The sequence below is a fragment of the Podarcis melisellensis genome (assembly GCF_964234715.1).
Source record: "Podarcis melisellensis genome assembly, chromosome: 3".
NCBI lineage: Eukaryota > Metazoa > Chordata > Lepidosauria > Squamata > Lacertidae > Podarcis > Podarcis melisellensis.
This window is the reverse complement of record NC_138530.1, coordinates 95,715,704-96,292,419: the sequence shown is the minus strand read 5'-3', so window position 1 is coordinate 96,292,419 and position 576,716 is coordinate 95,715,704. Positions and strand designations below refer to the sequence as shown.

At 41.8% G+C, this 576,716-nt stretch overlaps 4 protein-coding genes and 4 long non-coding RNA genes across 33 annotated transcripts in view; 4 read left to right on the top strand and 4 right to left on the bottom strand.

The window, feature by feature from the left end:
- Positions 1-30,971, top strand: part of SNTG2 (syntrophin gamma 2) — a 221,056-nt gene extending 190,085 nt beyond the window's left edge. For all 3 annotated transcript variants that reach the window (XM_081906304.1, XM_081906303.1, XM_081906305.1), the window contains exons 13-17: positions 11,917-11,988; positions 15,867-16,076; positions 21,695-21,787; positions 24,408-24,518; positions 30,316-30,971. In XM_081906304.1, coding sequence (XP_081762430.1) covers positions 11,917-11,988; positions 15,867-16,076; positions 21,695-21,787; positions 24,408-24,518; positions 30,316-30,447 — 618 coding nt within the window. In that variant the 3' untranslated portion in view covers positions 30,448-30,971. The remainder of the gene's footprint in view (positions 1-11,916; positions 11,989-15,866; positions 16,077-21,694; positions 21,788-24,407; positions 24,519-30,315) is intronic.
- Positions 30,972-30,981: 10 nt separating this feature from the next.
- On the bottom strand, positions 30,982-49,432 carry LOC309367370. 2 transcript variants are annotated; one of them, XR_014167099.1, is made up of 4 exons: positions 49,173-49,432; positions 45,015-45,175; positions 35,434-35,549; positions 30,982-31,173 (listed from the first exon to the last, which is right to left on the bottom strand). It is a non-coding gene; the product is annotated as an uncharacterized lncRNA (long non-coding RNA). The 2 variants fall into 2 exon arrangements; XR_014167100.1 differs by lacking the exon at positions 49,173-49,432 and adding an exon at positions 48,275-48,491.
- On the top strand, positions 36,071-133,583 carry TPO (thyroid peroxidase). Of its 5 annotated transcripts, XM_081906100.1 has the most exons (18): positions 57,820-58,024; positions 60,890-60,983; positions 62,441-62,525; positions 66,660-66,829; positions 67,526-67,658; positions 70,156-70,285; positions 71,060-71,266; positions 85,420-85,935; positions 97,580-97,838; positions 99,511-99,681; positions 102,153-102,390; positions 103,239-103,447; positions 104,021-104,191; positions 107,214-107,345; positions 118,110-118,209; positions 130,903-131,044; positions 132,350-132,427; positions 133,407-133,583. In XM_081906100.1, exons 1-17 carry the CDS (start codon positions 57,878-57,880, stop codon positions 132,383-132,385), a joined length of 2,940 nt encoding a protein of 979 aa, XP_081762226.1. In that variant the 5' UTR covers positions 57,820-57,877; the 3' UTR covers positions 132,386-132,427; positions 133,407-133,583. The 5 variants fall into 5 exon arrangements, with proteins under 5 accessions (XP_081762228.1, XP_081762226.1, XP_081762225.1 ...); XM_081906102.1 differs by lacking the exons at positions 57,820-58,024; positions 132,350-132,427; positions 133,407-133,583 and adding an exon at positions 36,071-36,088 and having other exon boundaries at positions 130,903-131,346; XM_081906099.1 differs by lacking the exons at positions 132,350-132,427; positions 133,407-133,583 and having other exon boundaries at positions 130,903-131,346.
- Positions 133,584-169,531: 35,948 nt separating this feature from the next.
- Positions 169,532-351,702, top strand: LOC309367329. 2 transcript variants are annotated; one of them, XR_014167046.1, is made up of 3 exons: positions 169,532-171,127; positions 202,900-203,226; positions 351,653-351,702. It is a non-coding gene; the product is annotated as an uncharacterized lncRNA (long non-coding RNA). The 2 variants fall into 2 exon arrangements; XR_014167047.1 differs by lacking the exon at positions 351,653-351,702 and having other exon boundaries at positions 202,900-202,972; positions 203,103-203,328.
- On the bottom strand, positions 195,403-265,890 carry PXDN (peroxidasin). 2 transcript variants are annotated; one of them, XM_081905952.1, is made up of 23 exons: positions 265,305-265,890; positions 241,848-241,919; positions 240,772-240,843; positions 235,415-235,486; positions 231,330-231,401; positions 229,733-229,804; positions 228,182-228,351; positions 226,061-226,178; positions 225,409-225,578; positions 224,036-224,308; positions 223,809-223,925; positions 222,027-222,185; positions 220,503-220,615; positions 219,494-219,650; positions 218,042-218,150; positions 215,626-215,783; positions 211,196-212,699; positions 209,751-209,885; positions 208,640-208,848; positions 205,758-205,875; positions 201,919-202,051; positions 200,537-200,650; positions 195,403-199,610 (listed from the first exon to the last, which is right to left on the bottom strand). In XM_081905952.1, the coding sequence occupies exons 1-23, from the start codon at positions 265,529-265,531 to the stop codon at positions 199,485-199,487; spliced, it is 4,470 nt and encodes a 1,489-aa protein (XP_081762078.1). In that variant the 5' UTR covers positions 265,532-265,890; the 3' UTR covers positions 195,403-199,484. The 2 variants fall into 2 exon arrangements, with proteins under 2 accessions (XP_081762078.1, XP_081762079.1); XM_081905953.1 differs by lacking the exon at positions 235,415-235,486.
- On the bottom strand, positions 271,693-560,513 carry MYT1L (myelin transcription factor 1 like). Of its 17 annotated transcripts, none has more exons than XM_081906010.1 (25): positions 560,424-560,513; positions 465,108-465,211; positions 463,691-463,740; positions 392,682-392,736; positions 392,461-392,494; positions 392,096-392,158; positions 371,213-371,586; positions 367,489-367,584; positions 348,950-349,924; positions 342,565-342,699; positions 338,426-338,516; positions 335,295-335,402; positions 331,291-331,502; positions 318,406-318,653; positions 314,465-314,701; positions 311,870-311,991; positions 311,428-311,490; positions 310,860-310,928; positions 291,031-291,093; positions 287,530-287,613; positions 285,736-285,957; positions 279,425-279,516; positions 276,884-276,987; positions 274,955-275,098; positions 271,693-274,618 (listed from the first exon to the last, which is right to left on the bottom strand). In XM_081906010.1, exons 3-25 carry the CDS (start codon positions 463,727-463,729, stop codon positions 274,478-274,480), a joined length of 3,771 nt encoding a protein of 1,256 aa, XP_081762136.1. In that variant the 5' UTR covers positions 463,730-463,740; positions 465,108-465,211; positions 560,424-560,513; the 3' UTR covers positions 271,693-274,477. The 17 variants fall into 17 exon arrangements, with proteins under 17 accessions (XP_081762136.1, XP_081762135.1, XP_081762125.1 ...); XM_081906009.1 differs by lacking the exon at positions 560,424-560,513 and adding an exon at positions 554,140-554,581; XM_081905999.1 differs by lacking the exon at positions 560,424-560,513 and adding an exon at positions 554,149-554,581.
- Positions 299,493-312,032, top strand: LOC309367332. Its single transcript, XR_014167050.1, has 3 exons — positions 299,493-299,638; positions 311,358-311,527; positions 311,904-312,032. It is a non-coding gene; the product is annotated as an uncharacterized lncRNA (long non-coding RNA).
- LOC309366209 lies at positions 485,494-490,148 on the bottom strand. The gene is made up of 3 exons (XR_014166575.1): positions 490,045-490,148; positions 488,572-488,643; positions 485,494-485,610 (listed from the first exon to the last, which is right to left on the bottom strand). It is a non-coding gene; the product is annotated as an uncharacterized lncRNA (long non-coding RNA).
- Positions 560,514-576,716: the final 16,203 nt, after the last annotated feature.

Below are 576,716 nucleotides of genomic sequence, written 5' to 3'. Positions count from 1 at the left end.
AGTGGTGTGGGATCTGGTGCAAGATACTGATTTCTTTACTTAACATAAAGGATAGGGAAGTATTTAGTAATAACAATATAATATGATGCTGAAGGGGAAAAATGACACGTGGAACTTCCACCCGCTTCTTTTTTAAAAAATCCTGGTAACAAGATTGTCTTACAAACAGTGCCAAATCCTTTGCTTGAAAAACCCAGTTTTGTTAGTTAAGGAAAATAAGAGAAAATAAGGGAATTATGCAAAGCAATAATTTATAACAACATGCCTATTTTGCACATATTTATGTAACCTGCATGCTTTATTCTTAATCTAATAGTTGATATTTTGAAACTTGGAATTTCAGTCAGTGTGTTGTGGTGTCAGGAGGTCAAATTTTCACACAATTTGCCAATCTTGTGTTTTTAAGTGCAAGATGTTGACTGTCAAAACATGTTGGCAGTTCCTTTGGCTCCTTATAAAAAGGTGTGCCCATCACAAAAAGCAACATTGTCATTATCACTAATTAGCATTGCTAATTTGAAGTTGTTGTTAATCACTTCCTAAATGTGAATAGACTGTGAACACTAAAAATGAGTATGGTAGAATAAGTTTATTTGACTGGTACAAACTACCATATTGCAATTACAAACTTTGGGCTGTATGCAGATGATTAGTATATCCAATATCTCTATTAAGACCAGGTTTCTCCATAGTTTTCAGTTTAGTGATAAGTTGTAATTCAGCAACTTGTCTTTCAAGTCTGTTTCTGAAATACTTTTGCAATTAGACAGCTGCTTTGAGATCCTGTATTGAATGCCCTTGGAGATTGAAGTGTTCTCCTACTGGCTTCTCTGTCTTGTGATTCCTGATGTCAGATTTATGTCCATTTATCCTTTGGCGTAGGGTTTGGCCTGTTTGTCCAATATAGAGAGCTGAAGGGCACTGCTGGCATTTGATGGCATACACAATGTTAGAAGATGAGCAATTAAATAGGCCTGAGACAGTATGTTTGGTGTTGTTGGGTCCAGTGATGGTGTTGTCTGGGTGTATGGGGAAGCAAAGTTGGCATCTGGGTTTATTGCAGGCTCTGGTACCAGTGTCCATGTTAAGTCTGCTTGCTGTATTATTGTGGGTGAGGAGTTGCATTTCATGTTATTGGACAACACTACCATCTTCATTTTCTTTTCTGTGAAGAGCCTCCAAATATGTGTCTGTCTAAACTTTGTGGTAGGGCAGCAAAGGACAGTGGGCACTCATCTCCACTTAAGAGCTTCCAATGACATTTGACCAACTATTATTATAGAGACGAAATGCATTTGTTTATTCATAGGCATTAAGAGTTGATCATTCACCATGCTGTTCCAGGAACAGAATATTAGCAAGTGGGTAGTAGTTACCATATTTTTTGCTCTATAAGACGCACTTTTCCCCTCCTAAAAAGTAAGGGGAAATGTGTGTGCGTCTTATGGAGCAAATGCAGGCTCCATGGCTTCAGCGAAAGCAACGTGAAGCCTCCGGTCAGTGTGCACCGATCCCTCTTGCTCTCCTGGCTTCGCTTCACTGGAGAGGCACTGTGCAGCTCTCCCTCTCTGTGCAGCACCCCTTCAGCAAAGTGGGAGGAGAAATGGAAAGGGCTCTGTTTCTCCTGCCGCTTCGCTGAAGGGACGCTGCACAGAGAGGGAGAGAATATTTTTTTTCTTGTTCTCCCCCATTGGTGCCCGGCACGCTTCCACTGCGCCGATGGACGCCTGTGCCGATAGAAAAAACTTGAGCTCTCTTAGCACTCTTAGCAGAGTTTTGCAGCGGCAGAAAGTGTTGCCTTGTGTGTGGATAATAAATCAGACTGAATGCAGGCTTCTTGCTAATCTCCAACAGCCTTTAATGAGAAGAAAAACATCATAAATCAGCCCGGCGAGAGAGCGGACATCCTTTCGTCTCTCAGCCAAAAACGAAAGGAAACTCACACACAAAGAAAGATTCCCGTATGTGAACATAACCACGCCTCAGAATGTGAGACGTCACACAGAACTGTTTAACCCTGTAAGTTCTGATTCTTCTCACATAAAACTAGGTGCGTCTTATGGTCCGGTGCGTCTTATAGAGCGAAAAATGCGGTACTTAACACTTGGATGTACTGCTATGCTGGACTCAGGGCCCTGCTTATTATGGGCTTCCCAGAGGCATCTGGTTGGCCATTGTGACAACAGGATATTAGACTAGATGGGCCTCTGGCCTGGATCCAGTAGGTCAAAGGCAGTAGCGCTTCAAAATACCAGGCACTGGAAAGTACAGAGATTTCTCTTGTGCTCCTGTCCTTGTTGGGTTCTTCTCGTAGGCCTCTGGTCGGTGAGATCAGGATGCTGGACAAGACAGGCCATTTGTCTCATCCAGGAGACCGTTCTTATGTCCCTACTTTTTAACGTTTTCATGTAACAGTTTGGTAAAGAGAGAAGGAAGCGCCCTAAGTGTTTTGAAACTTTCAAGTCCTTTCTTACCCTTCCCTAGTGAGAGGGGGAGCAAACAGAAGCCTGGCTTCACTTCTCAGCATGTGTTATCGGAGGGCAAACAGAATGCCATGTTCCACAGCTAGTAAGTCGAGACGTTTAAAGGAGAACATTGAACAGAGAATTCTTAGGAGAAACTGGGTAATTCAAGTCATACCCTTTGATTGCCAAGCATCTATGGGTGAGTGAGACAAGAGCTACCAGTGAGCAGTTATACTCACTGACAACAAAAGGTAAAATATAGCAAGCCATATGCCTCCATTTCATAGCATATAACTGACAGAGTTCAAACAGCGCTGGAAGAAATTTGACCTCTTGAACACAATTACACACTATGTGGGTTTGCAGCTTCATAGTCATTTCTCTTCATCAGTGCATACAGACACACAGATCAATGTAGAGGACAAAAACAGGATTGTGACCCAATCCTAACAGCTCGCAGAACTGAAAAAACAGGTGCTGTAGGAATTTTCCCAAAAACTTTGGAAGGCCAACTTTGCTTTTGCATTGTTGTATTACATGCACATATGAACATGTTCAGAATTGTATCGGAGCAGCTTGATTTAAAACCAGGCAGTTAACAACTGTTTTCAATCAAGATGAAAGGCTTACTTAAACCATCGATTTCATGAAGTTTCCAAACATTGGCATTCCAAGTATACAACACTGGTTGTGAGAACTATTAAAACAGCTTGGTTTGTGACTAAATAGAAAGTTTATTGTGAGTTTCCACAATGCACATCCCTTTTTAGAACCATCGTTTTTGTAAGATTCATGTGTTCCACCTCAGTTCTTCTAATACAGCCTCTAATACAGCTACACTCATAGCTTCAACCTTACAAAATAATATTTCTAATTTTATTAGAAGGAGACAAAGTTGTTTATGCACTGCTACCCTATTTGCCATAATAATGAATTGCTGGGTCACAAATTTGTCATTTTGATTAGAATACTTGCATTAAGATACATTTTAAAGGTTTTTTTTTACTCATAATTCTTTTTTGCTATAAAAACCACAAGCACCTCAGCAGGAGGTGTGCTTTTAAATAAGGTTTTGTTGCACTGTTCATTTTGATTCAAAAACTAGTTACTTGGCATTCCATAAGACGATGGGGTTGCCTTTAGTCATGCAAAACCTTGTGCATTGCTTAGTTCAGGTCAGTAATATTAAGCCGCTGATCCAGAGATTTACGTATGCTTACGATGACTATCTAAGGGTCCATTCCCCCCCCCCCCGACACCACTGATGTGCTAGGCAATGGAAAGTGCGGGGGTGACATTTTTGGGGCATAGGCCCAAACTCCACTTTGGACACATGGACACACTCAAAACACCCCCTAAAAATGAAACAGACAACTGTATGACTGAAAAACTACCATGAATGTCAGGTCTAAACTGTGAGCCACATTTTGTTCAGCCCCCATTTTGTGGGCTGGGAAAATGGAAAATAGCTATATGGCTTTTCCCTGTGATAATCAGATTCCCCCCCCCCTTGAAAAAGGAGAGACAAAAACACCGACCCCCGTCTTTTGCCAGATGGAAAATGTGGGGTTTAATTTACTTGTTTACATATGTATAATCCACACTTTCATAAAAATGTGTCAGTACAGCATATAAGCATGAAATCAGCATAAAGCATCCGTAAAAAACATCAATAAAACATCATTAAATGCTGATTGGTTAAAATAGAGAAAATTCATACTGCCTATCTAAACAATGTAGTTTTCAAAATTACATGAATTTTCACAAAATGATGGGCCAAACAGTCAGAAGGCCTCTGTTGCCTAAATGGTCCCATCCTTACCAGCAGGATGATCAGAAAAGCTCTGCTGGATGATTGCTTGAGGATGCAGTAGACGTTAGGCCCCCAAATGCATGTGATTTTAACCCCATGGACCCAAGATTATTGGGAGTCTTAGGCCTGTACCTTGTCTGGGGTTTATTCTTGTACTGAACAACCAGGACACCAATCTGGTTCTGGGAGTTAAAACACCATCCTTACTATTTCAGTAGAGAAAAATTAGCAACCAGCATCTTCATATCAAACTCCCAACCACCCAAAATAGGAGGGATCTTGCAGAATCCTCATAGATAGGTGTGCCTGCACCTAATGCTATATTGTGGGATCTGTTGGGAATCTGATGCGAGATACAGCAGAAGTTGCCCCCAGTTCCAGTCACTACACAGAGGCAGCTTAAGGTCCAAAATAGTTTATTGCTGCAGAAGATAAGGATTCAGTAATACAGTTCCACATGTTGGTATATACATACAGCTTATATGTGAAAATATATCTGTTGCTTCAGCAATTCAAGACATAACACAGACTCCGACTCATGGGCCGATGAATAAGCTGACATGCTATAATCACTTATATAGCTGCCACTGACCTTGCATCTATTGGCTTATCTTATACAGTGGTACCTCAGGTTACAGACGCTTCAGGTTACAGACTCCACTAACCCAGAAATAGAACCTCAGGTTAAGAACTTTGCTTCAGGATGAGAACTGAAACCGTGCTTTGGCGGCGCGGCAGCAGCAGGAGGCCCCATTAGCTAAAGTGGTGTCTCAGGTTAAGAACGGACCTCCAGAACGAATTAAATTCTTAACCTGAGGTACCACAGTACATGGGGTGATTTGTGCCCATGCAGAAAATTCACCCCTTCTTCCATGTCCAGTTTCTCCAACAGAATCTCTTTTGCTGGAAGGGGGCCTCACCTTCCAGTCTTGTTCCAGGAGCATTTCTCCTTGTTTAGACTCTTGAAGCTGCTACTCTTCCCCCCGCCCACCTCTGCACTCTGCTGAAGTCATTTGAGTTTGCTTCCTCTTCCTGTGCTTCTCTCCCCTTGACCTTTGGCCACCTTGCATTCTCATACCCATCAGGGTTACCAGCACACTGTTCCCTCAAATCCATCTTTTGCTCCCTCATTTCAGTGCAGAGGAAAGCTCTTCACTCCTATGCCTTTCCATGCATAGAATTGTGTTCTGCTGTGTATTTATATATATTCTTGAAAAATTCACTTAACATCAGCATAGAAAATCTGGCACCTACATGTCAAAGAAGCCCTTCTTGCGAAGATCAGCACATTCATCAATGCTGAATTATAGGGACAAAGCAGTGTATCAGCACTGTCAATCTAGATGGGTTAAACCAGATTTTTTTTTAAAGCTAATCTGTTATTCAAGAACTGTAGGAAGACTTCAGCAAAAACATTCACTAGAAAGGAAAGACTTAATCCCTTGATCACAATGGTACCTTTTTAGCAAAACTGACATATCAGAAAGCTTTAATCTATTTGCTTGGGTTGTATAGGCTCTGTTGGGTTTGTTTTGTTTGTTTTTATCTACGAAATCTATACTATGAGCAAGATTGCTGAATTTGCTCTTTTATTGTTGGAAATATTTGTTTGGAATATGATCAACTGGTTGGGTGTTTTGTTTTTTTCTTTCCATTTTTCTAATGGGAACAATGATTACTTTAAAATTCAAAGACTCTAGAGAGCTGAGTACTCCTACAAGCATCAAATCCACACACAGAGATATCTGCAACCCATTAGACATCATTCAAGTACATAAGATTGTACATCTTTAATTTCCCAAATTATTTTGCTAAAAGAAGAGTACAAGCAATGAAGCTGTCTCAAGAAAACTAGCACAAGGTGTCTCATTTTCAGTGTGGAAATTAAGTTAATTCCTCTTTTTGCAAGGATTATTTAGCATTTATCTAACTATTACTTTTATTTAAAAATAGTTGTATCATTTTAAGTAAAATGTTATTTATTTCACTCAGCCTCACTCAGCTGCATAGTTGTACCCCTTCAGTCAAACTTTTTGAATGCCTATGTTGTGGGATTTTGATATATGTGGTGTTCTGATATATGTGGTGTTAGGAGTACAAAATCAGTCAAGTTTAGAGATACCACAATTTTTGCTACCTTTGGGGAAAGTAGTTTAATATATGACAGACTTCATAAATGGCACCCAACAGGCCCCTGTAGGAGTTAAACAACTTTTCAAGAATTGGACAGGTGCAGGCCTTGGCAATTATTTTGTAACTGCAGTTGCTCAAGAGGCTAATTAGGGACTGAAAATTACGTTTTTGTCTTGTTGCTGGCAAAGTCTTTTGAACTATTGTCCTCAAGACTCTATCGTGTTAAATAAAACAGCAAACAAATGTGATCACAAAAGATTCTCAATAAGCTATTACTAGGCATTTCCCACTTCTAATTCATTTTAATTATGTTTAAATAAATCAGATGGTAATTAAAGAATTCTGGGAGAGGGGCAAGTCTGTATATCAACATTCCGTGTTCCAGAATATTAATGCTGGGTGTGTCTTGGAGGAAAACACATTTCCTGATGCAACCCTTATGCTATTCTTCCAGAGGACATGCTCCAGAAGGAAATGGAGACATTCAGAAACACTGGGAAACTCTGGTATGCTAGGGCAATATAGGTTTGGGTGATCTGGAAGGGCTGGTCCTGTAAGTGTACTTCCCATGCACTATTAAGCTAAGGTCAATTGTCTTTCTTTTAACACAAAGGAGTCAGGTTCGGTGACTGTCTGCTTCTTGCATTTTTACAGTGGGTATTGGACTTCACGTACAATGTCCTTTCCTCTTGGAGTTCTGAGAAACCAATCAATAGGTGTACAGTGAGGCTTGATTAGACTGGAAGCAGTTCAAGATAGGTTGCTTACACTCTCAGGAGTTCCCACACTGAGGAATAACATGTGGATCCGCTTCCTCCTCCATGACAGTGGAGACGTTTAGCAGGAAATTGTCTTCATTTGCCCTATGCACTGAGTTCTGTACTAGGCTTTCCTTTACCAGGCAAACAAAGCACCTAGACTCAAGTTCAGTGAGCAGACACCTATAACACAGTGAAGAAACTTGGTTCTCCAAAGTAGCCAAGGTTATTAAACAGTATCTCATTTGGACAATATGAATAGGAGTAGTTTCTCTGATGAACCTTAAGCACTTGTGTTCTAGGTTCAAAACAACGAACCTTTTTTAGTCATTTTCTAATACACATTGTCCATGCAAGCAGACTCTTCTTAAATAAGCTAAATTCTATCCCATTCTTGTGCAAACAGATGAACGGACCTTTTCTGCAGTGGCTCCCCTTCTGTGGAATGCGCTCCCCAGGGAGGTTCACCTGGCGCCTTCATTATACACCTTTAGGCGCCAGGCAAAAGCCTTTCCTCTTTAATCAGGCCTTTGGTTGATTTGATTTACTTCCTATGCCTTTTTAAAATGTTGTGGGTTGTTGTTGGTTTTCTTTTGATTATGTACTTTGTGGTTTTATATTCTGATTTTATCCTGTGAACTGCCCTGAGACCTACAGGTATAGAGCAGTATAAAGGGACCCCTGACCATTAGGTCCAGTCGTGATTGACTCTGGGGTTGCAGCGCTCATTTCGCTTTATTGGCCAAGGGAGCCGGCGTACAGCTTCCGGGTCACGTGGACAGCATGACTAAGCCACTTCTGGCCAACCACAGCAGCGCACGGGAATGCTGTTTACCTTCCCGCTGGAGCGGTACCTATTTATCTACTTGCACTTTGACATGCTTTCAAACTGCTAGGTTGGCAGGAGCAGGGACCGAGCAACGGGAGCTCACCCCTTGCGGGGATTCGAACCGCCGACCTTCTGATCAGCAAGTCCTAGGCTCTGTGGTTTAACCCCCAGCGCCACCTGCGTCCCTATAGAGCAGTATATGAATTCAATAATAATAATAAATTCCAGAACAAGTGTGCACAGCCTGCACTACTGGATTAAGCCAGGACCACTTTCTCCATTCACTGCCCGTTAACACACACACTGCCTTATTAATCCAGAGAAATAATAACATATGACCTTAGTGAAATCAGGGCAGCATTAACAGAATGTTAGTTTTACAAAAAACCCAGGAGAAATAAAGAAGCATTATTATTTTTATTTTTTGTAAAGGGAGAGAAAGACATATTACTATTTGAAAAGAGCCATTTTAAATTACTTAGATTTCTTCAGTTCTGATTTACAAATGTAAATAGAAGCATTTAGATTAGGACCACCCATTTCTTCTAAGCACTTATAGACATTTTGGTAACACTGAAATGTAGTTTTAAGGTCAGCACTTACAATTTTTACAGGTCAGCATTCTTCATTCCACATTTGGTGTGAGTTTTGCCAGTTCATTCCTATCTACTCTTTCTCATCAAAGATTTACAAATTTTTCTTTTACTTAAGGTACTATAATCCAGTAAATAACTTGTTGATGATTTATTGTACTGAAAAATCTAATAATATGACGGAATAGTTGAAAGTTGATGAATGTTCACAATACAACTGAGCTTAATAGGAATTCAGCAATGTTGAAGATGACAGTTTGTCTTTTTAGGTGTATACAATATCAATAATATGTTATGACAACATTGTTCAGTTAATTCTGGGGTAATTATTATCATGTTGCAATATTAGCCCCGATTCAGCAAACAGCAACCTAATTGTCCATACTTATAATAAAAGGAGCCACATAACTCCATGCACCCATCAGAACACTGAACTTACATTCTTCCACTTGTTAGTGGTCAAAAAATTTAAATACTTAGATATTCACTTCCAACAGAATGCTTGGAAAAACCATCCCAAGTTTGCACTAAACGTGGCAGATACCTGTGCTTTGGCTATCACCTGTTTGTTTGTTTGTTTGTTTGTTTGTTTGTTTGTTTGTTTGTTTCCAGTAGAGGGAACCAGTATGTTCCTGCTACACTAAAGGTTTTCAATGCCAAAGTAAATCCAAAACTTCTGTATGTCATACTATTATGGATTGGTGGCGTTGACCACACACTGGAACGCAGCCAATCAAAATCCCTTTGTAAAATCCTGGGTATGCCGAACTGTGTCCCATTATGCAGCCATATGCCTGGAAACTGGACAAGGGCCTGTGGAAACTAGAGCATGGTTTATCACCATAAAATTATGGCTACACCTTCCTTTCAAGTCTGATCCCTCTTCTCTAATTTTTCATATGCTGTTGGAATCCCACCGTTCCAAATGATTAGCTTGTACCAAGAATAAAATTTAAACCATTGGCCTATCATTTGATTTGCGACTTATGCTTCCACTGTTATAAGTATTTCAAGCAATTAAGAGCAGATTTGTAGAGAAGGAATTCCAAATTCTGAGTCGTGCAGTCAAAAAATCTTGCTCTCTGTTGGAGTTAGGGATCTTACGATGTACCAGTGGCCCAGGTACTATTTTATAGTTACAAATGGTATGACATCTTTTAGGAAGAAGTCTGCAAATACTGTCAATTTCCTCTTAGATAGCATCTCATTGTATTGTGAGCATTTTGCTGCTTGAAAGCCCATAAAATGTCACTCATGTTCTAATGATAACCTTGCACACTGGGATACGCAGACAGTTTCAATATAGCTTTAAGTGTTATACTTTTGGGGTTGTTTTTTTAACACTCAGAATATACTCTGTGCCCTTTGTACCACCCCCAACAATCTTTGCTGCAAAAAGCATGGCAGGCTGCAAGAACATCAGAGAAATAAAAGGAATCCTAAACATAATAGAGGACGGTGAGGAACCCTCAGCTTTTGTTGTTAGGGACAGGGAGCAGGGGGTCATTCGTGACCAATTCAGCTCTGGCACCAAGAGCTAAAAGCCAAAGCCATTTTACACAAAGCAAAGGAATGACAGGAAAGGAAAGAACAGCGAAGCAAAAAGGAATGACAGAACCACTTCTTAATAGGAAGGCTGGCAATTCAGCCCACAATCCAGCTGATTGAAAGCAATTGGATTTAAGGAAGTTCTTTTCCCTTCACCCAACTCGGGTTAAACATAGCCCTTCAGATTCATTGGATAGCAGATTATTCTCGATAAAAGCAGTGCAAAGGCAAATAACTGGGCCTGTTTCTTTTTCTTTCTTTTTCTTTTGTATTGTTAGGAATTTTGGAAGGGGGTTGCCAGGCCCCTCTACTGCATGAATCCAGCACGTGTTAAAAGCTAATCAAGCCTTTTAAATCTGAGAATAGCCAAGCTAGCTTCCTGGTGAGCTGATGGGGGCTTAAGGGGCTCTGTGCAAGATAGTACAATGGGTGGGGACCCCTCCCTCAACAGACAAAGCCAGAGCCTGGGGTTGGAGTTTTGCAGCGATATGACCTAAAAGTAAAGCAGCAAGCAGGAGAGAAAGTCAAAGCAATATTTGAGAGCTGTGTTGAATCTGAGGCTGCTGCTATGGGAGAAGCAAGACACTTTTGGGATGTTAATGCTGTGAATCTCTCCATCATAGGCTCAAGTTGTACATATGTGTAAATAAACCATACATCATAAAGACACCACAGTATCTACTGTGCCTCATTCCAAAAGGAAACATGCCTGGAACCCCTAGAATCTCGCACTGCTCAGCGATCGGGGCAACGTGCAACAGCATCATTGGCTAAAGAAGTCAACTGTCTGTCAGAGCCAACAGTGATGTCTGTATCTGTAATAAAGATCAGATATTCAGTGAAGGGGTTTGGGGGGGTTAATTCCCTCTTCATTAGTTTTTTATTATTAATTTAATATATTGATTACCTACTTCATTGTAACTATAATCCCAGAAAGGGCTAAGCAAAATACTTTTTAAAAAACACATACTAATGGTATAAATATAATTACAAGGGCAAAAGTGGGACTTCTAAATAGCTATTACAATATGTTTTAACTCCATGGCCTCAGCAGTGACTTAAATGGTGTTAGGATAAAAAAATTCCTTAAGCGGTTTTCCTGAGGTTTGTTTCACAGCGTCTCCAACAGATGAAATAAGCTGCTTTTCAAACAAAAGCTTGATCCTGTAAGCCTATATGGGTTTTACGGATTGCTGCAATGCCTCGATTTATCAAAATGTTTTAAGACAATGATGAGTCTCTTCAAATTTACCTCCACATTTGCTGCTAGGCATATACTTGCACTACTTGCGGAACAGAGTTCACTTTTCCCTTATGGCTTTTCCAGAGAGCACTCTATGGGCACATAGCGCTGCCATATTGTTAGATCTCAGCAAGTTACAGCCTATTCTGTGGGGAACCCAACTGGGAGCCCTACGTTAAGCACGTCTGAGTTCCCAAAAGAAAGCAGGGTGCGTGTAATGATACATATTTAAAGCCCAGATATGCTGCCTCCGTGTGATGCATGAAAAAGAGTTGCTACAGAAGGAATAGCCATTGTACAATGAATAACTGTTCTCAAATTTTCTGCTTTTTAAAAAATAAAAACAGTATCTATTCTATGTTTGTCTGTTGCTCCAGAGAATGAACACATAGCCTTCAATTAACTAAACAACCAGATTTAAAAAAAAAATACAAGAAATTAAATGTTTATAGAATAGTAGGAGAATATCTTTTTTTGGCAAAAAGTATTAGACCCAATGTATCTAATAATATATATTTTCTTTTGGTATTGCAGGTTAGCACTCTAGACTGGGTACGAGCTGAAAAAACCTATAACCTCTGTGAGGTTCTATTTAAAGTCCACAAGGTAGGTCTCCTGTTAAGGTATGGACTACATTTGGAATGGGAGACTGTGATTTTCAGAAATTAAAATAGAATGTGTTCAGATTAATTTTCTTGGATAAGAAGTAGTTAGCCAAAACTTAATCTACATTACAAAGCTAGTTCCTAGCAATGAACTATTGCCATTATTTGTGTTTGATGATCAGGCCTTGGCTCATTCTGAACAAATGCGGACAATTCTCAAACCCAATTATCAAGGGGAGCCAACATGGTGCTCTTCAGATATGGCTGCAGTATAACTCACAACAGTCCCAGCCAGGAATAATGTGAGTGCATGTTCAACAACATCTGGAAGCACCATGTTGGCTACCACTATTCAACACAATCCATTTCATATATAATATATTGTGGGGGGAGTAAGATTGCCCCTTTCAGCTGATGTTCCTGTGCATAGCTTAGTGGCCTAACAACTATTTTGCATGCATAAGGTTCAAGATTTGGTGCCTCACATCTCAAGTAAAAATAATTTCAGGTAATAGGGCTGACTGACATCCAGGAGGGATGCTTCCACCACAAGGCTGGATGAAACAAAGTTCTGCCAATGGAAGGCAACTTCTAAGGCATGGCTTTGTGCTGGTTCCTGTCCCGTCTTCATGACTTCCTCCAGAAGGCATGGCTTGGGGAATGTTGCCATGCATGCTGTTTTAATACTTGAGTGAAATTATATGCCCTCAGTATGCTGATTATATGCTGTTCTGTTTCTCCTTTACAGTACAAACAGGTTTGGTGCTAACTTTGAGACTTTTTTTGGGGGGTATAAAGTAATATGCAGGTCTAAAACATCAAGCCCAATCAAATCACATATGCCTGAACAGTTAACTGGTCACCCAGATAAGCTCCAAGAATCAACTATTTTATGATCCTGGTGGAATGTACATGTTTTGAATTTTGCATGCATTCCCTCATTAAACATTACAGCGACGCCTGAATGTCTGATAGCCCTAGAGAAGAGGAACACACTCTGAATGACTGGAAAACTGTGCTCTTGATAGGTAGACACATTCAGTTCTTACCCAAGGACTGATGCATGCCCTTTGTTTTCTTTATTTCCCTAATATTCTGGTAGGGTTAATTTCAAGAAGAAGCCAACTTAACAGCAAATTCTGATGCTACATTTTCATTTTGAGGTGGGGAGGGGAAGAGTTGGAAATAAGCTGCCCACAATTCAGCCCTTTACATTCCTGACATTTTAATAAATGAACACTTAATTGTCAGTCTTGATGAATACATTAACTGAAACACAAAAAGCTTCAGTGTACAAGTCTAGCCATTCTTCTGTTGACACTTCAGTATAAATGATAATGAAGGAAACTTAGAGCAAATCAATTAGGTTGGAGTAAACTTAATTTTCAGAAGAGATTAAAGCTCCTCTATTACAAATTCTAAGGCGCAGTTTGCTCTGCAGAAAATGTTCCTTTGAGTTGTTTATGCAAGCAAGTTTTTCCTTGCTGACTTTTCATGATACAAACTTTTTAAAAATGAATAACCTTTAATGCCCTTCATATATTGGGTGGTCTCAGACCTGCTGTCCACCTGATTCTCCCTGCTCTGCTTAGGGCCATGCATGGACAGAACCATCATCTGCTTTCAAATTCCAAGGCAGGAGTGGGATGATGCACAAAAAGAGGAGCTAAAGAAGCCATTGTCCAACTACAGGCATTTGTGTGTCGTGGTCCCCAGGGCCACCCCAGTAACTCACACATCACACAGAATTTTTGTTTAAGATTTTTGGCATAATTTTGGCCACAACTTTATTAAAGTACAAATTTGTGAGTGGTTGCTTAGGCATGGGTTGCGACTATCTGCCCCCACCATGGGGGACAGACTGACATTCCGCACGATGCGAAAGTCAGAATAGGGGAATACACTTGGGGTAGCGTCGGAGCAGGGAACCTGCCCTCAGCCCTCCCCAAATGCAACCAGAAGCTCATTGCTATGGCCCGAGCCCCCTTGACAGAGTGGACAAGCAATAGTTAGCCCCCAATTCCTTTAACGGAATCCCTTGCAGCAGCAGCATTAGAGGGGCAGGCACAGCCAATCCATGCCCCTCAACCAACCAAACCATAAACCAATGCCTAACCGCGAACCTTACAAGTTGTGACAATTTGCTACACAGTAGGCAAAAACCAAATGGCCCCAGCCAATCAGCCAGATAGACAAAATTCCTACCGGGCCCCTGCTCCAAAGCAGACGACCCCATGACAGGCATAGCAAGGTCAAAGCGAACAACCCTATTCTAGGGAGGGAGGGATGGGCAATCCGATGCACGGGCGAAAAGAGGAAGCCCTAGCCTAGTGCAAGAAGTTTTAGCATTTCTGGCTGTCAATCAACAAATGACAACATTAACTTCTTCCCAACAACAAGGGAAGCCCCAATCACATCAGTGGCCAATGGTCAATTAGCCGGCCCCAACTTTGGAGTGTCCTGGCGGCCCCCACCGCCACACGTGCTCTCCTTGAAGGAGAACACGCTTTGTCCCATGTTTCCATATCTGTTTTTTTCCCCACTGTTGTACCCCTATGTGGAAGTAGCATTAAAATAGTTCAGTGTGAATAAATGAAGAACTAATAGCATAAGACTAATATATATTTATATATCATACATACATAGCCCAAAATCAGATATAAATATGAAGTCATTTGGTTATTGCATACTGATGAAATACTTGTTAGACTTTTTTTTTGCAGAAGGTATATACGGTTTGATTTCTCCCCTCCCCTTGGTAGGTTTTCTGTCTGGGATTCTCAAAAACAAAAAACTTTACCATCATAATGTTTCCTGGCTCTACTGCTTCACAGGGATGCCATTATGAAGATATTTAAACAAAGCAATCTGTGAAGCATAAAACTAATATTATATGCTCATAATTAAAAACGCTGCTTGTTTGATTTGCATACCCTGATGTGCAGGATCTCTAAAGGGGATACCTTTTATTAAAATATATCAGCATGACAGTATTGTTTGTCGCAAGCTCCAGTGTTAATTAAAACACACATGAGTGTCGATTTAGCATTTTAGCATATTAATATTGCTGTTACTTGTCATTTGAATATCATATTTTTGGGGTTCACCCCTACATTTGTCCACATATCAGATATCTGACGGTAGATCACCACTGAGCAAGTCGGTCTGAAATACATTGCCCCCCTAGCATTATTCTGGCCTAAATGCTGAAATTCATACCCTAAACTTCCAATTTATGGGGTTTCCCAATTCACTTCAACACAGGAGTGAGGCTGTGTGACTGTACCTTATGTTGAAACAAACAGTTTGATTTTGCTTTTACGTACTGGTTGTAAACTTATTGAGGCTCCTCGGGGAATGTTGAGCTAAGTAAAAATATAAATGAGATTTACACTATGGGTAGACTAAATCTCTGTCATCAAAAACAATTTGCTGTATTGAGCCAAATGAGCTATTTCTATTTTCTTGATCTACTTTTGTTGTAAAGGTTCTTTTTTTTACTGTTTTGCATTGCTCTTCGTTAATTTTAATCAGTCTGTTTGTTTGTAAGCCATCCAGGAAATATTTGTTGATGGGCAACATTCAATAAATAACCATCATCACATACTTTAAATCAGTTTTCCCTGGTTCTCCAGAAAAATAAATATAAAACATATATATTAATACTGCTTTGCTCCTGGTCATTGATGCTCAACATCACAATGAAACTACAGTTCCTCCTTTTTCTGCATAACTTTAATTCTCAAATTGAAATCCTCACATTCAGCAGGTTATGTTCCTTGATAGAGGGAATTACATTAACAAGAACAAAGAGCAAGTATGTACATTTTCCAGCACTCCTTTCTGATGAAATATCGCTTGCTAAAATATGTCTTTCAGCTCTGGCTTAATGATGATTGCTGGCTACAAGCAAACTTATATCTAGGTATTCACCAAGACTATGAGCTTGAAGACCAGAGGCCATATTGTTTCAGTGTTGTGGTTGGACATGGCAAGAGCCACTATTTCAATGTGGAACTGGGGAGTGACCTGGCAGTATGGGAAAAATCATTTCAAAAAGCAATTTTTTTGGAAGTTCAGAGAACAGGGGTAAGTAATTTAAAATGTACATAGCATGATATTTCAACATCTATGTAAGAATAATAACTAATTTTAAAACACATGTCCCATATATATGAGCGTGCTGAGTGGGGCAACAGCCTCCAGTCTCACCTTAGGTTACCTGGACATGTTCCTGTCTGGAAGTTACACTTGATCAAGGGAAGTCTCTTGAGAATCCCTTCATTTGGCTGGGATGCAAAGGCAAAGCTTCTCCCTGCTGGCAGCCCAATTTTGGAACTTCCTTCCTTTGAAATCAGAGGGATGCTCACACTGCTGCATCTTAGGTGCCAGGTTAAAACCTGACTGTTCAGTCAGACTTTTGGATAACAATGCTCCTGTCACTTACAATCGTTTTAATAGTTGTTTAAATTGTATTTTTTTATTTTAGTGTTGCTGAATGAGTTGTGTGATTTAAAGTTATTTTTATTGTTAGCGGGCTAGAGATCTGGGCTGTAGTGTAGGGTAAAGGTAAAGGGACCCCTGACCATTAGGTCCGGTTGCAGACGACTCTGGGGTTGCGGTGCTCATCTCGCTTTATTGGCCAAGGGAGCCGGCGTACAGCTTCTGGGTCATGTGGCGAACCAGAGCAGTGCACAGAAATGCCGTTTACCTTCCTGCCGAAGCGGTACCTATTTATCTACTTGCACTTCATGCTTTCGAACTGCTAGGTTGGCAGGAGCAGAGACCGAGCAATGGGAGCTCACCCCGTCGCAGGGATTCGAACCACTGACCTTCTGATCGGCAAGCCCTAGGCTCTGTGGTTTAACCCACAGCGCCACCCGTGTCCCTGTAATGTAGGATATTAATGGTCAAAATAAACAGAAGGCAATGATTTGACTCTGTTGATGACCTATGTGAGAAGCTTCTGCTTTGATTGATTTATTTGTTCACAGCGTGGTTCGTAGTCGTATGCTTGCACTATTTACTCACTGCACCCAGTTTACTACAGCAAAATAAGACAAATTTTAAGCCAAATAAATCTGATTGCACAAAAGTCTGTGGGTCAATGTCAATAGCGTTCTTCAACTGGACACAGTTCCTTCTCCTCTGACATTTATTTATTTTTTAGAAAATGAAAGTTGAAATTTATGACCCATATTTTAATCTGAACTCTCCTATAGTGCAAACACAGAGGTGGCAAAAATCTATCCATATTAATATTGAGTAATGTATTTTTCCTGTAACTTCATTGGAACAAACTTCACTTCCCGGCAGGTCTGCTTCAGAATTCTGTTGCCAGTTTCGTTTTCTTAGCTTGCATTAATCATGTTATTCTAACCACCTACCTGATTTGAAGCACATCAGATGCTACATTATATGCCCCTGCTGATGTTTTCCACTGTTGCCTATTATTACACTATCACCTAGTGGTGCTACAAATTCTAAAGTAGTCTCCATAAAATAAAATAGCTATATTTTTCTACATGCAGATAAACATTTTAGAAGCCTTAATGTAGTTACATTCTAACAGAGAAATAGTAATGACTAACTTCATTCTATATTATAAAGACAGGCAGATATGTTAGGGCACGCAAACTTTCTCGAAGATTCTTATAGGGTGCCACATAACTTCCAGACAGTGGCTGGGTTCAGGCATAATGTGAAACCATGGTTTGTTTAGATAAGCTATGGTTTGTTTTAATGGCACATTTTGGACTTAGTGGCTTAGTGTTATTATGTAATGAGCACAAATGAACCTTGGGTTATTAAAAGCTGTTTAATTAGGCTAGATTTATGAGGTCATTAAAAGATAATTATCTGTTTGTTGCCAGAAGAACGGCTTTAATTACACAATTAAGGTTTAGATTGTTTTCATTATGTATAGTAATGCATTACACTTTCACTTTTCTTGGTCATTTTTATGTCATTAAGTCCATTTCACTTCAAATCTAATTTTAGAAACCCACAGTCTTAAGAATCAATTGCACATCTGCCCTCAGCAGTAAACTTTGGCAGTGTGGAGGTAAATTTAAGTCTGTTTGGCTTTTCCATCAGTTACAAAAACAATAAAGCAAATTCCATGAATCTCACACACAGCACCTACAAGTTTAAGCCCCTAACTATAGCACCCAAATAAAGCCATGGGGAAACTGGAGCACACCTAATTAGCCCTTTCATGGGTCTTAGTTTGGCCCATTAGGTTTTCCCTCCCCCAACCACATCCGTCTTCTGCACACCTGACATGATATGTAATATCAGGTGAGGAGCAAGTAGAGGATTGCCTGCCAATATACAACAAGGTGCCTTAAAGCACACTCCCCCTTGGGCACTGGCAAGAGAGGTTTACTGTTGCCACCAATCAGTTGACTGCAAATGAGAGCAAGCCAGTAGGAATCAGCTGTGCCTGCTGAATTCATGAGTGCAACCAATCCTAGTAGAATGCAGAGCTTGAAGTCTAATAGGCCCTGAGTGCAGGCTACCTGTGATCAGCTCCCTCTGTAGAAAGTGGATCCTGAAATCTGCATGGATTGGCAGTAAGTTCAAATCCCCATGTGTTTGGCTTGGCTTGGCTTTTCCTTTGTAGCGTAGTATGTGAGGTGGATGGGCCCCACTCACCTGTCAAAATGGCCTGCCAACAATGGGTGAGGGGTGGGGATCTGATCCACTGGTCCCATTCCCCACCCTTGCTCTAACGTTTCTACAATGCTATGTTAATCTGTGCAGGTGTGTCCCACAGTATTAGTCTTACATAACGTTGCAACCATACTGTTTCCTGAACTATAACAGTGACTCTATACTATTGTGTTTTAATCAGTGCATGCCTCTGATTCTGAAACATATGGGGGGATTATATTGGGAAATGGTACGGATGCTGTCCAGAGGTACATGCAGGAAGGCAATGAGATATAAGAGGCTTGAAATAGCGACTCCAAGGAATAATAACCAGTGCTTGAATTATTGGGGATGGGGGACAACCAAGAGGGTCTATGATGAAATCCACAGTCCAAACCCCTTTAATTCCATCCCACTTTTAGCTAAAACCTTCCCCTTCCCCTGTTACTTTGTTTTGCATTGCATTAGCCACGACTAACCAAAGTGCACTGGTTTTAGTTGGCCTACTCTTACTAAGTCAACTACAACCCATTGAACCAGGCATGGGGAAACCTACAACCCACTAGAAGTTGTTGGACTGAAACTCTCATTGGCCATGCTGGCTGGAAAGCCACTGATTCCCCACCCCTGCACAGTAGCTCAAGGGGCCATAACATTATAATTCAAGCACTGATGATGACATGGAACTATGTTAAGCTCTTGCCATTGTTTGCACAAGGTGATGGTGATCCTTTGCACAACCTGCTAAGTTTGGTATGCTACCCTGATCCACTCATAAATCAAGGCACTATATTATATCATAAATCAAGGCACTATATTGGTATAGGGGGCAGAACCTTATCCAAATTAAGGCAGAGGAAGGACCAATATAAAAAATAAGATCACTGCAAGTATTCTGTACACTTAAGCACAATAAGGAATGGAACATGCAGAGTGCTAGATGCCCCCCACACAATTGTGCCAATGCTACTGCATAAATATTCAGCCATACTAGTGATATAAGAAATGATATATAAAAATAACTCCCTACATTTCTGTGTGTCTCATATTCGTGTTTTGTTTTTAGGCTGGTAATGGTTAGTATAGGGTTGTATAGTTCTGATCATACTCATTACCATTTCAGAGGAAAACTGAAATAAGCATGCAGCATAGTTTTTTTTGTGCTGTACTAATTTTAGCAAGGTGCATGGAATCAACATGAATAAAGATCACAGAAGCTGAGTTTGAAGTTGATTTACTCTGTGATCAAGCCAGCATACTTCTAAAGGTGCTTTTAACGAGTGTACAGAAAACTGAAATAAGGCTTTGTTATCACAAGGCAGAAGCAATACTCCCGGGGGGAGGGATGGTACTGAAAAAATGCTGGTGCAGATTTAACTCTAGGAGCACAGAATAATCTATAGCAGTTTTCCCTAAGTAGAACATCAGCTTCTAAAGGAGATGTGAGGTCCTGTTAAGCAGAATTCCTCGATTCTAGATTGGTTCTGCCTTGCACTCTGCTCCACTCTAGTTCCAGTTTTTTTTATGAAGAATGTCTGATTTCAGAATTGGTGCATGTGCAGTTTTGCCTTTGTTATTCTTCCTTCTTTAAGTAATCCACATGCACAAGAGATTGTGCTTACTGAAATAACATGGTGTATTATTCTTATTTTATGGTTAATTTTAAACTGAATTTATCTGTATGGGTTTTTTTGGGGGGGTTACCTTATTGTACACTACTTAGAGTCTATGGTGTTAAGCAGTATTGGAAGGGCATTAAGCAGCCTGTGTTGCATAAAGTACCCCACAGAGTACATATATCAATAAGGTGCACATTTCTGTGTGCATTAAAAAAAATGTCCCAAACGGAGCATTACAATGAATATAGGATGTGCTTTCAAAATTTCATCTTCGACCAAAATCATTCAGTAGCCTATTTTACATGTCACTTTTAACAGTAGTTAAAACAAACTGGTTTAAATGCTGCTGCACACAGCTGAAATCATGTGTGCTTCACTTCTCCCCCACTCCTGCTGCAGCCACAGTGCTGGGAAACTACCTATAGTCTGGCCTAGCGTTACATCCACACCTGGGCTCATGGTCTGCTTCCTCTAGACAAACCATAAGCAGTAAGCTAAGAACAAACCTTGATTACCACTTGTGGGTTGATCGTATGCTATGTGTACATGAAATGTAAAAACTGATGTGTGTATGTATTGATGCATGGGTAAGTGTGTGCTATGTGTGAGAATAAATTGTGTAGCTGTTGTGCATGGATGTGTATAAATGGTTGTGCATGGAAGAAAATGTGTGTGGGATATCCCTGTTGGCTTTTTGCATTGACCCCATCCACCACTGGCAAATAGGGCTGGGAGAAATTTGCCTAAAACCTAGGAAAGTCTCTACATTACTGAGCTAGATGGATCATCGGTCTGACTTAGCACAAGGCAGTTTCCCATGTTTCTAACTTTCCTGAACCAGCAGTGAGCCACTGTGGTGCAGTAGTTAGAGCACTGGACTATAGCTGTCAACCTTCCCTTTTTTGCGGGAAATTCCCTTATTCCTGCGACATTTCCCGCTGCTTCCCACTGCTAACCCGGATTGTTAGATATCCCGTAGACTGACCCCGGGACAGGTGAGGCTGCTGATCTCTTATTTTCAAATCTGAGAGTTGACAGCTATGCACTGGACTAGGACCTCAGAGACCAGGTCTCAAATCCCTGCTCAGCCATGAAGCTCACTGGATGGCCTCAGGCTGTCCTGGAAGACTGTGACTAGCCTATCTCGTGAGGATAAAATGGGAAGAAAAAGGAACCATGTACACCACCTTGAGCTCCTTATAGGAAAGGTGGAATAGAAATGTGATAAATAATCAATATGCTTGTGGTTTAGTGGGGGAAAATATTGTGGTTATTTTGCATCGTGTGCATTGTTGCACACCACCTTTATATTTTTATAAGAGTTGGCAATATATAATTATTTGGGGAGAAAATAAAAATAAAGTATGTTGGAGTTTCAACAATGTGAAAACAATTTGCCGTTCATCATATATGCTTTCTTTGCTCTTTCCCCAGTCTAAAACCTATACATGTAGCTGGCAAGGAGAAAGCTTGTGTTTCACCTTAGACTTTGCTTCGGGATTCACCTGCTTTGACAACAAAACAAAGGTACGAGGAAGCAGAAGGCGAAATATAAGAATTTGTTCTGTTATGAAGCACCCATGCTGTTCCTTGAGAAAACAGAACTGTTGCTAATCCTTTTCTGGTGATGGAAAATTCAGGGTGAATCCAATCAAAAACACCTTTGAGCCTATTGGGATGCCTGTTCCATGACATTGAAGTGTATTCTTTCCTGCTGCCATTCCATCAGCAGACCGCTGACCAGTGCAGCTGTTCTGGTGTGAAAGTCCTTTTATAACCATGTCTGCCCATTCCTGATGATGAACTCTTGACAGCCAGCTGTGACTCATTTGCAAGGCATTTCATTTTGCCCAGTAAATGGCTCCAGACACATTCGACACTTAGATGCTATAATCTAAGGACAGTATCTTTTATGGAGGTGTCCTATAACTTTGCTTCCCTTGCTTGAATTATTGTTGCCTAAGGAAGTGCTAGCAGTAGGAGTCGTAACTACCTCCCCTCCTCCCCACTCCGCTGTTAATCACCAAAATTAACACCTTGAGGCAGAATGACCACTATCATTGAAGCAGGCTGTGGTACGCCCCGTGTTCAAAAAGCTTTCTCAGACCTTCCAACTTTCACTTCAGTGCTTTAACAGGTGTACACTCAGTGTGACTAACATTGGAAAGAGTCCAGTACCTGCTGACAGCAAAGGGTTCTTTTAGATCTATAAATAACTGGAAATATTTTTAATTAGTTTTTAACAAACAGCTTGTAAGTCACTTGGCACATTTTGTTGTTCTTGTTGCATGTAAAAATTATTTATGTGCCTTTCCCATCAAACTGACCTTATGAGCCACTTCACTGACATGTGAGCTCAAGGCCCTGAATATGCACACAGGGCCGGCCCTACCATTAGCCGGAGTGAGGCAGCTGCCTTAGGCAGCAGATATTTGTAGTGAAGAGGAATGCTTCTGTTTATGGGGCTGAGGGTGGGGGGTGGCAGCACCTCAAGCATTAAATGTTTTGGGCTAGTTCTGTATACATAGCAAGGTAAGTTCCAAAACCTTCAAATAGTAATCAGGTGAAATTTTATCAGCATGAAGAAGGATGTGAAGAGCGCAGAACTAGAATTTTATATATGAGAAAGACACCAACTATATAAAATTAAGTTATTTTTGAAAGCTAATGGAATATCAAGTAAGCCCTTTGCAAACAGCTTGGATTTGAATTTTAAACTTCACGTTTGATTTAAGGGGGATATGGCTTGCCTCATATCAAATTAGCCAATACACTTTCAGTCAGAAAGAGAAGATTATTACATCTGCATTACCTGTGTCAATGTTTAATGATGGAACAGAATGCTTGATCAATGAAATACTGCTCCGACTAAATCCATTTATCAGAAAAAGCTGCAAAGTGCTCCACCACAGCAGTGACTTCACATTGATTCCCTAATAAAAGGACAAAACTTTAACCAACAGTAAGGGGGGAAAGTAGAAATTTCATTATGACAGTAAGAAAAGAGAAGCCGAGGCAGAGATACTGTGTACATAAAAGAACTGTGTCAGACTGACTACTTTAAAAACATTATTTATACCTTGAAGGTTTGCTATGAGACTGAACAAAGGCCTGACCAAACAAAAATTCTCCCAAGTAGTCATGTTTGCCATCTATGGAAGGTTCCCTCCCCCCACCACTATTTATTTTTCTGCTTCTTCTGATACTGTATTCTCTAGGTTGATCTAAGTGACCATTCTCTCAGGCTCGAAGGAAAGGGAAATGTCTCCCTACAACATAGAGGATAATCTTAATATCACACCATAGAATTTCATGCAAGTTCGTTAATGGTGTGATGTTCCATTTCCTGTGCATCTTTTTCTTAGCTACTTTAGCATTCACAGAACCTGACCATTTCCATCAGAATTCATGGGGTGACATTCATCGTGCTTATTTGCCAGTGCCAGCAGAAGAGACACTTGCGCAATGGAGCTACTTTCTTTCCTCTCACTACCACCCCCTGCTCCCCACCTCCAAATCTTTTCTAGAGGGTCCCCAATCTGCTGGAGCAGATTTGGGGGGCTTGAGGGGGACTGCAGTGGAGAGAGTGGAAGGAGCAATCCTGCTTTGCAAATATAAATCCAGTCTGTCGGCAGATTAATACAAACGGATATCACCTGTGGAATTCAGATGGAAGTGAAATGCTTCTGTAAGTGCTAATGCAGCTAAGAGGATTATTAGCAATAGGATGTTGCACAAATAAAGAAGACCACATCAAAGTCCAGATCATGGTATTAATTAAATAATTATAACTAAAACTGTAACGTTCTGTTCAGTGTTTTTAGTGAGAAAATGCCTTCCATTTCAGTTCTGAAATTACTGAAAATTTCTTTTGAGCATGGAATTTCACCACACTGATATGAAACAAGGAAATAAAATCCACACTGAGATAAATACTGTGAAGTAACAATATGTTGAGTGCCCTCATAAGCATAGTAAACCAACAAACCTTTAGCAGTTTTGTGTGCAGATTGGAAGGAAGTAATCATCAGTTTCCCCAAAAAATAGCAACATACCATTTATTTCTTCTTTATTTCTAACCCAAAATGTTCAATTGTTTCGGGAAAGTGAATATTCAAAATGTTAACTATCTTTCATTTCTTTGCAGAATGTCCTCTGGAGATTTAAATTTTCTCAGCTCAAAGGGTCATCAGATGATGGGAAAACTCGTGTGAAGCTGCTTTTCCAGAATACAGAAACCAAACAAATTGAGACAAAGGTTGGCAAATGAATATTGCTGTGTTATATGAAACTGAATTTATATCAAGAAAATCTTGATTCCAGTTCACCTTACATAGTCAATTATAATTTCGAGTTTTCTCGTTTTTGTGCCATGCAAGCCAGGTCACAAATAACCATCTAGTATTGCTCATAGATTATTACACAAAAACACCAGAAATTATGGCCACTTTTTTGTCACTCTATGTGCAATTGATCAGGCATGGATGCCTGATTTTAACATGCCACAACTGAAAGAAATAATAAAAAAGACAATGTGGCTGGCCTACTCTAGCAACCTACCTTAAGCCTTCAACACAGTAGTCAAACCACTGACTATGACTTAGCTTTATTAATTAATACTCATTGACTCCAAGCTACTTTTGCCTGCATCTTTCAGCAGCTCAGAAGCATCTACTTTCATCAGAAAAAATGCCTGCTTAGGGAATAAATAACACCCTTGACAATGCACATACATGAACTTTCAATCTAAATTGCAGCCTCTCAAATAGACATTGGGTTAAAACAGTGGTGAGGGAAAGAATCTGGCTGGCAGGCCTGATCCTGACGCTCCCTACCCCTTGCAGGCCACAGTCCCTGATTTTCATGTCAGCCTGACTAAAATATTAAATTGGTAACTAATCCTGTGCAGTTTTCATAAACCACCTCACCCCATCTCTTCCCTTCTCCATACAGATATTTATCAGCTTTTGTAAAGTAATTTGAGAATTCCCCAAATTGTCATAACATTTTTGTGCTTGTACAAATCCTCGCGTACGTGTAGCTTTAAGGTGTTACCAGAAGAACGAAATGGAAGATGATTGATGGGCTCAAGGGACAGGCCAATACTAGCATTCAAGACCTGTTTTGGATTCAGAATCATTGCTAGGACACAGGAGAAAGAAAGGCTGATAACCTCAACATTTATTATTGATGCAGTTTGTAGTACAGTAGTGACCGAGTTACTGATGGGAGCGATGGATTTTTGGAAGAGGCAGATGGTGCTGGTCAGGAAAGTGTAGCCAATAATGAGAAACACAAAATGTCATCAAATAATGCAAGTTTCATTCCCCTTGAGTAGATAAGCTAGTAAATGTCAACAGCAGCCCAGTAAAGAATTATTTCAGCATTTGTTGGGCAGCAAACACTATGGTTAAGTTTATGATAACGTTTTCCCTAAACATTTTTGTTTGAATCTTTATATTAAAAATTTATATATTCGGTGGGATTCAATTTCACACTATTGACTTTTGGGCAAAGGAGCTGCCCACAGTTTTCCTGTATTAAATATTATGGGGTTTTTATGTTGCCATTTTATAGAGACAAAACAAGAGCTCCCCACAAATATGCTAGAACCTTGTTGCACACACGTCTCTCCTCCCTAAGCAACAAACAAATAAAAAAATAATATTGAAACAACTGAAGCAAAATTGAAAACTTAGTTTAAAACTGAGAGAACCAGACCATGAACCTTAGTTATGTAAAAGACATAGATGAGCTGAAGAAAACAAGACAACCTCTCTGGGAAGGCTTTTAAAAACTCTGGTGCCACAACCAAAAGCCCCTCTATCTAGCACTGGGGTAGTTCTTCAGATGGACTGTTGAACTACAACTCCCATCAACCCCAGCCACTTGTTAGGCAGTGGTGCGAGTTGTAGTCCAACAACTTCCAAAGTCCAGCCCATTGGTTACCCCTGACGTAGCAGTCACCTGACTCTCTTCATTTGGTTCAGCCACTTTGGAGCAGAGCATCTGAAGATTTCAGTACAGTGGTACCTCGGGTTACAGGCCCTTCAAGTTACAGGACTCTGCTAACCCAGAAATATTACCTCAGGTTAAGAACTTTGCTTCAGGATGAGAATGGAAATCATGCGGTGGCAGTGGGAGGCCCCATTAGCTAAAGTGGTACCTCAGGTTAAGAACAGCTTCAGGTTAAGAACGGCCCTCCGGAACAAATTAAGTTCTTAACCTGAGGTACCACTGTATTTACATATACAAGAAGGTGCTATTTCAGGTAACTTGGTCCCAAGCCACTTAGGACTTTAAAGAATAAAAACAGTAAATTGGGCATGGAAATGGACTGGGAGCCACTGAAGGTGACAAAGCAAAGGCATAACGTGGTAAAATGCTACCACATATTTATTTTCAGGAGCTTGAGCTTGATGGTGTTGAGCTTCCTGTGTACTCATTTCTATCAATATCAACAGGATAGATATTACTATAGATATTACTGATATTGACTGACGTCTTGCATCAGTAGCAAGCTGCATTCAAAACAGTTGAAATTCAAAGTAATTTCATTGTTCTGATTGCTCTGCTGTTATACAGGGACTGTTTTCAAGGTCAATAATCTGTCATCTGGTAGGAAAGCAGTTTGCTGATTAGTTTACTGCTCAACAAGTATCCCTGAGACACAAACATATTTATGTGAAGAAGTTTTGTGCAGAAGGAATATGTAAAATTTAGTGGGTCCAAAAGCAACTAGCTAGCACTTTGATTTGTGCAGAAGTGTGAAGGGCTATGTTCAATACCTCGACATACCTGTTGGGAAGCCAGGATGCTTAAAAACATTTATTGCAGCTGAACTGGTACCCCACATACCGTAGATAACAATAACATAAATGGAACTGCCTTTTCAAACGGTGAGATTTTTTTTTTCTTCAGTGTATCATAGCTGGCAGATTTGCAGGGGAAATGATGTAGGTTTAGCGGGGGGGGGGAGGGGACTTATGAACATTGAGAAACGTCTGAGGGATGTGTACACTGGCTTTTAAAAGCAAACATTCCACTAATATTTCCTTCCAAATGTAAGCATACAGTACATTTTAAATTTCTTTTAAAAAATAAAAAAAAATCCATATACATATCCCTGGGGCTCAAAAGCTTACACTGGCTGCCCATATACCACCAGCCAAGTTCAAGGTTCTTGTATTAATTCACAAGCCTTAGCAACTAGAGACCAGGATACCTCAGGGACTCCCTGATCCCTGCTTGATCCCTGAGGTCTTCAAAGTAGCCACATGGCTTGAATTCACAAGGAGCTGCATGTTCAGTAAGAAGGGCTCAATTTTGTGAAACACTTTTGAAACGGAGATCACTCAGGCCCCCAGTGTTGAACTTCCAGTGCTTACTGAAGACTTAAAAAAAAAAATCCAGCAGGCTTTTAAATTGAATTCTGATTTCATAGTTTTAACTCATTTCAGTCTTATTGAGTTGCATTGGGACTCCTGTACAACCAGCTGTGATTGAGTGGTATACTGATTGTTGAAATAAATATTCAGTGAAAAGTATCTGCAGGTAGAAAGAGACATCCCTCTCTTAAACTCCCCATGTATTTCATTGTTTCACATATTTTGGGGGTACAGATGTCTCTCATCACTACCCCTATCCCTGACTGTACAATGGTATCTCGGGTTAAGAACTTAATTCGTTCTGGAGGTCCGTTCTTAACCTGAAACTGTTCTTGACCTGAGGTACCACTTTAGCTAATGGGGCCTCCTGCTACCGTTGCGCCGCTGCTGCATGATTTCTGTTCTCATCCTGAAGCAAAGGTCTTAACCTGGGGTTCTATTTCTGGGTTAGCGGAGTCTGTAACCTGAAGGGTCTGTGACCCGAGGTACCACTGATATCAGTTCTAGGAATCTTCATTTGAAGAAGGACACAAACTGTTGTACAAGAACAGGTTAAAGTGCACACAAAAGCAATTTAAGCATTGCTCATCGCTCAAGACATTTTCCTTGATTATGTGAAATGGGCCTCTAGTTTTTAACTTGCCACTTGATAGCGCAGATGTGTGACATTCTGGCTGGTGGCTACTGCTGGAATTGTATCAAGTCCCAGTGTGGGTTGGACCTGAAACAGGGAGAAGGAATATGGGCAGAAGAGAAAGTAAAACCTGCTGCATAAAGTTGCTAAGAAGTTTCTGGAAGGTGAAAGCAGAGTCTAAATTATAGAGAACTGCACACTTATGGTGCCTGGGGACTAGTAATGCCTCCATGGAGTTTTCTTCCCTTCTGACCAACCTCCAGACATAAATCTCCAGTACTCTCTCATTTTACAGGGAAACTTAACTCAGTAGAGAGCTGTTCATTTTGCTACAGTTCAGGGACAGAGGAAGCAGAAAGCAGTTTTTCCTGCATCGATATCCTTACAAGCCCCTAAATTGCAAGTAATCCGTATTGCTTTCAGTGCTCCACAACTGTGTACAGGCCTCCAGTTTAAGCAATTTTGCAATCCCAGAAGGATTAGCTTTTAGTTATCCTTCTGTAATATAGTGAGACAAAGTAGTAATTTGAACCACAAAACTGAAAAAATGAGGATGTAAGAAACCTCCCTGAGAACTTTTGCTAGCCTTGTGAACACTCTTTTTCTTTTCTTTTTTTGTAGCTTCTTTTGAAATTCTTCAGCTGTAATACCAAATGAGGGAATGACAAACCCTGGCCTAAAGCTTTGAATTTTGCTTTAGGCCAGATCTGGTGACAGCTTAGAGATGTTCCAAGCACCCTAAGAAACTTCACTAGTCTTACTAAAATGGTTCTGACTTCCTTTGAAATTCATACAGTGTTTCACCTGAGGAGAAACTTGAGCATTCATTTCAAACTTTCCCTCAGCTGCCATTTCAGCAGCACTATAAATATACAAGGTGACATTCTTCTTTAATCTACGAATACATAAAGTGGCTCCCGCAATCCTATCTCCAGCAAGTCACACAGAATCTCTCATTTGGATCCAGACTTACTTCTGAGTTGACATGGTTAGGATTGTGCTCTAAGTCCTATTGAATTCAATGCAGCTTCATTACTTAGAGTACACCCACTGAAATCAATGGGACTTCATAAAAGGGCCAGGAAGACTGAAAACAATAAGTGAACCAAAACACATTCCTACTTAGTAATGACTGACTTAAGACCCATTGATTGCATGACTAATACTTGAACAACTGTTGGACAATCGCAGAAGGAAATAAGTGTTTGAGCTTAGCCTAGTGCTGGAAAACAGCACTGAGCATCTGCTAAGGGCATATGCAGTATGTGATGCACACATTTTTTTTTGCATTAGATTACGTATTACCAATAGATCTATAAGTACCATTACGTATATTTTTGCCCATGCACTCACTGGATGTTTAAGGGATAAATAATTAAAGCAGCATTGAGGCTTCCGGTTCTGCTCTGCTTTAATGGAGGCAGCCTCCGCAACAGTGGGAAATCATTGGCGAAGGAAAAACAAGGAGGATTTAGGGGTAATCGTCCTTGCATATGCCCCCCCCCCCCCGGGACAGAGGGAAAGGGCTTCAGTCACAGTCTGCCTTGGTACCTGGAAAGCATGGAATGCGGGGGGTAAGGAGGTGCTTGGTGTAAAAGCACTTCGCCTGCGAAAACCCTTTAACTCCACAGCCATTAAGAAGCAAAGGTTCTCCTCTTAATTGGAGCTTAATTGGACTAAAGTACATGTGCGTGCTAGAAGAGATGAGATCACAAACAGCAGAACAAACCAACTGCAAGGACTTTAAGGACTTGAGAAGATTTCAAAAGACTTAAGTTCAAAAGATGGTGAACCGCCCTGAGACCTCTGTGTATAGGGCAGTATATAAATTCTAGCAGCAACAACAACAACAGTGGGGGAGGGGTGCCTACCTAGAGGGGAACATTATTCTTCATTCATGAGAAAAGATGTATGTTAAAGAAGGTTGCATTTGGCGTATAATTTAGAAGTTACTTTTATGGTCTTGATGCATTTTGACCTGTAAAATGTGTGAAACTTTATTTCACCCTTTGTTCCTTTTGCTCTCATTTCAGGAACTAGAATTTCAAGATTTGACAGCAGTTTTAAACTGTATTCACTCATTTATAGCTGCTAAGGTTGCCTCCGTGGATCCATTATTTATTGACAGCCAGAGCATTGCAAGAAAATATACCTACAGTAATTGAAGAGATTCTATGTTGTGATTATGACAGATAAATTATTTTCTTAAAGAAAAAAATATTTCATGCACAATATTGCAATCCCATGTGATTTTATAAGAGATATATAGTTGTGTTATCAATAAAAGTTACTAGTTTTCACATTTGATTCATCATTGTTAAATCTGATGAGTTAAACATTTATTCAAACTGAATCAGTTTGTTGCCTTGCACTTAAATGAATATTTTCACACTATGAGGAATTGTAAGTCTTATTTTAAATCTTATTCTCAAGCATTACATATTACAAAATTAAATAGTATATCAGGGGACCAGAATATTCCAAAAGGCTGAAACTGCACTTGTAGACTAAGGTTGTAGTTTAACCTAACATTTTAATCTACAGCCTGGTTTATAATTAACTTGAATGATTATGCTAACCGATTTGAAATTCAAGATTCATTTGAAAAAAAACAGACATGTCTTATTTCTCCACTAAAAAAAACCTATTCATTTTTCAACATCAATACTGTTTATTATTCTGAAAAGCAAGATTCACTCCACATGTATATGTTGGGCCTTGTCTATTTAAAATGCTGGCAGAGTGTACAGGTATCTGTTTTTCATTTAATTTAGTTTTCACTTATTTGGTTTTCCACACAATTTGAATAAATAGGTCTGCTTGCGGGGGGGGGGGGAGACACGACACTCTAGGTCATATCCCATATTTGTCATCTTGGATTATCATGTTACCTATGAAAGCAAAGACATAAGATTGCATGCAAGGTAAGTGCCATTTTAAAACTCATTCATATGATTTACATTGATTTCTTCAAGCAATTCAACAACCTTAACTGATAGTCTAGTGCAAGGTTTCCAAACTAGTCGCACTTTGAAGGCAGCTGACACCAAGACAACACTGGCAACAGGTACTGAGAGGTGAGAGTCTGTGTCCCATGCAGCCTGCCTTCCTCCTCCTCCTCCTCACCTGTTCCCCAGAGATGGTGGGAGACACTGTCAAGTTGTCAGTGTTGCAGTAAAATTTAAGAGTACATGGAATGGGTTGGGAGTGGAGGTGTCATATTCTCTTTCACCTCACGCCACAAAATGTCTTGGGTGAGTCCTGCACCCTAATTATGCTGTTATTATTACTGACATTATGTTAACCCTACACAAATCCAGAGTGGAGTCCCTAAGATAGATGTATGCTGCCTTGTACACCTCCTTCCAGCAACAACTGCAGCCAAGATGGTGCCAAATATATTGCTCTGCTTTCTTTTGGACCCCATCAGTGAGGCCAAGAGGGGAGTCTTGATGTCTGGGTAGCCCAGGACTTCCATACACACTGTCCAGGCCTGCGCCTTGGGGAGGTCATTTCACTGCTGTTAATGCAGCATTTTGACTTCACCCTGGAGTAGCACTCCCTTGTCTCTTGAGACAGGTGGATGCCAGCAACACCAATATGAACTCTAGTGCTCTCACAGTGCAACCGATTTAGAAATAAATTCAGTGGGACTTTTTCAGCAGGAACTCACTGGAACTTAGTTCCAGCACCTCTCAGGTAGGCGCCATTGCCATTATAAGAGAGCAAGGGTGAGTTTCAGCACCTCTTTTTCTAGAAAAATAGCACTGGTCCCAAATACATCTGTATAGTATTGCAGATTTAAAGTCATATGACTATCCAGTGACGCAGCCATAGTTCAATAATAACTGAATCAGATTTGACATTTTACCAAGACTTTAAGCATGCTTCACAAAACCAATTCAACTCTAGAAAACTTTTAAAATACATCATTGCCAGGTACTGTTTCAGGATATAAGGCTCAAAACTTTCCAAAACTGATCCTAAAGGAAAACCATGTATGTAGTCAGAACATTCCTCAACACTTTCATCACAGCAGCTCCCACTACTAAAAAAGGCAAGAGGTTATGCAGCTTAAAAATGACTTGTTTCTGTCGGTGGGCAACTGCTGTAATGATTACTTACATCTACAAGAAATACTTCATGTGTGAATTTTCCTCCTGCATCCATATTACATACTTAACATTGATATAGCACTTTTCATGCCCATATACATTATTGAAGTTCAATGCATACATGTCCTAAACCCCAAATTAAAAAGGGAGCACCTTTGAAATAGTGCATTGAAAAGAATAAGGACATAATTCCACCTCTAGATGAACGTGACTGGCTCTGTCAATGTGGATGGGGACAGGCATTCAGTTGCACTCCCAAGAGAAATTAAAAGGGCCACTCTATATCCACTTTGAAGTAATGGGGTTCTAAGCCCACGGTTTCTGATCCAGCAAGTGATAGGCACACAGAAACCTATGTGCACATCTCTTGATGTAGTTCATGGAAACTGACCTATGTTTTGTGGATAATAGCAGTGATCCAGTATTGAATGTTCATTTGGAAGCAAGAAATGTGTTGTGCTAGAATGCAGCATAGTTTTGTTTATTGCAAATAAGTATTGGTGATATATTTTAAACAAATATTTTACTCTTATATTTATATTTTTCACAAACATACGAGTCTATTTTTAAAATATATTAAAATGCCCTAAGTAATTTTTATCTTTATATTTATTGAGTATAACATTAATAAGGCAAATTAGTGGCAGGTTTAAGCTGGCGGGTATGTGGAAATATTCTGAAATATAATGGGGCAGGCAATTTAAGCAAAGGGAAGTCTGAAGATAAAACTGACTATAGGAAGTGAGTATCATACCTCTCAAGCCGTGGCCTAGTTATGCTACAGATGTGATAATTCCACATCTATAATGGGGCAATTTATTTATTAAAAAGGTAAAGGTAAAGGTACCCCTGCCCGTACGGGCCAGTCTTGCCAGACTCTGGGGTTGTGCGCCCATCTCACTCAAGAGGCCAGGGGCCAGCGCTGTCCGGAGACACTTCCGGGTTATTTATTAGGCCAACTAAAATAACACAAAATGAGAGGGCAAGCTTCTAGATTCCTCAAAACTACCATCCACACACATGCCTCAGCTGATGCAAGCACCTTAATTCTTGTCATAAGAAACTCTGTCACAGATCTCCTATTGGCATAATGGGGTCATTGGATTGGGCTCTGGCTCCAACTAGGTCACAAGGAGGCAGGAAGAAAATCTTTTGGGGAAAGTGGGCGGTTCCCAATCAGTTTTGCCGACTTGCCAAGTTCCGTCATCTGAGTCACAAACTGTAAAGGAAAAGAAAGGTGCCCACTTTTCCCCAATATATCTAATGGGAACCAATTGCCAACAGGGCATAAAAACATGTGTCAATATTAGAGGCAAGTTGCAGTCCATATTAAGGAACGGCTCTAGTGACCCCATAATGCCCTCAGAAACCTACAGTACTGGTGAGTACCAATCGTAGTGTACTACTGGCATCATGGGGTCTCTAGATTGGGACATATCAGAGCTCACCAATTGGGACAGATCCCAACCGCAACCTAAGATCTACACTTCAGGTATATGCCAATCATACTATCTTCAAAGAGCATTCATGATACGGCCGGTGCTATTTTGCAGCAGAGGGGCTCCAAGCTGGCCCTGCTCATTAGTGATAGCTGCAAGGATGGGATATTGAGGGACCACCACACCTAATTCACCTGTAATATTAATCAAAACACCCCTGTTCCTCACCTATACTGCTTAACACTTACAATTGCTTTAAGAGGCTTCATTCACAGTCCCAATCTGCTACAAGGGAGTTGAAGCAGTGCTCCTACAACAAGGGTACCAATGACCCATGCAGATTGCAACTTCTTCCAAAACAACAGAATTGTACTGGGGAAACCTGCTTTCATACCTGGAATGCTCTCGTTGCTTAACGCTAAAGCATTACAATTGAATGGGGTTTTTACCAGGTAAGCATAATTCCCATTATTTGAAAGGCAGATCTAAACTTCTTTACACTGCACTTCCTTTCATACAACGAATTAAGCACTAGACAAATTCTAGGGTTTCCACATGTAACAGGTGAGTACGTAGAGTCAGGAGATTTGTGGCTGTGGATCAAACTACGTAAGATGCAAAAGGTATTTTAAATGTTAAATAGAATCTGCTGGCGGCTCCAATGAGAATATGAACTGTGGTACATGGGGGTTAGGGACGCGGGTGGCGCTGTGGGTTAAAGCCTCAGCGCCTAGGGCTTGCCGATCGAAAGGTCGGCGGTTCGAATCCCCGCGGCGGGGTGCGCTCCCGTTGTTCGGTCCCAGCGCCTGCCAACCTAGCAGTTCGAAAGCAGCCCCCGGGTGCAAGTAGATAAATAGGGACCGCTTACTAGCGGGAAGGTAAATGGCGTTTCTGTGTGCAGCTCTGGCTCGCCAGAGCAGCGATGTCACGCTGGCCACGTGACCCGGAAGTGTCTTTGGACAGCGCTGGCCCCTGGCCTCTTGAGTGAGATGGGCGCACAACCCCAGAGTCTGGCAAGACTGGCCCGTACGGGCAGGGGTACCTTTACCTTTTTACATGGGGGTTAACTCTTTTCTTCCCTACTTACAGACTCAGTTGACATCCTGCCCAGCTACTGCTATCCAAGAAAGGAAGCTCCCATTGCTGCCAGCAGGATTTGTGTGTTTAGCATCTTGGATAATTTGATCCACAACCACAAATCATCTGAATATGAGCAATGGTCTGAATATGCTTTTATCTTTTGCATTTTGGCGTCATTAGCATTATGTATTGTTTGGCCATACTATAACACCCACCTGGAGCTAAAGCCTTCCTAACAAAGCAGTAACTGCTCATAAGAGCCAAGTCCTAAAATATTTGAGTTGATCGACATGGCCATTCAAATGGTGTGTGCGCACTGCATCATGTGGTCAATTATGCAGGACAGGGCTTATCTGGGCCCCCCAATATTTTAATCAAGTTGGCACCCCTGATTGTGCTGATTTATTGCTTGGGAAGAAAGAAGCCGTGTCAGGCAGAGAGACTTCTAGCTCCCCACTGACAGACTGACTGATTACTGCTTATCTTCATTTTTAAACTTCTTTCTCTATATGCTCACCTGGGACAGGCAAACTCAATGAATTCACAGCTTGTACATGTGTTTCTTCATTTAGCAAGGAAGCCCCATCCAGTTCATGATCTAGCATGGAAGTGCTTGTTTTTAACCTTCAAAAACTAAAACAGAGAAAAGTTCTGTGCTGCTTGGCAAGAAGAATAAAGCAAAATATGTCAAGCATTTGGCCTCTAGAATTAAATTGCCCACCCCCTATTAATATTTATGCCTATAATAATATAATAAATTTTATTTATACCCCGCCCTCCCCGGCCAGAGCCGGCCTCAGGGCGGCTAACACCAATAAAATTTCAGTAAAAAAAACAATTTAAAATACAGGTTTAAATGCAATTTAAAATGCAGCCTCATTTTAAAAGTCAAAACCATAAGGGGAGGGAAACATAAGGGTCAGACTGAATTCTAAGGCCAGGCATAACAGCTCTGTCTTGAAGGCCCTGCGGAAAGATGTCAAGTCCCACAGGGCCCTAGTCTCTTGTGACAGAACGTTCCACCAGTACTGGGGCCAGTACTGAAAAGGAACTGGTCCTAGTTGAGACCAACCTAACCACCACCTAATCACAAGACTTGGGACCTCCAAAATATTGTCATTTGTGGACCTTAAGGTCCTCCGTGGTGCATACCAGGAGAGGCGGTCCCGTAGGTACGTGGGTCCTAGGCCGCATAGAGCTTTATAAAACCCTAGTGGAATAATTAAGTGCAAGTAAGGAGACAAATGGTTTTAAACTGGATTTTCTTTTAGATCTTGCCTGAAGAACTGGGCTACAAGATCCCAGGATCTTCTTCCACATGTGGCATTTGCTTAGCAGCTTATGAAATAAACTTGTGCAAGGCAAATATATCCTTAGTCGGATAATCTGGTTCACGTGTGCAAGTTCTTCCTAATTCAAAAAGTAGAAGTTATATGTGCTTTGCTTACTCACATATAACTTGCTCTGGATGTCCATATCCTAATGGCCTTCAGGGTTCTTGTATTAATTTACAAGGCCCTTAACAACTTGGGTTCAGGATACCTTAAAGGACCACCTGACTCATTATAGCCCTCCTCTTTGTTGAGGGAGTCTCTGTTGGTGCACCATGGTTTGGATAAATAGCTTGCATCCGCCAGCAGCCATGCATTGAGTATTGTAGGCTGAATTATATGGAACTTCCCTCCAGTTGAGGCCAGGCAGGCCACTACCCTGCTGATCTCCCAGAATCTACTGAAAGCTTGTTAAATTCAGCAAGCATTTAGACTGAATTCTGATGTCTTCATTTCAACTGGTTTTCATTCTTATTGCATTGAATTACTTGTACATGGCTTAGAGATGACTGCAATTAAGCGGTATAAGAATTGGCGAAACAAAACAAAAATGCTCACACATCTGCAAGGGAACTGCACAGCAAGTTCTCTTCCCTTCAGGGATCCTGCCATCAGTCTTTATACAATACTTATTTTCTGTAATTTTGGCCACAGTGATCATTGTGCAACCAAGCCATCATCTGGAAAATCATGTATTTGTCCTCATCCATCAAGAAATACCCATATATATCACCCATCTGGAGACCTCCCTGTGCACAGATGCATGTTTCGGGGAATGGAAAGCCCTTCATCCAACCCAGGGGTGAGGAGTGGAAGATGCTCTTGCACCTCACCAGCACCATCAAAGAGATGATCCGCATTGCCTGGTCCAACAGTGCTGATTGCTTTTTGGTGAGGAAAGGCTCATTCTAGCAGTCAACTGCTATCTGTAAGCATCTGTGCAATGAGGCCCTCCAAACACAGATTCAATGTTTAACTACTTTCCATCTTAAAAGCCCTTTTCTACACTGTCTTACCAGTAAGGTTCAAAATGCAATGTATTTTTTTAAAAAATTCACACAGAATATCTTTCCTATTTCTGGCTCATTTAAAATATTGATTCACACCCCCCCCTCATTTGTTGTAATTGGCTATCTTTTATTGTTTCTCCGGTATCTGCAGAAAATCCTGTAACATTGTTTACTAATAAAGAACTTTTGTATATTGAAAGCAAATAAAAACGCCAATATGTTTTTGCACAAAACACCAGGATATGTTCCATCTATGCAAGTCTGGTCTTCTATTGTTAATTGATTGGGTTAATGATGCTGCCCCCTGCCTCCAGTAAATGTATTCGCTTCAGTTCTATCAACATTATTTTATTGGACAATATCTAATGTGAAATACTTAGGATTTCAACAATTACTATAAGTAATGGGCTATATATTGGCCAAAAGACTGCGACTGAATTCTAGCAAGATTGAGATACTGTGAAGAGGCTGTTCTGGATGAGAATACACTCCCCTTGAAGGAGCAGGTAACATAGTATGGGGGTATTGGGAGATTCACAATTTTCACTTGAAACTAAGTGGTGGTGATGAGTACCTTCTTTCTACTTTCAGCTGGTCTGCCCAACTACAACTGTTTATTTATAAGGGCAGTGGTCCATGCTCTGGTAACCTCTCGTTCAGATTATTGTAATGCATCGTACATGGAGTTGCCCTTGAAGACAATTCAGAAGCTTTAATTAGTGCAGAATGCAGATGCCAGAATTCTGACTGGTAAAGCAAGGAGAGATCATGGTCACCCCAGACGGCCACTATTTTGTGGGAAGTATTCAACAACATGCCAGAAATTTAGTTTTGCACAAAGGAAGTGTGCTAAAGCACTCTTGTGCAACAAAAACCAACTTTTTTTAAAAAAAGGGAGGGCTTTGTGTTAGGAAGGTGATGAGGAAATAACAATAGATGGGCAGGAAGTCTTATAACCTCCACGCAAGCAAATCAAGATAAATACTTGAGTCTCCTATAACCTCACAGCAGACAAGTCATAATGAATGCCCCTCATATAACCTCTGCAACTTTTGTGCAAGTGAATAAGCAAGTTGTCCAAAGAAGCCCTAAATTCCACCAGTCCTCAAGCAGCTGTGTTGGCTGCCTATTCACTTCTAAGCCCCATTCATCATGCTGGTTGCTCATCTTTGAATCCGTAAATGGTTTGGGAACATGTCTCTCATATCAGTCTATCCTGTTTTTAAGATCAGAAGGAGTGGGCTTCATCATGTTCCAGTGCTAGGGGAGGCTTATTCAGTGGTGATACAGGAAAGAGACTTCTCTGTGGCAATGTCACATTTGTGGAATGCTCTCCTCTTACAGGTGAGCATTGTTGTTGTTTAGTCGTTTAGTCATGTCTGACTCATGCTGGTAGCTTCGAGAACACTATACAACCATCTCGTCCTCTGTCGTCCCCTTCTCCTTGTGCCCTCCATCTTTCCCAACATCAAGGTCTTTTCCAGGGAGTCTTCTCTTCTCATGAGGTGGCCAAAGTATTGGAGCCTCAGCTTCACGATCTGTCCTTCCAGTGAGCACTCAGGGCTGATTTCCTTCAGAATGGATAGGTTTGATTTTCTTGCAGTCCCTGGGACTCTCAAGAGCCTCCTCCAGCACCATAATTCAAAAGCATCAATTCTCAAAAACTCCATGGACATACCACAGTTGCTTTGTTGTTTTTTGGCAGCAGGAAAAGACGTTTGTTTAATCAGGCTTTATAGGATTCTAATGAGAGACTGTTTTAGCCTTTTCTCTTTAGCTGGTTTTTTTTTTAAAAAAAATATATTTTCTTGGTTTACAAAAGTACATGTCTGATCTGCTTTTTCAAGTTTTACAGTCTTTTATACAGATCAATTATATTTGTTATGAGACATTAGCGTGGAGTACAGTATAAAGTCAGGAAGAAGAGGGCAGGGAGAGGAGGTGTGGCGGTGAAATTTTTGGGGGTGTTTTTTTACAGTGGGAATTTGTGGGATTTTGTGTCAGCGTCAACTAGATAGGTTCTCTTTCTATTCGCTTGTCACATTTCCTTGGGAGTGAGAGAATTGGGGGCCCAGGGTATGGTTGGTTGTCTGTGGTTGGCTGCAATGGGGTTTGTTTGCATTTGTGGAGGGTGGGGGAAAGGCTTGTTGGGTCAAGTAAGACAGATTGATTTGTAAGCTGTTGATGGATTCTTGTTGTCTTGTTGTACTGCGTATGTGATAAAGGGGAGCCATACTGGGGTGAAGATGTTTTCTTCTATGTGTTCCCTCTTTAGCCATTTTTAATTTTGGTTGCTGATGTTTTAAGGCCAGTAATCAATCAATCATCAATCAATCAATCAATCAATTGCATTGATATTCCACCTTCTTCTCCGAAGGAGCTCAAGGCAGCTTACATGGTTCTTCCCCTCCTATTTAATCCTCACACCAACCCTGTGATGTAGGTTAAACTGAGAGGCAGTGACTGGCCCAAGTTCAGAAAAGTGGAAATTTGAGCCCTAGCCCAATATATAAAAGAAACATTATTTTATGTTTTACCTTGCCCTGGTATCTGTATTATTGAAGGGCATATGTCATATTCTGCACACACAGTCCTAAGTTAGCGCAGGATCCTGCCAAAAATAATTGTGCAGTTATGTATGACCATCCAGGGGCACATGCATCATTTTTACACATTGCATTATTGTTTTTCTTAGTTTCCCTTCTGGCAACTCCCTCCATCCCAAAACTAATATTAAAACTTGCCAATGTGTCAAATGTAGCTTAGAATTCAGCACTAGAACTGCCAGAAGGAGAGGTGGGAATCCAGTCCATATGAACAATTGCTTGCATGAATTCTTACACAGCCTTCCTGAAACAAGATATTTGCCCTGATCCACAGGCCTGGTTGTAGCAGCATCTAGGGTCTAAATCAGGGGTCAGCAACCTTTTTCAGCCATGAGCCAGTCCACTATCCCTCAGACTATTTTTTTTTGGGGGGGGGGAGAATGAATTCCTATGCCCTACAAATAACCCAGAGATGCATTTTAAATAAAAGTACACATTCTACTCATGTAAAAACACCAGGCAGGCCCCACAAATAACCCAGAGATGCATTTACAATAAAAGGACACATTCTACTCATGTAAAACACACTGATTCCCGGACTGTCCGCTGGCCAGATTTAGAAGGCGATTGGGCTGCATCTGGCCCCTGGGCCTTAGGTTGCCTACCCCTGGTCTAAATCCTGAGCTGGTGCCTGGACCCACCAACTCCACCTGCTTCATTGGTGGTCACTTTCATTATATGTCTGAAAAAATGGGGAAGAGGTGAAGGATCTGGACCAAGGTAGAAAGGTTAATGTTGGAGCTGGACATCTGTTATGAACTGCCAATGAACTGATGAGTGCTTGATTTATCAGCTAGATGCTCAGGTAGTTTGGCGGCAATCTCCATCCTATCAGGACAGCTGCTTTTCAGTCACAACAGTCAGCTGGCTATATGGGAACACAAGAAGCTGCCAACTCAGACCATTGATCTATCTAGCTTAGTCTGGTCTAAGTTGGTTGGCACTGACTCTCCAGGGTTTCAAGGCAGGAATCTTTCCTAGCCCTGCCTGGCAACACCAGGGATTAAACCTGGGAGCTTTTGTGAGCAAAGCATTGGCTCTGCCACTGTGCTACAGCTGTGTAATGGTGCTGTAAAGGAACTTGGTGTTTAGGGCGCAGAACAAGATTTGTAACATACACAAACATAGTCTGACCCTGGGGATTACATTTTCATTTGATTTGGAACTGCTGGTAAAATAACACCAGTTTGCAGCTCAGCTCACAAAAGTGCAACTGCTTTCAGAAATGGATAGAGACTTTTGTGCAAGATTAGACTGGAAGATCAATTGTAGTCTTGTTGTACTGTTGGGGGGGCAGGGGGTGGTATACAGATGAATCTTTTCATGATTAAATACCAGTCCAAATCCTTCTAAGGAGAAAGAAAAAGCAGGAAGGGATTTTGTTTCGGATACTAAATTATACTACAGTGGTACCTCGGGTTAAGTACTTAATTCGTTCTGGAGGTCCGTTCTTAACCTGAAACTGTTCTTAACCTGAAGCACCACTTTAGCTAATGGGGCCTCCCGCTGCCGCCGTGCCGCTGGAGAACAATTTCTGTTCTCATCCTGAAGCAAAGTTCTTAACCTGAGGTACTATTTCTGGGTTAACGGAGTCTGTAACCTGATGCGTATGCAAGCTGAAGCGTATGTAACCCAAGGTACCACTGTACTGTCCTACAGCTAGCTATGCAAAATTGTAGTGGCATCCAGAATGGCTTGCCAACGTGAGATAGCAACATCCACTGTGGCACTTCTGATATATTATCTTGGAATGGCTGGATGCAGAGGAATGAAGGGAGCCAGGGAATTGGTGGTGGGATGATGATGAGTGGTCAGAGGGAGAAGATTGGGAAGAGGAGGTGTCAGAATCTGAAGAGGTAACAGGGCTTAGTGAGCATGAAGAGGTTGTGGCCGAGAGCAGTCCAGAACCAGAGGCATGAGAGGAGGCTGGAGAGAAGGGGGACCAAGAGGCAGAGATGAGGCAGGCTGCTGAAGACGCCAGGGGGTCTCCCCCTCCTGCTGCGACAAGCTTCATTCAGAAGATATGCTGTTTTGATTTTAAATTGTATTTTTATTGCTTCTTTTATTTCTTATATTGTACTTTATTTTATTGTAATACAATATACTACATACAATAGAAGAGATAGAAGAAGCAATAAAAATACAATAAAAATAAACCACACAGCATCTAGCACTGTGTATTGCCATTGTTACAATAGGCAGAAAAATCATTAAGTGGTTCCCCAAGCCCTCAGCAATTTTCAAGTGTTCCTTGGAGGAAACAGTTTGAGAACCACTGAGTTAGGTAGGTATGCTTTTCAGAGAAGTGCAGAAGCCAGCAGACAACTGTATCTGACCCAAAGTTCAGAAAAGGTGAAGCAAGGTAATTTCAGCATGAAATTTACAATATTTAAATCCCTCTCTCGCTTGAGTCATCACTCAAAGCCATGAACAAGACAGTTCTTTTAGGCCAGGCCAGTGAGAACATTAACCCTTTTGTTCTTTTAAAAGCCCAAAACATTGCAGATGAATGCACCAGCTGCTTACTCAGACCCACAGGGAAGTAGAGATAAGAAAGTGCTTTTTAAAAGTGAGAAGCACCGTTAGATATACAAAGTTCTGTGTGGCTCCCTGGATTTTGTCTATCAGATTACAAAACTGAGAAACAGCCTGAACCTGTGACAATTATAATCTATGGTGTGTTGACTCTTGCAATTTATGACAGACGGAGGGTGGCAATGGCCACACAGTGTGTCAGTGATTGGTCTGCTGTAAAACATATTTTATTATCCCATAGATTTCCTTTAGTGTGAAGAAAGCGGATAAGTAAAGAGAGGAAGAGAGAGTACAACACTCCAGGGAAGTATGGGTTGATTGGGGAGGTTGGGTGATGACTCTCTAAAATTTACAGTCTAAATGGAAGGGCAATTGCATTAGATTGGGTGTTTATATCATCTCTCTGTTGCTTTTTTTAAAAGGCTACTTATTTTCCATGACTCAGTCAATACTATTGAATGATAGAAAGCAGAACATTCTCATATACCTAGTTAGCATAAAAGGGTATGACAGTAATGTTGCTATAAGAAAGAAAGATTGCCCATTCCAAAGGAACTCTAAAAATAAAATGGACCAACAGAATATTGATTAGTGTGTCATTGGGTGCCCTTTTTATTTTGTCATTTAGCCTAGTGAAGAAGACAGAGAGGGAGGGGAAAAGAGTGCCCCTGGCCTACTTTCAAATAATCTACTATAAAGTGCTGAAAATTATTTATTAGAGTTTTTTAAGAAGAATTCACGTGGACTGCCTTTTCCTTTATAACTCAGGGGATAACTTAACTTTTGCTACTTATATCCCGAAATAAATGACATAATAAAGCATTTCGGTGCCCTTTGTTCAAAGGAGATTCCAAACTTTTCTCACACCTCTTTGATGAACATTATAACAAATCCAAAGACAAAATTCATATACTTCCAAGATCTGCATTCATGCACACTACACTCCCAATCCCATTTTATCAGCATCTCAGTTCATCAAGAGTCGGGTGCAGATGAAAGCAGGCACCTGTACAAGAATCCCCTGCTTGGGTCCAAAAGTGCACCCACAGACATGGTTCCTGTGTTCAGTTACCCCATCCAACACTTCATGTATGACTCTCATCGCTAGATCATGAGTCAAAATCACATGTAGCCACCAAGCTGGTTTCAGATTTTCAAGACGCATTTCTCCTCTAACATGATTGAGTCATGCTAGTCAATGACTTGGTTGGACACGAGTGATTCAAATATCTTGTGCAATTGAAAGACACCCAGTATACTATGTAACAAGGTGCTAATAAACTGGTAGGAGTGGAATATAAAAGACCCAAATACAGTTTGGGAAGCACATTCGCGAGAAGTTAGTAATGGCTGTGAAGGATAAGTGTTTGACATTGAGAATGGTTTCAGATATCATCAAAGAAAAGTCAGTGAAACCAGTTCATCTTGGTACCAAATCAGCCACTAAATCAGAGGGGAATTCCTGAAGATGCTATTGAACAATTCCCATCACCCCTGGCCATTTGCCATGCTGGTTGGGACTGACTGGAGTTGGAGTCCAATAACCTCTAGAGGGCCACAAGGTTCCCCAGTCAGGCACCAGTTCTTCACTGTGTTCATATTGACGTTTGATTTGAAAACCCATGATGTCCCATTACAGCAATTGGCAACATAATTTCCTACCCCATGTTAAGTCAGTGTGCGAGGGATTCACCATTGTGCTATTATGATCGTTCCATCAGTGCAAGCAGTCTCAGATTGAATGACTGTCCCTCTCCTTCCTCTGTGTGCTGTTCTGAGGGTTCTCGCAGCTCCCAGAGCCCATTTGGTGGAGGCATAGGGGGGAGGACAAGGGGAAAGTTCCATTGCTAGCGGGATTTGTTGTGCTGGCTCCTGCTAGCACAATTGTTGAACTGAATTCAAGCCCCTATATATTTGTGTTTGGTTTCTTTATTTTCATACACACCTAAATTCTTTAGAAAAGTGATTGAACTTTGCCTACCCAACAGTACTTTGGACTGGGGGGCGGGCAGCAGCCTGGTCATGCTGTGTGACAAACACTTTTTGAAACTCAGTGTATTACAAAGGCAGTTTGCTATGCAGCATGGCAGAACTAAAGCCTGCAATCCTATGCTCATTTACCTGGGAGTAATTCTCATTGAAATCAATGGGCATTACTTCCAGGTAGGTAAGTCTAGGATTCCACTTTCTAGGAGATCTCTGGGTTTTTGTTTAAGACCAATTACTGAGTGTTTGAAAGTCACACAATGCCAACCTGAAAACGTCACACAATGCATCATTCAAAGGGCGGAACTGGGGTGAAATGGGAGCGGGGCTGGAAATGGAACCCCCCACATGAAATGGCCGGCAACTGTACTGTAATACTGCCTACGGGATAGCCATATGTAGCTGTGCTACATGTAGATATTAGATGTACAATTCAGACAAATACATATAGGGTAAGGTAAAGATAAAGGGACCCCTGACCATATAGGTTACTTGATATGTATTATATATGCCTGGCCGTGTCCTTGGTTTCTTTATTTAAGGCACATATGCTTCAGTAAATAATCCTCCCACATAAATTCAGAGCAGGTAAAAAAACAGGTAAATTTCTTAAAGGGCAAATTCACTTACTTGGCTGCATGGATGAGCAGACTAGGAAGATGAGCTGAACAGGAGGTAGATGTGATTAGCAAATCTCCTGGAGTGGAAAAGGTAAGGTGATTCACTGCATGGCCTCATCTACTGCCATAATTAAAGAAAACAAGGTGCTGCCTCGTTGAAGTGCAGAAACCCTGGGAAAAAGAAGATGCCGCAAACTGAACAGAATATAACTTTTTGAAAGAAAGTGCATCGCTCATGCATTTTCTAAGGAAATTGATTTTTCAACTTCTTCAGTTAAACTCTGAATTCATGAATAAGGTATAACAGACCACCTGCAGAGAGAATCATAAATGGAAAAAGGAACAGATAAGCTGGCCATTGGGCTCCAAATCTCTGAAATGGGGACAGAGATTGAAAGGCGAGTTCTGAGGTGAAAGCTAAGCAACAGTAGATCTCAAGCTTGTTTTCTCAGAGCAATCTACAACCTTTTCAAAATCCAACACAGGGTCCCTTAATGGTGTGGGAGGCTGTGAAACAGCAGCTTCTACACTTGGCCCCAAAGTGATGTTGTTAGAAGACCCTGGCCACATGGGAGGATAACACACTGCACAACCTTCGGAATGTCAGCATTGCAAACACTTCTGGAGGTTTCATGCTATCCTTGGCTGATCTGCAGCCCATGTCCCTCACACTGCCTGGGCCATTTGGCATTAGTTGAGAAGCATGAGAAGAGATCTACTGAGCAGTTTCCAGGTGACCAAGACAACATGAGATGGGGCCAGGAATTATACAAGATTAAAATGATTGAGGTTGGCAGACTTCAGCATGTGTGACCACTATGTTTAATACATGGAGGCCATGGAGAATGGTATCTGTATACTTATTACAAAAACACACAAACACCCATGGCTTCACAGTTCTTTATCACACTGCTGACATAGCAATGCCAAAACTATTGATATCCATGTGAAGAAGAGGCAGTTGGATATGTGGAAACCAGCATTACATATCAGGGCGGGTGTGGGCAGCGTAGACTGATTTCATGTGACCATCAGTTTAATTTCATGTGGTTGGCAAGGAGGGATAAAAAATGAGAAAGTGGGTACCTTCACCTACTTTGACTGCATCCTGCCCAGCATCAGCATGTGGCTCTCAACAGATCACCCCTCCAAAAAAAAAAAATCCTCAAAAAATACAGCCCACAGGTTCCCCAACCTGTGTTAACTATAAGTTATTCCAGCAATCTTCTGCCTTATAAAACACAACAGGTGGGCAAGCCCTTATATTTGTCTTTTAATATCTATGTTTTAACCAACATATTAGAATTCATGATTCCACACAAGCAGAAAAGAACAGCACAAAAAAATAAAAGCAAAAGCAGCATGAGACTACATATGGACTCCTTGGGTTTGACACTAGTTGACAATGTTGTGGGTCTCTCAACTTATCCTGCTTGAATCAGGGCAGGGAGCAGACCTCTAGTCTACAACAACCTTGCCCAATCTGATAGGAATTGTAATCCAAAACATCTGGAAGGAGTCTGAGAAAGCTAGTCTAGACCCCTCACTCTCTTCCTATGAGCCACCGTTTCAGTCTCTCCTTCCCTCTCTTTCTCGTTCTCTCTGACTCACTCATCCAAACTACTGATTCACTGAAGCCCCAGATCAATCTTCCTGAGCCATAACCAAGAGTTATTCTCTCAAACTGATGCTTTGATTACTCAAAGGGTAAAGAGGGCAGGAGTGTCTACTGAAGAGAGAGGATCTGTATTTGGCCATGCATTCCCCCCCCCCTTTTTTTTACAGCAGCTATCAAGGCTGTTTTGACCAGGTTGGTCCTGGTTGATCAAACAGACCAACAATGCCCTGGCTTTCACAATATTAATTTTGTCCCAATTAAAATGTATCGGCTAAAGGGGCCCTTCTTAGCAGCTTGTGATTTTGAAAATATGACACTTGTTTTGACAGTGATGGTGGCAGCTATGGAAGATCATGGAATTAACCATGCTGAATACTAGCAATTTAGAAAGGAATCTATCCTTTGGGATGTTCACACATTACATCCAATGAGCGTACAATATGTGTATACAAATAGTACCCATGTACACTACAGTCCATATGTTAAGTACAGTCTGTATCCATGTACACTATAGTTCAGTTGTACAAGTGAATAAATGTACAATCTTTCACACAAACTGTTAAGTTGTGGGTGAACATATCAGACAACACAGCGATTCTTCAAACAGCTCTTGTTTATTCAGAGGCCAGAAGAGAACTGAACTCAGTCAGCCTGCTTATATAGAGCTCCTGTACCACGTTATTGTAACAACTTTCTAAAACTATCCAATCACTGAACATCACTTTTGATCCTTCATTTGCATAACTATCTACAGGGTGAGACCAGGGTGAGAACTTCAGTACATAACACAAACAATTCTGCATGTGTAGGGACAGCTTATACCTATGCTCAGTGTAGTGTGTGAACAACCCTGTTGTTTCCCCTTAGTTATGCCTATCCTTTCTACAGTAATTGTCATAATTAGGAGAGTCAGTGTTGTGTAGAGTATTGGACTAAGACCTGGGAGACCAGGGTTCAAGTCCCCACTTGGCCATGAAGCTCACTGGGTGACCTTGGGCCAGTCACTGCCTCTCAGTCTAACCTACCTCACAGGGTTGATGTGGAGATTAAATGAGGCAGGGGAGAACCATGTACGCTACCTCAAGCTCCTTGGAGCAAAAGGTGGGATGTCAATGCAATAAACAAATAAAATAACCAGGCTTCTACATTTCTGTTCATCATGCTAGCTGGGGCAAGTACTCATTTGCCTTCTGGCAAGCAACCAGATTTCCTTCCAGCCTTGGAGCTACAGAAGTGGGTGGGAATTGGTCCTGGGAGTCAGTTCATCAAGCTATCCCCAGTCCCAATATTGGAAATAAGGCTGGGGGGGGGGGATTGGCACCTGCTTTAATAAGACAATCAGAGTAGCTTGGTAGAACAGGGCCAAACTGTTAAGCCCAGTGCTATTTTTCTAGAAAAAGAAGTGCCGGAACTCACCATGAACACCTCCCTTGTTCTCTTAGAATGGTAATGGCGTCCACCTGAAAGGTGCCAGAACTGAGTTCCGGCAAGTTCTGCCTGAAAAAAGTCCTAGTTAGGGCCACCCTTTCTTGCTCTCACAACCTATCATTTTAAAAAATAATAATAATAAACCCAAAGTTTGATTTATACATTATTGACCTAACATGAGGAAAAAGAAGAAATGTTCAATAAAACATCATAATAAAACGCACCACAAGCTTCTAAGCTATTTTATTCAAGTGCCTCATGAGAAGAAGCGGCTGGGCGGTAAACATGGTTGTCTGGAGTTAATTCAAGCAGGTGCCTCCTTCAGCCAGTAAATATAAACTTAATTAAAGGACTAAACGATTCAGAAAGAGTACGGGTGGGCGGCTTTCAATGAAACGCAAGCTGGAAAAGCAACTTTGTGGGGGAAATGAGAAAGAGGGAATTGAGTGTTTGTCTCAAGTAAAAAAAGGGGAGGGGAGGGAAAGAATGTTTGAGGCCTGATGAATGGGATAAAAAGCACACCGAACAGATGAAAGGCTTTGAAAGCTAGGAAGTATATCCATAGCTACCGGCACATTTTAATTCAAGCTGAAATAGGCGGTGGAAAAAAGCAGGTGGTAGAAGCCTTCGTTTTAAATAGGATGTGGATTTCTATTATACATGCCTTGTGGCCTAAACCAGTGTTGCTCCAAAGCAACCACCAATGTAATAATTGTTCTGCCGTAGATTCTTCTTTCTAAACACTGTTTTCTTTAATATGCAGCTGAATGCCAAGTCACACTGGGCATAAATTATGGAGAGGGGCAGAAAAGCATATTCATAGAATTAAATCAAATATAACCCATAATCAGAGCACTTTTTTAAAATGCCAGGGGGTACTTTTTCAAAATTGTTAAAGCACCCTAGAATACGGCATGAAAGCCAGGGGCTTAAAGCTGTGCAAATGGGCAGCATGTCAAACGATTTAACTTTTTTGCTTGTTTAGGAGGATCAGGGATGACGGAAATTATTCTAGTTCAGTCTTTTAAAAAAGGTTAAATATACTTGTAGCTTGAGGGGGGAAATGAAACATGATTTATATGTTCTTGGTCTGTGTGTCTTAAGTGATAAGGTCATTCATACCATTGGGTTGCAATACAACTACGGTGATCGTGTGTCCTGCCCAGAGGAAGATTTCTGTTTGAAGGACTGTCCTCTATTATTTGAAAGGCCGTCTGATCCAAGCCCAGTTTCAAGATAAAGAAGCATCACGCAGGAGGGCAAAGGAGGCCTTGAAGCTGTCCATCAACAGTTGGCAGCACCCAGGTTATCTGAAAACAAAACAAAGCCACAGTCATATTTAATTAATATTTCAAAAATCTCTAAGTGGCTTTGAAAGGAACTTTGCCTCAAAACAGACCTCACAGAAATTAAGGGACTTAAATTAGTCGTGGCTATTCATTTCAATGGGTTTCCTCTGAGTAAATGTTAGCTGGCCATACAATCCTTACAAATATATTGTTTTTTGTGGGTATGTGGGTGCCATGGGCCCCTAAATTCCTGGGTCGTCTTGGTAGTTCTCTGCCCTCAGAAGCTGGGTGGGGAAGAGGGCATTCTCTATGGTAGCACCCTAAATTGTAGAACTCCCTCCCAAAATGCATCTGGCACCTTCATTATACAGCAAATGTTGACAATGCACCTCTTTACCCTGGCTTTTGGCACTTGAGGTGTACAGTTTTCGGACCCACCTTATTTCTATTATTGTTTTTAAGCTGTTTATGATATTATGTTTCAATGTTGTCACCTGCTCTGGGACCTTAAGGTGAAGGATGGGTAATTAACAGTAGCAGTCTTCGTGGACTCAAATCCATTTCACAGGATTTAATTTAAATACGTACCTGCCAAGTGAAAGCTTAGTTGACAGGCATGCCGTTAGCTTATAATTACTATAATTATAATTTACTATATCTAAATTAGCATTTTTCCATGTCCTATTTTATCTGTCTTTTGGAAGATGATGGATAGGTGACCAAAGAAGTCTACAACCTGCACACAAAGTTGTTGTGGGAAGGGAAACGGACAGAGAATGCAGTATGCGCATCACTATTATTACCATCTTTTGACACTAAGAGGTGCAACGAGGTGTTAAGAAATATCGTGTTGACGGTAAAATAAAGCCACTACCCCAGGCATCCCCAACCTCTCTCTTGCTGTGCTTTTCTAGCTAAATCTACCTATTTCTATCCAAATCTTTTCTTTTCTTTCAGCTGACTCATTCAAAATCAGTAACCTGAAAAAAGTTTTGGGGGTGATGGGGGAGAGATTTTTACACTAACCGAGGTTTAACTCAGACTTCTAAGTAATGGCTTTGTTTCTTTTCAAGTTAGAATAACATGAAACATTCAGGTTTGATACGACTCCTCGGTTTTTAAATATATAAACTGCCCTCATAGAATTTACAAGGGCCTTGTTTACAAAATACCTCACTTGCCTCCCTGTGGCCTGGCCAGACCAGGGCTCACCTCACATTGTCTACCAAATAACACCACAACAAACCCCAAAATGGGAAGTGTGAGGGGATTCAAAACAATGAAGAACCACAAATATAAATCATCTGCTTGAAAAAAAATGTCCTCAGGTTTCTGAAGTTAGCTTGGGCTGTGATAGGAAACATTTACAAACCACCTTCCTTGTTTAATTATTTTATTATTCTAGTCAAAACATCTACCACTTGTTTACTGCCCTCTAGAATAGGTTCTTATCATGTTCTTTATACTTTTTTGTTACTAGTTTTGCTCTGTGTGGTAAATCATTTTCATATTTTTAAAATAAAAACAACAACATGTCAGACAAACTACTACCACTTATTCACAGTGGGAGACTAGAAGCAGCAAGGATTTCAAACCCAGCAGAGCATTAAAGCAATAATCCTGGATTTTGGAGATGTTCATGACGTCAATTATCCAAACTATTTTGTTTACTCTATCCGAAAGGCCACTCTAGCAGTTAGTGTTCCAAAGACTGCCAGTGATGTACTGTCCTAAGCATGAGAATACTGTTACGTTTCCACTTTGCTTCCAAACACCTCAGTAAGTGTGCTCAAGTCGTATTGTCCAAAGCATACTTTACTGTGTGCTAGACAAGACCAATAACGCAGCTGTGCATTCCATTGATTTAAACAGAGTTTTCCTCCAAGTCATTGCACTTCGGACTGTGGCCTCATCTTTTATAGATCCCTTGCAGCCTTATATAGTAAATCTAAGAGAACAAGATTGCAGAAAGGTTAACGACAGGGTTACTTGGCTTTCCTCTGAAGAAGCAATCCAGCATCTTTATTCAGTTATAGTACTACAAAGCCTTTCGACTGAAAGAGGATTATGCACAAATGTTCACTTTCACCTGGCTTTTGTATGACTCCTTATCCCCTGGAACCTTGAACAGACAGTACAAAAAACCCCGAGGAAAGGAGATTATCAGGGATCAGCCTACATATTATGTCTAACATCTACGGCAACTGCTGAATCCCTGTCTAATATTGTAATGGGGTGTGATTGGATTTAAAGCTTAATTCTCAAACTGCGGGTCTGCCTCAAAGCAAGAGACTTAGGAAAACCTGGATATGAATTCAGACTTTAACTTCTACACTTTACATTGACTGACCTCTTTAAGATGCCAGTCTCTCATTAAATACCAAAATACAGCTCCTGTTTTAAAATGTACTCGTGTTGATGAATAGCTTTCATGGTTTTGTTTGTTTCTGTTTTGCATACTGAGGGCCTCTTTGCAGCAGCAGCAGCAGCAGCAAAGCTCCCTGCACTACAGAGCAAATGCCATCCACCAAAGGCTAGATGGGATGTGCACATACCAGCATTGTTACAGAGACCCCTGCAGGAACTAAGTCCACGTGGCCCTGTAGGAAGAAGCTGCTGAACAAGGGAAGCAACAGTTACAGGTAGGTAGCTGTGTTGGTCTGCCATAGCCGAAACAAAATAAAAAAATTCCTTCCAGTAGCACCTTAAGGTAAAGGGACCCCTGACCATTAGGTCCAGTTGTGACTGGCTCTGGGGTTGCGGCACTCATCTTGCTTTATTGGCCAAGGGAGCCAGCGTACAGCTTCCGGGTCATGTGGCCAGCATGACTAAGCCGCTTCTGGCAAACCAGAGCAGCACATGGAAAGCCATTTACCTTCCCGCTGGAGCAGTACCTATTTATCTACTTGCACTTTGACGCACTTTCGAACTGCTAGGTTGGCATGAGCAGGGACCGAGCAACAGGAGCTCACCCCATTATTGGGATTCGAACCACCGACCTTCTGATCGGCAAGTCCTAGGCTCTGTGGTTTAACCCACAGTGCCACCCACATCCCTAAGTAGCACCTTAGAGACCAACTAAGTTTGTCATTGGTATGAGCTTTCGTGTGCATGCAACAGTACCACTCTATTCTGCCTTGGTCAGACCACACCTGGAATACTGTGTCCAATTCTGGGCACCACAATTTAAGAAAGATGTTAGCAAGCAGGAACATGTGCAGAGGAAGGCAACCAAGATGATCAAGGGTCTGGAAACCAAGCCTTACATGGGAGGAAGCCATGGTTGCTAAATCCACTTAGAAGCCATTTGGGTTGTAAAAGTCTTTATTTATGGCTATTTTTAAAATGTATAGAAAGTGGCACAAGAATGCTCTACATGAATGGGACAGATGGGCCCCTTTTGTTTTTTGTTTTTTTAGTCTTTAGGCAATGTGTTATTGATTTACATACAAGGCTTCTCCTCCCCACAAACTTTCCACTGAAGAAAAGCTGCAAGAGTAAAGTTTGTGCTTTGTGAATCAATGCCTTTCAATTAAAGCAAAAAGGGCAGAAGAAAAGTGGTGTTGTTAAAAAGAAAAACAAAGGGCTCCAAACTAAATTGAGTCATTAGCAGAGCAAAAGAAATTACTTAACCTACATAAGGGAAATCTCAATTCTTAAGAAACTCCATGGCTTTGGGTTTTTGTTTTTTTTAAAGCAATTATATGTTGAGAAGTTTCAGGTTCTTTCAGTCTGCCACGCTTCTAATGCAAACCAAGCAGGGGAAATGCAGCTATAAGTCAGATAATTTGCAAAATGCGATTTCTCATCCAGCCATAGAAGGTCTGCAAGAAAAACAACACCACAGCCACACAAAATAACAGAGAGAGTGGGGAGGAAAAGTAAAATCTAAGTAGTAAAGACAGCTTTTCACCAATGCTTAACAGCTTCTAAATGTCGGAGATGGAGACAAAAGCTAGCAGAGCTCCAGTTGGGGTTGTAAGATATGACCACCTCCCCTTAGCTACTGGAGGGAGGGGTGGCATGATTTGGCTAAGATGGCAATGATCAGGTGGTGGTGGCCTTTTCTTTTCTTTTTTTACAAGCTCTCATTCCTTTCCTCCCATATATTCAAACATCTTCTAACCTTGAATTTCCTAATGCTAACCCTGGCATTTAACTTATAATTATACATACGAAAGACAGCTGAGAGTATTCTGTCACACCCTGCAGGTTATGGCTGGAGTCACCAGGGATAGGGGAGTCGTTGTAGCTGCTGCCCAGTGGTGTTCGTGAATCCACATGTTGACTTTCTCCCAAAGAAATGAGTGGCTTGACACTCATTGCTACAGGGGAAAGCAGAGCTCTATACTTGAGAGCAGCACTGCAGTGAGAACAAAACTAGCCTTCCACAGTTTATAGAAGCCCAGTTTCTACATACCACTAATCCAAACCATGGCTAAGCACAAACGTGGGGGTCTCACAGCAGAAATCACTGCCATTTCGCTCCTCCCCTGGTCATCCTGCTACCACTCTACCTGGAGCCAAGCCATTGTTTAGATTGGCATTGTGTCCAACCCTGGGCTCATGGTTTGTCTCCCTCAGACAAACTGCAACTGGTAAGCCAAAAGCAAACCTTGACTACAGCTTGTGATGTGTCTGGATTTAGACATGATGCCAAGCCAAACCATGGTAGTGCAGCAGGAAGAGGACTGGGGGAGGAGTGAAGGGGCTGAAATTTCTGCTGTGAGTGCTCATGTGTTCACATTTAAGACTGGAAAAATGAGAAACTAAGAGAAACATACATGGACAGGTGCATCCATCCCAGATTGAATTTGGTCATCTCTTCATCTCACACTTTTTGATGCATTTCCCCATCATTTTCTTAACTGCAAAAAGCCAGTTTCTTTCTAAGTGGATTTGTTGTGCCAGGGTGACATGAATGCTTTAATTCCTTTTAATCGCACAGCCTAAATTTATTGGTATGTGTTATGTACTGAAGTTCTCACCCTGGGCCATACTGTAGTTAGTTTTCACTCAGGTCCGCATATGCAAATAAGGGATTGAAAGTGACGTTCAGTGATTGGATAGTTACAGAAAATAGTTACAGTTGTGTTGTAGTGGAGCTCTATATAAGCAGGCTGGCTGAACCCTTCAGTTCAGTTCTGTTCTGGCCTGTGAATAAACAAGAGCTGTTTGAAGAATCGCTGTGTCGTCGATATGTTCACCCACAACTTAACAGTATGCACCTGAATGATCCCTCCCACATAATACTGACAGTTTGAAGGCATTCAGAGACATGGCAGGGTCTGCGTCTACTGAAATTTGTTAAATGATAAATTAAGTGTTTCATGTCTTCTCTCCGAAAGGTCCTAATATTTGAAAATGAGCGGCTAGGGTCAGGTTCTCCCAGACAGCCTTTCCGTTTTGAAGCAGGCCTAAACCTGTGCTCAGCCTAGGTTTGGCTTTCAGTAGAAACTAAATGTGGGGGTGGGGGAAAGGCTTTCTGTTTCTCAAAAATAATTAAAAACAGGTACAGATGGCTGTCAAGTCAAAACTCCCCTCTTGGATGCTGTTTGAACTGATAAACACTTCAGCCTCAAACACTGAAGAGGTTGAGGTGCTTTGTAAACAAAAATGTTGACACAGGGGAAATTCTCCTTTAGCTTAATGAGAATGCTTTGATGCAGCTTTGAGGAGAGGTTTTCTTTCTTTTGGGGGCAACTATAGATGGGAGGTTGCCTTTTTAAGAGCCCAACAAAAGTATATCTGACATGTTTCAGCCCTCACTGAAAATGCACAGACAGGCAAGAAGAGCTAAAGCCTTATAAGTATTTAACAGTGCTTACAACCTATTTGAGAATGCATCGTTAAAGCCTTTTATTTAATGAGTTAGCCGAAATGAAACTGCTTTCACTATTTTGTTCATCTAGAGGAGAAGCACATTCATCTTTTTAATGTTTACTTCTGATAAAGCTAGCCTGTTGAACTATAATATCCAGGGATGGGTCCAAGAAGCAGAAACAGCTGACAAGCATGGCTTTCTGAAACATTTACCTGATGTATTCTTGCCTTATGCCATCTCCTTTTTCAGGGGAAGGAAATAGGTTTACTTGCCCCAGGCCTCTCACTTCAGCTCTGACAAAGTATTAGGTTGCAATGCCTGAACTACTTTTCCTTCCAGAACCAATGTAAGGGGTCAGCATTTTAAGGCCCAGTCTGGCAGAAGATCCATCACTGAGCCAGCATGCTGGGCTAGACTCCCGTTTTTCAATGCAAGAGGGAGCTAGCAGCAAAGCAGCACAAAGGACTAGCCCTCTGATATCTTTTCTAGGCACCCTTCTCAACAGGAAATTAGATATTGGTCGGCAACATCTCAGGCATCTTGGGGGGTGATTGTCCATTTCCCAGTGGGAAGGGTATCTGCAAAAAATGGAGCAGCTATGCACCTAAAAGCTAAAAAGAATCATTGCTCTGTGGCTTTGCTATGTATAATTGTTTAATTGCACACTGAAATAGAGAATGCCTGTATGTTGCTAAGGGTTTATCACTGGAAAATTCCACTGGCGTGTACCAAACTAGAAAGAGCTTTCTGAGCTTTTAGCTGGCTTAATGATTAACTGTTGGTGTTCTGTGCTAGCTCTCATTTGAGTTAGATCATGTGATAAAGGTAGGGTTTGTTTGTTGCAAAATCTCAAAAAAATAGAGATTTTGAGCTATTTTTTAAAGGAAATTCAGCAAAAATAAATAAATCAACACTTCCAAAATGGGTTGCCATACACCTGGTTTCCCCAGACATTTTAACCTATTTCCAATGGACATAGCCTGGATATGTCCAGGAAATTCCAGACATATGGCAGCCCTAGATTAAGGAATTATGGTAACTTGCAAATCTTCATTTGTTCTTTGTTCCAAGGCACACTGGGAGAAGGATGTGATAATGGCGCTTCTTCAGGAGCTGTGTAGTCTTAGGGCTGGATGCAGGCTAAGGGAGAGAAAAAGCTTTGTTTTTTGCTCTGATTATAGTTAGGTTATATATTTAAGAAGAAGACCCTATGCTTGGATAAACATATGCTTTATGGAATTATTCTGGCTGTATCATTGCTTGTTTTTGTACCTATTTTGTAGAAGTTCTTTTTAGTACAGCTTTAAATTATAATTCTGGGTCTGGGCAATTATTGTTCCAAAAATAATATCTTGTGTAATAATTGTTGTGTTCTGAGGCCAAAGGAAGCACTGGACCCTGATTAAAATAAGACACGAGGCTTTGACCAGCAAGGCTCTCGGAGGAAGAAGAAGAGAAGAAGAGTTTGCATTTGATATCCCGCCTTTCACTCCCTTTAAGGAGTCTCAAAGCGGCTAACATTCTCCTTTCCCTTCCTCCCCCACAACAAACACTCTGTGAGGTGAGTGGGGCTGAGAGACTTCAAAGAAGTGTGACTGGCCCAAGGTCACCCAGCAGCTGCATGTGGAGGAGCAGAGATGCAAACCCAGTTCCCCAGATTACGAGACTACCGCTCTTAACCACTACACCACACTGGAAGTGTGTCCACCACACCCCTCACCAGGCCATTTTATTAGCAAAATAATCCTTTACACACTGCTCATAAGAACCAATCAGATTTCCTTTGAGCATTCAAACAAACCTCAAGAGGGGACAAAGTTAAACTATAAACACTAGTTAGGCATGCATACTTTGGAGCAAATGAATGAAAACAACAAAGGAGCGAATACCACAACCCCGGAGGTCATAAACAATCAGTACACATGATAAGAAGGATGGCCAGGAGGACAGTGACCATTATCACCTTAATGTGAAACCTGTTTCCTGGCCCTACGATTAACTTCCTAAGATTAATATATAAGAAAGCTACATCGACCAAACTGCCCATTATCTTTGAGAACCCAGGACGCCTGCCTGCCTAAGTGACTTGTGAAGAGAGAGAAATGGGCAGTAGAGGAAAAAGGCATGAATGTAGAATCTTATGAGGTTTAATCAGAAATTATCGTCAATATATGAAACCCAGCCAACACAATGCATTCATCGTGGGCACGATGGCTTGATGTATATTTTATAATTCCTCATGGTAATCCCATCTGATCCCTACAATAATAATATCTGCCATGGGCTTCTGGGAAGGGCCTGTCAATTTCAGTTATTTCAATAGTTCATTTTTCCCCAATTTGAAATTCAGTTCTCCACATTTCTGCAGCAATTTGTGATACAGGCATACATACCCATCAGCAGTTTTGATTAATGTACACATTTATTCAAGCAATCCGCCCTAATACAATGCATTGCATTATTTTTAAGCCTATGCATAATCTCCCCCACTCTGCCCCAAGCTAACCTAGGTTGATTTGGGAACCATTTCCCTACCTCAGCTCCCGAACTCTGCCTCCCAAAATACATCCCTACCAGGCATCAAGATCTGTTGCCAAGCGACCACTGCTATGGCAGCCAACCAGCACTACCTCTGCCACTGAAGGTTCCTGCTTTCTCCTCCCCAGTGTCATCAACTGGCAGGACAATGAGGAGGAAAAAGATGATGATGACAGATGATGGTGAGGAGATGGAGGTCAGTGCACAGGAGCCAGAGCAGCAGGACCCATTCACCAGAGCCAGAGGAGCCCCTGTCTCCACAAACACAGCTGGCTCTGAGACATAAGGAGCAGCAGGAGATACGCTGTAGGAAGCTGAGGCAGGTAAGGGCCCTCAGCCCAGGTGGAGCTCGTTAGCTCGGGAAGGAGGTGTGTGATTCGTCACCTGGAGTAGGCTCAGGACAGGTGAGGGTCACTTGCCTCGTCAAGCCCAGATGCTGCAATCAGCATGCAACGTGTAAAGGGGGAGCAGAAGTGAGGTGCTGGGTCTGCTCAACTTCCTATATTGGTTTAACCATGGCCTGGCTGTTCCGGGGAGCTCTTGCTTGTGTGGGACTGACCTCCAGGTGCCCTGACCCCTGGATTGACTGTAAAGGTGGGAATCTGACCTGACTGGACTTTGGACCCATTGACCTGCTGGATTACACACTAGTATCTGCCATGGGATTGTGTACACCAGCTAGACTTGCCACCAGGTTCACAACACACTTTGCTTTTTGCTCTGGTTCTAGTTTTGTTATATATTTACTGGTAAGTAGAAGAATCTATGCCTGGATAAAGCATATGCTTTGTGGAATTATTCAGGATGTAACATTGGCTATTTTTGTACCTGTTTTGAAGAAGGTCTTCTTGTTAAAGCTTTGAAGCAGAATTATGGGTCTGGACAATTTTTATATTCCAAAAGGAGTAAGCTTTTGTGCATCCAATCGCTTTATGCTGCATAGTATCATTTGCCATGGGCTTCTAGATAGGGATAGAAGGACCTGGCAATTCCATTTCTTTCAATGTTTCCAATTTGAAATTCACTTCTCCACGTTCCTGCAGCAAGTTGTTATTCACACACTCATATACTCATCCTCTCCCACCCTCCCCCAACGGAATCCAGGCTGACTTGGTAACCACTTCCCTACCCCAGATCCAGTCCTTCATCAACTTGTACGGCAGGGCTAAACTCTAATTAAACATCCAGTCAGGATGTTAAATGCTGCATCTCCTCCCTCTCTAGTGCCCAACCAGGTGCAGAAGGGTTTAATCGTCCTGTGGGATGGAGGGAATTCCTTCACTGCTGCCATGCAGAGGCCCCCTTCACACAGCTCACACTGGCACAGCTACTGTGGGTGGTGTTAAGTTGTGGGTGAACATATCAGATGACACAGCGATTCTTCAAACAGCTCTTGTTTATTCACAGGCCAGAACAGTACTGAACTGAAGGGTTCAGCCAGCCTGTTGCCACTACAATGCAACAGTAACAACTTTCTGTAACTATCCAATCACTGAACGTCACTTTCAATTCCTTATTTGCATATGTGGACCTGAGTGAAAACTATCTACAGTATCCCCCTGCTGGCCCATGGTGAGAACTTCAGTACATAATAGATGGCACATGGGGCACCCAACCAACGGTGATGCAAATGCCACTCTCAGTACCTGTGGCCCTGAGCCAACCACCTTGCCTGCTCCTCTGCAAATACATCTCAGGTTAAAATGTAGTCCAAAAATCTGAAACTCCAGAATTCCAAACTAAAAGGAAGTGGGCCATGCAATATTACTGGAGTAGAATAAACCCATTATTGGAACGCAAACCATGAAGATGAAATGCTGCATTATATGTGCAAAAATATAAATAAAATGGGCCAATGGCAGTGCATCAAATCACTTTCAATAAGAACGTAAGAATAGCCCTTCTGCATCAGGCCGAGAGTGATGTAGTCCAGCATCCAGTTCTCACAGTGGCCAAACCAGATGCCCATGAGAAGCCTACAAAGCAGGACTCGAGCAGAAGTATACAGCTAGTTCATACTGAAGACTGGCAGGCTTATTCGTGCATAGAGCAAGTTTATACTGAAGGCTGGAGCCTTGGAAAGCATATCACTGTAGTGTTTCAGGAGAATGAGTGCCAGTGATAAACAACACAGCTGCAGAACTTCAGCAGGAAAAAAGGTCAGATTCTAAAACTTTTGTTTCTTGGAGCCCATATTTTTAGCTTGAAATACGTAAAAACACTTGCCTTTGTTGTGTGTTTTTTGTGGGCACTATTTCATGCAGGGATTTTCGAATCATACACACACAAGCAGTGTGACAATTAAATATGCATGCAGGATTTTTCATCAGCGTATTGCAAAGGTGAAACCAAACTTTTATGATGGGTTGAGTAGTTTCTCCACTCCTGAACTGGTTACCATAGACTTGATTTATAATGGCATAGGAGTGCTCCACTGAAAAGCACTGAGGTGGTCTTGAAATTTCGTCTTTGGTACTAGATCACTGATAGCAGAGACATATGTAGAAGTTGATGTTGATATTGAGGTTAATATGTGGAGGTTGATGTTGCAGTTATCAACTGATGAAAGGGTGTATATGAACCAGGGTTCTGTTCCAAAAGCATGTACCTTTAGGTTTAATTATGTAGTGTAAATTATGTTCATCTATAAAATATGCATTTCCCCCCTCCAGCTGCAACCAACAACCAACTTCCTACAAACAACATGCATTGGCTTTAATGTGATTCTTCTGAATTACAGTGATTTCAATCTAGAAAGTTTTCAAGGTTTTTTTTAAAAGCAAATAAAACATAACAATGTAATTATGTGTACTGTTTTGAAGTTTAATTGGAGTATGGGAGGCATTTTATTTGAAATATTTTAAGCAAACCTCTGCTATCTCGTTTCACTCTGTGCCCATTTTCCTTTGTTAATTAAACCCTATGCAAAATAAGTTGTTTATTAATTTAACAAATAATGTCACTTGATTGTAAGAAAACCTTTGATCAGTTTGTTTCAACTTTTGTATCTCATTTTATTTATTTTTACATAGATTAGATGGTGAAGGTTAAACTTCTGATTATTTGAATCTTTAAAGAGACTGAAATAGGATCAAATTTTGCACAGCTAGAAAACTACTTATGCATATGCTGCTTTTATAAACTGTAGTCCTAGTTTCATTCACTGTACTGCTTTCATTATTTTTCAGATGAGAGTATTCATTTTCTTCATAATTTTAATAACAATGGTCAGTGTGGCTGTTTTCCTTGCTTTTGTCCAATGGGGCAGGAATGACTTATTCAGTAAGTAAAACCAAAAACATTCTTTACAATACAGGGGGAAGAGGGGCAGACATAATGCCCTAAGTATCATTTGATGTATTTGGAGGGGGGGGACTCTAATATCGTTTTTTTTAAAAAACCTCTTGGTTTACTTTATTGAGATTTTTTTAATAGGATTTTATTCCCTTGTTTGGGGTAAAGAAAAATCATTCACCTTTTCTGTCCCGATAAAGTTCTGAATGTGTAGTTTTGAATTATATTGTATTTCATGGCATGCTATTTTTTGGGAATTCACATTTCATTTATTACTTTCATCTTTAGAAAGCCTTAACATCAGGGTCCCATTCCTAATTGTGTATTGATGTTGGTCCACTAGCTGCAACAGTTAGGAGTCTTACAAAACGTTCCAAACCCTAGATCAGGCACCCCCAACCTGCGGCCCTCCAGATGTTTTGACCTACAACTCCCATGATCCCTAGCTAACAGGACCAGTGGTCAGGGATGATGGGAACTGTAGTCCAAAACATCTGGAGGGTCGAAGGTTGGGGGTGCCTGCCCTAGATCCTCATTGCTGGCTCTGCTGTTAGGGAGTTTCCATTGCTGCAAAAGTCCCTGCTATATCCAGCAAACAACAACAACAACAAAAAACTTACACACCACCCCAATCTGTAAGGTACTAATCAGCCAAAGGCCCAGTTGAAGAAGGTTTTTGCCTGGTGCCTAAAAATATATAATGAAGGTGCCAGGTGAACTTCCCAGGAGAGAGCATTCCACAAATCGGGTCCTCCCTTAAAGAGGGCATGTGTTGCAGTGGCAACCTAACCCTGTGTTGTGGGTGGGTATGATTTGGATAGCCACAACACCCAATTGGTAGGTTCCTTGATGCTGGGTTTAATCAGGCCAATGGTATGCAAGCTAAATGGATCAAGGGACCTATTTATGCCCATGCACATGACCCAGAGCTTCCTCTTTTGGCTTGTGCATTTGGAACACCCGCCCACCTCTTCCTACTTTTAGGGCTTGTGAGCTTGACCTTGCTATGCTGTCGTGTGTCGTCTGTCGTTGGGACAGGGGCACGGCAGGAATTTTCCCCACTTGGCTGATTGGTCGTTGCCATTTGGGTTTTGCCTGCCATGTAGCAAATCGTCACAACTTGTAAGGTACTGGTTCAGGTGATAGGGATGGGAGAACGCTCTCGCCATCCCTATGTGAAGGGTATTCCGTTAAAGAAATTCAGAGACTCGATGGTTTGGTCAACCCCTGAGAGGGGATTGTGCCTGTTCCTGAGTCCAGGGGGGTATTTGGGTGGCAGAGATAGCCTGTTCCCGGCTTTCCACTTATCCAGGTGTTCACCCTAGGCTAACCTATGCTGACCTATATCCCATTCATGGCATGTTGCATGCTTTTGTGTATTGCTATTACAAATTATGTCAAATTATGCTTTGGTCCTATGGTGACTCTCTTTTAAACATGCATAGGAAAAGCAAAAGAGCATGGAATTAGGAGAACTCTGCAGGAAACCGCTTCTATCCAAGGTGAAGAAACAACCAGAAGAAGAGAAAGGTGAGGTAGCAACCCCATACCTGGCCTTGCTCAGTGATCTCTTGCAGGTGCCTGCTTACAGAATTTCCTGTCTACATTCACCTTACAATTGCATCAAGGCAGGACAGAATAATTAAAAAAAGCCTTCTGCACATCATAATTTACATATGGGACTCTAGATTACAATAATAGGCTTAAAGTGGAGACAAAGATTTATACTGATTAAAGCACTGATTCCAGATCCTGCAGGCACAGAAACCAGAAGGGTGGTGGAAAACGAGCAACATATGGATGATTAGAATCTATGTTCGTGGCAAGAAATTCTGTTAAGTATTCTAATTCTTCCAACTTTGTAATTGCAACTTGCAGCAAAACAAGGCCCATGTAACTTACAACAAACTATTAAACTGTGTTGTGGTTGGGGTTCCAGAGGAGAGCTGGAGAAAACCCAGGTAGAAAGCCTTAAAGCTCATTGGATGATCTTGGGCCAGTCCCTGTTTCTTAGCCTAACCTACTCCATAGGATTGTTGTGAGGATAAGAGAGTTGAGAACCACACATGCCAACTGATACGCCTGGAAGAAAAGCAGGGTTTAAAGGCAATATATAAATAAATGGGATCAATGTACTATTTGTACACTCAGAGGTGGTATAGAAAAATTGGGGGTGGGCTTTTGCTGCCCAGCTCCCCAAGGGACTCTGGGTCCCCTCAGTCCATGATCAGCAAGATCCAGTGAAAAGCAAGGCAGATCTTTATTTTTCTGTTGCAGGGAGGTAAGACAGACGCAGAACAAAATTGTACAAGCCCCTTTAAAAACTGTATGTGGTGCCCAACCCCTTGGTCAAAGACCACCCTAAAAGCATCATACATACATCAGAACTTCTTGGGCAATCGCTCATAGCTGAGTGAGATTGTCTTCCATGAACACGGTCTTAACAGTGAGTCCTTAAGTGACTGTACAGGCCAATTCTGGATCCACACATCCTTCCACAGTGGGGACATAGGTTTCCAGGTGGGAGTTGTTCTTGGTGAGGGTTTGCCAAATGTGTCTTCCACTTGGCACGCTTCTCCCTTTTGTCCTGAGTTTGATTGTCTTCAAAGTCCATGACACCAGTAAAGGCTGTTCTCCAATTGGAGCTCTCACCGGCCAGTGTCTCCCAATTGTCAGTGTTTATACTACATTTTTTAAGATTGGCCTTGAGAGAGTCTTTAAACCTCTTTTGCTGACCACCAGCTTTCCATTTTTAAGTTCAGAATAGAGTAGTTGCTTTGGAAGACAAAGGCATCCGCACAACATGACCAGTCCAACTAAGTCAATGTTGAAGAATCATTTCTCCGACACTGGTGATCTTTGCTTCTTCCAGTACACTGGCATTAGTTCACCTGTCTTCCCAAGTGATGTGTAACATTTTTCGGGGACACCGTTGATGGAATCTTTCCAGGAGTTGAAGATGGTATTTATAAGTGGTCCATGTTTCACAAGCATACAGTAAGGTTGGTAGTACAATAGCCTTGTAAACAAGCATTTTGGCTTCCCTGCAAATGTCCCAGTCCTCAAACACTCTGCACTTCAGTCGGGAGAAAGCTGCACTTGCAGATCTCAGGCGATGCTGGATCAATGTCTGCTCTTGTGGAAATATAACTGCCCAGGTAGGAGAAGTGATTGACACTTTCCAACGTTACACCATTGAGCTGGATTTATGGCATTGCAGAAGGGTTGTTTTGTGCTTTTTGGTGCAACACTTTGGTTTTTGAAGGTTGAGTGATAGGCCAAGCTTTTCATAAGCAGAAAGGCTCTATTCCAATGGCATGAGTATCATGACGACCGGTGGATTCTTATCTGGTGCAGCCTTCATCTGCCTTCACAGCTGACGTAACACACCGCTTGTTATCTTCCACCTGTTCTGCCGTTGAGGACTTTTTGGACCATTCTTTGTCTAGCTTCCTCCCCTTTGACCTTACTGCCTTGGGTGACCCTGCTGGGAGTACGAGACTCCCAATGACTTCACTCACAAGGGTCATAAAAGGTAAAGGTAAAGGACCCCTGACAGTTAAGTCCAGCCGCAAAAGACTCTGGGGTTGCAGTGTTCATCTCACTTTACTGGCCAAGGGAGCCGACATTTGTCTGCAGACAGTTTTTCCGGGTCATGTGGCCAGCATGACTAAGCCACTTCTGGCAAAACCAGAGCAGCGCATGGAAGCGCCGTTTACCTTCCCACTGGAGCGGTACCTATTTATCTACTTGCACTTTGGCGTGCTTTCGAACTGCTAGGTTGGCAGCAGCAGTGACCAAGCAACGGGAGCTCACCCCATCGCAGGGATTCAAATCACCGACCTTCCGATCAGCAAGCCCTAGGCTCAGTGGTTTAGACCACAGTGCCACCCGCGTTCCTCACAAGGGTTATAGGAACGTGCAAACCCACTCACCACAACAAGGTGATGATCCATTGAGTGAGATAGATCACATAAGTAGGTGGTCTACAACAAAAATTTGAGAGTGGCTCTCTCCTGTCTGTCAAGGTACCTAATAATGTTTTGCTGATTGCATTACCTGGGCAGCCTGGCCATTCTTTTGAGATGGTAAATACTATAGTTCTTGCAGGCATACCTTATTCATACACAAAATATGCCCTTAAGACAGGATTTGTAAGTGAAAAGACCTACTGGGAAAGGTTTCTCCAAGATATTTCCTTGTGCAGAGGAAATACTTGAGTAATAAGAAGGGCCAAGATTGCTTTTGGGATTGTTGTGTGCTCTAAAATAATGTGTAATTTTCTCAAGGAATTTTTCCTAAAATTTGAAGGGTGAAGGGTTGGTTTTCTGTGGACTGTGTGTCTGCTATGTGTATGCACCTTAAATTTTTTCTAACAGATGTATGTACAGGTGTAAACTTAATATCGCAGCTGTGTGGGAGCAGCAAAAAACATTGCACTAAATTGCGTGAATGAAAATAGTAATTTGCACTGTTTTAAGTAATCTACAAATCATTAATTTTGTAACCTGAGAGTGTGTTCAAATTCTCAGCAATGTTTGGGGAGAGCATGCTGAACAATGTTAATTCGTGCCCTGAAGGGGTGTTCTTTACCAAAGTTTAATAATCCTTGATTTTGAAGCATCAGTGGTGCATTGAGACCAAGAACTTTCAAACTATGAAAGGGCGGGGGGCGGCAGAGTGGGAAACAATGAAGGAAGGGGAAAGTGCACATTTCAGATTTGATCTTCAGAAAGTAACAGGGTGCACAGCACTGTGAAAACCCAAATGTTTAGCTCGCAAATAACTGAAGCAAGAGGCAGTACAATACAAATGAGTTTCAGCTCTGCCCTTGAGGATGAAAAAGCACTCCTGGGTTGAAGAGGCAGTTTCTCATCCAGTTTCAGATTGGGAAGCTCTTAATCATTCCATAGAAAGGATTTCAGGGTTATGTTTGCTGATTTAATGAACTAAGTTTTGGAAGAACTTGCGCTGAGTGAACAAGTTTCATTTGTGACCTCAGCTTGAACTTGAATCCTAAGAGGGAAATAGATTTCTTTTGTAGTTTTTCTTCCTTTCAGACTGTATTATTTTTACCGGGTCTCTCTCTCCCCCACCCCACCCCCCCGCTGCCATGTACCAGGTGTTGAACACACACGTATTTGTTTACAATTAACATTAACACTGCCAATCATTACTGGCACAAAAATCCCTCTAGAAAGACTGTTTCTATGTACTGTCCAGTGTCTCGCATATCTAACTGCTCTCAGATCTAATAAAACGAACCAAATTATGGATTTAATAATAATAATAGATTTGTTTTGTCGTCCATCTCACTGGGTTGCCCCAGCTACTCTTGGTGGCTTCCAGCAAATTAAAACATTGTCCACCGTTTGTGAGTTCTAGGTTTATGTATGTTAAACAGAGTATAATAAATGCATACAATAAATATACCATGAACAGCTTTTGCAGTCTATGATAGGAAGCACAGACTGAAGTAGAAATAGAACCCTTGAATCTAAAAGGCCAGGAATGTGCTTGAACACAGAGAGAAAAAATGTATTTAAAATACCCACAAAGAGAAGCTGATAAACAATGATGGAGCAGTAAGCGCACCCATGAAAATACTAAGAGATGACAGCGTAATTAAGGGTTTTTTATCACCATTATTTCTTTCTTCTGTAGGCTTCTCGAAAGACATGATACAATGGCTCCTTCACAGTTTTTGGCATTTTCCAAATATTCATATCAAGAGACTCAAGCTATCTCTCAAGCGGCCGAAAGCATGGAAGCTTCGATGCAGGTTTTGAAAGGAAAACTTCACCAGAAGCATAAACGTTCCTTGCTTCCAAGTGGTAAGCACAAGCAGATGCTCACAAGGATCCCTTGTGGCTGCTTAAGGGTTGTGCTTCTTAGATTAAAGCAGTATTGACTTCATTCTAGTCTTATTTTGCTGCAGGTAGGACTTAAATTCATATCTGGGCTGTGCACACAATTGAACACAATTGAAAAGAGGCCGCTTTTTGTGCTTCAGGGAAGAAATTCAGATACTCCAAATAACAAAAAACACTTGTATCAGTGTCTGAGATCCTGATGCGAAGTTCATCTCAGGAATGCTTTAAAATGTTTATTTTTGTTTGGCTTGAGTATACAGTTTACTAATGTTTCTGGACATGTAAAAAAACAACAATAAGCACTTAAGAAAAATATTTGCATTTTATTGCAAATATGCAACTGGCATTCAAACTGTGTGTGTGTAGTGTGATTCTTGCATCAGTATTTTGAATGGTGTTGCACCAGTAATTGCAGTATTATAATTTGCGTTGTTGCCCAAAGCCTTTCGAGAGACAACGTTTAAAAACATTAATATTCTACCATTAAAAAGAGAATAAAACAACTTTCAAAACAGACACAGGAAGTTTAGGCAGCATACTAGCAACAAAACTATGTAGTCTATCAAAAACATTGGGGAAAAGATTAGATTTTCTGTGGCAACAAAATGGTAGTCAAATGCTGTGCTCAAAGAGTGAAGCAGTGTTTTTAATTTCCAGACGTGTTACCTGCTGATGTTCTCATGATGATTACCAATGTATCTGGATGTCTGCCTTACATGCTGCCACCAAAATGCCCCGACAATTGTATGACCAGGAAATACAGACATATCACCGGAGCTTGCCAGAACAGGTAAATCTTACAGCAAGAGGTATAATTATGTTGACTCTCCCCCCTTGTAATGCAAAACAGGCTGGCCTCCCTTGTTTTTCCTTGGGCTTCCATACTCACTTAGTTTCACATTGAAACTCTCTGGGTTTGCTTCATTTGAGAATCCTTAGAATTTTTACAAGCTCGTTTGAAAAATATAGTTGTGATTAAGGATAAATGTTTGCTGTTTAGCCCATTATGGACGCATCTGTTGGCTGTAGATGTTTGTGGGGACGTGCAGTATCATTTAAACCCTGAACCATCTTTGAGGAGCCCCAGTAAGTGCTTTAATGTTACATGTATATTGAATCTGGCAGTTCAGTATTAAGATATATAATGGTACATTGCTTTAAGAACAGCTTAGTTTATGAACAACTTGGATTAAGAATGCTGCAAACCCAGAAGTAGGTGTTTTGGTTTGTGAACTTTGCCTTGGAAGCAGAACATGTTCCACTTCCTGTTGAGTGTAAATTGAGTCCCCCACTGCAATGGGAAAGCACGCCTTGGTTTAAGAATGCTTTGGTTTAAGAACGGACTTCCAGAATGGATTAAGTTCGTAAACCAAGGTACCACTATAGTTAGATTAAGCAACCTTGCATATAAAGAAATATATAAAGTGTAGATTTGCATTCAGGCTGTGAAGTGGAGCTTTATATGAACACAGGTTGCCCTTGGCAGATGATGGGCTGTGTCAAAAAATTGTACCCTACACTTCACTACGGATATTTCTGTGCATTCTTCCTTGAACACTCTTGCTCATGTTGCTGAAGATTCGGGTGTCCCCATTTGTTTCAGCTGAGGGAACAAATCCACAAGCACACAGAATGTGCTTGCAGTTCTGTTTGCCTCCCCACCGCTTTTGAAAAGAAAGGTTTCTTACCCCAGTAACATTCCAGTGATCTGCTAAAATATTAAAGCAATCAGGAAGAAAATCACTGGTTAAGCTGTTAAATTAACATATCATTACTTTTAATTGAGTGAAATAGCACTATGTGCAGTATTTTATGCCATTTCAATAAAGACAAATCAGCTGTAACTAATCTGAATGCTTTATTAAGGCGTACGTCAACCTTCAAATGTGAATTATCGCAGTTAATTAAATGTATTGCTGTCCCACATTGCTTTGCAAATTGAGCCCCTTTGTATACTGAAGATCAATGAAGTATTACTAAAATAATTGTTCCCTGTTAAGTGTCCCTACAGAAACATAAGTGTATGACTAACTTCGTGTAGATCATCTGTGTCTTTCTGTACAGTTGCACCTTGCAGCGACTCCTATATACAGTGGTAACTCAGGTTACATACGCTTCAGGTTACAGACTCTGCTAACCCAGAAATAGTGCTTCAGGTTAAGAACTTTGCTTCAGGATAAGAACAGAAATTGTGCTCCGGCGGCGCGGTGGCAGCAGGAGGCCCCATTAGCTAAAGTGGTGCATCATGTTAAGAGCAGTTTCAGGTTAAGAACAGACCCCTGGAACGAATTAAGTACTTAACCCGAGGTACCACTGTAGAAGGAACAGTCTTTTTTGTTTGGTGCTCCAGTAAATATCTGTTCTTCTTCCTATCATCATCATCATTCCTTACTCATTCTTTAGTGCAGCCTTCCCAGGCTCCAGAAGTTGTTGGACTGCCACTCCCATCAGCCCCAGCTAGCATGGGCAGTGGCAAGGGATTGTGGCAGCTCTACTACAAAACATTTGGAGGGAAAGAGATTGAGAAAGCTGTTTCAGGCACTCCGAGAAGCTTACTTGGGACTTTGTGCTTTCAACTATGTCTTTTGCACAAAGAAAGAATTAATTGCCCCCAGGTTTGGGGAGTTCTGAAAATAGCAAAGGGCTTGCCACAGGCCACTAAACCCATGCAGTTGTGTGTGCACGGACATGAACTTGCCCAACGTTCAACATGAAAACTTCTCATCTTTTTCAACCTCTTTCCTTCCTTATTCCCTTATTACATGGCTTTGGGTGATTTCCTTGAGATCTTAGTTTTCTTTCTTGCTCTTGAGCCATATTTACAGGCCAGGATCCAAAGAGTTACTACTTCAGGAGTGTGGAAGGACTTGGGCACGCCAAGCAAAATGTTTGACATCTCCCCTTCCCCTTTGCTTATGCCATACTGCAAATTCCTTCGAAAATCCCCTCCAGATTCAAGAGAGGTATATCACGTGGCATGGGGTGTTGCCTGTTTGATACCCACAAGTTCAAAGCTCCATTGAGAAAATGGAATTTGTTCCATGGCACTTTGGATCCTGGCCACAGCCTCCAGCTATAAAAAGTTTTGCAGGGGATAGCTGACTTTTTAAAACAAACCTTAAACTTGTTCCATACTTATCTCAAGGCTTGAGGAGTTGCATATGATTGCTTTTCATAAATCTGTCACTGAATTGACCTCATGGCTTTTGAATATTTGCCCACATGCCTGCTGCAGTTAATGTTGCTGGTTATATCAAAATGTATTCTAAAACATTTTAATTGCATAGGGAGCATCCTAGATGGGGAGCCTCCAACACAGCCCTGGCTAGATGGCTTCCTCCAGTTTATGAAGATGGACTAAGTCAGCCCAAAGGATGGAATTACGGTTTCCTACATAATGGATTTCCATTGCCATCGGTTGGTACTCTGTGAAATCATTAAAATGTGTTGTCTTTTTTATTAAAGATTTCTATACCCTGCATCAACAAAGTTTCCAGGCATAGAGCCACAGCACAAGAGAGAATGTGATGAAGGAAAAAATAAAACCCACCCACTAAACAGTAACAAATGAGACTTGCTTCTAAGCAGACTCGCACAGGATCGCAGCACTAATGTAGCTACCACGCAGTAAGGTCCTTTGTTTCTGCCTAAAGATGATTAGAGACAAGCTTCTTGCAGGAGTGGCTGCCTGGGGCTGTGGGTGCCATGCAGCGTGTGTGGCCCTGGCAGTGAAATTTGTGGATGCCTGGCCCCTTCATGGGGAATTTATGGGTGCTCGGGCACCCAGGGCCCCAGGGAGTTGGCACCTATGGCTTCTTGTTTACCGCTTAGAGCAGGACTGAGAAACCTATGGCTCTTCAGATGTTACTGAACTATAACTCCCATCATTCCACACCGTTGACTAGGCTGACTGGGGCTGATTGGTTTCCAACAATCCAGAGAGCCACAGTTTCCCTATCCCTGCCTCAAAACAACTTTGCCAAGAGAGAGGGTGTGTGTGTGTGTGTGTTTTAAGTTGTTCATGTTTAACAATTTAATAAAACTGAAATATGTTTTTAAAATAGAACAACTTTGTGACTTACGTTATTTTGGCTAAAGTGGTCAGTTCTTAGTTGTTTTCACCCACTTTGGCTATTGAATGAAAAGTAAATAGTGTCTCATGTGCCAACTCAGTTAACACTTTTTCTCCAGGTGCGTGAAGTGACAAGAAACATTATTGAGGTATCTAATGAGGCTGTTACTGAGGATGAGCAACATTCTGATATGATCACTGTGTGGGGGCAATACATCAGTCATGACCTTGCATTTACGCCACAGAGTGTAAATCGACCTTCCTTTCTGGGAGAAGCAGACTGCCAACAGACCTGTGAAAACAGGAGTCCATGTTTTCCAATACAGGTATCCTTTCGGTTTGTTTTCTTTAAAATATAACGGTCGATAAAGGTAGTTAAAATACGAGAGAATAAATAAGGCCATGTTTATATTTTGTTGCTAAGCCAAGAGTTTTATCAGAATGGGGCGGGGATTACTATGGTCTTCTGCATCAAGTTTTTCATTCCAGTAAGGAAAGTAGAAACAAATAATTCTCTGTTTTAAAGGTGTCATTCAGTTTAAATTTTCCTATGAAGGCAAAGACAGCGAAACACAAAATCTAGAAAGCTATTATTTCACTGGGGATGAACTGATTTTCAGAGTGTTATCAAAATTCACTAATTTTGAGTTCCTTTTTCAATTAGTTTTTATTGCCCACAATAAGTTAGCATTACAGGTACGCTATTCCATAGGAACATACCCAATAATGAAGTCACTATTGTATACACTGACTGGCAATAGGCCTCCAAGATTTCAGACAGTGGATCTTGACCATCCCTCCCTGGAGATGCTGGGAATTGAATGTGGGACTTCCTGCATGCAAAGCAGATGCTTCTACCACTGAGCCACAGCTGTTCTTGATACTTGTTGTGCTCTAGAAAAAACATCCTTATGTAAGTATTGCTATGAAGGGCAATTTTTTTTCATTATTATTTTTTTTTAGAGTGACTGTGGGCCAGTGACTTTCCAGTGTTTTGCGCAAGAGTCTTTCGCAGCAATGCCTGGAGATGCCAGGGATTGAACATGAGACATTCTGCATGGAAAGCACATACCATACTTTTCCTTGTATAAGACTAGGTTTTTATACTCTAAAATTATGTTCAAAATAGGGGGCGTCTTATACATGGATAGGGACATGGGTGGTGCTGTGGATTAAACCACAGAGCCTAGGACTTGCTGATCAGAAGTTTGGTGGTTCGAATCCCCGCAACGGCGTGAGCTCCCATTGTTTAGTCCCAGCTTCTGCCAACCTAGCAGTTCAAAAGCACATCAAAGTGCAAGTAGATAAATAGGTACCACTCCGGCGGAAAGGTAAACAGAGTTTCCGTGTGCTGCTCTGGTTCACTAGAATCGGCTTAGTCATGCTGGCCACATGACCTGGAAGCTGTACGCCGCCTCCCTCGGCCAATAAAGTGAGATGAGCACCGCAATCGCAAATGGTCAGGGGTCCCTTTACCTTTACCTTAAACATGGATAGTGCATAGGGGGGACGTGGGATTGGTTGATGCCATGAGCCGGAGATGTCAGCAGTGTGTTATTGGTGGCTGCATCAAGGGGTGGTGTTGATTGGCTGTTGCTGCAGTAATTGGGCGGGCAATTGGCTGCTTCTACCAGCGAGGGGACAGACGTTAGCAGGCTGTTGTGACACTCACGAGTGTTAGCGTAGGTCGTAGGTCTGGCAAGTGAGTGTTTTTCGGCAACCCCCCCCCAAAAAAGCTCAACAACTCTAGGCAATCTCCCCCCATTTTCTTAATTTTTTGTCCCCCCAAATAGGGGGCATCTTATACACAGGGGGGGTGTTAGGCACGGAAAAGTATGGTACTCTACCCCTGAGCTATATGGCGCTTCTCTGAGGATATATGTGAGAATATATATGAGTCTGTAATTCTGCTGCATGTTTTTAGTATGGGCTTTCTATCCTTGAAAACGTGTGTTTGGCAAAAGCAATATGATCCCTAGAATTAATGAATGCAATAATTTGCTGTTCTGTGGGAGATTTTTTCCTCCTTCTCCTCCTTCTCCTGGCAAACACTGCTTGAAAAGCAGAAGGCACCTTTGGAAGATATTTTCTACCCATTAGCACCTTCCCCTGAAGAATACAAAAGCTCTCAAGCAAAGAATTCAGTGTTCGCTGGCTTAACAGTCCCCTTACAGTGCCTTCACTATAGCAAGCCTCCCCATTGCCAGATTATTCATTCCTGCTAGTCATTGTTTGTTTCGACATGAAGTCTTTCCCGTTCATTAAAATTCTTACTCCATTTTAAATTTCCCTTTCTGTACAATGCAAGTCAAGAACAACACAGAATAGGGCCTAAATTTAAAGGCCAAATTATAAACCCTTTGAACGAGGAGGTGCACCTACTGAGACTCCCATTTATATAGCTATTTCAGAACCAACAGAAACCTGATACTGCTTAGGATGGACAAGGACAAGAAACCTACCCTGGACATACTACGGGCCCTTGCGAAGAACGTGAACATACTTAACAGATATGGCATAGCAGTTAGGGACCCAGCCTTTACAACCTACAAGCAAAGTTGCTTCTACAGTTCTGGATTTCTATTGGGAACAGTGGTAGGAAGGTGACAGTTGCTTCTCCATCTCTTATCCCATTGCACCTAACAGGAGCATGGGCTAGTTTTCCCTCCCAATCCAAAATCACTCTGCGAAATCTTAAAAGCTGTGCAGCGAGCCAACAGCAATCTGTGTTTCCACAAGAGGAGGAGATGGCCACTAGACAAATTCAAGGAGGCTTTGAAAGAGGATTAGACAAATTCAAGGAGGCTTTCAATAGCAACTATGCACCACCTGGGAATCACAAGTCGGGTCCTGCTTGGGGGTTCTTCTCTCGTAAGCATCTGGTTGGCCACGGTGAGAACAGGATTTTAAACTAATGGGCCTTTGGCCTGATCCAGCAGGTGTCTTCTTATGTTCATATGAACTGGAATTAACTGTTGAAGAAGCAAAGAACACGATGTAGTGGTGGTCAATATGAGGTCCTCCTTCCTATGGCAAGTGGTCAGGGATGACTTGAGCTGTAGCCTTATGGACTGAGCCATTTAGTTTGTTTAGTTTACTTTTAGTTGAAACTGAATTCTTCTTAAGAACATTTTGCTCAGACCTAGGTTTCACTGTGCCAGCAGGGATGGACCAGACAAAAATGCAAACTCTCACGCTTGGAGTTACTCTGACATTTCTGATCTAGATCTTTGTTTCATTCATTTGATTGAGCTAAAGGCGTTTGTGGAATTAAGGTGATGTTATCTGGCAAGCTTCTTGCAGATTGGTAAATAAGTACTTATTTGTAATGTGCTTCTCTGGCCATGTTTTTGAAATGCCACTGAGGGTATTTTGCAGAATAAGAATTGTCAAGGAAAGAGCTATCCTGGCTAGGTTTTGTTTTGCTGCTTCTTCAAATAAGAGGGCTCCATAGAGAGATATTTTTTATTATCCTGGACTTACTTCTTCCTGTGGAATATCATCATGCTCTTCTATAGCACACATTTTGGCAGATGAAAGTACCACGTCAAGCGCTCCACTTGGGAAATGAGCTACAGAACTGCATCCTGTTAACGGTACAGTTTCAGAATATCTAAAGATTGTTTTGTTTTGTACTTGTTTCCCCCATCAGTGGACGATGTGAAATTATAGAGCTGGAAAATGGGCATTCTTCCAAACCAAAGTGTTGCCCTTTTCACCCTTCAAAAAGTAGCAAACAAACATTTATTTAAAACAGATGGGAAAAAATTTTCCTAGGTTATAGTTGGCTACAGTAATACACAAGGCTCGCTCCTGGAAGCTCACCCTGAGGGCTCTTTGCAGTCAGGCAAAACTCACTGTTTGAGGTTCCTTCCACAGGGATGTCAGTCAGCAATTGATGGTGCCTCTGCTGGTGTCAGGTGTGGCACCCTCGCCCTCCTGATATTTGTCTTTCTTCCTTTCATCTTAGGTTTTAAAATTGCCTGGAAACTTTGATTGCCTATGCATTTTGAGAATCTACTGTGGTTTCCCCTTTCCAATTTTTAAACAGTTGTTTTAATACTTTTTTGTAAGTATAGTGAGAATGTTTATTGCTGGTAAAAAACTTTACTATGCCAGATGGCTTAGGGAGGACTCTATGCCAGATGATGATGATGATGATGATGATGATGATGATTATATACTACAGTGGTACCTTGGGTTAAATACGCTTCAGGTTACATACACTTCAGGTTACAGACTCCGCTAACCCAGAAATAGTACCTCAGGTTAAGAACTTTGCTTCAGGATGAGAACAGAAATCGTGCTCCGGCAGCGGCAGCAGGAGGCCCCATTAGCTAAAGTGGTGCTTCAGGTTAAGAACAGTTTCAGGTTAAGAACGGACCTCCGGAACGAATTAAGTACTTAACCTGAGGTACCACTGTACATTAAGGTGTTGTTGATTTTTTAAAAAAAATATCACGTCTAATTGCACCATAAACTATAAATTATTTCCCCCATGCATATAAGGCTCTCCTGCACATATAGGTTGTCCCATTCCTTTCAAAGCAGGTAGCACATACATAAATATCACTCATTTAAGAAATAGCTGCATGGATTCCTTTCAAAGCACAGCTTTCAAAAATCCAAAGATGGATTTTTTAATGCAGTCCCAGTAAAGATGGAAATAACTTATTGATGGTTATAAGGTGTTTCAAAGTGGAACGGACTGTCCTAGAAGGCGATGGACTCTTCTTTGTGGGAAGAAGCAGGTAGCACACACATGAATATCACTCATTTAAGAAATCGCTGCATGGATTATTCTCCTACCTTCAGTATGTTGCGAGATTGAGTATTATAAAATTACTGTCTATTTAAATAGGCTCATACGAAGTCTGATGGGTGTGGGCTTCTGCTGTGTAAAATGTAGCAACTGTACTGTGCAAGAAAATTACAAAAGCTGTTGCTGGTGGTCATATATCTATAGCTTATATGCCCCCTACTTTGCGCAAGGAAGACTTGACACCAAGGCTAGCATAGAAGCTAGCAAACAAAAGAAGCTTCTCATTGTGCCGCCACCTGTCCAATAGGAACATCCAGAAAGATTTTTCTAAAACATTTTGGGAGGTGTTTTTGTCTCCTTCATAGGCAGTGTGCTATCCTGTCGGGTGGGGGGGTCGAAATGCACGTGACCGTTCTCAGTTGTGTATTGTGACTGCCGTCGGCATAATAATACTGACTGCAAATTCTGGCTGCTTTTAATACAAAACACAGCTTCTAAAACAAAGGCAGAGAAAGTTAGATGAACCTATTGCAATGGAAAGTGTATAGGAATGTGTATTTATGAAACTTTGTGGAGCTATTGTGCCACAGGACGTTCACAAGAATCCTTTGTATCTTAGGTCAAGCTAGTTTTTGCTAGTGTCCTGAAAGACACTTGGTACACTGATTAAAAGATGGATTTTTTAATGCAGTCCCAGTTAAGATGTAAATAACTTATTGATGGTTACAAGGTGTTTCAAAGTGGAAGGGACTGTCCTAGAAGGTGGTGGACTCTTCTTTGTGGGAAGTTTCTAAGCAGAAGTTAGATAGCCACCTCTCAGGGATGATGTTGTAGTGGCTTTTCTGTGCTGTGCAGGGAGTTGGATGACCTTTGACCTCCGTTCCAACTCTCCAGTTCTTGGGAAGGAAATGAGCCCCACGCTGGCCCCTTTGTGTCTTGCAAAAATCCTCAAGGGGGAAGGTGTTTGATATGATAATGAGAGTGAACAAGCAGGCAGAAGCAGTTTTTTTCTCTCTCCTCTGAACCTGAGCCAATGCTACATCAGGTACTCATCTGAGCAAAGCATGATGGGACATTGCTTGAGGAAGGAGCTGGTGGATTTGAACTACGTTTTCAGGACAGAGGAGATGAGCTCTGAGGATGAAGAGACACAGAATTAAGGACAGCAGACGGCAAACATACAAATGGTCATCTGTCATGTGTGATCTAGTTGAGATTCCTGCAATACAGGTGATTGGACTAGATCAGGCATCCCCAAACTCAGCCCTCCAGCTGTTTTGGGACTACAACTCCCACCATCCCTAGCTAACAGGACCAGTGGTCAGGGATGATGGGAACTGTAGTCCCCAAACAACTGGAAGGCCTTGTTTGGGGATGCCTGCTCCAAGTAATCCCAGGAACTATAGTTTGTTAAGGGTGCTGGGAATTGTAGCTCTATGAGGGTTAAACAACAGTTCCAAGGATTCTCTTATAAACAAATAAATAAATTGTCACCACATCTGATGGATGGATGTTCATAGAACAATAGAAGCATAGAATTGGAGAGTTGGAAGGGACACATCTAGTTATCTAGTTCAGCGTCATCTAGTTCAGACACCCCCAAACTCGGCCCTCCAGGTCCCGTTAGCAAGGGATGATGGGGGTTGTAGTCCCAAAAACATCTGGAGGGCCGAGTTTGGGGATGCCTGATTTGGAGAAACTTATGACTGTTAAATTGGTACAAGACTGCTTTAAATGTTTGGTGTGGATGTGACCTAAGCCACTTTTCAAAGCTGCAACTGTCCCAAGGCAACTTACCTTATTAACAGTTACAAATAGGTAGCCGTGTTGGTCTGCCATGGTCAAAACAAAAAAAATTCCTTCCAGTAGCACCTTAAAGACCAACTAAGTTAGTTCTTGGTATGAGCTTTCGTGTGCTCATCTGAAGAAGTGTGCATGCACACGAAAGCTCATACCAAGAACTAACTTAGTTGGTCTTTAAGGTGCTACTGGAAGGAATTTTTTTTGTTTTACCTTATTAACAAATATGCTATCATCTATCTATCTATCTATCTATCTATCTGCTAGCTATTTATTTATTTATTTATTTATTTATTTATTTATTTATTTATTTGAAAGCATTAAAACATATGATTCAAATCACAAGAAACTAGCCAGTTCTATTAAATGTGCCCAATGCAATTAAATGGATTATCTGCCCCTTTGAACAATTTGTGTTTTAGGGTTTGTTTTTCAACCTCGATTTATTTACGTTCCTTTCTTAAGGATTGAGAATAAGAAACATCCCTCTGAGCAACGGATTTCTTTTCTCAAAATAGAAGGACCCTCTTGAGTATGATAATTACAATTCAAAGAGAGATTTTAATAGCTGGTAGCTATTTGATGGCCTCTGCAGTAATTAATAAAAAAAAAGTCAGCGTCGTAATTATATTTTATTTAAAATAGCCTTGGTGATAAATACAATTAAATAGCTGAAAATATTTTCTTCTAATGATTCAGGATGAAACATCCTGTGAATATACTGCCTCTAATTTTAAGCAGAGGATCTGCTCTCTAACTCTTCAATGTGAAAAGCTAAGGTCAGGTGGGTACTTTTAAGCAGAGCTAGAATCCTGTTCTAGAAGTATTTCTTTATTGATAGAGTTCATCAAATAACCGAGGTGGGTTGTTATCTTCCTGCCAAAGGAGGAGGCAGAAGGCACCTAGAAGGTCACTAGTTTAGGCAAGGTACTGCCCTAGGATCCATAGATCATGTGAGTGTTTGCAAAGGTTCTCTTGCATACAGCAGTACTTGCCCAGGATGAGGAACCTGTAGCCTTCCACATATTGTCAGGCTCCAACTCCCATCAGCCCCTGACAGGGATGAGTTAGAAGTCCAGCAACATCTGGAGGGCCACAGATTGCCCATCTCCGGTCTACACAATTGGTAACTTTGTGTTCTCAATGACAGTTGTGTGGACAGAGCCCCGCATATGTATTGGGGCTCTGTTCAGGTATTCAGATAAAGGTATGCAGGTTGAAAATACAGCCTGATACTCCTTTCCATGTGCATCGAAGTCTTTAAATTCATTTAATCTTATCCGGCAGAGCTTTTCTTCTGAGTTAGCGCTGGGAAATGAGGTGAACTACCAAAAGGAGCCTAGTTCATTTTCGTCCTGTAATTTCTCAGAGCACATTTTTTGGAGCATTGATGATGTCTCCTAGGTACATACAATTGTTGCAAGCATTGGTGTTACTCTTACAGATCACATAGGATTTGGGGTCTATGTAGGATGATGTTTCACAGTGGTTCTGTGATTGGAACACCACATAGCGTGTTCTCCTTCATGGAGATCACGTGTTGCGGTAGGGGCTAGCAAGACACCCTGCTGTTGCTGGGTGGGAAAGAGTTTGGCCACCATTAGGAGAGGGCAGGTTGTTGCTGGAGAGTATTATATGTTGCCATTTTTTGATTGACAGCCCTAGTCTTTAAATGCCCTGCACACAGCGTTGAGCTTCCTCTTTTTGCTGGGTGCATCGGATCACCCTCCCTCCCTCCCTATTTTAGGCTGTTTGCTTGACCTTGCTATGCCTGTCATGGGGTCGTCTGCTTTGGGGGCAGGGGCCTGGTAGGAATTTTGTCCACTTGGTTGATTGGCTGGTGCCATTTGGTTTTTGCCTACTGCGTAGCAAATCGTCACAACTTGTAAGGTTGCGGTTAGACATTGGTTTGGGAAGTGGTTGGTGGAGGGGTGTGGATTTGGCTGTGCCTGCCCCTCCAAAAGTGCTGCTACTGCAAGGGTTTTCCATTAAAGGAACCCAGGGGCTCACTGTGCTTTTGTCCGAACCCTCTGGCAAGGGGCTAGGGCCACACAAGAGCCCCTGGGAGCATTCTGGGGAGAGGTGAGGCATGGTTCCCAGTCCCGTCTCTCTCCCCGGGTGTTTTAGCCTTTTCTGACTTCGCAGGCGTGTGAATGTCAGACTATCCCCATGCAGGGTCAGATAGTCGCAACTAATGCCTAAGCAACCACTCACATTGCTTGTAATTTAATAAAGTAGTGGCCAAAATTATGCCAAAAACCTAAAACAAAAATAATGTGTCACTTGTGTTTTATTGGGGGGTGTCTTGGGGACCTCGACACGCAACTATTTTTCTTTTCTAGAAAAAAAGAAGTGTCTAAGGGAGGGGCTTATTTGGGTCAGGATCATTGAGGGTGGGGAGAAGAAGGCATCTAAGGGAGGGGCTTATTTGGGTCAGGATCATTGAGGGTGGGGAGAAGAAGGCATCTATGTTTTGGCTCCAATGCACCATCTCTAACGCAATTTGCCCAAAGAACTGCAATGAACCACAGAAGGGAAAACTTTCAGGTACAAAATTATGCCCCTATATTTTCCCCTTGTAATAGACAAGCTGAACTTTCCTTCTGGCATGGTACTGTGCAAAGGAAATGGCTTCATGTAAATACACTACAGTAAGAGTTATCGGTTGCATGAACAAGAAGACATGAGGCATGTTTGATGTCACTTAAAAAGGAACATAGTAAGGACATAAAGAAATACATTAAAATACGTAAATGAAGGGGTAATAACATACAAAATGAATTGCATGAGGGGAAATTTCTTTGCAGAAATGTGTATTTGAGGAAAAATTGCATACAGAAGTATGTATTAGTTACAGATAGGTAGCCGTGTTGGTCTGCCATAGTCAAAACAAAAAAAATTCCTACAGTAGCACCTTAAAGACCAACTAAGTCAGTTCTTGGTATGAGCTTTCGTGTGCATGCACACTTCTTCAGATACACTGAAACAGAAGTTTCCAGACCCTTCTATATAGTGAGAAGGTGGGGAGGGGTATTACTCAGAAGGGTGGTGGGAATGGGTGATTGGCAGATAGCTGTGATGAGCCTGTTGACGACTCTTAACGACTGCAATAGGTCTTACAGGAAAAAGCAAGGGGTGAAAAGGTGAAAAATGGCTTTGTCATGTATAATGAGATAAGAATCCAAGGTCTTTGTTCAGACCAGGTTTCTCCATGGTTTTAAGTTTGGTGATAAGTTGCAATTCAGCAGCTTCTCTTTCCAGTCTATTTCTGAAATTCCTTTGTAGTAAAACAGCTACTTTGAGATCTTGTATAGAATGTCCTGGGAGATTGAAGTGTTCTCCTACTGGTTTCTCTGTCTTGTGATTCCTGATGTCCGATTTATGTCCGTTTATTCTTTGGCGTAAGGTCTGGCCTGTTTGTCCAATATAGAGAGCTGAAGGACACTGTTGGCATTTGATGGCATACACAATGTTAGACGATGAGCAATGAAATAGTCCCGGGATGGTATGTGTGATGTTGTTGGGGCCAGTAATGGTGTTGTCCGGGTGTATGTGGCAGCAAAGTGGGCATCTGGGTTTATTGCAGGCTCTGGTGCCAGTGTCCGTGTTAGGTCTGGTTGTAGTATTATTGTGGGTTAGGAGTTGTTTAAGACTGGGTGGCTGTCTGTAGGCAATGAAAGGTCTTCCTCCCAGAGCTTGAGAAAGAGAACTGTCATTGTCCAGGAGAGGTTGTAGATCTCTGATGATGCGTTGTACTGTTTTAACTTGGGAGCTGTATGTGATGACTAGAGGTGTTCTGTTATTTTCTTTTTTGGGTCTGTCTTGCAGCAAGTTCTCTCTGAGTATCAGTCTGGCTCTGTTGATCTGTTGTCTAACTTCATCTGTTGGGTATTTTAGTTCTAAAAAGGTTTGCTGTAGATTTCTTAGGTGAGAGTCTCTGTCTGTAGAATTGGAACAGATGCGGCTGTAACGTAGTGCCTGGCTATATACAATGGACTGTTTGGTATTGTCAGGGTTTCAGGGAGAGAAGAGCAGATGGGGGAGGAGACAGAGAGCGAGGGGGAAGAATCCCAGAGAGATGAGGAGGAGGATGACGATGACCAGAGGTCGTCCATGAGTCTGTCCAGTGAGTCAGAGGACTCACAAAAGGGAGCCCCCCTGGTCAGACCAAAGGGAGGCCAAGGGGGAAGCAGTGAGGAGCAGGGGAGCGAAGGGAGAAGCCCCAGTGGGAGTTGGACACCGGAGCCGGCTTCTCAGCCGGAACGGGGTGAAGGGGGTGGAGTTACCAGTGTGTCAGAGGGAGCAGAGCAAGAAGGAGACAGGGGAAGGAGATCGGAGCAGGACGCTCAGCCGGAGGGGGTGGAGAGTAGCACCGGGAGCAGTGTAGCGGTCGAGAGAAAGGTCAGAAGCAACGTACGCGCGCCAAGTTCAAATGTAGAGGCGCGCGGAAGTGAGGAGAGCCCTGGGGAGGAGCCCGGCCCCAAAGCGAGAAGGAGGGGGGCAGAGGCATCAGAGGATTCAGCCTCGGGCGAGTCCCGGCGAGGGGGAACCCAGGGGGGCAGAAAGATCCTGCGGAAAAGGAAGGAGAGGAAGAGGTGGTCCAGCACAAGCCTCTTAAATTGGTGCCGAGGCGGTACGGATTCAGAGGGGACTTCAGCGGTCTAACGTTACAGACGTAGAGTCACAAAGATGGAATGTAAACGCAACCATGATCTTCAATAAAGACTTTCTGTAAATAAACCGGATTGGAGTTGGGTCTCTTGTGAGCTGGGACCAGACGGGTGGCTCTGACAGGTATGTTTGGGATGGTAGCTAGAGGCATGTAGATATGCTTGTCGGAAGTATGTATATTAGGAGAAATCCACACAAAAATGCTGGTGAGCTTTCAAGGGGACTTTTAAAAATGTAGAGAACTTAAGAATGGGGAAACGAGAAATGGGGAGGAACAAAAACTGACAGATTCCTACCCCGCCCCCTGCTGCCACTTGGTGTGTTGCAAGAAACTTTTCACCTTAGTTCACTAAGTAATTAAATGCCTAGAGAATTTATTCAGATTCTACTTCACAAACAGCATTTCAAAAGAATATAGGATCCAATATAGTCATACCAAGCAATAGTAGGAACAGTGTTGCCATAGATTCACATGGTGCTCTGGCTCTGAGGAATTTACAGTTTAAATTGGGAAAGGAAGAGAAGAATGAAAGAGGGGTGGATATGAGCAATGGGAGTTACCTGGGTTTAGGTTTATTTTCAGCTGGGGGAATGGAGGTCCATTGGATTCTAAAAATTCCTTCCCTTCAATTGAAAGGGAAAATAAGATGCATCTAAACGACCAAATTAATAAAGGAGGCAAATACTGCATCAGGGGAACATCAAGCAAAGAAAACACTTGATTACACAACAGAGGCAATAAAGGCCACGATTAACCAGAGAAATATTCATTGTCAAAATAAAGGATCACTCCTTGGAACTGTTTCCACTAAACTAATGAGCAAAGAAGTGGGAGCATTTATTAATCAAACAAGTTTTAATCAGCTTAGAAGATAAGCAAGTATTTAACATAATAGCCTCCTTGATAACATTCCCCACAGTAATGAGTTTTCAGTGCTATTTTAGAAAAAAAAAATACCAACATGGCCTATTGAATAATGTGGGGGGGAAATGTCATTAAGCCACAGATTTTAAAGCTCCATTAGAAGTATCCTTCAGCCCTCATCATCTCATTTAAATCCCAGATTTCCCCTCTGTGTGCCTGGCATTTCCCCCACTCAGTCTGGTTTTTCTCCACCTGCATTAACACAAATTTAAAAATCCCCTTTTTGTTTGTTAATAGCACCTTGAACATGGAACAGATTTGATGCATTTATAATGTAATATATGATACCTGCAAGATTAATATAGGGGTTTATAGAGCTTATCTTGACTTCTAGAGTATACGCTTAAAAAAAAAAGAACTACTCTCAACAGCAAACAGAAGAAAAGGTGGATTAGGTCAGCAATCTCTACAAAGCTGGTGCTTTTTTTCTTTATCAAAGCACTGCAGAGGTTTCCCTTGAGGGGTTATTTTAGCAAACTGTATTGAAAAGTACCAGCCCTTCCTTAACAATCATACATAATGGCAGAGAAAATGTGTCCTCTTTCCAAAGTTTGGTTATCTTTTGAAATTCACAACTGAGAGTTCTCACTGAGGACTGCCCCATGAGGGAACGACCCATTTTTCTTATCCTGCCTTGTCATAGTTCATTACATTAGGTGATGCGTTGCTAAACTTCAGACAAAATGGGTAGGGGCAACAGGGCCTCCCGACGACAATTTGATTCCTTTGGAGGCAAAGGACAAGATGGAGTTCCATCATCTCCCATTCTGTGCACAGAAACCTACTTCAATACCAGTAGCAGAACAACATCCTTCCCTGCAGCTGAGGGCACCAGGTTAGCTTAGGGGTTGTAGGACGGCCATGTGTACACACAGGTCTACTGTCCCAACACCTTGCTTTCATTCTCTCTTTCCCAGCATCTGCTAAGCCAGCTGACCCTCATTTTGTCTGGCCAGGGGGAGAAACACATTTCTAAGTCGTATTTTCTTGTAGGTATGTCAGGTAAAAAAATGTGTATGTGGATTTTGTGCACCCTTCATTTTCAAATACTGCACATACACACACACATACATACCTTTATTCTGGTGGGCTACTGAAAACCTCCCGTCATTCTTACAAATATCTGAGAAATTTGCCAATTGCCTGCCCTGGACAGGATTGCACTTCCTCTGAAGGAGCAGGAATGCAATCTGCCTTCTGGTTCCAGCTTCATCCCTGGAGACCTAGGTAGCCTTGGTGGTAGCTGAGACTGGTGTCAGCATAATGTACCTCTGCTCAGAGATCGACAGTGGCTGTCAATTTGTTACTGGGCCAAATTCAAAGTGTTACTATGAAGCCCTTAGCAGCTTAGGAACAGTTTACTTGAAGGGCCGCCTTATTCCAATTATGCCTGTTCAACCACTTTGTCATTCACATGAGTAATACACGTATTTACAAGACCAACACCCTATATATTCTCATATTTTAACTCTTCCCCCTCACCCCACAAAAAAACAGTTTTTAAAAACAGAGCCCATATGTTGTGAAACTGCAAATGATATCTGTGTCCATTAAAACTTGGGGGCCCTTTGAGTGATTATGTATTGATGGGGTATTAACTGATGCCTAAACTGAAACTGCAGATTTTCCACTGAATAAATTTCAAATAAAGACCTGGAACTGTAAAATGGAAGACAATCAGACCTGCAAAACAGCAAAAATATATATCAATATATTCCTTTAATTTGTCTATAGAGCTCAACTGTTTAACAGTAACAACTAAAAGGATTTGTCCTTTCTAAACAAGGGCATTAAACTGCTTTATGCCAAGTGCAAGGGGAAGGGTGTGATTTGTGCTCATGCCCCTGTTCCCTTGACAACTGGTGTTATGTACTGAGTTGAATAGGATCCAAAAGGCAGCAGTCTGATTGGTCCTAGAACAATTCAGCAGTCTTATTGGTCCGCAGGAGCCACCCAATCCAGCTCCAGGTGGAAGTGAATCCATAACCTGATTGGCCTACAGGAGAATCCCGGAATTAGCCAATCACGGGCAGCCCATTGTGTAAATAATGTATATAAAGCAGATATTTTGGGGAAACATTCATTCCTCCTCACCACTATGAGCTGAATAAAGAGCATGAAATCCACTCTCCACTCCGAGTATATTTCAACTGATGTGTCATGAAAATGAAAGAGGCCTTCCACTCAGAGATCTAATCCACTGTGTGCACAATACACCATAAGAAGCAGCCCTACAAGTTCAGCCACATGTGCATCAGCAAGAGTTGTGTCATAGTTGTGCAGTATGTTCCCTAACAAAAGGTTTTTTACCTAATCCACAGGTTTTTGCCAATGATACGTTCTCTACGAGCCTGAGCTGCCTGCCATTTTACCGCTCATCCCCTGCATGTGCCACTGGTCACCAAGGATTTCTCATAGGAAACCTCTCTGTCTTAAATCCAAGGCAACAGATTAACAGCCTCACCTCCTTCCTTGACGCATCGACTGTTTATGGCAGCACGCCTGCAACAGAGAACAAACTGAGGAACCTGACAAGCGAAGAGGGCCTCCTGAGAATAAACACGCAATATTTTGACAATGGCCGTGAATACCTTCCTTTTGTGGCCCAGGTGCCTTCCCTTTGCACCCAAGACCCCAAGGCGGACAAGAAAGAAAGGATTGAATGCTTCATGGCAGGAGACAGTCGAGCTAGTGAAGTCCCTTCACTGGCAGCTATGCATACACTTTGGTTGCGAGAGCACAACCGCCTGGCAAAAGCACTGAAGAAAGTCAACCCTCACTGGAGTCCTGAAACTATCTATCAAGAGGCCCGCAAAATCGTTGGCGCGCTGCATCAGGTAAGCTGACATTTACCTGCATGTCATTGCGCGTCATACTTTTTGATTCTGACACTACACAAATAACAAAGTGTGTTTGCATAAATAAACATGGGAGGGGGTGAGGAGTGCACCCACGGTTCCTGCCCTTGTTCAGTTGGAGATGCAAGTTGGGCCATGCATATCAACTGCTCTTTTCAGGGCTCCAGAGCACTGAGCCTATGCAAAAAAGAAGTGTTGACATGGGTTTGGACCAGTAGGCATCAATCACATCACTGCGCCCTCTCTATCTGCAAGCTGCCTGTTATCCCAAGTCACTCTGCACACACGCCCTGCACCCTATTAGCCAACTCCTAGGGGCCAAGGTAGGGACATGGGTGGCGCTGTGGGTTAAACCACAGAGCCTAGGACTTGCCGATCAGAAGGTTGGCGGTTCGAATCCCGGCAACGGGGTGCAGTTCAAAAGCACATCAAAGTGCAAGTAGATAAATAGGTACCGCTCCAGCGGGAAGGTAAACTGTGTTTCCGTGCGCTGCTCTGGTTCGCCAGAAGCGGCTTAGTCATGCTGGCCACATGACCCGGAAGCTGTACGCTGGCTCCTTCGGCCAATAAAGCGAGATGAGCGCCGCAACCCCAGAGTCAGCCACAACTGGACCTAATGGTCAGGGGTCCCTTTACCTTTATTATGTCTAGCAGGCATATCGTCCATGAGCTTTATTCTCCTTGTCTACAGAGTTTCCAACTATTTGAAGAGGGGTGGAGAGTACTTAGCTTGTTTCATCTCTTAAGTCTATGCTTTCAATTTTCTCTCATTCTTTTCTGGCAAGTTCTGCTGCCCTGTGCGTTTTATCCTGGATAACTTCTCTTTATAGTTCCACTTTATAGTTCTACCTTACAGTCCTTTGGGGGCATAGTTTGCAAAACTGCATTTTGTAGGCATGTAACTGCACTCCTTAAAAGAGATTAGAGATTTACGGTGCACAAACGCTTTGCCTCTAACGCCCTTTACCACATGAAGCAAGATGAAAAATTATAAGGGTAGATTACACACACATACATATAGTGCTTTGTGAAGGAATCCTATTTCTCTTTCCAGCTGCTTACATGAGCCTGGAGTAGGGTTGCTCAACAAGGGAGAAGTTTCATTTCCCCCAATAAAGCTGAACAACTTTTGTGTCTGGAATTTTACTTCTTGGAATATGGCAACGCTAGCCTGGAGCATGAGTAATTTACAGAACATGGGTGGAATCCAGTTCGTTTCTTGCATTTACAGGGCCTTGAAGTTGATGATCTACATTTTGCATCTAGACAGTGGACTGGATACAGGTCACCTGGCCACAATCTTTTTCACTATTTTTGGGTGGATTGTGTTTCTATTTAAATCATACTAATTGTTTCTAAATTTGCACCTATACATCTTAATTAGCCTGTGCGAATCTTATGCAAATCTGATTAATATTTTGTCCTCTTCTAATAATGTACTTTCCATTTGGGGGCAATGTGCAAGTAGCTGCCCTACCTCTTATACAAAACCTATACAGTCATACCTTGGATCTCAATTGCCTTGGCTCCCGAACGATGGAAACCCAGAAGTGAGTGTTCCATAGTGAGGACTGCGCCACATCAGGGAAGAGGTTTTTTATGTGACCTCAAGTGTGAAAAGTTCATTTGCAGATCAGAAAGCAAGATTTTCTATTTGTAAAGATGGTTTTTCTACACAGAGGATCATTGGAGCATGTGACTGTGCACCTGTAATTCCAAGCAGTATTCGTGCTTCCACCTCAGAAATCTATCAGCTTATTCTGGGGCATCGATAGACAAGGACTTGCTCATCCTGGGCACATGGACAGATTGATCAATAAAAGCAAACCCACACATAGCAGCCTGGTAGAGCTTTCAAGTGATCAGTTATTTCTTGAGAAGAAGAAAAAACAAAGTCTAGCATGCATATATATATATATATATATGCATGCTAGACTTTGTTTTTTCTTCTCAAGAAATAACTGATCACTTGAAAACTCTACCATAGAGAGAGAGAAAGGATAAATGTTCTATTAGCTTCCTATGTCTAAGGCGAGAAGTTCAGTGGTCTGCCTACTGATCCAATAACAGCATGCAACACTGATCAGGTGCATATACCTGCCATTCTGAGAAACTGCTCATACTCAACAAAGGTGAGTTCATCACACAGTAGTCCTGTTCATGTGTTCAGAAGAGCAGGATGTGCCCACAAAGCCTGCCCCCTCCGTCATTTCACTGTCACTACCACTCATGGATCCTCCACACTATGCAGGCTAAACTAGACGATCAGGGCTGTAAATGGCACAGGTATCCTCCACAAGCAGAAAAGGATCTGCAGTGCAGAAGTTCTGCACCCCAACAAATGGAGGACAGTGGGAGAAGATATAGTGTTGCAACAGGAGGAGGAATGTTCCTTCCATCTTACAATGATATACAGGAAGAGAAGGGTGGAATCTAGACACATATGAAAAACATTGTGAAATTCTTTTTTTAAAAAAAAAAGTTTTGAAAAATATATTGAATTTGCCATAGCTCACCATCGCCATCTAGTGTCAAATTTGTATAATGCACTTCACAACACACTTAAAACGTTTTATTTGCTGCTGTATAGCTGAGTCCAAGATCAGAATACGTGGTTATGCCTTCTGGCAGCCCGATTCATGTTCCCAAAAGCAGATTTTGACTTTGGGCAACTGGACTATAGTTGCCTTTGTGAAGAGAAATATGCCACCTAATGGCAATAAAATATATAGCAAAAGTTATTCCTGCATCTCTCATTTGGAGCTGGGCATCAGACCGTCTAAGTTATGCTCTTTATGAAGCTGTTCACATTTCTATGTGAGAATTCTAATTAGGATACAAAAAGATTGCACACTTCATTTAATCTTAAATAAAAATCTCTTAACGACCCTGAACATCAGTCTTCCTTATAGCTTCCTCGCACGCACTTTGCAAGTCCCTCTGTCTTAAATGTGCTGTTTGCTTTAAAATAATTGCCTTGAAAGGCTCAGAATGGCTTTTTGGCAGTAGTTAGCACTGAACAAATCTGGAAAGAAGAAGAAGAAACCCAATGCACACTAGGCTTCTGGGCACTCAAATGTTAGTGTCTTGGAATCAGACACATTCTGCCCTCAGACAAAATAATTTCCAAAAGGCATTTTCTGTGTATGACTCTGGGCTACTCATCATCTGTCTGAGTATCAGAGATTAATGAGATCAGCCTGTGGCACATTAGAAATGATTTGGAGTGGATTTAGTCAGTTCAGGGACACACATGCCAACTCTATATGCAACTCGGCTACTTAGAGCGTCAGCAGCCTCCACAGTTGAGGTTGCCCATGCGTTTACACTCCAAGAGTTCTTTCCGCGCAGCTATAACCTTGGGGGGGGGGGGAAATATTGCAGGAGGCTGAGAAAGAGAGAGCAGATACAGCAAAAGGGTGAGGAAAAGGAAAACCCTTGTTTTGTTTGGTACACTAATACGCCTGCTTCTTGGGAGAATAGCAATGACAAACCTAGACAGCATCTTTAAAAGCAGAGACATCACCTTGCCGACAAAGGTCTGTATAGTTAAAGCTATGGTTTTCCCAGTAGTGATGTATGGAAGTGAGAGCTAAACCATAAAGAAGGCTGATCGCCGAAGAATTGATGCTTTTGAATTATGGTGCTGGAGGAGACTCTTGAGAGTCCCATGGGCTGCAAGAAGATCAAACCTATCCATTATGAAGGAAATCAGCCCTGAGTGCTCACTGGAAGGACAGATCATGAAGCTGAGGCTCCAATACTTGGGCCACCTCATGTGAAGAGAAGACTCCCTGGAAAAGACCCTGATGTTGGGAAAGATGGAGGGCACAAGGAGAAGGGGACGACAGAGGACGAGATGGTTGGACAGTGTTCTCGAAGCTACCAGCATGAGTTTGACCAAACTGTGGGAGGCAGTGAAAGACAGGAGTGTCTGGCATGCTCTGGTCCATGGGGTCATGAAGAGTCGGACACGACTAAACAACTAAATATGCAAAACTGGAAAGTCAAAGCTTTAACAGTGAACTTTTGTAGCCTTATTAAAGAAAGATTTAGATTCTCTGAGAACAAAGGCAATTGAAAATATTTTTTCCTCTGGGAAAATATCATTACGAAGGATTTATTCAGCACTATTGTTTTTTTCCATCCATACACCCACACATAAAAAATACTTTATGAAGACAACACTGTATTTTTCTATATGGGGACATAAAAATGGAAAGATAGCAAGTGCCCAGATCTCTGTGTCACACCCAGTTAGACACTCCCCATGCTCTTAAGACAGGCAACCTAGTTCTAAATCAGAAAAGTGAATCACAGAAATGGAAGGGACCTCAAAGGTCATCGAGTCCAGCCCACTACCAGTGCAGGGCATTCACTGCTAAAGCACCTCTAAAGAATCACAGAAAGGGTGTGAATCCCCACTCTGTGTCCCAGACTTTAGGTAGCAACCTTATTGTTTGCTTGCATTTCTTTTGTGTTCCATTTTATTCTCATTTGGGCAAGGCTTCCAGTTCCTGAAGGAAGCCGCCTTGCCTCTAAATGCTTCCTTGCCTCTGCTCACTAACCACAATGGCATCCTCTTGGGCTTGGGGTTTCCTTGAAGGACTGTATCTGCATTGAGCTCTCGAGGACTGCACTGATGCCGATGTTCTGGCACTCCGTTTTTGCTGCATGGAGCCAGTGGCGTAGCGTGGGTTGTCAGCACCCGGGGCAAGGCAAGTAATTTGCGCCCCCTAACCCCCAGATGTTGTGCCTGGTGCAGCCGCCCCCCCTGCACCCCCCATGCTATGCCACTGCATGGAGCTCAAACTTAGTTTACACATTTCCATCAGAAAAGACATCTACTGCAGATGCAATCTTAGCTTCATTCTCGTATCTCATTTAATTCTTTTTTTAAAAAAAAAACCTCTATTTGCTCTTCCTGCTCAGACATATTTAACTTCCAAGGCACTTCCACAGATGATGCCCCTGAAGAGGAGGGCTGGCTGCTGGCAGACTTTCAATTTCTATTCCTTTTGCCTTCTTTTCAGTGGATCTGCTCAATTCAGGTCACAAAGCTACATTGTCAAGGTGAAAGTTGTGTGTTTTATTTTATTTTTCTTAGCTGGACTGAATGTCTCCACTGCACAATACAGACCATTTCTCGCAACAAAGGCTGGCCGAATACGGATGTGTCCTTTTCTTTCCCTTTGGTAGTAAGGCACAGTCTTAAATTGTGCCCAGTGCAGGAAGCTCTGCACTTTAGGGATCTCGTGTTGAAAAGCAGACATCTAATTTAAAGGGACAGTCAGATCATGCTAGTGATGCATCCAGTTGTTCAATTTCCTGCCACGCCAGGAGCAACTGGTGCCATATATGATAGTGATTACCCCATCAGTATTTGAAGCCTTATTTCAAGCTGCAGAAAGTTATTATATGTGGGATATGGAAGGTGTCCAGAATTGAAGGCAGGTCCTTTTGCTCTAATTAGTTTGAATCCTGCTTTTAAAATAGCAGCAGATTACCAGGGTTTCTGATGGGACAACAGCCTGGGGATGCAACCAATTGCTACTCCAGTTAGATACAATTCATAAGTGTTAAATATTACCATTTAGTTAAATATCATTGATGAGCTCCTGGAAGGAGAACGTGCCCATGTACTATTTGCAAGTAGGACTGCAATCTAAACCCGCTGCTGCAGTGGCAGTGGTGTAAGGGGCGGGGGCAGGAAGATGGGTCCTGATCCCTGTACAAGCCTCAGATTACACTGCGGCCAGGCTCGGATCAGGCACGACGCCTGCCAGCGCCAACTGTGAGAGCTGCTCAGGATCTAGTGGATCCCAGGCTGGTTCAGCCCTGCCCCACCTTAGAATGCCTCATTTCAGGACTGTCTGCTTGGTTTTCCCAATGTGGATACCACTGAAAGCCTTCCTTCCACTTGTACATGCTGTGGGCAGAAGAGTGATGCAGGCATCAATCCATTAGTGGTGGGCAGGGGTATACTGGCTGAGCTGCTGAAAGCAAGTGGAGGGGCTCCTTGGCTCAACCCAAACCACCTACAGCCCAGCAAAAGGGTGGGGGTGGGATGGATTGTAGCTTGCACCAGCAACTTAAAATAATGGCAAACATTCCCCCCCCCATTAAGTTTTTGACAAGTTCGTTATTACCCAGACAGTGGGAAACTGTACAGTGGTACCTTGGGTTAAGTACTTAATACGTTCCGGAGGTCCATCCTTAACCTGAAACTGTTCTTAACCTGAAGCACTACTTTAGCTAATAGGGCCTCCTGCTGCCGCCGTGCCCCCGGAGCACGATTTCTGTTCTCATCCTGAAGCAAAGTTCTTAACCCGAGGTACTATTTCTGGGTTAGCGGAGTCTGTAACCTGAAGCGTATGTAACCCGAGGTACCACTGTATTGGCTTCAATACCTAAGGTGTCATTCAATTTAAGACCAATACAACAGCAAATAATATTTAGAGTTTATTGGACCCCTTTACGGTTGTATAAAAAAAGAGTTAGCTAAGACAGCTCAGTGTTGGTGATGTGGCAAGGACAATGCCTCTCTGAAACACATTATTTTTGTATCTCGTTCTGTACTTAACACAGTCCAGCGCTTTCTCTCAAAACCTGCAGAAAAAGTTTAATCTTTAGGCAGAGAATATTTTATTGAACTATATACCTGCAGTATGGAAATTATCAACGGAAATGGATTTCTCTGTGCCCTAATGGCCAAGAGGAATTGGAAAAATAAAGATATGATACCCTTCAATCAATGGACTGACATCATTGGCAATTTATGAAGAGGCTGCTTACAGGCACAGGCTCTGTATGGATAAATACGATAACATTTGGAATGAATTTATACCAAATGTAGTAGGATATTAGCATTTCCATAAGCACTAGGACAACATGAGATCATGAGGGGTGATCCTGCCATGGATCAGGGTGAAGTGAGCTGCTTCAGGTGGCATCTGATAGATCAGAAATGAAGGTACACAACTGAGGGTGCACATTGGCTGTCAAAAACCATAGGACTGCTGGGGAAATTTCAATGCATTCGAGATATTGCTGGGAAACAGAATGCATCATAGCAACAGCAACAGCAACAATGTGTTTGATTGCCCTCCACAAATGAGTCTCTGTGACATCTATGCTCCTACCTTCCAGCAGGACTAATGATCTAGCAGGCATTGTGTAGGAAAGTTGAACCTTACAATCCAATGGGCATCCTCTTAATAATCTATCATATTTCAGGCTTTGCTGTTTGAGCACTGTTAATTTGCAAAGAGCATGACTGAAAGCTCTTTGCAACTGCTCTGGAGCGAACACCGAGGGCTTGGAGAGAGCCACATCTTTTTGTAGTTTGTCTGAACTTGCCTTTTTGGTGTTAAAAAATAAAATAATCTCCCTCCCCCCCCAAAAAAAGAGTGAAACACATTATCTGATGAAACTACGTTATCCCTGCCTGAATTTTTCAATATGCACTGTATCAAAGCACTGGGTGCATTTGTCCATTCAGTTTATTGCATATTATATCAAACCTATCATGTATTTTATTAGTTCTCTATACTTCATATTCATCCCATTATGCTTTATTAAGTCCAATGTAATCTTAAATCTGCAATGCAGTTTTCATATTTTTCATCGCAATGTATCATTTCCTCTCTTTTGATCAGTGTTTCTTATAAGCTTTTCTCTATATGCTTCAATAAGCCTATTACATTATCAAAAGAATTTGCCAGGGGAACACTTATCAGCATTTCTATAACAAACTGTATGGTTTTTGGGTTGTTGTTTTTTTGAAGATAACTATGAATTGTCTGCTGATAGACCCATTTAGACCTATCAAATGGATTTTGTGACCAAATAGTCTTTAAGACGTGGACAGTGTTACATACAGGAAAGAAGATTCCTATGAACAAATAGGTCTTTACCCATAGATCGGCCTAAAGCATGAGTATCCCTTGGCCCTGCACAGCAATTAAGCTACAGAGTAGGAGTTGGGTTGTGTTGGGGGAGAGAAACATCTAGTCACATTTTTGGGGCCCATTTTCCTAAGACTAACTGCTGCACAGAGGGCGATTTTCCAGGAAGCCGCAGTTTTGGGGGGAGTGACCCCTTTCCTTCCTGCAGGCTGTCATTCTGAAAATCACCCTCCAATGGCAATTAGGGTTAGGGGGGAAGCTCATGTGAACCCCCCCACACACAATCAGGCCTAATTTGTGTGCCAGTGAGGGCGATTTTCAAGGGAGTGGCAGCTAGAAAGAGTTAAGCCCCAACATCACATGCACTGCCACCCCTCCATCCCAAAATCCCCTCAGAACAATTAGGAAATAGAATCTTTTTCTCAGCATCATTGCCAAGCAGGGGGGAGAGAGCAAAATTGAGAGAGAGAAGGAGGTGGAGATGTCGAGAGAGAAGCACCATCCGATACACTTTTTCTACACCTCTTTTTCCACACCTCTCTCATTCTCCCACTTTCCTTACTCCCCCCCCCCCGCAAAAGTCCCAAATGTAAGCTTTCCTTATTAGAGCCCAACCTACTGATTGATTTGGTTGCCATTTTCTCTGATTTTAAAAGGCCTGGTTCCTTTTCAATTTTTTGTGAGGTTAGAGTACTGTACAGAGTTTTCATATTTTCAGAATATCTCTTTATATTCAACGATACAGTGGTACCTCGGGTTACAGACGCTTCAGGTTACATACTCTGCTAACCCAGAAATAGTGCTTCAGATTAAGAACTTAGCTTCAGGATAAGAACAGAAATTGTGCTCCGGCAGCGCGGCAACAGCTGGAGGCCCCATTAGCTAAAGTGGTGCTTCAGGTTAAGAACAGTTTCAGGTTAAGAACGGACCTCCGGAGCGAATTAAATACTTAACACGAGGTACCACTGTATACAGAATGAGCATGCAGGGAGTAACAAGACTGGCACCCCACGAACATACACCTTATTTCAATGAACTGACTTTTGTGCAACTTCGGAAAGCTTTTACAGAGTTACGATTAAATACAATAAACTCTTCTTATAGAGATGGGAGACACAGAGGCATACCAACAAACGAACGTGTTTGCATTAGGGGATGACCTGAAGTAGAGGACCTTGTGCATTATATCTTGTGCTGCCCCTTATATAATGAAGCAAGAGAACGATTTTTAGTACCTATAACGACAAGGTCCCCTGGCCAGAACCCCTCTGACATGATTTTATATCTCCTCGCAGACAGAGGTAAGTATGTGACCTGGCGTGTAGCACTCCTTGCAACTGTTGCTAGGAAAATTAGAGCAAATTATATAGACAAGATAGCCACCAACTGTAAAGGAGATGAATTTATTTGACCCTATCTACATCAAGCTATATTCTATCTTCATCACCAAACTCCGAATATAATTGCACGTTCTATTAATTAACCTTATTTTTTAATATATTAGTGGCCATGTAGTTTATTTTAGCCTATAGATTTTATTGTTTAATGTCTTAACCTGTATATTAATGTACTTTTATAGCTCTGTTTAGAGTAGGTAATGCCTTGATAATATAAATGTTTTAAGTTTTTTGTATTAATCCAGCATATTTTCTTTTAATTGTTGAATGATTCTGTGTATGTTGCGGCAGCCTTTGGCTATGTGCAATAAAACTGACTGACTGACTGACAACAAGACTGGCAGGAGAATTATGGCACCCTACACTCACCCACCCACCCCCTCTGCTGTTTCCCCCTGCCAATGCTAACTCCTCCTTTATCTCCTTGTTGCTGCCACCCCTTTGCTCTTCCCCCTTTCCCCCATATTTACTCCCCACCCCCCAATGTTTTGCTGCTGCATTAAAAGCGCTGGCGGATTCTCAGCCTGCCCCTCCCCTTCCGTCATGGCCGGGAGAGTGCTTGTGCTGCTGCAGCAGCAAATCACAGCAGCTGCTGTTCTGGTCACCTCACCCAGAATGCCTCATTCTGAGGAAGGACCCCCCCTTGCCCTTTCCCCAGACCAAAGCAGAGAGAACTTAGAAGCTGCAGGTAGGTGGCCAGTGTTAGCACCAATAATGACAGCCAGGCGATAGCGAGACAAACAAGTATGGCATCTGACGATGTGGGTCCCAATTCACTGCCATGCTAATACCTGCCACCTGAGACAATTTTCTCAGTTTGCGCTACTCTAGCACTGATCCTGGGAAGCAAGAAGGCTCATAAGTAGTCACTTCTCCTTCCACAGTAGCATCACCACCCAGAGGAACAGACATGTTCCCCCAAGGGCTTTGTTAAAGGTAAAGGAATCCCTGACCATTAGGTCCAGTTGTGGCTGACTCTGGGCTTGCGACACTCATCTCGCTTTATTGGCCAAGGGAGTGGGCGTACAGCTTCCGGGTCATGTGGCCAGCATGACTAAGCTGCTTCTGGCGAACCAGAGCAGCACACGGAAACACCGTTTACCTTCCCGCTGGAGTGGTACCTGTTTTTCTACTTGCACTTTGACGTGCTTTTGAACTGTTAGGATGGCAGGAGCAGGGACCGAGCAACGGGAGCTCACCCCGTCGTGGGGATTTGAACTGCCAACCTTCCGATCGGCAAGTCCTAGGCTCTGTGGTTTAACCCACAGCGCCACCCGCATCCCTAAGGGCTTTGTTAGGCAGCTTCAAAAGTTTGCGTCTTTCCCTTGTCACTTTCAAATGGCACAAACAGTTCCCTTGCAGCAGAATCCTCAACAGGTGCATCCAAAAGCAAGTCCCATTAAGTTCAAGGGAGCTTACTCTCAGATGGGATTGCAGCCTTAAGCTCTTAGCCTACACAGAGAGGTGGATTCAGATATCGTTATATAAAGGTCATTGCAAAAGGTTAGTCTGATGGGCCATTAGGTCAATAATAGAACACTTTCTGTTTAATGTCAGCTAGCAGGCTATAACAACATAGAAAGACAGTTATATCTTTGTTGGGTGATCCATCAGCATGGAGACAATATTAGTAAAGAATGCAGTGAAACACCCTTAACATTTTGAGAATACTGAACACCTCCGGTCCAGGTTGGCTGTGGCTTAATTTCCCATCCTATTAGAAAAGTTCCAGCTGAACTAATCTTGATCTGGGGAAACCACTCCCACAATTCTCCATGGTAGGGAAGGGGCACTGATATTAATGCCCCCCCCCATCTTCAATCAGCGTTCGAAACTCGCCAGGCGGATTTTGCACCTGGCTATCGGCCACTTGTGACCAAGTGAAGATGCCCGGGTGCCAGGATGACGCCTGATGTCTCCACCATCTGGTGCATGCCTGGGAATCCTTAGATCTTGGCTGTTTTCACACACCAGCCACACATCCTGTAGAATTCTACCCATTATGTTTCATCTGCACAATCAAAATGAATTTCAGGAACCAAAAAGTCGTACTGAAAAATACAACTTTTGAGCTGTCTGGCCCCAAAATGGCATCTAGGCATTCCATTTTGGTGATTATAACCCTGATTTAAAGAGCTATTTGGCACCTAGCTTACAAAAATATGACTTTGGCTCTTGTTGCTAGTGAATGTCCCTATGTCTAAGGAGTCCAGACTAACATCTGGCAAGACTTTGTCTTGTTCAAACACACGATAGGCTTCCTACAACATTGTTATTAACTGAAATATTCTGGTTTCCCTTATTTCCCCCCCCCCCCAGATTATTACCCTAAGAGACTACATACCAAAAATCATTGGACCAGATGCTTTTAACCAATACATTGGTGCTCACAAAGGCTATGTTCCCACAATTAATCCTTCAGTATCCAATGTATTTACTACGGCAGCTTTTCGATTTGGCCATGCTGCAATTCAACCAGTCATAAAGAGACTCGACGTACAGTATCAGAATGATCCAAATCTTCCTAATCTTCCATTGCACGAAGCTTTTTTTACCCCGTGGAGACTTATTAAAGAAGGTACTTTGTTTAATACTATCACATTTTCTTGCATTACTGCAAAGTTATTAGCAACTTGTAAAACAGGGAGATTTTGTCTTGATTTCATCATTGTTCAGACTGTTAAACAGACCATGAAGAGCAAGTGCTGAGGTGTTTTTCTCTTCTTGACTAGCATTTCCAAAGTTATATAAAAAAAACCAAAATAAATTGAAATATTCAGTTATTTTATCTGTGTGGAATGAATTACAGCTTGGAGGGACAAGGAAGAAGAGTGAGAGGTTTGTGTAGCATTACTGTTTTAATAATTATAATTACTGTACCCCACACATCTGACTTGGTTTCCCCAGCCTCTTTGGGCAGCTTCCAACAAAATATAAAGGAGCAAAACATCAAACATTAAAAGCTTCTCAACACAGGGTTGCCTTCAGATGTCTACAAAAGGTCATAAAATAGTTTGACTCTGACATCTGGTGGGAGGGTGTTCCACAGGGCGGGCACAACTACCAAGAAGGCCCTCTGCCTGATTCCCTGTAACTTCCTTCATGAGGGAATCACCAGAAGTCCCCTTGGAGCCCTATTGTTGTTGATATTAGCTTTACAGCACAATACTATGTATACCTGGTCAGAAATAAGCCCTATTAAATGAGTCTTACTCCCAGATAAATATGATAAGGTTGCAGCCTTATCTTAATAACAAGTTTCCATATGACTGCATCCAATCAAATCAAGATCAAAGTAAACCTACTGCTGGACTTTAATTACCAATCACATCTAACTTGTCCATTCAGTCCAATGGATCTACTCTGAGTAGGGCTTAATTGGCTGCGACCCATTAAAAATTGTACATAGTTGAAAACGCTGGCAGTATTAAGGAAACTTCAACAGTATTATATATCTATAAGGGTGTAAAATGAGGATGGAGAAAACCGATTTAAATGGATATACAAGAATATGCAGGAATTATGGGTAAATTAAAAGAACCTTGGAAGGGGAAGGAGGAAAGTCATTGAATGTATGGGTATAATAAAAGATGTTAATGTGGAAATGAAAACCTGAAAACTTTAATAAAAAATTCAAGTTCAAAAATCATGTTATAAATAGTACTTGTCTTTCTCTAGAGAATTATAGTTAGCTTATTTATACATTTGATAAAGAAAAATAATGAAAATAATATTGCTATTATTTGCCTAACAATACTCAGTGGAAGATGTTAATATCTTTAAATCCTTGTTGCTTGGTTTTTTGTCGTTATTTAAACTAGAAGAAAAATGCATGCAAAGCTGTTAAAGCACAATTCATAGTTAGTGAAGGGTCCTTAGCTGGCTGGATGAAAATCAAGGACTTTTGCACTTATCTTAAGACAGTGCTGGATTTGTGGCTGCATACATTTATTTAAAGCATTTTTATCCTGTTTCTCACTCCAAAATGCCCATGATAAGACAGACGCTTTCAAATGTCAGTGATAAGACAGTCCTTGCTCTGAGGCCTGCAATCTAAAATACGTGACGCACACACAAAAATGGGAGGGAGGTAGATTTTTGACAGAGGTTTTGTAACAACCAGCTGGAATGGAAATATTTCAAGGGCAGCAGGAACCCAAAAGCTGTTGGTCTTTCAGCAGAGGTGATGGAGTGGCCCGCCTCTTCACCTCTCCTACCTTCTCTTTGTAACCTTCTCTTTGTACTCTTAGGTGGCTTGGATCCCCTGCTAAGAGGAACTTTGGCAACTGCTGCAAAACTTCAGGTACAGGATCAGCTGCTGAATGAGGAGCTAACCAAGAAGCTAGTGGTGTTGTCTCATAATGGCTCTTTGGATTTAGCATCGTTAGATTTACAGCGGGGACGTGATCATGGACTCCCAGGTATACTGCGTTCTTTAAAACTACATCTTGTCGAAGTAGTAGCAGCAGCAGGATTTGTGTGTTGCCTATGCCCAAGCCTCTAGGTGTCTTATAACATATTATAGTAAAGGTAAAGGTATCCCTGCCCATACGGGCCAGTCTTGACAGACTCTAGGGTTGTGCGCTCATCTCACTCTAGAGGCCGGGAGCCAGCGCTGTCCGCAGACACTTCCGGGTCACGTGGCCAGCGTGACGAAGCTGCTCCGGCGAACCAGCACCAGAGCAGCACACAGAAACGCCGTTTACCTTCCCGCTATACAGCAGTACCTATTTATCTACTTGCACTTAAGTGTGCTTTCGAACTGCTAGGTGGGCAGGAGCTGGGACCGAACGACGGGAGCTCACCCCGCCGCGGGGATTTGAACCGCCGACCATGCGATCGGCAAGTCCTAGGCGTTGAGGTTTTACCCACAGCGCCACCCGCGTCCCATAATATATTATAGCACTGGGCAATAGGGCTTTGCAGGCAGTGCTGATTTGAGGTCCCTGCAAAGCCCCCTTTTGGCCAGGCCCCACCCATCATATATGATATCAGGTGTAGAGCAGGTGGGTGTGGATTGTTTGAAACAGCCTCACTAGCCAAAGTGGGAGGCCTAGCCAGATTAATAGAAGAGACTTCTGTCTGTGCAAAGCAAAGCCCCGATTTTGTTGATCCCTCTTACCTTCTTAACCACCCCACCAGCTGTTCTTGAGGGGTCTGGGACTCTCTGGAACAGAATGGGATGTGGTGCAGTGGGCTACAGTAAATGGTTGGGGTTGTCAGCCAAAATTAGGTGGCCTGACTTCTAGAAATGGAAGTGCTGTCCTCTAAGGCAGTGTTTCTCAACCTTGGGTCTCCAGCTGTTTTTGGACTACAACTCCCATCATCCCTTGCTAGCAAAACCAATGGTCAGGGATGATGGGAATTGTAGTCCAACAGCAGCTGGAGACCCAAGGTTGGGAAACACTGCTCTAAGGTACCATTGGGTACAACCCAATGAATTTACTGGGATGTAATATTATTGTATTAGCAATCAGTGCACTGTGGTTGTTTATTTCATTTTAATAGCAGCTGAGCATAGTTTTACTTTTGCGCACTCTTTCCTGCTTAGTTAAAGCCTTTAAGAACATTTTGATCTACAACTTCAGTTTGTCTTTATCAGCAGCTTCAACATCTCCTTACAAATTATGTATGTTATGTTATTAACATGGTATACGTTGTTATCTTAATTAGGAGAACACAGCCTGTTCTCCCACTTCAAGCCAGGCTACATTTAGTCCTTAAAACGGGCACAAATGGTCCACAGAGAGCTTCTCATCATCAGCCACCCATTCCAGAAAAGAGCTAGCTAGAACAGATCTATTGACTGGTTTGTGCATTGGATTGAATAACACCAAAGCAGATTTAGTACAAATCCCAGTACGCAAGAATTTCAACCTGTATCTACATTTGTCTTATTATATTTTCCTATGGTACCAGAATCACATGTACGCAATGCTGGTATATCATAATGCTGTACTGGTTCAAGCATAAAATACACCCTATATAAAGCATCCACTTACTGCCTCACAGAGCTTAATTTGAAGCAAGACACCAGTCTGGTGTGGCTGTGTGGATAGGGCACTGGACTTGGATTTGGGAGACCTGTCTCAAATCCCCACCCAACCATTAATGACCTTCTTGGTAGTAGAACACCCTCCCATCAGATGTCAAGGAAATAAACAACTATCTGACTTTTAGAATACACCTGAAGGCAGGCCCTGTAATGGGAAATTTTAAATGTCTGATGTTTTACAATTTTTAATATGTGCTGCAAGCTGTCCAGAGTGCAGAAACCCAGTCAGATGGGTGGGGTATTAATAATAATAAATAATAAGCACATTTCATTATTTCCCTCACCCCTGCCTGCAACAAATCATTGTCTCTCAACCTGGTCTACTTACAAAGTTGTTATGAAGATTGCATTTGATAAGCACCCTAAAAGGATGGGTGGGATATTAATGTGACAAATACATTTTTCAGGAGGCCAGCAGACCATTAGTAATAATTTATTTTATTATTTGCTATTACATTTCATGTTTCCCCCAAAGAGCTCAAGGTGTCATAAACCCTTCTCCCCCCCCCTCCAGCTTATCTTCACAACAACCCTTTGAGGTAGGTCAGGCTGAGAGGTAATGTCTATGGCCCAAAGTCACCCCACAGGGTTCATGGTTCCCAGGTACACCTTCCCAGGTATGAACTCTAACCATTCCTCCACACTGTCCCCATTCACCTCTAAGGATCATGCCTCGCATATTTCAGATCAGAGTGAAGGGATTCCAGGTCCAAGAGTATCACTGCAGGTAGGCTTGCATCAAGCACTTTAGGAACTGGGCAGAGCTCTCACAGGAAGCTGTCAGGGCTCCCGTTGGGAAACCTTGTTTGATTTGTTCTACGAATGCCATATTTGTAGGCTACAATGACTGGCGAGAATTCTGTGACCTGCCGAGGCTAAGGACGGAAAGCGACCTGACAAAAGCGATACAGAACAGGAAGACAGTGGAAAAAATCATGGGACTGTACAAAAACCCTGACAACATAGATTTGTGGCTAGCGGGCATAGTAGAAAGCATGCTTCCAGATGCCAGAACAGGTCCACTGTTTGCATGCATAATTGGAAAACAAATGAAAGCATTGAGAGATGGTGATCGGTAAGTTTACTTGTATTGTTCCTTCCATTAGCCCTGCTTAGGCATTATTAGCTGTTCTCTGTCTCTGCTTTTCCAAACCAAGCATACCCAATTCCCTCAACTGTTCCTCACGAGGCTTGGTTTCCAGACCCTTTATCGTTTTGGTCTCCCTCCTCTGCACACATTCCAGCTTGTCAATATCCTCCTTTAAATTGTAGTGCCCAGAACTGGACACAGTACTCCAGGTGTGGTCTGACCAAAGCAGAATAGAACGGGACTATTACTTTCCTTGATTGGGACACTATGTTTCTGTTGATGCATCCTAGAATAGCATTAGCTTTTTATGATGCTGCATCACACTGCTGACTCATGATAAGCTTGTGGTCTACTAAGACCCCTAGATCCTTGTCACGTGTACTACTAGAAAGCCAGGTGTCCCCCCATCTTATATTTATGCCACTGGTTTTTTCTGCCTAAGTGTAGAACCTTACATTTGTCTGTATTGAAATTCCTTTGGCTCAGATCTCCAATCTGTTAAGGTCATCTTGAATCCTGATTCTTTCTTCTGTTCTTCTGTAGCATTATCTGCCTCTCCCAGTTCAGTGTCATCTGTAAATTTGATGAGCAAATTTGAGGATGGCAGCTAACACGCTTGTCTTTGCTGTCCCTCATGCAATTCTAATCACACAGGGGATTAGAATACCTGAAAAGGATATTTAATAAACTGGATTTGGTAAAAAACAAACTTTGAAACAGGATTGCCAATTGTTTCAGAAGTTTGATATCTAGGTGGGGCCAAGTGGTGGAACATAATACACTGTGGCCTACACTCCTGTCCTGCAATATTTTTTGGTCTTGTTTCTACATAGATTTTGGTGGGAAAATGACAATGTTTTCACTGAAGATCAAAGGCAAGAACTCAGAAAATATTCCTTATCCAGATTAATCTGTGATAACACTGGTCTCACTGAAGTGCCCCTTGATGCCTTCATACTTGGGAAATTTCCTAAAGATTTTGAGTCTTGTGAAAATATACCCAGTGTTCATTTAGGAGCTTGGCAGGAAACGTTTCACCCAGGTAAAATTCTAAAAATTAATATCCTCTCTTTTGTCAAATATTTGGAATGTTTAGAAATGAGGAGAATGCTGGAGGTTTTGACAGCTGGGATGAAATGGTCTGAGTATCTTCTTGCTACCAGGCAAAGCTGTGTTTCATTCCTTTGCATTTGGCAAAAGGAATGAAAGGGTATGAGAGGGTACAATAGCCCAGACTCGGCATTCACCATCTGAGGCCTTTGAACAGGGATAGAAAAGCTGCAGCTCTCCAAATGTGGCTGGACTTATAATGATAGTAATCTTATTATTTCTACCCCGTCCTACAGTGGGGTCCAGCTCCCATAATTGCTGACCAAGAGTGGTCATAGAATATCTTCACTCAAGATTAGTAATTTCAGTTCCCTGAGTTGCTCGTTTTTCCACACTTAAATTTAGTACTCCACATTTTGCAGCAATTTGTGTTTTAATTCACATGAAAATTTATCAGCATTTTAGTACAAATTTATCTTAACAAAAACAGTATATGCAGTTTTGACGATGTACACTAATGTATTATGTATATTTTTTAAAAAAAATGTTGTGTTTTTGCTTCTAGAGTTGAATTGTGGTTTCCCAACAAGAGTGGAACATGGTGACTTTGTCCATTGTTCAGAGGCAGGGAAACTTACTGTTACCTACTCATGCCACCAAGGATATGAGCTATTAGGAGAAGAACAATTGTCCTGTATACAGGGGAAATGGAATTTGAAAGCACCGGTCTGCCAAGGTGCCTATGGTTTTTAAGTTTTGTCTGCTACCTTCTAGCAAGAATGGCATTGCCACATTGGAATGTTTAAACATGAATAATTTTAGAGGGCTGAATAAACTTGGATCCTGTAGTCTATTGTGAAAATTCATTTATCTTCTGAGGTTACTCTTGATGCTGCCATCAATAAATTTCTTTTTCAGCTTACTTACAGTTTCTAGCTGTAGAGCCTGAGAATTCACACGTTCCAGGGCTTACTGAGACAAAAACGTGAAACAAATTGCAAAGAGATTTGAAAAGATATAAGCGTACTCTTCTTTCTTCGCTTTACTCTGATCTCACAAATCATCCTTGGTCCCTTATTTTAAGAAGACGTGATCGTCCCCACAAACCATTACTCTGCTCCATATATTTGTGAGTTAAGCAACAGACTGAGCCAAGTCTCCCAGAATGCAACTAAAACATAACCCAAACTGGGCAGCTTGCCTGACCACACTCCTTCTTGCTCTCAGTGTAAAGGAATACAGATCAAAAGGAAGCAATAGGATTCACAGAATCATAGGATGCTTTAATGCCCATGGAGGGCCTGTGTGCGTTTTGAAAAACTAAAAAGCTTGTAGGATTTAATTAGCAGCAGGCATTAACAGGGTTTAGCCAGGATATCCATATCCATATCCAAGTTTTTTGCCTGAGAAATAAAATATGACTGCATCTGATCAGCTCGTTCTCTACTACAGGAAGAAAAAGCTTTCTGCTGCTAGCACCTTTTTCAAACATATATTGCTGCATTTTTATTTGGTTGCACCAAAAATATAGAACAAAATGCATTGAGGCCTGCCCAGGGATGTGGGGGTTCTTTCCTCAAAGAAACACCCCCGCCAACTATAATATTATTTGTCTCGACATTGCCACAGTTGGGGAAACAAAAACAAAAAAAGTAGTGTTCAAATTGAAGAGTATATGCTTCCAGGTGGTCAGATATTTTACTACACCAGTATTTTGGAGGCAGGGGTACTTGTCCCACAATTAGGCAGAGTGAAGAGGCCATCTCAGGGGACTGATCCTTGGGTGGGGAAGCTGTTGCAGTGAAATGTTGGAGGACATGGCTGTTAGCTATTTGTGATTTTTTAAAAAGAAGCCTTACGCAAGACTTGAAATTCATTTCTCTCCCTTGAGTCCAAGAGAAGGTTTAGACCCTTTTGTTTTCAAAACTTCTTCATAGCAGCACATAAGTTATTAATCCATAGCTTGCCTGTTCTCACAAACTCCTCCAGACAGCATCTGATTGAAGTCACCACTCTAATCAAAGAATCAACCAAGAAAATAACCAACCAACTGCCAGCTCCCAACTTTCCCCAGTACCATTTATTCTTTGTGAAATACATTTATAACTCAAATACAATATAAATACTAACAACCGCTGCCTGTGTCCTGTGGCTTGCACCGCACCTGCTCTTTCAGATGTGGTAGGGAATTATTTCCTATTGCCAGTGCAATCCAAGGGCCAATCCAATTGACTTCTGTACATGGACAAGGAAAGGACAAGATCAAGTCTGGTTTCGGAACTGTGAAGGAGATAGAATGCCTTAAAATGTGAGCTGAACAAATTTTTTCCCATCTTTAACACTAGGAAGGCCCAGAAAGAGAGATTGTCGTCTTCTTTGAGTTACTATCATGATCCCCTCCTTCGCATTATAAAAACTATTAGCACAGATGGTTTCCTACTGGATCCAGTAAATCAAGCACCACAGGCACTCAATCCCCCTTCCAATGCCCTGAAAGTGAAGAACTGCATGAGTTCATTTCAATGCATTGCATCAATTTAGGACTTCGCTCTCACTTACATTACATTTCTACAAGTCACTGTACGTAGCTTTTCCCAGCATGTCTGTGAACATGCATATTCAACCTTCATTAAGGGGGAGGAAAGCATCAGGAGAGAGAGAGAAATCTAACAAGCTCATACTGAGAAAGACATTACAACAGGTGAATTCATTTGCATGCAGGAGCTACAGTTGGTACTCAGTTAGGCCTGCTTATCAACATTGCTTGGAAGAGACAGTGATTCAGATAATGGTACACTTGAAAGGAAATAGGGATAGGGAATTGTAACACTCTCTTTTAGTCACATCCTGTGAGTCCCCTGAATTTTTTCCACCTAGTTGCGAAGCAAAGAAAGAGATGAATTATAATAATATTTTGCCCCCTAGCAGATTAATATTCTGGCAACAAGCTGAATGGAAAAACTTGCGTGAACCAGTCGTTTATTCTCCAATAGGTGGTTAATATGTTAAACTATGTACGGCAGGCTATGGAAACAAGCAGTGGAATGGGAAGTGCACTAAGTCAAAAGAAAAACACAATCCTAGGCTGCTTGCATGGCTGTTGGTTCAGTTAGCTCTTCCTTTGCTCCATGTGTGTTTATACAATGTGTTGCACACACAGGGCTCAGCTAGGACTCAGCCAGAATGGTGAAGAAAATGTGATTTATATGCGTTCTGTGTGCAATATAACTTTGTGCCATCAGGTGGTGACATGGAGCCCCGTTTTTCTCTACCTGTTTTCCCTGTTTAAGTTTACAACACTTTAAACTGAAACACTTCTTTCATGTGTCTAGATCCAGCCACAGTGAAGCAAATTATGAATAAATTAATAAAAAAGTATCTGGTTGAACAAATCTTGTTGTTTTTTTCAAATTCTTTACAACAGCAGCTCCCAAACCCTTTTAGGCTTGAGGGCCCCTTTGAAATGTAAGAAACTCAAGAACTCAGTTTCCCCTACCTAAGAAAGAGGCAAAACACCCAAAAAATGAGGTTTGATTTCTGTTCTGGAAAAATAAGCAAACAACAGCAGTTTCTAATACTGTTTCTATTTCCATCAGAACTCTCTTGGTCCTAGTGCAGACTGCCCATGCATATCTGGGTTTATTAAGCCAGATTTAATAGCTTATCTTTTTGTGCAAATGCAGCATATTTTAGGATCCACCTTCTAGAAATACACTTTGAGTTTATAACTTTGTTTTAACTTTTGTGTTTCTCTTTAGACATCAACGAATGTGAAAATAAAACCAATCCCCCATGCCACTCCTCTGCTCAATGTGTCAATACCCAAGGCTCATTCCAGTGTCATTGCACAGATCCCTATGAACTGGCAGAAGATGGGAAAACATGCAAAGGTGAGGTGACTGCACTGCTTTGCTGGTTAAAACTTAGCAACATAAAACAATGAGGCAATCTGAAAGTCATTCTCTGTCATTCACACATGCTGTAGTCATTTATGTGAGAACCGTTCTAATTACCGTATTTTTTGCTCTATAAGACTCACTTTTTCCCTCCTAAAAAGTAAGGAGAAATGTGTGTGCGTCTTATGGAGTGAATGCAGGCTGCACAGCTATCCCAGAAGCCAGAACAACAAGAGGGATTGCTGCTTTCACTGCGCAGCGATCCCTCTTGATGTTCTGGCTTCTGAGATTCAGAATATTTTTTTTCTTGTTTTCCTCCTCCAAAAACTAGGTGCGTCTTGTGGTCTGGTGCGTCTTATAGAGCGAAAAATACAGTATCTTCTGCTGTTTCATACTTATCAACACTGAATGATCACAGCAGACTTCTAAATGTAAGGGTCACTGTAAAGAACACAAACCAACCACTGTGGTAGGTTAGAGAGAGAGAGAGAGACTGGCTTAAGTCTGCTTCCTGGTTAAGTAGAAGTAAGAACTCAGGTGTTGAGAGTCCAAGGAGGCAGTCTTTGTAGTTTTGGATAGTGTAACAAAGGCAGGGGTGCCAATAAAATATTGGAGGGGCCCAAGTGATCCCTACCCCACATAACTGATTACATGACATGGCACCACACCCATGTCCATTAACTTGGGGGGCCCTCAAATATTTTTTGTGAGGGGTGAAGGGACCTTGGCCACTAGGAGTTGGCTCCTATGAACAAAGGTGTGGGAAAACATGTCTGACGTTTTCTTCTTCTGAACAACAGCAGCAGCAATACTGTAACTCTCACTGGTGGGATTAGAGAAACTTCCTCATTCCCTTTTATGACAAGTACATATGGTAATTCCAGGACTTGTGCTACCATATGAAATTCAGTATAATCCTTGGATAGTTAATAACAATTTTTGAACCAGCGGGTGGCCCGCACAGCCAGGCTGCATTTATGTTCCTTTACATGCCATAAATCCTTTTGTGCTTGATTAAATGCCTCAGTCTTAGCTTTTCCAATCAGTAAACAGCTAGTTATTTATTTATTTTTACACTAAAAGGGAAAGGGTTTAGGCCCAGACAGTTATTATGGTTCTAAACTGAAGTTAAAGAAGTTTGGGTGTCTGATAAACATAACTGCCATGCCCATTAGAGGTCTCTGAAAAGAACTGTCTGTCTACAAGATGACTGCAATCTGGCCCACAGAGAGCTGGTGTGTGGAGCAGCACTCCTGAGGTTCTCTTCAAAGGAAGAGTGTCAAAAGTTATTTCCTTGAGAGAAGGATTTGTAATAATTTGGAAAATCAATAAACATAATTGTCAGGGAGGGAGACTTAGGATGGCAATGCAGAATCCTCAGGCCAGAGGAGCACTGACACCACACCCCAGGCATGTCTTCTGGAACTGCTTCGGGCGCTGACCCCACATGCTCTCCTTCTTCCACTTCAGAGTCCTTATTCTCATTTCTTGAAGTGAAGGACTCTGGCTCCAGGGTTATGGCAGGCCTTAGGTTTGAATTCTAAGCAGGCATTTATAAGAAAGGTCACAGGGATCAAGCTGTATTCAACATGTCTGTCTGAGCTGCATTCATCCTGGTGGGCCACAAGCTATGCAGGTCTGCATCATAAGCAGATAAGTCAAGTTCACCAGCCTTTCTCCCCAAGTAAGCTTGGGGATTCGTTGGCAGTTGCCATAATAAAAATACAGAACTGTGAAGGCAGTCTGGATGAGATAACTAAAGCAAACCTTGAGCTGCCTGTGATTTGCTTGTTAGCCCAGAAGAGCATCCCAAGTTGCAAATGATTGGTACGGTAGTGTTGTAGAGCAATTGAAAAATGATTAGTGTGAATTACATTATTCCAGCAACTTCAGACTTCTAACTAAAGTGCTCTTAACATCTGTAAGAGGTCTAATAATATTTTATGCTGCGCACTCATTCAACCTCCATTCATACTTGGAACATGCCAGGATGTCTTAAATTATTCCTATTTATTACACTTGAATGCTGCTTTCTCCAACTCAGGGCAGCTGATATTGGTATCTTCCCATCACAACTACCCTTGTGAAGTAGGTCTGAGATTGTCCAAAGCTATCTAACAAAGCTTTATGTCCAAATGAGTTTAGAAACCAGTACTATTTGGTCCACATCTAACATTAAGACCGCTACTGCAGACTGTCCCTCATGCTAGGATTTTTTGGAACAGGACTCCAGGAAGAGGTCTGTGAGGTAAAGCATTTCTCCTAGGGAAACCAGTACTATTTGGTCCACATCTAACATTAAGACCGCTACTGCAGACTGTCCCTCATGCTAGGATTTTTTGGAACAGGACTCCAGGAAGAGGTCTGTGAGGTAAAGCATTTCTCCTAGGGAAACCAGTACTATTTGGTCCACATCTAACATTAAGACCGCTACTGCAGACTGTCCCTCATGCTAGGATTTTTTGGAACAGGACTCCAGGAAGAGGTCTGTGAGGTAAAGCATTTCTCCTAGGGCAAACAGTTCTGACTAAGGCATACTGTATCTTAGTTTTGTTGCAACCCAGTTTGCCCTAGGAGAAATGCTTTACCTCACAGACCTCTTCCTGGAGTCCTGTTCCAAATTAAATGGAAAGTGTGGAAGCTGGAGTAGAAGGGAGGCTACTGCAAACCTATGAAGTTTGTTGTCTGAAAGCAACAACACTACTCATCTGTCAAAAATAAGCCTATTGCTGTACATAAAATGTGAAGTAGAAATCCTTGGGTCTTTTTGGTGTCTTGTTTCTTTTGTCCTTGGTTTGAAGCATGATAGTTGCTTTTTCCATTAAGTTGTTAAAAACCTTTTGATGGCGCTGTTTTAATTATTCCTTACTTCATTTGTCTAATGTGCCTAATAACCATTCAACCTGTAACAGATAGCTTGCAGTTTTGTTCCTCAGATGACTCTGTTCCTAACACTTGTTTGGGGATTAATCTTCTTAATCGTCGTCTTCTAGAGAGGGAAAAAACCTCTTGATTGAATTTTGCTTTGCTTTTAATTATTGTTATATGCTTACATAATGCCAGCACTTTTGCATGGGTATTTTCATTTACAATATAGACTGTTCATTTCACTGATCTTTGAAAGAATCTTTATAGGCCAACAAGCAGGGCCCTGCATCAGAATGTTGCAGTGTATTCCTGGCAAACCTAAGGCCGACGGGTTGTTTATCCAAGGATCTCCACACCTAAACAGGGCAGAAATTATTCTCAACTTTGGCAATGGTGAGGACAGGAACAGAAGTGTGACTTTGAGGGCAGCCCACACTTGCCCTGTACATGTGAATTATGTATGGCCATCAGCTTGGATGGCTTTAAAAGAGGATTGGACACATTCATGGATGACAAGGCTATCAACGACATCTTGCCTTTTAATACCAGTTGCTGTGATCACAAGTGGGCAGGGTGCTGTTGCCAGTGTGGTGTAGTGGTTAAGAGCGATAGTCTTGTAATCTGGTGAACCGGGTTCGCGTCCACGCTCCTCCGCATGCAGCTGCTGGGTGACCTTGGGCCAGGCACACTTCTCTGAAGTCTCTCAGCCCCACTCACCTCACAGAGTGTTTGTTGTGGGAGAGGAAGGGAAAGGAGAATGTTAGCCGCTTTGAGACTCCTTCAGGTAGTGATAAAGCAGGATATCAAATCCAAACTCCTCTTCTTCTTCTTCTCCTCCTCCTCCTCTGCCTCCTCCTCCTCCTCCTCATGCCCTCCTTGCAGGCACCTGGTCAGCCACTGTGAAAACAGGATGTTGGACTAGATGGGCCATTGACCTGATTCAGGAGGCTGATCTTAAGTTCCTATGAAGGGAGCTGCAATCTTTCAACATTTGTTGTCATTGAGTTCTTATGTTTTAGAGTTCCCCCTCCACCCTTAGTTCTTTTCCTTGCAATTTTTCTGCACACATGCATATACCTCTGGGTCACCCTAAGTATGCTGGTTCCTTTGCTGTTCTGGCTACATAAGCACATGGATGGGCAGACTTGGATCAGTATTAGAAGGAATGATTTCCTCAAGGTGCACCAACATAAAAAACACCCTGCTTCTGTGATGTTTGTGTTGGGGATAAGCAGTGTCCAGTGCACAGCGGAATGATGAGAAGTATGTGCCAACATGCTCTATACTACTTTATTTACAGTTCAAAGCTGGTAAGTTACAGAAAAACATCTTCCCTCTGCTGGAGCAGAGAAAGCGTCATCTCTCCTCTAAAGCACAGAGAGAATCTCAAACAGAAACTGCAAAGAACAGTGAAAAACAGGAAACCAGTGTACGTCACATCCAGTCTCCATTCCCGTGGGAAAACCTCCAACAGTACAGACTCTGTGGAATGTAAACAACCTGTCTCGTCACAAGCACTTCGCTGCACAGAGAAGAAAGCAGAAACCAACATCCTCCCCCTTTCTGTGAACATTTCTGGGCAGCGTGTTCGTACAATATCAGTACAAACCCAACTTCTGCACATAGGTACAGTGTTGATCCCTTGATACAATCTTGGACAATACATCAGCAGGAATTTCATTACCTGGCATATAGGACACCGTTACTAGTCCCTTCTGAATACATTCCCTAGCATGTTGCAACTTCAATTGCAAGTGCTTCGTGCTTTGCTTACAACCTTCAGAATTCAGCAAAGCCAAACATGCTTTGTTGTCCTGGTAAACCTGGATTGGACATTTGACAGGAATTTTCATGTCTTTGCACAATTGTAACAACCATTCACAATCTTTAAGTGAATAAGACAGTGCATTCAGTTCAGCTTCACAAGTACTTAAGCTAACTGTTGTTTGCTTCTTGCATGACCAATCAAATAGACCCTGATTGTACTTATAGCAAACTCCAGACGTACTTTTCCTGTCTGTAGTGTCACTTCCAAAACTTGCATCTGCAAATATCTCAAGACCACCAGACTTCTGATTGTTAAATCTCAGTCTGTAATGCATAGTGCCTTTCAAATACCGCGCTATGCGTTTCAGAGCTTTCCAATCCTTAACAGTAGGATTGTTGACTTGTCTGCTTAGCAAATTACAGCTAACAGCAATGTCTGGTCTTGAACATCTGGCAATGAAGTTTAGCTTGCCTAGCACACTTCTGTACAGTGTAGTGTCGGAAAATGCTTCTTCAGTGTCATCTACCTGATAACCTGTTATCATCGGTGTATCCACAGGGTTAGCATCCATCAGGTTTAGTTTGCTTAACACATCAGCAATTTTCCATGACTGGTGTACTAGAATGTTACCATCTTGATCTCTCTCTATTTCCAGAGATAGGTAGTTGTTTACCTCACCAAGATCTTTCATGTCAAAGTGCTCTTTCAGTTGAGCTAGGGCGTTATTGTACATTGTGACATCTTTCCAAAAGAATAAAAGATCATCAACATAAAACAAACAATACAGTTTCTTTTGCCCCTCCTCTTTGACAAATACACATGGATCAGATTTCCCTTGCTTAAAACCTAGAGAAAACAATACTTCAGTGAGTTTTGTGTGCCAACACCGTGCACTTTGTTTGAGACCATAAAGGGACTTTTTCAGAGCACAAACAAATCCCTGTTTTACCTGTACGCCATCAGGTGGAAGCATATAAAGCGATTCATTTAGAGATTCGTACAGAAAAGCTGTATTCACATCATGGTGACTAATGTGTAGATTTTCTTCTGCAGCTAGCTTGAGCATAAGCCTAATGCTCTCATACCTCACTGTGGGTGAGTAGGTCTCATGATAGTCCTCACCTGGTACCTGAGCAAAACCTCTGGCTACCAATCTGGCTTTGTGTCTGACTATCTTGCCATTTTGATCTATCTTCGCTTTGAAGACCCATTTGCTTCCAAGCAGTTTCATTCCTGGAACTACTGGAACTAGGTCCCATGTTTTGTTCCTTTCCAAGGAATCAAGCTCAGCCTTCATGGCATTTAACCACGGCTCAGCTTCCTTTGAATCCAAATCCTGGATTTCTTGGAAACTTGAAGGTTCAAAAACCTTCTTGGAGCTTTTAACAGCTGTTACTGCTATCTTAGCAAACTCATCAGCAAATCTCTTTGGAGGTCTGCCTTTTGTGGCTCTCTGTGACCTGCGAATTAGCCTTAAGTCTTCAACACTCTCCTCTTCCTTCTTAGGAGAAAAGCGACCTATTGTGAACAATGGTTCCTCCAATTCTTGATCAGAGCTTTCAGAGGGTCGCATAGAGGCTTTCGCACTCTTGAAATCCTCTGAATCATCCGATTCAGTTTCAGACTCAGAATCAGAACCTTCATCAGTGGGTGTGGGTTGTTGTGGTTGCTTTTGACTATCCTCAGTCTCATCACTGTCATCAGGATAACATTGGAAAATTCCCACATTCTCCCCCCACTTGGCATTGTACTCAACACTTCTTGTGAGCTTAATCTCCTTAGAGTCAGTCATCATTATTCTGTAAGACCCTTTCTGATAACCTAGAAAGATACCATGCAATCCACGCTTGTCTAACTTGGAGTTTTGTGGTGAGTGAACCCACATGTCAGAACCAAAAATTTTCATGTGTTTGATGTATGGCTTCTTGCCAAACATCTTCTCATAGGGGGTACAACCAATCGCTGAAGATAACCTGCGATTATAACTGTAAGTGAAACATGAGAGAGCTTCGGCCCAATAACTCTCTGGAAGATTTGCATCATGCAGCAAGGTTTTTAACCCTTGAAGCAATGTTTGATTTGCTCGTTCCGCAAGTCCATTCTGCCATGGCGAGCGAGGACTAGACAAATCGTGTTGAATTCCTTTCTCAGCCAGAAAAGCTTCAAACTGCTGAGAAGTGAATTCTCCCCCCCGGTCAGTGAAAAGAGTCTTTATCTTCTTACCATGCACATTTCCCAACCAAGCACAGAATTCCTTGAACCTAGGAAAAGCCTCTGATTTCTGCTTGAGATTGTACACATAAATATACCTGGAAAATGCATCAAGGAGAACCATGAAGTACCTATTTCCACCCAAAGAGGGCGCTAGTGGTCCAACCAAATCAGCATGAATAATTTGGTATGGTTCTGTAGCTTGCCTACTAGACACCTTACCTTTCGCAGCCATTTTCACCTTGTTTGCTGCGCATGCCTTGCACTTCATGTGGTACCTGCAGGGTTTAATAGTCATACCTTCAACCAAGGCAGGCATTTTAGATACTGCCTCAAAATGCAAATGACCAAATTTCCTGTGAAAATCATGAATACATTCTGCATGCAAACTTTTGTTAGAACCTGCAATGCAACAAGTGTCATCCTGCACAACATCATCATAATACAAAACAAACAAACGATCAACAAATTCAGCATACAATTGATAATCATTTTTCTTGGTGATGATGCATCTATTGTTTTTAAAGGAAACGTCAATCTTCTTCTCAATCAGCTGTCCAACGCTGAGCAGATTATGTTTCGCATCCGGCACATAAAGAACATCCTGTATCGATAAGTCCAAACTGTGAAGAACAACAGTTCCGTAGCCTTTACTGGGAATGGTGTGGTCATCCGCCTGGTGAATCGCACCTTCCTGCGGTGTAAAAGACACGAACAGTCGCTTATCGTTGCACATGTGATGCGTTGCAGCTGAATCAACAACGAAGAAAGATCTAGACGTCTTCTGGACCTCTGCAACCTCCGCAACCTCTGCAACCTTTGGAGCGAAGCGTGAGACCATTGCCTTGTGCTGCGTTGTCCTGGACACCGGACCTTTGCCTTTGCTCTGGCCTTTTCCACGCGATGAGCTTCCGCTGCGCTGCTCTGTCTTGGCCCTGGGATATTTGCATTCCCTCTTCATATGGCCTAGACGTCCACACGAGTAGCATTTCACTGCCTTCAAAGCTTTGGCGCCATCTGGTGGTTCCACTGCACTGCGGGATGACGACTGTGAAGTCTCCCCCTTGTTGATGCAGCTAGCACCGCGGCGATCCGCTTCATTCAATATCACGGCAGTAACATAGTCCACTGTTAGCTGAGCAGTTGGCTGTACAGCAATCTGAGTCGCAACAGACTCCCAACCTGAACCCAAAGATTGTAGTATCATGAAGGAATACACAGCCTCTGGAAAGTTGAGTCCTCTCTGTTGCAGCTCATGTCTCAGATTCTGCATCTCCATCAGATGTATACGCACATCTCCACCTTCAGCAAGAGCCATATTATGCAGCTTGTTAAAGTAAAACATAGTGGATCCAGCTTCTGTCCTCAAGTGAGCCTCTCTCAGAGCGTCCCAAATTTCTCTGGCTGAGGTCTTATCACGCAATAGACAGAGCTCTTCTGGGGATACTATCAACATAAGAGTTCCCCTTGCCTTGGAATCCATAGCTTTCCATTCATCTGTAACTGGAGCTGGGGGGGTTCTGAAATTACCTTAAACAGACCCTCTTTCCGCAGAATAGCCTCTGCATACAGAACCCAGTCCGTATAGTTTTTCTTATTGAGCTTAGGAACCCCACAAGCATCCTGAAGGGCCATCATGACTCTGGCATTCACCTTTTGCGTCATTTCTGCTGCTTTAAATCAGACTGCTTTATACAAGCTGTGTCTGTGCTGCTCTGCTTACTTCAAACCTCATTCCAAAGGCAAATTCAAAGTTACTTTCACTTTCCCAGCCATCCAAGCCACTACGCTTGTGCCGTGGAAAACGGCTTTAAAAGTTCAAAGTCCAGCCTTAAAGCCATTAATTAGAAGCTGGCAGGCTGCCCGGAGCAGTAGCACATACCTTCATCAATCATTTTGACGCGCAGAGCAGATACCTTGCGTTCCGTCCCTCTGCCGCTGTTCCGATACTTTGCCGGCACTTCGTCTCTTTGCTCCTTTGTTCCTTTGCCAGGAGCCCGACTTCTGGAGTCCATCCTCAAAACACTGCGTTTTTCTGGGCCCGGAACCAAATGTTGGGGATAAGCAGTGTCCAGTGCACAGCGGAATGATGAGAAGTATGTGCCAACATGCTCTATACTACTTTATTTACAGTTCAAAGCTGGTAAGTTACAGAAAAACATCTTCCCTCTGCTGGAGCAGAGAAAGCGTCATCTCTCCTCTAAAGCACAGAGAGAATCTCAAACAGAAACTGCAAAGAACAGTGAAAAACAGGAAACCAGTGTACGTCACATCCAGTCTCCATTCCCGTGGGAAAACCTCCAACAGTACAGACTCTGTGGAATGTAAACAACCTGTCTCGTGACAAGCACTTCGCTGCACAGAGAAGAAAGCAGAAACCAACATCTTGGTCCCACTCTGTACCCATAATATGCAGTACCATTATTGGACCATGTGACCTGCCCACCACCTGTGGCTCCTATGTACTGGTCAGAGCCAGCCCAATATATTTTGCTACATGAGATGAAGACTAGGGATGGTGCCCTTTCCCATTCAGTGTACAGAAGCTAACTGGATTGGCAATTAGATTATACTTCAACATTGGCAATGGGACAGCACAATCCATCGCACCTGAAAGAACAGTTTAACTTAGGAGGTGCAAGGCAGACCACGTGTAACTGTGTGCTCCCAACATTTCACTGCCCAGCTTCCCCACCTGTCACTTTGCCTAATGGTAGGGCTGGTCCCCATACTGGTGTAGCAGAAGATCTGATCCCTGGAAACATGTGCTCCAAGAGTCCTTGGTTTCTAGTACCTGTCCCTGGTATGTCACAGTCTCCTATTTATCTTTTGTAGAAACTTTGGGAAGACAAGCAGTGTAATTATTCTGGTTTCAGACACTCTTTCTGTCTATGCAGAAAAGGAGATGAAGTGCTCGATTTAATGGACATGGCAGAGGTGAAGCCTACAATTAAGAGTGTGTGTGTGTGTGTGTGTGTGTGTGTGTAGTCCTCAGGCAATGATCCTTGCCATGTGAACAGGAGTGTTACAAGTACAAGCCAATGTCTGTTTCTGTGAAATGTTGGATTATGATGGAAGTTGCTTCCACATCATTGTCAAATTGACATCAACTGGTCTTTAGTTGTCAAAAAGTTAGCAAGCAAGACTTGAGATTGATCTGCTGTTATTGTCCTGTGGTTTGACCTGCAAATTGAATCCACATATTGGGCTTCTTTGGGAGGAAAGGCAAAATATAAACGTAATAAAATAAGTATTTTCACCCATTCACTACTCTCCTTCTCTCCTCCCACACCCTAGCAAGGCAGACCAATAGCTTAGCTGAGACCCTGGATAGAGAGAGGAGCGATAGAACATTTTTTTACAGACAATAGCTGCAACAAACACTCTGAGTCTCAGTCATATAACTCTGTATTTGATCTTTATATTATTTAATGAAATATGAAAAGAAAATCTCATTTGCAGGAGGAGTGATACACTTTGCAAGTGAATTCCATTGCTTGTGGGGGGTTGTCTTTCAATTTTCAAGGCATAAAATATTCTGGTGTCAAATATAGATAGCCTTTGAAAAGATTATATAAATTTGAAAGAAAGAAAGAAAGAAAGAAAGAAAGAAAGAAAGAAAGAAAGAAAGAAAGAAAAGACTAGCATTGTTACATGGTGCAGATTGAAGGAAGGCGAGACCCTCAGCCTGCATAAGTTGGAGATCATATACACTGCAGATAGGACAGTTCTGTAGCTTGCCAGCAGCCATTGCTACCTAAATCCAAAATAGTATTTCCATTGGTAACAGTGGCAGAGGAGAATTATAAGATGAGTTGTGTGATGACAGCAGACCTCTGAAGTCTCATTGGAAGCATAAAACTACCTACCCACCTAGTTAAGAAGTATAATTTAACATTTCATTGTTTCAGATTCTGGAAGGCTTTCCAAGGGTTCTCTAGTCTCCATCATTTTAGGTGTAATTGTGTTCAGTTGTTTGGCAGTATCAAGCTGGTTTGTGGTTTGTCGGTGGTAAGTATCAACTGCTTATGGCCTTTCTACCTCGTTGGGCTTTCCCCCACTCCTTCCTTCATAGAATTTTCCATAAGACGTGCTTTCTGCCTAATGACCAAAGTCCTTTTTGTACAACATGGAGGGCAGAAGAATGAACATGCATAGGAGATGGACCCAGGATCCCATTCAAGTAAAGATGTCCCAATGTTTGAACAGATGTGTGCACCTTTGACCTAGCTGTGTCATCAAATGAACAAGTATAGGCTGAAGGCAGAGCTTGCCACTACAATGCTCTCTTCTCCACCTGCTGTTCATAATCTCCACAAATGTACTCTGAAAAGGGCTTCTATTTTAGGTGATGTTTAGGTGATGTATGTATATAGCTCAAGATTTTATACATATATATGTATAAAATATTGACCTGTATTTAAAAATTAACAGTGCTATTTTTCTAGAAAAAGAGGTACCAGCCAGAAATGTTTTAAAACTTAGACTAAAACACTTTGAACAAGATTGGCTGATATCTTGTGCTTTGTTATTTTAAATTTAAATCAATGCACTTGCTATTTCATGGACAGTAGAACTGTTTGGCCAAGATAAGAAAAAGAGGAGACATAAAATGTGTACCCAAATACCAATAGCTTTCGAGAGAAGATTTTGCATGCTTCCTGCTGTTCTCTGTACTCGTACTGCAAGTACACCCAAGAACAGAATTAAGGCTCTGGACTACTTTCAACCCCCCTGCCTTATCCAAAGTTAGACAAATGATGAAAAGTAAGAGCATGTATCCTGCCTTCACTTAAACCTGCTCATCAACAAGTGTAGCCGATACAGTACCCTCCATATGCTGTGGACTACAATTCTCAATACTGTAGCTGCAAATAATACAAGGATCTGAAATGATGAGGGTTGTCATCCAAAACATATGGAAGGCATCACAATGGCTACCCCAACTCATTAACATAGAGGCCTCTTCCCTTTGGTGCTGTTCTAGGGAGAGTCTGTGGGTAGTATAGGAAGCTGACTTATTCCGAGTCAAATCATTAGTCCATCTAGCTATGGAGGACAACAGATTGGAGAAAACAGGTCTATACTGTTTGGCAGCAACTTCCCAGAGTTGGGCAAGATTGTCTCCTAGGTTTGCCTGGAGATGCTGGGGACTGAACCCTTTGTTTGCAAAGCATGTGCTCTACTACCGAGCTTTGGCCCTGCAAATTAGAAAATTGTAAATCAGAACTAGGATTGGTGTGCTGAACATACCCTGGTTCAAATCCCTACTCAGCCATGAACTGCATTGACTTTGGGCCAGCCAATCTCAGTTTCTCTCTCTCTTAGTATCTCTTGTTGTAAGGGGAGACGAATTTACATTCCCAAAGGAATCAAAATCCAAATAAATAAATGGGGGAAATAGAATAAGCTAATCTATTAAGCTCCCTACTAGGTGGTTAGGTCCAACTACAAAAAATAATTCACAGCTGTTTTAGGAGTCTTCAACCACACTGGCTAGCTTTTTGAATGATAGCAACACAAGACTGAAAATCCAACCCAAAATGATTACAACCCAAATTTTAGACATAATTCAGCAAGTAACTGGCCTTCTGTACATCAGGACAGATTGCAAAAGGTGCCTAAGGAAAACATACTGACACTGTAGTTTCTAATTCAGGGTATAAGAGAAATTATTAATTTTTTGGAGCCACTTCAGACAAAGCTAGTAGCACTGGCAAGACTGTCCGCACTTGAAAGTTAAAGATATAGGACAGCAGGCTATTGCACAAATGGAGCTATACAATGGATCAATGGCACATCTTTCCATCTGGTGGACAATGTGGGCCATGTAAAATGCTTATATTAAAACCAATTTAGTCTTACTGACTTCAGTAGGGCCAAGTCCTAAAACCAAGTGCTTCAGCATAACTGAGCTGTAGAACAGGCTATTAAGCTGCAACCCCAAACCATTTATTTTGGAGTAATTCTCACAAAGAAGTCTCACTGAAGTCTATGAAAGTAATTCAGGACTGGCCAAAGAACATGTGGCTTGCTTACTTGAGACCCTAGCATTTAGATGCACCTTGTTGAATGCCATTCAAAGCCCCCAAAATGCTTTCCTTTAGCTCAGCAGGACTTTTCTGGTTCACGTCAATATCTCAGTCGGGGAAATGCTATTCTGGTGGCTCCCTTTTGCTTTTAATGTTGTGTCAAAGGACCTTAAAGGCTGATCATACAGTTCTTTAAAAGCTGCTGTAAAAGGGGGGGGGTTTCTCTGTGAGCACAGTGAGTGGAACACGGCAAGGAGTGCATTACCTACAGTACTGACTTATCACAGCAGGTGGCTAGCTTAGCCACTATTATGATGTCTTGACTCTGCGCCCTGACAGTGTTGGAAAGCCAGTTAACTAGAGAGGACACACAGCCTGGCTTTTGACACAACTATCAAGGAAACTACAAATATCCAGCTTTAAAATTAGCAGTCCTGCTAAAGGCTTCGTGGGAGCAGCTGGCATAGCTTTCCAGTTCTATAGGAGAAATGAGGATTTGGACATTTTAAGGATTCCACAGACCCCTACCTGTTTGTGCGATGATGATAGAAAATCATTGTTGGAATTACTTGCACTGTGAAGCTCCACTAGGGGAGGGGGACCGGGGTATCCTGAAACTTTATAATAGGGGAAGGTCTTGGCACCGATACTGCCCTGCCACAAAATATCAAATCAGTGCAGTCTCAGTAACATCTGCTACTCTCCCTATAAGGAGGCAGATCTTTATGGTTTGAGTTCAACAAACAAAACTTGCATGCAATGCTTGACTGAGAAACCTTATACAGCGGTACCTCGGGTTAAGAACTTAATTCATTCTCGAGGTCCATTCTTAACCTAAAATTGTTCTTAACCTGAGGTACCACTTTAGCTAATGGGGCCTCCTGCACCACCACCACACAATTTCTGTTCTCATCCTGAAGCAAAATTCTTAACCTGAGGTACTATTTCTGGGTTAGCAGAGTCTGTAACCTGAAGTGTCTGTAACCTGAAGCGTTTGTAACCTGAGGTACCACTGTATCCAAAAGTATCGCTCATGTAATATCCGCTCACCTGGGGCATGTCTAAATTTCCTCCTGGTTTGGAGTTGTGAGGGGGTACTAGGAAAGACTTAGGATCCATCAGATCCCAGGGACACTTCTCATATTTCCCCCTCTTTGGCCCCCGCAGCATGGTCAAGGGTCAGGGATTATGGAAGTTGTAGTTTAATGCCACCTAGAGGGCTACAGTTCCCCATCAGTGTTCTAGGATGTTGAGGGCAACTGAACCAGTGAAGCTTATGTTATGAGTCCATGAAATCATAGAATTCTAGAGTTGGAAGTGACCCTGAGGATCATCTATCCACCTACTCTGCAATGCAGAAATATGCAGCTGTCCCATACGGGGATCAAATCTGCAACCTTGGTGTTATCAGCAGCATGCTCTAACCACCTAAGCCATTACAGGAAGCAATGGAAACCGGACCAGCTCTGCTGCAGGAGTATAGATGAAGGCAGGCATTTGTGTCTCTTTAGTTTCCTTTATGAAAGTTATTTAAGCAAACTCCAGAAATAGTAGCAATGAAAGCAGCAACAGAGAGGCTGCCAAGCACTGGCCAAAAAGAGCAGTGTGTTGAAAGCTTGAGGGAAATCTGTTAGCATGCGGTGAAGCAAACATAGACAAATGTAGATGTCAGGTGTGCTGGGTACACTGTACTGTCATAGCAGCTGTTGCTGCTAAGAGGCTTTGAAAAATAATTCAGAGTTTAAATGATGAACGTGCCACAGGTTGTGTGCTGGATCTTGAGACACTCATCAAATCACCAGGAAAGCCTGCACTACACAAGGATCTGCATTGGGCCAAAGATGTAGCACTCCAGCTGCTTAAGGGAAAAAAGGAAAGGGAAACAAAAATAGCTGAAATGGAAACACTGACATTTTACTTAGTTGGTTATCCTGATTTATTACACACAGAGAGAAAGAAAAAGTATTAGCTAGCTTTGCTAGCTTACATATACCAGTGTGGTCATGAAGTACATAAAATAAGAGCTGGAGATTGAAAAAGAGGGCATATTAAACGGTGTTGATACATCGCTCCCTCCAAAAATCTGTCTGAACTATTTTCTAATACTATTTTTCTTGGTGTTTCTGCTATTTGTTTATATCAATGCTTGATTTTAGGGCTGCTTCTGATATGTAGGAAAAGTCTGAAAACTTTGCCAAGTTGGGAGAATATAATTGTGTGTCTATTGCACAGATTTCCCAGGCCATTAACCTGCAGATAAGACTATTGTAATGTAGGATGTGTAGGGTGGCCCTTGAGAACTGTCTGAAGGTTACAACTTTTGCAAAATGCCATAGGCCAGGGTGCAAATGGGTGCTCCTGTTTATTCGGATATAACACAAATTCTAAGAGTTGCATGGTTGTCAGTGGTCTTCTGGGTCTGGTACAACTCAAGCCATCTAGTACAACTGAGCCATTACAGGAAGTTATGATGGTTATGATGACAAAGCCCTAAAAGACTTGGAGGCTAAGCATCTGAAAGAACACATTAAGATCTGCAGAGGAAATCATATTGGTGATACACTTGCTGAGCAAGGCTTGCAAGTGCAGGGTGGTGAGGTAGGACTTCCATTGTGATGGCCACACAATATCTCCCCACAAGATGTATCATGCCCCTACCCCGTTTTCATTCTTATGGCATGCAAAGACATACCTCTTTCCCCAGGCCTTTGCGGAGGGGTGAAATGCATGCCTGAAGGAGCGTCTCCACCCCCGTCATTCAACCCAGACACTGAGGTCCAGCTCCGAGGGCCTTCTGGCGGTTCCTTCCCTGTGAGAAGTGAGGTTACAGGGAACCAGGCAGAGGGCCTTCTCGGTATGGCGCCCACCCTGTGGAACACCCTCCTGTCAGATGTCAAGGAAATAAACAACTACAGTGGTACCTCGGGTCACATATACTTCAGGTTACAGACTCCGCTAACCCAGAAAAATTACCTCGGGTTAAGAACTTTGCTTCAGGATGAGAACAGAAATTGTGCTCCAGTGGCGCAGCGGCAGCAGGAGGCCCCATTAGCTAAAGTGGTGCTTCAGGTTAAGAACAGTTTCAGGTTAAGAACGGACCTCCAGAATGAATTAAGTACTTAACCCGAGGTACCACTATATCTGACTTTTAGAAGACATCTGAAGGCAGCCCTGTTTAGGGAAGTTTTTAATGTTTGATATTTTATTGTGCTTTTAATTTTCTGTTGGGAGCCGCCCAGAGTGGCTGGGGAAACCCAGTCAAATGGGTAGGGTAATAATAATAATAATAATAATAATAATAATAATAATAATAATAATGATGATGATGATGATGGCTTCATATTTTATTCTGCTTGGTGCTGCCTGTTTTATCCATAACTGCTCTTGAATTATAGATTGAAGAATAATGATGCAATCATTAGTCTTTGGTCCTTGCAATATCTTGCAACCAAAAACCCTAATGGAGAAGCATTTTCTGGTGGTTCCGTAAAGGTCTTCATACTAGACCACCACTTTGTGGCTGTGATTAAGCTAATGGGTGTTAGCAGATATTTAAGATTTAACCATAAAGATTGTTGTTTTATGGTTTTAGCTTAAAGAGTTTGTGTAGGTTTTTAAGATTTAAAATCAGTATTATTTATACTGAATCTTCAGTAGAAGTTTGGTGGGGCAGGAAGGGGTGGAATCTAAGGGCAGAATTCAGCCAAAGTCAAGCATGTTTAAAATGTATGATCCATTAATTATAATGAAAATGTGGTAATGATCCTATTAAAATCGAATTAACATGTAATGCTTAAATTGTAACCTTTATAAATAATCCAGTAAACAGCACACCAAGAATATATGCGGACAAGGAATATGTACTTTAAACCAACCATTTGCAAATGTTATTTCCTGTAATTTCCTTGCCACATATACAGTGGTACCTCGGGTTAAGTACTTAATTCGTTCCGGAGGTCTGTTCTTAACCTGAAACTGTTCTTAACCTGAAGCACCACTTTAGCTAATGGGGCCTCCTGCTGCCGCCACGCCGCCGGAGCACGATTTCTGTTCTCTTCCTGAAGCGAAGTTCTTAACCCAAGGTAATATTTCTGGGTTAGCGGAGTCTGTAATCTGAAGCGTATGTAACCTGAAGCATATGTAACCCGAGGTACCACTGTACATATCAAAATGTATTAATCTCCCAGCATGAAAATGCTTAGATAGCTTTATGATATTTTGAAGAGGGTGTCTTTAATAAGATATATTACTTAGTATAAAGTTCATTGGAATCAATGTTAATTTATTTCTATACAAATGAGTTAATCCTATACACACTGACCTGGAAATACATGTATGGTTGTGGATGGGATTGCACTGTTAAGATTAAGGGATAGAATAGCTCTGGTTTTGTCCTCCAAGTTCCCACCCACACCCACCTCCACTCAGATGCCTAGCTCATAGCCTTGGGTTATTAAAATTGCCTTTCTGAACTCTCTAAATAGACTTTAAATAGCGTAGACCACCAGAGCTCCATGCTGCTGACCTCTTAAGACTACTGAAATTCAGATAATAGAGATCAAAACACCCAGTTAGATTAACACACAAAGGCTACAAAAATTTACTTTGATTAATACCCTGAAGCACACCGCTAAGTCAAACTGAAATCTTGCTTTTCAGCAGAACGGAACAATTGACATAATAATGTTAATGAGAGAATGAGAAGACATTCCATTAAATTTTAAAATCAGGCAGAAGGACTGCTTGCCTGGTTTCATTATACCCCTTCACTTACCATGACTCCTGAAATTCACGTAAGAGCTTTCCCTTTGTAGTGCTATGGAAATGTCTTCCCCAGAAAACGGTTGCACAATGCCCTTAATCACCCGACCTGGCCACAGTGATCCATGCAACAGTCATCTCCAGGCTTGACTACTGTAATTCGCTCTACGCGGGGCTGCCCTTGAAGCTGACCCAGAAACTCCAGCGGGTACAAAATGCTGCAGCGAGGCTCCTCACGGGGTCTCTGCCACGGGAGCATATTCACCCACTGCTTTTCAAACTGCACTGGCTCCCGGTAGAGTACAGGGTCAGATTTAAGGTGCTGCTTTTGACCTTTAAAGCCCTTCATGGCCTAGGACCCTCGTACCTATGGGACCGCCTCTCCCGGTATGCCCCACGGAGAGCCTCAAGGTCCATAAATAGCAACACCCTAGTGGTCCCGGGCCCTAAGGAAGTTAGATTGGCTTCAACCAGAGCCAGGGCCTTTTCAACTCTGGCTCCGGTCTGGTGGAACGCTCTTCCTCATGAGACCAGGGCCCTGCAGGATCTGATTTCTTTTCGCAGGGCCTGTAAGACAGAGTTGTTCCGCCTGGCCTTTGGCTTGGAGCCAATTTGTTTCCATATTTTAATGTTGTATTTTAATTTTGTTTTTAATTTGTAATCATTAAATTTGTTTTTATTATTGCTTGTAAGCTGCTCTGAGCCCAGCCTTGGCTGGGGAGGGCGGGGTATAAATAATAAATTATTATTATTATTATTATTATTATTATTATTATTATTATTATTATTATTATTATTATTTTATTATTATTATTATTATTATTATTATTATTATTATTATTATTATTAACTACCACTCTAATGGCCTAAAGGTCTTTGAGTTCCAGATCTCGCAATTCCATCTGCTTTTACAAGAGAAGGGAGCTTGATTTCTTTCTTAAAGCCAAAGTCAATAGTCAGGAGGGAATTCGACAAATGAAATCTGACAGAGAGGGGCAGATTCCCTTCATGCAAGGTTATATGCATTCTAAGGCTTTTCTTTGCTCATTCCCCTCAAATTTTATTCATGTTTCACATGGATCCTGAAGAGGGTGTCCTCTTTGGGCTCCACTGCAAACCCGGAAGTAAGTGTTCCAGTTTGTGAACTTTTTTCGGAAGCTGAACGTGCTCCATTTTTATTGTGTTTTACGTTGAGGTCTGTCTGTTTTTGTTATTTATTTTGCATTTTTGTGGCTTTTTATTTTTGTGACTGTGTGGAACCCAGTTCAGCTACTGATTGTTTGATTGTGTGACTGCAGTTTGCTGTTTATTGCTTTCATTTTATGGATGAATGGTCTTGTTAGGTAGTAAAATTCATGTTAAATTGCTGTTTTAGGGGTTGTTTGCAAAAGTCTGGAACGGATTGATCCATTTTGCATTACTTTCTATGGGAAAGCCTGTCTTGGTTTTGGAACGGACTTCTGGAACCGATTAAGTTTGAGAACCAAGGTACCACTGTAGACCAGTTTCATGATAAGCAGTCCATGAGGCTGTCTACACTTGATCTCCATTTTAGGAGCAGAGTGGAATCCTAACATAGCAAATGTTCCATCAGGGCAAGGATCTCTGCTTGTACAATGGAATGCTATCCCCCTCCCTTCCCCTGCCCCACATTTCGCTCTCAATCTAAGCGTTCCTCTAACCCTCAGCAGCAGATTTGGAGAGGGTGTGGGGCAAATGCAGAGGAAAGAGAGAGGGAGAAATCTCACTGTGCAAATGACAGGACTCATTGGTAGAATACTGCCCATAATCCAAAGGACAGACAGACCTAGGAACTTATTGCAAATTGAAAAGTCACCTGTTACTATTTTTCTTGCACCGTCTCACTTACATAACAAGAAGTCACATAGAGTAGGCATGCAGTCTGTTCTGTGTTCATGACACACCACTCAATTCATCTATTTGGCAATCAAAACAGATGCCTGTTGAGTATACATTAAATGAAAGGATTGAGAATTGTCAAAGGACTCAGTGATGGCGATTTCCTTTGCAATGAGGAGAGGCCAAGGCCAGTATCACATGGCTAACACTCTACAGCAGTCAGGCTACCGGTGCAATAAGCAAAAGCTGCCAAGGCTACAAGATTACTTTTCTTATTCTTTTTTCACTGAATCAACTTGTGCCATTTCTGCCTGTAATCACCTTCCCGACCTCATTCTCCTCCAGCTATTGTACAAACCATCTTTTTTCTTACATGGCAGCCATGAAAGCCTTTTGAACGCCAGAAAGTAGCTCTGAAAATGAATGTTGAGCAAGGCTGGGCAGCTGGGGCTGAATGAAGTTTGATTTCCCTCTTAACTTTCGTACCAATACAAGTCTTTGTGCCTACAGCTGCATTTCAAATATATAGTCATCTGAACACTACCAAAGGAAGGGAAAAAAGTATTCACCTTTGATGGGGTGGTTGTTGTATTTTTCATGTATAATAAATCACTGTAACTGAAGCACTACATGCAGGGGGGTTTGGGGGGGGAGTAATCTATTTTTAATGTTGTTTTGACTTCATAGGAAAGGGGTTAGGTACGTAAGTTACCATGGAACGAAAAAGAAAGATGCATATGCTCAGGTTTGGTTAAATGATATGCAAGAAGATTGCATTCTCCATGGGGTAATACGATAACAAAAGTTAGGAATAAAACAGAAAATGAGTTTTGACGGGTAATTTGTATGTGAAACAGAGGCCAGGGTGTTTTGATAAGTGTTCGAAACTCCCACTGTTATAGGCACATTTTGCGACAAGGAATTTCATTAGTGCAAGCAGCTTCTGAGCTCTGGGCGCAGTACTGCACCCATGATTTCAGATTAAAACTGCTGTGTGGAAGGAAAGGAGGAATTTTTTCTGCCTCCCCACTTCCAGCTACTTTTTGAAGAGTGGGGAAGAGACCCTCTTAAGAATATTAGGGGGGTGGGCAAGCGAAGGATTAGACCATGTGAAAAATGAACATAATATTTTAGCTGCAGTTCATTCATTTTCAGCTTTGTATTATTGTTTTAAAAAGCGCACCTAGACATGCCATTTAGCTCCTAGCTTTCATATCTCAGTTTCTAACACCTGTTTTGATAATGTAAACCTGGAAAGCTGGAGTGGGTGAGGAACTGGTATTTTTGTTCTCTTTAAAAGACGTTCTGCCTTTAGAAAATGCTGTCACCAAGTGATTAGAAAGGCTTCAACCCAGTCATTGGATGCACAGACCTTGGTTCTGTAAAGTGGCAGAATGTCAACTCTTAAAAACCACAATAACCTTGGTCTTGATGCCCTTCAGAAATCATGCCCACCTTTTGCCATATGCAAGCAACTGTGTGTATTCCTTTTCCTTTAAAAATCTGCAATATAGCATAGAGACTCATTCTGAAACCAGGACCTTCCGGTATGAGATTGAGGGCTGCACTTCTGTGACATCTACTTGGACGTAAGCCCCATTGAACTCAGAGTAAATGTTGATGGAGTTGGGCTCTAGTTTGTGTAAGTGAAGAAATGTTTGAAGTGTTTACCCCCCCCCCAATTACCTACCTTCCTTCTTCTAACTTGCACGAATAAGGATCATGTACAGTCCTCCATCTGATCTGTTACCCACAGAAACTGAACAAAGTCCATAAGCAAGAAATAGGCTTGTATTATGCTTCTGTGAAGCAGCATGTTCTTTGGAGGAGAAAAAGGGCATTTGCAGAATACAGTTGCGCTAAATTGATTTTGATGTCTTGAGTCACTTGAGATGGCTCACACATAAAGGTGAAAACAGCTGTCATGCTCAGCGTCCGTCTCGGGGACATAGTGATGTACTTTTTGTGTGTGAACGTGCCGTTGGAGGGGGGAGTGTTTTTAACCTTGCATCTGCTCCTATCCCATCTAATGTGAATACTTCACATGGCACGACTACTAAATGAATCTCTTTAACGTCCTCTGCTAAGTGTGCACTGCCTGATTGAGGTTCATTATATTATTGCACCTGTCAAATAATATGTAATCAGTGAAACTTTCCTGAGACTAAAATCTATCTGTTGCCTTGTGGATAGTCTAAAACTTATCTCCATTGGGAGGGTTCTGAGGGAAAAAACAATGAAACACCTATCTTGAACTAATTTATATGTTTGGCCTCTGTACCTGAGCGCAATGATTAATAACATCATTGCAGTCGCAAAGCTGGGCAAGCAATGAATTAGCAAAGCTTTGTCAGTACTCACACTAATTAGATTGCAGTCCTATATCCACTTACTTAGAAGTAAGCCTTGCTAAAATAAATGAGGCTTACTTCTGAGTAAACATGTATTGGCTTGCAGTGCACAGGCAATATATTAAATTCCACTAAGCCTTCTTAATGGTTTCATTTCATATCTATTCCTTTACTCACGGCTCTATGGCTTTTAGGCGAGTCTGAGTTCCAAAACATAGTTAAGGACGAGGTCCAGGTTTGCACATAATGCTAACAATGGTTAGCAAAATCTAAGGTTGATAACCAACCAACCAACCAACCAACCACCCATGGCTTATGAGTGTGGTTTGCTTATGGCTAATACAGTATTATTAGGGACGCAGGTGGTGCTGTGGGTTAAACTACAGAGCCTAGGACTTACCGATCAGAAGGTCGGCGGTTCGAATCCCCGCGACGGGGTGAGCTCCCATTGCTTGGTCCCTGCTCCTGCCTACCTAGCAGTTTGAAAGCACACAGTGCTAGTAGATAAATAGGTACCGCTTCAGCGGGAAGGTAAACGGCGTTTCTGTGTGCTGCTCTGGTTCGCCAGAAGCGGCTTAGTCATGCTGGCCACATGACCCGGAAGCTGTACGCCGGCTCCCTCAGCCAATAAAGCAAGATGAGCACCGCAACCCCAGAGTCGGCCACGACTGGACCTAACGGTCAGGGGTCCCTTTACCTTTAATACAGTATAGTTAAGCTGCAGGTCAGATATAGACAGTCAACCTATGGTTTACTAAACTATGGTTTATAAACCATGACATGGTGTTACATGTGAACTCAACCACCTTCATGACTTTCTTAAGGAATAATTTACACTTTCTTACTGTTTCAGCTGCAACATTAAATAAACATACAATAAAATTTATCTATGTAGTATGAAGAACAATTAGGTATGTCAGAGAATTCTGACAAAAACTGGAAAATGAAGCAGAAATTGCTGCAGTTTACATGTTTCTAGGCAGCAACAGAAATCAGTTAACTGACTATGATTGGTATTTCTTCACATCATTATTGTGTTTTACTCCACAATTTATAACATAATAGCTTCTTAAACATTATTTTAATGCTTCTTTTACATTGAAATGAATGTCAATTATGTAAGTTACATATCTTAAAAGTTAAATAGCAGGCAGGGAGGCAAATAGCATAGAACTTGGCAGAAACCAAACTGCAGCAGAATGGAAACTACCTTGACTGTGGTGTATCCAGGTTGGAAACGAAATTGCTGCCTTCTTGCATCCCTAGCAACAAAGCAGGACATCACCCCAAACACTATTCTCAGTTTTAAGGCATTACTAAAGTAGTGCAAAAGATGAAAGCTTGTCACCTGCTAAAAGCTACACCTTTTAGGCTACACCTGATAAATTCCCTATTCAGCACAACTCTTTAAGGACCTCACTTTTGCATCTGACCATCCCAGTCATGCTTAAAATTTTAGGTCACTTCATGGGCTCACAACTCAATGGTATCGCACATGTTTAACATGGACAAATCTCAGGTTCAACCCCTGGCCTCTCCAGTTAAGAGGATATTGGGGGCAGTGCCAGGAAAGTCGTGAGTCCTCAGAGAACCAATGTCAGTCAAAGTGGACTAAGCAGTAAGATCAATAGCATGACTCCACATACAGCAAATGTGCATGTTCATTTGACAGGTGGGTGATGACTGTTTGTATTTAATAGGTCCTGCTCGGCTAGAGGCTCAGTTAATTCACAGGTGTTAAATGATGGAAAGAATCTGTCTCCTGAAGAAAACTGCCAAAACAGCTATGAAATGAATATATCACAAACACAGTCAAATATACTAGTTAAACCAGTTGATAAGGTATGGCGTGCCTTAAAAGCTTCTGGAATATTGTCCTTTAAATTAGTACAAGTATTTTTCATTCGGCAGCATATTTAGCTTTCAAGTTCAGCCAGACAACTCCAAAATATTTGTTCCTAATGGGACTGATCATGCATATAATAATGCAGAAAGTCTTTACTAGGCACAACTTCACCAGGGTTATTGTAATGGGAAATTGTTCAGTAAGAAATAATGAAAACACAAGATTAGCAGGGATATCGGAAAGCAAACAATAGAAAGGGTTTTAAAAGAAGAAGGTGATGCGAACTGTCTCATCAAAATACAGTGGTACCTCAGGTTAAGTACTTAATTCATTCCAGAGGTCCGTTCTTAACCTGAAACTGTTCTTAATCTGAAGCACCACTTTAGCTAATGGGGCCTCCTGCTGCTGCTGCACCGCCAGAGCACAATTTCTGTTCTCATTCTGAAGCATAGTTCTTAACCCGAGGTACTATTTCTGGGTTAGCGGAGTCTGTAACCTGAAGCGTCTAACTCGAGGTACCACTATATCGTGGATAACAGACCCAGAATGCTGCTGAATAACACTACTGGATGGCCATAGTTATTAGGTTTATAAATATTTATCTGATTTCATTATTTATTACATTTATCCCCCACTTTTCTTCCATGAGAGCCAAGATGGCATACTTGGAGATTCTGACTCTCATCCCCAAAAGCCAGACATTTTAGAATGAAGAAGGTTCCTACAGCACATGGCTTCATGTCGTGCCCAGGAACCTAGAAATAAAGCTGCAATATACTGATTTTTTTTGAAAAGCACCTAGATATTTCAGGACGTATCCAATTCAGATTCATGGGGGGGGGGAGAGAAACCAGGGTTGATGCTTAATTTTTAATATGGTCCAGCTTTTTCTCTTAACAGAAGCCACTTGTTTTATTAGTAAGATTTCCATTCCTGGCAGAATAGAAGGATATCTTGCCATTACCAACACACGATGATGGCCTTCTTGCCAAAACCTTTGAGCACAACACCCATGGCATTGCCCATTTTTCTCTATGGCTAAGCTCTCTGGAAGCTCTAGTGCTCTGCTACAAAGCTTCCTTGTGTCAGTTGCAACCAGTTTTGTGCTCATTTTAACACTACAGAACAACTGCTATGAAGAAAGGGAAACTATATTCATTGGATATATGAATATGCATAGGCCATGTGAGTTATGCCCATTTTGTTTTTGTTGGCGCTGTTAATTGATGATCAGACAAACCCATACTTATGAATGCAGTCCTTTGTTGTCCTGATAGATGTACTTTTTAATTTTTTTACAGGGATGTGGTGAGACAGGCGAAGTGAGACCATGTTGATTCTCCTTGACCTTTTGGTGGCTTTTGATAGCATCACTCATGGTACCTTATGGGATGCCTCTGCAGCTTGGGTGTAGGGGGCACAGTCATGCAGTAGCTCCATTTTTACCTGCAGGGGCAGTTTCAGAAAGTAGCATGGGTGGGTTCTGTTTGACCCCATGTCTCTTACGTTATAGGGCCACAAAGTTCCATTGTATCCCCAAATTTCTTGAACATTATATGAACAGCACCCACATGACCCCAGAAGTTGAGGTGATACAGGAGTATGGATACCGTATCTTACTCCAGGCATCCAGCTCTTCATTGGGGCACTTTTACAACTCCTTTCCCTAAAGGAGGCTGTGCTATGTAGCTCCAAAAGAGAGGGCCCTTTCTGTGGCAATGCCCCAGCTCTGGAACACTTCCCAAGAGTTATGACTGACACTAGCATTACAATATTTTTGGCACCAAGTTAGAACATTTTTTATTTGCCCATGCAGCATTAAATGGATTTGTTTAGCTTACACAATAGTTTGGAAGTGCTGTTGCTCCTTCTCATTTTGCTAATGCATTAGGAATGTTTCATCTGTTGTATTTCTAACTGGTATTAATAGTTTTATTCACGCACATTGCACGCCATCCTAGAACACGTTCAGATGAAGGGTGGTGTGGGAATCTTTTAAAGAAATAAATTAAGAAAAGATCGTTATCGCAGATTGTTTCTGATGAAGACAAAGACAAATCCACAATCTGGATTATTTGTGCTCATGCTGTCAAAATGAATGAGCCCAAACAATGAAATTGGGTTGGATCAACACACCCTGGCATCACAAAGCAGCAGTTAAAGTGTAAAAGCGTCTTTGGATTTGGGGAGGTAAGAGGAGTATGATTATGCTGGATGAGTGATGGCTCAGCCAAGGTGCTACAAACATTATCATTAGGGCTTTAGCCCAGTAGCCAAATGCATTTTGGTGTTTTTGCTTATTTGGGCCAGATTTAAATGGGAAATTAATGAGTGCCTTTGTTTTCTTTTTCCCTTTAGGATCATCCCAGTAGTCCCAGCATTCTACTTTGCATATGAATGATTATGAAACATTTGTAGAAGATCCCATCAGGCTGTGCTTTGTAACAGAAAGCAAAGAGAACTTCAATCAGAACTGAATAAATGATCTAAAGATATATCATTGCCAGGCGTCTCTACCCTTAGTAAAGATCCCACAACAACCGTAATCTTTCTTCATTCGTTTTGAAGTTGCCATTATCGCACAGTTTCCGATAATGTTCTGTTTCAATCTATCAGTGTCTCAAAACAAATTTACATGTCCATGCTCTGTTCAGAAAGTTGCCTTTCAAAATGCCAAGAGAACTTCCTTTTATCTCTGCTTTCTTGTAGCAGGACATTTCAACAGATATAGAGAAGAGAGGGGGATTGCACAACCCTCATAATTCCAGGAAGGTCCTCATCATTAAGCGAACAATCCCAAGGAAGGGAAAACAGCATAAATTACACCAGGTTAAATTAAGCTAGCATAAAGTACGGTACTTGTACTTGGTGCTTGTACCTAGAGCTTGCTGTGCGTTCCATATTGTCTCAGGACAATCAGTCAGAGTTTCAAGGATAGTTTCACTGAGTTTGGATTTGGTAAATCCTGGGCTTTGCTGGTTGAGCCAGAGCTCAGTGAGGCCTATGCAAACCTGCGTCCCTCACCCTGACTGGCCAAGGCTCAGCCAGGAGAACTTAAGTCTCCAAATGGGGATATGGTGGTGGCAAGGAGAGATTTACAGTTCTTTTAGCTCAGCCATGTGAGGAATCCAGTGGAATTTAGCTGGCAGTAAGGGTGATGTAAGTCAAATTCCTCCTGAATGGATTTTGGAATAGGAGCAACTAAGCCGGCATACGTTACGCCAGCTTTCTATAGTTAGGATTGTTCAAGTAAGTGGTTAACCTTACAGAACTTTTACAGATGCAGCTACGAAGCAACTTGGTCAGACTGAATACTAAGCACTCGTGTGCAGAATAGCATGTTACACTCTGAAACGAAAATGGTGATCTTGAGGAAATGAGTCTCAGTTCATAATACACTGGAGCACTGCAGACTGAACTGATTTGCATTTCAAACCCAGCAATTGAAAACCAGCAAAAATCAGTAGAAGCACACTGTTTAAAATCTATGGCTAAGTTCATCATCTGCAAAGGTGGAATGCTTTGTGTCCAAGCAAGGCTATTAGTAGTGCCTTTTATTTATTCATCTTATTCCTTTTAAATGCTTCATGTCTAGCCATTGAACCACCCACTTCAAACAGTATTCTGTCCCCAAACTACTCATCAGAATGAATATTATATGTGGCCTAATAAAACAATTTTGTGTCCAAAAAGTGCTGCTATCTGGAATGAGCACTGAGTGAACAAGAGTCTTTCTAGGACCAGGGGTCAGCAAACTTTCAGCAGCGGGCCGGTCCACTGTCCCTCAAACCTTTTGGGGTGCTGGACTATAGGGGGGGTGAACGAATTCCTATGCCCCACAAATAACCGAGCGATGCATTTTAAATAAAAGGACACATTCTACACATGTAAAACATGCCGATTCCTGGACTGTCCATGGGCCGGATTTAGAAGGCGATAGGGCCAGATCCAGCCCCCGGGCCTTAGTTTGCCTACCCCTGATCGTGCACACAGTATTGCAAAGCAAAAATAAAAAAACAGAACAAAAAAATCCACACATAGCACAACACACAGGAATTTCTAATTACTTGTCTCCATTTTGAAACTCAGGCCCTAACCCTACATTTCCAGAAGGTCTTTGAAGCTTTCCTGTAATCAGATCAACAGTTACTATGTGTGGGATATTTTAACATGGTTGACAGCTCAGTGCCGTTCCAAAAGGATGGCATCTCCAGTAAGGCTTATTTTAAACACTGCACTGCAGCAGACTGGTTTCCAAATGTGTGCATATTTAAGAAGGGAGCATCTTTGCACACTATTTATCTGAAGGGATGACATTGCATCAGTAGAGTTGCTCTCTGATCTTTGTGCATTCATGGAGCATCTGAAATGAGTTTATCCACATATACACAGAGGTTCACTTCAGATATTAAAATAAGCACATGCTTTCAGGGGCAGAACCTGCCTCCATGATGCCAGACTCCATACCCTATTAATTCTACCCAGTTAGTATGTCCAAAAGAGGATGGAGATAAAGGCAGCCTTGGTTCTCTGATGTACTTCATGTACACATTTCCAGGCACATGTTTACATTACATTACATTTTAAAGTGTTCACAATAAACAGGAGCACCATCTACCAAACAAAAGAATTTTAAGTCTCATTTATTTCAAACCAAAAAACTGGAAAATGTGATTAATGATAACTCAAAGAGCTAGTGGCAATAAAAAAAACACACCCAACACATCTAGGGTGAGATAATACAAAACTGCATTTCCTCAGTTACATCTGCTTTTACAGGAGCAAAATTTAGCAATGTGTGCATGCATGTTTAAAAATTCAATATAAAAATTGGCTTGACAGGACTAATTTTCAGAAGCTTCTGTTTGTTTGTTTTTTTTTAACTATCCTGAGTAGTTCTTTTGAGAATATTCCATCATGAAGGCAGGAGGGGAAAAATGGGTCTAAGAAAAACTCAGCCAGCTTGGACATCTTCATGCATACAGAAAGAAACCAACAAAAGTGTAAGCAATTGGTTGTGAGTACTTGATCAGAAGCGTTGCATGTTTTAGTGGTGAGATCTATCAATGTCAGATGACTTGAGGGATCTCTGATGGTGCAATTCTCTACCTTATGTCTCCTTTTTATCCGGAACAGATCTTTATTTTAATGTTTTAAAAAATGAGCTCCTCATTCTTTCCCCCACACCACCTACTGCCAAGAGCAGTAAAGGATAATAGACCAGAGACCACATCTGGCAATTGGGTGGAGTCCAAGCCAGTGGTTGGTTGGTTCTCCCTCCCCCTTTCATTCGCATCCACACACAGCCTGCTCAGAGACACAGACTTTGGCCACCACAAATGGAGCTGTTAAGAAGGTTCACACCCTTCCCACCATGTCAAATTTTAACTGAAGATGGAGTTGGGAAGGAAGAAGTCTTTGCTCAACATAAGGGGAGAATGGAGTTGAACATTTACTGCTTCCTGAAGAAAATGGTATTGACACCTGCTTACTCTAGAAGGAATGCCTACTGCCAGCTGAGGTCTATCCTTTTCAGCTGATCTCCCTGCTCCCCAACTGACTTCCTCCTCCCTATTGCCCATCTCATTAGCACTGGGAACAGCTTTGGAGAGTTCTTATCAAAGCTTTCAGCCATTCCCAGTGCTGATCAGGTGGGCAGTGAGGGCAGGGAATCCACTAGGGACAGCACTTGCCGGCTACACAGAGGTTAGCGGAGGGTTGCAAGCCATGAGTTGTTTCTTCGTGTCTTATAATTAAATAACCTGGTTATCAATTGAAAGAATGAGCTTGATAGTAGTTCATTCTGGATAGAATGCCTTGCATTTCCCTTTATATCATGTTTTGGTGGGGCCTTAGGGCTGCCAAAGGAAGGTCTGTGCTGAATAGGGCAGAATCAGGTGGAAATATATCTGGTTCACTCAAGTAGGGCAAGCAATGGTAAAGTCAGGGAGAAATAGACACGTCATGGTGGGTCAAGTTAAGGTAAGCAACATCTGGTTAAGTAGCTCAAGTCAAAGTCAGCCTGGTTGAGATATGCCAAGGTTTGTTAAGTCAGGTCAAGGCAAGACAAGTCGCAGCAGATTCTGATGAGCATTGATCAGGACCATGGATAGCTCCAAGTGTGGCCAACTACTTCAGTTGCAGAAAAATGTCTCTGCAAAGGTTTGGACTGAGTCATAGAATCAGAGTTGGAAAGGGACACTGAGGATCTTCTAGTCCATTCCCCTGAAATGCAGCTGTCCCTTATGGGGATCAAACCTGCAAGAAGAAAAGTCAGCTCAGAATCAGAAGAAGATGGGAGAACTATGTCCTCGGCTAAGAAGCTGTAGGAGTAGCAGCTGAGGGCTTACTTCTGAGTGGGGTGACCAGCCGTGTGTCAGGATCTGACAACAGAGGACTGAAGCGGGACAACTGGCCACCCTATACCCAAAAGCCTTAAAGCACGTGAAGTGGAGACTGAAAAACTATTCCAACAGCTATGCACAAATAGCTGTAAGCACTAGAATTAACTGTTCCATATGGAAGTGTCTGAGAGGGAACATTTTTTTGTCAACTGGTAGCAAGCAGAGCTGTTGCTTTTAAAGGAGTGCTAAACTCTGTTCTCAAGCGGCTTTCTTTAACCAGATTAAACTGTAATACTAGGCAGAAGTACTCCCAGCCTCTACATGTGGGTTGGGAGAAATTAGCTCCACTTACGTCTTTCTAATAATGGCAATGTTGAAAACGGGGGGGGGGGGTGTCACAAGCTACCAGAAGGAAAACAGATTTTGTGCTTCAGCGGAGGAATGACTGGGGACAGGAGTGGGAGTCAGTATTACCAGCTTTGCCATGGTACGTGTAAAACTGGAGGAGAAACAAGTCCCCACCACCACCACCACTTTCAATCATCCCACTTTTTCTTACTATTTCACAAGCCTGGTGTGTGTGTGTGTGTGTGTGTGTGTGTGTGTGTGTGTGTGTGTGTGTTGGTGGGGGGGGGAGGGATTTGAGCAATGATTATCTCCAGCTCTACTCCAATAAAAAAGGCCACATAACATACTGTGTGGCAATACTAATTTATGAATGCTCCCTGGTGCTCACAACAGTTAAACCCTTTAAAATAACAAATGTCCCTTCCTGGCTGAGGAAGAAAAATGTAACAGGCCCAGCACTGCCCACCCTCCCAAAAATATATACACAAGGATGTACAACAAAGTAAGCCATCACCGTCCACAACAAGACAAGAATTAACTTCATTTTCCCTTAGAGATTTTGGTGGTTTATGAATTTGCAGAGCTTAGAGCTAATCTCAGATAAATCCAAACTGCCCCGTTTTATGAAGGCAATGTTTCTGCTATAAATAAGCAAGAGCGCCAGAACCAAATGCATTTTTATACGTGGTGCTGGAGCACTCCAACTTATCTTGATGCATTATCTATTTCACCAAAGAACACTTTTCTTCTTTATATATGAAGGTATATTATTAGTGGTTTAGTACCAGTGCTTATCTAAAGCTGGCTGACTTTTCCTACCCACTTTTCCTCTCACACAAATAGAGGTGATGGGATGAGGAGGGGCTCCACTCTGGACTCAAATTTATAGCCTAATGTAATCTGCTAATATGCCTCTCCCAGCCCCTTTCAAAACTATCTTACTAGTGTGGGTGCCTCAGAAACTGAAATTCTCCTGCAGCCAACACAGATAGGCTGGGTGAGAGGTGAATTACTCTAAAGTACTCAGGAAGCCATCAACCCAGCCAAGGTTTCCACTACCTGGGGCCATCTGCTCAGAGCCCAGCAAAACCTAACCCCAAATATATCACCCTCATTCCTCTGCCCTGCTGTGCAAGTCCAATCATGTTTACTCAGAAATGAGTCCTATTAAGAGTACAACTGCAATCTTATGCTAATATCCTGCAGAAAGCTTCCTGTGTCATCCAAATACTTGGGGGGGGGGGGAGGAATGGGTTGCCATTACTGGAATCAAACTCAAACCAGGATGCTCTCGAGATGAGCAAGCTTTAGGAAGTAGCAACAGAAGCAACTGCCTGACCCATCTTAAGGTACCATCACCTAGAAAGGGTTATAGCAGGTCACAGTTGGTTGGAAATTAATTTCTGGCTGTTTGGGTTCTAACATGCCACAAATAAGCCTTATCACCAAAGAGATAATGCACACTGATTCTTATTTTCCTCTTAATCCTAGAACAGCATTGGGTCCATATGGAGCTGAACTGTAAACATTGATTCTGTTGGGCGCCTGAAATTCTGTTCATGCACAAATATCAATCATTTGTCTGGGGCTCGCAGAAGCTTTACAAGGGAAAACAAAGGAACCCAATCAGGCAGTACACATCATACTGGCAATGACAGTCTTACTGGTTTCGGCATATGGAATGGGGAAGGCGCCATATTGTCCTTTGCCTCAGGCAGCAAAATGCATTGGACCAGCCCTGGCAATACATCACTCATTCAAAGGAGTGAAGGCAAAGGATTTTCAAAAGCCAGCTCAGCTCCTTACTGTCACTGGATCCTATTGAAGCATCCACAGATGAAATGCCACCTACATCACAACTCACTTTTTCTTGCTTTTAAAACTTATCAAGAGAAAGAAACCAGGAAACAATTCCCTTACAAATACAATTATCATGCCTACTCAGAGAAGTTGTTATATGAGTTCTGTGGGACATATAGTTAAGGAACACTCTCTTGAGGGCTGTATGAACTTAGTATGAAGAACACTTAAAGGTTTCCCAGGAAACTACAAGCAAGTCCGTAAAGCACCATATACATGGATGCTATTGTAACTAACAATAACAAATGATTTAAAAAACTAAGTTTCTAAACAACCGAATTGGGAGTAGCCTTTGCATCTTTAGACATTCTCTCCCTCAATATGCCAACACACACACACACACACACACACACACACACATTAGTAATATTGTACTTTTAAGCAGAGAAGAGATCTAATCTGAGCTAGAAACTACTCTACTGAAATAGCCCTGTTATGCCATTGATTCTTGTCTTAATTAATGAAGTAGTTAAAAAAAGCCCATTGTTCTTTATGGAATATGTTCATGTATCATCCTACATGGGAAGGCATGGATTAGTTCACTGGATCAACATAGTTTCAGATAAAGTTAGTAATGCTTGTGTAAACCAGAATGCTATTACATCTGGATGTTAAACTAGCAAGCGATCTGTTGGAATGTTTTATTCATTCTTTTCTGTCACCCATGTTGTGCGTGGTATACTGCCTATGGAAATAAACTCCACCCTGGGCTTGCAAACCTGTGAACTCAGACCTGATTTCAGCTATTTCAGAGATGGGGATAGCCAAACACTAAGATTCATATGACTATAGAAATCAGAGCAAGATGTGGTAATTACTAGTCATGGCAATAAGGCAGGTGCATGAATAAATGCAAATTTCGAGTGTCATCCAGATAAGATTAAGCACACTTAAGTACCTTTGATTGCGATGGGACTTCACTTGGGTGGCGGCTTTGAGTGTTCTGTTGATTATTTCCATAGCAATGATGAAGAAAACAGAAAAGAGCCATCATAAAGGACTGTATAGGAAACAAAACTGATCTCTGGGAATTAAAAAAGGGAGAGATGCAAAACTGACCACGCTAAAATGAGGGCTTTAAGCTCATGAAGCAATGGTGTAAATGAACTGTAACTTCTGGAGACATTGCAAGAAAGCAAACCACGCAGCCAGTAATGTATGAAACACTGTATACATAGCATACATAGATAGTAGTTGTTGTAGTAGTGAAAACAACATCCTGCCCCTATGTATTTCCTTAAAACAAATTCCAGAAATGAATTCACAACTTGTCCTGTAGCAAGTTCAGCAGATGGCAAAACTCACTCCAGATTCTGCAGAGTGAAAATCAGCCTCTTGCTCAATGTTTGGCCTCATTTACTGAATTTACATATCCTGAAGTGTTGTATCAATACAAAACCAGGGGTGTGATGTGTCAAAACTGAATTCTGACGTCATTTGTGTGTGGTACTTGCATGTGTGCATATGAATGTGCATCATTTTGCCTCTATTTTCTTTTCACTGTGATGTTATTCGTCATAAACTAGGGAACAGTCATTATTTGTCCAACAGCACCACCTTCTGTGAAAACTGAGAAGTGCAAGCATGTCATTAAAACTCAGTCAAAGCGTGAATGTGCTTGGCTATGAAGTTTCAGCTGCTTTATTTTCTTAATAAACTTCTTTTGAACGATTACACTAAGGATGCAACTCAAACAAAGTTAGCAACTTTCAAAAACTGCAGTGTCAAGCTTAGCACGTGTTTAACTTTCTGCAGCTGGGTTCAGCAGGAGAAACGTCTCTGCCATATACAATTTTCTATTTCTTTCAGGTGAGGCAAAAACAAGGGAGGGGGTGTTTTGCAAGTCTGTTTTATTTCAGCATTCGATTAACACAATTCCACTCATCTTTCCATCTGATTCATGTACTAGGATGACTTCACACACATACACATGCTATTTTTGTTTTAGTATTTATCACTGGTGGCAAGAGCCCTCCAGGACGGAAGGCACCAACACTAGGTGGAGCTGGAAGCAATGACAGGCAGAGCCAACACCTTCTTGACTGCTGGGCCCATTGTTGTGTTGTCTGTTCCATCAACCAGAATCTTCACACACAGGGGAAGTCCCTAACTCACTGAGAGTTTGAGACCCATCAGCTACTATCCCCTGTTTTATCCACCCAGTCAAAGCCATTTTTTGGGATATGGCCACTGTAGCATGCTGACAGCATCTAGGAGCCACAGGTGAGAGCTGAGTGCAGGGTGGGAACCAAGGTGGACAAACTACCCCAGAATGAGCACAACATGTCCCCCACCCAAGGTACTACCCCTCCCCTCACATCCTGTCAAGCAAAGAAAACAGTTTATGCTGTAACTAAGAAGTTAAAAACCAGGATGGAGCACTGGTAGCAAACTTGAGGGAACATCAGTCCTGTCCCAAATGTCAGCCCTGTGTCCAAGCCTGCCTACCACTGGCTAATCAGGCCAGCAGGCTTGGATCCAGCGCCTGACAGACAGAGGGGGCATTCCACTCCCCTCACCTGCTCAGATAGGATTCTAGCACCCAGAACTCCCTTGCTGGGTCCGACGAGAGTAGCCGCTGACCTACAATCCCAAAATGCCACCACACTGAAAAGGTGAGCGGACTTGTTCACTTCAAAGTTTGGTTTTAATTGTGTATCATGGCAACGCCAATACTAAAATACTAAAAACAACAGGTTTAGAAACAGAGTAGGAGCACATTACAAGGCAACCACAGTCAATCATTTAGGGAGAGAGGGACTGACACTCACATGCATAACTTTCTTGTCGAAGTCAATAAGACTGACTTCTTAATTTTGCAAAAGTTTACTGCATAATAGAATTCCTTTCGTAAACTATTAAAAATGCTTGGTAAACATGCACGAAAGCTTTCTGAACGGGAGCTTCAAAATACATATTTTCAGCAAAATACACCCAACCCTGCTCTACTCCCATTAAAAAGTTACTGCAGGCAAACAAACAAGTTTCTTTGTTGTCTGCTGTGTAGAGAATGCAACCGAGATCAAAACTGAAAAGCAGAGCAAAGGAAAGGTCAAGAGATGGAGCCAAAATTTAGCTCATAATACAAAGTTCTGAGATTTAACTCTTCAAATGTTATTATACAGGCTGCTCCCCCCCAACCCAATCTCTTAAGTAATTATAGGGTGATTGTGATCACGAAAAATCCACCCTCAGGCAGGGAAAGTCTTGAGTGAGCAGACTTTCAGGGGCTCTTCCAAATAAGGCTTTTGTCAAGCATTTCCCCTGCCTTATTCGCCCAATTTCTCAGACTCCTATTCTTAAATTGCTCCTGTTCTTAAAACAAGCTGTCATGGTCTGTCACGTCACAAATTAAAAAGACAATTCTCCCAAAACAAGATTCCTGGATGGGGAAGTGGGTGCAACCAGCGACAGAGCATGCTTTAATTGTGTCGGGGGGGGTACATGCACACACACTGGGGGGTGGCACAGAGGGTGAAAAGAGCCCACCATGTGCACTCGCCGCCAACACAACACCAGCTTCAAGCTGCTTTGTGAGGCTGGCATCTGATCAGCAAAGTGACGCAGAGTTGGCTTGGGGAGGGCGGCATGAGCTGTGTGCCCCCCGGGTAAATGTGCCTGGGGTAATCGCCCTTGCAGCCCAGCCCCACACTACACCCCTGGGTAAAGCACTGGCTACAGGGTAGGTGTGGCAATGAATCTGGTTAATGGAAAAACAATCCCATTTCTGTATAATTTATTGCCTGCTCCCAAAGAACTATTGTCACTGATTTACCGTGAACATACAAAAGCATTTCCAGGCATGACCTCTCTGTCTCTATCTCTCTTGTGACACTATCACTGAAATGTTCAGGCAATGGTGATGAGTGAATCCTCCCAGTTTCAGTCTGGAATGCAAGAGAAGCACAAGTTGCTTTCTAATATAATGCCTCTTTCCTGCATGCCTAAGACTAGTCCGAAATTCAGACTTTGATGCCCCTCCGATGACTTCGTTGGGTGTCTCCAACAGTTTGCCAAAGTGCTTGACAACTAAAGCGAGAAATCAGACACCTTAGACACTGTTTCCAGCTACTCTGTACAGTCACACTGTGAGCTAAGCCAATGCCCGTACATACACACACACATGGATATATGTGCCATGCTTTGTGAAACACTGGTGTAGAGTATCCTTGCCTATTTTTATTATTATTATTATTATTATTATTATTATTATTATTATTATTATTATTACCTTGATATCCCATCTTTCCTAAGGAGCTCAAGGTGGAATATATGTTTATCCACCTCCTCATGTTATCCTCACAAGAGTGCAGGATTTAGGGAGTTGCTGGCAGTTCCCCTAATACCAACACAGTTGTCCCTTGGTTGTCGAACTTAATCAGTTCTAGGAGTCCATGCAACTCCCAGAACCATTCGAAAACCAAGGTGAGGTGTGCTCAATCTGAAGCCGTGGAAACCAAATCAGACGTTCAGCTTCCAAAAAAACGTTTGCAAACCGGAACACTCACTTCCAGGTTTTCGACGTTCAGGAGCCGAAATGTTCGGCAACTAAGCTTTTCGACAACCAAGGTACAACTGAAATTAAATAAATAAGTCCAAAGTTTTTATGATTTTTTTTGTTAATAATCTTTGTTAATAACCACATAAAAAGTAGCATAAACACAGCTGAAGCTTAAGGTTTATAACTATGTAAGAAAAGACAAGTATATGTTGTATGTGTTTGTGTGTGTGTGTGTGTGTGTGTGTGTGTGTATGTGCGCGCATGTATGTGATTGAAATCTCAATTTACTCTATGAGGTGTACTATATATAATGTATTGTAAGACTATTAATAAAGCTTATTACATTACAATCAATCAATCAATCAATCAATCAATAATACCTGTATTTCTATAGGTCTCTACTGAGACCTATAGGTCTCTACTGTACCAAAATGAATTATTGCGAAAAGAACAATGGGGGGAGGAGGAAGAGAACCAAATTTTGTTACCGCTCAGGATGTCGTATTACCAAAGTCAGCACCTGATCGTGACAACATAGGTTAGGCGGGCCCAAGGTCACCCAAGGAGCTTCGTGACCAAGTGAGGATTTGAACCCCGATCTTTGAAATCCCAGTCCAACTCACATGACCACACTGGCTCTTTCTTCATAGCATGCAGGAAGTTCTCTATGTTCCTTCTTTCTTTTTAACAGCACAATGCTCCCACCACACACGATAGCAACACTTTCTGTATTTTTAGCATCTCCAGCAAATATTTGGATAGTTCTCATTATTTTTTGGGGGGGTTTACTTTTAATGTTATTTTCTGTGTGTCATAATTTTAAAACATCATCCTCTTGGGGCTGGATTTAATAAAAATATATGTGCTTTCCTGCTCAAATATATGTGCTTTCTTGCTCAAATATATGTGCTTTCCTGCTCTCCCAAACTTCCCAAGAGATATTCCTCCCTATAGCTAATTAGGGCATTTTCTTCTCTCTCTCTTTTTATCCTGAGTACTGGGCTAGAAAGCAAAGGGAAGGCCCCCAGCTGCCTCGTTCTCTTCTTTTTCTTGGCTCAGAATTGGAAAGGCAGAGAGCAAGTCTGCTGGAGGTCTGCACTGTGCCATGAAGCCTCCTGCTGAAAATTCAGATGCTGCCTTGTTACACTTACAGCATGGGTAGGCAAACTAAGGCCCAGGGGCCGGATCCGGCCCAATCACCTTCTAAATCTGGGCCACGGACGGTCCAGGAATCAGCATGTTTTTACATGAGTAGAATGTGTCAGTTTATTTAAAATGCATCTCTGGGTTATTTGCGGGGCATAGGAATTCGTTCATTTTTATTTATTTTCAAAATATAGTCTGGCCCCCCACAAGGTCTGAGGGACAGTAGACCAGCCCCCTGCTTAAAAAGTTTGCTGACCCCTGATTTACAGGATAGGAGGAGAGAGAGAGAGAGAGAAAGAGAGAGAGAGAGAGAGAGAGAGAGAGAGAGAGAGAGAGAGAGAGAGAGAGAGAGAGAGAGGACTCAGCTGCATTTGTCACAATAATGCGATTTGAATGCGGTTTAAACATGCAACACCAGATGGCGCCAGAGAGCGAAAATTGTTTAAAACAGTCTCTCTCAATGGAATTGTTTCTTTTGGTAAAAATGATCTAATTTCTGGCTCATTTACAGCGTTGTATTCCTGTGTTTAGAAAGAGATTTGGCTTCCTAATTTCCCTGTTCATTTGTTTTGTCCTTTTTTATTTTCTCTGCATCGCTGAGACTTCTGTTTTGTTTTGCCCTTTCCTTTCCTTTCCTTTCCTGGAGGGTCATTTACATGGCTTGCGTGTTTGTGCATGTTTAGTTTTACCCATTTTTTATGTTGCTGGAAGGGTGATTTGCTTAGTTTGAGTGCATGTGTTTCGCCTACTGTTTTATTTCCTTGTCTTGTTGATTGGTGTGTGTGTGTTTCATTGGGCATCACCAGTTCTCATTGCTGTGAAATTGGGTATTTTGTGGTACCCAACACATTTTTTCAAATGGGCCTGAGAAGCTTGGGGATCCATGCCCTATAGAACCAAACACAGGTTATAATTGTACATAAGTAAGGCTCTTTCCACATAATTGGGAATCTTGGAAAAGGAGGGCCCCCAATCACACAAAGGTACGGTAAGTATTTGCATGCATGTAGACCTGAGAGGGGGATCCGGGTGGCCCTGTGGGTTAAACCACAGAGCCTAGGACTTGCCGATCAGAAGGTCGGTGGTTCAAATCCCTGCGATGGGGTGAGCTACCCCCATGCATTGGTACCCGGTATGATGAAAGGGACGCAGATGGCACTGTGGGTTAAACCACAGAGCCTAGGGCTTGCCGATCGGAAGGTCAGTGGTTTGAATCCCCGCGATGGGGTGAGCTCCCATTGCTCGGTCCCAGCTCCTGCCAACCTAGCAGTTTGAAAGCATGTCAAAGTACAAGTAGATAAATAGGTACCGCTCCAGCAGGAAGGTAAACAATGTTTCTGTGTGCTGCTCTGATTCACCAGAAGCGGCTTAGTCATGCGGGCCACATGACCCGGAAGCTGTACACTGGCTCCCTCGGCCAATAAAGTGAGATGAGCGCCACCACCCCACGGTTGGTCACGACTGGACCTAACAATCAGGGGTCCCCTTTACCTTTGCCTTTAGACCTCAGAGAAATGCATGTTGGTTGAGTGTGGCCACAATCCTCTTTCACCTGTCTCCACATATACATTCACACACAATAAGAGTATACTGTAACAAAATGTTATAGTAACATTTTTATTTGTAGGGTTTGTTGGTTTGTTTTTGTTCTTATTTTCATTATGTATATTGGGGTTTTTTATATTGTAATTTTATGTTGTGAACTGCCCCTAGAGAAATGTTGGAGGGTATGTACTCTGTGTGGGAATTAAATTCTAGTTCCCATTCATAGAGTTATGCAGAACAGAGCCCTGGTCATTTGAATTAGTTCCCTCTAGAACTATGCAAGACACTCTATTAAAGTTTAAATAATAAATAACTTTCACTTAGCGTACTTGCACCTGCAGATTAAAATATATACAATGCAGGTAGGTGTTTATGTTGCTAATACACTTTGCATAGATTTGTATTTAAGATAAATACTGTTACAGACTGACTAACTCTGAGGCAGACAGCAGCGTAATGGAAAATACCTGCTGCTCTAACTGTTAAGACTGTTAATAACTGCCATAACTGAACCAACTGAAATAACTGCCTCAGGCGTATGACATCACAGAGTTCTACAGCCTTATTTTCCTTGGAGAAATGTTGGAAGGTATGGAGTTACGTGACTCCCGAGCCAAGGAGATAAGTAACTATACAACCTTTAGAAGACATCTGAAAGCAGCCCTGTAGAGGGAAAGTTTTTTATTTTTTAAAAAAAAATTTAATGTTTGTATGTATGTTGGAAGCCACTCAGAGTGGCTATAGCAACCCAGTCAGATTATCTATTATTATTATTATTATTATTATTATTAAATAGGATGTCCCTATTTTCATCGGAGACGTGTTGGAGGTTATGATATTGGTAAGGTCTTGTGTGCTTTTCCATCCCCACCCAATCTATTCTTACCCACTGCCCTATCTAACCCCATTATTTAATTTGCTTGTTATGAGCCTCATATGGCTGTTCTGAATCACACAACTAGAGTTTGCTACTGCAGACCTGGTCTCCACCATCATGTCTTTGTCAGCCTTGCCATCCAGTGATTGGAGGAAGGTCTGCTTTATAGGTCTAGACTCCTTTCATCATAAAGGTAAAGGTAAAGGGACCCCTGACCATTAGGTCCAGTCACGGACGACTCTGGGGTTGAGGCGCTCATCTCTCTTTACTGGCCAAGGGAGCCGGCGTACAGCTTCCGGGTCATGTGGCCAGCATGACTAAGCCGCTTCTGGTGAACCAGAGCAGCGCAAAGAAATGCCGTTTACCTTCCCGCCGGAGCGGTACCTATTAATCTACTTGCACTTTGACGTGCTTTCAAACTGCTAGGTTGGCAGAAGCAGGGACCGAGCAACGGGAGCTCACCCCATCGCGGGGATTCAAACCACCGACCTTCCGATCGGCAAGCCCTAGGCTCTGTGGTTTAACCCACAGTGCCATCTGCGTCCCTTTCATCATACCGGGTACCAATGCATGGGGGTAGGGGTGAGCCTAGACACACATAGCAAGTTCACAGGCCTTCCCCTAATGCAGGGACAGCTTTTGTGTGTACACCAACAGTAGTTGTCATACCATGGGTGGGTGCAATAGATGTAGCCCCACTCCATGTGATGGCTATTGTAAGACTCAGAAATCCCAAACACTGCTTTGGTGAGAATTTTTTTGGCAGGAGCAATAGCACCACCTTGATGTACATTTTTTTCCTGACCACAAGGCGGTAGTGTTACTCTATTTTTTTTGCTATATAGTGGTACCTTGGTTCTCAGACTTAATCCATTCCAGGAGTCCGTTCAACTCCTGAAACCGTTCGAAAACCAAGGAGCTGCTTCCGATTGGCTGCAGGAGCTTCCTGCACTTGAGCAGAAGCCACACTTCTGAAAAACGTTGCAAACCAGAACACTTACTTCTAGGTTTGTGGCATTTGGGAGCCGATTTGTTCGGCAACTAAGCCTTTGGAGAACCAAGTTACAACTGTACTTTCATTTTTATTAATATTATTAGTGGGGGTGGTAGTGGGATTGTAACCCAAGAAAAAGAAGAAATATATATATACTGTATTGAGGAAACTGTTAAAACTATGAATGTGTCAAAAGAACTTCAGGCATCTCAATTTATGTTCAGTTCCCTCCCTCCCACAGTCTACTCAAAGGAATATCCCACTAGAAAGTTCTCCTACTTAATTCTACTGCAATGGATAGGAAAATTACAAAAGCACAAGAGTTGTTTCATTCATTTCTATGGTGCTTGAGAACGATAATTTCTAAAGGATTGTATCCAAAAACAATGCTGCATTTTGGGGGTGGAGTTCCTCTGGTTTTCAAAATTGTTGTGTTCTCTGGTGTCAAAGAGAATACATGTATGAGGAGGTCTGGGGGCATAAGTACATTCCAGTAGTTTGTTGTCATCTGCTTGGGTGGGTGGTTTCCCAATCTGTTCTCCCATGGTGGGGTCAGCAGCAACATTGTGTTCCTTGCACACCAGTCCCTCTTTGGAGGTCACCAGACATCCATACGTGGGTGCAATGTTTGAACAGGGCGTTATGCTTTGACAATCCAGTGTGTTTAGGCCAAGATTGTGAAGCCAGTTTTTTGGATTTTACGTGGGATGTCTACCGAGATACTAGAAAGAAACCTCCTTCAGGAAATGGATGACTGGACAACAAGAAAGTTAAAGAAGTGGGAAAGAGACAGAAAAGAACATTTGATGCCAAATCTGTGCAGATTTTAAGGGAAAAGGCTACATTTAGTATTGTGCTATGGCAATCATTTCGGCAGGGCAAGCATTTTAGTCTGCCAGATGGAGCAATTTCCTCTTTCCCCTCGCCCTCTGTGTGTTGTTCCAGGGGTTTTCTCTACCTCCTCAGCTAATTTTGGGGGTGCAGGGACACATGGGTGGGAGGGGGGAAGCCCTTTTGTGCAAGCAGAAGTCCTTTGCTGAATCTCTCCCTAAATTGTTTTCACTACACTAGCATCAGCTAGAAAGTGCTGTTAGGAGACCTCTATCCCCCCCACCACTTGCATATACACAGTTCCCAGAATGATTTAACAATCATTCCCTTTTCCCAGGGAACTCTGGCAGTTGTAGCTTTGTGAGGGGAATAGGAGTGTCCAAACAACGCTCGGCACCCTTAACAAACTACGGTTCCCAGCATGCTTTGGGGGAAGCCATGGCTGTTAAAGTAGTATGTTTAATGTTTGTGTGGCCTCAGTCTGGCTGGCTTCTGTAACTGAAGGTTGCCCCATCTTGTCCTCCACCTCAGGCAACAAAATGCCCTGGTCCTCCCCTGACACAGACTCTCTTCTTACAGAAGGAATTTTGTTTGAACAACTCCTTTTGCGAACCTCTGTATTTTCCTTGGCTTAACCTTCCCTCTAGTAGCCAGGATCATTTGGGCAACAGGTTTAACCTTACCAGCTTTATGACAGTTCACTGAAGTACCCCTATACCCTGCTTTTTTCAAATATTCTGTATATAAACATACCATTTGGTTCTTCACATCAGGAGTTTCCACCTTTCAAATGACAGAGTGAATCACCATCCCCGGACACTATAGAAAGGCCATCCTAATAGGCTTTCAAAATCATGTGGTGGATGGCTTGCTCTGGGATTGAAGGATTCCCACAAGTCCTGCCAGACATTGTATTTAATCACTGACAATGAACTAGTTCATTATACATAGTAACACTGTGCCAATTTTTGAGAGAGCTGAAGAGGGGAACTGGGAGGGCTTGGGGTGGAGGGGTTGTGTGGGAAACTATGAATGAGAAGATTTTGCTGACTCTTGCAGATGCACGACTCGACACAGTGTATATTAGAATGTTTCCCATACCATTTGTTGGCGTATGGAAGCATTGCTCAATGATAAGGGCATGTTTCAGGAGGCTGTCAAAACACCAAGCTGGATTGAGTGAGGGGCAGAGAGGGAGACTGATTAAAACATTAGCAAAGAAAAGCATTGCTCATCACAAAAGATGCTGTCTCTCCCACAAATGCAAAACATTTGCTCTTTGAAAAATCTCACCAAAGTGGGAGCATTAACACATTTGCAGCATTAGTCATGTTTTCTAATCAGCTCCTATGATGTTGCCAAAATACCTACTTATGTCTGCAAACAGGATTTCTCAATTTGTAAGCAGGAAACACATGCACATTCAATTAACAAAAAACAAAAAACCTTTTGTGTTTAAGATGTTGTGTAAAGGGTTTTCCACAATCTGTCAAGCTCCAAAATGCTAGGATACAGCAGCAAGTGATGTATTACTTAGGCAACATGGAACTGGTCCCTTACATCTCTCTATCACTAGATTAAAAGGTAAAGGTAAAGGGACCCCTGACCATTAGGTCTAGTCGTGACCGACTCTGGGGTTACGGCGCTCATCTCGCTTTATTGGCTGAGGGAGCCAGAGTACAGCTTCCGGGTCATGTGGCCAGCATGACTAAGCCGCTTCTGGCGAACCAGAGCAGCGCACGGAAACACCGTTTACCTTCCCACCGGAGCGTTACCTATTTATCTACTTGCACTTTGATGTGCTTTCGAACTGCTAGGTTGGCAGAAGCAGGGACCGAGCAATGGGAGCTCACCCCGTCGCAGGGATTCGAACCACGACCTTCTGATCGGCAAGTCCTAGGCTCTGTGGTTTAACCCACAGCACCACCTGCGTCCCTATCACTAGATTACTGCAATGAATTGTACATGGGGCTGCCTCTGAAGATCGTATGGAAACTTCAGATGGTGAAACTTCAGTGTCCATTTTGCTCACTGGGGCAGGATGGTTTGAGCATATTACACTGCTCCTGGTCTGACTGCTCTGGCTACCAATTACATTCTGGGCCCAATTCAAAGTGCTTGTTTTGAACCATAAACAGCTCAGGACCACAATACATCATGGACCACCTCTCCCCATATGAACCGCCACAGACTCTGTGATCATCATCTGAGGACCATCTTTGTGTGCCTCCTCCATAAGAGGTCCAGAGGGTGGTAACACGAGAACCGGCCTTTACTGCAGTGGCTCCCTACTTGTAGAATGCTCTCCTAGGGAGACTTGCCTGGCACCCTTGTTACATATATTTAGGTGCTGGACAAAAACATTCCTCTTCTCCCAGGCCTTTGGCTAATTAAACAATCTATGGCCTTTTAAACTTGGAGTGTATTGTTTGCTCGTTATTATGAAGGAATGGGTTTCTGTGTAGTCAGTTTAAAACTGACTCAACCCCCCCCCCTTTTCTTCTTTCTCCAAGAGAGCACTCTAAAATGCATAAAACCTGAGCTGTTGAGCAAATGCATAACAAGGACACAGCTGTATAAACAAACTCTCTCCTTTATCAGTCACGGCAAGGGATGACCTTGGCTGTTCCAGTAGAACAGGGATGACACATCTAGGTCATATCTTATGTCCTGACCACACTGACGCACAGACCTAGTTTGGGAACAGCACCAGAGTGTGTTCTTGGAGATGGTGACCTCTTGCTCCAAGATAAGAGTAGGAACAGGAATATCCTTTTATGGTCAGAAATACAGGAAGGAATACCCTTTTATGGTTAAGGATACCGGAGCAGGAACATATGTGATGTCAACCTGCGTGTATAGGCTGACGTGGTTGGATTCCTGGGGAAGGAGGGAGAGGGTGCCTGGAGGATATATATACTGCATGAAATTTCTCATTTCTTTCGACTTGCTGTGGACTGACCATGCAAGTGCCTTCTGCTATCCGGAGAGCAGAATAAACACTTTCTTTGAATCAACCTCGGTGTCATTTGACTTCCTTCCTCCCTCTCGGGAGCAACACAGACCCAATCGGTGAACTCCAATAAGGCTACATTTCTGGTATGTATTTCTGTGTTTTTATATCGTAAACTGCCCTGTGATCCTCAGATGAAAGGCTTATAGCATAACCTCCAACATTTCTCTGATGAAAATAGGAGTGCCCCATTCCATATTGATAATTTTACTTTTTATACCCCACACATCTTACTGGGTTGCTCCAACCACTCTGGGCAGTTTCCAATGTATATAAAAAACATAGTAAAATATTAAACATTAAAAAAAAATCCTATAAAAGGATTGCCTTCAGATGGCTTGGGGGGTCAGATAACTCCATACCCTCCAACATTTCTCCAGTGAAGATAGGGAGATCCTAAGGAAAAGTGGGACATTATGGGATCAAATCAGAAATCAGGATGGCTTCTCTAAATCAGGGATGCCCCTGAAAAATAGGGACACTTGCAGGGTCTGATATAGAAATTTTATAATAATAATAAAGTGCACAGAAAAAGCATAAACAAATCAAGAAAGCATGGATGCAAGTATGAGGAATAATGCAAAAGCATAATGCAAAGCCAGCAATAAATGGTAGGCAAATAATGCCCTTGGCAATCAGTGCATATAATATCAGCTCCTAGATTATGCAGTCTAAATCCAATTACTGTTAAAGTCAATAACCTGAAAGCACTACTACTAATTTGAGAAACCAGGCTGTAGTCAGTTCTTTTAGGTCTCAGACTCCAAATTATGCTTCAGTCACATGTCTGTTTTCAGCAGAACTACCAAACTCCTGCTCTTGTATTTCAGCCTAAAAATATCAGTCTACACTGCTCAGTTCAGAAGTCTTTTGCAGTCAGTGCATGAGAAATCCCAAGTTGATTCCCACAGGTTTAAGAAATTACACCCCCAAATCTATCTTCAGACAATCAGGTATTTACTTCCATCTATTCTTCAATCACTATAATTGTCAGAACCGTCCACCTTTGAGACAACACGCTTCTTCCCATAAAGAAAAATAAATTCAGAATCCAAAGTATTAGGGTTTAATCAGCCATGTGCTGATTTACCGTAGGTAACTGGTCTTCCCACACTTGGGTTTTAGCCACATAAGCAGCAGAAGTTGATTGATGAAGGAGCAGCTCAGAAGCAATTTATCACTAATCCCTCAGTCACGCTGAACAGGAAGCCACAAAGCAGGCTGAATGGGCAAACAGGAAGATATTAATTTAAATGGACACGAGCTCTTAAAAGCCTCAGCAACACTTTGCCTGTCTATTCTGAACAGACTGGTGCTGTGATTGCGTTGCGATCCCCTCTGCCACAACCATGTCAGAACAGATATGAAAAAACATGAATGGACAGCAAAAAACACTGGAATTCAACAACTTGGCAATGACATCACCCGAATTTTCCATCTGCTTTGCATGCAGTAAGTCACAAGTTTGTCCCTGGTAGGCTTTGGAAACACTCTCTACTGGAAACCCTGGAGAACTGCTGCCAATCAGTGTAGACAATACTGAGATGGATGGACCCATAGTTTGCTAAAGCAGGTTCCTATGTTCAATGGAATCTACTAAGAGTAGCAGCAGCTCTCCAGAGTTTGAAGCAAAAAGTCTTGTTCATGTCTGCTCATCTTTCAACGATAATTCTAGTTATACCCCAGTCAGTATAAACAGCTTCCTCTGTTCCTATGAAGTGAACAAAGGATAGCAATTCCAGGGGGAAAGGCATTTCAGTGAATTCCATCCCTTATACTCAAACAATAGACATGCTCTTAACATGAAATCACATATGCCAATCTACAGCTGTGATCTTTATCACCAAAACCCTAAAGTTGATAATAATTGTATGGCATCTCTAATAGTGAGGGAGAGAGGCTCATGGTGTAAACTAACAGAACACAGGTAATTCCACAAGGAGGAATAGTCTCCAAGTCCTCAGGTCATCAGTTTAGTAAACCTGGGAGAATGCAGCTACATTCTTCACCTGCTCTGTTCCACTTCACTGCTACCCTAATACATGTTAACACATGATCTTGAAAGGAAAACATGACCAAATATAACAGTATGGAACTGTGAGTCACAGCTGGGACTCTTGGTATCTGTCCTTCTAATTAGAGATAACGGGCTAATCAGTAGCAGAAGGCAACTTCAGGAATGGAACTCCAGGAATCGGAAAGATTCCGCCTAACGCATCACAAAAGGGAAGCAGATTTCTAATGCTGTCTGACATACAAAAAGAATGGCATTGAGGCTAAGGAACACTGAGATCCAAAACAGCAAATTCTTGGCTTTCCCAAATCATTTTCCTAGGTCTTCTCCGCCTCGTCTGCAAAAAAAATTGATATTCATTTTGTCTGTTTATCCTGTGAGGTTTTCCATATCTAACAGAATGGTTTCTCCTGGGACTGACTAACAGCACAGCCGTTTTGTCCGATAAGGCAAACAAAGAGATGCTGTTATTCTGTTTGCACAGAAGCTTTCTGGGAAAACGGAACAAAACTTGACAGTAGCAATAAAGGGAGTTTGGAAACTGGCATCAGCAGTAGAATTACAGAAGTGTTTACTTCTGCAAAAACAGAACCTCAAAAGTCTCCATGTAATACAGTGCACCACAGTATATATTCTTTAGCTGAAGGGCTCACAGGATTAACCCTGATGCAATGCTTATAATGGACCTGGTACCACAGAGAATATAGAGATGACAACTGTTTATGCCTCAAGAGCTGGCATTTCTTAGGATCTCTGGTCTATGACTCGATAAGCAAATGGAATAAAAGGCTGACCATCAATTCAATAATTCCCAGGAGCCCATTTTCCTTAATTGTCCACAGATTTGAAGTAGTCACAGACCATACTCTTACATTCTTTCTAAATACAGCTGAAGGAGCCACACACTGGCTGAAAGTTCTTTACCAAGACATAGGCCAACCGACTCTCACTGCCCTGCTTTATGCACTCCTTGAGTGCTCTTGCCTGGCTGGAAAGTGCTCTTGAACTGTGTGCCTACCTGGCAGCAAGTGGGTATGTCAAGTCCCCAGTCCAGGGTCAATCCACAAGTCCAAAGTCCCGCAGATATCCTGGAGCATCCAAGCTGAGGCCCACCAACATGGGCAGTTCAGCAGACATAGCTCTGCTGCCCTTTTGTACTTTGCCTGCTGATTGCAGCATCTGGGCTTGATGAGCCAAGTGACCCTCACCTGTTCCAATCCTCCTCCACACCTCCTCCCAGAGCTAGCGAGCCCCACCTGGCCAGCTAGTAAGGCAGGCTGTGGGTCCTTCTAGAGAGTATCCTTTCCACTGCTCCCTACGCCTCAGAGCTTGCCATGTTCAGGGAGACTGAGGCCTCTCTGTGATGGGTCCTGCTGCCTTGGTTCCTATGCCCTGACCCCCCTAATCATCCTCCATCACCCTGTGAGTACTTCCTTCACCAACCTCTCCCTCCCCATCCCCAGCTTGCCCCAGTCTGTCCCAGTCCCACTACATTCCTTGCTGGGATCCTCTTCCTTTTCCCCATTGTCCTGCCAGTTCATGGCACTGTGCTAGTGTCTGCTGCCACTTTTGCCTCTGGCCTATTCAGCCACCAACCAGGGCTAGATTTAGGTTTGATGAGGCCTAAGCTACTGAAGATAATGGGACCCTTTATATGTCCAGCTGTCCTTTGCCAACGACAAATTGTCACTGTTTTTGTGTTGAATATATGCTATATGGTAATTTATGGACCTAATGGGTATCTAAAGCCATTTGCACATAACAAAATATGTATTTTAATATTAGATAACAGGTACAACAGCTTGACCTACATTCAACTGTGCTGCACTGCAGTCTGCAGCTGCATGCTACATGTTGCCATGCAACCGGTCCATGCAGAATGTAGGCACCCTATATATAGAAATGAGCAAACCAGTGATATTTTAGGGAGCAGGCTAGCAGCCGGGGCCCATTACTTACAGCATAGGAGCCTACACAACACAACACAAAACACTGTTGCCGTATGGAGGTTTTATTTTATTTGTTTTTTATCCTATATTTTGGAAATGTATATCCAGTGTTTTTTTCCTTTAAATTTTTTTGGGGCCCCCAAGAGAGTGGAGCCCTAAGCTATAGCTTGTTTAGCTTATATGTAAATCTGCCACTGCCACCAATATATGGTCTCCAGAAGGTTACACATATGAGACAAAGTCTCTCAAATTAGGTCTAGACCCAGACCTGCTTAGCTTTATCAAGGTTGTGTGTCCTTAAAACCTGTCCAGGAATTCTCAACTTCACTGATTTTGCTCATTCTTCATGACCTGGAACTCTTCAATTCTTCAGCATTGCACAGACTCTGTGGTGGTCGAAAGCAAATCCCTCCCCCTCCCCCCCCCCCGTCCTCTCATCACAGGCCTTCAAATTTATTTATCTATTACAAAGTTCACACAGCACTTTTCACTTCTGTGAAAAACCTTTCAAAGTGTTTCGCATAATAATGTGCTTCATATAAAACAGATTTTTGAGAACAAAACTGTAAAATGTCAATGGATTGTACAAATCATGATGCAAACCCTTGAAGTTTAACACAACTGGCCAGGTGTATGTGGGGAACAGCTCACCATGAGATCAGTAAATCTACTGCATTCATGCTGCTGGGACACTTTTGGACTGGCATGGTAGAAGCCATGGGCCCTAACTACATGGTTTTAGAGACTTGCTGGAAGCTTCATTTCAGCAAGCCTACCCAGACCTATTTAGCTTCCCTAGGTTTGTTTTAAAAGCTCTCTATCAACTGTGTTTTATTGATAATTAACTTGGTTTTTTTAAAAATCAGTTTCATGACATTTAGTTGTGTTTTATCAATAATGTTAGAGAGTTTTGCGATTAAACGGTGCACAAATATTTCTAAAAATAAAATAGAGGGGGGAAATACATCCATATCTTTCACATTGCCTTAAGCTCAAAGCTGCAGAGCTACAGCAGCTTTAAAAAACAAAACATTCATTTTTTTTTCTGTAAAATTCCCATGGAACTCTTAAAATCTCTTATCTATCAAGTAACCTGAACCTATATCCATTTAGACAATCCTTATGCAAGCCCCTCAATTCCATCCACACTATTATTATACAAGACAAGATCTGAACTTTTTGTTCTAAGTCAAGGAACATTATTAAGTATTGGTTTAATGTGCCTTCAACGTGCCGTTCACAAGAAGTTAGAAATATGCTCCTAATGTGTAGAGAATGTTTTCCAGACAAAATTAGCTTTCTGCATGGGTCTGTCTAGGCATTTTTAAATATTACAACATGTGGGAAGTGATTTCAATTCCCTCTTAACCACAAATCTCTGGACATACTACTGGCTTTCAGGAGAGAAATGTGGAAAAATTGCAAAATCCAACTCAGAGCTTAATTTGTTAGGATGTGAACACTGATACTATTTACACTTTTTTATACTGTAGTGGATTGTCATTACCTTTACAAAATAAATTAAGTTTTATCTTCTTTTGAGGCACATTTGCTGAGCTATTAATATTTAGTCCCTATTAATCACACAAAGAGGGAAAAACACATTTTTTTCCAAGTAGCATAACATATTGGCTGCACCATCTGAGCTCCCCTCACCCCCAATTTTCAGTGCTTGTACTGTCATCTTGGTATCTTGATGTGCATCGTGTTAAGTTGGGGAGACTTTATGTCCACCATTAATTGTTTTGCAAAGGTGGCAGCCTGCGAAGAGGCAGCACTGAGATACAAGACGTCATGTTTGAAAAACACAAGATATTCTAGTCCAACCATTTGGCAGACTGACAACAGCAAGAGGCCAAATTCTGATGTTAAAACACCTGTTTCTTTAAACACCCTTCAACCCCCTTTTTTGGTGCTGTGCCTCATACAAGAATTACCGTTGCAATTCTGTTCATTGTCATTGTCAAGTCTTTTAAAGAAAGGCAATAATTTTATGACCCTCATCCTATGAACCAAGAGCAATGGAACAATTACTAGCGTGAATCAGAATGTTCATTTAAAAAGCAACGTGCGAACATTTGGTAGGTGCCTTCAAGATGATAAACTGGGGGGGGGGGGGAGGGACTGTGCCTAAAGAAATATTGACCAGCTCTATACACTACAGTGAAGGTTAGTTGTTTATATGTGATTCTGACGTCGTACTTACTCCACAAATCACAGAAAAGCAGAATTGACTCCTTCCCCTCTACAGTACAGTTGGGGAACCTGTTCCTCCAGACATTGTGGGACCACAACTCCCAAGATGGTCAAAGGTCAGGGATTATGAGAGTTGTAGTCCAATGACCACTGGATTCCCCAATCCTGCCCTAAAGGGAGAGATGGCTAGGATACAGCAGGTGTCATACTTGAAGGATGCCAGTCCTTCAAAGTTAACTGTGCTTCTGCAGATCTTAATACTGCTGCAGCTGCACTTGACAGAAATCCTGTCTTGTTAAAATACAGTCTTTAATTGTAAAACAAAGGTACATTCTCTCATTCGCTTGCACGCAAAGGCAAGAACTCCCCAAACAGGAAGTCTCTTCTTATGCGGACCATCTGGCAAGTTTATCCCATTATCCAAGCAGTGCAGGAGCAACATTCCAGAGCAAAACAGGAAAGGTCAAAGAAAGTCGGAGCCAATGGTTTGCCATGATTATAAGCCCACTCATTAAAATATTGGGAATTGCACACTGAAATTTTAGGATTCTTTCTACTTTGACCTCCGTCCCATGAAAAGCCCTTGGTGACATTGTTTTGCAGAAAAAGTCTGGACAGCAGCCCTCTCTATTTGCTCAAAAGTCAAACCCCCCCCCCTGCAATATTTATCAAAAGCACTATTTTCATGTCGTCAAAAGAGACAAGATTTTGTAACTTGCATGGCAAGGGCCGTTCAGTTTGTGACTATATTTGAGCAAATAAATTTGTTCAATTTATTTGAACAACAACAAAAAAAATGCTCTAGTGACATTGTTGCTTTTGTAACAGAGGCAATGTGGTAGAGGCAATGGGGTGTTGGACTAGACACAGCAGACCTTGGTTCAGAGCCATGATTACCCCCAGGCCCAGTCTTGAATGAGCCAAATCTTAGGAAATGGGGTTTGTTAAGGATGCTGGGTACTGCAGCTTTGTTAGGGGGAAACCCCAGGATTTGTGGGGTACAGGGAAGGCATGTGTTTCAAAAGGAATGTTGGCTATGCTCCAAATGTATGGTGTGGATCTGCCCTCTATTACCTAATTTAAAGTGGAATAACTCCATGTATGCTGACTCAATGTTTTGGCAAGATCTTCTGAATGAATCACCATGTTCTTAGTCGGTAACAAATGGAACAGTCCCCAGGACATAGACATATGGTCCAGTTTACAGCAATTTAAATAGCAGGGCATCCTTCACTGTATTTTGAAGTTTATAGAGACAAATCTGGATACACTGGTTATCAGTTATAAAGATACCATTAATACTGTATTTTTTGCACCATAACACTCACTTTTTTCCTCCTAGAAAGTAAGGGGAAATGTCTGTGCATGTTATGGAGCGAATGCCTACGGATGGCGGGGGGGATCTGCTGCAGTCGTGAGCAGAGGATCCATGGTTCCTCTTCCCTCCTCTGTGGCTCGCTTTGAAACAGCAAAGCAGGAGAAGAGCGGCTGAGTGGGGAGGAGAGAGGGACAGGGAGCCTGCTTGCTTTAAAGGAGCAAAGCGGGAGAGCAGAGGAGCCTTCTCCGCTTATACCCCTCTTCTGCATTATTAGCAGCATCCTTCTCCATGTTGGAATTCTGGCCCGTTCAGAGGTATGTGCCTATCTGTTCAGGCACCGGCTGAATTCCTTAGACCTCCCTCCGGCGACTCCCGGCAGGAATAAACATACGCGAGGTCCGTTCAGGCGATTTTCCTCAGGCTGTGAGGAAAACACACCAACTGCTCCTCTCTCCCCTTTGGTGTCCCCAGGGAGGGGAAAGAAGCAGACAGAAATCTATTTACATCTTTTATTCCTGTCTTTTACTTCAGTACAGAGAAAACATGTCTGCACTCATCAGCAGTTAGAATAAACTCCACCTCCACCCATGTACATCCTGTACAGGTCATATGACAAACCCACTGAGCTAACATCCGGTGCTCAGTACAGAATGGACTGCCCCTTTGTTCCCATGGCAACAGTCACAAACTTCCTGTTTGGCTTTCCAGCCACAAGCAGCAGACTTGGCTGCTATAGCCTTTGCTTGCTGCCGCATTGCTACTTTAGAATAACATACTCCCCCTAAAGTATCAATGCGTGCTGCGAGCAAAGCGTCATCCAGAGAAGAAAACAAACAGTTGTTATACTTATAACATTCCCCTGTTGTTTCAGTTCCACCCTTGGAACTACCCGCCACTGGTTTTACCAATGTACCTCTCTGGTTGTGTGACTTCCAAGGAATGAGTGCTTCTGCATTACCTTGGTTAGCAACTCTCTGTTGTGCCTTTGTCTCTGACTCAGACACAGCTTCAATTTGACCTTGGTCGTTTACAACAGCAACACATAAGTTAGCAAACTCTTGTGAATACCTCTTGGGTGGTACACCCTTCGTTGCTCTCTCAGACCTACGTAAGAGGTGCTGCTCTCCCTTGCTTTCTGGTTCAGTCTTTGAACTCTCTGGAGAACCAGTACTAAGCTTAATCAGTGGTTCATCCTCCTCTTCTGAGGATCTAGACATTATGTGAGATTTCCTCTCAATGACTGTGACAACTGAGCTGTCTGAGCTATCGCTGTCATCATCAGTACTACTGAACTCAATAAGATCAAACTCATCATCATCATCATCAGAATCATAATCACCTGTGGGAAATGTTTGAACAATCACTCTCTCCTGTTCAGGAGCACTCTCTAGAAATTTTGTGAGAATCACCTTTCCAGATTCAGACAAAATTACTCTGTAGAGACCCTTTTCATAACCCACAAAAATGCCTCTGGCATTCTTTACTCCACCTGGAGCTTCTGTTCTCACATGAGACCCAAAAACCTTGAAATGGGCAACAGAAGGTTTTCTGTGGAACAGTTTCTCAAAAGGAGAACATCCCAACTCTTTTGAAAATTTTCTCAACCACGTGTAACAGAATGACATTAGCGACTCAGCCCAGTACTCATGTGGCAGATGTGAACTTAGCAATTGCGCATGCATTCCCTTTTGTAATTCTTTGTTCACTCTACTACAAACACATTTGTTCCAAGCTTCTTCGGAACTAGCAGTTTTGTGTCTAATCCCTTTCTTCTTCAGGAACCTCTGGAACTCCTGTAAAAGAAAAATTGGCTTCTCATCTGTGCAAAGACAACCTATGTCAGCATCATGCATATTTTTAACCTTGTCACAAAACTCTTTAAACCTTTCTAAGGCTTCTTTCGGTCTCTCCAAAAGATAAATCCAGACAAAACCTGTGAAAGAATCAACACATATTAGGTAATACTTTGCATTGCCTCTAGATGGTGCTAAAGGACCAATCACATCAGCATACACCCGCTGAAATGCCTTGTCGACCCTCGAGGTGACCTGCTTGGTGTTCTTCTTGGCTACACCTGTAAAAGAGATCATGTTAGAATCACAAGAATTACATTCCATGTAATCACTTTGATCAAAAGTCAACAAATACAGTCCATCTTTCTCTTTGGCAGAAAGATACAACTCTCCATCTTTGTAGATCTCGCAGTTCTGATCATCATAGGACAGTTTTAGTCCCTTCTTGGCAATCTGCGAAACGCTGAGCAGATTAAACTTCAAATCTGGAACCAAGTAAACATTGCTTATAGTCAAGTTCAGACTTTTAAGATACACAGTTCCAATTCCGGTCGCTTCCAGCTCTTGACCGTTGGCTAGTTGCACAGCGAAGCTTTGCTTCTCAAACGTAGAAAATAGTCCTCTGTGTCGACACATATGCTGCGTGCATCCGGTGTCTAGGATAAAGAAGTTTCCCACCTCTGGTGTGGCTTTTAGCGACATCAAAGCTTTTGCAGTCTTTGCCTTTGGCTTGGTGTGACCTTTGTCTGACGCCTCAGACTTTGTGGAGCTTCCCTTGGCTCCTCTGTTCTGACGTGGCTTCTTACAGTACCGCTGAAGATGCCCAGTCTGGTCACAATTGTAGCATCGGACAAGGTTCAAAGCTACGGCGTTTTCTCCAGTAGCTACAGCAGTAGGGGCGTTAGAACTCCGTTCTTTGCTCCCCCTGTCCTTGACTTCCAGGGCGGCAAGTCTGTCATGTTCACAAAGAACCACGGCAAAGACCCTCTCCGAAGTGAGATCCGCTGCTGGGAGAGACCCCAGCTGACTGGCAACTGTTTTGTAAGTCCGATTCAGACTGTTGATCACCATGAAGCAAAACACTTCCTCCTGCAGACGGAAGTTGCGTTCCACCATCTGTTGACGCAGAAATTTCATTTCCGTCAGTTGCGCTTGAACATCTCCATCAGGCGCAAGCCTCAGGTTGGTCAGCTTCTCAAAATACAGCAACGCTGAAGAACCTGCATCTCTCTGATGTGTCCTTCTCAGCGCGTCCCAAACATGTTTCGCGTGCAGTAAATCTTGTATGTGGATAAGCTCAGAGTCTGACACGCACAGAATTATAGCAGTTCTGGCCTTCACATCCTGTGACTCCCAAGCACGCGTTGGTGCTGCTGGAATGGGGTTCTCAATCACCCCAAACAGTCTCTGATTCTGCAGCAAGGCCTTCATCTTAATAGACCAAGATGCATAATTGTCACTGGTCAGGAGGTCTGGAGTAGGCAGGCCTCCCCCCCTCTTGGCATCCATTTTGAGTCCTTGCATTGACTCTCAAACACAAGCCTCTAAAATCCAATAGCTGGCTTGTTTACACTCTGTGCCACCTGGCAGCTCTCAACGCTAGCTGCGTTGGAAAGTTCCAAGAGCTCTTCAGACTGTGTAGTCAAAACATTCCATTTTAACTTTCACTTCTCCTCTCTGAGGCATGGCCTTCGTTGCTAAGCAACAGCATTCCTTTTCCTTGAACAGGAAACCACAGGAATGTTTGGAATGCGGTTTCTCTTTTGACTGGAGCTGTTTTACCCAAACGCTGCTCCCCGTGAAGCAGAGAATAACTCAATCTGCATTCACTCTTCTAAGCCCGAAAAACTCATACCTGGGCTCCGTTGCTTGGCTTTCAGATTCTTCTGGTCAGCTTCTGGCTGCAGAGAATCAGCCTTCTCACATCAGGCTTCCATGGAGGCCACTTCTTGATGCAGAGGTCGATGGATCGAAACCATCCTCTGCTACCACTGTTGGAATTCTGGCCCGTTCAGAGGTATGTGCCTATCTGTTCAGGCACCGGCTGAATTCCTTAGACCTCCCTCCGGCGACTCCCGGCAGGAATAAACATACGCGAGGTCCGTTCAGGCGATTTTCCTCAGGCTGTGAGGAAAACACACCAACTGCTCCTCTCTCCCCTTTGGTGTCCCCAGGGAGGGGAAAGAAGCAGACAGAAATCTATTTACATCTTTTATTCCTGTCTTTTACTTCAGTACAGAGAAAACATGTCTGCACTCATCAGCAGTTAGAATAAACTCCACCTCCACCCATGTACATCCTGTACAGGTCATATGATAAACCCACTGAGCTAACATCCGGTGCTCAGTACAGAATGGACTGCCCCTTTGTTCCCATGGCAACAGTCACAAACTTCCTGTTTGGCTTTCCAGCCACAAGCAGCAGACTTGGCTGCTATAGCCTTTGCTTGCTGCCGCATTGCTGCTTTAGAATAACACTCCACACACCCCTCGCGTGCTCCTTGTCCCTTGAGTGCTTTTCCTTCCCTCCCCACCTAAAACGTGGTTACAAAGCACGGATCCACATGGATCCTCAGGATTTTTGCATTGGGCTACCCCAAACTCACCGTCAGATCACATGTCTGTGGCCACAGCATGAACCACAAAAATCATACATCCACTGTTTCATTTTTTCCCCCCTTGTTTTCCTCCTCTAAAAACTATGTGCATGTTATGGTCGGGTGCGTGTTATAGAGCAAAAAATACGGTACTTTCCGAGCGTCTTCAACCCACACCCATCCCCCATCCCCACAATTGATGCTGGTTCTGCTCCCAAATGGGACGCGGGTGGAGCTGTGGGTTAAACCACAGAGCCTAGGACTTGCTGATCAGAAGGTTGGTGGTTCAAATCCCTGTGACAGGGTGAGCTCCCATTGCTCGGTCCCTGCTCCTGCCAACCTAGCAGTTTGAAAGCACACCAAAAAGTGCAAGTAGATAAATACCTTCCCTCCGGCGGGAAGGTAAACTGTGTTTCCATGCACTGCTCTGGTTCGCCAAAAGCAGCTTAGTCATGCTGGCCAATGACCTGGAAGCTGTACGCCGGCCCCCTCGGCCAGTAAAGTGAGATGAGTGCCGCAATACCAGAGTCGACCACAACTGGACTTAATGGTCAGGGGTCCCTTTACCTTTACAGTGGTACCTCAGGTTAAGTACTTAATTTGTTCCGGAGGTCTGTTCTTAACCTGAAACTGTTCTTTACCTGAAGCACCACTTTAGCTAATGGGGCCTCCTGCTGCTGCCACGCCGCCGGAGCACAATTTCTGTTCTCATCCTGAAGCAAAGTTCTTACTATTTCTAGGTTAGCAGAGTCTGTAACCTGAAGCATATGTAACCTGAAGCGTATGTAACTCGAGGTACCACTGCACTATGCTCCCAAACTTCCCTATATTGCTGCATGTGAGAAACATAGATACATTATAGGCTATTTAAGTAGGAAAATAGGGTTTGCCACTCAGACCAGGTGTTTGAAAGCCCGGCTCATTTGGGGTGTTTGGTCGATACTTTATTGATGTATCTACTTTGTCAGTCTACGGTTGTGACACACATTGCCAGGTGGCTGATGATATGGTTAAATATCACTGCAGCCAACTGGCTGAACATCTAGAAGGCTCTCCTGCTGGTAGTGATTAGAATGGAGAGACAAGAGGATTTCAGCAGCAATGATTTACAATGCTCCAAGGTTTGCTAGTTCCCAAACCAAATGAGCTGAAAATTCCCAGACTTCCAAGGCATCTGATAATGGAACAAGCATTAGTAGCAAGACATGACCACATCTGTAAAAGGAGCTCAGCGACACTACGCACTCTTGTCATAAAATCCACATATCTTCTTTAACTACCAGATACAATGCTGTCAAATCATCTAAATCAACATGCTGCAGGAAAATATTTCTGAAACAATAAACCTGATGGAGGAAGCATAAAAGGAGGCAGGAAATACAGATGGACCCAAAAATCAGCATCTCCTTTAAAAACTATTAAAAACAAGATACTGTAGAATTGCAGGCACCTTGTATAACTATTTCCCATTTTATTATCAAGGTTGGGTTTGTATGAATCCTATGAACTACCGTCTGGTAAAGGGCTACAACTCTCCTCTTAGAGATTTCAGAACTACAGTTGTATACACACAGCATTATATTCTACATTCTACTTAAGATGGGGGTAAATGAGATACTGAGAGAAACTGAAATTGATAGATTGCTCCATCCCTTGTGTTCAGTGAGACTTGCTCCCAGCTAAATAAGATTGCTGCCCCACTTTCATTTATTTCACTGGGGTTCACAAGGTTTCACTTGGATGGTATTGTGCCTTTTGTCTGTGCAAGCAATAGTGTCAACTTTGGAAGAGTTTTAGAAAGTTCATTTTTGAAATGTGGTATGGGAAAGAGTAATCTACTACTAATCTACTAGCTACTAGATTGAAGTCTATGAACTATGAATGGAGCCAGCCTTGTGGAATGTGACTTTTTCACTTGTGTCCTGCTGTAGACACCCAAAAAAGTGACTCCTAATGGATCAGGCAACCCACTGGAATGGTTTGGGCCACAGAGCTGCAACTGGAATCACTGGATAAGAAGATCCTGCTTGCACAAGAGGGCTTCTGCCTTTTGGATTCAGCCCACTAAAATGGAGCTTAGGACAAAAAGAGTAAGACCTATAGAAGATGCAATAGCAACAATGAGTCTTGCTTCACAGATATCCAGGACATAGTGTTATCTGACGACTATGCCATAGTAATGATGGAGCCATTCCCTGTAAACTTTGCAGACATCATCCCAACATGAAATTACTTTGATCACACTCTGTCTCAGGGTAATAAATTCCTAGTTCAAAGCAATAAGGAAATGACAAACAGAAGAGGCCAATTTTTTGCAAATGGATGCTACTGCAAAGGAAGGCTACAAACCCTTAATGAGGAATGTTTCGGGTCAGGCTTTTTTCCCCAGCCTTCTCCGTAAAAGATACAGTTTGACAAACATGCACTTTCAAAAGTGACACATTAAAGTCCTTACTATGAAAGTCAAACTGAAGTAAAAACAATGTTTCAGAGGCAGCTATAATCCCAGTCAGAATGTCTGCTTCTGCTATTAAACAAAGGTTGCTTCCAGACAATTTGTTTATTGAGTGTTCTGATTTGCTCACACACATTTTCAGGAATTTTAGACCACTTTGGCTATTTAATAAGCATTCGTTTTGATTTTTTTTTTAGTGAGGAGGTTATGTGATGGTGTGCCAAACGAGTGCTACCCCACAGTGCTGGAAGGTACATGCACCAGTTTTGGAAAGTCACATTTCCCTCTTTCTAGAAGGAAAAGAGTATATTAATAAGCCAAGCACTAAGAACAACCAGGGGCGTTAGAGGAGGGGTAGCACCCCTGGTGGAAGACATGTTGTCCTGTGCTCCTTCTTGGGTATTTTTGTTCACCATTGGTCCCCCATGCTGCACTCAGCTTGCACCTGTGGCTGCTAGAAGCTGTCAGCATGTGACAGCAGCCACACCCCGGGAAATGGCTTTTAGTTCAGGCATGGCCAAACTCGGCCCTCCAGATGTTTGGGGACTACAATTCCCATCATACCTGACCACTGGTCCTGTTAGCTAGGGATAATGGGAAATGTAGTCCCAAAACATCTGGAGGGCCAAGTTTGGCCATGCCTGGTCCAGTTAAACGAGGTGAGGGTAGCCACTGGGTCTCAAACTTTTGGTGAGTTTGGGGCTTCCCCTGCATGCAAAGACAGACTCTGGTGGATTGAGCAGACAAGACCAACAGTGGGTCCAACAGTCAAGATGGCGGTTTCTGGGAAGTGAAGGGCAAATGGGGCTCGTCAACCTGGGAAGGTAGTCCACCAAGGAAAATTCTAATCCTAAGCCTCTGCTGTCTTGTGGGATATCAGAAGAAGAAGAAGAAGAAGAAGAAGAAGAAGAAGAAGAAGAAGAAGAAGAAGAAGAAGAAGAAGAAGAAGAATAGGAGAGTAGTAGTAGTAGTAGTAGTAGTTTGGATTTGATATCCTGCTTTATCGCTACCCTAAGGAGTCTCAAAGTGGCTCACAATCTCCTTTCCCTTCCTCCCCCACAACAAACACTCTGTGAGGTGAGTGAGGCTGAGAGACTTCAGAGAAGTGTGACTGGCCCAAGGTCACCCAGCAGCTACATGGGGAGGAGCGGGGAAGTGAACCCGGTTCACCAGATTACGAGTCTACCGCTCTTTACCACTACACCACACTGGCTAAGCTAAGGAGTGAACCCTGTACAAATCTGGAGTGGAGTCTGTACGGTGGTTGGGTGGTGCCTTGTACACTGCCTTCTGGCAACTTGAGCAGCCAAGCTGATGCCAAACTTATTGCTCTGCTTTCCTTTGGACCACATCGAGATTTGACATCTGGGCAACCCAGGACCTCCATACACACTGCCTAGGCTTATGAGCCAGGGAGGCCATTTTGGTGCTGCTAATGCGGTGGTTTGACTTCACCCCCAGAGGCACATTCCATTGTGTCTTGAGACAGGTGCCAACAACTACAGCTCCACTTCATCTTAGTTTGTATTAGTGTGGACACATCATAGTGATATAAGCGGCAGGCTAAATCCTTATCTCCACGTGCACCAAAGGGCCAAGTTTGCGAATCTCCTGACATCACAATGACTTCAGATAACCTGTTTTTACCTGCAGAGTTTGAATTTGCAGCACCTGAATTTACTAGTATGAAAATTTTTGAAGCAGGAAGAGGGGTTGTTGTGCAAAAGTGCAAAATCTACTTTAATTGTACAAACTGAAATTTGCCAGTATGGGATTGAATCCCACTTGCAAAATACTGTCAGTCTAGAAATATCCCTGGTAAACATTTTGCCACCGTATACAACACAGCCAGAATTTGGTAAACTAATAATCCATAAAGGATTAAAATGCAGTGGGTTGGATCTGCTTTTAGATGCCAAGTGATTTCCAGTGCAGCTCTATACTTATCTACTCAGAAGTAAAGTCCATTCATTTCATTGTGGCTTACCATCAGGTAATAGGGTCTATGATTTCAGCCTCAATCCTCCACATAATTTTGACGTGTATAAAGGTTGCAAACTCTCGCTCAGGCAGGTGCACTGATGCACACCAGCTGGCCTAACATCTGGAAATGAGCAAATCTCATTGTTCCCCAGATAACATTAAAATGTTGCACTATCAGCAAATACCTTATGCCACTATTTCAATTTTTATTGCATTCTTTTTAAAAAAAACACACCCTCTGTTGCATAGTATGTCTCTTTGGTACCTCTTAAAACAGGCATTCCTGTTTGTAATTTAGAAGTGGCCCCTAGTATATGTGTGCAAGCAGTAGTGTGTACAAGCATGTATTCAGTGCAGTAAGGTAAAGGTAAAGGGATCCCTGACCATTAGGTCCAGTCGTGGCTGACTCTGGGGTTGCAGCGCTCATCTTGCTTTATTCGCTGAGGGAGCCAGCGTACAGCTTCCGGGTCATGTGGCCAGCATGACTAAGCCGCTTCTGGCGAACCAGAGCAGCGCACGGAAACGCCATTTACCTTCCCGCTAGAGCGGTGCCTATTTATCTACTTGCACTTTGACGTGCTTTTGAACTGCTAGGTTGGCAGGAGCAGGGACCGAGTAATGGGAGCTCACCCCGTCACAGGGATTTGAACCGCCGACCTTCTGATTGGCAAGTCCTAGGCTCTGTGGTTTAACCCACAGCTCCACCTGCGTCCCATTCATTGCAGTCCTTGAGTTTAAATTAAAATAGATGTTTTTCTAAGTATGGTCTTGGGGGAAAATATAAGAACCCCACAGAGGCCGTGTTTTTCCCATAAGAAATGCTACATACTTTATTTATCATGGCCTTCGGAGTGCTGCATTTCTCTTTAAATTACAGTAGTTGCAAAGGTGTGTATGGTCCAATTACCGCAGTCAGTAGTAAACAAAAGCGTTCTTTGTCCCAGAGACTGCTCTTCATTAGGGCAACATGGGGCAGTGCCCTTTCTGCCAGAGTTCTCCCACACACCGATATAATTCACAGCATCCTTAACCAACAACAGTTCCTGAGATTCTTTGGGAGAAGACATGCGCTTTAAATGTGGGCTGGGGTGTGGATCTATGAAAGCTAAATATGTTAGTCTGTTAAAAGGTGCCATAATTATTGGGGTCTTTTCTTTCCCCCCTACAACAATCTAACAAGCCTACCCTTCTGGATTTTCTTGCTTAATTATTGGCTTCCTCCTGGGAGAAAGACTGCCAAAGATCATTCTCAGACATTTTAGGAGCAATAAATTGCACAGTAGGAAAGCTATTTCCCATTGTTTAATCCAAAATACGTGCAGCCAATTGGAAAGCAAGTGCACGGAGGAAAAATATGAATTCACATGCAGACTGCCCTGCTTTTGGAGATGCATACTTTGAGGTTCTGCAATGAACAGAGAATAAGTCATTCAAAAGCTTTAGGGGATGAACTGCACTAACCAAGCCATTCCAGGATTGCTTTTCTAAAACAGAACTGCACTGACGCTGATCAGGTTCCACAGTCACTGCATTAACTGTGACCGAGGAAGCCTCCAGCCCAAATCTCACCTGCTTCCCCAACCTCCTTGCTGTCCCATCCCAGTCCCAACCGAGGCAGTTCCATCACCAAGACAACACTGCCTCCACTTCCATACAAGGTATTGCTGCTTTTCCTTTACAGAGGGAAAGAGGGAGAGAATGAACAATCTAGATGACATCATCTTTAGCTGGGGGAAGGAAAGCTATTCCTCTGTTCAGAGCCCTCAAGGATGTTCTAGCTACTTCCTGGCTATTGTATCTTATTAAGAAGAATTTCTCTGTCCATTGAGCCATTAGCCAGTAATTCCCCTAACTAAAGGACCATTGTTCATAAAAATATGAAGTGCTTTGAATGTTGGAAATGCAGTACTGTTAAATCCATTTTTAATTCTAAGAACATTTTAATTCTATTAATGCTGAATTGCTTTTTAATTATTGTCCCTCCCCCCGCCCATCATTTTAGTTGTTCTTATTTTATTTGTAAGCCGCCTTGAATCCCTGCTAGGGACAAAGGCGGGAGAGAAATAAATATACAACAACAATAAGCAAACACAAACTAGTGTTAGCTCAGTTAATTCTGTGGGGTTGTGCCTTTAAATCAGGGGATGGTTGTGGAAAAGAGGAGTGGTAAGGCCCTTTTAAGACACAACACCATGTGAGAGGGTCTTCTCTTGTCCCCAGGCTATGGAATGCCCTTCCCTGCGAGGTGTATCTTGCACCAGGATTGTTCAGGCTTCGCCATCAGATCAAGACTCACCTCATTACCCAGGTGTTGGGGTAAGTGAATGCTTTCTTCTTACTGTGCTACCTCACTCCTGCTTTGCTGCTCTTGTGACTTTGCTTAGTCTTGTGGTTTAAATTTAATGGTTTTATTGTCCGGTATATTTTGTTTTCACTGGTGATATTTTGTGCAACCTGCCATGGGTCCATTCTGTGAAGGGCAGGCTGTAAGTATAGATAATGTTCTTATTTATTTTTTAAAGATAAATTAGGATCTCACAGTGTAGCGGTAAGAGTTCCTATCTCCCAGGAGTTCAGCATTAGCAACAGCTGAAAGCTACACACATGCCCACCCCTTAAATTAGACTCCTAGAGTGGAAAAATTATTATGAGGCAACCAAGAGTGGATTTGTGAGTGCAAAGGACTGCAAGCTCACAAATGCCTGGACTGAACATATGCATGTTCCTTAATTCTAATAACATATCCTCTTCCTCCTCCTTCTCACCCCTATTTGGTACCTAGTTGGACCTCAAGGTAATAATAATAATACAATATCAGGTTTCTAGGAAGCTTGTTATATATCCACCCCTGCCTTAAAGGACAAGTCTTCCTTCTCTCCCATTGTTAAAGGATTGTGATCTTCAGAAACTTAAGACAACTACTAACTGAACAACACTGGGGGAAGGACAGCTTCTTCAATCAATACCAGCTGTGGGGACATGTTAAATAGGGAATTCCACAGCTGTTTGAACATTTTAGGACAGAGGGAGTTGTCTCTTTAAGAGTAATTTACACAGCCCACTTCAACTTGCCTTGATTGAAGAAACACTTCCAAGTTACATACACCATATATTCAAAGTTCATTGCTTTGCTCAAAGAATCATGGGAGCTGCTGTTTACCCCCTCACTGAGCTACAGTTCCCAGGACCCTTAAAAACTACAATTCCCAGGATACAGTGTGCTTTTATGTTGGTATAAAAGAAGAATTCCTGAATCCCAAGATCCAAGTCTGGGGCAATTATTCTTTGGTGAGAGAACCCCCAGCAGATATTTAAAATAATAAAACATGCAGCAAAGTAAAGGAAGTATAGGTTGTTAGACCTTTAAAAAAAGACCTTTCCGAGTTCCAAAACTCCTCTCTTCCCCAGGCATAGGAAAAATATCATACATTTAGTAGGTTAAAAATTGGTTAACTTACAAACTCTTCAAAGGTCAGGTTCATGTGCTTTTCCATACATCAGTGTAAAAGGATGCACATGCAGTTGAACTTGGCTTAGTTCCCAAGTGGTGAAAGTTCCTAAATTATTGGTATAGGGACTGAAGAGTGATGTGTGAGAGCCATGCAGACTGAGCTTAAAGCAACCAGCTCAGACCCCCTCATAAGTTGAGCTCCCCAGATAGACTGAAGGGGATGAAAGGTTTGATTATCTACTTCCTCCCAAGGTGAGCTAAGCCTGGCCTGGCAGCTTTATGCATTAAATAGATTTAAGCATGTTGGTTATATGAGGCTCTAATTATTTGGTGTGCCTTTTTATGCTTAACAGTTAATGAGTTTTGCTTCAGATGTGACCTTTGTCCCTGGATGGAGCTTCATTATTCCTTTGCAAACTAGAAATATCTTTTTTTAGGAAATAAAAGAAAGACAAAAAGATCCAAGAAACAGCTTTCAGTTTTGAAGCACAGCCTTGTGTGGGAGTTGACTAATTAATGCAAGGCCAGTTCAGAAGAGCCAAATCTTCAGTCAGAGGGAATAATATAAATCCACATAGGCACACGCTTGGGACTGTGTTAGCACACATCCTGCATTCTAACTTTCACATTGCTCTTCTAGGTCCACTGGCTGTCATCAAGTTTCTTCTCACCCACATTTGTCCAGATTCAACCTTTGTTTTTGTTTTTTTCTTTAGCCAGCTGTTTGCAGTTCTCTGTTTAGGATAGAGACTGCCTTGCTCTGTATAAGTTGTGCTACAGAAGCTGTGCTTTGGGGCTGCAGTCCTCAACACCCTCAAATACATCTTCAGGCATTTCAAAGAGCATATTTTGCAGGATCGCAGAATGCTGGATGGTCACCTAACTTAACCCTATGCTCTAGGCAAGAGCTACACTGCAGGATGCAGCTACAACTTCCCTGAGAGTTGGCTGTGCAGGCCCTGCTTAAATACCTCCAGTGAAAGAGAGCCCACCATTGTTGAACAACTCTTACTCTTACTCTTAGGAAGCTGAGGTTTACCTGACATCTGCTTCCAAGCAATTCCCACCCTTTGGAGCAAGAGCACAAATCTGATCATCACCAGCATGACAGCCCTTCATATCTTTGAAGGTTCATATCTCCTCATGGGTTGCCCTCTTCTGGACACAGCCTGGTTGGTCAGTGTCCTTAAAACATGGTGCTCAGAAGTGGGCACAATCAGTTCCAGGGAACTGATTTGGAAGTATGTAGAGCTTCAGTTTTGAAGCACACATGTGCACATAAATCAAAACACTGAAGTCACTAGCTTCTGTATAATGCAATACTGTTCAGCTAGCCTGCTTTATGCCATGATGGAATAAATATATAATAATAAGACAAGAAGCATTCCTCTTGACCTCCACTAAGCCCCCATAATTTTTGAGTGTGTGTGTGTGTGTTTTTTGGGGGGGCGCTGCTTGTTTTATTTATGACTGCTTTTCATCCATATTATCAAGATAATTATTTTACTGATTTAGAAGTATTTATAGGTTGCTTAATTGGGAAACTCTAAATGGTGCACTTGGTAACTGCTTTGCACTGAGCTGCTCATAGGGAGGACCAGGAAACTAAGTGCTCAGTGTCAAGAGGGGGAGCTGTGTTGAACTGTTGCAGCAAACACACAGAGAAAAGAGTCTTGGCACCTACATGGGACAAAGGGATTTATAAACATGTATTAAGCATAGGCTAAGCCAGCTTCATATAACCAACATGCCTGAGTCTAAGTAATGCATGAAGGGGTTAATACCATAGAGTAAACTGTTCTGTCAGGCTTAGCCTATGTCACTTCCCCTCACCTTGGGAGGAAATAGGTAACTAAACCTTTGTTCCCTCTGTCTACATGTGAACTTCTCTGAGCTGCTCTCTCCAACCCAACTCTTTTGTTCCAGACAGGAATGGAGCCTGAAACTAGCATTTCCCTAAACCAATAGTTTAGGAACTTTAACCATTTTGTGACAAAGCAGTGTTTCCCTGCCTGTGCAACTTTTTGTGACTGCTGTATGGAAAAGGACACAATTCTTTGGAGAGTTTGTAAGTAAACCATTTTTATAACTTACCAAATGTGTGGCCTATCCGATTGCTAGGGAAGTGGAAAACTTTGGAAGGGGATTTAGAAAAAGATTGCTTTGAAATTCAGTGGAAAGGGCATATTTTAAAGGTTTTACAATCTATATTTTCTATGCTTTCTTTGCTATATGTTTTGCCATGTTAAATCTTGTGCTGGGGTTCTCGTACCCAAACTTTGATATTGGATTCCAGGGATTTTCTAACATTCAAGATGCCAGGTGCAACCAATGTTTTGTGAATTACACAGTTATCATTACCTCTATACTTCCCACATTTTGTTTCTCAGTGTTTGCAACTCTTGCCTGCCTCAACTGCCCCTGCCCAAACTATGTATATATATAAACATGCAATTGAGGATGCTTCTTGTATCTCATGAATTCAGAATAGCACTGCTTGCAATCTCATGAAGTTGCCTCTAGTCACCAAAAGCTTAGGTTATATTTGTTAGTCTTTGTGTGCTTCCAGGCTGCCACTATTTGAATCTCACTCCCCCAATCACATGCCAGTAAAATCAGGTTGTGCCATTAGAGCTGATATGGATGTCTTGCATAACAAAGCCACTTTCCCAGAAGATCATACTTTGTGGGATAAAGGGATGGGTAAAGTATGGGGTAACACTTGCTTTGAAGCAGCAGCAAACAAATCAGGATAGATGCTCAGTAAAAGGTGGTCTGAAAGTACCCTTTTGTCCTTTTTAAAGGCAGGTGTTGTTGTTCAGTCAGTTGTTGGGAGCATGTTTGAGATCTCTTTCAGAAACTGTACTGCTCTGTTAGCTTCTGGAAACCATTCAAGGTGTCAGCAAGGTAACCCCTGCTGGTCAGACCCTGCATCAGGTGCTATAGTGTGTGACGTTAGGGCATCTCAGCAAGAAGCAAGGGCATTACTGCAATGGGCCCAATGAACTCCTGCATGACATTCAGAGTTGATCAAAGGAACCTGTTCTAAGCAGTTTTCAGCCCCAAAGTTTTAATGAGAGCTTGCTGGTGCTGTTATGAATGTTACAGGCTTTGCTATATTTATATTTTATTGGGAGTTTGCTCTGCGGGTTTATTGCTTTCATCTTTGTTGCCTGGAGCTTTGGAGAGGTGGAATGGAAATGTTTAAAATAAATAAAATAAATGTGCACATAAAACAGGCTTTTAAAAGAAATTCTCTGATTAGTAGAGTTCCTCTCTGTCCTACAAAGTTCAAAGAGGGGAAGTGAGCACTTAAAAGTGAATTCAGCCAGTTTTGTATCAATCAGAATTGGTATACTTTTTTTTATAAAGGATTCCCTCTTTTGCCAGGCAGGTTTCATCAAGGTTAATTCTACCTTTGTACAGTTGGCTAGCTACTAAACATTCATACACCTCTCTCTATCTTTCATTCAAGCAAGCAAGAAGCATGATCAGAATTCAAGGACACATTCTAGCCAAGCAAAAACCCTTGGGTTGCAAAACAGAAGCATTGAAGTGTGTGGCCTGGAGATAGTTATGTGGGCAAGATAGAGAGGTCTTGAGATCTGCTGGGGCTGAGATTCTCTAATCTTGTATTCTGTATTTAAAACTTCAGGTGGCCCTGGAGAATATTCAGAACCGAAAAGCACTTCACCAAAATAATAATATTAAAAATTCCACCAAGCACTAATTTGCCTCTTTCCTTTTGCTAACATAGAGGGCATATTGTGAAATAGAAATTAAATATTGTCAAGATTCTTTGTAGAAACCTTTTGCTATCGTTTAATTTTCCCAATGCAGAGAATTACGAGAAGTGAAAACGTAAACAATCAAAGCAAATAAAGGTTTGAAAACCATAGAGGCAAGGCTATGAAATGGCTGGCTTAGTCGTTGCTGTCTGTGGGGCCCTCCAGATGGTTGTTTGATTGCCGGTGAATTCAACATGTTCTTGATGCAATAAGAGTGCCTTGGTGGTGGATTTATTCTGCTTTGTTAGCTGTTCTGCGATGGTCCCCCGGTGCTGCCATTATTGCTGTCCAGAGGGGCTATAGTGCAACAAAAGTGGGGGTGGGGGACCAGAACCTTTGTGGTATGAAGAGTTAATGGGATTTCAGCAGGGAGTTTGGGGGCCATGCACTGATTGGAAATGAGGTGGTGTGAGCGCCCCAAAACTTTTGCATTCACAAATGGTGTTGAAAGCAGGATCCCATCTTATTGTGTTCATGATACTGCCAGGGCAAATCATCATGGAAGTACAATAGTTTGTCTGGAGAGATGTGGTCTGCAAGTAGCTTTTCTGGGTGGACATTTCATGCAGAGGTTATTTTTCATCATGTGAACTGATCCAACATGTAGCTGTTGCTTTGCTGCTGTCTACACAAGCCTCACGTGTGAGAGAAACAACACATTTCCTGTGGGATATATTTGTCTAATGGTGGCACTCAGTCATACAATTCCTTCAGTCTTTCCCATCTAACCAGAATAGGTCATCTCAATGCTTTCTTTGTAATTGATAATGTAAATCAGGGTTTCTTCCCCCCCTCCTTCCCCCCCCCTTTTCTCCTGCGAATGCAAGAATTGTACCTTCGCCAGAGCTTGGTTGTTCTTGTTGTTTCATTTGTTAAGCTGGATTTTATTTGTGCACAGAATAACCCCTCCCTTATGTTTCATTTTCAGTATAGCTAACTTGCTGAGGCCACAGCCTGTGAAAGCAGCTGGGGAAAATTACTTGGCATTCTGTGACTACCCCTACCCTGGCGTTAACCTGTTATTTTTGTTTTGTTTCTGTTTTGTTTTTTTTAAAAATGAGGCTGTTACAGAACATTGCAAGGAATCCCCATATAGTCTGGAATACACTAATATTCTGGAACGCAGTAACAGCCTGCTCCCAGAAGCTACTATGGTGGTTAGTGAGTAGCCATGATGGGAGAGCTTACATACGTTCTGTACACAGTGAAAGGGGTCTGAGCACACTTTCTAAACTGCTCCCCCCCAGCAGGATATTATGCCTGTCTTCACCCTAAGACTGCTCTTCCAGAATTGCTGCTAGAAGTCTGACGCTTGCTATAAGGCCTCAGCAGAATAGCAAAAGGTAGAATTTGAGGAGACTGTGCATTGTTAGGGACAGGCTATCCAAAAGGCACGGTAAAGCTGTTACAGAACTTGCAGTATCACCCTATGGGTCAAAACATTTTATTTCATTGCATATGGACCAGCTGTCCTTATTTAGTAGAGGACTTCTTTATTTTGTGGTACCCGCCGCTGGTAAAACTCCAGGAAAGGGATGTACAGTCAACGATTGATTTGTAGGGTTACATTCCTGACCTCTGCATAAGTTGACAGAGCATGCATAAGCTTATTGCACCCCCGTTATGCCCCATTACACCCCTGCCCCACCCCTTTCCCTACCACTTCTGGGTCTCCACGATGCAAGTGCGTGCGGTTGTGTGTAAATTGGACATGCATAAATCAGGTCATTGCCTGTAGCTCAAATGGTGGAGCAGCTGCCTTGGATTCCCAGGTTCAGTCCCAGCGTACTCCGGGTAGGATTGGGAAAGGCTGCCTGCCTGAAACCCTGGAGAGCAATTGCCACTCAGAGCAGATCTACACTCACGGTTTTTAACGTTAAGGAATGGTTTTGATAAATGTGTATGGACATGACACATGACGTCCTACTTTTAACGTCCATAATGCTTTATTAAAATGTGACACCGGAGGGTGCTGCAGAGCAACCAGCAGCAGGGAGACAGCGTTTTGACAGAGAAAAAAACAAGGTAAAAAAATGCTGTAATTAACAAATATGCCCTGTGACGTTTTAGAATGGCATATGTAATATCATTCTAATAATGTTAAACAGGTCAGTGTAGATCCAGCCTCAGTGACCAGTGATCAGTAACTCAGCAGCTTTCTCTGTTCTGTTCCTAATACAGTACAGTGGTGCCTCGCAAGACGAAATTAATTCATTCCGCAAGTCTTTTCGTCTTGCGAGTTTTTCGTCTTGCGAAGCACGGTTTCCCATAGGAATGCATTAAAAATCAATTAATGCGTTCCTATGGAAACCGCCTTCAGACCAGGTCCGGGGACAGTCTGTCCCCCACCTCTTCCGAAGGTGGGCGGGGGGCAAAAGTCTTTGTCCCCCCTGCCTGCCTTCCCGGGGGCTTTTGAAGGCAGGCGGGGGGGAGCAAAGTCTTTGCTCCCCCCGCCTGCCTTCAAAAGCCATCCGGGATAGCGGGAAGCGCTTCCCTGCTATCCCGGACCGGTTTTAAAATGCTGGCGGTGGGGAGCAAAGCCTTTCGGCCCCCGCCGGCCTTCCTGGACCTCTTCTGAAGGCCGGAGGGGGGGGGAAAGGCTTTGCTCCCCACCGCTAGCATTTAAAAGAGGTCCCCGGAGATTTCCCTATGGGCTTTCTTCTTGCGAAGCAAGCCCATAGGGAAATTCGTTTTGCGAAGCACCTCCAAAACGGAAAACCCTTTCGTCTAGCGGGTTTTTCGTCTTGCGAGGCGTTCGTCTTGCGGGGCACCACTGTAGTACCTTGGATCCCAAATGCCCTGGAACTCGGATGTTTTGGCATCCGAACACTGGAAACCCAGAAGTGATTGTTCCGGTTTGTGAAAATTCTTTTGGAAACCGAACGTCCGACAGGCCTTCCTGCAGCCAATCAGAAGCAGCGATTTGGTTTTCGACCATTTTGGAAGTCGAACGGACTTCTGGAATGGATTCTGTTCGACTTCCAAGGTACGACTGTATTTCTTTGGGGGGGACTTTTGCAAGAATATTTTGTTACAGCACCTTCCTAGCTTTGGAACTGTTCAGGTTTCAGCAAATCCACCAAACCTCCAGAAAGCTGCATACATGTAACAAAAAATTCCCCTCAAAATCATTTCAATATCTTCAAAGATATTTGTCTTGGCTGTCTTTGACTTCCATAAATATGAATGCAGTTGTGCTCTTGCCTTGATGTTTATGGAAAATACTCAAGGGGACCCTTCCTGGAATTCCCTTCCATAAACCACCAGCCAGGAAACCTGAGAGCAGAAGTTACCTCTGTTCAGCTGTGCTTCAGGGAAAAACAGTCCACGAAGAGTCTGTTTTGCTTTTATTAAGTAACAGAGCAACAGCATTTCCCCTTCCAAGCCATTGTAGTGATTAATAGAATTTATGCTGAATCATGTCAAATACAGTGGTACCTCGGGTTAAGTAGTTAATTCCTTTCAGAGGTCTGTACTTAACCTGAAACTGTTCTTCACCTGAAGCACCACTTTAACTAATGGGGCCTCCTGCTGCTGCCGTGCCGCTGGAACACAATTTCTGTTCTCATCCTGAAGCAAAGTTCTTAACCTGAAGCACTATTTCTGGGTTAGCGGAGTCTGTAACCTGAAGCGTCTGTAACCCAAGGTACCACTGTATATCCTCTAATGCATTTGCAGTTTACTTATTTGCTGCTGCTAAAGAGTGCCCTCATTACAGAAGAAGAAGCTTTCCCGCAATCAGTCTGGTCAGCTTGTCCTGTTTTCTGCTCATTGTCTTCTCCTTTTTAGGGAAGATCTTTATATTAGAGCTTCTGATTCACCGAAATGAAAATAGTGCCAGCTTTCAGCCTCTACTCTTGACATGCAGTAAAAAAATTAATGACATCATTTTTAAAATTTATTGTTGCATCCAGATTTGCAAAGTGCACCCACTGCCACCCAAACCAGCCAACACTTCCTGTTTAAAACCCTAAAACATCACCAGAAATATTATATGCTCTGACGGCTCTCAGTACAAATGAATAATAGCAGAGCCCTGAGCCAAAAATGAGAACGGTGGAGATTTAAGAAATGTTTAATGAGCAGGCTGCAAGAGGGAAAATGCCATGCAAATGAGAGAGCCAATAAGCTGCTCTGCAAGTTGGGAAAAATAAAATGTTGGGGGCTGGGAGATTCTCATTGGGAAGCGGAACAGTCATCACTGTCGCTTCAAGCATTGCCTCTTTCTTGATCCTGCTGGATTTTTTTGTTGCAATGTGCTCTTTACATTCTCAGGGGGCACACCCTGAATTCTAAAGTGGTTAGGATGCTGGGGGGTTGTTGGTAGTAGAAGGTAATAGATGTCTGAACCTTCACTGCTAGAGGCAGTTTGCCTCTCTGCGTGAGTTGCTGCTGCACTCCTATCTTATTTGCAGGCTTCTCAAGAGCAAAAGTGAAACTAGGCTTTATTTCAACTGGGTCGGAGATTCAGTTTGGCACCCTCCATGCACATTTGTGTACACAAACACACTCTGGAGGCTTCACCCAGGGCAAAATACCTGGCTACCACCACCACCCCAATAGCTATAGCCCTGCTCAAGAGATATCTGGTTGGCCACTGTGAGAGCAGGATGCTGACTAGATGAACCTTTGGCCTGATCCAGTAAGGCTCTTATATCCTACTATGCACAGACACCCAGTGGAGGTTGGTCCACTGGTTGGAGCATTGCCCCGCGAAGCCCAGTCTCAAATCTGCCTCCACCCTTACTTATGATCAGTCTAGACGCAGCCTTTCTCAACCTGTGTGTCCCCAGATGTTGTTGGACTACAACTCCCATCATCCCTGAGCTCTGGCCTTGCTAGCTAGGGATGATGGGAGTTGTAGTCCAACAACATCTGGGGACCCACAGGTTGAGAACCGCTCTAGAGGGTGGCCCTGCCTGTCAGCTTCCTCCTCGTAAAACTCAGCAGGGAGGAGGATGGGGACAAAACCAAAAGTAGTTGGCTCTGACAGTTTGGGGCTCTAGTGCCCCCTGCTGTTGGGCTCCCGGCCTTCATGCCTAATGAGCAGCCACTGCCGCCACCCTCACTTACTATGTCCCCATTGCTCATTGTTGTTCCTACCACGTGTGAATAGTTATAGGATCAAGCTGGCAATAGCACAAGGAAGTCAATTGTGTGCAGTGCCAGGTCTTTGGCATGGGGCAGGGAGTGGAGTGAGAGGTAGGATGTTGTTGTTTAGTCGTTTAGTCATGTCCGAGTCTTCGGGACCCCATGGACTAGAGCACGCCAGGCACTCCTGTCTTCCACTGCCTCCCGTAGTTTGGTTAGACTCATGTTTGTAGCTTTGAGAACACTGTCCAACCATCTCGTTCTCTGTCGCCCCCTTCTCCTTGTGCCCTCCATCTTCCCCAACATCAGGGTCTTTTCCAGGGAGTCTTCTCTTCTCATGAGGTGGCCAAAGTATTGGAGCCTCAGCTTCACGATCTGTCCTTCCAGTGAGCACTCAGGGCTGATTTCCTTAAGAATGGATACGTTTGATCTTCTTGCAGTCCATGGGACTCTTGAGTCTCCTCCAGCACCATAATTCAAAAGCCTCAATTCTTCGGCGATCAGCCTTCTTTATGGGAGAGGTAGGATAGAATCATAGAATTGTAGAGTTGGAAGGGACGCCAAGGGTCGTCTTGTCCAACCCTCTGCAATGCAGGAATCTCAACTAAAGCATCTGTGACAGACGACCATCCAAACAGCTCTTACAGTCAGAAAGTTCTTCCAGTTGCTTAGTTTTGATAGATGCACCACATTTTAGGAATGTGTGGGAATTCCAAATTAAAAATTAGGAACCAGCGGGTGGGCAGATGCTTTGCATGAAGAAGGTCCCATGTTGAGTTAGAGATGAGTTAGAGTTGGGGAAGACACTTGTCTGAAGGGCACTGCCAGTCCCTGTAGACACAACACTGAGCTAGATGGGCCTTCAGTGTAAGACGGTGGCCTGTGTGCCTGACAGCATGAGTGCTCAGATCGACTTCCTTCCCTGTATGATAAATGGACGAGATGCCAGATGGAAGCTGTGAAAACTCTTCATTGCTCTGGTCCAGCTGCTCAGTGGGGAAAGAATAAGATAGAGAGGGAAACTGCTGTGGATCTGGTTGCCTGTGGGTTTGAACTAAGAAGTACCCATTGATGTAAATGCTAGGTAGAGAACAGGAGAAGTCGCTATATGAGAAATTCTAAAAATAGAAAATCCCAGGTGTGATGAAACAAGAGTGCATTGTGGCTTCTGAGACTGGGAAGTGTTTTATTTTATTTTCCAAGCAAGGCCAAAAGAGAACACCAGGGTCACATAGTTATATTCCAAAGGGGGTTGCTATCAGGGCTGTGTGGAATGGCTAGTGTTGAGTGTTTGTTTTAAGAAGGGAAAGAGGCCTTGCTGAAGTGCATGGTTGATCCACTGGCTTGATAGACACCTGGAAACACACCTATAGCAGGCTTAGCGATTGTCCACGTCTTTGCTTTGCAACTGTTGAATTATCCCATAAATCAGGCAAATGCTATTCTCTCATGCTCTCAATATACCCCCCGTATATTGCCTGCAGCTGTTCCCTATATCACCCCATTCCCTTTCCTGGTGGATTACTATTACATTATTATGAGTTTGTGGGGTGGGACAGATCCCCACAAATTCTTAAATCTAGTGAAAAATTAGCTAATATTTGGAGTATTAAGGAGAGATGCCAGGCACGGGCGATACCATTTATCCTGTTAGGAGACAGAGGCTGTCACAAGAGACTAGGGCCCTGCGGGACTTGACATCTTTCTGCAGGGCCTCCAAAACAGAGCTGTTCCACCAGGCCTTTGACCAGGGCACAGCCTGACCCCTTCCTTTGTCAATCCTCAGAGAACTCTAGCCCAATGGTTGCCATTAATTTCATTTGAACTGATTTTATAATGAAATGATTTTAGAATGTTGTATTATTTTACTGTTGTTAGCCGCTCTGAGCCCGGCTTCGGCTGGGGAGGGCGGGATATAAATTTATTATTATTATTATTATTATTATTATTATTATTATTATTATTATTATTATGCCATTAAGAAACAAAGAGAGCATAGTACCAGGCCATTAAGAGCAATTATGCAAATACTTTCCTTCCCCTAGCTCTGAGTAGTGGAAAGAGACAGAAGAATTGGGAGCGGAAGGTTGCCAGGGTTACAGGGGGAGTGATGTCACCACAGGAAAAAGTGTCCATTTGCAGGAGGTTTTTGAAAGTAAGGCAGGGGCAGAAATCCATGTGGAGAGGCTGTACCCAGAAATGGGAAAGGGGGCTGGCTTCTGCTCTGAACCCAAGATTGTTGAAGCCTTGAGTGAAGCAACAAGAGAGACACTTGGGATGTAATGTTCTGCGCTTCCCCGCCATCAAGGCTCAGGTGTGTCTACATAAAGCCATCTATCTTAAAGATGCTACAGTCTCAGCTGTGCCTCGTTTTTCCGAAGTAAACCCAAACCCTGCTTAAGTGCCAAGGCTTCTGGGACCTCTCACTGCTCAGCAGTGGCCAATAACAATATATTTATTGGGGTGGCCAATAACAATATATTTGGTTCTAGGAACATGGGAATCTCCCAACTCCCCAGGGCTTCATAGAGAAGTCTTCCTCAGTCCTACTTCGAGATGACAGGGATTGAACCTGCGACACACCTGAATCTAAAGCATATGCTCTAGCTGTGCGCTGTGACCCCATCTATGTCTGGAAAACATCAGGCTTAGTTTGTAGCTATTTGCAACACATTGCAACACTCCCCTTGCCTGAGCCCCACTTTGCACTTTGAATGTGGATAGAAGATAGAGAAAAGTTGGCTGGAAAAGACTGGTAAAAAAACTTTCTGACCTGGCACAAACATCTAGCCAAGATATTGGGAGGCCTTTGACACTGCCTTTATAAACCATTGTTTGCCATGCGCTGAACCACGATGAACTAGAGCTGAATGAAATATTTTCCTGCACATATTTTTGGCACAAAAATGGTGCTTTCGAGGCAGGAGGCTGAAATGTCCCCCCCCTCCCACACACACACTGCCTCTGCTTATTGTAATTCAGCTTTTTTTATTTATTTATTTACAGGGCTGGCTCTCGGCTGCGTGACTGGAAATTGTTTAGGCACAATTAGCTTTCTCTTTTAATCGGAAATGGTCACAGCCAATCAGGGATCCCATAGTGAGCAGGATGATGCCAAAGTGCCAGTTCAGAGCAAGGGCCTTCTAACTGGGTCAGCATTGTTCTTTTTTGAATGGAGGGCGTATTCACCAGCCCCCCTTCTGCAGCACCTCTGACAAATCATAAAAAGGTGAAGCACCTTTTTATGAACAGCTCATTACAGGTGGCACTATGAGTCTCCAATATTCAGGCCACAAGGAAAGTGTTCCTGAAAAAAGGCTATCCTTGACTGCTACGCACCACACATTTAAAGCACCCCTTCATGAATCCTGGAAACTAGTTTGCTACTTACAGAGCTACAATTCCTAGCATCCTTAGCAAACTAAGGTTCCCACGGTTATTGGGTGGGATGTATGTTTTAAATTTCCACAGCCATTTAAATCCCCTAGTACATCCCCTTACCCCAAAACAAGCACCATGCTAAAAGTCACAAACTTGTAAGTTTAAATATCTATATATTTCTTCCAAACATTGCTTTTGTGTAGCTTGTGCATGATCCAAAGCTAGAGTTCATTTTATTAGCATCTAAAAACAACATTGTTTTGGGGGGAAACACTGCTTACATTTTTTATTTTCGTGAATTGTTACCATTAGCCTTCTCGTAGTCAGGTATAAGACAGCATATTTTATGCGATATGGTCTGGAGAGAAAGTTGTGGGTTGTACTGTTGTGTGATCTGCAGGGGTTTCTCCCATTGCTAGTCCCCAACACATCACATCCTTTTTGGCAGCGCAAGTTTCTTTGGAAACGCGAGACAGTTGCCAAATGCGCAGGCTGCTCCAGGAGAGTTGCGTTCTCTCCCCCCCTCCCCCATATTGGGCAGCTGTTTCCAGTGAGTGTTTATGTAATGTTCTGGCATTCTAAAAAAGCACAAGCTCTCTAGACAAAGGAGCTGAGATTTATTTATTTTTAAAGGCTAACGCCACCATAGGTTTGCACACTTCTTTCGCACGTGAAGTATGAAACTGTCTGCTTCAGAGAAAAAGCAGTGACTTTTGTTGTTGTTGCTGCTGCTGTTCCTTTCTAAAATAGAAATCTAGCAAGTTAATACAAAAATACTAGGCTAGCATAGCGTCCAACATTTGCCCAATGAAAATAGGGATGTCCTATTTCAGAATAATAACAACAATTTTATTATTTATACCCTGCCCATCTGACTGGGTTGCCCTAGCCCCTCTGGGCAACTTCCAACATATATAAAAACATAATAAAACATTCAACATTAAAAAACTTCCCTATACAGGGCTACCTTTAGATGTCTTCTAAAGTGATGTATGGAAGTGAGAGCTCGACCATAAAGAAGGCTGATCGCCGAAGAATTGATGTTTTTGAATTATTGGTGCTGGAGGAGACTCTTGAGAGTCCCATGGACTGCAAGAAGATCAATCCTATCCATTCTTAAGGAAATCAGCCCTGAGTGCTCACTGGAAGGACAGATCCTGAAGCTGAGGCTCCAATACTTTGGCCACCTCATGAGAAGAGAAGACTCCCTGGAAAAGACCCTGATGTTGGGAAAGATTGAGGGCACAAGGAGAAGGGGACGACAGAGGACGAGATGGTTGGACAGTGTTCTCAAAGCTACCAGCATGTGTTTCACTAAACTGCGGGAGGCAGTGGAAGACAGAAGTGCCTGGCGTGCTCTGTTCCATGGGGTCACGAAGAGTCAGACACGACTAAACAACAACAAACTTTGTATAGTTACTTATCTTCTTGGCTCAGGGGTCGCATAACTCCATACCCTCCAATGTTTCTCCATTGAAAATAGGGATGTCCTAAGGAAAAGTAGGACAAATAAGAAACTGGGAAAGCTTCTTTAAATCCAGGACTGTCCCTGGAAAATAGGGACACTTGGAGGGTCTGCTAGAAGCTGAGTTTTGCCTGTTTGGGGCTCTGCATTTTTCATGACAAATGGTGTATGGTGGGGAGGGAATTAAGGACTGGGTCCACCAGTTTCACAAGTGCCAGACTCACAGATGGCTCTTGCATCCTCTTATATTATGTTCTCTTTTCATTTATAATTCTTTCAGAACTGGTAAGTTTCATTAACCACCAGCTGATCTGGTCCAGCTGCTGGGGTTAAGAAGAGGTAGTGAAACTAATGAGTTCCATAAGAATTATGAAGAAGGAAAGGAGAAATCAAGGAAAGGGAAGTTGATGACCCTGCAAATTGTCTTCCATTCGTTTTTTGCAGAAGTGCCCAGCACTCAATGACAAGAGAAGGGGGTTGAATGAGCAAGCATATAGAGGAAGAGGAAAGCTTGCTTGTTGCTCGAGTCCTTTCTGCTTGGAGATCGATCATTTACTGCAGGTGTGAGGAACCTTTGGTCTGCCAGATGTTGTTGAACTACAGCTTCTATCCTCCTTGGACATTGGCCATGTCTGCAGGAACTGAAGGGAGTTGTAGTTCTGGAGGGCCAAAGGATCCCCAAACCTGGCAGAGAGATTCCTCTGTTGGTGTCTTCTTTGTACAAAGACAGTTTTTCACTTGGGGTTTAAAAAGAGGAGAGGTTGTCCCCCCCCCCCCACTGAGTTTCAAGCCATGTTTACACGACAGTGTTGTTCACATCAGAGTGAGGGCAGGGATATCTACACCCAATGCTCATGACCTTTTTGGTTTCCTGGATAGCTCAGGTGGTTAGAGCTTGGTGTTGATAACCATTTGGAACAGATGCATATTCCAGCCTTGCAGCCAGTTGGACTAGATGTTCCTCAGGGTCCCTTCGAACTCTATGGTTCTATGATTCTATGGTTCTCTGTTCCTTCACAAAGCCACTCCAGAACTTCTATCCATGAAGCTGCCATCTGGGCAGCAAGAAGCTAGGAGGGAAACAAAGTCAAGGCAGGGCCCAGAACCAAGGGGCAGAAAGTGCAAAGGCAAGAGACAGCAGAGCAGGGTGAGGCTCAAAAGAAAAGTCACATATAGCCTAATGACCCAGAGGGCTGTTTGCTAAAGAGGAATGAATTGTCACTGGAACTTTGGATGAAGAAGCTAGTCAGATAACCAAGGCAAAGAGGTAGTGTGTGCCTGTCTGAATTTGTCCTACTGATGTGAACTTAGCAACCAAATGTTTGGCTAAAAATCTTTACTATTGTTTGTTTTAATACATCTACATTATTCAGTTATTTAATCCTGACAAATCAGCCAGCCATGGTTCTACCTCAAATGCTACAATGCCATTACAAGTGGAAATAGTCCTGCAATGAGATTTATTAATATTTTTCAGCTTGGCACGTCTCAATCATAATTGTAAATTGCTCTCCTGAGCACAATGTACAGACATATTAGAAGCTATGCCTCTTTATGTTATCACTGGGCCTTGAATGACTGCAGGTGCGATAATATCACACTCTTGGGGCCTGCTTGGAGGGAAAACACATACATTAGAAATCTCATAAGGATAGAAGCTCTGGTTAAAATGTGACTTACACATCTGCTGCCTAACAGTGCTAGCCTCCTCTCTCTATCTGAGAGCTTAGCAGAACTTGAGAAAAACCTCACATATTAACCAAGTGATGAATTATGTTCTAAAAAAGACCCAGCAGCTTTGGTTCAATTCAGAAGCGAATTTCTGGATACTGGATTGTCAAGAATTATTTGTTTCTTGATTTCTGAGCCATCTCTTCTCCTCAACCCACCAACCCCAGCCAGGCATTAAGAGTGGAGAGGCAGAAACCAAGAAGCTTGTCATGCAAGCGTGAAAATGTGCCATCCCATGCCAGCCAATAGGCACTATGGCACCTCTAATCTAATAATAATAATACTAATAATAATATTTATTTATACCCCGCCCTCCCCAGCCAAGGCCGGGCTCAGGGCAGCTAACAAGCAATAATAAAAACAAGTTGAATGAATACAGATTAAACAAGATTAAAATACAACATTGAAACATTAAAATATTAAAATGCAGCCTCATCACAGGAGGAGAAAGGAAAAAGGAAAAAGAAAGAGGGGGAGGGAATCAAATCTAGGAATTATACAGTGCATGGGAACAAGATGAGACAGGAGATTCTTCTCTTCCCTTTTGCCAAGGGTCAGGCAAGAATGTGTCAGAGGCAACAGATTTGATCTTTGCAATCTGAGAAATCATTTTTAAATGCCAGGGTAATTTAAACGAGTCAGCCCCTCTGTACAGGCACGCAATGATACCCTTGATTCTCTCTTCCTCCCTGCAGACCTCACACAAAGCCATTCATCATGTATCCCTCACTTCATTGTACTGGGTGACAGCTGTGCGCTCATGGATGATTTCAGGCCTTTTGGCAGCTAATGCTGACTGCCAGCCCCATACAGCTGTAACCTTGGCCCGTAATGCTGATAAAAGCTGTGCCCCCAAGAATACTAAGAAGAAAACAAATGCCCTTTTGTCCATATGGATGGCAGGGAAGAAGATCCAGTTATGTTTTTAACAGCTATGGCTTTGACATCCCTCCCTCCCCTCTGCCACTGTTTTTAAAAACAATAACTGGTAGTTCTAGGAGCCTAGTCCCAGTGAAGTGGGGGGAAATATTATTGGTTTTAATAGGCAAGCCTAGTGTGACACAGTAGATTCTCATGGCTACTTATTTTTTTTACTTCCTTTAGTATTTTTTCAAGGTTTTTCTTTGCGACTTCGAGGACTAGAACCTTATTTTACACATCACATTTCTCTTTCTCTAGTCCACCTAATTCTGCACAAAGTCCCACATCTTACAAGTATATGTAATTCACAGGATCCCGTCAACAGTTCGACATTTCCAGAGGGTAATAAGAGACCAAACTTATAGATGCTTGGCAAAGGCAGTCATTGCTTATATGACTTCCTCTTATAATGGATAGGATAGTGGGAGCTAAGTATTTTAGACTGTATAGAAGCATAGTTCAATGCCCACACTTCAGGGCAGTGACCTGAAACCTGTGGCCTTCCAGAAGTTCTCAGACTCCAACTCCCATAAGCCCCCAGTTGCATGGCAAGTGGTCAGGGATGATGGGATTTGTCGTCTGACAACATCTGGAGGGCCACAGCACAGGAAATAATAAAAATATTTGCTGCGTCCTGGCTGCAGATAGTTTTGCTACACCCAGGAAAACTGCTTGAATAGTTAAGACAGGTCTGTACAACTTGCAATGCACCAAGTTCAACACAAGCTGCCAACTAAGTATGAGGGCTCAGTGGAAGATCCATAAAACTTCTGTTTTTGCTGTCTCTCTGGGACTACTGAGCTCCCGTTGCTCGGTCCGTGCTCCTGCCAACCTAGCAGTTCGAAAGCACCTCAAAGTGCAAGTAGATAAATAGGTACCGCTCTGGCGGGAAGGTGAACGGCATTTATGTGCACTGTTCTGGTTCGCCAGAAGCGGCTTAGTCATGCTGGCCACATGACCCGGAAGCTGTACGCCGGCTCCCTCGGCCAATAAAGCGAGATGAGCGCCGCAACCCCAGAATCGGCCACAACTGGACCTAATGGTCAGGGGTCTCTTTACCTTTACCTGGGACTACTAAAAAACAACCCCAGAAGTGTCAAGTACCTGGCAGATTGCCTGATTTTAGGAGATACATATTCCATCCTAAGAGACTGGGATGTACAAATTTTAGAGAACTTTGATTTAAGGAGACTGGAAACTGTCTGGAACTGAAGTTCGGAAACAAAAGAGCAAATACTATGAAGAAATACAGAAAAAGGGGAGAAAAGACTCGGGATCATGATTAGACTCCAATAACTGTGTGTAGGCAGTAGATGAGTCACGTCATATAGCAGGGATAGTCAACACAGTGCTCTTCAGATCTTCAGCTCTCATTAACCCCCCAGGCAGCATGGCCAGCGCTGAGGAAGGATGGGAGTTGGAGTACCATGCTGGTACTATCGATTCTGTATTTTCATTACGGGGGAGTGAAAGTGCTTTTTGAAAACTAGGAGCCAGTTCAAAAGGTCAAAACTGGAGAATAATTCAGCTCATTCTTGTGTTATTTCAATAGAGCTTTTAAATACCATTTTCAAACAATTATTTTTATTTTCCAATATCTCGGTATCTCCCAATAAGTGCAGCAGCACTTATTGACACAGGTCAAACAGCCACTTCCACACAGAAATCCGACAATAGAAATCCTGTCTGCCAGGCTAGGATACCTGGCAATGGTCATTGATTGCTTTACTTGGGCAGCCCGGCCATTCTTTTGTGATGGTAAATACTTTAATTCCTGGATCCTGGTCACAGGCTCACCCTATTCATACACAAAGATGCCCTAAAGACAGGTCAGCAAAATACAATGGAGAGGCTTTCCCATTTCCTTCCTCCTTGCAGAGAAACATTTGAGGTCAATTTGGGAGAGTCAAAATGGTTTCAGGATTGTTCTCCTGTACTATTTCAGACACATGGTTTATATACTTATGTGTTTGCCTTTTAAATTTATGAACATTTAATTTATATATTTGAGACCCTAAATTCTTATAATTCTCTGTTGTCCATATGACTTTGTCCTCCAAATCACTGCTTTCCTACACTTTCCTCTGTCTCAATCTGGATTTTCTCATATCCTCTCCCCTTTTGGAGCATCCCTGGTATGAGAAAGTCCAGATCAAGGAAGGTCAAAAGTGTGGGAAGGCAGTGATTTGGAGAATCACTGTAGCCATATGGACCACAGAGAATTAACGGGAAGCTTACTACCCACATTAAACAACAGTGAGGATGAGTCCTTAGTGTCTCTTTGTGGGTGCTTCCCTTCTATTGCATTCTGCTTAAATTGGAAACTCATAGCTTAAGCTATAGCTGTGTGTGTGTGTGTGTGTGTGTGTGTGTGTGTGTGTCCGTCCCTTTGATCTATTTTAATGGATTACTTACAGCAAAGGTTTTTCCCTGCTTCAGGGCTCCTGACACACAAATAAAGAGCCTTTTGTGTTGACTTGAATTAAAGTTGAATAAGCCTGGTAAACATCTGGTAGATCTTACAGGAACAGCAGGAGACACAAAAGCTGACAAGAGTAGCTGCCCTATGGGAAATCTCAGCTTTCAGATCTGCATAAGGAAGAACAATACCAAAGTTGTATTTCCTCAAAGCGCCTTGACAAAGGCTGGAAAGAACAAGCCAGTGAAGTGATGTCCGCCGCTTGCCAATTTTGGCAACGTGTCCGAATGTTCACGGAGGCAACACCTTTAACAATAAAAACAACTCTGTGTCCATATGGTGAGGAATATCATAGCTGCCCTCATGCAAAACGAAAACCTGCTACAGCAAGAGTCTGTTGAAAGTCTTTCGTTATCCCTATGGCAACAGCTGAAGCAAAAAGCTGATCTTGGGACAAGTGGAAAATATGTTATGAGAAAACCAGACATTCCAAAGGGGAGGCAGAGGAAAGGGATCTCTGCAATTTACCAGGAAAAGTATGCTGAAGTTACCGTTCAAAACATGTGGAAAGAGAGCCAAGTAGCACAAAGGGAACGATAACAAAGGAGGGGAAAGGTAAACTAGCTGGCTCTGGTCCTTGCGAATTCTGTGGAGAGTAAAGGTAAAAAGGGGACAACTGAGCAGGCTAGCCATATCTCATGGCCAAGCTAGCCGTATCTCGCATTTCTAACCACACGCTCCAAAGTAATTACAGTCTAATCTAGATGAGGATTCTTTAGGGTGTTTCTGCGTATAAAGGTAAAGGTACCCCTGCCCATATGGGCCAGTCGTGTCCACCTCTAGGGTTGCGTGCTCATCTCGCTCTAGAGGCCGTGAGCCGGCGCCATCCGAGGACACTTCCGGGTCAAAGATTTGATTGAGGTTCTTCTGATAGGAGCAATTCAGTTGGAGAACTGCTTGAAAGAGCATCTCCTTTGCATGCAGAAGGCCTCTAGTCCCATCCCTGGCATTGCCAGATAGAAAGAACCAGATGGAAATCTGAAATCTTGGAGAGTCCCTGCCATCAGGGCAGATAATGCTGAGCTAGATGGAGCAGTGATCTGACTCGGAATAAGGCAGCTAACTGGATTTTCCTTCTTCCCCCCCACAGCCCTTGGAGAGTTAGTCAATGCCTACTATGGCCCTGGGGACACTCTCCCAAGGGCCACAGGATTACAAATAATTATTTCAAAAATGACTGGCACATCACAAATGCTCAATACATCTCACTGTGTCAGTATAGATCAGTACATCATAGGTTTTCTCCAGTTAGTTCCTGCCTCCTTATTTCTATTTACATCTATAGTGCTTTGGGTTTGTTTTGCTAGTGTTGCTCCTTGCACGCTGTCGGCCATTTTGTATTATATGCCTTTTAGGCAGCTCCACAATCGCAGAGAACATGCTTAGTTAGGCTTTCTCCTCCATGGCCTGAGGGCAGTGGGGATGCTTTAGGTCAGATCTATGTGTTCGACTGAAGTGCGTAAATCCAGCATGCTCTGAGCCAGAGTTGTTCATTTTGTCTTCAAGGTCAGTCACAATGGTGATAATAACTGATGACCTTTACTTCTAGAAGTCCAATGGCTAAAGAGCAGTGGTAATTTCCCAAGGATGATTGTTTTCTCTTTCCACAAAAGTCAGGATTTTCTCAAGAGTTTCTCTCTCCTGCCGTTTCCTCCAGGTTTTCTCACCCCTTCCAGAGCAGCCTTTTAAAGCCTCTTCTATTTCCTGTTCTTCCTCCTCTCTTGGCTCTTAACACAGTGCATCTGTTTTCTCTGTTTAGGTTATTGAAACTGTCTACTAATCTAAGATATGCACCTTTCAGTTTATGCTCCTCAGTGTTGTTTTTAATCCAGCAATTGCTTTTCTAGCAGCTGACCTAAAAGCATCTCACCTCCCAAAATAGGCCAATATTTTCCTGGCCAACTGTTACATGCACAAAGGGCATATAGGAAGTGCCAAAAGTGGCAATTAATGACATTGCTGTACGTTAGGGATGGGGAATCAAACTAAGGGCAGCATTCTATCCTGGACAACCTTCTAAGGACTACATGCCATTGGTAGATGGGATCCAATGGCAGAAGTGGGTGGAGCACTGGATGTGGCACTTACCTTTGTCCAATAGGCCAAATCTCTCCATTGCCCATTCAAACAAACAAGATGAAATATCACAGTCCAATGACACACGCCAGCCAGGAAAAAGTGCTTGAGGATGACATGGAGCAGGGTCAGTGAGGGGTATAGACGGTGGAGAGTGGAGGAGTTGTTTGGCTCTGGAGACTCCTGCATTTGCCCCCCATACGTAAGGTTGCCCTCCTCTGATTTACACATATTTCGGGTAAGGGGAACTTGTGGCCCTCCAAATGTTGTTGGACTACAACTCCCATCATTCCTGACCCATGGCCATACTGGTTGGGGCCGAAGGGACCCAGAATCGAAGCACATCTGGAGGGTCACAGGTTCCCCATCACTGGTATAGCAGTAATCTCAGAATGAGACACCCAGAAATATGTTTTAGAGGGCAAAATCCTTGAAGGACATCCCAGCTCTGTCTGCAGTGTATGTTTAGGTGATGTGATTGCGTTGGTATGGCGGGAACAATACTCATATCTAAACTGATTAAGAGGTTTGGAGAATGTTTCCATGGGAGTAATACATCGCAGATAAGCAGTATCTAGTGTGCAGGCCCAAACCATGAAATGGAAAATATGAGATGACAGAATGTCTTTTCAGTATGCTACTCATCCTTTTACATGTTCTGAATTTGTTTCTTGGGTGAAATCTATGGTGTCTTGGGCTGTTTAAAAGACTCTTACACCTGTCTAGGTAAGAAGAATGGGTAACTATAGTTTATGAATAATTAGGAATTATCCTATGTAATATTTATATGAACATGATATTAGCAAGAGGAAACTAAGTCTGGAAAACATAGCTGAAATGTAGACAATGGGGCTTCTGGTCTATTACCATACCAAAAGATCTTCACATCTGTGAAAGTTGAAAGTGTACAGAATTACAAAGAACAATGCTGATATGTTTCCGGAGTACAAGCTGTACCTTGATAGTTCTTGGTGTGAAGCACAGGATCAAAACTCTGGGATGGTGCCCAGAGAACATCTGATTCATCCCTCAATATAAAGTTAGCCTCTCATAATACAATCTAAGTAATACTGAAAGGGGCTTAGAAGTAGAGAGCTGGTGAAGAAGCCTTCAAAGTTAGGGCTGCCATACGTCCGTATATTACCAGGATTTCAAAGGTGGAATTGATGTCTGGGGTGAATTTCCAAGAGGTGGTGCTGTGTCCTGGATCTTCGGCAAGTCAGTTGAAAAAATGTTTTTTTGCATTAGCTCAACTTTTTTGGTGTCCTGGGCTTAACTTTTTGAAAAATGGCAACTCTAACAAAGTGAAGAGTTCACTTTCCACATGATCTAGATGCCCCTGAGGCCTTGTTCTGTTGAACGGTCACTTTAAAATGTGAAGGTTCATTATTGTTTCACAAGTTGTGTATGTCTTTAAGGGCCAGGGCCAGGGCAAATAACGAGACCCAGTCTTACAGCTGTGAAACATAGCAGGCGCTGCTAGGTTGTGTTAATCAAGCTGTGTCAGCAATTGGGTATAATATATAAGGAGCAGCACCTAGCTCTCCCATTACCCTGGGGGATGGGTTGGTGGTTGGGTCTGGTTTGTTGTTGATGTATTTAGTGTATAAGGAGTTTTTGTTTTTGTTATTAAAACCTTGTTTAAGTTATTTTTGAGTCCCTTTTTAATGCATGGTCTCCCCAGCAAGCTCTCTGCAGCGCTACTAAACTGCAAATAGCCAACATGTTCATGTGTGTGCAACTGTTGAAGCCAGGCAGGAATGTCATTAACTCAACAGCCCAATTGGTAAATGTGTGCCTGGTTACCTGTAATTAGTGATATTGTCCTACATCAACAGGGCACACCATCCACTGACAAACTGACACGCAAGCAGATTCATTTGAATAATTACCCATGACTCTTTTAAAAAATGTGACCTGTTTATTGTAACTGAGAAGCATTCATAACAGTGCAAACAATTCTTTGGTAGATTTATTTAGTACAATAAAAATAACTAAGACTTCACTTTTGGTAGGAGGTTTTTTTTTATAAAAAAAGTAAATAAATATGGAACAATTGCAACTGAAGAAATACTGAGAAAACTGATCATTCGGCCATTGGCCACTGTCTTAAAATGTTACATAGGCTTTAATCAGCAGAAAATGTAAAAAGAAAAAGAAAAACATATTCATTTGTACAATGTTTGAAATTTTTTTTTTAAAAAAAAATTAGAATGAGACCTATTTCCTAATCCAGTTTACCACCAGAGGTTTAGTGGTAATAAATGCTGGAATCTGTATAATTTTACATACTAATTTGGCAAATACTGATTAGATATCTGCTTTATTTATCAAGGGAAAACAGAGGTATATTTGGTTAATGAATACATGGAAAATACTAAAGTGGCCGACACTACAATTGTATACAGAAATAGGACCCATTGAATTTAATGGGGCTTACTCTCAGGTATGTGGTTATAGCATTACAACCTAAAATACCTGAGCAGGTTTTTCCCCTCTTTTAAAACAATACAGAATTGAAAATTAAGGGTGATTGGTAACATTAAAAAAACTTCCTCTAGCCATCAATATGCTTGTTATCGTTCTAGCCCTTGTTTTGAAATCTGTCCAAGTTTGTAAGAATTTTAGATAGCAGCTTGGAAAGCACAGCTGGGATCTGGATTTTCAATAAAACAAAATATTTTCGTGCACTGAAAGACCTTAAGAATTAAACTCCAAATTTAAATATAACACATAAAAATAGGTATTTTGCTGTAATGGCACAAAGCCAAATATTTGTGTATGAAATTGCCTCACAGTACAAACCTGTGCATGTTTACTCAGAAGTAAGTCCCGCTGTGTTTCATGGAGTCTTCATAGACTGCAATCCAATCCCATCCCCGTTAGTTAGTGATTTAAGATAGAGTGCAGGGCTCTGTCCACTTATGTTGTGTGTATGTCCATTTGTAGCAGAGGTTGGTATGCTGCCAATAAGTCCTGAAACAGGGAGTTTCAAAGCAAGGTGCAAGAAACTTTGAATCTTTGGGATCCAAAGCCCACAGAACCCTCAGCAGCCTAGTTTTAAGCTCCTCAGCTATTCCAGCCTTGGCAGTGGAACAGCAAAAAAATGTAAAAAAAACCCCAACCCCATCTTCAGCTTTCCATCCTGGCTGGTAGGGCTTTGGCTCTCAGGCTCCTATTGTCCCTGGTCTGGTTAGGATTGCTCTGTAAGTGTGTTTAGGATTGCAATCATGATGTTGTATGCACTCCATTTTGCCTAACACCACCATATAGAGACACAGCTGCTGTCTCCATCAAACAGGTTTCTTGGCTAATTTGGCAATGCAGAATATGATAGATAGCAAATGATTTATGCGAGGGAGCTGATGTACCAAAATATTATTAGACTGGCTTTATTTAATGCACTTCTGTGTTATCAAACACAATTATTAAGCTGAAATTATTAAGTTGAAAAGGTTCCTGTATTTGCCCCCTCCCCTCTTTTTCGATATGGCATTGCTTTTTAAAGTCCCTGATCCTTAAATCCTAAAGATTTAACTTAGAAATCAGTGACTTTGTCTTTAGCATTGGTTAGAAAAGAGAGTGAGTGTGTCAGGACTTGAAGAACACTGCTATATTCCAGGGAATTAAGGCTTGTTTTCTAGAAAAGCACCATTTAAGAAACCAAACATGTCTGTCAAATGAGGTATGAGAGTTTTCCTTCACTGTACGTAATAATACATGCTGGTTGTAAAGAGGCAAAGTTGAAAATACAAAGGTAAACAATGGCAAGTTAATGTAGACGTACATTCGACAGTGCTTTTCTTTTTACTTCTTAACTGGGCACACAGATTCACAAAAAAGTAATCATTAACATGATTTTGACACAAGGACTATGGGGGCGGGGCGGGAAACAGGCACTATGCATTATGGAAAAAAAACCTTAAATGAAACCGTATTTTTAAAATAAAGTTTGTAAAGGAACAGCTAATCTCTATTTGGTAGGCCTTCTGTCGGATGGGTTTTTCACAAATCACGCCATGGTACAGCTTAGGCACAGATCTACAGGAGCAAGTTTTTTTAGAAGAATTCAGTAGGTAGGTGTCATTTAGTGCCCTTCACTAAGCTGGGCTTCACTATAATTTCTCCACCCCCTTAGTTTAAATGGGCCTGCCCTTTTCTATCTGCACACCTTTGTTTTTACTTTCACATTCCATGACAATACCATGGAATAGAAGAGGATGCGTACACCGTACCCTTGAGAAATAAGATGCTGGGGAACGATATACTTTTTAACAAGCACACAAGGCAGCAGAAATAGGACTAATGGAGCTTTCACAATCCTTGTACCTTGATTCCAAGATAATCCAAATTCACAGACAGGCAGCTATTAATGGGGAAAGGAGTCTCCCTGGGAAGATATGTGGCAGCTTCAGGCACAATGCAGGACCTAAATCAAGAGTGAATCTGACATAGGTCTGATTCTTGGGGGAGGGGATGCCCATTCAGCTATGCTTTTTAAGAGCAAAATGACTCCAAAATTAGAGGGCATCATATTAAAAACAAAAGGTTGCAGCATGAGGGCTTCTGCTCACTGTTCCCAGTTAGACATGCCCCCCATGTCTCCCATTTTATTTCCTCTTGCACATGATTTTTCTACCACTGCAACAGGAATTTAGTATTCTATGGCAAGTCAGGATGCACAGACCCCATTGGGCAGTCTTTGCCTCACATCCCAATTTCAGGGATTTCCCCTTAATATTAGTATACGTCTCCAAACCTTGGGAATCCTCCAAGCCAGCTAAAAACACTCTCTCTCTCTCTCTCTCTTGTATATGTGTGTAGTGCCATTTTCACAATATAAGCTACAACATTTGCATCATAGCATCACAAATAGAGGGAATTATATCTGGTAGAGCTCACCAAAGTTCAGTCCTTGCATCCATTCAAGCAGCAGCAGGGGATATATGAAGTATTCCAGGGGAAAGCAATCTTGAACAGGTGGAAATGCTACCACTGAGTAACTACAGAGAATCTCTATATGCAGGGTTTGTTTGTTTTTCAGCTGGAACTCAAGTTCCAGCACCTCTCAGGTGGGTGCCATTGGCATTTTAAGAGAACAAGGGAGGCGTTCATGCTGAGTTCATGCCGGCACCTCTTTTTCTAGAAAAAATATCCCAGGCATTAAATGTTCCAGATGGGACGATCGTGCTTTTGGAAATCTGAGTTCTAGAATGTATTTCCCCACCCCTAGAAATTAAGCTCTGATAAGAGGATTTGCTATTACTGTACTGCTTCGGTGCCCTATGGTTTGCAGTGCTGGAGGGGTAGGGCATTTTATCCCATTTATTACATCAGATAAGCAGTAGGAACCCTCTATGGTCCAATCCAAACAATATTTTCTCAAGGGCAAACACTGTAAATGAGGCTGGAAGGGTCCAGAAAAATCAGGTAAGTTCTAGCTCAGGTTTAGCTCAATGTGCAGTAGTCAGAGCAGCCTCTTTTTTGCTTTTTTTTTTTTTTTTTGCTGTTGTCTTGCAGCAGTGCCTTCTCTTTCATGAGTACACAGACTTTCGAATTACGTTACACAGTGCAAGGCTGAACACATATTTTATGCCTATGATTTCTGATCATCTCCTAGGTATTGAACAGAGAAATAAAGAAGGGCAACTGTGGACAATGGATAGGACAGAATATTAATACTGCAAAGAGATGCAGGAGAAAACAACAGCAGAATTTGTGTTCTCCACCCTCATCCTCCTTTAGAATTGGCAGTGCCACAGAATATTGAGTAAATACTGAGTGAATGCTGTAAAGACATGATGTGAGTAGCTAAATAAGTAGACTATGGGTCTCAGAAAGACAAACTAGCTCCATCAAGGTATTTGACAGAAGGCATGCTAGACTATCAACACTGGGCCGCACAGTATTTTAAAAACAAAAGCTGTGGCCCTCTTCATCCTAATAAATGGCTCCTGACTTCCTTTGGCCAGTGTATGGAGAAATAAAAGCCAGCCTAATAAGACTCAAAACCACTTGGCAAAGGAGTCTTTAAAAAGTAGCACCAAGTTTTCAGTTTGTTGAACCTGAGAAGATTGTCCTGTCCTGTCCTGTGTATTCCCTTTCAATACTTTTACACGGTGGTTTTTCAGTGGGCAAGCATGTAAAATAATACATTTCCTTACATTGTTACACCATCATTTGAATGCTGTCCTGCAAACGTCCTGTTGTGGTTTTATGCCTAATGTTACCTGTATTTTGCCATCAGCAGATATCCATATGACTTGTATTGCGACCACTGCAAAGCAGGCTTAGAGCTTATTTTCCTTGCTAACAGTTTGTTTTAAGCAGACAGGACAGCAAACTCCTTTAAGCTTCACAGGTGTTGCACAATCGTTCGGTGGACACGATTCCACGTAACAGGTTATCTGGCCAACCTGTGTTAGGAAAATTATAGCAACAGCTTAGCACACATCCTAATAAAGTGCTCAACAGCCAGTGACATTATTCATCAAATATCCCCCCGCCCCCAACTGGCATTATGCCATGAGCTACTAAGATCACTCATTTAATCAGTTTTCTACCACAGAACCCACATTTAATCTAATGGTTATTAATGTCAGCCGTGTTTAAAGTTATTGTCCCTAACTCACACGTCAATGTATGAGACTCTCTACAGTCCAATGGACATATGAGATAATAGCTAGCTTATCCTGAAAAATCTTCAAGAGTTTGAATTGTGTAATCTGAGTTAAATTGGAAGAAATTTCAGGGATCTTCTTCTGCACTGTTTATTCAGTAATCTGCATTACCAGATTTCACTAGTTTGGGGAAGGGGTAGGAAACAGAACTCCTCTAGCCAGGCCCTACCCAAACCACACAAGCAAATTTCAACCATGCCTTTGGTTTCTGAAAGATTAGCAGGCATTGCTCAAAACATTTTACAGCTGTAAGAACTAAGGGCTGGCTCTTCAAAATAAAATAAAATAAAGCTGGGATTCTTAGGAAGCCAATTTCTGTGCCCATTTCCATACTGTTCTGGCAGTAGCTCCTTTGGTGAGAAGACAAGCCAGTAGACTGACTGAACAGAAGCTTGTCTTGCTGGCAGTGAAAACTGTTGAGGCCAAAACAGCAATCAAAGTTCCAGCTGTATTCATTATTCTCACTTCTTCAGTTTGCAAGTGCAAAAACTGCAATGGCAATTACCTTTATTTACAATTGAGAACACTGCAAAATCAGTATGATGTTGGAACCCTATTCATGCTTACTTGGGAATACACCCCACTGAACACAATGAGCCATGTCTAGGTAAGCGTGGAGACGCCATATTAAAACCATGAAAATGAATATTCTGATTACTCACTTTGCATTCGCACGTGGTGCACGGGTCTTTTTTCCAGGTTTCGTTACTGGAATAAGATTTACCCTTTTCGTCAGTGCATTCAGATCTACTGAGCCGTGATTCAAGTTTCTTTATCTGAAGAAAGGCAGGAAATCCTTGTTTAGCTATCTGTATACTAAAAGCATTCTCATTACCTTTCGTATGCAAGCCAGTAAAACCACAGAAACACAGCCTTCTCTTAAGTACACAAATTGTATCTAGTTTGTTTTACTGAGAGATGCAGTCCAATAGGGTTCCTGGCTGGTTGTGGATGCATTTAATGTCACATTTCATTTGACTGTCAAAAAGCTCTGCTACTGGAGGGAATGGGGTCAAGCAGAAGTTATAGTCTGGTAGTTTCCAAAGTGGGTATTTCTGGTCTGTGACCATAATAAATCAATTCATTCATTCAAAGTGGGTGGTACTGCACCCTGGAGGGCAGTGGGATTACCTAAGAGGGGGCGCTCTAAGAGGCAAGGGGGCAGTAAGAGGTATAAATGACTATGATACTTTGAAAACCTGGTATTACTAGATCAAGTTCATCAATTTTGTTGAATTTTTTGAACTATATTGGATTTTGGATAAATGTGCAATGAATTGCTACTGTTTTGAATTTTGCTGTGTTATCATATGCAAAAGACCATTCTGAACAATGCTTTTTATAGGGTAGGGGGCACTGGGGGGTGAGGTTATGGAACCAAGCAGGTGATGGCCTGAGGTTTGGGAACCACTGTTCTAAACCCAAGATTTGCTGCTTGTTGATGGCATGTATTCACACATGAAAGGGCATATGTGTGTAATTGAGGATGTCCTACTCACTTCAAGAGATGGAAGCCAAGAGATGGATTTGAGATGTCCAGTGTTGAGCACAATGAAGTTACATATTTATTGTATGTATATCCAGCCTTCATTATGAGGAGCTCAAAGCAACATTCATAGTTCTCTGCCACCCTCACAATAGCCCTGTGGGAATCCTTCTCTCTCTCTCTCTCTCTCTCTCTCTCTCTCTCTCTCTCTCACACACACACACACACACACACACACAATTCCTTTCACCACACTCGTGCCACCTTCTATGTCATCCTAGAAGGTCCACCAGACCTCCAGTGAATTGTTTTTCCTGTGTGCAACTCTCAACCCATTCTGCAGTGGGTGCCAATAGCATATTTTCAACCCATTACATGCATTCTTTCATACAATGAGCAGGGAGCTTAAGACAGTGACTCTCCACCCACTTATCTGGGTGTAAGCCCCATCGGACTCGTGAGACTTACTTCTGATCAGACATATATGGGATTATACTGCTGAAACACTTTCTGTGCCACACAGTCTAATATTATCTGAAGAACCTTTTGTATGTTCACCTGTTTTCTGAGGTCCGTGATAGTTTTTTGCATGTCACCAACAAATTCTTTGAAGTCATTCATGACGGGTGCTTTCTTGCGCTCATCAAAGGATGAGATGGTGAGGTTAGAAAATTTATTCTCCCTTGCAGAACTGAAACGACAAAAAGTTAAGCAGTATATTAAGCAGGAGGGGCAACCCATTTCTTTTTTGATACGTAGACGTTTCTATAAAGAAGGTTAGTTTACTAGTATGCTTATGCTGTACAAATTAGGCTTAGGTGTTTCAATCCCTTGCAGACACACAATGGAGGATCTAGCAATGGCAGAAAAGAATTAGGAACTTTCCACAACGGTTATGATTTGCAATGGTGACCCTTTGGTGCTGAATTAGATGCAGAGTTGATATAGTCATTTAAAGTTCTTAGACTCCACATAGTGAAGACCAGATGGCAAGTGCTTTCTCCTCAAGATGTTTTTGAAATAGGTGTTGCTGCTGTAACAGAATTCTTTCATGATGTGAAACTTGGCATAAACTTTACCGCATGCAGAAAAAAAGAATATGCTGATTGGCAGGTGTTCTCTTTATTGAGCTTTACATTCTGCAGACTTACCGGTAAAATAAATGCCAGTAATACATTCCAAAAAAAAATCAGAAGGCTAGCAGTCTAATAAAGTGCTTTAATCCTCTCTCCTCCCCATGTTACTTGAGATAAGGATGAGAAAGCCAGCCAAGATCAGGAAAGAGAATGCAGATTTAAAAGTCTACAGCAACAAGTGAACACATGCATTATTATTCTCCAGTGTATAAAATGTGACCTATGTAGCAGAATTACTATTTCCTCTTCCAACAGAATCTCAGTTTTACTTACAAAGAAAACTTAAGCAACACTTAATGAAAGAAGGAGATTGGAGCTGAAGGGAAAAACAGCACAGTGTAGGATTCAGTCCTAACATCCCCATTGTACTTGAATGCTAAAAACTGACCCCTTTGTATTGCAGGAGTGTTGGAGAAGAATAGCATAGGCTTGAAACAATCTGAAAAGGTTGACCAAAGAGACATCGTTTCAGGCAAGTAAGCATTACTCACTATGTATTTACACTTGACCATGGAAAGATGCTATGTCATTAAGGTGTAGAATGATCCTGTTATTCTTTAGAAGATATATGGCTATTTAAGTATAATTTTATATTCCCACTCACAGAATAGTGTATCCTAGAAACAGCAGAACAGGAATTTCTACTGTGCAGATGCATATTTGCTTCTAAAGTTAATAATCAATACAATGAAGAACTTGAGCTCTTTCCATCTCTTTGCAACTGATGGAAGTATATAAAATGGTAGCATTTAAAAGGCAAAACCCAGGGTTGTTGGGGTTTTTTGGTGCATTCTTGGTCTTCCCTGCTTTTTTAAATTATTTAATAGTATTTTTATTACAGTGGTGCCTCGCAAGACGAAATTAATTCATTCCGCAAGTCTTTTCATCTTGCGAGTTTTTTGTCTTGCGAAGCACGGTTTCCCATAGGAATGCATTGAAAATCAATCAATGCGTTCCTATGGAAACCGCCTTCAGACCAGGTCTGGGGACAGTCTGTCCCCTGACCTCTTCTGAAGGCCGGCGGGGGGGGGGGAAGTCTTTGCTTCCCCCCTGCCTGCCTTCCCGGGACAGCAGAGACTTCTCCGCTGTCCATGGCGATCTTAAAATGCTCCCGGACGGCTTTTGAAGGCAGGCGGGGGGGAGCAAAGACTTTTGCCCCCCGCCCGCCTTCAGAAGAGGTCCGGAGGGCTCTCCAAGCTGCGGATAGCAGCCTGCTTCCCCGCGCAAGGGGCGCTCTTAAGCAGCGCGCCCCTCGCGCTGGGCAGACATTCGCAGCTTGGGGAGCCCTGCGGGAACTCTTCTGAAGGCTGGCGGGGGAGAAGGGCTTTTCTTCCCACCGCCAGCCTTCAGAACAGCCTTCTGAATGTTGGCGGTGGGGAGGAAAACCTTCCTCCCACCGCAAGTCTTCAAGACAAGTCCGGGAACAGAGGAGAAGTGCTGCGCACCTTCCCCTCTGTTCCCGGACCTGTCCTGAAGGCTTGCGGTGGGAGGAGGGCTTTCCTCCCCACCGCCAACATTCAGAATGCTGTTCTGAATGTTGGCGGTGGGGAGGAAAAACCCTCCTCCCACCGCAAGCCCCGGGAACAGAGGAGAAGCGCTGCGCACCTTCCCCTCTGTTCCGGGACCTCCCACCGCAAGCCTTAGGACAGGTCCGGGAACAGAGGAGAAGGCGCGCTGCGCTTCCCCGCTGTCCCCGGAGATTTCCCTATGGGCTTTCGTCTTGCGAAGCCGCTAAAAAATCGGGAAACCCTTTCGTCTTGCGGGTTTTTCGTTTAGCGAGGCATTCGTCTTGCGGGGCACCACTGTATATGTTAAGAAGTGCATCATATTCATTTTAACCCTTGTTTATTGTTGTTTCATAGTGCTGGAACATGGACAGTCATCCCCCCCCCCCATTTTTATTACCTTTGCATTTTTTTAAAAAAAATGCCTCTCACTAGAAATAAACATATGTTAAAAGACTGATTCATAAACAAATGGAAGATTAAAGACTTGGTGATTGTCTTAGATCAGGGTTTTTAAACGATAAAATATGAAACTCTTAACAAACATTTGTACTGGCTAATTTCCAAGCATGGTATCCCATTACAGGTTTTGCAAGCTGCATTCTATTTTACAAATCTGAGACTGTTACAGTGTGTACTACACACATTTTTAAGCATTTCTCCCACCTACCATGCAACCATAGCCAAAATGACAAGAACCATACACTTCAACTTCCTAAGATATTTACATCATGCTCATATCCCTCCTGCTCAGGGACAAAAACCAGGAGAGACGGAAAGGCCAAAATGTAATTTAGGTGTGTTGTTGATGCAACTCATAAATTACTTTGCCTATGCACTGAAGGCATGATGTCATAGTCCTAGGAAGGCCCATCTATCATCCTAGGTGGAAAAAGTACACTTGGATTAGCAAAGCTGTTCAGGATTTTTATGATTAAAAGCTCTGTACATTAGTAGGACATAAAAGATTCTTAAAAAATAAATGTTATTTGCTTTAGAACTGGGATTTTATTAATTAAAGAATCCAATAATCCTGTTCGTAACATGATATTCTGACATGTTTGTTGCTCCCATTACTGATGCTTCCCCAGTTATCTCCCTTGTAAGATGCTATGGATAACTAGAGCCAAGTGTCATCAGCATACTGACGACACCTCGCTCCAAAACACCTAATGGCCGCTCCTAATGGCTTATTGTAAATATTAAACAGCACTGGAGATAACACACCTTTGTTGTATGATTCACAATCCACTTGGTCTTATCAAAATGATTTTGAATAGTAGTCTGGCACTCAGTGCATGAATCTCTGGAAGGATAGCAACCCATAAAAAATACAACAGCGCAAAAAATGACCGCATTTTGGATCACACCAGGTAGCCAACCTTGCAATCTGAATAACCATGTATTTGCCCCGAATTATTTTTCCTATGTAAGATAAAACAAGTCTGGGATTCTGAATGATTGCTTGTGATGCATTTGCCAAGAAAGAGTTCCTTCTAAAGCTATTTAATTATGAAGCACTTGAAATAAAAGGAATGCAACTTTTGGAAACGAGTAAGACATACGACCTCCTAGCTGATAAGATACGGCCACATTCCTAAAATTCATGTGCTAAAGGACAAAAGTAAATAAAGACTTGCAGCAGAATGTTTGGGAGGTGTCCAAAGACTTCTGTTCCTCAGTAATAACATGCATGTTTACATATTGTCATTTTAAAAAATAAATAAATAAATAAATAAATAAATAAAACCTTTACCTTGTTTTTGACATTTTCATGTGCTTTGATGGCTTGTCTTCACGGAAACTGAAATCAAGGGAACGTCTTCCTCGAAAGTGGTAAGAGAATGCATTGAATTGTCCTCTAGTTCTACAGTCTGAAATTGAACAGAATGTTATGGGGTTTATGAACAAGTTTTCGGTTTTTAAAGACATGTGAGTTACACCACAGAGCTTAGGACTTGCCTATCAGAAGGTTGGCGGTTCGAATCCCTGCGACAGGGTGAGCTCCCGTTGCTTGGTCCCTGCTCCTGCCAACCTAGCAGTTCGAAAGCACGTCAAAGTGCAAGTAGATAAATAGGTACCACTCCGGTAGGAAGGTAAACGGCGTTTCTGTGCGCTGCTCTGGTTCGCCAGAAGCGGCTTAGTCATGCTGGCCACATGACCCGGAAGCTGTACGCCGGCTCCCTTGGCCAATAAAGTGAGATGAGTGCCACAACCCCAGAGTCGGCCACGACTGGACCTAATGGTCAGGGGTCCCTTTACCCTTTACCTATTGTGCCCAGTAAACTGTAATTGGCTTTTTAATTTTCTGGCTTGGAAAACTGTATGGAAAAGCTCAAAATAACCTCTTCCCTAAAATCTTTTGGTGAAATATCAGTACCTCTCTGAGAGACATACAGAGAGAGAGAGAAACTTCACTTACAGTGAAATTAAACATCTACGGGAAGTTTGATTATACACTGGAGGCCGAGGTAGGCAGCTGTTTGCAGGTGCTATATACTTTATCCCTTAAGAGATGGGAAGACAAGGGGTGGTGAATAGTATGGGAACTCACACTAGGGTTGTGGAAAGCTTTCCTACAGTAGATTTGCTGGCTGAGAGTGGAAGAGAATGTTAGTGATGTGCTATTTACTGCTGAGAGAGGAGGTTTGTTCATCAAAGTTCTCTGACTGAAAGATTTGAACAGATTCCTTTTTCAGGGGGCATCACTATGCAGATCTGTGGTTTGAGAGGGTTGGCTTATGTTGATGCTTTAAGATGTGCATTTCAGGAAAGCTCAAAAGGGCAAGAAAGCTGTCAACGGCATTGGAACAAAAGGAAGATGAAATATTAATCATTTTTGAGAGAGACACACAGAGAGAGAAACTACTTTGCTTACCAGATTAAAACAGTAATTCTGTGGCGGCAATGGTTTGTCAAACAAGCATTTGGGTTTTGTTATTATGCAGAGGAAGAGCCACTTTGTTTTTCTTTTTATTACACTGCTTTACTACTTGCTAAACGTTCCAGGAAGAGATACATTTCAGTAACAAATATAATTTAAACTCTATCCTGGAAAAGTATTTAGGCGCAAGGAAAACAGGAAGGATAATAAAAACAGATACATTGTATTATGTAGTGTTGCAATAATAAAGACTCAATAAAAAGGCCAGCTTTTTATAGTATACACCTTGGCCAAACTGTCAAATTTTGATTGAAAAGTGCTTGTTTGCAGAATAGGAGCAATGTTTCTCTTTTCAATATATAGAGGAACAATGTCTGTAAGTGTAATAGCCTCTTCTTGCTTTTTCTCAAAATTGTGAAAGCTTCCATTAGCTCCTGAGGAAGAAAGGGGTGAAATGGGAACAAATTTGGAATTGGGAGAGCCTGAAATATAAATACCCATGGTTTGAAGATCCTCACTCCCTTTAGAGTAGGGTCTTTGGGAGACCCTTAATCTTTGGGAGAGGGGTAACCACCTGTGGTGAAGGTTCATTAGAGATAATGTAGGCACTGGTGACCTCTTCTTGATGGAAAATGGAGGTCCTGATCATGTTGAGGACTGTTATTCCCATTGGGGCTCATGGGTTTTACATTTCTTTCTGCCTCTAAAAGTGAAGGGGTTGGGGCAGCAGGAGACTACAAACTTCATGCACGCCAACTAAATTCCAGTGCAGAGAAGAGACAATGAGTCCTGTCTTGTTCCTAGTGAGCTTTCACAACTGCCACTTCCTCTCCTTCCCAACTGCGGTTATTGTTTTGTCTGGGAAGGGACCAGAGGAAATTGACCAAGATGACTGTCTAAGAGATAAGGATAAACTTTACTGTAAACAGTGCTAGCCATAGACTTCTCTTGAGGAGTGCAGATGAGGTTCAGGCAAAGTGAGCCAAAGCATACTCAAATGGTACCGTCCAAACTGAACATGTATTAAGCATAATGAATATGATGTCGAGGTTTTGCCAAATATGGACCACTAAAGCACAGTGCTTAAGAAATACTTGTATATCACATGGATACTCCATCTTTCTTCAAATGTCCTTATTGGGGAGGGTATTGTATTTTGCAAGGGTTTTCACCCTTTCTCACCAGCCTTTTAAGATTGGGTTAGAATGGTCATTCTAGGGGAGAATGCTCACTTCTCAAAGATCTCCCGACAGGGCAGGGATTTGAACCCAGGTCCCTAGGTCAATTATAAGAAGCCACATCCAGCAGGATCTGTGCAAGAAGAACTAAAAGCCTTAGAACATCAAACAGTTGCTTTGAGAAAGGAACTTGATAACTTATATTCCTCAACTTGTTTCCCTGCCTAATATCAATGAAGTTATTTCAGAGGTCCAGAGGGTGGCAACACAAGAATGGTCCTTTACTGTTGTGGCTCCTCTTCTGTAGAATGCTCGCCTGGTGCCATGATTATACATCTTTCAGCACCAGGCAAAAACCTACCTCTATAACCAGGCCTTTGACCATTAACTGTAGCCTTTTGGAAGTGGATGGATGTTTTTAATGTATCTATGTGGGTATTTTTTTTTTGTCTGTTAATTGCTTTATCAACCCCAAAGCAACTTAGAAGCAAACAAATCCAATAAATAATAAAATTATTATTATTATTATTATTTATATTACCTTTTCAGAATAATTGTGTGTGGGTGTCTACCTACCTTCACAGCAATCTTGCCACATCCTGAGATCTACTTTAGGAATTTCATCGCAGCTTCCATATCCATGTGGGAACTCAGCCACTCTGAAAACATCACGTTGCACTCTGGTTATGTTGTCGCCATTGTCACACAGAATTCTGGCAAGGGATGCCTGCTTGATCTGAGTCAACTGAGATGGAGTAAACACACCTGGATTCTCATGCCATAACCTATAGTCTCACATAAAGTAAGAATAAATCATTAGACAAATTTCAGTTTAAAAAAATATGGATAGAACATTCCATCGGAAGATGGGATTAAACTTTGCAATTATCAGGACTGTGGGTGGGAGTCAACTAAGTTGTTGCATGCATGGAACATGGTATGCTTGCACAATGAGACTCCACCTCCATGAATCACCACCGCCTGATGACGAGTATTTCTTAGCTCACCTGCCATTTCTACCCTTAAATGAAAACCCAATGTCAATATATTAAAATATTCCGGCAAACCAGGACTAGTCTGTCCTTCAAGAAGATAGGCAAATCACCTTGAGCATTAAAATAACTGCAAAATGGTGGTCAGTTACTTACTGTTCTTTGTGAGACATACACTGAAATGAGCTGACAGTATTTCAATAAAAACCCGCTCCATGTTTTACTTCACTTATATGGTGGAAGAGGGGAGGTTAGCCCCTTTTTTGGTGTTCCTATTGTTAAACAAGTTAATCAGAGACCTGGGAAGCTGTGTTATATTGCTTAAGACAAGGGCTTTTTTTCCAGCCGGAACTCAAGTTACGGCATCTCTCAGGTGGGTGCCATTGCCATGATAAGGGAGGTTTTCATAGTGAGTTCCAGGACCTCTTTTTCTAGAATAATAGCACTTTTAAGACCATAGGTAGGCAAACTAAGGCCTGGATCTGGCACAATCAACTTCTAAATCTGACCCACTCCCAACCAATTCCTACATTTTTACCACAGGGTACACTTCCTCGTATACTAGCCTGGTATGGTAACTGAAAGACTAATTAAGTATAAGAGACAAAGAGGATACACAGCCACTATAGCTGATTATTGTTAAGATGGTGAAATTATTCATTTTGAATTATTTTTTATTTTCTACCAAAACTTACCTGTCCCCATCTCGGAGACGCTTAAACTGTGTGCTCAGGAGACACATCAGTGTTGGTCCCAATCTGCTACCAGGAATTAAATCTTCCACCATAAGAGCAGGAAACAAATCTATGTTCAGTGGTGAACCATATAACCTATTACAAGTAAGATGAATGATTGAGGATTTATAAAAATGAATTCCAAATATTGTTAAATTTCTCCATAAATATACCATATTTTCTAAATACCATATTATATTAAGGACTGGTTAACTCCAATAGGAAGTCCCCCCCCATTTTTTGTAATGTATACAATATCTTTTTTGTTGTTGTTGTGTTTTGTTTTCCACATGTGTACTATTTCTTGTTTCTTCTGTTTTGTGTCTTATCTTACTGTGTGCACCTAAAATTTTGTATATTTTTCAGTAAAGAATATGAAATAAAATGTAAAAAAAGGATAAATGATTAAAGATCATACAGTACACACAATTTCAGCCTTATACCACTTTGAAGAATGACAGCTGAAATGTCACACAGTTGGAGGTAGAAAGATGGCAGTCTGGTTTTTACTTTGGTTGCCTTCCCCTTGTGTGCCTATGTAGGACTTAATTTGAGCCAATTCTCTCATTCCCCTTTTTTCTGCACTCGCTGACTGTTTGGATGTGTACAGTGTCTTTCCTTCCCCAGACTGAGGATGAGATCACATCTGTAGGATTAGTCAGCACAGCTTCCAGGCATGTTTGAGCCCTTATTTCCATTTGACTTCTGTAAGCTGATTTCTAAAGCAAGGTAATGTAAACCTTTGCTGTAACTCAGAAGGTAACCTCCAACATTTTAAACATTAGTTGGTTCAGTAAATCTATTCAATAAATCTTATCTATCTAGATAGCACAAAGGCATTCTTAGTTTTGCCTAAGAGCAGTAGTGTCACATGCAGGTTATTCTGGGTTGTATCCAATGCTGCTGGTTCATTCTCCTCTTCTCTCTCCTATAGCCCAACCATGCACCCTCAAAATCTCTTTTAAAGAATCAGGAGATCCTCTGGAGCAGATCTGGGAGCAGATGCAGGGAGAGGAGGAGGAGGAGGAGAAGGAAAAGTCCTGTTGTGTGAGCAGAAGTGTTGGAAGTACCGTATTTTTTGCTCTATAAGAGTCACTTTTTTCCTCCTAAAAAGTAAGGGGAAATGTGTGTGCATCTTATGGAGCGAATGCAGGCTGCGCAGCTATCCCAGAAGCCAGAACAGCAAGAGGGATTGCTGCTTTCACTGCGCAGCAATCCCTCTTGCTGTTCTGGCTTCTGAGATTCAGAATATTGCGTCTTGTGGTCGGGTGCGTCTTATAGAGCCAAAAATACGGTTCATAACTTACAATTGAGTGTTTTTTTGTTTTTGTTTAAAGAAATAAGAATGTTTAGTTCCCACCAAATAAGTACATTTTTATTTTAAGTCACATTTATCTAACACTTACCTCCTGAGTTTCTCTCTGATGTCAGGATTCTTGATTTCATTTTTCAAATCTTCAAACATGTGAGCCGAAGAAAGGTTACAGTAAACTCTAAAATCGTGGTAAGGTGGTACTCCGTGATCTCTACCTCTTTGAATATTCATGGCGGCCAGATCTAACGCTACTGCCCGTGCCATGGAGAAAAGCCTCTCTGTCAATTCCGTATTGAGCAACTGCGACGTTACACGCATCTTACCAGCGACACCAAATAAACCCCTTAGAAGCGGATCTATACCTCCTTCGTTTACAATCCGAAACGGGGAGAAGAACGCTTTATGAAGAGGTATGTGGCCTTGTGGACTAGTCTCAAAGTTTTCATCCAACCGATACAGTATGGGATTGATCAGCGTGTGACCAAACCTAAAAGCGGCAGTTGCAAATTCATTAGTTATTCCAGAATTAATATTGGGGTCGTAACCTTTATATTCGCCAAGCATCTTCAATCCTACCTCTCCCAAAATCTTAGGCAGCCAGTGGCTGTACGTTATGTGTTGCATTTCTGCACCCACAATCTTGCGTGTTTCGTGATAAATTGTATCGCCGTCCCAGTGTGGGTTGAGTTTCAGCAACTCTGTGGCAATCCTGTTGTGTTCTCTGAACCACAAGGTATGCATGCTGGTGAGTCCCAGCTGTTCATTGGCGCGATGGTCGCCGGCTAAGAAGCAAGGAATCGGGCTCTCATTCTCATCCCGCATACATTCAGTTGGTGGGCCGGTAGCAAATGGCAGAAGAGGCTTCCCAGATCTCTGCACAATGCCCTGTCTCAGAAGCCCCCTGTGGCTTGCCAAGTCTCTGATTTCTTGTGCCTCGTGATCTGAACTACCATACACATTGGACGCATCGATATAGGAAGTCAGCTGGTTGATCTGTTCTCGTGGGTAAACCGAATTCATGAGAAGGGAAGTCATGCCGCTTCCGCACACCGGGCTGGAACGCACAAAAAACATGCACCGCGCTCCGTTCCTGACTCGAGGGTCATTGGGCGGCACCATGATGGAGAAACACGGGGGGTCGTTTGTACAAACGGAGCTGCAGTGCTGGCCATCAGAAAACCTGGCTTCACTCAGAGCAGCAACGGTGGAGTCCAGGTCATGGTCTAGGAATTGGCCCCATTGCATCAGCATATGGCTAAACTGGTCGTCGGGGGTTATTGTTTCCGTCCCGATCAGTGTAGTTGAAACCAAGCGTGGCATTGGGAGTGTGTGTCCGTTGTAACGCCGGTTAGCTCCAATGCCCCTTGGCAAATTAAATCCGTTTTCGTAGACTGACTTCAGCAAGCGTTCAAAGGCTGTTAGGGAGGCTCCCCACATCGGATGCTGCAAGTTATTGCAGGTCCCATCATGTGTTCTGTATTTCTGGTGATAGCACATATCTGAGCAGTTATTCACACGCCTATGGGCCGTGCAGCCTGAGAGGTTAGCTATCAGATTCAAATACTGTGGAGACACAAGGTCATTATAGTGATAGCCTGAAACAGATAAGAGAGAGAGAGAGGGACGAATCAAATACTTTTTAAGTCCTAGGAATAAAAATGCTTTAATCAGTTTTAACCATGTAAAATCTACAACACTGATAAACTAATTAGTCGGGGGGCATTTTAAATCAGGGTACTGTGAGTTAAGGGGCACAATTCTTTACCTTTTGAGGCTCTTTTGGTTCTGGTGTGTTACTGCAATAGGGAACGGGAAAGAAAATATTAAAGATAGCCATTTTCTTTCGGAAAGAAGGCACAGGAGCTATGATGAATGATAGCTTCTGTTTATTATATCATAAGCTAGAATGCTCCCTTTTGCGATATCTCAAAAGGTGTGACATTACTTGATCTATTAATCAACCAGTTGACTTCACACACAGTCATTACTGAGAATACAGCTCCCCCCTGAGTACACGAGGAAGTGGGTGTAGGGTTGCAGATCACCTTTAGGAGGTAGCACAAAAATTATTCTTTTCCTAGTAGTATTTTTTAAAAAACTTACTTAAAGTAATGGGAGACAAGCTACACATAACTTAATCACAATCTTTTTTTTATTTAAAAAAACTGATCCACCAGTGCCCTTGCTTGCACATAATGCTGGCATAATACAATGTTATGGAAATTAAATTTGTGCATAAGCTGCAGCTTCAGCAATCCCTGTTTTGCTTCCTTTGTAGGGCAGGGCAACATACCATGGAGCAACAGCTTAGGGGTTATGTGTGAACAAGAATTTGCAACCTGTTTCTCTCAAACAAACATCTATTAAAAGCCAAGGCTTATTCGTAAAAAGAGACAATAAGAAAAAAAACTTAAGATCATTTCAGCCATATCCAGTATGATTGTATTATTGCCAGAATTGTTTGTGAATTACATTTTAAGAATGATTAAAAATATTTTATATAATATTTAATCTAGAAATGTTAGGATTTTATTCACAATTATACTTGAAAATGGTGTGTTTTGACTGCAATCAAATATATCACAACCGTTCCACACACAAAAATGTACATTGTCAAAGTCATGATCTGGATTTGGAGAATGTTGCAAGACAATAAATGACTCAGTATAAATTATCTGTTTAGTCCGAATTATGTGCAGAAATTTGGCAACGTTTCAAAACCATGAAGCATAGAACCTTGTGCTGAGTTCAGGGTTTTGAGTTTAAGTTTTTAGTATACTTTAATAAAACTCACAATTACTCAAAACAGAAGAACTATCCTAAGGAAAATTATTTCCTTTCACATGATCAACCTGGCTGCAGCAGTTCATTACCTGCCAAGTCCTAGCTGTTCTGCCTTACTAAGATTTTAGTGTAGCTTCCAACTACTTTGCAACATGCCTCAAGCACAGATAACTGCCAAAAACAAGGCCTTGGAGGGATTATGAAATAATTGCTTTACAAATGCGATTTTAGCTTATGTTGATACATTCAGACTAAGGATATGGGTATTCCACCGGGGCAATTATTAGGCGTTGTCAGAAAAGGTGATTGCAAAACACGCTTTAAGCAGTGTGGAGATAGAGTTGCTCATATCCTCAAGCAGCATTCCACATTGGAGGGAAAGAAGTAAAAAGTCATACGTGTTTCATTTGTGAAACCCTCGGATGAACCTTTATGGTGCTAAAACATCCTATTTGCATTTTGCTTTCAGAATACAGTGGTACCTCGCAAGACGAAATTAATTCGTTCTGCGAGTTTTTTCGCCTTGCGAATTTTTCGTCTTGCGAAGCACGGATTCCCATAGGTATTAACGGTTTTAAGAAAAAGGAAACAAACTTGCAAGAAGTTTTTCGTCTTGCGAAGCAAGCCCATAGGGAAATTCGTCTTGCGAAGCAACTCAAAACACGAAAAACTCTTTCGTCTTGCGAGTTGTTCGTCTTACGAGGCATTCGTCTTGCGAGGTACCACTGTAAAGTATGCAGTTTGAGAGGGGAGAGACACATTGAAAGAGAAGAACAGGGGGAGGGAGAGAAAACATTTTTTAAAATCCCGCTACATATTATTTTTGAATTTAACCTGTTGTGTAGATGCTATTTGAGGCACTTACAAAGGTTTCACATACTTCATTCCAGCTCATGGAGTCTACACCACTCCTTTCAGCTGTTCGGTGTCAATGCCATGTGTCAATGGCTATTCCTTCATTTGGGGCACAAACTATCTCAGCCCCAGCCTGCAGCTCAAGAACCCTAGCTTCAAATTCCAAGCCTGTTCCTTCACCCACCGCAACTTTCTTCCCACCCAAGCGCTTTATGTTTGTGATGGAACATTTAATTTTACCCCCAAAGCACCTTTTCTGGAGGAAAAATGAAACCAGGTTGCTCACCACCATTGCTTTTCACTTTGCCGGAAGTAGTTTAGATCAGAGACACCTTCCTAGCGCAAGACTTTTTTAAAAAAGAAGGTTTCATATGTGCATTTTATTTATTATATACAGCTAAAACCCTACGCTCAAGATACACCAGCCAAGAGGACAGAGGAGGTGGAGAAGGCCCACTATGCCAAACAAGGAACACAAGGCATGCCACTGTCACAGGTGGTACACTGGCAGAGATGCTCAAATCTAGCAATGGAGCTGGCATAGCTGGGACTGGCATGTCCATACCTGCCAAATCCACCTTTAGAATCTGGCCCTGATACCAACGATGGAACTCACAGGAGGGATATGTTTGCCACTAAACTGATTTGAAAACAAAAACCACACAACCCACAACTGACCACCAACTCCTAGTCCCACAACAGAACACAGGACATGGCATAACACACATGACATAACTCTACACCCAGTGACAGCACACAACATCTGTATACAAGCTTCTGACAAACAGGCCAAAACCCGGACGATAAGGCACACAGCGCTGGACTATGCCACTCCAGGCTAATGTCATGCATAATTAGAGCACACAAGGCAAAAGCACTGACTTGTTCCATTTAGGTCAACCATCAGACCATCTTGCACATGTTCTTGAATTAGCTGCAATGTTCTTTCGAATATTTCTCCAGCTCTTGCTTGCTCCACAGTGTAAGGGTCTCTTGGGTATCGAAATAAGGCCAGCAGATCATTTGGAGAACGAGGACGGCTAATAGATGAAAACAGGAAGAAGACATAAAAGTAAAAGGGTAAACAGAGCCATCCAGATGTGTGCGATAAAGCGGCTGTGCCCTTAACACTATGTGCTGGCTGGTTACTAATATGAAGACTACGATCTATAAAAGCTCTAATGGTTATATTAAATCATCAGCAACAAGTCTTCATAAATACATACCTTGATTGCTTATCCCCCAAATGGCAAGCAAGAAATAAATAAATAAAGTATCAGCAGCTGACAACTTCACATGGTTTGTTGAGTAAGGACTGTCAAGCATGCTGCACGACCACAAAACGAAACAAGGGGAAAAGAAGCCCTTGTTGACACATTTCACTAGATTCACTGTGGACTGGAGTATACAAAATCTAAGAAAACGTTTCCATCACACGCATTGGGCAGGACTCAGCTAATGAGCCCCATCAGCGAGAGCCTTGACAAAGACTTTCATTTGCGCAATGGGGCTTTCCCCTCTCTTCCCTCCCCCAATGTGGCCCACAAAATTGGGTGTTTGGGAGGGAGAGGTCAGGAGAATCCCCAGAACAGCTCATTTTGGGGGGGGGGAGAGAAATAATTCCAAAAGACCTGAGTGGAAAGCTATACATGTGCACAACTGGGATCCTGAAAGTATGCTTCAAAACTTGGGAGAGTTGTCTCCAAAGATAAGCTAGTGTTGTTTCAAAAGGGGACAAGTGTACTTTGGCATGAGAACATAGGAACACAAGGAGAGCCCTGATGGGATGGAACAGTGGTCCATCTACTCCTGCATCCTGTTGCCACGGTGGCCAACCAGATGCCTATGGGAAACCCATGAGCAAGACTTGAGGACAGTAGCACTCTCCCATCTTGGGAAGTATACTGCCTCCAACTATGGAGGTAGCGTACAGCCATTGTGGCTAGCAGCCACTGATGGCTTTGTCCTTCATGAATTTGTCTCACCCTACATTAAAGGCATCCAAGTTGGTGGCTGTAACTGCAGCCGCTGGAGTGAGTTCTCGATGTGTGCTGCATGAAGAAGTACTTTTGTTATTTAATAATAATAGTAATAGTTTTATTATTTATTCCCCACCCATCTGGCTGGGTTTCCCCAGCCACTCTGGGCAGCTTAAAGGGGACCCCTGATCATCAGGTCCAGTCGTGGCCGACTCTGGGGTTGCAGCGCTCATCTCGTTTACCTATTTATCTACTTGCACTTTGCCGTGCTTTTGAACTGCTAGGTTGGCAGGAGCAGGGACCGAGCAATGGGAGCTCATCCCGTCACAGGGATTCGAACCGCCGACCTTCTGATTGGCAAGTCCTAGGCTCAAGCGTTAAAAACCTCCCCATACAGAGCTGCCTTCTAAAAGTTGTGTAATTCTTTATCTCCTTGACATCTGAAGGGAGAGCATTCCACAGGGAGGACACCACTATTGAGAGGGGCCGTCTTCCTGGTTCCCTGTAACTTCACTTCTCACAGTGAGGGAGCCAGCAGAAGACCCTCGGAGGAGGACCTCAGTGTCTGGGCTGAGCGATAGGGGTGGGGACGCTCCTTCAGGTATACTGGGCTGAGGCTGTTTAGGGCTTTAAAGGACAGCACCAACACTTTGAATTGTGCCTGGAAACATACTGGGAGCCAGTGAAGATCCTTTTGGACCGGTGTTATATGGTCCTGGCAGCCAATTCCAGTCACCAGTCTAGCTGCTGCATACTGGATTAGTTGTAGTTTCCAAGTCACCTTCAAAGGCAGCCCCACGTAGAGCGCATTGCAGTGGAGAATAGTAGTACTTCCTCTTTTTCCTCCCTCAAATACTTGTACAGCTTCTATGGGGAAGATTTTGAACTGGTTGGGCTTCTACAATTACTTGGAAACTGGAAAAGCCACATGGCTCTGATTTAGGGAATCTGATACACAGCTTCTGCACTTCTAGTCTCCACAGAGTCAGCGTGCCTTAGACTAAGCGCTCCCCACCCACCAGTCCATACAACCAGTAGAAATATCCCAGAAGCTTAGTTATGCCTCAGTGGGAAAGCATTTTGTGCTACACCACCCACTGAGATTGCAGGCAACTGATGCGTGGATATGCCTATATAGGATTACTTGTGAAGAGAGGGGGATTTATCGTAGCTAAAAGAATTACAAGATGTAGAGTATCCAGTTGATCTTTGAGCAAAACTGCCATGTCCCCTCAAGCTACTGTTACAAAACGAACAAGGAATAAACCAGCACACTGTCATGATGAAATAAAATAAAACAAAAACCCTCCAGACAATACCTGTCAAACAAATGTGTACGGGTTGAGTTTATTGCTCTGTCAACAGTAGCAATTGCTTCAACAATTGAGCTTGCTACAAACTGATCTCCATTTCGACTGACATCAGGAACTAGAGAGAGGGGGAGGGAAAAAAAGCTGCAAATTTATCCGCATGCAAAAATGACTCACTATGAGCAAAGTCTAGACACGACATCATTTTTCTATTACAAATAAATCTCTTTTCCCCCCCTAAAAAGATTTACTTTTACAGCTGAAAATTTTCAATATCTTGAGAACATCATTTAAAAAAAGAAGAAGATTGCGTTGGGGATGCCTCCATTCTTCTACAAGTTCAATTAAAAGGTATAAATTACCATTAGCATTTGTTCTTTGTTTTGCAATACAAAGGTGTTAAAGAACCCCAAACCACAATGCCATATAATCCAAAGGCACACTGAAAATATGTGAGCCATGGTAGATTCACACTGTCTAAAAGGCTCTGGGCTTTTTTTTTTATTACTTGATCCCATTACCTTCTAAAACAGATAGGATTTTCAAAGGCAGTCCATTGGACATGAGAGTCTGCTGTGCAAAGAAAGAAAAACCAATCTCTGACTCTTTAGGTTTCCCTAAAGCAAATCCAGGGTTCTCAGCTGCAGCATGTAATCTTATCTGTATCTTAGCAACATTTCTGATCTAGACGGGGGGAAAGGCTGGGTGGTCTCTAGGAAAGATGAAAGACTCCTATTTCTTCTCCAAGCCCTGGAAAATATTTTATCTCTTCATATTCTCAGTCTCTTGAAATTCTGCCACAACTTCCCTGCACACCTTCCTTCTAATAGTGAATGCAAGTGGTGAGTGTCAACAGAACTGTAGCCATAACAGCCACTGAGAAATAAGGAGGAGGTATCAGCAAGCTTGTGGAAACTCTGAGGTTTGCAGAAGTACAAAAAACCCCACAGCCCAACCCTTTAGCTAATTCCAAACTCTAGATTACCTTTCTAACGGCATCCTCTGAAACAGGAGACAATGATGTATATTCTTCTTATTAGTGAATTTGCTGGCGGACACCTTATTATCGAGCCATCCAAAGAATAATTAAATATGCAGTAGAAATTATATTCCCTTGGTGTGCCTGACACCTGTGTTTCAAAATACCTTTCCATTTCCCTCATTCCCTGCAACCCTTCCCTTTTAAGGTAAAGGTAAAGGGACCCCTGGCCATTAGGTCCAGTCGTGACTGACTCTGGGGTTCCGGGGCTCATCTCGCTTTATTGGCCGAGGGAGCCAGCATACAGCTTCCGGGTTATGTGGCCAGCATAACTAAGCCGCTTCTGGCGAACCAGAAGTTTTTATAATTTCTATATTCTATCACCAGTTACTGCATTGCCAGTGAAGCCTCTTCTCTTCTGAAGATCCTGGTAATTTTTTTAGAGAGAGACTTCCACACCAACTGCAGTTTATAAATCTTACCATTTACACTTAGTACCATGCTAACTGAAGAATATCCAATTGTATTCCTTGCAACACATTCATAACGGCCTTCATCTGCTGGTCCAACATCGCGAATGGTAAGAAATCCCTCAGGGCTAACGTGAAATTTTCCACTTTCAGTAACTTGAACACCATCCTGCAGCAAAACGTAAAGGCAATTTAATTTACTGTTATAAGTCCACCTGCTAGTGATAATCAAACACTAACTAACTTAAATAAACTAAAAAATACATTGTATTAATAGTGAGAGCTATGCATGAAGAATATAGGACAGGATTCAACTGTAAGCAGAAGTCCTGTGTACCCCTCAAAACTGGCTCCAGAACCCCCAGAACAGCATTCAGGGAGAGGGGAGAAGGGATTGTTCCTTTTGCAAGCTGAAATGTTTGCCTTTGGCTGAAGATGAATTCCTCCCATACTATTACCAAGTAGGAGGGCAACTTTTGAGTCTCATATATTCAGCATTTCATTTATAAATTACAGTGCTTTGTATAATTTTAAAATTTATAAACATGGAGATTGGAGGATGGGTCATAGCCAAATCTTTTCACAGAATTGAGAAAGCATTAGAACTATTATTCCCCTCCTGCTTACTGTTCCAAAGCTCTCTTCGACCATTCTTGTTCAAATTTATTTGTCTTCCTGCCCTTTGTCAAAGGCTTTGCTCCACATTGTCACTTCCTACAGTTTAATATTCCAGGCTCTCAAATGAGGAATTTCTCTTTTCCCCAAGTATTTTGCATACAAAGCCCTTGCTGCTAATATCATGTATATAAGCTCTTTGCCTTTGGGAAGCATATTTTCCAGATTAATTGCATTGTTAAGTACCTGCAGTTTGAATAACTTTTCCAAACACATGGTCTCAGAAAGAAGTGAAACTAATAATTTATACCAAGGCGCCACAGCTGTCAGCTACCATATGCTTTGTAAAGAACGAACTACACAGGAATTTGAAAATCCATTCTTATTATAAACATGTGTTTATTACCTTATTCCATGTTATTACTGGCTCAGGCTCTCCTTGAGAACTGCATGGAATCTGCACATTTGTGCCAACTACTACTGTCATATCACTTGGAACATTACCAAACACAGGGGTTACTAAAAAATAAAATACAAGTTGCACAGAAGCAATGACAAGTGGGTAATAGTCTTTAAACAGAAACATTCACATTCATCGAGGCTACGATTGTACACCCACAAACCTGAGGCTAAGCCTCACTTAACTCAAAATTGATTAAGTCTGAATAGATATGTATAAGATTATATTACAATAGCACCTCGGAAGTCAAACGTTATCCACTCCAGAAGTACATTCAACTTCCAAAACGTTCAGAAGCCAAAGTGTGGCTTCCAATTTGTTCCAGGAAGCTCTTGCAGCCAATTGGAACTCGCAGAACATGCACTTCGGGTTCCAAAAGAATGTTCACAAACACTCACTTTCGGATTTGTGGCGTTCGGAAGCCAAAATGTTTGACCCACAAGACTTCCAAGGTGCAACTGTATAACAGGGCAATCCTATGAATGTCGACTATAAATAAGTCCCTTAGAGTTCAATGAGACTTAGCTCCAGGCGTGCAGGATTGCATTATAAAGTACAGTGATACCTCAGTTTAAGAACAGTTCGGTTTAAGAATGATTTGGTTTACGATCTCCGCAAAACTGGAAGTAGTGTCCCAGTTTGAGAACTTTACCTCGGTCTAAGAACGGAATCTGAATGGTGGAAGGGCACCGGCAGCCTCATTAGAGAAAGTGTGCCTCGGTTTAAGAATGGTTTCGGTTTAAGAACGCACTTCTGGAACAGATTTAAGTTCATAAACCGAGGTACCACTGTAAAGGTTTTTACCTTGAAAACACCCCTCTCACCTAAGAACATTCCTGCCAGTAAGAGGTTACTTCACGTTAATACTCTTAAAAAATTGGGCCTGTTTTATGTACAAAATAATAATTCAATATCATTCAACAATTATTTATGGAGGCTTCAGCAGCAATAGACAGAAAAACAGGCAATGTTGCCCCACCCTCCTCCTGAGAGGGGTATCACTGCTGCTTAAGGGGAGCAGGCAGGAGGATGGCCATGGCAGGACGCTGTGGGCGCACTGGCAGTGCCAATTTGCTGCTCCCACTGGCATACCCCTACAGCCCTCATTTTTTCCACTTGCCCTGCTTCTCAAATTTGAGAAACTCTCTATTCAACTAAAAATTCTGGTGATGAAAAAATTCTGTATTTCATCGCTCTCCTCCCTATAAATGTGCCAAGCTTTATCTTCCTAGCTTGTCTCCAATAGATAGATTACATCTCTCTCTCTCTCTCTCTCTCTCTCTCTCTCTCTCTCTCTCTCTCTCTGTGTGTGTGTGTGTGTGTGATAAATTGAACCGTATATCAACTGTATACTTAATGGTTCTTAACATGTGTATGTTCAAAAAATGGAAAATCTAGTCGGATTTCAAACCGAAAGATGGTTTAAAACATATTAACAATCTGGATGAACATGAGTTTTTGTCAACCTACCTCTAGGCTGTACGGTCAGATGAACAGCAACTCTTTGAGATCCTACAATGTTAACAGCTTGACATTCATACTGGCCTTGATCATGTAAAGCAACTCTGGAAATCCTCAGTGTTCCAGATGATAGGACTAAGTGCCTTCTGTCTACAGAAAGTTGGCTTCCTGAAACACACATTTTTTAAAAAAAATATATGAAAGTATTGCACCATTGATTTGACGCTGAGTCAACAATATTTCCAAAGCATTCTTCGTTCTGTCAACCTCGTTCTTACAAAAAGAAGATGGAAATAGGACAATTAAAATGGACAAATTTTACTTGGTTCCTGTTAATATCATTCCCCTCCCCAGCTTTCCCAGAAAATGCAGCATGGTGAGGGAATGTACTTTAAGAAAATATTTATATATATTCTCAAGCCTAAAACAACCCTGTTTTGACCATCTCATATTTGTACAGGTCTGGGTTCAGGCCTCTTTGATTTGGTGGAAGCTCATATTTGGCATTCTCCCAATTGTGGATTTGCTTCTTCATTAAGCTTAGCCAAAGAGATTTTAAAGCACTAAGAATGATACCAGAAATGATTATTGCGAAGGAATAAGTCAAAACTGTTTCCCTCTTACAATTGTATTGTCTTAATTCCATTGCAGAAACAGTGAAACACTTTTGAGATAATGGAAGATTTTTTAAAAGTGAAGATTAATATCAAATATCATCATGTACTAATACAGCAAATGCTGTCTACTATACTTTTTACATCTTCTTCTGTGCCTGCTCTATTTTAATAAATATATACAAATTTTGAAATAAAACAATAAATTCTAGCTTTTCACCTTGATCATGAACAAATTACTTGGAAGCATATCCTAGTGAAATCAACAGAACCCAGTTCAAAGTGATCAACACAATTCTGAAGGTTCTTTAATGCAAGTGTAAACAGTAACATGTGTGTATTTGAATTCTTCCACTTGTTTCCTCTGCAGCAGCTGCAGAGGAAAACAAGAGGAAAAATCTGTGAACGGCTGAAACCTCTGCACCTTCATATAATATATTTAGAAGAGGAATATCTTCACAATCATGTAAACATAAGTTGTTTGGACTTCAGATTAACTAATAACATGTATCTGAAGGAAGTTTCAGGTCATTCTCAACTAAGAAAAAAGCTCAAATCTTGTCTTTATTTCAGATACATAAATTATAAGTGATTGGTGCCTACAATTCAAAGCATATGTAATGGTCACATAACATGTGTCATGTAAAATGTGTTAGAAACCTGTTAAGGAAAAAAGGAAGGAGATAAGGTTAAAGTTGATGGTTGTATCAAGTCAAGCTGTCCCATTCACACAAGAGCATCCATTTATGCAACTGAACCTTGGGGGCCAGGTGGGGAGAGAGATTCAGAGGAAGGAGAGTGGTGGGAAGTTCTGTTGTGTGAGGGAAACCTTCCTTGCATACAGTCCTAAGCCTAAAAATCTTCCAAGTTAATCAAAAGGCAAGAGCAACATGTGGGACAGAGATAACTGATGAAACAGCCAAAGAATGGAGACCACCTGGCTGTACCTAATAATGACCAAATTCTCCTGAGCTAGACTTCAGGGGCTCTTAAAGCCCAACTTAAATGAGAGGTGAGTTTTTGAAACTTTCAGTCACCGAGAACAACTGTTACTAGCAAAATCAGGGAAACTGAAATAGACATAATTTCTGCTAGGTCACATAATGGCTTGAATTTTGCAAAAACGTATTGATTTTTTTCAAGGTGTACAGATTTCTCCCCAAATTTAAATTCTTACCTCCTTTAGTCCAGGCAATAACTGGCTGTGGATATCCCTGGGCCTCACAAGGGAAGTCAACAGTTTGTCCCTCAATTACTATTCTGTCTTGAGGAGTCACAGTAAACTGAGGTACGGCTATGTGATAAAGAGAAAATGGAAAAAGAGTCAGAATATATACTTCAGACTATAGCTCATGGAACCACAGAACATCAGTACTTAAGATTGTAGATCTAAACACCACGTACCTTGAACAATGATGAATGCAGTCGCATGGATGCTATCGATACTGTTGGTTGCAAAACAGGCATATTCTCCACCATCTTCCTGCTCCACATTTTGTATGTAAAGCCCTCCTGATGGAGTTATGGTGATGCGAGGGTCACTTGGGAGAGGAGTTCTGTCCCCTTTAGTCCATGTGATCCGTGGCTGGGGGTGACCAGTTGCGCTGCATTCCAGGGTGACACTTTCTCCAACCAGTACCTCTGTATTTTGGGGGTGAATCACAAAGCTTGGCCTAGCTGTAACAAATGGAATAATGTTTAAGATTCCCTCTGTTAATACCAATATTCTGGCATTTAGAGAAATGAAACAAAAGAAATGTACACTCTTTAAAAGAAGCTGCTGTATCGTATTGATTTTCAGCGCCTTATTAAATTAAGGACACGGCTAGTCAACTTGGCTCATGTTCATTCCATATACAGTGGTACCTTGGATTACATACGCTTCAGGTTACATACGCTTCAGGTTACAGACTCCGCTAACCCAGAAATAGTGCTTCAGGTTAAGAACTTTGCTTCAGAATGAGAACTGAAATTGTGCTCCGGCAGCACGGCGGCAGTGGGAGGCCCCATTAGCTAAAGTGGTGCTTCAGGTTAAGAACAGTTTCAGGTTAAGTACGGACCTCCAGAATGAATTAAGTACTTAACCTGAGGTACCACTGTATAAAAGTTGAGAAACGAGAAATTTCAAGCAAAACATGAGGAAAAAGCAAACTGAATTTTCCCTTGATCACAGTACAGCGGTACCTCGTGTTACGTACCGTCCCCTTTGCGAACACTTCGGGTTACGCGCTCCGCTAACCCGGAAGTAGGTCTCCTTATTGCGAACTTTGCCCCGGGATGCGAGCGGACGTTGTGCTCTGGCAGCGCAGGACACCATTAGCAAAAGCACACCTCATGTTATGAGTGGTTTCCGGTTACGAATGGACCTCTGGAACCAATTAAGTTCGTAACCACTTAAGGTACCACTGCACAGCTGTTTATCCCTGACTGTTTTTTCTTCCTGCAGCAGTTGTTCCTGGCAACTGAGTTCCACCAGGAGAGTGCTCAGCTCCCACTCGCAACTAATGCACTTTAAATCTCACCCACCTCCTGTTATATAGGCCCTATATCATAGGGATATTATTATGTTATAGGGAATCTGGTGTGGCCCTAAATATTTCACACGACTTCTAAATTTACAAAATAAAAATAAAAGTCAGACCCTGGTCAGGCTGTTTTGTGTGTTCTAGATCTGCAATGGGTCATGCAAATTATATTGTACTATTAAGCTTATCTCTTTGAATAAGAGGTATGCAACATAGTATTTAAAAAAAACAACACATTAGAAATCTACACACCTGGTGAACCAAAGTAGCGTAGAGTAACTTCTTGAGTTTTCACTTCTCCTGCCACATTTTTGGCCATGCACTGGTAAATGCCCTGGTCAGTCTCTTGAGTGTTCTGAATCATGAGCGTGCCATCATCGAGCAAGTTCAAACGGGAATCCGTTTTCATACTGAGCTCATTACTATGGAGAGAGAAAACTGTGGGACTAAGCACCTTTAATTTATAAGTATTCTAAAAAAAGTACCCAAAAAAACTGAACGTGAATTTGTTCAGTGTGTTGTGTGTACAGGCCCTCACAGAACTGTATAAAAGGAAAAGATTCCAAGAGTCATCTAGTCTGCAGGTATCGCAGCTAAACTCAAATGCAAACAGTTTTTACAAGTGATCTGATGTTGGTCAATGAACTCTTAAGATGAGTCTACACAGAGAAAATTATTTTCTAATAATAATAATAAATTTTGTTTATACCCCACCCTCCTCAGCCAAGACCGGGCTCAAGGCGGCTAACACCCGATATAAAAACAAATTGACTGAAATACAATTTAAAAACAAGATTAAAATATAACATTAAAACATTAAAATACAGCCTCATTTCAATGGAAACTCAAATAAAAAACTTTTTTGGGGGGATGAAAATATCAAGTCTTCACCAAGCAGCCTTACTTGTTTCGAAGCCAAATAATTTCTGGTTTGGGATTGCCTTCAGCTCTGCAAGTGAAGTAAACGGTATTCCCTGAGGTAACATCCACATCCTGAGGCTCTGACGTAATTCTTGGTCTCTCTGTATAATCAACAAAACATTTTATTTTTTTTAATGTGACTGAAAAATAAACTATGAATAGGTTAGCTCTTCCATTTTAACGTAAGGTATAAACGATTAGCTCTCACAGATGAAGCTAGGCTGTGCGAACCTAAACACTATTAAGCATATCATCAGTTATTATTTTAGGCTAATAATAAAGTTTTAATAAATATTAACAAAAAAGTTTACAGTACGAAGATCAATATGCCATGCATTGCACAATTTCTTTAATGTCTCCTTCTAAGAACAGTTTTTAAAATGCAGTGTCATACGTATTACAGCTGTCTCAAATAACTGTACCACCAAGAGTTTTCAGACTTTCAATGCAATGACAGAAAAACTGTAGAGGTAAAAAGAACCACATGAGGCATCATTTAAAACACATAACAGTAGACCTTCACAGCTTGCTGAACACAATACTTAAGAGCCCTGCTGGAGCAGAACAAAGGCCTAACTCGCCCAGCATTCTGTTCTCACAAATGCTTATGGGTAGCCACAAACTCAGACATCAACTATGTTATGTCAGGAGCCTGACAATACTCTTATTTTTGCAGTCCCAAGCAGGCAGCCAGAACAGGTTGTTTATTAAGTCCAATGGGCCACATGGCTGGCTAGATTTGGTGGTTCACGAGCCATGCAGGCCTGGCTTAAAAGTATCCTGTATCTCTTTTGAGGGTTTTAATTTCAGCTCTGTCATGTTATGTGTATCAACGCCACAAGAATGTTTGGCTGCTTGCCTAGAATTTCTATCCTCACATTTACTCAGCCGTCACACGACACGTGCAAATTTCCAAGCAAGATGCCCGAATCATATTTTCATTATTATAGGATGAAGTAGTAATTCACGGACATTTAAATACCCTTCAAACAATCCTTTCTGTTTCAAGATGTGTGGGTTTTTTTTAAAAAAAAAGTTTATTACATTGGGTTGGGCAGTATCCAATGAGGTACATAGTTCTGTTGACACGAGGACCTCTGGCTGAGCACTGGCATTCTCCCCTGACTCTCTTCCCTCTGTGCATGCCCCCTAAATCTGCTCTGAGGTCTCTCCCAACCCTTTGGAAGGGAGGTAAGTCAAGCCCAGGCAGACACTGTCTCTGGCTAGGGGACAGCCAGGAGGGGAGGAAAAAGCATGCTTTCAGGGGCCAGTGACTTGAAGGCATTCCATGCCTCATGAAAACAAAGAAGACATTGGAAGAGCAGGATTGGACCAAATGACCTTCAAGGTCCCTTCTAACTCTACGACAGTATGATTCTATGATTTGGGGAGGGTGTGGGGGCACAAAGGGAGAGGAGATGGAGGGGAAGTTCCATTGTCCAAACAGAAATAGCAGAACCACTTTGTTGGAGGCCGCCCATACCTTTGTGGATTATTGCTAACAAATGCCAAGAAGGGGCTGCCATACAGAATGGCGTGCTTTCATAATGCAACAAATAAATGAGGATGAGTCAGGAATCAATGGAGTAGAGAGATCCCAGGAAACAATTAAATTGTTTATTGTTAATATGAAGTGCACATGGGCATGATGTAAGGTAAAGGTAAAGGGACCCTGGACCATTAGGTCCAGTTGTGATCGACTCTGGGGTTGCGGTGCTCATCTTGCTTTATTGGACGAGTACAGCTTCTGGGTCATGTGGCCAGCATGACTAAGCCACTTCTGGTGAAACAGAGCAGTGCACGGAAACGGTGTTTACCTTCCCGCTGGAGCGATACCTATTTATCAACTTGCACTTTGACGTGTTTTCGAACTGCTAGGTGGGCAGGAGCAGGGCCCGAGCAACAGGAGCTCACCCCATCGCAGGGATTCGAACCGCCGACCTTCTGATCGGCAAGTCCTAGGCTCTGTGGTTTAACCCACAGCGCCACCCACATCCCATGGGCAAGATGTCCTTCTCAACAAAATTTAGATATCATTCCCATCCACCCTGGAAACAGACAGATGGAGGCAAATTTACACACACACACAATCAATCCATCTTACCACAGTTAAGTTCTTCTGGTGTTATTGTGGCCACTGATCTTCCCTGGATTCTCCTTGGATATTCACAAGTAGCTGCAGCTTGCGCATTACCGGACTCTGCATATGTCTTCAGCAAATCTGCTAGCCACAGTATTTCACAGTCACAGTGAAGTGCATTTGAATCCAGACGCCTGGACAAAACAACAAACTGTACATATTAATGAAATCAAGCATGACACATACGTTCTGTGAGATGCTGTAACACTATGCAGAATGCTAGTGGGAAACCTGAAAGCCAGGAGATCCTAATTTCATTGGTGCCAGTTAAAAGTGAATTCAGCTACGAACCTTGTACTGAATGAAGCAGTCTTTACTTGGAAGAAAATTTGAGAGACAGACTAAGGTTACTCTGCATCAGACTTCAGTCAGTTGCTACAACCCGAGTGCAATTAATCAAGGGGTGTGTTTAGTGAAGGATTGGAAGCGGGGGCTAAGAGACAATTTGAAAGAATAGTATTTAAAACTCTGGTGTTGCTGAGGTCTACCTGGGATAAAATAAGTTAAAATGCTACCACTGATTCCAAATCTCCTCCCCACCTAACTCCATTTTCCCATCAAATGACACACAGATATTATTACTTGTTATTTTTATTAAGATTAATAAACTGTGCTTTTATACTAAATTTCCTTTTCCCCCTGTGTATATTGTAATGTTTTATTGTTGCTATGGCCATCGGCTGATGCGAATAAAGCTTTATCTATCTATTTTAAGATTAATAAACTTAAACTGTGCAGTTTTGTGATACACGAAGAAACCACCTCCTTCTGTTGTTATATTAATAAAACACAATGTGGTGAGTGACTAAAATAATAATAATAATAAAAGAGGAGCCGCCAAGATTTTTAAAAGCTGTCATTATTGTCTACACACTAGAAGCTCATAATTGTCAAGATAAAACATGTAAAACTAGAGGTTAATGTATTTCCTTCTCCAGATGAATCAAGGTGAAATGAAGATACGATAGGAAGAGTTCAGGCTAATGTTTAGCAGTGACTCCTGTAAAAAAATTTACAACCCTGATCCACAGTTTACTCAACTAATGGCAACAGCACCATTACTCACTGCACTGGAATACAGGAAATTGGTTTTGGGAAAGAAACAGATGTGATGAGAGAGAGAGTGCGCAAGTCACTGTGACAGATCTGCAATCTTTATATTTACCAGGAATCTGGGCTAGTGGTCGTGAATGAATTGTCAATTACAACAGGTATTCTCTCTCTCTCTCTCTGTTTAAGATAATAGATACCTTTCTCCATTTGTAGCACCAAAGGTCAGAAAAACAAGAAGGGGCTTGCTCAGGAGCCAAATGTGTATTATCTGCTGAACTCTGAGATTCTGTACCTAGCACAAATCTAGCTTAAGATACTGGCAGGTCAACGATGAGGTAGATACTGCCTCTATCAATAGTTACCACCTGAAAATGGCATATAAATACAAGAGCATTAAAGAGTATAGAGTAAGTTGACAGAAGATTAAGTACAATTTTAAAGGGGGAAAGGAAATTTACTTACAGTCGTTTCATAGATTCCAAGTGACTAAATGTCCCGGGAATTAAATGGGATATTCTGTTGTTATGTAAAAATCTGTTGAAATATTGCATTTACTAATTAGCGGTTTGAATGCCTTATACCAGTCTTTCCCCAGTCTAGCATGCTTCCTATGTACTCCTTTAAATAAAAAACATGTTGATGTATTTGTTGCTGCATATCATTGTATTTTTATAAGTAATGACCCAATATTCCTGTTAATGACTATAAAATACGTTCGAAAGCTGAGGGCATCTGGAAAAAATGTAAGTGATGATGCAGCTCAATTTTATGGAAGTTTTAACTAGTAAATTGAGATTTACCCTCAAGTAAGTGCAGGGCTGTTGCCAGATTTTAGGGGGCTTTGGGCAAAGTATCCACCAAGTGTGGTATCTAGCAAAGTAGTTCTGCTAGCAAAAGGACTTCCACTTGTGCAATGGAACTTCCTCTCTTCTCCCCAGGCACCCTCCTCAAAACTGGTTTAGTGGGGTGAAGAACTCTCAGAACAGGCTTAGGGGGCACACAGAAATCCTTACTTCTGTGCAGCCAGAAGCCCTTACAGTACCTTGCCTGCGCACAACGGCACAGCTTCTCAGTCTCTTGCAGCCTCCGTTTCTCTTAGCCTTGTTCTTGCAGTTTGTTCGCTGGTCTCTCTGCTCCCACTTCCAGCTGTGCCCCCCATCCCCGCCAGTTTCTCCCACCCTGCCAACCAGGGATGCTGCGCCCTGTCAGTTGGAAGACCAAGCCGAGAGGAAAGGGAACTAGGCTGCGTAATCATAAAGTGTAGTTCCTTTCTCACTTCCTCTCAGCTCCATTTTCAAAATGGTAGCCGATTGCCTAGGCAGCGGTTGCCAAGATCTCAACAGAAACTGTGCTTGGAGATACTTGAGTGGATTTTAAACTGCAATTTATTTCCTTTGCAGTTAACAATCCAAATTGCACTTTTGCCGCGAGATTAGCAGCAGGCTGGGTGGCCAGCCTAGGGTCAATCCAGGCTGGTGTGTGTGTGTGAGAGAGAGAGAGAAAAAGAGACCCATTTGTTCCCATCCTCTCTCAAGAACAGTGGCTACAGGGACTTGGGCTTCAGTTCCAATGTCCAAGCACAGCAGTGCTACTGCACAGAATTTCCTCCCAGGGAAAACTATATACACTGAGGCTACATTTTATTTAGGGCTTATCCAGATGGCAGCTTCCTTACTAGCTAATTTAGCACAGAGTAAAATGAATGCACAAAGAGAGGTTCCAAACAGCATGGAGGCCTTGTGCTTGGAACTTGCGCTGTGTACACATTAATGGCTTGAAACACAGCCAGGTGGTTCTTTTTCTCAAGCCAGATCAGTGCTGCTTTAGGTAAAAACACATCGAAATGAAGCCTTTCTTAAGAGACAACAAGACAAATATAGATTGTGGCTAACATCACGCGTACACCGCTTCCCAAAGCAGAAGTGAGAGCACCCGGAGGTTGAGTAAATGGGGCTGTGTACACAGTCTAGGATTATAAGGAATTGCCATTGGGACTGTCATCCTCCATGTGAGGGGAGGCTGCCATCTGGAAGAGGGAGGAAACAAAAACAAAACTTACAATCTTTCAAGTTTGGGAAGATGGGTAAATGATTCTGGTTCCAATGTTTCAATTTGATTAAAGTGCAGGTACCTGTTGGGGAAGGGAAAGGGAAGTAAGACAACACAGAAACACAGTGTGCTTAATAAAGGGTCCCAAAGCAGCTGCTTAAAAAATAAATAAATGTGTACAAGTAACTTGGATCCTACAGCCATCCTGCATTGAAAAGAAAGCCCAAGCCTTTATACAACAGGTGGTGCCCATGATCCCCTAATGCAGTACAAATTATCAGGTAGGATCACTATATATCAATCACGGAGATTCAGAACATTTCAGAACACACCTATGAATAACATTATATTAAAGGATAATATTGGGACGTGATGTCATATTTTTGTTTATTAAGCATAGGGGACTGGATTCAACCAAGTTGTTGGGCAACAAGTCCCGCTAATACAGCAGAACTTAACCCCCTTTCCCCTCCATGCACCCTCTCCAAATCTGTTTGCTTTTGACGGCATTCTCATATATATATGAGCTCTTAACTGATTCATGAACTTACTGGCTCTCAAATCAGAATGAAAGAAAAAGAAAAAAAGATGATTGCTTTGTGATTAATGTTTCCATCCACGAAAGAGAACATATGCTTTATCTACGGCAGACATCTTTCTCCTGCAAACAAACTACCACTTACCTCAGCATACATTGCTTACATGAAATAGTTAAGAAATACAATTCTACATTTGTTCTCCAATGAGAAACTTTCAGCTCAAATTTAAACCTAAAAAAATAAATGCGGTCATTATGCACACATGCAGCAGACCCACTTATGATCATGTGGCACAGCAATGCCTGGGATACAGAAGTAGGGCCATTTTAACCTTCTACAAAACACTGATACAGGAAATAAATGTTTACGTCCAATATGAGCTATGGCATGCAGTTCAACTTCACATTACATGCTTCTTCATTCCTATTTTGGTGAGCACCCAGCACCGTCACTTAAATGATCTTTGGTCACAAGACTGGGATTAAGAGTAACTTCTCTGTTTATACTAATGACTAGAGTAGGAATGTTGTCCTTACAAGTATGGAAAAGGCAGAACATTCTACTAGTCATATTCTCAACCGTCAAAGTTACACAAAAACACACCCAGAAGTAATGACAGCTGTTTGAAAATATCTGTAAGTCTTTTAAGCTAATATATATATATATATATATATATATATATATATATATATATATTACTACTACTTTCTTTTGAAATATTGCACCCCTAAGAATTTTGCACCCATGGCAATTGCTCTCGTGACCCCCACCCACACTACACCACTGGACACAGCTATTGTGAGCAAATGTGTTATTCTGTGATTAATATTCTACCAGTAATGAACCAAGGATATGTTGCAATAACAGAGAACAATAAAAGTTACATCATTCTTTGTACAGTAAAGAATCATTTTGCAGAAGAACAGGCAGCATCTACAGAGCAATGTTTCTGCCACCACCCATTAAAATGTACCTCCACCTGATATGTATGACAGTGAAAGCATGCAATTTTTGAAAGCATCATCATGCACCTTAAAACAGAAAAAGTTCAAAATAAAAAAACAGGAAAGGTGTGTGGTTCTACTTGGAGTAACAAAATCGTATGCTGTTCTGTACTTCACAATTAGGTACAACACAACTGATATAGGTAGTTAGCATCTGGGATCCCACTGATGTCACAACAGAAGTGCTTAGGAAATGAGGGTGATGGTCTGATGTCACTTCTTAAATAAATGTCTGTGTGTAACTCTACGTCATGCTTGCAACCATACATCAAACTGCTGCATCAAATTTCATCACCAAGCTACAGCAAAGCTTCCTATTAAGCAGCTTCTGAAAACCTTAGCACTGCATCAACACCACAGTAGTATGGCTATTATGAAAACTGATGTGTGTGTGTTAAAGAAAAGTTAATATATTAAAATCCACCTCAGACAACAATTTTGTCAAATTGGCTTCATTTGAAATTCATGGAGAATATATCTATGGATGATGACCAGCTATGATAGCTAAACTGGAACCCTTATAATCAAAAGAAGTATCCTTCTGATTTAAAGATGAATAGGCAAATGGGGAGACTACTTCCGACACATCTTGCTGACAAGATTCCCAGAGGTTTCGGCAGGCTACATTGACCCTTGGTCTGATCCAGCAAGTCAATTTCCTTCCTTCCTTCCTTCCTTCCTTCCTTCCTTCCTTCCTTCCTTCCTTCCTTCCTTCCTTCGCATAGGCTTATGCACTGACTTATATTGACTTATGTCAGTGGGGTCTGAGTTGGAAGATTCAATCAATGTGATAAAGCCCATTTTAAAATGAAGATATTTTCCTGCAACCTACTCAAGATGCTGTAAATTGTGTCTGTACAGCTTGACTTTCTTACTTTAATCACCACTAAAATGTCATTTAAAAGCATAAATATTTTATTGATTTATTTAATAGATTTCTATACCACCCCTTCAAAATACATAAAAATAAGAACAAAAATGTGGCATTAGGCATTCGTACAAACACACACTGATAAAATATTTAATTACCACACCCAACAATTCTTTATGAGTTATTCTGCAGAAATTCAGCTATATCTGATGGCATACTAATATAGCAGAATCATGCTGTTGTCTACTGCACAACTGAAGTTTAAAATGCTGTGGCAGGGATGGGCAACTTGTGGCTTTCCACAAATCACTGGATTGCGGCTCCCAACATCCTTGACCATTGGCCATGCTGGCCGGGACTGATGGAAGCTCATCAAACATACTGTACATAGTTAAATCTATAACTGAATCTATCAAAGCACTAAGGACTATTGCGGTTTCACACACCCACAGCCAAAATGTACTCTTGTCCCCTTGAAATCCATAAGGAGTTTAGTTTTCTGTAGGTTACAGGGTGTGCTCCCCAGCCATATTTTTTCTATATTTTGAGTTTTCCTCTGTTTGATGCAGGGTGGATAAAAATCAATGATTTTTTAAAAGATTTTTTTTGAATTTAAATCAGTTTTTTTTAAAAAAAATTAAATTGGATTTTTAAAATAAAATGCTTTGGGAGGAAAAATCTTTCTAAAGATAGTTTTCTATTTAAGTTACATTATAGTCCAAAGGCTATATATCAGCAAATAAGAATTTGTTTTAAGTTTTTAATGTGTCTGGTTATTTTTAAAACAACAACACGTTTAACCATATCAGTTAACAAACATGGATACATATGCTATAATGTTATTGTTTTAAATAAATTGCTTAAATTGTTATTAAGGAAATGATTATTTTTCTCCTTCCAATAAAGTACAGCAGAAAAGTTGTCCAAATATAAACTGTTAACTTATTAAACCTCACAATAATCTCATAATTATCTGTCTATGTATTTCTAATAGTATAACCAAATCAGTAATTTTTGATATAACTGTAAAAACTACTCTGATAATTTATTACTCCAAAAATGAAACCTACATCTGGTTGTAAATATTAAGATTATACCAGCAAGAATGAGTCTTTCTGTTAAAAAAGAAGAAGATTTAAATCAAGCCTTAATGACTAGTGATTTAAATCAAGTCTTACAAATTAGTGATTTAAATCGATTTGATTTAACTCAAATCCACCCTGGTTTGATGAGCCAAAAGCATACCAAAATTAAAAATACTTTAATTGCAAAAAGTATAGGCTGGGGGAAAAAAACAGAACATAAATTCTACCTGGTTACATTGAGGCAATCAGAAGTTAATTCCACAAAATTCAAAACTGTAAAGTATTTGTAAGAAACATTAGAACTGGATCCTAATACATGTTTTAATTCTTGTTGCTATACTTGAGTCTGCTCACGTTAAGTCATTATAAAGTGAACGGATAGCCTTGAGATGTAAATCACAAATACAATATGAACACAGACAGAATGAATTTGACAGACACATTTTCTGCGTATTACTAATTGCAACCATGTTGGACTAGAAACCCATTCCGTGCAGACATGCAAGGCATGCAGGCAAGAAATGTCGACCCAAAACGTGCACTTTTTCTCTGAGGCAACCAAGCAGATGACAGCACAGAAGAGAAAAGGCACTTACAGTTGTTCTAGAGAGGCAAGTCCTTTAAATGCTTGCCTGTCAATTGACTGGATTTCATTCTTGTACAAATAGCTGAAACAAGAAACAATCAGTAATATTAGTATACACAAACGAGAGCTACATTAATGTGGGATGGAATTAAGGTGACACGTGAGGACAGTTTTCCAAATACATATTAGAAAGCAACAAAACAAGACATGTATACACACCAAAAACACTTTTCTTTTTAACTTGAGCATCTGCCTGCCATGGTCTCTGGAAGCCAAATAAGATTTTGTGCAGGATTTACAATGACACACCAAATAGATTTTGGTTCTTTTTGCTCTTCTGGAAATGTATCTCCACAGAATTCAATTGGCAGATCTGTGGAGCATCTTTAAAGGCATGAAATACAGCAATTGTCTTCTTCTCTATAGGACCACAGAAGTCCTGAGTGAAGCTAGAATGCATGGAATTATTGGAGAAGTATTTTTTTATTTTTACTGGACTGAGATAAACTATTATCGCAATTCTAGTTCAGTAATGTTTCTACTGATATCCGATTATCAGAAAGTGCTTCATCCCAGCCAAAGGATCATTGCTCCATTCTCACAAAAACATTAGCAGATCAAAAATTATAGCCAAATGAATATACAACCCAAATGTATGAAACGCTGGTCCATCAGACGTTAGTTAATTTAGCCCTTAAAACTCTCAAAAGCCACAAAACAAGGTAAATGTTACTGGGGAGGAATTTTATAAGATCACTAACAAATTTGCTGGTACAGAGACCTCTTATTTAATGATTAATTTCGAAAAGATTTTAAAAAGCAAAGCTCCTGCACCTTTGAGAGTTGTGTAGAAGAGATTTCAGCAGGTACACCTGCTAAAACCTATTGTTCTACACAACAAATAAAGGTGTGCAACCCGATCCTCTTTTGCATCCAACCACCCTAATTTGTAATAGACTACATCACAGGGATGTGTGCAAACCTCTTGCTAAATAGCCACAGACATAAGATGGAAACTGACAGGTTAAAAAATTTCACTCCAGACACAGAAAAGAGGACGGCACGACTGAGACTTTCCCTTCATATGTTAACTTGAGCCATTGTTCAGACACCAGAGAATGATTCTCACACCCACACAGAGAATGCATAAAACTACATAAAAGCTGCATGCCATCTTACATACCAGTACACTAATCTGTACTTTCCAGAAATGAAAGTTTTTGTTAAGCTTGTGTCTTGCTTCTTGAACACTTTCAATACACTCACAGTGTGCTTTTGGGGTGGGGCACAGCATGTATTTTTCAATCTCCCTCTTCTCTTAGGCAGGTTGTTAAAATGCTTCTGTCTTAAGATAGTTAATTAAGCATTTAACTGAAGGGGCTTTTCTCTTCAGGCAACTGGGATACAGCAGTAGCTCCTATTTAAGCCTCCATCTAAGAATGACAGCTGCTGAACCAACACCTGAGTTCTGTTCTTATGGAGTCTCCAGCCTGGGCCCTTCACAGAGCTGTCCAGGGTACCACCAAAGCCTTGTCTTGTCTCTGTACTCTTTAGGATATTGCTCAAGAGAGAACAGTTACCATGCATAAAGCCCTAGCCAGGGCTTTTTCCCCCAGCTGGAACTCACTGGAACTCAGTTCCAGCACATCTCAGGTGGGTGCCATTACCATTATAAGAGAAAAAGGGAGGCATTCATGATGATTTCTGGCACTTCTTTTTCTAGAAAAATTGCACTTTATCATTTCTATAACATACTAAATTAGCAACATACTTTATCTTACTTGTGATAAGAACAGCCCTATGAGTTGGGTCACTATCAGTTCAACAATCAAAAAGATTTTAAATTTCCTGATCACAGAACTTTAAAAGTCTCATTTGCAACAGAACCTTTAGTCGTTCAGCTGTGTCCTTAGGCCTTTCAACAGCTACATGTTTCCTAGTGTTTCCAAGTTCTATCAATCAAACAAATTTTACAGGTGGGTTAGGTCATAGCAAGGGAAAACAAAGCGATGGCTAGTCCTATGCAATGATCTTTGTCACTAATAACTGCTTATGGATATCATATGGACAGTAACCCGCAGGAGAAACTATCCTCTGCTTCTAGATCTGACACTGACTGCCACAGGGCTAAGGGGGGGAAATATAAACTGTCATCTTCACAGTTGCAACCTTAGCTTCATTGGATAATTGACCAGGGTCAAATAACAGGCAGTCAACTGACCGGCACGATAATCCTATTTGTACTAGTTTCTTTGTTATTTCACAGAGGAAGCCAAACCAGTTCACTGTTCTTCTAATATTTAACTAGCAACATTATGGGTGCTATGAGTATATTAATACACAAATATTTCTTGTTTCACAGAACTGCTACCATTCAAGAAGAGTAATCAGGGTGTCAAAGGTACCTTGTGCCTAAGAACACAATACATAATTTCTTTCCCCATCTACTAAAACAGGGATGTCCAACAGTTAGATCGCAATATACTGGTAGACCCCCCGGGAGGTTTTGGTAGATTGCGGTCGATTGCCAGGTCCCTTTCTGGTCCTACCCCTAAGAAAAGCTCAACAATTTTGCCCTGCATCCCCAGAAAGGTGGTAGATCGGTAGATCACTGGCAGTTTTTAATTCTGTGAGTAGATCGCAGTCTCTTGGGAGTTGGCCACCCCTGTACTAAAACACTGGAATGTTCTTATGAGGAACGTACATGGTCTGTTTCTTTTGATTTATACCTCCAGTAGACAAATTACGTTATTTAACAATTTCCCACAAGTAGCTTGCAACCCACTATTTGTAAAGGAATGTGGTCCTCAATGGGAGGTTCCCCATTCTTGCCATAAATAACCAGGAATGCAATAATTTCAGCTTGCAGATTCGAGCTATTTCATTAAATGTGACTTATTGTTGTATAAGGGGGAGGTGGGAGGTGGGTATGGTCACCAAAACTCTCATACACACCTGACTCCCATCTATCCAGTCACACTCACATAAACACACACTGTTCATCTCTCCACCCATCAGCCACCATTTATTCTTCTTCACAGACACAGATATGTACATCTATCCATTCAGTCATCCATACACTAACACAGCCTTCACTACAATCTGCATTAGAGCAAAACCTCCCATTGATTTCAATTGGAGTTCCTCTTCCACCACAATACAAATGCCAACCATCAGGAAAACACTCTCTGGATCAAGCCCCCGACATAGAGGTAGAAGGGACTTTAAGCCTTTGCCCCTCACTGTGTTCTGGATCTGGATCAGGCCTCCCATATCTGCAGCTTGTGTTTGCACGTGTGTGTGTGTGTGTGTGTGTGTGTGTTGCAAACTGCAAGTGCCAGGGGCCCAAACTGGACCAGGGCATCCCTAGGAGACATTAAGGGACTCTGTCTTTGCTCCCCCCCCCCTTGTGATCCCGTGGCCCCCCAGAAACAGAAATCTGTGTTGCCAAAAAAAGTTTCCCATCAAAATAATAGATTGAGGTTGAATCCTGACAAGACTGAAGTACTGTTTTGGGGGAACAGGGGGGGGGGGTGGGGGACCCCCTGGTCCTTAATGGGGTAACTGTGCCCCTGAAGGACCAGCTGTGCAGCCTGGGGGTCATTTTGGACTCACAGCTGTCCATGGAGGCGCAGGTTAATTCTGTGTGTCCAGGGCGGCTGTCTACCAGTTCCATCTGGGTAGGCTGAGACCCTACCTGCCTGCGGACTGTCTTGCCAGAGTGGTGCATGCTCTAGTTATCTCCCGCTTGGACTACTGCAATGGGCTCTACGTGGGGCTACCTTTGAAGGTGACCCGGAAACTGCAATTAATTCAGAATGCGGCAGCTAGACTGGTGACTGGGAGTGGCCGCCGTGACCACATAACACTGGTCCTGAGAGATCTGCATTGGCTCCCAGTACATTTCCGAGCACAATTCAAAGTGTTGGTGCTGACTTTTAAAGCCTAAACGGCCTTGGTCCTGTATACCTGAAGGAGCGTCTCCACCCCCATCGTTCAGCCCGGACACAGATCCAGCGTCGAGGGCTTTCTCGGTAGTGGCGCCCGCCCTGTGGAACGCCTTCCCTTCAGAGGTGAAGGAAATAAGCAGCTATCTTCTTTTTAAAAGACATCTGAAGGCAGCCCTGTTTAGGGAAGTTTTTAATATTTAATGCTGTATTATTTTTAACACTCGATTGGGAGCTGCCCAGAGTGGCTGGGGAAACTCAGCCAGATGGGCGGGGTATAAATAAATTATTATTATCAGATGTCTTCTAAATAATACACAATTCTAAATTCTTTTCTTAAGGAATTAGGACCGCTCAACACTTGCCTGAATTTGAAAGATTCATCATCAAAAGAGAATTTTTACAGGTGCTAAGTAGTTGGTGGTCCACAGTATTAATTGTTATTAAGGATTTCATATGCGCTTGTGACATTTTCATTTTGCTTATATTTTGTAATATTTTAACAAAGATTCTATTAGCATATATCTGGGTCTGTATTTAGCATGCAAATTGTTGTGAAACTCCGATTTTTATATATGCTCTGACAATATTGTCGGTATGAAGATACACCATGGTTGATGCAGATTTCTAACCCCAAACTCACACAAAAACCAAAAACCCAAAACAAAACAACAACAACCCAAATGGAGGTTAAGGCACACACACAAAATATGGAAAGTAAGACTCCACAACTTGTCAACAATCCTCAAATGGAATTCTGTGTAACCTGGTATTTTTTCACAACTACTCACAATGGGAAGACAAATCTCACCCAAGGCTGAAACATGTTGGCTAAGAAAAATACACACTGAACCATAAAGTTATCAGCTTGAATCAGGCAACACTTTACAGGACATAAAATTTAGCATTCACACTGAAAAAAATTGAAGATCCCCACGCTTCTTTGGTATTCCAGGAACACTACAATAATCTAGATTTCTTACTTATAATCATGCCACAAATGGAGACTTTGCATCTCTTACACACAACTGACTGAAATACCATAAAGCTTTAAAATGCACATGCAGATGCCAGCACAATGACATGGTATGTGATGCTGCGATAGCCACACTAACATTAAAATTAAGTACTTTCTTAACACCTGTTGGTTGGTGTGGTGTGTCTTGCGCTGTTATGGTACACTGAAAATTCTATGTGTAAAATATATTTTTGAAGTTCATAGCAATTGTTTCTTAATACTAATAAACTGAGGTGTTTAATAGTTAGTCCTGGATGAAGTGAAATAAGTAGCACACACTGCTATCATTTTCATAATCCTTTCAACTTTCTAAACACATTAGAGATGAAAAAATAGCATTTTTTCCATACTGTGCAACACATACATCGTACCTACTTTCTTTATAAAAGCATTTCAACTTACAGATATTTTAGATTTTCAAGGTCTTCAAATGCTCCAGTAGGTATTCTTTTAATGTGATTGTTGTTCAGAAGTCTAGAAAATAGATGAAAATAGTTGTTTACTTTTTTCCTCCCTCAGAGTACATTTTTTCTGAGAAATTGCCACTGCACCACACAGAAACAAAATCAAAACGAGCTTAAAGTGATTTCTTACAACTGTTAGTTGAATTTCATTATCCTTTTCAAAATCTTTCTAAACTGTCTGGGTTCAACTGAGACAGCTGTTTAAATTACTGAGAAAGGAAAAGATCGTTCATCATCATGCACTGCAATAACATTCAGCAATTTGGAATAAATTTAAGAAGTTCTCCTACAAACCAGACTGAAGCAGGCAACTGATAGCTTACTCACTACTGTGTGACATTTTCATGGAATCACACGATTGGAAGAAACTTCAAAGATATTCTATTCCAATCTGCTGCCAATGCAAGGATTCACTAAACTAAAACAGCATCTCTCTTGGGTTGCAATCCAGCATTTACTTAACAGCCTCTATTAAAAGATAGCCAAGCACCTTGTGAGGTAGTTTGTTGAATGTCAAACAGCTCATACTGTCAGGGAGTTTGTCCAAATGTTTAGTTTATTTTTGTTGGTGTTGTTGAACCTAATCAAGGTATTGCCCACTTATAGATTGTGGATTTTTTTCTTAAGGACCAGCATGATGTCCTTTGTGTGCTCTCTCTCTCCCCCCACCCCCCAGTGTGTGTGGTGTGTGTGTGTGTGTGTGTGTGTGTGTGTGTGTGTGTGTGTGTTCAGCTTGAGAATACTGAATTTACTGTTCCAGAACACAATCTTAAAACTAGAAGATGACTTTCTACCACCTGAAGGCTGGAATGGCTTTTTGTGTCCAGTCACAAGGTAACACCAACCAATTTGGCTTCTATTGAAATTTCTAACTGGGTGTATCACCTAAACTTTTTGATGGGAGTCTAGTACTATCTGGGGGGCCACAGGCTCCCCACCCCAGCTGTAAATATTATAATAAATTGTTAAACTGTTTACAAAAGGAAAGTAGGTTTTATGAGGGATGAAACTTACAAGGTGTTCAGATTCTTAAGCCGTCTAAATGCACCAGGCTGGATTTCTTTAATCCTATTAAACCGCAGGTCCCTGTTGATGAAACAAATTAGACTCATTAGTATAGAGATTACCATTTCAGGTCAGCATTTCAATGATCTTAAAACAAAAAACTTTGCTACCAACTTTGCTATATGTATATATTTCTCAATCCGCCTTGCTCTAATCAAAAGAGTATTCTTGAAAGAAAATGAAGCCTGTTTTGTAAACAAATACAGTGGACAATCAGGTTGCGAATGTGATCAGTGCAGGATGCACATTTGCAACCAGCAGCGCCACTTCTGTGCACGCACTGGTTGCGATTCGGTGCTTCTGTGCATGCGCGAAGTGCAATTTAGCGCTTCTGCGCATGCGTGACTGCCCGTTCTGGTACTTCCGGGTTTCGGCAGTCCGCAACCCAAAAAAACGCAACCTGAAGCGGCTGTAACCCGAGGTTTGACTGCAATCAAATTTCAGTAAGAATTTAATACTCAGCCTGAATAAAACCGAAAGCCTGTTACCTTTTATGGTAACATGAACAAATGTCACTTTGCTCAGGTGGTATAAAATAATTAATTGCTCCAGTGTTGAATCACAATAAAGCCTAGCCAACACTACTGATAATTAGTTAAACACTTGATGATAATTAGTGTAATCACAGCAGCTGTCAACTGAAGAATGCCTTTGTTTACTGCTACTAAAACAGCATTTCCCTCTCCAAATACCTACTGAGCTTTGGAAAGTTTAGTGTGTTGAGAAAGAGTCTTCAAGGTCTCTTGCTTTAAAATGGATGTAAATATACTCACACTTGCATAATAAATGCAAGGAGATAAAAACATTGCACATAGTTCTGTGACTAGAATAGTTCACATATGGCCCCTCGAGCAAAAAAATTAGACAATCTTAATACTTCTTGTATCTGAAAAAGTTTACATAATTCTGGTTTAAATAATCTAGAGTGAGCCGAATGAAACCTATGGAAATTCTGTCCACGTCTATCTATATGACCACTCGTCTACAATTGCAACACCACCCCACACAACATGTTGGTGCACAGTGATGCATGTTGTGAAGAGTTCAGCAACCGCAACAACCCATCATTTCACAAACTTGAATACTGAAGCATTTACAGCAGGCATAGGCAAACTGAGCCCTCCAGATGTTTTGGGACTACAACTCCCATCATCCCTAGCTAACAGGACCAGTGGCCAGAGATGATGGGAATTGTAGTCTCAAAAACATCTGGAGGGCTGAGTTTTCCTATGCCTGATTTAGAGAGATAAAATATGTGTTGGGCATGGATGTGCGTCGGCTGCTTTACAAAATAAGGATTTCGCACATAGTTGGCTGAAAGTAACTCATGTCTTGGATGGGGGAAAGAGGTCCTATGAAAGTGAGTTTCAAATAAACAAAGAAGAACACGTTCATATTGTAAAAAAACAAGACACAAAGTGATACCTGTTTGATCTAATTAGTCCATCTTTCAGTTAAAACCCTGAGCTTAACACCACAAAATGCAGGGGAATATGTATACCTCTCGGCACTAACAGCTGGAATGAACCAGTATACTTTCCATATAATGATATCTTCAAAATCTTGGAACTGAGTAAATCAGGGAGCTTATGTTTTCTTTGGACACCCTTTGTTCTTCCATTAAAAAAAAACTGCCCAGAGGGCAAACTTATCTTTCAGCATATGCCAAGTTTTCAGACATGATATACAATCTCTTCTCTTTTGTTTCTGCTTTTGCCCTGTTTCTGGGGGGTCAACATGAAAATTACCCTTTACAAATTCTTTACTCACGGACGGAGCAAATTCTAAAACAATTGTTCCACAGTTTTATGTCATATTTGGGAGAAAGGAATGAACAGAGGGGTTTCCATTCAAGAACCACAATAAACAGGAAGAAAAGTTGCTTTAAAGGGAAATAAGATTTCAAACACCTAAAAATAGGGTAGATAGGAGATATAGCTGTTATCGCCACCAATTTAATGAGAAGCACCTAACACAAGACAATGGTTAATTTTCCAGGCAAATAACAAAAGATCTGCAAGCACCAGCAAGACTACATTGCTTGTGTTTACTTTATTCTTTTTAAATTCTTATTCAAGGTCACTGAAACAGGAAATAATAAAAAAGTCATCCGCACAGCAAAAATGAGCAAACAGGGAGGGGGGGGGAGGAATCATATAAAATATGTTATATAAACCAAGGGCGACTAAGTGTCGCTTATTCCACTGCAACCAGTTAGAAATAATGTTATGCCTGTACAGTGGTACCTCTGGATGCGAATGGGATCTGTTCCGGAGCCCCATTCGCATCCTGAAGCGAACGCAACACACGTCTGCACGTGACGTCATTTTGAGCGTCTGCGCATGCGCGAGAGGCGAAACCCGGAAGTAACACGCTCCGTTACTTCCAGATCGCCACAGAGCGCAACCCGAAAATACTCAACCTGCAGCTACTTCAGTCTGAGGTATGACTGTAGTTATGAAGACCACCTCCTTCCTACAGGCCCTCTTGGGTTGCAGTATCCTGTGAGTTTGGGAAGGCGACTCATTGCAGGAAGAAGCCTAGCACTGAGTCTGCCCTAAAACCAGGAACAAAGAGGAGTCATGGGAACTTCTACAGCGGCATCTATCTGTGAACGGCAAACCCAGCATAGCTGCTAGGACTCCTTCCACAGGCAAGACTAAGACTCCATCTAGTCCCCTCTGTGCTATGGAAGGAGCCACACACCCAGAGGAGTGAAGGGAGCTTCTATTACTGGCTAGGCTTGTCTCTTAGAGACAGGTTCTGCACACTGCAGGGTGCGAAATCAGCAGAGGGGCTACTCTTGGGAGTTCCACAGCTTTCAAAAGTTGAAGGCTGGCAGCCGAGGAGACAGCATGCTCTGTGGCAGCTGCTCAGGAATTCCCTCCCCATAGAAGTGCATCAGCCAATCATTGTGAACAATACTAACAATAATAATGAGATCGGGTACAAGGCAGCCTCCTTTGTTCAATAGCTTTAGTTGTTTTTGAATTAAGATATTCACCATGAAATTGTCATAAAATATATATCATTCCAAATGCTGAGAAGTGTTGACTACATTTCACCGTATTTCTAATACATTACAATTTTTCAACCAGTGCAATGCAAGTTAGTTTTCGGTAACCTACCAAACCCTGGGCCACCTTCTCCTTTAATTCTGCAACTGCACTCACTTTTCCAATTTCTGGCACAGGTGATTGTGGTTGCTACCATTAAGCTCTTCAAAAACACTCTTTGGCATTTATAGCTGACCTAATACTTACCAAGATTATTTTTGTTTCTTTCTGAAGCCTTTGTCCAGTTGATTCTTCTGTAAGCGCTTTGCCTATCTTTAGACAATTCCACCAGATAAGCACAACACAAATTATATGCATAGCCCATTCCCAATAAATAAATGCATTAACTTTGTGGATTCTACTTTGTTTCTATAGCATTGTATAAAGAATGTTATATGGAAGCTCTTTTAAATTTAAACATAATGGAAATTCATCTTCTGCTAGAATATTAGTTTCCATTTTTGGACCGACGTATCATGCCCCATTTCTCTATTCCATTAATGCTTAAAACGGGTCTTCTCTGCTCTGGGTTATTTCCAGTACTGTATTTTTGTAATAGTTTGGTTTTTTGGCATCCCTTTTACTAAATAGCTTTCCTGTTAGTAGAACGATGTCTTACTGAATTATTTTCTCTCAAATAATTATCTTTATTCATATATCAATTGCATGAAGGCTTTACCCAGTGACTGAAGAGCAGGGCTTAGCCTCCAAATGCCCATCGTTGGCATGGATTTCTGCCTGTGCAGAGGAAGCCTATATCTGAGCAGATGCAGGGAGAAAGGAAATGCAGAGGAGTCCTAGGAGTCCTCATAAGGGAGCTGTTCCTGGAGGAAGAACTGTGAGGGGAGAGACTCCATCAGGCAAGGCCTCCTTCCACTTGCCTTGTCCCACCCTCTAGTCTCTGCTTCTCAAAGTGTATTGTATTATTTTATGTACTGTGGCTTGCCATTGTTTTATTGATTATAGTTTAGAAATTATTTATTGTAACTGTTGAGTGGATTTCTGTTTAACTTTTATATGTTGATATTATTAATATTTTATACTATGCTAATGATTGTTGAAGGGACGCCGATTAGAACGTTGGGGGTTCGAATCCCCGCGATGGGGTGAGCTCCCATTGCTCGGTCCCTGCTCCTGCCAACCTAGCAGTTTGAAAGCACATTTTATGTTAATGTGTTATACATTTGATGGTAGCCGCTCTGAGCCCGGCTTCGGCTGAGGAGGACGGGATATAAATTATTATTATTATTATTATTATTATTATTATTATTATTATTATTATTATTATGTTTTTGTTGCTTTTATGATGTTAGAAGAGGGTAGGCAGGATACAAATAAAAAAATATTTATTTATTTATTTTTGTTGTTGTTGGGCTAGTGGCATACATGATGCAAAGGGTGGGAACAGCAGTAAGGGGGCCCTTCAGGTGACTGCTTTTCAGCTTTCCTTGTAGTTCCTCATACAGTCGTACCTTGAATCCCAAATGCCTTGTTACTCGGATGTTTTGGCTCCCGGACACCGCAAACCTGGAAGTGAGTGTTCTGGTTTGCGGACGTTCTTTGGAACCCGAACATCCGACAGGGCTTCCGATTGGCTACAGGACCTTCGGCTGCCAAACGTTTTAGAAGTTGAACGGGCTTCCCGAACCGATTCCGTTCGACCTCCAAGGTACGACTGCATTTGGTTGCAACAGCAAAGAAATGCATTTACTGTACAGTGGTTACACAGCCACATCTTTTGCCATAATCCCCCAGTCTTGTTTCTGTGAAAGTGCGTTATTTTCACTCTGTTCACTATTGTATGTTACAGTGGTACCTTGGATTAAGAACTTAATTCATTTTGGAGGTCCGTTCTTAACCTGATACTGTTCTTAACCTGAAGTACCACTTTAGCTAAGGCACGCGGGTGGCGCTGTGGGTTAAACCACAGAGCCTAGGACTTGCTGATCAGAAGGTCGGCGGTTCGAATCCCCGCGACAGGGTGAGCTCCTGTTCCTCAGTCCCTGCTCCTGTCAACTTAGCAGTTTGAAAGCACATCAAAGTGCAAGTAGATAAATAGGTACTGCTCCGGCAGGAAGGTAAACGGCATTTCCGTGTGCTGCTCTGGTTCACCAGAAGCAGCTTAGTCATGCTGGCCACGTGACCCAGAAGCTGTACGCCGGCTCCCTCGGCCAATAAAGCGAGATGAGTGCCACAACCCCAGAGTCGGCCACGACTGGACCTAATGGACAGGGGTCCCTTTACCTTACCACTTTAGCTAATGGGGCCTCCCGCTGCTGCTGCGCCGCTGCTGCACGATTTCTGCTCTCATCCTGAAGCAAAATTCTAAACCGAGGTATTATTTCTGGGTCTGTAACCTGAAGTGGAGGTACCACTTTATGTTGCTGGCAGAACAGTTCTGGGGAGTTTCAGTCTGAACTGTTCATGGTATTGATTTGTTATGGCTTTTATCTTGCTGGGTTTTCTTTCTTGTGGAGAAAAATCTGTTTCGTTTCCTCCTTTTGCTTGTCAAAAGAAAAACTAGTGAACAGATTTGTTAGCTAGGTGATTCTGTATTAACTTAGTAGCCTTGCTCAGATACAACTCCAACAAGAAACCCAGGAGAGTGGGAAGAATTTGCAATCTGTGTCAGTACAGATTTTCACCCCCTCCCTGTTATGAAAACAGGACACAGGTGCGAACAAATAAATATAAGCTTTATAAAATTGAAACAACATGAGTTTGGTGTATAGGAGAATAACTCCTGCCAATATTCTAAGCACCCGTAAAACTCTATGTTTATATGTGCCAAGAGAATGGATTTTGGACCTATTCTAGATCCTCCTCTGCCTACAACTATGCATCTTTGGCCCTTTCCCCAGCTCTTCAAACTCACATTGGGAGATTTTGTGCCTTGTATTTTTGGCAGCAGTCTGAACAGGCCCCAATGAAGACTTTTTCAGTTTATCTTCATCCTCAACTGCTTCCCTACTTTTCTTATAAACAACAGGGACCCTACCTTATGGCAAGGACAGAAAATGCTGTTTAGCATTAAGAGGAGCATACGCTATACTGTCATACTTCGGGTTATGAACGCTGCGGGTTGCGCATTTTCGGGTCGAGGACTGCGCCGAACCCAGAAGTGCCAGAACAGGTTACTTTTGGGTTTCAACGCTCGTGCATGCGAAAAAACACAAAATGATGTCACACACATAAGCGCTGAATTGCGGCAGACACGGCGCTGCAACCTCCCGCATGGATCACATTTGCAACCCGAGGTATGACTGTATAAACAAGAGGGCAGCTATGTTCGCTTTCAAAAGTTCATAGGCTTTGTTTTATATTAAAAACAACCACCATCACAGCTTGTATATTGAAGTAAATAAAATATCAATAAGACACAATAAAACAAAACAAAAGCAACTCCTATGAACACCAGAAAAACAACAATGCCAGACTAAAGCTAAGAGATAGCAAAAGACTGAAAATATTACACAGACAGCACCAGAGAAGCTTTCCAGCATGTGTCCAAGTGGGGTGCTATAACTGAAAAGGCCCTACACTGGGTCTCTGGTCACTTTAGAACAGGGTTGTGGGTTAGAGCCTCACATTGGGCAAAAGATTCCTGCATTGCAGGGGTATGGACTAGATGACCCTTGTGGTCCCATCCAACTCTATGATTCTATCTCACTCAGAATGTAGAAGGGCTTGTAAAAGCTGAGAGCACTGTGTTGTTTCACTGGTTGTAGCTTCATCCATATGATTTGGCTATATGAAAAGAGGTGAACCATTGAGCTGGCTTGCATGTAAAGCTAAACCAAACTATGGCTTAGTGCAAACATGTGGGTTCTCAAAGAGGAGACTGTGGCCATATTGTTGCTCCTCCAGTCCTCCTGCTGAAAGCCAGGATCAAGCTTCGCTTTCCCAGAGCTGCTTCCATCAGCATCCTTTCCACCTGGCTGCTGGGGCCCTGGGAAAGTATCTGTTAGTGCATGTGCACCAGTGGGCGTGCAAATCATTTTAGGCACGTAACAGTTTTTTGCAGGAAGCCTCAGGATCTAGAGCCTGTTATGACTGGTCTCCGTGCGTGTACACAAACAGTAAAAAGAAGCCACCACCTGGCAAGATTTCCTTTAGTTTATCTTAATGAATATGCAGAATGAAACCGAGCATCTTCCAAATACAAGTGATGAACCACAAAAGACAACAAAACAAACAAACATCTAACCTATAGTCGAAGTAAGAAAATGAAGGAAGGAGGCTTTTTAAGCAACCAGGATAACCATATGCTACCCACCCACATTCTGTAGTATGTGGTCAGCTCTAATCACCAACATCTGACACAGAAGTCCAGCCACAGCTGTGCTTTCCTGAAGTAGAGCCCTGCAGCAACAAACCCAGGGCTTATTCTAGGGCAGCATATTGTTTCCCACAATGGCCAGCCAGCTGATTCTGGGATTCCTCAGGCAGTGAGAATGATGGCAATAAACCTATTGCTTATCCCCCAGAAATTGACATTCAAATAGGTTTTTTTAGCAATGACCACCTCATCTAAGTCAGCAGCAATCTCTGCATCTTGAGGCCCTGAATTCCATGCTAAGTATGCCTTGCATGAAGAAGTACTTTTTGCCAACTAATTTTTAGTGCCTGTCCTCTAATCCTACTGTAATGAGAACAAGAAGTTGTCGGGGAAACTAGCTATTCTCTCCAATATTTTATAGACCTGCATTGTCTTCATTCTCCATATCATTTAAAAATAATGGGGTTTTTTTTAAGCTCTAAAGGTTTGATACTTGGCTCATATGGAAGGTGCAACACCTCTTTGACTATTTTAGCTGTCTTTTTCCTACACCTTTTATGGCTGAACACCTATTAATGTAGGGTGACCCTATATAGTGTATATTATACATCAGGGTTCCCCAAACTTCAGGCTCCAGTTGTTTTGGGACTACAATTCCCATCATCCCTGACGACAGGTCCTGCTAACTGGGGATGATGGGAGCTATAGTCCAAAAACAGCTGGAGACCCAAGTTTGGGAAATCCTGATAGACGTAATCAGGGACAGCCAACAGGAACCTCCAGATGTTGTTGGACGATGATATGAGTTGTGGTCCAAGAGCATCTGAAGAGGGTCACATTGACAACCCCTCGTTATACACAATATCCCATATGCAATATCCCATATGCAGGGCTAAGAGACTGAGCGATAAATCGGTAAGTCCCTGGTTTGAATCCCACCTCTGCCATGAACCCAATTGGTCTTAGGCAATCCCTCCTAAGCCTCAGTCCTCCCACCTGGAATTTAGGAAATAATACTGGCTTGTCTTACAGACTTGTTGTAAGGGTTGAAAAATGATTGTTGTTGTTGTTTATTCCCAAGCATGGACTTTTATGCTGCTGCTACATGTGGTTGTTATTTTTTTAATTGAACACTCCACAAGGACTCCAAAATCATTTCACTGGATCAGTGTACAGTGGTACCTTGGGTTACATATGCTTCAGGTTACATACGCATCAGGTTGCAGACTCCACTAACCCAGAAATATTACCTCAGGTTAAGAACTTTGCTTCAGGATGAGAACAGAAATCGTGCTCCGGTGGCGTGGCGGCAGCAGGAGGCTCCATTAGCTAAAGTGGTGCTTCAGGTTAAGAACAGACCTCCAGAACGAATTAAGTTCTTAACCCGAGGTACCACTGTATATGTGTAGTTGATTATTTGGGGGTAGGGGGTAGGCAGGGGTCCCAATGCAAAACACTTGAAAGAATGGACGGGAACCAATTAGTCCCTTTGTAGGACAATTATTTAATTCATTTAATTAGACAATAAAGTCATTGATCTAGTTCCTGTTTGAACAGATGCTCTTGATGAGCCCTAAACAAATTTAAACAATTCCTCCACTCGGCAGCAGAACACACACAATGAGGGGATGTATTTACTTTACAAATGCAGACAGAATATTACAGGGGATCTTAATAGCATTTCCCCCCATGTTAGTGAAGCAATTATCATTCCCTAGTCTCTTATGTCACCCTGACACCATCCTCCTATTCTTTGTTCTCCTTGTCAGTCTGATCTCAGGCAAAGCTATATACCGTATTTTTCGCTCCATTGGACGCACCGGACCATAGGACGCACCGGATTATAGGAGGGGGAGAACAGGGAAATTTTTTTTTTCTTGTTCTCCCCCTCTAAAACAAGGTGCGTTCAAGGTACATTCACCAGAGCTTGTGGGGCTGGCGGTGGGGGGAAGTGCTGCTTTCCCCCACCGCCAGCCTCAAAGATCCCTGAAGCCTTTGGAGCGCAGCGCCCCGCTGCCCTGGAGAGGCTGTGCACGCAGCGGTCCCCAAGCTAGAGCAGCAAGATGGAGCCCTCCGTCTCGCTGTTCTGGCTTGGGAACAGCCTTGCTAGCTTCTGCAGGACAGCGGGGTGAAGGCACCCCACTGCCCTGGAGAGGCTGTGCGCGCAGCCGTCCCCAAGATAGAGCAGCGAGACGGAGCGCTCCGCAGCGCTCCGTCTTCCTGTTCTGGCTTTGGGCTTAGCGGCGCAGCATGCATTCGCTCTATAGGATGCACACACACATTTCCCCTTAATTTTTGGAGGGGAAAATGTGCGTCCTATAGAACAAAAAATACGGTACTCTGTTCTAGGAAGTACATATGACTAAAATGATATGATCAGGATGTGCTAATTAATACATTTCTTTTATCTGTTTGACATAAATTTGGCACATGGGTTGGAATAGAATTTTAATTGGGAATTTTCATATTGCTAACATCGACTATACACAAGCAATTAATCCAAGAACTAACTATATGGCAGCACAGAAATGAGGGTGAGAGGAAGTTTAGATGGTGATATGACTGGTGCCTTTAAAACATCATGAGGAGTGAAGCAAGGCTGCATTCTGACTCCCACTCTTTAAAACTTTTATATTAATGATCTGCTGTCATATTTAGCCAACGCGTACTTCCCCTCTCCAATAATTAGGAACAGAAAGATCTCAATCTAGATGTATGCAGATGATTTAGTGCTCCTCTCTTTCCTGATTGGGCCTCAAAAATCTCCTGGAGGTGTTCAGTACATACTGTAAACAGGAAAGCCTATCTATAAATTACTCTAAGACCAAGATAATGGTTTTTGGCAAACAAAGTCCTAGATATAAATGGTACAGCAAGCTACAACCCCCCCCCACAAAAAAACAACCCCCCCCCCAAACTCGCTCATTTAGATACCTGGGCACACTCTGGATAAAACTCTCTCTTGGAAGTACAGTGGTACCTTGGGTTACATACGCTTCAGGTTACATACACTTCAGGTTACATACTCCGCTAACCCAGAAATAGTACCTTGGGTTAAGAACTTTGCTTCAGGATGAGAACAGAAATCGTGCTCCAGCGGCGCGGTGGCAGCAGAAGGCCCCATTAGCTAAAGCGGTGCTTCAAGTTAAGAACAGTTTCAGGTTAGGAACGGACCTCCGGAACGAATTAAGTACTTAACCCGAGGTACCACTGTAATCATATGGAGCCAGTGAAAATCAAAGCACAGAAAACCATAGGGACATTGATGTTAAAATAAGGGAGGTCAACCTTTTGAATCTGCCCTAAATATATTTGGTAGCAAAGTGCTTACTCTAATGCTTTATATGGCATTGAGATCTGGGGTCTGATTAAAGCTTTGGAAACTGTGCAGAATATCTTTTTTGGAAGCTATACCCTTACCATCAGGAATATCAGCAACTCATCTTCATACAGAATCTGGGTGGCCAACAATTAAGGCAAGAGCAGACTGCACTCAGTTAAAATATATTAAAATAATGGCTACTATGTCAATTGGGCATTTTCCTGTGCTGTGCTATACTTAAGTGGGTGATAACCAACTCTGAAAAGCAGCTTGTCAAGATTTTTAGACTATTATTTTTCCAGAACTGAGCTCTGCATTGACCTTGAATAAGTGCCAACTAAGGGATTGGCTCTTCTGGGCAGAATACAGAAAGGATCTGCAATTAATTAGAAACAACAAATTTTCCCCTTGGTATCCTCTCCTGAGAACAGAGCATTTTAACGCTAGTTATCCAACCAAACTCTCACCAGCTTTCTTAAGAAATGTCTTTATTCAGATGTGTTTCTAAGTGATGCCCACTGAAGCCTTGGGTGGCTGCCAAAACAAGGTCCCATATGCAGACAGACTTTTTATTTGCGGCCAGCCTCAGGTGAAAGACATCACTCATTACCCGTTAGCCTGCCCCTTAGAAACCTTGGTTCACACAAGCAAGCAGGTACAACTCAACATAAATGGTTTGGCTTCTTTTGAGAGACAACAGCAGCTTCGTAACACAGGGAATGCCACTCTACACACTGGCTGCAAAATAAAATAAAATAATCAAGAAAAAGGAGTTTAATAAAAATCACTCTTAGTTGTTGCAGAGATTCAAAGGTTCAATCTAAAACCAAGCTAGATTTAAGCTTGTTGGTGTCTCTGGTATCGTCTCTCTCTTACTTATAAGCCAATGTTGGCTTATATTACGGATGTGTGTTCTGTATTATTTTAGTAATACTATTGCTGCAAGTTTGTCATAGCCTTTAGCTAGAGCAATAAATGTATTAACTAGTTTTTTTAAACGTGCATTTAGACAGTGTTTTAAATGGGAACCGTCCTCCTTATAAAAAAAAATCTAAGACTATGATTGTGACAATTTACTGGCATAAAGCGATCTAAACTTCATTCACACAACATACACTGGATGTGTGCTTTTTGTACTATAGCAAGCAGTCCAAACCTACACAAAATGGGTGCACCTCTTGTGGATCATTACTTTCTCAATCTGTCCGCAGTGTTTAGCTATAGAAAGAGCCAGATGGAAAACTTGACTGCTGCAAATTCCACAGCTGTGTCTGTCATTTCCAGGGCTACTTTGTTAAGTCTCATATATGTTTGTTAACAGCTTGAGGCTATTAAATTCATCGGGCCTGAGTGCATTCTTATGATTAGCATTTGCAACTCAGATAATATCACCAGTGTCCTGGCAACAATTAAGAACGACAAAAACAGAATCACATAAACATCCAGCCTTCTGAATCCAAGGAGGGGTGGGGGTGGAGAAGGAACCTACACTTAAAAATGGAAACAAAAAAAACCTCCTGCCATTCTTGTATAACAAGAACACACTTGATATATCAGGATGATGCAGCTGTGTAACCAGACACAATCTTTTCTCTTGTTTTCATATTTGTTTTTTTTTAAAGATAAACTACAGTTTCTGGATGTCAGTGGAAAGAAAGGAGCTTGCAAGAACTTCTGGAGTGAAGCCCAGTGGGTGAAGTATAGTAGCTGAATAGAAGCTGTGTGACTCATAGACCAGGAGGGTCGGCTTTTTGCAACTGATTGATTTCAACAATGTGAAGGATACAATAAAAGTGATATTGTTCACAGGGAGGCTGAGTGAATGAGGCTTGCTGCCTGAACAAGATGGATTAGAGGTGGTGGCAGCAGTGGCGTAGCGTGGGGGGTGCAGGAGGGGCCGGCCGCACCAGGCGCAACATCTGGGGGTTAGGGTTAGGGGGCGCAAATCCACGGCTTAGGGGGCGCAAATTACTTGCCTTGCCCCGGGTGCTGACAACCCACGCTACGCCACTGGGTGGCAGGGCTTCAGTACCCAAAAGGGCAAAGGAATTGCATTTCAAATGGATTATAAGATTTTCTTCATCTGTGCACCAGAAGCCTGAAATTCAGAATTAGCCATCAATGAAGTGTTTTAACGATCGTCCACTATCGTTCACTATCTCCATGAAAAGCCTGCGGATCCACATGCCAGTTTTTACGACCACCAAGTTACATGACTCAGCAGTCATTACAAAAAGAAGACCCAGCAGGCATTGGGGATTGTGGGTTGCAATAAGTACAGCAAGTCTCAAAAGTCTACCATATGTTTTTTGAGCACTCAGCACTGTTAAGACACGTTATCTTCATGTGGACTTAGTGTGAATCACCGTACGACTTTGTCCATCTAGACAGAGTTTATTTTATGCTACAAAATCCAGTTTGGGGGGGGGGAAGGGGGGAGGGCATTTTTTCTATGTTTGTGCTGCAGTTCATCTAAGAGCTGAAGAAGTAAACTTTAAAAACTAAGCAGTGGCTTGTTTCTGACAGAATGAGTTACCAAAGCAAAAATGTCACAGAAGGTTACTGTAATATGTGGGATTGCTGCCTACTGACCAAAATAGCTACTCTGGATTGAAGCCAATCAGTAATTCTTGAATATAAGCCTGATTAAGATGGATTCTCACCTGTGGTTATGAGCGATTTGTATCATTCAGCACAATGAACATCGCTTACATTGTTGGAATTTGTACAACAGGTGTGTACGTCACACGTGCTAAGTGACAAAGCCTGACATCCTCTCAAACTAAAGGATTGTTATTAGAAGCCAAATTATTCACAGAACAAGTGCTATTTTATTTTCCCTTTAATAAGCAAAAGCTGAAATGACTTGCTGTGGGTAGATAAATATATTTGAAAGCAACAGTGCAATGCAAGTGTGACAACAGCATATCCCTTTTCCAAAATGAATTGGGAAGTGCAATTCACTGCCATTTGGGACAGCCACCTTCTTCTCACGCTTTTAACTCAGCTGACCAACTCACTTTCCAACCAAAAAGGTAAATTTATAACACCTGATGTCTTGCATCAAGAATCTAGACACTCAGAACAATCTAGCTGTCAAACCTGCAACTAAAATATGAGGACATCCCTATGGACCATTCCCAGCTCAAAGCAAAAGTATCTAGCTCTTGTCTGAAAGTTTTTGATTGTATTCTATTGGAAACAGTGCAGTCTCACTCAGAAAAAGATGAAACATAAAGAGCTATGTAAAATAGATACCTGAACATATACACTTTTTATATTAATTCCTTTTCATGCACATAACAAAAATGAAACAATATTGGTAAAGAAGCCCTTTGGTTTCTTCAGAATTTCCATTTACATGTGCATTTATTTGCACCATTGTCCCAGAGACTGAGTAACAATAAACTCTAAAGCAACACTAAAACATAGTGAGTGAATAAGCAGAAAGATTTGTGAACACCAAAAGCCATCCAAAGGAAAAGCTCTTTTACACAGATGTTCTTGGAACTTTAGCAGGACTCCAGTAGGAATTCAATAACTAACAAATCCAACAAAAGCTCTCACCATGTGGGTAGGCTTTGTCATTTGCATTTCCGCATATGGTACTGGAAACAGTAGGTTTGCAGTAAAGGAGAATCAAAAGTGCAATGGCAAATGTACCGTATTCAAAAGAGCGAAAGGTAGGATCAGTTTCCAAAATCAACATGGCGAGTCGAATTGAAGAGGAAAGCTCTCAACCTCCTTGTTTAGAAATAAGACATACTGTGGCTGTTCCTTCCCTTAATTGCTTAATGTGTCCTAGATTAGCTTTTCTGGATCTTTAACAAGACAATCCTCAAAAGAATGTCAACTCAAAAACAGGTCCAACTGAGATCAATGAGTCTTACTATCAGGGGTACTGGGGTACAGGATTGAAATCCTAATCTTTTTAACACGGCAATATTACGTATATTTCAGCGTAATATTTGTAAACAGTGATCCCCAACAAACACCAGAAATCTACGGCAATTTTTAAGTCTCAGTTCAGAAGTAAACCCATCTGTATCCTCTTCACACCATGCCAAGGGATTAGAAAGCCATTCAGTAGTGTATATTAGAAATGTTTTCGGAGATTATAAATAAGAAAGACGAGAGGAAGATGGCAGCAGATGTGTCACCGCAGCTGCCAGGGCGCAATGAAAGGAAAGCTTGCAGACCCTAACATTTCTCCGGTTTCCTAGTCATTAGCTGTTGGGTCTTAAATGTTCATTCAATTTTCTTTTCAAAGGAATCAGCTGGCTCTTAGCAACAGTAATAGCCCCAGAGCAACAAGCATCCAAACCTGGCAACCAATGAGAAGAAGACCTCCCTTCCCCCGCAACATTTGAGAAATTCCATTTCAGCTGAGCCAGCATTCACTCCGCAGTTGCTCTGTACTGCTTTGAAATTTATTCCCATAGCTAAATGTAGCAGAACAAGTTGATTATCCCCACCTTGTCTTGAAACAATGGCAAAGGGACCTTGTTTACTTGACATAACATTCTACTGCAGTGTTGTTGTTGTTGTTGTTTTAAAGCCACCAGGCACAACCAGATTTTTAACCAAGGCAATGCATTTTTTGCCAAGCACAGTGGTGCATCTTTTCTGTTTCTGCCAACAGACGTTGCAGACTGACCTGGAAAGGCTCACATACTTTTCACTTTACCTCTGACACTGAACTGCCTGGGAAAGAAGTCATGAATACTTTTATGAGGAGCAAGTAAGGAATGCAATGGTGCCGACTTTGAATTAATAATAATAATAATAATAATAATAATAATAATAATAATAATAATAATAATACAGTGGTACAGTAAAGGTAAAGGGACCCCTGACCATTAGGTCCAGTCGTGACCGACTCTGGGGTCGCGGCGCTCATCTCGCTTTATTGGCCGAGGGAGCCGGCGTACAGCTTCTGGGTCATGTGGCCAGCATGACTAAGCCCCTTCTGGCGAACCAGAGCAGCACACGGAAACGCCGTTTACCTTCCCACCAGAGTGGTACCTATTTATCTACTTGCACTCTGACATGCTTTCGAACTGCTAGGTTGGCAGGAGCAGGGACCGAGCAACGGGAGCTCAACCCGTCATGGGGATTCGAACTGCCGACCTTCTGATCAGCAAGTCCTAGGCTCTGTGGTTTAACCCACAGCGCCACCCGCGTACCTGGGCTTAGGAACTTAATTCGTTCTGGAGGTCTGTTCTTAACCTGAAACTGATCTTAACCTAAAGCACCACTTTAGCTAATGGGGCCTCCCACTGCGCCGTTGGAGCACGATTTCTGTTCTCATCCTGAAGCAAAGTTCTTAACCCGAGGTAATATTTCTGGGTTAGCAGAGTCTGTAACCTGAAGCGTATGTAACCTGAACCATATGTAACCCGAGGTACCACTGTAATAATAATAATAATAATAATAATAATAATAATAGCTCACAGTTCAGCCATAGTCAAACCAATGGAATAGACTGGAAAAACTGGAGCTTCGGCACACATTTAGCCCAGTTTCCCCACACAATCAGAACTGCATAAGGTAGAACACAGATGTGCTGGCTTGTCCTACCCCATTCCACTGCATCCTGAGCACCAAGCCAAACCCCGCACCCCCATACAGTGTTCAAAAATTTGCCAGGCACATTTTGCGGCCAGATATTGGCCACTTGCGATCAAGTGAAGATGCCCGAGTGCCAGGATGGAGCTGCATGCCTGGGATTTCTTTCTTGGATCTTGACTGTTTTCACACACTAGCAACACATCCTGTAGAATTCTATCTGTTATATTTTATCTGCACAATCAGAATGCATTTCAGGAAGCAAAAATAATTCTTTTTTTTACGCTACCTGGTCCAAAAATGGCAACTTGGCATTCTGTTTTGGCACCTGTAACCCTGGTTTAAAGAGCAACTTGGCCCCTAGCTTATACAGTTTCCAACACTGTCTCCGTGCATCGGGAGGACAAAATGTCTGCAGCAGGGAGCTTGCTGTGCTCCTCAAGGCTACCTGTGCAAGGCAGAATCCTGGCTGTGCAAGATTCTAAATCGCAGGATGGGAAGAGGTCCCATTGAGCACAGCAGGCTCTTTGCTAAAGACCTTTGTTCACGTAGCACATGAAGGGTGACTTGAGATGCGCTGCAGATGGAAGACAGGGTGTTCATGCCGTCCACTCACCACATGAAATGAAAAATATCTCTACAGGGCTACTCTGTGTGGGGTTTCACATTCCTCTTGCTTCTGGGAGGAGTAAAATGCAATTCAACATTTCTGAACAGTTTATTTCAGATAAGAAGCATTGCTGGTTTGCATGGGTGATGCATGGCAGACACAAAACAGAAATAACTGGGAATCTTGAAAGCACTCCTTTTGGGTTCATCATCCCAATCATAAAGTCTGATTGCAACTTTTTATATTGGGTTTGGAAATGGTGAGACACACTGAGAGAGTTAATTTAGCCGTTCTACCACAGAAATTTGTTGTTTTCATAATTTAATCCCACCTTTCTTTTGGAAAATGAGACTCAGGATGGCTGTGTGTGTGTGTGTGTGTGTGTGTGTGTGTGTGTGTGTATGTGTGTGTGCGTGCGTGCACGCACGTGTGCAACACCAGCACCAGAAACCTGGTATAACACCACACATAATTCACATAATTTTAAAAACCTGCATAAAGCACACACACAAAAATGTCTTTTAAAATACCATTTTGTTCTACCTTTTTATTATGCTCTTGATATTTTATGGACTGCTAGGCACTCTAGCCATTCTCTTTTTGAAAGAGAAGTGGGATCAAAACTGGGGCAAAAAATTTACCGTATTTTTTGCACCATAACACTCACTTTTTTCCTCCTAGAAAGTAAGGCAAAATGTCTGTGCATGTTATGGAGCGAATGCCTACGGATGACGGGGCAATCTGCTACAGTCGTGAGCAGAGGATCCATGGTTACAGCCTGCACCAAAAAAATCACGCACCCACTGATGCCTGGGGCCACAATGGTGCAAAAACGTGGTTACAAAGCACGGATCCACATGGATCCTCAGGATTTTTGCATTGGGCTACCCCAAACTCACCATCAGATCACATGTCTGTGGCCACAGCATGAACCACAAAAATCATACATCCACTGTTTCATTTAGAATATTTTTTGTTTGTTTGTTTTCCTCCCCTAAAAACTATGTGCGTGTTATGGTTGGGTGCGTGTTATAGAGCGAAAAATACGGTACTTCCCTCTGTGAATGCTAACGTACTCTTTGACAGCACAAGTTAACTTTGTATATTGCGTATATCTCTAGGAATGACTGTCCAAGGGGAAGATTCTAGAGGTGTGTGTCTGCTTTTTTTTGCGGTGGCAACACAGGTTTCTATTTACCACAGAAGACAACACATTTTTGAAGGGAAAGTAAGCAAGGCAGCAAGGAATACATTCTGCCTCAAATAGGAGGCATAAAAGGGGTCAGAATACATAGCAGACCTTATTGATCCAAGCAGAGTGCTCCAATTGAGAACTGAAAAGGAAGCATCCTGTATCAGAAGTGTTAATAAGAAACTGGAATCTTTGATGGGGGAGTTGGGGGGGGGGAATGGGATCATGAACACAACCTCCACATGTTGGTCACAAGCGCTAAGCTACTATGCACATACAATGTTACATAGGTAGATAGGAACACATCTGTATTCTGCACATCTGTAGCGATGGAGAGTACAAGTTACGCATTATAAAACTACAGGCTTCAGGTTGCACATATGTAAGTTCCAATCCATGCAACAATAATAATTATTATTTGTACCCTGCCCATATGACTGAGTTGCCCAGCCACTCTGGGCAGCTTCCAACAGAGTATATAAAACCACAGCAGTACACCACACATTAAATGCTTCCCTATACAGGGCTGCCTTCAGGTGTCTATGGAAGGTCATATAATTATTTATCTCTTTGACATCTGACAGGAGAGCGTTCCACAGCACAGGTGCCACTACTGAGATGACCCTCCGTCTGGTTCCCTGTAACCTCACTTCTCACAATGAGGGAACCCCCAGAAGGACCTTGGAGCTGGACCTCAGTGTCTGGGCTGAATGATGGGGGGAAAGATGCTCCTTCAAATATACAGTATGTAGGTCTGCACAGGACTATAAAAGGTAACTGTGAAGAACAAAACTAAGCATACACACAACGGATTGTGTGAAGAAGACCTCACAACTGTAATGAGGTAAGCATAAAAGCACAGCACACATGGCATACACACACACAAAAGTCAGACAATGATGAATAAGGCATGCTCATTTAAGGAAGGAATACAAGGAACACTAAAAAGGGAACAAAATACAGACTCAGTTGTTCCACGAAAAAGCAAAGCCATTACTACTGAGCAGAAAGGAAGCATAGTTTTCCAATTACTACTTAAGCACCTCTTTGACATAAGTGAATACTGTGTCTTACCTCAGCTGCATGGGTTGGACTCTTACACACACACACACACAGCAGTGAGAAGACACTCATCTCCATATGCAGGTAAGCCCCACTCCATCACCACAACCTGGGGTGCAGGAGAGGACACCAAAACCCCACACAAGATAAACAAGGAAATGTTCAGTTCACTTCCTTTACGCAACTACTTAGTAGTGCTCTACTGAAAGATATGATTCAGATCGCATATTACAAATCATTATAGCTCTTAAGGCAAGCTGTCATCCCAAAGGTGAGGTAACAAGTCAGTAAGAATGTGATGTGCGAGTGGTGGAATACTACTTCTCAACCCCAACTGAAATAGTCTTTTGCTTATTAAATGCAAGAATTAATGGCAATTTACTGTGATGTCCACCAAGCCCCAGCAATTTTAATCAAGTATTTTGATCTTATATTTCTGATCTCCATCTGCCTTCAGACATTTGCTTCCATGACAGAGGAAAACAACATGAAGTCTCATTCAGGGCAATGCATAACTTGGCATTACAGGAAACAGTATAAAGAAAACCGATCAATATAAAAGCCCTCTGTAAATGTACTTTGTTTTAAATGCAAGAAACATTAACCACCCACTTCCTGTACTAGTCAGTTAATTTTTCTTTCCTTTTTTACAGCTTCTGCGGGATTACTCAGATGCTGCCAAAAGGTTGTGCATCAAGCCAAAGGTTCAGTTAGTGGCAAAATAAATTCCACTTTTTATTTTCAGAAATATTTGGAATCTGAAGCATTGTGGGACATTCTAAAAGCCTTAAAATAGTCTAAAATCTGGGTTTTTTAACAATACGATTCATAGCTAAAAGCTGCATTTATAAAGTTGTGCCGCTAACATATTTATCTGGAAATAAGCTCAAATAATACTTTGGGTAAAGCTGTATTGATCAGTGTGTTAATGATTTCTGTAATTCAAGAAAAATGCAAGCAAAACTGCTGATATAATATCTTGCAAGACCATGGGCTTGTGAAGTCTTTTTTTAAGGCGAAGTAAACGGCAGAAGTTGAAGAGCACTTACTGAAACATATCAGTGCCAAAACACAGGTCTTTGGAAATTCCAGGCATCTGGTTGCCTAGAAATTTAAAATATTTATTCTTTAACAGATATGTAGTCTACTTTCCAATACTCTTCACACAGCAGCTTACAATCACTAATAAAATACGACCTATAAAATAGAATATAAACTATTTAAAATACCCATTTCACAACAATCCTAAAGGTAAAGGGACCCCTGACCGTTAGGTCCAGTCGTGGCCGACTGTGGGGTTGCGGCGCTCATCTCTCTTTACTGGCCGAGGGGGCCAGCGTACAGCTTCTGGGTCATGTGGCCAACATGACTAAGCCGATTCTGGCAAGCCAGAGCAGCGCACGGAACGCTATTTACCTTCCCGCTGGAGCGGTACCTACTTGCACTTTGACGTGCTTTCGAACTGCTAGGATGGCAGGAGCAGGGACCAAGCAATGGGAGCTCACCCCATCACGGGGATTGGAACCGCCAACTTTCTGATCTGCAAACCCTAGGCCATGTGGTTTAGACCACAGCACCACCCGCGTCCTGCCAGACAACAATCCTAGACCAGCACAAAAGCAACAAATAAAACTAACAAATCCCCAATATGCAGATATCAGTCCAGAACACCATTTTGCATTAGGCACTGAAGAGAGAGGTGGACTGCATCTGAAGGGATGCAGTCTTCCGGATGATATCACATGGAACTGAATCCCACAACTGCAGTGCCACCACCAAAAGGCTCTGTTCCAAGCAAACGCCTGCCTTGTGCAGGCCTGGCTGCTACAAACTTGATGCAGGCTTGTAGACCTGTGGGAATCTAAATCAATTTTCCAGATATCATAAAATGTTAAATTTTAGGCCCTGTTTCTGTAGTTTTCAAAACTGCCATGATGACTTGGTCTGTAACTCAGACACAAGAAAGATAAAAACTTAGATAAGTCGCATAAACAGAACACAGCTTCAACTTCACCTGCCTAGATAAACTGAAAACTATTAATAGTAAATTTTGCTTATGGTGCTTATTAGTATCCCAATGCCAAAAATGTAAAAATCTGAAGAATCCCAGGTAAAATATATTTCCGGGTTTTTGATCATTGTCTCCCTAAGAGACTAAATGACTACAGTGGTACCTCGGGTTAAGAACTTAATTCGTTCTGGAGGTCCGTTCTTAACCTGAAACTGTTCTTAACCTGAAGTGCCCCCTTTAGCTAAGGGGGCCTCCCACTGCCGCCAAGCGATTTCTGTTCTCATCCTGAAGCAAAGTTCTTAACCCGAGGTACTATTTCTGGGTTAGTGGAGTCTGTAATCTGAAGCATCTATAACCCGAGGTATCACCATACTGGGCAATAAACCAACTATGGTTGGTGTTTTTAATATGACATGTATTTTCCCTCCTGACTGATATGCAGTCTTGTTAATTTTCTTCAGCATGATGGAAATACATTGATGCTGGATTGTTTTGTATGAGGCAGCGCACCTCAGGTGGCGAAAGTGCAAGAAGTGGCTCCACCTGCCCCACCAGAATGCTTCCTTTTTCTGAGTCTTGGCAACAGGTGGGAATTCTAGTGCACGGCACTGCTGCTGGACAAACATTAAAGCCTTATGGAATGCCCTATCTCTCGCTGTGTTTTTGCAAGAGGGAAGGCTGTCCATGGAACAGCAGAAGTGGTGTTGGGGCAGTCAACTGCTGGCTGGGGGGTCAAGTGCAGCAGAAGTTAATTGTCGATGTGTTCACAGCCCAAGTAATCCTGTATATATGAATATGAATACTCATAACAGGGAAGTCAGACATTCATGGAACTGCCTTTTCAAAAGCTGCATCTTGGTCTGAGTCTTGCACATGCTTCATTTTGTACCCTGGAAGATCGCTATAGTATTCAGAGAATACTTACAGTGACATCACTGTGGTTCACACAGTTATGTTAAGTTTGGCATGTCCATAAATCTCTGCAAGATCAGGAGGCTTATGTTCCTCGGGTATAATTGAGCACAGGCTCTGTTCTGTATATTTTACAGCTACCCACATTAAAACAAAGATGAAAGTATCCCCGAAAGACCCTTTCTTGCCCGACGAAGTACGCCACACCTAAAGGCACTAACAAGAATCATGTTTGAAAACTGCTCAGAAGTGGTTTGCTGCTGGGAAAGTGCAGGGAGGGGAACTCTTCAAAACCCTTGCGTTTCATGGCCGTGTTTCCTTTTTAAAGAAAACGTATAAATCCACAAACCCTCTGTCCAAAATACACACAGCACTGTTTCCAGTCAACATTCCCACCTATGGCAAATACCAAAAAAAAAAGCAACAAAAATTGATAAGGGTCCCCAATTATTGCATTCTTAACAGACATATCCCAGGCCACCTTTTAAACAGACATTCCTGAAATCGAAGGCAGAACTGAGGGATGAATGGAAATCTACAACAAAGAGGCTTGGGAGGCCAAGTGACTTGGAAAAGCCACACAGTTCATGCCAGTGGCTACATTCCTAAAGAGGACAAAGCCACACAAAAGGTCTCGGAGCTGCAGAGATCAAAACTCTCAGCCAGAAAAACCAGAGCAAAAGGAAGGAATAAACGAAACCACAGAGCAGAGGGCGTGTGTGTGTGTTTCCTCCAGTGAAACTTCTCCAACAGTGCAGCCGTCAATGAAATCAAACGGGAAAGCAAAAATCTCCATCGAGGTCCCCTTTTTTTAAGGGAATCAAGAAAGGCTGTGACCGGGGGCCTTGGATCCTTCCCGTATTCCCTGGAGCTTCAAGATCAGCTCCGCTCCTTCCTACCACTTCTTCTGCATTGCTGGGCTGCGGGGTCTCTACCCAAGGCGTCCAAACTTAAACTAAGCTTGTGGACCTCAGCCAACATGCCTGTGTAGACAAAACACGAAAGGTGGCGGCGCCGCGGACAAAAGAGAAGTCTGCGCGGCACCGGTAGCAAGAGACCCAGACCCGCCGCGGGCTGCAGACAAAGGAGTGCGCTGGGGACCGCAGCAACCGTCGTGGTTCCTCCCCCCCCCAAAAAAGCCTCTCCTTTCCTACCCCTCGCCATTGCCAGGTATCTTCCCCTCGCTGGGAGCCCCGCGCAACAGACGTGGCTGTCCACAGGAGCCAACTATTATTTGAGGGGGACCCCCCCCCCAAAAAAGTTGCCATTCAAATAATTGGTGCGCGCGCCATGTCTTGGGATCGATTATGCGGGGCGGAGCTTTCCTCGCGCGTCCCCGCAATATCTTATTCAAGTTGCCCCCCCTCTCTCTCAACCCCCCCCCCCAAACTTACAGGATGGTGGTCTGCGGCGACACGGCGGGGACGCTCTCGAGCATGAGGTGCATGCAGCGCACGGTGGTGCGGAAGCAGAGGCAGCGGCTGGGGCACCAAACGCTCCCCCTCGGCGGAGGAGGCGGCGGCGGCGGCTGCTGCTGCGGGGAGGCGAAGGGCAGGAGGCTGCCGAGCAGGACGCCGAGGCAGAGCCCGGGGAAGGCAGCGCCCGCTCTGCGCCGGGCCATGCCGTCGAGCAAAAACCGAGCGGAGGAAGGCGGGGTGCGGGGAAAGAGAGAGAGAGAGAAGGGGAAAATAAGAAGGGAAGCGGGGCGAGGAGAGGCAGCCGAGGCAGCTCTCGGCTCTGCTGCCGCTGCTCTCGCTCCGGTGGTCGAGCCGGCGGCGGCGGGGGCTTCAGGAGGCGAGCCAGTCGCCAGCGCGCAGCCCGGAGGGGGAGGAGAAAGAGGGGACGGCGGCAGGAGGGGCCGCCTCAGCCAGCCAGCCAGCTTGCTAGAAAGCAGGCAGCAGCTTCGCCGCGCCAAGGCCGGGGCTTTCCCCTGCGCTCGTCCGCCTGGAGCAGCGCAATGGAGGGGCCAGGAGGAGGAGGGGGGGGGCTTTTGGTGGCCTCTTCTTCCACCCCGGCCGGCGCCAGCGGTGGCAATGGCTGCTGGTTTTTTCCCGCCAGCTGCGAGGAGGGAGAAGGGGGAAGAAAACCTCCTCCCCTTCTGGCCACCTCACCTGGCGGAGGGAAACACAAAAGACCCCCACTTCCGGCAGGCGTAGCTCAGCTGTGGTCGGGATGGCGACAAAGAGTCTTCTTGTGGCCACTTATTTTACAGCACTAACCAGTGGCGTAGCGTGGGGGGTGGGGTGCAGGGGGGGGGGCCGGCCGCATCGGGCGCAACATCTGGGGGTTAGGGTTAGGGGGCGCAAATCCACGGGCTAGGGGGCGCAAATCCACGAGTTAGGGGGCGCAAATTACTTGCCTTGCCCCGGGTGCTGACAACCCACGCTATGCCACTGGCACTAACCGCTCTGCAAATGGTTCCCAGTGTTGGTATTGACCTGTGAAGCTTTACAGGGCTCAGGGTCTTAATACTCTCTCCATACAAACTAGCCCAGGCCCTGCAATCGTCAACTGACGCCGTTCTCTATGTCCCCCGCTCCCAGAGAGTTTCAGAGGGTGGCAACAAGAGAATGGCCTTTTCTGTAGTGGCTCCTGGATGGTGGAATCCTCTCCCCAGAGAGGCTCACCTGGCGCCATTGTTAGCTGCCTTTAGGCGCCAGGCAAAAACATTCCTCTTTACCTATAGCTATTAAATAATACTCTGACCAAACTGCGGGAGGTAGTGGAAGACAGGAGTGCGTGGCGTGCTCTGGTCCATGGGGTCACGAAGAGTCGGACACGACTTAAACGACTAAACAACAACAAATTAAATAATACATGGCCTGAAAAGATGTGGGGGAGAAAACTCTTTATTATGGTGATTCACTTATTATTGGGCTGCCTGTCAGTATGCTTTTACTATGTTTTTATCTTTGATGTTTTGCAGTGTGGTTTCCAATGTTGTACACTGCCCTGAGATCTTTTGAGAAAAAGAAGTGGCATGGAATATAAAAGTGCCCCCCTCCCGTTTAATCGTTTCTTTATGAAGTGGCAGCATTTGGGAGGCAGAGGGAGATGGCGATGGAAGAAGGGGTGTGCGTGAAAGCCACTTCTCCTACTTCATTGGTCATGTCTGAACATATCTCCATTAATATCTGTGCATGAAGAAAATGGTCACGGAAGGAAAACCTTGCATATCTCTGTGATCCCAGTAGGTGTGGGGTCATCTCTGTGTGTGGATGGGCTTTGCTGCTAGCTAGGGATGACGGGAGTTGTAGTCTAGCAACATCAGAGGACTCAAGGTTTAGAAAGGCTGGGCCTATTGCATTGTTTTGATCCCGCTCTTCAGACAAATAAACCCGAAGAAGACACCTTTTCTGAGGCAGGCTCCGAGTTCTTTGCAGCTGCAGATTTCCTTTCACACAGCTGCTTCAAAGACTGCTTAGAGCCCTCAGGTTGAATCAGACTTCACACAAGCCCCCCCCCCCCATCTGTTTTCAGTGTGTGTCCCTTGAACATAAGGGCAGGTGAAAGTGCTCCGGAATAGGTTATTCAGAACACACCCAGTACATCCACAAACACATTAACTCCTCACTCCCGTTAAGATTTAGGAAGGGCTTCCAGATCAAAGGAGTTGTTTCCAGACAGGCTTGCTTGATGTTGCACTTGGTGCCTATTGCCCCACCAAGGCTGGCATGTGGCCCAGAAGAGCCCCTCGGGCTGGAAAAAGGCACCCCATCCCTGACTCTTTAAAGCAAGGTTAACCCTAACCCTAACCCTGACCTGAGAGTATGATGTATTGGCGAGCGAGTGTGATTGATATTGAACAGTTATCATGAAGTTAATTATGGCAAGGAATAGTCTTGGTTAGGACCTGATCCTGGAATTGTATTTTTAAACAGAAAAAAACTTCCACAAAACAGTGGCATGTTTTATTCTCTCACTGAAACTTACAGAATATAATTTGAAGCAGCTTCTTATCAGAACCAAAAGTATTTGTATCTAAAGCCAAATTAAGTGCACAATCACACACACACACACACAAAGTTCAATACTATTTCTAGGTCAACATGAACTTTTTCTCCTGAGTGTTGTGTAATACCTTGAGGCGGCCAGTGTTAATGTTTATTTAAATGTACTGATAAAACTCCAAACGGATGTAATAAGAATGTCCAATTTGTGACATATTTATACTTTTAGTTTTAAACACATAATTTGCTGGCAACGGTCAAAGGGAAGCTAACTTCTGCCAAAGTCAGAACGATGCATATTGTGTGCTAGGAAATCTTAAAAAGTAAAATAGAAAAAGAAAGGCATAATTTACATCTGGAGCAGATTTTTGTTTATTTATCCTTTGCCTGAAACAGGATGTTCTGTGTCAATAAAGATTATGGGGTTATGGCAAAATGTTCTAGAGCAGGATTTTGATAACGACCAATGATTCTAATATCCAATTAGCTTGGGGGGGGGGGAGTTTTGGCTTTTGGAGGAGTAGAAAACCTTCAACTGATTGCTTCTTCTGAAAGCCAACAATTTTCCAGGCACTATTCAAGATGTATGTAGAGCAATTGGAAGATAAAGTCTAAGTTGGCTGAAGCTAAATCCAGAGGTGGAGGAGGTAGCCAAATCATGGCCAACAGAATTCTTACCAGTTATTATCTTGGCAGACCTCCTTCTGGAGACTTCCAAGAATGAAAGATGATTCCCTACTTTCTGGATAATCCAGACAGCACAACTTTGTTCCTTCCTAGCAGTACAATCAGAGGCAAGTCCTGCCAACTTTTGATTCTTCTGTACAGGAAATGGTGTGATAAATATGCTAGAACATATCTAAAGAAAAATCAATGTTTCGATGTAACTATTTGAGTGGTAGCTCAGTAGGAAGAACAAAGATTACCTGGAGGAAAAGTGAAACACAAATGCACGACAAATATGAGCCTGAATTGAACAACAATAATATATTTTGCAATGTGAGCAACTGGGGGAAATATTTAGGTATTTCACACTATGGTCAATTTCAGAACTTTGCAATCAATAGCAGGTTCACAACGTGAAAAAGGCTTGCATCACAAGTAAGCGTGAAAAAGGCTTGCATCTTTCATGCCTTGCCTCACAAAAATCTGGTCCATTTTTTATCCGAGTTCTGGATAAAAATGATGGGGGGGGGGAATGTTACCTCAAGATGACTTGAAACCAGTGAAGTTGTGCTTATCTTTGGCAACTAAAGAACTATTCAGATTCTGGCTACAATTTCTGATGTGCTTCCTTGCACACATTCCTGCTTTATCTTGTTTTTTGTCCAATACTGCCACTTGCTGGTTTTCTCTCCGCACTGCTACCATCCATTGGTTGCCCCATGAGCAAGAATGCAGTTTATGGAAGTTTTAATTTCACATGGTTATCATCACACAGCATAACATTCCAGAAGAAAACACATGGGGCGAATTTGCTTCAGGTTGGTCCTGGCAGCAAGCTGCATATATTTAAAGAATGCATAAAACCCCGGGATTAATGTAACCAGCGTTTTAAAATTCTCATTTCCCGATTTTCTTACAAATTAACACAACAGTCATCTATGGATATTCTTTTGCTTTCTCTGTATAGTTATTTATAGAAAATTCTGGGTTCCACCCCCACCCCTTGACAGAGAATATTTTAAAAGAGAAGGGACCTCTTTTTAAAAAATAATAATCAATGAATGAATGGATATTTTTAACTCCAGTCTTCAAAGACAAGAAGCAGAGAGAGAGAGAGAGAGAGAGAGAGAGAGAGAGAGAGAGAGCGCACAATTTGTTGGTCCTCATCTGCGGCCAGGCTGGGTTCAAGACATATGAAGTGATATACAGCGCAGGTCGTCTATGTTAAGAGATTGCCTTATGCTTTATACACCCAGCAGACCACTATGGTCTGTGGGAGTTTCTCTTGCAAAGTCCAAAGATCTCAGAACTCAGGGTAGGGCTTTTAGTTTGGCTGTCCCTGTTCTGTGGCATGGTGTTCCTGTCAAGATATACCAGGCACTCGGTCCCTGCACTTCCCAGAAACAATGGAAGACCATTTTTGTGCTCATAGGATTTCTCAGCTGGATAAACAGGTCTTTGCCATGGGTGTCTTAATTTGTATTGTTTAATGTTTGCTTTAAATGCATTGGCTGGTTTTTGTTTGTTTTGTTTTTTGCTTTGTTTTGTGTTTAACTGTTTTTTGCTGTTTTTATCGTACATCATGTGTCAAAGGTGATTACTGAATTATTCATTCCTGAGGGATCTCTTGACACTTCAAAACAAAAATCTACTGAGAACCGTGGTATTCTTATAGAAGTGTATTTTGCATTTTCATCATTTGCTATCATGGATGGTCAAGTCCCAGCTTCTGAAGCCTCAGCTGGAAAGCATGCAGAAAAAGATGTGTGTGTGTGTGTGTGTGTGTGTGTTCATGTGCAGGGGGTAGTAAAATCAAAATATGGGAGGGGGGAACATGGGACATTCAGTGGAATAAACATCAGTGATGAGAACCTGAGCCCAGCATGGAAAGTTAAGTGTAAGTAGATAAGGTCCAGGTATTGAAATGAAAATACCTTGCACCTAACAGATATAGTTGTCAACAATTCTCAGTAAAGAGGAGCTATTAAAAATGTAGGTTCTGATAACTTGGGCTCTACTACTCCAAGTTGGTAAGTGTTTCTAAGAATGAGTCTGTTGAGAAATGAAGAATCTGGCCAGTAATGCAAAACTATATATACCGTATTTTTCCATGTGTAAGACGATGCTTTTTGCTATAAAAAAAGGCCAAAATTGGGTGTCATCTTATACACAGATAGTGAATTCAGAGCAGGAACGTGTGATTAATGGCAGTAGCAAGCAGGAGATGGGCAGCGGCGACTGGGCGGGTGATTGGTGGCTGCAGCAAGGTCTGCTGGCAATTGGCTGTGGCAATTAGGCAGGTGGTGGCGGCCATGGTGAGCAGGCAGACAATTGGTGGCTGTGGCAAGCGACTGGAAGTGGTGGGCAGGAGGGTGAATGATTGGCAGGCCTCCCTCACCCCCCACCCCCAAAAGCTAAATAATAATAGTAATAATAATAATAATAATAATAATAATAATAATAATAATAATAATAATTTATTTATACCCCACCCATCTGGCTGGGTTTCCTTCACCACTCTGGGCAGCTTCCAACATAATATTAAAATACAATAGTCTGTTAAACATTAAAAGCTTCCCTAAACAGGCTGCCTTCAGATGTCTTCTAAAAGTCTGGTAGTTGTTTTTCTCCTTGACATCTGGTGAGGGGCCTTCCACAGGGCGGGTGCCACTACCTGGTTCCCTGTAACTTGGCTCCTCGCAGCGAGAGAACCGCCAGAAGGCCCTCGGCACTGGACCTCAGTGTCCGGGCAGAACAATGGGGGTGGAGGTGCTCCTTCAGGTATACAGGACCGAGGCCGTTTAGGGCTTTAAAGGTCAGCACCAACACTTTGAATTGTGTTCGGAAACGTACTGGAAGCCAATGTAGGTCTTTCAAGACCGGTGTCAACTTAATTTCTTAATTTTGGTGTTTTAAAAAATAGGGGTCGTCTTATACATGGGGGCGTTTTATACACGGAAAAGTGTGTGTGTGTGTGTGTGTGTGTAGGATGAGAATTCAGTTCTTTAAAAGGAGAAAGAAAGGTGCCACTGCAAAGTTTGGCTGAATATATGAGACTGCCAGTGCCATGGGTGAAATCAAGTAAGGTAACAATGGATCAGAGAACAGCTGTGCTACAAATGTGGCAACACGTTTGTTTGTTTGTTTATTTATTCATTTATTTATTTAGAGTAAGATGTGTTCACATCCAGCATGACAAAATTTGTACAAATTTCACAATTTAAAAATGAAGTTATCACAGCAACTTGTGATTTCACACATTTATAGCAAAATTAAAATGTCAACAAACCCATGCCGTGTAGTACAAAAATAAATCAAACCTCAGTTCCACAGAGAGCACAATAAGTAGTTTATACAAAATTCTGTCTTAATAAATGAGCACTTAAATCAAACTCAAGAAAAATGAACAATAAGTTAGAATAAATAAAACTCTGATGACTCACAATAATTTCAGATGAAAGGTCAGCATTCTAATATGTGACACTTTTTTGTGTGTGATCCCTATATAATAGTCACAGATATCCTTTGATTTGATATTATGTACCAACATTAGATGAGCAGCGCGGATTTGTGCTTAAAATCCCTTTTTCCCATTGTACATAGGTGATAACGATAAGAATCCAAAACTGATACTATCTATTACTCTACGGAAAGCATTACTATATTGGCAAAGAAGCGGCAGACACAATGCAGTGGAAAAAAATGCATATGCCCTTATGAACAATGAGAGCCCTAAAAGGAGGCTAGGGCAAAAAGTACAATATATATGGCAGAAGGTGAACGACAAGCACCTTGCTTCAGCTCTCAAAAAGGCAATTCTAAGCATGGCAGCTACAACTAATAGCACAACAGAAAAAGGAGGGCACTATACAGAAGAAGACACTGCAGAGCCCCAAAAGTAATTACATAATCTTCTCCCAGCTAGTTATTAAAGTCCTCGTGGAAAAACTGTAAGCTTTTTGTACAGTGAATAGTATAAAGTGCCGCTGGGATATACATATATTTATACATATATATATATACCGAGGTTGAGTATTGTATCAGAATATTTGTTGTGAGATCCCTGTAGCAAATATTATTGGACGAGCCCACTTCGGCTTCCACTCTAATTTGTTCAAATTTAGTGTCACAAAGCGAATGACACACGAGATTGCACACCTCCGTATGGATATATAGGGCAAGGTAAGTGCAAATAGTCAACTGGCACATTGTGGGGACAATGACCCTGTAAGTCCTGTTCTGCTAAAAATATTTTATTTTATTTATTATTATTATTTTATTATTTTTTACAAAACCCATCTTTTTTATTTATTTTTTTCGTAACAAAATTTTTCAAAGTACTTTTGTACTTTCTGCATAACATCAAGACATGGAAGGAAAAGATATGCTATCAAATCGAAATCAATTCAACATCCGACATACACGACACGCCATCTGAATTACTAATTTAAATGGGGGGGGGGGGGAAACAAAAAAATGCCGCAAGAAAAAGTGGTCTTATGCATACATATAGTGCAGTTATTTTGAAGAAATAACAATCAAATCTGAAAAGTACAATACGTCTTTTTTTTTTAGCTTGAAATGATGCAATTTAAAGCAAAAAGTGCCAAAGTATATTTAGTTACATTAAATTTTCTGATTGCATTCATTCATTTATTTTTATTTATTTTTTTGCAATAGGTAACAGTAGAACAAATAGATAGCATATGGAAATGCCACAGGAATAATGATTGTACCCCAAAAAATAAAAATAATAACCGTAACCCCAGAACCAAAACAGTAAAAAAAAGGGAACAAGGTAAAAAAAACAACCAGGTTAACTGAACTGCATTCTATTTCCTACGCAGGGTAGCAATGAATCCAGGCCAGTAACTACTGTAAAGATAAAACTTAGGGGTTAATTCCCAAATTAAAAACTTTTTTTTAATGGCAATATTTCTTTGAAACTATTGCCTTTGTATTAGGAAGGAAAGACTGAACTTCTGAAAGATGAACTACAATGCTGTAACAGATAACTCAGAGGGAAACTCTAGGAGTCCTGGAGAAACAGAGGATGTTGGCTCCAAAGTGTATTTGAAAAGAAAAGTTGATATCTTCATGTTGTCCACCTCTGATAGAGCTCCTGTCATTATGCAGGTTCCCATATTCATACCATGTAATGCTTAGAAGTTAATTAAAAAGTGCTGTTTAAGCTGCTTTGAATCTTCTCTCTCAAGTTCCCATGGCTTGATGTTGTCTTACAATAAATTACTCCTTTTACATCTCACATCTAATTCATGCCCTTTGCTTAGAATTAAAAACAAAAAACAAAAACAAAAAACCTTCTTTTTATTGCCCCCCGCCACATACCATCCTCTGAAAACAAAAGTCACACAATATTTCAAGCATTGTTCAAAAATAAAGCATTTTTGGCAACCAAATCTTGCTATGAAACAATATGCACACAAAATGTAATTTCTTAAATCCCATAAAATCCTCCAGCAATGAGACAAAATGAGAGTGTCTAAAAAGTGGCCGCAGACTGCAACATTGTCATTCAAAGCGGATTTTCTTTTTTCTTTTTCTTTTTTTTTGTCCATTTCAGTTCAAAATACTAAAACATTTAATCACTAAAGCATTAAAAAGAATTTACACTCTATTTTGATCAGCTTACCTCTTCAGAAATATATTTACCCCAAAAATGTGCATACATTAGCAGCTATAAACATTACATGGCATATCACACTATGTCAGCTTATATGAAAACGTACAAAATGTGAATGTATTCAAAAAACTATTCTGCAGTTACTATCTTTAAAGCAAGACATAAAATTATCATGAAGTCTTGTAAGCATAACACTGTTTTAAACAGAAAGAAATATATAACACTTTCTGGTAAATTACAGCAGCAAAAAACAAGAGGCATCATTTTTTTTTTAAAGGTAAGATTTTTTCACCACTACAGCAGCTGCTCACACCTGAATTCCTCTCACAGCCTGTTTTATATTTTCCAGTAGGGCTTTATTTTCTGGACTCTGATAACGATCTTGATTTGTATACATGTCCGTCAAAGTGGTCACGTAAGCATCAAAATTTTGTTCATTGATTGGTTCCTACGAGATATTAAATAGTAGTTCATATACAACTTTTATTTGCTTAATGGTATATTCATTTATGCATAACAAACTATCACAGCACATTGACACCATTTTTCTTAGCACATTAAAAAGGTCTAGTTTAGCGCTTACTTAATTTTTACAGGAGACATCGGAATTGGCCCACCGTGTCTTTTTTTTTTTTTTAGCAGTTAAATTTATCTCTATGGTTTCAGGGTTGATACCGCAAATCTCCATCGGGCTGAGGAGCCATAAATATAAAAACAAAAAGACATCTACTGTATGAGGTGAAGGAGACCGCCAAATTCCTTAACTTGTGCCTCAGTCACTTACCATATGCGGTAGCTGGATATTAGCTAGACTATGAATTAAAGACTGGCTTAAATTAGCCAATTCGTGAAGGAGCGACTCATTTTGTTGCTCAATTACTTTGTTTTCTTCTTCTATCGTCTTCAGGTTGCTCTCCATGGTGGTAATCTGAAAGGGACAGAATAGTGTACAATGTAACAGGAAGCAGAACATCTTTAAAACGACGGGGGGGGGGGGGGAGAGAATGTTATGTCAATTATAACACTAAGTTGATCCAGAGTGTCCCTCTATGAGCCAGTGCAGATCTACGGTACTTGGAGGGTGCAGTGCATCTTTTGCTCATCCAACCTTCCAGAACAGATTTCAGGGAGCAAAAAATGCTCAGGAGGAAGGAAGAATCAGTCACATTCCTTTCCTGGCCTCTTCCTCTGGTCTGTGTTCTGTGTTCAGCGTTCCACTTATGGGTGATTCCACATCAAATCAATGCAAAAAAACAAGGGTTTTGTCACCAACCATCTCATATTTTGATGAAACTTGGTGTACACCCTTCTCTTATGGTTGAAAGAAACCCCCTTAATTTCCCCCCCTCTGTCTCAAACCGCTTTAATTTTATAGCACTTCGAAGTTTCCTGTAAAATTTCTAAGAGATCTGATCATTGGTTATGGGGGGGAATGTACACAAGGGTATCTTGTGCCAAGGGTCTCAAGAGGGACAAACAACACAGATTTAACAAAACTTTGAAGTGCTATAAAAATTAAAACTATTTGAGATGGGGGGGGGGAATTAAGGGGGTTTCTTTCAACCATAAGGGAAGGGTGTACACCAAATTTCATCAACATCTGAGATGGAGGGTGACATGACCTTGTTGAAATGACATGGAATGACCCTTATGGAAACACTGAACCCAAGCCATTATGTTCTGCCAAATCTCCTAGGCTTGACATCTCACAATAAAGTACTCCTTTTACACCTCACATCTACGGTAATTCATACTCTTCACTTGGCATTTAGAAAAGCCAAGCTTTTTTTTTTTTTTTTTAAAAATTGTGCCTACCACATACCATCCTCAGGAAAAAATATATATAAATCATGCAAATTGTTCCCTAACATGTCCATTTTTATCTGTAGAAAACTACACTTTTTGAACCATCTACGTGAACTAAGAACAGATGGAAATAGATATTAAGCAGCAGTCTATTACCTGATCCTCAGGGTAAAACTAGATATGACTTTAAGCTTATTTTAAAACACGTGCTCGTGGCTTCCTTTTGTTTTCAAAAAAAGGAGAGCCATTCCTCCACCCTGGATCAGGGCTGCAGCAAAGGGTTCCTTTTCGCCACGCCCATTGTCCAACAATTGTCTCCCTTAAACTGCTTAAAGATCGGAACAAATAAGCACTTTGGGGCAGGAGACCATTTTTGCAAGGAAAATGGAGATGGGAAAATGGTTTTCCCCTGCAGTGCAATTCAGATCCAAGTTCGGAGCACCACAGTTACTTTTTAGGAGAAAAGGAACATGGCCAGTTGCGATTCAAAACAGTACTTAACATCATGGATACTTTGCTCCTTTGCACAATGTAGCATCTAGCGTGTCTGAGCAGAAAGCTTGGACCATTGATTTCTGGTAATCTGCCTTTACTCCCCCCCTCCATCTATCATCCATATATAAGAGAGTAAAAGCTGTACATGTTCATTTAGAACAAAATCCTTCTTTAACCTGATGGTTTTGATTATGATTTCAGGGAGAAATGTTTGCAGCTGCCATACTAGGGAAGCAGTACCAAATCACAGTTTTCTAACCTCCCATAAGGTTTTTAAAACAGGGCAAACACATTAAGGAAAAATTGGGAGAAAGAAAATAAAATATCCCCACAGAGTGCGACTGGCCTATTTATTTATCTTAATCCAGTCATGTAAAAAACCATTGGATTTAGGACTTTATAAAACTGTTACCTGAGTTCGGAGTTTTATCATATCAGCTTCCATCTGGGAGTTGGATTCATTTAGTTCCTTTATTTCTTCATCTAACTGTTTAATTTCTTCATCATTTTCTATACCTATGCAATAATTTTAAAAAAAAGATATATTCAAATATAGTTGTTAGAAATCTGAGTTAAGCAACTGAGCCATTTCACAGTTTGAAGTTTAGGTCAATAAAACAAAAAGGTCAAAATGGTTACATCTCATGGGATATTCCATTTTAAGCAGAGCCTTCCACAAGCTAAGGTAAGAACATTCTAAGGGGAACCAAGACCGCAGGAATCCACCCGCTGGCAAAGTAACCACACGTGGAAGATTCTATAAGGCTTAATGGTCTCCAGCTCTCCCCCCTGTTCCCCAGGCCCTGTGATGGGTCACTGAAGGGAGTGGCAGGTCTCTGCATACTCTTCACATTTTCATCCTATCCAACCTGTCAAAAAAGGCATGTAGAATATACTGTATTTTTCCGTGTATAAGACGCCCCCATGTATAAGACGACCTCTATTTTTTGAGCCCCAAATTAAGAAATAAATATTTTAAACACCAAACGGAACAATATTGATATTTTATTAAATATTCAAAACACCGGTATATTTAGTACGGTATATTTAAACATCAAACAGTGAGGCAAGCTGTGTAATGGCGGCTGCTCCTATCAGCTCAGTGTAACTCCACTGTAGCTGCAGCTCCAGCTCTCCCACCTGTGTGCTGCACTTTTGTCTCAGTATTTATGGTATGTACCGTATTTACTCCATGTGTGCTGGCAGATGCGAACACTGATTGAGGAGCTGCGACTGCCAGGCCTGCCTGAGTGAGTGCGCTTGGGGAATGGAGGGTCTGGGTAGCCAGGGGGGCGGCTGAGGGAACCGGGTGGAAGGGACAATGTCCGGAGTGGGGAAGTATCAGACCAGTGTTTGTTGTGAGGCCAATAGTGAGGGGAGGCTGGGGGGAAAGAATATGGATGGCGGCATATATTTAATTGCAACGTTCCGTGTATAAGACAACCCCCAATTTTAAACTTACAAAATTTGGGGGGAAAGATCATCTTATACATGGAAAAATATGGTAAGTAGCTTGCAAGGCACAGAGAGGAAGAACTGGATGGTGGTATGGAAAGCATGTACAGACCCTCCCAACATCCCACTGTGCCATCTGCATGCATAAGTGGAGGAAAGGGAGAAAATAGGGCAAGTATCCAACCCAGCTGTGAACCTTGACATTCCCATGGGGTGGAAAAGTCCTTCCACATTCTAAATTTAAACATACTAATTAAACCACAACTTCTATCTGCAGTGGCGTAGCGTGGGGGGTGCAGGGGGTGCCGGCTGCACCGGGTGCAACATCTGGGGGTTAGGGTTAGGGGGCGCAAATTACTTGACTTGCCCCGGGTGCTGACAACCCACGCTATGCCACTGTCTATCTGAGCCCATTCGCTCCAGTAACAGAGTTTGATGGCTGCCCAATGAACTGTGGCATTAAATTCATATTTCCATCTAATGTGCACTTTTTAGAAAATGCAGACTGTAGTCATTGGCTGGGGGTGGGGTGGGGAGATGACTGGAATCACTGAAGGTGGGGAGGACGAATTTGACCCTCCTCACAAGCTCCTGATGAAAACCACTTCCCCACAGATGCTATTTGAATTGGGGGGGGGGGGACTCTTCATTAGCACCATACAGCTAAGTTTTATTTTTTTCTTGAGATATTTGTTCTTGTCTTTCTTTCATATGAATGATATGTAAGGTTACTGAATTGTTGCTCGACATCTCGGTTCTTTTTGCTCATCCATAGCTTTCTGACATAGTTTTGGGTAAAAAAGGCAGGGTAAAAATGATGAAAATAAAATTGATAAAAGTATCCAAGTTTCATCATAACGCCAGATGAAGTGATTATATTATATAAGCTTTTCTGGCCATACATACATAGTATAATGGAGCAGATTAAATACCCATGCCAAATGTATAATTTGGGTTAAAGACAACAGGATATTGTGGGAATTTTAGACGTAATGGTTCCCTTTTGATGGTAATGTGGTATTTCAAAATCCAGCCATGCTAAATTTGGGGACCCTCTTCGTCAGTCTGATGAATGAGGCTCTGTACTGGAAGGAGAGGAATTCTGGTAATTCCAAGTGCCTCAAGAACTTTGAGCCAAGGCTGCACTGCTTTGCAAACTTTCCGTGGAGTAAGATGCAATTAATACAGAGGGACATGTTTCTGAGCAAACATGCATATGATTGTGCTTCACATGAGCTTTCTGCTTTACAATGGCAGCACAAATCACAGCATAGGTGTTCTCTGAAGCACGTTCAGAAGCTGATTTTTTTTGCAGCAGCAGCAAAATCACTTCAGTGCCGTACACTGTAGCCTGATGGCACTTTCTAGAAGGACTCCAAGATTGTGTTAAGAAAGACTCCTTTGTAATACCATAGTGAGTAAATTATTCTCACAGTGAGAGAGTGAAGTAAACAGGGATAGCTGCGTCTCATTTAATCCACAACAATTAGCTATTTACCATTGCTAGCCCTCTGCTTTATTGTAAGCATTTGTTCTCCCGACAGCTTTGCTCTCTTCATTGCCGACGTAGCTCTGGGGCATCCTGATAGACTGTAGACAATAAGTGAGGAAAGAATTATTAATTGTAATAAGTCACGGGTGTTCAGTACGTCAGCTAAATCGACTACAGAAACAGAGTTACAGGGAAGTCTCTCTCGACTGCCACTGGTAAGGTGCTGGATTCTGAAAGAGAAGAGGAACTGTTCTCAGACAAGAAGAGGAAAAATATAAGACTTAAAAATGGAAAGGAAAAAAAAAACTAGTTACTTTTGTACACCATGGTATGTCCCTCTTCTCTTTGTCTAATTGGCTGATGTTGCAATAACTTCATTCACTGCCTAAAAACACTGAAAGGTAGAAGAATGCTAGTTTTTCACAAAACAAACAAGGAGAATGGTGCCCATACTTTTGCCTCATATACAAAGGGTAGAGACTTATTTTTATAAAGAAAGCTGTGACTCTGGGGATTATAGTTCAGCTGCGGGGAAGATGCCCATGTTCATCTGTCTTAGAACCTAGTTTTTCTTACCAAATGACAAGAACACACATTTCATATAAACCCAGTTTTAATAAATCACAGTAGTTATAGTTAGAACACACACACCTTTTTGCAACAAATTTTCCCCACGGCAATGAAACCTATATTTATCATTCTTATTTAAACTACCTCAAAGGAATAAATATGAATTTATAGCTTGTATCTTATCCCAAATAAGTGATATGCACCCTATTTTAAGCTTGAGGGATTTGAGCTGATTTCATTTCATTTGCAGGTTCAAATACAAATGCAGAAACATTTCCTACCATTGTGTAACAATAGGGCAGCTCCTGAAAAGTTTGTCACAAGTTCTAGATGAGTTCTAATCAAAAATCATATAACCATTCTGTATTTACACAATAGTATGAGGGAAATTTTCCTGGTTAGGAATTTGACTGCAGGGGGTTGGGCTACTTCCGTCTCTACAATTCTGTGATTCTATGAAATATACTGTATTAGTAAGGGTATGCCAAGAGAACATGGCACAAACTAAGGACCAATTTAGAGTTTTAATTGTTTTTTTACAGTGTTATTTTTCTAGAAAAAGAGGTGTCAGAACCCATCATGTATAGTATATAATATTTATGTATATTATGGGGCAGATTGGAGTGAAGGCACCTGAAACCAGTCATAGAGTTTGCATTGGCCTTCCAAGTATTCATCCAGGAAATGGTTTGGCAGGGCTGGCCAAAGAAATTTTGCTTCCCAAAGCAAATCACCACTAGCAATGGAACAGTGTCCTCTCCTACACTTGAGGGCAGTAAGCAAGGTTATGGGGTGCATACACAGATCCCTCACTATCTACGAAATCAGGCATAGGCAAACTCGGCCCTCCAGATGTTTTGGGACTACAATTCCCATCATCCCTCGCTAGCAGGACCAGTGGTCAGAGATTATGGGAGTTGTAGTCCCAAAACATCTGGAGGGACATGTTTGCCTATGGCTGTACTAAATGCAGCACCCGCTTCATTCTTACTAATGGGTTGGTCCCACAGTCTGGTTAGAGGAACAAACTTTGGGGACTTGGCCTTTGGTTCAAAGCCTTTGGTACTGGTGGGCGGGGGAAAGGAGGACACTCCAACCTGCTACTCCTGGATGAATAATCTACTAAATAAACCCAGAACAGAGAGGTGGCAGCCTAAGTGCACCAAAGGGAATGAGAGCTTGTGAGCATTGGAGACATCTAACTTCAACTTCACCCTTTAAGGACAGAAACTTGCAGGAATGGTACTATTTTCATGGAAGCTACTTTGCACGAATCTTTTGGCTCCAGGATCCTAGTAAGAGAAGGTTTGGGGCACTGGGGGTGGGTGGGTTGCCCTAAACAAAGAATAGAGAGAAGCAGATAGGTTAAGGTGAAAGATGGCAACTGGATTGAATGACCCAGTTCTAGGTGAGCTGGTGGCCATCAAATTTTCAGCCAGTTCACTGTGTAGATAGCAAAATCACAGAATCATGGCCCATCTGATTTGTTGTCTTTCTGTACTTTTGCTGTATTGCTTGCTTTATTAATATGCTGTTAACTGCTTTGGAAGTCCTTGGGCCAAGAAACGCAATACGAATGAACCACAATGTAACATGTTTTCCCCATGTTTTTTATCTCACATTTTATCTCACGAATTGTAGGTTTGGGGACTATGGGGGGGGTTTGATATTTGCTGCTATCTACTGTTAATATAGGGACGCGGGTGGCGCTGTGGGTTAAACCACAGAGCCTAGGTCTTGCCAATCAGAAGGTCGGCAGTTCAAATCCCTGCGACGGGGTGAGCTCCTGTTGCTCAGTCCCAGCTCCTGCCAACCTAGCAGTTCGAAAGCACACCAGTGCAAGTAGATAAATAGGTACTGCTCTGGCGGGAAGGTAAAGCAGCTTAGTCATGCTGGCCACATGACCCTGAAGCTGTACGCTGGCTCCCTCGGCCAGTAAAGTGAGATGAGCGCCGCACCCCAGAGTCGGCTACGACTGGACCTAATGGTCAGGGGTCCCTTTACCTTTTTTTACTGTTAAAATAAGACTGACTGGGTGTGTGGAATCTAACTTTTGAGTTGTCCCTCACTTTCTTGAGAGTATAATCTTAGCACACACCTGGAACTTCTGAGCACTCTTTAAAAGATGTGGGTGGAAGACATGCCTTGCATGCATGTTTTTAATTTTATTAAAGGCAAGTTATATTATGGAGAAAAGTGAAGGAATAGAAAAGGAAAGCAAGCTAGTTATGCTTTAACTATTTGTTTGCTTTGATGTTTGTACTGATATTTTCTAATATATTGCTCACACAAAAAAAGCTGGGCCAATTTAAAGCCTGGGTGAGGTTCACAAATGTAAATCCAAATTAAAAAAAGGAGTGTATGAGAATGACTACTAAGAAGACAGGGCTCAGATTAGATTCAGAATCTAATCTTAAACCATCTTTAACCATCACAATTTCATATATTATGAATGCAAAGATTAGTTGCAATATATTAAGGAGATCTTCCATTTTCTTGCATGTTATTTCGTTTCCTCGGGCACTAGAGGCCGGTCATAATAATTAGTCTGGTGGAATATAATAAGGATATAGATTTATAGGCAGACTTCATTTCTGTTTATGGTACTTTAGGGCATAAAATGCCAGCTAGTGAAGATAAATCAGATCTTATTTGCTTTACTCATAGGCCAGATTACTCAACTGTCACTTCCATAGTTCATCATCTGAAGGAAAGTTGGTTACTGTTTGGTGGAATACGCTATAATGGAATTTAGTCTCATAATCATGCATATTGCTTGAGTCTGAAACGGAATAAGGATTCAATCCTGTCACCAGTTGAATGTCGGTAACTAACAACGAATGAGCAAATGCATGACTTCAGTCTCATTGTTATTTGAGCTCTTTCACAAGAGGGGTGGGAATCTCCATCCCGCAGGTCAGTCTTGGCTGACCAAGGTGTCCATGTTGAGCTGTGCACCAATTTCCTCCACCTGGTGACATCAGTTGCTGGGTGCAGGGTCAATCCTTCACCAGCATGTTGCCTCAGCATGTGAGCATTGCAGCTTGCAGGGCTGCACTCTGACTCTCTGATCACTAGCTGGCAGGTAAAGGTAAAGGACCCCTGGACGGTTAAGTCCAGTCAAAGGTGACTATGGGGTGTGGCACTCATTTTGCTTCAGGCCCAGGGAGCCAGCATTTGTCCACAAACAGCTTTCCGGGTCATGTGGCCAGCATGACTAAACTGCTTCTGGTGCACAGAGGACCATGACGAGTGCCTGCTTTTGAGGCTAGCGCTACTGAGCTCATTTCTAGGTTTAGGCCACCAGCTTCTCTAAAGATTTATTTTTCATGCTGCATAACAAACTTGGGACTATTTTGTTACAAATTTCAGAAGAAGAATCTACCCTCTGTTTTTCATCACTTATGGCTTTGACATGTTATGCTAATTATTAACACCCCAGAACTAACTCCGCATGCAAATATCATCTTAACAAAACCACAACATACTTGAAAGAGATGTGTAGCTGAGGTGAAGAGCTTGGGCTATATCTACTCTTCCAACAAAAATGGTCTGGGAATGGTAGCATGTGGAGTGCTACCCCCCTAATCATCAAACTACAATTTCCTGGGAAGAAGAAGCCAGTTAAATCTGCAGTGTAAATTCATTCAACATATCTAAGAAACTTAATCGGAGGACACCCTTACAAACATGAGGAGAGACTGTTTCTCACATGAAAAAAATATAATTAGTGCAGAATATATGTGGAATAAATGTCAGGCCAGTTTCGTGCAAAGAGAGAAGAAAAGAAAGCATTCAGTCTGAATAGAATTTTAAAATAAATAGACTTTGGTGCACAAGGAATTAAAAGCAAAAGACATTTAACTCCCCAAAGTCACTCATTTTTCTAAAATAATTCCATCCAAGAGAAGCAGCGTTTCATTGGATTATTTGTTGGTTGTATAGGATAATATGCATAATCGCACATAAGATAGAAGCTTTTCCTTACTCACTCCTGAATCACAGATCCTAGATTACAAGTGGGATTAGTTTGTATTCCTGCTATGGTACGCTCTCTCTCTCTCTCGTGTGCTTTTTCTTAAAAGCATTCTAATGCCTAGTAAAACTTAAGTTGGTTTTCACAAAGACATAATAATTTATAGTTCTGCCTACTCTGGAAGGAACATTCACATGGTTGGCACAAGGCTTAAGAATCCAGGTGAGCTAAATTGTTTCTTTCCTTTGTCAGAACACGTTATCAACAAACCCCACAGATTGTGAAAAGATTTATCCTGGAGGCTGATACATGTCATATGCCTAACTCATAAAGTTGTCCAACACAACAGCTCAGAACTCAACAACACACCAGGCAACGACAGGCTTTCCCAGCCTTTGTCATAGAGTTTTAGTCTTGTCTTAAATGCATTTGCTGCTTTCGTGCTTTTAACTGTTTTTCATTATCTGTTGCATTTCTCACCTTGAGATGGTGGTTTAGAAGGTGATTAATAAATTAATTGTATTAAGAATAAGAGTAATGGTGTTATTGTCTTTGCTCCGGTCTTGGGTCTTTGAAAGGGAGGTCTTTCCAGGCTGAAGTACTGCAGAAACTGCAGTGGCATGCAAGCCCAGGAGATACGTAAAGGAAATGAGCTCCATAGCACTTACATAGGTATGATCTTCTGCCTTCGGCTGGTATGCTTCCATGCCATAACCATATACAGGAGCAAACTAGGCAGTATACTATGTGGTTCATCGGAATACAAATTTATTGTTTTTTATATATATTTAATAACAGAATTTCTATTCCATAGCTTAAGAACTCTTCAGGAATGATAGAACTATTCTGATTCTCCTCTGCCCACCCAGCCTTCTCCTGTGTATGGAGGCAGAACAGGGCAGGTTTGTTTCGGCTAATTCTGATTTGTTCCCGCTCATTCTGCATTAAGTATTAGATTTAGAAGTGTGCCTGTTTAATATGCTTTTCTTTCCTAAGGGATCCTCTCTCTCTCTCTCTCTCTCTCTCTCTCTCTCTCTCTCTCTATATATATATATATATATATATATATATATGTAAATATAATCTACTTTCCACAATCAACAGTCAACAAGTTTTGAAACTGCTCATTGGCATCACCATCAGGACGACACCAATTAGCTACCACTAATTGTTCTATAGCTTCAGTAAAAGGGCTAGTTAACGTAGGTAAAACATTTTCCCCTTTCACTACCTTTTCTCTCTCTCTTCAGAGTTCTCGGGTTAAGGCATGTTTGAAGAGCATCTTTACTAACTTTGGACAAGTGAACCATGGGCAAACAATGTTCTGCTAGCAAAAAACTTACAAAAACCATGGAGGTTTGTACTTGGAGATGGTGCAGATTAGAACATCTAGTTGAGTTTTGGCAAATCTAAGCTGCAGATTCTCTAATAAAATTAACATAAGACTAAAGCTAGCTGCCTTGAAAGTTTATCAAATAAAAACCAAAGATTGGCACATGGTACTTATTTGTTAATCTGCTTTAAGAAAACAATATTGGGGTCGAATCATTATTATAAGATTGATAGGGTCTAATTTGTTTCAAGGGTGTCATAAACATGAGCTAGGTAGTTCTATCTAGCTTCATACCCAAGAAATCTTGGTTGACTCTTTTTTTCACAGAATAACGTGTTGAAATTAATTTAAAGAGACTTGCACACCGTGGCCAATGGAGAGCTTATTTCAAATAAGGTACAGTTAGATAGGAGGGGGAAAACCTCTGCAGTTACTTACCTCCTATGTGTAAGAAAACTACCACTGACATGTCCTGAACCATCACATCCTGGGGTCGGACATGACATACCTTCCGTCTTCACTGACTTCCAAGAAAACTGGGAGCCATTCAAATACCCATCCTTTTGCCTTTTAGTAGCTAGAGGGCATCCTGATGCACTACGGTGAGATGCATATTTCCCGGTTATATGACCCTGACCGTCACAACCAGGAACTGGACATCTGGATAGCAGATAGATGAAATAAACTTTATTGTCTTGCCATCATATACCTGGCAGCCTCTACAACAAAGTCAAAATAAATCTCACATAAAAAAAGAACAACCATGCTTTATGGCTTAAAAGAAAAAGCAAACAACAAAAACCCCCACCAAGAACACCAACAAGAAATGCAACACAAACATAAAAGATGCTAATGGAATTGGGAACATTCCACTAACAAGCTCTGTGTAAATGTAATGTAATGTCGACACAGTGGGATATGGTAACCGCCAATCTAGCAAACCTTTGCTACTGACCAGGTCTGCACATAACATCAATACATGTTTGTTTAAGAAACCATGAATTAACCATAAATTGTTTCACAGATTACCAAAGGAACTTTGGCTTATTTCCCCAAAGTTTAGTCTGATTTCCAGCTCCTTTTCCCTTGTGTGTTTGTAACATGGTGAATGTTGTGGAGTGGGGTGGCCAAACAAACCACTATTAAGGAAGGGCGCTGGTTTCACACAGAGTGCCAAGCCATAAATGAAATAAACCAAGGTTTGCCAGTCAAGAACAAACCAAGGCTTCTTAATGTGGTTAATTGGCAGTAAATAGGCCATAGTTAAGTTGCTGGCATAGAATGCTAAGCCATAATTTAATAAACCACCATTTACTAAAGCAGGGCTTCGTGTTATGTGCAAAACCAGATTTGTGCCTCCCTGGGTGATAAACAGTGAACGTGCTTGTTAGTGAGAAGATCCCGGATTTTTCATGCAGACTTTGCCAACTGCTTTTATAAAATAGGAAAGTCTTAAATTTAGTACCCAGGAGTTGTGATTAGAACTGAACGTTGTGTGCAGGTTTGGCTCTGCTTTTGTTATTATGAAACAGACACAAAACAAAACAAAAAAACCCCCCTTATGTTTCTCATTGTATTTTAAATTGCCCCTTAAAATGACAGCTTTTAAAAAATTCATGTCCGGTGCAGGGTGTGGCCAATGATCCTAGAGAGCCATACAATATTATAGAAAACCTCAAAGAGCTGGGGAGGCAAATGGTATGCTGTACATACAAAGAAAGCGGCTGTGTTGCACAGCTGTCCTGCTGTTGGCTATAGGAAGAGAAAGCATCCGTATGCTCTCCTCAAACTTCTCCCATGGCTAGGCACAGAAAATCTGTGAGTGCCCGAGACTCTAGATTATAGATGGGCAACAGACTCATGTGTGCATATTCTTGATCAAAAGCACAATGCATCCACCAGCTTCTAGTTCATTTGTTCATTGTCTTCAGTAGAAGTATTTGGTCAGATGTTGAACGAATACTATGAAAGCTGCATTTAATTCAAATCTTTCCAGGCACATATGTGTGTGTGTTTGTATATGTGTGTGAATATATATGAGTAGATATATATGTATATATATATTTGTGCGCGTGTGTGTGAATGCATGCATATATGAAGTCGTACAGATTTAAAAACAACTAACTTGCATGTAGAAGTGTCTTATTGTCATTCAAATATGTATCCAAAAAGAAAACAGGCAGAAGAGATAGCTGAGCATGTTCATAAGAAGTTGACTAGATTCATGCTTACCTAATTGGCTCTTGATCTTCCTTGTCTTCTTTGCTTTGTACTATCCTGATCCCACTTTTCTTTGCTCGTGGACAACCAGAAAGACTGAATGAAAGAAATCATTTCAAGACTGAACACCTTAATTCTAAAAATAATTCTCTTAAGTGTCCTAGAGAATTAAACTTTCTGCAAAAGTTACTTGCAGACGACATCCTTTCTGCATTGACTTTAGCAGTTCTATTCACACCACAAGAGGGAGCCCATGAATCATGATTTCCTCTCACTGCAAAACGAAATTGCTTTCCAGGACCCTTATGGACCAAGACCCTTGGAAGACAAGGACAACTGTGCATTAAATCTCTTGCTAATAGTGTCTCCAGCTATGACACTGATGGGCTTCAGAAGAATGTGAGTCGAGAAAGTCAGAAAGCTATGTGTAATTTATGGCCAAGGGGGAAGGGAAAGGTAAAACAGAGAGGCAAGTGGTGAATGAATCATTTAAAGAAGACGCAAAAACCTTTTCAATTCCCTTTCCCCACGGTATATTATTTATTAACACATGGGGATGCCGTTCTGTTTTCTATAGTGTAACTGGAGGTTGTGATGCAGAATTCGAAACTTTAGGGCTGGTACTTGATGCAAATTGTATTGATCACAATATCAAAACTAGAATGTGGCTTCTCATTTTTAAGCAGGAGTGGTTTGCAATATGAATGAGGCCCAGGCACTTTGAGGCCTGCCATTATAACACATCTTTCTTATAAAAAAGGAGTTTGAATTCCTGATATCAATTACTATACACATGGAACTGTTGCTTTCATGGCAATCTAAATTGGGGGGGGGGGATAGCATTAATTATCAGGGTAGCTCCCTTTTCAACCATTATGTGTTGCTCGTGCCTGAGTCTATATATGTACAACTTGTATATGTAGTCTGGGTCTTGCAGAATTGACACTCCCTGATTACACGGAGTCCAAATCATGCATGTTGTCAGCACACAGGCCCTGTGCAAACAGGCACAGCTAATGCAAGGAGGGTGGGGAAGGAAACAGCAGGTTCAACCTCAGCTCCCCTCCACATATTCATTGAAAAATAATGTGACAAAGTCCAGTGAAAAGCCAGAAGTTAGAAAGGGTTAGGAACCGGACATTATATGAAGCATATGCAGACCTGGTGCCAGAGGTGTGCAAGACCAGGCACTGGTCAAGGACCCAGTTGGCTCAGAAGGTTTCCCATTGGTCTTCCCTTGTTCATCACTCTTCTTGCTGGGCCCCCAGAGCAGTTTCAGTGCTGCAGTTGTGGTCGTCACCCACCATGTTTAATTAATCCAAATGAACCAGCCCTATGCCTATAAATTCTTACAGATCTATTTTATAGGTATAGGGAACCACAGAACTTTATGATGTTTAACATCTAGAATCCCAACGGGATCAGGATTATAGACAAGCACTGTTCTGGTTGTGGTGGGTGAGTGGCGTTCTTTGGTGACACCATGCCAAGGAACCCGTGAAGTCTGCCGCCAGCCCCATTTATAGGGCTGCTGCAGAAAGGAGCATTTACATCAAAGCTTCCCCCCACGCCTTTGTGTAGGAATACAATATCATCACATTTGCAAACTTTCTTGCTGCCGCCACCAATGAATGAGGTGGACTGGGAATGAAGAAACTTAGAACATAATGCTGCCATGACATATGATAAGTATATATCTACATATTACACAAGGAAGAGAATTTGACACAGGGATAGAGGTTTTAGCCATAGGCCCATGGTGCATGTCATGTGTAGTCCTGACTTTAGTTTATGAGAGGCCTTTCAGTAACTGGGACTTGGAAACTGAATCTCCTTGGTAACCTGATTCTAAAGGATTCCTGGAGGCCCAAGTCACTTCCCACCTGATCATGTTTGCTTCTTGTAACTTCTCCTAAGCTGCATGCACACAATACACTTAAAGCACCCACCCAGCCCCGCAAGAATGCTGAAAGCTGTAGTTTGTCGCTCACAGAACTACAATTCACAGCACCTTTAACAAACCACAGTTTACAAGATTTGGGGTTTGTGTGCTTTCAGTGTGCAGCCCTGGTCACTGATACATTATTTTAGAATGAGATTAGCAACAAGGGTTGTGTACACACTGTACATTTAAACCACATGGCTTCTCCTAAAAAATCTTCTGAACTGTAGTTTGTTAAGGGTGCTGGGAATCGTAGCATAATCCTTTCTACCTGTGAACATAATCCTTTCTACCTTCCTATGGATATTGGCATGTGCTTAACTTACCAGTAACCAGACACAGTCAATGTAAGCACATTTTAAGGTTATTTACATGATATGGATTGGAGCAGCTGGTGTATGGACCAGCTGATGTGGATGTGAATAAATATGGACGAGCTGAAATATCAAGTAATAAGAAAACAATTTCCATAAAGTTCCGGGCATTTTAGCATATATGGTAGATTGTGTCAAGAACTGCATTAAACCAAAACCTGTAATGCTACAGCAAGAAGTGATCTGTCTGCTTCAAATGTGATGTCTAAAATGAAACTTCCTAAGAAGCCATGGCTTGGACTCTGAGACTCTGTGAGCATAAGTCAAATGAAAGGATCCTCCTGTTGGCAAGAAGCAAAGGTGGGAGATGCTGATTTCCACTGAAGCCCCCTGAAAATATTGCCCAGAGTTTTGGGGAACACTCTGGAATAATGTGGGAGTGATGCAGGGGGCTGCAGGTGAAAGGAGGAACTGTTTAATCCTCTTGCTCCATCTCAGTTGTGAATAGTTATGGTTCTGAAATCCCACAATGCTAGGGACTCTCATTATTTGTCAGTTTGTTTTAGGAGGGTGGCTATCATCATCATCATTTTTTAAGCCTGAAAACTGGTAATAATTCATCCGTAACCATGTGCCCCTTTTACAAATTTGTGATGGTGCTTTTATATTGACATTTAGGTGTGCTTTTTTGTGAGTTGTCTCAAACATCTGGTTGAAAATGCAGGTTGAAATATAATTTTTTTCAAAAGACAAACAAAAACCAGGAAGTTCACAAAGAAGTATCTGAAGTAATAAGTAGGGAGATAGGCACCAGTAGCAATATTTCTTTTGTGTGAGGCCGAACTCCATGTGACAACAGTCACATGCTTGAAACAATCATTCCAATTGCTTTGGGACTTTTGAACCCTATTATACTGGCACCTTAATTTGTCTGTGCATTTGATGTGGCTGAATTTTGCTGCGGTGTTTGTTTTGAGTCTATAAATGAATTGTAACTTTTTATTTAATGTTGCCATTACCAGTTTTCAATATAATGAGTTGTTTGTTTCGATTTGTTTTGAGACTTACTCATTTTTACAATGGTGTTAGTTGTTGGCTGGATCTGTTGTGAATACACACTGAGTGAAGTAACTGAAGATACTTGACAAGCACAGCTCCCCAATGCTCTTTGCTGGTGGGCCTTGTGATTCAAGACCAAGACCAAGTCGACCCATGAAATGGAAATCACTGTGATAAAGAGCTCAACATTTTACATACCTTCGATGTGAAGCATAATTTCCGGTAATATGCCCAGAGCCATCACAACCAGGTGTGGGACACCTAAAAGAAACAAGAGAGTTGTTTGAGTAACTTGTTTGGGAGACATAAAAGCCTACATCATCAGAAACCTTGGCATTTGCACAGTTGTGCTTACAGTGGAAATTCCATAAAGCCTCTTTCACTGAACATTTGCCGGAGATAATAAAAAAAACACACCTTCCAAAGGCCTATATAGTCAAGTATGATTTTTCCAATGGCCAATCAGATAGGAAGCCCACAAGCACGAAATGAGTGCAATAGCATTCTCCTGCTTTTGTGTTGAAAATGCTATTAATCACAAGCATAAATGTGCTTGTTTCTAGGTCACCCAGTGCCAGTTCCAGGTTTGGGATGGGAGGTGGTCTTTTGGACAATATTCTTTCTGTGAGTTCGCCTCCTAGTCTTTGCCATTGTTGCTTTTGTCTATTCACTTGCTTTTCCATGGGCAAATCTGACCACCTACCCGAGGGAGATGACAAGGGTGTGTGTAGAGATTTATTACCCCACCTCATTCCTCTGTAAGGGGATGAGGGCAGGCAACAGTAAGGCATATTAGCAGCAGAGACTCCAGGGTTTAGAGTTGAACTCCCTACTGGTTTGAGTTTCCTGGAAGGTGCCTGATCATACCAGACCCTGCAATCCCCTCCCCAGCCATCAGCTTCTGGATATCTTCAGTATCAACAACAAATGACCCAAGTCTCTGAATTTGCAAACCCACAACAGGAAAAGGACAAGAACTGCACTGATGTTAGCGTAACAACGGCAACATTACATGCTAGTCGTAATATTTCGCAGGTAATTTATGTACATCGTCACAGCCAGGCAATGAATGATGTTGATTTAGCTAGGAAGATTTCTTCACCAGAGGAAATGTCCTTCTAGCAAGGCAGAAGAAAGCTAAGCAGGACAAAAACAACAAAAAAGTATACTGCCCTCTTGTGGGCAAAAGCCAAGATTCATTATTATTATTATTATTACAGTATATGCCTAAATACTTAAAAACTTTACAGACTTACATAATTTATAGAAAGCTCAACTGCTAGTATCTTTAGGAATTCACCATTTTACAGCCTAGAAAGTTTTACCACCAAAAAACAAACGTACAAACAAACAAACAAAACCCCAAACAAATCCTAAACAGAAACAAGTCTGAGATCATTCAAATCCTGGCAACTATCTAGTTTAATAACTTTTCTCTGGATTTCTAAGTCTACTCTGTTTTTCTGCTCTTCTTAGTAATCACAAATATTAAAGCTTGAAGGCAGCAAGTTCATATAGCTGTGGTTTGATTTTTTATTTTTTCCAGCCTACTGTGGCCCATCCGTTCTTCCTTCCTCTTCTCTCTCTCTCCCTCCCTCCCTCTCTTTCTCTCTCTCTTTACATATCCCACCCGTGTCAGGATACAAAAAATAAAGTGGGCAAAGTACCCCTTTGCAAAGCCGCATGCAGCATTTGCTGAGCAATGGAGGCGGGAGGAGTTCACCGCACCCACAAAGTGGCATGACATTATTAGCTCAAGCCGTGTCAGTTGGGGCTTGTGTCAAAAGAAGTTAGGCTCTGCGACCGCTTCTCACTTTCCCTGCCATGTCCTGTCGTAGTGTATAATGCCACTGCGCCATGTAACACGCCATCACAGGACAAAGCCACCCAGTGGGACAGTGATCTCCCTCACTTTTGGCAGGAAAAGTCCTGTAGGCCCGACTATAGCACGGTTGCCATGGCGATGCCACTGGTGTGACTGCTCTTTGCTTCTCCCCCCTTCTCCCGCAACACATTTTTATTATTTTTTTAGACTCTCATCTAGCACACATTTTCAGAATCAATGCATGATTTAATTATGGCTTTCCAGCTCTTTAAGGCTGTGGTTTACCCTCCAGTCAAGAGAGTCTTTCTGTCTTTCTTTCTTTTTACATTAAACACACTTTTCGGAACTGGAAAATGCTTCAGTTAAATCTCAGAGAAGTCTCGTATTTTTTTCAAATTCCAGGGCTGCCGTGCAATTCCATTTTGCAGTGTTCCTATGTTCTGCAGCACTGGGTGTAAACTTCTATGTAATTCAGAATTATCTCAGGGGTGTTTTTTTTTTTGTGTGTGTGTGTGTGTGTGTGAGAGAGAGAGAGAGAGAGAGAGAGAGAGAGAGAGAGAGAGAGAGAGAGAGAGAGAGAGAGACGTTTTAAAGATCCAAGCTTTCCCTCCACCAGACTAACCAGCAGCAATTCTGCCGAGTGGAACTTCCTTTGCTAACAAGCTGACAAATCTGAGACTGACCTAGAGGGCAACTTTTCATTAAGCAGCAAATCGCTCCCTTCTATAGTATTAAAAAGGAGGTAGGGGGAGGAAGAGATCACATTCATTATCTCAGTTCACGACTCATTTATTAACTTGGTATTAGATTAACTAGATTACATTTCCCCCACAAATTTTATTTTCAGGAGAAAGAATGATAAGATGAGTGATATGTACCCCCATTCATACAGGCACTGCTTCCAACAGCATTCTCCCGGGCTACTGACAGAATGAATTATGTTCTCCTCACCTCACTTTGGGCTGAGTTAAGAGATTGTGACAGTGGGAAAAGAGAGAATAAACCTATGAACTGAGGAAGTGGTCAACAGACAAGTCCTTTCAGAAGCACTTTATGGTAACATATTGAGGATCCAAGTCTGTAAGAATGATCTTGAAAGCACTGCTTGCTACAAAGGCATTTTAAATTGAAAGCCTTTCTAGGTTTTTTTTGTTTTAATTACTCAGAACTATGGAAAACTACTTACAATAATGAACTAATTAAGATGTGCCTGTGTTCACATGAAAACAATTTCTTGCTATTGTTTGCTGCACTGATGAATTGGTGAAGAAATGTTAACAAAAAAACCAAGTTAGTGCAAAAAAGGCAATAGGATGAAACTTTTAATAGTATATACCTATATTTTATGCAAATATCCCAGGATTGGCACACTGAAAAGAATACTGGGACCAATTTTTTTGATGTGCACCATCAGTAAACACAGGTAAAATCCTCAGGCACTGGATGGTTAATCCATTTGTGGTAGAAAAAGTAGAACTGCAATGGGTTACCCACCCATCAGTGCCTTGACATTTAGACCCAGATGCTGTTGTTGGCCTCTGTCTGTTTCGAGAGACAATGGAGTGCACCTCCAAGGGCAGAGTCAAAGTGGAGAAAAGACTGGCCCCAAATAACCATCAAAGCCAGAAAACAGGCAAACCCTGCAAACATAACCAGGGTGGGAAGCAACTGTTCTCCAAGAGGGCATTTTCAGGTAAGAGAAGATGGAGCTTGAAGGGACTCACTCTGTAAAAAGACAGTTATAGCCAAAACACATAGCAACTTCTCCTTTGACACACAATCTGCCACTCTTCCTCAAATACTCAAATGTGGTGTATGATTGACCTAAGACTCAATTTTTGCAGTTTGGAAGCCTAATAGCTCAGATAGTGCGATAAAAAAACGTTGCAAGTGCAGATTCACATCATTGTTAGAATAAGCCTCTGGCATGGATAATTGAATTGTCTCAACTTTTTTACTTTGCCTGGATTGCAGCTGTGGGGTTTTAGTTTAGTTTTGTTGTGAGTTTGTCCTGCAATAGCTCCACCAGAAGCTGAAATCACCACTAGCCATGCAGCACTTGCTGCAGAGCTGGGCTGAATTATGTCATACCCAAATTGTGATGTAGGCCTGTGGTGGTGGAACCTAGACATGACTTATGCAAAGACAAACTGCAATTCATGTCCCCCCCCCCCCAAATATAAGTGGCATTGGTGCTCAAGTAAACAGACTCTCCATAACTAACATGCAATGGCTGAAGATGGAGGGATCTCTGATGAGAGCTTCTGTGGTTCAAAGGCAAAGGCTGAGTGCTCGAGAAGGAAGCTGTGGAAGCTTCCCAGCTGGAGGAGGAAGCAATATCAGCAGGCGAGCAAGGAGGAAGAGGCAATGTTGATATATTATCAACATTTCGATTCACTAGTATTTTAGAGATAGACGTAATATGAAAACAGAACTCACAGCACAATTAAAGTGGCAGTGCGGTGAGTTCTCTATACCTTATCTATGTTTCTAGCCTCAGACATACTAGAACACATCTGGGCCAGCACAAGGCATTTTGGCACCTGAGGTGAACCACAAAATGGCATCCCCCTCCTTGACGAGGAAGAAGGGGTAAGTGAAGATCTACATCAGGAACGAGGAGGCAATAAAGATCTACATCAGGATCTGGTGCCCCTGTGGATCCTGCCGCTTGAGGCAATTGCCTCACCTTGCCTCATATGTGGTTTGGCCCTACATCTTCCTCTCATTCCAATAACACTGTGGGTGATATAGCCATCAAACTTATAAAAGGCAAAAGGACCTTCTTAAATAAGTGGGCATTCAGTGTGCCAGCTAATAAGTCATAGGGTGATGTGTACCAAATGTGTACCATGTAACCATACCTTGGCGTAGTGCTTTAGAACCATTGGTAAATCAAGGCAAATACAAAATGCATTGGAGTGGTGATTTTGAGGGGAAAGTCACAAAATGAGCTGGGATTTAGTAGAGGAAGATCACTGCTCTTGATCCCATTGAAGACGTTGCACAATTTAGGCAAGAGTACGTTAATCCTGTTAAGGATTAAACACCATTCAGTAAGGTCACATCATGTCTTTTGAACGAAGTGACCAAGACATTTGAAACAGCAGCTTTGACTTGATTTTGATCATACATGTAGGAGACCAGGGATGGAAATTATTCAGTAAGGAAAAAGGAAATAAGAAATATCGTCCTATCGCATGGTACTTGAGTGCCTCACATATAAGGATGGGGCTTTTGAAGCTGATCTAGAAGGTATTAGTAAGCCAAGTCACAGCCTTAAGGAGATGTGAGATGATCATATCATCAAAAGTGGGGAGGATTTTGTTGCAGGGATTCTGGACTGACCCAGAAGAAGGATAATGCCACGGAAAAAGCAACTGTAATAGCAAGGCAAGAAGATTACCAGGATATGGGCAAGGATTTTAGCAACAGGTAGAGAAAGCATGAATAGAATTTGCAGTTGTTACTGAGGGAAAGAAATGAAGAACTTTTCAATAGCCTGTGCTCAGAGGGGGAGAATGAAAGACTGAACTGATGGTTCACAGAGACAAAAGATAATCATTGATTTTATCTGATATATAGATGGCGTATTAAGACTGTCAAATTCTCTAAGCAGAAAAAAAGATAGGTCGTTCATTACCATAAAGTTGTATTAGCACATAATTTTTCTATAGATGTAAAGTTTAAGGGGAAAATAAGATGCTGAATCATGAACACTGAAAAGGTAAATAAAATATTTCTATTGCAATTTCTACAAACAGACAGTACTTTTCAAAGCTTTGCTTGAGTTGAAGACATTTTACATCATTCAAATAAGATTGCATGCTTAGGGGTGTAGAAATAGGCTGCTGAATCAGCCATGCAGAGCAGAAGGAAAGCCAAAGGTTAAAACGGGAATCAATAATGAGATGAGGAAATAAAAATGATTTGTGCAGCAGAAGGAAAGGGAAGGAACACCACTATGGAGTCAGGGAAAGCCCATATTCTGGTATGGCAGAATCCCACAAAGCCATAATTAACACCATGGCTAGAAGACAGAAGATGTACACCACGGGGGTAAAGATCAGATGAATCACCACTAGCCCCAAATCAGGTCCACTGTCAGCTGAATCAGCACTACAGGAACCCCAGTTCTTTACCTGTATGTAACAATATGGATTGTTAGTTGCTAGGCAATGTCCTCAAAAAAGCAACAGTGGAAGACAAACTTTCTAAATAAATAAATATATTGCATTTATCAGTCACCTCACAACCATTGTTCTCTGGACTGACTTGGGAGAAATTCATCTCCTAGTCCCCCACTGTGAAAAAGTTAAGATGGCAAATTCTGAACCAGTGGTTTCAAGATTTGATTTGTATGCTAGTTGTAGATTTGGTTGTCCACTAGTTATCTTGCTTAAGGCAATCATAAAGTGTAAAGAGTTTTGACAGAGTTTTGATGTGAGAAAGCAGGCAGTAAGTGGTAAAGAGCTTTTTCCCCATACTACTTCCCAGCCATACTACTTCTGTGGGTGAATTACGGGGAAAGTTAAAGCCTCATGTGCTCTTGATGCCATAATGAGTTTGGATTTGATATCTCGCTTTATCACTACCCGAAGGAGTCTCAAAGCGGCTAACAATCTCCTTTCCCTTCCTCCCCCACAACAAACACTCTGAGAGGTGAGTGGGGCTGAGAGACTTCAGAGAAGTGTGACTAGCCCAAGGTCACCCAGCAGCTGCCTGTGGAGGAGCGGAGACGCGAACCCGGTTCACCAGATTACGAGACTACCGCTCTTAACCACTACACCATGCTGGCTCTCAGCTAACAGGAATATAAAGGGGGGAAGGGGGGAAGCCAGTAAAAATAGAGGGGAGGGGTGAGAGACTTGTGGGATGTGGAAGAGAAAAAGAGGGGCAATATTAACCTGTGATGATAGAGAAGAGAGACTAGGGAACCTTGTGGAATTAAGACAAAGGGAGCAGTTGCAGAACCAGGCGTCGTGCTTCTCAGTCCCTGACCAACCCCATAGAATTAAAAGACAACTGAGACCGGTTTGGAACTTGACAGCTCCCCTTTTAAGGCATAGAAAATGAACAGATCTTATAAAATAATAAATAAACAAACCTCATGTTTAGAAGCATTATGCTACCAAATAGGGGTTCTTAAGGAGCAGCAATAGAAGAAAGCTATTGTTTTCAAGCCCTGTTGTGGTCTTCCTGGGAGGTGACTGACTAAGCTCTGTAGGAAGAAGGATGTTTAACCAAATCAACCATTGGTTTCCTCCAGTAGGGCTACTTTTATGTTCTTATGGGATTTCTTAATGTTTGAATGTGGTGGGACAATGGGAATGCATTTGTTTGCACTTCTGCTCAGAAGTGAATTGGTGAATTGGAACAAGTGTCAATCCGCAGAAAGCCTGATTGACGTTTGTTAAGACTTAGCAGTAAACGGCAGGTATTCCTGGGTAAGGGACACAGGTGGCGCTGTGGGTTAAAGCCTCAGCGCCTAGGACTTGCTGATCGAAAGGTCGGCGGTTCGAATCCCTGCGGCGGGGTGCGCTCCCGCTGCTCGGTCCCAGCGCCTGCCAACCTAGCAGTTCGAAAGCACCCTCGGGTGCAAGTAGATAAATAGGGACCGCTTACCAGCGGGAAGGTAAACGGCGTTTCCGTGTGCAGCTCTGGCTCGCCAGAGCAGCGATGTCACACTGGCCATGTGACCCGGAAGTGTCTCCGGACAGCGCTGGCCCCTGGCCTCTTAAGTGAGATGGGCGCACAACCCCAGAGTCTGTCAAGACTGGCCCGTACGGGCAGGGGTACCTTTACCTTTTTTATTCCTGGGTAAAGTAGCAGGACAGATGAAAAAGCCTCCCAGACCTGTACCTAGAAATCTGCATGGCAATCCCTAAGTGTTTTTACCTGAGGATTCTATCATTAACTTCCTTCTATCTATCCCCTCCTCAGCAGATGTACACAAATTTTTAGATTATGTGCACAGATCTTCAAAGTGGATATGCACAGATCTGTTGTGGGGGGCTGTGTACCTGAGTGCGTCCACCTGTGCAGGAGTGTGCAGTGACTACATCTGCTTTTGGCACACCTACTACTGGCATGCAAGTAGATAAATAGGTACTGCTCTGGCGGGAAGGTAAACGGCGTTTCTGTGTGCTGCTCTGGTTTGCCAGAAGAGGCTTAGTCATGCTGGCCACATGACCCGGAGTCGGTCACGACTGGACCTAATGGTCAGGGATCCCTTTACCTTTACTACTGGCATGAGACCCCTAGAGGGTTAGCCAAGGATGAATGTGGCCTCAATTTAAAAACAGGTTAGCCAAACACTGATTAAAAGGAATGTGCCAGAAAACTTACAAACATACAGAATTGCAGGAAGGGAAAGCTCCTCAACAGACATAGAATTATAGGTACTGCTATAGCTTGCTCATTCATATCTCACACAAGAGGACATATCTTGAAAAGTGTTCTGAGAGAACTAGCTAAGACTCACTGCTAGGCTTCAAACTCTTTTATTGGAGACTGTCAGGGGGCAATGTAATTGGGTTACCTCCGAGCAACTGGTGTGCTAGTTTTGGTCAGGGCTTACAGAGAATGTTCCTCTATTTCTTCTTTGTTGCCCCCCAGAATCAGCCGCTCAGAATTCCCATTACAATCTCTTCTGGGCACAGAGGCGTTAGCTTTCGGGGGCGAAGACGCTGCATGCGCAGAGTTCAAGAGGAGCTGGGGCGGAGCCTAACATGGCGACAGCGCGGCTTCAATGGCTGGTGGCTCCTGCCACTGCCACTAAGTGGAGGCTGCTTTAACCCGCATTCTCCTCAGTGGCAGGAGGAGGAGCCAGGAATTGAAGCTGTGTCATGCTTGGCTCCGCACTCAGCCTCCTCCACCTCCTGATTTTTTGGGACATTGGAGAGGGGCTTGGAACGCTCTCAAAAAATATTAGGGGAGACCAAAAGTGCTTGGCCCCCATGAGTTGGCCCCTCTCTCTGGGTAAGATTCCAGAATACCCTGTTGAGCAGATCATGAGTTACCTGTTTGGAAATATGTTTGAACATAATACTGTAAGGGCTGCAAATTTGATTGTGTAAAGGCCTAGAAAATTAGGAAGGCTACATGCCAAAACTGGGCCTTTTAGTGGCTTGCCAAGACTGTTTTTAAGTGTTAACTTGGGAAATGTTCCCTGTTATCTTCTGTTTTACACCAGTAATGTACATAATATTGTTTTGTTATGGCCTGGATGGGGTTTTTGGGGGGTTTCTTTACAAATAAATTGATTATTGATAGGGTCTACTAATATTCCTAAGCACAAGTAACTTGGAAGAAAACAGCAATGAGTCTTATGGAAATATATTCTACTAAAATTAGTAAAACTGATGGTAAACAAATTGGAATAAATCTATAGCATAGAGAGTACTTGAAAAGATTCATTGGCATTATGCACATATGTGCAGGATGGCCACAATTAGGCATTTGCAGTGTAATCCTGGACATGTTTACTCCTAAGTAAGTCAACTATATTCATTCAGATTCAGGTAGGTGGCCATTCTGGTCTGACATAGTCAAAACAAATTTTAAAAATTGTCCAGTAGCACCTTAGAGACCAACTAAGTTTCTTCTGGGTATAAGCTTTCCTGTGCATGCACACGAAACCTTATACCCAGAACAAACTTAGCTGGTCTCTAAGGTGCTACTGGGCATTTTTTAAATTTTTTAAATTTATATTCATTCAGGTTTACCCTCAGGTAAGGTGCTTTGGAATGAACCCTAAGCTTGATACTTGAGACAAGCAGATCAGCAAATATATTTACAACAAAAAGAGATATTAACTTGACTAGATCATACAATTCATGTTATTTATTAAATAATTTAGAAATGAGTTTTCTATGATTTAAATTATTACCGACATACTAAACCAAACATGATGTTTTGTAAGAAACTGTAAAAAAATTATGAAAAATTATAAGATTAACAGGTTACATATATTAATAAAATGTCATTAATTGAATTGATTTGATTTAGGTTCCCATTGTGAATCCCATTGATGCCATTACTTCTGAGTTATTAGGTCTACATATTTATGTTTTATTGTTTAATGAGGTGGGCCACTAATTAGATTTATCTTCAGATGTATAAGTACAGTGGGATTCCTGATTGAACATCATTTTCCATGGATATATTCTACTTGGATATCTATTGGGATCTGTGTCTCAACTTAGCATACCTATTTGTGTGTATACTAAAGAAACATTGCACTGGTACATTAGAGTATGAGCTGTACTGACCTGTAGCTGATTCTGTGTTGATAGGAGCATGGGTATTTGGATACTGGCAAATGGCTTAGACTCTATGCTTCATGAGGATATAGTGTTCTTGGTTTTGTAATACTGTATCTGACTGTGACACTATAGTCTCAGTCTGGAATATTTATAATGCTGAGAGATTGAGAGGGTGACTTTTCATTCTGCTTAAGCTACAAAATCTGGAATGAGATCCCAGTGAGACGCTTTGAGTAAGCCCCAAATGAAGCAGGGCTTTGTTTACAGCAATTTCTATTTAAAGCCAAGTTTAATCACAACATGACAATCCAACCTTATCCATTTTATGCAAGCCCCACTAAATTAAATTAAATTTACTCTGAAGAAAGTGTACATAGGATTGTAGTCAAAGTAAATAAAGGTGTCCGTTTGAGGGCACCATGTAAAAACTGAATAAGTTTGCAAAGTTTTAAAGGAAAACAGCAAGTTAATTAATGCTGCAACCCTATGCATATTCTTGGAGTACATCCTACTGAGGTTACTTTTGTGTAAACCTGTGTAGAACTACTCTGTAGCTCTTGCTGGCTTTCAATGTGATCACCTTTTGAGATGAAATCTTAATCATGAAGTTCTTGGAAACTACAGCCACTTCAAACATGACATTTTTGCTACACAATCAGTATGGCGTATGGGATAATAGTTTATTTTGATATAATTATATGAGTTCAGTATCTCCTATATGTTGGTATCTGGTCTATAGTTTCTCTGTGCAATGAAGTTACATAGGAGTATGCAGCTCTAATCATCCCTGTATCCCGCCTATGCAGAGACAAGGGCAAATGGTACCCCAATATAATGCAGCTGGGCCAGAAGCCTAGTCTACTAGGGTACTGTGTGGGCACCACTGTCATTTGTGAACCGGCCATAGTACTGGTATGCTGTACTGAGATCTGGGCAGGTGGTGATTGCTTTTAGATATTCTGCTTATAATCCCATGGCCTAAATAAGAGATCAGTTATACTTCTGAATTGCAAAAGTTGCTACAAAACCCCTTGCAATTAAATAATAATAATAATAATAATTTTCAGGTATTGAAATTTTCAAACAATTGCCAAACAACCAAAACAAAAATAGAGTATTCCATAAATCCCCCACAGACTCCCCCTCCCCTTTGTGGGTCCTTATGTTAATATTTTTCCTCCTGCATCTTCTCTATTAATCATTCCAACCCTACTAATAATTTTAATTGCTCGCAATTTTTGGGACATCTTAATATCACAGTAATAAAAACCTTATTTATGGGGTTGGGTGGGTTGGTAAAGCTCATTGCAGGACTTGGATGGGGATCAACAGTGTTTGTAACATTGGTATACACACATTTGCTTTTTCTGGCCACACGACAGAACCTTCATGTTCAACCTGAAGCTTATGCAGGCTCTGTTCAGAGTTATAGATGAATACAGGAAGGTCAGTAGGGAAAGGCCAGTGGGTTCAATCACACTCCATCTGTCCATGCATTCATACCCATAGATACGGCATAAAACAGGGACTAAACTAATTACAGTACAGTTATATTTTGTAGAGTGGAAACAAATGCTGAATTGTCGAGTTGCCATGGGGGTGAACATACTGCGTACTTTAACCTGCAAACTGCAGTGGTACAGTGTTACTGCACTAGTTCTGTGCCTTGGCCCAAATGTTGATATAATCCACACTCCAATTTTTCATAGAATAATTTTTTTGCTTGTTGAACCACACACCCATAAAATTGTCCGCAACTGGGTTCTAGAACAGAAGGCGTTCCGCTGGACTATTTAGCAGGCTGACAATGACAGAGCCATCAAAGTGGAACCACCTACTAACAGAAGGCATCATATGCCAGGGAGTGGGGATAAATGAAGAATTAACCACCTCTTTCACTGGACTAATATTCATTATTAATTCAGGGCCGTCAGACTCCATGTATTTGAAAAACCGAAAAACAGAGTTTAAAAACTTCTCTCTCACCTCATATACTGAGAAATTGCAAAATTCACCCTGGCAAATTCTTATAGGCTGGTGACATCACCAGTCTGGATCAATGCACAAGCAAGATCCAGCATGAGAGGGTTTTTTTTTTTTTTTGAGAAACTTTTGGATCATTTATCATCTTCCCAAGAGTCTTCTCCCAAATCAGAATTAATGGCTTCTGGAATCTGCCACCAGAATGCATTTCCCTAACTTAGTGATTTTGTGAAACTCAGCTGAGTAGGACTTGTGCACAAAGTAATTCCTTTCTGTAGTGATCAACCACATAGTTTTAGTCTATTTTCATCCCCCTTCTTGGCTGCTGACTTTTACACGCATTTGAAATAACCTCCACACAGCACTAAATCTGTGGGCCACCAGATTTCTGTAGCTCTACATGGGTGCCCTGGTGGCAGGACTGCAGCTGCCAATTGAGATCCACAAAGCAACCTGACAGATATGAACAAGGCATTTCCCATTAGTCTCTTTTTCTTATATAACTCCCAGCACCAACTGCAGGAAGGGCTGATGACAGCTAAATCAATATATGTAGATTTCTTTTGTTGCCGAAGAATAAAATGATAGGTATCAAAGTACTTTCTGGCACTTTGGATTTGATTAACTGAACAGTCTCATTGCAGGGAAAAAGGCAATAATAGTATTTAGCTAGTTATCAAGTTAAACCAATAGTACATACTAGCTAAATCACAGGTGGATAAATGTATAATACCCTTTGATTAGAAATTAATCAAGTGCCCTGCTTTTTATCTAACCTGTGCAATTGGGAAAGGAAGCAGGGCATTAGGCTAGATGTACTCTAGCTTGGCTACATGTGTGTGAAGCATGCAACAAAGACTTCAATGGACTTTAAAGGTGTGTTCTGCCACATCTGCACAAGTTGAAAAATAAAAACTACACTTAGCAAGGAGAGTAGTTCTCCACCAAATGAAAGGTGAGCCATATTTTATTCTTATTCAATCAAACTGTTCTTTACGTAATAGCCTATCATATTTTGCCCTCTCAAACCTCTAACTCTAATAAAATCCATTCACCCAGCAATACATTTCTGTGAAAAATCTGCCTGGCCTGTTGGATTTATTCTGTCTCATTATGTGCTACCATGCACCCTATATTAAACATTATCAAATGTTTTGTAGCATATGGACAATAAAATCCACGAAGCAGCTTGGCTATAGAGTTCATATATATTATATGCATCAATATTCTCTCTGTCTCTCTCTCACACACACTATATACAGGAATGGTTGCTTCTGAGTACCAGATGTTGTTATGTATATGCAGTTATATCACAGTTGCACTGCATCATTGGCTCTGTAATCTGCAATTCTACACTGAGGTCCAGCTCTGAGTGCCTTCTGACGGTTCCCTCCCTGCGAGAAGTGAGGTTACAAGGAACCAGGCAGAGGGCCTTCTCGGTAGTGGCGCCTGCCCTGTGGAACACCCTCCCATCAGATGTCAAGGAAATAAAACAACTATCTGACTTTTAGAAGACATCTGAAGGTAGCCCTGTTTAGGGAAGTTTTAATGTTTGATGTTTTATTCTGTTTTTAATCTGTTGGGAGCCACCCAGAGTGGCTGGGGAACCCAGCCAGACAGGATTGGTATAAATATATTATTATTATTATTATTATTATTATTATTATTATTATTATTAGCCAAGGCCTTTTTAATGTTTAATATAGGAAGCATGGCAGGATGTTAGGGACTAGTCATAATCTGACAGAAACTAAATAGATACTAGTAAATCCCTCACACCATCAGCAGATGGTAATTCTGAACCTACTTAGATGCTTGTTTTCAGAGGCTGATGTTTGGGGAATATCATTTGGCCCCGTGGGGCCTTCAATGCAGGGTTCCTCAAGGTTCAATTCCCTCCTCCCATGCTATTCAGCATCTACCTGAAACCACTGAGTGGGGTCATCTGGAATTTTAGAGTATGTTGTCAGCAATGACACATAGCTCTACTTTTCCTTTACATCTGTAGGTTGGGAAGTGGATGTGCTGGTCTGAGTAAACTGAAGCTCAGGCCAGAGAAGACTGAAGTGCTGTTAGTGGACAGTTCCCTAGACTGAATGGATAGGAGGAGGCCTGCTCTTGATGGAATTACATGCCCTCTGAAGGAACAGGTATGCAGCTTGGGGTACTTCTGGATCTACTGCTGTCATTTGAGGCTAAGCTGGCCTCAGTGATGTGGACTGCCTTCCATCAGCTTCAGTTGGTGGCCCAGTTGCATTCTTATCTGGACAGGAATAATCTAACTACTATTGTCTATGCTCTGGTGACCTCCAGGTTAGATTACTGCAATGCATAATATGTAGGGCTTCCTCTGAAGTTCAGAAACTTCAGCTGGTGCAGAATTCAGCTGCCAGGTTGCTCACTGTGGAAAGATAGTTTGAGCAAATGACACCAATCCTGGCCTGACTACACTAGCTGCCAATTAGTTTCCAGGCCCAATCAGAGTGCTGGCTTTGACCTATAACGCCTTAAACAGCTCAGGACTGCAATACCTCCAGGACTGCCTCTCCCGATATGAACTGACCCAGACCCTGCGCTCATCATCTGAGGTCCTTCTTCATGTGTCCTCTCCATGAGAGGCCCAGAGGGTGGCAACATGAGAATAGGCCTTTTCTGCAGTAACTTCCCATTTGTGGAATGCTCTCCCCAGGAAGCCCTGGTGTCTTTATATGTCCTTATCTATCTTCCTCTGTAACCAGGCCTTCGGCCTTCTGTGGCATTTTAGAAATAGGGTGGGATGTTTCTGATGCATTTCTATTGGTTTTAATGTATCTACTGTATATGAGTTTTATTGTCTATTTGTTTGACTGCAATCCGGAGAAAACACAAATGACTGTTTGCACAGACTGAGAGCTAAAGAGCGGTTTCCTCCTGGTGGAAAGCTGTGGGACAAGAGGAACTGTGGATTAGCCTTCTGTGAACTGTTAACAAGCTTGAGCTGAACTTTTATTGGCATAGATGCATTTCATCCACTCAACCTGTGGAAGGGAAGGGCTCTTACTTGGCGAAATGAAAAAGACGAGTACTTATTCTTGTTTTCAGGGCTGCATTTGGTGCTTCTGTCTTCCTGAGAGAACATTAGGGAAGGAAAGGGAAGCACGGAGACTTTCCTTAGCAGGGGTTCCTGTATGTATGTATGTATGTCTGGCAGGAAGCTGGAAGAGAAGGATGCAGTGGGAAAGTGGCAAGGGGGGAAATGCTACTGCCTACTGCTTCACTTCTCTAAGCTTGATGCCTTTCACTTGTCTCATGGGCACCCAAGTTCCCAAGGAACAAGCCTGCCACCAAGTTTCTAGTTTTTGTCTTCTGATATCTTTGGCCCTGCAGCTGTCTCCCAGTTCCACTGGCAAAGTGGCACAGATGCTCCTGTTTTGGAATGCAAGGACATCCAATGCCAGACTTTGGAATATTTCCAGTTGTGGAGCTTTTTTTTACTGAAGTCCATGCACTGGTCATCATGCCTGCAAGGGTGTTTTGTTGTTGTTGTTACTTCCTTTTATGCATGTGGCCCTGATAATTCTTCCACATCAACATCTTCAGAATAGTGCAGAAAGTGATAATACTCTGGCAATAATCTGATTGGCCAGGAAATACACATTGGAATACCCAGAGTTTCTCTTGTTGTTGCTGCAGAATGAAGAACGGGACCTTCTGCATGATCTCCTGGTGCTTAATGCTGACTTCAGGGCTTTCCCTTCCTTCTTGTCACCCTCCCTGGGGGCTTTTCTATGACTCTGTAGGATGGATTCCAGAAGAGAGGAGGAGGGAGGCAGGTGGGGCGAACCAGGGCTTGCTCCAGTTGGGCTAGAAATGAGAGGAATGGGAAGATTTGTTCCTCCCTGGTAGTTTTAATTAGGGCCCCTCAAGATGACCTATTAATTGAGCATTCTTCCCAAATAGCTTGCACAATGCTTACATGGTGGTTAAACTGTGTCTTGTCTTTGTTGAGCATTCACGCTGATTTGTTTACAGGGTGATTATATGAAAATGAGCATTGTCCTGCATTCATCTCATTTGCTTACAGAGTGTTCATGTGTCTTCCTGTATAAACCACTGAACCTCTCAGGCTTGCTGTTCAGAAGGTTGGTGGTTTGATCAGAAGGTCGGCGGTTCGAAAGCACACCAATGCAAGTAGATAAATAGGTACTGCTGTGGCAGGAAGGTAAACGGCATTTCCGTGCACTCTGGCTTCCGTCATGGTGTTCCATTGTGCAAGAAGTGGTTTTGTCATGCTGGCCACATGACCAGGAAAGCTGTCTGTGGACAAACACCAGCTCCCTCAGCCTGAAGCAAGATGAGCACTGCACTCGATACTTGCCTTTGCCTGGATTTAACCATCCAGGGATCCTTTACCTTTATTTGTTCATCCCACACTTCTCAATGCATTACCTTGTCACTTCTCAAGCTGCAAAAAGGCTTTTTTTTTTAAAAAAAAAGTGGATTTGGTGTGTCAGGGTGACAGAGCATATCAATCCATTTTAAATGCACAAATTTAACATACTGGTATGTGACTGAATCCTGACATTCCAGAGGTGCTCTAAGTTATGGTGCTGATATTTTGCTGAAAACTGCAAAGAAGCTGGCAGAACTGTCTGTCAGTTGATCAGTCTCATCATTTTCAATACAGATCTGATTGTTGATCAGATGTGGCAATGAGATCTTTATAATTTCAGTATGGAAGCTTACTGCAAGGAGAACTGTAGACATCCAGGAGGCAATATCCATCTGGTAATGACAGAGGAATCAAAGAAGGAGTTTGAGATTGTCTCTTCCTAACAAATCTTCAGAATGAAGGAGTAGGTGGTTAAAGTTAAAGGGACCCCTGACCATTAGGTCCAGTCGTGACCAACTCTGGGGTTGCGGTGCTCATCTCGCTTTATTGGCCGAGGGAGCTGGCGTACAGATTCCGGGTCATGTGGCCAGCATGACTAAGCCGCTTCTGGCGAACCAGAGCAGTGCATGGAAACGCCGTTTACCTTCCTGCTAGAGTGGTACCTATTTATCTACTTGCACTTTGACGTGCTTTCGAACTGCTAGGTTGGCAAGAGAGTAGGTGGTTACCTTCAGGTAATAAACCAGACAGGCCAAAAAGTGCATCTTGGAATACCAGAGCTTCTCTTGTTTTTGCTACAAATGGAAGAATAAGATTTTCTTATCTTTTTCATTATGCTCCTTTCTGAAAGTGACAGCATTCCCCACTGGAGCAGGAATCTAAAAGTGACAAAAACTCTCCTCTTGCAAGAGAGGGGAGTGGTTGTGGGCTGGACCCGGTCTCTGCCTCAAGCAGGGGGCGTTAGCCCCCTGCCTCCCACTCACCTGGCTGGCGCCCACGCCCATGGGCAGGCACCCAACCAGGTGCCTTCGAGGGGGCGTGTACAGCAGCCTAAATCGCTGCGGCGCCAACTTCCCAGCCTCACTCTTCGTCGTCCCGTCGCGAGTCACCCACCCTCCACTCCCTTAGAGCTCAGGGTCTCAGTTTTTCTTTTGGCCTTGCTATGGACCTTAGGTTGGTCGCCCTGGTTGTCCGGGGGGCCTGGTAGGAATTTTTCCATTTGGCATTAGGCTTTTTGGTTTTTTCACCTACCTCGTAGCAATCGTCACAACTTTCATGGTATTGGTGGGTAGGTTAGGCATTGGAATAATGTGTTGTGGTGTGTCGAAGGGCTAGGTGTGGCCATCGCCTATGCCTTCAATTTTTGGGTATTCCGTTAAAGGAATCCGGCGGTCGTGTACTCTGTCCGATGCTTGCGTGGCGGGAGGCCATGGCACGACCCTCGGTGACATCAGGGGAGAATTTATAGTTGGATTAGCATCAACAGGCTCCACCTACTGGTGAATAAACCCCCCTGTTTTAGACTCACCCCTCTCTGAGGGGGTGGAGTCAGCTGACAATACCTTTTCACTTGCTGTAATCAATAATGTTGTGGCCTTTTCTTGCCCATTAACCTTATATCACGTGTCCTTGTGTTTTCATTCCACTACGCGGGAATGAAACCTTGTCCTCAAACCACAAGTTGAAGATGCCAAAATATAGGTTCAAAGAGCTCCACACTCTCACCAGGGAAGCACCTGTTCTGCTACAACACTCATAAATATGTGGTAACTGGGCTGAGACAAGAAAGCCACCTCTCTCACTGATGAGGTTAGAGGACTAAGTCTATCTGATGGACATCTTAAACATCTCATTTGCAAGTGCTTAAAAGCCTGGACTCCCTCCAATGTTGCCAGTCCTTTATGAGCACATTAAAAAATCAACTGCATATTGGATCTTTGTTTTGCAAAAGTGACGGCATCCTTAGCTCTAATGTCCTTTAGGTACTTCTCCGTGGAATTAAGATACTTTCCCAGAGTTTTGATAAAAACCATTTGTGTGAAATGGTTTAAAAGCTATTTTATTATACAGTACATACTGACTGTTCAGAGGACTCATGGGCTAAACACTGTTGTTTATGACGTGAATAAAGTCACAGGGAAAGCAAAAACAGATGATACTGATGTATCCTTGATTTGCTCTTTGTTTTAAGAAAGATGTCTCTCAAGTGGGACCATCTGTTTGATAGCAGTTGTGATGGTGCTTGGAATTCTTTCTGTTGCCAAAAAGATCTGATTAAACTTCAGAGGGACACCTGAACTTATTTATACTAATTCAAGTGTGTTCTCATTTATAAATACTATTATGAAGAGTTGAATACAACTCTGATTTTATCCATGACATCTTCCAAAGCCAGATGCTCTTTAGGTCTTCAGCACTCACATAAAAATCCTTCTTGGAAAGCTCACTCTGGCTGCTTCTGTACTAGCAAATTTCTTTGACATCGTTCATTTATCTTCTTTTTATAGACCAGAGGTATCCAATACAGTGATGAGAGGGGGGTCTTGTCATCTGAGCCACCAGGGACCTCCATACACACTGCTCAGGCTTGCCCCCTTGAGAAGTACTTTGGTGCTGCTAACGCAGCAAAAACAATCTGGGAGGCAGCAATTATGAGTTCCTAGTTACTGCAGCCACAGCAGGCGCTGTGATTCTCCATTGTTTTGACTTCACCCCCAGAGGCACATTCCATTGTCTCTTGAGACAGAGGGATGCCAACAAAATGCTTAAACTACATCCAAGCAAAAAAGAACCTGGGGGTCAGCCTTGACCCTTCTTGATCCTGTTGCCATGTGTCTCCTGCTGATCTGTGTCCTTTGATGTACTCTAATTCCTTCCAAATGTCAGACTTATTAGATTATGAACTCCACTGAAGGATCTGTCTCCAACCCCACTCAGCTTTTTGGAATCTGGCTCCAGATGCCTGCAGTGTTATTATAATCTAGCACTATGCTATCCTAATTTCAAATCTTTCACTGAAAACAGGACACTAAGGAACTTAAAACATAAACGAACATGAAGCATTTCCTACTTCCACCAAGTACCGTAAATTTATTTGTCCTACAGGGAAATAAAACCGACCTGAAAATCTCATGTATTGAAAGAGTCCCCATTTTCATCTGCTCAACAACTGTTTACTACAAGCTCAATATTTATTCAAATGTTCTGCACCAGAAGGCCAATAGTTCAACTTCAAAAACATTGTTTTAATGTTATTGTAATTCTAAGGTCTTCCTCTTTAAAACACAGCATCCCAGACGCTCTCCTACATCATGGATGAATAGCATGGCATCCATAAGGGCTATGAATCTCTGCCTAGCCTGTGCCTGCGTGACATCACAGCAATCAGCAATCTGTGACAGGACAACATCCACAGCCTATGGATCATAGTCTGTGTTAGTGTTCGATATCCACATGCCGTAAGAAGCTCAGTAATGTATCAGTAGTTTTGTTCAGTGTCCGCTTATATTCCGGAACTTCTGTTTGCAACTGCTAAGAAAACAATTTAAAAAGAAAAAGAGAGGCATTAATTATATCTTACTTGAGTTCCTGTGAGCTTGTGGCCAGCATACTTCGAATACTTTTGTCAGCCAACGGGCAGCCAGAAAGACTGTAAAACAGGTCAGGATAGCCATGTAAGTCAACCTTTTAAACTAAGACCTTCCAAACAAACACAACGTTAAGAAAAATTAAATTAATAAAAAAAAATATTGTAATGCAGAGAAGCGATGGGGCGGGCAAGTGCTGCAATACTGAATTTTGTAACACAAGTTAACCCTCTGAATATATTTAGGTATAAAGCTTTATTGCTGGTGTTATCAGATTTTCCCCCTAAAAAGTTTGTAGGTATAACAACAAAAAAAAGCATTAGTGATCCATGGGTTAACTATCTGAAAAAGTTTTAGGAAATTTAGAAAAGTTTTAGTAGTAGTTTTAAAAGAAAAAAGACGTTTATACAACACACAAATCAGCATGCTCTTAAGATCAACATTTACTACTCAAAGGGTTAACACATAGTTCAACATTTTTACTTTGACAGCATTGTTGAGGTAAGCTGAAAACAATAAATTGAAAAGACAGAATCCACCATGAAAAAAATGAAGTCACACCTTCTATGTGAGGCGTAATTACCAGTCACATGACCACTCCCATCACACCCTGGTGTTGGACATCTGCCACCAAACAAAAACAAAAAAAACAGCCAAAATAGTAAGTATGTTTAAAAAATACTTTTAAAAAGTTTCATTGTTTCCAGTTTAGCTGCAATGTCTGCAAGGGGGGTTTAAGCATCCTACCGAAAAAGCTGCAAAATGAACAGAATTCAATGAAAATGGCGTCTCAGTACGATATAGCATCATTAGGGACAAGCAGATACCATGTTAGCTTCATCACTTAAACTTAACTGACAGTCTGAAACATTTATATGCTGCAAATGCTGCATGCTCATACTGCAAGGCATATATGTATTTGTTTATTCAAGTCAGACAACGAAAGAGAGAGAGAGAGGTTATAAAAGGAGTAAAAAATAATTTCACCTCACATTATGCTTACGTTATTAAATCCTTTTTATTCTCTTTGCACTGAGGATACTTGGGCTTAGGGCTTGGGATCGTGACTTCGCCAGGGTACCTTCGTTCTTCTAGCGCCTCTTGGAAAGGATCTAAGTCTTCTGGCTGCAGGCAAGGATAAAGATTAATCAGATTAAACAGCAGGCCATAGAGGTATGCCAATGAAATGGTATCTCCTGGGCACAAGGCCTCTTCACCTTCAAGAGTCATCCCATTCACTTCAGTGGAGTAAATACTTCCACATATGAATTGGATGTCCTGCGCCTTCAGCAATCCTTTGGAAGGATTGCAGACTACATCCTCTGTGATGAAGAGAGAGGAACAATCTGCATGTGTATGCGATTCTAAGTGCATACCGTATTTCTCTGCATAATGGTTGCATGTTTTAATGCTGATTTTTTCCTTTTTAAAAAAAGGGCTGTGTGACTATTATGCATAGGAAAACCCGAGGCACAACCATTATGCAAGGAAAAACCTGAGGCGCAACCATTACGTGAGGAAACAATTCTTTATTAATGAAGGTACTTATATTTCTGTTGCTTATTATTTGCTACTAACTGTTTTTGGTGCATCACTCATTGCAGTTTCTCTCGCCCACCCGCTCCCCTCAAGCCTTTGGCTGGTACAGAGAATGTGTGCTGAGTGCCCCTGTGACTATTATGCGGTGAATCCTTTGGGAACGATTTTAGGGACTGAAAGAGGGGTGTGGGACTATTATGTGGTGGCGACCATTATGAGGTATTTAGGGCTGCTTCATAGGCTACCACAGCACTGTGGTTGCTGCTCAAAGTTCATTCCATCTGTTGGGAGCTTCACATTGCTGCTATCACTTGTGCAAGGAGGTCACCGCATGGATTGGTCCTATTGCATAGAAGTCTCTTCATGCTCAGCTGCACACAAAGGAGAGGTGTGCATGTATTTCATTTACATGCTGAAGTACCAATCCATGTGATGAGATTCTTACATAAAGTAGCTACACGGAACAGTTGCCATATGGAAGTCATTTTCACCTGCAACCAAAAATTGTCACTTTTTACTTTCAAATTTGGTGGTGTAATTTAGAATGCATGAAAGGGAATTTATTGCCGATTTAGAATTCACCTTCGTTTATTCAAATGCCTTGTGTGGGAAACTCCAAAATGTCAAAACCACATTTTATACAGATGTTTGCTAATATGGAGTAGCATGGAAAAATAGCTAAGAATTAGGAACTCTGAATGTAGGTATAAGAACTTCTACCATGCTGGGGTGGAAATTGCAATATGCTTGTTCTGTGAAGTTGCTCTTTTGGGTATCAGTATCAACCATCCTCATTTTATGAATAGTTATGTACAAAAATCCACTGGGTTTGGTTTTTTTGTAGAATGAACATATGTGAAGACTTTACTCTCCCATATTATCCAGAAAAACACAAACATAATAACAGAGTCAAATAATTAAATATCCAAACATAGTATTTGATATTTCATAGTTATATGCACAAATGATGCCTCAATTCTAAATTACTGTTCTTACTAAGTATAGTTTGTAGGTTAGAACTCACAGCTCTCCACATATTGAATTCGGAAATGTTCAGATTAATGAGCTGAGAGGCTTGGACACAAAAATTCCTGTAGATGGCAGTCTAATAAAAAATATGAAATTTCTGCTTCTGCTTGCTTTGCATATACTATCTTCTATGCATTTTCTCCTATTTTAGTGATAATGTATACAAAGCATATTCCATCATGTCTCATTTAAGGTGTTCCCCCCCAAAAAAAGAAGAAGCTGTGCCATCATTTATTGAACGAAGATTGATATGACAGCAGAGGAAAAGTGCATATAAGATCAGGCAATCAAAATGTACCATCACCAAATTCCTTGACACTAAAGACTGGGACTGTAAGATCATGTCTGCCTTACAGAAGCTTGACTATAAATTGTGCTAAGGAAAAGTTAGAACCTAACAAAGATAAACAGCACCATCATAAATAAAGCAGCACCGATGATTACCAAAAGCCTCCTTTCCGAGCAACAATGGAAAACACAGCACATTCTACCTTTTTTGTCATTTGGAAATTTGTAATGAAAATATAGCCACTAACGAGATTCTTCGTCTTCTTTCTTTACTACCACTTTCAACGTCTGCAATGTCATCACAGCAACAAGAACACAGAAATAATCCCAAGCAGTTTACTTTTTTTCCATTATGGTGAATGGCTAACAGCTTTTTCCAGTATAAGGACAAAAAAAATAGGCTATCTATGTGACATGCCTTCTGCTCTGTTAGCAAAGCATTCTTTAATATCCCTGAATATGACAACCAAAGTTGATAAGCTAGGCAAGTTAGTTGCACAAAATTGCAGTCCCCTGTGTTCATTCTAAATTGAACGTAGATAACCAAAGTATACCTTGAATTTCCGCAATGGAAATCAGAAGGATATGGAAAATGAGCACATGGTTAGTACAACAATTTCTAGTTAAAAGATTTGATCAAATGTCAACCATAGCCGCTTGTGGGTAAATCATTTCCCCACTACTACCACCACCACCACCAGTTCTTAGAAATTCAATGGAAGAAAGCATGAAAGAGACATACACTGATTTCTTTTGAATCATCTTCATCTATCCTACTAGGCTTCATTTTTGTGTAGTCCACCGGCAAATCCCAGCAGTCACTCTCACTCAGCTGGTAACACCTGTTATTCATCACAGCCTGTTGTTGCGGCGACATTGGTTCTAGGGGCGTCAAAATGGTGCAACAGCCATCTCGTTGCCGCTGCTTGTTCAAGCTCAAGTCTAACGTTCCATTTTCATCAACTTCCATATCAGGGTTCTGTTTAAAAACACACACATGCCAAGGGTATAGAGTTCAGTTTGTTGTCATCAATTCTTTCCCAGCACATACAGAGTTATTACCAAAAGAAGTGCTCCATTTACAATTCTGCTTCCTGGCAATACTGCTGTATAATAAAAAGAAATCTCTGCAAAACATTTTCTTGTTGCAAATTCTGCTGTCTTGATTTTAACTCCTTGACATGTCTAGTTCGTTGAGTTAACAACTATATGAATCTGATATGGCCTGGAGCGCCTTAATTAGGTGAGCAATCAACAACAGAAGCTTAAACGTTAAATATCAGCAAACCTTTCAAATGCTAGCATCAGAAAAGAGAAGTTTTAAGTACTAAACAAAAAACACAAAAAACATACCATTCTCAACCAGTAACACCAACAGGCAGTTTCATGGGACTGGCCCCCATAAGCCTCTTTGTACTGTGCTTGCCACCTCCATATAAAGTGGAAATGTATTCAAGCCACACAGACACCCCATCACAGACATTCAGTGATAAACTGCCTTTACATTCTACAAAGTCCTCCTTTATAATCATCTCAGCTTGGGGAAATGAAACTGGTACTGACATTCCCTGGAGCGATTGAGGAAGTGTGCTGGGAAAGTGAGGCATTTTCTTTCCGCCTTTCTACCTTTCCTTCTCCCTCTTTTATTTCCTTTTGCAAGTGAAGCAAAAATATCACACACACACACACTACACACCTTTGAACCTCTGTTTTCCTGAAGCCAAAATGCACGCAAAATTCATATTTTAAGAGAGAAAGACCCATCTCCCAAGAAATCTTATTTCAAGCGTGGCATGAAAGGCTCTGCTTCCTCATAGTTCTAGCAACCTGCTTTCCTCACAGTAATAAAAGCTTCCAGAAGACACTCCAAGAGAAAATATTTTCCCCATGCTTATTACCTAGAAAAATCATACATCACAATCCTGCTTGGATACTGTTTTTAATAGACCAGACTTGATTATTTCCTTGATGGTGATTTGGTGTGGCATTTACCTTCCCAGAAGTACCATTTTGATTTTAATAAAAGGGGAAAACATTGGGGAAGGGGGAATCCTCTTTTAACTTAAAAAAAGAAAATGCAACATCTCCCAGTGATGTTACTTAAATTTCTTCTACCTAAACTGGATTAATATTACATGCCAGGGAAAAATAGGTTTTCCTTTCTTCTGTATAATAATACAATGAATTCAAGTAAGATGAAAACAAAAGCTTTCTCCTTTTCTCTAAATTGACATTAATTATTTCTAATAGCTACTTTTGGGATAAGCTGTATTATCCATTTATCTTTATCTTTTGTTACAAGAAAATTTCTCTGCAAAAAGCGGAATATGTTTGCCAGACACAAAGTTCACTTATAGCTTCAAAAACTTGGTTTGATTCACCCTCTGAGTGTTTGTTTGTATAGCCATCTAGTGGTCTCATGAAGGAAGCATAGTTTTGCTGGGAAATGGTTTTAAACAAGAAACATCACATTAACTCTCTGAACTTCTTTTTTTTGTAAAAATGAAATTTCTTCACAATGTTTTTTTTAAGAGTCTTATTTCTTTTCTTTTTTTAAGACTGAATAAATTATTTAAGTACACGGTCCTATTTGTAAGAATTGCTCCTTTTTGTAATTAGTTCCTTTAGGCTTTGCCAAGTGGTTGTTAATCTATTAAGTGCTCACTAACACTTATAAAGTGGTGTCAGGCTGTGCAGCATTACTGTGTTGTGTTGAGCCTGCATACTAGGGCTACTGAAGACAACTGGGATAGCTTTATATTTTCATAGTAAGGTCTCTCAGCATTAGTGACGGACGGACGGACAGACTTAAGTTCAATCCATCCCAGTTCTGCATGAGGGTAGAATCAAGTCTATCCTGTCCTGCTTCTAGGTGAATTTTTAAGGGGAAGTCTTTTAAAATCCACATGGTGTGGGGTTGGTTTTGTTTTTTTTTTAGCACCTGAGTATTTGCTCCAGGTATTTGTACTTACTCTACTGCATTCAAAGTGTGGGGGTGTCAAGGAACCTGACACTAGCTGACACCCAGGCTTTGGGCAGCTAGATAAACATTATTATTTTTTAACCCAGTTTTAAAGGGCAAAAATCATTTTCATAAGAGCAGAGGAAACACAGTGCAGCCCTCAGTCCCCCCTCACAGTGGCGTAGCGTGGGTTGTCAGGACCCGGGGGATTTCAAGCTGGACGTGTGACCCAGATACGATGATTCTCCCAGATCGAATCAGGTGAGTCTGCTTTGGAGTACAGGTTTGGCAGATTTCTCCTCCATGCCTAGCTCTGTGTGTGAGAAGTGTGGTTCTGACTAGCTAGTTCCCATCTCTGTGTACAGATACACAAGCAAAACAGGCCTTTTGATTAGTCAGTAGGGGTGCGTTAGCTCCTCATGTTGTTGGTAAGCCTAGCTAAGTATAGATCTCTTTTCCCCTCCCAAACCTCCAATGGGAAACGGTTGGTATTCGGGGCTACCTGAGTTTGCATGCTTATTGGCAACAGGACTAACAGCAGTAATTGCGAGTCCCCACTACTGATGTGTCATTCAACATGGGGAGAACCCTCAGTTCTCAAGTACCACCATGGGGAGATTCTCAGAAGTGAGAAATCAGAAAGCTATTTTCAAGTCCCACACCAAAGAATGTGGAAAACAAGCCTTAGTTGCTAACATAGAATGTTCCTTAGGGTCAGGGTTGGAAACAACAGTTTTTAAACAACACCAAAACACTAATGCATGAAAACAAAGGAATGTATTTTTAAAATGCTTTCCATTGCTTCCAAAAATTTAGATCATGGCTTAACGTTTTTTGAAATATTAAGCTGCAAATAAATGTACTTAATTATTTTTTTAAAAAAGTGGGTAGTCGCAGACTTTCCATGGAAATGGAACATCTACCTTCAGTAAGTCTTCAACCTTTTCAGACTCAGGGCCCACCTTTAAACCCAAACATGCATTTCAAGACACATTTCTTAATTTCTAAGCATAAATCTGTATAATCTTAGGTCAGATTTTTCAATATGTTCAAGACACTATTAAGTGAATATTTATCACTGGACGTAGCAGTTTCCAGGGAGACACAAGCACCACACAAAACAGACGCGCAACAAACAAGATGGAGTATGGTTGAAGTTTGAAGTTGTGAGGCGAAGTCACTAATCTTCCTACTGCCCTGCTAATGTTTATTTGTACACACATTATAAAAGTAGGCCTACTCAGGAGTCTAATTCTGCTGTGCCAAACCACTCGTACTTGCCATGCAAAACAAATCCATTGCCAAATTATAATTTAAGTAAAAAAAATAATAATACACCAATAAGCACATTAAAGCTATAGCACAGACTGTTCAGTGAATTCAGCTGACATAACCTTTGTAGTCTACGCAGACCTCACCAGTTAAGGAAACATTTAACAATAACAGCAGGCTTTTTATTCGTTTCCACCCTGTTTTTTTAAACACTGTATTCTGAGCTAGATCATATCAGATGGTTGCTGCTGGACTACCATAGCAAAGGTGCAAGATGTCACTGCTAGAATTTAAATGGAGAACAAGATTAAGCATCCTTGGAAGCTCTTGCTGTATTTATCATAGATGATTAGTATGATGCCAGTGCAGACAATAAAGCGTTATGCATTTCCTCATTCAACAAACAAATATACATAGAGATATAGAGGCACAGGTTTGTTTGTTTTTACCCTGGAACAGAGATCCTGAGGTTTAGTGGAGAGGTTCTGAGGCATCTCCCTGCAACGAGTGGAAAGGTTCAGTATAGCAGTAGCAGCCATGTGCGCTGCTTCCATGTCATGGGTATAGTCAAAGCTGCTCTTGCTGCAGGTACTGCTGGCGCTGCTGCCTCCTCCACAGCTCATATTGCTGCTGCTGCTAGGGGCATAACTGCTTGTTGTGCTGCTAGTTGGGCTGGAGTTCTTACAGTAACGTTTTGCTGTGGGAAGGAAATATGACAAGGATGACTCAAAAGGGCTGGCACTTATGTACGTACATGTAAAAAAGCAATGCAATCTGCAGAGAATGGTGTTCAAAAGGAACTGCAAAGACTATTAAGGGAGGGGGAAACCCAAGGTGTGTGTGTGTGTGTGTGTGTGTGTGTGTGTGTGTGTGTGTGTGAAGGAACCGCTCCTGATAATTTTATGATATTTGAGTGTGGCTTCTTTTGCACAAGAAACCTGGATGTGATACTGAAAAGAAGCAGAGTGATAATCTCCAGAGTATTCCGCAGCGACACTCAGATCAGTTTCATAGCAAGCAAAATGTGCACAATGCACTATAAGGAGGGCTTTTAAAAAAACAAAAACCACACACACAAACACACACACACACACACACACACACACACACACACCCTCTGTTAACTGTTGGCAGGAGAAGAAGGAATGCACTGCCCCAGGAAAACGGGAGAACTTGCACAAAGCTCCTAATTCACACTATTTTCGGGGAGGGGGGGGCTGACAGAAAAAAAGCTCACTGGGAAGATAATATGCTTGATCTCCTCTGTGCTGCCTTTGAAAGTGTTGCAACCTAAACAGTACATTAAGAAGGCATCCCCTCATGAGCTGAACCTGGAACTATTGGAATTCCTTTCTCACCTACCCAGCCAACTGTTTATGTAATATTAAAAGCTATTGTTATGTACTGAAGTCCTCACCCTGGGCCAGCAGGGGGATACTGTAGATAGTTATGCAAATAAGGAATCGAAAGTGACGTTCAGTGATTGGATAGTTTTAGGAAATTGTTACAGTTAGGTTGTACTGGAGCTCTATATAAGCAGGCTGACTGAACCCTTCAGTTCAGTTCTGTTCTGGCCTCTGAATAAACAAGAGCTGTTTGAAGAATCGCTGATATGTTCACCCACAACTTAACAGCTATTATGCCTTGACACAATTTTTTTTGACAGTGTCTAATATACAAAGGTTGGTTTAGATGTATGTCAAAAACCATGGTACCTGAAAGTTTTGCCTGTGGGGCAAATAGATGGTATTGGGGCAAAAATATAATCAGGAAAGTGGCACAGCGTTAAGGGGTAAAATTTCCTAGCCCAGTTCTATGGTTTTGATCTGAACCCAGCCCCTCCCCCTGCCAATTGCAATGACTATTTAATTTCTAAACGCCTCAGGAGACAAGAATGGAAGGGAAGCCTCCTGGATCAGGCCAAAGGACCATGTACTCCATCATTCTTTCCTCACAGGAAGCTCACAAGTAAGGACCTCTACACACTTGGTCTATGCATCTACTAAAGCTATCCAGGTTCATGGCCATCACAACCTCTTGTGAGAGCAAATCTAATAGTTTAGCTATGCCCTGTGTGAAGAAGTGCTGTCTTTTGTCTGTCCCGAAGAGCCTTTTCACAAAACCTCCATATCAACATCCAGTTTTGCATGGTGCAGATGGAGGGAAGCATGGGAGTTTCAAAGCAATGTCTGGGTCCCACAAAAGTCTATGAATAAATAGATCCTAAGCTTCACTGGCCCAGGCAGACTCTCTGTTTTAGAAGTGGTCATGGTGATTCAAACCATTTGATTTTAGGCATCTAAGTTGTGTGCCTTTTTGCATGCTATACCAATATCATTTATTTATTTTTAAAAAAGAACCCTTCTTACTGTCACTACTTTATGTTCTGAGCACGCATTGGTCACCTGAAATTTTTTTTATGATGATCTTTGACACAAGCTATGGCTCAATATTAACAAAAGTTCAAACATTCCTCAGTTAATATGCCAAACCCTTTGCTCAATTTTCATTTTTAATCATCTGGTACCATAAACTGATGTTTAATTTCCAGATACTAAAATAATCACAGATATTTAGACAACATTGTCTATTCAGAGAACAGCTTCACGCATTATTTGTCCCTGTAATACTGAAATAATCAATATGGCTCAATATATAATTTGTTGACAATATGAATCCTATGGGGGAAGTGTTGGGGCATGTCTGAAGAGGAGAAAACTCAGGTTCACCTCATACACTACAAAAATACTTTAGACAATATTTCTTTTTCCATCTCCGACATCAACATAATGGAAAATTACAATTCAACAACCAATACGCCACCAACTCTACAGAGATCCATTGGTGTATTATCTATGTAGCCAAATACATCTGCTTGCTACAAGCACACAGGACACAATTTCATGGGGACAGAACAAATGTTTTGTGTACAGTAGTAAAAATGTTCAAAGAAAAAAACTGAGGTTGAAAAGGAAGCACAATTAATTTGTTTAAAGAAAGTCAGCACAACTTGTTTCTTCTTTCCACTCCTTTTGACTTTCCCTAAGTCATTCCTCATTTCCTTGTTATTAAACCTCTAACTTCTCTGTATCCAGTCCCTTATTTGTTTCTGTTGCACGACCTATGATCTGCCAAGTAGAACACAGCCCATCATCAACCATAAAGGTCCAGCCAGAGCTCAATAAACCCCTTACTTTTGTTGCTTGCTTGAGACTTGAAAACAAATGCATTCTCTGTGTTGACACCTTCCCCAGTTGTAGACTGTCCCTTCCCTGGAAACATGTCTGCCTTATGGCATTTTGGCACCAGACAGAGGCCTGTTTATTTGCCCAGACATTTATGGGTTGTTAAGTACAGTTATGGAAAGTTGGCCGTTGCTTCAGTTTGTGACTGAACCATGACTGAATTTTAGAGTTCTGTTTTTATTGCCTCAAAATTGTTTCAAATTGTTGTAGTTTTTGATTTCGTTGTAACCCATCCTAGAGTGATGTACTGAGGAACTGGCTAAGCACATATTTTTAAACAAAATATAAGGAGAAGGGGTGATAAGGATATGACTATCACAATCATATCTATTTATAAGTTGTACAGAAGTGGTCAAATGTAAGTTCCCTGGGCCAGGAAAAGCTTACTTCTGTATTATATACTAGCTTGCTGCTAGTATATAGACTACTTATTAGTAGCACCAGCAGGCAATCACAACATTGGTTGGATTAAATCCAGGTACTTCTGCCTAACTAGGCTGTGTTTTGATGGAATTATAGCTATTCTCATCCAGTGATCTTCTTTTCTTGCTTAATTTTAAATACAAGTGAATAGATAAGAGAAGAAATTTGTGTCAGGACTGAAGGTTGCATCCAACAGTGTGACTGCACGAGAACAACAAATACTGTTCATGCAACAGAACTTCCTCTCCCTCTCCCCTCTCCTGCCCAATCTGCTCTTCCTAAACTTCGAGAGCAGGTTTTGGGTGTATCTTTGGGGAGGAAAAGTTCCACTGTGTGAGCAGAAGTCATTTCTCATGTTCAATGACTTTGTTGGATACAAATCCTTACATCGAGGGTTGACCCTACCATTAGGCAGAGTGAGGTGGCTGACTCAGGTGGCTGAGTTTGGCTGTCAAGAAAGGGCAGAAAACAAATAATTTCTTGTCATTTTTTTTTTTTTTTTTTGCTAGGAGAGATGCTTGTGGTATTTTCTGCATCATGTTCCAAAATAACTTGGCCAGTCTTGGTTACTATGCACCTTGACTTTAAGAGTGCCACCATTTGCTGCTCTGCCTCAGGCAGCAAAAGGTCTTGGATGGCGCCTATTAGCCACTTTATACTTTCAACACTAACATCAATACAACTACTGTAGTAACCATCACTACACCTTTTTATGCCTCACATACAATACAGGCCAACTTCAGTTCATACTTATTAATAAAATGTTCTCTCACCTTACCTTGCACAGTGCAGATAAGCCCCATTTAGATGTTCTCCATCACTGACAATCCAGTTCAACAAATCCTCACGGAATAAGCCTACACCTTAAGCACGTTCTTAGGCTTCTGGCCTCCCCTAAGAATGCTTAAGTTCTTTAGTGAATTGAGGTCCTAAAAGGGTAATTCCTTGGTCCTGACTACACCTTAATTTATACAAACTATGAAGACATAATCCATGCTGTCACGGCCACCCAGGATGGGTCCCAGCTCACAAGAGACCTCACTCCGTTGCAGTTTATTTACAGGAAAAGTTTATTGAAGATTTCTGCTTCTCATACAGTTCAGCATTGTGGCCGTACGTCTGTCACGTTAGACCGCTGAAGTCCCCTCTGACTCCTCCCCTCTTCCACACCAACTTAATAGCCTGGCTCTAGACCACCTCTTCCTCTCCTTTCTTTTCCGCAGGGTCTTCCTGCCCCCCTGGGTTCCCTCTCTCCGTGACTCGCCTGAGGCTGAATCCTCTGCCGCCTCTTCCCCCCTCCTTCTGGCTTTGGGGCCGGGCTCCTCCCCTGAGCTCTCTCCACTTCCGCGCGCCTCTACGTTTGAACTTGGCGCGCGTACGTTGCTCCTGACCTTTCTTTCGACCGCTACACCACCCTTTGTTCTGCTCTCCACCCTTTCCGGCTGAACACCTTGCTCCAACCCCCTTTCTCTGTTCTCTCCTAATCCTGCTCCCTCCGAGAGGCTGACGACTCCACCCCCTTTACTCCGTTCCAGCTGAGACGCCTCTTGCTGCGTCTGTCTTCCACTGGGCTCCTCTCCGCTTCTCCCTTCTCCTCCCTTTTGCTTGATTAAGGTAACCCCCTTTTGAGAATCCTCTGACTCGCTGCTCAGACTCGTGGATTCCCTTAGAATTCCGTCATCTTCTTCCTCATCCTTCTGCCCCTCCTCCCACTCGCTCTCCGTCTCCTCTGTCATCTCCTCCTCTCTCCCAGAAACCCTGACATCCATCCCCCCCTCGAAGCCCCCCCTTCCCCCCTCCCGCTCGCCGGGTGCAGGTTGAGGAAAACGTGGTTCTTCCGGGGTCGGTTCAGGATACAGGTTGTCCACTTCAACGTTCTCCTCTGGCAGCTCCGTATATGTGTGTTCGAACTCGGGTTCCCCACCCAAAGACATCACAGTCTCTTCCTCCATCACTGTTTCTCCTGGCGCTGCCTGCCAAGGACCTACCATCCATCTCTGACTCCATGCCTCCCTTGGCTGATCCACCCACCAACAAGGGCCTGTCTCCTCCCCCCCCAGTCCCGGGTCCCTGGTCGGGCTTGTTTCGGGCGTATGGCCCTCGGGCGAGGAGAAACCCTCGAACGTGCTGTCCGACAAAGTGGGCGTGAAAAGCCAATCATCAAAATACTCCTCGGGCATGGGCTTGTGCGGAAAAAGTGCATGGAACTCCTCCTTCAACAGGGGTTCGTCCAACGCGTATCCCGGCACCCAGCTATTGGCAGAGGCCGGAGTGCCTTCCCTGGCGAGAAAATATTCAACTCCCTCCTCCCCCCATCTCGAGTCCAGTATCTCTGTGACCTCGTTAAGAGGTTCTGGTCTTGGCGATTCCCCCCTCTCAGGCGCCCTCCTACGTGGCTCTGGGGGTGCTCCTGACTCTTGAAACCTGTGTGGGGTTTTGTAGGGAGTGAGCACCGACCTATGAAAGACCGGGTGCACCCTGGAACCCTCCGGAAGGGCTAGACGAAAAGCCACCGGATTGATCTTAGCCTCAACTTGATATGGCCCTAGCTGCCTGTGTCCTAACTTCTTCTTGGCCAATGACCTGGCCGGCATCGCGTGGGCTGCTAACCACACCCAGTCCCCAACCTGGATGTCCTCTCCCGCCCTCCTGTGCTTATCGGCCTGCACCTTATACGCCTGTTTTGCCAGCTCCAAATGTCTCCGCAGCTCCTCGTGCACCTCTTGCAACTCCGCTGCAAACTGGTCGGCATCTTGAGGCCCCCCCCCTCCTGGTGCCGCAAATCTCGGGAAGGTCCTGGGATGACGGCCATTGTTCGCGAAGAAAGGCGTCACCCCGGTGGATGCGTGTTTCGTGTTGTTGTAGGCGAATTCAGCCATCGGCAGATAGTCCACCCACGCCGCAGGTCGCTGGTTGGCGTAGCACCGCAGGTACTGCTGCATGATCGCGTTGACCCTCTCCGCTTGACCGTTGGTTTGTGGATGCCTCGCCGATGTCAGGTTGATTTTGACGTGCAAGATGCCCAGAAGCTTTCGCCAGAAAGTGGAAACAAACTGGCGCCCCCTGTCGGACAAGACGGACTGCGGAAGTCCATGCACTCTGAAGACGTGATCGATGAAGAGCTTCGCGGTCTGTTCTGCCGTCGCCACCTTGGCACAAGGGATGAAGTGCGCCATCTTGGTGAACAAGTCCACCACCACTAACACCGCCGTCTTACCTCTGGAGCTGGGCAGGTCTGTAACAAAGTCCAACGCTACCCTCTCCCACGGTTGCTGCGGTGTCTCCAGCGGTTCTAGCAATCCCGCCTGCTTCTGGTGCACTGGTTTGGACCTCTGGCAGATATCACACCTGGCGACGTAGTCCGCCACCTCTCCTCTCATCTGGGGCCACCAAAAGTCTCTAGCCACCAACTCCATCGTCTTCTCTTTGCCGAAATGGCCTGCACTAGGGGCGTCATGCAATTGTTGCAGAACCTTGGCTCGAAGCTCGTCGGTGGGCACGTAAAGGGCACCCTTACGAGTCAAAAGTCCATCTTGCAATTGAAACTCATCGTTGTCTCGCGACCCTCCGCGTAGCTCCTCCATCTTAGACTGTGCAAACTGATCCCTTTGCAACGCGCGTCGCACCGCGTCCAGGTCGACTGCGATGGTAGCGCACGTCCACGCCTGCGGTGCGAAAATGTGCTTTGCTGCGATTGGAGCTGCTTCCTCCAAGTATTGCGGCTTTCGGGATAGCGCGTCTGCAATAACATTGGAGTCTCCTGGGATGTATTCTATTTTGAAGTCGAAGTCCGCGAAGAACTCCGCCCAGCGCATGTGTCGCTGGGTCTGCAACTTAGCCGTCCGCCAATACTCTAAGTTCTTGTGATCCGTGCGGACCTGCACCGTGTGCTTGGCTCCTATCAAGAAGTGTCGCCACGCTTTGAAAGCTGCATGAATGGCCAACAACTCCCTGTCCCATATGGTATAATTGCGCTCCGTCTTGCTGAGCTTCCGGGAGTAGAACGCACCCGGTCTCCAGTTGCCTTGTGAATCCTCTTGCAAAAGAACGGCCCCAACCGCTCTGTCTGACGCATCGGTCTCTACCCGCATGGGTCTGCCGGGATTCACGTGGAGCAGCTGCTCTTCGGAGGCGAAAAGACCCTTAAGCGTCCGGAAGGACCGCTCCGCTTGTTCGGTCCAGACGAACTTCTTCTTCTTGGAACTGAGGGTGTCAGTGATAGCCGCCGTCGCGTTCGCAAAGCCTTTAATAAACTTGCGGTAAAAATTGGCAAAGCCGATGAACCTCTGGACCTCTTTCCGATTTCGAGGGCTTTTCCAGTCCAACAGCGCTTGAACCTTAGCCCTGTCCATGGCCAGTCCCTCGTCGGACAACTTGTAGCCAAGGAAATCAACCTCTCTGACATCAAACTGGCATTTTTCCAACTTGGCGTACAGCCTGTGTTCCTTCAGCCTCTGCAGGACCTCCCTCACGTCCTTATTGTGATCCTCCGGCGATTCCGAGAAAATCAGGATATCGTCGAGAAAGCAGACACACTTTTTGTAGAGGAGACCTGCTAGCACGTGGTGCATAAATGCTTGAAAAACGTGGCTGCCATTTTGGAGGCCGAAAGGCATGACTCTGTATTCGTACGTGCCCAGAGGGGTGAACATGGCGGTCTTCCACTCATCCCCTTTCCGGATGCGGATGAGATTGTAAGCTCCACGTAGGTCCAGCTTGGTGAAAATCTTGCCCCTCCTGACGGTCGCTAAAAGGTCGTCAATCTTGGGCTTGGGGAAAGCTTTGGGCTTAGTCAAGCTGTTTATGAACCTGTAATCCACTATAAGCCTTTTTTGGGGCGTGTCTTTCTTCTTCACAAAGAAAACAGGGCTGCCTCCCGCTGCTTTAGATTCCTGGATGAAACCGCGCTTGAGGTTATGGTCTATGAACTCCCGAAGCTCTTGCATTTCGTCCTCCGACATGGAGTACAGCTTGGCAGCAGGCAGTTGCGCCCCTGGCACTAAATCAATCGCGCAGTCGTAAGGTCTGTGAGGCGGCAACTTGTCAGCTTCCTTCTCACAGAAAACCTCCAAGAAGTCCTGGTACTTGTGAGGCACTGTTTGCACCATACCCAGATGCAACTGCTGCTCGGCTTCTCCTCCCTGATCGGTCTGAAAGCAATGCTGAGCACAATACGATGAACAAAAGGTGATCTGCCGCTGATACCACGCAACCGCGGGACTGTGCCTCTCCAGCCAACTCATGCCTAACACGATGGGCGTGTCCGATAAGTGGGTGACATTGAAACTAATAAGTTCTCGATGGTTGCCAATCTGCATCAGCATGGGAGGGGTTTGCTGCACCACTTGCCCCCCCAGCAACTTCCTGCCGTCTACCGTGACCACGTTCAGAGGCGTCGTTGCAGGCAGGAGCGCCATGTTGTGCTGCTTAACGAACTGCAGTCCCACGAAGTCGGCGTTGCTTCCCGAATCGATCGTTATTGGAACCTCGAGGAGTCTCCCATCAGGCAGCTGGAGTGTTGCTGTGAGCAGAACTGCCGGTTTGGGAGGCAAAGGGTCCACGCTCTGCGGCGATGCTGGGGGCTTGTCTACAGATCCGCCTGGCTGAGCCCCAGGAGCTCTGCTTCCAGCCAGGCACTGTCGTTTCCCTGAAGTCGCTCCCCTGGTTGCACCTCTGCTGTCACAGTTGCCAGTGCCGCAGTGTGCTTCTGGAGCCTCTGGGGGCACTCTTTCGCCATATGGTGCGCACTGTCACAGATGTAACACTTCCTGGTTCCTCTAGGAGGCTTCGCTTTGGCTGCACCAGGGACAGGGCTCTGGGATGGCTTCTGAGCCCTAGCACCACCAATCTCCATTGGCTCCTCGCTGTCCTTCCCCATTGGCGAGGGGTGCGCACGGCTGAAATCCCTGTGCACAAAAGGGAGAGTCCTCGCTTGCGCACGCGCTTGGGGCCCGTCCTCCTCGTGCCACGGACGTCCCTCATGTCGAATTCCAATAGCTAAAGCCCGTTGCACCACGTCTTCTAGGGTCTGGGGTCTGTCCCCTCTAGCGATCTCATCCTTGACGGGGGGGCTCAATCCCTCCCAAAAAAGATCTCTGACCGGTTTACTGTCCTTTGGCCAATCTAAGGCGGTGAGCAATGCAAAAAATTTAGAGTGGTATTGGCGCACAGTCGCTTTCCCCTGCCTCAGCCCGTGCATTTGACGGCGCGCAATGTCCACATCCACAGAGGATTGAAAACAAGAATCCATCGCTTTGATGAACGCAGTTGAATTGCGACGGGCCGGTCCATCTTCGCGCCACAGATTGCGTAGCCAAGCCCTGGCCTCCCCATGCAGGTGCGAAACAATGAACCCCACTTTCTCCTCCTCATCTTTAAAATCGTGACGGAGTAAATGCAGTGCATACACGACGTCCGCTCTGAAATTGGGATAGTCTTGCAAGTTGCCATTAAAATGCGGAACCAGGGCACCCCCCCGCCGTCCAAGCGCAATGCCCTCCGCTCTGGATCCTGGGGCCCCCGCCCTGTCCGCGTGTTCCCACCTTGCCTGCAAATCCTGGCACGTCTTCTCCAAGTCGTCATTCTTCTTCTGCGAAGCAATGACTGCCGATGTGAGAGCGGTAACCTGATCCCGCAGTGCAACCAGCTGCTCCTCAGCGCTCATGGCCGCTCCCGTTCGTGAGCTTCGCAAAAAAAAATTTTTTGCTTTCAGAGAGGGGACTTACTGTCCCGGCCACCCAGGATGGGTCCCAGCTCACAAGAGACCTCACTCCGTTGCAGTTTATTTACAGGAAAAGTTTATTGAAGATTTCTGCTTCTCATACAGTTCAGCATTGTGGCCGTACGTCTGTCACGTTAGACCGCTGAAGTCCCCTCTGACTCCTCCCCTCTTCCACACCAACTTAATAGCCTGGCTCTAGACCACCTCTTCCTCTCCTTTCTTTTCCGCAGGGTCTTCCTGCCCCCCTGGGTTCCCTCTCTCCGTGACTCGCCTGAGGCTGAATCCTCTGCCGCCTCTTCCCCCCTCCTTCTGGCTTTGGGGCCGGGCTCCTCCCCTGAGCTCTCTCCACTTCCGCGCGCCTCTACGTTTGAACTTGGCGCGCGTACGTTGCTCCTGACCTTTCTTTCGACCGCTACACCACCCTTTGTTCTGCTCTCCACCCTTTCCGGCTGAACACCTTGCTCCAACCCCCTTTCTCTGTTCTCTCCTAATCCTGCTCCCTCCGAGAGGCTGACGACTCCACCCCCTTTACTCCGTTCCAGCTGAGACGCCTCTTGCTGCGTCTGTCTTCCACTGGGCTCCTCTCCGCTTCTCCCTTCTCCTCCCTTTTGCTTGATTAAGGTAACCCCCTTTTGAGAATCCTCTGACTCGCTGCTCAGACTCGTGGATTCCCTTAGAATTCCGTCATCTTCTTCCTCATCCTTCTGCCCCTCCTCCCACTCGCTCTCCGTCTCCTCTGTCATCTCCTCCTCTCTCCCAGAAACCCTGACACATGCCAATTCTTGTGTGTGAAGGTTTCAATGCATACACACAATAGCTGTAATCCCTTTCAAAACCCTACTAGTTCCTCAAAAACTCTTTCATACCGGTTTTATGAAATTTGTGTATAAATTGACATGAGAAAGTAAAATCATGGCTAGCATGCCATTTATTGCCCTGCTTCTGCAAATGAAATCCATGACTGGAGAGAAAAAGGGTTTATGCGAGGCGTTACCATAGTTTGTCAGATAACAGACTTTGTAGACTTGTTTTTCACTATATACTCATCCTTTGTTGTTGTTTTTTTAGAATAAAAAAGAACTCAGAAGATGGGTGTGTATGTGTCTTATACCTGCGTTTCATGTCTTCCCCCAAATTAAGATAAATTAAGATCTTGTCCAATAACAAGAGAGCACTGTACTAATCAGTCCAACAAATGGAACCTGATATCTATGTTTGTTACATACAAAAACAACACTATCACAGAATTTTGTTGTGTAGTCTAAATATGCGTATCGGCATTGGCACCTGGCATTCTCACCCAGTTGACAAGGCCTCAGGATCTTGGCAAGACTCACACATGCTGACACCTGTCTGGTTCCCCCTTTTGCTGGGCACCTTGTGTTGTGAGCAGCTGGATAGGGAGTACTCTGTATTCCAACACAGTGCTGCTCCAGGTATAGTGTGAACTATCATCTAAATTATGTCAGGATTGGCTGTGGGTGGGGAAGAGATGCAGAATTACCATACAAACAGGTCCCAGAAACACTCAAGCCGTCTTCACCATGATGCACCTAGAAAGTTGGGCAAACTGCACACCTCCCACTTTGTATACACAGAATTTCGGTACAGTCCAAACACACGATTGCTCAAAGCGTCATCTGTTATTCTGGATACTGGTAGTATGCCTAAACAGGCAACAGAAGTCTCTTGCTTTAGTTAAAGAATTTACAACCCCCTTTTCTACAAAACCTTATACCTTGAAGGTTGCCTCACAACAAAACGATGCAAGCGTGCTCCAGTTCGTACATCTTTCGCTACTTTTCACACCAATCTCACTCTATGTCTGTTCCAAGATGTTAGGTCTATAGTGGATTTGTTTCTACTATGGTTAAGATTGTCACTTGGACATTTCTGTACCTCTTCTTCACTGCTAGGAACCGGATTGTTTTACACTGACATGTTGTGTATTAAAAAACAGAATTGAAAACATGGCACACATCTCCCCTCCCTCCTTCTGCCCACAAAGGTCTAGTAATCATGTGAAGTCTTGGTGCTAATCTATATTCCACAATCATTACACTCCCCCCGCCCCCCCCGCCAAAGTAGAGTCATCAGCAGAATCAGGTGATATATAATAATTACAGGTTTTCCAGCACTACCCTCCCTCAGCCCAAAACCCCCCATCAAGAATTTGGTAATATATTAGGGTCATAATTAACATGACTAACAAAAGGTGTTGGAACTGCAGCTAAGTTCAACACATTTCCATTTCTCAAACCTCAGAGAGCAAGCACATTATCTTTGTGAGTTAGCAAAGCATTACATAACCCATAAGTCTGGCTCTCCTAGACATTAAAATGGACGCTAAACTACATGGCCTGGGGCCACTGCCCATTTGTATTGCAAACTTAATAACAATAATCCACCAAACTCAATCATTAGACATGATTGGGGGGGGGGGACGGGACACAAAGCAATCCAGAATCCAGCATGATATAAAGTTTTTGACATGCTTTCATGAAAAGTTCCAGGCAACACCATCATCAAATGAATAGAATTCCCTTAATATAGCAGAAGTCTGCTTATCTGCTTTAAAAAAACAAAACAAAAACACATCCTTATTCTTGTTGCTTTTCTGCAACCTACCTACTGTTGGCCAAAGTCGTTTTTATGTCAACCTTGTGTAATTAAGGACCAAGTGATATTGACCTGTGCCTTAACTTTTTCGGCCTAATGGATTGGGCCGCAGAAGCAGTTGTGAGTCTCAAGGCTGCAATTTCTGACATAGAAAAATGCAGAAACCATACCATTTTTATTACTACCAAGCAGACAGGTGAGATAAATAGACTTCCGCTCTATTACACAGGCATGGACACATACAATACTCAGATGCGGTCTGTACAATCCACACCATTGTTAGATGCAGATTGGTTTCTGATGATTAAAGAGTGTGCACCTCATACCATCATATCCTTTGGGAGAAATATCCCTTGATTGCACCTTGGGAGCTATGGCTCTCTTGCCATATGCATGGTTGTCATAACTGTTATATTCAAACGTAGTCTTAGAGTATTTCTCTAGTTCCTTGGCCAAGTTGGAGCGGGGTGTTGTGGTGGGGACATTGTTTCTGTAGCCATACTGAGGGATCTCCAGCTGCTTAACAAAACACATGGGCCTAGAAATTAAACAAAAACAAACAAACACGTACAGTGTGTTAGACAGATAATACACAATTTGAAGCCTTGATAGTAACACTTCTTTCAGCTTGTTTACTGCACACAAGCGGCAGCAATGCATTTATTTAAGCGCTTAAGTTGTATTTTAGCAGGACACCTTCCTTCAACAAAAGCCCAGAGAAAACAAATTATAATTACACTACAAGTGGCTAATAGCAAAAGAAATAGGCAAATGGGTCCTATTAAACCAACAACAACACCAACACCAACACACACACAGGTATGTTCCCTTGCTATATGAGGCAATAAGGGGAGGAGCATAATTACAGCAGCTCTGCAAGGAGATAGCAAAAGTTACTTGACCATATTACATGTGCATATAAGTTTTGGAGCAACAGCAATTCCAGGGCCTACCTGCCCCTGGAATAATTTCTAAATCTAGGATGAGCAAGGTGCGGGCAATGAGTTCACACGTGCTTTGATATCTAGTGCGTCCACCAACCTCCTGAAGTCTACTCATTGAACTATACTGCCACTGGACCTACATTTAACAGCACTAAAATTTTGAACTGGTTAGTGCTGGCACCATCAGTCTTTTCAGCTCCCCAAGAGGGCATAATGGTTGACGTGCCTCCTTTATACATACTTTTTTCTCACCTACCATTAAGAAAAGGAAAATGCCGTATTAGCAGGCTTGTGTGGTGAGATCAAACAGACCTTTTTAAAGTTCTGTGATTTGACTATTTTGCTGTTTCTTTGCAATATCTATGGTCTTATTTCAACTTCTGTTGACCTTAGCATTGCTGGGAACTCATTATTGCAACAAATCATGGTGTGTAATACTGTGTATAAAATTAGAAGCTTCCCACAACCCCTCCCCCGGAAGAGACCAACTCACGTCTCTTCAAAGGTGATGGGACAAACTCATCCCTGATAATTGTGGCAATGTCATTTTCAAGTGCTTCCCCATTGCAATCATAAAATGGCAAATATATAACAATGCAAAATTTTAAAACATCATATATATATATATATATGTAAAAAACCCCTTCCAAGCTGAAATAAAATACAGATGGCAGATTTGCTCCAATGCATGACTGTAAATTTGTTAAAGGAAAGCCTCAACTGCACTATCATAGATGGGAGCTCTGTTACGTATTAGTTTGTTTAATAAGATGGTCTAATAATATAGGTTGGCTTTGTGCCTCTCAAAGTGAATGTGAGAAATGTTATATAACCATAAACTTTTAGACTTCCAAAGTATTATTTCGTTGGAATTTAGGTAAAAGATATGTATGTATAAATAAGATTTTATTACTCATCCACTTTGATTTTATTTCACATGCTGGGGTGGAAAATTGCTTCTGAGAGAACAGAGCCCAACAGTGTTCTGCAAACACAGAACCAAGATCAGCAAAGCAAAAAGCTGCTTTAAACTATGGAAATAGAATTCAGATACTGTGCCGTCAAAACAAATACTAATTGTACACTGGATCCCATATTCTGTAAATCAGATTTCTTCTCAAAAGGCTTTAAAAAATGTATCCTACTCCACTTGCAGTGCAAAAGGGATATTTCCCCAGGAAGCACCACCTCTGTGGGAAATCCTAAGTAACCAGGCTTCAGTTCTGGATGCCAAAGGCACCACCATTTTGCTCAGCCTGAAGACAAAAAGGCAGAAGCATGTTGTTGCTGCTAGGACACATATTTAGGTCAAGGTGTGCAGCAAAAAGCCCCCCAAAAACTTGGGCGCTTCTTATGGGTTTCCTCTGTTTGAAATCAAGTTGAAGGTAATAACAGCAGTCGATACGTGCTTAGCCAGCACAAATATCACAGGGCGAGCTTCAGAGTTTTCATCTTAAGAGCTCTTACAGGAGAAAGGCAGCGGAGAAGTCAAATCTGAGGTGACAATGTAACTCAGATCACCTATCAAGATCTGAAAGGCACGACAGTCCCAGCGGCAAAAGCAAAAGTGCCAAAACATCTATTTGAGGAATCTGTCAAAAGCTCAGGTGCTGCTTCTTATAAGAGGCTTCCTGTGCATGGCATTTGACTTTGCACTAAAGAAATTCTGGTTCGAAAGCAATGGCAAGGCTACACCAGCTTTGTTCTGTTCCTCCTGGCAGCTGCCACGGAAGAGTCTTATCTGTGGTATTGTTATTTTGATCAGCAAAGGAGTTTCCCCCCAAAATTGTATCTGAAGTGGAAGAGTATGTGGAACACCAAACCCTAAATCTGTAAACTCACATCGTATTTCTGAATGATGAACAAAATCAGTCACGCTGCTTCTTCTTTGGAAAAATAATCTTATTTTTCTAATGGCAAGGGGAAAGCACACTGATACATATGTGATGTCTGTGCCTAATTTAACTATCAAACCCCCTCCCCCATTTTTAGACTGTAGAAGAAGCCAGGAAAAAATAATACCAGGGAAACTCTGCAGTGTTTGGCTTTCAAATAGTGGCATTCACTATTAGCAAGTTTTGCCGTGCTTTGCATTTTCAGTCTTCCAGATTATGGAGTGATTTGCAACAAAACCTGCAGTTCCAGGGCAGTACTAAGTGCATTTTCAAATACCATTTGAATGAAGATTAGAAACATCATTAGTAGTAAAAACCACCACAAGATTTCTAGGCTAAAACACGATTCCTGCTTTCTTTTGTGTATGGACGATATTATTAAAATGTCTTTGCCACTGGATTTGCATTGCCATTGGATTAATGAGAGATCTGAAGGCACTCTAAATGTAGCTTCAGACATCACGTTTGTGGGTTTGCTTTTGACATCACTGCAAGTCGTAAATGCACGTGGAAATGAATCCAAAATAGCCCAGCATGTTTGACCAAACCCTCAGCTTTAAGCTTGAGTTTTGGCTGGATTTTTTTTCAGATGATCCAGTCTCATGAGGCCACTAAAAATGGCGATTAGACATGTCACTGTGAGAGAGGAAAGCAGAATCTAAATCTGGACCTTCAAGTGAAGCCATTCTGTTAATGTTTACAATTAACTAGTTTCCTGACAGAAAACATAGGAAAACTCTCTCTTTTTTTCCTAGGGAATGCTGTGTACATTACATATATGCATTTAATTAGAAAATATTACAGCAGTTGGGTGACCTACACAGCACAGGACAAAGCCTTAGGATCCTGACTCTCAAGATTCCCAAGAAAGGTAACTGCTTCAAGGAAATGCTTATTCCTGAGGAATGAGATGAATCATGAATTATTGGCAGCAATAAAACTGTAAGCCATATGATGGTGTAACTTTATCATTCTTTTTAGAGAGAATAAGAAGCCAACTAAACCTCAGTGGGTGCTTTTCATTGTTAAATCTAAGAATGAAAATACTTTTGAATTAGAAATCCATACTGGCAAACTAAAATTTTGAAAAATAGGGCTTCTGGTTTTCATTTAAACTGATATTTACTAGTAAACGCCTGCTGGAAAAAACAAGACTTACCGGTAAATATTAGTTTATTTCCCAAAGATATCAACTTTTTTTCACACTGTTCTTAGTTTCAGAACTCCAGCAGGCAGCTTTACACCAAACAATGCCTAAGACAAAAATGAGCTTTTCAGCTTTATTGATATTTGCCAAAAAAACATTAACCCACCCACCCCCAGGGTATATTGGTAGGCAGATAAATGCTGAGAACAGGATCCAGAAGCCCTAATTCTAAACACTTCTTCAAGGGTCGTATACTTTTTCTTTCTTTTCTTTTAGTGCTCAGGCTAACTTATTATGCAATTAATCTGGTATACGCTATTAAGTGTGAGAGCAACTCTTAATACCTCAAGACACGATCTGATGCCTGGTTTGGTTTGGATGCATCACAGCTCTGATGCTTCTCTTGAGCTTTAGCCAGTTTCTCTGCTGCAGCAATAGGACATCCCGAGAGGCTGCAATTACAGAAAGAAAATGTAATTGTCGTGTCCTGAATAGCTTCATAGAGCCCTTCTTAGTAAATATAAGGAGGAAGCTTGCCAGGAACAAAATAATCTGCTTTTTGATGCCCTGCGTTACTCCTCTTCGATGCACAACTCTAGCCTTTAAAGACACGGGGCTGACATCATTAAAAAAATAAAATGACTTCCTATCCCACTGTACATAAGAAAAGTTCTGTGAAACGTGTGACCCACCAAGCCAAACATACTTTCCAAGCTACATATTGCGGCATGCTAGCCAGGTACTTGAATATTACCGCTTTAGCCGTTCTACAATTTCTGCAAAAAACAAAAGTTTAACGAGCTGTTGATTAACCACCATAAATAGCTGGTGAGCTGCAATCAGCTTGATAGGTCACAAGTTATGCTTCAGTTTCGTGTTCTGGTAAATGTGCGGGAGAACACTACTGCCAGGCAAACAGAATGGAAATCTGACAATTCCACTTTGCAATACTGTCGGGCAGGATTGCCAACAAGTATTACCCGCTTTGGAAAACTTTGTTATTTATATCACTACACTGGTATTTCAGTGGCAATGACGTGTAGGCCAAATTATGCAGGTTAACACATTACACAATCATTGTTTTGCTTTTAAATTAAGGCTGCAACCCTGAAGCTGCTTATTTGAACATAAGCTTTGCTGAATTCAGGACTTACAACTGGTAAAGATGGTTAGGGCGGACCTGCAAAATGAAGCTGTGCCAATTGTAAATCAAAATAGAATTTAGCCTATAAATGAAGATATTGCTTGCTGCTGAAATGGATGGAAAGCTGCCTTGGAAAGAACCCAGAATCATGAGGATACAGGAGCTATGGAGCTGAGCATATAATGACAGTTCTACTTCTGCTAGAAAACAGTTTATGAGAAAAATAAACAACACCCTGGAAGTAGCATATATATGAACATTATGACGAAGTAAAGGAAAAGTTGTTTATCTGGTCATAGTTTTCAATATGCTTATCTGATTTCAAAATTTCTACAGAGGAAATCAATACACTCTATGGCAGAATTCTGAACAGAACTTCACTCTGAATCTTCCTGAGATCTAGAAAGTCATTCCCCTCTCTATAGGGGAAAAAATAAATCATAAAGCCATAGAAATGTTTAAGAGAAGACACGATACAGTAGACAATGTTTCCTAAACTCTTCCATGGATTACATGGAATGCACTGAGGTGACATGACCACTGGAGTTCATTCATTCAGACATCCTCCATGCCTCTTAGCAAGAGATTACTATTGCTAACCAGCAACACCCATTCTCAAAGTAGATATCTTTTAGGGAGCATGGCAGAAGGGGCCAGGAATGGAGAATAAAATAATGCAGACAGAAAGAGGAGTGCCAAACAGTACTCCTTGATGTCTCAAAAGCCATGGATCTGAGACATGGTGTTTTAATAATCCTACAGCTTTCCCCAGTGCTATTGTCAAAGCAGGGTCAATATTTTTTACAGTTTCATTTAAGGTGGTGGACTCTCCTTCATTGGAAGTTTTTAAGCAGAGTTTGGATGGCCATCTGTCATGGGTGCTTTAGCTGTGATTCCTGATATATTTGTTTTTAACTTCTTGGGCTCAATTACAGTGGGTTGGATCCAGAGTAAGCTAGTTGAACTTCATTTATATTGAAATCAATGTGAAAAGTCAGCAATAACTAAAATGAAATTTGGTTGCCCTTCACATTAGCTATATTTAAGGGCAGATTTGTCTAGGCCTTCAGGTTTTTGGTTGATGTCGAATCTGGAGCCAGTTATATTATTTATTGCTGCTGAGTTGGGTTTTAAATGTTTTTATTTTCATTTTTTTTTTAAAAAAAAAGTTAGCTGCTATTGTATATGTTGTGAGCTACCCTGCTGGAGGAAGAGTATGGTTTAAAAGCAATCATACATAAATGAAGTCCCACTGATTTCAATAGAAATGAAGGTCAAATTACGAACACCACAATCCATGTCTACTTAGAAGTTAGTCTTACTGAATTCAATGGGGCTTATCCCCACTTATGTGGGATTCTCAGTCTGGATCCAATCCTTTTATCTTCTGTAGCTTTGAATGGGACTATCTCCAAAAGCAAATTAAAAAGACAACAACTTCCTGTGGATTTTAAGATAATTTGAAAACAATCCTGCTGTTTTAGTCCTTTATACTAGAAGACTTTACTATCTGTGTATTGGAATTTAATTAATTAATTAATTATAATAATTTCCAGTTCTACACAATTTGTTATTTACAATGCACTGGAATCTACAGCACTTCGTGAACAAAATAAGGTTAGTAGCTTAACATGGTGTAAAGAAACTATCCTGGTTCTGATTAGATACACCTTATTTTAGTATCATCAGTGATATTCTCCAGAAGTGCCATTTTAGATTTCAATCAGGTGGCAAAGAGATTTCAGTAGAGCTGAGGGGCTTTTGTGTGTGTCAGGATTCGTATCATGGTTAAGAGGCTGCTCTCTGAAATATTAAAGTGCATATTGTGAAGAAGCAGAACATTTTTAAAAAATTGTTGCAGCTACTTTTTTTTGTACCTCAAAACAAAGAGATATGCAGGTGACTCATATTCAAATACAGGTGAGAAATAATTGCAAGCAGCCTGAAGCATTGTGGGAAGGAAGGGTAGCTAGCGACCTCTCCCCCAATGATAGAAAATACCTATTGCAGCCTGCTGAAGGAATTTAAACTTGTATATTCAATTCTCGCTTAGGAAATGCAAATGCTGGCAAACAGTGACAAGCCTTGAAATATAGCTTATTATTTGAATTAACTGTGTGCCAGAGCTAATCCTCTCATACGATAAGCCGTAAAGGACAATCAGACTGAGCACATCAGTCCATCTGCTCAATTAAGGCCCAGAGCATCTTCACGCACACACATACACACATTTGCACACAAACACACACACTTGTCAGGAGACGTTCAGAGGTGTTGTTGCTGTGAAATGGTATCCACCTACATTATAGCTCAGTGAGCACATCATCTTACCTTCTGTGAGAATTCCTGTTGCTATTTACGTGGCCTCGGCCTGTGCAGCCTGGTGTAGGACACTTAAGAACGTTTTCATGCATGGCAAGAACTTGACAAGGAGAAGGAAAGGAAACAGCAGAGTGTGGAAACAACAACAAGAAGAAAAAGATTTCAAGTCCCAGTCTGTAGGAAGCTATTTTAGTACAAAGCAAGATTAATTAATGATCAGCATTCCTGAAAATAGACACGTGACAGGTATAGCCAATAAAAGCCTGGTGAAGGAAAGAGGTGTTGTGGTACTCATTAACATAGGGATGATGTTAATACATTAAGAGTTATGGAGGGCAGGTTATCTAACAATTAATGTGTCTCTGGTGTGACAGTGAAGCAGGAGGCTGCATACATAAGCACTGAGCAAAAGCACTGAACAGCACAGTGGTGAGTTGGAGGTTGGAGCAGTTTTAAGGTGCAGATATGCAATAAGAAACTTGATTAGGTACACAAAACAGGCATCCAGAATCTGGAGTCCATAATTGCATAAGATGTGTGCGAATTCTGAGGTGCTGAAAGCAGTACCAGAAAGATCTTTGAAGCCCAGCTATGGAATTGGTTCCGAGTCCCGCAACTGCCTTGATTACGTAGGACTAACGCTTGTTAAAAGTTCAATGGCAGTTACACTCATGTTGTGATCAGAATAATTGCTAAAATAATAATAATCTATAGCTGTCAATAAATCATAAAGGGTCCAAAAAAGGAAGAAGAAAAAAAGGGGGGGAGAAACCAATATAAGCAAAGAATGTGAGCACATTTTAAATTCAAGGGGGTGGTGGAGTGATAAATTAGGAATAAAAGGAACCAACAAGGTCTGGTTTAAACAAAAATGGGTTGTCATTTTCCACCACCAAGCAAGCATTGGGGAGGGGCTGCAATTCAGCGATAGGGGAGCACACTACTTTGTAAATAGCATCTCCGCAATTTTCCAGTGTGGGATTTGAAATATCAGGGATCCAATCCTACAGATCTCAAAGTCTCTGGATTCAATACAGTAGGACAGTACTTATAATTTACTTGAACTGAAAACCACTATGTGCCAAACATTCACTTGTTTTTTTAATGTTTAAAAATAAATTGAGCTGCATCCAATTGGTGTGCATGTGTACAACATGAAAAATGCTCAGATCTGTGTCACTGTTGCTGGACAACTAGTGCAAAATTATGCTACATTTCAAAGGAACCAATCTTTTTTTAAAAAAGCATGTGTAATGCTTACACAAAAGCCTAGAGAATATAAGGAATAAAGCCTGTGCATAATTGATTTAAAGAATAGTCACAACCACCATCATTCATCACCATCACCACACTACTAGCAGTGTACTAAAGATGTGAAAGCTTCACTTTGGATTTCCTGCTATTCAAAGCTGTTCTTGAAACATGCTTTACAAGCCCAGCACTGCAGGAGTAGGGTAAGGAGGGGAAAAAAAGAGATAGATAGAAAGAGAGAGAGATGATCTCACCTTTTTCACTTTTGTCACTACTGAACATGCAAACTGTTTAAAGCTATATTCTTCTTTGATTGGTAACGTTTTCTAAATGCTGTATGTTTACCATTTACGTTGGTGGGGGGGGGGAGGAGATGAACCACTTTGAGGAACTGAGTAAACATTTGTGTTTGAGAAAATTATAGGCCTTGCTAAACTGGAAATTGAATTCCTTTGATCAGCTCGATTCACACACCAGCTGAGAAGCAGTGTTGCTTCCTTAAGAGGGATTTCGCTTTCTGTGAGTTTTAAGGGAGGATATGAAATGGACAATACTCTGCCATTGATGCCCTCATACCACTTTTAACTCCAGACTGAGTTAAGTGCTTTCAAGACTCAAAAGTTTCTTGCAGCTTCTCTTTCCAAATCTTCATTGTCATGAATGAAAAATACTCTTTTCACTTAATATATGTGATGATACTACATCACATTGTAATTACTTCTCAATGTAATGGCAACATGTAGAAGCACTCTCATAGTGCTAGTGTTTTCAGTGGCAGATATATGAAGAGCTGCTTTGTGGAAAATGACTGTCCTGACCCTAACCCAATGGGGTGATCCTTAAGGAGAATTGAGACAGTTTCACACTGTGTGGAATTTGACTAAGTTCTAAACAGAGGAGACCCACTGAAATTAATGAACATGACTAAGGTCCCTTAATTCTAGTGGGAATTCTTGATCTTGCTACTATATTAACTATGTTGTTCTGGAGTTTTATATTTATTATTGTTGTTTTTCATTGCAAGCCACTTCCACTATTGTTTTAATGGAAAAGTGGGGTGTAGCTATTAAATCAAATACAGTGGTACCTTGGCTTTAGAACTTAATTCGTTCCGGGAGTTTGTTCGACTCCCGAAACCGTTTGAAAACCAAGGCGCGGCTTCCAATTGGCTGCAGGAGCTTCATGCACTCAATCAGAAGCCGTGGAAGCCACGTCGGACGTCCGGCTTCTGAAAAATGTTTGCAAACTGGAACACTCGCTTCCAGGTTTGCAGCATTCAGGATCCAATTTGTTCGACAACTAAGCTGTTCGGGAACCAATGAATCAAATCTACATGTAGCCCAACTTTTGGAAAGCCACCATCTTGCAAAGACTGGATAGCAAAGTTGGTAAGAACGGAGTGCTGGTGCTGACAAGTGTGATGCTGATAAAGCGTGTTCTCCTTCATGGAGAGCACATGTTGTGGTGGGGTCTTCCAAGACATCCCACTGTGCTGGGCGGGTAAAAGTAGTTGGCCACCATTGCAATTGGGTTCCTCTTGTCATTGGGGAGAATTTGATGTTGCCATTTTTAGATTGATAGCCAAGAAGTTTTATATTCCCTGTGTGCAGCGTTGAGCTTCCTCTTTTCGCTGCGTGCATCGGATTAGCTGCCCACCCTCCCTATATTTAGGGTTGTTAGGGGCATGGATTGACTGTGCCTGCCCCTCCAATGCTGCTGCTGCTGCTGCTGCAAGGGTATTCCATTAAAGGAGCCCAGGGGCTCGCCATGCTTTTGTCCAAACCCCTGTCAAGGGGCTAGGGCCACACAAGAGCCCCTGGGAGCATTTGGGGAGAGGTGAGGGCATGGTTCCCAGCTCCATCTTTCTCCCCAAAATGTTTTCCCTTTCTGACTTTCATGGGCATGCAAATGTCAGTCTGTCCCTGTGCGGGGTCAGATAGTCGCAGCCAATGCCTATAAATAAAGTTGTGGCCAAAATTATGCCAAAAACCTTAAACAAAAATTCCGTGTGAATTGTGTTTTATTGGGGTAGCTTGGGGACCTCGACACGCAACACCCGGTTGCAGGTTTGATCTCTGGGACAGCTGCTTATTCCTGGATTGCACGAGGTTGGCCTTGGTGATCCTCAGGGTCCCTTTCCAACTCCTTAATTCTATGATTCTATGATTGGAAGCCTTGTTTTTGTAATGTTTGAAGCCTCCCACAAAATCTGAGAATCAGTTTAGTATATTCTTCTTAGCAGGTGGGTGGATGAGTTCTGACAATCTCAGACAATTATGGCACCTGTTTTTGTTTTTTTTACATATTTCTTCTCCCTTCATACCTCTTATACAATTGCAGCATTTTTGCACTAACATCCATGCAGAGCTGTATTATTGCAAGTCAACCACAATTCTAAAGGTCAAATATTTGAATTAATTGCTTGAATAATTATGTATATATATATAATTTTTTAAAAAATGAATCCAATTGCCTATTTTCAAAGTGGAGGGAACATCGGCTCCTTTATTTGAACACGAGAGACTCTATTCAAGAGATGGCTATAATTACTCAGAATTAAAAGCAGTACTGTTTTGTTTTTTTCTGGTGGGGAGGGGGGGATACCTGTGGCATAGAGAAAAACAACAGTTTGCAAATATCCTAATACTATCAGAATAAAAAGAATACAGCTTTAAAACATCTTTCTTCAAGCATAAAGGTTAGTATAGATGTGAACATGATGAAATAAAGGAAAAAAATGCAAATATAACAGAAAAACAGTTTGCTAAATTGAGACATATCATACTGGAAAAATGGGACAGAGAAAAAAAGAGAAGGGAAAAAAAGTTTCTTAATGCATGCTAGAAAAATTTGTGTGGAGTTTTATCCCCAGTTTCCATGAAACAATGTGGACTTACTTTCTGGAGGGACCCTATCTTTGTGTGGGCATCCTGACAAACTGCGGTGATGGGGGTAAAGCCCCGTTACATGGCCAGTTCCATCACACCCAGGGGTAGGACATTTGCTTTCTTTCTTTTCTGTTCTTGAGGGATCTATAATTTACAACAAATGTGTCAAGTGAATGATGTTTTTCCTTTTCAGATTTCCAAATGGACGAAGGTTCACTTAATGAATTCAGTTACTCTTTGGAAAATGTTCTCAAAGAACACTGGAAGAAAACACATCTACGACTGAAAACATTTTTATCTCCTGCTTCCTTCTTCTGTACCGTAGGCTCCTATGATCACAGCTGTCCTCCATTCATGGAGGGTAAATGGTGGTGACTTTCTTCCAGCAAAGCCACACACCACTGTCAACATAACTTCTGTCAAGCATTAGCTATAAGTTGGCTCTGTTTTGAATTTGTTTTAAAAACTATTTTCCTCATTATATATTGAAGTCTAGAGATCTACTGTGGGAGAAATTCAGAGTACTGATGATAGTGGACCCAGCTCCTTGCCAAAATTCTTCAAAGATGCAATGCAAATTAATTCTTTTTCAATGGCATGCTAAAACAGACAACACTGTTTCTCAAAAGTTTGCTACAGAATATAAGAACTTACAGAAAAGGATGTTTCTTTCCACTGAACATTAACTACAAGTTTTTTTTTTAAGTTAAGACTTGCTTTTAAATTGTCCTGTGAAAGTCACCACATATTTAGAACACTTAGATATTCATAACATTCATAATGAAGAGTTGCATCACATTTTGCTGTTTCCGTAATAACCTATGAAAATTATTTTTCTTATTACGCTTATGTGTGTGTTTGCAGAGAATGTTGTGGAATTACTGCTGAAATTGGAATTAAAATTGGAACCCCCAATAGCATTCTTTTACTGAATGTATAAATGTATGGGGGGGGTTGTACTAAAATACCCCTGCTCTTTCCATTTACACAATCCATTATCCTATGCTAATTATCTCCCAAGCTAATTTCAACTTCTGATTTGTATCCATATTCTAGGGCAGGGGCAAGCAGCTCTTTTGATGTCACTGGACTTTAAGCCCGATCAGTGTCAGCCAGCACAGCCCATAGTCAGGGATGTTGGAAGTTGGTACCCAACTCTTTCTTGAGGGCACCATGTTGGCTCTCCCTGTTCTAAGGAATCTGGCAGAGCATCAATACTAACTAGAGTGATAGGAGAGGGAGGCAGGTAAGAATAGTAATGTACGTGTCATGATTCCTTGAAATAGCCATTCTCACCCTCAACCTCCTTGCCCCACTGGTTTTCTTCTTTCAGATCCCCTTCTTCCCACCTCCTGCTATAGGTTAGCTTCAGTAGCAATGCTAAAGTTCTTCTTGCAGTGCTGTTGAGTGCCATGAAAAGTAATTTGGTTTTCATTTGTCTCAGCCTATAGAGGCAGGTACTGGGAATGATGGGTGGAAGATATAACCAAAAGGGAAAGGGAGACGGACTGGACATAAGACACAGGAAGCTGTCTTATATGAAGCCAGGCCATTGGTCCATCTAGTCTGTCTACACTAGCTGGCAGCATCTCTCCAGGACTTCAGACCAGGGACATTTCCAGTCCTACCTGGAAAGACCATCGATTGAGCCTGGGACCTTCTGTGTGTAAAAGTGTGTAAAAAAAGATGCTCTCTTTCATTTCTGATGCTGGACCCCACCCAAAAAGGGGGTCCTGTCACTCTTTTTCTGTCTTTCCCCTCTGACAACCATTAAAAGGAGAAATAGTAAGCATGTATGAAGGAGGAGAACCATCTCCACCACTTCAAATCATAGAAGAAAATTTCCTGTGACCGTCCTTGGTTGTGCCTGTGTGAATCAGAGGCTAAAGTCAGCCGTAAGAGAATTGGCAATGCCTAAAAAGATAGAGGGATGATCCTAAAATAAATGATTGTGTAAATATCAGGGCTATCATCTCAGCACCGTTTTCCAATTTGTGTGGCAGTAAAGCCATGTGTACAGAAACAGGCAGCTAGAGCTAATCCTATCTCCCTAACAAATACAGCAATTCGCTTTTTTTAAAAAACTCACATATTAAAAAAACCAACATGTCTTACACCTAAAATGTTAGGTGCAAAGCCACTTTCAGAGTTCAGCAGTACACAGTAAAGTTTACATGATTCAGGATAGTTGGGCGAAAGGACCCCTGTGAATTCTGATCAGAAGCTCCAGATCAGAACATCATCCTTTTATACTGTTGCAATGTTTTAAATACAGTACTAGGAATAATTCATATCCGGTATCAAACAAATGCAGCCAGTATTGCTCATAAGATTCTGTCAACCAAACACAACCATTTTAGAATTCATTCTTTTAAAGCAATGTTTTCATTATTATTTTTTAAAAAAACCCCAAACCTTTATCTATCAGTGCTGTGTGTTAAAACCTGGCATTATGACTCCCTTTGCTCCAGGAAGGACATTAATTCCCTTCAGAATGTTGTTATTCAACTGTCTCAAACCTCATAGGTCTCAATTCAAATCAAACATTATTTTTGTCAGCTCAAAGTTTGGAGAAATTAAGGTGCTTGCCTTTTAGTATTTAAAGCACAGGTTAAAGCAAGAGATTGTATTCCAGGACTGGGGTTTCTAATTAGTGCTGGTTACTGATATATTATACACTGATTCGCAACTCAAGCCAATGCACAGGAAACTCTGGGTTATTTGGCCTCTGCTATATATTTGAGCATTGATTTTTCTGCCAGCTCACAGAATAAAAGTGAGAAGCATATGCAGGAATTTAGCGTGCCCCTCCAGGAAGGCTTTATACTGGTGTGCAAACAGTCTGCTTTTGCTCACAGCAGCAGTTTCCCATGACTGGCCTGCCATGATGGGAGCCAGTGCACATACAACTTAAAGTGGCCAGTTTCATGTGCAAGGGCACATGCTTCCACACCTTGTGGTAGATGTGGCATATCAGAGGGTTGGACCAGCTGACCTTGGAGGGAGCATCGCTTCCAATTCAAGGATTCTATAATGCAGCGTGCCAGTCACCTATGGAGTCCCACCAAGAGGGTATCAATAATCCTCTTGCTTCTGCCGTTTGTCTAAAAACTTCAAAACACAGGAAGGCTGCCATACATCTGGCACACTACATAACACGGCTGGGGAGACTGAATTTGCTTTGGTAGGTCATAAATTGTGCAGGCCTACCCTTAATGGTTTAAATCCAAAGGCTGTAGTTTAATTAGATTGGCAGGGCTTCCTGACAGCAGGAAGACCAATATATGCATTGTTAACCTTTCATTTAATAACCCCCTGCCAAAAATAAAACAAAATTATAAAGCAACACAAATACTATTGGTGACTATGTCTGTGGCAGATTATTCAGCCCAAGAAAACAGAAAGAAATTAGTATTGGAGCTGGGAATAGAACTCATCAATGTCTTTCTCTATGTCTCTGAAGTTATGTTACCTCTTGACAGCCATACCATTCATTTGCATACATAAAGCTTTATGGAACTCTTTACATAAAGCACTCTGATATGTTATATTGTGGTCCAAAGAATCCAGCCACTAAGAGCACTGGGTGATATCCAATATCAGTCAAACTCAGAGCTGACCCATTGAATTCAATGGGCCTACTTTTAGTATGATTTAGTTGACTATCTCTCAGAGTATTTTGGTTATTTCTATTTCATATCACAATAATCAAGTGCAACAAGGTACACTTAACCCAAAAGAGTATAAATCTTCACATCTTAGTTAATTAGATAATAAATGAGGGGGCCATCACTAAGATCAATGAATATTACTGAATTATTGCTACCCATGGTGCTGAACCATACAGTATTCACATTTTACTTTGAAACTCAAATCTGCCTACTCATAAAATCAATGTTTTAACTGTAGTCACTAATGAGTAGTGTATTTCAAGTACAATCCTGGAAACAAGTTAGGCTGAGCGAATCAGAAATGTGGGGCAGGCTCTCTTTGTTTCTAGGTGACTGTTATGGAGCTTTACTATCAAAATGGTTATTTGGTCCAAACAAGGAATGGAAATAGCTTTATCTAGTACTGTGTAAGAAAATATTGAAGGAGAACCTAATACTGACACTTGGGTAATTCAATTTAACAACATGACTGCCTCATAAATATTTCCCTATTGCCATAGGGAAAGTTGTTGTTCTCTACCAACTCTTGATACAATTGTCCAGTCAGGAGTGCAATATTATCAGATATAATTTTGCAACGGTGAGGTTAAGGACACAAAGACATCCGGATACTTTCTAACATGGAAAAGCATATATCTATAGAAAGGATTGCCTCTCGCAATGTTTTTGGAACCCACCATAGGAAAGCAGTGGAGACAGAATTGTTACGCATTCCTTTTGATGCATTTTCTTCCCTGCATTAAAGTGTGTGTATATTCCCTGAGATGTGTACCCCACATCTCCCCCAAGAGGAGACACAGTTGAGGGAATCACCTGTACTTGATGATGAGTGGTGTTAGAAGGACATAGCCTTCATTCATTCGCTTTTAAATTTTTTACAGTAGAGCAAAGAAGGTATATGGTTATTTATTTTATCCTGCTCTTTGAAAAGAATTGAGTCTGGACCCCAAGTTTGAGGTTAACATTGCCTAAACTTTCAACTTTAGATCCAGGTATCGCTTGTGACTCCTGTAAGCATCATTGCTTATATTTACGTTCAAACTCCCAGAGGTACAGAAGCACCTTCTTTTCCCCCTGAGGTGTTAATGTTTAAATGATATTGGGTCTGGTTAAGGGCATATTATAATATATTCTGTAAGATAAGCACATTATTTTTTTTGTAATTTTTACTTGAATGGTTTCTCAACTATTTGCTGATTCGTACAGTGCTTTCTTTTCTTTTTAAAAAACAGACTGTATTTTTTCCTTAATTGCAATAACAGATTAAAATATTGAAGTATATACACATTACTTTATTGTAGCATGTAATGTGACAGTGGGTTTTTCCTTGTCCATAAAAATAAGCATTCCTGAACAATTTAAGATATTAATTTGCCTGGACAAGCATAATGTGCATAGCATGCCAAAAGCGATTCCCATAATTGTGGCAACCATGGTGAAACTGTTTGCCAGTCATACAAATTGATGCTGGCCACATCCATGATTTCATTGCCCATACATTACACTTGTTCATACAAGTGTGTGTCCCAAAGTAGTTTGCATGTACAGAAAAATGTATTGGGCAAACTGCCTCAAATGCAGTCAATAACTCAGGTGTTAGTGTACGACAGTGGCTCAAAACTGGATTGCAAGAAAGCTTCATGCTTTCATCATACTTATGTAGCTTATATATATATGGGTCTTTTATTTGTCTTACAAACTTTGCTTAAGGAAAGAAAAAGTCTCCTGTGCAGATATATTGAAAATAATGTTTTAATATCATAATTATACTTTACAGCCCTGTTACCAAGTTCATAATATTTTTTTAAAAAACACAGAATAACAATTTAATAAAGTGATGCTCTGGAAATCACAGCATCATCCATAACCATCTAGGTTATTCACACCTCCCTCCAATGATTCAGATTCCTCAACTCCCATTAAAGTTAATGGGAGTGAAAAGTATTCTGCTGTTGGGAAACTTTACAAGAATGCAGACTCATAAAAATAGCATGTTGATATTTACATTGTATATACCTAGACATAATACATGGTTAGGGTAATTGTTTATGTTTTGTCTTTTTTGGTCTTATATATTGGATAATTGTTATGGTAGCACCTTAGCTATTTCCACAAAGGCATGAAACCAGTGGAGTGGAATGCATATAAGAAAGAAATTGCTATTGATCTCAGCCCAGGCCAAAGCATGCCTTGCATAGCAAATGATTTCCATTACCTTACTATTAAAGATAATTAATGTGCAGTCATTGCCCCTATCTCATGTTATCGGTCACTCAGATACTATTCAATTTCTATCAAGCAACTCTACATTTTATATGGGAGAGGGTTCATCAATAACCACCATCTGGTTATAATTTTATAAATCAAGATGCCCCACACAGTCCAGTCTATAAAAATATGCATTTCCCAGCTAATTGGCTGTCTTGCACAAAATCTTAACGTATAAGTCAATTCATGCAAGATGTATTTGCCTTTAGTTTTAAAATCATAAAATATATTTCAGCATTTCAGGACAACCTTCTCTCTTTTAACATGATCTCTTATTCCCTTTGCTTCTCCTGGCATGACGTAATGATCTACCTAAAGACACAGAGCATTACTTTGAACTACTTGTGCTTCTAGAATTATTTTTTGAGTGCAAAAAAACACATTCAGGTGCATGGCTTGTTAAGATTCACCCCATAGTTCATCATAATACAACATACATTAGATAGAAATATTACCTTTACCATAATATGGCTTTTTGACATGGCCGTCACTGGACTTAGACTTCCTGTCGTCTCCAGAAAGCTGTCTTGGAGACTGCTCCTCATAGGATCTCATATTATCCCTCCTTCCAGCTTCCATTGCCATTTTTTCCCGCATGGCTTTTGCTCTTTCTGTTTCTAAAGCAATCGCTTTCTCAAGCAGCGTTAAGTTTCCTTTTGTCATATCAAATACCTCCTCCGACCTATCTGAAGTTACAGAGGTGGTGTCGTCATCTCTTTCGTGACACCCGTCCTCTTTTGCACAGCTAGAAAAAGTTCTAGATCTGGGGCTCAACTGTTCTTCAAGCCTCATTAAGTTCATCATATCAGAATAATTCCTATCAGATGTCCTTCCTTGGAAATCTTCTTCTTGCCGGGCATGTTGGCGAGAATTCATGTTTTGCTGTTGATTCCTTTCCTGCGGGTTTGTCTCGCTGAGTTTCCTGGCCAAATCAAAACATTGGTTCCTCAAACATTCCAGGCTGCTGAGACATACTTCTTCATCGCTCTCTTCCACCATTTTTTCTGTAAGCCCATTGTTGGTAGGCTTCCCCAACATCCCATAGTTCATATTCCTGTTTTCTTGCTGAGACATACTGTCTGCATAATTTCTGTCATTAACATTTTCTGAAAGCACTACACCATGTCCTTGTGCTAACAATTTCAGCGAGTCCACAGTTTCCCTAACAACGTCACTGTCTAAATCTAAACTCAGCTCACTCTTACGACCAACATTTTCATTTTTGTCGCTATCGTCTTCCAGGCTATTAGATGTATTGCTATTCATTTCTGATTCTGTCCTGGCTCTGTACGCTGCATCCTCTGCAATTTTGCCAAGATTTAACAATGACTTTGCCACCAGTTCATCGTAATTATCATACTCATCATTATTGTTATCATCTTTTTCTGTGTCTTGCATTCGAGTATTGTGACAATTCATTTGATGGTCCTCTGCATAGGAGAAAAAAAAAGAACAAAGAAAGAAAGAGAAATGGAAAAGGAAAGGGAAAAAAGTGGCTAGAACTGGAACTGTTTTTGCAGTGCCATGGACAGAACACAAACCGCCTATCAATCATACTTTAGCATACAGTGGCTCATAAGCACTAAGAAAACCATATTAATTTAATTTTAGGTTACAGGATTAAGAAAACTGATGGTTCTTATGGAGAAAAGGACACTTATACCTTTGCTAATTTCTTAGTGAAGCATTAAGGGGGTTAGAAAACATATTTTCTTACCAATTTTTTTTATTTGACATTATAATCTCAAATGGTTTTTAAACTTCTATTTTGATCTTTTCTTTCTAATTTGCTTTTTGAAAACAGTTGGATTATTTGTGCTAGTTTACTTGTGTGTGTTCTTTCCAAATATCCCCAATCCTATTGTTCAGCAGTTAACACTTGGGGATACACACACACACATGCACACACACACCTAAAAGGTTATTCATTTAAGCTCCACAACACTAACATATATTATAGTATTTATATTACATTATATTATATTATATTATATTATATTAGTAATCACATTTTCCAAGAGGATCAAAAGACATGGGGCTCTTGGGGAAATATGTAGTAGTTGGATGTTTCAATTAATAATTATAGACTGCATATCTCCAGCATATAATTTAAAAAATACAAGTACATAAAGGCATATGCATGCATTCTCAGAAAGCATTTTGTTTGTCCAAACAAAGCAGGCAAAAAACCTTAACAAAATCTTTCACGATAGTAATACTTGCTAAATACCAGTAAGTGCTTATTAACCTATGTGCTACATTATCACAGGTAGACATTTTGTTGATATTTCTGTTCTTATAATGGTTCCATAACAAATAGATTCATTTATCCTGTAATGCCTGTTGGAACTGTTGAAATGAATGGTAGCTATCCATTACACAAATAATATTGTTCATCTATATATGAAAGCCATTCCTCAGCAACCCTTAACGATCTGCCAATCAAGCAGAAACAACAACCAGGTTGGGACGACGACGCAGGATGGAACAACCTAGATTCTCAGTAGCTGGGGTCACAAAGTGGCAGGGAGCAGCTTTCTTTCCTTTCCCTTAACACCCCCCCTCCCCATGAATGAATACGTACTCCCTTCTCCCCTGGCCATATATGTGAATGACTTCTCTTCCCCTCCATAAGCAAAAGCTGAGCCATTAAAGATAACATTGTGGTTGTTGGATATAAGCAACCTTTCATGCCTCCGGTCAGCAGAGGGCAGTGTTGAAATATAGATTGTTGTTTCCAGCCATTCCCACCACCCGAAGCAGCCATGAAACTAGTTTCCACCATGTAGGCTTAGAATCCAAAGCCATCCTTGTAAATATGAAAAAAACTGGGCCTCGGTATGGTTTACCTTTTAAAGCAACACTAGTGATGTGTGAATGGGGAAGAAGAGGGGGTGGATCCGGGTAGCTCCAGATTCCAAGTTTTTAACTCTACCAAAAGAAACCCCACCATGTTTTAATTTTAGAACTCACTTTTGCCTCCACCTGCCACTGTGGTGCTTGTCCTCAATAACAAAGATTCCACAGAGGACTGCAGCATGTAAGATACACAGCACACCCAAGAGAATCCTTGCAATGTACACAAGTCCTCCATCCACATATATCCCATTTGCCATGCTGACTATTTGTTTCAATCGCACTCAGAAAGGAATTCCCAGCTACTGTATTTTTCGCTCTATAAGACGCACCAGACCACAAGACGCACCTAGTTTTTGGAGTAGGAAAACAAGAAAAAAAATATTCTGAATCTCAGAAGCCAGAAGAGCAAGAGGGATCACTGCGCAGCGAAAGCAGCAATCCCTCTTGCTGTTCTGGCTTCTGTGATAGCTGTGCAGACTGCATTCGCTCCATAAGACGCACACACATTTTCCCTTACTTTTTAGGAGAGAGAAAAGTGAGTCTTATAGAGCAAAAAATACGGTAATTTATTTTTATGGCAGCTTTCTTCAGTTTTTACCACGGGAACTTCCCCTTACCTTTGTGCCAGAGGTCAAACTAAAAATTACTAAAAGAATTGAAGCAATTATTACAGGGTTGCGAAGTGGTCCAAAATGAGATTTTTCAGAGACTTAGTTCATAGTAGTCCAGTCCTGCAAACTGGAGAAGCCAATCAATGTGTGGGAAAAGTTTTTGAACTGCAGTTTGCCAGCAGGCCCAAGAAATGTACAAGCTGCATGTTAGAGATGTGAATCACATTGTTGGCTCTGACAGGGCTCTGATCATCCTTTCATTAGGCAAAGGGAGAAATAGGCTCCATCCTTGTATGCAGATAGGTCCTGCATTTTGTGTATTGGGCAAATACAAGTAAGGATCTTGCAGCACATGCATACTACCGAAGGTGTAATCACTGGCAGCCTCTTCAGCAAAGAATGGTTAACAGCCAAGCTACACTCCTTCCCCCCACACAGTACAGTTGACTTAAGGTCATTGTGAACAGTACAATCACTAAAATGCACACATACCAAAGAACAAAACCACCCTAACTATCCTTCTAGAAAAATGTGTATTATCGCTTTGAAGTGTCAATTTCTTCCATTCCACAGACTCCTCAGGATTGGGACCCTGCAACTTGAGGTATCTGTGGAATCATGCTACATGCCACAAGTGTGTTGAGGCTGGAACATATCTTGCTTCAATTTTTCTTAATCACTTTTCAATAATCATAAAATCAGATTGTTCCATAGACACAATGGTCAAGAGTCCTGATCTGCAGGGATAGCCTTTATGGAGGGAAAAAGAAAACTGAGATAGTTGTGAATTGTGGTGAAATACTGAATGGAGAACATGGCATGAGAAATGCCTAGTTATGAACTCATGCAATGAGCTGAGGTAGTAAGGAGTATTTGCTGTTAGAGGAGAGCCATGCACAAGCCATGCACAAAGTAGCAATGGGTTGACTATGACAATAACCCAATTAGGTACAGGTTTTCTGAAACGATGGTGAGGGACAATACCTCTTCAGGCATTTGTGTACAGCATTAAGGGCTCGCCCACACTTCTGCTTGCCCTGTGCCTAGAAAGCATGGGTCTGAGTGGTTTCCCGCTTGACCCACACTTTCTAGGCATGGGTCCAAGTGGTTTTCTCCTTGCCCCACCCCTTCTCCAGGGAAAACCCACTCTTTCACTCTAAATCAGAGCAAACATCAATCTGCTGGTGTATAAACGTGATCTGCAGGGTATAGATGTAAAAATAAAAGTAAGTAAATAAATGAGTTGGAGGGCAAAAGTAGGAGGTGCATTTGTGGAGGCTTCCCAGGCATTCTAGAACCATGCTAAGTCGGGGTTCTAAAGCACAGCACACATATTGGAAGACGCCACATTTCCCTCGGTTGCTTTTCGATGTTTCTTTGTATTCTGAAACATATGTCAGTGTTTCAGGGATTATGATGAAGAATGCAACTATAATTTAGTATTGGTAGCTGTCATAATCCTCACAGACAAAGGCTCCCAAAAATTTTTATAATGGGAAATGCATCTGGGTCAGTTTGTGAAGGAGCTTTTTAACAGAATGGTGGGAAGCAAATCATTATGATGGCTTTTAAAAGTTCGACTAAAATGGCAGGGGTGGCGTTGGAGTGGGGAACCTGTGGTCTTCCATATGTTGTTTTGATTCCAACTCCCATTGGCTCCAGAGATGTTCCAATAGCAACTGAAGGGGCACAGATCCCACGACCTCGACTTAAAAAATGCAACCATCATCTTTCTGGTGCAAACAGCAGGCAGTGCAACAGCAGACCAAAGAAGAAATGAAAGATCTACTCACATAATGGTTTTTCCAATATCTACTATGACAAGTATATTCTGCACAGGTAAATAGGGATTTTTCCTTCATAGAGAGTGAGTGCAAAAAGCCTCTGGCCACAATATGTGTTGATTTGGGGCTCTTTTGTGCATAGGTCAGACATCCATGTCTCATTATACAGAATTTTGCTTTTCTATCATTGATCTATTGCCCCTATGAAATTAACTGCACTCTCCCTCTTACACACACACACACACACACACACACACACACACACACACAAATCTACTTTAGAATACTTGGAAAATTTGTAGTCATTTCAAAACTCTTGGAAGCACTGCTGTCATCTTCCCTAACTATGCCAGCATTAAAGGTTTCACCCATGCATCCCGCATCATCTCTCTCCCCTATCAAACCGCATCCTTCTTTTTTAGATATCCTGCCACCTCTCTTCCTCTCAATTTGAAATGCTTCTGTTAAAATCAATTTCTTCTCTGGGAGGCGCCTCTGCTTAAATCTCTGCACTGTCTCTTTGTGTCACTTTAATGAACTTCAAGCACCTCCTGATCCTTACATTTAAGGCTCTCCACTTCTTTGGCCTTGACGCTTCTCTCATCTCTCCATACCCCCTTTCTTGCTGTCTCTGTTCTGTGCAAACTGATCCGCTATCACTCTCTTTGATTCTCTCTACCTGTCTTTGCCTTTGTGCCATCACCCATGCTGTTCCATGTGCTTTGGACAACCTTCGTTTATCCTGACAAGCCAACACTTTCTTCTCTGCAGATTCCCTCCTTAAAAACCACTTCTCCCTCAAAGACGTTTCTTAAACACACAGAGTTGCCTGCAGCCATGTTATATCCCCCAAACCTGGTCCTATACTCCTTTAGCAAGTCTTGATTTCCCCCCCCATTCACCTGGCTGCCTCAAGTGTAGAGCAGAGGTGCACAATTCAAAAAACTGACAGTGGTTTTTACTCAAGAGTATGTGTCACATTTTAGCCCATTCTATTAACCCCCTTTTTTTCTTTCTGCTTCCTTTGCAGCACATTTGTCTTGGCACTCCCATCTTCATTAACTCTTCTCCTTTCTCTCACTCCATCTCATAGCACTCTCTACTCTCTTGTAGGGTTGCCAGGAGAAAAACGCAAAAAAATGTGATTCTTCCAATTGACTTGACTAACATCCAGGACAAAGCAACCCTTCTCTCCAGGATGTATGGCAGCCCTTATCTCTTTATCTGAATCTTTTATATTTGCACAACAATTACTTTCACTTTCCCTCTTTCCTCAACTCCTGTGTTTCTTTTCATCCTCTTTTCTCTCCCCCCTTAACATCCCATTTCCCTTTCCCCCTCATATTTAGCACCACCATAGAAAGGAATATGTTGGTTGGCCCAATTCAGAAGGTTTCAGAGGTGTCTTTGCCTTACAAAACTTACAGATTTGAGGCTTAATACAGGGCTAAATACAAGTGTCCCATGGACAGTATATTACCAGTATATTACTATGTATTCTATTTTTTAAAAGAAAGATTCCAACCCGTATGCGTGCAGGGATAAACTCAAAACTATATATTTTCCACCCAATCCCAGGTTGTAATTTTTAAATGTTGACTTACTTCTGGGGTAAGCAACTTTAGATATACAGGCATATGTCTCCTAGGTGTGGTGAATTTTTTTTTATTTGTTTCCCGTGTCCCCCGATGTCACAATTTGTGGTTGCTTACAACTTGCCGTCCATGCACCCACCCTTTTGCTTATCATTCAGGATCTTGAAAGTGGCTCAGTAGTAGATGGTTTTTGTATGCAGTTTTGCATAATATTTGTTTATTATTTTCACAGGAGAACTGCACCACATAATTTGGAGAAGTGCAAATTTTGAAGGGTAGCTGTATTTTAGTTCAAGAACTGAATAACTCAGGTTGATGTACAACATGAATGGAATTAATTTCTCCCCCATCATTACCTCTAGGATAGTTGTGAGTAACCCATGGCCCTTCAGATGCTGCGAGACCCCAACAGCCCACCTGTTATCAAGGGCCATTGGGATAGTAGTTGAGCAACATCTGGAATGCCATGGGTTGGCTCTGAACAGCTTGCGACCATCATGAGGGTACCTCAAGGTTAGCTTTTCCCCACATGAGCTTGTTTAAACATTGAGGCCCTTATTCTCAGTACAGGGACACAGGTGGCGCTGTGGTCTAAACCACAGAGCCTAGGACTTGCCGATCAGAAGGTTGGCGGTTCGAATCCTCGCGATGGGATGAGCTTCCGTTGCTCGGTCCCTGCTCCTGCCAACCTAGCAGTTCAAAAGCACGTCAAAGTGCAAGTAGATAAATAGGTACCACTCCGACGGGAAGGTAAACGGCATTTCCGTGCGCTGCTCTGGTTCACCAGAAGCGGCTTAGTCATGCTGGCCACATGACCGGAAGCTGTACACCGGCTCCCTCGGTCAATAAAGCGAGATGAGTGCCGCAATCCCAGAGTCGGTCGCGACTGGACCTAATGGTCAGGGGTCCCTTTACCTATTCTCAGTACATCTCAACAGTTCATTCATCAAGGGAAAATAGTTGTGTTTTGAACAGCATACATGAAGACTGTTCCAAAAAAAAAGTTGCAGACCAGTTAAGGATATTTGTTTTGTTTTGTTTTGAAAAAATAATTTATATTAAAGATTTCTAGGTGTGGTGAAACTTTGACATGCAGTGTATAATATCTGAATTAGCTTCAGTCCTCTGCCTCATCAAGCATTTCCATTATGTCCGTCCATGCTAAATAGGTTGCCCGCCTCAGTTTAATACAAAGTAATTGATTGTCAGCAGAGTCAAAAAGGTCTATTCATTCATAGATAGTGACTATCTCTAGCACGTCTTCTGTTGATGGTGCTTTATCATCTATAATGCATCCTACTCAAGTCTGTCACAGACCTACAGCATTTGTTATTTATAAGCCCATCACAAGTCATTTGCAAATTAACAGCTGATCTTAAAACCTGTTCAGCTAGCATGTAAGTAGGGAAGATATTGCGCAGCAGCAGCTATGCCCACTTAACATTACCTAACATGATGTTTTGCAGGTACGGCATTGGCATTTATATGCTTGTGACCCGAACAGATATTCTGAAACAAATGTTCAGGATCAATATGTAGACCACATTATAAAGCCAAATCAGTACGCATAGGATACAATCCGGATAAATTAAGTAGGCTTGAATCCTGATGAAATTCATTGGACTCACAGCCCGATATTTCTATTCTATGCATGTTCACTCAGCTGCCCTGCTGAATTCAATAAGACTCCCTTCCAAGTAAGCATACGTAGGATTTCACCCTCAAGAATACAGTTAAATGCTTAGGTCTCAATGTAAACTGGGCATATCCAAATTCTTTTGCCCACTGAACGTATAAGCCAAATGCACTCCCCCCGCAACTGCTGATGATTCACATAAATGCAGCACAAGATTTCTGCCCAATCCTCAACCTGTTTTGCTCATTCTAATATGGTTATACTTGGCTCTATCCTCATTACTTCCAATTTCTTTGTGCTGCAGCATTTGACCTACTTGCTTGCAAACAGAACTAATTCACTCCACTTGAATTTGTTTTCTCTATCCATTTGTGTTTGCTGTTGCAGTATGCTTTATGATTTCCTAAAATCAATTTATTAAGCCTGAATGAGATGCTTTATGCAATTCAGGTAAACTGTGGACCATGTTTCGCCTCTACCATATCCATCCAGTGATGCCTGGCAAGTCACCTTGCAGGCAGCACACCCTGCAGAGTTCAGCCCTCTGTTTAAACAATAGCAGCAGCAGCAGCTGCTGCAGCTTCCAATTGTGATTTTTAAAAGAGTTAATAAGTAAGTGGGTTATTGGTAGGCTTCCTAATACCTTTCCTGCACATGCATTTAAGTTTGTGTACTTCTCATTTGCGCCAAATGGAACAGACAAACTCATGATCAGTAAATACATCATAATCACTATATCAGTAACATGGCACAACCTGCTTGAATCAATTTACGGTGCATGTGGATGGAATAGTAAATATGCAGATAGGATGGAAATAAAGCAGGGGTAGGAAACCTGTGGTTCTCCAGCTGTTCTTGGACTATGACTGCCACCATCCCTGAACAATGACCATGCTGGTTGGGGCTGATAGCTGTTGGCCTCCAACAACATCTGGAGATCCACAGGTTCTCCATCCCTGAAACTTTAGAGATGTGAAATCGAACTCTTCACTCCCCACCCCAGAGCAAGTATCAGGTCAAGCTGAGAGTGAATTATTTTGATAAGAAGTAAGTGTAGGAAAGGTATGGAATTATAGCCAGAGATATAGAAAACAGATTTGTTTGGCAACTTCAGCAAAAGCTTCAATGCAATAAATAATTATTTCTCAGTAGATTCTGAGGCTTCACAGATTGAACCATTTCATAAGTTGCAGTGGTCCCAAGCACTAAGTTATCAAGGAAGTTTAATTGCTGAGAGAGGGAGGTGAGTAGGAAAAATATATGCAGGCATCTGACTACGTGGCCAGGCTCTGTCAAGAGGCTCCTCACGAATGTCACCTTTGGCCAGGAAAATATTGTGACAGTGTGGAGAGCCTTGTAACAGTGCTAAAAACACATGGCAAGGGACTTACATACATGACAAACAGTGCCGGTCCTACTATTGAGCAAAGTGAGAAAACTACCTCAGGCAACTGATTTTAGGTGTCATGAAAGGGCAACAAATTGTTAGTTATTCAAATTTTTATTTTTCCTACCAGGAGGGGTTGATGCTTTGGGAATTTTCTGTTTCAGGTGCAAAAAAACTTAGTTGTTATGCACCTCTACTTGAGCAGCAGGGGTGAGGGACTTGGGGTGCAAAATGTCCTGGACTAGTCCAGATTACAAACTCTACAAGGAATCACTCTTACACAGAACTATCGCTTAGCAGCTTAAACGTGACTGATGTTGTTTGTGAAGCAACCCTTAATCCACAACCTTTAGCCTTATGAATGAAAACAAGCTATTTGTTGCATTAAATAGGATCTCATGGCATTAATCCAAAACGTAAGAATGAGATGTCCCAAGGACCTTTTACAAATGAAATAACCAGCAGCTAGATTTTCAGGCACACTTTCCTTCGTAAGTTTGTAAAAGCAACTATTCTGCTAGCCCAAATATGGTCCATTAAACCATGTGCTTTGCAACATGTAATCTTTACATGGTAGTCAGGCACCTGTACTTTACCTGTTATATTTTTACTCCGGCTTCCCACTGTTGAAGATGTGCACATGCTAAAGCAATTACAGGAAGTGCTAGTAAATCAAAATGGTCTTGATTACTATTTCTTTTCTTTACTGGTAAATATGATAACAGCAACAATTCAAGAGTGGAGAACTAATGTTACTAAGAGGAACGTGATCTTGGGAAATGTGCTGGTTAATCCACCTGCACAGAAGGGCCTCTTGCCCATTTCCACCTCCACCCAACCCAAACAACACCCTCTCACTGGTTCTGTATCAGTAGTACCCAGTACCATTTCCAGGTTATGCCTGCAGTGGGTCTTCCTCCCTCACGGACACCAAAGAGAAGGATCATGGCCAGAAATCTCCAGGGGTCAGTAATGCCTCCTGGAGTTGTCCACTGATGATCATCCCTGACAGCAGACATGGTAGCAGTGAAGGATAAGGCTATTAACATGCATGATGCTTGTGTATGCCTCTGAATGCCAGTTGCTGGAGAGCATCAGTAGGGGAAATGCCATAGTGCTCAGGTTCTGCTGATATGCTTCCCGGAGGTACCTGGTTGGCTATTGTGAGACCAGCATTCTTGTCCGATCTAGCAAGGGTCTCCCTACGTCCTCATGGAATAAATCAGCACTGCTCAGCATAGGTCAATAAAGCAGTGGTATATGCTGGATGCTGTTGAATAATGTATTAATTGCGCAGACCCCCTGTCTCCTCCCGTTCCTGTCTTCCATTGGCACCCACAAGTAACCACCTTAGCCTCCTCCTCTTCCCTTCATTCAGGCTTTTAAAACTTCCCCCAGTTTGGAAATGGCAAGAAACAGAAAAGAGTTGCTAATCTGTGTCTAAGTAAATGTGCCTAGCGCTTGTTGCTTAGGAAGGTGTGTACATAAGCCCCGTTTCATGCCCAATAAGCACAGGACGGGTTTGCCCGGTGGCACTGTGGCCCATAGATTGCAGCCAAGTACTGGGAAAGGTTTTGCCTAGTATCTTCTCTATGTGATGGGCTCATGGGAAAAAAGCTGTCCCATGAGCCCTTGCTGTAGAGGGGAGGGGGAAGGCCTATATAAGGCTGCTTCCCCTGGAGCTCATGGCCATTTTGCTCTGAGCACTTCCCACCTGCCCACCCTTGGGTTAGAGCAGCCTTTCTCAACCTGTGGGTCCCCAGATGTTGTTGAACTACAACTCCCATCACCCCGAGCTAGCAAGGCTAGAGCTCAGGGATGATGGGAGTTGTAGTCCAACGTCATCTGGGGACCCACAGGTTGAGAACCGCTGGGTTAGAGCCTTCACTGAGCAATTTTGGGTCACTGGTTGACAAGGCCGGAAATAACACCCCCCCAACCTGATTGGCACTTGGTTTTCCCTCAGTGAAATTATGGCTTTCCTTTGTTAGATGGAAGAGCATTGTTTTGTCTGATGGCAGAAATGGCATTGGGCAGGATCAACATAGTATAGGGCAGGCCTAGGCAAACTAGGCCCTCCAGATGTTTTGGGACTACAATTTCCATGATCCCTAGAACAGAACCAGCGGTCAGGGATGATGGGAATTGTAGTCCCAAAACATCTGGATGGCGAGTTTGCCTACGCCTGGTATAGGGGGTCCACCATAAGGGGCCCGAGGGGAGGATTGACCACGGCAAACCCAAGCAGGGTTCGGTATCTGCCTGGTTGGAATCTGCAGCCTGGTTCCTCAGTGAGACCTTTCTTGCTTGCTTGGCTTGCACCATGGCAAAATTCAACACTGGGCAACTCACATGGTATAAGTTTGGAGTGATCTAAACCCAGCGGATTCATTTCATCAACAGGGGGCTTGTGGAATGATGAACTGATCCCAGGACCCAATGCCATGCCAACCCTTGCCTTGCCTGCTGCTGTTCATAAAGATTTGGCCTGATTTTATCCCATCACCTTTATACAGTCTGGTTATTTTGCTGCTTTCATCGGTCACATCATCTGCCTGCCCGGGCAAAAACCATATCTTGTGCGTATATCTGTGCAAAACCAGAATATTTTGCTTCATGAGTCTGTGTGACTGGATTTGAATATATAGACATGTGGAAGCCTGACTTCCAGAAATGAACATTCAGAGGAAGCATTGCCATTTTTATTTTTTTTTAAAGAACTCAAAGATTTTGCTGTGGAGGGGGAACTGAAATTTTGCTTTGACATCCTATATTACAGGCTCTATAGTGATGTCCTACTTTTTCCTGGACCAGCTTCCCAGACTTTAGTTTAACGACTCTGAACTAATCAGTTTTTGGAATCACAACTAGGCAGTCTTACTTCTCTCTCTCTGTTGCATTTGCATTTCAATTCCTCCCCTGTCTCTCATCCTCACCTTTAAGACTTTTCACCTTTCCCATCATACCTTGACAAGGGTTTCTTTAGGGACCAAGCTGCTTCTTCACAAAGATTTTATGGAATCCCAATACAAAATTTCCTGCCAATTTCAAATCTCTTACTCTCTGCAGCAATGGCAGAAAGTAGCAACCATTTTTTTCTGTGTACAGTTAATATAAACATATTCAGTTTGCAGCTGAGGCAGGCCTATTAATTCAGAGATATTTTAATAGCCAAGGACACCAAAGCCAGCTTGAGCTCTGTGACCCTTCCAATAGTCCCCTCTAATTACCACTTTGTCTCCTTAAAGTGGTTTCCTTGCTAGTAATAGGCTTCTCTGTCTTTCTCTGACTGCAGCGGCTAGATGCCTGGCTGGCTAATTCTGGCTTCGGCAAAGGATGCTCATGACTGTAATCTGAATTAATTCTTTCAGGCAGATGTATATTTTAAGATACAAAAGCACCGAGTCTAGGGGTACAGGCAATAGATAAACATAATGTTGTAAAGAAGTCATGGCAAGACTGTTTGGTGAGAATTATTTCATGCTCTCTGGCAATTTTTGTTTCAAAGCTATGGCATCCTTTATGTTTTGCCTGCTATTGTTTTTGACCACTTAGTGAAGCTCCACATACTGAAATTCTAGAAGGAAAAATAATATCTTTCCCTCCTGGCCAACTACTTTGGCACAATCAAAGGTCCCCCTACTTTGGCACAATCAAAGGAGAGACTGGTTATCTGGAAATCTTTCTGGAGCACAGGTAAGCAAGATATGGGTAAAATACCTGTAAATTGATACTAAAAAGGAAAGGAGCTTCTGATGGCCCAGGTAAGAATTTTATACTCTTCAAAAACTGCTTCTGCCTTTTCCTGAATTCCCTGAGCTGGTTACGGATAGTTTTGAAATGCCTCATATTTTAGAAACCCACTGCTTCTGAACAAAGTTCAAATTTCAGAAATCAAATTAGATGGACCTAGGTTAAACTGACAATTTATGTTTGTGTAGTTTATTCAGTAGCAGGATTTGACTGCAAAGTTATGAATCTCGGCTGTGCAGTAGGATTAAAAGTATTCTTGTACTAAAAATTTTATTGTTCATATAGAGACTAAAGTGTTATGTCCCCAAGATGAAGCTATCATGGGTGAGATCACTTCAGATACCCATGAACTGTGTTGCAACATTCTTTTACCAGTGGTGGACCTGGGTACTGTGGCACCCTGTGAGAGGCCAAAATTTGGCACACCAAAGATGGATAAGGAGGCATTTGGCTTTGGAAAGGCGGCATAAGAATCTGGCAGGGTCCCAGATCCCTCTGACCTCCTCCCCAAAGGTGGGAAGATGCTAACTGGGATTTGGGGAGGAGGCAAGAGGACTCTAGGACCCTGCCAGAGCCCTCTCAGAGAAGCACTCAGTGTGTGTGCACCACTTGCACAGCCCCAAATCCTGCTTTTACATACTAATAGTGTTGCATACGGTTTATGTACGAGAGGGGGAGAAACCCCGGAATGTGGCTGAGAAATTCACAGTGTTATTAGGGATGGACGTATAATGTATGTCCCTGACCTTCTCTCTTGCTGCAGGAATAAATAATTTATGGCTTTGCTGCGCTGCCAGAGTATCCGGGGAAGGCCAAATAAGACTGTGTCAACTCTTCCTTCCTTCCTGGCTATTAATGGGAAGAGGGGAATGGACAGAGGATTGGGGATATTGATACAATTCCTTTCCATGCTTCCATGATCTGATTCTATGAGGCACATAGACGCTTCTTCTATCCTGGCCCTGCTGCTTAATGACACAAAGGGAATGTATGGGTAGTTGTTAACATTACTGCACAAAGAAAGAAAGCTACAATACAGAAGTAAGTGTAGTGAAAAACACACACAGTGAACAGAAATAAGTAGGTAATAAAGGGATAAATAAATAAAAATCATTGGCTCTCAAGTAACAAACACTTTAGAACAGGCTTTTCCCTGTCAAATTTCTGTGGACATTTCAAACGAAGTGTCTCTTGCATGGAATAGAGAGGTATCGCTTACCTAGACCTATATGATACAGGTAACATTCCCCCCTGTTAAGGAATCAACTTCCTTTGAAATTTAAAAAAAAAAGTATTTCTGGGTGGGTGTGGAAGTACCGTAGTTTTCAACTCAACTAGCTTTTAACTGCTTTTAGTAAAGTTGCTTGGGCTGTGACTCTGAGATTGTCACTGGTATCTATTACGACAGAGAACGTATGAACTATCCTCTCCTATTTTATTTTATTTTATTTTATTATTTTATTTTATTTCCACTTGATGAAGCAGGAAATCCTACTAGGCTACTCCAGCAGGAGCACTTATTGATTATTTGAAGACTTATTGATTACACAAGGGCAGGAAATGGCATTGCAGGTCCTGTGACAAGATTAGCTAGATGCCAACAATTGGGCAGGGAGGGGAAGGAAGTGGAAGAAAGTTCTAATATGTCAGAAAAGGTCGCCAGCTGCACAGCTCATTTATAATATGTAAGAGGTGAAATCAGCCCAACATTTCTCATGAGTAGATTTAAACAGAACCTTACTATCCGACCAACCACCTTGTGGCGATTTTGTTCCCTTTACACGCTATAATTGGCATTCCACGGTAGACCTAAAAAACCCCAAATCACCTTACTAATCATTCCTTGACAATTAGGAGATAAGGACAGTGGTGTTTGTTGGCTTGTGCCATTACAACCACCACCACTTATATAGAGCGCTTGAATTTTAAAGCACTTATCTTCTTCAATCTTTACAAGAGCCCTGTAAGGTAGCCCAGTGCTGCTACCCTCATATTGCAGATACTGAAGCAAGTGCTGAGAGAAAGTAAATGTAGGCTCATCACAGAGATGAACTTCAAACTGAGTGATTCTTGATTCACGCCTGAGCAGCGACTTTCTTAATTCCTTTGAGTGGAAGGGAGGTCACTCTGAGGGCAAATTTAAGGATTGTAGGCCAAGTTCTCCCCCACACCCTCAACAATGGATTGCTTTTCAGTTCTGTTCTTAGGACCAACGCTTATTCGTGATGTGGAGAAAGTTGCTAAATATTTCCCCCAGTCCTATAATACCAGGACTCTTGGGTATCCAGTGAAACTGATGGGACATTCACAGCAATCAAAATAAAGTACTTCTTTACCAGATGCAGATGCGGGGAACATTTGACCCTCCAGATGTTGCTGCAATGTCTGTCATCCCCGACTATTGAGCAATGCTGACTGGAGCTGATTAGAGTTAGTCCAGCAACATCTGGAGGCACATAGTCACTGATAGAATTATTTTCCATTATTTTGCCAGTCTCCTGAAAGCCACCCAAACTAATGCCCATCCACCCATCTTGTGGCAGAGAATTCCTGGCCTAGCTCAAGAAAAGGGATTCCTTGAGGTACAGCGGCTTGTCTTTGAAGAAGGAAAAAAAGACTGAGGTTGATCTACATGTAGCAGCATTTGTTTAAATCAGTCAGCTGTCTCTTTCAAGATGCTTGCTATGGGGATAAATTCATCCCTGCATCACTTATTTCTGCCATAATGTATTTGCAAAATAAATGTGAACACTGGGCAGTAATTCTGTATAGACAAAAGGGAACCAGGCAGTGTGCCCATTGTAAGTAATCTCCACCCTATCTCCATATGAAAGTTGATAAATCTCCTTCCTGTGAGCCTTACTGCTGCCTTACTGTTTTATGTAGGGCGGCAAGTTCATAATATTTTGATGGTGTATCCACACTTTGGTAGGAGTTCTGTCCAAAATGCTTATGGATAGTTTGTGAAGGCAGATGTGCATATGAACAAGTTTTGATAAATCCTACCTTCGGATTCATATATATATATATATATATTTTTGCTTTCGTAGATTTTCACGGGTACAGGAATGCAGGTTTTGGTGTCCTCGGGTGTCTTCCCGTGTAAAAGTTGGGGTGTCTAGGCGACGTTTCGACGAGGTCTCACTCGTCATCTTCAGGCTGGTGCTTTCGGCTTCTTGTTACTGGAACAGAGCAGGATCTCAGTGTTTGAGTTCCTATAAATACTGTTGAGGGGGTGTGGTGTATAGCCTCCAATGTTCTGGGCAGAGAGGAAGTTCCCAGGCTAGTGTGCCTTTTCTTCTTTTGTTCCTTAATTACTTGAGGGATATCTTGAGTGATTTCTTGAGTGATATCCTGAGTACCACTTAGGTGGGTCATTAGGTGTGGATTAGTTGCTAAAGTCTTTGTGTCTTGACCTCTTGAACTTTGTGAAGAGTTTTTCTGAGAAGATGGCTGTACTGCACTTAGTTGTGCTCTGGCTTGGCTTCGTGTATAGGGGCGAGCTGTGGTTTTGTGGCCTGTGTCAGCCAGATCTGTGTAGGGATTGCAGGGGGGTGCAGCATCCGGAGGTGCCACCATGGTTTGGCTACTGGATGGTGTCTGTAATTTATCTGTGGAGAGGGTCTGGGTTTGGGTCTGGTGTGGTTGATTGGTGATAGCGTTCTGTGTGCCTCTGGATCTGGTGTCAGTTTTTGTGGGGAGGGCTAATTTCCAGATGTCTGGCAAGCGGGATGTGTCGTCACGCTTGTTCATGTTGTGAGGGTGTTTCTCTATCTCGATGGCTTCCATGATTATTCTCTTGTGGTGATGTTCCATGTTAAAGAGCAATTTGGAATCTGCAAAATTAATTTCGTGTCCTGTTTCTTTCATGTGTTGGAAAAGAGAGGAAGTTTTTTCTTCTTTTTTGACGGCATTCTTGTGTTCTGCGATACGTGCATTTATTCGTCTGTTTGTTTGTCCAATGTACGTGGCTGGGCAGACTTTGCAGGGTATTTCATAGACCCCTTGGTTTTCCAACTGGATTTTATCCTTGGGGTTTCTGGAAATTAGCCCTCCCCACAAAAACTGACACCAGATCCAGAGGCACACAGAACGCTATCACCAATCAACCACACCAGACCCAAACCCAGACCCTCTCCACAGATAAATTACAGACACCATCCAGTAGCCAAACCATGGTGGCACCTCCGGATGCTGCACCCCCCTGCAATCCCTACACAGATCTGGCTGACACAGGCCACAAAACCACAGCTCGCCCCTATACACGAAGCCAAGCCAGAGCACAACTAAGTGCAGTACAGCCATCTTCTCAGAAAAACTCTTCACAAAGTTCAAGAGGTCAAGACACAAAGACTTTAGCAACTAATCCACACCTAATGACCCACCTAAGTGGTACTCAGGATATCACTCAAGAAATCACTCAAGATATCCCTCAAGTAATTAAGGAACAAAAGAAGAAAAGGCACACTAGCCTGGGAACTTCCTCTCTGCCCAGAACATTGGAGGCTATACACCACACCCCCTCAACAGTATTTATAGGAACTCAAACACTGAGATCCTGCTCTGTTCCAGTAACAAGAAGCCGAAAGCACCAGCCTGAAGATGACGAGTGAGACCTCGTCGAAACGTCGCCTAGACACCCCAACTTTTACACGGGAAGACACCCGAGGACACCAAAACCTGCATTCCTGTACCCGTGAAAATCTACGAAAGCATATATATATATATATATATATGAATGAACTAAAGGGAGGGTAATACTTTTAGGGTCATCAAAGAGCAACAATATACACATGTTTTTAAACAATGACAATAACAACAGCAAAAGAATAAGGGTGAATTGTTTTTGTACAAATGTAATACATGATAGTGTTATTTTTCTAAGCTATGCCTGATTTGAAAACTAGAATAAAATGCCACAACAAACATTCAACTTTAGTGACCTATTTTTTTCATTTCCTTATTTTATATTAGAACCATGTCACTAGATAACATGATTATGCTGCGGTTGCACTGAAATCCCTTCATGTGCTACTTAGTTTCCCCCACTAATATGATGAGTTATTCAGAATAAATAAAGTGGCACCCCTAGTGATAATATCCATCCTGTATCTCATTAAATATGTCACATTTTCACAATAATGTGAGTTGGGAGGGGCGGGAAAATATTAACGTGTACAAGTTTTATAAAGATATGGGGGGGGGGAAGTCTTCCAGATCTAACCCACACCCCTTTAAGGAAACATAAATATAGATTTGTATAGCATAATTGTAAGAAATGGGTGAGTGTTTTCATCATTTGTATTGACTCTCCTGGGAGTTCTAGAATCAACCTGATTCTTCCTGACCCTAAGGGGTTTATGAAATACCTGGAGCACAAGCCATCTTGAATGTCTTCATATGATATAGGCTAAATGGTGCCTTGGAACATCTGTTCCTGGAGCTCCTCCACCGGAGATTTCTTTCTATAATAGAAAAGCTTTGTGAAACAGTCTTTGGGAACCATCTACCACCTGATGTGCTCTCCTCTCTGAAGGAGGAGAAACAGGTTACTTAAGTTTGGCCTCACAAATTAAACGGGACATTAATACTAATTAAGCAATAACCACCACAGAGGACGGCAAACCTAGAAGAGCCCCCCCCCCTCCAACAATGACTCATTCTGCCATGTTACATAGGATTTATGGGATAGGTGATTTCAAGGGGGGGTGGGGCTCATAATTTCTTTCAGGATAAGGGGTGAGATGCAAAGGAAATTTGAAAGATTAGCCATTCTTTTAACGACTAGGGTAGAGCAGTTATGGCCTTTTGAGGGTGTAACAGAACTTTTTGAAGACAAGGTATATATTCAATAAAGGAGACTCAATATACTTAATGATATACTGAAGAAGGTCTTTAAACTGTTGAAAAGGAATTTTAGGGGTACATCTTATTGCTGAGGTGGAAGTCTTTGGTTCTCTTTAATTGGTATTTTGAGATTTGTAAGAGTGTTGCTTTAGTATGCTTTGTATATTTAATCAAAGACCAGGAGTGGAATTTCATAAGAGCCTAACTGCTTTTGAAATATCTATCTTATTTATATACCTCAGGATCTATGCTTCTAAAATCCTACACTAGGTGCACTAATGTAAATCCATTGAAATTAGATTAATTTCTGTCAGAGAATGAACCTAGAAGGTCACAGAAATCAAGATCTCAAAGGACCAGGGCTTTTTTTCAGCCAGAAATTGCTGGAACTCAGTTCTGACACCTCTCAGATGGGCGCCATTGCCATTCTAAGAGCATGAGGGAGCTGTTCATGGTGAGCTCTGGCACATCTTTTTCTATAAAAACAGCACTGCAAAAGACTATGCCCAGAATGCTCAAGCACCTTCCAAAACGTCTCAGGCCACTCTCCAGAACATAACCCGCTGTGCTCCTTGTTCCCAAAATTAGGGGAAATTGTCACTCTAGAGCAGCCATTGATGCTTCAGGAAATAAGGCAAGCCTCAGTAAGCACACAGAAAGACTTATCTGCACACACAGGGCTTCTTTGACGTATTATTTCTTATAGGAGTCTGTTTATTTGGCTATAACCCCTTTGGTGGAACTTTAAGCAAAGGAAGTCTGTAACATTATCCAGAATGGAATTTGTTAACTCCCTTGATCTTAGGGTCTGAGAAAAAACTTGTGCTAATGAGTTGCAGCTTTCTTAAAGCACAATCTCAAATATTCACCTTAAGGGAGCTCAAGTTGCCTGTGCTGTCCACAGGAGGAAAAAATAATAATATCTTAGTACTGGCACAGAGGTAAGACACCTAGTCTCTTAACTATGGTTTAGAGATTGAGAGTTCTCCACACTGTCTCTTCTCTCTCTTGTACTAATTATCTCTACTTTTGTTGGTCTTAACCACCTTCAGTGCTAAGCAAGACCCATTAATCAGATCTGAATGTTGCTTCAGCCCTAACCACAATGAAAACCAGTTGGTGGTGGGAATAAACCAGTGGAAACCAGTGGGTGGTGGGAATAAACCTATACAATTCCACAAAACCCAATCTCACTCTCTTAACCATTGCTTGACAAATCTGGAGTGCTATGTCTATATCGACACAGACTTGAATTTAGGGGGTGAAAAACATTTCTCCTGACCTGCTTCGTTAATACACCATCTTAAATTAAACTAGCAAAACCTTCACATTTCCTCAAGAAACAAAAGTTTGTGTTATATTTGGTTATTTGTTTCATGATACCTTTGTGCACTAACAAGCAACAAGTGTGTTGTCTGGTTATATGCGAAGTTTCAAAGAACACAGTGATATAATTATATTTCTATAGTACTATGTAAACCCCTTTCCTGCATTTCTACCTTTGTCAAGCATTGTTTTTGCCAGAATCAGGAATCAAAAGGTTATTTCTTATGACTAGAGGCAGTGTACTCCTCTATCATTATACACTCCAGTTCCTGTTTCTAATAGGAACTAGCTGTGCACAAAACAAATACCCAAAAAACAGTAATCAGTTATACTGATTCAGGTCACTTGACCATGTAGCTGTGTAGGGAATCAGTAAAAGTAGTGTGTTCCATAATATATCAGTAGCAATCAATTTATTTCACAAGGTTGTCTAAATTCTAAGTAAGTTTGTTTATTCTCATTATTTTGGATAGCTTAGATGTATTCTTTGCTATCAAACAGTCTAATCCTATGCATGTATACTCAGAAATAAGCTACATTTCTATCCAATAGTGCTTACTCACTAATAATTATGCATAGTTCCAAATTATTATAAGATTTGTTGTCCTCCATAAATTCTCCTGTCTGTACAATTGGCCTTCTTAACTTAGTTGTAATTAATGATTACAAACCTTCCTTTTGTTCAAATTCCAAATTAGCAGAATATGAATAGATGCTTTGTCCCTAAATTGCTCTCTTGCAAAACTTGCATGTTTTCCTTCTCTGAGAATTTGGTAGAATTCAGAAAAGGAACCATATGAGGCACACCTTTCCAGTCTCTTTTAAAATGAGTACTTTTAAGCCACTTTCTACTTCTTACCTACGATAATTCTGAAACAGAAATCAGACAACTTTCATACCTGGCTCCTAAGAGGAATCCAGCTGAGGAGTGCTAAAACTTATTATTAAAAAAAGAGAATTTTTTTCTAATATTCTTATTGATTGATGATTAGAAATGTGATTCTACCCAACCAAAAACATGTTCCCTGGAAATGGGAACAAAATACTTTTTAGATGGTTCATTATTATTATTTTTATTATTACTGTGTGAATATTCATTTTCATGGCATTAAGGTATGATCTGATTACTGTAGGAACTACTGAAGTTAAAAAACTGGAAACTAGTGTTAAAAATAACACCAATTATTTTAAGAGTCCACAGAACTTGAACAAATGCCTTTGGTTTAATTGTATTAGTAATATATTAACTAGACGTCCAATGAGTGTCTCCTAACTTGTTGAACGGTGTATACATATAATGCTTTTAACAGGGATACCTATGTAAATCTGCCAGTCTCCATAGTTTTAATAAAATCAGCTAAAGTACACAACATCCAAGTCTCAAAGAACCAAAGTAGGTACCACTTGTTCCTTGCCTAAAAAAAGGTGTAGTTTCAAATTTTCGAAAGGGAAGATGCCCATATTGCATTGCCAAGAACACCTGCAAACATGTGGCCATGTCTATATGAGAAGCAAACGATTACTATGAAGGAGACAAGTACAGCAAACAAACATGGGATTTTCCGGACACAGATATGTGCAAACATAACCATTTGCTTCCCAAGTTCTTTGGCTAGTCTCGTGGCACTGATAACTCTAAGCATCAATACAGCCACACTTCTCTGCAAGAATTTTGAGCATGCAGGAGTCTAAGCTACACATTTTGAAAATTGGACTGCTAGCTGTTTCAAGAGCTATTTGTAGGACGGTCATCTGAAAATGATTGTTAAGAGAATGCAGTGAGGGCAGTTGTCAGCATGTAGCAGAGAGACGGTAGCAGAGTGACTAGTATTAGCCTTAAAGAAAGATGCACTGCTAAATCCCATAATACCACGCTGGAAGATTAACCCAAAATGTGCATGGTGTTTATCTATGCATTACCACTTTCTTCTTCCTCTTCTTCCTCTTCTTCCTCCTCCTCCTCCTCTTCATCGTCCTCTGCTTCATCTGCTTCCTCTTCCTCCTCCTCTTCCTCCTCCTCCTCCTCTTCAACCTCCTCCTCATCCCGATCTACTTCTTCATCCTCCTCCTCCTCGTCATCATCAACTTGCTCCTCATTATCATCAGAATATTCCTCTTCCTCCTCCTCTTCTTCCTCTTCCTTATCATCCATTTCCTCAGTTCCATCTGTTTCATAGCATTCATCTACTGAAGAGTTGTCCGTTTTAACTACAAATGATTTTCTTTTAGGAGCTGGTTCTTGGGGTTGCTTCTCTTGCGTCTTTCTTTTTTTTGCCAAAGGACAGCCGTAAACACTGTTCAGGAAAACAAACACATGTTATTGCACCGTCTGCCAGACCACCTGTGAGCATATGATCAAAGGGGGAGGGGACCTGTTTTGATGCAATTGCTTGTTTAAATGCTAGTTCTCCCAACATAAACCTTTGCTTTAAAGATGGCTACAAGAGAGAGATGTGGAAATATTACGAGCTGTCACTAATGAGCTTACAAAAGTGACTATTGAAATTCTTATTCCATTAAGTCACAAAATAATAGTGTTGTAAGGAAGCTGAAACGTAATCACGTCCAATCCCTTGCTGATGAAGGAAACCCATCCCTGCTGCATCCCTAAAAGAGACTGTCCATCTTCAGCTTTATCAAATGAATGAGACTATACTGGCCTTAAAATTCTGAGCTGTGGACTTTTCAAGTATTGTTTGAAGTCATATTCTGGTTTATAGAAACACAGAGCTGAAGTCTGATGAAAGCAGAAGAGAGTGGTACCATTACTTCTTCTGATCTAGATGCCATACGTCTACTGGTATAACCCGGAATTGCACTATCCTTTAAAACTGCCACAGTGCACAGGTGACTCGTGTTTAGCTCAAGGTCTACTAAAACCCCAATATCACTGTCAAATGTACTGCTCTCCAGCCAGGAGCCATCCATTGTGTATTTGGGCATTTGCTGTTTCCTGTCTAAATGCAGAACTTCACATTTATCTCTGCTGGTGTTCGTTTTGTTAGTTTTGGCCCAGTTTTTCGTTCTGCCAAGATAATATTGGATCCTGTTTCTGTCTCTGAAGGTATAAGCTGCTCTACTCAATTTGGTGACATCTGTAAATCTGAAGAGCATCCTCTCCACTCCAAGTCAGTTAATGAAGATGTTAAACAACACTGGGCCCGGGAAAGAACCCTGAGGCAACCCCACTTTGTCATTATTCACCAGGCTGATGTTGCTTTTCACTAGGATCAACAGCAGAAATGGATGTCACCCCCAGTGTCCTTGCTTCACTTTCCCAATAATTAACTAATACTGCAGTCGCCAACAAGCTTGCTCTCAAAATAGTTACCCAGGTGATTTCTGATAAAGAAGTCGTATTCCAGCTAGCAAATTCTAAACAGAGGGAACCAAAATGTATACCATATGGGGAGGGGGAATCCAATCAAGCTTCTGTATAAAGGCAATAGTGCAGTATTAACAGCTATTAACATCTCAGCAAACTATGACATCAAATCTAAGTCAGGTTCAGACGGTTTTAAAAATTGTCTCTTAGCCAATAAGCCAGTGGCATATCATCCATGAACTGTAAATGGCAGCCAAATAAATATTTTACACACCATCGGTTTGGATCTTACAGACTAGAGCTGTTACTGTGGGTCCCCCCCAAAAAACACACACACACACACACACATCAGTACCTTGGGTGGGATTCAACTAACTAGTCGAGCTAGCAGAAGGGCTTCAATTACTGCAATTACTCCTCCCATGTGCCTACCAAAATTGGCTGGGGTGTGTTTTTGAGGGAACATCTACCCACCCAAAAGAGTTTGTGGTGAGAGGATTTTTCTGTCTGGTAAGCAAAAAAAAAAAACCAAAACAAAACACCATAGATTCCCTTCACAGAACTAAAAATTCCCAGAGATTTGTGGGAAGAGGGATAGACAGTTACTTAGGAAATGTAGCTCTGTGAAGAGACTAGGGGGTTACCCCAGAAGCCTCTGCCCCTTTAACAAATTGCATTTCCCAGCATTCTTTGGGGGACAGCCATGACTGTTGAAAGTGGTATGATACTGCTGTAAATGTATAGTGTGGATGGGGAATTAGTTCTTTATAAAAATGAATCCTTGGCTCCATATTTCATTAACATGTTCATTTGGAGATTTATGGAATGCTGTCGATTTGACTCATTGAAAACCTCTCACAAACTGTCCAGTCAGTCTTATTTTAAAGCTATCTCCTTACATTTCCAGTGATGACCAAAAATTTGTTCAGCCCCACTGTTATACTGAGCAAGATCGTAGTTACATTAACATTAGTGGTTTTGTACAATTAATTTCTCTGAATTATTCAGTACAAATAATGAAAAGAGGGTGGGATTCATAAATAAATACCTAAAAGAAGTGAATAAAAAAGTTCACTAAAGTGAGAAAGGATAGGAGGTGAGAAAGAAAGAAAGAAAGAAAGAAAGAAAGAAAGAAAGAAAGAAAGAAAGAAACACAGTTATTATCTGCAATTGGCTGAACAGGTAGCACCCAGTAAAATGTTATAAACGAATATATTTCATTTTTTCATGTCTTTATGCAAATACATACAAAAAACAGAGTCTAAAACACCATCTAAAGTTGGTACATACAAAAAAAAGAGAGTCTAAAACACCATCTAAAACTAGAAAAAGAATACCGATACCCATCACCCAAAATACATTAAGCATTATATCTATCTATCTAGCTGGGACAGTTTGGATATTATTTGTTTACATCATTTATATACAGCTTTGCCAAACATTTTAAAATGATTTCTTTTTTTCCATTTGGCTCTGTCCTAATGTCAGGACTGGCTGCATTTTGCATGTTAACTTTTCCATTACCAATAAAAGCTACACCTGTCTGTACCAGACCCCTTTGCTAATTCTGTCCAAATATTTCCAAAGTTGTGATATAAGCATTTGTGCTGCAGCTAACAGATGTTGGATCAGAGTTTTATCATGGACAGCATTCATTCATTCATTCATTCGGTCCACCCCAAGCAACCAGCAGACCCAATGATGATGGCAATTCCTCAAAACTCAGTGACTGGTAGACAGGTCCACCATGAGTGGAAATATGAGCCTTTACAGCACCAATACTGAGAAGGCAACTCTGGATTTATACAGAAAGGTCTGATCAGAGTAAGGTGCCATCTAATTAGTGCTTTTAAAATGGCTTCTTGTATATGAGCTAAAACAGAATGAAAAGAAAAATCCGACCAAATTTGTTTCCAGCTTCTCAAATCAAGTTTAGTATGTAAATCATCCTCCCAGTAAAGGTCAATGTTGCTTGAAAAACCATTTTCCAAAATGTCTGAGGTCTGCAACACCTTCACCACACATGGAAAAAGTCTGCTTTGTTTTTGGCACAGTACCAACCCGTACTGTTTTCAACTTTATAAATTGTTAAATGCACTGATATTTTTATAATACTAAGTTCACTGAGTTAGGGTCCTGAAAGGGAGATGCTGAGGGTGAAGGGAGTTTTAGTCCAACAATATCTGGAGGGCCACGTGCTCCCACGATTGCACCAGTGGTTCCTGCAGGCATTGCCTATTGACCTCTTAGGCTTCATGCATCCAGAAAGGATTTCTGGTACGTAACTACTATGTGACAGCTAGAGATCAAGAGAACTGGAAATGACTGTGTAATGGGGAGGTATGTGTGTAGAATATGGATGGTTTAGAAATGAGTCAAGCCATTTGCAGGCCCAGGCACAGTGGAGCTGCAGACAATGGTACCAAAGCATGATATAGTTGCAATAAACACAGAACTACCAATTGGGATTTAAACAGGCCACAACTTTATTGATTACAGATGTTAGCAGGGTTTGTGAAGGCACTGGGCATGTATCTTGAATCATCTAGCCCATCTGCTTCTTGATTATTTTGGCAAGGTTAATCAAGCTTAGGGATCCCCTATGACGTACATCAGACTGGGGCGACTCTCCTCCAATATCACCATTTGGGGGTGCTATGGCCCATTAGCCCCCCACCTGCATTTCTGGATGGAAGCACCTCTCCCTGTACCCTTTTAAGGGGATACCCTGATCCCTTGGACCTCCCATCCACTTAGACTAAGGATCCAACCCAGTGCTTCATCCGCCATAAACTTGTGGCAATTGCTATGAGGTAGGAAACTCTTCAGAAAGGGTCAATGAGTCTGAAGGCAAATTCCTCCCTGGCCCCAAATACAGCGACTGAAGATTTCCATAGCAAGGTGCTCTGCACTGCCTTCCCACTTAACCTTGGGCAGCCCATCCATATAGGGAGGGTGAGTAGGAATCGGTGACGAATGAGGCTGAATGTGACTAGCTTTTATAGCCAGGGAAGAAGTCCGCCCCCCCGGTCCACTCCCAAACCACGCCCCCTAGCTCACCCACGATTGGCTGTGATCGTGGGTGATGCCCCAGCCATCTGTGTGGCCAGAAGAGGAAGTGCCGAAGACAGAACGCCACCCCTGACCCACCACAGCTGTGCTGGAGTTCAGCCACTGCTCCTCACCAGCTGACTTGATTCGAGCCATGGCTGGTTTATCACCAGTGCTTTGCATTCCCACAGCTACAGGTATGGCCCCAAGGACAGTTTGTAGATTTATTGCCATGTTAATTTTGATAATAATGGCAGTACTCTTGCAAATGGCTTCACACTGTGCAAACATTGTGTGGGACTTTATGTACGTACTGATCAAGGAAGCATAAGTGTTCTAAAACCCTAGGAAGAGCTGGGTTGCAGAATGGCCCTGCAGGTAAGTGGCTTTCATGCGACAAACATGGGTGTGTTACTAGTAAGAGTATTCTTTAAAATAATGTGAGAAGAGGCGTTGAATGCTTCACTGTCTGTGGACACACTGGGTTCTTCACTCATGTACTGATAGCAAAACAACCACCCAATGCTACACTTCACATTTTTCCTCTGTTATCTCTGTGCAGTAAACTGCCACATGTGAAGTTGTTCCATTTTTTTTAAAAAAAAACTAGGATTCCGAAGATAAGCAATCATAAAAATAGTTATGGCCTGCCAACTCACTAACGGCTGGAAGACTGAAGAACTGGATCTTAATAAACAAAAAACCCAAACTTTGCTGTTCATTGGGCAAAAATGACACATGCAGTGCTACTGATGAACTTAATGATCAGGACCAAGCAGATAGGTGAAGCAGAAAATCAAATTAATTCTGGTAGTCGTTTAAAAATTAAATGGGATGCAGAGCACAAGAAAGGCGGGGGGACAAGTTTATACTGAAAGCAGTGTTGGCCACATGTATACATGGAACAGCATATGCACAGCGGGAGCTCAAAAGGTCCTTTTCTTCAGAAAAGAATATGCTTAAGAAATATATTTTCAGCATTTACAATGGAATTACAATGGGCGCAACAAACATTTTAATAGTGTGGAAGAAGTTGAAATTTTAAAATGGCACCATCTGGAACTGTGAATGTTTCCATGTTAAAAATCTGCTCAAGAGGGCAGCATTCAGATTAAATTTCTTCATATAGGGTTTGCACCCACCTGCTTTTCCCATGTATTCAGGAGACTCACCCAGACTCAGAGCTCCACCAAGAGCACCTCTGTCTTGTCTGCACTAAGTTTAAATTAGTGCTCAGAAAAGCACAACAAACCCTCTTCTTTCTCTTTCCTGCTCATTCTGCTTTCTCAGAGCACGGTATTTAATAAACTCTATGGCAACATTATCTATACCCATAGCGATATGCAGAAAAATATTATATTCTTAATGAAATAATACATAATTTCTATGTTATATTTTAATAATGTATTTTAAAATGATGCCTTAAGCCCTTCATGAGCACTGAATTAAAACAGCACTGACAGTATCGTTTATTAATAATAATAATAATTAAGGATACCTTGTAAGAAAAAGTGTATTTAAGATATGGAACCCACTTCCCAAACAGGTAGCTCTAAATCTTTTATTGCTATTAATTTTCCACATCATTAAATTACGATTATTTCTAAGTTGTCGTCCACATGTTCCCATTGGTTTTATATGTGAGCCACTCTTCTGTGTGACTCAAGGTTTTATTATGAAATGTTACATTTCCCAAGAAACCGCTTAATGTTGCAACCCATCTCATCTCTTTTTTTACTTTCCCTGGCTTTTGCCTGTTTACCACCTGGCCATCTGCTTGATCTTCCTCCTCAGTTTCATGCTCCCTCACCTTGCCTTGATGTTCTCCCTTCAATCCACCCACTCTTACTCTCTCGTCTTCCCTCTCTCCTTCATAGTAGGCTCCCATCCTACTATCCAACCAACATTCTCTCTCAGAGGCTTCTACCCAACCAAGCTCTCTCCGTCTCTCCTGCCACCTCTTTCACTCCCATTTTCCTTTATGTGTATTGATCGGTTGGTTCCTGTTTCCCCTTCTCTTTTCAGTGGCTGGGACTCATACCCACTGTCTGCCCTCGCAGGGCTGGGTAGCGCTGCATCCTCAGTGCACTCTCCCCACAAAGTCACTTCCAGTCAGACCACCAGCACCTCAATTTACCAGAGAGGATGCCTCTTAGTCCTCTCCTCACACACTATTTGACAGTCAGAGCAAGAGAGGAACATGCATTGAAAGAACAGGGAAGTAATGCGTGAGTGTTTGACGTAACTATGGGTGGAAGATCAAGACTTTATGCCTGAACAGGAATATGATGTGCATAAAGATACAGTAATGATATAATGTCCATTTAACATAATTCTAAACTAGCATAATTCTAGCCTTGCACGGTCTACAAAAACTGAACTACAAAATTCACTGTCGTTTAATAGCATTGGAAGTACAGGTCTACTACAGTGGTACCTCGGATTAAGTACTTAATTCATTCCAGAGGCCCGTTCTTAACTTGAAACTGTTCTTAACCTGAAGCACCACTTTAGCTAATGGGACCTCCCGCTGCCGCCGCGCCACCGCAGCACGATTTCCGTTCTCAACCTGAAGCAAAGTTCTTAAGCCGAGGTAATATTTCTGGGTTAACGGAGTCTGTAACCTGAAGCGTATGTAACCTGAAGCGTATGTAACTTGAGGTACCACTGTATACTATTTATTTGGGGAACAACATGGTATATTTATTGTAAAACTATTGTTGATGTGGAATCAGTGACGGATAACCATTCTAGTTATCCACTACAAAATCCAAATTGACAATAATTTTACAATAAATGCACAACAATGTTCCCCAAATTAATTTTATTCAAGACTAAGCAAAGACACACTTTTATTCATATATTTGGGGGGGGGGAACCAACAAGAAAATTATATAAAGAAACCTTCCTGTAATGCAAAGGTGTGAACACTAGAAGGCAACAACTTAAATTACTATTTAAAAAAAGTGGGGCGGGGGAGAAACAGTAAGGAAGAAAACTGCAGCTAAATCAGGGACACAAGATTCTCACATCCAACTCAAAGTATAATACATTGTTCTGTCTCTTACATGGTTGGTTAGGAATCATTCAAGTGTGTAATATTCTGAATTGTAGTTAGAGGATTGAGATGTTATACATTCCTGATTTCAGAGGAAAAAAGGGATTGTAGCTTTTCTTAGCACAGGGGGAGAAAGTTATTTTCAAGCAACTTAGAAGAGGCAGTACCTTTGCATTCTATAGTGCCATCAGCTACAATCTGGTTCTTTAAAAATATGAAGTTTTATTGGCGTACGTTTAGCAAACATTATGACGAACTGCGGGTTCAGTTTGCATTTCCTTTTCCTTTCTTACTCAGTAGCTTTGTAATATAACCACTCTTTCTTAATGCAAAACACCTGTTGGCATGTAAGTTGGGGGCAAACTTTAATTGTGTGCCGGGGTCCCAACTTGAATAAAAATTGGGGGGAGGTTAAGTCCGCCTCACATAATTGATCACAAGATGTGGCAGGCACACACACCATTTGAATGGCAACGCCCATCAATTTTGGTGGGGGGCGGGGCTGCTGAGGAGGAGGCTGATCCGGCATCCCAGAAGTGTGTTGCAGCTGCTACTGCCCCTTTGGCAGCAGTGGGCAGTGCCCTACTTGGAGGTTCTGCTGCCTTTGTGGAACTTGCCACCTGAGGTGAGCACTAGACCTCGCCTCATGGATGGACTGGCCCTGCCCCACAGCCTGCTGCAAGGGAGGTTTGGATGGCAGCCTAAGTCTACTTTTACAGATGATATATTTTTTATAAACAACAACAACAACACAAAAAAAACCCAAACCACAACCTTGACTGAATATGTGGATATTTTTCCTCACAGGATAGGATGAATGAGAAAGATTTCAAAGTGTACCTTAAGAGAGCTATGAAGTGATTTGTAGTGATAATAATATGCCCTGGAAGCTTGAATTGCTTCCTGCAGACAAACAGTAAAAAAAAAGCCAATAATCAGAACCAGTGCTAAAATTAGCAAATAGCAGAATTCAGGTCAAACAGATGTGTCCCGACAACCAGCAATTATTCCCAGAATAGTGCCAAGACTTACTGAAATCTTGCTATTACAGTTAATCTTATTTGTTTGAATGTGCTCCTTTTATGGTTCTGCTATTAGCAGTCTGTATTCTCATGACATCTTATTTAAAACCCTGTTCGTAACAAGTTACAAGGTTGTACCGAATGCAGTACTCATGCAGTGGGAATTCCTGGTGCCCACCTCCTCATTCCAGCCACCTGTGGCATTGAAAAGCCTTTTTGGAGTGCTAAGAGACCCTCAACAAATGCCTAGAGTGTGGGGACAGGAAGCTATGGTGGGAGGAGCTTTCAATGTACTCTTGCCCAAGAACTGAGACTTTCTACAGAGGTCCTTCTCACTGTCCCTTCAGGTATCCATAAGGAGACAGTGCATGGGGGCAGCTTTTCTGTGGTGCCCCTCTGCTGTTGGAACCCCCTCCCCCAAGAGTTCTTTACAAGTCTTTCACTGCTTCAAACCTTTCTTTTGGAAAGCTTCTTCAACTTTTGCTAAACTGTGGTTTAGATGCCTGAACATGGCTGATGTCTCTCAATGGAACCCAACACATAAGGTTACTGTGAGAGCAGGAATAGAGAACCCCACGTATATCACCCTGAGCTACTTGGAGGAAATGTGGATAACATACGTAGTGTCGTGGATTAGCTGGATTCAGAGGAAACGTGGGAGGCAGCCGTTGGGGCAGGGTAAGAAGGGGGGGGGATTGGTGGTGGGATGACGATGTGTGGTCAGAGGGAGAAGAGGGAGAAGACTGGGAGGAGTCGGAAGCTGAAGAGGCTGTGGCAGAAGGCAGTGCAGAATTAGGGGCAGGAGAGGAGGGGGGCAGGAGAGAGATTGAACCTGCTTGAACCAGCTCCCCTTCCCCCGGACTCCCAGAACACACAGAGAAATGAGAAAGGGCACAGCAACAAGAGGGAGGACAGCGGAGCCTTAGGCTGCCAGGGAAAGGAACTAGGCTAGGGGAAGAGCCTTAAATGATAGGAAGACAGGGACCTTCAGTCCTTGCAACTGCTTCATTGGGGCAAGACCTACTGGGAAGGGGTTGCTGTGACCACTAGGACTGAGCTGTTTCGTTTTTGATTTTTAATAAAGAGTTAGCTTCACTGACATCAGGTACTTTATTGTTTTATTGCTGACCTATGCCTGATTCCAGCTCCTGATATGTAATAATTATTAGATATTGAAGAGAGTTTTTATCATCCTAGAAAATAAACCACTGTTATTTATGGGAAAGACATGCAAACTGTAGACATGTGAGTGTGTTGCATAGTTCTTCTAGGGAAAGAAATGTGGTTCAAAACAGATATCTCATCACTAAAATAAATAATTCAAAAATAAAACAAAATGAAGAGTTGGTCCAAAATTGATCCGTTCCCACTGCCAACAGAAAGTATTCTACTATTGGGATAAGGATTACGTTATTATGTGCAGAAGTAAATAGCCACACTGAATTGGTTGTGCTGAACCCAGTCGTAGTAATGACTAGCTCTTCATAGTGCTGTTCATTTAGACACCTCAAAATATTTTACAGATGAGGGCGACTGTGTAGTGTCTCTGTTTTACAGATGCTGAAAATGGAAGGCAGAGAGAGAGAGAGAGAGAGAGAGAGAGAGAGAGAGAGAGAGAGAATGACTTACTCAACATATGAAGATTGCCTTGGTATCCCTCTTAGAGCCACTTTAAGAAGTTGCTCTCACACTATCTGTTTCTATCAGCAAAGTGAGCACATTATGCTATCAGCCAAGCCAGCCATTCTTTAAAAAAAGAAGAAATCTGCTGTAGGTAAGAGGACAAATCTATATGGATATTTGCAGAAGCCTCTTGAGAAAATTATCTTACTGGGTACTGCTGCTTCTTTTTCTTCCCTTTCCTGCAGCACACACTGAGCCCTCATTTATTTGGTGGCTGTTACAGCAACACATCCCCTCCGGTCGCCCCCTTGTAAACCTTCCCACATCAGACAATGTGGTGGCAAGCAAAGCACTGATGGAGGAGCATGTGCCCAACACCTGCTGTTCGAAAGAAAACAAGTTACCATCATGGAAACACCTAGTTCATGCCAGAGACTTCTGTGCAGATCCTACAGCCCAAATCTGCTCTCACTGTCATGGCACAGATGGACCATTCAGCACCTTCTGACACCATCCTTCTGACACATCTTTCCTTCTCTATCCTGCTCAGTGTTGCACTAAAACGCACAGGGGCTATTCTTCAGTTCCTCCTAGCTGTGAATTTCTAAATGTTTGAAAGAAAAATTCTAAACACACTGAGATCACCAGCCTGCCTTCTCTTTATTTACACACTCTGATGTGGAAGCCTTGTCTCCAAATTCAGGAGTAGGCAGCAATTACTCACTGGTGAAGGAAAGGCAATTTGCACACCCTCAGAGGCACCATCTCCCTATTTCACAACGCAAGATTCCAGGACCCTCCAGTTCACGTAGCAGGGCTGGGAAAGACCTCTGCTAGTTCACCGCCAGTTCATCAGAGACAATACGCACTAGGCGGATCAATAGTTTGGCTCCGTAAGTATAAGGCAACTTTTATGTCCTTCATGTCTCCCAGAGCTTACTTCTGAAATTCCAAACAGGTTTGAGATGAAATATCTGATGCATTGTCCCTAATTGTAAATTAGGAGCCAATCTTAGGGATGTACACTTCCTTCCTTCTTCCATGGGGCAAGATTTAATTTCCACTTAGTACAATAGAACTTATTCCCAGGTAAGAAGGTTCTGGGTTGCAACCTCAGAGTTGCATGCATGCCAGCAAAACCATGATTTGCAAACCAACTTGAAACCATGGCCAGCATTCAGTAATTATATTGGTTCAAATACAACCATGAACAGACAAAGGAAGGATTTCTCTCTATATAAAGGAAAGAAAGAAGGAAGATAAAGGAGTGCATATTCTGAGGATTGCTCTCAATTTGCAATAATAATAAATGCATGATGCCAATAAAGTAGATAAATAGGTACCACTCTGGTGAGAAGGTAAACAGCGTTTCCGTGCGCTGCTCTGGTTCGCCAGAAGCGGCTTAGTCATGCTGGCCACATGACCTGGAAGCTGTACGCTGGCTCCCTCGGCCAATAAAGCGAGATGAGTGCTGCAACCCCAGAGTCGGTCACGACTGGACCTAATGGTCAGGGGTCCCTTTACCTTTAATGTTACATCTGCACCAGGTTTAAGCCTTAAGCCAAGATCAATGGACCCAACAAAAGCTGATGAATTCATCAGTTTTACCTAGGCATGCCAACATCCTTTCCTAATTTAAGTTTACTCCTGGAATCTGGTGCAACCACAGCTGTAATGTTGGGTCTTGCCAAGAAGAAAACAAATTTGCATTTTTAAAATGTTATCCCAGTAGGGAAATGGCCACTGCCGTGTGTGATGACTGAATTGGAAGCTATATTAAAATACAGGAGGAAGGGTTTGCATTTTCTCCACCCCACACAATGATTATCTAACAATTACACCACAGCAGGTGGAGCCAACTTGCCTAGACCATTATCTCCATAGCATCATAGTTAAGCCAGCCTTAATCAAGTTACCTCTTGTGACAAATCAAGGTCACGAAAACCTGTAGCAAAAGAAACGGCAATTTGCCAGCCCACATGGCAAAGGTAATAGAACTGCATATGAAAGATCAAAAACATCCACTGCCATACAAAGCCACAGACCTCGATTTTTGGTGAATGTGTTACACTCTGGTGTATACCGTATTTTTCACACCATAGGACGCACTTTTTCCCCTCCAAAAATGAAGGGGAAATGTTTGTGCGTCCTATGGTGCGAATGCAGGCTTTCGCTGAAGCCTGGAGAGTGAGAGGGGTCGGTGCGCACCGACCCCTCACGCTCTCCAAGCTTCGCACACCTCTCCGCAAGCAGCGGGAGCCCAGCGCTGGGCTCCCGCTGCTTGCGGAGAGTTGCCTGCATGCTGAAGCCTGCGCGCACTGAGCTCAGCGCGTCCAGGCTTCGCGGACCTCTCCGCAAGCAGCGGGAGTGCTCCCACGGGTTGCAGAGAGCTGCCTGTTTGGGGGCTGGGGTCGGGGGAAGCTTGAGCTTCCCCCGCCCCAGCCCCACGCCTGGGGGTGAAAATAATTTCCCCCTTTATTTCCCCCCCAAAAAAACTGGGTGCGCCCTATGGTCCGGTGCGCCCTATGGTGCGAAAAATACAGTACTTCTTCAGTAATGCATCATGGATTCTGATAAAAAATATACTGCTGTTCTACTGCGAAGGAAGCCAGTAACAGACTTCAGATATATTATGGATTCTCTGTCAGTACATTTATTGTTTGCTGTGTTTCATTTGAAAATCCTTTCGCTTAGGACTGAAAGTCAGCTGGGGGAAAGCACCTAACAGCATTTAGCTAAATACTGGAGCATGAATGTGTGTGCATATGATTGATTGATTGATTGATTGATTGAATAAATTTATATACCGCCCTATACCCGGAGGTCTCATGCATGTGTTATATACTACACAGCACACACATGATTTTTTGCAAGAATTTCTACATTATTTGTCAGAATTTCTTTGGAACCTTTTTTTCTTTTAATAACAAAACTTGTATTATGACCTACACGAGAAATTTGAACTGTGGTCTGATGCAAAGGTGCCATTTTAACTTCAGGGACAAACTTATATGTCTTCCCTTATACGATTCATTATTTTTCATGTAGTGCAAACAGAGAGTGGGAGAAGCACAGAGAGAAGAGGGGCTTCTGCCTGTTTTGTCCAAATGGAGCATGATCTTTGAATAGTGCACCACCAAATCCTTCTTTGAAATTAATGTTAAAATATGTATGCCCTGACTTCTGATTTATTATATCATTGACAAATAGTAAAGAGGACAGGCACGTCGTAAAGTTTATGGATGGAGTGATGGCATGCACAATAATGTCTCGTAAAGAATAACAGGGAGGGGGAGTTATTTATTCTTGTGGATTCAAGAACGTACAGATAGACTGTCTGCGTGCACAGAATTTTTCATAAATATCCCACAGTGCACCCCATTGTACAGCCGCCATACATTAATTAGAGCGTTCAGCAGACACTGCAATGTGTTACACTCACCCAAGTGAATCTTCATTTTTCACATGCAGGGCCTTACTAATTAAAATCAGCTTTGCAATTAAATGTGGAAAATTGTGTTAAACTTTCAAGCATGGTTTTAAGGATTGAGGGGGGAGAGCCAGGGGAAGGAAGCAATGTATTTATTTTTAGGGTGTTTTATTTTGTTGCAAATGATTTTTTTCCATCAATGTAAGAGCCAGCAAAAAGGGACGTGTGAGGATTTCTCCTCCCGCCGCCACCCCCGTATTATAGATGCTCCTCTCTGTTGCAAGTTGCAATGCTCCACTATCTCTCTGCCAGTACCTGGCCCGGTTCCAATGCTTTTAGTGAGTGCTATCTGTCAAGGCATGAATAATACAGCCCCTAGGCTGTCGGCAGAATCCAAATGAGGCATACATCAGGAAGCAAGCACTCGACTTTAGCTCCAGAACATGCTCCTGTGAAGACAGGCAATTATTCACCCACGGCTGCAGCCATGGCAATCAAACTGGTGGGTGAAAAGGTATAAGAAACATGGGGGGGGGGGATTGAAGAAGAAAAAGAAATATGGCACAACGAGCGGAGGAAACTCAATAATTTTCTAATAAGGGAAGGTTTTCTAATAAGAGAGAGAGAGAGAGAGAGAGAGATTGGAGTCCTTTCATTTTTTAAAAGTCTGGATCTGAACTGTTTGTATAAGACTTCAGAAGATGCTAAAGCAAGCTTAGTTGTTTTGTTTTTAAAAAGTGCACAGAAAGGTAATGCTAAACAGGCAAGTATTTACTTTTTAAAATAAATTTTCAAGGTTTCCATTTTAAAAAATAGAGGATAAAAAGGAAGAAAGAGATAAGGACCCAATTATTGTAATAACGTTCGGTATCAAATGGACTATTAACAAGGGGGGGGGGTATTGATTAAGGGGCTAAAAGCAGAAGGCATCCCATTGCTCCAATCATGGGGGTAGTAACTTCACACATAGGTTTCCCCCCTTAGGACTTTAGCAGATGACCAAGGTGGAAGGGAAGGGTGGGGAGATAGATGGAGTTTTATTTTTAGCTCTATGCTTGGATTCAGGACTAGCAGCTGAATAACCTGTTCCTTTGTTAACGGGGTGGAGGTGAGACTCCATCCTTTGCTGTGGACAGATGGCTTTTTGCCACCTTTTAATTATTGGGTTAAACGTGATTAAATAATAGGTAAACACTGTGCATAGTGAGGTGGGGGCCACAAAGCCAAAGGAAAAACCATTCATGAAATGGCAAGTGGAAGAGTAATGCTAGTGCTGGTGCTAGCAAGATTACTACCCTCCAAATTTTATTTTATTTTATTTTTTAAGGCTGCATATGCACTCTTGTCAGAGTGATCAACTGGGGAGGCCAAACTAGATGAAATACTAATTGCACGAATGCATTTGACATGCTTGTTTTTGTTATGTAAATAGAAGCCACAGGGAGACTGTGTGTGTGTGTGTGTGTTTAGTTTATATCTCCTTCCCCCTGCCACAATTGGGGGGGGGGGGAATTGCCTCTCCAAAACTGCTATTTGAATGGTAAAGGAAGCCCCCAAAGGCTATCTGTTTTAAAAGAAAAGATAATATTTAACATTATATCCAGCCTGGCCCACAATCCATTAAAAACAACAACAGAGTCCTCTCCTCCAAAACAAAAAAACCCCAAACAGGCAGGTAAAATGTGTAAATCAGCAGTGATGTCACACGTACAGGTTTGAGTGCAATTTAAGGTGGTTTTTTTTCCTTTTTGGGTGATTCTTAAAGCTCCTGATCAAAGTGACCCAACTTTCCTCACCAAGTGGGCAGCAAGAGTATTTCAAAATGGAATCTGCAGATTTTCATTTTGTATTCTTATGTTGTGAACAACCCTGAGATCTACGGATGAAGGGCAGTAAACAAATTTAATAAATAATAATTAAATTCTTTAATGTATTGTTATGATTTTACTGTATTTTTATACCATTCACACACACACACACACACACACTTTCTTGAGCATTCTAACTGAGAGTCGAAATTGGGACACAAATTCTGCAAAATAAATAAAATAAAACAGGACCTTTCCAGGTTCAGTTGTGGGTGTTTACAATGCCAGAGTAACATTTTGCTTTCATTTGTGTCTGTGGCACTTCTTCCCCAATAGCTATGACATCACAATTCTGAGGCATGCATTTCCAATACGCTAATACTGCATTTCTGGGGGTTCTATGCCACCAGCATAACTAATAGCCTCATGAGTTCGCCTGATTCCATTTTAAACTATTGAAGTTAGTGGCTGTCACCACATCTTGATGCAGCGAATTCCTAAGTGATGTGTGAAAAATAAGTGCTTTCTTTGTCTGCCCTGAATCTCCCCACCAATCAGTGGATGATTATAGGATCTAGCACAATCATGAGATTGGGAGAAAAGCAAGTGCCCTGACTTTGTACTGTTATAAATTGGCGGGGGGGGGGGGGCAGGATCCCCTAAACTCTTGGTTGGCTAGGTCTTCCCCATAATTCCTGGATTTAATCAAAGTTGGGATTAATCAAACTATGCCAAACACTCCTGGATTCAGTTTACGTTAATGAGCCAGGCCTCTGGCACAGCTAGCTGAGTGTGGGTCATTGGAGGAACAGAGCTAATAATGGCTGTGACATTAACCCATCAATAAAGCCATTAGGAAGGTGAAGGCTATACCAAATGAGGAAGGGTAGGGCCCCTCCTCCAGCTGGGTGTTGGTGGACAGAGACAAAAGGGTGTAAAGGGTGTAGCATTTTGGTTTGGAGGATGTAAGTGAACAGGAACCAAGTGCCTGCTTTACAAACTTGAGAGAGGGGCCAGGGCAGAAGGCGGGCTGTCTGTTTTGTGCTTCAGAGAGGGTCAGACATGCTGTTTGGGGTCTCTTTGAATCTCAAGTTGCAGCAATGGAAGAAATAGGATCCTCTTGGGATGAGAATACTCTGCACTCTCTCCATCTAGCCTCAGGTTGCATATGTGTGTAAATAAACCACATATCATAAAGTCTGTGTTGTTCTCACTGTCCAAAAGGAAACACAAACTCTGCTACCTCGTGGAACCTCACAGCGCATGGAGATTGGGGTGGTGTAATGGGTAACTGTGGTTTGTTCTTAGGCGAAAACGGATGCTCTTCCCTTCTTTCCTCCTCTTGTAGGTGAAGGAAGGAGGGCAAGGAAGGAGCTCATAACTCCAAGGCACATTTCCTGCCAGTTAAACCAAGTTGTAGATTAGGAGTGGGAAACCAGAGGCCCCTCCTGATGTTGTCAGACCATAGCTCCCACTATTCCTGACCAATGGCCATGCTGGCTGGATCTGGTTGGAGTTGGGAGTTCTCCACAGCCTCTAGAAGGCCACAGGGTTACATTATCATGAAGAAGCGTCAGGTTCCATGCATGAGATAACACTTCCCAGTTCATTCTCTCAGGCACAAGGAAGGAGCATGCAAGCTGAGGAAGAGGAGCTGCTGACAAAGTACAAAGCAATCTACAAAGCCCCGATCCAATGAGATGTGCTGGAGGATGCAGACACAGAGTATTTTGGGTACTGGGGTAAAGGTTGGAGAACTGAAGGAATTGGAATGGGCATGAACAGAAGGAACTGTTTCAGGAGCAGAAGCAGCAGTAATGTTCAGTTCAATTTAATATGGTCAACGCACCAATATTAAAGCATTACATATTCAGACACAATAGCAGCAATCTGCCCTATGTCTGTGAGTGTCTTTATTTTAACGCTGATCTTGGACTGAAGAAATTCAGCCAGCTATACTGCAGATACTAAAATTAAGAATTACTGGGAGTCTGCTGGATGAACCAAAAACCACCTATCTGTTCAAATACTGCCTTCCAGTTGAAAGTTGTGAGCACAGTGTAAGCAAATGGCATATGTCTCTAATAAAGAGGCGGCCCTTCACAGGAAAATAGAAGTGGAGCATACTGGAAATCTGGGTACAAATGCTTTCGAATGCAAAACTGCAATATTGTTTCCATTCATCCGAAATTACACCATTTCCTGCTTCCACAAACGCACAATGCTATTCAAAACAAAGACGTATTTGCAATGTGGAGGGGGTGGGGAAACTCTTTAAAAAAATTAGATAGCGAGTGTCAACTGAAAGCTTCCTTTCCAGTCCTATTAATAAGAGGTCTGTTCCATGGACATAACTGATAATTAGGGTGTTAAGAATTCGCTAACAGCCAGAAATTTTTTTTGATACTTTTCCAAATTGTCTTGTGAAATGTCCTCAAATTTTCATTTAATTAACAGCTTCAAAATCCAGTCTGTTCATGTATTGACATAGCAGGATCATGTCAAGAAAGCAAAATAATAAAAAATACATCTGAAAGTGAAACAATTTCAACCATGGATCCTTAAACACAGGAACATTTATAGCCTCTAATTCTTCCCCTCCCCTGTATCATAAACATATATTAATTAAAATATTTGAAAACTATATCTAAATTCAATTAAAGCATAAAGCTGAACTTAATTTGTTAATTATGCAATTCTTAATAAGAACCTAATATTAATATAATTCAAGCACTGGATTGATCCTGGAGTTTGCTAGAGAGAAAGGAGTGCATTTTGCATGATGAAAAAATGAAGAAAAGGTGCAACTTGAACTCAAAACTCAAAAGAATCATATTTTCCTTTGGCAAGCTAATAAAGTCAGTTATTCAACTCTTTGAAATAACCCTGTAGATTAGACTGATATATATTTTAAAATGTGACATGTAAAACTATTGCTGATTCTTCTCTATCTGCATTCAGAAAAAAAGCATTCATCATGTTTTGGGTGCTTGTTTGATACAGATGCTAATATATAATTCTAATATATTAATGAGCTGTTCACTCCTTTCAAGTGCCTTCTGAATTTCTTTTCTCTACTTGGGACCTTCCTCTGTCTTGCAGCAAGCCGTGGCTTTATTTCTTCTTCTCTCATCACTTCCGGCCTGTCCTGCTCACCTTCCAGAAGGATGGCTGGGTTTTAAGAATGACAGTGTAGCCAAAGATTTCTCCCCATTTTGCACACCCACTTACACACACCCACACACCCCTACACTACTCTGCAAATTTGCCTCTGGAGACCGCCTGGTAGTCTGCAGATCACATTTTGAGAACATCTTAAGTCTGAGCAGAAAAACTGTTATTTGCCCTTAAAAACCCATTGCCATTGGGAATCATCAATCAAATTCTAGGACCAATAAATAAGTCGTATGCTGCAGGCTCGAGCTCCACTCATTTATTCATCCACAATTTTTTCCAACACAAATCTTTGCCACATGAGGAATCAGATACAGTATACCAATGCCACTGCTGTTGCTGCTTAAAGTGTCCAGGCGTGGATTAGATTCCTTGACCATCGGCAAAGATTCCATTGGTCTGGAGGAATCTCTCATAAGTTCATGGTAAAAGCAAACCCTAGAACACACCAGGGCCCTAATTCTGAAACTGCTGTCTTAGGACTGGGATATTATACTGTGAAGAAAATAAATGGCTGATAAACTAAAGAACGAAACAACACTTTGGATACAATATTTAAGTCCGTCGTTATTATTATTTAGTTCAGGTATTTATCTACCACCTAATAGTCAGAATTTCTAAGTAGTGAAATCCACAATGCCTTGTACTAGCCTGTGCACATCTGTCCAATTGTCCCCCATTTTATTATTCGGGGAATTGTGATGGCGGCTTCCAGTGGCCTGAGTTTGACACTCAGGAAAGGAAGCACTGAGGCCAAAGTGGACATCTTCGAAAACCAATCAACTAAGTACTTTTTCTTGTGCCTTAAGGGTGGAATTACTATGGATGGGCAGTCCACAGTTTAGTGTTAAAACATCTGTAGAGGAAACTTCAATCCCCAACATCTTCAGACTTCAAACAGACTTCTGTTTGAAACCCTAGAACATAGCTGTCAACTTTTTCCATTTTTAAAAGGGAAATTCCCTTATTCCGAATAGGATTCCTCACAAGAAAAGGGAAAAGTTGACAGCTATGCCCTGGAAAGCCACTGCCAGTAGGCAGTGCTGAGTTCAATAGACCAATAGCCTGATTCAATATAAGACAGCTTCCTATGGGTGGTATTCAACTAAATACATGTATGAACACAATAACTTCCACTTGCTCAACCAGACTCCCCCCCCCCTTTTCCCATTACACGTGCACCCTGCCACCCCCAAATCTGCTCTGGACAGTTGGAGAAACCCCCAGAACCTATTTAGGAGGCATATAGGGGAAGGAGACAGGGCTGAAGTCCTATTGCACAAGCATAACTTGTTGGGCTTATGTGAAGTGCTACTTAGCACCGTGCTGAATACAACTCACTGTTCCTATTCCCCTTTTCATATTAGTTATGGCTTGGGTCAGATCTCCTCTGTGTTATGCTCTGCTGGTCTTTGGATATATGGAACGGATGAGCAGTAGATGTATATGAATCCCTTGAAACCACATGTCAACGAACTTGTACTTTAAACACAGAAACATAAAGACCAATCTGAAGTAAAGGCCATTGAATTAGGTCCAAACAATGGAAACGAAGGATTAACAACACTAAACTAACATGTTGCTACTGGGAATTTTATCATTCATCAAAGTCTACAAGGCCTAGCTACTGTATTAATGGCAATAATATAACCATCTGGATCTCAAAGACTCATTATCACTAATCTGTCCTAGAATTGTCCCTTTGAATCTATCCCCGTCATTGAACTCCCTGTGCTCAAAAATCTAAGTTCTTATTCCAGTTATGAACTATATTAAATTATGGAAATCACAATAGCCAGGGGTGAGGGTGGGGAGGTGGGGGTGGGGGTGGGGATAAATGTAAATAAGGTCTCATTTTAATTTGCCTCGCATGAACCACAAAACTGCATATGTTGCCTGACAAAATATAAGCAGAACATGTGTATTCATGAAAAAGTGTCTTCACTAAAGCAGCATTTACACATTCTGTATTTGGGGATCTACTTCTCTCTGTAACTAATATACCTAACGGGACATAAGTTTGAATAGAAAGTGAGGAAGGAACACCTCAATATCTCAGTGCTTGTTTCCTTTTGTTAGATTTTCATTTTACAGCCCAGTTTTGCATACAGAAAAGTTAATGATTGGGAAAGCGAGACTGCAATTAGAAGCAAAGAATGGAACACAAATAATAATAAAAGAATTATTCGGTACACTATTAGACCCCCAGTGATTGTGCCTAGGTCATCAGCAGAATCATGTCAGGTAACTTGCCTACTAAATTGCTTCATTATTTGCATACACATACACACACACACACACACACACATTACCTTCTGTGTCTTGCATATTTGCCACTAACATGACCACTGCCATCACAGCCAGGAGTAGGGCAGCTGTAAAAAGGAAGGAATTAATTATATAGGTGTTAGTGTGCTGCACAGAGATTATATTGAAAGCAGACGGCAGGTATTACAGAGATGGAGGGCAACAAAGACAGAAAGAGAGAAATCAAATAACTGAAGGAAAAAGGGTGGGTGGGGATGCTTTTTATTAGCAAATCCCAGGGGAATTAATTTCATCAGTGCAGCAGGGCATGAGCAAACCACCAATGAACTTGAAAGTGCATTATGACCATTAAAAGGCATGAATTTTCTAAATTGCTAATGGGGATACATTTTACACTCGGCGCACTAACCTGAACAGCTCTTGTATGGCTGGTTCCACGGGAACTGCAGAGAGATGGAAAATATATAAAAATTTATCATCTATCACAAGTACCCCCTTCTCCTGCTGAAAATTGCCAAAAAAGGCTGTGTAAAAAAGCAAGGGTCAGAATGAATCATGCAAAGAGATTCTGGAGGATGAAGGTCACCCTGAGCAGGGGCCTTGAGTGATTTACTGAAGCAAGAGACGTACCTCGAACACCTTTGGACCGTGTGCGATGGCGCTTCTCGTCTGCATCCACCTCCATCTGGGAATAGATTAGCAGGCAGTCAATGCTCTTATCCTGCATGCACAGACTATCAATGCACAGGCTGATACAGTCTCTCTCTCACACACAATTTATTGACAATATTTTAATTCCATTTTATCCTGCAAGGGGAGAGCCTGCATTAAGAGGGTTCTTAAAAAAAATGCTCCCTACATTTGTTTAGAACCAAAAAAATACCCACATGGCGCTTTTTTTTTATTATTATTCTAATCACCTGGCTTATGTGCTCTCTTCCTCTTAACCAGTTTCGTGACTTAAAATACCTGTATAGTAGGTTTCCTTCCCTAACCACCCCTCCCCCCAGTTTCTTTATAAAAGGTCTTTCTTTAAAGGAAACCAAACAGAGGGAGGCTATAACAGATTTCTCTGCAGTTTGAAACTGAGGTTAGGTGCTCTAGCATATTGGGAGGCTTTTAAGAGAGAATTTTAGGCAAAAGAAGAAAGGAAAACAGAGTCAGAAGCACAAAAGAGATATTAAGGCTTGGTATGTCTGCCTGGTCTTGAAACTGCTTTTTCTGCTTGTGTTTGCTGTTGCCTCACTTTAGATAACTTGGTCAAGCCACGTGTTATGGATTAATATTATAAACAACGACTTCAAGTTTCATCAGCACAGGTCCTCTAAATGAATCATGCTCCTTAATCAGAGATCCAAAGGTGTGCTCATATATGCTCCCTGGAAATATATATTGTATTCATGAGGTTCCCTTTAATGCCGATGGAAGGACTAGCTCTACATGCATAATAAGGGGGGGGGGGAGATGTTCCATGCATACTTGTACCAAATGAAATGAATGCAGAAGACATTTGTGGGGGCAGCCAGCTCTGGTGAGGCACAGAAGCTCCCATACCCAGAAAAGACCGCTAGATGAACGTGACGGGATGGCAAAGAACCAAAGTCATGTCCAGTCATGGCAATGTGAGGATTTCCAGTCTAACAGCCAACAGTGGTACCTCTGGTTACGTACTTAATTCATTCCGGAGGTCCGTTCTTAACCTGAAACTGCTCTTAACCTGAAGCACCACTTTAGCTAATGGGGCCTCCCGCTGCCGCCGCGCGATTTCTGTTCTCATCCTGAAGCAAAGTTCTTAACCCGAGGTACTATTTCTCGATTAGCAGAGTCTGTAACCTGAAGCATATGTAACCCGAGGTACCACAGTAGTTGAGATGCCTAGCAATCAGCAATCATGTGGTTGGCATTTTAAAAGTAAATTGCAGGTGTGAGGACCTACATTCAGAATGGGACCAAAGAAGAGAGTTAGGGAGTTCGTATTTATTTTGGGGGAGGGAGATTTTTAACCTTTCCTTGCTACATTACCAACCAGAATTTCCTTCGAAAGGAGCTTTCCAGGTAGTGGAGGGATGATCAAGGCCACAGCGGGGTGTGTGGGTGGGGGTGTTTCAATGGATTAAAGCCTTCTATCCCCACATTAGGTTCCTGATCTGGATTAGGATCGTGCTTGCAATTTACTTTTTAAAAAGTCGATCAAGCAATTGTTAATTGTGTGATTAGCATCTCATCTATAGTTTGACCCTCAAACCACCCCCAATAGGCTGTCATTTGAAATCTGGCAAAGGTCTCACAATATTTTATATAAGATGCTTCTACTGATACAATCCAGTGCATGGAACAAAACAGAAAAATGTTGATATGAACAGTTTATGAAAACACCACGGTGCTTTGAACCTAAGTCCTTCATGAAATAACTAAGAAATGGCCAGCATTCCCCCCCAAAAAAAGAAAGAAAAAAGAAATTTTCAAGAAAAAACTGTGTTGTAATTGAAAAAGACAAATCTCAGTACCAGAGCCCAGTGGGAAGTTACCCTTCATCTCCAAGCGCTGCTGGATGCCCCTCTCACATGTCTTCCTCAAAGAAAGTAGTGAGAAGCTGTCACACTGAATAAATACCTAAAGAGCTGCTGATCATTGCCAGCTCTCATGCACTGGAATTCATTTTAAAACAATACATTTTTGAGAATAGCACACGTTTTTGGATTTAGAACAGAGGTGGGAAACCTGTGGCCCTCCGAATGATGGTGGATGCAACTCTCACCATCCCTGAGGATTGGTCATGTTGGCTGTCTTTTGGTCGCTGCTATTGGAGAGACGTGTTTGGCGTGGCAGCAATTCCCCAGCCGCTACAGACCATGCATGGAAATGTTTGAATCGTTCCATTTCACAGAAAGTGGTTGCATTGGATGGCTGGCCCTATTTTGTGACGCTGGCATACACCTTTCCGATTGGGGGAATGATATATGGCTGGCCGATATCGCAGGTGGCTTGAGGCATTGGTTACAGATGTGAAGGTGTTTGGCGGCAAGCCTTTGGGCTCTTGTGGCGGTTAGGCATTGTTTGAGCTTGTGTGGGGGAGGGAAGGTGTGGCCATCACCTGCCCCTCCACGCTTAAGGGTATTCCGTTAAAGGAATCCGGGGGTGTTGATCTTGTCCGAAGCCCGGTCAGGGGCTAGGGCTTTGACACGACCCTGACAGGAACACCAGGGGGAGCTTGAGTTGGTTTGCATCGACAGGGCTCCCCCTACCGGTGTTTACCCTTACCGGACTTCCTGCGCAGCAGGCAGGAGTCAGATATAGTTGGGTCCAAACAGTGCCTAAGCCAATACCGCTCACATTCTGTAATTCAATAAAGTTGTGGCCAAATTTGCCCAATAACATAAACCTAATACAGTGGTGCCTTGCAAGACAAAATTAATTCATTCCGCGAGTCTCTTCGTCTTGCGGTTTTTTCGTCTTGCGAAGCACATCTATTAGCGGCTATTAGCGGCTTGGCGGCTATTAACGGCTTAGCAGCTTTAAGAAAAAGGAAACAAACTCGCAAGAACTCGCAAGACGTTTCTTCTTGCGAAGCAAGCCCATATGGAAAATCGTCTAGCGAAGCGACGCAAAAACTGAAAAACCCTTTCGTCTTGCGCGTTTTTCGTTTTGCGAGGCATTCGGCTTGCAGGGCACCACTGTATCTGTGTCCTTGTGTGAGTTATTATCCAATGAGGGGGTGGCTGTGGAGTCTGGACATGCAAATGAGAATCACAGACCAACAACATCTGGAAGGCTTTCCCAGCACAGAGTTTTGTCTAATCTGTTTATAAGTTTCATTCAGCAGAATATCATTACTGTCTTTTTAAGACAGGAAAATATTACTGTTGTGCTATTAGGAATAAAACTATAAAGCAGGTGAGAGATTATCACGCACAGCTGATCATCCTATTAAAAGAAACCATAGATGTCTCACCAGAACATCTAAAAGTAATGTCTGTTATGGACCTTCTATGATCATTATGGCTAAAGTTTGGTTAGCTTGCCATTGTAACCTCATGTTCTCAGAAATCAGCTACCAGAGTGGATAAAGAGAAAAGGAAGGCTGTGTATACAGTCCCATTTACTCTGGATTCGGTGCCTTCTCACCCCTGGTTTGAGAAGCAGTGTACACAGGATATTAGCAACAATCCATGTCTATCCTTTTATTTCTTGTGATGCATTTTGCCCCAACTAGTTTCAATCTGAATTGAGAAAAAGAATGACCTAGCTGCATTTTAAACTGATAGTGTACACAGCCAAACTCCAAAAAAGAACCTGAAACGAAGCAGAGAAAATTCCTTGCAGGCTTTATCAGTCATGTCATGTCAGAATAGCCTTATTTCTTTTTCTGATAGAATTACAAGCTTAGTGGATCAGGGGAATGCTATGGATGTAACATATCTTGATTTCAGTAAGGCATTCAGTGAAGTCTTCTATTATATTCTTGTGGAGAAGTTGCTAAAATGTGGGCTAGACAATGTTACTGTTAAGTAGATTTGTAGCTGGTTGACCGACCAAACTCAGAGATTGCTCACCAACAGTTGTTCGTCATGCTTGGAAAAAGTGGCCTTGGGGTGCCACAGGGTTCTGTCCTGGGCATAGTGTTGTTCAGCATCTTTTTAAATGACTTAGATGAAGGAATGGAGGGAGTGCTCATCAAATTTTCAAATAACACAGAACTCAGAATATATCTGTGATTTCTGCATTGCAGGGGTTGGACTAGAATAGATGACCTTTGGGGTGCCTTCCAACTCAACAGTTCTGTGATTTACTCACAGGTTAAAAAATACTAAAGAAATTTGTGTTATCCTTTTCTGCAAATCAACTATAGTTTTAGGTTATCCTATCGGTTTTCTTTACACTTATTAGATGTGTTCCTTTTATCTGTTCCCTTTAAATACAAACCAGGGCCTAATGGAACAAAATTTGTAAAAAAACAAACAAAAAACCCCCAAAATTGTTTACTATGTTATGAACTTGCTTCTGTTTCAATACTTTGTGATCTTTGTTTTGGATTCAGTTTGTGTTAAGCCTTTTTTCTTTTTCTTTTGCCTCTGTCTTTATTGTGAAGGGAACTGTTAGGGATAGAATCTTAAAAATATTATGTGATAATGTTCTGCCTCCCCCCTGCCCCAAACCAAGCTAGGAAATGTATTTCTCCAGCTGAAAAGGTGATCATGCATATGTTTTGCTGTTTACAAGTAGGTTCCCTCCTGGAAGTCAGAGCAGAATATTCTGTACAATGATAAAATGAGACTCTTAATTTCTCTGTTTTACTAATGAGTAGTTTTCAGCTGACACATTAGAAGCTATAGAGGCTGCAAGGGGCAATTGTAAAATACACTGCACTCATCTGAAAATGCCTTTACTAAAATCAATAAAATGAGAGATTTTCCGGCATTTTAAATGTGCCTGCTCATTCTACCAGGGGCTTGAAGCAGAGTCAAGAAGCCAGTCCAGCTTTTGCAGGAAACATTCTTAACCCGTGGTCTATTCATAATCTAATTAGGTTCATCTGCCAACCTGGCTGTTTTGATTTGCAAATGTATAGGAATGAAGCAGCTCAGACAGCTCATCACCAAAACTGCACTGACATTGGGCAAAGCTGATACTCTGCTCAACAGATCCTTTGTGAAATGTAAGTTGCTGTTTTATGACAAAGCCACTCAGAGCAATTAAAAAAACATACATTTCTCGATAACAGAACTCTAATAGCATTCATGCCTAAGAAGTCCTTTTGTGTTCAATGGGGCTTGCTCCTGGGTAAGTAGGTATCAGATTGCTGCCTAAATTAGATCTTATTAATGCTACAGAGATGCCTTCTTTATGCTGTGGGCAGTTCTTGAGAAATATGACCCTGATTTTGATTACTGCTACTGTAATTTTATCAGTACTACTTGTAACTGGTGTTTATTTCAATTACGGACAAGCTAGAATTGACACCAAACACATCTGTATTCCATGGTTGGGATTCTCTTAGAATATGTCAGTGAAAATTAGTGGCTATGTTTAAAACGAGTGCTTGATGCCGTAATTGGCTAATGTAGTGTTCTTTGGCCATTGTCAAGAAGCCAACAACCGCCAGTTGCAGTTGCAATTCCCCTCTCCACCAAACAAGTGCGTCACAGCTCAGGGATAAAAAGCTTGCCTTTTTCCACTACCCAATTTTCGAGAAGAGGAACATAACAGGTGACATGATAGAAGTTTATAAAAGTATACGCAATGTAGAAAAAGTGGTTAGAGAAAAACGTTTCTCTTCCTCTCACATAATAGTACAACTCATGGGCATCCAATGAATGCTGGAAGATTTAGGACAGACAAAAGAAAGTGCTTCTGCACTTGTTAATTGGACAATGGAACTCACTGCCACAGGAGGCAGTGACGGCCACCAACTTGGATGGCTTTGAAAGAGGAGTGGACAGAGTCATGGATGGCTATGTTGCACCTCTACTGCTGGGAATCACAAGTGGGCAGAGTGCTATTGCACTCATGACCTACTTGCACGCTTTCCACAGGTATCTGTGAGAAAAAGATGATGGCCTTGATGGGCCAATGGCCTGATGTTCATATATTTATATTACATTATGTATAATCTGAATAGTCTCACTAATGCCATCTCATTCTGGTAAACTCTCAAGAGCGGAGCCAAAACTATCAGTCGCTTTGGCTTGAAAAAGCCTAAACTCAATTTTTGGAAGTCAGCAAAGCTCATCTGTTTAATGGATATTCTGTGTCGTGCACAGTGAGAGAGGCCTGTCACTATTTCCCCCTTCACCGAGCCCTTTCGTAAAGTGTTTGCATATGTCTGTTTCCCTGCTTCTAGGTTCTCTCTATGTAAGTGCCAGGACATTTGTTTCTCTGCTGAACCAAGTTGACCAATCTAGTTTCCTTCATAAGGACGAAGAACGGGATCCTCTAATTAGCACAGCCTTCCCTAACTGGCTTCCACAAGCCCCTACTTCTTGCCACTGCATATAATATTGATGGGATATGTCACCGGAGAAGTGAACTCCCTGTGTCAGTCCTGTATTTTAGATTTTCAACAAGAGGCAGTCATGAGTTCAACTATCCATCTCTCGTGTTCATCCTACCAGATGCTTTGTGAAGCACACTTGGCCTGGCTGGAGCTGTTCCATGTCCTGGGTGGCCCAGCAAACATGATTGATAACACTGTGGACACTTTGAAATGGCCTGAAAAAACAATGCCAGAAACTATGGAATTAGCACTATGAGTGCCTTGTTCCTTATACTATGATAGGACAAAAGTTTTCTTTTTAGAAAGCTTTAGAAAGTGTGTGGCAGTTATAATACCCTAATTAACACAACTATTTTTATCTGTATTTAAACCCTTTGTGTTCACCTATGCTTAAACAATTGGCTGTTCTACAGTTTACAGATAAACAAATATTTTGGTTTCATATGAGAAATTGCCTATAGGGCTGGAGAAATGTTTATTTGTGCTGATCGTCAAGAAGAAGTGTCACTGAGTTTGTTTGTTTTTTGTCATTGCCTTAAAAGAGATTGGGGGGGGAAGTATTAGTGTCCAAATCAACATTTTATTCCAGGGTCCTCCGTGATTATCTAGGCATTTCTGCATTTCTAAAGTTCTAAAAGGCATGATGGCCCCATAATACAATTAATAATGTATTTATTCCAGATAGCTAAAAAGCGTCACATTGTCTGAACTATATCTCGCTTAGAAATTCATCACAGATTACTTATTGATTTATTGCCTCCCATACATGCATCTCAAGGTGATGTACAAGTTGGCAGCATATTGGGCTGTACTTCTCCAGCACCGGTGCCTGGAAGCCTCATGACCCATACCCGCTTCTTGTTGGAATTTTACCCACCTAAAATGCATGGCACAGATATTTAATTAATAATTACGGTATTTAATTAATACATCAGAGCCATTGTCTTTGTGACTGGTTTTGTATATTGTATTATTGTTATTTGCCCCACTGTAAACTGCCCTTTGACCTTAGGGAGAAGGGAGAGTAATAAATAACAGCAGCAGCAACCTTACAGTAGTGTACAGTGGCTGCTAGAAAATATTCAGCCTGAAGAGCGTTCCTGCCTTAGCTGTGCATCCTTCGGGGGTTGTGCGGCTATTTCCTTTGCATGCTGAGCTCTGTGCACATTTGCCTACGATGAGCAACTGAGATGCTTTGCTAAAAGCTAATCTGTGGAGACTGCAGCCTGCACCTGTGGCAGTCACACCTGGAATTCAATTCATGCTGTTTTCCAGCAGGAGCTGTACACAGAGGGGGGTCATATAGGCCCTTACCCTGAGAATATTTGCACATGGATTGCACAACTTGCAGGGATCGTGATACAGTGAGACAAATGTCTGAAATATCGTTTCTTCAGTGACTAAATTAGTAACCATTAATGAGCATGGTTTTAACTATGGAAAGGCAGCATACAAATCAAATGATGCATGTATGTGTATATGAAGACAGACTACCTTTCCATTTTTGTTTCCCCTCAAAAAAAGTATAAGATATCCCCCCTTTATTCATATAAAATATCTAATTTCTATAACGTGCTATACTGTTTACTTCAATAATTAATATCATACACCAGCAAGTTCCACAGATTAATTATACATTTAATAAAATGTATTAGAAAATCCAGAGCTTTTACATTTTTTATGAATATCTTAAGGGGTGATAGCTAACATTGTGATGGTATCATGTATATTTGATGATATATACTTCTTATGGCACCACGAGAACTTCCAAAACTTTTTGGACCAATGGGTGGCTGCTTTCTCTCACACAATTTCCCTTTTGCCATTACCAGTTTTATGCTGCCAGTATCCATATTTCAGCTCGCCAGGAATCCCAAATGGCAGTGACAGCCCATTGCTCTGTGTTTTGCAATTGGAACCATATAAAAATTTACAGGGCAACAATTAGAGTAATGGGTTATAGCTGCCATCTTGAATCTCCTGTGAATGCTGACAAAGGGACAGACTCTCTCGTGATACCTTTAGGGAAGCATTGAAAAGAAGTGAAGCATACTTCTCAGAGAGCTCTTGTTGCAGAAATATAGGAGAGGGCTGCGAAAAGGGTTGACCTGTTATAAGACTAGTTGCACTAACCATTACACAACTAAACATACAACAGACACACAGCCTGGGAAACAAATTTTGCATGGGTAGCTGTGTACCTTTATCATAGCTAAAACACCAGAGAATCCTGAAATACCTTAAAGTCTACCAATTATACCATGCTATATGCTTTCACATACCACAACTGTGCTTGCCAGACGCAGGAAGAATTACCTTCAATTGGCAAATAGTTTTGGAAACAATACACTAATAATAATAATAATAATAATAATAATAATAATAATAATAATAATAAATTTTATTTATATCCTGCCCTCCCCAGCCAAAGCCGGGCTCAGGGCGGCTAACAAAAATAAAAAAGTACAAAAGTACAGTACAAACAACACTCTAAAATCATTCATTATAAAATTGATTCAAATCAAGCCACTGGCAACCATTGTGCCAGAGCTCCACGAAGATTGCCGAGGGAGAGCAAGTACTCAGTGTGGTGCCCCTCCAGATGTTGCTGAGCTCTCATCTTTCTTGGTTGGGATTGATGGGATTTGGAGGAGATTGTGGGTACTACAGCTTTAAAACCTGGACTTCAAAATCACTTTTTAGCTACCATCAACTCGAATGACCAACATCATCTTCCCATAGCAGGACTTCCATGCTGTTATTCCATGCCAAATTTCTAAGGGGTTGCTTGCTATGGGGGAGGCTTTGACCATATTCTGTCACAGATCAATGTTAGTAATTTGCACCATAGCTCAGTGGCGTAGCATGGGTTGTCAGCACCTGGGGCAAGGCAAGTAATTTGCGCCCCCTAACCCTGAGTGAGCCAGGTAGGGGCAGAGAGCTGCGAGTGCGAGCGCCCCCCCCCCGATGTTGTGCCCGGTGTGGCCGGCCCCCCTGCATCCCCACGCTACGCCACTGCCATAGCTGAGCCATAATTAGACGGTAAGTGCGCAACAAGACAGCTAAGCCTCATATTACAGCAACTTGCAGTCACTAATCAACTTTAGCTTAGTGATCTGCATCAAAAATCCTTTCGTACTGCTGCAAATAAGGCACAGATGAATTTGCAAAACAGGGGCCCATGCCAGCAGAGAAGGAGAAGGAAAGCAGATTGTTGGAATGTTCTGTAACACAAACACCCGCAAATGCTGGGACTTGATTCTATAGTGGCATATATTTTTGCTTCCAGTAATTTGAAGTAGGAGATAACTTGACTTCAACTTTCTGCAACCCAAAAGAATGAATGAAACAATGGTGAAGAGTTTATGGGTAACAAAAGGGCACAGGCAACCATAGGCTGGTAGAATAGTGGACTGTTCCAAGATCCCGCTTATATTCAAAAGCTCATCAAAATATTTTTCCTTGCCCCTAAAGCTTAAATGGTGTCCCTACTGGTAGGTAGGTTACATCAGGATGCTCAAAATCCTTTCACTATGTGTCTAGACGCTATACAACACCATCTGCAGTCACCAAGTGAGGGTTCGGTGCAGCTTCCAATGCAGAACACATAGGGAATGCAAGGAAATTAGGTCTTACTGCTTCCGTCCAATTTCACAGCAATGTAAACAACAACAACAACAACAACGTATTTTTCGCTCTATAAGATGCACCAGACCACAAGATGCACCTAGTTTTTGGAGGAGGAAAACAAGAAAAAAAATATTCTGAATCTCAGAAGCCAGAACAGCAAAAGGGATCACTGTGCAGTGAAAGCAGCAATCCCTCTTGCTGTTCTGGCTTCTGGGATAGCTGCGAAGCCTGCATTCGCCCCATAAGACGCACACACATTTCCCCTTACTTTTTAGGAGGGAAAAAGTGAGTCTTATAGAGCAAAAAATACGGTATTTAAAAAGTGCATGCATTTTAGGGTAGTATGTTTATTGATACTAAATATTTAATTTTCTAATTTTGAGCTTGAATCACATCAATTTGCAAATCCTACTAGTGACCACAGATGAACAAAACAGTGGCTGAGAAGCGTGCCTCAATAAATAAAGCAACACTGCAGTAGTGAAAAAGCCAAAAGAGCTGTTTCAAAATCAGAGCTGTAAGGACGTGATAGAAGAATGAAGATTCTTAACTGGATCTGGGCACTGAATGTCAATCCTATTGGAATCCATAAAAAAAAAAAACAACCTCAGTCTCCCTCCACACGAGAGGACTTCACCCCTGCAACAATTAATTCTCAGTTAACACCCTCTCATTGACACATCATTTTGAACCAATGAGTGGTCTGAGATGAGGAAGGAAACAATTTCCTAACCTTTACTCATTTGTTACTGCTATGGACTCAAGAAATGGTAAATACTTCCTCCCTTGTGTATACGATCTTTCTCACTACTCTATCCCTAATCCCCATCTCCTTGGCAAGCAACATAAAAAGAACACGATTTTGGAACAGTGTTTTGTCTCTGTCTTTGGCAGACCAGACAAATTCAGGATTATATCCAATGGTGTGATCCAGCTGATGGCAAGACTTCCATCAGCAGAATGGAGAGAGAAGCAATTTTAAATGATCCCGCCCTGCAGCCCATCACAATTCTAAATCTGCTCAAGTGTGGGGGTTCTGATGGGGGGGTCTTGCCAAAAATTGCTTTGCTTCCTGTTCTGCTGATGGAAGCCTTATCATCAGCAGAGTGCCGCTGCTGGATCTAACCCTCTTCCACCAACTGAATTTAGGCTTAATCTGTAAAGGATGTACTATCATAATGTATTTAATGTGATCGACCATTCTCCCTCAGTTTTACTCCTGGATCTTTCATAAACAACTCAAATTAGACACCTGTAGGCTTTGCTAAGGGATCTCACTCATGCAGTTGCTCAGCTTTAACACTACTCAGTTGCTAGAAGCACATCTCACTCAGGTCTCTTTCCCCTTTAAGTACTGCTTCTGGCAACTTCTCACCATACAGAGAAATAGAAGGTGCATGGGAGGCTTAATGAAGTTGTAGTGACGTCTGCGGGTTTGTGAATGACAATCTGGATTCCACCACTACGTGAGGTGCCCCACGTGGCTAACCAAAGGAAGTGTTCAGTTACGGAATGCCCTGCCCATAAAGGATCACCTTGTAGCACCTTCTTTGTGGTCTTTTTGTTATCAGATGAAGACCTTTTTATTCTCCCCAACTTCTACATTGTGAACTTTTGAATCTATTATGAATATTTTTACAGAAGCAGCACATTTTTTTCTACACTGTTTCCTGCTCATGTGCTACAATTTCGTGTGTTTCGCGATTGTTATTGTTTTTAATGTTCTGTTGCTGTAAGCCATCAGAGAACACTGTTACTGGGTAGAATATAAATGCTGTAAACAAAATAACAACAACAACAACAACACATGCAACCATTTCTAGTGATGTGGCTGAAGATTTTACATCTTTTGCTTTTGGAATACAGATTTGAGCATCATTTCCCCCAAAAGTTCACTTGTAGCTTACAATGTAAAATGAGATTCTGCACACATGCACAATTCGAAGGTGGGGGGAACCTGATTATTATTTCAAGTAGTCTCCAAAGACACTTGTAATTGCTGACTCACTCCTGAATTGAGCAGAGGGGGTGTTCCCAACATTATGAATATAATTCCCAAAGTTCAACAAAACAGCCACATAATATGCTTGAAATGCAATTACAGTATGGAGTAGAAAATGCAAGGAAGGGGGAGGAGAAAGAAATCTGGCAAGTAATTTTTTAAAATGCAATTTTTCAAGTTTAAGCTGGTATGCTATGCTTGAAAAGGATGATAAGCATAGGCTACAAGTTGTTGTACATCTGCAGAACAGTTTTAAACGCATAAGCATTCGTAACTGACAAGCAATACTAGGTTCTGAGAAAACGGATGCAAATTAAGCTTCAGTAACATAGAATAAAAAGAAAGCACAGAGACAAAATGTATGGGGGGAAATAGTACAGCATATATTCATTCTCTCTCTCTTTCTCTCTCATGCGATAATTACAAAATTAAGAAGAGCTCAGCTAGATCTGGCCAAGGCCCATCTAGTCCTGCATTCTGTTATTGGTGGTCAACTAGATGCCAATGGAAAATCCCCAAGCAGGAGTAGAGTCGTACCTTGGATCCCGAATGCCTTGGTTCTCGGATTTTTCGGCTCCGGAACACCGCAAACCCAGAAGTGAGTGTTCCGGTTTGCAAACGTTCTTTGGGACCCAAACATCTGACGGGGTTTCCGCGGTTTCCGATTGGCTGCAGGTGCTTCCTGCAGCCAATCAGAAGCTGCCTGCGCTTTGGTCTCTGAACGTTTTGGAAGTCGAACGGGCTTCCGGAATGGATTCCGTTCGACTTCCAAGGTATGACTGTATAGGGAAACAGCACTTTCCTCACATTATTTATTTTCATACAAGCATTTCTGTACTACCCTATCATAAAATATCTGGGTGGTGCACAACAATAAAACATGAAACTCCATTTAAACAATGCAGACAATCATTTGGCTAATAAAAATAATTAAAGAGCTGCAAAAGCCTGTCAACATAACAAAGTCTTCAAGAGATGCCAGAAAGTCAGAAGCAAGGGTTTCTGCTGAAGCTTTCATCCACAGCATGGGACCAGCGACACATCTATAGCTAATAGCGCTCTTGTGGATGATCTCAGTGATTGAGATGGGATATAAGGGCTCAGGCAGTTCTTAAGGTATCCTGGATATAAAGTATGCAGAGAAAGGGGAAAGGAAGCCTCAGCTTATACTTATTTCAGCTCTTCTCTATATTAGGTCTGAATATCTAACTAGCTAATGTTGAGGTTATAGTTCAATGTTCTTATCACACCCTTGTTATTTTCTTCGCATTGTGCTTTTAAGTGATTTCTAGTTCAGAGAATAAAATTATTGACTTCTGGAAGAGCCAAAGGGCACTGTCCGAATTATGCTTTATAAATTATTTTACATAATCCTTCTTTCTTTCCTGTTCCAAAGACTTCAGCCACCTGAAACAATAGCTAATACATTTGAATAGTACACTGAAGCTTGTCAAGATATAAGGTTCAAGGAGGAGAAGCTGTGGCATACCATATACACAATTATTCTGCATCTCAGCCTTTCAATTATTTCATTTCCCTTCCTTTCCATATTGCCACTTCACCCTCATTTCCCCCCCCTGCAAGAATATACTGCCACATTCCTTTTTCTGTTTGTGAAGTAGGGATGAATCTCCAACAGAAAGGCTCCATGCTCCATGAATGATCGCTCAGAAATTATCTCAGGTTAGAACTATAGATGCTAAACCTTTGCACACTAACGCTCAACATGTAGTTAAGGCCAACAGGAACATAATCCTTGACAATACCACAAGTCTGCTTAGCATCCGAAGTTTTCAAACTTTCTCTCACCCGCAGTTAGTACAAACATGAGAATAGTTAACACGCAGGGAGTTTGTACATTCCGCTAAATGGCATTGCCCTGGGCACTAATATGGCTCCACTACATGCCAGTACACTCAAATTAGCCTCATAACAAGATTTCCTTAACCCAACCCAAATCTAGTTTATTTGTGCACCCTTTTCAGCAACCCAGTGCCCATGATGGGAAGTGAGGCAGTTGCTTCAGGTGGCAGATTCGGAAGAGGAATTATACAGGTGTGGTAGCAGCTGGGTTTTTTTGGGCATTTTTTGTTTTGCCTGAAGTGGCAAAACATCCTGGGCTGGCCCTGAGCATACCCAAAGTGCACCGTGGTCTCCTTCCATACCTGATATACATGAGTATTACCAACATCAACTAGATGTCTGTTAAAAGCAGCCTTACAAACATTTCACCCAGGCCTTCAATGGCCTTCATCACGCCATAAATCAGCCTTAATCCATATAATAAATTCGCTTTCAGAAGCACTATGGTGCAAGTTTGTGAAGGCCACATTAAGGCTACTGAGAACAGCTCAGCCTGAGACTCTTAATCTCAGGGTTGTGGGTTTGGGTCCCATGTGTTGGGCGCAAGATTCCTAAGGGTCCCTTCCAACTCTGCAAATCTAAATCCAAAATCTCTCCCTTTGGGAAGGAGCCCATTAATAGCCCAGCTGTGCAGAACTGAAATATGCATGCCGCCTAACCAGCCCCAGAAAGAGGAAGCATGGTACAGCTTCCTAAAAGAAGTTCAACATCTTTGGTTAAAAAAAAAAAGCCAGCGCAACAATTTCGGTGGTTTCCTAAAAAAATACTTTGGGCGTGTCAGTAATTTTACTTTTTGAAATATGGCAAGCATAGGAAAAGCCAAAGTGACAGTCAAGGAAAGTCAGTATTATACTAGGCTTGTAAGAAAAAATGACTTCATAACTGAATAATTACTGTTCTCAGCTGAAACCTCCAAGATGCTATCATTAATTTGCAAACCATCCTGGAAGATGATGATCCCCTCGCACAAAACTTTGGCCTGTGGAAACAACTGGTCGGCCCTCACTTAAAAACAATGCCGAACCTGAAGCAAGTAGTAGCATAATGCCACTCAGCAGACACAATGAGGTAGGAAACACATAATGAGGCCAGGTATCACCAGTGTATTTCCTTCTGTCCCAGCAACACATTTACTGGATATAGTGACATGAGATGTACTATCCAATGCTCGTTCACGTGCACATCTTCCAGTCTCATATCTTGGTTGTTCATTTTTTTGGTTGTTCACTTTCAACAATCAGGACAGAGTTTACACAGAAGTATGAACAGACGTAAACCACACATTAAAAATGGAAACACAAAGAAACCAATGGGAAACTACAATTTCCGATGACTTAACACAGTTTTGGGCATAAAAATTTAAACATTCCCATAATCGCTGTTTTTAATACATCTTATGTGACCCAGTTTCGCTCCTCCATTTTGGACACGAAGAGACTATTTAACATAAATACCCTATAAGCAGCAAATTTCTAATTCTAAGGATGTTATATAAGCAGTTGCTGTTTCAGTGTTCACAAGCAGCTATGACATTCTGATTAAGGAGGAACAGATCAAGTTTAGAATTAAAAAAAATTATCTGCTGCATACTACAGTGTATTTAGTCTGTGATCGTTTTCCTTGAGTGTTGAAAGTGCATCTGGCTGGTACTTGTCTGGTTAAATGCTTTTTTATATCCCAGCAATAAGGGGCAGAGGGTGGAATCATAGTAAAAGGTATAAAGGTATAACTATTAATCTGAAGTCCTCATTACAGAGTCTTACATAGCTGCCTGTGAAAAATACCATTTAAAAAATGCGGGACAGATATTAGGGGAGAAATGTTAAATTGGGTGTTGTGAATCTTCAACTTGTTCATTTCCAAGCCCTTAAAATGCATGGGTAGCTCCAAATTTATATAAGATCAGAAAGAATGGCTGTGATGTCTTTAAAAAAAGGACACAGAAGCCCTAGAGATATGGCATAAGAAAGGATAATTTTCACTAGAGTAATTATATGTAAGTAAAAGGAGGGGGAAATATATATTGGTAATGGAGCCTGGCAGGGACATGTGGAATTCCTATCTGGCTCATATTTTCATCCAAGCCAAGAAAGATCTTTTATTTGAGGTGGGCTCTTACAAGCCTGGCTTATGAAAAAATTCTGGCACCTCTACGTAGCTGAATATCAACTAAATTCAGTGCTTTTAGGGTGAAATTTCTGTGGAGCTTTTTGGAGTTGTGGGGTTACTGTCACAGCTACAGTTCTACTATTCATGGTGGCTTGTTGTTGTTGTTGTTGTTGTTGTTGTTGTAAATTGTATACTCCCCTTCATCCAAAGATCACAGGGCTGTTCACAACAGAAACATACAAAATTGCCATGGCAGAAGGTGGGAGGCATAATAATCGGACCTTATTGCTGTGTTGCTCCAGGTTGTGGGGTCCATTGCATCTGAACTGGGATCAACGTCTTTGCAAGATGGAAGTTGAGACTAGCTCAGGAACCAACACAAGCCATACATTACAATGCAATACTCCAGACGTAAGCTTACCAGTGCATGTGCCACAGCATGCATGAGTTCTGTTTCTAGCTCAGGGTGAGCCAGGCATCTGAAAAAAGACAGCCACATCTGCATGTGTCCTACACCTTCCTGCCATCTCCAGTTGAGAACTTCCAAAGCATAAATAAAATGCTGAAATGGTAATTTAAAATAATCTTTTAAAAATGGTGGAAAACAGAAACGAGTCATACCAGCCACATCAAAACAACGAATAAGGATTTCGGAGCATTTTCAGAACAGAAGCACCTTGCATCCTGCAAATGTGATAATTGTTACTTGAAGAAATGCCTCTTCCTGTATTGTGCTGCCCATGATTTAAAGAGGAGACCTAGCACTGGCTTCAGGCTTCACTGACCAGACCAAGAGAAGCACAAGGCTCCAGAAAACATTACTACTACTGCCCTACCTTCCCTGGACATAAACCTAGTTTCAAGTAGATTAAATAATTGCAGAGGTGCATTTGCAGTTTCCATGTTTAATTAAATAACGAAACAAGATGCAACATAATTTCAGGAAATACAACCCAATGCAACATGCATATATATATAGAGGGGGGGGGGAAAATCTTTTATTGCCAACCTACTGTAGTTAATTTGGAGGTGCTCTCATGCCTCAGACTTCAAGAAATTAACAACCCCCTGAGCAAAAGAAGAAAAAGAGTAACAACTTCCTGGTAAACAAGTCCCCATAAAGAAACTCATTGCTGCTATCTGTCATGCTGCACTAGAATGCTATCAATTCAGTTTGTTTTAATGGTAGCAAGTAATTTGCAGTTGATCCGTTTTCCTGTTCTTATCTCTTGTGTGTGCAGGGGGGGCGGTCTGTGGGGTTTCAGAAGAAGCTATCAGAATTTTGTTTCATTCCTGCTGAATTTATACTTAAATTGCATATGGCATAAATAGCTTAAGACTGTTTAGAAATGCAGCAGTCAAATGATAAATTAATAAGAGGCAAGCAAATAACACATACCCTCCATGTAATTAGCATAAATTAAAGTGGAAATACCACAGAGCCCTCTTGAATGTAACAACGATAGGAAATAAGAACACCTTTTGCATTCAGTCTTGGGCTTGTATGTTTGCTACCAGCGCCAAAACAAAATAAATCAAAGTGCTAGAAAGTAATAAGAAAACGTTAATTTAAAGCTCATATGCAAGACCTGCACATAAACATCTTTACCAAGAACCTGGAGGGGAGCTGGCAGTAGGGAGAGCCCGGCACATGAATTTCTGTTAGATATCCGATACCCAAAGCAAAACAGATGCCGAGAGCAGAAATGGGAGCAAGTTTTGCACTATTGCGTGGACAGGCGGAGTCCCCAGATCCTGCGCGGTCCCCCCGTCATGTGGAATAACGACTCAAGACAACGTGCTATGGGATTAAATTGGCCACAACTTTATTAAATTTCAAATGTGGGTAGACCTTGGCTCAGGCATTGGGCGTTCTCCCTCCCCAGTCCCCAGCCGGGGACCTAGGGAGCATCAGGGTTATCCAGTGTGTGTGGGGGGGATGGGCCGGCTCTGGAGAACATATGTTCAAGCAGAGATAGCCGCCCCCGTAACGCCGCCGCCGCAGGGGAGAGAAATGACGACCTTCCGGCGTACGGTCAAAGCCTCCCTTCAGAAACCCCTTTAACGGGGAACCCTGGTATCGCCGCCGCAAAGAGGAAGATGGACAAAAGGATTCCGCCCAAGGCCTGATACTGCCAAAGTTGTGACGTTTTGCTACGGGAAAGGCGAAACCTGCCAATGCAGGGAAATTCCTTTCCGGCCCTTTAACAGCGACCTTAACGTAGCAGCGCCCGCATACCTGTGAAGAAAATTAACTTGCAAAACATGTGAGGAAAATTAACCTGCAACATAAGACATTGACTGAGGGTGGGTAGGGTGGGAGAAGCTCTGGAGCCAAGTGAGAATTCCCAGGTAAAATCCTCCCTCCTTTGTGTGGGCAGGTAATCCCTCCCCCACCTGGCCTGGTCTCCTTGGCAACCCTTTCCCCCAGGTGGGATTGGACAACTGACTGAGGTAGGCGGAGACCTCCAGGTATCCCACCTGAGGGATGGCATAGCCTAGCCTATGCTGTTGGAGCCGCTCCAGGTCTAGGGGCTGCACGCGTCCACGCAAAGGGTGCCCCCCGTTTTAAGCGGGGAGCGGTCATTACCATTGTTTCATCAGAGACCTATTGACCTGCTCAAGGCATTTACAAATGTGCTTTATTAAAGCTGCGGCAACGTTCAGCCAAAGATAAGGGTGGTTTTTTCCTGAGGCTGCCATTAGGTCTTAAGCTAGAGAGAGCAACTAAAGGATTATTTCTTCTGGCGTGTGAGGCCATCCCCATTGGGTCCTGAAGTGATTCCTAGTAGAAGTCTATGCTCACAGGCACTGACTCTCTCTCCCCCACATCCCAACTCGCAGACACTTTTAAAAGTGCAAGTGTGCTGGAACTGAAACACCCACTACTGCCTCTCTAGCCACTGCAACCTCACTTTTTCTTTTCTCAATTTTCCCTTCTCTCTGCACGGTCTACCGCCTGCCCCTTTCCTTTATCCCCACAGCCTAAGATAGGAAGTCAGACCCTGAGGACCCAAAGGCCAAGCTGCTCTTTCTGCTGTGCCACCATCTCTTTCTCCCATGGGGAGTCATACCCCTGTTGCTTAGGAGCTGTATGGAGTCTGGCTACCCGGGCATTGTAATTTAAAAGACAAGGTTAATTGCTCTCATAACCACTTTCTCTAGGTGGTTCACAATTACATTCCAGCTGCATTTGTTGTTGTCGTCGTTTCACAAAAAATAAATTAACACGAATGCACAAGTTTCAGTCATCTGAATGTTAACCAAATCATGTGTTAAAAAAACAGAGGAGATGTGGCTGCAGTTTTTATCTTTGTTGTGCATGGTAGCCTCATTGACCCCAGCTTGTGATGTGGGGAGAGAAATAGCTATACTTCTTGAAGTTACGCAGAGAGAGGCTCCACTGGTGCTCTGTCTAAAATCAACATGATACATAGCTCCCAGCTACACTTGCATTGTCAGGATATATTCAATACTGTATACATTTTTAAAAGGTACCATTACCCTGACTGCCAGCATGCAGTTCCTAAACAATCCCCATTCACCCAAATGCATGAATGTGTGTGCGCGCGCACATACACAATGCTAAAATACACAAATGCAAGGCATTTGAATTTAGGCAACATCTAAGACTGAATAAAAATCTTAAACTTGGAGCCTAGAGGTAGAAGTGCCACTATTGTTTGCATTTACTATTTCTCCTTCTCTCTGTGTTCCTTTAAAAATTAAAAAATAAAATACCATGTTTAAAAAAAGAGCCACAGCTTCAGAGTTTTATTCCCCTGGTGTTACAGGTTTCCATGGAGATGAGTGGGAATCCCAATGAACGAGGGGTGTGTGGCTATCTATCTCTCACTACAGTATTTGGCTTCTGAACAGCTGATATATTAAGCAGTTGTCAGAAGTACCGAAAGCACTGCAGAAATTAGAACTTCGACACTTGGGCTATTTGGGCATTGGAGAGTTGTGAGCATAGAGAAGTTGCGGAGCCTTGCATGCTGCCCCAGCCCCCCACCCCAACCTGGCCATGATCAGCAGCTAAGGGGTGTGTGGAATGGATCTTTTAAGCCTGATCACCTGCATATGCATACAAGCCTCCTTGCAATCAAGAACTCTGCATCTTCTGAGCTCCTGGTTGTTGGAAGGCTTGCAGGTCCCTTTCACTGAATGTGGCAAGGCTGGGAATGGAGGTTGCGGCACACAGCCCTGCACCAACACCATTTCAGCTTCCTAGCACCTGAAGGGTGAGCTTCATATCTGGGCTCCATAGGTGAAGTCTAACTATAGCTACGGGTCATGAAAGCTATCTTTTTAAAGCTACTTTAATAATTAAGGATATAGATTGTGTCCCTCACATGTATGATACAATGCTGATTTCAACACAGCCCAGGACTTCAAAACAACACAGAAGTACAGAAAAGGATAGTTGCAGGGATCCCTGTTTTCTTATAATGCAGATAGATGGTTAAAGGGCTATCCTCTATTAAAAAGAAGAAGAAGAAGCTGTAGCCACTTAGAAATCTAACACATAAAGGAGGAAGGTTCTCAGCCAGTCTTCTCTCTAATGCAGGGGTCTTCAACCAGTGTGCCGTGGCACCCTGGGGTACCTTGTCTGGGGTGCCACAGGCAACACTGACCTCTGTCCCTCTTTCCTTCCCTCCCTCTTCTGATGCTCTCTTGCCTCTCTGCTTCCCAAAGGCTTGCACAGCTGTTTATTGCAGCAGCCTTGGCTATAAGCTCCACAAGTGAATGGTGCCTCTGGGAGGCACCTCTTTTTGGAGTGGCGGGGGGAGGGGGAGAGCTCAGAGACCAGGGACAGCAGCAACTGCTGCCTGGAGGACTCCCAAGGAGAGGGGAGAGGAGGCTGAGGGAATATAGTGGTACCTCAGGTTACAGACACTTCAGGTTACAGACTCCACTAACCCAGAAATAGTACCTCGGGTTAAGAACTTTGCTTCAGGAGGAGAACAGAAATCGCGCAGCAGCAGCGGCAGGAGGCCCCATTAGCTAAAGTGGTGCTTCAGGTTAAGAACAGTATCAGGTTAAGAACGGACCTCCGGAACGAATTAAGTACTTAACCCGAGGTACCACTGTACTCCAGAAGGGAGGGCGTTCAAAAAAGGGTGAGAGACTGCCAGCTCTGTAGACAAGGGGTGACATAACTGGGCTCCTGAGCCCTACAGGGGTGCCGCACAAAGAATGTAAGCTTGAAAACCTCTGCTCTAATATACTAGATTTATGGATGCAGGGATTTTGTTCATCATGGAGAAGTATTCCAATACTCTGAAGTGGTACAGGTCTGACAAGGCTGTAGCATGTGATTACTGTGACTATGTGAATCAGTTCTTAGGTGAGGGTAACAATCTTCAATGTACAAAATTAAAACTACGGTATGCTAAATCCGGACAACATTCAGACACTATCAGGTTTACCATTTCTGGTACTGCAGGTAAGTGTTCCGGCAGTAGAACTAATTAAAGCAGAATCTAATTTTCCTAGTATTGATTTCTCACCACAGATGGAGAATTAAAACGCATCTACCTGTTCAAATTGCCACTTAAACTGTGAAAGCATTAAAACTTACAAATCTAATATGCCCCAAAACTTCAACCACACCTTTTTAAAAATCTTCTTTGTAAGAGGAAATATTTTCTGGTTACAGAAATGCTGATTGCAGGTATATGGTTTGGGTAGATGAAATGTCAATGGGGGGGGGGCTTCCCTTCCTTCATAAATAACTGCATAAGCACCACATTTATGGTATCTGATTCTGCTTTGTCCTTGTTCACATGTGCACCAATAATTGAGAAAGAAGACAAAGCAATGAAACACAATCAGATTACATAAAGTAGAGAGAGAAAAAGTTCTACTCTCCCCAGATTTGCCTTGTTAATCTATCACAAAGATGGCTTTGTGAGGGCTTCTAATCCAATCCAAATATCCTTTATTATACTAGCCATTGGCCATGACAAATAAGGGCTTCTAATGGGAAGGAAACTTTTTTGTACAAGAACCTCCTTCACCCAACACTTAAGTTGTAAAACTATGTATGTATGTATGTATGTATGTATGTATGTTGCCTTCCAGATTTCCAGATACCAAATACAGCTAATCAGGACCCTAGGATGAGTTACTAGGGGAACTTTGGGATAATAGAGGTGTCAGGAGTATGTTCCACTTTTAAAATATTAAAAAAGAAGACGCTTATTACTTTATATGTCTGTGAAAAGTTGCAATTTGGTGTTAACGAAGCACAAATAAGGGGGGAAAGAAGCAAAGCAATATTCTGTAAAGAGGGGAAATGTTAGTGTTTCCCTTGAAATTCAAGCATCTGACTTTTCTAAGAAAAATTCCAGCTGCCTGGAATCAGTCTACCGGAGATTATAGATGGGCAAAACTGGAGACAGAGGGAGAGGTGATGCCCTTTTCCTTCTCCTACGATGACAGCAAGAGACATGATTGCTGTCACTGCTCTAGTCCTGTGTGCCTCTTGCCATTTGTTCTTAGTTCACTGGCACACATAATTTATTCATTGCAAGATGCACCTGTGCAGTTGCTGGTCAAGGGTGATGTAGAATATCCCTCTGAGCAAAACCAGCGAACCGCACAGAAGGCACAGAATCTGCTGCGGCATCCCAAGTGCTTTCGATTAACATAGTTTTGGGAAATTCAGTCTCGTGCAAATACTGCTGCTGCTGCTTTCATTTTAACTGCAGAGCGCCTCTTCTGCCTTTGTTTTTGTTTTTAGCGCAAAGTAGTTACATATTCAAGTAAACAACTTATCCATGCGATTTTATTTTTCAGCTCTCCAATTTGGAAATCAGCAAAGGGAAAAATTATTTGGCGACAAATACCAAAAAGGTAAAAGGTGGAGGAGTAAGTCAGTGCGGCTTCTACCACAGGAAACTTGTGCAACTCACGCATCAGATAGCAAACATAATAACATTTGTCATTTGTTAAGGGCCTCAGTAAAATCTAAGGTCCTCTCTAATAGGTAAGAAAGGACCCTGCTATACTTGGGAGGACAATAAATCAAAAGTGTAGAGGAATTAGGTTTAAAAACCAGGGTGCATTTATGAGACAAATGCATACCATGTATACTAGCACTTCCAGAAGTAAGCAGCACTCCACAAAAGGAAGGAAACTCTTATGGATTTCATCTGACCAATGTATTTGCTGATAAACAAGCTATTTTAGTTATATTTACATTCATATCCTACAATGTTATCATATCCCGTGAAAGAGCCCAGAGTGGCAAACGGGTCTTTGCCCACCTCCTTTTATCCTCAAAATAACCCTGCAAGGAATATTCGGCTAAGAGACTTTGGCTCCCTACATCACACAGCCAGCTTTGTGAATGAGTGATGGCTTGAATCTGGCTCTCCTCGGTTCAGCTCTGACCCTCTAACCCCTACACAACACTAGCTCACAATGCAACTAGCAGTAAGGTCTGAGGGTTGTTGTTTTTTTAAGTACAAAATGATGCAACAATATTAGATCATACTAACCTGCTTCTGCCTTTATTTGCGCAAGTCACTTCATTTCTTAAGTCTGACCCCAATTCTTGCTTTATTTCTCTAGATGCTGATATTTGTGAAACAGGATGATTCTATTCCCTCATTGGTTCCCACCTGTCAGTTTAAAACCCTGCCAGGGAAACAACAGACCCACGTTGCGCTCCTCTTACCCTTGATATTTTTCCAGGAAGGAACAGACATCTGTTCTATATGCCACAGGTGGGAGTGTGCATGCCCAGCTCCCCACAACATCACATCTAGGTTTGGCCCACACTCCCAGCAACGCATCTGACAGCAGGGAATATGCCACACTCCCGCTGCTACTGGTGCTCCTACTACAAATTTCCGTGTTTGATACACAACTCATGTTGCTTTCAATTTCTGCAGTTTGATCTACAAGTCAAGAAAGGGCTAAGCATGCAGAACTTGCTCAGGCTTCTGTGTCTACACCATATGTTTGATTTAATATCTTCGAACATTTTATCTCCCTCTCGCACAAAAGTGTATTCAAGACATTATATACATGTACCACCCACCCACCTCTATTTCCCAGGGGGTATTTTTGGCGGGGGAGGGGGGGACGGCTAACAACATTACACAGCCCATCGAAAACTAAAGGGAAATCTTGCGAAATATATGAACAGTTAGAAATTTGTAAGTGGGAATAATGGTGAAACACACATGTGTCATCTGGCTAAAGCTTTGCAGCACAGAAACACACATGGTGTTCCAATTGAATTCATGACATTAAAATTAAATTACTATTAAAACATACAGTAATGGTAGAAAGATAAGTAGCGTATTATCCCGTCAAAATGCACAACTCCCTATTTCCTATATGTACTGTTATAGCAGCTGCTCAACTATAAAAGAATACCACCTCAGGCATTTCTGAGTCTGAGCTGATTTGGGCACCTTTGTGCAAATAACAACCATGATGGAGTTCTAAAGCGCCCCCCCCCCATTATGAATTCTGAAAAAGTCAACAGAATAAAATTCAGCTATGCCTTTCCTACTAAAAGACCCAGACAATATAAACAAGAAATTCTGTTGATCATTGGATCTCTGTTTTAGAAATCATAGTAAGAACACAGAACAGCATCAAATTAAAAACTAGTTAAACTAACATTTGTTGGACCATTCAGTGCACTATATCTTGACATTTGGTAGCATATTGGGATAAGACACAGCCATTCTGGCTTTGAACAGGCCAGAAGGGGCGGCGGGGGGGGGGGTGTTGCTGTCAGTGTTAGTGCTACTGTCTATTTACATAACACATAAGAGATAATTCAAAAGTCATACACTATAGCAGGATGTTCAAAAAAGACAAATAGCAACACAAAACAATGCCTATTGAACTAGCTCCACACCAGGGGCTGGAGGAAATCAGCCCAGTTCTGAATCGCTTCAAGCCATGTTTAGCCATGTTAAACTTACACTATGGTGAAGATAAGAAGGCAAACCGTGGTTTGGAACTGCTTGTCTGTTTTTATTTTCTATCTCAGCAGCCATCTTCAGATGCTCTGCTCCTCTTGTCTCCACAGTGAAGCAGCCGTTTATCATGGAACAATAGCCCAAATTATGGCTTTTCAACTATGTGGGGAGTAGTGGTTAAGAGTGGTAGACTCCTAATCTGGTGAACTGGGTTTGCGTCTCTGCTCCTCCACATGCAGCTGCTGGGTGACCTTGGGCTAGTCACACTTCTCACAGAGTGTTTGTTGTGGGGGAGGAAGGGAAAGGAGAATGTTAGCTGCTTTGAGACTCCTTCGGGTAGATAAAGCTGGATATCAAATCCAAACTCTTCTTCTTCTTATGATTATAATTTTTTTAAATATCTATGCTGCCCTTCATCCGAACATCAAGGGTCAGTTTACAATATGAAAGCACAAAAAACATACCATAATAACAAACAAAATCAATAACCCCCCACCCCCACAGTTTTAAAGGCCATATATAGTTTAATTAGCCAAAGGCATGGGAGAAGAAAAATGTTTTTGCCCAGCATATGTATCAAGAGTGCCAGGCAGGTCTCCCTGGGAGAGAATTCCACAAGCAGGGAGTCACTGCAGAAAAGGTCTGGTCTTGTGTTGCCAGCCTCCAGACGTCTCATGGAGAAGGCACACGAAGAAGGCCTTCAGATGAAGATTGCAGGGTCCAAGTCAGTTCATCTGGGGAGAGGCGGTCCTTTAGGTATTGCAGTCCTGAGACATTTATGGCTTCATTTATGGCGTTAAAACCAGCACTTTGAATTCGGCCTGGAAACTATTTGGCAGCCAGTGCAGTCGGGCCAGGATTATACGCTCAAACTGTCCTGCCCCAGTGAGCAACCTGGCCACTGAATTCTGCACCAGCTGAAGTTTCTGAACTACCTTCAGAGGCCACGCCACATATAACATGTTGCAGTAATCTAACCTAGAGGTTACCAGAGCATTGATGACAGAGTGCAGCTATCCCTGTCCAGCGCAGCTGGGCCACCAGCCAAAACTGATGGAAATAACTCCATGCCACCAAGGTCACCTGAGCCTCAAGAGAGAGCAATGGATCCAGAAGCACACTCAAGCTGTGTACCACCTCCCAGGCCACCTCCCATCCATCCGGTTTAAGGAACCACCCGCTAACAGCACCTCTGTCTTATCTGGATTAAGTTCAGTTTGTTGGCTCTTACCCAATCCATTACTGAGGCAAGGCAATGGTCCAGCACACCCACTGCCACACTTCAACCAACTGAGCTATTCAGCCAATGCTTAAAAAGCACTTGGGAATGGAGACCTGTGGGTGTAAAGGAGAAGTAGAGCTGGTGTGTCATCAGCATTTTGCTGTCAACGTACTCCAAAACTCTGGATGACTTTATCAGGCTTTAACAGCAAAGCACAATTAGTGCAAAACTGTGGTTTACAAACCAGCTTCAAGCTGGTTTGGTACTCCCTCCTAACAAACCAAAATATGTGAAAACATAGGAAGCTGACTCATATACTGAGTCAGAACGCTGGTCCATGAAGCTCAATATTGTCTACACTGACTGGCAGCAGCTTGCCAGGATTTGAGGCAGGAGTCTCTCCCAATCCCACCTAAAGATGACAGAGATTGAATTTGGAGCCATTTTCTTGCAAGGTCTATGCTCCACCACTGACTTACACGTCATCGCCAAACCATGGTGTAGCCATTGTGTGATGGATTGGTAACTAGACGCCTTATGATGGAAATGGAGGTGTCTTTCCCAACACCTGACTGATTCCCATGGTTGGACAGCTCCCAATAACATCCAATACAAATAATTTACCAGAATGAAGTTAAAAACCCGCAGATTCATGGTTATGGACAAAAGTAAATCAAAGAGGTTTGCAAGTAATAGTAGACTCCGAGGGGGAAACCAGCCATCCTTGACAGCTTCCCCTCCCAGCCAGTTGGTTTACTGCAATCAATAACCCTCCAAATTCTATCAACAATAAATAAATCCACTAAAGTCTCTTCGAAGTGCATCCTTTGCTGAATGTTTAATTAAAAGTGAGGCCAAGGTGAAATGCCCCTTCCCCATTTCACTGCCTTATTTGGAGTTGAGAAAATGGGGTGAGGTATCGGTCAGCTTGGTTGTGACATGGAATTTGTAGGTAGGGATAGAATTCACACCCATTGTAGAACTTCTCTCCCACTGGCCATCATTTCCCCCCCCCCAGCCCTCAGCAGAAGTACTATATAGGGACCTTGGGATTTTGAAAAAGTTCATGGCTAATTCTTGGTAGAATCCTGGAGAAGAGCTCTAAGACAACGGGTGCCTCTGAATTTTGTTCCACCCCAAATTTTGCCGCACGCGCCCAATCCATGATTCGATAACTACTTAAAAATAATTAAATAAGGAAAAATTCCAAAACATACATTAGTGTTGGGCTGAGTAGAACCATTTATTTATCAGTATGCTCCAGAACGACTCACATGGGGGTGCTATTAGCTAAGAAGTGGGTCTGTGATTCTAACCTCCATGCATTCCTCCACTTTACCTGGAGCAGAAGTTAAGCTGATGTGTCTGTGATGTGTTTCAGTGATTTTCATTAAGCAATCTAAGCTGATCCATAGCCCATGATGGTTCTATTGGGAAATACACTCAGAGACCTGTGGCTCAGGTATTTGGGTCATGGAAGATATTAGCCACATGCAGTCACAGAATATGTTTTCTGCTACCACTGCATGGTGTCTAGATGCTCAGAGGAGGTTTTGCCTTTGTCTTTTATGAAATGAGAAAAGTCCATCAGTAGACAGGAGAAAATATTATGAGGGTATAAAATACCCTGTCATGTCGAACTAAGCTAGTCAACAAAGCATATTCTGTACCTTTCTTGCTGAAGAGAGTTGCAGAATATATATTTAATTCCCAGCCAGACAATTCAGCAGGGAGCCAGTCTCTGGAACCATCAGGCAAGCTTGGCAGAAAGTTATTTTAGAGGACATCGAAAAACAGAAAGCTGAGAATTCATATTCATGATGCACTGTGTCTCTTCACCCTGCTGTATTCCTACTAAATTTGAGTTAGGAATGCCATGGACAAGCCAACACCCAATCACAACCATGCCGCTGTTGTTGTTTAATGGAAAGGTAATCCCACTGATAACTCATCTAAACCCAATTCAATTCTTTTTGCACTTATGGGCATATAAAAACTTGCTGAGCTGAAAAGGATTTGCCTGTGTACAACTGAACAAGGCTACATCCTGTGTTTCTCAGGCATTTCCTTGCAATTTCAGGATAATATTGAAGCTTGCCTTAACATGAAGGGGAGTATTCTGTGTCAGGTGGCAGATTCCAAAGACAGTAGTGTCAAAGGATAGTGATATTTTCCTGCCTCTATTCTCTACTTTGGTGCAATTAAAAACTGACCTCACAAGCCAAACTTGGATAATTGACACATTAATTTTCATGCAGTTTCTCATCAGTTTATTTTTATACACATCTTATCATCCTTTGCACTGATTATGACCTGAAGTCATTATGCTGGGGTTCGCCGCCCCCACACCATTATAACTTGCAGATTCTTGGGTGGTCCATGGCCATCCTCTTATGTATTATGGGTTACAAAAATAAGAACAGCTAGGCTGCCATCCGCAAGATGGAGAAATAAGGAGTGTAAAGGTGAACATAGTTTATGAATAACAAAACTGTGATTCAGCAATGGAATTGGGCGAAGTTCTTATGATCTCTCAGTAGTGAATCTTGTGTTCCTACTGACTCTCCATGCAGATACTCTTCGCTTTCCTCTAATTATCAGATTTCCAAAATGCTGCTGTCTAGAATAAACAGTGGTATTGGAAGGGAGAGTCATACATTTAGTCATCACACCTCACTGTATTCCCCCTGACCACCGTATGCATGAGCACACATCACTCTGAGCGCACACATTTACAACAGAAGCAATTTCTGACAAAATGTCAAAGTAGTGAAAACACTAAACTTAAACAAACATGGGATTCAGTTCATGGTAGTATTTAGGGTCACCAGGTTAGCCTTAACATCAACAAAAGTCAGGGAACTAAGGGCTACTCCTTATGATACCATTGTCACATGGAGGCCATTTGAAATTGCAGCTACTTTATGTAATGAGCCATTGTCAGATATTGGATTGCCATGTGATTTGCTCCCACTACATGACAGGTGCTGGTGTGGGAGGCTAAGGATCAAATCCTACTCAGCCATGAGTGTGGAGAAGGATTGTGGCATTAACTAATTAAAGACGTGTTGTGTGTGGATTTGGTCAACTGAAATTCAGATTTCCAAAACCTTTGGAAACCTTTGCCTTTTTGAGATACGGTACGATGCAACTTTAAAAAATAATATATAAAAGCAAGTACAGTAAGCCCACAACTTATATTAAACATGCACATTGTGCTTTACACACTTGACAGGTTGTTGCTGTTGTTAAAAGAGGCAGGTATTCAGGAAAAACAGACTATGGGAATCCCACCCCACGACTGAACCCAATGTGTTTTGACTATACGCAATTTTGGTTTTAGGCATGATCCCTAGAACATAACACCTACATAAATTGTGAGCTTACTATACTCAGAGGCCATCTTTGAGATAATCTTCTTCATTCCCTGTTTTGAGAACTATGAAGGAATTAAATTTTCAACCATTTTGTTGTTGTTGTTATAACACCTGTTATTTACCTTACACCTAAGTGTCATACATAATATAGAGAACAGATTGAGCTGGTTGAAAACCTAAAAGGTTAAAGGGGCTTTTTTAGTGGAGGCAGGCAGAGAAAAGTAAATATACCCGCTTGCTGGTAGGCAAAGCAAAGGGGGTGGCTGCAGCTGCAGGTCTCACCGTGCAGGCTGCAGATTGTGCCATCACAGTAAGACACCAGAGCCAAATTAGCTGCAATTGCATCCTGAACTCTTAGCACCGCTCATTAAAATTGATCTGTATCTGATTCGTCCCCTAAAGGTTCGGTTGATTAATCTGCCAATTATGATAGTTTAAAAACCTGTAACACTGCATCTAATGCAGTCCTGATTTATTGCACTAAACACAAATCTTAATTTGTAGCAATGAGATCTGTTTGTCAAATCTCCACTTTAGAGATACTAGATCAAATAGCAGCACACTAGTACTGAGCAGGGATTTCTCAGTTCAAAAAGGATCTAGCATTAAAAAAAACACACCTCTTGGATGTGAAGCAGGAAGGGACAGTGGCGATGCAGGGAGGGTTGCAGCTGAGGAATAGAGATCCTATGGATCCCTTTCTCTTACCGCTGCTGCCAGCATTCGTTTTCTCCACAAATAGACTGAGCATCTGACAATCTCACAGGGGCTCTATTTTTGTTACTTAGCACACACACACACAAAGGTGAGGGGGAAAGAAAAGATTATCTCAAATGTTCACACACTTAAAAATAAAGCAAGTGCTGTTCAGAGAAGACATCCCCCTTTCCACTTCCCATTACTTCCACAAGCAAATAAGACTCTGACGTCTCTCCCCACTCTGGGCATTCCCTGCCAGTTCCTATGATTTCAATCCGTTGTTCTGAAAGCCAGTGATGCTTGCTGAGAAGAGGCAAAATCTTCCAGCAGAGAAAGGTTTCTCAATCTTTTCATTTCTGTTTCTCTTCTGCTATGCTCCTTTTTCATTATACACTAACTTTATATTAAAACCACTCACACTTTGATGTGTGGGTCTCCTCTACATAACCTTCTTCTGTCTAGTATTTTGCCTCTTCTCTCTCTTCCGCTTAGTTTACATCCTTTACCTACCTCTATTTTTTTTCCAATCATTTGCCATTCTCACTCAGTCCGTCTCTTCCTTGACCTACACACCTAGCAATAGGGGAGCTAGTACATATTAAGTATTGGGCCATAGCTCAGTGGTAGAGCATGCAGAAACTCCCAGTTTCAATCCCTGGCAATCTCCAGGTAGGGCTAGGCATTGCCCCCATTTGAAATGCTAATGCCAATCGCTGTGGCTAATGCTGAGCTAAGAGGATTGGTGGGCTGGCTCAGTATAACACAGCTTCCTATGTTCCATGTTAAGTATAGTAATTCAAGTCACCAAAATTGTAAATGTTTGTGTGCATTACTATGTAAGGTAAAGGTAAAGGACCCCTGGATGGTTAAGTCCAATCAAATTCAACTCTGGGGTGAAGAGCTCATCTCCACTTTCAGGCTAAGGGAGCTGGTGTTTGTCCACAGACAGCTTTCTGGGTCATGTGGCCAGCATAACTAAACCGCTTCTGCCGCAACAGAACACTGAGTGCCAGAGCACGCGAAAACACTATTTACCTTCCCACCACCGTGGTACCTATTTATCTATTTGTGCTGGTATGCTTTCAAACTGCTAGGTTGACAGGAGTTGGGTCACAGCAACGGGAGCTCACCCTGTCACGCAGATTCAAACTGTGACCTTTGTAACTGAATTCTAGAGAGTTCTCCAGTCGTTCTCATGTGATTGGCTAACGTTGGGCAGTACCTAGTGAAGGAGAGACTCCATTTTATGTGAAGCAAGGTGGCTGTGTTTTAGAAACCACTGTGAACACTGCTAAGTTGAATAGAGTGTTGGAGTACTTCTTGAAAGGAAGAGAGCAAAGCTGTAGGAGAAGGTAAAAGTTGAAATCTCTAATAGGAGCTGCAAGGCATGGCCTAATTGAGATACAGAAAGCTGAGGGCTGAATGCTGGAAAGAGAAGAAAATACAGTTGTTTGGAAGTTAGAAGAAGAGACTTGGAAAAGCATGTGACTGTAAATGTTATGTTTCAATTCATCTATAACTATAAATTTTTGCAAGTAAAGTTTTTGAATGTTAAAAGTCTGGACACTGGTTTAACTTCCAAAGAAGGGTGCCAATCATATATATGATTTGAGCTTCTTAGTTGCTATTTCGCTTACTTCAAGATTGCTTGACTCACCCAGGGAGGGTATCTGCATTAGATGCTGCCCTGAATGTAATAATAATAATAATAATAATAATAATAATAATAATAATAATAATAGTAATATTTATACCCCGCCCATCTGGCTGGAGTTTGAAGCCCTATCTGTCACAGTGATTGCTATCATTAAAAGCTAGCATTTGTTAACAGGTTATTACAGAGGTGCCACAGTCTTGTTCCAGTGTTTAAAAATAAATTCAAACACCATAGGTGGGAAGCCTTTGCAAATGGAAGCCTTTTTTAAGCATGACCCTTTCATGCTCTCATAATGTAAAACTTTGTCAGAATAGGGACAGTACTGTCTTTTTTTGAGAGAGATACCAGGGCTCCAGTATTTTTGCATGTTTTGTACACAGATATGAAAAGATCGCACACCCTGAATTTCCAGCTTCAATGTACCTTTAAAAAAAAACCTTCCCTGGGGTGTAATGTGAGAATTGTCTATATAAACAGGTAGAGGAAACCACTATTTTACCATAGCTGTGACTCACACTATGCACCACTGTGCCCACTCGGATACAAAGGCTGTTGAACTTACTGCATGAATTGGTTCACAAGTAGTTTAGCTTCAACAAAGATTTGGGTCATTCCCGTTTCACACTTACAGTGCACTATAGCATTTTGCCGCTGTCAGAGAAGCTGTTTTAGAAATATCAGGGAGATTTGGACCAGTCTTGTTCCAGTGTTTAAAAATAAAAAAAGCATTTCCTATTTTCATCTTCTTTGCCTTCTTAACTTGCCCCCATGGCAATTTGTATATTTAAGTTATTCAACTGTAATATGTGAGTAGAGGGATTTTGGTCCTTCAGATATGTATTTTCACTGTTATTAATCAGAGAACTGTGTTGTGATGGTAAACCCCTGCTTGTACATTGTTCCCCTCTCTGAGCAAAGCAATAGTTGCCCCAAGCACCCATTTGTGAAGGTTTCTTGCATATGGGGCCTGCCTCATGGGCTCCTAGGTCTTTCTTCCATTGTCTGGACTTGCCCCATCCATTCTTTCACCACTCAAGATATAGCTAAAGTGTCTTTTACTAGCCTTTGGACTCATCCAGACTTCCTTTTGTGCCATGTTTCTAGGCACAGGGTGCGGGCTTTAAAGCTCCATCTCAGAACAGGGCTCTTGCTTTTGTCCCAGTGCTTTCACCCCAAAAGCTGATTTCCATTTGCTCCAATTCAGTGGTAAATTGTGCGTTTCCCCCGGGAATGCTGCTGGGACAACAAAACATACTTGGACATGGAGCTTTAAATGCCAAAGTCTGGATGAGCCCTTTGTCTTATTCAGAACATCAGGAATAACCATGCATATGCCAGGCTTGCAAATTGCACTTTGCACCTTACCCAAGTGCTAAGGCTGGCTAGATGCTAAATTTTGTGTTTTGTGTTACTCTGTACTGTGCTTCCTCTTGCTCCCCAAATCAGTATTTTCTACTTCTTAGAAAAACAAACCTATTTCGTCATTTGAAATACTATAAGTTGGCTGTTTGCTTTAGATCACTGTTTCCTGCAAGCCAGACTGTTCTGGTCCAATCCCTGGCATCCCCAGGTAGGGCTGCAGTGTCTTAATCTGTCTCTGTTCTGAATGCATGAACGCAGCAGTGCTTATATCAAATGTGGTGTGATACCAGAATGGGGAACTTAATCTTAACATATTCTCAGCTCTTGCTATATGCCAGCCAGCTTTGCAAGCAGAATGCCCGCGGTTCAATTGCATCTCCAGTTAGGTTGAGGGAGGGGGGAACTGAAATCCCCTTCCTCAGCTCTGAAATCCTGGAGAGCTTCTGCCAGTCAGAGTAGACAATGCTGAGCTAGATGAATCAATGGTCTAACCCAATAAAAGGCAGCTTCCTATGTTCCTGGGATGACAACATTATTCTGCTGTCCAACAAAGCATTTAAGGTCACAATTAACAAAAATGTTTCACTGTGCTATAGGTGGCAGTTTCTTCTACCCCACGCCCCAGTGCAGGCAGCCAAGCCGTAGCAAACCTCAGGCAAATACGGGAGCTATGTAGGCTGTCACCCAGTATGATGACTCTCAGATCTTCCAGTGAAGAATGGAAGAAATGCCTTGTTGTATGGTCTTGTTGCTTGCATAGCACCCAATTTTGAAGTATGCCTTCTGGCAGGTATCTGGCCAGCGGAGCTGTTTTGTGGATCATGCCCTAAATCATGTGAAATCATCTTTGTTGAAAGGCTTGTCGCAATGAGTGACAATAGACACCCTGTTTGTGTCTGTCACACTGAATGCTTCATCAGGTATCAGTTCATCTATTATTAACTATTTCCAAGGCGGAAATAGAACTGTAGAAGATCTAAACCACAGCCTTATTCAGGTTTTCTCAGTGCACTCTGATACTCAGAAGATGTACATTCAAGGATAAACAAAAGGCTCTTCCAAAAAAACTATTGCGGAAAGGGTGGTGGTGGTGATCTTATTTAGGAAGAGTCACAGGACAAAAGAACACCTTGTAAGGAAAACTCATTCTGTAAGCACACACATCTTTTAAAGGTGATAGACTAACAATAAAAAATATAAAGAAAAGCAAATAAATGTCAGGAGCAGGAACATGTTCATACTATTACTTATTGTAATGTAAACAACAAGGAAAGGCTTATAATTGCTTTCTGAGTGTGTGAGAACGGCAGTCTGAACTCATACTGTCCTGGTACCTGGAACAACCAAATTTAGTGTTAAAAGGACCATTATTTGTGCTTGTCACTGCTTCTCTATTGATCTGCATGCCAATCTGCAGGTCAATTTTTGTTGCAATCAAAAAGTTCTTATGCAGGCCTTAAATAACTTGCACCCCACCTACCTATATATAACCCACCAACCACCTACATAAAAGATCTAGGTGATTCTCCAGTCTTCTCTATTTTTGAAGTTCTAGGCAGAAAAAGGGGGTTGGTCTAGCTAGCACTTGGGATAACCAACACATGGCTGATGGATTAGGTCATGCATGTAGGATTCTTCTTATCCTGCAATGCAGGCTGAATTATCTCTTCAGTTTTAAGCTCTGTGTCCTCATTGGCACAAGTAGGTAAACTAATAGATGTTTCCATTGACCTCAACAAAAACAGAGCAGAATTGTGCTAGTATCGATGTACCAGCAAATGAATCTCTGAAGATGTAAACATTATGAAAGATGCAAACATATCCTAGCAATATCCTATAATGCATGTTAATGCCCTGCACCAATTCACAGAAGAGAAGTTCATTGATATGATCAAGCAGCAGGCACAAATGGCTTTAGTTTTGATGGGTGCAGCATTATATACCCTTTGCAAAAGCAAGGCTTCAGAACATGTACATTATTTATGTTAAAATCACAAAATATGACTGTATACATTGCGTGGCAAGGTTCCCCCTCCCCACGAAGTTGAATAAGACACCTGACAACAGTATTTTAGGTTAATCGGCTAAAAAAGGCCTCAACTTTATTGGTTACAGATTGTGAGCGGTATTGGCTTAGGCACTGGACCTAACCGGCTATATCTGACTCCCGCCCATCTGCGTGGAGTCCGGGAAGGGTTAACCACTAGTAGGAGGAGTCCTGCTAATGTACATCAACTAGGAGCTCCAGCTGGAAGTGTATGAAAAGGGGTGAGATTCCCACTTCGTCCTGCTTAAATCAAGCAGGCCACACCCCCAGTGCAATCAGCTTGGTTGCCTGGGCAGTGACACAGCCAGGAATCCCCCCCAATCGTGCAGGGCTGACCACGCCCCTGTGCACGTGAAGGGGTCGTGAGTACCCGCAACTCCACTTCCTCCTAAGGCGGAAGTGGCTTTATAAAACCCACAGCACACTAGAACACCAGGGAGGAACATTAATGTGTTTAAAATGACTGTTTCCAAACACCTGTCTTCTTTTTAAAGTATCGTCACAATGTTGTAAAGCAAAATGGGGAAGATTGGAAAAAGGCAGAAAAAAAGTTTTTTGTACAGAGGTAAGAATCAGGAGGTCTCACAGTCTCCTTGTAAGATTCTGAGTGGAAGATTGTGACAGACAAGGGAAAGATTACTGCAAAGCTAAATGATTTGTTTGTCTCAGTATGTTCAACTGGGAGTAGGAGAGAAACATACCAGAATCGGGAATAAGTTTCCTAGAGGCAGAAAATGAAAAAATAATGAAACAAAAGGTGACTCCAGAATAGGCAAAAAGAGATCACAGCTGGTAAACAGAGAGGAAACATTCCAGAGCTGGGTAGCTTGGATCCTCATTCTGGAAACTAAGCCTTGTGAGGAGCACTTGAAGGAGCTGGGTATGTTTAGCCTGGAAAAGAAGAGACTGAGAGAAGATATGATAGCCATCTTCAGATATCTTAAGGGCTGTCACATGGAAGAGAGAGCATGCTTGTTTTCTCCTGCTGTGGAGGGTAGAGCTCAAATCAAAGGAGATTCCAACTAAACATTTGGAAAAACTTTCTGACAGTAAGAGCTGTTCGGCAGTGGAACAGCCTCCTTTGGGAGGTTGTGGACTCTCCTTCCTTGGAGGTTTTTAAGCAGAGGTTGGATGGCCACCTGTCATGGATGCTTTAGCTGAGATTCCTGCGTTGCAGGGGGCTGGACTAGATGACTCTTGGGTTCCTTCCAACTCTAAGATTCTGTGATTCCTGGGATGACAAACTGCAGGAGGCATCACTCATTAATGCTCTGCCCCAATTCACAGAACTGAGAATAGAGAGGTAAACAAAAGAGAATTTGAATCAATCAAAATCTTTTAAAAACATTCATCTAGAGAAGTGGGAAAATCTGAGAAGTGGGAAAAGCGTTTTGAGAATAATTCTAGAGAATTTTTGGATACTTATTCATGGGAAGATATACGTACTTTTAAAAAATAAATCTACAAGATATACCAGAATAATCAAAACCAGGAGAATGGTTTCAGAAGCTCAGTCTAGGTTGCACCCATACATACAAACAAACAGCCCATGAGACAGGTTTGCATACACTACTGCTAAATGCCTGCTGGGTTGTATTTCAGAGATATGATTGTGAGTTAACGCAATGCAAGCAGTCATCATATTGCATAGTGCAGAACAAGTCAAATACAACCTACACAGCAGCTGCCCTGCTCTGAAGGTACCATCTCAGATAGGATAAACCGCTGTGTGTGAACAAGAACGGGCAACAGGCAAACTGACTGGACTCCCACCCAACCTGGTGCACTTGCGATCACTGACATGCTTTTAAAATCACGTTTGGTCTTGTATGACTCATTTTTCTTTCAAAAGTAGTCAACGGTAGTGTGGGAGTCAGTTCAGGATCATGACTTGGAACAAGAAGGCTTTCATCATATGCCCCTGCTGTAGTCTCAATCAAAATCTGCCCCTATGCGTAATATTCACTATCTGTTTCTATATCTTGTTGTTGTTGTTGTCATTGTTGTTACTGTTTATAATAACAAAAACATCACAATATGCGAATAAGTATTCTTAGTGTAGGGGGTTTGTGTCAGCATTATATGGGTAGGTCCTTTGTGTATTTTTATTTTATTTTATTGATATAGTGAGAGGTTAGGGATTTCTGAGCTTGACTGGTTAAAAAAAGAAGGGAATAAGTATTACAGTGGTACCTCGGGTTACATACGCTTCAGGTTACATACGCTTCAGGTTACAGACTCAGCTAACCCAGAAATAGTACCTCAGGTTAAGAACTTTGCTTCAGGGTAAGAACAGAAATTGTGCGCAGCGGCAGCAGCAGGCCCCATTAGCTAAAGTGGTGCTTCAGGTTAAGAACAGTTTCAGGTTAAGAACGGACCTCCAGAACAAATTAAGTACTTACCTGAGGTACCACTGTACTACTATCCATTTCTATTTCCAAACAGGAATATAGCACTCTTCATCTGAGTAGTACCAGAGCAGTTCCCAAAATGCAAGCAAATGTAATAAAATGAAATACACATTGAAACCTGATAAACCGCTAAGTAGTTCCTCATCCAATCCATTGCAGAATCCAAGCACAGGTGCAGGATCCTCAGAGCCACACCTGATTAGGATGATATGGAGAAATGGATATGAGTCTCACCGATATACTAGTGACACTTCATGTCCAGATCCCCTAATGGTAACTCCCAACAGCTTCACATAGAGGTTAAACAACACTGGTAGCTGGAAGCTGCCAGCACCACCACAGCATAACTGCCAGGATGCCAAGGTACAGCCTCCTAGTGAGAGTTTCTAAATCTAGTCCTGCAGGTGGGAGCCAAATCATTATAACACAGTGCCTCCCACGGTGTCAGGTTCATGTGTTTTTCCATACAGCATTCATAAAACACAGGCAGCAAAGCTTAGGTTAGTTCCAAGGCGGTGACAGTTCCTAAATTATTTGGATGGCTTGTAGAAAGCCACACAGTCTGAGCTTGGAGCAACCAAGCCTCAGACCTTTTTACACACTGGAGTTCATATGGTAGACTGAAGGGGAACAATAGGATTGATGACCTTCCTCCCATTGTGAGGGGCAGTGACCTAGCTAAGCCTGGCAGGACAGCTTATTCTACGGCATCACTGACCTGCGCTTCTTTGGGATGAAAGGAGGGGTAAAAAAATGTAACAATGAAATTAATGAATAACTTCGTGTTTTTGTTTTAAATGAGCTTTAACTTGCATTGTTTTGATGTGATTTTAAAAAGAAAAGCACAGTGGGTTGCACAAGAGTTAATCCTGTAAGAAAGTGAATTATCCTCATTGCAGCGGGGCTGTATACATCCGATACAGTGGGCCGATCATGCAGCTCAGATAGTACTTTAGGCAGCCAGTTAAGGAAATTGCCCATTTTAGCAACCCTTATGCTGATTGCACACTGGAAAGTAGATGGGAGCATTCTTGCCTCATTTGCTGATGTAAGCTTTATGCAGCTAGTAGCCAGGTTTCATTCATTTATTTAGGTATTTGGGGGGCACTGCACTCAACTTTACTACTTTGTTTACATGCCACAGAATACAGTTGGGGGCATCCTTCGTCAGGCAGGCAGTGGTAGTCATTAAAGCATGGGTAGGCAAACTAAGGCCCGGGGGCTGGATCCGGCACAATCGCCTTCTAAATCTGGCCCACAGATGATCTGGGAATCAGCACGTTTTTACATGAGTAGAATGTGTGCCTTTTATTTAAAATGCACCTCTGGGTTATTTGTGGGGCATAGGAATTTGTTCATTTCCCCCCCTTCAAAATATAGTCCGGGGCCCCCACAAGGTCTGAGGGACAGTGGACTGGCCCCCTGCTGACCCCTGCATGAAAGCTTTGGATGCCCAAAGCAGGAAGGAAAATGAACATATATAGGGAGACCATATTCAGAGTCTGGTGGCAATATACAACCTAAAAACACAATACTGTATTTAGGGTGGTGTGCATGGTCCTCACACTAAAAAAGGCACAGAGCTGAAGGGGCACAAAACTGAGAAGGTCCATGATTGAGAAGATCCATTTTGGGGCACCAAATTCTGGTCTTGCACCGGGTGCCATATTACTAAAGTCCGTTCCTGCTGTACTAACAAAACAAACAAACCAACCAATAAGAACAATAAGACCAGCAAAAGTTGGCTGACAAACAAACTCAGGTTTGAAAGGTATGTCTGGAAAATAGTTTCCAGAAAATGCTTGAAAGTGAGCAGGGATGACTCCTTCTGAACCTCTACTGGTAAGATGTTCCACAAGGTAACACCTACTACACTAGTAAAGGCTTGGTCCCTGGTAAAATCTCAGGAGTATATGGAACAATTATTTCCCTGGCTACCACAATCATGAGATTTGCTGTTGATAATACCTACAATGGCCTTTTTCATAAATTACATATTCCCACACGAAGACTTGGAAGGAAGAGTCGGAAGTGCTGGCTTCAAGTTGTGCACACAAAGGGTTTATTTCCACCTCTGTTTGCCTAGCTGCTTTCCCCTAGGAAACCTGAACTTTACCATTGAATCAGAACAAATGGCAGGAGAAGTGGAAGTCTGGACGAGCCCATACATAAATTGATTCATTTTACATATAAACTGGTGGTACAACCCCTATAAGGAACGTGGGTGGCGCTGTGGTCTAAACCACAGAGCCTAGGGCTTGCCGATCAGAAGGTCAGCGGTTCAAATCCCTGCAACGGGGTGAGCTCCCATTGCTCGGTCCCTGCTCCTGGCCACCTAGCAGTTCGAAAGCACGTCAAAGTGCAAGTAGATAAATAGGTACTGCTCTGGCAGGAAGGTAAACTCTGTTTCCGTGCACTGCTCTGGTTCGCCAGAAGCGGCTTAGTCATGCTGGCCACATGACCCAGAAGCTGTATGCCGGCTCCCTTGGCCAGTAAAGAGAGATGAGCGTCACAACCCCAGAGTCGTCCACAACTGGACCCAATAGTCAGGGGTCTCTTTACCTTTACAACCCCTATATGATAAGAAAGGAGCTTCCGTCATGTAAATCTGTACCGTGTTATACCGTCCATGTTTTTTTACATGTGTAAAATGTTTTAGTACATTTAAAAAAAAAATTAAAGAAAGAAGGCCATGCCACTGCAGTCTTTGGAACTAATCCACGAACTGCCATGTAATGCAATAATAACTGATCTGGAGGCTTACAATGAGCTATTGTGCCAGAAATGTAGAAGTCAAGCGCAACACCTGTGCAATGCTAACAGTTTCCTTGGAGATAAGTAGCTTGATCCACTTCTGAACAATCGTACCAATACTGTATAAGCAAGAAACAGAAGGTAAAACACAGAGAGGGGTTGCATACCAGCGAGTGAGTTTGGAGAACGGAGAATTCCACCTTGTTTCTGAAGAAAAGCATATCCATCAGGTAGCTGGGACTCCCTAAGGCCAAAGTGCCAGCATCACAAAGGGCCAATCATGCACCCATTTAAAAGACAAAAGTATACTTTCCGTGCTGAGTTACTTGTGTTTACTGATTCCTGTTTTGCACAACCACCACAGAAATATGGTGTCAGTTTACTTTTATTGATTGCAACTATTAGCCACTTTAAATCTTTTTAGAAAAAGTAAACTCACAGAAACTTACAATACAAAAATTAAAACAAAAAAAGCTAAAAGAAAAGAAAAGCTAAAAACACTGATTTACATTAAAAAAAGGAATCAACAAATCCCACCCACTAAAAGAGTCACAAAATCTAAAACTTTCAAAGTTAAACGCCTAATGCCTGACTAAAAAGGAACATTTTTGCCTGGCGCCTAAAAGTAGTTTAATGATGGTGCCCAGTGTGCCTCCATAGGGACAACATTCCACAGGCATGGAGCCACCACTCCAAAGGCCCTTTCTTGTATTGCCACTTTCCAGACCTCCCTCAGCGAGGGCACATGGAGAAGGACCTTTAATTGTTATGTTGGTCAAATTATCACTCACCAAACTTCAACTTAGAACTGCTGCTTCATGAACAGAGAAACCTATTTCATATATCTGATGGTGGGGAAAGCCAAACAGCAGAAAGCAAAATATATTGCTTTGTACCATTGGTGTCTATTTGGTATCTGCTACTATTTTCTGTATTGTTTTAAACTGTTTTTTTAGCTGTTCTAAATGCATTCTGCACATCACCTTGCGACATGTAGGGAAGGCGATTAATTATTATTATTATTATTAATAATAATAATAATAATAGTTGAGGGCTCAAAATATTACAGTTATTAATGCAGGATTGTGTTTTCAGGTTAGCAAATTCAAATATTGGAGTTCTGAGATTTTTGAAATTCAACGCTGAAATGCTTCACTTCTTATTTTTTGTGTATGGAATACTGATCAACTTGGAAATACCGTATATTAAATGATATGAAATAATTTAAATCTAACTTGGCTTGACCACTTGCACTCTATGGGTAAAGCTAGCAGAGATCAATTCCAATACTGAACTCAGAGTGATAGTTAATTATCAATGATTTGGTTAACAATTAGCTTTAACTTTAATCGTTTTAATTTTATTAAAGTGAACTTACAAAGCCCTTTGCAGTCAAAACAGTAGAAAATATTTGCCCTTCCTTGCTTGGGTTTATCTGTCTTTAATTGTTTTCCCTAAACTGAGCAGAATAGCAAATATCAAATAATACTGTAACTGATTCCACTTTCACTGGTTTTTGGCAACATATCCCCCTTGTAAAAGGTAAAGGGACCCTTGATTGTTAGGCCCAGTTGCAAACGACTCTAGGGTTGTGGAGCTCATCTTCCTTTACTGGTCGAAGGAGCCGGCGTACAGCTTCCGGCTCATGTGGCCAGCATGCCTAAGCCACTTCTGGTGAACCAGAGCAGCACGCGGAAACAGCATTTACCTTCCTGTCAGAGCGGTACCTATTCATCTACTTGCACTTTGGCATGCTTTCGAACTGCTAAGTTGGCAGGAGCTGGGACCGAACAACGGGAGCTCACCCCATCACGGGGATTCAAACCACGACCTTCTGGTCGGCAAGCCCTAGGCTCTGTGGTTTAGACCACAGCACCACCCGCGTCCCTATACCCCCCTGTACCACTGGCTTAATGAAATACATTATGTGGTTTACTATGACATCTAAATTGACAAACTGTAGTTTGAGACCTCCAAATCAAGATAAAAAAATAGGTTGCAGTCTTGGCTTGCATGGCTTGTTCAAACCAGAGTTTGCCAGTTCCGGTGGGCACAAAGCTCTTTCCAAAATCCTCTGAACCAGGAGAATCAGAGAAGGTGACATCTGGATACAGCTGTTTTAAAGTAGGTGAGACAAACTCCAGAACCTGGCCCATATTTTAGTAACTCTTTCCCCAGTCCTAGTTCAGTTTTATTTGTTTCATCTATTCTTTCAGAGATGTTTATCATGATTTCATGCACCATTAATATACGCTCCTAACTAATATTGTATTTTAGCTTGTCATCTGTGGCAGCATGCCTGTATAAGCCATATGAATGATAATTTCATAGTCAGTCAAAAACATTTGGTATTATTTATCCAATAGTTATATTGACCTCCCTCGGCTTCCTTTTCAATAGAAGATTGTACATCTAGCATTACTCATTAGTTTGGATAGGCACTCTGGCAGAACTCCCTGGTGTGTGTTGAATTAATTTTTTAAAAAACCAGCTTCCTATATACATGTATTTGCCTCCTTCACTCTGTTTGGGAAGGGCAGCCTATGTTTTAGTGGTTCTTGTTTTTATCTGTAAGATGCCTTGAATCCTGTAAGGGGAAAAGGCAGGGTATAAGTAAAGTATTATTATTATTATTATTATTATTATTATTATTATTATTATTAGTGTTGGTGCTGACCTTTAAAGCCCTAAAAGGCCTCAGCTCTGTCTACCTGAAGGAGCATCTTCACCCCCATCATTCAACCCAGACACTGAGGTCCAGCTCCGAGGGCCTTCTGGTGGTTCCCTCACTGCGAGAAGTGATGTTAAAGGGAACCAGAAAGAGGGCCTTCTTGGTGGTGGCACCCTCCATGTGGAATGCCCTCCTATCAACAGTTTTTTAATGTTTTATTAGGTTTTTATATGTGCTGGAAGCTGCCCAGAATGGCTGGAGCAACTCAGCAAGATGGGCGGGGTATAAACAATAAAATTAATAATTAACAACAACAATAAAATGCTTGACCATGCTTAGGAGAAGCCTGCACAAGTGTAAGATGGACATTACTAAAATATACCATCAATACATGTCAGTGTATCAAAACTGAGTACAGCAGACAATAGTTCTGCTATTACTGTTTTTGCTGTAATTCAAGCAATGTGTGCAATCCTCTATTAACAGCCAATGCATGTGTTCTATAGTTTGCTAGATGTGCTCTGGAGAACTGTGGGCTTCGTATGGATACCATCTTTGTAAAACTTGTGGCAACTGAATCAGGGAGTATAAAATACTTTGTCACTCAGGTGCTGGGACAAACACAGCGATAACACTGATGTATATAATCTTCAGGCAGAGCCATCACGCAATAGCAGCAACCATTTAAAGGGAAGGGGAAAACATCTGCTCACGCAGACAGTTTTAAGGAACAGGGCCTGTTACAGTTAATGAGGGCTTTATGCAACATCATTTTTTTTAAAAAAAAATGGGGGTGGGAATGTCAGTTGATTGGGCCTGAGAGTGGAATTGCTCTCTGAACTTTCTCTACAGAAAATTAAAGAGTGATTGGCATAAACAACACCCACACCAGCGAAGCCTTTAAGGGTACCACCCAAACTCTTGCTTTTCGGTGCAAGTGGAGGAGGTGGGGTGGGATGTCTCCCTCCAGCCAACCCAAAACAGCTTTGACAGTTTCCACCTGCAGAGTGATGCAAATGCCACTCCCCTGGTTTGAATCTTCCTGTTCTGTCCACTGAAACCTCAGGTAGGGGGAACAACAGAATCAGTACCACTACTTGTATTCGCACTGCCAACACTCCATGGAAAGCCCTGAAAAGGGAAATTCTGGGGGCAAGGCAACACAGAGCTTTTATAATCACAATAGCTCCTTGTAGCATCTCTGTTGTAACCAGTTATAGGTATCCCCAGAAATTTCTTCTGTGACAAATACTCAATGACCAGTTTAGGAAGGACTTCCTGATACTATGAGCTGTTCAACAGCGGGAGAGATTTCCTTGGAAGAAAGTGAACCCTTCTTTGTTAAGGGATTTGTAAGCAGAGGCAGGATGGTCACCTACCAATCAGAGATGCGTTAGTAGAAGATCTCCTGCACTAACAGAAGGTTGGGCAACTAGGATTGATGACCTTTGACGTTCCTTCCAACTCTATAGTTTGAAGTCTTAACCATACAGTTTGGCATGCCTACTTCTTGATACTTTACTTCCAAGTTTGGCAAGGAAGGCAGTTTTCTTAGGTTGATGAACATACTAGGAGGCCTAAGATGAGGATGAGCATCAAAGAAATAGTTGATGTCATACAGAAGCACCAATAATTCTGTACTGTTTCCTCCTTTTGGTTACTTTAAACATGTTTTGTTAGTATTTTTTTACTTATGTCTACAAACATGCAACTCTTACTGGAGGCATTTTCAAATTTAAGATGTTTACATTTACCCCAAAGAGTTTTACGGTATTTGATACATTTCGAAAGCAGCACAATAATGTTTTCTTAGTTCCTTCTTCTAAAGTTCTACAGAGTTAATCTTTAGAATTTCTAATTGCTTTTGCAAAATTAGAAACTTGTTCTCATAAAAGAGAGATGGCACTGAAGAGCCTTTCAGTAGAATTAATATTTTTAATCAGTGGAATAATCATGCTTCTGTGGCAATCAGCTAAAATCCTAAAGCAAGTATAGCTATTTCAGTGGTCCACTTATAATGTCACTTCCTTGTGCTTGAAGCATGTTCTCATTCTTCTAGACAGCTGCTAGAAGACAGGATCTCCAGTGGCTATTTGACCCTAAAAAACCCAAGTTAATTCTCATAGATCATTAAATCATTTTACACTGTTCCACTAGAGAGCAGAGGTTTGTAAGTAACAGTGCCAACGCAACTCACCAAACAGCAGATGGCATCCAAATATACAGAACAGCTATTGAAGCATGAAAGGCCAGCAGTCAGAAACAGCAGAGGCTGAAAGAGTTGCTTCACATTATTACTGGGGAACAGTGATGTGCAGCCATCACTGGTGATGATTGAGAGAGAGTCCTCAAATGGGATCATGTTTAGAAACTGGCCAGTCTTGCAAGAAGTGAGCCTCTGTAGCTTTGACTATGGAAATGGGACATTTCCAGGGTATGGACAGACTTGTTAACAGAATGTAGGATTACTGAAATAGTACCAGTGTTGTTTACTCAAGAGTTCCTCAATCCATGTTTGTTTATGCAGCCCATTTTTACTTATCTGGTTACTGGTCATTCATCCTACCAAGGAGATAAAAATTCATTGATTTCCTTTCTTTCTGTTTCTGATATTTACCATGATGTTATAAAAATATGCAGACAGAATGAGATAAACTCAGTAGATGCTGGTGTTTACTGATAATTCTAAAAAATAAATAAATTTGAGGCTAGATTATTACATTTGCCAGTAAATATCAAAGTGAACTGAATGTTGTTGACAAATCACCAAACTCCATCTGTATTCCCATCATTTAGAATGGTTCTACATGCAGCAGGGAACAGGAACAAACCTCAGATTTGCACATGGATCCCACAGCACGTAGGACATCATATGTGCTCATCCCACCCACTCATAATCTCTCCATACATTTTTTGTAGCAAAAAATAACCTGTAACACTCCAGATGTTATTGGACTGCAGCTCTCACCACCCTTGAACATTTGTGATGCTGATTGGGTTGATGAGGAATGAAGTCCAATAATATCTGAAATGCCACAAAATCCCCATCTACACAAGGTCAAGGTTCACGACTTCTATTCCCCACTGTGAGTAGAATCTAGAGTACACGTAAGGGTGATGCAATGTCCCAGTATTATTTGAATACATGGCTTACTAGAAGTTCCTTAAAAATGAATAATTTTGTGCATTCCTTATACCTAATATTGGAAATACTTTTATTTATTTATTCGCTAACAAATATTAATGCAACTCCCTGTTCCCTTCAAGCTGCTGTGCTGACACCTATGTTTGTGTTGTTTTGAATCTGATTCATATTTCCTGGCTTTGGTTGCTTGCTACCAACATAAGATGAGAACACCACTGATCATTCATGGGTATGCGCTAAACTGGAACCGCTATTAACCCCTTGGCACCCTACTCAAACAAAAATATGGAAGAGCCAGAGAAATACATGCTCACCCACGAGCCGGCTGACCAGCTTGAAATACAAAGAATCAGGGCACCACTGACAGTTCTTTGCCTGGCATAAATACAGAACACTGTATTTATTTTGGACAGAGCCATATGAAAAGACTTGAGAGCTACAGGGTCTGTAAACTGTACTTTCTTTTTGTGCAACATGCTCTCCTTATCCATCTCAATTTTAATTTTAATTTTGTTCTCACAAACTTATGCAGTGCAAGGAGTAGTCCGCTCTCCATGCTAACCAACTGCTAGTATGCCAAACATCCCTCTAGCTGTTCCATTGCAGTTATACTATGAATCCCAGATTTTTAAAATATTCCTAGTTTTAATGAAGCAAGGAATAAAATGAGCACCTCACAGTAGAAAACCCCACAAAATTAAATGCAGCAAGTGTCACTGATCATATGAACACACCTTTGGTTTCAGCAGAGCCTGGATGACCAACTGTCATGGGTGCTTTAGTTGAGATTGCTGCACTGTAGGGGGGTTGAACTAGATGATCCTTGGGGTCCCTTCTAACCCTACAATTCTACGATTCTATGATTCAGACAACCATCACAATATTGCAGGTCGAGATATAAGCAACTTACTTGCTGCAGTTGAAAAAGTTCTCAGTAAGGAGCAAATATATAACTTACATTTCAATAAAAACATTCCTTATAATTTGTGTTTTTGTATATTCACCAGTGGTGATATAGACAGTATCTGCCACTACAGGGATTCCCCCCCCCCCTTTAGAGAAAAGGTGACAAAAGCTTCTTTTGCAGCTTTCCAAAGAGTTAATGTATTGGCTTATTGTGCAAAAGTTGAAATACTTGCAGATAAATATTTTTTTAAAAGAAGTAGAAAATTTTCCTTAGATGTTGCCTGTCCAGCCTTCTAACTATGCTTGCTTGCTTGCTTGCTTGCTTGCTTGCTTGCTTGCTTGCTTATTTATTTATTTATTTATTTATTTATTGAGTTAAAATAGTTACAGTATTGAAGCAATTTATATAAACAATAAAAAATACAAACAGCATTCAATAAACTTTCCTAAAAACAGGATACATCTGTAAATCACAATCAAAACCGAGCAGTGTACAAAATTAAAGGTCGAGTCAGAATCCAGGCGTCCATGGGGTTACGAAGAGTCGGACATGACTAAACGACTAAACAACAACAACAACAACAGAATCCAGGAAAGCTTAGGTAAACATGAGCTTTTAAGACACATTTAAAGATCATTACTGTATTGTTCTCCAAAATTACGCGAGGAGGGCACTTCCAGAGACTGAGTGCTATCAGCAAAAAGGCCTACTTCTGTATTGTCAACAAGAGGTAATCTGCTGTTTGTGGAGTGACCAACAGGGTATCATTGGAAGAACTGGCAGATCAACTTGGTTTGTATTAGGGAAGCCCGTCTGGGAGGTATTGTGGTCCCAAGTTGTTTTGGGCTTTAAATGCCCACAAGAAAACCTTGGACTTGGCTCAGTAACTACGGTAATGGGCACCCAATGCAGTACACCAGTACAGTACTCTAGCAGCTGCATTTTGCATTAATCACATCTTTTGAACAAGGCACAAGGGTAGCCCCACAAACAGCACATTACAGTAGCCTAAAACAATGAGTTAGCAACGTAAGGACATCCCTGACCAGAAATGGTTGTAGCTGGCACACCAACCAAAGTTGGCAATGGATGCTCTGAGTCACCGAAGTCTCCTGGGCCTCTAGTGACCATGGCACATCTAAGAGCACCACCACCCCATTACGCACCTGGTCCTCACAGTGCAACCTCATTGACCTGACAACTGCCCATTCAAAGGGTCTCCATTTTTACAAATTCTCATGTGAATTTGCAAGTCTCTCTCTCTCTCTCCATATATATTTCAACTTGTCTATTTTAATGCATTTTAAAATTTCTATTCTTTGTCTATCTATAGCCAAGACAAATTTACTGACAGAAACCTTAAAGATATGAATCTATGATATATGAAGCAAGAGGTATCAATCACTTTTGTTGAGGTCCCTTTCAAGTCCCTCATATTTACAGTTACTATCCAACTACTCATAGCATAGCTCAGAAGCTTTGTCCGTGGCAAGCAGAAAATGTTTGCCCACATTTTCCACATTCTCTCTCTCTCTCTCTCTCTCTCTCTCTCTCTCTCTCTCTCTCTCTCTCTCTCTCTTATGGAATCCTGTTGGATAACAGTGAATTTCAATGGTAGGACAAATGAGATCATTGATTCAATATTTCAATAAACTATTGCTGATATGATGCAACATATGTTTCCCTTAACTGCATGCCATTCTGGGGTATTTACATTGTGCGGGGGAAATCTGTATAAATTTCTACAAGGGGAATCTTCTAGGAACTTCCCCTCCCTAGCATATCTAGCAAATCTATATCTTCTAGGATTCCTTGTGCACTGTGATAGTTTACAAAGAGAATGCAGGCAGCATAGAACTGACATGCTAGTTGCATTGCCTTATTAAAAGGTTTTAATTGCTGGACTGCTAGATTGATAAGATGACAACCTAGATTCATGCCACCTTGATGGCAGCTTTGCATTTCCAGTGTAGTTTCACAGTAGGATGCACTTCCTGGTATACACTAGTCTTTCCAGGGAGGGATAAAGAGTTTACCTTCATTTTCTCAAAGTACAGAAGAAACAGAAATATTTGGGGGGGGGGGAGGAAAGGAAGAGGAATGGAAACAATGACACACAGACTTTAACTTAGCTATTTACCATATTTTTTGCTCTATAAGACTCACTTTTCCCCTCCTAAAAAGTAAGGGGAAATGTGTGTGCGTCTTATGGAGGAAATGCAGGCTGTGCAGCTATCACAGAAGCCAGAACAGCAAGAGGGATTGCTGCTTTCACTGCACAGTGATCCCTCTTGCTGTTCTGGCTTCTGAGATTCAGAATATTTTTTTCTTGTTTTCCTCCTCCAAAAACTAGGTGCGTCTTGTGGTCTGGTGCGTCTTATAGAGCAAAAAATACGGTACATGTTACCTGCTTGAGGTCTTGAGTTTCAGAGCACATGTAGAGTGCTTTGAGAGAAAATCAAAAATATTCCTATATAGATTCCTATATAGATACTGTATATACAGGAAGATAGAAAGTGAGAGCAAAGCCTCACATTTTTAACCTGCCCCTTGGTGGTGTTGGATTATTGTTTGGCCCAGTTTTGAGATCCACTCCCATCACTGATGTGCATGGCTAATCAGAAATTTAATTACAGGTTGGTTCCTGTTCTTAATGACTCTGCACTTACAGGTCAAAAGAGGTAGCCAGTGCTAGCCAATAAGTCTTTGCAGGGGAAAAAGGAATAACTTTAGAAATGTTTATTGGGGAAGGAAAGGCAAGATGTCTGTTGTGAACTTCCCCCAAAACTGATTGCAGACACTCTAGATGGCACTGTTGAGCTACATAAGAATAAGGGGGTTTGCCACATATCCATAAATCAGAAATTAAAGACAGAATATGGACCAGGAACTCTCTATACTTTTCTTTTGATTCTATTTATAATTAATCTTTAAATTGTTGGCTGTATAGAAGGCCTCCTAATATCTCACAGACTACCAAGCTGTTGCTATTCAATTATTAATACATTAATAAAAATGAAATGTTCTGCAACTTTATTCAGCACTATGACTCACTCAAAAGGGATAGGTCTCTCTCTCTCTCTCTCTCTCTCTCTGTGTGTGTGTGTGTGTGTGTGTGTGTGTGTGTGTGTGTGTGTTTGCAGGGGGGATAAGAAGGCAATCTCAACAAGCAACCTAGAATGGAGGACAATTTTTATAGTACTTCTCCATGGAAGATTACTCATTGCGATATATAACATTTAGAATGGAAATGTAAGGAAGTTCAGTAGCATGGAGATCACAATGCTGCGCTGAATCTTAGCATAATTAAATCATTATTTGTAAATGTTTTCTTCTTTTTCTATTTTTCCTGAACTATCTCTAGGAAAAGAAACTGCATAGTTTCCCTAGGTTCCCACAGTTCCATTTAATTTATGATGCAAAAGCTTCCTCAACATAGACTATGGAGAACAGCTGCTATCAAGAGGTCAGTCCTTGGAAGATTTCTGTACCTCTTTCAGGTGCTCCTGGTGTCAAGTCCCATAGCAAATTTTGGGAAATGGCAACAGATACTGAATGATTTTACAACCAGAAGGAAACAAATAAAGTAGCCTCTAAAAACATGTACATGTAAGGGACTAGGCATGCCAAATCTCAAATATTATTAGCAGTGGTTATGGAGAAGGGAACCTCTTTCAGACAATCTTCATAAAAACTAGCTTCTCCACTTAGGTCTAGCAGTCTGTTTCTATTGGCAGCCAACAAAATAATGCAGAAACCAGACACAATGTATCAGTACAGAATGCAAAAAATTTTACTCAATTTACTATAACACAGTCAATCATTGAAAAATGAAACACAAAAATGTTTTTTTTAAAAAGTAAAAAAGGTAACAACAAAACCATGTCTTTATTGCAAAGTAGAAACAAAAATCTAATCACCATGAACAATTCCAATTGCCAGATGAATTTCAGCCCTGAGCTCTTCTTCAGTGGCATATAAATGACAATTACTGGATTAACTGCTCCAGAGCAGAATCAAATTTAGGCTTGCCTAAATAAGGAGTCATGCTCACATATCCCTTTAAACAGACTTGGAATCAAAAATCCCCAAATATTGAAAAAATGCTGCAATAATTACAACTCCTAATGTTTTGGTGTGAATCCCTGAAATTATCCACCAAGAGATAAAATACTTGATCTTGTTTAATTGTTTTACTGTGCAACAGTAAATATTATTACGTTATATTACAGTAATATATTGTTCCTGACATCTATATTGTTTCATTTGGCCAGGAATTAATTGTCTCTATTTCATTATCCATCAGCAGTCAACCAAATGACTTGAGAAGTTCACAACCCAGAGTTGGGAATCGATGGTCATGTTCCAAAAAAAAATCTGAAAGCTAATACTTGCTTATAGAGAAAGAAGGATCATATTATAGTAATATATAGCATCACATCATTAGACCATAGGGAACATTACTCAGCTGGGGAGAAATTTATCAGTACACAGTGGCCAACGTTTTGTTTGTCAACTTTTCTTGAGACATATACATCACAACCCACAACCCAATATATTTGTATTTCTAGTTTATGTGGTCAGAGTACCTTAATCTTTGAATCCCTTCCCTATTTCAACTCTCCTTTTTCATTTCTGTCTTGAATGCTATTTTGTATTGTTAAAAACTATAATAAAAGTAGTAATTATTTTTTAAGAAAACAACCTGTGCCTTCATCTTATGCATTTTGCTTTAAACACTGGAACCTACTTGATTTCACAAAGATATGTCTCAATTAGTCCTGTATTTATTTCACCCCAGGCCCCAAAGCTACTAGGAGCATAGGGAATAAGTAATCTGCTACCTCACCATCCTTCATGCCCAGTGGAGACAGGGATTTGATAAGAGATGAGTAGGAAAGTTTTCCATGACAAGTCAGAGTTACTTGCAGGAGACCAGCACCATGTGAAAAGAATTTCTCTCTGTCTTGTATAGGTCTCTTGCCCTGCTCATTATAGTAAATTATTGACATGAAGGCAGGTTTATTAAAGAAGGAAAAAGTAACTGAAAGTTAGCCAACTGAATTTTGCATTACTTCATACTACTTTTCTTGAAAAATTGGGGCTGTTGCTTCTCCTGAGCGAGATTTGTGTCACACATTTCAAAGGTTGGTGTCACACACATTTAAGACTAGGCATGCTGAGAAACCATGAAACCAGGAGCCTGGGTAGGTTAAGAAAAATGCTTTAAAAATCTATTAAAAGCAGGAAACCAGCTAGGGATATGGCTGGACCTTTGGACGACAAGGCAGTCAAAAGGAGGAAAAAGAGTTTGCAGAAAAGCTGGATGAATTCTTTGCATCTGTCATCACAGCAGAAGATGTGGGGCAGGAAGGGAATCTGAGGAATTGAGCAAATAGTAGTGATAACAGACAGCGCTGGGTGTGACACATGCAGAATTTTTTTAAAAAAACATTGCTGCTATGTACACAACTGGTAAATTAAAAGAGACATGTATTATTATTATTATTATTATTATTATTATTATTATTATTATTTAATGACCACTTTGCTCTCCTATGAAACATGTCTGAAACTCTTACTTTGGTAGGCGTTTGTTGTTGTGCAATTCCAACCAGTGGCGTAGCGTGGGTTATCAGCACCAGGGGCAAGGCAAGTAATTTGCGCCCCCTAACCCATGGATTTGCGCCCCCTAACCCGTGGATTTGCGCCCCCTAACCCGTGGATTTCCCTAACCCCCAGATGTTGCGCCCGGTGTGGCCGGCCCCCTCTGCACCCCCCACACTACGCCACTGATTCCAACAGAACGTTTATTTTTTTAAAAAAATATGTGCTTGAACAGTTAAACAAATACCCATGTGCACGCCTAGAAAGGACCTCTGGTTTCTGGAACTTCTGTAGGATGGGCAAGTTGTAACCGAGGGAGGAGACAATACAGCACAAATACATCTTTACTGTGGATGGGAAATGTCGACAAAATAAGCCACTTCTTCACACAGCACACAGCTGAACTATGCAAGTTGGGTCATCTTAAAAGATGGTCCTGGTTGTGGGCAGGCCCTCAACACAGCTCCACCCCACCCCGGTGTGAGTGGAGTGAGACCTTCCATGCTGTGGTGGCACCATGATCACCCCAGGCCTCCTTGGCCAATCACTTTGAGTGGGGTGATCGTGCGGGGTATATAAGCGACAGTGCGTCGTGTGCTCTGCACCTGCTTCGCACTGCCGAACACCCACCCACCCGTCCTTTTATTTTAAGTGTCATCTGGCCTTGCTTTGGACTTTGGTTGGTCACCTGTCTTGGACTGGGGGCCGGGTAGGAATTTTTCCATTTGGCAGATTGGCACTGGCCACTTGGTTTTCGCCTACCTCTTAGCAATTGTCACAACTATGTAAGGTTTGCTGGTTAGGCATTGGCTTATTGATGGGGGGGGGGAGGTTGGCCATTGCCCTCCCCTCCATGTCCAGGGGTATTCCGTTAAAGGAATCTGGGGCCTGGATCTTGTCCAAAGTCCGCTTGAGGGGCTAGGGCCATGTCAGGCCTCTGGGAACATCGAGAAGAGCTGCAGGCGGGTTTCCCCGATGTGGCTACCTCTTTTGGTGATTTACCCTTTCATGACTCCCTGCAAGGTGGGCAGGAGTCAGATATAGTCTCTAAGCCAATACCGCTCACATTTGCTGTAAACAATAAAGTTGTGGCCTAAAATTTGCCCATTAACCTTAAACCCAAATTCTGTGTCAGTGTGAATTTATCTCTTATGGGGGGGGCTGGCTTGGGGCCTTGACACGCAATTTGCTTTCACAGAATGTAGTGGTGTCTACTAAGTTGGGTGGCTTTAAAAAATTAGACAGATTCACGGACGATAAGGCTACCAATGTCTACTAGCCCCAACTGTGTTATATGTCGCTGAATACCAGTTGCTGAGAATCACAAGTGAGATGGGCACTATTGCCCTCCTATAGGCATCTGGCTAATTGGAATAGATTAACTTTGGGCCTCATCCAGCCAGGTTCTTCTAATACTCTTAACCAGAAGAACTTTCTGCTAATACAAAGCCGCCCCCGGTTACAGTACACTGTACAGCTTTATGCATCTTAGTAAAAGCAATGGTCAATCAGGATCAGACCTCCTGGAGTTCCTGGTGTATTATTGGCATTTGATGATATATGGAAATAGTTCAATAAGAACCCCATTCCTCAAGTAACTGTGTCACTGAAAGACCAATTTGCTCCACTAACCTATGCGTAAGCAGAATACTGTTCAGGACTGTGTTGCAATTCTAAAACTGTCCGTGAATTTGCTGAGGGTCAGTAAATAGCTGAGCTAATGAGGACTTATTCAAACTGCTTGCCATGCAATGGGAATTCCCTAAATGGTCTTTCCTAGCTACATGAGTTCCTGGCAGCATTTGATGAGATTTATAAATATCAGAGATTTGCCTGCAAGAGAGTTACCTCTTCTGCTCCAAAAATAAGAAGGCCACACTGAGAGTCATGAAGCAGAAGAAAATGTTAAATAGCTAGCATTTGAAAGAAAATGAAAAGAATGGTTTATGAACAAGGAATTCTGAGAGCTCAACTATTAACCCACAGTCCTGGCTTGGGCAGGGGGGCGGGGAGCACTACAACAGATTATATTGCATTTTTCTAAATACTCTAGTGAACTAGTTGATTATTGACCTATAGCTCAGAACATTTAAAAATGAAATAAAGGAGTAAGAGAAAGCCATATTGGCATTCTGATGAGATTTAGAAAGAGATCTCAAAGCTGTAATAGTGAAACAGGGAATGGAAGGAATTTTTTTCACAACTTTGGGGAGGTGGGGGTTATATCCCTTCTGTAAAGGTAAAGGTAAAGGTACCCCTGCCCGTACGGGCCAGTCTTGCCAGACTCTGGGGTTGTGCGCCCATCTCACTCAAGAGGCCAGGGGCCAGCGCTGTCCGGAGACACTTCCGGGTCACGTGGCCAGCGTGACATCGCTGCTCTGGCGAGCCAGAGCTGCACACGGAAACGCCGTTTACCTTCCCGCTGGTAAGCGGTCCCTATTTATCTACTTGCACCCGGGGGTGCTTTCGAACTGCTAGGTTGGCAGGCGCTGGGACCGAGCAGCGGGAGCGCACCCCGCCGCAGGGATTCGAACCGCCGACCTTTCGATCGGCAAGTCCTAGGCACTGAGGCTTTAACCCACAGCGCCACCTGCGTCCCTATATCCCTTCTGTAGGAGTTTATTATTTTCTTGATTGTTTGTAGTGAAGAAGAAGAAGAAGAAGAAGAAGAAGAAGAAGAAGAAGAAGAAGAAGAAGAAGAGTAGTAGTAGTAGTAGTAGCAGTAGTAGTAGTTTGGATTTGATATCCTGCTTTATCACTACCCAAAGGAGTCTCAAAGCGGCTAACCTTCTCCTTTCCCTTCCTCCCCCACAACAAACACTCTGTGAGGTGAGTGGGGCTGAGAGACTTCAGAGAAGTGTGACTAGCCCAAGGTCACCCAGCAGCTGCATGTGGAGGAGCGGAGACGCGAACCCGGTTCACCAGATTACGAGTCCACTGCTCTTAACCACTACACCACGCTGGCTCACAAAGTCAAGTGAACAAAAAATCTTAAATATGATGGGGGCGGGCACTTAAAAAGAAAAACAAGAACTTCTCAAAATAGTTATCTATTAATCTCCCTATTTCTTCTTCCTGTTTCTGCAACTTTTGGCAAGTGGATCATGACACTGACTCACCAAGTCTGATACAGATAATTAGGCTGGGTCATCTGCATGAATAACCATTGAGAATGCAGGAGATGTTTTTTACTGCTGTACAAATGGAAGCATTAAAATGAGGTGCAGGAAAAGCCGCGTCAATTTCCGTGATTTAACCATCCTTTGCATAATGGTCACACTGCCTTAATTCTAATGGAGATGGGCCTTAGCGTATGCCAGCACATCCATCTTCCAGGCCAAAACCTTGGAATCAAACCATTGAAGTCTTGGGTTGCAGCTGCTGTGACTGAAACTGTTCCTGTTTGGTCTTGGTTTAAGTCAACAAAGATTCACTAAGTAGTTCAGCACAAGCCCAGAACTAGTTCAGTTTTGGGTCAGCAGGTTAAGAAAGGTAACAGGTCTGCAGCCAAGGCAACAGTCCTGTATAGTACTTGGAAGGATGCACAAAACAGGCATATTTGTAGCATGTTATAAATTTGTACTTCTTAATCAGCATGGATTGCACCCTTAACCAAGAGAACAGCAACCCTGCTGCTTTCCAGTCCTTTAAAGACAGAGCAGACTATGACCAAACAGAGACAAACCAAACTGGGAAAGAATCCCCCATATTTTATGTGCCTATGATTCATTTGGGTTGGAGTCATCATATCACCACTTCTTGATATCAGGATGTGTGCTTGTGGTTGAACCCTTATTCTGAGGTGGCATTTTCTATTCAAGGTTCTATTCAAGGTTCAGGTGCAAAAGAGACTTTCAAATAAGGTTCGAATTAAGTTTTCTGATGCAGAAATAATAATTAATGCACAGTTTGTCTGTTTTGTTTAGGTTGAGCTTAACGGCCTGATATTTTTTTCCTGTATGTTTCAGGTGGCACTTAAAAGGTGAGTATCCACTCAGACCCATGACAACCATGTCCCACTAACTCAGGCAATCGTAGTAATCAAGAGCAAAAGGAGCCACAGCAGAAGGCAGAAGAGCACAGAACAAGTGGTGTTACCTCCCACTGAATCAGAAACAAATTCAGATAAGTCAGGACCCATTCAGGTGAGCATTGCTCATCCACTTGGGAGTGATGTGTTTATATCTCTTTCCCCTGGGTTAGGTGAGCCCAAAACATAACAAGCACTATGCAAAACACTCTGTTGGAAATCCACAGCAACTGCACTCTCATTCCAATAAATTATCTTATCTGATTTTACACTGGTGAGCAGAGTTCTCTTGCTTTCCCCTAGATTCCTAACTGTACAGTCTGGCATGCATTCTCAGAAAGGTGAGGCTATGAACATTTCTTTACCAGCTTCCATGCTATACTGTTAACTATATAACATTATAAATGGTAAGGCAGAGGCTGCAGGATATTTTACAGAGGGGGGAAAAGTAGAATTAGTTCATGTGGTCTGAGAAAGAGGACTCATTTGCATATACTCTCCATCTCCTGGTTGGCTACCCCAATGCCTGCAGCTTAACTCTGCATAAAGGTTTTATTGCTAATTGGCTTCTGCATTTCAGCTCATCTCTTGCTGCATGAGCTAACTGCTTGTGGAGCCAATTTTCACAGCTTCCAGTGTCTTACATGGCTTTCAATGCCACAGCCGCTTCCATATATTTTTAATTGAATTAAGACCATTCTTATGCTTATACATCTATGGAGATTCTCTGTAGTTGTAGTTGTTGTTGTTGTTGTTGTTGTTTTTTAAAAAAATTCTAAGGACTTGGGCTAAGGTATCTTTTTAGATACATAGTCAAGTTCTATAGTATGGTCAAAACCATCACAATATTGCAAACACAATCAGAGAACTTCGAATGCCAACAAAACAATAATAACAAGCAGGAATGTTCAGAAAGGATCTTCAGAGTGAACAGTTAACTAATAATGGAACGTAGCCAGTTGATCATCTCCTGCGCTTTCCTTCAAAGCAACAAAGTATATTTCCCCAATTTCTATCCTTCCTGGCTAATCTCCACAAAGGCAGCAACAAATAAAACCACAAGCTCCAAACCACATGACACAATAAAATATGATGGAACCAAAACAGTATAAATAAGAATTTCAAATACATTATAGCAGATTCTGATAAAATATCACTGATGCAGGGAACAAAACCCATGTCCCTCACCCCAAATGATTTATAACCAATCTAAACAACAAACACTCTCTGTGGAGCAAGTTTCATGGTGATGATTCCCTAGCTAGCCTAACATAATGCAGTTGGTATATGTCCCCATCCTAGAGGCTGATGGAACCACTGGCTTGGTTCACACCTCATGCTATGCCAAACTGTGGCTTAGCGTGAACGAGCAAGTATGTCAGTGCATGTGACTGCATCACTCCTCCATTGGTAGGGACTAGAGAGCAACAGCAGTCATCAATTTAATCTACCCTATCCATTGATTCCTCCCTCCCCCCCTTTCCACCTTTTTTATTGAAAAAAAAGTAAGAGCCCAGTAAATTGAGTGAGTTTCCCTTGCACACAGACACATAAGCCCACTTGCATTTCCAAGGCTTTGCATCTTGGCCAACACAACCCAGCTGTATTTCTAAGGTGCTGTGCCTCCTATTGTCATTTGCACATCACCCCAGGGTCCTACACAATGACACCTGGTCTAAAAGTACAATCAGTCAATCACTCACTCACTCACTCACTCAATAAATCAATCAATCTCCTCTTCCAACCTAGCTCATAGCTGTCAACATTTCCTTTTTTTAAAGGGAAATCCCCTTATTCCGAATAGGATTCCTCGCAAGGAAAGGGAAAAGTTGACAACTATGACCTAGATGGAAGTGATGCTACTGGGACTTGGTGGGATGGAAAGCACTTTGCCTGTTTGAAAATAGTCTGTCATGAATGGTGGACCCTGAAATTTCTGGTTGGCGGAGAAGGAGGGAGGTGGAAGCAAATCTGAAAAGCCAGGCACACTTGCCTGGCATGTTGCCAGTAATCAGCCTCAGTAATTTAGCAAGTAGGCACTATTTAAGTGCATTTTGGGGTGGGGTGGCTGACTATGGTTGGGAAAACCTCTAAACACATCTACCTTTATATTATTTGCTGGGCTCTTTTTTTCCCCTGCAGAGGCAGTTGCATCTATTGTTAGAAGCAAGTATTGTTTATTCAGTTTATGAGTTCTTTCTCCCACAAAAGTCTCAGAGTGACCTAGAAGTGTTGGCTAATATTGGAAGGAAGATACTACACCTCAGTCTTTTAAAGTCTCCCTTGCCTTAACCCCTGCCAGTCCCCCCTTGGAGGCAGACAAAGCTGAACATACAAAGCAAGAACTCAGGAGGCAGGTGCTTTATTAGGGAAGGTGCAAAGTTTCTGTATTTAAAGGGGGAGTATAGTGCTGAGGGTTTTTTGTTTAACAGAGACTAAATCATTGGTCTAGTTAGCCTTCACAAAGAACCCATTCTTGGCAACAACATCAGCTAAATATAACCCTATGTCCCCCCCCATTGTTTAATGCTCTAAGATTCTGAAAAATTGTCTCTCTGTCTCTCTTCTCCCTGCCCCACCCCTGTCTAAATTTAAATGGCATTTAAAATGACATTTCCCACTTGAAATCGTTATTTTCTTCATATGTAGATTTATGCATATTTAAAACTTAATATAGACAAAAATGTATTTAATTTTATTGGCAACTCTAATAAAAAGATAACAGCTGGAAATCCAGGAGAAGCACACCTTTTCAAGGGGAGCCGAGTACAAATGATCTACCATTAACTGCCCACCATCTGTCTGGTCTGAGATTCAGTTGATTTGCCTCATTTAGTCCACAACCGACACCATACCGATAGCACCTCAATCCGAATCTCTGGACAACCTCTCTTGGTAGATGTTCCATAGATGTTTAAGCACACAAAAAACAGAAAGGAACATTGCAGCACCTCACATAATAAACTGCATGAGGTGAAGAAATGTTCTCCTAGAACCACTTTCTAGGGTGAGTGTGACATATAAGACGAGGATCACCAAATTCCTTCCAATTTCCAACCTAGCCAGTACAAACAAAAATATAAAAAATACACAAAATAAAAACACAAAAATCGGGCAATCTACTGCAAAAGAAGCTTACCGAGCATGGAAACTAATGAATGTGGTATTCAGTCATTTGATGTTATTAAGGCAATCCGAGCTACTACTATTTGCACTTTGTATTGCTTGGACACATTTTGTGTATGTGTGTGATATACTCACAGAATTGTAATAATCTTTTCAAGCTTCTTCCTATCTTCTTGAAGTCTCACAAGGGTTTTAAAAAGGAATGTTCATAAAATAAAGCACAATTTAGATATTGAATACAATTCAACTCTCCCCTTTTATTATTTTTACCAATAAGATTTGGTGAACTGTTTGCCTTACACATTCACATCCTATCAGCTTTGGTAGGAGGATAATAATTTTATGGGTGTTCCACTGTCAAAAAGATAATCCAAAAGTGAAGGCTTCCCGCCATGGTTTTGATGATCTTACACTGTTCTGAAGGGTCCTTACCCCCACCACACCACACCCCAAAGCATATTTTCAGGCAGTCCCAAGAATTCCCTTTTTGTGAGTTGAATTCCACACATGAGATTTTGGATCCAACCCAGTTTCTCTTCATTCTTCCCATGGTAGATACTGCAAAACAACAACAACTAGTCAAGAGTGTTGTAACTTGAGCTACTTGGGCTAAGATGTTTCAGCTAAGGGCTCACAGCCAATAATAGCAGCTTGATAGCACGCCCATTTGTTTTCTACTACTAATATTTCCTTTTAAGAGATTTCTGAAATTAATCTGTAGCTTCACAAAGTGAAGAGGTTTATTATCTTTTACATCTCTTTTCCAATGTTTTCCAATAAGACATCGGAAAATGAATGTAATAAAGAGAAGAAGAAAACCCCCAGTCTCTCTGGTAGTATCACAATACTTCTTAGTACAATCCTCACAAAAGCCATAGTCTTTTATCATCAATATTCACACTTCTGTTTAAAGAGATGAGCTTGTTCCAGTAAATATATGGCATTATTTCACTGATTCTATGCTGAACAGGACCTAAATCTCTGGGTTTTTGGTTGCTTCTCATACTGATTCCAACATATTCTGACTGTGAATAATTCACTTGCATCCAGAAAGAAAAGAAGCAATTCCTAATTTATATTTGAATATAAATCAGGAGTCTATATTTCTTCACCACAACTACTGTCCTTGATTTTTAAAAAAATATAGTACTGTTGCCATGGTTGCAATATAGCAGAATATTCAGTTTACTATCTAGTGGCAATGTGCAATACAGTCTGCTTTACTCAAGTGGCCTGAGTGACATCTAAGGGCTGCTTCATGTTACACTTTAGCTCCACAGAAAGCACACACTCACACACATGCTTTCTGTGTAGGCAGGAAACAGGGATGACATGAAATAGGCTTTAGATGTCACTAGGAAGCAAATTACATGTTCTGCTGGATTATTGCAGTGCATAGATTTCATAGAACTGCCATTTCACCTGTGTAATTTGATAAAACTTGCTCAGTCTCTACTTGTATAGTAAAGCCATGCATGTTGGACTGCCATTATACAACCATACTAAGAAAAGGTTAATGCAGTGAAATGATTTATAGGTGTGGTTTTAACCATCAGATATCTGGTTAGGATTACAGACACACATCCAGTATATACCATACGAAGTATATAGTTACATGCACAATTTTTTATTTAAAAAATGAACTAGCTTCCCAAAGAACGGAATTTGGGACACTGGAGGACATGAGTGTTAAAGATAGATACTGAATAAAAACAAGTGAAGGGATATGAATCATGACAAAAAGGAAGGAATAAATCGAAGGTTATTTGTGACCACTCACCAATCACTGAACAGACCCCTTCCGATTTTTGTCCTTCACTGGACAATGACCACCATTTCCTTTGAAATTTAGCTTATCGACCAAAGTAAAAAAAAGAGAGATTCACACTTTCAACTTTGGCACTGTACCCTATGCCTGAGCGGAAAACCCAGAGAGCGACCCAGTTTTTACAATCTGGAGATTACCAGCAGCAAGGTAAATCACACCCACATTCCACTTGCAGGTAGTTGCAGATTGCAAGTTTAAACTGCAAGGGTAAAAAGGTACCACAGACTCACCACACCATGTTTTAAATATAACTTTGCCCCATGATGTGCACCTTAAGTGCTTTCACAGATTTCACAGGTTGCACATTGACAATAAAGGTATTATTATTATTATTATTATTATTATTATTATTATTATTATTATTATTATTTCTTCTTTCTGTATACATCTGGGCTGCCATATCGTGATCATGGAGACAAAGACAGGGAGACCCACATGTGTTGCTACTACTAGTAATTGCTTAAGCATGAGAAATGCATTCTGGGATATGACTAGTAGTTTCCCATAGGGCATAAAGACAGTTATATAAGAGGAAGGCTGAATGAGGGCAGCGGAGTAGAATAGGACACAGGTTTTCCCAAACGCAAGCCAACTCGGTAGCAATACAGTGGACACTTTTTTTCCTAGACCCCTTACTTAAAACTATAACATGGAAAGCTCTTGGGCATCTCTCTCACTCTCGCACTTCTGTGTAGAAGCATTCTAATCCAAGAACGGCCATTTCTCTTATGCTACCCCAGTGTGTGCTATGATTGTAGATATGGCAGAGACTTGGAGGAAACTTCCCTTGACTTCATGTTACCTACACAGTCTCTCTCAGGGCAAACTGTTATATGCCATACCTCTTCTTTAGGGCCAGACTCTGAAATATGCATGCAAACCAATGTTGTAATATCAATTAATATCCTAAAAGATAAAAGATCTACAGACTTCATCTCTGGGAAATGCAAAAGGTATGTTGGTCTATTATTTTAGTATCTGATGAGCTGCAAAAATACTAAGCTTTATTTCTTCAAAACCTTATAAACCAGATGCATGACGATTATGGACCCCAGTACATCTTTACAAAGGCATAAAACAGCTCATGGACTTCCTGAAATTAAGCGGCTTGCATATTTGCAGCGAAAAGTAAATACAATAATATATTTTGTGTATTTTCAAGTACTGCATAAAGAACCACAGCTGTTATTTAGTTAACAAAGGCTGGCCTGCCCTTCACAACACAGCAGTCAATGCCTGACTCCAGATCACACTGGGGAATCCTTCCTTCCTGATCAGACTAAAAAAGATTAATTGCCTTGAAAAAGTTTACATAAGTGCATGTAAATGAGCAGAGGAAAGGCATGTGTTGCATGGTAAACATCTCCAGCAAAGCACAACTGATTCAATCTCTGTGAGAAAAGGCAAAAACAAATTGGTTTTATTGTTGTTATTTAATTTCATTTTCTGTCGTTGCCGTTTATTTGGTATGTCAGTCACGTATGCATTGGGCAGGGCAGGGCAAACTCGAAAGCCTTCCAAGCTCACACGACCAACTGGAGGCAAAAAATCTATCAGCAGGCATTTTGGAAGCACACATACCACAAGGATGATCTTGTGCAGATTGTCAAGCATTCCCTGGCACTGATTAATGTGAAAATCAATGTGGGCTTTCCCACAGGAGTAAGGGAAGCAGGATAAGGCTCATCACTCTTAATCACAGTAAATGGCTTTCTAGATCCTGAGATAACATTTGGAAAGTTAGGCATTATTTTCTGGTCCTCCCTTGTTTTTCAGATGAGAATGAGCAAATGAAATACAAGGAAGATTCGATATAATGCGGCACAGCAGAATTAATCCTATAACCAGACAAGTGGGGGTGGGGGCAAAGGGAACGAGTTCTGGTCTCCAAGTGAAGTCGTTCAGCTCATATAATGACTCTGCTGGATTAAACCCACTGCTTCAGAGGTGGCTTGCCTGTGGCCTTCCATATGTTGGACTACAAATCCCATCAGTCTGAACCAACATGCCCAATAGCCATGAACAACGGTAGCAACATCCAGTAGCATCTGGAGGGCCACAGGCTAGCCACTCCTGGCTTATATAACACAGAAAGTTTGGAGATGTTATTTCCTTCCAAGAAAGGGAGGATGCGCCCTATAAAAGTGTAGAGACCTGCAAAGTGCTGCAGAGGACGGTACTGAAACATGTTCTCTGTAAGCTGATGCTTTAACATTATCTAAGGCTGCTTTGTATATAAATAAATGGATTCTCCACTTGGAAATACAATACAGAAAGCTATTTAGCTGTGGATTTGTCAGAAGTATAACTACAGGTTATGAATCATAATGCTGCATGAATCTACAGGAGGTACAGTATTGATGGGTATTTTGAATCCATCCTGTATTTTTCTCCCTCTGCGCAGAATTTTAATCATGCAGAAAAAGAGGACCAACCCTTTTAGGATGTTAAAATCATAATGCTACTTGAGAATTTGTATTCTAAGAAGCAAACACCTTAAGTTCTTTCTGCCATCCTTCCTCCAGTGTCCTTTCCTTACTCTCCAGGATTAGGAAGAAACAGACCTGGGCTGGCAATATGAGAGCAACAGAGACTGTTATGTGGGTCATGCAATGAAGGAGGCAGTTCCTTGTCCCCTAAGACATGCAGCTGCCCAAAGGCGAAATTCTGACCTCAAATAGATCTAAATCTCACTGACAGCTCAAGGCAGAACCAGAGATTTGTTTCTCAGCTATGGCAACAATTTTAGCTTGATTTGTAACACGGAATTAGTTAATTTTATCAGCTGGCTTAGACCAGCCAAATTTCTTTCCCGAATTTCATTTAGGCTCACAACGCAGTTCATTAAATTAACAAGGGCACTGAAAAAAAATCTACATATGCTGAGAATAATATTGTAGCATAAAAACCCCATATATGTCCCAGTTTTATTTCAGTGAGCTTTTGGAGGTTACCATCTTTCAAAGTACTGCTGCTGCCTTTTCAGTTGAGATTGTCAAAAATAAACAATAGGTTTGTTAATACAAGCAAAAGGATGAGCAAGATCCAGATCCATAGTCCCAAGGACCTGGCGAACCATTTTTTTGGCAGATTATTGCATTGATTCTTAAAGAGAAAACATTTTCTAGGTTTGAGGTAATCCACACGGCTGTCTCATCATTTGGTTGGGCCTGTTTATATAACCTTTGGATTCTCTTAATCTATTGGCCATCCCAACTGAAGGAACTTTAATCTCTTACAGAGAAAATATGTAACCAGAGTGATCAAATGTGAGAGAGGAACAGGGCTCCTATATCTTAAATAATTCCAAATATGGGATTTGAGTAGGATCACCATAGCATTTCACAACAATGGAGAGGGCAGAAAATCTGCAGCGGCAGAAAGTTGGTATTTCAGCTGTTTCAAAGGAGCAGAATCTCTGTGGTGTGCCACATTACAAGGAAATTTTCATAAATCCTGTGGAAATATGTAAGTTGCAGAATCATATACATAACTCAGAAGAAAGAACAGGACAGACACCCATTTTTTCTGTCTTAGAATATTTCACAGTACTAGCTAGGGAGATACAGCAACTACTTATATTCTCCTGCATATGGCTATTTCACTTCCAAAGAACAAAATAGAAACAGTGGCTGAGAAAACATATGAGAAGCAATAATTTCCTCTAACATACACTTAATAAAGCTAAGAAGTGTTATTTTGCTTGCTGAGAAGTGTTTTAATTAATGTCTACTGTGCAAATTGCCAACCGTATCAGCAGCAACAGCTTTCTTTAAAAAATATATATCCTTGGAATTGTATACTTCCCTCAAAACACACAGATTTACATCTATGGCTTTCTGTGCAGCAAGGACATTCCATAGCCATCAAGAGAGAAGAGTTTAATTTGATTTTATAACCTACAAGATTTTAAAAATGATTTAAGGATCATGTTTGCTGGTGGGCTAAAAGCTATGTCTTTCTGAAAGCACTAGAAACATTTCCTTCTTCTAATTCCTATTGGTGTGTTGTCTGACCCTGCCCTGATAGAACATAACTGCTCTCTTTAGCCCGCTGACATCAGCAGAGTCTGTGTGATCAATCACAGCTGACGGTCTCATGAGATTGAAACAGCCAGAGTAGCTAAGGGTGCTGAGATGTTGTCTGTGAACAATAATTTTTAAGAGCCTGGTGCCTCATTTCTGAAACCACAATATACCACGAGGAAAGAGAGTGTAGGGTCTCTTTCCCTGCTGTAGTGCTGATTTATATAATACTGTATTTCCTTTTCAGGAAACCTGCATTTAGTTTTCTATACACAATGTACGTAAGGTGTATACTTCCAAAGATTACATTGGGGGGGGGGAGGGGGAATCAGGAAAATGGAAAGATGGAAAGAAAGAAAGAAAGAAAGAAAGAAAGAAAGAAAGAAAGAAAGAAAGAAAGAAAGAAAGAAAGATTAACAACAGGGTAGAGCAGGAGACTCTGAGAAGAGTAGTGGGAGAAAAGTGAAGGAATAATTCAGTGACAGAAATACATAAATATATTAATACTACTAACATTTCTTTTTTAAAAAAATCCCACTTTAAAAAATAGTGTATATGGTCAGTGACTAATATAAACCTGCCATCTTTGTGGTATGTCTGCAGCCATCTTTATATGTATACCTGGAGTACTGTGTCCAGTTCTGGGTACCACAATTTTATAAGGATATTGACAAGCTGGAATGTGTGCAGAAGAGGGAAACAAAGATGATCATAGGTCAGGAAACCAAGCCTTATGAGGAATGGTTGAAGGAGCTGGGTATTTTTAGACTGGAAAAGAGGAGGCTGAGAGGAGATATGACAGCCATTTTCAAATATCTTTTCAGTTTTATCTTTTTATACTTGTATAATATATTGTTGTAACATGGCCTAGGACCTTAAGATTAAGCATGAATAAGAAATCTTATAAATAAATATAAATAACGAATACATTTTCTGCTACTTATTTATTTTTCATTTTATTTCTAAAACTTTTTATATACCACTATTCATAAAAACTATCTGTTTATAATAGTTATACATCTCTGTAATCGAGCTCGGATATAACCTACACCTAAGTTTTCCAGGGCTTTACAAATCAACACAAGGACCTTGGCTTGGTAACAGCTGGGCTGCCAGTCCATATGTTGTGACAATGGTGTCAACATGCTGTTGGCCAGGGGCCCCCAAGCTTCAAGACCACCTTTCTATCTCCATGTGCCTAAGCTTAGAGCATCATGATATTGATATGGAACTGTTTAGTATAGATTTTTCCTTCAGAGTATCTAAGAGTTCTCATATAAGACCTTCCCCCTTGAAGGACAGATTTAATCTCAGATACAGCTCACCATGAATGTCTTCAATTGCAAGCTGTAACTAGAATGGGTGCACTTATATCATAGTCTCAGCAGTTATTAAGAAAGGAGCTCAACTTATACCAGAACTTCCACTGAAAGAATAAGCCATCAGACCTTTTTTTTCCCCAAAAACACACACACACCAAAAAACACACACAAGAAAATTCACTACTTGAGTTGATTAACTCAAGTAAGCCAATAATAATAATAATAATAATAATAATAATAATAATACATTATTCATATGACGCCCATCTGACTGGGTTGTCTCAGCCACTCTGAGCAGCTTCCAATAAATTATAAAACCACAGTAATGCATCAAACATGAAAAACTTCCCTATACAGAGCTGCCTTCAGATGTCTTCTAAAAGTCAGATAGTTGTTTATTTTGTTGACATCTGACATGAGGACTTTCCACAGGGTCAGCACGACTACCAAGAAGGCCCTCTGCCTGATACACTGTAGCCTCATTCTTGCAATGACAGAACCACCAGAAGGCATAAACCAACTTCACAACATTCATAATATTTGCCTTAATGTACAGGTCAAGAAACTGAGTAAGCAAAGCTACATACTGGATAGAATGGTAGGCTGTGACAGATCTGGTGCTATTTAATATATTCAAATCAGCCCGTAGCAATTAAGACTGTATATACAGTATATGTTTTCAGAATAAGAGCTTATTCTATATATTATATGCACAAAGAAATTCAGTGCCACAATAATAAAATATCTACTCTTAAGAAGCAACATGGGCAACTAATAGCCTTGGAAGACTATTTTCTGAAGAAATTCAGTTTGTCGTGTCCTACAAAGGAGTCATGGAGAGAATGAAGCAGAAGCTCCAGTTCTGTAGGCTGCAAACTTGGATCATTCTGAGAGCAAGTCATATAAATATTTCAGCAGTGACTCATCTGAGCCAGAGGCATCCTCTTATGAGTCATCTAGTCTGTCCCTTGGAGTCTCTGCAAAACTGATGTCTAAGCCCATGATTTGCTAGGTTTGTAAATAGAACATATATCCCATGGGGCCACCTGACCTCTCAAACATTTTTCGTTCGTACGTACATCCCTTCTTGCTGAAATACATCATGTGAAAGCCAGATATATAGTCTTTAGATTCAAACAACAAGGTCCAAAAACAGATATCAAGAATTGTTCCTCTCTAGCAGCTTGTTAGGGACGCGGGTGGCGCTGTGGGTTAAACCACAGAGGCTAGGACTTGCCGATCAGAAGGTCGGAGGTTCGAATCCCCACAACGGGGTGAGCTCCTGTTGTTCGGTCCCAGCTCCTACCAACCTAGCAGTTCGAAAGCATGTGCAAGTAGATAAATAGGTACCGCTCCAGCGGGAAGGTAAATGGCATTTCTGTGTGCTGCTCTGGTTCGCCAGAAGCGGCTTAGTCATGCTGGACACATGACCTGGAAGCTGTACGCCGGCTCCCTTGGCCAATAAAGCGAGATGAGCGCCGCAACCCCAGAGTCGGCCACAACTAGACCTAATGGTCAGGGGTCTCTTTACCTTTCTTTAGCAGCTTGTTAAGAAGCAATGCTGTATGCATGAATTTCCTTCCTTAACTTTGCCATTCTATGTTCAAGTGTACAGCAATCATGATACTGTGTGACGGAAGGGCTTTAGTATATTTCACATAGATATACACTTCTAAGATTAATTGGAAATGAGACCCCTCTACAGAATGTCTAACTAGCACAAATGCTCAGCATTATAACAGTACTGGAATGGCCACATGCATACTCAGTACTTCAAATCTTCAGAACAGTCTTGACTATTCTGATATTTTGGACTACAGTTCCTATCAGTCCCACTCAGCACATGCTGACTGGTACTGACAGATCCCCTGGCCTAGGCTGATGGGAGTTGCAGTCCAAAACATCTAGGCACCTGGTTGGTGTAGGCTGAAGAAGACACACCTGATGGGATTTGAATCATTATGACATGGAAAATAAAAGAGTTTTAACAACGTTGATTGAAACGTGCATCCATTGGGATGCACATCCATGGTGACACCTGCTTTCTATTGGGAGTAAACCTATGACGTTTTGCACTGGATTTGACCTTCTATGAATATTCTATCAAACAGAGATTTTAAAAAAAATTATTGTGTATTTTAATTAAGTGTGTTTATATTTTTTCGTAATTGGTTTTATACCCGTTAACTGTTTAGAAAGCACCTGGGCAATTAAGTGGCTAATAATAATAATAGTCAACACATGCCCTTAAATCGCTGATGCAGCCCTATAAAGCTCCCCTCCTCCTGGCCACACAGCTGAGTCAACTCTTTCACCCTAGTTCCCACCTTCCAGGCTCCAGAATGCATAACATTGGGACTGGAGGCATTGGAATGAGTTTTGGATGAACCATGAGTGGCACGTCCACTTTTCCATAATCCTTTATTCCATTAATGGTCTACATTAGTCCATGGTTTAAATTATCCTCTTGACACACTTTGCATCCAAAGATAACCAAGATAAACTGAGTTTGAAACCAACAACTTCTTCCAATCAAATACTTGCCACCTACAATATATAACTGGTTTCATAGTTGTAAAAAGGTTACTTCACTGCAAGGCACTCTCTTCCTCTCTAAATAGTGAGTAGAAATATTCACTAACATTGCAATCCACAGCAACACAATCCAAACTCCCATGTGCACAAGCAAAAATTCAGACACCCAAGAGCTATTAATGGAAGTCTTCATTTCCAGTAAAAGAAGGTACAAATGAACAGCAACACAAAAGTTTTGCACTTAGAACAGAATGAAGAAAAGAAGTGAGCCAAGAATATCGGTCTATACAGTTTAAATTCAACTGAAATTGAAAGAATTTACTTCCAAGAAAGTGAGGTAAGAATCAGGATGATAGGTGGATAGATGGAAATCTTTTACATTACTGGATTCATTTTTCCAAGATTATGTTTACCAATGTTTGTTTTTCTCTTTGGGGCAAGGGGTTCATTTTAGCACAATATAAAACAGCTAAACTCAGGTATGTTTAGCTACTCTTAAAAACGGAAAATGTTGTTTGGAAAACATTGTAAAGTAGAGCTAGTATTTCAGAATTAACACAAATGCTTATCTGTATTGAAAGGCTTAAAAGTATTTTGACAAACATTCTGAAAAATTATTGTGATTGTAAACAAATTCTGATTTGGTCAACTCATTGTACTTATTTTTATTTTCTGGGAGATTTAAAGTACTAAATCGTGGGAAATAAATTAGAAAAGAATTCCCCAAAGAAAGCTTCTTCTTTTTTTAATAATCCACCACACACAAGCACAAACACTAAGAGCTGCCTCTGTTGGTCAAAATATAGCTTTTCATTTCCATCCATGTTTATGTCATATTCTAACTGGAGCAGCAAGAGTTCTCAACAGATTCATTATTTGTTGGTAGAATATAAAAAGAACCCTATAACTCTCAGTTAGTTCGCCACTGCAGAGCAATGTCATTAAAAAAGCAAAAAAAACCGACCTAAGACCACATATACCAATGAAAGATTACAGAACCTGAATAGTTTCTAAAGGAACAGTGGGTAATATTAGTTACCTTTGGTATACAAAACTAAGAAAATTTATTGCTCGTGAATAAGAATTATACACCAAGTTCCATGACCCACGCGAACATAGCAAGCTCTAAATGCATAGCAAAGTCTGTAGGGGGCTTTGTTGGATTCAGGCAAATTCTGAATCCTGAGCTGAAGCAGGATGCTATGGTGGGACCTGGGGCTTTTCAGAGGCAAAGTAGGACCCGTACAAAGCAGCACAAGTGAAAGCAGGCCCCTCTGAAGCAAATAATTAAGTGCTCCAGATGTTTAAAAGACACTGAAGACAAGTATCTACTAGAGGAAAATAGTAAAGGCCTCTTAAGCTTACCATGTATGAAATGAAGCAGCTTGGACCAGTGTTGAGCATTCTCTGAAGCACTGAATTGGGGTCCAAACCAAATGTTATGGTCAGTGCACATAAGTAAAGATACATATCAAAAGATCCATGTATTTGAGTGGGCAGTCCATCTGCACACAACTATCTGCATCACAATGTATATGGGATCCAGTGGTGGGGGTGAGAATTAGGTTAAGCTCAGGTAGTACTTAGATTCTGTTTATTTTAATATTATTATTATTATTATTAATAATAATAATAATAATAATAAAAACAGCATCTTTTCTGGATTGCATTTCAGATGTGAAACTGCATTGATAAAAACAGAAGGAATAGCAATGTCATTCTATTTGCTTTTAAAAAATTGCTCTCAAGTCTTTTTTATTTAAAACACTTGCATTTTCTTTGTAGGTGCTACATCCTCTTATTAATACATACAAGAATAGATGGAATAATTAAGATGCATGTGTTTAATTAAGATGCTTAATTAAGAATTAAGAAATCCAACTGGTGCATGTGTGCTCATGGAGGGGATTTTGGAGCCTACCATGCTGCCTTCCACCCTGTTCTGTAGGGTCCTGTAACTCCATGAAGCTTGATTTCCAGCAGTGAAACTATTTCCCTGGGTCAAAATCCAAGTTTATAGTTTATAGTCTATTACACAATATCTATTTGCTGTCCCAAAATGTAACATTCTGTGGGTGGTTTGCAATAAACAAATATAAAGATACAAAAGAAAACTATACAACCAAATTCAACATGAATACAATGAGGGTGAGAAAACTCCTCGCAAGTCCAAAGATGTAAAAACTGAGTGGGGCAGACTACATGAGTTATTTTTTAAAAGCCTGGGGAGCACCCAGGAAAAATATAAATATGCACCATAAACACAAGCTTCCAAGTTCATTTGTGTGTTATCTTCACACATTTCTATATTTAGGTTGTTGAGTGATTTGTTCTTCTGACACCTCATGAAAATTGCAGATCTGTCTATAGCCTGAGATTTCCCTTAAAGAGGAGGTAATACAAAATTTCACTACTGCTGAGTATATAGAGAAAGACAGCCGGGTTTATTTCCACAGTGATTTTCTTCTTCTGCTATTACTCACATTTTGAAATAAATCTCTAAGTCTGAATATATGTTTGGATGATTAGATCATAGAAAAATGCCATTTTGTATCTAGGTAATGCTGAGAACAATAAATGTATTCTCTAATTTAGTAGCGCATGGATTTTTTATAGCATGAATTGCCATTTTAAAAGCACATGCAACACAATGCAACTTAACTGTATCTTAGAAGTTGCCAAACACCATACAGATAATATAATGTGGTTAGCAAAAGCAAGCATGGGAAAAGCACATCAGGAAATGGTCCAACAATCTTAATAATATATGGGTTAATTGTACCTGAAATCGTTTAGCAGGATAATTGTTCTTTGGTCCAGACTCTGTTCTCCAAGTCTACCAAATCCACTGGGTTGGATTCACCAATTTTCCTTCAAATTCATTTTCTAAAAGATAAAATAAATTAAAATAAATTCCTCTGTAACAGAATAAAAAAACCAAAGAAAAGTTATTTTATCATAAATTAGTATGCAACCAGACAGATTGGGCTGGATCCAAAGAACCACAAGCGTTTTGGAAATAGCCGCTATCACTCATAAATGCTTATACTAGTAAGAGAATTCCTGCCCAACTACAGCAGGTAGCCCCTACTGAAGCGCTCAAGCTGTGTCTTCTGCAAGCTGAAGAACACCTTTGGATTTCTTTACTTGTGCTATGTCCTAACATGTAGTCAAAAACAGTCCTCCATGAACAGACCTCAATACCTTCTTATTTTATCTTTAGAAAAGCCACATTTATAGATGAAGTGTCTGCAAACAACATACTGGGATAGATTTATATATCTGTTCCATTATTCAAGCTCTCCCCGGCACTTAAGTCTGAATAGGCTGATGTTCTGGCACCACAGTCCTGTTGATTTCAATAAAACTTTCTGCCAAGTAGGTATATACTATTTTTCTGCCTTTCTACAAGAGAGTCACCTATAGCAAATATAAACTTAAAACCTTGAACTCAAAAATTATGATGCAACTGATGTTCACTGTCACAAATTTATGTTCACACTGGAGGGAAATTTGGAAGAGAAATGAAGATGCTGTCCCACCATGCACATCAGCAGGTTTCAGTGAGCAACATATGCCTGACATGCCTTCCTCAGAAAACCTTGTCAATGTCAGGTCAGGGGAATTGTGTGGAATGTAGGCCAAGTTAAAAAGAAACCTAAACTTTCAAGATTACCCTTTTGGATTTACAAAGAGAGGCAGCTGCAAGTAGCATCACAGTACAGAAATGATGAATTCCACCTTTCAGATGAAGATAAAAGCTTTTTGCTGTACACATCTGAACCCTATAGCACTTTTTCTGCATGCAGGAAAACACACGTCTTTGCCGGGACTATACTTCCACAACCTCAGAGGGGTATATTTAAGAGATTTTGGAGGCTCTGGCAAATCTGGACGGCTCATGTGAACAAAAAAGATTTCATGAGCTGGAATTATCTGCGGTAACTGAGCTGTACAGATTTGCTTAGTTTCAAGTCTCTCTTCGTATGCATTTGTCTTGTAGAAATAAGTTTGGCTTTATTGCACACATACATGTATATGTTTACTCCTTTTTCAGCACCAGCCAAAGACCCTTTCTTATTTTCCAACTATTAAATATTTTAGTACTTTCTGGAACTGTTGTATGGGTGTTATTATTTTGCTCCAGGTTTTATTCATTTTTGGATTTTGTTTTCTCACTTTCTTATATTTCTATAATGTATGCTGGTTTTATTTTTCACTTACCAGATGAACTAGACAACTTTTGCTCCTGGGTGGTCTATAACTGGGAGGGGCAGGGGATACATATGAATTAAAATACTGAAATACAATAACAGAAAGGTTCATCAGATGTTCTCACTGTTATTAACTCTTCCTAATTTGGCTTGCTTCATGCATGTGCTAAGCATAGGTTGAAGAATGCTGATCCTAGTTAGGATCTTACCTCCAAAATATGTGAAATCATGCACTCTCTCTCTCTCTCTCTCTCACACACACACACACAGAGAGAGAGAGAGAGAGAGAGAGAGATACTGTTGTGAGAATGTCTCTTACAGTGATATGCAGCTAGGTTCAGCTCTGTACATAAATGATGTGCATTTTATAACACCATTTTTCATACTTATTAGTAGCTTGTTCAATTCTAGGAGTAACGAAGGGCCTCATTTGGCCCCAATAACAGCAGTCTAATCTTCATACTTTCACCTTAACATGGAACCTTTGTAAGATGCAAGATTATTGTGGACAGTAAAAAGGCCAGACTCCCTTCACTACAGAATCACCCACCATATTTTCCTGTAGCTGCCCCTTCCAGGAGAAGGGGAGCGAAGTGTATTTCAGGTAAGCTTTCCATCCACTCCTAAGCTTCTTTACCAAGGATTCCCCTGCAAACTTCTGCTCAATATAAAATGTACATTTTAGATAGGTATGATATAAAATTTGATGCTATTACACTGGGATTGGGATTAATGACTACAATATTAACTTCTTTTTTTCTAAAGGCAGGTTATAATGAAATTCTGCTGAAGATTTCAGAGCACGCAGTAGCATTAACAATCCCAAGCACCTGTGAAAAGGGCTTGGGAAACCTGGAACAGGTGATCCTTTAAAGGTTTTGTTTCTAGTGTACAACTCTGAATTCAAAGATACTAATTAAAACATGGTATATGGCACCAATAAGAGAAGACGTGTTAATGCGGCTGCAGTGGAAAATGAAGGGACCCTTAGGGGTTCACCAGGTTGTTTATGATCAGCTAATTCAGCATCACCATAAATCTTCTAAAAGAACTATACTAGGCTTCTTATATATTACCTCTCACATCTAAGAGTGTATGAATTGGGATTGAAGATGAAAACAGTTTCACTGTTCAACAGCTTGCATTTAAGGTTATCATAAGACTATAAAAATACTAAGCATATAAGAATACAGTAACAAGTATGATTTAACAGATTTCTAAGGCGGCTATATAAACAGACATGAGCACGTATGTACAAACTCCGTCTTCATAAATTCAAATACGCTATTGGAACGTTTGGTGGCAAAATTGTTCTTTAAGTTTTTGCCTCATCTACACAATCTGTGGTTCACATGGAAGAGTCTTTTCGGTTGCAATAATGGAACCAAACCACTTGCAATCTGCCAAAACTTCAGTTTTCACTTTGCGTTTGTATAAATTGCAAAGGAGGTATGTTTCGTGAAAGCAAACCAGGAGAATGAAATAGGTTATAGATTTTCAGTCTACAGGATTAATTATGAACCTTATTAATTGTTGAATATTAGTTTAACAGCAACCAGATTTACCACATCTCAGGAGCTTTTCAGCAAATGCTGACCCTTTACTTTCCTCCGGCAAAACTCTCCCTGACCTCAGTTATGCCAGAACTGGTTCAATATTGGTGCTTTTGATCGGCATGCTGAAAACAAGGGTGCTTCACACAACTTCAATTATAAATTTATGAAGTTATATGTGTGCCACAGTAAATATGCTACAGAAATTCTGTGAAACTGTTTGGATGCCCTTTATTTCTGTAAACTTGTTTACACAATAAATGCATGTTTATCATGGAAAAAATTCTGATTAAGCGTCAAGTTTACACTGTGAATTAATTTCCTTTACTGTGGTTCCTCTGCTTCAGCACCAAGGCTAGCGACTGTAACCATAGCAGTGGAAGGCAACCCCCCTATGACATGCATTATTCATCACCACTGACAACTTGAGCAGAAAGCAGACAACTCAACTTTGACTTCTGCAGCAAAATTTAACATATGACTTTTCTCTCCATTGCTCCCGCTCAGGCATAAACATGTACTGTGTGTTTTCAGAACACCTCCTCCCTTTAAATTAGGACAAAATATTCGACTAGTTCTGCGGCAGAAAAGTTTCCGAGCAGAATAGGGCCACAGATTCAAGCAGCTGGAATGTGGTTACAAATGAAACCCATCATCCTTCATTTTATGATTGTGGGGCGGGGGGGGGCATATTACTGTGGTTAACCAAACTTTAACCTAATTCGGTCTTTATAAAATAAATTGAAATTGTATACAATTTCATTTTTGTTGTTGTTACTGTTTTGTTTTCTACGTGGGGACTATTTCCTTCTTTTTGTGTCTTTTCTTACTCTGTGCACTTGTAATTATGTACTTTTTATTTTTCAACAAAGAATCTAAAATAAAATAAAACCCTTCATTTTAAGAGGTTTATTCCTTGATTTTCATATTAAAGGAACTATTGTAAATGCCTAACAGATCTCCAGGGAACTAAGAATGTGCCATCTATCTGGATATGAAACTACTGTTAATATAGGTTCTCACAAAACTAAGACATTGGTGGTGTTTAGCTGATATGTATACCTACCAATGTATTTGTCCCAATGTATTTGTCCCAAAAGTCTGAACGAACTTGCGTGAGAGGATAAAAAACTTAATCGATTTTTCAAAAAGACCAAAATGGGATACAAAATATAACATAAACTGCAGGATCAAGAGTGAAGGGCAGCAGTCAACTGGCTGAAGTGAACTATTATGACAGCCCATTCCTTTCTTCTTTGAAAGTTCAAAAACAATACAGTCATAACTTGGAAGTCAAACACCTTGACTCCCAAACAAATTGGCTCTGAAATGATCAAAACCTGAGTGTGCTCCAGGTTCCGAATGGTTTTTGGAAGCCAAACATCCGGCGTGGCCTCCAGTTGGATGCAGGATGCTCCTGCAGCCAATTGGAAGCTGCACTTTGATTTTTGAACAGTTCCGGGAGTCGAACGGACTCCAGGAACGCTTTCTGTTTGAAAACCAAGGTACCACTGTATTAAAATTGGCTCTTCCTTTAAAAAAAAGGAATACTCAGCATTGATTGTTTTTTTAAAAATGTATAGCTCGTATACATTTTATGCTTCAACCACTATGGGATTCCCTGACGGGATTACATGACTCTTTTCCTTTAAAGTTACGATACCCCACTATAAAAAAGGTGCAACCACACTAATCTGCTAACATAGGCATGAGGACTGAGAAAGAAAGGAATGCTAAGTATCATGCTTTTAATCCCACCTATCCTGTGCTTTTTTTCAGGATGAGTTCATGAATGAATTCATGGAATATCCAGGGAGGCTCACTGAGCACAAACCTTGCCATTGTTCTGGCACCAGGCAAATCTGTTTCTGTTTTCCCAGGCATCTGGGCAGCACCATTTATATGACTGTGCTGTTAAATTTGTTTTTAATATGCAGTTTTATTACTGTATTTTCAACTTGGTTGTAAAAGGCTTCAGGAACCTTTTAGTAAGAAATGATATATAAACCTAACCTAGTCCAGCCTAACCATATACACACCATTTAAGTAATTTTTTCCTTTAAATGTTTCATTGTGTCTATTAGGAAGTGTTTTCAAAGGAAAGAGAGGATGCTTCTGAATGCCTGTTGCTGGGAAGTGAGTAAACTGCTGTTGCTTACACTGGCTTTTCAAAGGCATCTATCTGGTCTGTCACTGTAAGAACAAGATGCTGGACACAATGGTCTCTTGGTCTGATCCAGCAGAGCTTTTCTTACGTCCCTAAGCTGCACAGTGTTTGAATCTTCAAAAGCATATGCTATAAAATGGCTCTATTAAGTTTCCTTGCTCCTGGATAAAGCTAGAAAACAGTTTAAAACTGGTAGAAATTTTCTGTAGTACTGTCACCTTTTCCAGCATCTAGTTCTGTAGGCCTCTTGGTCTGATGATTATGTACCAATAAGATATGTTTGTTTAAAAAAAACACCTTGTATTGGCAGTTCCTATTTTGACTTCTGTCACCCGGTTATTTCCCATAAAACAGCGGGGAGGAGATTCTCCTAATGTGCAATCCTATACATGTCTAATCAACGAGGCTTACTCCCAGTTATATGGGTACAGAATTGCAAACTTAATGTTAATAAAGGTCATGTGTTTCTCCTGGAGGGAAAGAAATGTAAAATGCATGAGAATTTCAAGAGAAGTATTCATGTCACTTAGCACATTGATTACATGTATACCTAACATCTCTCTCTTTAAACATGTTGTTCATATTCAATGGCCATTTGGGATTGTTTTTTATAGTTATTTTTCACTTGCAGGCTGACTTAATTATTATTGTGATGAAATGTGCTACCGTTTCCAACATACAGATTAAAGAACCAATGTATATTTTATACTTCCATTCACATAAGATTTGCATTTGTGAGCAAAAATTTAGTATGACGTTTTATATATGTGAAATTAACTGATGGTACATCACTATCTGCTCTGCCAGCTCTGATGTTTGAGCTAGCTGATTGCTCTGCCAGCACAAAAACCAACCACACAACAAATATTGTCACAGTTCAAACCAAAAGTAATTTCAGGTTCGTGTTCTCTCTCTCTCTCTCTCTCTCTCTCTCTCTCTCTCTCTCCAGGGGCACAAAATTAATTTATCAAATTTCACTGCTATAGAAAACCATAACAATACTTTCAGGTTGCTTTTCAATCTGCTTTGCCAGAACCATCCTGGCTGATCTCTGTGTGACTGGGAAAACACTGTTGGGATGAGGATCTGTAATCCTTTACTCCCAGCAGAGTCACGCTCCCTTAACAGTTCCCAAATAACTCTTCCTGTCATTATAACTAAAGAGTGAAGGGGTCACTTCCAGGGCTTTTATTTTTCAGAAGGAACTCCTGGGAACTCAGTTCCGGCACCTCTCAGGTGGGCACCATTGCCATTATAAGAGAACAAGGGAGAGTGAGTTCCGGCACATCTTTTTCTATAAAACTAGCACTTGTCACTTCTAGGAGGCCATATGAAAATGACTTTCATGAGCTTGATGTAGTATCTTTCAAACCTGAAGAGGCATGCTTCAAATCTGCTATACATTTCAGTTGCCATACATGTTGAGTTCCAGTTGTAACTATAAATAAATCTATTTTTGCAGTTAATTTACATCTCAATTTATGTAAAAGGCAACATTGACAAGCCATAGAGGAAGGATTCTGTAACGAGAAGAATTAAAGGCATGAACCTTTTCCTTTTTTTAAAAAAAGGAATACTCAGCATTGATTGTTTTTTTAAAAATGTATAGCTCGTATACATTTTATGCTTCAACCACTATGGGATTCCCTGACGGGATTACATGACTCTTTTCCTTTAAAGTTACGAGACCCCGCTATAAAAAAGGTGCAACCACACTAATCTGCTAACATAGGCATGAGGACTGAGAAACTTCATATTGCATTGGAACAACAGACCACACAATCTTGGTGGGACTCATTTATTTATTTCCATACTCCACTATACTATAATCCTGTGTTATATATAAGAAATAGGCCATTCTTATGTAATAGTGATATGTTTCTACCCAAATGAGATACACTCCGCTAGTGTGTATCTGGGTGGGGCAACAGTCCTATACGTCTTGTGGCAATCTTGTGTCTTCTTCTGCTGGGAGTTTCTCCCCAGGTTCTCAGGTGTCCACAGAAAGTCTGCAGAGTGTCTCAAATATTCTTCTTTTTCTGAACCTCTGCACCAGCAATTCACCCCAACCCGATCCACGTTGCAGTGGAAGTTTCAAATATGCAGGTTAGCATTCTATATCTGCAATTTTACAGGTTGCTCACACTATGATGTGCACTTCCGGCACTAATTGTGTGTTAAAGTGTACAAAGTCCACAAAGAGCAAAAGCTAAACTTGCAGGATTTCTCTCCACCTGTACAGTGAGCTTGGAGAAGCATCTCTGCTGCAGCCCAGTGGCGAAACTGACAAGTTTCCCCCCAACCCAGCAGGGTGTACAAAAACAAAAAATCTCTTCATTGCAGAAATGAAACTGGGAAGGAGTTTCAAACTCCTTTCAAATGTCACTCTGTACTGCAGAAACTTCTAAAAAATTCCTGTAAAGGGGTGGGGAGTGGGGTTCAGTTGCACTCCTTCGGCTCACAGCTTTTGCGTACTGTTTTCTGAATTAGCAAAAGATGTATATTTAACCACTCCTAACATTCTACTTTGATCAGCATGTGTAAAAATATGGACTGCTGGTATTTTTTTTTCATCTAGCCAGCATGTGCAAAAGTCTGCACATCCAGATAATTCTTTTCACTGATGGAAATTAAATTGGACAGAACGGGGCCCAAGAAAGACCCAGGATACTTGTCTACTACAGTGGAACCACAAAATCAAAATGAGAAACTGAAGGTTGCAGATTATTGCAGCATTTCTAGCATTGTCACTACAATCCCTTAAGTGGCGCATCATTTTTTTATTTTAGTTTTTAGTTTTACCTCCCTCCCATTCAATATAAAGAGGCACAATAAATTCTCGCATTTGGAATGTGGAAAAAGAGAAGAACTTGGGAACGCTAACAAAACTTTGTTGCCCCTCCCTCCCGCACCTCCAGTTTTCTCTGTCTGTTGAGAACAGATTCTACCTTTCTTTTTCGGAATTCACATATCCTGTAAGGTGAGAGGATTGTACAGCATAGCAAGATTAAAGTGGGGGAAAGATTTGCAACTGGTTATTTGTTCTGCCTAAGGAATATCTCCTCACAGTTTCACTCATTCATCTCAAAGTCTGGCCTGGTGGCAGCAGAACTCATTGCTGATATATCAGCACATTTGATTGCCCCGGTACTGAGTACAACCAAAACAACGCTGCAAAGTTATAGAGGGTGGGATGGGCAGAAGGAAGATTGGCTAGTTGTGCTTGGCTGACAGAGAGTCATAAACAACTTCACAGGAACCTTGCAGTATTGGGGAGATTCTGTTGCATGAAGAGCTTGAGAACTAAACAGTATCCTTGAAAGAGAAATGGAAAGTTGTTTGAAAGCACTCTGTCGCGCTCTCTCTTCTCTTCGCCTTCCCCATATCTATCCAGCTCTGAGAAAGGTCCTTTGAGTTCCACCAACATCTTTCTGATTTTCTGCATCCCTGAATCCCAAACATCTGTTAAAAATTGGATGTAGAAGAAAATCTCCCATAGAATATGAGAAATAAAGCTTTTAATTTACAATGGACAAAACACCAAAGGACCACTCCTAAACCATCCTTAATGAGCATGCATACAATATACTTTCAACACAAATAATTGATAAAACATACAGGAACGCTCTTGGTGCAGACATTTATAAAGAACACATCCCTATGTTATCAAGAGATTCAAATGCACATAAAACGTTTTGATGTGGGCTTTCAATCCAGATTGTGAAGCAATTTTGATATATTTAGGGATACATAGGGATATTTAATACTAACTGTTTCCAGCATGCAATCAACTTCCATAGGGCAACAGGGATTTTTACTCATGCTACTTTGAAGCCTGTTCATGTGCATTCTATCAGTAGCTTGCATTTTACTGCTGCATGAACAGAAGGAAACCAAGTACGCTGGAAATTCGCAAATGGCACACTAGGGGAGAAGCCTAGATCTTCTGAAGGTTACTCATCTAACCTACCCCACGAAAGGCACCTCTCTCAAATTTTGCAATTGAAAACTGTGTTATGCTCATAAAAAAAGGATGGTGAACCTGTGGGCACTCCAGATGTTGTTGGATTTCAATTCCTATAGGCCTCGCATTATCAATGATCAAGAACGATGGAAGTTATAGTCCAATACCATGCCTGGGAGATACACACACACACACACACACACACACACACCCTGCTTGAGCTCCCTGAAAATAAATGAAAGCTCACCATTTGGATGGTCAATATTTCTTACTGAAGGAATACAGAAGGCCATTTATTTATTTTATCCCACTTTTCAGAAAAATATCCTCCCAAAGCAGCAAACATAATAAATAAACAACAAACAATACAGTGGTACCTCAGGTTACGTACTTAATTCGTTCTGGAGGTTCGTTCTTAACCTGCAGCTATTCTTAACCTGAAGCACCACTTTAGCTAATGGGGCCTCCTGCTGCTGCCGTGCCACCGCCACAAAATTTCTGTTCTCATCCTGAAGCAAAGTTCTTAACCCGAGGTACTATTTCTGGGTTAGCGGAGTCTGTAACCTGAAGCGTATGTAACCCGAAGCGTATGTAACCCAAGGTACCACTGTACCAATATAAAAAGAACATAATTTGGAACTTTGCATTACACCACTGCAACAGTAAGGGCAAATTAGTCAAATACCCCGAGATAAAAACAACCAGAGATATGATAAGCATACAGTTTTATTTCCAGCTTTAGACTGTAAAAATAGGGAGAGAGTCGTGCTCCTAGGAGGCCACAACACCTCTGCTTGGGTTCAAGCCTAATGGCTCACACAAGTGTTGACGCAATGAGCAAAGATAACCTGCTGCACCAGAATAGGAGCAGAGGTGCTTCCATCCATGAACTATAAACCTTTACACAAGCTATTAATGACTACAACATGTTTTATATTTACACTTTGGCTGTGTACACACGACTGTCTCAAAACTCAGCAATGTTGTTCCCCACCCCTCCACCACACTCTGCATTTCAGATGACAGTTGCACATCTCCGATGTGTTTCCAAGTGGACCACTATTCACATCAAGGAGTGGAGAGGGAGAAGTATGTTTACATGCTTCTTTTGTTTTCAAATCAGATTGAAGCTACTTTGGAGGAAAACGCATCAAAATGCAGTACTTCTTGCATTCACAGTTTCTCAAACCAGGGATGGTGTGCAGAGTAAATGGGAGTGTGTACACAGCCTTGTGTGTGACCACTACAGATACTAGTAGAATACTACAAACGTTAGTAGAATACCAGTGTGATGTTTGAAGTGCAAAGCAGTTCTTCAATAGAAAATTTCAGCTTGACCAACATACACTGATACTGAGATTTGTGTGTGTGTTGGTTTTAAACCCATAACCTTCAAGGCAGGATAGGAAAGCAGGTACTGTTGTTTTACTTTATGTGGCAAAAGGGTGACAGAGAATTGGAAAACCGAAGGGACCAGAGAAGCATACAAGGATCAGCAAGGAATCCAGGGAATGAGGATCAAAAGACAAACCAATATGGTGGCAAAAGGCAACAACTGAGAAGAAAGGGTAACTGAAATAGGCAGTAGAGGAACATGCTAAAAGTAAGAGATTGGGGCAAGGGGTGATGGGGGAAAGAATGTGCAAAAGTGGTTTGGGAAAGATAATATTAGAGAGAATCATCAACTGACCAGCGAAGAGACGGATAAAAAGCAGGGGGGAATGGAAAATACGAAGAGAAAGCAAGGGAGACAATTGTGGTTCCCAAGCTATCAGTGCAGCACTGAGCTTGCTCCACACATGATTGTTTCCCATGAATTAGTGAAGCATTGCCCCATTAAGGTGAATGCAGAGAATGTACTGTAACAATAAATATGCACTGTAAATTTCCAATCCAAAACAGAGCAGTGTGCTATGGGAGCATGGCTCAGCCTCTCTCCTCAGCTCAAAAGGATTTCTAGCTCTTTAATGCAAAAGGGAGATAAAGTTGCACATGCCTTGCACTGTATTTGCTGCTTGGAAACTATACCTGGAAACTGTAATTGCAGCTTCAAATATTTAACAACATTTATGGGGGGAATATGCAACCTCAAAAAGGAGACATATGAGACTCTCTCTCTCTCTCTCTCTCTCTCTCTCTCTCTCTCTCTCTCTCTCTGTGTGTGTGTGTGTGTGTCTGTGTGTCTAACACAGCAGGACACACACACACCCCTCCAAAATGCAGGAAATGTGAACGTAGATGCAGACACCTGATAATTCAAGAGTGCTTGCAATTTCATATTCAGCCACTTTTCACTGTAACTTAGAATGATCTTTCATCACGTTGCCATGAATTAGTACCAAGATAGGGATCCATTCAATGGTTTAAATGAGGCAAGGTCTCATTTAAAACGCTGTCTAGCAGAATTGATGCTTGAACTGATCCCGCGTTACAGGCTGGACTGCTCATTTCAAATGATCAAGTCAGCTTCCTACAGAGACCCAAAGAATGTAGCTATTTTAATTTAAGCAGCGGCTGATCAATAAGCCCAGCGGAAAACCTTAATAATGCAACATTGTGGGATATTACAAGGGTATATGAAACACAAAAAACATATTTGGATTACTAAGAATGATTCGTAGAATGTCAGTACTTAGTATGGGAGATCTTTTCTAGCCTGACAGACAAGAATATTAAAATTCCTTAAGTCACCATTGGTTAGGAATTTTCTGGTGCAAAGGCGGTGGTTCTATATGACAAGAACAAAATGTTTTTTAAAATGTATAAAAATTTCAGTTGGACTTACAGTGGACTGAATCCCCCCCCCCCTCTTAGAGTAATGATGGTATGTGGAAAATAATACCACCACCACAAACAGGCTTCAGGAGTTGTTGGGGGGTTTTTTTTGGGGGGGGGAGTAAATCCAAGAGATGGAATAAAGGGATATAGGGATTTTTGTAAAATGTGACACAGAGAGTTTGCACTTCAATATGCAGTTATTTGCAGCTTGCCAAATAAAGCTATTATTTTTCTTGTTCAGAATTAGAATCTTGTTATGATAGTTCATTCAGATCATTTTCAGTTTTTACTTATAATTTCTCTTCCTAAAGGACTCCCTTGGAACCAATGATTTTTTTGTTCACTGTTTTATATGCCTGCTCTTTTATCCATTTCACTCACCACAACATGTTTAATTCATTAAAAATATATGTAAGACACTGAAAACAAATCGGGAAAATGAATTTATTTTAAATGATAAAACCTTTGTTTCACCAATACGACTAATCACCAGTTCTAAGTAGTACAAGGTAGTTTCCCTTGTATATGACTAGCTAACAGATTTTTAAAAAAAGCAATAGTAAAGACTTTTTATTTGTACAGACATTAAGTCAGGAGACATGCAAAACTCTCTCTGTATTTCTGCCTCTCTCTTTTAATGGTACTCATATAGAAAGAAGCAATTCAAGGAAAGCCCAAAAATGGAATTTGGGCCCTAAAAAGCATAACTAACCATCTACAATCCCAAATTCTGGCTCTAAAAAGACTGCCAACATAAGGCAAAGCAGGTTGCGCAAAGCTGTCTTTATGTAAAAGGCAAATGTCAAAAGAAAACCTCTGATATTTGGTTGTGGGCTCCCACTTTTCATACAGGCATTTCCTAAATCCATGTTTGATGAGCTTCCCCAGCTCTAAATTCTGCAAATTCCCTCTGGAGCAGTACAGAGTGTGCTTCATGAAAATGTCATCTGCCAGTGCTGCAATTACTCACACTCCAGCAATCATGTGCACAATGCAGAATGGGTCGAATTCAGGTGAGAATGAGAACCAGCAATCAAGCCTCTGGAATTGAGAACAAAGCCATTTTCTTTCATTTGCCATCAACACAACCATCAAGGCCTTAATTACAAGGCAAGTGTCAAGCCTGGCTGCTGAAAGGCTTATTATTATACAGCTCAGCTTCAAATCAGTTTTGTATTGATGAACTGCAAAAGGGGGGGGGGAGGAAGCCAGCTATGCCCCACAAGAAAGGAAACAGGGACTAAATGATTAGATGATTGGCAGGTGGGGGGGGGAGAAACATAGCCATTAAAAATGTATTTTTAGATAAGGAAATAAAAACTGGGCACAAAGGAGAGAAAGCAAAATACCTGAAACTATTCTATAAATACACTCCTCATTCAAAATCTGAGTTATTGAAGAATCATTTGGAAATTTATTCTAATTGATATTACATATTAACATGCGCGTGCACTCCATCATCACAGAAATCCAGAAGGAAACCCCAATTTCTTATCAGGAATGCTTACTTAGCAATTCTGTAGCCATTAAAAAAAAGAAAAGCAAGTAGGTTTTTAACAAATGGATGTCCTCCACCTTACCTTATATTACTGCTGCAATTAATAAGCACTGTAAATGCTACTGGTATTCACCTTTACAAGATACCTGACCCTTTTCTGTACTACCACATATCCTCATGATAATTCAGAACTTTTGAGCCATATCATCAAAGGCCACACACACACACACACACACACACACATGGGCATGTCCAAATACTTATGCGTGCACATATATATATATATATATATATATATATATATATATGCAGGTTTTGGTGTCCTCGGGTGTCTTCCCGTGTAAAAGTTGGGGTGTCTAGGCGACGTTTCGACGAGGTCTCACTCGTCATCTTCAGGCTGGTGCTTTCGGCTTCTTGTTACTGGAACAGAGCAGGATCTCAGTGTTTGAGTTCCTATAAATACTGTTGAGGGGGTGTGGTGTATAGCCTCCAATGTTCTGGGCAGAGAGGAAGTTCCCAGGCTAGTGTGCCTTTTCTTCTTTTGTTCCTTAATTACTTGAGGGATATCTTGAGTGATTTCTTGAGTGATATCCTGAGTACCACTTAGGTGGGTCATTAGGTGTGGATTAGTTGCTAAAGTCTTTGTGTCTTGACCTCTTGAACTTTGTGAAGAGTTTTTCTGAGAAGATGGCTGTACTGCACTTAGTTGTGCTCTGGCTTGGCTTCGTGTATAGGGGCGAGCTGTGGTTTTGTGGCCTGTGTCAGCCAGATCTGTGTAGGGATTGCAGGGGGGTGCAGCATCCGGAGGTGCCATCATGGTTTGGCTACTGGATGGTGTCTGTAATTTATCTGTGGAGAGGGTCTGGGTTTGGGTCTGGTGTGGTTGATTGGTGATGGCGTTCTGTGTGCCTCTGGATCTGGTGTCAGTTTTTGTGGGGAGGGCTAATTTCCAGATGTCTGGCAAGCGGGATGTGTCGTCACGCTTGTTCATGTTGTGAGGGTGTTTCTCTATCTCGATGGCTTCCATGATTATTCTCTTGTGGTGATGTTCCATGTTAAAGAGCAATTTGGAATCTGCAAAATTAATTTCGTGTCCTGTTTCTTTCATGTGTTGGAAAAGAGAGGAAGTTTTTTCTTCTTTTTTTTTTTGACGGCATTCTTGTGTTCTCGCAGAACACAATATATATTTGCTTTCGTAGATTTTCACGGGTACAGGAATGCAGGTTTTGGTGTCCTCGGGTGTCTTCCCGTGTAAAAGTTGGGGTGTCTAGGCGACGTTTCGACGAGGTCTCACTCGTCATCTTCAGGCTGGTGCTTTCGGCTTCTTGTTACTGGAACAGAGCAGGATCTCAGTGTTTGAGTTCCTATAAATACTGTTGAGGGGGTGTGGTGTATAGCCTCCAATGTTCTGGGCAGAGAGGAAGTTCCCAGGCTAGTGTGCCTTTTCTTCTTTTGTTCCTTAATTACTTGAGGGATATCTTGAGTGATTTCTTGAGTGATATCCTGAGTACCACTTAGGTGGGTCATTAGGTGTGGATTAGTTGCTAAAGTCTTTGTGTCTTGACCTCTTGAACTTTGTGAAGAGTTTTTCTTTTCTTCAGAAAAGGCACACTAGCCTGGGAACTTCCTCTCTGCCCAGAACATTGGAGGCTATACACCACACCCCCTCAACAGTATTTATAGGAACTCAAACACTGAGATCCTGCTCTGTTCCAGTAACAAGAAGCCGAAAACACCAGCCTGAAGATGACGAGTGAGACCTCGTCGAAACGTCGCCTAGACACCCCAACTTTTACACGGGAAGACACCCGAGGACACCAAAACCTGCATTCCTGTACCCGTGAAAATCTACGAAAGAAAATATATATATATATATATATATACACACACATATACATACACATAATGCAAAGCGTGTTCTCCTTCATGGAGAGCACGTGTTGCGGTGGGGTCTGCTGAGCCACCCCTCTGTTACCAGGCAGGGTCTCTAAAGATGGCCTGGGGCAGTGATTGGTTCACTGGGTTGCTGGGGTAAAAGTTATGTTGCAATTTTGGTGGGAGGGGTAAAATGTTTAAATACTCTGCACGCAGCCTGGAGCTTTCTCTTTGCTGAAAACCTGAAAACAAAACACTGAATTACTATATATCTACTGGTGATTTTGAAATAGCAGATCACACTTCCGCTTGTACAGGATAGAACACCTGATTTTTGCTGGTCCTCCTTACCCACTGCAGAATCCAGTGCCTTTGTTCTTTAACCAGCAAAAACAATGCAGGAGGCAGCAGTTACAAGTCACCAGTCTCTGCAGCCACAACAGGTGCTATGATTCTCCAGTGGTTTGATTTCACCACTGAAAGCGCACTCCATTTTCTCTTGAGACAGATGGATACCAACAACTTTATGTGTCAGTACTCACGATTACAGAGAACTGTCTTATTCTATTTTTTATGCCTGTGGCAGCCAATTATGTGCTAGCATCCACAGCACTTTTATCAATATATAATTTATTATTATTATTACAATTTAATGTCCACCTTCACCCTAAGCTCCCAGGGTGGGTTACAATAATATGACTACTAGCACCTCTATTCTTCCCCCCAAAGAACAAATTGTCAATGGCACAGACCTAAATAATGGGTGGGGGGATATGTTGTCACAGTCTATTGATGGGAATACTGAGCAGTAGGTCTTTCTAATATCAAACTTGTTTTTAACTTCATAGAGTTTTGCCATCAACTACAACTACAGGCTCTAACTCACTATTTTACTAAATCAATCCTTCTTTGAACTCAGCTGGCATCATAGTCACCATAAGCCCCATTTAAGCAAAATGAGATGGCAAGGGTGGTATTCGTTTACAATTACTTTACTGAATTTGTGCTAGGTGGTATGCTATGTTCTATGATTTAAAATAGACTCTTACACAAGTTTATTAAAGAGCTCCTTGCCCCCCCCCGCCACTGCCATTCTCTTTTGTTTCACACACACACACAAATATAGAATCCTGCCTTCAGTTTTGTTTCTTCTGCATTCTGTGCCCTTACACACACAAAAAAAAATTCAAAAGGAAAATGAAACAAGACGGTCGCTATGTTTTATCCAGAGCATGTAGGTTTCTGTTTCATAAAAATTCCGAGAGGAACATAGCCATTGTTAAGTTGTGGGCGAACATATCAGACGACACAGCGATTCTTCCAAAGCAGCTCTTTATTTGTAAGCTGCAACAAAAACTGAGCTGAGGAGCTCAGTCAGCCTGCTTATATAGAGCTCCAGAACAATGTAACTGTTGCCATTTTCTAAAACTATCCAATCACTGAACGTCACTTTTCGATCCTTCATTTGCATACAAACTATCCAATCACTGAACGTCACTTTTGATCCTTCATTTGCATAACTATCTACAGTATCCCCCTGCTGGCCCAGGGTGAGAACTTCAGTACATAACAGCCATGGCCATTTGACATATCTCCAAGGAGGTACTTAAGGTGGAAGGTTTCAGATTTTCCAGTTAAGTTTACCAATAGGGGTTTAATTAATTGATCCCTGGCTTGTTTGAACTGCTCACAGAGTAGTAGGATATGCTTCATAGGGTATACCAGACAGTCTGCTGTTTAGTACTTCTGATGGAAATACATTTAGTCTAGCTTTGGTGAATAATCGACGATAGTTAGGTACAGACAGACTCATGAAATGTGATGGTAACTGAAAAATCATGGCCATAGTGGATTTCAGATGCAAATGGTCCACAGGTTACATAGGATTTAGAGCGAAGATTGCCATGTGAAATATCCCATAACCTCTGCCTCAGGGATTTAAGGACAATTTCATAGCCCAGATTATGTAAAAAGGATGGTGAAAGACCAACTGAAGAGGCTTTTCGGGCCATAGCTTACAACCATAAGCTGAGAAGACTCCTCATTGGTTAGATGTAAAAGTAATTCCTTCCCGAGGCCAAATACTGAGATCTTTAGCCAGTATTTCAAAGCAGCCCACCACACTTTGGTGGAGAATGGGCATTCACCTGTTTACAACAATGGAATTGAGTTAGGGACACAGTTTGGGACCTGAAGTAGGGACCGAAGGAACTTAGCTTAGAACCCATTTAACTTAGAAAATAGACCATTGTATCAGACGTTTGAAGCAGATTTCGTGTTAAAGACTCTTATGACTGATAGAACATAGTGACCTCCCTTTGTGAAGAAGAAACAGAGTATAGCAAGTTTGTTCATCTCTGCCTTCTGACAGATAGTCTGCCAGTGGCAATTTCAGGGCTTTGTGTGGTGAAACAACAGCCCCCCTAGGCTACCAGAAGCATTTAGTCTGCTCTAGATTATGGTCATTAGTACCAATTTACAAGGGGAATATCCTTTTCTTGAAGACCAAAATTTTGGATTTCTCATAGTTGATGGATAACCCGTTTACAAAACAGTAATCTGATGATGATGATGATGATGATGATGATAAATTAATTTATATCCCACCCATCTGGCTGGGTTTCCCCAGCCACTATGGGTGGCTCCCAACAGAATATTAAAAGTACTGTACAATAAAACGTCAAACATTAAAAACTTCCCTCAACAAATCTGCCTTCAGATGTCTTCTGAAGGGGGTCTTCTAAAAGTCAGATAGTTGTTTATTTCTTTGACATCTGATGGGAGGATGTTCCACAGGGCGGGCACCACTACTGAGAAGGCCCTCTGCCTGGTCCCTTGTAACTTTGCTTCTCGCAGTGAGGGAACCACCAGAAGGCCCTTAGCGCTGGACCTCAGTGTTCACTGATAACTTCTTTAGTTGGTATTTCAAGCCAGGTCTGGAACGGGACACACACACACACACACACACACACACACACACATAAAGGTAAAGGACCCCTGGACAGTTAAGTCCACAAAAAAAAACACACACACACACACACACACTATATGAATCTTATTGAAATATTTGCAATCTAGGCATTAATATAAATGGTTCTTATCCCTGGGTTATTTGTTTCTTCCCCTTTCATTTTGATAACCAACTGATGAATCACAATAAATCATGTAGGGGCAATAACTTTCTAGTGAAATTGAACTTTGAAAAATGTGTGCTACTAGAATCACTGAATACGAGAGAGAGAGAGAGCCCTTTTCCTACAAATTCATATAAAATGTTGGTAATGTTGAGTTTTGCTTTCTCTTATACCACATATGATGGCGTGACTGAGCCTGGGTCAATTTTTAAAATTCTATACAGTACATTTGTAGAAAGTAAATTTGATGGAAGCCCCATTTTAAGCAATCCAGCAATGCAAATCTAGTCACAGGAAAGAAACTATACTTCAGGTGTGTAAAGTAAATATTTTAGGTGCATAATTATTTGAATATTTATACACCTGTAAGAATACAATAAAACCCTCAGTAATATTAAATACAAATTTAAAAAACTAAGCAGATATAGTTGATTGTAATTCTGTTGGTGACAATCAGTTCTAAGTCATTAAAAGCTAGCAAGAATAAAACATCTTTATTCTTTATTCTGCTGAGTGTACCTTTAGTAACCTAAAAGTGAGAAAAGATTTCCTGAGATCTACACAGGGCAAGAAAGGTTAAACCACCTTATTATGCTCTCAAAAGAAAATAGGTTTGCTAGCCAAATCTCTTTTCATTATTTAATCAATGTTCACCAAAATGAAAGCAAGGAAGAAGTCATTCAGGTGGCCTACCAGTTTAAGTATTACATGATTCATTAATTATTGTAATAAAGGGCTTTGTTTGAACTAATGCAAGCATTTGAAAATTCCTGTTCCTAAATTTTTTAACTGTAAATAATGTTTATAGTAACTTCAATGATTTGTAATTTCCTGATGTTGAAAGATATTCGTTTTGCATACTATTAAAATAGGTTTGCCCAATGAATTGAAATTCAATGTTATTAATGAATTCACCACAGTTAAATACTCCATACTAAACTTTATGAAGCACACATTTATTATGTTGATATTCTGTGTATTTCAATATATTGATAGCAATTGGAAGAGGTACAAGCGGAAGACCAAAAACTATGTTTTGCTTCAGACTGCAGGTTTTCTCTTTGTGGCCCTATTCTACTACATACTGAAGACTTCCAACCCTAGCTTCTCCCGCATAATGAACAACATTTCTGGAATCATTACATATTTTTGCTATTGAGTTATGACACAAAAAGGACACCCTTGGTGTTTTACACAGTGGAACTTTCATCCCATACATAAGATTGCATTGTGAAGCTCCTTTTGCTTCACCTCTTCACAACACAGCCAAATGGATGCTGAGGAAAGCAGCTGCCACCTTTTATGATCAGAGTGAAAACTGCCGCAGTCAGATCTGCTCCCAAAGCCACCCACCTGGATTGGCTGAATTCAAAAGGGGGGTGGCAGGAACCCCCATAGTACCTTGAGACCGACCTGGTGATTTACAATGGTCGGCCGCACAATGGAGATCGGATGCTATGGGTCGAAACCACTACCCACCCCAAACTGGGTAATCATCCATTATAAACATCATGTCAGCACAACCCCCTTCTTTCCCAAAGGGATGTCACATCACCGTTGCAATGTAATTATAACATGCTCAGTTATTTAAAAGCTGAGGTGCATAGCAATGACGACCAGGCAGTTCCTTTTTTGAGAATGGGAAAGTGGTATCTCTGGAACAGATGGTGCAGGATGACATTTGATGGGTTCAGTGGGACTGTGTAGAACCAACATCCCAGAGCACAAGGACTGATCTAACTGTAACTAATGTGACTCTTTTTTTTCCCCTCTTGCAAGTTTCCATGTGATCTTCGCTAGGCAGGCAGACCAGCTGCAGTATACATATCCTGGCAGAAGCTGCAATGATTTACAATGATCACCTTTGCCTAGATACAGCAGCAGGGGATAAGCATTATTCAATGTTTACCAGTATCCCTATCAGTTTATATATATAAAAAAAAACAGGCAAATTTCTCCCAAATTGCTTGGACACAGACCATCACTTTTCCATGCTTCTCAGTTTAATACATTACACTGCACAGCTCTTTGCTGAAAATACATGCATGCTTCCATTCTTCATAAATTAACTCCTCCATTCTGACAGATACATCAGCATAGACCTAGATACAGGCAAAAAATAACTTTAGATAGGTATTCATGCAGCATTGCAAATTCAAGCAAAATGTAGACTATGCTTCTCAAAGAGGTACATACAGAGATTTGAGGGCTGGGCCTTTGGGTTTTGTAAAAGTTTCGGCTTGTTATATATTTTTAACGGAAAAGGCAAGCCATGCATACTACAAATAAAATAAATATTTAGATGTAGTTTGCCTTTTGCACAAAAGAAAGAAAATCCTAACTTGAGAAAATTCCTTGTCAGCCCCTGTTGGGATAGTGTATTCTTAATATTGTAACTTGCCCTGAGCTGTTGGTTTAGGCAAGGAAGGAAATCTAAAAGTAAATGAGAGTACAGGCCACTACTGAGCACAGTATGAGAAATAATACATTTTGTGCATGTTTTATCTTTCTCTACCTTTTAAATTAAAAAAGACAGGGCAGGGGGAGGGGTGTTTCTAGACTCCACCTACATACATTAAAGTCTGTTTTGTTTTAGTGTCCATCCATAAGAAATACAGTCATACCTCAGGTTGAATGTGCTTCGGGTTGAGCGTGTTTGAGTTGCACTCCGCGGCATCCTGAAGTAACAGCGTGCATTACTTCCGGGTTTTGCCGCTCGCGCATGCACAGACACTCAAAATGACGTCATGTGCATGCGCGGAAGCAACAAAATGCTACCCGCACACGTGCGCCATCGCAGCTTACATTGCGTTCAGGATGCGAACGGGGCTCCAGAACGGATCCCGTTCGCATCCCGAGGTACCAGTGTAATGTATTTTCAATTCAGGTTATTGCTGAGCTCTATGAACAGTATTATCATCGTGTGCAGGATGGACCATTTCAGAGTGCACAATTGGACCATTTCAGAGTGCACAAGCATCCAAGATGGCTAAAATAGTCTCTCGCTTTTAAAAAAATATATACATTCACACAGAAAACTAGCATGTTGCAATATATATTCCTGACGTTTAGTTTTCTGCCTAAACTGGTTTCCATTAGCTGAAGCTAATGGAAGGCACTCTGCACCATAGAGAATACCTAAGCCTCAAGTGACAGAAATGGACCCAGAAGCACCTCCAAGCTACATACCCACTCCTTCAGAGGGAGTGCAACCCTCCCATCAGGAGCAGGCACCCTTCCATCCATCCTGTCTAAGGAACCACCCACTAACAGTGCCTCAGTCTTATCTGGATTGAGCTTCAGTTTATTGGCTCTCATCTAGTCCATCACTGAGGCAAGACAACGGTCCAGCAAATCCACTGCTGCATCTGCAGATGTAAAGGATAAGAGCTGTGTGTCATTAACATATTTCTGTCAATATACTCCAAAACTCTGGATGGCTCCACTCAAGAGGTTTCATGTAGATGTTACACACCATGAGGGATAAAATTGAGCCCTGAGGAACCCCACTTTGAAGGCTCCACACGACCAAAGAGCATCTTCCTCTGGAAACAACCATCCAAGTATGACCAGAACCACCACAAAGCAGTGCCACCCACCTCCAACTCAAAAGCCATTCCAGAGGGATACCATGGTCGATGGTACTGAAAGTGGCTGAGAGGTCAAGGAGAATTAACAGAGGTAATCATACAGGGCAACCGAAGCAGTTTCTGTGCCAAAACAGGGCCTAAACCCTGATTGAAATGTATCTAGAAAATCAGTTTACTCCAATAGCACCTGGATCTGGTCTATGTCTACCCACTCAAGAACCATACCCAAGAAGAGAAGAAAAACAACAGCTATAGCACATGATTCTGCTAATTATTCACCTCCATCTCAGCACGGTATTATAGTTTTGTGAGCACTTCAAATGATTAAGTATAGTGTCTCCAACTTAACCAGAAATCTACTGAATTATTCCTTAGAATATTTTTTTTTAAAAAAGCAAACAAACATGAGTATTCCACACATATGTATGGCTTTTGCTGTGGGTTGCAAGCTACATAAAACATGTAGGCTTTCCTGGCAATAACTACATGAGAGCAACGCAGGAAAAAACCAGAATATATGAGTATGTTTTGATGTGTATGGATTCATAATTAAAAAATAAATCAATATGTTAAAAGAAAAGCCATGTAAATCCAGTGCCTCAGCATATTACAAAACTGCAAGTAAAGGCTATCACATCTTAATTTCCTGTGCCTCGCTTACCTAAAGCCACTCTATGTTTACATTCCCCTCTGCATTGTAGCCAAATTTGGGGGGGGGGGCAAATCTGTCTGCATACTTCCCCATGTGTGCAGAGAGATACATGTGCACATGATTTTCACATAGCTGAAAGAAGTCATTGCAATCAGCAAGGAATATAAATGTGTGTGTGTGCGTGCGTGCGTGCGTGCGTGCGTGCACACACCAAGCTGCAGGGGTTGGCCTTTCTAATACCCTGTAGCTCCTAAACAGTGGCAGGTGGAAACTGACTTTGAAATTGGCTTGCCAATTTATTTTTAATTATTATTAATACAAGGCAAAGCCTATTTTCCTTTGTGCCCGTCTCCAGTTCTGACATGTGATCCACAAGGCCATCACAGAGCCCAGATGCCACGCTGCGGAGAATATTCTTCCAGCAGCAGCATCTGGCTCTACAGTGAGCTCCACAGGCAGTGAAGCTGACAGCTCAGAAGTTGCCTGTGGGTCTGTCATGTAGTTAGGCTGCTAGCTGAGCTGTCTTAGTGCCACTTTTCTTTGACTTACCTTTGATCCTAAAATATTTGCATATGATTATGCAGTGAGGAAAGCTCCTGTGAAAACCTACTACAAGCATGTGAACATGCATGTGTGCATACACATACACTCTCTTTATTTATGCATTTACAACCTGTCAACAGATAAGCATGGTCTCCGAATTGAGTTCCTCACGACCACTTTGCAACAATGACCAAGGGGAATAGTTATAATTCAAGCTTATGTACTCTCTGTGGTAAAATCTCGTAATGTATACTATCAGGAGGTATAGCACTGGGTACCTTCTAATCTTCAAACTTTGTACACTTCAGAAAGTAGTTCTTATTTCACGAGAGCCAGAATTTTAAATTCCACTTTTCCTGTTTAGTATTTTTCCACATGCATCATCACAGGATTGAACACCAGAAACGGAGACAAGGGAGAGATTGGTAGAAATGAACAAAAGAAAGTCAAAGACAAATAAACATTAAGGGCAACTCTGATCCTAAAGAACCCTGCCATGATGCCCACCCTTTAAAAAAGTATGTACATATTTCATCTTACTTCCCACAGGCATGATTGTTGCAAAGTTAAAAATGGTTAAGTCCTACTGCTTTCAATGGAAGAGTGAAGCATACGCCGGATCAGAAGAATTGAAGATTGTTTAAATTTGTGGCTGTCTGTATAGAGCCATTCCTTTCAAATACTTGAGAAAACAAAAGAGAAGGGGTGGGGGAATGGAAGTCAAAACTGGGCAGCCATTGCAATAACCGGGCAATTACCATGGCTTACTGCAAACAGCATGCATGAACTAGCAGCAGGCCAGTGCATGATACCAGAGCAGTCCTGTTTTGCTGTACCCTTCCTTGAGCCATGAGCAACAAGCCATGAACTTTGGCTTCTTGTGACATGTAAATCAGCACTTGTGGTTTGTTTCTCCCAAACAAACCACAACCGTTAAGCCAACAAGCCGTGGTTTGCCATTGTTGTTCACATGTCACAAGGCTTGCCACTCCTGGCTTGAGGAAGGGTGGAACAAAACCAGAAAGATACAAGAATTTGCTGCTCATTCACAGTAACAGTAAGCAATCACCCATGGCTTACCATGACATATGAACATGGCTGGTGCATGGCTAGAATAAGTTAGCTTCAAGTCATAGTATGAAAAAATAGCCTGAAGTCATATCAAGAAGTATCTATAAATACAAACAATATTTTTTAAAAAAACAACAACATGTGCCTCCCCTTCTTTCCCTACAGCAAAACATTGAAGCATAATTGTACTTAAGCCTGTGACACAACTGAATAAGAGAGCCAATGTGGTGTAGTGGTTAAGAGCGGTGGACTCGTAATCTGATGAACTGGGTTTGATTCCCTGCTCCTCCACATGCAGCTGCTGGGTGACCTTGGGCCAGTCACGCTTCTCTGAAGTCTCTCAGCCCCACTCACCTCACAGAGTGTTTGTTGTGGGGGAGGAAGGGAAAGGAGAATGTTAGCCGCTTTGAGACTCCTTAAGCGGAGTGAAAGGGGGGATATCAAGTCCAAACTCTTCTTCTTCTTTTCAAGAAACACCTTGTATAAATAATCTCTGTGAGCAAGAATGCTAGCCCTTGTCAGCTGCCATTCTCACTCATTTCCCTTTAGACAGGTCCACCTTTCAGTGAATTTTCTCCTTCGACACAACTGTGAGCATGAGCCCCTTTGGCCCTCAAGTTTCTCTCTTCTGCTGTAAGCATCCCAGTGCCCATCAACACCTCTCCAGTTCCTGAACTCACCATCTATAATGTCTCACTTGTGGACTAATGCTACCTAATACTAATACAGTTCTGCCAGCATAGCAGCAGCCTCCTTCTCTGCCACCTGACCCAGACAATGTTTCTTTGACATCTGTCAGTCATTATGCCTTCACACGCTGTATAATTGCTGAAGTCATCATTTAAAGGTTGATCTTCATAATGAACCCCAACCTTAAAATATCTTGTTTCCATAGGGATATTTCACACCCACTCTATTTTACTCAGCTCAAACGTTTTCCATAATCTGTGCTTCCCTTGTGATTAAAATACATGATCTTCCAAGTGCAGAATCAAGTTAGAGGTACTGTGTGTGCATAATTTTTCCCCTCCCCAAATTTTCACTGCCAACAGGAAGACAAATCAGGATCTTCAGAAGCAGCATAATCACTCCATTTGTGCTACTTCTGATTATGTGGAACAAATGGATACATGGCTTGGAAAGCTCCTGAATGAGTAGAGATGCTCTGGTTGCTACAAAACTGTTATTAGAATCGCTACAAAAATCGAGGGGCACCCAATAGCACCAGAAAGGATGTACCTGGCAACTGGCACCCAGACTGCTCAAGAGGACAGACGTAAGTTTTTGCTGAGTGCTCCAGGGTATTCAAAGGATCTAGCCTCTACTTCATCTTGCATTCTCTTGGATATGGAGATTTCATTCTCTACTAGTATTTCTGCCCCTACACTCTGTCTAACCCAATTATCTATCTTTCTTTTTTACTTTGAGATAATGAGAACAGTGGGGATTTCAAATGTAGTTTGGGGTTTTATTTATTTTTTTAAAAAAGAAAACCGACAGATACTCCCCAGTGCCTGCTTAAGACAAGTTCTTCAGATTTTCCTCTTCTCTTTATGCTTCTCTTTTTCCTCTTCCTTCCACTCTTCACCCTTTCTTCATTTCACACTTAAGTTTACCCCTCCCATCCCTTCAATTCAGATGTTTGCATTGCATCCTTTCTAATCCCTGAATATTTCTTTCATGCAATTCTGCCTCCTTGGTCTCATTTTCTTCCACACTTCACATTTCTTTACTTTCTCCATACACACACACACCCTTATTTGGCTCAAAACCTTCTCTCCCCCCCTCCCATTATTACCCTTGTCTCCTCAACTCTCCCACCCTCCCCATTTTTTTCCACACACCCCATTCATTTTTTTATTGCCAATCACCATTTTTATTGCAGGAACCCTCCAATAAGCAGGGCTTAAACTTGAATCAGGGATTCCCAGAAAACTGTGGAGCCATTAGGAACTCCCTGGAGGAAAAGAGTTTCTCCTGTGTTTTCTTACGCTAGGTTCCACACCAGAAGAACAGAATCCCATTTGTCATTTGTATGCTCAGCTATCTCTTTATGATAATTAGCCCTTAAAGTAGGGGTACATCAATGTGGTGCCATCTGAATGTTGTGGGCTACAACTCCCATCAGCATAGCTAATGGTCAGGTATTATGGGATGAGTCATTCAGAAAAACTAGAGGTCACCAGGTGATGTTCCTCTTGGATCCTGGCAGAATGGTGGACTACAAATTTATTAAATAAATTTAGCAGGATTTCAAACGCATCTTCCTATTCTTCAACACGTAGGAAAGCATGTGTAATCCTCATATTATTTCAACCAGTTGCTTCTCCTGTGTTTCCATATGCTATAACTCATACCACAAATATGTTTGCGTGGACAGGCGGAGTCCCCAGATCCTGCGCGGTCCCCCCGTCATGTGGAATAACGACTCAAGACAACGTGCTATGGGATTAAATTGGCCACAACTTTATTAAATTTCAAATGTGGGTAGACCTTGGCTCAGGCATTGGGTGTTCTCCCTCCCCAGTCTCCAGCTGGGGACCTAGGGAGCATCAGGGTTATCCAGTGTGTGGGGGGGGATGGGCCGGCTCTGGAGAACATATGTTCAAGCAGAGATAGCCGCCCCTGTAACGCCGCCGCCGCAGGGGAGAGCAATGACGACCTTCCGGCGTACGGTCAAAGCCTCCCTTCAGAAACCCCTTTAACGGGGAACCCTGGTATCGCCGCCGCAAAGAGGAAGATGGACAAAAGGATTCCGCCCAAGGCCTGATACTGCCAAAGTTGTGACGTTTTGCTACGGGAAAGGCGAAACCTGCCAATGCAGGGAAATTCCTTTCCGGCCCTTTAACAGCGACCTTAACGTAGCAGCGCCCGCATACCTGTGAAGAAAATTAACTTGCAAAACCTGTGAGGAAAATTAACCTGCAACATAAGACATTGACTGAGGGTGGGTAGGGTGGGAGAAGCTCTGGAGCCAAGTGAGAATTCCCAGGTAAGATCCTCCCTCCTTTGTGTGGGCAGGTAATCCCTCCCCTACCTGGCCTGGTCTCCTTGGCAACTCTTTCCCCCAGGTGGGATTGGACAACTGACTGAGGTAGGCGGAGACCTCCAGGTATCCCACCTAAGGGAAGGCATAGCCTAGCCTATGCTGTTGGAGCCGCTCCAGGTCTAGGGGCTGCATGCGTCCACGCAAAGGGCGCCCCCCGTTTTAAGCGGGGAGCGGTCATTGTACATCCTATTCGCTCCGGAAAACTGGAAACTGGTTTGTCTCAACCAGCATTGGAGACATCTTTCTTTAGAGAAAAAGTGATAGAAAGTAATGAATGCAGACACTGGAAAAGAAGAGAAAAACATCAGTTGGAAGCAGCTCTTCCAAATATGGTAGAGTATTTTCATGTCCTTCATGGGGCTTTCAGTAACAAAGGAGTTCACTATCCTAAAAACTGTAGCACAGAGCTTTTCCACAAGAGCCAAAACAAGGATTTAAGATCAGAAGGGCTATGGAGCATCTGCCCAAAGGCCATTTTACTCCATGCAGCTTAGTGTCATGGGTAATATGAATGTTGAATCCACTAGAAAACATTCTGCCAGACATTATAGCTTTTAAAACAAAAAAATAAAAACAAAAAAAAATTCCATTAGCATTAGATTTGCCATGCATAGGGATGCTGAACAGCTGGCAGCTATTTAGTAGGAATACAGGTGGCTTATTTGCAGTGTGTTTTACTTGGCACTGAATTTATATTGAGAAGCATACAGGTTTTTTTTCCATTGGCAATGTGGGAGGGAAGACAAAAACAATGTATACCAAGATAAGGAAGATATATACAAGACAGCAGATAACTACAGAAGCAGATCTGCCAAATGGAAGCAAACTGTGTGTCACCGAAAATCAAGGCCTATCTTGCAGTGGTGATTAAGGGAGAATCCTAACAACCATTATGCAAACAATTCCGGGTTTGTGCCCCCTACAACTCAGATTGCACCACTGTGTAAGGCCAACAAAGCAGTCCCGAAATTAATCTGAGGCATGTTTCACACAAGCATGGTCAGCATATGAAGACTGAGAAACAAGAGGTGCTCATATCACACCACCAGTGCTTTTTTGCAGACATTATTCACTGTGACTCATTAAGTGCTTATCAAGTAATGGCACATTGTGATGTAAATACATGTGTAAACTGGCTTTTAAGTATCAGTAGTTCATTAAGAATCCATCATTTTGTGAATATACTAAGGAGTATTTTGCCATGAACATCACTTGGCACTTATCAGCACTGAAATTTAACTTTCTAACTTGATGACTGCTTCTACAGTTTGTTGTCTTCACAGCACCCAACATACCAATAGTTATCTACCTAAGTGCAGATGCAGATTTAGGGCAATGCAAATGGTTCCTCTGCACAGGAAACAGGGGCCAAGAGGCATCTTCCTGTCTTCCCAGTAAGCACTGGGCTTTGGGAAGGAGGTGTGGGGGCTCTAGGACCCTGCCAGAGCCTCACACCACCTTCCTGAAGCCTGGTGCCTCTCTTACCTGGCTTTGGGAAGGTGAGGGCTGTTGGGTGTGTGTGTCAATTTTTTGCCTCGCTGAGGCTACTATATTACCAAGGTGTGCCCCTGCTAAGCGAGAAGTGACCATTAGATACTCAATCAAGCAGCCTAAACATTTGGTCACCATGCTTCAATGCCACAATCACTCAACCTGTAACTCAAAGTGATAAAAGGGGGATTTGGTTAATCTCTTGTGCATAGCTGAAAGTTCCTCTTTTATCTGAACTTCCTGCAGACTTCTGTACTACCCACAGACTTCTGAAACATTTAAGTTGCACATGCAGCAGCAATGACACCTACACAGATAACACTTAACACATGGGCTTTCTTGTGCATGAAAAGCTAATAGCAATGATCATACGTGCTCTTCTTCACATATAGCAGAACTTTCATATGAACAGAATAACAACAGCCCAGTGAAACTTACAAGTTGCACCCAATGGAAGGGCATCTGAGATTCCCAGATCCACCTAGCCCTAACAATATAATCAAAGCATAAACAATCACCAGCTATACTGTGTAAAGCTTAAAAACTCCAGATGACAAAAATAAGATTTATACCCTGTTTTTCAGACTAGTGAATAGAGGGAAAGATAATTACAAGACTAATCATATTGAACAGGACTCCTATTACTCAGAAGAGAGTAGTGTTGTACAGTGTACAACTGGTGCTCTACATGATGCAAAAAGGAAAGCCTGGACAGCCAACCTAGCACAGTTCTAACAACTTATGTATTTTCATGATGCCATCTAGCACAACGTTGTTTATATGCACTCTCACAAGGGGAAGTGGGAGCTCAACAATGGTTGGCCACTGAATTTTTACTCTGTATTAAAAGGATAAATTACTGTTGCTTCTTGGCAGAATGTCTTGAGGAAGGGAGGGTGCTAATGGACTTGTCTTCTCCTACCTACTGATTTATTCATGCACGGGGCAGGTCACTAATGACAAAATGCTAGCATCTTATGGCAGGGAAAAAATGGCCTGGTGCAAGGGATACAAACTGGTGGCTATGCTTGAGCTCAGAGCAAAGCAGTGCCCTTCAACATCACTAAATGTTTTCACCACAGTCAGCACTAATTAGCACTTCTGTTAGCTAGGCTAAAGCAGGAACACCAATGACAATGTGCCCATATTTTGAACACACCAATTTATCTCATTTTATGAGAAACAAAACAGGAAGCTCAGATGAAATTCTCTCCTAGCAGGAGCAGTCACAACATTCTACTGTTGTGTCAGGACTGAGCCACAAACCAATAGATCTGGAGTTCTATATTGTTGCGAGAATCAGGGAGCTTGTAATTTCTCAGTTAGATGGACTAACTGATATTTTGAACTGGTTATTGTGGAAATATGTTTACAGTATTCATAAAAGCAAGGAAATCCTTATTAAGGGTTAGGCTATGTGTTGTAGTTTTTAATACTCCCATGGAGGACACAGCACATAATTGATGATGATCATGATGATTTCTTTGTGCCCCGCTCATCTGGCTGGGTTTCCCAGCCACTCTGGGCAGCTTCCAGCAGAATATTAAAATACATCTGCAAAAAAGAAAAATTAGGAAGGACTCTCCACAAATACATATCTCCAAGTGTCTTTGGGATTCCAAAAGAAATGAGTTGGCATGAGTTAGTGTGATTTGGTTTAAAGTTGCCTCCCCCACCCCATCAATTCACAGCCCTTATCAACTTCCTACACCATTTTATGCCCATCAAGATATTCTTCCTAGAAAGTGATGCCATAATGTAGTCAGTGATGTCATAGCATAGCCAATCAGATTTCACTATGTGTCAGGGCTGGAGTCAGATGCAGGTCAGCAAGCAAGAATGAGAGTTTGCCAGAGATGTTAACTCTTTATTCAAAGAAACAGCATGCAATCAGCAACTCTGCCCAGTAAGCCTTGCCCCTATAGAGCAGTTGCCAGGACTGATGGTCCCTGCCTTCAACTCTTTCTAAGGCTCATCTGCCGGATGTTTCCCAAGCAGCCTCAGACTGTGTCTGGGCACTTCTAATCTCTGTACATCCCTACGCATCATTCTGTGCATCCTTGGAGACAAGCAGGGAGGGGAATTGGTCACTGCAGGAAAGGGAATCTCCTTGGACCCTTCTGCAGCCTCTTGCCTCACCAGCTTCAGCCTCTGAATTCGAACTTCTGCCTGTTAAAGGCTCTTCCTCCTCACTAAACCCTGGTGCCCCTTCAGCATCTAACAGCTCCTCCCACTCTTCTCCTTTTGACCTCTCATTGGTGTCCCTTCACCAATTCCTGGGCTTTCAACCTTCCCCCTCTGGGGGTTCCCTTGGGGGTTCCCTGGCTGGTGCCTCCCACCACTCCTCATCATCCAGTCAGTCCCTGACACTGTGTGACATCACTGTTATTGAAAAGAAGGAGCAGCTCATTCTGGAGTACTAACACTATTTAAATACCTATTTAAATCACAGTCACAGGAATAAGGTTATTTGAAGTGTAATGCAAACAAACAAAAACCACTCCACCCTAAAATCAAAACTCCAATAATTATAAGGGGCTGGGGTACACTCAACTCCAAAGAAAGAACTACAGGCTTCAATAAGACTTACTCTGAGAAAACTATGTACAGGATTGAAGGATCTTTTTTTAAAAAAAAAAAATCTAGCAGCAAAATTGTTAGACTGGAGTATCTACTGCAATAATTATAAAATCAAGTGTGGGGAAATTTTCTGTTTTAAAGTTGTTTTATTATATTAGATCGGGGGAGGATAATTAGTGAAGTTTTAGCAGCATGGAATAATTGCCCATTTTTTTCAGAAAAATGCAATAGAACACTTGTTCATTATAGAATGAGAAATAAATGTGTTTTCATTTATGAGAAATAAGGTATGTTTTTAATGTGTTATGCACAACATGTTTATTAATATATTATTTCAAAACTATAAACTATGTTATCTACATAGATGTAGGCAAATGCATTTTTGGAAAAATTAGAAAACCGCAGGAACTAATAAAATTAAATACCGCATTGCCCCAGATATAAGCCATACCCAAATATAAGCCACACCTTTAAAATTGTGGGGGGGGGGAGAGAGAAAGAAAAAATACCCAAATATAAGCAAGCCGTTCCATTTCTTGCTGCTCCTGGCTGCATACTGGGGGGCAGGGGGGGGGGAGCCGTGCTGTATTGCCATTGGCCTTTCCCCTTCCTCACTCTCTCCCTTCCCGGCTTGGGGGAAAGGACGGGGAACTATGAATGAGGCGGGCCCACTTCACCGCACTCCTGGCTGCATACCCTAAGGTTGCGAATGTAAGCCGAACTTTAACTTTTCATGGTTGGAATTTGGGGGAAAAGCGAGGCTTATATTCAGGCCAATACGGTAACTCTGGTTTAACGTTTTCTGATTCTCACATTCCAATACAAATAAACATATACAGAGAGTGATACCTGGGCTAGTTTTAAATAATTTGTGTCAGCATTTGATTATCAAAACATGGATATAAATATTTGAATACTGAATTCTTACAGTCAAAAATTACTGCTACTTGAATTTGTAATAGCTGATTACCATTTAGACCAGGGGTCTGCAACCTTTAAGACAAAAAGAGCCACTTGGACCCGTTTCCGAAGAGCCGCAAAACTTGTCATTACAAAAATAACTTTTTTTGTCACTTTTTTATTATTTCTTTGTTTGACCCCTCAGAATTAATCCTCCTCATAGAAATAAACGTTAAATTAACAAGTTACCTTTTTTTTGTGTGTGTGTTCTTCACTCCCCTTCAAAACAGTGATCAGCGTACATGCCCCTTACAATGTAGCGGGCGGGCGGGAAGGTGACGTCGGGACAGTGCGTGACTAACGCATGCACCGCCCCCATGCGACGTCACAGCCAGTACAGCGCCCGCCACAGTGGGGAGTGTCGGGACGCACAATGCACCTCCTCCCCTCGCTAGTATCCGCCCCGGAGCCGCAGCAAAGGTGTAAAAGAGCCACATGCGGCTCCGGAGCCGTGGGTTGCAGACCCCTGATTTAGACTTTCAAAGTCTGACTTTATTGAACTTTGACTCATCAGACCAATGACTGAAAGAACCAAGAACAGAGAGTCAAGACAATAATAAACTTTGCATGTTGTCTCTGTAGACTCCCAATATAATTCCAGCCATACCCAAAAAATTCACCATTTGATCAATAAAAGTTTATAGGGAATTTCACTTTTCAAAAGGCTTGAATGTTGAGATGGAAGAGAGATATTGAAATACTACCTCATGCGAGAACCACTAAAGCAACATTCCCTTAAATAGATATTGTGCACTGAGCAACAACTTGGTGTTTGAACTAAGTACCTGGCACATTTAACTATTTTTCCATGGTTCTGTTCCCTCTATCACCAGTCCCCTGCCCCCACAAAGGTGCAACAAATCACCAAGGGCACCATTCTGCCTCTGTCCAACAGTTGTTTATTACTTGCTGAAATCACTGCTACATTAAAGCTCAGACCCGCCCATTCAGGCCAATGAATGTTGTTGCTCTTGAGTACATTTGCTTCTGAAACTATTGACAAAAATTCCCGTAACTGAGATTTAATCAACTTCAGTTATGACATTCGGGTGAAAAGTTATTGCGCCTTATTGTGATAGTACCAGAGAGTACATACACATCACAATGTGTTAGAATAACAATGGAATCAAGATTCTCTGCTTAAAGACTGTTGTAATGTTGGCTTAGAGACTATGTAAGGATTAGTTTTTGCTTAGAATTTCTTTGCTCTAAGTGAAAAATAGATGAAGAGGTGGTGGGAAAGGCTATGACCTAATTAGAACAGCTATCTGGGGAATTTACACCAAGCTCTCAGAATCTATTTTGCACTGAGTTATGTATAAAGGGCAAAGGACATTGACCTGCGGATGCAATTCCTGAGAGGAGGTTTCCAAGAAGAATGTTTAACATTAAAACACAATTTTGTGGAAGATTCTGAATTCAAAGTGTAAAATTGTTGTAGGTATCCATCTGTCTCAAGAGACAATGGAGTGTGCCTCTGAGCATGTAGTGAAACTGTTGTTTTAGCAACACCAAAGTGACCTCCCTGGGGTGCAAGCCTGGGAAGTGCATATGGAGGTCCTGGGCTGCACAGATAAGGCCCTCTTGAAGTGGTCCAAAGGGATGCAGAACAATATATTTGGCACAAGCTTGGCTGTATAAGTTGCCGGAAGACGTCATAGAGAAGGCACCATCCAACCGTCTTAGGAACTCCACTTTGGATTTGTAAGATATAGTGTCAAAGACACAACTTTAAAATTAAAAACTTATGAAAGTAATGCACATATACAATGCCAGGCAAAGACTAACAATTTTTTGATGAAATGCTATGGTGCTCAAGATTGTTTTGAGACAAATAATACAGTGTCAGATTCAAAAGATGTGTGTCCTTTAGTTATAAAAGAGGTATTAGGTAGACAATTCCTCTGTCACTTCTCTTAATCCAAACCAGAGTGACTCCCTTAAAAAAGTAAATTATTACAGCTGTCCATCTGAAAACTATAGACACGCTTGCCAATATTAAATTTTTGATATTGCTCTCTAGTGTCTTAACTAGTTTCTTTTAAATTATTTCCTTCACTGTTTATATCTCATTATCTGTAGCCATTTCTTTTGCTGACAGCTACTGTTATGAGATTAAAATATATATTTAATGTGAATATACCGGTAGTTATTAACCCATTTTTTCCAGCTTATGCTTTTTAAAAAACAAACAAAATAATATTCACCAGAAATAAGTGTATTTGACTTAAGTTCGTTTTTACTGTATGGATTTTTTACTTGGTTTGTGATTCAGGTTATAGGTGGCTCATGGGTTAGAAGTGAAGACCCGTCTCAAACTCACAGGAGGGATCCTAGGCTAAGGCTTAGTAAGGTGCTTGTTTTCCAATCTTATCATTAATGTCTAGATACTTTAGAAGTGTTAAAAAATTTAATTGAGCTCAATTACTATAAGCAAACCTTTTAGTGTTTTCCATTAAGAATGAACTCACATGCATAGACAAGAATATAGGGAGAGAAACAATCAAGTCAAATACAGCTTCATTTTAGTTAATAATGGAGGCGCAACCTGAGCAAGTTACAGAACTAATGAACTGTGTTTGCCATTGACTCATGATCTAAAGGAGCTGCATTTCATGTGCACCACAATATTGCTGTACGCTACTGAAACAATAGATGCACACCACTGCCATTTCAGTCTACAATGAAGTGGATAGCATATTGCATTTATTGACCATGTTCAAATACTTTTTGGAGACAAATAAAAAATAATAAACCCCTCCTTTATATTTAGCAGTGTAACTTTTGCTAAAGTAAAAAAGGTACCTTCACACAAATACAAGCATGAACTTACCCTCAAAAAGGGTTATGTTAGGCATGTTTAGTAAAAGACGGCGTCAAATGATGACAATGAGATGCTGGGCAGATAAATGATATCTGCAACACATCATGGCGGCAAAAGGGAACGAAGATTTCCAGTTCTTGTATGGCTCCAGATGGTTGTACATTTTACAAAACACAGGTTCAAAAGGCAAAGAGCAGACTGTATCAGCAACCAGGACTGCTCACCCCGCTGTTCCTTGGAACACAACCTCAGGTGAGACCACTTAACTTCCATGCTTGCTTTGGGTCTAATTTCCCAGCCATTCCCATAGAAAGAAGAACCACTACCTGTAGGCAGGCTGGTCAACAACTCTAGTTGGAGCATTTTGACTGTGCATTCTTGGTCCTGTTGTGTTTTCTGCTCTTTCTTGCCCCTCCCTATACTCACTAACCCCTCCTGTAGTTCACCAGGTCTGTTTCCCTGTTTTCTCTCCTTTGCTTCCTTTTCCTTTTCCATAACAGACCTGGAGTGACCCTTTACTAGATTGATCAGATATTATTTCAATTGTATAAAAGCTGCATGTTAGAAGATAGAGCACAGACAAGAACTAAAACCACAGCACTGTGGCACGGGTGAAAAACCTGTGGGTTGAGAAAATTGTCTCTTAAAAGTGACAAATCCTTACTTCTAGCAGAAAAGCAAAAAATCATATTTGATTCTCTGTGCAAAGTGAAGTTTCTTTGCCCCTATCCCTTTTAACTACAACATAACTCTTCCACTTAAAACTCCACCCTTCCTAGTTTCAAAGCTTCCTTTCCCTTTTGAAGGATTAACGCCTACTGTAAGGGTTCCTTAGAAAGTCTCGCTGCTAGCACCAGAATCTACTGTCCTGACTCTGCTCAACTGTCTTCTGTTCTGCAACCTGCTGTACTCAATGCCAACTCAAAATAACAATTGGGAAACTACGTATTATGGAATCCTATCATAAAAGCATAGTCCCCAAGCATACTGCTGTCAGCAATGTTGCTGTGCAGGGGAAAAGGGAAGGCCGTTAAGATCACCTATGTATTTATAAAGAAGTGAATAACCACATTAAACCTTAAGACCATTAAATAATGTTTGCAAATACACATTTTGCATAACTCAGTGCCCCAAGGAACTTGGTTTGGAGTTTCTGGCTCCTTACTGAGTGTCAAAAGCACTTTAGAGACATCCACTTTTGAATATACTGTAAGCACCTGATTAAAATTCCTGAGCCTCTTAGGGCCTGTTACAGATCTTCCTCCAAGCAAGATTATGCACTGAGCAAGTTATTTACCCACATGAGGCTCACGTATGTAGGACCACATTCATGGAGGGAGCTGTTGGCTTACTGTATGTGTAGTTCAGACATAATCTTTCTTCTCTTTTTGGTTCATGTATCCAGTGCTTTTTTTCTATTAAAAAATGTTTAGAAGTACTCTCATTTTCCTCCTCATATTGAAATAATGCCCCTCAATGAGGCGAAACTTAGATTCACAAAATGTTTAGGAGTATGCATACCCCTACGTACCCCCAGAAAAAAAAACCACTAGTTTGTAGATTGCACAAATAAATCCAAAACTGTGATCTGACCCCAAGTGATGATAAGTTCCCATAGAAACTAATGTGATTTTGGAATAAGGAAAGATGGTATACAGAAAGAAAGGTAATTTCGGTACCAGGAATTTTGTGGTCATTGGATTTTTTATTTTAAAATCTATATCCCACGATGATATTAAATATTCAAGGTGGTTCACAATAAGAATAAAACCATACAAAAAGTACTGGTAAGTTAACAAAAGGAAACAAGAATGACAACAGTCAACGTAGTCTGAGAGGACAATGAAACTAAAAGGCAATACAGTGGTACCTCGCAAGACGAATGCCTCGTAAGACGAAAAACTCGCAAGACGAAAGAGTTTTTTGTTTTTTGAGTTGCTTCGCAAGATGAATTTCCCTATGGGCTTGCTTCGCAAGACGAAAACGTCTTGCGAGTTTGTTTCCTTTTTCTTAAAACCGTTAATACCAGGGTGCATCCGTGCTTCGCAAGACGAAAAATTCGCAAGATGAAAAAACTCGCAGAACGAATTAATTTCGTCTTGCGAGGTACCACTGTAGAAGCATAAAACATGTTCAAAATAAAAAAAATGCTCTGCAATAATACTAAAAATCAAACAGAGTTGGATGCCCCTTGGGGGATTGTTCCAAATCTTGGGTGCCACAACTGAAAAAGCCCTGGCTTAGGTACCTCCCACTGTATTGCTGATGACGGGCGGACCAAAAACACAATGTTATTTTAGCTACAGTTCTTTGTGGTCATTCCTAGAAAGTAGTACTGGATTATTTCTGTGCCCACTTGTAAGATCTATCAAGTTCTCTGACTCAAGAGCCACCCCAAAATAAACGAGTGATTTCTACATCCTCAGGGGATTTCTTAAGTACATTGAAGTATAGAGGTTTGTAAATTATAAGAAAGAACTTGGTCACATGGCAACCTAATGCTATGTTATCCACATCTGGTTCTTCAGACCCCTGGACTTGGGAAATGCCTGCCCTAGACTATACTATTACTTGCCTCTAACCTTCCTGTGCCCTGACATTTGCATTATAAAAGCCCATTCAGGTTAAACATAAGAAACACCCAGTAATTTGGAGTGCGGTCACTAACAAAGTGAGCTGCATTTGTGTTCCCCGAATACTGTAAAGTCAGTGTTTGGCCAAATGTAGCTCAACTAAAGATGCTATTTACGGAGTACATGGTTGTTGCGACAAAGGAATGGAACCAAGTCTCAGAGCCAGTTGAGTAAAGGAAACAGAATACGACCCTCTGTATATTGGGCATTGTAGACTGCCCTCTCTGAATGCTTCCTAATTCTTGCACTAATATATATGGGGGCACCACACAGAAATATCTCAAAGCTAACAAACTTTTTCTTTTGATGTTCTAAGAAAACATGGGTCATAAATATGGAGCATTAATTATTTGATGAGCAGTTTTAACAGACATACTGAAGTACACAGCGTGGGCTTGCCAGCCTGCAAAGCGATGCAAATAAAACAAGGAATGCGCAAATTGAAAGGAGAAACGACTTAAATGGCTGCATTAAGTGCTTAACATTTCTCTTATCTTCTGTCAACTGTATCTATTCATTATTATAAATATTCAAGATGTTTACTGTACAATGGCATTTTTGTCGAGAAATGGATTCTGAAATAGGAAATGGGAAATGGTTCTCAATGGCCCAAAGTGGGCACTCAGCTCATCATTTCCCATATAGGCACCATTTCTTCATGCTCCTCCTGAAAGGGGAGTAGGAAATAAGAGGTGGAGAAACTAGAATAACAGCAAGCTTGTTAACTTCCCAGTACTACCTTGAGATGTCTCCACCACAATCCTGAAACTCAAGCAAAGCTCACATCCAGACTGACTAGTCATAGGCCACTGAATACAGAAACATACAGCTCAGAATTCCTCATAAAACATCTATTTGTAATGCACTCTTCCTTGTGCATGCATCTTCCAACAAATATAGTAGCATAATTATTGGATGTGTGTGTACTTGGCTTAAAAAGGAAGGCTCAAGCCAACAGATCATACTGGTTTAAATAGAAAGTCTAATTAGGCCCAGGTTAGAGGTTCCTCAAAACCAATACAGACCTATCCCCTTTTCTATAAGTTCAAGACATTAGGGCTGTTTTAACAACAGCAAGGATGTGGTTTGGTGCTACAAGAACTAGGAAGAGACTTGGGTAAAGTCACAGTACAAAAAACATCCTGCCTTGCTGAATTAGTTGCAAGATTGTCAGGCACTGTTCTGATATCTGAAAAAGTGAAGTTTCTTATTACAAATCTACAGCAGCGAAGCTGACACCATACCTTTTGGCAAACTGCAGAGTTTTATTAGCTGGAATGCCTAAAAATTATCCCTACTTGTCTGGGAAACTTGCCAGGGTGTTAAGTACTCGTCCACAAGGAAATGATACCTTTTCCCCCAGCCCTTCTACCTTTCATGAGTGTTCTCCTTGCTAGCAAATGTGGCTGTACAAACTGGGACACAAGCAGAAACAGTTGATGATGAGAGATCTGTGACTCCAGATTACATGAAGTAATAGTTGTACAATAACTGAAGTTTATCCTGAGGAATACTTTGAATTGTATCTCATTAGGAGAAATGGGCAAATCTGTCGATTTTGATTTCGAATTTTTCCAATCTTCAGTTCTCCACATTTCCACATCATGAAAATCTGTCAGCATTTTAGTCGAATTTCTCCTAATGGATATACGTGGTTCTGCCCAATATATACATTTTTGCAAAGCAATTTCCTCTATTAGAATGCATTTTTGTTTTAAAATTTTGTTTATTTTCACTAAAATGCATTTTTATGCATACCTTTCCATTGTAAATGCATTTGTATATGTTATGTACTGAAGTTCTCACCCTGGGCCAGCAGGGGGATACTGTAGATAGTTATGCAAATGAAGGATCGAAAGTGACGTTCAGTGATTGGATAGTTTTAGAAAGTTGCTACAGTTACGTTGTTCTGAAGCTCTATATAAGCAAGCTGACTGAGCTCTTCAGTTCAGTTCTGTTCTGGCCTCTGAATAAACAAGAGCTGTTTGAAGAATCGCTGTGTCATCTGATATGTTCGCCCAGAACTTAACAGTATATACATTATTTGACTGGAGAACTACACTGCAAAATTCAGAAAAGTGTGAATTTCAAAGGATAGATGTGCTTCAGTTCTTTGTTTTGTTTTGGAAAGCATGGATTAAGGAGGTTCACTTAATCCATCAAATTTCTCCAACATTCCTACTCATTAACCAATCATACAAATTACCTAAAATCACCTAAATAGCAGTACAGTTACTGTGCTTGGTTATTTTATATTCAGCTAAGCTTTTCTTATAATTGCCGCAGACCACACTTCTTGCTCTTTTGGGGCTATTTTCACCCTTTATGGTGATGCGTCTTTCTGTCTACCGATGACGTGATGTGGGCTTTGGTCCATGAAAGCTTATGCAACAACAAATCTGTTGTGCTTATATGATTCCTTACTAATGGTACTACCCCACTGGAACTTGAGAATACCAACATCTGTAAAAGCAGCTGTATCCATTTATTTAATACAGTGGTACCTTGGTTATGTCTGGGTTTGCAGCATTCAGGAGCTGATTTGTTCTAGAACTCAGCTGGTCTCCCGGGCACCAGCTTTCCTTTCCTGTCTGCCTGGGGGGCTTCAGAATTTTCTGAAGTAGGAGCCTGTCTTAACAAGCCTGACTACTTTTCCTGTATAAGTGTGTAACGGTTTGTGATAGACACCTTTACAAATACATAGGTTGCCAAGACCTTGGTTCTCAAACTTAATCTGTTCCGGGAGTCCATTCGACACCCAAAACTGTTTGAAAACCAAGACATGCCTTCCGATTGGCTGCAGGAGCTTTCTGTACTTAATCGGAAGCTGCAGAAGCCACGTTGGGATATTTGGCTTCCGAAAAACGTTTGCAAACCAGAACACTTACGTCTGGGTTTGCGGCATTTGGGAGATGATTTGTTCGAGAACTAAGCTGGTTGCCTCTCTTATCCCCATTCATTTGTTGTTAATCTCTGTTTGTCATATCCATTTTAGAAGGTTCTCCCACTCTTAACCCTGAGGGGAAATCACTTGCCAGAAAGAGAGATAAGCAATAGAGAGAGGAAGGCAGGCATTAGCTCCTGTTTCAACTGCATAGTGTCTTCCAACTTTCTAAGCCTCTCTACAGGGATATTCCAGAATTCTCAACACTCAGCTTATAGGCAGCCATGGTTCATGTGTGTAACCATGGCTCTAAGACCACTGTCACATGCGTCTTGAAAATAATGGCTCTAAGACCACTGTCACATGTGTCTTGAAAATAATTGGAATCATCACCATCCACTGCATCAACCCGTTCATATTTCCAAGATTCAGAAGTCAATGTCTCCCTTCCTCACTTCACCCCCGAACATCTAGTCTGCTTTTCCCATTTGTCTATCCCTGAATTTGTGCCCTTTCGATGCCAACATAGTTGTGAAGTGACCCAGCCGTCTGTTTCCATTAGAATACTTCTACAAATCAAAGCACAGGAAACCCACAATCAGGGCAATAGGGCAATAACCCTCTCACACAGAACACCAGTCACTATTCAGAGGCATTCTGCCTGTGATTGCCTATCATATATATCAAGCATATAGCCATTATACAGCAAATTCCTGCATACTGTACTTGGTGGCAAATTCCAAATGTATTGTGTGAAGTATTTCCTTATGTCTGTCCTGAATCTTCTAACATTCAGCATCACTGGATGACCCCGGGTTCTACAATAAGAAAAAGAAAGCAAAGAGAGAGGGCTTCTTTCTGTCCACTTTCTCCATACCAAGCATTATTTTATACACCTATATTATGTAAACCAGGGGAGGTGGTGGGTGTGCCAGAACAGTGTCTGGTTGCAGTAATGGACTGAGTGGGTGCCAGCTGTTACCATATATTTAAATCTCTCACCTATTCCATCCCAAAGGAATGGATAACCTTCACTGAGGATTGCTTTTTGCACACATGACAAAATGTTCTCCACACACACCCTGAAATCGTAAGAACTTTATAACCTAGTAAGTGCCTGCTGGCTGAGGCCAATGAATGGCCCACCTAGTTCAGCACCCTGTTTTCACAGCAGCCAACCAGATGCCTGGGGAAAACCCAGAAGCAGAATCTGAACAAAGAAGCACTCTCCCCTTCTGTGGTTTCCAGCATCAGGTATTCAGAAGCATTCTTCTTCCAACAGTGAACACAACCATCATGGTTAGTAGCCACTGATAGCCTTATCCTCCATGAATTTGTCTAAACCTCTTTTGAAGCCACCCAAACTGGTGGCCACCACTGCCTCTTGTGGGAGCAAATTTCATAGTTTAACTGCGTTTGAAGTACTTCCTTTTTGTCTGTCTTGATTCTGTGAAACACTGATTCTGTGTTATTCATTTAAAATGTGAAGAAGCCAGCAACATGGGCTAACACACCAAAAACTAACAAATACGACATATATCTTGAACCAATAGACTTCCAAGGCACCCGATGAGGAAGGCCAAATTGCAAGGTTTCACAATGTGCTCCAAAAGATGGTCATAATTCTCCAGAGTTAAGGAAGATCCACAACTAGGCCATCACCACCAATATCATTATACAATAACAAAAAATCCTGGGAGGCCTCCAGAAAGCTTGGTTCATTCCCTGTCTTATTCACAGGGATGCTAGTGCAAATAACCATATAACAGAGAATATTTTACAATAAGGAAAGCATGCCATTCATAACACAATCTAAATTTACAAGGCCAACTCCTGTTTTCTTTTTTGTCATTTTAGCCACCCAGGTTCCATCAATAAATTATCTCCATGACGGCTGGCTCCCTGAAGCTTTGTGGACATTCTATATCCATAGCCATGGAAACAGCCCATTTCTAGCTGAATTAGCCATGGACCTCATCCTCCCCAAATACCAACAATGTATTGCTCCCCCCCAGCCATACCAAGCAACAACTGCATACACACAACTTTAGCAACATTTGCATACTGTGGCCCAAACATATATGCATCCATTCTGACAATGATTCATTGTCCTTCTAACTGGAAAGTACCAGTGTTTTCAGTTCTTATCCATTTCATCCTCACCTTGAAGAGCTGAGAACTACTGGACTCAATAGTGGTTTCAATAGTGCAAAAATGGAAATGAGGCAGCTGTTAACAAATTATGAACTAATTTCTTATAGAAGTATTGTATAGGCTAGCCATTAATATAAGTCAAGAACATTGTTAAGGGTCAACATTTAAGCCGTATTTTGTAATTTTCATAATACAGTTTTAGTTCACACTAATTCCAATAACTTCTATATCCTAATGCATGCCCAACAATTGCATATAGAGATAGATATATGATAGATAGATAGATAGATAGATAGATAGATAGATGATAGATAGATAGATAGATGATAGATAGATAGATAGATGATAGATAGATAGATAGATAGACGATAGATAGATAGATTTCTTGCTCTAGGGCATCCCCTCCAACAAAACTCAGTTGCTGAGATTTGTGTGTGTGTGTGTGTGTGTGTGTGTGTGTGTGTGTGTGAGAGAGAGAGAGAGAGAGAGAGAGAGAGAGAGAGAGAGAACACTGTCTTGACTGGGTCAAACACGATAGGGTTAACACCATATACACCCACACCAGAGGGCATGCACGCATACTGCAGAGTCTACTCCAGCCCTATCTCTCCATCATTTGGGTGTTCTGGCACATCTGCACATCTCACCAGGCGTACCAACTTTACTAATACAGTGGAACCTTGGTTCTCGAATGCCTTGACACTTGAACATTTGGTCTCCCAAACGCCAAAAACCCAGGAGTAAGTGTTCTGGTTTTTGAACATTTTTCAGAAGCCAAACATCCGATGCGGTTGTAGGCTATTGTTTCTGGGGTGCCTGCACCAATTGGAAGCCGTGCCTTGGTTTTCGAACGTTTCAGAAGGTGAACAGACTTTCGGAATGGGTTATGTTCAAGAACCAAGGTACACTGTAGAGGGAAGTAATATTTATTAAGCAGTTGACTACTGATAGTTTTAGCAGGGTGATTTAATATCATTTTCCACCATCTGGATCACTTTCTCTGTTTTTAGGTATTTCTTATCTCACAGAGAGTTATGAAATCCAGGGCCCTTACTCTCATTTTAAGTCGCATTGACACATTTAAGACTGAGTGCCATGGGATTTGTTTGGGGGGAGGTAGAAGGTGAAAAGGTGAACAGATCCTAATGAAAGCCTTGGGATTAATTAAAAGGAACATATAAGATTTCCACACCTCCTGGCCAAATTCCGGCTTCCTTCCATATTGGCAGGTCATATCTGTCCTGAATTTGCCTTTGCACGCTGGAGAGTGGGGTATGAATCATATCTCTTTAGTAAAACCTAGAGGTCAAGCCCTTCTCTGAAAGTGCAGCTTAAAATGGGTATTTCCAAAACGTTTGCAAATCCCAGATACGGTTGTAAATGAGTTTTCCTATGAGTAGAAAGACCACATCTCAAAAGGAAAACTGAACTATCTATTTAGCTAGCTCAATGTGGGCTGGTATGTGGTTGTGTCACTCATTTCAGAACGCCATTTGAGAACGAAGTCTTTCCCCCCACTTTACACTCGGTTTGATTGTGTGAACATCTAAATCAGTACTGTTTTTTTTAGAAAAAGAGGTGCCAGAGCTCACCTCAAACTTCTCCCTTGTTCTCTTAGAATGGCAATGGCACCCACCTGAGAGGTGCCAGAGCTGAGCTCCTGTGAGTTCCGGCTGGGGGGGGGGGGGAGCCCTGATCTGTAAGAACCCCCATCACTGCCTTTCAAGCTGAAATCTGGTTAGCAATATCCTTATTAAATAACCCGATTCACTTCACTCCATTAATCAGACAGTTATGGAATAATACTCTATGGTTAAATGGAAGGAAAGAAGGTGAAAATCTGCAAGGAGAAAAGTGAAGTTCCCCAAATCTAGCTGCAAATTAGACTCATTATCCAAAGGCACCTCTTGAACCTTCCTCTCCCCATAGAGAAATGCCTTGGCTAAGGGACTGTCACATATTGTTCAGGGAGTTCCACCCACCAATAGGAAGAATAAATGATGAAGACTCTTAAGAGTCCAGAGAGACTCATTAAGGCCAAGACCATAGCAGAGAGGCATCTGCACCACAGGTAAGCCCTGAAGATTACCGAATCCTAATTTGAGGAAGACGTCTGATAACCCAAGGGCAGCGTGCTGAACACTCTGGAGAAGTATACAACAGCCCCAGCAACTTTGATATAATAGGTTTGTCTTAATTAGTATTAACCTATATACAATGTTATAATGCAAAGCACTAAAAGGGTATATATATACACGATAAAGAGCTCTTGGTAACCTGGCTGGAGCAATTGTACATATGGATGCTTAAGTATACCGAGTTTTCTCATGTCATCTGTATATCACAAATATAGCATAATAAATGTGGGAAAATATCTACAACATATGTTTCATTGCTGGTGATCAATTTATATATTCTTGGTTTATGAATTGGTTTAAACAATTAGGAAGAAGAAGAAGGGGGAAAGGGGGGAAGACGGGGAGGGGCAAGTGGGGTGAAGCACTTGCAGCAAGGAGAATATTTTCTCAGGACTGTATCCTGGCCTCAAAATTTAGGCCCAGCGCTCCTATTAAAGCCAATCAATGCTGCCAGACGGACCCCTAAATGGTGAAATTAAGCATTTATACACAAGCCCAGAGATTTAAGCTTCCAAACCTGTAATGCCCTCATATAGGTGATTTAAACAGGAGGCAGGCAAGCTATGAGTGGAGAGGTTCTTCCCCACCCCCAGAGCTCAGATTCTATGATCTATTTTCAGCATGACTGACATGCCTCGGCAAATCAGCATGAGTGGCGTGCATCAGTGATTTAGTGAACGCTGGGCCTTTAATGTCAGTGAAAGGTCAATAACTGGAATTGAATTCAGCTCGCTATGAATGGTATAACAAGTCTGAAGAAATCGGGCTTTCCTTCATAAGACACAAAGGAATTACCAGACGACGACAACAACACAGCTCAATAGGTTCATAAGCCTGCCTCCCTCAGCTTTAACTGTCAGCCCTCAGCTTATGGTGACTGCCTACTATTTTCTTCCCATTTCATGGAAAGATTCAGATGGTGATCCCAAAGCTAATTACATAGAAAGCAGTCTCCCTTAACTGAATAGGATTTGCTTCCATTTATTAATGTCTGAAGGTTTAGGGGGTTGACTATAAATAAAGTATCTCCAAATCAGGATGTTGGTCCACACAGCAGTTTATCTCAAATTATTAGTTTAATAAAAGATTTATAAAATAAAATATAAAAAAATTACACAACCATGAGACTCAATACAACATTTCTGAGGTCCAGAACTAAAGTTATGGCTACAGACATTACTGGTTCCAAACTGCTTAGTCAACAAGACTTTAGACACAGGAAAACACAAACGCTCCAAGATTTGATTTTTAACACTGTAATGAGGCACAAGTTGTGCTATCATTACACACACTGCAGTGCTGCGACAACTTCCTCATATTGCACTTTATTTAAGAGAACATTGATTTCATGTTTAATTTTATATTCCCACTGGAAATAATTTTTTGATCAAAACTGATTTAGGCAAAACAACATGGGGGGAATGTTACCCATACTCTGTTAAAAATCTTTTTCTGAAGTTCCCAATGCACATGCAATAGTTGTATATATGAACTTGTGCTGGCTATTAAATGCCTTTCTTTCATGTAAGGTGGCGCTGTGGTCTAAACCACAGAGCCTAGGGCTTGCCGATCAGAATGGTCAGCGGTTCGAATCCCTGTGACGGGGTGAGCTCCCGTTTTGTCCCAGCTCCTGCCCACCTAGCAGTTCAAAAGCACGTCAAAGTGCAAGTAGATAAATAGGTACCGCTCCGGCGGGAAGGTAAACTGTGTTTTCGTATGCTGCTCTGGTTCACCAGAAGCGGCTTGATCATGCTGGCCACATGACCCAGAAGCTGTCTGTGGACAAATGCCGGTTCCCTCAGCCTATAGAGCGAGATGAGCGCGCAATCCCAGAGTCATCCAAGACTGGACCTATCTGTCAGGGGTACCTTTACCTTTACCTTCATGTAGGAATTCCGTGAGCATCAATGACAACAAAGAATGTCAGTACAGTGGTGCCCCGCAAGACGAACGCCTCACAAGACGAAAAACCCGCAAAACAAAAGGGTTTTCCGTTTTGGAGGCGCTTCGCAAAACGAATTCCCCTATGGGGTTGCTTCGCAAGACGAAAAAAATCTTGCATCCCACCGCGTTTTTTCTCTCTCGCTTTTTTCGCCCTTTTCTTAAGCCGCTAAGCCGCTTATCAGCTGTTCCGCTGATAAGCCGCTTAACAGCTGATCGCTGGAAGCCGCTTGACAGCTGTAGCACTAATTCGCTAAGCTGTCAATGGGCTTGCTTCGCAAGACGAAAAAACCGCTAGATGAAGAGAATCGCGGAACGAATTATTTTCGTCTAGCGAGGTACCACTGTAGTATTTCAGCATATGACCCATTTCTAATATATCAATACATGACTCTTACCACTGTATTGGGAATTTTTTAATGTTTTACAATCTTTTATATATGCAGTAAGCTACCCAAAGTGACTGGGGAAACCCAGCCAGATGGGCAGGGTATAACAAATTATTATTATTATTATTATTATTATTATTATTATTATTATTATTAGGCTCAAGGCTCCCAGCACTAGGTGCAAGGGCTATTTCTCAGGGCCAGGTCAAAAGTGTGAGCAACTATACCCAAATATTTCAGCTACAGTCTCTGGGGCTAATGGCTTGAGATAGTACCTAAAGTGTCGCAAGAAAAAGATGCTTGCTGGGCAAAGGCAGAAGGTTAGGCTCCTAGTTATTTATACAAAGCATGGCTTATCCAGAGGCTTCATGCTAACTTGCCAGTTGCAAGGATGATGTTGCCCATTCCCATTCCTTTCTGTGCTTCATGAGCAGTCAGGAGGCCACAACACAAGAGCAACCCTGCTAGATCAGGGGAGTGGCCCATCAAGTCCAATAACCTGTTCTCACAGGGGCCAACTGGATTGCTGTGGGAAGCAGAATTACTGTGCAAAAAGCCTATTTGGAGCAGGAAGGTGAAGAGTCTCTTCCTGGAATTATCAAGAGCTCTTTGCAACAGCTAGGAGGGGCTGCAATGGGTTTCACCCCCTTCTAGTGAAGAGGCAAGCCAAGCATAGCTGTGCTCTTTCCTTATACTGAATGCCACTGCAGCCGTTGCAGAACAACTGGCTGTATGATTCCTTCACTATGTACCCAAGAACCAATTCCCCAATAGAGGTTAAAATGTTGTCACTGACCATCTCTTGAAAGCATTGGCAGTGGTCTGGTGAAATCAGCCACTGCAGTTGGAGTGTGCTTGAATTGTGCTAAATTGCATCTGGAGTGTACTTGAAAAGCCATGACATATGTATTGAACGGTGTACAGTATTCTACGTAGTGTATTCTTTTAGACACTTCATTACTCGAGAAGTTTCATAAGTCCGCATGATTTCAAATGCTAGATATTATGTCCTGAGTACTAACGTTAAGCTCTCATTATGAGATTAAATCACAAATAATGGATAAAATGAAGAAATTGCCTTCTCTCTATGCTGTTGAAGGGGCGCCTGTGCATTGTTTAGCCGAGTCAGTTTGTGAAACATGCACTCAGGAAATGCGGTGTGCTTCCATTTGTTTGCCACACAGGGCCCTGTGAATAATTGATGCAGAGTTGAAATCCCCCAATTTGGGAATGCCACACCCATTTCCTGGCACACTTCATTCAAATGGCATATCAGTCTGATGTTAACTGTCATAATGTGCATTTGGGAAAAGGGAACAGCGTGCTTTATTTCATCTGGCTCCCATTTCAGAAGAAAGAACTAATGCAACCCAAGCGAAGTCTTGCAAGTAGACCTCCGTTATTCACATTGTAAGACTAAACTACAAGCCATTTTAGGATTCCAACACTAAAAGCTGTAGCTATTTCCCTCAGCCTTCTTTTCCATTTGCCGATGTTTGAGCCTGCTACCTCTCCAAACCTGAACCTTTCTCCTAGAATCACACTGTGGGCATGTTGCTAAACTATTCAGAGCATTCATATTCACTGTTTGGGTATACAAAACGCAAGTAATATTAAATATTCCACAAGCCTCCACCCAGGACGTAGAGAATGATGTGTCATGCTGAATTGTACATCTCTCTTATTTTATACACAGACACTAATATGTATCTCAAACACACACACACACACACACAATGTTATCATCTTAATTAGCATTGTTATCATTATTATTAGTAAGCTGTAAATCACAGAGAATTATTAATGCAGGCAGGTCTGAAGCCTCTTGTGTAATTTTTTTCTCCAGCTAACACTGTCGGAGAATGCAAATTAGTTGAGAAACTCTGGTCATTTCAACACGAGAATGTTTCAGAATCCTTGTCCGGTATCACCAAAAATAGCAACCCCCTTAAACTAGGCTTTGACTGTCTCAATCAACAGAGTGTGAAACCCATAAATATACAACATGAAGTTGCATATATTTTAAAGGTGCCGTGCTGATAATTTATTATATTATGCGTGATGTGAATGGTCACCCTCTCCACTCACCTTTCTAAAAGCTTGCTGCATTTTCTTAAAACCATGAACTTTAAAGTTTGAAGTTTAGCCACCCTTGACAATGCATTATGTAATAGCAATGCCAATTTTAGACATTGCTCTGTTTGCCAGGGTTTGCGGCATTTTCTCATCTCCCCCACCCCACCCCCAAAAAAGAATTGGCTATGCCCTACTGGTGCAGAAGAGGCAAGAACTTTCAGTATATCATTCTGTCAGGAGTGGATATAGCCAGATGTTTCCGTTTCATTTGATTTCATCCCAGTTTAAAAAGAAAACCATACATACTTGATTCTCAGTCATTCTGCACAAGAATGCTGAGCTCTGTGACACAGGTTTTAAGCTAGAGAAGTATTGACTCAAGTTTTAGCGTTCACCTCTACATGAATGAAAATCAGAAACTATTTGAACCTAGTCTCCATCCTAGTCTTCCAAAATCCACCAGACTTTCTGAATTAATGACATTTTCTGATTAAATGTTTTAATATTTTTGAATGGCATTATGAAGATCCACAGCTTAGTTCATACCAGATTCCATCAAAACCTATGATGTTTTGAAATCTAGATTATGACTCAAAGGTGCTGCTGAGGTTTACCAGGCTCAGATATGGAAACAAACTGGGGAGGCTTAGGAAGCCTTGGCTCAAGAATACAGATAAGCATTTGGAGCTACGGAAGAAGAAAATACTTCCTAGAAGACCGCTGCTCTGAGGAGCAGACAGAAGGCTCATCTCAGTGGTGTCCTCAGTATTTTTTTGGTACTCCGCTATTTGTGAATGATTGCCTGGAAGAGCAAAACCTGCCTGTTCCCCTTTACACTGGGTAGCTCATCCATGAATTTAGTTGAAGAGATTACAGTGTCTCTCTCTGCAACAAGCACAAAAAAACACACTATGCCACAACACAGATATATTTGCAAGATACATGTCCTACAACCAAATATTCCATGTTTGTCACAACAGGTATTCTTCCAATGTATTACAACATTGTAGTTCCATCATATAATCTCTATGCATTATTTATATTCAAGCATATAAATACATATAAAGGTAAAGGTAAAGGGACCCTTGACCATTAGGTCCACTCGTGACCGACTCTGGGGTTGCAGTGCTCATCTCGCTTTATTGGTCGAGGGAGCCGACGTACAGCTTCCGGGTACCTATTTATCTACTTGCACTTTGACGTGCTTTCAAACTGCTAGGTTGGCAGGAGCAGGGACTGAGCAACGGGAGCTCAGCCCGTTGCGGGGATTCGAACCACCGACCTTCTGATCAGCAAGTCCTAGGCTCTGTGGTTTAACCCACAGCGCCACCTGTGTCCCTATAAATACATATACACTTGACCAAATATATATGTGTATATATTCAGTTGTCCTGGAATGTCAGCGAATTCTAGCATATATAACTTGAACATCATCTACCCACTGATAATCCTGAATGCAACTAAATAACTGATGATTGAGCTTCAAAGAAAGCGCTTCTGTTTGTTATCCTACAAGTTCTTATTTTATCAAATGTCATTGGTAAAATGACAGGGAGCCATTCTGTTTCATCAAACTACTCTGTCAGCATTCTTTTTTTAATTGTTTCACGGCAATTATCTTCTACCATTTGCTCTTTAATCTAATGCCATTATTAATCCTTTCTACAAATTTGCTCTTATCAAAATCTTTTCTCTTCAGTTGTCCTTAACTATAAAATTCAACATTGTTTCTAGTTTCCCACGTAACCTCACTGAAAGAACCAAGCTAGCCTTACCAACCATGCTATTATAGTGCAATTGATGTTAGTTGGGGACAGTTCAACATTTATCTATTGTATTTACTTACCTCTGGCATTAATGCCCCACCACAAGGCTGTGTAGAAATCAATACTACAATGGTCCCTGCCCTCAGTCTCACAATCTAAAAAGTTACAACACATTATGAAACAGCATACTGGTGCAGATACCAACATCAACACAGGTATACATAAAAGAATATTCAAGCTATTATGGATAGAAGGGAATGAACAGATTTAATGACCTTCTGCAATTATTGTGGCATGTCCACAATATGATACATGGCATGATGAATCAAGTGTCCATATTGTCATGTCAAGTTTTAAAATGAGACATTTGGGAGCACTAATGCTCTCTACCTTTTTACAGATACTACCCATCCACACAAATTTCCTGAACTGGATTTACACATTTAATTTTTCAAATGTCTACAAAAAAAAAATGCTTCTGAATTATTTTTTATACACATTTTACTTATTGGAAAGGTTTTTGTGATGGTCATTATTTTGTCCAGCTGTTCAACTTAAATGAAAATGATTCACTTGGCGATTCAGCTTAAGTCAAGTTAAGTGAAAATGGATAAAAGCACCATAGTCATTTAACTGCACACTTATCATATATGAACTTGGTGATGTGTCTAAAGCTAACACTGAGACTCTTCCTCAGTTGGTGACACCTGTCTTCGCCCAGACCTTTGGGATGGGGTGAGAACTGTAATGAGCAATTCAGTATGAAGCTGTGTGTTACCTGCTGCTAGCTGATCTTGTGCATTTTAAGGATATTTTATTCAGTTTTATTTACTATTTATATATGGGTGTGGTTTTATTGGCTTGTTTTGTTGTCCTGCCCTGGTACCAGGTGATGAGGGCCAGGTTAGAAAATACCATAACAACATAATGAAGACACACCCACCCAAATGTTGGTACAAGTTAATCCAAGACAGCAGCAAACAGACAAAACACTGTCATTAGTAGCAGCTATAACATCACTGGGGCACAATCTGAATTATGATCTAGGAAAATACCATCTTCATAAACATAGGACAAGTGCTCCAGAGTTCCAAATAAATTACATCTGTCCATATGCAGGACTTCTGATCTACAGCATTAGCTACAAATGCTATGTATTGGATCTCCTCTTCAGAAGACTGCACATTTGTGCTAAGCCATGGTCTGAAGGAAGTTGTGCAGGGATGTATGTCTTTGTGTTCACATATGCGAATGAGAACAGTTTGACGTTTAGAATAGCCAAAGACAGAGGCAAAGAGAGAACACAGAAAGCACTTCGATAGTTTTCAGTCTCTCCTGGGCACTTAATGGAGGCTTGTAGATCTGCTGCCTTCTAGAAATGCCTGCTGTTTGGCACTTCTGGCTCTGGTTGTATATTTGTAGATAAAATATTTCAAGGACACAGTAAAGTCTCCAAGTAAAAAGTAAACTTCACAGCACTCAGGGAAATAAGGAGCTGCAACTGAATTTTTGTATTATGATTCCACGCAGTTCATTGACACACTGACAGCATGCTATAATAAGGGGGAATTGATTAAACCATCAACATCAGCACTGCAGAGAGACATATAGAAACAGGTAGGGCAGTGTCAGCATGCAAAAGTGTTTTCCGTTTACACAACCAAGTTCAATAAGTAGCTACTAGCCGTGAAGTATACCACAAAAACAGCAACAACTTTAAATAATAAAGACAGGCTATCACTTAGTTCCTGCACTTGTTTAGGTATAACTTTACGGTAAAGAATATTGTTACGAGTTGGGATTGGGGAGTTGAGACCCTTCTAACCCCTAGATCCAGCAAGTGGTAAAATATAAGACAGACTAGCTTCCTGGTGAGGTGTTCACCTGGGTGATGGACCATTAAGGGGAACAAAGGATTAAGACCCTCAGTGTGAGACGACAAATGGGTGGTGTCCCATCCCTCAACAGACAAAGCCAAAGTTTGAAGTAGAGTTTTGGAGCAGAAATGTGACAGTTGAAAAAGCAACAAGCTGTTGTCAATGTAAAGGAAAAGTTGATGTGTACCTGGAATTTTAAATGGCAATAAAAATCCCTTAAAAAAAAAAAAAGCAGCAAGCTGGAGAGAGAGTCAGAGAGCAATGTTTGATGTCTGTTTGAATCCAATGCTGCAGCTATGGGAGATTCAAGACCCTTTTGGGGTGTTGATTCTAAGAATCTCTCCATTGTAGGCTCAGGGTGTGTGTGTGTGTGTGTGTGTGTGTGTGTGTGTGTAAATAAACAAACCATATATTATAAAGACACTACAGTCTCCACTGTAAAAGGCAACACAAACCTTGGGTAAGTTTCTGGAACCCCTGGAATCTTGCACCACTCTGAGTTTGGAGTGTAAACTGCAGTAGTCTAGGGATGTTGTCTAGGAATGGGCCACAGTAATAAGACACATTCTCAATCTCTTTCTGTATTATCTAGAAATGTGCTGGTGGGGGCTGGAAAGTGGAAGACAAACTTGTGTCAGGTTAGAGATCGTATACCTTTGCCCAGGTTGGAAAAATTCTCTTGACAAGATCCCCTGATGCAGAAACTGTGCTATATTTAATTGCAAGAGGTGAAGAGATTCAAGCATTGCAGAGAACATAAAACCTAATGTTCACCCACAGGCAAGATTTCACGTGGGTGGATGCAGCACAAACACTCTTACGCAACTCCCTGTCTGGATGACGTTCTCACAGCATCTTTTTAGGACAAAAGTAGTCACTTCTATTTCCTCCATAGATCCTAAATTTGCCCTTGACTAATCTTCCCAGCTTGCATCAAGACAGCAGGTCTTGCTCCTTTATAGGCTTTGTGCAAAGAACCTCAAATGCACTCAAGGTTCAAACACATTTTACCTCTATATCTGGTTGTTCTAAGATAGTGCCCACCAGGTGTAGACTTGCATATTAATGCAGAAAATCTGCCTACGGTGAAGGTGCATCTTCTAGCCACTGTACTTCAGAGAACAAAAAGTAGGGGTGGAATTGGCTGTTCTAGATATATTTCTTCAAAATGTGATAGTAACCTCTCCAAAATGGCATCTCTGAAGTATAATCAGGCATTTATGGATTTTTAAGAGGTGTACATGGAGGTTATAAAAACAAAACTTGCTAAAGGACAAGGAGAATGTGCATGGGGTCATTCTTTCACACAAGTGCCCAACCATATCTTTCGCTATCATCAAAAGCATTTAATTGCTTCTAGCCAATTACAGACCTTAATTTGCTCTTTTTACTTGGCTATTTTTATGACTCTATAATCTTTTACACCTTGTTCTATACACTGCACAGAATATTTTATCCCTGCTTTACATTAGCCATATACTGTAATGTCTCTGAAAGGGGTTGTTATTAAAATCAGCCTGCTCATTTTTCAAAAATCTGTTTGCTGAATAAATGCTACATTATTAAAATAAAAGGGCTACCTGCTTATCCAAAATTTATAAATCACAGAGACACTAGATATCCAATTGGAGCAAATTAAATTTAGTTTTCACAAAGAGAATCATTGCTTTCAAGATAGTAATCATATAATATCTCGTGAATGACAGTGATGTGTTTTATTTATGTAGACCTAAATATATTTCAAGCTAATAATGCTAAGATATATATCCTAACTCATAAATTACTAGAAACAGTTTTAGTAAGACTAGATATTTCACAACACATTTTAAAACTAGAAAAACTGAGGATATTAATGCTGCTTTTGTTACCAACAAGTTTAAGTATTTTTCCTTTAATCACCACATATCCAAAGACATATCTGTTATGTGAACTTATGCACACCTATTTGTAACTGAATTTAGTGGCACTCATGCCATGGCTATGGTGCCAAGAACAAGGTCTCTGCCTCCAATGTGAGGCTTCCATTGAGGTCCACTGCAGCCGCAGGATACATATTTCCAGAAGCAACACCCAGCTTCCGGAAGTACGTCTGCTGCTGCAGCGGGCCTCAGTGGAGGCTTCATGGCAGCAGCAGAGGCCTTGGCCTAATTGCGATGGCAGTAGTGGAGAACCAGTGAAAGTAAAATATTAAGAAATAAAGAAAAATCGGTACGATACGTTGTAAGAAAGTATTAGAAAGTATATTAAATGTAAGGTAATAATTGTAAGTACATTCAAAATCATAAATGTTAACTATATCGGGAAATGATGGGAAGTCTACATTTATTTTATTTTATAGGTAAAGGTACCCCTGCCCGTACGGGCCAGTCGTGTCCGACTCTGGGGTTGCGTGCTCATCTCACTTAAGAGGCCAGGAGCCAGCGCTGTCCGAGGACACTTCTGGGTCACGTGGCCAGCGTGACGAGGCTGCTCTGGCAAGCCAGCACCAGCGCAGCGCATGGAAACGCCGTTACCTTCCCGCTATAAAGTGGTACCTATTTATCTACTTGCACTTAGGGGTGCTTTCGAACTGCTAGGTGGGCAGGAGCTGGAACCGAACGACGGGAGCTCACCCCGCCGCGGGGATTCGAACCGCCGACCATGCGATCGGCAAGTCCTAGGCGCTGAGGTTTTACCCAATGTCCCCCATTTTATTTTATATGTTACCTTAATTTATGCAATATTATCTGAGCTTAGCTTAGTTGGAACCTAAGCGGAAATAGAACTTAGAAGTTAAAAATAACACTTTATGGTAAATTAATATAAGAATATTTTCTTTTCTTTTTTTAATGTATATATGTGTATGTGTGAAGTTAAAATTGTAATGATATTAATTCATGTCAATAAAGATTTTAACATTCCAAAAAAAGGAAAAAGAAAGGAAGGAAGGTGGCAGGCGGCAGGCAGGCAGCAGGTGAGTGGTGGTGATTTGAGGCAGTCTGGGTTGCGTTTGTAGGCTGGGAGTGGCAGTGAGAGCCAGTGTGGTGTAGTGGTTAAGAGCGGTAGACTCATAATCTGGTGAACCGGGTTCACGTCTCAGCTCCTCCACATGCAGCTGCTGGGTGACCTTGGGCTAGACACACTTCTCTGAAGTCTCTCAGCCTCACTCACCTCGCAGAGTGTTTGTTGTGAGGGAGGAAGGGAAAGGAGAATATTAGCCGCTTTGAGACACCTTAGGGTAGCAAATCCAAACTCTTCTTCTTCTTCAGTGGAAGGGCATGCCACGCACCACACACATCATTAGGAGGCCAAGAAGGAGGTGCTCATCACTGGAGGAGGTCTCCTCTGCCCCTTCAACATTGGGGGAGCTCAGCTTCCTGCCTACAAATATTGAGGGGAGGCGGTACCTATGGCTTGATGTTAACAATTCAGGGGCAGCCAGAGCTGGAAAATATATAAATGCATATTTGTCATATGGCAGCTACTGTTGCCCTGAAATTCCAGACAATAGTAAAGTCAATGAGAATTTGTAGGAAGTAATGTTGAGAGGTTTTAAAACAATTGATGATTTCTCTAAAACTTTGAGAGAGGCATTACGAATCCCTAGCCACATCTGTCTTTGTAAAATATCTGCTACTGACTCGTTGCACAGGGGGCTGTAACGTTAGCGAACCAAAGTGGCTGTATGGATGGAAGAGGTCTAGGCAAGACCAACAAAGTAACTGAAACCTGTATGGTGGAGCACCTGGGCTTTTAATGTTTAGATAGAAGCAACATTTTTAAGCAGCTGAAACTAAGTCTATTATTTCTTTACCAGCTGATTGGTAAAGAAAGCAGTCTTCTACAGACTTCCAATAAGATGCTGCAGCTGGATGAAGCAATATCAGCCTTAAAAACAAGGCATGTGTTTCGTGAGTCTCTTCAATCAGAAGAATGGGGCAAAATCTCCAAAATGGCAGATTCCATGAAGAAACTCAACAAGTCAATGACAGTAGTCAAAACAGGAAAATAGGAATCTGGGATTGTAGATGGGTTTTGATGTCTTATGAACAGAATTCTGAAAAATGATGAACTTTAAACAACATTTATATGGTGTAATGTAACCTGGACAATTAATGATGACCTTTCTCTCCCCCCCCCCCCCAATAACTGTTCATTTCATTATGTTTTTAGATGTGCTGGAAGCTGCCCAGAGTGGCTGGGGTATAAATAATAAAATTGTTTTTGTTGTTAGTTTATCAAATGTGTATATTTCCCATTGCTTAAGAAGCAACCTCTTGGTGGCATATATAGAGTTATTGTCAGCACTGGATTTGGGGCAGTGTGGGCAGTTCTCCTGCAGCAGCAGCAGCAGCAGCAACAACAACACCTATATTTATATGGATACCTACTGAGATTAATTTTAAAAGCAACTGTACCAAAATGTATGATTGTGAAAATAAGAAATACTGGGGATGGAGCACCAAATGTTGTCCTCACTCAGGGTGCCATATGACCAAAGTCTGCCCCTTTTATCATATTCAGCCCTCTTCAAGGCTATGCAAAACAAGTTACACCAATTAGGGATGTTGTAGAATTCTGACAGAAATTCTGAGCAGAGATTGCTGATGTTTGCTTATTCGGCCCATGTCCAGAATGGAAATCAATCCACCTGATAGGATCGATATCCGTGGCAGCTGTTGTTTTCAGTCTGCAAATGATGCATAACTGATTACCTCTCCCTGCACATTTGCATGGTGCTTCCTTTGCATCAACAGGAATAGTGTAGAACAATATAGCGATAACATAATTAATTACATTATTAATTCCACAAAATTCCACCACAGCAGGCAACAAGATGAACAATGTAGCTTTTGTTGGAAGCTGAACTGCAGTGGAACAGAAACAGCACTGCATGCAATGGACATACCGGTAGGTCTGAAGAGAAATTGATGCTGTCTTACATCCCTAGCTGAGACATAGTTTGTGACTTGTCAAAGAGCATCCCATGAATTAGGCTTCTACACACTCCATGGCACACTGCTATCTCCTCCTAGTAAAGCACTATGAGGTGGGAGACATTATATCCAATCAGGTTCCCCCTTTCTGTGCCAGTGCTGAAAGCAAGTGATCTCTTGTCTTGTATGGAATCTTCCAGCCTCTATAAATGAGGGGTAATTATACTGACACCTATACAGTTACTCTTGCAGAAAGGAAAATTTGGCAGAAGCTAATCAGGTCCCACAGGTATACATTTCTTTAATTTATATTTTACATTTCGTATTTCAGATGTAAGACTGAACGCAAAGTCAGCGGACTCTATTAATATGAATACAAATAAACGTTATTCAAGCATCATCCCTGACTAACAATTCTAAGCCCTAGTCCTTTAACATTTAAATCCCAACATACCTGAGCTGTTCTGTCAAAAACAAAAGATGGCAAAAGGGCCACATGGATATTTAAGGTTCTCTCTACTGCCAAGGGGCCTCCCACAGCTCTTATCTCCCTTAACAGCCAAGCTCTGAACCAAGCCAGCTTCCTCCAGCCTGCTGCAGACCTCACCACCCGGAGGATTTCATGCTAATTAGCACAGTTATTTGCATATGGCAAAGCTCTTTTGTGGGAAGCTCATAGCACCTCAGTTTATTACAGCTTCCATGAGCCAATGGAGTGAGTTTCAATCACGGTCCCTTTAATTAATATTTGTGCTGCAGTGGAATTGTGCCACAATAAGTGTTTAAATATGGGTTAGGTGCATTCCTTTGGTTGTCTGGATTAAAAAAAAAATCCCTTTCATCCTTCAGATCTAGTTAGAATGGATGGCAGAGGAGGGGAGACCCTGAAATATATGGTGCTTCTTCAGAGAAAAGGGTGGCGTTTTTTAAGACATGAAAACTGCAGTTCCAACTTTATTTGGTTTATTTATTTATTTGCTCTATTTATTCTATTTTGATGCAATTCCTACTGAACCCCAGCCCTATATGGACAAAAGAGGCAAAACACCTGTAAAGAAAAGCAGAATTAGAAATCCTGCTCATCACATGGAATCTTAGCAAAATGTTGCTGGCTAAAGCAGGAACAGAAATCCAAGAACGTTTGGCAATATAGGAAAAAGCAGGAAGAAAAGGGGGGGGGAGTAAAACAACAAAAGACATTGTAACAGACTAAAAATAGAAAAACACAGGAAGGACAAGGAAGGGAAGGGAAATGGATGAATAGTTAAGAATTGTCAAGCGAAGAATGTTACAGCTAGTCATACAGCATAACAGTGTTTAAAAGTCAAGATCCGAGGGAGAAGATGATTCACAGTGTGCCTGCAAATCTATAACCCAGATAAACAGACAGACCTGGATTTCAACCACTGAGTCCTAGTGAGATCAACAAGACTAAATCGGCATACATCCAAACAGATTGGCTATGTAGCCTAGCCTAGTCAGCTGCCAGAAATTCAGAGGGTGGGAGAAATATGAGAAGAAAATGAGCACTAGAGATAAGATGAGGTGGTGCATGTAAGATACCCTAAATTGCAAGGACATGTAGAAAGAGCAGGGAGATATATAAGAATGAAGAAGCTGAGCAAATTGTCAGGGAGGGAGGTAGACAAAAGGTCAAAACGGAACAGATGAGCTAGTGCAGAGAACCTGGGATGAGGAGAGAAATCGAATTGGATTGGGAGATGGATAAAAAGTCATTGAAGGTGACAGAGTATGGGATGATAAGGTCCTGCTTCCTGGAACAAAGGAATAGTCTAGCCATGCTAGTCTGGAAATCCAGACAGTGCTTAAATATGCAGCAATGAAGCTTTTATCAGTTAAGAGTAGCCAAAAGGTCCAGGATTCTTTAAAATATCAGTGAACCTCACAGGCACTCCCATCTTTTGATTCCTGCACATAGCTCAGAAAGCATTCGCCATGTTTCCATTCAGAATAAATATAAGCACACAGCAGCTAGCAGAATTCTATTTGTCCCACAGGGTTTTCATTTGGATATGCTGTGAAATGCCATGGCACTTGAAATCCACAACTACATGCCGATCAGCTAAGTTTGCCAGCTTAAATGTAGGATGGTGCTCTTATGCCTTTAAAAGTTCACAAGAAAGAGAACTTTAGCAGGGGGTGCTTATCTATACCTATTTCAGTGTAGGTAGTCTGGCAGTGAAGCAGCCTTGGTCACTTTAATTGATGGCTTTTGTCGAGAGAGACTTATTATTAGAACATGAACATGTGAACATGTTTAAAGGTAATGTGTATATAGAACACAAAATTACAAAAGGCAAATTCTCAAAGTCATATCTCCCACTTACAAAACAAAGAAGTTCTCCAAACAATGAAATGAGTAACAAGAATAACACATTATAAACAAAAGCAGGAATAACACATAGAATGTAGAGGCTTGGAGAACTTCATTTGGACCTCAGGTCTGAGGGTCCCTTCCCTGTTATAGGTGGTCCTAATGAAGTTATTACTTTGGGCTACTGTAGGGCAATTATGAGGTTTCTGCCCTCCACCACACCAAGCTCTGCTTTTAGATTAATTCAGGATAGCCTATTACAACACACAATAAAAAGACAAAAATCAGCATTATTCAGCAATGGGCAAAGCAATGGATTTTCAGGCCACAATTTTCAGTGTGAAAATATTTATTTATCTGGGCTATATTCTGGGCAGGCTAATAAAGGCACTTTGTGTACCAAAAATTATAATTTTGCAATAAAGTAAAAAAGCAAAATGAAAATGAAAATAGATCAAAATGTATCACTTAAAACCAGAGAATAGAGGAATTAAAAATGCACTACACTATACTAGGGTTGCCATACATCTGTGAATTCTCAAACACATCCTCTTTGGGGGGTCCTACATGCCCATTCGGTGGGAATTTTACATTTTAAACCAAATGTCGTGGATTTTGGATTTTTTTAAAAAAAAAATTCTGCACAAGTGGCTCTGGCCTGGGCATGGGTGGCTTAGGCTTTGCGATGGAGGAACCAACAGGCCATAAAAAAAGCTCAACAACTTTTTCTGCCCAGATTTTTACCTCTTGAAATATGGCAACCCTACACTATACCAACTTGAAACAGATAGAAGAGAAACAAAATCCATGGAGCTAAAACAATGTTAACATCACAACATAATTTTAAAGGCCTAGCAAAATGAAAAGGGTCTTTGTTGGCAGTGAAATGACTATGATAGGTGCCATGTGGACCTTCTACAATGCAGGGAGCCTCTACTGCATTCATTCATTTACTGCCACTCACCATACTACACATGGGGAGAGAGGGCACACATCGCAAAGCATGTATATGGGAAGAGGCAATCCAGTAGGTACCAACCTACTGAGTCATAAAGGACCTTCAAAGCTCAAATTGAGCCTCGGGGTGGACTGGGAGCCTGATAAAACCTAACAATTTCCCACTCCCCTTCAATCACAACTGATATGATATCATTAGTTTACCAATAGTTTTTCTTTTAAACACACCTCAGACACAAATCGAGAACTTCAGAACTGTATGGAGTGCAGGAAGAATGGAGAGAAACCTGTGAAATTTCTTTCGAGTTGTCTCTGTAAGTAAATATTTTTTAAAAAATAAAAATCTTGTTGAATCTGTAAAAGAAGACACTAATTGTTAACACTGGTTATGAATGGAAGGCTACCTGAAAGTTCAGAAAACCACTGTGGAATTTATTTATTGAATGGTTGTTTTTAAAAATTGATTAATGGAGTTATATTTCATGCCACATCTACTGATTATCACAAGTGTTTTGATACTTTAAAGAACTCATTTTGACATGAATTTTCCTAAGCACTAGCATTCTTCAGATGCAAACAGCAGTCAGATTTGCCCCTAACTTTAAACTTCAAACAACTTCACAACACTTACTTGTACATGAAGTTGCCAGCCCCAAAGAGCCACCATCAGCAAAGCAATGGTTCATCCATTTGCAAAGGAGAATATACATTTACTGGTAGCAATGAACATTTCTTCCCCACCCATGCAAAGTGACATCAATTATTGAACAAAAGAACTCTAAATGTATAACATATTCATTAATTTGAGCAAAGGCTAACTGCAGTTGAACTCCGGCAGCTATTTTGACTGCAAGAGCCTGTAAAATGAAAAACAATGACATTTAATACCCCTGAGCATGTACAGAATGCACCTCTGCGTATCCTATTAAGCCAAATGTATCTTGGATTTGACAGAAACATCTTCAGAAGGAACGATTTTGAGATATGAATATGCCCCAGCAACGCTTGCTTGCTTTCAGGAATTAAGGACTGAATACAATCCATTCTCTCATAGAAAATCCATTGGCACTCAGGTAGGATTTCACATTATTATTATTTTTAAGTTTTGAAGTAAACATGATTTGAATCACTCATCTTGTGTAGTATTAAGCAAAGAAATAAATAAAAAGTAATAGTCTCAGCTCTTGCCACTTAACATAAATTGTTATCAGGCTATTTTTCCTCCAGACTAAATCAGCATGTACAAAAGCATGTACAATGTAAGTGGAACAGTTTAGAGACCATGGTATTTCTTGTTTAATTTTCAACAATTTATAAAGAACAAAAACCCAACTATTTATAGACCAAGCACAATTAGAGAGAGAAAAATGAAACACTTCCTGGAATGGCTTTTAATTCAAATTACCTTTCTGGATACCATTGTACTTTTATCCTCTATAGAGCTTCCTTCTGTTTTCACTCCCTTTCTCAACTTGGCAGATGTTGCCTGAACCCATAATGCCACTGTGGGAGATTTCAGCAGATATACTTGCCTACTTTCCACTGTCTCACCACTAACATGCCAGTAGATATCCACAATATCCAAAAGATGAGTTTAAGACCATCCCTAAAGCAGACTATTATTACAGACGCAGAGCAAGCTGATCACTCCTGAAGAAATCAACTCCAGACCCAGAAGAACTAAATAATTATCAGCCAATTGCTAAAATCCACCTCCTAAAGATACCTGAGCATGTGGTTGATGTACAAGTCCATGTACACTTAGACAAGGATGAGTTTCCAGATGCGTTGTAATCTGAGTTCAGGACATTGTTTTGGCATCATGGTGTTTGGACACCTTGAATGGACAACCTATGACAAGAGAAAGATGGAGGAGTGTGACCCCATTGATTTTCCTGGTCATTTCAGCAGCTTCTGTTAACATTGACCATGATATCCCTCCTGGAGTGTCCACAGGGATTGGAGTCACTGTGTTCCATTTCTACCTCCATGGACAATTCCTGATGGTGGTTCTAGTAAACTACAGCTAGTGTTTTTGGCATTTATACTTTGGGATCCTGGATGACATTATGTATCCCATGCTATTTAATATCTACATGAACATCTGAGTAACGTCAACTAGTAGAATGAATTGAGAGATTAGTAATATTTCACTAATGATGATGATGATGATGATGATGCTCTGGGCACCAAAACTGTAAGAAGGATCAGTATGAAAATCAGATAAATAAATATACAGATGACAGCCAATATTTATCTTCTTTTCATCAAAGTGGAGTATGAAATCAGTTTCTGGCTACGGAAAGGATGAGAGACAAAAAACTGAAGATCAATCAGGACAAGACAGAGATTCTTTGGGAGAGTAGCTCATCAATTCAAGGGAGTGGTGTGTGCTAGACAAAATTGCACTCTCCCTAACTGTCCATAACTTGGGTGTTCTTGTCACTGAAGACTCAGGTTGTTTCTATGGTGCAAAGGGCTTTTTATTAGCTTAACCCAGATACAGTTGAGGTTCTACCTGGACAGAAATTGCCTGGCCTCAATAATCCGTGGCCTAGTACTCTCCAGGTTATAACACATGCCACATGGGACTGCAGTTAGGAATCAAGCAGCCACATTCTGCGGTAGTTGCAACTGAGTTGCGTGTTCATGTTAGGCTTATGTCAGCTACACTAGTTTACAGTTCATTTCCGGGATCAAACCAAAGTGGTAAACTCTAAAGCCCTTCACAGCCTGACACCAGAGTGCTTTGTTGTTGTTTAGTCGTTTAGTCGTGTCCGACTCTTCGTGACTCCATGGACCAGAGCACACCAGGCACTCCTGTCTTCCACTGCCTTCCACAGTTTGGTTACTCATGCTGGTAGCTTCGAGAACACTGTCCAACCATCTTGTCCTCTGTCGTCCCCTTCTCCTTGTGCCCTCCATCTTTCCCAACATCAGGGTCTTTTCCAGGGAGTCTTCTCTTCTCATGAGGTGGCCAAAGTATTGGAGCCTCAGCTTCAGGATCTGTCCTTCCAGTGAGCACTCAAGGCTGATTTCCTTAAGAATGGATAGGTTTAATCTTCTTGCAGTCCATGGGACTCTCAAGAATCTCTTCCAGAACCAGAGTACTAGCTGTGCATTAAATTCTTCAATGGAGGGTCTCCTGTAGGTGCCCCTGAGATAAGTTAAGCAGCTACCAGAATGACGGCCTCCCCGGTGGTGGCACCCCAGGTGCAGAATGTCTGCCATTGTTTTTCAGCACCAGGCAGGCCTCCATGACTTCATTGTTCCTCAATGTTCTCATGCTAAATGCCTGTGGTGATAACACACACAATAACCCTCAGGAAACAAGGGGCAGGTGAGCCAGCAGCTCAGATCTTTACAAGAAGAGAAACTTGCTGCAGAAGTAGAGGCATTAAGAAGATGCTGCCAAAATGAATACCTGCCCATACCAGCATTTAACTTTATGCTGCTCCAATTCTTTGAAGTATCATTTGAATCAGGATAAGTCATTGTTATAGTTTAACAGTTAAATGTGTGCATTCAGTGAGCCCCATAAAATTCAATGAGACTAAAAGGGTTAAAATCTTATTGTCTTTACTGAACCAAGTTGTGCATTCGACTATTGTCTTTCATACTAAATTATGAATCCTGGAGCTGGAGCAGCTTCTCTGGCTAAGCATTTCCAAACCAATAATCATGTCAATGTCACTAAACTGCCCTAGCAAAATGCAGCATTTTTATTTATTTTTTTGCATTGCCATGCATGCTTCCCATAATTGGTGATATCCTATCTAATAAGTCAACTTTAATCATAGCAATATGAATTAACACAACCTTGTGGCTGTCAAGGACACAAAACTAGGTGGATGGAACCCCATTATCCATCACGTTCAGAAAATGAGCCAACATCCAATTTATATACAAGTCAGAGGAACCCTAAACTGCTACCACCACTGGCATATGAGGAGCGCTGAACAAACCTCTTAGATCTCAAGAACCCTGGGTTTAAAAGTCCATCCCTCTTCTTAGAGAACTCTAGGAATTGTAGCTCTGTGAGGACAATACAGGTCCTCACAGAGCTCACATAACAACTCTCAGCATTCTTAACTACAGTTCCTAATATTTTCTGGCGGAAGCCATAGCTACTTAAAGTGGTATAATGATGCTATAAATGTATATTACAGATGGGACCTCATTCACTTGAGAATGTTTAACAATGCAGGTCCTCCTGTACCATTCCACCATAAGTGTGTGTGTGTGTGTGTGGTGTGTGTGTGTGTGTGTGTGTGTAAGAAAGAAAGTGAGAGAGAGCAAGAGGAGGGAGAACCTGGAAAACGAGGCCTTTTGCACTAAAGTACTGTGGCTTGGAATAAACTCATAAACCTGCCTGAGAGCAGCGGAACAGGGTTAAGGGGACTGCAATCCCTGCATATACTAATGATGTTTGTTGGAAAAAAGTACCTAGTCACCGACTGACCCTATACAATCTTCTCCATCCCAAAGTTTTGACTGTTAAAATAAATGGCCTCTCAATAAGAACAAAACAGCAATGAATATCTAAGTACAGCAATCCATTAATGTTTATGAACACAATCCATAAAGCACAAAGGTTTGAATTTTAATCTCCAAGGATATCTTGGCTTTAAAAATACCCATTGGCAAATGAAAGATTGTTTTTATATAGAATTATTAGAGTTGACTTCATTCTTCTTATCGCTAGTATCCTAAGTGCTCTTCAAGAGCAAAACAGGGATGCATGACAACAATTTTTTTTAAAGAACCTGTGAGAACCTTTACCTGTTTGAAGTTCATTTTTACAATTGTTAATGCCACTTACCCTCAATACCCATATGACTTGATAGGATAGCATTATTTATTAATTTATATACCACTTACTTGCCAAAACCCGCTTCCAAGTGATTTACAAGTATAAAGCCAGCTACAGAAATACGGCCACTCGTGATTGAAATATACAATAGAACAATTCATTCAAAACATATAAACATCCATAAAGAAAATGTACCATAAACAAGGACATTAAAGCAGCAGTATTGAAACAACAGTTAAAACAATTAAAATAGGGTGCTCAGATCAGGGAAATGCTCATATTTTTTTTAAAAAGTCTTTTCAAAAGTTGGCAGAATTGCAGTATTGAAATTTCGAAAGGTGGAGGATTTAACAACACAGGTGCCACCATTGAAAAAGTCTGTTTCCGTATTACCACATGCCAGTAATCATCAGGTCATGGCAGACCAGCAAGGTTCCATTTGTTGGCAGTGGAGGAGAAGACAGTCTTTTAGTTAACCTTGTCCAGAGTTATATGTAAGGGCTTTATATGTAAGTAGCAGGATCTTATAATAGGTTAATAGGCAGCAAATGCAGATCCTTTAGTACTACAGTGGTACCTTGGGTTAAGATCTTAATTCATTCTGGAGGTCTGTTCTTAACCTGAAACTGTTCTTAACCTGAGGTACCACTTTAGCTAATGGGGCCTACTGCTGCCACCACTCCACTGCCAAGCAATTTCAGTTCTCATCCTGAAGCAAAGTTCTTAACCCGAAGTACTATTTTTGGGCTAGCAGAGTCTGTAACCTGAAGCATCTGTAACCCGAGGTACCACTGTAATATAATATGTACCCAATGTACCCATTGCATTCTGTGCCAACTGCAGCTTCTGGGCCAGCCTTAATGGAAACCCTACATAGAGCACAATACTCTAAAATGTGAGGTTACCAAAGCTCATGTTAGAGTGGCCAAAGTGTCAAGGAAAGGATGTAGTTGACACTGTGGCCAAAGCTGCTGATAGGCATTATTCACCATGAAGGCCACATGGGCCTCCATGGACAAAGACAGTTCTAATAATCCCCCTCAAAAACTGTGTAGCTTCAGAGGGAGTGCAATCTTCTCTAGAACAGGCAGACCCCCTAGCCCTCAGACCTGGGAACCACTTGCCCAGTACATCTCTGTCTTAGCGCGATTCCAGTTTCAGTCTATTGGCCCTCATCCACCCCGCCATTGCATCCAGGCACTGGTTCAGGTAATGCACAGTGTCTATGACTCAAGATTTAATGGAAAAATTGAGCTGCGTGTCAGCATACTAATGACACTGTGCCCCAGATCTCCTGATGACTTCTCCTTCATATAGATGTTTAATAGGATTGAGGGCAAAATATTGGTACCCCAGCTAAGCTGCCAGGGTATAGACACATAGTCCCCCATGGCTGTTTTCTGAGACCAGCTATTCAAGGAAAAGCAGAAGCACTGTAAAACAGGTGCCTTTGACTCCCAGCACAAATAGACAGACCAGCAGGATACAATGGCCGATAGTGCCAAAAGCCACGGTGAGATCCAACAGCAGCAACAGCTCTCTGTATCTCCCTTTAAGGAGGTCATCTGTCAGAGCAACCAGGGCTGACACTATGCCAAAACCAGGCCTGAATCCAGACTGGAATGAGTCCAGGTACTTTGTTTCAGTTTCAGCCAAATGTGCTTCCAGCTTAATTGCCACTACCCTCTAGGGCATTTTGCTCAAAAAGGGAGTTGTATTAGGGACTGGGCAGTAGGGACAAATACCTCAGAGTTTACGGAGGGTTTTTTCCCAGCAGCAAATGTAACACCATCTCTTTTAAGCTGATAGCGACCATCCCCTCAAATTTCAGTGGCACCCTGTGTGACACCAAAATTTGGTATCCCCCAACCCTCTGCCTCTTGCCTTCCATTCTACACAGTGTTAGAAGCTCAGGTATAGATGCTAGGCACCAAATGGCTCCTTAAATTAGGGTTATAATCACCAAAACAGAATGACTATTGTGTTTTGGGGGGGAGTTATGTTGCAGACATTGCTTCAGATATCCAGGACTCAAAACAATTTAAAAGGAAATACCAGTTCTTTAATTGAACTCACAAACTAACTTGCAGCTAGTTCTGGTATCTGCAACGCATGCCTGTTAACCTCACCATCATGTTCTGAACTAGTTGCAGTTTCTGCAACTAGCCTATTCGTAAGTAGAGGTACCACTGTACTGCAATAGTATGGCTTTTTAGCAGACCATCATTCCCTGCTGTTACCTTGCTCAAGCAATATATGTCCACAACTTTACAGTATAAACCAGGCACACAAACTTCTGCTTTAAAAACTGGGCGGTCTTTTTAAAATGAAGAGTAGTCTAAATACCAAACAAATTAATAAGAAAAGGAAGGCAAAGCGAGCACTAACCATCAGGGAAAGTGTACTTTTTCTGTACGTTCTGCTTGTTCATATACTGCAGAAATACTCAGTGGGCATGACACAGCTACTCTAGGTGGATAAAGGGAAAACCCAGTTCACCTGGGTGGCCATTTGCAAAAGAAAAAGAAAAAAACCCAGGCAATCTTTTTTTAAAAAAAGTTATGCATGTTGCACTAAGAATCTATTCATCACTGCTACCCATGAAATGTCAAAAAACAAATGCTTTATGTTTGTTTGTATAATTAGGAAGAAAACCCATGGCAGTGACTAGATTATTCTTCCCTTTTTAAAATTAGTATGATAGTGTTATAATGCTACAACACTTTCATTAAACCATATTTTACTAATAGTTTTAAATTTAAAACAATGATAGATTGATTTAAAATACAAATGGGATTATAAAACGATGCACACTGCAGAGGTTATAGTGAACATGTGCTGAGCTGTGATAGGTTCACCTGTCTAGTACGACATGCAGTCAGTCCCATGTCAAAGCCACACCTCTTTAAAAAGACGGAAGAGTACTGCTAAAAGCATTTATACCTTTGGAGAATGTCAGAAGATAAACACGTTCCTATAAGAGAGTTTTCTTTTTCTGCAGTGAGAAAAAAAGTGTGGAAGAAGTGCTGAGAAAACACAGGAGGGTTACAAATGGATGATGTTGTGTGGACTTTCCATAAAATGTAAGTGAATGAGGCATGGCAATTCCACTCTTAACACTGTCTGAAAGCAACCCAAAACAGAGGCCCTGGGTTCACAGTACCTAATGTGAGAGGACTGGAATGAACTGGATGCGGAAAGAACCTTTCTGGTGTTTTCAAATGCTCTCCTGAGCAAAGTCAGAAGGAAGAGCCCACCAGAGAACAAAAAGTAACAACAAGGTAACACTGGCAATGAATTCACTTCCATAGGTCAACTCTAAGACAATCCCTCCAAGTCTTGGGGTTCAACCAGACAATTCATGAAAGCATGCCCCAGCCACATTTTAAGTTGTACAGAAAAGGAAGCTCTGTGCAGCACATTTAAAAAATATTAAGTGTTCTGTAGGCTGTGCTCAACACTGGAAAAGGAAAGCACTAAGCAAAAGAAAATAATATATATTTTTCAAAAATGTGTTCTCAACAGAAGTGATACTGGGCAAAAAGTGATAAAAAGTGCCAGTAATACAGTCCAACCTCATTCAACACTAAGCTCAAAATGGGATTGATTTATTATAAGTATTTTTATACCATCCTTCAATCATATTCCCAGGGCAGCTTACAAAAAGAATACAACAATTAAAATGTAAACACAAATAATATTAAGCCACAACATTACAAAAAAGTAGGCTAAGCACAGTCAGCAGGCTTATAATTGCTTCTAAAAAGTTTCGGAAGCTATAATAGTGTTTGCCTGGCATCTGAAAGACGATATAGGCACCAGGTTAACCTTTATGGGTCATTACCATTGAGAAGATTCTTTGTTGGCCCCCATGTCATCTTAGGACCATTGACAGGAAGCCCTTCTAATTATGATCCCAATTATGAGTAGGGTGTAATGCAATTATCTCTGAGCAGTAGGCACAAATTTACAGGTATCTACATACCTGTGGCGCTGTGGTCTAAACCACAAAGCCTAGGGCTTGCTGATCAGATGATCGGCGGTTCAAATCCCCGTGACGGGCTGAGCTCCCATTGCTGGGTCCCTGCTCCTGCCAACCTAGCAGTCTGAAAGCACATCAAAGTGCAAGTAGATAAATAGGTACCGCTCCAGCAGGAAGATAAACGGCATTTCCGTGCACTGCTCTGGTTCGCCAGAAACGGCTTAGTCATGCTAGCCACATGACCTGGTTTGAGGCCGGCATTAAGGACATGGAGCCTATTATTGCTACAAAGGACTAGGCTCTTGTGAACTACAAGTATGTGCCATGTGAGAAGATGCTTGCTGCAATAATAATAATAATTTATTTATACCGCACCCATCTGGCTGGGTTTTCCCAGCCACTCTGGGCGGCTCCCAACAGAATATTACTCATAATAATTAAAAAGCGATAAAACATCAAACATTAAAAACTTTCCTAAACAGGGCTGCCTTCAGATGTATTCTAAAAGTCAGATAGTTGCTTATTTCCTTGACATCTGATGGGAGGGCATTCCATAGGCAGTGGCAGAGGAAGGGGGTGCAAGGGGTGCGGTCCGTCCTGGGTGTCATCACAGGGGGGGTGACAAAATGATAAAAATATGAGTTTAGGGGGGAAATGGGCTCACGAAACATTTTAGTTCAGTCAACAAACGTAATGAAATGCGGCTGGCACTGGGTGCCACACAGCAGGGTCCAGCACTTTCTATGGGGCCTGCAACATGCCCAAGCCATGCATCTCTCCTGGGAGTGGCATGGTGGCTTGGGCGCCTGCAGGCTCTGCACTGCCTTAAACAGCAGCATGGAACTTGCGTCTGCCCTCCGTCTCTCCCTCAGCCGCCCTACAGCTGAGGGGGAGGCAGTGGAGAGGCTCCATGCAGCACGCCCCACCCACACCCGGCACCTGAGTGGCTAGCTACACTGCTGTCCACAGGGTGGGCGCCACTACTGAGAAGGCCTTCTGTGTGGTTCCCTGTAGCTTCAAGGAGTGATGCCCATTGGATTGCCAGACAATATGCCAATGACTACGGGCTAAAGCTGTGTCAGAACATTCAACTCGATGCGGAGCATCCCACTTCTACAACAAGCATAGAAACCAAGCGGACTGCCAGAAAATACAAGCCCCTTGCTCTGTGCCCTGCATTGAAATGCAGCAGGCTGCTTAAGGTGTAATGGAGTTTGCAGTCCCTCCTCTGCTAACTGCCCCCCACCAACAAGCTAGCAAAATGTTTTGCAGGCTAGTAACTTCTCTAGGGACGCGGGTGGCGCTGTGGGTTAAACCACAGAGCCTAGGGCTTGCTGATCAGAAGGTCGACGGTTCGAATTCCCGCGACGGGGTGAGCTCCCGTTGCTCAGTCCCTGCTCCTGCCACCCTAGCAGTCTGAAAGCACATCAAAGTGCAAGCAGATAAATAGGTACCACTCCGGTGGGAAGGTAAACGGCATTTCCGTGCGCTGCTCTGGTTCGACAGAAGCGGCTTAGTCATGCTGGCCACATGACCTGGAAGCTGTACGCCGGCTCCCTTGGCCAGTAAAGCAAGATGAGCCCCACAACCCCAGAGTCGGCCACAATTGGACCTAATGGTCAGGGGTCCCTTTACCTTTAACTTCTCTAGCCTTATTTAAAACTACACATTACAACAGCAGTTCTGTGTGGCTACACATAGAATCACACAAGAGCAAGTGTACGTTTGTGAGAGAGAAGGAGATTTTGTTTATTTACAACATTTGCATACTGTGCTTCATAATAAATATCCCTGTTCATTCTTAATAGCAAAAGCAGTACATGAATGAGGACTGCAGAACAACCCTCACACTTGCATTCCTCCTTTGCAGAAGTTCACACGTTGTGAATGTTCTTAGCTGAACACCAACACAAGTGGGAAGCATATAGAGAAGAAGGGCTGAAGTGTGGTCAGTGGCAAGTGCGTGGAGAGTTCAAGTAAGTACACTGCCTTTGTCGTTAAAATCAGACCCACCATTTCTACATGAATGCCATGTTTACATAGACAGAACTGTTGGTGTCTTATCTGTTGTTGTTTAGTCGTTTAGTTGTGTCCGACTCTTCGTGACCCCATGGACCAGAGAACGCCAGGCACCTCTGTCCTCTACTGCCTCCCGCAGTCTTATCTAGTTCAGCCCTAAAGTGAAGCTCTTCCAGTATGCTTCTAATCCAGCATAGGGGAAATCCAAAGAAAATCACCACTATTTCAGTGTTAATGTATTCATGCACTTGTTTGCTGTGAATTTATGGCTACAGAACCTGCCACACAATGTGCTGCCTCTTTTCAGATATAACCAATATTCTGCTTGTACTGCAGAATTTTTTGTTCCTGCCTATTTTTGATAGCAGCTGCTTGCACTACTGCCTTGCACCCTATATGTCTTTAACTAGTGAATGCCATTAAATCAACTTCTCTAATTGGCCAAGGGCCTTGTTTGAGATCACCATCTCTGTATAGTAATTTATTGCAGTTAGAGTGCAGGGCTCTGATCAGCTAAAGCACTTAACATACCCAGCTTTAAGCATGTGAATAAAGCATGTGTGATAATGACTAGGTAGAATGGGATGTAGGGGGCAGGATGGAGACAGATTGTCATTGCCACCCCATATTTATCTCATTGGTACACACTGGGAATGAACAAAAGCAAACAGTTCACTGCCTATAAACCCCAAAACTTTGCATTTCTTTCACTTGTTGTGTTTGTTAATGATAATATCAGCGATTAAAAATAAACGCACACACCTGTATCTCTGGAATTTACTTGGCCTCAGACTTCTTAATGTGATGCAGACTCCAGAAAATAGAAGCTATATGCTTTTAAAGTCTCTTACACAGAACAGAGGTCCAGTGCAGAATAGTTAATTTGTGAACGTGGTGCATGCATGTCTTTAAACAATGCCTTCTTTCCAAGAACTTAAAATGGTTGATCTCAATATATATGCATTTCCTAGTAGAGACAGAAACCTGGGTTCAACTCAGCTCAAGTATTTATGGCCTTGGTAATTATGCCAGGTGAACTGTGGAACATTTTGCACATGAAGGACATTCAGAAAAGTTTTCAATTTTTATTTGTGTATAGGAGGCCTGATTCAGGATGGACAATGATGCAGTAAGTGGGGGGGGATGAATCTTAACAGTTCAACAACACTTTGTCTAAACTTTGGTCTCGTATCTTGTTGGAAATTAATTTGGCTGTACAGCCAATGAATTTCGTAAAATAATTTCTAGCTGGGAACAACACCGTTTGATGTGGAAAGCTTGATAATCTTTTTTTACTACTACTACTACTAATAATACTAATTTATTATTTATATACCGCCCATCTGGCTGGGTTTCCTAAACCTTCCAAGTGTCTCTATTTTCCAGGGGCAGTTCCAGATTTACGGCTGTCCCGGTTTGATCCCAAAATGTCCTACTTTTCCTTAGTACAGTGGTACCTTGAGTTACAAACACCTCAGGTTACAAACACTTACCTCAGGTTACAAACACTTCAGGTTACAAACTCCGCTAACCTGGAAGAGTTACCTGGAGTTGAGAACTTTGCCCCAGGATGAGAATGGAAATCATGTGCTGGCGGCGCAGTGGCAGCAAGAGGCCCCATTAGCGAAACCACGCCTCTAGTTAAGAACAGTTTCAGGTTAAGAACGGACCTCCGGAATGAATTAAGTTCGTAACTGGAGGTACCACTGTACATCCCTATTTTCTTCGGAGAAATGTTGGAGGCTTTGCAACCCCCAAGCCAAGGAGACATCTGACGGCAGCCCTGTATGGTTTTTTTAATGTTTATTTTTTAATTTTGTTTTTATATATGTTGGAACCTGCTCAGAGTGGCTGGGGCAACCCAGCCAGATGGGTAGGGCACAAATAATAAAGTTGTTGTTGTTGTTGAATAGGACATCTCTATTTTCATCTGAGAAATGTTAGAGAGTATGGCAGGGCAGAGCTCTATAAATCCATGCTGAAAATTATAACTGGTAGCATTCATTGTTTCATTAACAACAATAACAACAGCAGCAGAAACCGTAACATTAATTTATACACACAAAACATCCCATGCCCATCATCATATCCCCCTGGGACACATTCAGAGTCTTCTGCACAGTTCTGATTGCCACACATCTGAGGATGTCACAAAGATGGAAAGAAACAGAGTATTTAAAGGTGATCATGGAATGGATAAGGGACGCGGGTGGCGCTGTGGGTAAAACCTCAGTGCCTAGGACATGCTGATCGTGAGGTCGAAATGCCAACCTAGCAGTTCGAAAGCACCCTTAAGTGCAAGTAGATAAATAGGTACCGCTTTATAGCGGGAAGGTAAACAGCGTTTCCGTGTGCGGCACTGGTGCTGGCTCACCAGTGCAGCTTCGTCACGCTGGCCACGTGACCCGGAAGTGTCTTCGGGTGGCGCCGGCTCCCGGCCTCTAGAGTGAGATGAGCGCACAACCCTAGAGTCGGTCATGACTGGCCTTCGGGCAGGGGTATCTTTACCTTTGCCTTTTATGGAATGGATAACCTTTCACATAAAAACTGGTTGAAAGTTTTGTGGGGGGAATTCCAAGGGTTGTAAATGCTAGAGTTTTTGTATAATTATGAATGGACCAGTTTTTAATGGAGAGACAGATTGCTCCCATGTTATACTGCTGCTTTGGGTTACCCAATGAAATTCATTAAGCTCAGAACAACAACAAAAGTACTTCTTCAGATAGAGTTCAATTAACTAAATACAATTCACTGTAGCAAGATGTGACAAAGGACCCTTGCTTAAATTGTTTTTAAATAAGGTTAGACAAATTTGATAGATCCGTAAAGGGTTATTAGCTGCGTTAGCTAAATAGAAACACCGTGTACAGAGGCACTGTACCTCTGAAAGGCACTTACTGGGGACAAACAACAAGAGATGGTCCATTTGAATAATGCAGAGTGCCTGCCTTTAGAAATAGAGTGCTAGTTTAAATATATTTTGTAAGTGAGACAGCTGTTCAGGAATCTCTGTAGAAAGTGAGTGGGTCTGCATTATGTAATCAGTCTCTACATTTTGTGTCTTCATGCTATAATCATTATAAAATGTTATTATCTATGCCCTGCCCTCCAAGTCTTCATCCTAGAAGAATGTCTACACTGCTCAAGGAACAATTTCTGCTGGTCTTAAATTAGGATACAATTCAAACTGGAATTTGAGTTTTAAACTGTTTGAGTTGTAAGACTGCTCTAGTGTTTTCTACCATATAAAATTCCCACAGGAGACCAAATAAGACAATGCCATACAAGTTTCCATTTATTATCATACTTTTCCATTCCTTACCACTCTGGAGAATTTTCAGGGTCAAAGCTATGTTTCATGAACATTGTTTGGAAACATTTTATTCATTTTCTGGTGTGACATAAGGTGTTATTTATGCCATAGTTTTTAACACAAATTACTGCTATTCATTAACTCCTTCCTTTGTCCCTGTGTTTAAATCACCCCAAATCCAGGAAATAACAGGCCACTTGAATACCTGCTGCCAAAGTCCATGGCTACCAAACAAATATCCAAGTTGGGATTATACATTATTACTTATGGCGTTGAATACCGATGAATACAGGTTTGCTAACTATCTCATACATGCTCACAGCAGCCTGTCATGATGCCACTAATGCTCATCCATGCGCTAAAACCTGCCTCCATGCATATGAAGCAGTTTCTGGATAAGACTGACTTATTTTCAAACCTACCCTTTATGAAAAGTTCCATATGTGTAATAAATGTAGGCAATTATTACTATATTTCCAGGAAACAGTCAGTAACCCACACTTCACTTTTGCAGTATAAAACGTACATTAAGTGATATACCTGCCTCAAATACAGGACATATAAATTTTATGATAACTGGAAGTACAGGACCTCCAAACTGTTAATGGGTGTTCATCCAAATTTGAATGGGGGCACCAATACCACTCAATGGGAAACTTCAAATACCGGTAGTATTTTTAGATGTCCCAAAACTGGGTACACTCTATTTTAGTGGGCTGCAGGACTTGTTTCCAAAAGGTAAATATTAGCTGAAATATTGTAATATGCTAAAGCATATATAATTAGTTTGTATATATAATACCAACTTCAGAAACCATGACTGGCTTCAGGGAGCTAATTCAAGAATCCCTCTAATACAGGAAGGCCCCATGAAAGGACCTAAGTATGCATACAGAAGGTCCCATACTCAATCAATGGCATGTCCAAGTGGTAGGGCTGTGGAAGGTTCCTGTCTGAAACCCTGAAGAGTTGATACCATTTAGCATAGACGACGCTAAGCTACATGGATCAATGGACTGATTTCATATAGGACAGTTTCCTATGTTCTATTGTTCCACACTTTCAGAATTACAGAAATGCAAGGAACAAGTGAAATGCAGAACTAGCTTCCTGTTTTTGAACTTCCCTCTGTAAAGATCAGAGCAAAGTTGGGCATCTCCTCCCCACAGTGAGATGAGTTAACTCCAGATGTAAAGACAGCTTACATCTCACTCTGGGGAAGGGCTTCAGGGTGGATGTGGAGAGGTCCATACACTGTGCTTCAGCAGCAGGAGTGTAAACAAAAGCAGCATGGACCACACACATTCTTCCTCTCATGTATCTTCTCCATAAAGTTGCTAAAGCTCCTGTGTACTTCAGCACTAAAGACGATAATCATTCTATGTCTGTCCTGAAAATGAAATATCCCTGACAGATCATGGCTAGCAAATAAAATTCCCTTTAATTATAAATGGAATTGGTGTGGATAGAAGCCTTCAGAGATGAACTAATTTGGAAGATTTAGACATCTGATTGTAGTTAATTTGCAACAGAATGGGACTGTTTTGTACTGAAATAAGCACACTCAAGAACATCATCAATCTAAATAAAGCTTCACTATACATCAGAAGATACTCTTGGGTGTGAAATGTACCATGCATGTTGCCACCTATATTTTAAAAAGGGAGCAATGATAACGGCTTTGTTTTTTCCTTAGCTGTCCAGCAAATTTAACTTTCCATACTTTAATTTATATTTACAAAGCCAAACCTTACTGAAGTTTAAATGCATCACACATGACCATTATGCTTTTCAGTGTGGAAAAAAGGATTAATATTAGATTTGGTCAGGAAACATATCTTGATCAGGTATAGTTCTAATGAGCATCTGCCTAATTTGTGGAAGTCATGAAACTCTTTGTCCTGGAAAGGTCAGTTTGCCCCTTCTCTTGTTTCACTGTTATTTGTTTGTTTAGGCAGACTTTTGGTTTTTTAGATAGATAAGGGAGGTGCTCCAGACTAATTTGAAATCATCGCTCTTTTTCCTGAAGTCACTGCTAGAACTGGGAGAAGAGAAAGGCTATATTTTTTGGAGTTTTACGTAATCAGGCAGATTTTTGTTAGATTGCACTTACAGTGTTTACTTCTATTGGTATCCTTACAAATTTATTTCTGCCTCAAAAGTGCTGACTCTAAACTGGAAAGTAGTTGGCAACTGGCAAGCGCTAAAGCTGTATCTCAAAATGAAGAGGCTCTGAATGAAAATTTGCGTTTGTCATTTTATAGACATGACTGTTTAATTTCACTACATCAAAACATGCTTAGTCAGATAAACCAAATTAAAACAACAACACTCTTAACACTGAAATAGGAATTAATATGAAAGAAATTAATAGTTGTTGGATGCATTAAGGAACAATGCATTAAGTCTGACAGGGATCCAGATTTCACAGGTTTAAAAATCTGTGCTTCAGCCTTTATTAAAGGGGAGGCTTTTTTATATAGCTCGTTCTAATCTCCCACAGCTCCAGAACAGCGCAAGGGACTGTCACCAGTGTGGGAAGGTAAGCCCTCGCGATGTCATCATAGTAATGGCAGCCTGCTACAAAATGCTGTTCAACCACCCTTTCTCAGCAGCAGGACGCCTTTGCAACCTGTAGAGGTGACAGGAAGTCAGGCCTTGTTTCCTGGTAATGCCTCACATCACCACATAACTCCCCTGCACACGATACAGTGGGGGGGGGGGTCCAACATCATTCCCTCTTCCTCTGTTGGTGGCACATGCCCTCCCTCCTTGATTCTCCGTGCAGGCTAGGGTGGTTTGGGGCTGTAAAGGAACTTTTTGCTCACTGGTTGCTCATTGTGGCTGGTGAGTTTTTTCACCCACTCCATACTGACCAGTAGGCAGATGTCATTAGGGGTCTGGTCCACCGCTGTAGACAAGCATATCTGGTTCAATTTGGTCGCTTTTGGTAGTTAGGTGTGGGATGGGGAGAAATAAAATTTCAGCAAGGTGACCTTAGAAACCTTTCATGGTGAAGGCATCACCAACCTGTGTTGCTGACATGGGGTGACACCATCATCAGAGACACACACCGTGAGCAAAGGAATCAGTTGCCAGAATGTATCAGTAGAAAAGAAGAGCTTGAATTTTAAAGGCCTCCACAAGAAGCAAGCAAGCAATCTTGGGTCAAAATACTACAAGAGAACTCTGCTGGTGCCCAGCTTCTTTAGTATTGGTGAGTGCACAATAAAATATGAGATCAAGGTCTGAAACAGCATTAGCACAACTAAAAGCTATCTGAATTTGCAGCAGAAGGTTGAGAAGAAACAAAATAGAATGTAGTCTTTTCTACAAGGTCTCCTGCTTCTTAGTAATAATACATTAGCAAAAGTGGTGGGGACTACTGGAAGGTAATTATGCAGAGCAGATGTAATAAGAATGACAGGACCTCACAGCTGGCATCAGCTATACCTGTAAAACTGCAGCCTGGAGTACCTGAAATTCACCAAATGGCTCCAGCATAGAACCATCCGCATGTGCATTCTAGACAGCAGCCAGATATGGGCTTTTCACCCAAACTGGAATGTTTTGCTTCAGATGCTAACACTATGCCAAGAGGGTTTCCCATGTTAATTTTTACCACATCCATTAAGAGCATGCCACCCACTTTTGTACTCCATGCTCATTAATCCAGAACCGCTTCTCCAACATCTGCCCTTCACTCATGAGCATGCAGTAACAGGATATCCACTCCTGTATGGCAGGATGTTTTTGGTTAGACCTTATAGTTAAGGAGAGAGCTTAACCATGAAGTGGGTTCAAACAATAAACTAAGCCAAACAGCGGCTTAGCTCCTGCACCATGCAGAGACAGAACTAGAAGGTAGGGAGCAAAGTGGGTATAAGCCTCTCTCTGCAAGTGAGCACATTTGCACAGACCTAGTTAGCCATAGTTAAGCTGCCATGCAACCCAGGCCAATATTATGATTATTTTCCTTTTATCTTATATATGTATCTGGGCAGGTCCAGCTGTAGTATTCTCCATGTTGGGTGAGAAACATATTAAAAATGAAGAGTAACTGCAATTGTATCTGCATGCAGAAAATCCTAGAACATGAACTTGTTCACAAATGAATATTCAATACTTTATAACTACAGCGTCAGGAGGTGGTTTGCATGTGTCAATAAGCTATCAGAGATCAAGCAGAGCAGACAGAACTTTTACATCAGCACACATTTCAAACACAATGCTTTTCACTTGATTCCTTTCACATGTTCAGCTGCAAATCAAAACGAATAGAGAAATCAAGTTCCATGCAAGTCTGTGTAAAAACAAACTGAGAAACCCAGTTGCTCCAAAGTTTCTAAATGTCTATGAATAGGTTACATTACAAAACCTGCCCTTTGGAATTCCCTTTCCTTGAATCCAATACAGGTGCCATCTCTGTTGTCTTTTTGGCACCTACTGAAAATCGCCCTCTTTCAACAAGCTTTTTAAGCTGATATCTTTCCCAGTATGTATTAGAATCATTTTTAATGTGTTCTATTGACTTATCCCTTGTTTGCCACCCTGGCCGCATTTGGAAGAAAGGGCAGGATACAAATTAAATAAAGAAATAAATCCATTTCTTGACAAAGAAAGTAGGTAACTAGACTTATTTTGGCTCAGCACTGCATTGAGTCAGTTCCATACCTGGGATGCACACACAACCCATGTACCGTAAATGTCGTATGCTAATGGTAATATGCATGTTGGGCCACAAATGTTGAATCTGCATAATGGCTTATGCCCAATATATTTAAAAAGATCATACCCTTGCCTAAAGTCAAATCTGTTCTCAGACTGGCTGAAAGAGCTATCTTAACAATACCATCTATTTGCCAAAATTCAGCAGAAACTGAAGTATTTTCAGAGCTGCCCTAAAACTGGGCAACTGCCTTCACCCAGAGGTTTGTCAAACACTTGAGCTTTTTTTTTAAGAATAGCTGTAAGCAGTTTATAATGCATAAGAAGCTTTTAGCATGCAAGGTTGTGTCACCATATAGATGAGAGTGTAGCATTTTGATGTGTTAAAACAAAATCATGCTTCTAAAATCAGTGCATGTTGCTAATTTGCCATCATCTACCCTGAACATTTGGGAAGAGGCTGGATAGAAATTTGAATAAATAAAGCATACTCCAAGACAGCTCATTTTTAAGTGCAGCCCTACAATCTTGTGCTCTCAGTTTGCATACATATTTTTTAATGCTATCACTGAACATTCTGTCCACAATCCAAAGGCAGTAGATGGTCATGACAGACAGATTGTTGACAAGTCTGCTAGGAAGAAGGAAAAAAATCCATTAGTGATCTGGATTTTAAGTCCAAGGAACTGACAATGAAATTGTTTAAATCACAATGGTATCATCAGTTCCTGATTTCTACCAAAACTTAATTTGCTGGCATTTAGATGTTAATATTATTGATAACCAGTAAAATATTTCAGCCTATTACTGTTTAGATCATTAGTGACTCTCTCTCATTTGTAAACAGGTACAATAACTTGTCCTTGGAGGGGTGCAAATGAGAACATTTCTTGGCCTGATGTATATGTGTAGCTAATCCCTTGGGGAAATATTGTTTTTAAACTTGTCAAAAACATAGTAGTTTTTCAGGATATTTGGAAATGGGAATAAAGTTGACTAGCTAGTCCCTTGGACTATCAAATGGATCGAAGGTACTGATAATTACGAGGTCAGTTTGGGACACTGGCATGAATTATAAATTTTATGCTATTCAAAAGTATACAACCTGTTGACAATCACATTTTACTAACAACATGCTTTATCAAGACTATTCTGGTTCCCAGTAAAATATTTGGAAGACAATGGCCCGGTCACGCTAACCCAAATCTTTGCTTAGCATGACAATTCTTTGCTTAGTTTGGCACTTTGCTCCTTCCCTGTCTTTTTGCAGTTGCACCAAGCTTAAACAAAGTTAGGTTTGGCATGTTGTCCAACCCCAGAGTTGTGGTTAAGTTTTATTCAGACTAACCATGAGCTATAACAAAGAACAAACCTTGGCCTCTGGTCAAATTCATTAATGCCCTTTTATGCTTACCATTTTAATGTACCTTTTTAACAACACATTCTTAAAAAAAACTAAAAAAAAAACTTAAGGCCACAATTCAAACTTAACTGGATTGTTTCTAGTGTCCCTAATCCTTAGCATGCCTTCTACTAACTAAGTTCTAATGAACTCTGGGAAATTTAATTCTGAGTAAATAGGGTTCACATTACTTTCAATTATTTGTCATAATGTATGTTTGTCTGATGCTTCACATACACAAATCTCAATAAATCTATCAACTACCCTTTGTGATAGGCCAATATTATACAGTATATGCATTTTTAAAGGAAGTTGATGAGACACACAAAATGACTTTGTGGCTGAGGAAGGATTTGAACTGGGAATCATTCCCACCCCTAGCTGCTGCTTTGGAATACTATGCCACACTAACTCCCTGAAATCACAATGGTTAAAGTCATATTCGAGAGCTCCAGAGACAAAATCAATCCTGCTTAAGCCCCACTGAACTAAATGTGAACGGAGCTAGTTGCAATAGAGTTCTCCTTTATTTTAATACATCTTCAGGACAAATGTACCAATGAGTTCTTGTTGCAGCTCTCAAACACATTAAGATGAGTTCAACTTTAAACAAAGTCGGTCCCCACAATCATTTCTTGGTTATGTTTTCTGCAATAAATTTCCTGTAAGTTTTGTATGTGTGAGAGAGCACTGTACAAGATAATATCCCACCACCTCTAGAAAACTTTCAGAATGTGAGCTGAGATAGGATATGGCGATAAGCAGTCTCATAACATGCCTGATATATGTCGGGTATGTGTGTCACAACACTACTAACCACCATGATGGAAGCAAAATCATGTTATGTTGGCTTTATCACATCAGCTGCAATCCCAAAAATGGTTGTACAAATCCACTACTACTGACAACAACCCCTCTTTTAAACTAGAGGTGGTACAAGAGAAACATATTTTACTGGCCCACTTATTTACCTGCATAGCCCGAATTCTTAAAAAAAAAAAATCTGAGACGAAAAGACCCAATACTAGTCAGGATAAACCAGGCTTCCCTGGTTTAGTTTACATTTTTAATCAAGAGGCTCTCCTCAGCTGTGCTCTTATAAAAAGCATGTCAGAACCTCAGTTCATAGCCCCATGGCCCATTGATTGAACATCCTTTGGAAGTACTAATACGTCATGATTCCTTCTTCAAGACAGATTGAAGAGAAATATTGTTTAAACTATATTTTTCATCTCCAATCTGTTAGTCCTTCCAAAGCACCTTGTATCAGAGTTTTCAGTTGTGTGATCCATCAAGCATAGCAGAATCATTATGCACAGCCTAGAAGCAGAAACAACATCCCATCCGGTGTTAAATGTGAGGCAGGACTCAAAGGCAAAAGATCATCCCTTCCATAATTTCTTCAAACAACAAATCTCAGGTATCCTAAGCTCACAGCATTGGGGGGAGGGGGTTATATGAAAAGAACAAATGTTCAGGAAGTGACAGAGATGGACAGAGTTAAATGCTGTAACATGGTACTTATTCACAGCACATTAGGCAGAAGAACACTAAAATTAGGCATAACATTTTATTCCCTTGGTAATATTCTTCAGCCCTGACCAGAGATGGTAGAAGACAAAATTTTGCTTGGAAAAATGAATTTTGACACTAACTCTGCCCCAATAATACCCCAATAAGTATAAAATGTAAGGTGGAACCATATAGTCTGTTGGACCCAGTACCTGAACATTTAAGCTAATCCATCACAAACTTGACTATTTAATATGTTCTTCATTTCTACAACCAAAATAGAAATAAATTCTAGAAGGTTGAAAAATGTAGAAAGCTAAAAACATCCAGTCCTAGAACAACATACAACTGAAGCTAAATAAATAAGGTTTTGCTGTTGTAAACAGCATATATGGACACTGAGGACAAAGAAGCTTTAACTGTGCTGTGTTCAAGACCAAAGTAGCTGTCTGCTCAAAACCTATCATGCAAATGATTTTTAAAACAGTGCTTTCCCTACCACCCCATGGCCAATAACAACTAGCAATGAGCAGCACAATCCACAACCCACAACTTACAAACAGCTGGATCATTGCCAGATAGAAATAGAACATCAGTATATACCATGCCTTTTTCTAATCAGTTTCCCAATTCAAGAGCACCATGCTGGCATGAGATATGCCATGCTGGGATGAGGGAGATGGGTTTTGAAAAGAGCAGACCCTGATGCTGAATGGCCTTAAAATCTTCAATCTTACAGATGTTTATGAGTTTGCCTGGTGCAGAGCTATAATCAATTTGCTTATGCCTGACCCTCAAGATGCATTAAATTTATCCTGAAGGAAACTAGTGTCTGAAACCAATCGGCCAGACTCATTAGACACGTGGGAGTTTCAGAGAACCGAAGGGCCTACTGGCAGATGCAACATTGATTTCTGTATGTTCACAATTTACCAGACTGCTCCATACTAGACGTGATGGCTCTCTATGGGGTGCCCTGCAGCCTTGATTATTTCACATCCAAGCTGGCTAGCATAGTTATGTGGCAAATGTATATTTGCAGTCTTTCCCAAGGAGCAATATTAAACTCTGGTACCCACACCATATCTAACGAGATAAAATAAATAAAATAAACATTTTACTTTAATGGTCTGTTGGACATTTTTGCGACTCGAACCACTTCTCTATTCTCCTTCAATAATTTTGTAACTTTAAATTTTTCACATAAACATGTTGGTACTAATAAAAGAATAATGTACTTTAATGGGAGGAAATCACATTTAATCAATATACTATTAGCATGGGTGAACTGTACTTTGTTGACAAACCTTAGAATTTACAGTGTGCAAGTTACTTGCCCCAATAAACAATTTGCAAATGTTGGGGCTCTGTGTTTCATAAGGGTTTAAATATCACCACAAAGCCTCCCCATTGCTTACAATCAAAGAAGGAACAAACAATAACAAAACGGTACATTTTGTTGAACTATAATGGCAAGAGGTACATGATGACAACAGCAGTTATTCTGCTTGATACAAGTGTTATCCTAGAAATTGAGATCACTTACTAAATGTGATTCTGAAGGATGGCATTTGAAAGAACAGCTATATTTTGAACTACCATTGTGTCAAAAAGTATAATTACTGTGTGCCTGCTCAAGTTCATGTGTGTGCGTGTGTGTTTATTGATAAAGTATAGCAATGGTTATGTCTGCAAGGCACCACTGCTTCATTACATTCAGAACAGCACTTTCTGAGAATGTTTATGGCTGGTTTGTGAGTACACACACCTCTCTCACTATATATAGGGGTGGGTATACCCACATGTTCATTTTATGTATATATATTGGCTCAACTTCTGCATAATGTGAAATTATGAGGAGTCAAAACAAACTAGAGTTCCTCAAAAAGCAAATTTAATGATTCACTGCACTATATGGAAAACAAGGACAGGGAAATCGTACCCCCCCAAAAAAACCAAGATAGCTCACCATAAAGTCATACTATAAATTAATAACTTCGGTGAACAATCTAGTCACGTATGCAGTGGCAGGAACATACTTCAGCAGTGTATACTCAAACACAAAAGAAGATCTGTTGCTGGCAATGAGCAAACTATTTTGCATACCAAGCTCTTAGGCTTGGCACCTAACACTTATTAATTCATCAGACAAGACAATCTATAAACTAAGCTAAAAATCAAAGTACTCCTTTTAGCTCTTTCTTAAAACCCCCACCCCACCCCCATTTTCAATTATTTTGTCTTTTTTTCTTTTCTTTGTGTAAGCTTGTCAGTAGAGCTCACTTTTTTCCCAGTGGCCAAAAACAGGACCTCTATCTTTTAAAAAGCAATTATGTTTTTATTTACACAGATTTTTGATTCTCCCACTTATCTGGGTTTTATTTTGTATTATAATCTCACTATACTTAATAAATACATATGCATATGTCATTTAACTAGATGGTAACCACTAAGTTTAAGATCAGCATTCAAACTTGAACAATGAGCGAAAGTAACTGCAAGCTGTTACATATGAAGGGTTAACAGTTTGCTCAAACAATTCTTTGTCTGGTTATTATTGTGTCATTTTTACCATACTTAGTTCTCATATTTGGTATTTCATCAAAGGTAGCCTGAGAACCCCAAAATTTTAAGATTTGCAGCTCCTTAGTATATATATATTTTCTACAAAGAAAAGAAGTGAGGGGGTACACTTATAAATTAGACCCCCAAAAAACAAAACAAAAACCCCAAACACTCCACAGTCAATGTCTAGTGGCTAGAGGACTAATTAAATACAATTAAGGGATAATTTATGCTTAATTCCAACCTCACAACCAGGATAGGTTGTTTTTGGCTTTTTAAAAAATTAGGTCAGTTAAAATGAAAACCTCAGTTTTTAAGGAGATTAACAGCCATTATAGCAGGATAAAACTACTCATATCATAAAAAGAAGGAAGGCATTTTCAACCAAATATTCTGGTAATCCAGCACAATTATACAGTAAACATGTAAGTCAATTATTAGCTTACTAGAAGACTAAATTATATTCAGGTCCTGTGACAGACTTTGGAGTAACTGCAATAATAGATTTTACTGTCTACATTTAAATAGGCTTTTTTTTTTTCTTTTGCTATCTCTGTTCTGCTTTTCTATACAGAATATCATTTGGCAGTACAAAAATAATACTTCCCTTCACCCTTTGCCACCTCTGTATCAGTAAGTCGTTAAGGTTCTCAGAATCACAATATAAGGCACAATATTTCAGTCAATGAAAACATACACTCTCTCACAAGCATGTCACACAGAATTAATTCCTTCTGAAATTTTAACTGAAACAACATTTATTAAGACTATCCGTCTGACTTTCTCCTTTTTAGAAAAATAAAAAATAACGATGCAAACACTGAATAATGGCTGCTGTGCATTTCAGAAAACAAAACCACTAAATTCCTGTTTGACTTAGAAGAAGAATCAGGTTCTCTCAATATTTCATATATTCCCCCCCCCCCAATGCATGCAATAAAAAGAAATAGCCTATTCTTTTGTTCCCTCGTCAAGCAAATCAAATTCCTTGCAGTTGCTGAACTGAAAGCCAAAATAACGAAGTATAAAAGAGGGCATGCTTACCTTTATGGGCTATCAAATGGAACGCAGGAAAATTGCAAAACAAAGTAGTCCAAATGAATTATCTATGCATGCAGTCCAACTTTGCACTTTCAAGTAGGCCACACCGTCAAGCAATCATTTCAAACACCAGCCACCCTGCTTTTCCATCTTCGAGATATTCACCCAGAAATCTGTGACAAACCAGCTTCACGCTAACAACACAAACTCTTGCAGGGCTTCCAAATGTCCACCATTTGTTTGCCGTTCACCCAGTCAACTTTTTCCAGTGCACATCTTCTCTGTGTGTGTGCATTTCCCGAGGTACAAGAGACAGGAATTGCTCCTCATTTGTATGCTAATTATTTTGCCACACAGACAGAAGTCATAATGTTTTCAGACAGGAACACAATGGATCCAAAGTTGGAAGGCAAGAAATTAATAAGTTGACGCCACTAAACGGCAGAGGAAGATGTACATGTGTGCAGCACTCTGCTTGCAGGATCAGCAGTAGCCTCCATTTAAAAGAACTAGCAGCAGAGAGGCAGGCAGTGGGCTACAGGAAAGCCTAGCTGTGTAGTATATGCATCAAGCACAGGTTCCCTTAGAGACCACATTACTGCAGCAAAATAACATCAGTAGCATACTGCTGACTGATATCCTCCTCTAGCTGCTGTAAATTTCACCTCTGAATTAAGAGAGGGACTCCTCACCTTCCTTTGCCCCCACTTTTGGATTACAACAATAGTTTCTAAATCTCCTGTTTATTAGACTCGCCAACAGAGTCAGGCAAGATTGAGGATGTATACTGTATGCTGCCTACATTGTTACCCACAGGCCCCTAAATCTCTGGAGGTGTATCATGTGCAATGCTGTATTTAATATAATAGATGGGAACGGTAAATACTACTCAAGCTATTTAACAGCAACCCAGTGAAAGATATATGCTTTTAACATGGGGTCTCCAATTCTACGACGGACAAAAGTCTGCTCGTTATAGAAAAAGCCAGGAATTTCAGCAAGCTCCCTACCATTTTGATGTGTTTCTTTGGAAAGAATTAAAACTCTGCTTAATCCTTATATAATCGTGCAACGTGTACAGGGTTAACTCCAAGTATGTCTTTAACCTCATTTTGGTTAGCAGATAGCCACACATACCTTTGAAGGGAAGGCGCAAGAAAAGCAAACCTTTAATGAGGATAAATGAAAATAAGCCAGGACTGCAGAGCCAGATATATTAAACAAAAACCATCTCTGGTATAAAGTTTGGGAACAAAACTTTTGTGTGTGTGTTTGTTTGTTTGTTTGTTTGTGTGTGTATGTGTATGTGTATACATACACATACATGTGATGATTCATATACAAAAAGGCTAGGGTATCTGGAAGCTTTCTTCAGAATTTTGTATTTTGTTTCTGATGCACTTTCTCCCAAGGCTAGCAAAGAACTGTTTTAAAGGGTCATCAGTCAGACACACATCTAAATTAATTCACTTCAGGCACACAGCACATACCTGAAAAGTCTAACCTGCATAATACTCAGTCATAAGGCAGGTAACTTTGCTGTTACTGTTGCTTGAAACATGACCCTTTAGGAACTTTGTGACTGTAACCCTATGCTTAAAAGGTCAAAATAAATTTGACTGGCCAGTTCCCTGCACAAGAAAGGTTTGTCTTTTTAAATGTATTTTATGCCAACTTTTCTAAATTCTAATTATTGTGGTCAAAACCAGTGAGCTAGGTACAAGCTGTAGGGACCTTTACACGGAGGCACTCCACAACTACAGGAACACCATGAAAAGAAATCAGAAACATCTCACACAGATGGCAACACACACAAAACTACTCTTCCTGGTACTATTTTTCCCCTCATGTATAAAACATGTAAGGACATTGGAGAAGTAACTGGTGAAGAGCTGTAAGAGAGAAAGCTTTCCCTGTGACTGAGGGACAAAATCTCTGCCCACTCCACCTTCTCACACAGTATCTTATCAGAGTGCTCTGTGTGTGTGTGTGTCTCTCTCACACACAGACAGTAACACAAGCCTGCATCCATATATATCTCTCACACACACACCATAGTTCCCTCACGAGTTCTCTCTCACACACGGTCAAACCCACCCACCACCCCATTCACTCACATCCCACCGTTTTCTTCCCCCAACCTCCCCCCCACACAAGCACAACCTTCCACAATTTCCCCTCACAAACGCGCGCGCACACACACACACACCCCAGTCCCCTCAGAGTTCTGTCACACACAATGCCCACCGCCTCCATCTCTCCCACCACACAATGCAGACACGCGTGAAGTTGCCCCTTCTCCACACACCCCAGTTCTCCCCATCTCTCTCTCCCCCCCCTTCTTCTTCTTCTCCTTCGCCATCCACTAGCTCCTGTTGTGTGTGTGTGTGTGTGTGTGTGTGTGTTGTGTGAACGCGCGCGCGCGCCCTCCTCCCCCCCCCTCCCCACCGCCGCCTCGGAACTGCAGCCTCCTCGAAAAGGAGAGACAACAATACTGACCGCTCCTGCCGCGGCGGAGGAGGCAGCTGGGCTGACCCCAGCGCGGGAAGTCACACGGCGCACCTCCTTGCGCAGCCACACACCAGCCAGAGTAATCCGCCTCTCGCGGCTGCCTGAGGTGGCCCGAGAGAAGAAGGCCCGAGACGAGAGACGCCGCGGCCAGCGGCGGCCGCGCACCAAGGCTCGCTCTCTCTCTCTCTCTCGCTTGGCAATTCCCTTCCCAGCTCGCACTGCAGTCTGTGAGGGGAAGGGAAAGCCTCGCTGGAGCGCAGCCCGCCCTTCGCTCGCTCGCTCGCTCTCTCGCTTCCCTCCTGGGCTCTCCCCGGCAGCTCCACAGACGAGGCAGCCACGCTGAGGGCAAACTTTGCTGACAAATCCTGCCCAACGAGTGTGTGTGTGTGTGTGTGTGTGTGTCGGGGTGCGCGCGCTGCAGCGAAAGAATGCGAGGGCACAAGCCTTTCTCTCCCTGGACTCGATGGGGGGGGGGGAGGCGGGACGCCGAGGTGTTTCCCCAGGAAGGAAAAGGGATCTTAGCGGGCTGCCCCCTCCCTCGCACCTGGGCTTCCTCGCACCTCGGCTTCTCCATCCACGGAGCCTCCTGGGGCTCCCTCGGTTACACCTAAAGCCTCAAGCAGGGCGTCTGACCGGGGAAGCAAACAAACAAAACCAGACTCGGAGTAACCTGGTGTGAACCAAGGGTCGCGATCCGAAGGTTACCCAAGCCAGACCAAGCCTGCGCTGGCTTTCTCGGGAGTAAGCTTCTGTTACTCCCGAGTAAGTGTGTGCAGGGCGGCACTGCAGCTTTTCCTGGGGTGGGGGGGAGGTTAAAGCTCGTCATCGAAACTCAGGGGACTTACTTTCAAGTAAAATAAATAAAAATCCCTTAAAATAAATAAATAAAAGTAACCCAGGATCGGGAGGGAGAGAAAGCGTGTTAAGGCGCTTTTTCATCGGATACAGCGCGTGGACAAAGCGTGATATAAAGCATCTTCACTTGTCCTGGAAAAGCCCCGTCGATTTTGATGGTGAAGGAGAACCGTTTCCTGGGTAAAATTAGGAGCCTGGGGTTTCTTCACACTTCCAGCTGGAAGTGGCACTCTGAAGGAGAAGGTATACCCAGGGGAGGGCAGGTGTCCCTCAGATATCATGGGAGGGCACCTTGCACTGGCTCAAAGGCGCTATGGATTTGTCACTGCTTTCAGGGTACTGATAATAAAGCTGGGTGAAGGTTAACTTGCCAGGGCTACTGATGACTTTCTCCTAAAATGATGCAAGTGGCTTTTGGGTGGCAGGTTTCTTGGGGGGGGGTTCCTCGTCCGAATTACTCAACGTTTGAAATGGGAAGAGGAATAAGTATCAATTGTCAGTTTAAATGGGCATCTGTTTCTATGGCTTTTGAGGTCAACTCTACTTTCCCCCTTTTCAAAAATAAATAAATTGTTAAGAATTTGAAAATGACCATCTTTTTGAAAACAAAACAAAAGCATGTCCTATACGAAGTCCCCTTACATGCAGCTATCAGCAGGAGCAGGATGAGGAAGCTCATACGGATCTTTCACATTTCTCCAGAATGTTTACATCATCTGCATTAGGTGCCTCCCTGAAGTCACAAAGGCAAGACTTTACAGCCCCTTTCATAATTAGCGCTGCACCAAGGGTGCAATCCTAAACACAACGGGAAGTAAACCCCATTGAGTTCTGAGTAAGCATAGTTAGGATGGCACTGTAGTACACAGGAACCCATGCAGACGAACATCTTACCACAGATTCCCACCGGCTGTGTAAGAGAAGTCGCCTTACCACTTGGTACCTTGGTGCAGAAGAAAGTTCACCCGAGGTTCTTTGGTCATCTGCATAGGCTCAAGTGCTAACGCGGATTAGACACCCTTCTTGATGAGCATGCAGTGCGAGGGGATGGGGAAATCCATCCTTTACCCACTGTGACTCTATGATACGATGGTTATAGGGAGCTAAGGAAAAGGAGCCTGAGTATATATACACTGTGCTGTTTTGAAGTGTGGATGCATTTACTCCTGAGAGAAGTGTTGGCGAAAAAGCAAGCAGCCCCCAACTCTAGGGCGAATGCACTTACAATTGGGTGGTATGGGGCACCTAAAAAATAGTGAAATGTGGTGCACCGCCGGGGAAACATCGCAAAGCTCCCACGCCCTGACTTCAATTGAAAGTCAAGGTAGGGACCCCAAACGACTGCAACAGAACTGTGGCGAGTTCAAAAAATAGCAAGTGCGGCAAATCGCTGCACTCGCCAGACTTGGGCTGGATGTTGGTGGGGTGTCGTGGGGCTTCCTTTCCCCAAAGGTATCTCTGCAGCAAACGGCTCTTTCCACTGGGTAAAGCTGTCATCCACGAAGCACCTATAATGAGAATGCAACGCCTTCTCTTTGATGCGCACGGGAGCAGGATAACGCAGTTTGTCTCATTCAGCCCCTACACTTGAAAACATAACGTTTCATTTATTTTGACTGGCTGGAGCGGGAGAGGGGCCGGACCTGGAGGAACACGAGACAACGCCAGAAGTACAACAGACAAGGTTCACCACTGCCAGGCTGGAACTGTAGATCTTTGTGGGAATGCAGAGCTGTGAACAGCCTTCATTTAAGCAGCAAATTGTAGGTGTCACTATGAATGCCTCTGTCCTATATATTCTCTCTTCCCCTAGCTTCCTCCTCTTACTTTCTCCCCACCCTGAAAACAATACACACGGGCACACGCACAAGTCCAATACTGAAATCCCATGCACACGTAGTAGCAACTCCCATTGCATACACCGGGAGTTACTTCCCGTGTAAACATGCAGAATATAGAGAGCAAATAAAACTGGCCTCAAATAAAGCGTTCACACTGTGCAACCAGGAGCCCTAATTATTGAAAGTACATTATTGCATGCCTAATAGCTCAGTACTAAACATATTTTCTTAGAAGCATGCATAGGATTGCATCTTTAACAGAGTTGCCTAAGAATAAGGAGCGGGGCATATATGCATATCTAATTGTCTCTGCCACAAGTCCCTTGAATTCAGAGAAAACTCTGAACACAATGGAGTCTAATGATGGCTTGGAATTTTCAGCATAGTGGCACGTTTCCTGAAGAATAGGGAGGATATTCAAAACAGGATGGAAAAGTTGCTGCACATGCGCAGTAACCGCATCTCATGATAACAATGTAGCTTCAAATAATAAAGTCAAACAGCAGACAGCTTCGTTGATCATGCGCGGATGCTATGCAAAGCATCGTGCTTCAAACAATGTTCTTTTAGACTTAGTTCAGGATGCTGACGGGGTGTTAGCTCCACACAATGAAGGGGGGGCAGAGACTTCTCAGAAAAGACAATCTCTATGATTCTTTAGTACTACAGCTGAGACGTTCAGTTAAGCAAACGCTCTCGGAAGAAATAAATGTGCGTGCGTGAGTGAGAGATAGGGGGGCGTTTAACGTCTGAATATGGGTGGGAGTCCATTGCAAGCGCGGTGGAGTAATTGTGAAGAGTTTAAAGTGATGGTGGGCATGCTATTGTTCGTAGGTTTGTGGGGAACACTAGTCATATTTGTTCCAAACGGGCTCATTTGAAGGCAAGCAACGCTGTTGAAGGAAAAAAACCTACAATGTCAATAATGTCCTAGTCTTAAAACTGTATGTATGAAACAATGAGCGAGCGAGAGAGAAATTCCTATATCTTTCCACCCCAACGTTTAGCAGGCTAAGTAAAATGCATGCATGAATAAGGACAAAAGTGGATATATCTTGCGTGTTTTTTCCTCTTCAAGAATATGCATAGTGCCTATGATGGCTGTGGAGTATAAACATTCCCCTTTCTTTAACCTGCTCTTTGTAGTAGAGTCGCTGAACTGAGGGAAGTGAGTTATTTTCCTATTTGCCAGTGAACTAATAGGAAGTCAGGACTCAAAAGTAATTGCTATCAGCAACGGACAGCTCCTGGTGCTGAAAAGAGAAGCCGCTTTCATAATACAGTTCACTCAAACAACCTTCGGAAAAATCACAGCAAAACTGAATGAGGTGGCAAGTTCTTGGGCTGAATAGCACTGTCTGCAGAACAATGGCTGCCAACTCCAAATCCCACCATAATCACATTAATGAGATTAATCAGTGAATTAGCAGCAGTCAAATGTCAGGGTGGCAAGGAGGAATCCAACCAAGCTTGGTAATTAACTTTTGTGGGGGCAGGGAAAGGGAATCAAGTGCATTATCTCTTTTTGGTGGTTGAAAAAAGGCATGTTATTCCCTCCCACACCTCACTACAAGCCACTGGAACTTCCTGAAACTTAAAGGGTGGTGGTATTAAACTCTGAATGGTTCAGATTGTTATGAAGCAAGCTATTAATTCCCCCCCCCCCCAATATTCTCTAGCTGGCAGCAACTGAGGAAACTAGCATTTTTATATCTCCTTAGTCTGTTGAGAGTTGGTTGTGATTGAGCATATTGGTGTGAACAAGGCTGTGTAATTCAACTTTCACCAGAAAATCCAATTAGTGCTGGAACTATGTTTGATACAGAACTATAGTGGAGTTAGATACCTACATCTCTTTATATACATATATATATATATTAAGCAATGGTTAAACCAAACAGTTTGTATGGCAAGAGACAGCAATGCAGAGAAGTACTATTTAAAATAGCAGGTCAGGTGACCTGTCAACCAAGTTGTTTTAAAAACTCTAAGCTTCTATGTATATATGAACTAAGCAAGTTTTACTTCCTTAATAGGGTTCAAAAATTCCAATTTTCCATTGAAATTGATCTGAGGACTAGTGAAATTTCTTTTCCATTTTAAATTCAGCCCACCAGGAATAGTTCAGTCTTTCAAAAGTTATTCTTCATTGATGCATTTTGGAATTAAAGTTATGTACAAGGGGAGAATCCTTCATTGGCTGCACTTTTAGTTATTTAGCAGAAGTAGACATTCTATATTCTTCAGGGGAAAAATACTGCCCTCAATGCTTTGTCAGATATTTACTTTTACTATGACTTTAAAAACATCTATAATTACATTGTATGCAGTAAACCACTTTTTAATATATATAAAAGTCTTTGATTTGCAGTATTTACAACTGACTTCCAGGACTGTATCACAGGAAATAAAATGCAAGTCAATTTGTTCTTTGGTGTTTAATCTTTTTCATAGCAAGTATAAATTCAGCAGGAGAATCAGCTTAGTATTTATAACTGTTCTTCCATAAAGGGAAGTAAATTTGCTGTGCCAAACTATTACAATATTTATCACACACACCAAGTTTGCATATCTGAAAATTTCAGTGCAGTATTCTCAACTCTGTGCCATCTTTAAATTGAAGGTTGTAGAATATAAAAATGGAATTTAATAAGAGTTAATTCTCACATGTTGTGACAAGTTAAATATATCATAACTCAGCTCTAGAACTGAAACCTATGTATACATTTATTTTAACTTGTTGCATAACATATATACATTGCCAGTCTTTTGTCATGGTGATTTTAAAAATACAGGTGTTGAGAATAAAGGCACAAGTTGGAGTCCACTTACTCCAGAGCAGCCCATTAAAGTCAACAAAACTGCTCCACAATAAGTTGTGCAATGCCAACTTAGTGTCATCGTTCAAATGTATCTAGATCTCCTATTAATGACTGGTTATGTTCAAGTGATGAATGGGTATCTATGAAGTTTCTGCCTCGATTGTTTTCTTAGCAAAGCAAGTACTGTTCAGCATGCAGCAACTTTATATATAAACAGCATGCTTCCTGCATGCACGATAATGGCTGTATACATTCGCGACAGATTTCACCCTGAGATTACTTCCTATTCCAGAGTCCCATGCAGTTTCGACAGCACGGCAAATATGCTGTGAAGAATTTGGAGGGAGAGGAAGGGGGAAAGGGGGGTGGGGTGGGGGTGGGCAAGCAAACAATGGAATCTGTAGGCATTAAAACTACCCAACAACTGAAGCAAAATAATATGCAGTCAGCTCAGACAACCAACCCCCAGATGAACACAATCCACAACCTTCATTCACCGTCAGATAAGCTACAACATATGAAATCTCGACACGGTTAAGGGAAAGAGGGTGGGGGTCGGGACACACACAGATGCCTTAGCTCGCTGCAACTTTAAACGGACGAGAAGTAGTTAAAAAAAAAAAAAGCTTGAAGCATACCGCGGAGACCCCCGGAAAGATTCCGTTTTCCCCCCTCTTCACTGAATACTGAAAAAAAAAAATCCCACGTTCCATAGATTTTAAAAAATAAAGTAAAACACACCCACCAACGCTCAGTGTTGAAAACGGCGGGTGGGGGCGGGGGCTGCGAGAAGACTGCGAGGGGGAGAAAATAGCCCCTCGCTCTCTCCCCTCTTTCTCTTTAGTGTGCAGGAGCTATGGGGGGAAAATGTCGCCCTGGCAGAGATGACAAATTCAGAAGGAAAGGCTAGCAGGCCTAAGGGATCTGTTTTACTTCCACATACATCCCCTAATGCACGCACTCCCACTCATTCTCTAGATATGGTTTCCCTCCTCCCGGTTCCCCCTTTCCTCTCTCCTCCTCCTCTTCCTCCTCCTCCTCCACTTCTCCCTCCCTCCCTCCCTCCCCTCCTCTCTTTCTTTCCACCAGCTCCAAATCCCCGGCATATGACCTTCTGTTAAATAGATAAAAAAAAATTGCTTATCAGTCATGCAAATGAGGCTGAATTCATTTTCCACAACAGATGGCCTCATAGATAATGATGATGGAAGAGAGAAAATTGAATGTCTCTCACAAGGTGGTCATGGCAACCGAGAAGGGAATAATATCAATAATAAGCCTCGCTGCATAATAAGGTTGTCAATCCCACAAATCAAAGTCTCCGGCTAAATCAGGTAGCCCACCCCACGACTAGCTATCAGGTAGGAAGAAAAGGAAGAAAGGAAAGGATCGGAGTAAACACAGACAGCAAAAGCCGGGGAGGTTGTAGGTGCGGGGCGTGCGATGGGCATTACCACCGAGTTCAGAGACCAGGAGATGATCCAGAGGTCTCCCTCTCATTCTGTCGCTAATTGTGCTTTATTTAATTATTTGGGGAGCAGTGGGGCTTTTCCTTCGCGAATTCCGCCCCGTTCCCCCTCCTTTTAAAAAAGGAAGGGGGGGCGAGGAGGGAAAGGGAGAAGAACCACCCAACCCAGAAACGCTGGTATATTTTGAGCTGGATCTGCTGCGGGCTGGTGCCAGCTTCCTGTGCCTTCTCTGTGCTGTCGAGTGGCGCATTGATGCAACAGCGGCTCGCCTCAGGCTTCCACCTTGGCTCCCAGGGGGCCATCCTGCGAAATGAATCAGCAGCCATCCTGAGCAGGCTGATTACAATGAGAATGGCAAGGCACATGTCTGGGCGGAACTGGAGAGCCGAGCTGGGCTGCTGCTGCTGTTAGTCTGGCAAGCAAGCAGGCTCAATATAGCTTTTGCTAATAATGGCTTCCTGCGCTCTCTCTCTTTCTCTCCTCCCACCCCACCCAGCACGTTTTCCCCCACCCCTTCCACCATCGCCAACCCTCGTTTTTTTCCCCTCCCGCCCGCCCCCCACACATAATGGTTCTGATTTCCCTTCCTTCCCTCCGTCTCTCCCTCCTCTCGCCCCTTAATTGTATATTGTTCGCAGCCACAGTCTGTCAGGCTGACAAGCGCTTATTGTGAAACTGCAAGCTTTCTTTCCGGGGTTTTCCTCCTTAAAAAAAAGCGCTAGGGTGGTAAGGGGGCATCTTAGCTGGCAGCTAGAACTTACTGCCAACCCTGAGCTACGACAGACAGCTCAAGGAAAGGGGGGTGAGAGAGAAACTAGCCCGATTAATTTCTTATCCGTCTGTCCTTATACTCCGGGGGTGGGGAGGGCGCATTGGAAATGTGCGCATGTGGGAGAAACACGATGTGTTTAATGTTGGCGATTATGCCCCACCAAACCATCCCCGCTGCTAATTGAAAAAGCAAGTCGCTTCTGCTCCATTCGCGGTGTGTGTGCCCGCAATAAGCAGTTGGGATGGAGGAAAAGCTTAGGGATGTCCTGAAACGCAGTTGCCTCATTGGATGAGAAGAGGGCGGCCAGTCGCGTTGGGGAGGGGAGGTGGGAGAAGAGAGCGAGAAAGCTTCTACACTTTCAAACATGATGTCGTCCCCCAAAGCCATTTTTATTTTATTTTAGTTTGGGCTGGGCGAAACGTGTTGCTTAACGAAGATCCTCCTTCGCTCATCTATGCTCATATTTTCGATGGAGGAAGGAGGCAAACGAAAGCAAGTTTTGGCTGCTCAGATTCCGGCTGTGCCAGCCTATTCCCTCCCCAGCGTACCGCAAGCCAATGCTTTTGGTTAGCTTGCCGTAGGTCTTCGAGATGGTCCTGCGCATTCTGCGCCTGCGCCCTGTCCATCTTCGCTCTCCCCTTCTCTGTAGAGGTGGCATGTGCGCATATATACAGTGGTACCTCGGTTTAAGAACAGTCCGGTTTAAGAACGATTTGGTTTACAAATCTATATCTATATCATCTATATATATAAACGGATAGCTACAGTCTATGTTGAAATGTCTGCATGCACCTAAAAATGGGTCTCTATACAGTATATGAAAAAAGGGAGAAAGCAAAAAGTGCTGGGATAGCTTAATGGCTAGACTTAATCTCAGGCTCATGGGTTCGATCCCAACGTTGAGCGACAGATTCCTGCATTGCAGGGGGTAGATGATCCTGGAGGCGCAAACAGCCTCGTTTTCTCATGCAACCTCTTAGCACCGTCCCATACATGCAGACATGGCTCCTCTTCTACCATCTTTCCCCATTTCTGCCTTCCATCCCTGCTCGTCCCCTCCAACGGTGCACTCCCGGTTCGGCTGCTGCTGGCTGCAGCTGCGGCGTGAATCAGAAATCAATAGCTCTCCCCTAATGGAGGATCCGATCAGCAAAGCAGCCGCAGTTGGCCGTGCACAAAAAGCGCGCGCACACATATACCACACACACACACACACACACACGCGGAAAATATTGAGGGTTTAATGACGTCTGCGCAACTTGTACAGCTGATTGGGCACCGCATCGGATGTTCTGTGGAGCAAAGGATAGGAATCGCTTACAGTCTACTTCCACATATATAAAATATGGAAAAAAGGTCGCTCGTATTTTCCTGTCTCCGGGAGACCAAGGTCTGATTTCCCCTCGCCGTCAGGTGACAGTCGGTCACGAGCAACGACCAGACCAGGGAGCTGGGGGGGGGTGCGCGTGTCGTCACCGCGCCAGGGAAGCGTCTCCCCCTTCCCCCCACCGCCTCCAAGATGAGGATCATGTGAACGGTCGTGACACAGAGAGATCCGCATTGCACGGGGGTTTTTCCACACCGTGCCTTGCGCAAGACTCCCCAAACGACAGCGAGATTTTTAATTTTTTTATTTATTTTGCGCGCGCGCGCGTGTTTTTCTAACCACCAACATCAGGTTCGCCTGAGATCTCTGTATTTCCCTCTCTGGCAGGGATGCCAACTTGAATAAAATATTGGGGGGGAGCCCCGCCCCACATAATCGATCACATGACATGGCCCACGCACACAATTTGAATGGCAACTTGGGCGGGAGCTCCCTCTCAAATATTTTATTGGGGGGGGGGGGCGATGGGACCTCGGACCCTGGGCTCCTATGCTGTCTGGTACCCTACCCGGGCGCCATTGCTTGGTTCTGCTGTTACATTTTTAACCCAACTTCCCATTCCCATCGGCTTCTGCAGCCCAGCTGCGGCTGAAATTCCAGCCGTGGGCGTTCCAGAAACTGGTGGCTGGTTGTTGTCGGAAGGGGATTGGGGTGTGTGTGTGTGTGTGTGTGTGTGTGTGTGTGTGTGTTGGGGCAGTCCGCACCCCCGCCAGCAAATCTGGAGCAAGGGGTGCCAACTTAAACAAAATATAGGGGGGCATCATCAATCACAAGGCGTGACATACACACCCCATGTGAATGGCAATGTCCATCAACTTTTTTGGGGGGACCTCAGATATTTTATTGGGGGGCATAGCTGTCCCCCTAAATCGAGTAAACAAAAATACGTCGTAGATAACTCGGTTCTGCCCCCCTATCATAAGGTCTGCCCCTCTGCCCATGAAGAAATCCTGGCTATGCCCATGGGAAGAAGGGTTCTTCTGCGCCTGGAGCTCCAGGATGCCCTGCGTGGACACGCCGCGAAGCCCCGCGCCCCGCTTCTTTCCGGAGCCCGCGAGTCCCCTCGGTTCCAACGGGGCTCGCCCTCCCGAGTCCGCGCGGGAATGGCGGGCAGGAGGCGCACCACAGCCACCGCAGCAGTACTGCGGCACAGACCCCTCGCCTCTTCCTCCGCCGCCGCCACCTCCTCCTCCTCCAGCCCTGTCAATGTATTACAACTCCGGCATATTGACAGCAACCGCCCTCCTCTCCGTCTGGCTCCAGTGAAGCATTTCCAGGCGTCCCTCCCTCCCTCCCTCCACCCGCAGCCAGTTGCGAGCCTTCTTGCAGGGAGGCGGAGAGCGCGCCAGTCCCCAGATCAGGGCTGGAGAGGAGCAGAGATCCCGGGGAAATGAATGAATCATGAGGCCATATTGCGACGACACAAGTCGCAGCCGGGGCTGGCATTTTCTTTTTTAATGCTTCTCTCTTTCTCAGAGGGGGGGGGGGGGACCAGAGAGAGAGAGAGAGGGAGAGAGAAAGTAACAAGGATGGGAAATGGCAGGCGGAAACCTGGTAGACCGCAGGATGTCTCAGGACAAACACGAGAGGATGCGAAGCTCCTCCTTTACCCAGTTAGCACTTAGACCACCACAGCGCTGCTTCCCCTTCCTCCTCCATCCGCCTCACCAAATCTCTCTCTCTCTCTGAATTTTCTCTTTAAATTATTTATTCCAGCTTCTTTCTCCGTTGCCAAGTATGAGCTTCTGTCTCCCTGAAGAGATACTGCCCGGGTTTCCTTCCTGCCCTCTACCTACTTAGCTTCCCAACCTTTCTCTTTTTCCCTCGCCTCCTCTCCCTCCGCGCCGCGGACAGGAAGGTGGTTTATTTCTTCTTTTATTTTTATTTTTTGGCTCGGCAGCCATTTTGAATCTCCGCCCGACTGAAAGGAAGGCAAAGCCCAGAGTCTTGCCCAGATGCTCGTTTTATTATCGCGCCATGCAAGCGCCGTTGCCGTTCATCTGTTGGGAAGGATCCGCATTTATTTATTCATTTATTTATTTTTAAAGATTCAATGTAGCAGTTCTTTTTGGGGAACTCCAGCATTTCTCCAAGGAAAATAGGGACGTCCCATTCCACAATGATACATGTTACTATTTATACCTCACACATCTTACTGGGTTGCCCCAGCTACTCTGGGCAGCTTCTAACATATATATAAAAACATAATAAAACATTAAACATGTAAAAAAAAAATCCCTACCCAGGATTGTCCTCTGAGGGCTCTGGGTGGAATTATTCTATACCTTCCAACATTTCTCCAGTGAAAATAGGAACATTCTAAGGAAAAGTGGGACATTTTGGGATCAAATCAGAAACTGGAAAGGCTTCTCTGAATCAGGAATGTCCCTGGGAAATAGGGCCACTTGGAGGGTCTGAAAATATTTAGTCACTGGTCCCCCCTCCCCGCAGACTCGCCTCACCCATGTAGGAAGTAGATGGTGTAGCAACATCCGTCTTGAACTGATTTATCTGTCATTCTGCTTCCCCAGTGGAACCGTAGCAAACAGATGTAGTCTGTAGAAATGGACTAAATGGGAAGATTGGTCACAGTTTCCTACATCCTTTGAAAACATGTACAGAGGAGGAAAATAAATCTTGCCTACTGTTTCTGGGCAAAGGGCCTTCCACTTTACAGAGTTGATTCATATAACAATTTTTACTTGCATTGGGGAGATGGTGGAATGGTCTTCTGAAACTTAAACACAACACCCCATAAAATAGTTATTTTCTTGTTTTGTCAGGGTATGAAAGCCCATTACACACACCATTTGAATAGCAAAGGGGCTGTAGGATAATAATAATAATAATAATAATAATAATAATAATAATAATAATAATAATAATAATTTATTACCCCCCCATCTGGCTGAGTTTCCCCAGCCACTCTGGGCGGCTCCCAATAGAGTGTTAAAAACAATACAGCATTAAATATTAAAAACTTCCCTAAACAGGGCTGCCTTTAGCTGTCTTTTAAAAATAAGATAGCTGCTTATTTCCTTGACATCTGATGGGTGTTCCACAGGGCGGGCGCCACTACTGAGAAGGCCCTCTGCCTGGTTCCCTGTAACTTGGCTTCTTGCAGTGAGGGAACCACCAGAAGGCCCTCGGCGCTGGATCTCAGTGTCTGGATTGAACGATAGGATAGCACAGGAGTGGCTGCGGAACCATTTTGGCACCTCACCCTAAAAAAAGTCCAACAACTTTGGCTCCTCTGCTCTGCTAAGCTTCGAATTTCTCCTGGACCTTTGGTGGGAGGTGAGTGCCGCACCCCATACTTGCCTTTGACTGGACTTAACTCCCGAGGGGCCCTTTACCTTTTACCTTTACCTTAATGATTTTGAAAACACGCCAGACTTCTAGATTGTGTATTAGATTGTAATAAGAGCAGGTGGATAATGAAACACATTGGTCCTAGGAAATCTAAGAATTTCCCTAGAGAGGAAATTCTAGGGACTCTGTCCTGTTTTAGCCTCCCCACCAGCTTACATTACGTGAACAGCAGTGCTAGTAGTGCGTCCCATAGTGATGGCCCACGTGACATTTTGCTGGCATACTGCGGAATCCCTCTAATCCTACAGGCATAAATCAGATGATGTAACTGATGTTCTCTTAAAGTTTGAACTACGTTAAGATGCTGCAGAATGCTGCGGCGAGACTCCTCATGGGGTCCTCGCCGCAGGAGCACATTCATCCGATGCTATACCAGCTGCACTGGCTCCTGCTGGAGTACAGGATCAGGTTTAAGGCGCTGGCCTAGGACACTCATACCTACGGGACCGCCTCTCCCGGTATGCCCCACGGAGGACCTTAAGTTCTGCAAATAGTAACACTCTGAAGATCCCAGGCCCCAGGGAGACTAGACTGGCCTCGACCAGAGCCAGGGCCTTTTCGGCCGTGGCCCTGGCCTGGTGAAATGCTCTCTCACAAGAGACTAGGGCCCTGTGGGTTTTGACATCTTTCCGCAGGGCCTGCAAGATGGAGCTGTTCCGCCAGGCCTTTGGTTGGGGTTCAGTCTGATTCTTTTCTTTCTGTATCAGAACAAGCATTATAGAGGCCTCATAGCCCATTTGTAGGTCCTTTATAAGACCAGTGGTAACATTTGGCCCTGGAGAATATTAACCACTCTCCATTTTACCCATGGACTGCCATCTGTCCAGATTTTAATTTGCTCTGAACTAATTTTAAGATGTATTTTAATTAATTGATTGCCTGTTTTTATGTTCTTATGTTCTTTGTGTGCTGTGTTAGTTTTATGATGTTAGCTGTCCTGAGCCCGGCTCTGGCCGGGGAGACGGGGTTCACAAATTTTTTATTATTATTATTATTAAATGGCAAAACAAATTTATAAATTCACTTCGAACTGAATGAATGTTTTTGCTAAGCCTCAGTAGAGGGAATATGGGGCAACAGGCTCCCTCCATTGGTTTGGCTGAGAGACTACCTGTCATTGAGCTTTCCTTCTCCATCCGCTGCCATTTATCAGCAGCCGTTCCACCTAGTTATGGTACAGGGAGAGACAGGACTGCAGGGTCCACTCCACCAGCTCTACTGAGAAATCAGCTGCCATTTGGCTCTTCTCTTCTCCATAGCGTTTCCATTCAAGCTAGTTATTATGGCAACTATGTACCTCGAATAATTGGTGCCTGAGCTTGCTTGTTTTCTCTTTCCTTATCCTTTTGTGAGTCATTTTGGACTCACAGCTGTCCATGGAGGCACAGGTCAAATCTGTGTCCAGGGCAGCTGTTTACCAGCTCCATCTGGTACATAGGCTGAGACCCTATCTGCCTGCGGACTGCCTCGCCAGAGTGGTGCATGCTCTGGTTATCTCCCGCTTGGACTACTGCAATGCACTCTACGTGGGGCTACCTTTGAAGGTGACTCGGAAACTACAACAAATCCAGAATGCGGCAGCTAGACTGGTGACTGGGAGCGGCCGCCGAGACCATATAACACCGGTCTTGAAAGACCTACATTGGCTCCCAGTATGTTTCCAAGTGTTGGTGCTGACCTTTAAAGCCCTAAACAGCCTCGGTCCAGTATACCTGAAGGAGCGTCTCCACCCCCATCATTCTGCCCGGACGCTGAGGTCCAGCGCCAACGGCCTTCTGGCGGTTCCCTCATTGCAAGAAGCAAAGCTACAGGGAACCAGGCAGAGAGCCTTCTCGGTAGTGGCGCCCACCCTGTGGAACACCCTTCCAGCAGATGTCAAAGTGATAAACAACTACCTGACATTCAGAAGACATCTTAAGGCAGCCCTGTTCAGGGAAGTTTTTAACGTGTGATATTTTACTGTATTTTTGGTTTTTATGGAAGCCGCCCAGAGTGGCTGGGGAGGCCCAGCCAGATGGACGGGGTATAACGGGGATAACGGCGTCTTCCCCGCTGTCCCCGGACCTCTTTTGAAGCAAGGGGCAGCAACGGGGAGAAGCAATCTTCTCCCCGTTGCCAGCCCCGCAATCTCCGGGGACAGAGGGGAAGGCGTGCGCTTTCCCCTCTGTCCCTGGACCTGTTTAAAGCAAGGGGCGGCAACGGGGAGAAGCGATCTTCTCCCCGCTGCCCCTTGCTTTAAAACAGGTCCGGGGACAGAGGGGAAGGTGCGCAGCGCTTCCCCTCTGTCCCTGGACGGTTTCCATAGGAACGCATTGATTGATTTTCAATGCATTCCTATGGGAAACCGTGCTTCGCAAGACGAAAAACTCGCAAGAAGAAAAAACTTGTGGAACGAATTAATTTCGTCTTGCGAGGCACCACTGTATATGATAACAACAAGAAGATGAAGAAAGTAATAAAGAGACTATCTGGATGGGACTGGATAGAACTGTTTAATTAAAGCAGCAATATAAGTGATGCTTGGACCCGTTTGGAGCTTGATGTATGGGTACCCCCAACAAAAATTAAAAATCTGGCTGTATGATTTGGAACTAATGTGATTTGGAAACAATGTGATTTGATTGGCCTGTTAATGAAAATTATTTTTTAAAAAATAATTGTTTAACAATAGCAACAACACAATGATTCATCATTAATCTAAATAATACTGCTGAATTGAGGAAAACTTGTGGTAACCACAAATGAGGTTTGTGTAGGAGGACTGTGTGCTACATTCAGTTTATGGAGCTCAGAACAAATTCTTGGGCTCAGAATTCTTGAAGTACCGTATTTTTCCGTGTACAAGACTAAGTTTTTCCCCCTAAAAAAGAATGTCAAAGATTAGGGGGTGTCTTATACACAGGGCCATCTCCCCCCATTTTCTTAAATCTGAGTCCCCCAAAATAGGGGGCGTCTTATACATGGGGGCATCTTATAGACAGAAAAATACGGTGTGTGTGTGTGTGTGTGTGTGTGTGTGTATACACCCACCCACCGTATTTCTCTCTCTCTCTCTCTCTCTCTCTCTCTGTGTGTGTGATCTTTGCACCATGCTATGATTGATGGGTCTTGGTGCTCTGGTTAAATACAAAGAGATTCCACAAATCCAAAGTCTGCCAGTATCTGCTTTAGAATGCAAACCTACAGGCAGGTACTTACTTGTACATAATGCTTGTAAATCATTTAATAAAATATAGGCACCTTATAAAACAATACTAACAACAATAACCATTTCTATACAACTTCTCAAGGCATTTATTTTGATCCTCCTGTTAATTAAGACTCTGCATCTCTCTGCTAAATGTTTTGCAAGGAATAAGGACAAAATATGGATGAGCTGGACAAATGAAATGTTGTATGTAAACACAGAGAAGTCATTACTGCATCTGGTTAAAAACAGAAAATCACCAAGACTGCACTTACATGCAAGCAGGGATGTAATTTATGCCAAATCTGGGCCATGATGCAGTCTGCAGTATTCCCAGTTCACTTCCGGGATCAAAGAGAGCCAGAGCAGCACTGAAGAGTGGCGCTTGTTCTCCAGACAGCTGTCTGCCAGTTGTTTGATACCTCTGGCTCTTCCCATTGGCATTAGAACATTGCTGGAGAGCCCAGGCCTTTCTCTTTGTAAGCAGACAACATCCCTTTCGGAACAGGGCTCCTTTATCTACATTCAAATCTCACATGGTTTCTTTCTATATACACCATCGCTGCACAGAGAATACCTGTATTACAAGTCCAAAACACTTAGCATTATTGAAGTCTAGAATGTCATGTCCATTTGTATTATAAAGCAGTCAGATTATTTTATGTGCATCTTTCAGAACACTGGTTGCCCATTTGCTCCTCAATCTGCTTCAAAGTACTTGTTGTGATTTCTGTTGCCTTGTTTTTAATGACTGTTTTATTATTGTTTCGTTAAATATTTGGGGGCCTTTCTGTCCCCCCAAAGATAATTCACATAAATTAATAGTCCAATATGGGATTCAGTTGTGTGTCGTTGTTTTTAATAGCCGGTATCAGGTGTAGGCAATCTGCAGCCTTAGGGTTGCTTGTGGCCCTCGGACTAATTTTATATGGCTGTTGGCCTAATTTCAAAACCCTCTGCAGGTGTTCAGTTCAGATGCTGTCAAGAGCTATCTATATCCCTCTGCTGGCAGCCTGCTGGGTGGGGAAGGAGAGAGGAGGGGATGTCAGATGAAGACAGGAATGCCACACAAACAGAGAGCAAGGGGTCACACTTTTGACTCTGCCTGTGCCCACACCAGCCCTGCCCCACAATCAGTAGGCAGCCTCCACCAAGTTACTTCCAGGGAATGCGGTACATAGCGGGGGGGGGGGGGGAAGGATTGTGTATCCTAATTTACCTGATGAATACTCACAAAAATTAAGACAATTATTAAAGTGCACAGCTGTAATGTCTTAAATCATCAGTGACTTTTTTTGTCTTGTCTTTTAAAGTAAATATCAAAGCAAATACATGGTGCATTTTAAAATAACAACAACAATAATAATAATATACACAATTCTACTGAAATTTAAGCACTTTTAAATCTCACTGAATTGATTTCAAGAGGAATTAGTTTCCCCAAATTTACGCAGCAGTTCTGTGAAGGACCATGGTCTGTTTAATAAGTGATTTACTCATTGCCCAATGACCATGAGTGGCAATAGATTCAGGATAGTTTTTTTTTTTAACGTCTTCACTGCAAGATGAGATGATGGTCACTAAATTGCTGGGTTGGTTTTTATTTTGGGCTGGGCAGTATTAGTAATGATAGTTAAAAGCAACCCCTGCCCCCTGATAGAGAGTTAGTATGCTTTTTAATACATATGAATAAATGAAGGCAGTATACCTCTAAACCTGCACGTCAGAAACAAGAAAGAGGAAAAGGCTTTGACTTGCATCCTTTCTGGTAAGCTTCCAGAGGCAGGTAGCTGGCCACACAGTACAGGACTAACTAGTCAGCACCACCAGTCATGCTGGCAATTTCTACATCTCTAACTTTTGATTCCTTCAATATTTCATAAAGATTTTAATATTCAACTATGTGCATTCTATTTATTGATTAAAATTCAGTTAATTTATCTGCTTAAAAAAACAGCAGTCCACAGTCCTAGTTCTAATTAGAAATTAATACAGCATGATGTAGCATGATATGGGAAAACACAGATTTATACAAAAGCTGGACCAGCTAGCTCACTATAAATTCTATACTGAGTGGCAGCAGTTGTCTGGGATTTCAGACAGGGAATTTTTGGGGGCCATCTGGATAAGATGGGGATTGAACCTGCTCTGGCATTCAGAGATGACCTTTCTCCTTAAAGTTCAAACCCTTTCTTAGCTACGAAGCCACCCAGTGGCCTTCAGTGTGTCATTGTGTTAGAATCTCACCTACATAAACTGCTGATTGCATTAGATAATTCCATATATGCTGTCCTGAGCATTTCAGAGGAAAGATGGGACACAAACATGACACATAAATAAATGTATGTAATTATAGCTAAGCGGTTTCTCAGGTGAACGAACTACAAATAAAGGGCAAGGCATTTTGACTCACACAATTCATCATCTTCCTGTGTTCCAAAACAAAAAGCCCAAGTTGCAATAAGTAACAGATCTCCTTTACTTCAAGTAGTTACAAAAGTGGTTTAATTGTGTGTTTTGTTAAGGAAGTGGCTAGTTCCATTCATCCAGATCGTTCCCAGATAGGGAGTTTCTCGAATAAAAATGCAACCAAGGTATATTCAAATAAGATAGGCCAGAATAGACACCTTTCTTCATTTCTGCTATACCAGGATAGCACCTCAGGTGAAAACCCAAAGATACTGCCCCAAATGAAGGCTTTTATACATTTCTGTAACTAGGAAATAATTAACCAAAATACGTCGAAGTGTGCCATATGCACACATTGTATTTGTTATATAACTATTTGATATTTACTATACATCAACCTCTGACAATTTTAACCCACACACATAGCTCAAGTTTCATATTTGTGTACAGGTCAAGTTGACAGAATGAGACAACAGCCTTTGGTCAGTGCAGTAAACAATAGCTAGCAACATTAAACAAAAAGTTAAATTTTAAGTATCTAAATTAAACAGAAAAAACTTTCCACCTTTTTCTCTCTGATTTTTGCTGCTTTCTCTGTGACCATGTGTAAGCTATTTTCACTATTGTCTCACAGGCCTGGGGTGCCAAAGTTTTGAGGTGCAAAGGCATTTCTTTCACAGTTTGATCAGTTATTCTTAGTTCACTCAGGAACTAAGTGCCAGATTTTGGCCAGCCACCTTAACTGCAAAACCCACAGATTTAGAGTTAGAGTCCTGAATCCGTGCCAAGATTGGAGTTTGGAGAATCTGTCAGAGGGAAGTAGGAGCTAGAGTAAAATAGGGCAAGGAGGACAGCAGGCAGCAAGGAACTGTAGCTGTAGCACATTTTTTTTTAAGCTGCTGCTCATTATCTTTGCAATACTTCTGTGTGCATATGTTCCAGTTCTTCTGGAGTTGCCTGAAACCCGGTCTAATGATTGCTAGTGAACTGCCATGACTAGCGGTGACCACAATGTCAAGCCACATGCTATAGTTCTACTAGCTAAGGTTTTAGCTCTGAGCCTGGTATAGTGGCCAGGGACCACTGAACCAGATGCCACAGCAAAAGGGCCCATGAAACCATATCCAGGACCACCATGAGTGCCTTCCCCTGGGCTTGAGTAACTAAATGATTCCCACCATACCCCATCAGTCCGATGGCAAGGCTGGAGGCCATGGAATGCAGGGAAAGTGCCCATCTTTAGGCCAGAGGGCTGGCTATTTAAGAGATGTCTACTGCCAACCCTGTTGGAGTCAGTCGCTCTCCATGGTGCTGCACAATAGCTCTCTATGATGCTACAACAATTAACTAGCTTTGCTTTGTGGGCTCCTCCACCAGGAGAATAACAGGACAGAGACACTAAGGTGCCTTCAAATAGGGAAGCAAACTTTGAGGCAGAGACAGGGGAGCACACTGCTGGTTTTGCTTATCTTATGTCCACTCAAGAAGCAGGAGGAGGATGGCAGAAGCAGGTAATGCAACAATTCTTCCCTACCAATTATGCTACTTGGTCATGGCACAACTAGCGAGGGACAGATGGCAGCTTTAGGCTTTGCAGCAGCAGCTAATTATTATTATTATTATTATTATTATTATTATTATTATTATTATTACCCCACCCTTCCTGGTTTAAAAACCGGGCTCAGAGTGGCTAACAGCAAATATAAAACATTGATTAAAATGTGTCTTAAAAACAGCATAAAACAGCATAGAATACAACATAAATACAGCATCGATATCAATAAAATTAAAAAAAGGGGGGGAACCCAGTCAGTAGCTTATAATGATATATACATGATTTTGCCTATGGTCATTCATACTTTCCAAGCACAGATTTGGTAAAAGCATTCAACAGCTCCTAGCCACCAAAATTCCTGTGTGTCTAATGACTTTTTAAAAATTATCAACTGATTGAACTGCTCCTTTGAAAGATCAGTTTTGGATTGAAAATGTTGTATCAATGATTAACCCAAGGTGCAACAGATGACATCTAACAGTTGCTGCCCATATGTTATTGGTTCAAAAACGAGCAGTAGCTGCCTATACGTTAGTGGTTCAAAAATGATAAAATAACGGTTAGCTAAAATCAGGAAGGTAACGGTGATTCGTAAACTTACTAAGCTGATTTAATTAACAGCAGACAAAGAAGGGAAAATTATAGCGGCAAATCACTTCCATTAACTGAATTTATGAAAACTTGATATGAGATAAATATTGATAAGCGTAACTGCTTTTTCATGTAGTAAAATAAAGATATTTAATATTTATTGGATGTGAGTACTATCATTTATGTACTTGTATGTATTTATGTATTTGATAGTCAGAATATAATGTTATGTAGTGTGTGTGTGTGTGTGTGTTTGTTTGTAGAATATGTTCTTTAAATAACAACAACAACAACAACAACAACAACAACAACAACACATTTACAAATGCCATTGGCCACACTGAAACAATTCTTGGGAAGTTTGGTTGTCACTCATGTCACTGGTCTGCATCTAACAGCTAACTTCACAGGGATAGTGTAACGCACCACCACAATTTTCTGTGTGTGTTGCTTTGCTGTGTACTTATGAAGGGAAGGCCAGCCATCTGGCATCAGTCCAGTGGGGAACAAGGCAAAAATAAATAAATTGCACATGAATATGTCTTATGCTTTCCTACCACGGTCAAAAAAGGTGATTATGCTTATTACATCTAAAGTAGGGGGTGCGGCAGGCAAATACACCTGCCTGTATATATGACAGACCTGGAAGGCATTAATATCCTTCATGAGGCAGGTGCGCAGCATGTGGTTCTCAGCTGAGTAAAGAGGAATCCATGCATATGTATTTAGGGAGATATTGTGGGGGAAAGGAAAAGGGATGAAAGTTGGTCTGACACAAAGGAGAGGCATGAAACAGGAAGACAGATGACAGAAGAGAAAAGGAGACAGATGTAAGAGGATGCTACATAGGGGAAAACAGCCTGCATTAGAAAGAAACAGCAAGGTAGAGAGAGAGGCAAGAGGGGAAGAATGAAAAACAGAATGATGCATGATTGGCACACACTGGCAGAAATCATTACTAAAATAGGAAGAGAATAGCATTATAGCTGAACAATGTTGTCCTTTTTTAAAACATGGATTCCATCGTTCTTTTCCCCAGCTCAGTTTTACTGGTAGCCTTTGAGAATACCTGAATGCACTGAATCTGGAGGAAGTCCAAGACAGTAAGTCTAACGAGTGAGGCTCTGTATCAACATCCTTCTGATGTCTCTTGTCGCTACTTTCCTATCTCTTATTTGTTCTAAGTCCCATTCATATGACTGTCCTTCTTTTCTGGAATGAAAGCAAAATATATGCAGGATTTGTCAACATGCAAGGAAAACTAACAAAGCGATTTGGAACAGCTTCCCACATCCCTTTGGTCCCTGTAGACTAAAAAAAAGAAAAAGTTTTGGGAATGTAAATAAATCTGCATATTGCAGAATCTTTTCCTCCCAGGTCTTCACACTAACTCATTATCCAACAACTTGACAAAGAGGTCAGTCAAGGAGATTCATTGACATGCAAGCAAACACTGGGTAGTAGGTAGCCAAGCTGGTATTGAGGCAGCCAATGGGTGGGAACTGGTTCTTTCCCCTTCTCTTCTTAAATCATCCTCTGGACCTGCAGCAGCTTTTGTCCATCTTCCTTAAGCATCCCAGGAACTGATGGGTTTAAAGTGGCTACTCCTGCAATTAGGTATTTCAGCATTCATAAAAAAATATAAATTTGGTACGCCTGAATTCCTAGATTTTCTAACTACAAACTTTGAAAGTGGCAATTTGCACATCTCTACGAAAAGAAAACCACCCTGAAATTCATGAGGCATCCCCACACCACTCCTTTGGTATGAATCTCAAAGCATTTCGACCACTAGAGAAGGTCTAATCAGACATTCTTACAGCGAACAATCAGAGCCCAGGATCTCTTCTAGTAGAGACCAGCAGTCCAGCACAAAGGAAATGAAGCATACATGGAGTGGAATAATGAACTGCAGAAGTGGCAGTGCTTCTTCAGACACTTAAATCAGCCCAAGAGGAGCATCCATTAGGAGCTAGTGTTTGCAGGTTCCACAGCTGAGCTGTCACTTAAAAATGCAGAAATGGTCTACAGAATAGAAAGAATTCAGATGCTGATGGAGAAATGGAGAGAATATTGAGGGAAATGAATTTGTTACGTTCTAGAGATAAATTTCAGCCAGAATGAATCTTAAGCACAAGCATCCCTTCCTCCTCGTAAGTGAATGAAACTGTTCCATTGACTCTCAGTATCTTCCTGACCACCCAGCCAACATTCTTTATACCCCTCCAATTATTTCTGGGGACAGAACAGGTAGCCAGTGAAATATCACATGCAAATAAACATGGTACAATCTAGG

What these genes read in the sequence shown, in the direction of transcription:
- TPO (XM_081906099.1), top strand. Translation starts at nt 57,878, where the DNA reads ATGATGGTGAGGAGATGGAGGTCAGTGCACAGGAGCCAGAGCAGCAGG. An exon ending in GTGGAGACTTATTAAAGAAG is followed by an intron (nt 97,839 to 99,510) that starts GTACTTTGTTTA and finishes TTGTACTCTTAG; the next exon opens with GTGGCTTGGATCCCCTGCTA. An exon ending in TGGTTTGTGGTTTGTCGGTG is followed by an intron (nt 118,210 to 130,902) that starts GTAAGTATCAAC and finishes TGTATTTAATAG; the next exon opens with GTCCTGCTCGGCTAGAGGCT.
- PXDN (XM_081905952.1), bottom strand. Translation starts at nt 265,531, where the DNA reads ATGGCCCGGCGCAGAGCGGGCGCTGCCTTCCCCGGGCTCTGCCTCGGC. An exon ending in TCGCCGCAGACCACCATCCT is followed by an intron (nt 241,920 to 265,304) that starts GTAAGTTTGGGG and finishes TTTCATCAACAG; the next exon opens with GGACCTGCGGTTTAATAGGA. An exon ending in CGTCTCCGAGATGGGGACAG is followed by an intron (nt 208,849 to 209,750) that starts GTAAGTTTTGGT and finishes GTGAGACTATAG; the next exon opens with GTTATGGCATGAGAATCCAG.
- MYT1L (XM_081906010.1), bottom strand. Translation starts at nt 463,729, where the DNA reads ATGCTCAACACTGGTCCAAGCTGCTTCATTTCATACATG. An exon ending in ACGGTCCAAAGGTGTTCGAG is followed by an intron (nt 392,495 to 392,681) that starts GTACGTCTCTTG and finishes ATCTCTCTGCAG; the next exon opens with TTCCCGTGGAACCAGCCATA. An exon ending in CAAGATGGCTTGTGCTCCAG is followed by an intron (nt 349,925 to 367,488) that starts GTATTTCATAAA and finishes TCTCCTATGCAG; the next exon opens with AGGACCATCAAATGAATTGT.